This window comes from Engystomops pustulosus, chromosome 4 (assembly GCF_040894005.1).
Source record: "Engystomops pustulosus chromosome 4, aEngPut4.maternal, whole genome shotgun sequence".
Lineage (NCBI taxonomy): Eukaryota > Metazoa > Chordata > Amphibia > Anura > Leptodactylidae > Engystomops > Engystomops pustulosus.
This window is the reverse complement of record NC_092414.1, coordinates 196,028,201-196,604,916: the sequence shown is the minus strand read 5'-3', so window position 1 is coordinate 196,604,916 and position 576,716 is coordinate 196,028,201. Positions and strand designations below refer to the sequence as shown.

Below are 576,716 nucleotides of genomic sequence, written 5' to 3'. Positions count from 1 at the left end.
TATTTATATAGCACCATCATTTCCATAGTGCTTTACAAATCATAGGGAACATAATAAAAAAAATTGACAATACAAGAAAAACGTAGTCATATGGAAACAATAGGAGTGAGGGCCCTGCTCACAGGAGCTTACAGTCTATGAGGATGAGGGGGTGACACAAGAGCTTACAGTCTATGAGGATGAGGGGGTGACACAAGAGCTTACAGTCTATGAGGAAGATGGGTGACACAAGAGCTTACAGTCTATGAGGATGAGGGGGTGACACAAGAGCTTACAGGCTATGAGGATGAGGGGGTGACACAAGAGCTTACAGTCTATGAGGATGAGGGGTTGACACAAGAGCTTACAGGCTATGAGGATGAGTGGGTGACACAAGAGCTTACAGTCTATGAGGATGAGGGGGTGACACAAGAGCTTACAGTCTATGAGGATGAGGGGGTGACACAAGAGCTTACAGTCTATGAGGATGAGGGGGTGACACAGGAGCTTACAGTCTATGAGGATGAGGGGGTGACACAGGAGCTTACAGTCTATGAATATGAGGGGGTGACACAAGAGCTTACAGTCTATGAGGATGAGGGGGTGACACAAGAGCTTACAGTCTATGTGGATGAGGGGGTGACACAAGAGCTTACAGTCTATGAGGATGAGTGAGTGACACAAGAGCTTACAGTCTATGAGGATGAGAGGGGTGACACAAGAGCTTACAGTCTTTGAGGATGAGAGGGTGACACAAGAGCTTACAGTCTTTGAGGATGAGGGGGTGACACAAGAGCTTACAGTCTGTGAGGATGAGGGGGTGACACAAGCGCTTACAATCTATGAGGATGGGGGTGACACAAGATCTTACAGTCTATGAGGATGAGGGGGTGACACAAGATCTTACAGTCTATGAGGGTGAGGGGATGACAGAACTGTTATAGTCGTACAGTAAGTTTGGAATTTCCTTTCCAGTCTGACACAGCAATTTCCCCTCACCCATGTAGTGACTACTGTTGTAATATGACTTCTTATTGTAACACAACGGAGTGAAGAAATTTCCTGTATAAACCTCTAGGACTCTGTACCCGCTTGAGTGACTACAATCAGCTATTATTAAAGGGATCTGGTGACGCATTTTCTTGTTTGAATGTTTATTGCATCTAAATATCATAAAAACTGCAAATGATTTACTCCACCAATTCCACCAGAATCTTCTTTTCTCAGCATCTGCACACATTGGGGCACATTTACAAAGATGGTTGCACCACTTTTCTGTTGCAATTTGCAGGTTCTATTCACTATTCTTCACGTGACACATATTTCGTCACTGAAGGGGACTTTCCGGGGCTCAGTCGCACCGTGCAACACATTTATCATGCACAGAATTGTATCACACATTGGGGCACATTTACTTACCCGGTCCTGTCGCGATCCAGCGGCACGTTCTCCGGCGAGGATTTGGGTCTGCCGGGATTCACTAAGGTCTGTCCGCCCGATGTCCAGCAGGTGTCGCTGCTGTGCCGAGGTCCGCCGGAGTTCACCTTCTTCTCCTCGGTGCATGTAAGTGCTGATCTTGCGACACAAATTATTTTTTAATTTCGGTTTCTCCGAATTCGTCAGGTTGTTTGACGGCCACGCCCCCCCCCCATTTCTGTCGTGAGAGCGTGCTGATGCACCAAAATCTGATCGCGTGCGCCAAATTCCTGGGGAAATTCAGGGCAAATCGGAAATCGTCAGGAAACCCGACAATAGTGCGCAATTCGGACCCTTAGTAAATGAGCCCCATAGTATGTTAAAGGTGCACCAAAAAGGTTGGTGCCCTCTGTTGGAGCAGTTCAGGGAGCGCCAGATTCATGAAGAACGGGCGCCAGAAATCCTGAAACTGGCCCCTCTGCACTATACGCAGGCAAACTGCACTTAGTAAATGTGCCCCAATATATTTGGGTCTATCGCCCACATTTATCAAAATCAGTGCAAATCATGTGCAGTTTGCCTGTGTATAGTGCAGGGGGCACCAGATTCAGGATTTCTGGCGCACGTTCTTCATGAATCTGGTGCCCCCTGCACTGCCCAACAGAGGACACCACTTTTTTTTAGTGCACCTTTAACATGGGACGTGCGACACACTACTGTTGGACTCTGCATGATGTATGTGTGTCACGGTCCGACTGAGCACCGGAGCGCCCCCTTCAGTGCAGGGATTTGTGTTGTGCCAGGTATAGTGCAGCCGCAACACAAATGTGTCATGGTCACTTCTTAAATACCTGTACAAGCAGTTTGCACTGAAAAGAACCTGCAAAGTCCAACAGAAAACTGGCAGAGGGGCTTTAATAAATCTGGGCCTATGAGAAGATAATCCAATAGCTGTAGCAACAGGTAAACTCGGACAGATGGATCAGATTTCCACAGATTACTACACTGGGCAGTGGCCTTTCACGTGCCATTAGGTTGACACATTAGTTCATTTTGGATCATTTCCATGTTGAAATCCACACAAAAAGCCAGTGGAGGTCAGTCTGTGATGTCACAAGTGTGTAAGGCAGTGGTGGCGAACCTATGGCACGGGTGCCAGAGTTACTGTCTGAATTGCTGTGTTGGCACATTGCGATAAATAAGGGGGTTTGGGTTGCAGTTTGGGCACTCGGTCCCTTAAATATTCTCCATCACTGCTGTAGGGGGTCAATCAAAGCTTTGTGCTTGCAGTGGACAACCCCTTTTAAGCTCACCTTTGCCCTCTGTAATAAGGTTGTCATAGTAGCTTTTTTGAAAGAAGCAAACTGGTGACAGGTTCCAATACCCTATGCTATGCTGAGTTTCAAAATCCCTTTGTCAGCATTCAGAGTCATTTCATTACTTTGTATAAGTTTAATTCACATTACCTGGCTCCCTGCCAGCAGCGTATGCTGAGTCCCCGGTGGAGAGGCTGCTGAAGGCTGTGTGTGCACCTGTGTCTCCTCATGTATTCTTCCTCTACTCCACACCATCCCCCTCCCTCCCCCTGCCTTCTCAATGCACATGCCAGGAAGTGGGGAGAGGGGTAGGAAGCTGGATGAGTGTGGAGGAGAGGAGACTGAGACACAGGCACACACAGGCTCCAACTGCACCTCCCCAGAGACTCACTGCACCCTGCTGGTATGGAGCCAGGTAATGTAAATAAACTTATATAATCTATTGAAATGATTCACAATACTGACAAAGGCATTTTTAAAATCAGCATTTGAAACCTATCACCAGCTTACAATGACATTCCTGGTGACAGGTTCACCGTCATCCGTTTTTGTAGATTCGAGCCTGTGTCTTTTCATGTTCCCATAGACTTCTATGGAAAGACCCAAGCCATAAACATGGGCAGGAATAGGATCTGCTCTGATTTTTCCAAAAAAACTTCACATGGATCAGTGAAAAACACATTCATCTACACAGAGACATTGATATTAATGTTATACTAAATCTCACTTGCGAGGTTACAGCAGTGACCACAACCCATTGCTATGTCTTTGTGACAGTATATACTGCACAGTAATATTCTTATCAGTTTGTGTTTAGACCAATGAGGTTATTATATTGCTACTTTCTGCTTGTAGTAGTATTTTATCTTCCACTTTATTCTTATTCTTTCTTATCTGTCTTTGTGTTTGTACTTTGGCAGACTGTCAGTAATAAGTTGCTCTTTTGTGGTCATACGTGATTGTTTGCTTCTCTAATAATGTTTCTAGGATCAGGTGATTTCCTGAGCAATGTTTCCTCTGATAAGCTGTTTCCCGCAAACGAACACAATCCAGGCAGCCGAATCACCTGACCCTCTTACAGTAAAAATCTTACATCTCATATAACAAAAGCAGACACTCAATTTAAAAAAACAATGGGGCACGTTTACAAAGGGTCCCAATCGCGTTTTTCCGCCAGTTTTCCCGAATTTTTCTGATTTGCGCCGAATTGCCCTGGGATTCGGATTGTGGCGCACAGCACCGGCTTTCACGCGACAGAAATCGGGGACGTGGCTGTCGGAAGACCCAACGGATTTGGAAAAACCGCGGATTTTGGAAAATAATTTGTGTCGCAAGAATAGCACTCAAATACACCGGCACGAAGATGGTGAACTCCGGCGGACCTCGACGCAGCAGCGACGTCTGGTGGATATTGTATAAAAAAACAGAGAGGCATGTGTCAAGTAGCAAAAAGCCAAAATTTATTTTATTAACAAAATAGACATATCACAAACATCAATAGGGCAAAAGATAAAAACATTAAAAAAGGATGCAAAGCAATGCACCCATGAATGAAAAGCCAACTAGAGCCTGACACCTGATACTGTCAGGTCATCCAGACCTGAGCCACCCACAGACCAATCCCACACCACTGACTTAAAAGTGCAGGTATATGACGGCTGGGTGCGTGTATATATAAACTGAAGTGGTGTGTCTACAATCAGCAATCTGGGCATGAGGAAATATGAAGATCTGTGCACAACTTGTGCAAAATGTCCTTCTATGCCAGAAAGTGATAATAATGCCCTTATGACATATACTACCCACACGGACCCATGCCTATAAATTACCGGAAGGATCTGGGATGGGGATGAGGGCTCAGGAGAGGCCGCCCCACGCGTTCCGCCGCCAACCGCAGCTTCCTCAGGGGTGCCCCATGGATGTAGTACCCAAGTATAAATACCTGTGATGCATGATGTTAATGTGCGGCCGGTGCCCCCTTGTGTATACACTCACTGGCCACTTTATTGGGATACACCTGTCCAACTGCTCGTTAACACTTAATTTCTAATCAGCCAATCACATGGCGGCAACTCAGTGCATTTAGGCATGTAGACATGGTCAAGACAATCTCCTGCAGTTCAAACCGAGCATCAGTATGGGGAAGAAAGGTGATTTGATGCCTTTGAACGTGGCATGGTTGTTGGTGCCAGAAGGGCTGGTCTGAGTATTTCAGAAACTGCTGATCTACTGGGATTTTCACGCACAACCATCTCTACGGTTTACAGAGAATGGTCAGAAAAAGAAAAAACATCCAGTGAGCGGCAGTTCTGTGGGCGGAAATGCCTTGTTGATGCCAGAGGTCAGAGGAGAATGGGCAGACTGTTTCGAGCTGATAGAAAGGCAACAGTGACTCAAATCGCCACCCGTTACAACTAAGGTAGGCAGAAGAGCATCTCTGAACGCACAGTACGTCGAACTTTGAGGCAGATGGGCTACAGCAGCAGAAGACCACACCGGGTGCCACTCCTTTCAGCTAAGAACAGGAAACTGAGGCTACAATTTGCACAAGCTCATCGAAATTGGACAGTAGAAGATTGGAAAAACGTTGCCTGGTCTGATGAGTCTCGATTTCTGCTGCGACATTCGGATGGTAGGGTCAGAATTTGGCGTCAACAACATGAAAGCATGGATCCATCCTGCCTTGTATCAGCGGTTCAGGCTGGTGGTGGTGGTGTCATGGTGTCTTTGGGCCCCTTGGTACAACGCCACAGCCTACCTGAGTATTGTTGCTGCCCATGTCCATCCCTTTATGAGCACAATGTACCCTGTAACATCTGATGGCTACTTTCAGCAGGATAATGCGCCATGTCATAAAGCTGGAATCATCTCAGACTGGTTTCTTGAACATGACAATGAGGTCACTGTACTCAAATGGCCTCCACAGTCACCAGATCTCAATCCAATAGAGCATCTTTGGGATGTGGTGGAACGGGAGATTCGCATCATGGATGTGCAGCCGACAAATCTGCGGCAACTGTGTGATGCCATCATGTCAATATGGACCAAAATCTCTGAGGAGCTTCCAGCACCTTGTTGTATCTATGCCACGAAGAATTGAGGCAGTTCTGAAGGCAAAAGGGGGTCCAACCCGTTACTAGCATGGTGTACCTAATAAAGTGGCCGGTGAGTATAGTTAGTGCCTGGTATTGCATCTTCCCCAGATTAAAAGGATCCGGTTGTGATCTGTACTAGGTGTGTGATCTGTCTCCTCCGTATATCCATTTCTCCCAACCATCCCAGATTCAGCAGGACTGTTACAGATTTAAGGGTGTCCTGGGCGCCGGAATGAAAATCTCGCATTTCAACTCCATCCGAAATCCCTGGACACAGATAGAGTTGAATACAATGGTGAAGCAAGAGGCGTCAGCTCCCCGCTCCACCATTGTGCCTCTGCTGTGTACGGCTCACACTGGCAGACGTGATGTGGTGATGTCATTGCAACTACTGTCCCAAGAGCCGCCCGTGGAAGGGAACACAGCTGTAGTGGGGAGACCGGGAAAGGTGAGTATTAGATTTTTTTTTTTTTACAGTAAGAAGTATGTGGGTACTACTAAGTGTGTGAATAGGGATATAAAGAGATCAATCTCCTACTGTCTATTAGATTGTATGTAAATGCATGGGATCAAGAATTTCACGTCTAACTATTACTTACAGATTGTAAGAGAGACATAATGAAAATATGGGGTAACAAGGGGCTGTCCCTGGTAGAAGACCCCTCTTACTATGGCGCCATAGTAGTTGTATGGTCAGTGTGTATTGCAGTGCTAAATAATGCAACACTTTGGGGCAGATTTACTTACCCGGTCCATTCGCGATCCAGCGGCGCGTTCTCTGCAGAGGATTCGGGTCCGGCCGGGATTCACTAAGGCAGTTCCTCCGACATCCACCAGGTGTCACACTGCTGCGCTGAAGAGCATCGGAACGCACTGGAGTTCACCGAGCCATCCTGGATGAAGGTAAGGGAGTGTCCCGCGACCCTTTTTTTTAAAAAAATGCAGCGGTTTCTTCGAATCCGTCGGGTTTTTGTTCGGCCACGCCCCCCGATTTCCGTCGCGTGCATGTCGCCGCCGATGCGCCACAATCCGATAGCATGCGCCAAAAAAACAGGGCAATACAGGGAAAATCGGCGCAAATCGGAAATATTCGGGTAACACGTCGGGAAAACGCGAATCGGGCCCTTAGTAAATGACCCCCTTTATGAGGAAGAACATACCACAAACGCTATTTCCTAAACCAAACATATTCCAATTATGTATATACAGTGCCTACAAGTAGTATTCAACCCCCTGCAGATTTAGCAGGTTTGATAAGAAGCAAATAAGTTAGAGCCTTCAAACTTCAAACAAGAGCAGGATTTATTAACAGATGCATAAATCTTACAAACCAAAAAGTTATGTTGCTCAGTTAAATTTTAAACATAAAAGTGTGGGTCAATTATTATTCAAACCCTCAAACCACCAGAATTCTGTTTGGTTCCCCTAAAGTATTAAGAAGTAGTTCAGGCACAAAGAACAATGAGCTTCACATGTTTGGATTAATTATCTGTTTTTCCAGCCTTTTCTGACTAGTTAAGACCCTCCCCAAACTTGTGACCAGCCTCATACATGGTCACCATGGGAAAGACAAAGGAGCATTCCAAGGCCATTAGAGACAAGATCGTGGAGGGTCACAAGGCTGGCAAGGGGTACAAAACCCTTTCCAAGGAGTTGGGCCTACCTGTCTCCACTGTTGGGAGCATCATCCGGAAGTGGAAGGCTTATGGAACCACTGTTAGCCTTCCACGGCCTGGACAGCCTTTGAAAGTTTCCTCCCGTGCTGAGGCCAGGCTTGTCCGAAGAGTCAAGGCTAACCCAAGGACAACAAGGAAGGAGCTCCGGGAAGATCTCATGGCAGTGGGGACATTGGTTTCAGTCAATACCAACGTACTCCACCGCAATGGTCTCCGTTCCAGACGAGCACGTAAGGTACCTTTACTTTCACAGCATCATGTCAAGGCTCGTTTACAGTTTGCTCAAGATCACTTGGAGGACTCTGAGACAGACTGGTTCAAGGTTCTCTGGTCTGATGAGACCAAGATCGAGATCTTTGGTGCCAACCACACACGTGACGTTTGGAGACTGGATGGCAATGCATACGACCCCAAGAATACCATCCCTACAGTCAAGCATGGTGGTGGCAGCATCATGCTGTGGGGCTGCTTCTCAGCCAAGGGGCCTGGCCATCTGGTCCGCATCCATGGGAAGATGGATAGCATGGCCTACTTGGAGATTTTGGCCAAGAACCTCCGCTCCTCCATCAAGGATCTTAAGATGCGTCGTCATTTCATCTTCCAACAAGACAACGACCCAAAGCACACAGCCAAGAAAACCAAGGCCTGGTTCAAGAGGGAAAAATCAAGGTGTTGCAGTGGCCTAGTCAGTCTCCTGACCTCAAGGAGCTCAAGATTAAAGTCCACATGAGACACCCAAAGAACCTAGATAACTTGGAGAAGATCTGCATGGAGGAGTGGGCCAAGATAACTCTAGAGACCTGTGCAGGCCTGATCCGGTCTTATAAAAGACGATTATTAGCTGTAATTGCAAACAAGGGTTATTCCACAAAATATTAAACCTAGGGGTTGAATAATAATTGACCCACACTTTTATGTTTAAAATTTATTAAAATATATCTAAGCAACATAACTTTTTGGTTTGTAAGATTTATGCATCTGTTAATAAATCCTGCTCTTGTTTGAAGGCTCTAACTTATTTGCTTCTTATCAAACCTGCTAAATCTGCAGGGGGTTGAATACTACTTGTAGGCACTGTATATGATGTTATTATTACATTACATGGTTTTTATTACTCATGAGTCACTGGAAGGAGAAACATTCAACCCATTTACTCTAAAGATAGGAATGTGGAAAAGTCTGCGACTATGGATAGATCTAAATTGATTGGTCCAGTACACATCAGCGCCAGTAGAGTCCATTAACGGGATCCATACCAAAGACAGTCATAGACAAGGGATAGTACAATGCCCGGGATACAGGTGGTCCCAATGCTATGCTCAGACTACCAGACACTGTCCAGGTGTCACCATGTGTTGCTGCTCTCCAGAAGGGGTGGTACGGCGTGGTGCACCCCAACATGAAGTAGCCCCATAGAGTCAGGGTCTACAGTAAATGGTCGGCTTCTTTACTGAAGAAATTAAGGTGCAAAACAATACAAGTAACTCCTTGGGCTGATTTTCCAGTCTTCTCCTTGGCAGAAGAAGGTTTCTACGTTGTGAAAAGGGTTGGGCCAGCTGTAACTCTCTTTCTTCTACCCTGGCCTAAAGGTCTATGGCAGAGTATCCCAGGCTCAGCTTTTTCTTCTGGTCACTCAAGCAATATGGTAGAGTCTTCTTCTCCTGAACTGTTTCCTAACTACAGGACACAAGGGACTGGGACCTTTATATACCTTCTATGTACATTGAGTTCCCATAATATGATGTATAATCTATATATTATCTTTCGGAATCTAACAGAAAGTTTCTAAACAGGTAAACAAGTTTCTAGAGAGCACCCAACATCAGGCTTGGTTTTTAATTTAAAATTTTTCCCCTCTAAAACATTTTCTACTATAACCCTATAGCTGTTGAAACGTACAGTGGTGGGCAAAAGTATTGGCACCCCTACAATTCTGTCAGATAATACTAATTTTTTTTTCCAAAAAAATGATTGCAGGCACAAATTCTGTAGTATTTTTATCTTCATTTAATTTGTCGTCAATGTAAAACCACAAAACTATTGTCAAAAAGCCAATTTGGATATACACTCACCGGCCACTTTATTAGGTACACCTGTCCAACTGCTCGTTAACACTTAATTTCTAATCAGCCATCACATGGGAGACTTGTAAAGTGGCAGCGATGAGTCCAGACCTGAAGCACTTTGGAGAAGGCGCCTTCACATCTCAGGGACCTGGAGCAGTTTTCCAAAGAAGAATGGCCTAAAATTCCAGCAGAGCTTTTAAGAAACTCATTGATGGTCACCGGAAGTGCAAGTTCTCAGTTATTTTGTCTAAAGGTTGTGCCACCAAGTATTAGGCTGAGGGTGACAATAGTTTTCTCTGGCCCAGTTTTTGGAATTCAATTCTCAATGATCAATGACTTGACTTTTTTTTCATCCTCTTATGTGTTGATGAATATATTAATACCAAAGAACTTGTGATTGCAATCATCTTCTGGAAGAAAACGAGCATTGCAGAATTGCAGGGGTGCCAATACTTTCGGCCACCACTGTACAAGCTTCTCTTTAGTTAAAGATCTAAAGTAAGAAATGTCTCTCAACATTAATTAACCTTTTATATAGTTTTATACATGTATAGTACAAATAAACAGAATTAATATCACATCATGCAGTACGGCAGAATGGAAGGTAACTCTATATGCATACTACCCGAATGCTGGAAAGCTGAAAGAGGGACAAAAGGTGCACGTGTATCTTGCACCAGAATTTTTTTTTGCCCTCTGCCCCTTACACCACCCCCACACGGTGTAACTTCTTAACGACCAGGCCCTTTTCAGCCTGTGAGCTCGCTCTATCCTCCCGCTCCCGAGGCGCACCGTACTATTACAGGTTTCCCTCATATTGTGTCCCCAAGTAGCTGTCCTTCAGATTACCAACAGGACCCCATAATAGAAACAGTCAGAGACAAGGGCTAGACAGCAGGATACTGACAGGACCCCATAACAGGAACAGTCAGAGACAAAGACTAGACAGCAGGATACTGACAGGACCCCATAAAAGGAACAGTCAGAGACAAGGGCTAGGGAGCAGGATACTGACAGGACCCCATAACAGGAACAGTCAGAGACAAGGGCTAGGGAGCAGGATACTGACAGGACCCCATAACAAAGACAGTCAGAGACAAGGGCTAGGGAGCAGGATACTGACAGGACCCCCATAACAAAGACAGTCAGAGACAAGGACTTGGCAGCAGGATACTGACAGGACCCCCATAACAGGAACAGTCAGAGACAAGGGCTAAGCAGCAGGATACTGACAGGACCCCATAACAAAGACAGTCAGAGACAAGGACTTGGCAGCAGGATACTGACAGGACCCCCATAACAGGAACAGTCAGAGACAAGGGCTAAGCAGCAGGATACTGACAGGACCCCATAACAGGAACAGTCAGAGACAAGGGCTAGGCAGCAGGATACTGACAGGACCCCATAACAGAAACAGTCAGAGACAAGGACTATGGAGCAGGATACTGACAGGACCCCATAACAGGAACAGTCAGAGACAAGGACTAGGCAGCAGGATACTGACAGGACCCCATAACAGGAACAGTCAGAGACAAGGACTAGACAGCAGGATACTGACAGGACCCCATAACAGGAACAGTCAGAGACAAGGGCTAGGCAGCAGGATACTGACAGGACCCCATAACAGGAACAGTCAGGAGCAAGCACTATCGATCAGGATGTTACAGAAATTAAAGTGCCACTGCAGTGCACTATAATTTCCCTGATGCAATGCAAAAGCAGAATTGCTTTTTATCCTTAGAAAACTAACTTGTGAATGCTGGGCACTGGGGGGCGCTGTTGTAGCTGTAATAATAGAGTGCAGCCATAAAATAAGATATGACAAAGTCCTGTATACAGTCATGGCCAAAAGTTTTGAGAATGATACAAATGTTAATTTTTACAAAGTCTTCTGCTCCAGAATGTTATAAAGAGTGATCAGCTTAACAACAAAGTCAATATTTGCCTAGAAAATGAACTTTTTCCCCCAAAACCCATTTCAACTTCATTGCAGATCGGCCTTAAAAGTAGCAGCTAACATGGTGTCAGTGATTGCTCCAGTAACACAGGTGTGGGTGCTGATGAGGACAGGGCTGGAGATCAATCTGTCATGATTAAGTAAGAATCACACCACTGGACACTTTAAAAGGAGGCTGGTGCTTGGCATAATTGTTGGCATCATTGTCTTCTGTTAACCATGGTTATCTCTAAAGAAACACGTGCAGTCATCATTGCTCTGCACAAAACTGGCCTAACAGGGAAGAGTATCGTAGCTAGAAAGATTGCACCTCAGTCACCAATCTATCGCATCATCAAGGAATTCAAAGAGAGAGGTTCCATTGTTGCCAAAAAGGCTCCAGGGGCCCAAGAAGGACCAGCAAGCGCCAGGACCGTCTCTTAATAGTGTTTCAGTTGGGGATGGGGCTCCCAGCAGTGCAGAGCTTGCTCAGGAATGGCAGCAGGCAGGTGTGAGGCATCTGTACGCACTGTGACACTGCAGAGACTCTTGGAGCAAGGCCTGGTGTCCAGGAGGGCAGCAAAGAAGCCACTTCTCTCCAGAAAAACCTCAGGGACAAACTGATATTCTGCAGAAGGTACAGGGAGTGGACTGCTGAGGACTGGGGGAAAGTCATTTTCTCTGATGAATCCCCTTTCCTATTGTTTGGAACATCTGGAAAACATCTGGTTGGGAGAAGACAAGGTGAGCGATACCACCAGTCTTGTCTCATGCCACCTGTAAAGCCTCCTGCAGCCATTCATGTGTGGGGCGGCTTCTCAGCCAAGGGAATCGGCTCTCGCAGTCTTGCCTATAAACACATCCATGAATAAAGATTGGGACCAGAATGTCCTCCAAGAGCAACTTCTCCCAACCGTCCAGGAGCAGTTTGGTGATCAACAATGCCTTCTCCAGCATGATGGAGCACCTTGCCATAAACCAAAGGTGATAACTAAATGGCTCAGGGAACAAAACATAGAGATTTTGGGTCCATGGCCTGGGAACTCCCCAGATCTTATCCCATTGAGAACTTGTGGTCAATCATCAAGAGACGGGTGGTCAAACAAAAACCCACAAATTGTGACACAATGCAGCAGTGATTGTGCAGGAATGGACGGCTATCAGTCAGGATTTGGCCCAGAAGGTGATTGAGAGCTGCCAGGGAGAATTGCAGAGGTCCTGAAGAAGAAGGGACAACACTGCAGATACTGACTCGCTGCAGTAACTCCTTCTAACCATCAATAAAAGCTTCTGTTCCCCATAATATGATTGCACTTGTATTTCTGTATGTGATAAAAACATCTGACAAACCAGAGGGCAACAGATCATGTGACAATATAATATTTATGTCATTCTCAAAACTTATGGCCATGACTGTATAATGTATATAATGAATAGGTTAAAGATGTTACATCTTATAGGTCACACTGTGAAAGCTGATATCGTATTGTACACATTTTTTTCTGTGGAGACACTGGGGGTCATTTACTAAGGGCCCGATTTGCGTTTTCCCGATGTGTTACCCGAATATTTCCGATTTGCGCCGATTGTCCCTGTATTGCCCAGTGTTTTGGCGCATGCGATCGGATTTTGGCGCATCGGCTCCGGCCCCAATCCTGGGGCAATACAGGGAAAATCGGCGCAAATTGGAAATATTCGGGTAACACGTCGGGAAAACGCGAATCGGGCCCTTAGTAAATGACCCCCATTCTGTAGTGTTTTATAGTGATGTAGATGAAGCGTTTTTTTTTCCTACACTTTGTCACTTGTCAATTTTCTCCTGTTGCTTTGCAAATGTGCAAGAAATCTGGAAGAAAGCTTTGACTTAATGTGGATTTCAGGCAGATTTTTACAGGCGAAAAAATGTCAAAAACACTTTACACATAAACCGAATACAATGGGGCAGATTTATCAAGCTGTCTGAATGTCAGAATATTTCTAGTTGCCCATGGCAACCAATCACAGCTCAGCTTTCACTTTATCAGTGCTCATGAATATTTTAAAGGTGAGCTGTGATTGGTTGCCATGGGCAACTAGAAATATTCTGACTTTCAGACAGCTTGATAAATCTTCCCCATTATGCACATAAAAACTTTCTGTGTGGATTTACATAATACAAATTTTGTTTTTTATTAAACCCAAAGCAGCTTTGATGTATAAATAATGTGCAGATCAGATTTAAGCAATGTGGATACTGGTGGTTTTGTGGCTTCTGGGGAACTAGGAGCACTTTGGCTGCTGGGGGGCACTGTGACTGCTTGAGGGACACTATGTGGGGACTATGACTGCTTGAGGGACACTATGTGGGGACTATGACTTCTTGAGGGACACTATGTGGGGACTATGACTGCTTGAGGAACACTATGTGGGCACTGTGACTGCTTGAGGGACACTATGTGGGGACTATGACTTCTTGAGGGACACTATGTGGGCACTGTGACTTCTTGAGGGACACTATGTGGGCACTGTGACTGCTTGAGGGACACTATGTGGGGACTATGACTGCTTGAGGGACACTATGGGGGCACTGTGACTTCTTGAGGGACACTATGTGGGGACTATGACTGCTTGAGGGACATTATGGGGGCACTGTGACTTCTTGAGGGACACTATGGGGGCACTGTGACTGCTTGAGGGACACTATGTGGGGACTATGACTGCTTGAGGGACACTATGTGGGCACTGTGACTGCTTGAGGGACACTATGTGGGCACTGTGACTGCTTGAGGGACACTATGTGGGGACTATGACTGCTTGAGGGACACTATGTGGGGACTATGACTGCTTGAGGGACACTATGGGGGCACTGTGACTTCTTGAGGGACACTATGTGGGCACTGTGACTGCTTGAGGGACACTATGTGGGGACTATGACTGCTTGAGGGACACTATGGGGGCACTGTGACTTCTTGAGGGACATTATGGGGGCACTGTGACTTCTTGAGGGACACTATGGGGGCACTGTGACTGCTTGAGGGACACTATGTGGGGACTATGACTGCTTGAGGGACACTATGGGGGCACTGTGACTTCTTGAGGGACACTATGGGGGCACTGTGACTGCTTGAGGGACACTATGGGGGCACTGTGACTTCTTGAGGGACACTATGTGGGCACTGCGACTTCTTGAGGGACACTATGTGGGGACTATGACTTCTTGAGGGACACTATGTGGGGACTATGACTGCTTGAGGGACACTATGTGGGCACTGTGACTGCTTGAGGGACACTATGTGGGGACTATGACTGCTTGAGGGACACTATGGGGGCACTGTGACCGCTTGAGGGACACTATGGGGGCACTGTGACTTCTTGAGGGACACTATGGGGGCACTGTGACCGCTTGAGGGACACTTTGGGGGCACTGTGGCTGCATGAGGGACACATTGGGGGCACTGTGGCTGCATGAGGGACTCTATGGGGGCACTGTGACTGCTGTCAGGACACTTTGGCTGCTGGGGGTGCACTGTGGGGCACTCTGATTATTTGTCGTTGTGGGGTACATACATGTCTCAGGTTATTTTTATTTAACACTCAGCTTAGTGGTTTCAGCTGATTGTAATGGTAACATTGTATAAATGTAACTACTAAATGGCTCCAGTAGATACTGGCAGTCCTAGGTTTACATACAAGATAGGGTTCATAGGTTTGTTCTTAAGTTGAAATGTGAAACCGTTTTTTTTTTTTTATCGTAGATCCAGACAAAAACATTTTTTTGCTCCAGTGACAATCAGAGTTTCAAAAGCTAGCAACACATTGGGGCGCATTTACTTACCCGGTCCTGTCGCGATCCAGCGGCGCGTTCTCCGGCGCTTCCGGCGATTCACTAAGGTCGTGCGCCCGATGTCCACTAGGTGTCGCTGCTGCGCCGAGGTCCGCCGGAGTTCACCATCCTATTCCTGGTACATGTAAGTTGTACCACGTTTTTTTTTTTAAATACCGCGGTCTTACCGAATCCGTCGGGTTTTCCGACGGCCACGCCCCCAATTTCCGTCGCATGCAAGCCGGTGCCGATGCGACACAATCCGATCGTGTGCGCCAAAAACCCGGGGCAATTCGCCGCAAACCGGTAATTTTCGGGAAACCCAACGAAAATGAGCGATATGGGCCCTTAGTAAATGGGCCCCATTGTAATTTGGAAAAATGAACTCTGATGACCTCTGCAAAAAAGTATGAATATATTAAAAATGATAGCGGCACAAACAAAAATTTTTGCTGCACAAACTTAGCACTAATATTTGACACCAGTTTTGTTTGATTCGCTTAATCTGGGGGGGCTGGTTGAACTTTTGAACTTTAATTTTTTGTTCATATATTCAAAACAAAAGCAGCACAAAGAAAAATTTGAGCAGCACAAACGTAGCAGAATTGTTCGGTCCCAGTTTTGTTTGATTCGGTTAATGTGGGGGGGCTAGTTGACCTCTGATGACCTCTGGAAACTTTCATTAAAATCTTAAAAACAATAGCGGCACAAACGAAAACTTCAGCTGCACAAACCAGCACAAATGCAGCACAAATGTTTGACACCAATTTTGTTTGATTTGAACAAGGTGGGGGGGGGGCAACTTCACTCAGGTGTCAGCTACCGGTGTGGATGTTGCAATGGTTTCATCCTATACAATGTACTATGTTTAGATACAGCCAATCTGGTATTGTCTTTGGCAGAATTTGCAGTTTTTAAACCATAGCCATAAATCTACAACTAGATTTGGACTGGCCTAACCTCGGAATAGGTTTATTAGAGGTCCCAGTAGATGAGGACCGGCTCCTTCTTCTAACCACTAAAGCCACAATACCCTCAGCATTTCCACCCATATTGATCCACTACTTGTCCACCTGTGGTGACCCGGGATTGTATTTGGGGTGCTGGGCCTTTAAGGTGTCACGCGGTGGTAGTCTATATCCGAGGGAATACATGGGCCCCAATCCCAGGTGGCACTCACACTCCTTGTGTGTCCCGATTACCCGCCCCCACGTAGGTACCTGTAGCAATGAAGACTTCAGACGCCCAGTATCGGGGGTAACCGTTGCTCTTTATTGGCAGGACACGAGAAATCCAGATCACAGTCGTTTTGGGATGGTGTAGCTGATGGTGAGTGGTCTTCTGAAGCAGATGAGCGGAGTCTTTTCACAGAGGCTTGGACTAGCAATAACTATGCTTGCTTGAGCTGAGTAGAATACCTGCTCCCAGGGTACGTACTTAAATACGAACAAACTTTGGCGCTGCTGGCGGGATGACCCTCAAACTTCCAAGACAGCTTGCTATGGGCTCTGTATATATATTATGTATTGTCCCACAGACGGTTAAAGAGGATGCACGTAGTAATCCCTGCTAACTTGGGTAAACAGGTGATGAACAGGCTTGCAAAGGATATGGCCTATGGCTCTTTCTCCTCACAGACTTACTTGACCACACACGAGTGTGTCTACACCCTGCACACACCGAAGTGTGTCTCCCCAAAACTACAGGGTTACAGACCCTCTATCCAGAGGGCTGCTCCTGGGACTCCTCCTTCCAGAGCAATCAAAGCCTTGACTGGCCCTGGAGGTCAGGTGATTCAGGAGATCCACTCCCACAGCTTGACCATGTGCAGATGATGTAATATTACAGTAATATTGCGTAATATAGAAGGGAGGGCACTAACATTGCAAGTGATATAATACAATTATACAAACCACATGGAAATCTAAAATGGAGAATGAACTACTCCCACACTAGGCTTGGGCCTATACCTTCACATGTGCTTACAGAAGATGCATGAAAGACTAGGCAAGGGAATACATATATGAGAAAACAGGGGTTTAAGCTATGCAGGTGACCAAACATATAGTGACAGACTGCCAGATGTATACTGGGCATGTCCAGGTCACTGCACACCCGTCCTTCCCCCTGCATGGTGCTGCTTATCCCCTCCCTTCGTCTCCAAACAACAGGTGTGTTTTAGTGTCTAGGCATCAATGCCGCACAGTGATGCAAGCAGAATGGGGTCACACTGACTGATGGTGACCCCCTGCAAATGCACAAACAAGGGTATATCATAGGGCAGGGAGGTGTCAAACATGAACAATGTTTTTGGTATTTTTGCAATAATGATCATTCCTGGAAGGTTTTAGGAAAATAAATAATAGGAGCAGCACGGTGGCTTAGTGGTTAGCATTACAGCCTTGCAGTGCTGGAGACCTGGGTTCAATTTTATGTTTTCTCCATGTTTGCGTGGGTTTCCTCCAGAGCCTCCGGTTTCCTCCCACACTCCAAAACATACTGGTAGGCTAATTAGATTGTGAGCCCCACTGGGGACAGGGACCGATTTGGAAGCTTTGTGCAGCGCTGCGTCATCTGTGTGCGCTATATAAATAAAGAATTATTATTATGATATTTTTCTGCAGGAATGCTTTTTTAAAGACTGTACTAAATACATATTTATGAATAGGGGAACAAAAAAACAGAATTCGCTTTATTAAATTTTAAAAAAATTGTTAAGTAAAGGGTTGTCCCCGGCGAAATTTTTTATTTCCATGCAATATCATACAACAATAAATAATACTTATTATTATTATTATAATACTTGTCAGAATATTACTATTACATACCGCCCTGGTGTTCTTCTGATTCCTTCTTAAAGGGGTTGTCCACACCTGACCATGGGTAGTGTGTGGTATTAAAAATCAGCTCAATCCATATATATGCAGGGGAGCAGCAATACCGGCACAGACCATGGTCAGGTGTGGACAACCCCTTTAAGAAGGAATCAGGAGAACACCAAGGGGCATCATGGCCGTTAATATTACAGAATGTCCTTTATAACTGTAGCACGTAGAGATCATGAATAATCAGATCACTAGAAATTTCCTTTCACCAACACAAAGGTATTTTCCAGGAAAAAAAAGAACATCACCTATTCTCTACCAAGTATGTAACCTATACATCACAGCACAGGCGCACAGCGCTTATACCTATAGTCATATAGTTGGTCACGTTGGTATTATTTTGGGTGCAGCGCTCTCCATGTGGTGTTTCCCTCATGAGTTATCAGTCAAGGGAAAGGCTTGACTTAGTCTGATTGACCCTGTAAGGAAACCAGAGGGAGACAATGGGATCAGCGCTGTAGGACTTCTTTATTCTACTATAGTACTATGAAGCTCGGGCATCACTCACTAATTTGCTGTTTTAGGAGCTTCTTGGTGTCTCTTTCATATTCCTCCAGCTTCGATCCATCATGGTCGGTCGATCTCTGTATATACTGTACAATGGAAAAAAGGGGATCATTGGTTTAGGATATACAGAGACATTGGGGCTCATTTACTTACCCGGTCCAGTCGCGATCTAGCGGTGCGTTCTGCGACGATGATTTGGGTTCTGCCGGGATTCACTAAGGTTAGTGCGCCCAATGTCCACCAGGTGTCACCCGAGGTCGGCCGGGTGACACAAATTCTTTTTTAAATACCGCGTTTTTTCAGAATCCGTGGGGTTTTCCAACGTCCATGGCCCCCGATTTCCGTCGCGTGTAAGCCGGTGCCGATGCAACACAATCCGATCGCGTGCGCCAAAAACCCGGGGTAATTCAGGGAAAAAATGGCGCTAATCGGTAATATTCGGGAAACCTCGCGATTCAGCCCCTTAGTAAATGAGCCCCATTGGGGCAGAGCTAAATGTCATAAAGTAAGACTGGACAGCCTGATGCTGGAAGATAAATCTGATATAAGATAAGACATTCTAACGTCGCCGCTGGTTTAGTTCACTGCAAAAAAATGAGCCATTATAGTGGTGTATTTCCCAAATTTTTGAGCCAGCCCTGTTATGAGACCACACCCTTTATTATTGTACTAGAAGTACTAAAATTGTCCTTGTGGAGAAGGGCATTTTAGTGCAAATGATGACAGATTTCAGTTGTAAACTGATTAATAAATCTGCCCCAAACTGCCCAGGAACACAGTGGCAATAACATGAGGGTTGTAGGAACACAGGGGCAATAACATGAGGGTTGTAGGAACACAGGGGCAATAACATGAGGATTGTTATTCAGCATTTTCTATTTGGTGAACAGTTCCTCTACAGTAGAAGTGTAATGTCCTGCAGGACTGGTTATCACTAAATTTAGCTCTAGTTAGTTTCTTGGATGAATGGAGAGGGTTTGGCCAGCTCTCCCATGCTAACTTTTGACTTGCCTTTCATGCCTAGAATACCCTTAGTTTGACACCTGTCCAATAGCTACCCCATGCTACCTCTTACTGCTCAGTAGTATTGACACCTACAGTACATCATGCCTACTACAGAAGGGTTAAGATGTGATGTTTATGTTCTGTTGAAACATCAGTTATCTTTCCTGCAGAATCCCAGGCTGGTGACTGGTTGAAGGCTCAATATCTCGTTTTGGAATTAGCTCTACAAAAGTCTATAAATAGGAGCTCATTCCAGGTGATATAAACACATGCAGTATATACAATTCAAATACATACACACATTGGGGGTTATTTATCATTAGGCGGCTCCTCTGGACAGTTTTATGTCTATTTTTGGAGCTCCGCTGCCCATCAGGTTTATTAAAGTGGCTCTGACCCTTTAATAAATTTTCTTATGGTCTACTTTCTACCTTATATATATATCATATACATGGATATACAGTATATACACACCATACTCACATAAAGCACATACACACAGACTGTGTACTGTGGAAGATGCACACTGTTATGTACATATTATGCTGTAAATAATGTACAATGTGCAGCAAAATATGTATATAATGGCTCACAACCTTGAATGCTTTAGTGGGGCAGATCTGGTGGCCAGGCCTCCTGACACTGTGCACCGGATAGCTGCTGCTATGGCTGCTACCGCTGTAGTTACGCCCCTGTCTGACTGCTGCTGCTAACATCACTAGCCTCCTCTTCACCATCTGCCGTGGGATCTGTTTACCTACATACACCGGGAATGTCACAGACGCTCGACACTGGTCATGATGGGCTTAAAAAAGGCCTATTCACCTGTGCCAAGCCACCATGACACATTCTGGCACTAGGCCACACTACAAGCCAGCCACTGTGGTCCTTGTAATCCAACTGCCTGTAGAAGCCTTGCATTCAACCACTTACCTTGTAAATTCCAAAGATGATGAGGATGATGAGAGTGGTGACAATGAAAAGGATCCAAGATGGAGCTGGAAAAAAAGACACATCCTATTAACCCACACCTGACCATTCACTGACTTTTGATGTCCGACGGTGCGGGGCTTAAGTGCGCAGCAACACTGGTGCTTCTCCACAGATCGCAAGACGGGGTCTCAGGTTATCAGAGACAGCCAGAGACCCTCAGGAGAAGGTAAAAGCTCTTTATATAGTAGTTAAACTTAAGACCACCATAAAACTTTTTCTCAAAAAATACTTTATAGTTTAATAACATCAACAATGGTAGATATGGCATGAGTACTTCACCCCTCTTCGGTTGTAGTATGCCGTAGTCCTGTTAGAAAGTCCACACTTAATTTTCATGGCTTCCACTGAGACGCTGAACGCCAAGTGAGTCCTGTGACGTTTCGGAGGGGAATTCCTCCTTCCTCAGACATGCGCAGTAGCGCCTAGGTTGTAAAGTATCCAGTCTTGTGATCCAATATACTTCCCGTTGTAACAACCTCTTTTTCATATCATTACTCTGTGACACTTCCTCTAAGACTAACCATCTTATATCACACACTCGGACAGATTTACTTACCCGGCCCATTCGCGATCCAGCCGCGCGTTCTCTGCGCTGGATTCGGGTCCGGCCGGGATTTATGATGGTAGTTCCTCCGCCATCCACCAGGTGGCGCTGCTGCGCTGGTTTTCCCGAATCCGTCGGGTTTTCGTTTGGCCACGCCCCCCCCCATTTCCGTCGCGCGCATGCCGGCGCCGATGCGCCACAATCCGATTGCGTGCGCCAAAATCCCGGTGCAATTCAGGTACAATCGGTGCAAATCGGAAAGATTCGGGTAACACGTCGGGAAAACGCAAATCGGGCCCTTAGTAAATGACCCCCTCTATGTTTAAATTCACGAAAGTGTCTTGCTACGCCTGTTTCATGTCTGGCTCCTGGCTCTTTCAATATTATTCTTGGCCTCCTCATCACTAAACGATAAAAATTGTCTAACAGCGGATTTATGTTCAGTCTTTATAGGTCTGGATGTCTGACCAACATATGCCAGCCCACATGGGCACTTCAGCATATAAATGACGGAGGAAGTATTACATGTAAAAAAAACCCTTTTATCTGAATTTTTAACCCTTTACTGGGGTGGCAGAATGAGTCACCTTTAATAATGCCGGTACAATTCTGGCAGAAAAGGCACGGAAAAGTACCGTTCCTCTTAGCGGCCAGAAAGGTTTGGCGAGATATTTTTTTCTCTGTTAAATCAGATCTGATCAATTCATTAGCTATTGATTTTCCCTTTCTGTAAATGAATTTTGGAGGGTCTTTAAACAGTATACCATATTTGGGGTCATGGGACAGGATTTTCCAATTTTTCATAATAGATCGTTTAATTAATTGTGCATGTTTATCATATTTAGAGATGAAGGCATATTTTTTGTCCTTTTTTAGTGATCTAACCTCCTCACGGGGAATAGTGGCCACTTCTAGTAGTGACTACTAGGAGTGTGAGAGACTCCGAAATATAGACCAGTGTACACACTTAAGGAAGTGAAAGGATCTACGTATGTTTTAAAGCGTATGATTTGACTACTAGGAGTGTGAGAGACTCCGAAATATAGACCAGTGTACACACTTAAGGAAGTGAAAGGAGCTACGTATGTTTAAAGGGGTTATCCAGGTTTAAAAAATTTCTTATGGCCGGGCTGGTTAGGGCTATTTAAACACAATAAACATGTACTTACCTCGTCCGGTGCTGCTGATGTCCCGCGCCGCGGCCCGTCTTCTCTGTGCGCCGGTTTCATTACACCGGCGCACAGGGAGCTTCCGGCCGGCCGGAAGCTCCCATGCGACACCATCTCCCAGCGCCTACAACGCTGAGAGATAGGGACGGATGGGAGGAGCCGGCCACATCGCGGACCGGAAGCTCCCCGTGCGCGGCTTCCGTGCCCCTGTAAACAAACAGGGGCACGGATCGAAGGGACCGCGGCGCGGGACATCAGCGGCGCCGGACGAGGTAAGTACATGTCTATTATGTTTAACTAGCCTTCCCCAGCCCGGACATAAGTAATTTTTAAAACCCGGATGACCCCTTTAAAAGCTCTTTATTACTGCTTTGTCTTGTCCTTTCTACACCCGAGAAATAACCTCCATATAGTATATACAAATCAAATACATAGACACATATGAGGTTATTTATCATTAGGTCGGCTCCTTGGGACTGTTCTATGTCTATATTTGGAGCTCTGCTGCCCATCAGATTAATTAAAGTGGCTTTGACCCTTTAATAAATGTTCTTATAGTCTACTTTCTTACTTTTTTTCAAAAAGTCTCAAAAAAGTCTCAACATGCATAAAAAGTCCCAGCACTTACACCAGCAGGGAACTGGAATAATGATGAGACTTTTTTATGGACAGAGTACAGCATTACTTTTATAAACCCCTATCGTCTAATGCTCTGGGGGATTCCACTGAGAGCTGTCGAAGAAGCCACATCACTAGGACTAATGCAACATTTAAAGATGACATATTCTACAAGAAGCCAATTTGGTATTTTAGCCTCTGGTTGACCGTTGGGGTGTCACTAGTGAAATTCTGTGTACGGTGGAAGGATCTGGGTCTACTGGCAGCTGTGCCTACTCCACCATCTCCGGGGAAGAACACTTACCTACACTTGCATCTAATTTCCACCGCGTGGAAGATGTTCAGAGTTCTGGCAATATAAGTGAGTGCCTGTTGGTGTGATGCATCTACACCACACTATACCATGGGCTACCTCATTTACCACCAGCCGGGGACTACTAACAAAGGGAACCCCAGGGACATTACCACCTACTGCAGTGTGTACCCCCCATGCGACCATTTCCCCCTGTGACTCAGGAGACTGGTTGTCCGTCTGTAACCCGCTACAGTTGCCATTCGTCCAATAAAGGAACCATGAGGTGTTTGAGATCTCTGTTTTCTGTTTCTTTCCCTGGCCGCTACCATCGTGGGCCTCTCTCATACCATCTGCCAGGGTTATGTCACCTGCATTGGGAGTATCCGAGGGGGGAAATCTTCATTGTCATGCTCCCTCTTTTTGTTTTACCTGGACGGCCCTGATCTGGGACAGGAGGTATATTTGCTATACAGGGCAGAAATGCAATGGGCCCTGGGCTTTATGGATATGATAGCCCCTACAAGTCTGGAATCACTTCCTACGTCTGGTACTAGAATCGGCTTCTTAAGGAATGGAGGATGTGTTTATACTGCTGCTTTGAATCTGCAGTTTCAGGACCTTTGGAGGACCTTAAAATGTCCTGAAATGGCTTTTGTGTAGATACTGTATGTATTGTGAGCAAGAACAGATGTAGGAGGATTTGATAGGTAAAGGTCCTTCTCAGTATAAAACTTGGTCAGTGGTTTGAGTAGCCATGGGCCCCCTAGAAGGCTTGGGCCCCGGGCTACCGCCCAAAACTATATTATAGTTATTTAAGCACAAACAAACATTTTGTACTTCAGGTGACACTACTCAGAATTACTTAATGTCTCATCATCATTCAAGTTGACAAATATCTTACCTGAATATTGTGTGACAATCTCAGTTGTAGTGATACTTGGTGGAGTTGTTACAGTAAAACATACATTATCATTGGAAGAATTACAGGTCTGCAGTAAAACCTGCCCCCCTGGGCAACTGCAAGGAGAAAGAGAAAGATCCATAAATCCTAGGGGAGTGGTTAGAAATATTAACATATACAGGGCTTTTTCAGGAATGGATGATCTATCATCCAGGGCCCAAACTATACTACATAAGAGGCCAGTAGAAGACCCAGTCCATTGTACAGTTCTGGTACTGGAGTCAGCCAAGAACTGATGACTGTAGGAGGTCCTCAGGTTACACCCCCCAGCAATATGATAAAGATATATCGTTAAAATAAAATTTAGTACATTTAGGCTCTTGCTACAGCCAGTTGTCTTACAGCCAGACATGGGGCTTAATTGTAACATTATTTTGGTGATAATTAGCAAATTTTGAAAAAAAAATTAAAAATCAGACATTTTACAAATAAAACCAGGTACATACCTTGATCTGCATGGCAGACACTGACTGCATGGGGCATTCGGGGGGCAGTAGGTCCCCTCCTTGCACTGGCATAGGGTGTTTTTTGTTGTGTTACATGGTGATATCTCCACCTGATCTGTGAAGAAAACAATTAACGGGATCTTAATTTTTTTATGGTTATTATCAGTGGGTAGTATCTAAAATAAAACATCTGTGCTGCAGACTGAATTGTCCTGGGGCCCAGAGAGGAAAGGTGAAGAATGTTACCCGCTCCTCATCACGTGTGACGGTATAGCTAAGCGTGTTGTATAAAAGTGTGGCTTGGCTTAGTAAGTTTAATGCAGTATATGGGTGAGTACATGAATGGGTGGAATATCTATCTATATGGCACCAATTGGGAGTGGGTACTGGCACCTTATTTAATGGAAAGACTGAGGCAACTATTGGTCTAACTATTCGCTATCATTGGATACTCCGGGGATTTCCGCTTTGTGACGCATTTTTGGCACACGTGATCGGATTTTGGCGCATCGGTTCCGGCTTTCATGCAACAGAAATCGGGGGGCGGGCCATTGGACGATCCGACAGATTCGGAGTAAGCGCGGGATTTAACATTTAAATTGTGCCGCAAGCCCAAGGACTTACATACATCGGGAAAAAGAAGGTGAACTCCGGCGGACCTGAGCGGGGAGTGACAGATGCAGGATATCCAGCGCACGCTCGTAGTGAATCCGAGCACAATCCATGTCGCGATGTGGACAGGTAAGTAAATGTGCCCCAATGTGTTATAGGCTAAAACAAGTCTTCCCAAGGCATCTCTATCGGAAAGGGATCTTAGACAACAGACCTACTCCACTGAACAATGATAATCTATCCAAGAATGGGCTACTACACAGAGAACTCCTACTAATAGAAGGAACTTACCTGCCCGACATCGGGTACACGTGAGACAGCGACTCAGGCCTGTCAGGTACTCACTATACGTAACCCCAGGATTGCACATCTGACATATCCCCATTGTATAAGGTACCACACAGCCTTTCTTCACAAAGTATCCTACAATGGAGAGAGCAAAGTCTGAGATCATAACAGCAGAAGATCTGTCTGATCAGTTTGAGTAATACACATATTTATGACGTGTTGGTTGGTCAGACCTATCACATTATTGTAGTGATATTCAATAAACTACCATGAAATGCACAGGGCAGGTCTATCTGTTACCTAGTGGGTCCCTGCTGTAGAATCCTGGTGACGCACCCGGACCCCCTGAAGACATGATGTCCATGTAATAGGAGGTCTTCTCACATCATAAATTGCAATGAACAGAAGATTGGAAAGATGTCTTCCAGATCTATCTGGCCTCCCGGCCATAGTTAGTCCCCTATGTAATGCACAGCACATTGATGCATGGTATATAGTCCAGCCCTAAGTTCAGATTACTTCAACATTATTCCTAAATATTCACAAACTATACATCACACTGTAAAGGAACATAGACCATCAACAATATTCTAGAACTCACCTGCTGGACATTTGAGACAAAAGATATTCCCGTTTTTATAATATGAGACATTACCTATCACAGATTGTGTGGTATATAAATGACCTCCTATACTCTTCACCTAGAAAACAGAGGTATAAAGCGTAGAATTAAACTGTGAAATGCAGAGGGACTCATATAAAAGAGGAGATATGACATGAAGGTCTCACCATATATAGTAGAATTGAATATTGGAGGGTCAGTGCAGAAGATGCCCATTGCCATGTCCAGAGAGATCTCCACAAGAGACGCATAATAATTGTTGTCGCCGAGTGTTTGACTCCTCACTAGCAACTGCTTTCAGTTTATACTTTATGGTTTTCATAGTTACATAGAACGCAAACAGCAACAAGCACAGCAGGTTAGACCAGAATCAGAATGGGGTGTCTGGGGTCCACTGGTGACATTGATTCTGAGGGTCCACCCTACTGCTATATAGAAATATTACCTATATCGCTGGGAATTTCTAGTCACTGGCAGTGGTAGCTGTGAAATAAAATATAAAGTGATCCCTCCTTCTCCTTCCCGGTCTTCCAGTACATGGCTCCTGGTTTACAAGCAGTGGCCGGGGTTGTGATAATATGTCAGGGCTTTAATGTTGGGGATTCTTCAATTATTCTTCATGGTTTTCTGGGTGTCAGGATCACAGACCTGGGTTAAGGAAGGGAACCTGCTGTATCACACTGGACTGTTACCACCACTTGTCATATAAGGCAGACAAGACACCCTATAATAATAATAATAATTCTTTATTTATATAGTGCACACAGATTACGCAAAGCTGCACAAAGCATGACAAATCAGTCCCTTTATTAGACTATGCCCAAATACACTATAACACTCATTAAGTAACACAAGAAGGCTCTTATTACAGTAAAGTTTTAATATAAAAAAAGAATAGTGCGAGCCGAAAGGAGGTAACATAAAATAAACAGACATATACTGTACATACAATGCAACAATAACAGATGGTAACACAAAAGTGATAAAAACTGAACTTAGTACATTACATGAAGATATAGGACTGGTGCCTGGTAAAGAAATATTTTATAAAACCATCTGCTATTGATCCCGAAAGAATGACAATTTGCTTCAGTTACACTTTCTCCTCAGAGATCCTACATAAGGCCGTCCTTGCTCAGTGACAATGCTCACTATGGAAATAACACTACACGGGCTGAGTGTGGTCAGTGACTACAGTACTCATCAGACACGGGCAGAAGTGGGGTCTAGTACATCACAAGGTGACATGTCTTCTCTATTGGGTCCACAATTGAATGACAACATCTCCCTGTTGTGACTTATCTCTGTAGAATTTTATACCAGATGTCTTCACACCTCCACACTGTGCCTGTCACTGGTGCTCTCCTGTGCCCCTCTCTGCGCTCCTGCGCCCCGTACCTCTAACTCACCTGTCCATGCTCCTGTTTCCGGTCCGGCGCGTGCATCCCCGCCTCCTAGGATGCGCGCACGCCGGCTCCCGAAGATTTAAAGGGCACCTTTGATTGGTGCTGGCTATTCCTGGGATTCTTTCTGCACACCCCTCCGGATCTTTGTGCCTCACAGCCTTAGAAAAAGCTCGTTGGATACATTGTGCTATTATTCTAAATTCCCGTTGTGACCCTGGTGCTGTTGTTGACTCTGATCCTGTGCTGCCAGCCCTGACCTACTGCTCCATCCCCGACTCTGATCCTGCGCTGCCCGTCCTAACCTCCTCCCTGTTCCCGACTATGTTTCTGCTCAATGTCTCTGTACCTCGCCTTGGCCACCACAACAGACAAAGTGGCACTCGTGGACAGACCTGGTGGTACCAAGTCGCAGCAAGTCCAACCTTTTTGGCGGACTCTGGTGAAAACCGGGTACCACTTAGACTCCGGTCCCAGGTGTGGGCTTGTGTCATCGTCCGTGGTGGTCTAGTGGGTCCAATACCACAGGTGCCTGACAGTGCCCCTAAAAATACCATAGTCACTTTAAAGTATAATGTCACTTCAGGAACAGATATGCCCCACATTGTGCTCCTAAATAATACTTATACCTCAAAACCCAACTGACCATACTGTGTATAATTATAATACTGTACCCCTAATTAATCATGTAATATGCTGCTATCCTGATAAATTGAATATTACTTGCCTCCCCTTTTAATTATTTACCTATACAAAGTGTAACAGAAAGGTTGGGACGGTGGAATATCTTGCAAAATATTCTTTGGATCAAAAACTCAAAATATAACTTTCAAATATTTTTAAAAAATCTTTCCAATGATACCAAACTCATCCTCCTACCTCCCACCCCCAGGAGTTGTTCCTGGTGCTGTAGTGGGTGCGTGCACTGTTGATGTGACAGTGATAACAGCTTCTGAACTGAAGAGGGTAAGCTATGTGCTCTTTATTATTTTTACAACCCTCCGCAGACATCCCCTATATTAATTCACGATATGTGAGTTAACCATTTAATGGACACTCTGGGCAGATTTATCAAGCTGTCTAGAAGTAAGAATGTTCTTAGAAGAGCAATAATATAAAATATCATTCTTTATTCAAAATACTATATTAATAAAAAAAAAGCGGCATTACATGGGTAAAATAATTAATTGGAGTAGGGTTTATATAAAATACCGTATATACTCGAGTATAAGCCTAGTTTTTCAGCACAAAAAAATGTGCTGAAAACCCAAACTTGGCGTATACTCGAGGAAAAAAAATATATCAAAACTCACCTTTCCTACTTCCCCCGCTGCTGGCTATATACTGGGGCTGGCTATATACTGGGGGATATGGGCAGGCAGACTATATACTGGGGGGGCAGGTGCTGGATATATACTATGGGGCAGTGTCCGGCAGACTATATAATGGGGAGGCTGTGACCAATGCATTTCCCACCCTCAGCTTATACTCGAGTCAATAGGTTTTCCCAGGTTTTTGTGGTAAAATTAGGGGCCTCCGCTTATACTTGGGTCGGCTTATACTCGAGTATATATGCTAATTCATATCCTAATTATATATTACGTACCGTACATAAAGCCAAGTTTTTCAGCACATAAAAACCCCCACTTGACTTATACTTGTGTACATAAAAAAAAAGTACCCTCTTATCCTGACAGCTCCTCTTCAGGTTTCCAGCAGCATGGGCATATGCACGTCTATGCGCTCTGCCCACAGACACACTAAGACGTGGCCACCTGCTGACGTCATAGTTTGTGCACGGGCAGATCACAAAGAAGTGCATCTGCCCATGCCGCTAGAAAACCAAACTTGCTGGGACTTGCTGTGGGGAGAAGAGAAAGCTGGAGGTAAGCACCGTAGGGTAAGTACTTATTTTTTGAAGGGGGTTTTCCTGGACATATCATTAATGAGGGAGACTGCTGTGGACATATCATAAAAGAGGAGGCTCTGCTGGATATTTTATTAATGTGGTGGGTCTGCTGGACATTTCACTATTAAGGGAGTTCTGCTGGACATGTCATTGATGATAGGAGGTTACTGGACATTTTATTAAAGAGTAGCGGCTGCATTTCCCATCGAGGTGTATGTGTTATATATGAAATATGTGGGTGCACAGCGGGTCAGTTGTGTTGTTAAGGGTAAATGTTAATTAGGAACAGTTTGAGACATTGGGGCAGATTTACTTACCCGGTCGAGTCGCGATCCAGTGGCGTGTTCTCCGACGCTTATTCGGGTTCTGCCGGGATTAGCTAAGGTCGTGCGCACGATGTCCACTAGGTGTCACTGCTGCGCTGAAGTCCGCTGGAGTTCACCTCCTGTATGTGAGTGCTATTTTTGCGACACAATTTTTTTAAAAATTCTGCGTTTTTTCCGACGGCCACGGCCCCCGATTTCTGTCACGTGAAAGCTGGCGCCGATGCGCCTCAATCTGATTGCGTGCACCAAAACCCCGAGGCAATTTGGCGCATATCAGAAAAATTCAGGAAACATGGCGGAAAAACACGATTTGGACCCTTAGTAAATGACCCCCATTGTTATCCAGGTGACAACAATGTAGTATTGGTCACACAATATGGTTAGATAGGACTAGCCCAACACCAGCAAATGAGAAAATATCCACAGCACAAGATCTGATGTCAAAAGAAGGCTCACTATATTTTCAATAAAAATACAAAACTTTTATTGAAAACAATTAAAAAACACACTAAAAGTTACGGCTCATTCATATAGACATTTTTGAGGTCTGTATGCTACCCTTTTTTTTTTGTAGATGGCATACTGACCCATTGGGGCAGATTTACTTACCCGGTCCGTTTGCGATCCAGCGGCGCGTTCTCTGCGGTGGATTCGGGTCCGGCCAGGATTCATCAAGGCAGTTCCACCGACGTCCACCAGATGTCGCTGCTGCACAGAAGTTTCCTGAAATGCACTGAAGTTCACGATCCTTTCCTGGATGAAGGTGAGTGCAAGCTCCGCGACACAATTTCCTATTTTAAATGCAGCGGTTTTTCCGAATCCGACGGGTTTTCGTTCGGCCATGCCCCCCGATTTTCGTTGCGTGCATGCCAGCGCCGATGCGCCACAATCCGATCGCGTGCGCCAAAATCCCGGGGCAATTCAGGTACAATCGGCGCAAATCGGAAATATTCGGGTAACACGTCGGGAAAACGCGAATCGGGCCCTTAGTAAATGACCCCCGTTGATTCTTACCAGTCTGTTCACACATCCACTTTCTCTCAGCTGTGCTGACAATGAGAAAAAAATTGCAGTTTGCGCTATTTTTTCTCACATGCGGAGCACGGAGCTCTATAGAAGTCAACGGATTCCAAAAAAAAGAAAAAAACATCCGTATGGAAGCCTCGTTTTTCTCAACTGTTGCAGAGCAAAAAGCTCATTAGAAACCCATCCGTTTTTGTGTAGGTTTGAAAAAAAACCTTAAATTCCGTTAGTGTAAAAACTGATGTGGATAGACTAGGGCCACGGTCACACGTTCCACTAGGCGTCCTTCTTAATGTGACGCTAGTGCACAGGGGGAGGGCCTCGGCCCGATCGCACATGCGTTTCCCTGCGTTCGGGGCGAGGACCGCCCCCCCCCCCCTATGCACTAGCGTCTCGTTAAGAATGGACGCCTAGTGGAACATGTAACCACGGCCTAAGGACTCCCTGCTGCCTAAATCTGGATATGCATTTTCATTGGTCCAAACCTGACACTCTTTCCCCATATGAGATTACTAACAGGTATGTTGTATCAGCCCTGAAGAAGCCACGAGGCAGTGGCCATATGTGTGGGGCGGTAGCCTTTCCTGCACTGGTAATATTTATTCATACTCTTTCTGATATACTGATTGTCTCATTAGCCCCAAATCGCATAGAGAAGGGGCTGGGGACTGTAGGGATTTCTGGTGATGGTGCAGAAGGCGGCTTAAAAGGCGATTGGCCCCTTCTTTAGGCGGTCCCAAAAAGGAGCTGGATTGGGCGGGCTTATTGGGGCCCGCCCTGTGGTTTAAAAGCATTGGGGGCACGTGGCGGGGGCCTCTTTCCTTCTGCCCTCAGGCCGGCGCCACACAGGGCACTTTGTCTGCGCACGCAAACGCAGACAAAGTCGCGCCCACCGGGGCGGGCCTCGGCCCGATCGCATCGGCGTTTCTATGGAAACGCCTGCGATAAATTGACGCAAAACACCGGCGGCTCGTTCCCGATCGCAGGCGTTTCCATAGCGCAAGCGCAGACAAAGCGCCCTGTGTGGCGCCGGCCTCAGGACCGAGCGGTGTGAAGTCGCCCACCCACCCTTGCCCTCAGGTTAATTTTTGTTTACAGGTGGTTTTCCGGTTTCTGGCTGTTCTCTGTCTTCCTTTCAGATGTCACAGCATTGGCGGATTTTCACATGCCCGAAGGCGAGATGAAGGTGCTCACATGACGTCTGATGCCATTCGGGTGAAAGGTTTTTGCTCAAGAAGAAGCGAAGGGCCCGGATGGGCATGAATTTTGTTCCAACTATTTTGCATTTTTTCTATTGGTTATTTAATTAATTAATTGTTTATCTAAAAATAAATGCTGTGCCCCCCCCCCCCCCACATACCCACAACAAGAAACACGGTGTGGTGTCCATTGATGGCTGGTTTAATTTTGGAGGATTTAAAATTTCCGGGTCAAGAGCCTGAATATTTTGGGCTAAGTTTACAAGTCCCTACAGTCCTGTTTACTCATAGCGTGTTTGTATGTATCTGTATGTATGTTACTGCAATCCTACCAGTGTATGTGGTCCAGCCTAAATTTAGGCAGCAATGATTCGCACATGCTGTCAGTGTGTTTTTTTAATCGTTTTATTACATACCAATATCCGACTGTGGTATATTTAGGGGCATTGTGTGGAGATGTGTTGCCATATGCTAAAAATAACCGGTGGAAAATTTTGCAGTGATTAGTCACGACTGGGAGAAGCCGTCATGCACTTTTGGACATAAATGATAAGGCATGTCACCTGTGACGTACTAGGTATTAACTGTCTATCTAGTTGGAAAGACAACTTTAAAGGAAACCTACTAAGTGAAAGGGCAGGTGTAAGATGCAAACACCGAGCACCAGCTCAGGGTGAGCCGGTGCCGGAGCTTATTTTCCTTATTGTCATAAACCGCTGTATTGCGGTTTATACACTTTTTAATCTTTATAGCCGAAGCTGCTTTAAAATATAGAAGCAGCTCGATAATATTATACACGTATAAGAAGAGCGTGGGACACAACTAGAAGTTCTAAGTTCTATACACCAGCTATTACCACTTTACTGTAATATACACATGATCCTCTCTGATAATAAATACAAACAGACGTTAATTAAATGTTTTCATACATTCTGAGTAAGGGACCATTTAGTGGTTGCCTAGAGCCAAAAATATTTATTTCAGACATTCTTCAGTTAAATATAAGAAGACCCTAAATCCACAACCCCAACTCCCATATCATAAACGGCTGATTCTGCAGCAGGTACACCCCTCAGCTTAGGATCTATTCACATTGAAGTGTATGTCTGTGTTGTTTTTCCACGGTGTTCTTGACAGGCGCTTCCATAATTACTGTATATTATGGGATAGGTGAAAAGTTTGATGGGTGAGCTCCCGGCCCCCTGCAATATCCCCCACCAGGGCGTGAGCTTTTGGGGTTAGGAGTAGCTGGAGTCCCCTGGCACCTGAGTGGCTGGCCTGAGCTCCACTGGGTCATGGTCGTCTGGTATAGGTGGAACAGGCCTCATCCACTCCGGGCAGGTGTCCAACAGGGGTTTGCCAGGAAAGGAGGTAGATGCTGCTGATGGATGGAAGCAGTTCTCCCCGGGCACTCCCGAAGTATAGATGTGAGGATCCCCGGGTAGACGGTAGAGGGGAGGCCTTCAGTGTTATGCGGCTTCCGGGGATCACACTGACACAATGGATTTTAACATTAACTCACGATTCCTTTATTCCAGAATGTGGCAAAGCCAACAGGCCAGGTGACTGGTTGGATTGTGTTCGGCATAGGGTGCTCACAGCCTGGTTTAGGTATCTTCAGACTGGAGAGATGAGGAGCCGCTGTAACAGTGCTCTATGCCAGGCTCTGGTATGGGTCAGAGTCCTGCAGGTCATCTGTCTAAACCGCAGGTCTCAGACACATCTGCTTATTACTAGATCTCCACTGGAACTTTCCAGCCACAAGGGGTTTTATCATAGTATCATGATAAAACGGTTGATACGGTTGAAAAAAGACACATGTCCATCAAGTTCAACCAAGGAAGGGAAGGGAATGGATGAGGAAGAGACTTAGGGGAAACAATTCTATATAACATAACTGTGTATGTTATTTAGGTGTAAAAAGGCATCTAGACCCTTCTAAATGGAGCTCTCTGCTGTCCCTGCTGTGACCAGCGCCTGAGGCAGGCTATTCCACAGATTGACCGTTCTTGTAACCTTGTTTTCTCATAGACTGTAAGCTCTTGTGTCACCCTCTCATCCTCATAGACTGTAAGCTCTTGTGTCACCCCCTCATCCTCATAGACTGTAAGCTCTTGTGTCACCCCCTCATCCTCATAGACTGTAAGCTCTTGTGTCACCCCCTCATCCTCATAGACTGTAAGCTCTTGTGTCACCCCCTCATCCTCATAGACTGTAAGCTCTTGTGTCACCCCCTCATCCTCATAGACTGTCTTATAGATTTATATCTGGGGCTCAAACCCCTAATCATTGTAAGGTGACTTTCAAATTAAATGAGTCTGTGTCCAGCGCTGGAATTGACTAACTTGAAGGAAAGACAAGACCTGTCCTTGCAGGAAGTTAGCAACAAGACCACTACTTTATTGTGGGACGGACATTTATAGAAAACCATAAGGCACTTTACATAAGGCGTGTAATTAGGAAAGCAGCAACTATAATTGGGTGTTCTCACCCAGGAAATGTAACACTATTGGATGTAAGCACACAAAGGAGTCTAATACTATTGGCTACATGCAAATACTGAAACTTCACATAAACCAAATGTCCAGATGTCCACCTGGATACCTTCCACTAGGTGGTGCTAGCGAGCACTAGGTCTTTGTGTGCTTGCTGAGGAATGAAACCCACCCAAACTTCAGTTATCAGTACACAAAGTTATGTGAAATAATGCTGAATCTTTAAAATGTCCGACAGTACGTAAGATGGCGTCTGAGTCCAGTGTGATATCTTTAACATTTCCCCCCTTTTGAGCTTTGCATGGCCTGTAACTGTTGTCCAAAGTGACCTCCTCAAACTCCAGGTACCCACAGGTAGGCTAAGCCCTTACCTGCTGGACTTGTTAACTCTTCACCAGATCCCCTGGAGGCCAGTCACTCGGGGGTTACAGGCCTGCATACTCAAATTACATAATTGTGTTTCCATAGTTTATGGGTTTATTAACAAGCTGGTTCTTCAACAAGACGGTATCCTCCACACCGGTTCTTACCGCCTGGACAGCCATCTGGGACATGGTGGACTTGATGAGGAGGACCACACAACACGTAATAAGTGACAAGAGCAAAATCACAATCCCCAATATCACCCCCATTTAAAGGAAACCCCTCCAATCCCCCAACCACAAAGTGAAGGACAAAGTGTCCACCCCAGAGTTTCTCTCGAGTTCCCTGGACAGTCCTTCAATCTTTTCACGAGCATGGGTAATGGATCCATAGGGGGCGATGTCATCCTGGATGTACATGCGACAAGCCACTCCCACCATCTTACAGACTCCTCCCTTCTCAGCAAGGGTCATGTCCAAAGCCGTGCGGTTCTGGGAAGCATCTCGGATACAATCACAAATCTCTGTTGATTACAATAAAACCAGTTAACCCAACCAACATCTTTACTCATAGCTCTCTGGGGAATAATGGACTCTAGAGCTGCCCATATCTGATTGTGGGCCTTGTACTCATCTGGGACCCCCCCTGGTGCTCCCACTGTATCCATATAAACGTTGTCATCTAGGTGCTTCTCTCAGACCTCCAGAATCCTTTGGGATTCTCTACCTTTTCTTTATGTGTCTGATCAACCTTATCCCTGGGGATCACGAGGAAGGAATGCACAAATCTTATCGCAGTACACTCACCTTCCCAGCCTCTAGGCCTGACCTGACTCTCCTATCCCCACAAATCCAGTACACATCAGACACTGCTAATACAGGGTTATCTGTGCTGTGAGTGTTATAGAAGGTCATTGTCTTGTTGCACCAACCATAGGTAAAGTCTCCTACCCTGGGGGCATCCTGGTCAGCCCTACAGATACAGTGATAGTCATGGTTGGGGTGTCCCTGAGTATACAGTCAGTCAGAAGAAACCAGCTAGCAGGAAGAATAAGTAAGCGTGGAAGCGTGCTGACTTCCCTCTAGCTGCACAGACGTGGCACTGGTCAGCAGGACTTGGAAAGGACCGTCGTTGCGAGGCTCCAGACTGTCTCTCTGGTGTCTCTTTACCACCACGTAGTCTCCAGGCTTCAGGTTATGCATCCTGAGGTCTCTGTCTGGATCTGAAAAAGTAATCAGAAACACTTTTGCGGACCTTTTCCAAGGCCTGGCTCAACTGGCATGTTCCACTTGGTTTCCTAGTAGGGGTCTAGTCTGGGTGCACAGCCAAAAAATACTTCAAAGGGGAACAATCCCATCTTTCTGTTGGGTGTGGTCCTAACTGAATGGTGGGCAGCAGGAAAGCACTCGCACCATGGTTTCCCTGCTTCCATGGCCTCATGGATCTCTAACTTAAGAGTGCAGCTTAATTTTCCGATCCCACCACTAACTTGGGAAGGGTAAGGGTTGTGCAGGGCCTGTTCTACACCCAGGAGGGACAAGGTTTCAGTCTTTACCTGTCCAGTGAAGTGGGTTCTGCGACCGGACTTTTTGGTCTCTGGAAGTCCAAACCTGCAGAAAAATCTCACTCACCAACTTCTTGACTGCAGCTCTGGCAGTAGCCTTGGTCATGGGAGAAGCTTCTGGCCACCCTGGAAAGAGATCAATGCACACAAGCACGTATTCCTACGTACCACTTTTTGGTAGCTGGATAAAATCCATCTGCAGTCTCTGGAAGGGATACAGCAGCTTGGGTGTCACCTTCTGTGGGGTCTTTACCACCTTACCCGGGTTGTGGCGGGCACAGACTATACAGGCTTTCACTAGTCTAGTGACAGGGGTAGTAATGCCCGGGGCAAACCACTTATGGTTTATGAGCACTAGCATGGCCATTTTGGATGTGTATGTGTCCGTAGGCTACTCGACTTACTGTCGGGTGCAGGGCTCTGGGCAGGCACACCCCTCTCTCCCAGCATCCAGGTCCTATTAGCTTGCATCTGGGCTCCAGCTTTCCTCCACACTCCCTTCACTTCTGATGACTCTCGGGCCACCAGGGACTGGAACACCTGTGGATCAAACTTTTAGCTCAGAACTCACCGCTGAGACTTCAGGACAGTCTCCGGGCTCCATCTGTGCAGCTGCCTTCACCATCCCGTCAGCCACATACTTGCCCTTGGCTTGTGGAGTTACCAAATTATGTGTGCTTTTACTTTTATTATCCTCACCTCTTGTGGAAGTAGGAGAGCATCCATGAGCTCTTTACCCAGCGTGCCATGCTTAACGGGGGTCCCTGCAGAGGTGAGGAAATCTCTAGCCTTCCATATGGGTTCATAGTCGTGTTTAGACCCCAGAACTATACCTTGAGTATAGATGTTTGCCCTTTTACCTTCGACCAGCTGTAGCACTTCCCTGAGTGCCGTCACTTCACCTCCTGCGCTGACCTGTGTGGAGGGAGTGGTTCTGCTTGTACTACCTCATGTGCGCCACTGACCACTGTATATCCAGTGTAGAACCGTCTGTCTTCTCCTGCAGACCTGGAGCCATCTATGAGAAAAAACTCAACATCTGCATTAATCACCCTTCTCTCCCCCCTCTCTGAATCCTGGAAGACTGGCGACAGATTGAAGGATTCAGAGCTGTGCACCTTATCAGTGTGTCCTGGGGAATCAGGAGTGCACACTGGAGCCTTTGCTCAGATGCTTGGGCTGTACTTGGGTGAGGACACTGTGCAAGGTATGTGGGGTTTGCACTGTAACTGAGTGATCTAGGGTCTGGGATCAACTCACTGGCCTCACTGCTGCAGCTACTGACACATGAGGGGCTCCCCTCACGACTGAGTCTAACCGGGCCTTATAATGGGCCACTAGGGAGGCCACCACGTTCCTGGACTCGACACCTGTGGCCTAGATACTCAGTGCAAAATAAAACAAAAGTTTGATCCAGTGGGATGTGCCTAGGGCCGGTGCAGACAGGATTTGCCACCTTAAGGCTATAGAATGCATCAATTGCCTCCTGACTAAGGGCAATTGGAGAAGAGGCAATTCAATTATCAAGGGGCAACCTCAGGCTGGAGGCAGCAGACCTTATCCCAGGCTGCAGGAGCTGACCAGTCCTAGAAACATGTGAAGAGGCTTAGGGCCTCAGGGCAGGGGCACATTCTGGACTGCCAGCTTTCTTTCCTCTGTCAGGTGTCTGCCTGTGGCTGAGAAGCAGTGGCCTAGGAAGACCACCTTCTCCTGGCAGTACTGGAGCTTGTCTCAGGAAACTTTGCAACCCTTCTGGAACAGAAAACACATAAGGTCAATAAATGCATCCTGGGAAACAAAAACAGTAGGTCCTCCGCATACTGACAAGGAGAACATCCAGTAAGGGGCTAGTCTGCCAGTCTACTCCCTGTAGGGCCGTGTAGTATGGAGTACTGGCTGGGGGAGTTTTACCCCCCTTGTGGGAGTCTACATCAGATATACTGGAATACTACACTGGTAAAGGCAAATAGGTACTGGCAATCCTCATGTAGGGGCACAGAGAGGAAAACATTTGCCAACAGGGAAGAGTTCTACAATGAAATGCACTAACTCTATTTGGGGGGGCTTTCAGAAGAGGGGGACTGTTCTTGCTGACATCCTTGTCCATTACCACCCCCCTTGTCCCGCCCTGTTGGGGCCGTCTACGTTTCCTAGACTGTGTCTCTTTGTATTCTTATCACAAGCAAATTCCTTTAAGTCTTTTAGATTGTCAGCTCTGTTTCCCCCACTCAACACAGATGCTTTCTGTGTGCTTCAAGGCCACTTCTCACAGACATAGATAAGACAATGCAAAGCCCAGCTGCACAGAGATCTCCCCCTGATTAACTCTTTCAACTCCAGAAAGCAGGTACCAGAGACATTGCAACACTTTTTCTACTAATTTTTCTGCAATTGTCAGAATCAAATAAGTTTAAAAATAAAATAAACAAAATAAACAAACAGCGTTGCACACTCAAGACCCTTAGCAAATGTTTGAAATTGGTGAAATTATTCACCTGCCGGCATTTTATTTATATTTCAAACATCCGCCAGGACACCTCAAGGGTGACTCAGCTGCTATCCTACAACCAGCCTACAGTGTAGAGTTATAGGCAATTAACTTTCAGGGACTTGAAAACAATATACTGTCTTAAGATGGCCGCCACTGAAAAATGGTAGGGCGTGTCATCTTCTCTAACCCCCAGATACGGGGGTGGAGTCTAAGAGGGTGCTCTTCTGCATTCCAAAAGATTTTTTTTTTTTTTTTTAATGAGCACTCTCTAGGATTCCTGTCCCTCTGCCATTGGTCCGTCCGTAGTCACTGGTCTAAGTCTCCAGTAATCAACCCCATCCACTTTCCTTTGTCATTAACTCTCTACTTACATCAAAACAACCTTCTGCCTGGGTGTGCCACTTTTGTCTTTGAGCCAGCCACCATTTACATCAAGTGCTGTCTCCTACCTCTGCACACTCAGGGAATCATCTAACATACCCAAAAACTTCAATACCTCATAACTTCCTTTAACCCACTCTTTACCTTTCCTGTGTTACACTATGTCAGTTGCCTTTTTAGGTCTGCAGTGTCCAGCTACAGTCTTACTTTGCTCACTACCCATTTTGTGGAATCTGTGGAATACCTGATTTTGTTCAAGGGCTATAGATATCCTCCGTACATACAGCTCCAGACTACCCCGCTAACTATCAGTAAGTACAAATTAGAGACCTTCACACAATATTTCAGAAATCAAGGAGAACCCTCAACTGTAAAATTCCTGTCAGTGTCCTTCCTGCCTCTACTGTATTTTCCGCATCACGGGGCCGCATCAATCCCGAAGGAACGATACGTAAATTTGGCCAGAATTTGTCTCTGCAAACTTCCAGATTCTATCCGCGCTTACATAAACGAAAATCTCCACCATCACAAACTTTCTGAACTATCTCAACAATCCACAAGAGGGCACTACAGACCTTTTTCTACAACATACATTGTCACGTCCAGTCTCTGTCGGTCACCGTACAACTGATCCTTTGCCGAAATCATCGAGCACATACTATTATATATGGACATGTAAGGCAAAGTACATAATATCACACAAGGAGATGACCTTACCCAGTCCCTTTCAGCCAGTGAAACAGAACTACAGTCAAGGCAGACAAAAATAGACTTGACTTACCCCGACGAGCGCTCATTGTCAGTTCTGGTCACTGGCCGCCTGGACTCTTGCGGAGGTCACCTCGATGGTTAGATGTCCATAAAAAGTATGGCCCACCCAGGGACGCCAATTCTTATAGATTTATATCTGGGGCTCAAACCCCTAATCATTGTAAGGTGACTTTCAAATTAAATGAGTCTGTGTCCAGCGCTGGAATTGACTAACTTGAAGGAAAGACAAGACCTGTCCTTGCAGGAAGTTAGCAACAAGACCACTACTTTATTGTGGGACGGACATTTATAGAAAACCATAAGGCACTTTACATAAGGCGTGTAATTAGGAAAGCAGCAACTATAATTGGGTGTTCTCACCCAGGAAATGTAACACTATTGGATGTAAGCACACAAAGGAGTCTAATACTATTGGCTACATGCAAATACTGAAACTTCACATAAACCAAATGTCCAGATGTCCACCTGGATACCTTCCACTAGGTGGTGCTAGCGAGCACTAGGTCTTTGTGTGCTTGCTGAGGAATGAAACCCACCCAAACTTCAGTTATCAGTACACAAAGTTATGTGAAATAATGCTGAATCTTTAAAATGTCCGACAGTACGTAAGATGGCGTCTGAGTCCAGTGTGATATCTTTAACAACTGTAAGCTCTTGTGTCACCCCCTCATCCTCATAGACTGTAAGCTCTTGTGTCAACCCCTCATCCTCATAGACTGTAAGCTCTTGTGTCAACCCCTCATCCTCATAGACTGTAAGCTCTTGTGTCACCCCCTCATCCTCATAGACTGTAAGCTCTTGTGTCACCCCCTCATCCTCATAGACTGTAAGCTCTTGTGTCACCCCCTCATCCTCATAGACTGTAAGCTCTTGTGTCACCCCCTCATCCTCATAGACTGTAAGCTCTTGTGTCACCCCCTCACCCTCATAGACTGTAAGCTCTTGTGTCATCCATCATCCTCATAGACTGTAAGCTCTTGTTTCCCCCCTTCTCCTCATAGACTGTAAACTCTTGTGTCACCTCCTCATCCTCATAGACTGTAAGCTCTTGTGTCACCCCTCATCCTCGTAGACTGTAAGCTCTTGTGTCACCCCCTCATCCTCATAGACTGTAAGCTCTTGTGTCACCCCCTCATCCTCATAGACTGTAAGCTCTTGTGTCACTCCCTCATCCTCATAGACTGTAAGCTCTTGTGTCACCCCCTCATCCTCATAGACTGTAAGCTCTTGTGTCACCCCTTATCCTCATAGACTGTAAGCTCTTGTGTCTCCCCCTCATCCTCATAGACTGTAAGCTCTTGTGATCAGGGCCCTCACTCCTATTGTTCCATATGACTGTTTGTACTCTGTAATGTGATATTATATTTGTATATGTCCCGTATGATTTGTAAAGTGCTACAGAATTTGATGGCACTATATATATATAACGATTATTATTATTATTTCTCTAGACGCAGACATTGCCCCTTGACTTTTGATTTGATTTAATCCAGAAAAACTTACCACCATATTTTTTGTATGGACCATTCATATATTTATATAAATTAATCATGTCCCTTCGTAGTTGTCTCTTTTCCAGGCTAAATAAATCCAGTTGTTTTAATCTTTTTATGGACCGGTGCCCAGAACTGGACAGCATATTCCAGGTGAGGCTGAACCAATGCCTTGTTCAAGTGTAACATTACATCCCTATCACGAGAGTCCAGACCACTTTTGATACATGACAAGATCCTACTGGCTTTAGTGGCAGCTGATTGACATTGCATGCAGTTATTCAATCTATGATCTACTAGTACCCCCAGGTCTTTCTCAACAAGGGACTCTCCCAGATTTACTCCCCCAAGGACATATGTTACCTTTGTATTATTAGCCCCCAGGTGCATAACCTTACATTTATCCACATTAAACCTCATTTGCCAAGTGGACGACCAAACACTCAGTTTGTCTAAGTCCCCCTGCAACCTATGAACATCCTCCATAGACTGTGAACTTCCGTTAGGAGGTTGTATGTTCCTTATCCAACCAAAAACCGTGTTACAATATGGATTAACAATTAATAAACATGCCATCCTATAGGTCAGTGTGTATGCAGCTGACATACCAGGTATAGACAGCAGATGGCGCACAGAGGTGATCAGGCTCTAGGACACATGCAATCTAATAGTAGTAATACTTCATCATGAAACTGCAATGGACAGGCCAGTGTTATTATTTTTATTATTTATTTATAGACCTTAATTAATTCCATTTAATGAATGGTGCTGTACAATGAGTAATGGGTTCACATACATTACATTATGACAAAAAGAAGTGCAAGTACAAAATACAAAACTACAGAGATCAGGAGAGGAGGAGGACCCTGAACGTGAGGGCTCACAATCTATATGGGAGGGGAGATGGAGACACAAGGTGAGGCAGCAATGTAGTTAATGTGCGTTGTAAGTGAGGTGGGTTTTCAGGTTGCGTTTGAAGATTTGGAAATTGGGGGTCAGTCTATCCCCCAACAACCCCACAGTACAGCCCCACATTGGGACCATCACCAAACCCATACAGCCCTCTGATTATCCTGAGGTACCCCCCCCCTGTGTGTGTATGTGCTGTGTGTGTATGTGTGTAACTGCTATGTGTGTGTGTATGTGCTGTGTGAGTGTGTGTATGTGCTGTGTGTATGTCCTGTGTGTGTGTATGTGCTGTGTGTGTGTGTGTATGTGCTGTGTGTATGTATGCGCTGTGTGAGTGTGTGTATGCCCTGTGTGAGTGTGTGTATGCACTGTGTGTGTATGTGCTGTGTGTGTATGCGCTGTGAGTGTCTGGTGTGTGCGGGTGCACTGTGAGTGTATAAGGTGTGTGTGCCCGCACTGTGATTGTATATGGTGTGTGTGCCCTTTGTATGTATGAATGTGCTGTGAGAGTGTATGGTGTGTGCGGGTGCGCTGTGAGTGTATGAATATGATGTGTATATACTGTACGTATGTGTATATGTTTTATGTGTATGTATATGCAGCATGTCTTTTATATACTGTATGTACATGTGTACATAAATGTGTAGGTATAAGTGTATACATGCATGTATGTGTGTACAAGTATAGAAATGTGTGTATATGAAAGTGTATAAATGTGTGTAAATGTATAAACATGTGTACAAATATGTATGTATGTTTTTTTAAGGCTACATTCACATGGCGATTGGGGGACGTATATATACGTCCCCCATTGGCCAGCAATGGGCGCACGGCGGTGTACAGAGTGGTACGGTGCAGGACACGTGCGGCACTGTACCGTTCCGTACCCGGGGAAAAGATAGGACAAGTCTAATGTCCTTTTTTACCCCCTAAATGCGTCATACATCGCTAAGGAGAGGGACGGGGACGAGCAGCGCTCACCCCCTCCTCCTGTCCCATGCGCTGACGTGTGTCTGCCCTGCTTCGGTACGGCACGGCGTGCACACGATCGTGTGAATTTGCCTTTAGGGGAAGGGGGGGCCCCATGCAGAAGTTTGTCATGGGGCCCAGCCACTCCTAGTTACGCCACTGGCATTGACTATGACTTATAAAAAAATGTATTATTTTCATATTACAGGTAATTAAAAAAATTATTTTATTTTATTGATAAAAAATTTTAATTGTTTTTCATAAATCTTATTCACTTAATTTACTTTTTAAAATATGAAATCGGTTGAAATCAATGTGGATTTTCTGCACTTCGCTGCTGCGGAAAATCCTGCGTAAAGTTACTTTAAAAACAATGTAGAATGAAAGTTTCCATGTACATTATGGAATATTTCTCCACTGAAAATGGCATCAGCTTAGGTTTTTGAAATATCTATATATTAAGAGGATGTCAGTTTGCACTTTTCTCTTAATCGTGGTCAGCCTAGCATGTGCCTAGGCTGACACTGTTAATACCCTGCAATACATGAGTATTGCAGGATATTATCATGAACAAGCAATCAAATGATTGCTTGTTCATTTCCCATGGTGGAAATAATGAAAAAAGTTCAAAAAAAAATGTTGTTCAATAAAAAATAAATTAATAAATCAATAAAAATGCCCATAAGCTCCAAAGACATATAATGCTCAAAAAAGTCTAAATCATAACACAAACCCCACATATATAGTATCATCGCATCCGTAACAACCCGTACAATAAAAGTAAATGATTATTGAACCCACACGATGAGCACCGTAAAAAAAAAACTTAAAAATCCTGCCAAAAATTATGATTTTTACCTATCTATTCACACAAAAAAATACAATAAAAAGTGATAAAAAAAACATATGTACTCCAGAATGATACTGTTGCAAAGTACAACATGTCCCGCAAAAAAAAAAAAACAAGCCATCAACCAGCTCTGTAGCCAAAAAAGTAAAATTGTTATGCCACTATGCCACTTTTTTGTATTTAAAAAAAAATACAAATAGTTGTATTTGGCAAATTTAGTAAAACATAAGAAAAAATATTCATGTCTGGTATCCCCGTAATCTCATTGACCCATAGAATAAAGATATCATGATTATTAGGCTAAACGGTGAACATACCGTCCAGTACAGTAAAAAATCCAGTACAGAATTGATGCTTTTCTACTCCTGACCTCAAAAAATAGTTAATAAATTTTCAACAATAGGTTATACCAATACCAAAATGGTAACACTGGAAAAAGCATCTCATCCCGCAAAAATAATGCCGTCACATGGCCCCAATAACGAAAAAGCGAAAAATTTTTAGCCTACAAAAGGGGCCTCCTGCGTCGCGCCGTGCACCCATTAAACAAGTAACGGCCACATAAGAGGGGTCTCTGTACTCGGGAGAAATTGCATAACAAATTGTATCTTTTGCAAATGTGTAAATTTTAGGGCTAAATGAACATATAACCAACAAAATCAGTCCATTCTAAATTTTACCTCCAATTACTATGAAGAACTCAAGGGGTTAACAATCTTCCTAAAAGCTGTTTCTGATAGTTTGAGGGGTGCAGATTTGAAAATGGGTTGGTTATATAGGGGGGGTTTTAATGCTAAATATGTAAAATTTCATTCAAAACAGTATTTATCCCCAAAATAGTAGATTCTGAAAATACAGAAAATCGCTATTCGATTTGTAAGTCGCGTGACATCAAAATAAATTATCCAGACATTTCAAAAATTATCAAAATGTAAAGTAAACATATAGGAAATGTTATTCAGCAACTTATTTAGGTGGTAAATCTATCGGCCTGAAAACATGATGATTTAGAATTTTGAAAATGGCAAAAAAAATTTTAAAAATTCATCATTTTTTCATTTTTTTGTAAATAAACGCAAAACTTATCAGTTAACATTTACCGCTTAAATGAAGAACAACATGTGGGGAAAAAAACAATCTCAGAATCGCTTTGATAAGTAACAGTGTTCGAAAGTTATAACCATATAAAGCGACACAGGTCAGAATCCAAAAAATGGGGACGAGCCTTAAACTACAAAATGGCTGCGTCTTTAAGGGGTTAAAGTTACAGTGCTTTACTAAGTAGCTTAATCATAGTGCCATCCACAGTGGCCAATAATCACATTGCCTCACACAGTAGCAAAATCAAGAGTCCCTACAGTCGCCTAGACACATTGCCCCAGCAGTGGCCAAGTCACAGTCCTCCACAGTCGCTGCTGCTCTTAGCAGGAGGAAAAGGTCCTTTTATTGTGAGGTTACCACAAAAAGAAAGGATACAACGTGTCAATTCTGTTTCCTAATGGGTTCCCGACAGACGTCTCCATAATGGTTTTATTAGCATGTATCCAGAGGATAGGTAAAAATTGTGGAAGACGAGTGTCATCGGGTCCCACCATGGGGGGGGGGGGGGGGGCACACGGCCAAAAAAGTGAGAAACACGTGTACATAGTTGGAGGGGGGGGGCATCTTTAAATACTAGATAGAATACACAAATATATATTATAAATAGGGGAACAAAAACTCAATTCACATATCATAAAAATAATGTTGTTCAGTAATGAGTAATAAGGAAACAAAGAAAACTATATTTCTTAATATTAAAAATATAGACGTATACCATGATCCGGCCTGCACGCTTTGAACCTGGGTTCTTACTCATGGTCTACAACATTGGAGGTTTGAAATGCGTAGGTATGATCATGCAATTAATAAGAGGAAATAGAGCAAGTTTTTTTTATGGAAATGTATGCCGAATTAACTTGTTCGGTCTCAAGCAAAACAATCAAAAACAAAAGAAATTTTCTACTGTATAATTGTGACCAGGGTCATATATGACCTACTCATATACATTAAAGGAAAAGTACCACCACGGCTCTACCTTTTAAGGTTGATCCGTTGGCAGATTCCTCTTATGTAGAGTTGTATAACCCTTTTTAGGGCTAATTCTTTGGTGGCCCATAACTTTTGTAAATTTTAATTCACACAATATTAAAATTTTCTAAAGAGGCTGCTGGGGCATGGAGTAGCCAGAGCTGAGGCGCGGCTACTCCATGCCCCAATAGACTTTTTTGTTCCGCCTACCCACACATCTTCAGTACGCAGATCCTGGTAGCTGCGCCCACTTGTCTGAGAAGCTGGGTTCTTCGCATGCGCAGTAGCTCCGGCTTCAGAGCTGAGACTGTGCAGAAGCCAGAAGATGTCAGGGTAGGCGGAACGCAAGAGGCTACTGGGGCGTGGAGTAGCTGCGATTCACTTCTCAGCCTGCCCCAAGCAGTGACCCATGTGAGTGCCCCATCTACTGTGATTGTTAGCACAGGTCCCATCGCCATCCATGGGCCAGGCCTGGTCCAGGGCAGTACCCCAGCTGCCTCTCCGGCCACAAGTGTGCCCGGATCCCAGGGATCCTCTGTGAAAGGAAATGATCCTGCGGATGAGCCCTATCCAGGGGCTCCGACGTAAGACCCTCATCGTGCTGCGGCCAACCAGTGGGGTGATGACCCGGCTCGAGGAAGATCTGGAGTTGGAGGGAGCCGCGGCCCTGCTTCAGGCTCTTATTTACTTGTTCTTGGGTCCATCGATGGTCCCAGGCTCTGTTGAGCCACCGGCTGGAGCAGCTGACAGCTAGAGAACAGCACCCCTCCCCCTGAATGTCAGGAGGATGCTGAGGAGCCTGCAGTTTCTGAAGCTGCCACCGGGTGCCCCCAGCCAGCTGTTGTTATTTCTTCTTCACAGGATCCCGATCTAGTCTTGGATCCTGCCATTGATCTTGCTGACTCTGATACAGAGTAACCCCTGATGGACTGTAGCCCTTAACAGGTACTGTACTTTGCTATTCTAAATATGTTTTGCTGCTTACTCCCAGTTGAGCTGAGCCAGAGACTATTTGGGACTCTTCCCCCCTTATTTATTTACTCCAGTCAAGAGACTTTCCTTGAACTGTGTACTTTGTTATGTGCTATGTTAGCACCAATCTCTGCTGACGCAGAGTGACCACCTTTACCAAGGACTCTGTCCCTCATCCCAGAGGAGACCTGACTACACTTTTTTCTTATGCCAGAGACTTGTCTGCACTTCTTCCCACATCAAGGGCTGCGCCCAGAATCTGGACTTTTCCGTAGAGCCTTCTGAGAGACTTTTGCCACCTACTTCAAAGGAAAAAGTTGCTATTTCAATGTTTTGCAATGAATGCACTATGAGTAGTCATTATATAACGTTATCACGTTTAAGCCAATTACCCATTGGGCCCTATAAAGCCAATGTGCGTTACTATGGTTGCACAACTGTCAATGCCATGTTGTCAGTAGTTTGCATTTAACTTTTCATAGACTTTGCAGGATCGTAGGTATGGACCGTCTTATATGTAAATCCTGACCGCAGGCTTACGCCTAGAATCTGAGCTCAGGCATTGTGTGGCTTCTATAAACTGCGGACCTGGGGTGTTCATCCAGAAGCACCTAGATGTCATACACACAGGGTAAGACCGTCAGACGGCAAGTAAAGTGTACTGTATGTATTGCATGTACCTAAATGTGTTATTATTTGTTGCCAAGGAAGAAGAGTTTTCGAACAAATAGTCAGGCCTTGGTGCAAGGAGTGGATTACAGGACATGACACCATACATTTCCCTTACAAACAGTTGGTTTAAGGGCATTAGCTACCAACTGTCACATATGTTTGTATCTTTGTGTATCCAATCCAACACCCACCCAGGTCTCCAGGACCATGGGTGGTTTGTTCCCTCAGTGCACATAGCCAGCACTTCCTCAAAAGTGCAACCTATACCATCTACACCCCTACCGGTTGTTATACACCTGGACCCCTTGGAGGCCATCTGCTGCTAGCCAGCGTTGGTTTTCCTTCTCCCATCTGGTCCATAGCTGAGCCATGGGCAGCTCTTTCAATTGCCCCAGGGGTATGCAACACCCCTGCCAATGTATAGGCAGAGGAGTAGTTGCGTATAATCCCCTTGTCTGTGTGTCCCCAGCAGGTGAGCCTGTACAACTCACTTCAGGGTCATATAGTTAGATAGAGGTAATTAAGCAGTGGTAGATACTGCCTGGATAGGCTAGGGTTAACCTGATTTACTAATGTTTATTATCCAATGATGTTCCACCTTGTAACTGGAGTGTGATTGGAGAGTCAGCCACCACCTGACCAGGGGATAACAAAACCTTTGGTCAGGGAGGGGCAAGGCCTCTTAGTGCTGAGCTCTCACCTCATGAGCAGCTCTTGACCACTAGCTCCTGACACAGGAGTAGCTCTTTGAGTCCAGCTCTCTGCCAGAGCAGACATCTTCTACAACACTGAGTGACCAGAGAGATAGTGTGTCACACACCTCTAGTGCCTCACATAGAATACCCAGGACAGAGCTGCAGCTTCCATATCTGGACACTGCTACCTCCCAGCCTGCACCTACTACCAAGAACCTATAAATACCAATGGACCAAAAAAATGTGTACACATATGTCAACTTGCACAATGCAGTACGAAAGGACACAAAGGGGTCATTTACTAAGGGCCCGATTCGCGTTTTCCCGACGTGTTACCAGAATATTTCCGATTTGTGCCGATCTCCCCTGAATTGCCCCAAGATTTTGGCGCACGCGATCGGATTGTGGCGCATCGGCGCTGGCATGCACGCGACGGAAATGGGGGGCGTGGCCGAACGAAAACCCGACGGATTCGGAAAAACCGCCGCATTTAAAAAAAGAAAAGTGTCGCGGAGCTTGCACTTACCTTCACTAGGAATAGGCCAGTGAACTTGAGTGCGTTCTGATGCTCTTCAGCGCAGCAGCTGAACTGCCTCAATGTGCATGTAAAAGCACCTCAAGGTGCTGGGCAGCGTCCTCTCTCTTGTGCCCCTATACGCCGGACCTACCAGGTATACCCTATTATTCCTATTTTGTGCACACTTTATACATGCACATATGTGTTTGTTATTATGATCGCTTTTGATATATTTGCACTTTCTGGCTGTGCACTAAGAACTTTAATGTCTTTATTGTACTGTAAGCCTTTGTGTGCCAGCTGCCCAGCACCCATATCTTACTACCCTACTGTCACGTTCTATTTTTAAACTGACTTCAATAAACTTTTGACTCTTTTAATATTATTTTTGCTCAATTCTTCCTTTATTGGTATTGCACCTACTACCAGGCTGGTGAATCTATCCCTAAAGACACTCTCCATGACTTCTCTAACAATCCGGCATTTGTACAAGATCGTTTGGCCCGTTGCCTGCAGTCGGTTGAATAAAGAACCATGAGTTATTTTTGAACAACATTGCCTCCCCCTGCTCCCTGCTACGGCTGTATCACCATCAAGGGCGCCCCCATCTATCATCCAGGGACTCATACTACAGACACTAAGGGGTTTCCCCAGGGAGAACCAGTACATCAGCCTCACCCTCCATATTTCTTGCACACACCACCCGCTGGAGACCTGCCAGGCTGTAGGACAGCCCTCCGGTCCCCATACCAAGCACAGTGACACTAGCGCGCCTAGGCCGCAATCGCCAGCCATTCCGGTATTCTGGCACCGGCTGCCTCCAGGCCCCAAGAAAAGGCTAGGCCCCGATGGGGGATGTTGCACCTCCATGTGGTCAGGCAGGTGCCCAATAGCGCATATCTGGCCACCGCTGCCAAAATGTAAGGTGGTCGTATCCGAGAAAGCCATCTCGTTTCTAAGGGACAACCTTACTACATTTAGGAGAAATTATCTTCACACAGGAACATTTTTTTTTAATAACATCCAATTGAAGAAATGTTTATATATGGAAGATGAATTTAATTAAATGTGAATGCACGGATGGGAATACCCCTTTAACCATACAAAATGAAGTACAGGCAGTCCCCGGGTTACGTATAATATAGGTTCCATAGGCTTGTTCTTAAGTTGAATTTGTATGTAAGTCGAAACTGTATATTTTATAATTGTAGTTCCAGACCATTGGAGTTTCACATTTTTTTGCTGTAATGGGACCAAGGATTATCAATAAAGCTTCATTACAGACACATTACAGCTGATAATAGCAATCTGGGACTGTAGTAAAGCATCCAGAGAGCTTCACCAGAGGTCACAGTGGGCAGAGGGGTCCGTCTGTAGCTATGAGTCGTCTGTAAGTCGGGTGTCCTTAAGTAGTGGACAACCTGTAATGGCATATATTCTCGACACTGTAAATAGATATCTGTGAAAAGGATATACTGTGGACCATGTCAAAACAATGCACCGTTGAGCTTCATTGACTGCTGAATAAAAGAGTCAATTGCAGAGTCTCCAAGTGTTAAACTGACTCTTACTCCTCTTGCTTATGTGTGAAACCTCTTTGAGAAGGAAACAGGAGGCATCATAACCAATATGTTATGGTAATATATAATGTTACACAGACACATTGGGAACTAGAAAGGCGGTGCTATACCAAGGATATAACTGAAACATCTACCCAGGAAAATACAGGGTTAATTATCTATAGTAGGTCACATAACAGACTATTCGGGTTGTGTAAGTTGTGTACAGGTGAGGCGTCCCTCATTGAAGATTTTTCTTAATCTGCAGGGTCCTATAAAGAAAACCAGAAGAAAGACAATGTTATTGAGGACAGAGACATATAGTAAATGTCCTACAAAACATTGTGGGACCCCCCATTAACCCTTTCCCTGCCAGGCATTACTGGAAATTTGGTTGCGTTATTGGCCAGAGCAATTTTGACAATTTTTGACGTATACAAATAAAACAGAAATTACAGCATAAAGAATTTTACTCTACCCCAGCAAACCATTTTTTAAATTGCATTAAATATGCCATATTACATATGCCCATTTTTGGGGAGATTTATCAGAAGTTTCTGAAGGTAAAACTGTTCTAATTGTGCTAAATGTGCTAAATAATTAGCTTTTCATCTACTAAACGTAATAGAAAAAACCCTATATATCCATGAACCAAGCTAATGAGATAATAAAAATCACTTTTAAATTTGCCCCATTGTATTATCCGCACAATAACAGAACCTTCCGCAGTTCATAAGAATTTGAGTCAGAACGTCATAACATAGGTGTAAATAATGGAGGATGGTGGGAAATAAAAACTTCTCATTGTAAGTGAGAGTATCTCCGGTTCCCTGGCGCAATTTTAGATTCATATGACCTATGAGATTGTAGGTGCCACACATCCGTCATAGCGTTCTGAAGAGAGAATATATCGCATATGTCTTTTAACATAGAGGTTTCCACCCTGTGAGGAGGTATGAGATATGTCCTTGGCAGGGAAAGGGTTAAGGGCGATGGGTGATTCGGCTTGTATGACATTAGCATAAACAATGCAAATACAAATTGAGTGTCACTCTTGTCTGTGGGTGATGTCTGGTATTGCACATATTCCCTTAATCTATAGAAGGAAATGGAGCGTCAGGTTATGTCCATGTTCCTGATCCGACTGCTGGAACCCCCTTTTCCCTGCATTTATTAGGAACAATACTGTTGGACGCCCCTTTTTATTTTACTATAGTGCCAAGTCACCACTTACCAGACTGATTTGGCTGCAAATATGGCTTCATGCTCTCTCTTTCATCTTCCTTCAGCTTTGATTCATTGTGGGCGGCTAATCTCTGTATATATGAGAGTAAAGAAGGGTCCATTGTCAGCAGTTTTAGGATCATACACATACACATTGGGGAAAACTTATCAAAAGTGGCAGAAAATTTACAGTGACTTGACAGTGTCATGCTGCGCCAGATTTATCACAGTGTCTAATGTCTTCAGGGGCACACTGGGGAAAAAAAGTGGTCCTGGAAACATTTTTAAAAGTAACCCTATATTTTAGGTGAGGTCAGCCCAGGTGGGCGTGGTTAACACAGGTGGGTGGGGTCAATAAGCATTTGGTTGTAGATTAGCATAAAAACAGTAGGTGAAGTACCCCTTAGTTATGGTTAACACTGGATGACAACACAATACAACATAAAATAGCATAGCAGTTCAATAAAAAGACTTTATTGTTGCAAAAAAAAAAAAAACATTAAAAGTCGCAACATAGACCAGGATGGGAATGGGCATAAATTTTGGGCAAACAAAAATTTGTGCCAAATTGCAAATCGTGAATTCAGTCGTATTGTGAAAACTAGTCTATGCAAATAATGACTTTGGGACAAGCAGGGTCTATTTTAGACTTTGCACTGTCCTATGTTCATTTGACGCAATGGAAAGTCACCAAACAGCATTTGTACCACAACTGCGCCAAAACAACGCCTAACATAGACAGAAAACCCAACGATAATTTATAGAAATCTAAAACATACCTAAATAAAATCCCCAAGCAAATGATCAACATACAATGCATCATCAATTTTATTAATGAAGTGCCCCACTTCCAAATATGTATTATTATAACAAGCTTGCTGTGATTACATTATAATATACAATCTGCCAATTACTTATAGAATGTTCAGCACTCATCAGAATTCAGTAAGTAAATCTGAGATTGATATAGTTTTTATTGATATACTCAACAAATTCAGTTAAACCATCTTCCTGTCCTTCCCATATCAGGAGGAGATCGTCGATGTAACGGCCATACCACCTGAAGATTCTTCCCAATACAACATATAGATGTTTATCAGGGAGGGAGAACATCTCTCTCCCCATGGCTTCCCCACATTTCTGAATAAAAAATCTCTTATCAAATAGAAAGTAATTGTTTATCAGCAAAAAACTGACAGACTTTCATTTCATTTGGATAGCTACTGTACTTTTCTAAATGGTATCCTAAAGATTTTAATATTATATTTATATTATAAATTGTTATATAATCAGAACCTCTCATCCAATCTTAGAAAAGCAATACAAGGACTTAAAACAACAATGATTTACTTATCCGCCAAGCGGACAAAGGTGGGGCTATTGTCCTTATGAATGCAGGATTATATAAAAAGCTTAATTTAGGTATATAGGGGGACATTACTGTATATAGGGAATTATTACATGATCCTACCAAAAGTATTCAGACTGCCTTAGAGAAACTTTTGAAGGAGGGGGGTCGAATATGGGTTCCATCTCCGACAGGACAGCAGAATATCTTCTACTTAAAAATCCTGTGGTTCCTATTTTTCACTCCCTCACAAAAATCCATAAAGATCCCTCCTCCCCTTAGACCTATTGTGGCGGGCATAGGGTCGGTCAATGAAAAACTTAGTATGTGGGCGGATCAATTATTACAGCCATTAGTACTTTCTCTTCCTGGTTTTTTAAAAGACACAAAACATGTCATTTCCCTTTTAGATGGTTAACCTTGGAACAATTCCACTTCATATTGGCTTTCGTGTTGATGTAATTGGCCTTTATCCTGCATTAGAACATCTCATAATATTAAAATCTTTAGGATACCATTTAGAAAAGTACAGCAACTATCCAAATGAAATCAAAGAATTTTTAATAGAGTCAGTTTTTTGCTGAAAAACAATTACTTTCTATTCAGAAATGTGGGGAAGCCATGGGGAGAGAGATGTTCTCCCTCCCTGGCAAACATCTATATGTCGTATTGGGAAGAATTTTTTCTCTTCTCTGTGGCCAATCCGTGTCTCTCCCATATCAGGTGGTATGGTCGTTACATCGACGATCTCCTCCTGATATGGGAAGGACCGGAGTATATCAATAAAAACTATATCGATCTCAGATTTACTTCCAACTATGATAAAGATGTTATTCATTTTTTAGACATCAGCCTTAGAGGCAATAATGTAGTACAGGTGTCCCCTATTATAAAGCCACAAATTCGATTTTGGAAGCCACGTCTTGTCATCCGCAGAATGTTAATAAAAAATATTTCCATTGGTGAATTAATAAGAACTAAGCGGAATTGCTCGGACAGACACACTTTTTATCTGGAAAGCCAAAAAGTTTGCAGTAAGCTCTCAAAGAGAAGGTACTCTAACTGGATGCTAGATAGAGCCCGACATGTAGTTAATAACATTAATCGAGAAGATCTTGTACACAAGGATAGGTACCAAAGAAACATCTGTGTTTCCGTTGAAGACTCGCATTAGAAGACATTTACTTGATGCCAGAAATGTAGATACGGTGAATGTGTCAATGGCATCTCGTCATTTTCAGGTAGTGCACCACGGGGATTGTAGTTCTTTTGTGTTTACTGGCATCGAAAGGGTGTGGAAACCTGTCCGGGGTGGAGATCATAGGTGGAAGTTGCTTAATCGCGAGACCTATTGGATCTTCACCCTGGACACCATGTTTCCTAAGGGCATGAATAAAAGGTTAGATATGATATCTCATTATTAATACCCATGCTCTCCGGTAAAATATCATGTTCATTCTTTATTCTATTTATTGTTTCTTATGCATTTACCGTCTGTGTTTAATTTCACTGTAATTGGTTTGTCTTGACTATGTGACATAGCCCAACCAGTATATAGTGTCAGAGGTATATGTCAAAGGTAGTCATGAATAAGGATATCTAATATCCGAAACGCGTAGACTCTTGCTGTCTGTATCCCGGGGCCATACCTTGCATTTTAACGTGATGGAATAAAGCCTTGAAATTTTAAGTCGTTTTCCGGTTGCATCCTTGGAAGCTGGATCCTTTCTTTCTTTTTTCTCAATAATAAACTTTACCAGGGTAAGTACAAGACCCTAATTTGGTCACCCATATGGTACTTATTACATTTCTCTGTAGTCTGCAGGAGCACCAGATGAAGTGGTCCACTAGTATCAGAACTCGTGACTTCCAGTGGGTCAGGGGGAAGTGCTGTCATTACTGGATACTTAATGGATGTTCTTGGCACGTCCCTCCAACCACTGATATGGGTTATAATGGAAAGGGTTAAAAACATTAATGACTGCATAGCTCTACCCCATCCACTGGAAAACAGGACTCTGGATGTCCTGAGTTCTGCTGACGGTGGGTCACATGAGGGCTATAAGATTAAAGGAAATCTACCATATGATTTCATGCATTATGAAGCAAACATACCTTGAGACTGCTGTAGCTACACTGATGCAGAAACATATCTTGTTTAATCCCTGAACTGAGTGGTTTTGCTTAAAAAACAATTATAACATTATAATAATGAGGTTCTGTCTTTCCTCTGGCTTCCCCTGTGCACTCCTCGCCCTAAATCTGCACTGTATCAGCCTTGTCTGACCCAGCATAAGATGAGAATACGTCATCACTGTGTTGTCCCTGACAGGCAGGAGTAATCAATTGCTGCACCACCCCCCAGCTGCTGTGTCCATCCCCCAGTGATTTAGCTCAGGTTGATTAGTCTTGTCTGGACAGTTCAGGAAGCACTGTGTAATATGTTTATGTAGGCAGCCTGCATGCAAATCAGCTTTCCCACGGTCCTGAATAGTTTTTTTTAGCAAAACCAGAGTTCAGGGACTAAACAAGATATGTTTCTGCATCAGTGTAGCTACAGCATTCTCAAGGAATATTTGGTTCACAATGCATGAAAACAAATGGTAGATTTCCTTTAAAAATAAAAATGGAATGAAGAGGGAGGTGTCATTTGGAGCACAGAATGAAGGCTGTAAAAATGGAGCCTACAAGAAAATGCCGCAAACGTGGTTTTTTTTTGTCAATTTCACCGCACTTGGAATTGTTTGCAACTTTCCATGACATTGCATGGAATATTAAATAGCTCCACTAAAACGTACAATTTGCCCCACGGATACCAAACCCTCACACATCTCTGTAAATGTAATGATAAAAACGTTATCGCTTCTGGAATGAGTGAAGTAAACAACTGAAAAGTCAATACAAAAAAGGGCAGACATCCCCCCACCCCTCAAACTGTGCACATTAACCCCCTCTAACTCCCTTGAAAAGAGGCAGGACTGGCAGTGCTCAATTCATCAATTAAAATCCTCGCAATAAATAACAAAGCAGTGTACCTTTACATTTGCGTCCTAAGAAGTGGCTCCAGTAAGGCCCCCCCGCAAAGCAGTGCACAGCCCAGTCCAGCAGAGCTCAACTCACCAATTATTATTAGGCCCTATGTAGTGGATCTGCGCTTGTAGGAAAGCAATAAATTTACTTACCTTGCTGGCACAAGCCCCCACGACGCCATGGGCCTTCGTTATTCCTCTTCAGGCCGCATCAGCTCCAGTGAAGAAGATTTTCCCGCGCAGGAGCAGCACATGTACCATCTGTTCAGGCTGCGCAATGACGTAATTGCGCAGCCTCTGCAGAGCAGCGTACGAAGACAGGAGCAGCAGCTGCAATCTCACTTACTGCAGACTGCCCCAGACAGTCCCGACCAGCCCCAGACAGCCCCGACCGGCCCCAGACAGCCCCGACCGGCCCCAGACAACCCCGTCCGTCCCCGGACAACCCCAAACTGTCCGGCCCACTAGGAACCATCCCGGTGGGTTCAATGGCCAGTCCGCCCCTGGATGTTTTCCATTCCACCACTTACCTTGTAAATCATTATGAAAGCAAATGTAATGATGATGATGATGATGATGATGATGATGATGATGATGATGAGTAGAATGGCAATGGGAAGGATCCAAGATAAAACTGAAATAAAAAAACACATCTATTTAAAGGAAATCTACCATCAAAGTCACACATGATTATCATTTTCATATAGTATGTGGGCTGGGCTACTTATATACTGGGGGCAGTGTCCTGGGTTAACTGTATACTGAAGTGTGCTGGGATACCTGTATACTGGGGGGTGGCAGAGTGCTGGATACCTATATACTGGGGGGTGGCAGTGTCCTTGATACCTAAAAACTCGGGGTGGCAGTGTGCTGGATACTTATACAATAGGGGTGGCAGTGAGCTGGGCTACTTATATACTGGGGGGCAGTGTACTTAACACCTATAGGAGACAGGAATGTTCTAAGGGGAGACAGGAATGTCTGGATACCAATGTACTAGAGGGGTTGGCAGTGTGCTGACTGTGTGCTGGGCTATATATATATTTGGGGAGGTGGCAGTGTGCTAGGCTACCTATTTACTGGGGGTGGCAGTGAGCTGGATACCTGTATACTGGGGGGAAGTGTGCTGGATACTTATATACTGGGGGTGGCAGTGTGCTGGCTACCTATATATTGGGGGAGGTGGCAGTGAGCTGCTCTACATATATACCAGGGGGAGTGTGCTTGTTACCTATATAATGGGGGGTGCTGGATAAATTCATACTTGGGGCAGTGTGCTGTATACCTTTATACTGGGGAAATTTTGTTGTATACCTATATACTGGGGGGTTGCAGTGTGCTGGATACCTATATACTGGAGAGTGGCAGAGTGCTGGATACCTATATACTGGGTGGGGTGGCAGTGTGCTGGATACCTATATACTTGGGGGTGGCAGTGTAATGGATATGTATATACTGGATGGTTTGCAGTGTGCTGGTTACAAATATATTGGGGGTGATGCAGTGTTCTGGGCTACCATTATACTGGTGGGGTGGCAGTAAGCTTGATATCTATATACTGGAGGGGGTGGCAGTTTGCTGGATAACCTTCCTCTGGAGGCGTGGCAGTGTGCTGGCTACCTATATGCTAGGGGGGTGTTGGGTACCTATATACTGCGGCACAGTGTGCTGGCTACCTATATAGAAATCTGCTTGAATATTAGAACACTTTAAACAATCAATTTTATCATAAACCTTAAAATAAGAGCCACTCTTCAGCCACTATAGTCACAAATTTAATTTATGTGTATGGGATTGTTGGATCGGGATACAATTGTCTCCATGATCTCATTCACTTTTATACCTCCCTACACTACTGAAATAGGGTGCTGCTATACATGAGCAGCCGTGCTAGATCCTATTTTGGGTAATAGCACTACGCCAAGTATCAGTCCTGGATTAAATACTGCTAAACATTAGTGATCAGTCCTCCTAGTCCGTAGGTTTTTCCTCTGCCTCTACATAATTCGGACATATAACTATCCAGGCTAGCCCTGGAAGAAGCCGCTATTGGCGAAACTCGAGTTGGGCAACTACCGCCGAATGTGCATGAGAATTCTTTTATTTAAAGATTTTTTACTTAAGGCCTTTTTAATTCCTATCATTGTGAGTATAAAAATTAAAGATTACTGTCTTCAATCAAAGCTGTGCTACACTATTGCTTTGTATTTCGTTCTATATACACGTTTCTGGATCGAGGTGGAACGAAAAAGAGCGGTCGCTCGGTTTCTGAGCCGGAAGGAAAAGAGACCAACACAGCTGCTCGCTGCGTCCCGTGAGCGGACTAACAATCGCATCACAAGGAAGGATCTGCTTGAGAACGTGAGGGCTTTTATTAACCTCATTCCCACCTTACCAAAGGTACTGTTTTCACTGGCTATACCTTGACATTTACCTAGATAGTTATATGTCCGAATGATGTAGAGGCAGAGGAAAAACCTACGGATTTTTCTTTACTAGCAAGGAATATTGGACTGCCTTTCCTTTCTTTTCCTCTTTGCGCCATCATTCGCTGGACAATCACACTGAACCCCGGTTCCAATCACTGTTTAGACTTTAGTTCTCCTAGTCCACCTATACACCCTACTACGCCTGATGCATTTCTAAATTCCCATTATATGGGTATTGTGTCATCAGAGGCATATGGATATATGAGGATGTGTACAATACAGATATTTCTTTGGTGCAACCGCCGGCATTATCCCGGGACTGTTTTATCCCGGCACAATTTTATATACTGGGCCCCCTTTTTGACGTGATGAAGTCATGACAAGACCACGCATTTAGGGTTATAGTGTGGCTCCCGGCTGCATTGCAGTCCTAGGGTCAGCTGCAGTGATAGTACTCGAGCGACCAATTCTGGCCGCATTGAGTACTATTACAGCCACCGGCAGGGGCCTCTATCCGTACCCGTAGGAGGTCCCTGCACCCTGACAGAAAAAATGTGCGCCAAAGGGGGCACAGTCAGCACACTGCCAACCCCTCTAGTACATTGGTATCCAGAACATTCCTGTCTCCCCCGAGTATATAGGTGTTAAGTACACTGCCCCCCAGTATATAAGTAGACCAGTTTGGAGTATGCGAGTATGTGGAGTATGTTAAAGGTGAGCCAAAAAAAAGTTGGTGGACACCTCCATGAGCAGTTTGGGGTGTCCCAGATTATTGAAGACCGTGCGCCAGTAGCCAATAACCTGCAGCACCGTGCACATGCAGTTTCCCTTACTATTGATAAATCTGGCCCAATATTTGCTCTTTAGGAGACACTTTTCATAACCACTTGATGTCTTTTCATCATCATGTCACTGGCATAGTAGCTTACCAGGATCACTCTCAGTTGCAGTGATACTTGGTGGAGGAGTTGTTACGGTAAAACATACATTATCAGAGGTAGCGTTACAGGATTGCTGCAAAACCTGCCCTTCAGGACAACTGTAAGGAAAACATGAAAGTAATGTGAACAGTCACCCATAAATTCTAGCTAACATAGATCACGGAAGTGCTTAGAGATATTTACATGGTTTAAACATCATTTTTAACTCCTTACTTTACAATTGTACTCAGTTTTATTGCTATTTTAGCTCCTGTCCCTCAGTGATGGTCAGTGTAATAATTCAGGGTGTTAGTGGGGACACTCTAAGCAGACACTTCATTATCCCTCTGTGCTATGAGATGCTGTGTGCTGAGAATGTGCTTGGATTATCAGGCTACAGGGTTTATATACACTTTCATTTACCTTCTGAACATTGTACTAGTATGTGACACTTGGAAAGAGAGATGAGACAGATCAGTGATGATGAGATCCATGAGATACAATATAACACATGACTTTCTCCCCTCTGTTATCACAGCCATTACATACACACTACTCTACTATAAACCTCCCTACCTCTCCCCTGGATAAAGAGCTTATCTGTCTGTAGCTTGTAGCTTTACACTCCTCACTCTGTGTACATGCTGGCAGTCAGTGTCTGTGTCTCTGTGTGAGAGCTCGTCCTGGAATGTAGGGGGAGGGGCCAATGTGCAAGGAGCGGAGATAGAGAGAGGCTCCACAGCCTCAGGCAAGATGGCAGCCAACCCTAAACTCAGAAGATACAGGGTCGGAAATCAGGGGTAACTGAAATTGCGTACACCAGGACTAATAGAGACAGGTTGGACTTATATCTGTGAAATGCTGTATTTTTGTTAATAACATTGAATTAGAGAATGTGTTATTTTGTTATCCTGAGTACATATAAGAAACTTGTCTTTGTGGGAATAGCCCTTTAAGGAATCAATAATCTACAGTATTCTTTCTAGCCATACTTATACAGCATAGGGGCTAGAAGCAGAAGACTGTATCCATTGTATGTCATCATATTCCAGGGAAATCCTTTAATTCAGGAAATGTTTTCAGACCTCTCAAACTTATGGCTAGACACGGACTCATTGTTTTAACAACATTTTAGAGATAATTAGCACATTTTTGAAACAATTAAGTACTACACATTACAAATGAAAAAGAAAATCACAAATTTCACAGATTCGTAATGTTAACCTTAAATAGAACTAGGCACATACCTTGATCTGCATGGCAAACATTGCCTGCATGGGGCATTCGGGGGGCAGTAGGTCCCCTCCTTACACTGGCATAAGGTGTTCTTTGTCCTGTTACATGGTGATATCTCCTCCTGATCTGTGAAGAAGTTTTTATCAGCGGCTAGTGCCTAAAATGAGGTGGATAGAGCAACTGTGCTGCGGACTGAGCTTCCCTGGGTCCCAGAGAGGATCAGGAGCCCAGCTCATCTCCCTATGATAAAAATCACAGGGTCTCATATTATATGAGGTCTTATTTTAGGGGATGTGTTAATTTTTTATGAATAATACAAAAGAAAAATCTATATTTAATCCACTAAATTGATGTCATCATTTCCTGGAACATCATTATAACTCTCCGAACCCTGAACTCCATTTTGAATTTCTAGTGACTCTGCTTTTAGAATAACTGGCCCCAATTTCTCACATCTAGCAAAAAACCTTCCTTACATGAGCCCCTCTTGTCCATGTAGCTGCTTGAAGCATAGGGCATCTCTCAGCCTCATCCTCATTCTCCATGCTACCTTCAGCTAGAGGGGGCAACTTTTTGAACATTGATTTTCTGAAACACAGTTCTGGTGTAACTTTAAAGAGCAGTATCTCCCCTTTAATATCTCATGAAAAATGGTGCCACAGACATGGGGATATCCACAATTAAACTTACAGTCGGGAGTGGGAGCTATATGTTAAAATTAATATTAAATATCTTTACCTGTACTGTTCCGATTGAACAGCACAGGTAATGGTATTTGATATTGTTTTTTTTATTATATTAATTGTATTTATGTAGCGTGTGAGTGAGAATATACATTCTATATTATTTGTCCTGTGTGGCATCTGCAAACACAATCCCTGTGTAATATGAAAGGAGAGATTCTCCTCTTTAAAAAGGCACCACAATTGTGTCTGTAGGTGACACGGTTCAGAAGATATACCTGTTTGTAACAAGGGCTTACTTTTTGGGATAGGTCTTATTTTCGGAGAAACATGGAATGTGACGATATAGCTAAGTGGGTGTGATGAAAATATGGAAAGTACAGCAAGGGGGAGGAGCCACTGTGTTCATTAGTGCCGGTACATATAACTCCCTCCCCCCAGACCTACTTTGCATAACTAATCAACTATTTGGAAGGCATACTTAAGAGGGTCTTTGGCTCAGTGGGGGGTAGCCTGCAACACCAATAGGCTTTTCTTATAATTACCTCCACTTTTTAGACCAAACATAGGGCCACATTTATCACTTTTGTGCGCCTAAGTGTAGTAGTTGCGCCTAAATTCGGGCGCACTGTTTTGCCAGAATTATCACAAGCTACAACCATCTGTGATGAGTATATTTTCTGCCTCTTATTAATCACTTTACATTAACACAGTTTTGGCGCAGTTTAGGCGCAGTTTAGGTGCAATGTTAGATTCGGGCACTTACATGTCATCCTGCTACAAGCTCCTCTCTGCTTCTCCCACAGCCCAGAATGAAGATAACACTCACAGCAGCACCCAGGTGTGTGACACCCAGCACCCAGTGACCTCCTCAGCAGGGGCTTCTCCTGGAGGGGATCCCCCAGTGCTGATCTCCTGCTGCACCCCTGTAATTCTGCACAATATCCCCTTCAGACACACTGGTGATACTGTGCAGAATTACATGGGGGACACTTGTTTGTAGTATCTGCAAGCTTCTGCAAACTTGTGCAAACTTCTCTCCTCTCTTGCTGTGAGCTCAGCGTTTTGCAGATTGTTTTGTAAATAGAAGGTGATGAACTGTAAATAGAGTCTGCAGCTCCTGTATCTATTATATGTACCAGTGTCTGGCTGAGCTCTGCTGCTAGAAATGAGCTCTTCTGCAAAGGGGCTCAGTGCTTTCTTCTCAGATAACGTCACCTTCGGGCTGGAGTGTTTTTGCGCCCGTTTTTGCGCCTAAATGCAAAAGTCGCACGTGATGAATATCATTAGGCGCAGCAAAACATCTGGAATTGAACGATAGATGAGTGAAAGGTGGTTATTTTAGCTGCGCGGCTAATTTGACGTTTAATCGCAAAAATGGCGCAAAAACGGTGCGCCTAAACGAAAAGGCGCAAAAACAACAGAAAAAACAAGTGATAAATGTGGCCCAAAGGATCATAAAACCCCAGAACAGGTCAGTTATAGAGTTATCATCCATCCCAGTTAAAGGCCAAATACATATTTGGGATCCGGTCAGCAAAGCGAACATATACCTGGGTCTCAATTTGCTGTAGCGGCCTTGGAAACTGAGATATACAGAACTCAGGTCTAGTTTGGTCTCAGAATCCACAGATCTAGACTGATCCCAAGAATTCCCATTGAGAAACTAGAACTTATCCAATGTCCTGGATCTGACCAAGGTAGGAGGTTTCCTAGAGCCCTCCTATGGGTGTCAAGGGGTGCATCTACTTCTATATAATAACAAATAACATCTTCTGCCCATGATCTTTTACCTGGGGGAACTATTTATCATCATTAAAGGGGTTTGCCCATGGAAGAAATTTTTTAATTTTTTAACCCCTTTAATTAACATATTTACTCAGTTTTATTGCTGTTTCAGCTCCTATCACTGATGATCAGTATAAGAATCCAGCGTGTGGGCGGAGACATATTATGTGTGCTGACAATGTGCTTAGATTATCATGGTACAGGTTTAAATACACTTTTATTTAGCTTCTGAGTATTATATTAGTATCTGACACATAGAAAGAGAGATGAGACTGATCAGAGATGCTGAGACCCATGAGATGGATAGAAAACATGGTGACACACACTAATTCTGCTATATCTTAGCTATAACACATTTCAGCAAAGAAAAAAGGGAGGGGGAAAATGTAGGAGAAGGGAAGTTGTGAGTGTGATAAAATTTCACTTTTATTAATTTATTTAAAATCTGGAGTATATTCTCACACTTTAGAATCAAGTGTTAATTAAGCAACTAGTATGGCATTATTATGCTTTGCCATACTATGTCCTTGCCACATAAGTAAGAATCTTGTACTTAGGGATATAAGTTCAGGTGGGAGTCCCCTTGTATTTTATTTAAACCCTCCTGTAAGTATAACTGATGCCCACCACTAATTCCTTGTGGGGATCAGGGACTGTGTGGGTTAATGATGATATGTTATTGAGATCGCAGGGAGCAGGTGTGTGTCTGTCTTTTGACAGGACAGGGCACTGTGCTGCTGTCAGCTATTGTTATGCAGGGAGATCGCTTCTCTCTCTATGTCTGCAGCCACAACTCAGGGACAGAAAACTCATAAGGGACAGTGTTAATTGCGGTACACATCCATAGATGATCGCAGAGTGGATCATACTGGCAGGAATAGTGACTGTGATCTCAGTAGCCTGCTGTATGCTCCAAGAGACTTAGTCACTCACATCACCGCAGTAAGAGGAGATCTCGGCTTACAGATTTTTATCACAGCGATCTCCCTGCATAACAATAGCTGACAGCAGCACAGTGCCTTGTCCTGTCAAAAGACAGACACACACCTGCTCCCTGCATCTCAACAACAGATCATCATTAACCCACACAGTCCCTGATCCCCACAAGGAATTAGTGGTGGGCATCAGTTATACTTACAGGAGGGTTTAAATAAAATACAAGGGGACTCCCACCTGAACTTATATCCCTAAGTACAAGATTCTTACTTATGTGGCAAGGACATAGTATGGCAAAGCATAATAATGCCATACTAGTTGCTTAATTAACACTTGATTCTACAGTGTGAGAATATACTCCAGATTTTAAATAAATTAATAAAAGTGAAATTTTATCACACTCACAACTTCCCTTCTCCTACATTTTCCCCCTCCCTTTTTTCTTTGCTGAAATATGTTACAATAGGTGGTGCACACTGTGAGTGTTTTTCCAAATCTGAACACGTTTTGCGTTTTCATTTAGCTATAACACACACACAGTCAGCTCTGCTATACATCCCTCCCCTGCTATAAAGATCTTATCTTATCCGCAGCTTGTAGAGTTAGTCTCCTCACACAGGAAGTGCCTGTGTCTGTGTAATGCAGAGGAGGAGGGGCAAAAGGCAGTTAGCACCGCAGTGTGCAGACAAGAGAAGCAATTCATCAGAAGAATCTGACCATAGTCCAAAGATTTACACTTGTATCCAGTTACAGCCAAAATTGTAAACACCAGGACTGATAAAGAAAGGTTGAGGGCATAACTTGAGAGGGTGCAGAAGGTGCAGTCGCAACCAGGCCCAAGAGGCTTAGGGGGTCCACAAGGTCTCACTTTCCCATATGAGAAATCCAGTACTATAAATAATACATTATAGTCGAGGGCCTGGCACAGACTTTGCAAAGAGCCCAATAGCTTTAAGTTACACCCATGGCTAACACAGGTCACCCTAACAAATCTCTGATCAGTAGGTATCATGGAGATCCGATCTATGCCATCAAACAATGATAACCTATCTAAGAACAGGTCAACAACAGGAGAGTCTTGGAGAACTCCTACTAATAGAAGGAACTTACCTGCCCGGCATCGGGTACACGTGAGACAGCGACTCAGGCCTGTCAGGTACTCACTATACGTAACCCCAGGATTGCACATCTGACATATCCCCCTTGTATAAGGTACCACACAGCCTTTCTTCACAAAGTATCCTACAATGGAGAGAGCAAAGTCTGAGACCATAACAGCAGAAAATCAGTCTGATCAATTAGAGAAATACACATATTTATGACGTGTTGGTTGGTCAGACCTGTCACATTATTGTAGTGATATTCAATAAACTCTCATGAAATGCACAGGGCAGGTCTATCTGTTACCTAGTGCAGTGATGGCAAACCTTTTAGACACAGAGTGCCCAAACTACAACCAAAAACCACATATTTTTCGCAAAGTGCCAATGCAACTATTTAAGCAGTAACTTATTACGCCCTGCTCTTTCACAGGATTAAATTGTATAGGCACCTGAGGACACCAACATAGTAGAAAGAAAAAGAAGAAGTTTGGATTATCATTGCAGCTTCCTTCTAGGGTCCTGGGCTGCCTGGGACTGCAAGAGGCCTGGAGTCCTGTCTGGCGAACTCTGCCCTGGGGTGATGGCAAGAGTGCCCGTAGAGAGGGCTCTGAGTGCCACCTCTGGCACCCGTGCCATAGGTTCGCCACCACTGACCTAGTGGGTCCCTGCTGTAGATCCTGGTGATGCACCCGAACCCCTCAAGACATGATGTCCAAGTAATAGGAGGTCTTCTCAGATCATAAGTTGCAATGAACAGAAGATTGAAAAGATCTCTTTAAGATCTATACATTAACCAAGGAACATAGACAACATTCTAGAACTCACCTGCGGGACATTTGAGACAAAAGATATTTCCATTTTTATAGTAGGAGTCATTACCTATCACAGATTGTGTGGTATATAACTGACCTCCTATACTCTTCACCTAGAAAACAGTATAAAGAGTAGAAAGACCAATACATTAAAGGGGCCGTCCCGTTACAGCAAATAAATATAATTTGTATAATGAACAGTTATCCAATTTTCCATGATAATTTAACAGATTTCGATCTAGCACTTGTCTGTAGAATGACAGCAAGCAGAGATCTAGTAAACCATGTGGAAATGATACACAAAGTATACTTATCTGTTGAAACTGGGCTACCGCATTAAATTGGTCCAGTTCTCCGAAAATCAAGCATTTTGGAGCTAAAAATTAACCATTTTTTGGATATCTAGAGGACATCTCTATGTAGATATTAAAATCCTGTAAAAGAAGACAGACTGCATGAAAGGCTCACCAGATATAGTAGGACTGAATATTGGAGGGTGAGTGCGGACCCCGAGTGAAATCTCCAGAGACTGCTCCATTGTGACCGCATGGTACAGGTTCTCATATACAACTATTATACTACTGCATACTGATCTGTCACTTGTAGGACAAGGAAATAACAAAGTATGCAAATAGTTTCATATGCTTTTCAAGAAATCATCCGGACAGGGGCTTCCCCCTCCTGACACGGAACCTTCTAGCTGCACCTTACATAAACAATATTGATGGGGGTAGCTAGTGTTTGACCCCTTAACGCCGAAGCCACTTTTCACCTTCCTGACACGGCCCGTTTTTTCAAATCTGCCCTGTGTCACTACAAGTGGTTATAACTTTGAAACGCTTTACCATATCCAAGTGATTTTAAAATCGTTTTCTCGTGACACTTTGTACTTCATGTTAGTTGAAAAATTTTGGTGCTATGTTTTGCTTTAATTTATGAGAAAATCAGATATTTGGTGAAAATTTGGAAAAATTTTCGATTTTCGAACTTCAAAATGTTCTACTTTTTCCACACATAGTCATAACAGCAAAAATACTTAATAACTAACATTCACTAAATGTCTTTTTTATGTGGACATGGTTTTTAATGCATACTCTTATATTTATAGGATGTTATGGGGCTTTGAACGTTAGGTGCGATTTTTCACATTTTCATAAAAAAAGCTAAATCCTGCTATTGAGGAACCTGCTCAGGTTTCAAGTCACTTTGAGAGGCCTAAATAAAAGTAAAACCCCATAAATTACCCCATTATAGAAACTACACTCCTCAACGTACGTGAAACAACTTTTATGAAGTTTGTTAACCCTTTAATTGTTTTACAGGGGTTAAAACAAAATTGGATACAATTTTGAAAGTTAAATTTTTTTGGCTAAATGAATGTGTTTTTCAAAAAATGTACAAATTTTCAGTGGATAAAATACCAAAACGCTCCACAAAATTTGATACCCAATCTCTTCCGTGTATAACAATACCCCATATGTGGTGGTAACCTGCTGTATGGGCACACGCCAGGGCATCAAAGGGAAGCTGCGCCATTCAGAGCAGATTATGCATTGTCACTTTTTATTGGCTATACAATCTTTATGGACTATTTGGACACATAGGGGCAGATTTACTTACCTGGCCCATTCGCGATCCAAGGCGCTCTCTAAGGTGGATTCGGGTCTTCCGACGATTCACTAAGGCAGTTCCTCCGACGTCCACCAGGTGACACTTTTTTTTTTAAATGCGGCGGTTTCTCCGAATCTGTCGGGTTTTCGACTCAGGCCTGTCAGGTACTCACTATACGTAACCCCAGGATTGCACATCTGACATATCCCCCTCGTATAAGGTACCACACAGCCTTTCTTCACAAAGTATCCTACAATGGAGAGAGCAATGTCTGAGACCATAACAGCAGAAGATCAGTCTGATCAATTAGAGTAATACACATATTTATGACGCGTAGTTTGGTCATACCTGTCACATTATTGTAGTGATATTCAATAAACTACCATGAAATGCACAGGGCAGGTCTATCTGTTACCTAGTGCAGTGATGGCAAACCTTTTAGACGCCGAGTGCCCAAACTACAACCAAAAACCACATATTTTTCGCAAAGTGCCAATGCAACTATTTAAGCAGTAACTTATTACTCCCTGCTCTTTCACAGGATTAAATTGTATAGGCACCTGAGGACACCAACACAGTAGAAAGAAAAAGAAGAAGTTTGGATTATCATTGCAGCTTCCTTCTAGGGTCCTGGGCTGCCTGGGACTGCAAGAGGCCTTGAGTCCTGTCTGGCGAACTCTGCCCTGGGGTGATGGCAAAAGTGCCCATAGAGAGGGCTCTGAGTGCCACCTCTGGCACCCGTGCCATAGGTTCGCCACCACTTGACCTAGTGGGTCCCTGCTGTAAATCCTGGTGATGCACCCGAACCCCTCAAGACATGATGTCCAAGTAATAGGAGGTCCACTCAGATCATAAGTTGCAATGAACAGAAGATTGAAAAGATGTCTTCCAGATCTATACATTAACCAAGGAACATAGACAACATTCTAGAACTCACCTGCGGGACATTTGAGACAAAATATATTTCCATTTTTATAGTAGGAGTCATTACCTATCACAGATTGTGTGGTATATAACTGACCTCCTATACTCTTCACCTAGAAAACAGAGGTATAAAGCGTAGAAAGATCAATACATTAAAGGGGCCGTCCCGTTACAGCAAATAAATATAATTTGTATAATGAACAGTTATCCAATTTTCCATTATAATTTAACAGATTTCGATCTAGCACTTGTCTGTAGAATGACAGCAAGCAGAGATCTAGTAATCCATGTGGAAATGATACACAAAGTATACTTATTTTTTTTTAAACTCTTTTTATTGAAAGTGTACAACAATCACAATAAAAGAATTTACCACAGTATATGATATTGCGTTTTTACATATCATGCGTACACAGATAAATAAAACAAAGAGGAACAACAAAACCGAACCAAAAAAAAACAAACTCTGCAGTGCTGCTGCTAGACCACATCCATAATTTCCATTATAAATGGGGTATCAGTTTAGAAGACAAATTCTCCAAGAGTTAATTTGTTACTCCATCCCTCCAGTTCTTATATTCACGTTGTTAATTAGCCTGTAATGCCCTTAACTGTGACGTGAATGTGTTTACAGAATAAAGTGTAGCCGAGGAGTCCCCATACCTTATTGAACTTATCTGAACAACCTCTTCCCTTATATATCAGGTCATGAAAAGGGAGGACCGAATTCACTAATTTCCTCCACATTGATGGCATGGTGGTTGTGTTGCCATCCATTTCAAAGCTATGACCTTCCTAGCCAGAAATAATACCTCTCTAAGGAATATATGCTTGTGATGTTCATCAACCACCCCCAATAAACAGAGCTCTGGTGTAGATTGGACAGGTGTATTAAGTACATTAGTTAGCAGTAATATTACCTCCTGTCAATATGCCTGAATGGTCGGACATGTCCATACCATATGCTAAAACTCAGCATATACTGCAGAGCATCGCAGACATCCAGGACTCTGCTTCCTTCCCATTCTATATAGTCTGGCTGGGGTCAAATAGCATTAATGAAGGAAGAAAACTTGTATTAACTTATTGTTAGCTGCTGGAGACACTAACATGGCTGACTCCAGGGCTTCCGCATATGTCTCATCTGTCAAACTAGGTATGAGGGTTTTCCATTTTTCCAATGCTGGAGAGGGATTGGCCGAGACCTTGTCGGTGATAAGATGGGAGTACAATATGGACACTAGTCCCCTTGGACCTTGTGATCTATGTACCCCAATAAGAGGATAGCTTGATATGAGTAGGGGAGAATCTGGAAATTGTACCCCTAGGGCATGCCTAAATATCTAAAAAATTGTGCCTGTGGGATATCTTTAGAGTTTTTCAGTTGCTCAAATGAGGGTAGGATAGAATTATCATAGAGGTCATGCAATTCTCTAATGCCAAAATTAGCCCATATTCACAGGTCTGGAAGTTTAAGTATTTCAGGCAGGCTCGGGTTATTCCACAATGGAGTCTCCGCAATTACTGCTGTAAATTTTGACAAAGACTTAGCCTGCAGCCAAATTGACCTAGCCAATTTGTGTATTGGTAGCAGTAGGCTCGAAATAAGGTGGGGTGTCTCTAAAACAGGCCAAAGACAGTCTATCTTCAAAAAATGGGCCAAGTGATATTCTGAGTTTGGCAGCGAATCAGGAAGAAGCCAGTGTCTAACATGTCTGAGTTGTCCTGCCAAATAGTAGACATGAAGGTCTGGGACCTGCCATACTTTTTGGGTGTTGGGGGGATGTCAATTTTAATTTGGCTCTAGAGTTACCCCACACAAATGAAGTCATTAAACTATTCATCTGAGAAAAAACCTTTGAGGGACTACTACCTCCATGTGTTGCAAGGCATATAGACATTTGATTAATACAATAAGCTTTATGAGATTAATCCTGCCCGCGACAGATAATGGCAGGGATCCCCAGGTTCTAAATTTGGCTTTAAAGTGCTCCAACAATGGGAGTATATTCAGGTCCAGAGGGGCAGAGGGAATAGTTGATATATAAATCCCTAAATATTTAAATGTATCTGTTACCTTCAGTTCAAGTACCGAACTGGCCCTTCCTTCTGGTGGCTCCGGGGAGAGAAAGGTTATTGAGGACTTAGTCCAATTTATTCTAAGCCCAGAATGTTTGCCAAAAGAATCAATCTGCGCCATGGCAACTTCTAAGGTTGATAATGGATCTGACATAAATAACATCATGTCTTCTGCATACAATGCAGTTCTGTCTTCCCTGGAGCCAGTCTGCACCCCTTATACTGTGGATCTCTTCTAATTAATATAGCCAGCGGCTCCACTGCCAATGAAAGTATACTTATTTGTTGAAACTGGACTACCGCATTAAATTGGCCCAGTTCTCCTAAAATTAAGCATTGTGGAGCTAAAAATTGAACATTGTTTGGATATCTAGAGGACATCTCTATATAGATATTAAAATCCTGTAAAAGAAGACAAACTGCATGAAAGGCTCACCAGATATAGTAGGACTGAATATCGGAGGGTGAGTGCGGACCCCGAGTGAAATCTCCAGAGACTGCTCCATTGTGACCGCATGGTACAGGTTCTCATATACAACTATTTGACTCCTGGATACTGATCTGTCACTTGTTGGACAAGGAAATAACAAAGTATGCAAATAGTTTCTGTGGGAAGGGAAATGTACATATTATGATATCTATTTTCACAGCCACCTTCCTGACACGGCCCATTTTTTCAAATCTGCCCTGTGTCACTACAAGTGGTTATAACTTGTTTTCTCGTGACACTTTGTACTTCATGTTAGTTGAAAAATTTTGGTGCTATGTTTAGCATTTATTTATGAGAAAATCAGATATTTGGTGAAAATTTGGAAAAATTTTAGTTTTTCGAACTTTAAAATGTTCTACTTTTTCCACACATTGTCATAACCGCTCAATAACTTAATGTGAAGAAACTGTTTCCAGATGGACATCAAAAGTCGGTTTGTAGATAAAATGTTGCAAATTTTATTTTGTTTCCATTAAAAAATGACAAAAATTACAAATGACACAGCACATGTAGAGAAAATAGCATCCAAGCTTACGCGTTTCCGTAGTTATACTTTATTCATAGCTCCTGCACATCTCACTGCAGTTTTGCCCCTGCCCCCTGCCCCTTCAATCCCATGAATCACTGGGCAGTTTTTTAACTCTTTCTGTAACAACATATGTTTATATACTGCGAAAGCTTTCATTATTATTGCATTTTTAGCAAAAATGAATTAAATCTTGTTTTTTATTTAACCCTAGGGGAACTCTAGTTTTTAATGAGAAAATCCAAAAAGTTTCCCGGTTTAGGAGAATTCGTCTGAGATCTCCACCGCGTTTAGGTCTTTTTACTCTTTCAATGCCTCTATATCTGAGAACACTACAATCCTCAGCATGGCAATCTCTTACATGTCTCGATACTGCAGAGATATTAACTTAATAACTAACATTCACCAAATGTCTTCTTTATGTGGACTTGGTTTTTATGCACACTCTTATTTTTGTGGGATGTTATGCGGCTTTGAACGTTAGGTTTGATTTTTCACATTTTCATTAAAAAACACAAAATCCTGCTTCAAGTCATAAATTACCCCATTATAGAAACTACACCCCTCAACGTACGTAAAACAAATTTTATGAAGTTTGTTAACCCTTTAATTATTTTACCGGGGTTAAAACAAAATCGGATGCAATTTTGAAATTAACATTTTTTGGCTAAATTAATGTATTTTTCAAAAACTCAGTGGCTAAAATACCAAAATGCTCCACAAAGTTTGATACCCAATCCCTCCCGCGTATAACAATACCCCATATGTGGTGGTAACCTGCTGTATGGGCACACGCCAGGGCATCAAAGAGAAGCTGCGCCATTCAGAGCAGATTATGCATTGTCACTTTATAATGGCTATACAATCTTTATTTTTTTGGCAATTTGGGGCTTATTTTTTGGGACATGAGATGCACTTTACAAATATTAATTTTAGTGGGTCATGAGCTTATTGATGAGATTTTATTAACTCTTGAATGTATGGAGGAAAAGAGAATTGTCAATTTTGCTTTACTTTCTTTTTGTATATTTTGGGGGTCGTACACCTTACACTAAAAATACTATATTATCTTTATTTTATAGGTCACTATGATTACGGTGATACCTCATTTATATAGTTTTTAATTTATTTTTACAATTTTACTGGAAAAAAACTAATATAGACGAAATCTCATTTGTTTTTGCATCGCCATCTTTTCGGAGACGTAACTTTAATATTTTTTGGTTGACAGAGATAGTTTAGGGCTTATTTTTTACGTGTTGAGTTGTTCTTTTCAGTGGTACCATTTTGGCACACATAACTTTTTTTGATCACTTTTTAAAACATTTTTGTGTAGAGATTTTATGAAAAATGTACAGTTTTTCGGGTTATGTTTTTAGGGCGTTCATGGCGGGACACGGCTCCCGGAGGAGGATCGTGCAGCCCCGGGACAGTAAGCGCCGCAGGGGGGGGTCTGATTCACTTTAAATGCCCCTTGCACAGGCGTGTCAGGGGTTAACACCTGTGATCGGAGAAATCTCCAATTGCTGGTGTTAGAGGCGGGTGTCGGCTATAATATAGCTGCCTCTCCTCTAGGTGTAGAGGATGCCCCCTGTCTATGGTGATGGTAGAATCGCCTCTCCTCTAGGCGTAGAGGATGCCCCCTGTCTATGGTGATGGTAGAACCACCTCTCCTCTAGGCGTAGAGGATGCCCCCTAGTCCTGGTCACAGGCCGAGGTATAAAAAGATCTTTGGAGAGATCCTTGTACTGTCCGTTCAGGTATTTGTACATTGTAATGAGGTCTCCCCTCAGTCGTCTTTTTTCTAAACTGAATAATCCCAAATTTTGTAATCTGTCAGTGTATTCTAGTCCCCCCATTCCCCTAATAATCCTGGTTGCTCTCCTCTGCACCCGTTCCAGCTCTACTATATTCTTTTTATACACTGGTGCCCAAAACTGTACACAATATTCCATGTGTGGTCTGACCAGGGATTTGTATAAGGGCAGAACTATGTCTTTATCATGAGAATCTATTCCTCTCTTGATACATCCCATTATTTTATTTGCTAATTGGTACTTGCCAGCCGCTGACCTGTAAATAGTCGGCCTCTTCCTATAACCCCTGCCGGATCTTTGAGAAAGCTTGGTTCCTGATGCTCGTGTTCTAAATTGCCGTTGTGACCCCCCTTCCGTTCCTGACTATGCTCCTTTGCTGCCTGCCCTGACCTGCCACTTCATCCCTGACTCTGATCCTGTGCTGCCTGCCCTGACCTGCCACTTCATCCCTGACTCTGATCCTGTGCTGCCTGCCCTGAACTTCCGCTTCGTCCCTGACTCTGATCCTGTGCTGCCTGCCCTGACCTCCTGCCTGTCCCCAAATACGATTCAGCTCAACGTCACTGTACCTCGCCTTGGCTGCCACTGCGGACAAAGTCGCGCCTGTGGAACAACCTGGTGGCACCTCGCCACAGCAAGTCCAATTTGCTTCGCGACGGGCTCTGGTGACTCCAGTCCCAGGTGTCAGCTAACGTCACAGTCCGTGGTGGTCCTGTGGGTCCACTACCCCTGGTATCATAGTATCATAGTATATAAGGCTGGAAAAAGACGCAAGTCCATCAAGTCCAACCTTCAAGAATTAAATAAATGTTTTATCCCCATAACCCGTGATATTTTTTCTCTCCAGAAAGTCATCCAGGCCTCTCCTGAACATGTACATAGAGTCCGCCATAACAACCTCCTGCGGCAGAGAGTTCCATAGTCTCACTGCTCTTACAGTAAAGAACCTTTGTCTATGGTGATGGTAGAACCACCTCTCCTCTAGGTGTAGAGGATGCCCCCTGTCTATGGAGATGGTAGAACCGCCTCTCCTCTAGGTGTAGAGGATGCCCCCTGTCTATGGTGATGGTAGTACCACCTCTCCTCTAGGTGTAGAGGATGTCCCCTGTCTATGGTGATGGTAGAACCTCCTCTCCTCTAGGTGTAGAGGATGCCCCCTGTCTATGGAGATGGTAGAACCGCCTCTCCTCTAGGTGTAGAGGATGCCCCCTGTCTATGGTGATGGTAGAACCTCCTCTCCTCTAGGTGTAGAGGATGCCCCCTGTCTATGGTGATGGTAGAACTGCCTCTCCTCTAGGTGTAGAGGATGCCCCTGTCTATGGTGATGGTAGAACCCCCACTCCACTAGATGTAGAGGATGCCCCCTGTCTATGGTGATGGTAAAAACACCTCTCCTCTAGGTGTAGAGGATACCCCCTGTCTATGGTGATGGTATAACCGCCTCTCCTCTAGGTGTAGAGGATGCCCCCTGTCTATGGTGATGGTAGAACCTCCTCTCCTCTAGGTGTAGAGGATGCCCCCTGTCTATGGTGAAGGTAGAGCTGCCTCTCCTCTAGGTGTAGAGGATGCCCCCTGTCAATGGAGATGGTAGAATCACCTCTCCTCTAGGTGTAGAGGATGCCCCCTGTCAATGGAGATGGTAGAATCACCTCTCCTCTAGGTGTAGAGGATGTCCCCTGTCTATGGTGATGGTAGAACTTCCTCTCCTCTAGGTGTAGATGATGTCCCTGTCTATGGTGATGGTAGAACTGCCTCTCCTCTAGGTGTAGAGGATGCCCCCTGTCTATGGTGATGGTAGAACCACCTCTCCTCTAGGTGTAGAGGATGTTCCCTGTCTATGGTGATGGTAGAATCACCTCTCCTCTAGCTGTAGAGGATGCCCCCCTGTCTATGGTGATGGTAGAACCTCCTCTCCTCTAGGTGTAGAGGATGCCCCCTGTCTATGGTGATGGTAGAACTGCCTCTCCTCTAGGTGTAGAGGATGCCCCTGTCTATGGTGATGGTAGAACCCCCACTCCTCTAGATGTAGAGGATGCCCCCTGTCTATGGTGATGGTAAAAACACCTCTCCTCTAGGTGTAGAGGATACCCCCTGTCTATGGTGATGGTAGAACTGCCTCTCCTCTAGGTGTAGAGGATGCCCCCTGTCTATGGAGATGGTAGAACCACCTCTCCTCTAGGTGTAGAGGATGCCCCCTGTCTATGGTGATGGTAGAACCTCCTCTCCTCTAGGTGTAGAGGATACCCCCTGTCTATGGTGATGGTAGAACCACCTCTCCTCTAGGTGTAGAGGACGCCCCCTGTCTATGGTGATGGTAGAACCACCTCTCCTCTAGGTGTAGAGGACGCCCCCTGTCTATGGTGATGGTAGAACCTCCTCTCCTCTAGGTGTAGAGGATGCCCCCTGTCTATGGTGAAGGTAGAGCTGCCTCTCCTCTAGGTGTAGAGGATGCCCCCCTGTCTATGGTGATGGTAAAATCACCTCTCCTCTAGGTGTAGATGATGTCCCTGTCTATGGTGATGGTAGAACTGCCTCTCCTCTAGGTGTAGAGGATGCCCCCTGTCTATGGTGATGGTAGAACCACCTCTCCTCTAGGTGTAGAGGATGTCCCCTGTCTATGGTGATGGTAGAACCACCTCTCCTCTAGGTGTAGAGGATGCCCACTGTCTATGGTGATGGTAGAACCTCCTCTCCTCTAGGTGTAGAGGATGCCCTCTGTCTATGGTGATGGTAGAACCGCCTCTCCTCTAGGTGTAGAGGATGCCCCCTGTCTATGGTGATGGTAGAACCACCTCTCCCCTAGGTGTAGAGGATGCCTCCTGTCTATGGTGATGGTAGAACCACCTCTCCTCTAGGTGTAGAGGATGCCCCTGTCTATGGTGATGGTAGAACCACCTCTCCTCTAGGTGTAGAGGATGTCCCCTGTCTATGGTGATGGTAGAACCACCTCTCCTCTAGGTGTAGAGGATGCCCCCTGTCTATGGTGATGGTAGAACCTCCTCTCCTCTAGGTGTAGAGGATGTCCCCTGTCTATGGTGAAGGTAGAACCACCTCTCCTCTAGGTGTAGAGGATGCCCCCTGTCTATGGTGATGGTAGAACCTCCTCTCCTCTAGGTGTAGACGATGTCCCCTGTCTATGGAGATGGTAGAACCACCTCTCCTCTAGGTGTAGACGATGTCCTCTGTCTATGGTGATGGTAGAACCACCTCTCCTCTAGGTGTAGAGGATGCCCCCTGTCTATGGTGATGGTAGAACCTCCTCTCCTCTAGATGTAGAGGATGCCTCCTGTCTATGGTGATGGTAGAACCTCCTCTCCTCTAGGTGTAGAGGATGCCCGCTGTCTATGGTGGTGGTAGAACCTCCTCTCCTTTAGGTGTAGAGGATGCCCCCTGTCTATGGTGATGGTAAAATCGCCTCTCCTCTAGGTGTAGAGGATGCCCCCTGTCTATGGTGATGGTAGAACCTCCTCTCCTCTAGGTGTAGACGATGTCCCCTGTCTATGGAGATGGTAGAACCACCTCTCCTCTAGGTGTAGACGATGTCCCCTGTCTATGGTGATGGTAGAACCGCCTCTCCTCTAGGTGTAGAGGATGCCCCCTGTCTATGGTGATGGTAGAACCTCCTCTCCTCTAGATGTAGAGGATGCCTCCTGTCTATGGTGATGGTAGAACCTCCTCTCCTCTAGGTGTAGAGGATGCCCGCTGTCTATGGTGATGGTAGAACCTCCTCTCCTTTAGGTGTAGAGGATGCCCCCTGTCTATGGTGATGGTAGAACCTCCTCTCCTCTAGGTGTAGAGGATGTCCCCTGTCTATGGTGATGGTAGAACCACCTCTCCTCTAGGTGTAGAGGATGCCCCCTGTCTATGGTGATGGTAGAACCTCCTCTCCTCTAGGTGTAGACGATGTCCCCTGTCTATGGTGATGGTAGAACCTCCTCTCCTCTAGGTGTAGAGGATGCCCGCTGTCTATGGTGATGGTAGAACCTCCTCTCCTCTAGGTGTAGAGGATGCCTCCTGTCTATGGTGATGGTAGAACCTCCTCTCCTCTAGGTGTAGAGGATGCCCCCTGTCTATGGTGATGGTAGAACCTCCTCTCCTCTAGGTGTAGAGGATGCCCCCTGTCTATGGTGATGGCAGAACCGCCTCTCCTCTAGGTGTAGAGGATGCCCCCTGTCTATGGTGATGGCAGAACCGCCTCTCCTCTAGGTGTAGAGGATGCCCCCTGTCTATGGTGATGGTAGAACCCCCTCTCCTCTAGGCGTAGAGGATGCCCCCTTGTCCTGGTCACAGGCCGAGGTATAAAAAGATCTTTGGAGAGATCCTTGTACTGTCCGTTCAGGTATTTGTACATTGTAATGAGGTCTCCCCTCAGTCGTCTTTTTTCTAAACTGAATAATCCCAAATTTTGTAATCTGTCATTGTATTCTAGTCCCCCCATTCCCCTAATAATCCTGGTTGCTCTCCTCTGCACCCGTTCCAGCTCTACTATATCCTTTTTATACACTGGTGCCCAAAACTGTACACAATATTCCATGTGTGGTCTGACCAGGGATTTGTATAAGGGCAAAACTATGTCTTTATCATGAGAATCTATTCCTCTCTTGATACATCCCATTATTTTATTTGCTTTAGCAGCAGCCGCCTGGCTCTGGTCACTAAAATTAAGTTTACCATCCACCAATACCCCCAAGTCCTTTTCAGCACCAGTTTTACTAAGTAATTGACCGTTTAGAACATAATTATACTTTTTGTTTCCATGGCCCAAGTGCATAAGTGCATGGTGTTTGACGCACAGAACTACAACAACTAAGAAGGAAAAAATATGTCACTTGGAATGTAAGAAGGAAAAAAAGTAAAAAAAAATAATCTATCAAAAGAAGTACGTATGTATATGCTTGAACTTTTGCAGACATAAATCTATAGCTGTATAGGGCTTGTTTTCTGCATAACAAACTGCACTTCCTGGTGAAGGTATTTTAACCCCTTATCACCGACACTAGTTTTCAGCTCAATGACCAGACTCGATTTTTCAAATCTGACATGTCTCACGATAATTGGCTATAACTTCGGAACGCTTTGACATATCCGGGTGATTTTGAGAATGTTTTCTCGTGACACATTGTACTTCATATTAGTTATAAAATTTAAGTGATAAGTTTTGCGTTTTGTTCTGAAAAAAAGTGAAAATTTGGCAAAAGTTTGTAAAAATTCTTCATTTTCCAAGTTTGAAATGTTTTGGTTTCCAGACAGGAAGTAAAACTACCCAAAAAGTTTGATAATTAACATTTACAGAATATCTGCTTTATGTTGGGATGATATTTTATGCTTCTGGTCATTTTTCTAGGATGTTATGAGGTGCAGAACTTTAGGTGCGATTTTTCTTATTTTCATGAAAATTGCCATAACTCACATTTTGAGGGACAACTCAGCTTTCAAGTGACTTTGAGAGGCCTAAATAATAGTAAAACCCCATAAATTACCCCACTATAGAAAGTTCACCCCTCAACATATGTAAAACAACTTCTAACACCCATTAACCCTTTAAGTTTCACATGGGTTAAAAAATATGGACCTGCGATTTAGAAACTAGAATTTTTTTGGAAATACATTCATTTAGGCCAAAACTGACATTTTCAGAATAAATTAAGTGATGAAACGCACTGCAACGCTTGATGCCCAATTCCTCCCGAGTGTACTGATACCCCATATGTGGTGGTAAACTTCTGTACGGGCGCACGGCCGAGTATAGAATGAATGGAGGCGCCATTCACAGCAGATTTGTATTGTCACATTGTACGACCTATAAATTTTTATTTTTTTTGGTAATGCGATCATATGAGGGCTTATTTTTTATGGGATGAGATACAATGTATAAATAATTTATTTTGGGAGTCTAAAGCTTATTCATGAGATTTTATTAACTATTTCAAGGGGGACACAAACAAAATCATCAATTTTTATTTTGGATTGTTAGCATTTTTTCCCCCCGCTCACCGTAACGTAAAAATAATATTTTATCTTTATTCTCTGGTTCACTACGATTGCGGTGATACCTCATTTATATAGTTTTTCTTATTTTTGCTCAATTTTCCTGAGCAAAACCAATATTGGAGAATATCGCATTGTTTTTACTATTGACAACTTTTCAGGGCCATAACTTCAGTATTTTTCTGTTGTCAGATCTGGTTGAGGGCTTATTTTTTGCGAAAACAGTTGTTCTTTGCAGTCGTATCATATTAGGTACCGTAACTTTTTTTGATCACTTTTTAGAACATTTTTTGTGATGGTGTTTGATGAAAAATTGTATATTATGGGAAGTTTTTCGAGTTTTTTTTTTACGTAGTTCACCGAGCGGGTTCAATATTGATTTAGATTTATTGTACAGATTAATACGGACGCGGTGATACCAAATATGTACGTGTTTTTGTGTTTTATTTACTGTATTTGCATTTTATGTGTTACTGGGGAGATTATGGGAGTTTTATTTTATTTATTTATTTAATTATATTATAAAAAGATTTAATTTTTTTTTTTTTTACTTTTTTACATTTTCTACTTCTTGGCTTGAATAAGCGATCATCCGATCGCTTATTCAAGCCTTTACACTGCAATACACTTGTATTGCAGTGTATAGCGAAAGTAACTGAGCATGCTGGGCATGCTCAGTTACTTACAGCCGGGTCCTGCCAGGAAGGCAGGACCCGGTGAGAAGGAGAGCCGACAGCCCCGGGTCACTCGTCGGAACCCGGGGCAGCGGCAGGAGGGATCGGATCCCCCGGTAAGCACACCGGGGGGGTCCGATCCACGGGGGGACACACTTGCACGCCGCGGTCATGCTTGACCGCGGCGTGCAAGGGGTTAGACACCCGGGATCGGAGTTTTTCCGATCCCGGGTGTTAGTGCCGGGTCTGGGCTGTGATATCATAGCCCGACACCGGCACCAGCGAGACCCGGTGTCCCGAAAACTTCTTCTGATGCGCCGCCGTAGAAAGGCGTCGCATCAGAAGAAGTACCCTTAATGACCGCCGTAAAAACCCGATAGGGCGGTCATTAAGGGGTTAAATTCCATGCCGTGTACTTAGTATCTTTAAAAAAAAAATTAAAAGTGGTAAAGTTGAGAAAAAAAAATGCATTGTGCACACGGCTCTTGTGGGCTTTCTTTTTTTGGCTTTCACTGTGCGCCCTCAAATGACATGTTGACTTTATCCTTTGGGTAGGTATGATCATGGGGATACCACATTTGGCTTATTTAATTTGATTTAATTTCTTGCGACTTTTTGAAAGTTTTGAGCTACCCATACCATTCTATTCTGTAGGTCTGCTTGGTTTTAGAAATATATTAACTGTTGCTACCGGTGTTTCGCAGGATAGTAAATATCTCTTCCTAGCTATAACAAAATAGAATGGGTTATCAATATACACTCACCGGCCACTTTATTAGGTACACCATGCTAGTAATGGGTTGGACCCCCTTTTGCCTTCAGAACTGCCTCAATTCTTGTGGCATAGATACAACAAGGTGCTGGAAGCTCCTCAGAGATTTTGGTCCATATTGACATGATGGCATCACACAGTTGCCGCAGATTTGTCGGCTGCACATCCATGATGCGAATCTGACCCTACCATCCGAATGTCGCAGCAGAAATCGAGACTCATCAGACCAGGCAACGTTTTTCCAATCTTCTACTGTCCAATTTCGATGAGCTTGTGCAAATTGTAGCCTCAGTTTCCTGTTCTTAGCTGAAAGGAGTGGCACCCGGTGTGGTCTTCTGCTGCTGTAGCCCATCTGCCTCAAAGTTCGACGTACTGTGCGTTCAGAGATGCTCTTCTGCCTACCTTGGTTGTAACGGGTGGCGATTTGAGTCACTGTTGCCTTTCTATCAGCTCGACCCAGTCTGCCCCTCTGGCATCAACAAGGCATTTCCGCCCACAGAACTGCCGCTCACTGGATGTTTTTTCTTTTTCGGACCATTCTCTGTAAACCCTAGAGATGGTTGTGCGTGAAAATCCCAGTAGATCAGCAGTTTCTGAAATACTCAGACCAGCCCTTCTGGCACCAACAACCATGCCACGTCCAAAGGCCTCAAATCACCTTTCTTCCCCATACTGATGCTCGGTTTGAACTGCAGGAGATTGTCTTGACCATGTCTACATGCCGCCATTTGATTGGCTGATTAGAAATTAAGTGTTAACGAGCAGTTGGACAGGTGTACCTAATAAAGTGGCCAGTGAGTGTATTTAATGTGTATCTATTTTTTTTGTCTCTGATTATCTGCCTCTCTTCGAACGTCTCTGACTGTCATTTTCTGTCCGACTGTCTCTTTGACCGTCTCTGAGGGTGCGTTCACACGTTGCAGTTAAAACTGCATCGCAATCAGCTTTGAGGTGGTTTTAGGTGCAGTTTTGTCAATGGAACAGGAGAAAGACGTGAACTGAACGGGTGAATTTGATTTTGAAGGAGAAACCTGCTCCACAAATGTCATTCACCCGTTCAGTTCAGATCTTTCACCTGTTCAATTGACAAAACTGCTCCTAAAACCACCTCAAAGCTGATTGTGATGCAGTTTTAACTGCAACGTGTGACCGCACCCTGACTGTCGTTTACTGTCTCTCATCTCTGACTGTCATTGTTCATTTTTTTTACTTTTGCTGGCTGTCATTGTCTATCTGACTGTCTGTCTTTGATGGTCTCTGACTGTCTCACTTTCACTGTCTTGGACTCAGTCCTGGTGTACACAATTTTAGTTGCCCCTAGACCTGACCCTGTATCTTCTGACTTTACGGTTGGCAGCTATCTTGGCTGAGGCTTCATGAGCTTCTCTCTCCCTCAGCTCCCTGCAGCGGCCCCTCCCCCCTGCAGTCCAGGATGTAGCTCACACTGATACACAGACACCGAATTCCTGCCGGCAGCAGCGTGAGAAGTGTTAGGCTGCAAGCTATAGGCAAAATAAGATCTTTACCCAGGGCAGAGGGAGGAGGTATATAGTAGAGCTGACAGTATGTAATGGATGTGATAGCAGAGCTGAGCATTTTATGTATAATATGCATCTCATGGATCTCATCATGTCTCATCTCTTTTTCTATGTGCCAGATACTAGTACAATGTCCAGAAGCTAAACGGAAGTGTATATAAACCCTGTACCCTTATAATCTAACCACATTGTCAGCTCACAGCACTAGATGGATCATGAAGTGTCTGGTTAGAGAGTAAGATAGTCCCCGCTCACACTCTGGAATTTTACACTGACCATCACTTAGTCATAGGAGCTAAAACAGCTATAAAACTGAGCACAATTGAAAAGTAAGGGGTTAAAATGATCTTTATAGTGTATACATCACTAGGGGATTGAGATTTGCAAAATTTTTTATCATGGGCAAACCCCTTTTTTAAGCATATTTTGGAAAGCACAGGGAAAAAACGTCAGAGGTAACAACTGAGCAAAATTTGGTGACTGTAAACGCAATGGTGCAGATTCCTTTAGTGGACGTACATATACACGAATATATATATATGACACCATGGTGCCCATTCCAGAACGCATACAATTCAGGGGAAGCACTACATGTTGCATTTTCCAATGCAGGCCGAGCGCACCGTCTGTTTTGTGTAGTTTACACGCCAAATACATGGGGCTCATTACAAACACAAGTATTCAGGGGGCATAAATACTGCAAATCCCTTTAAGGCGCACTTCTTAAACCTGCACCAATCTCGAAAACAGGATCTCCCTGACCTCCTGCTCGCTGCCTGTGAGAGGTGGATATTCTAAGAATTTGTCATAAATACTGAGGATGGAAATACCCCTTTAAGTGGTATAATCGGTCTTTCTGATGTTGACTTTGGTCAAAATTATTAAAAAAAAAATGAAAATCACAATTTATGTCTTCGGACACATGTATAGACCTTTCTAGAAGAAATAATTGAATTTAGCTGCGCCTATGATCCTAGCACAGGCACTCATTCTTTCCCATGAAGCCTTGCACAGCGGGCTCTGTGTACTGAGCTCCTCCTACCTCTTCGTATTTCAGCTCAGTCTATAGAGACTCCAGCACCTGCCTATGCCATTATGTGACCATAAAGATGAGCCAAGACACCAGATATCAAAAATCTTTAATTAAACGGAGTACATAAATGTGTACGTGTGGTCATAGCACATAAGAGACAGCGTTTGTATAGGATCTGGATCTTGCATGACTTTTGCCCATGAATGGCACCCAATGCTGTGACTGTCCCCATTCACTTAAAGGGGTTTTCCCACAAAGGAAAGTTAGGCCCTATCCAAGGTATAGGGCCTAACTTGCTGATCAGTGAGAGTCTCAGTGCTGAGACCTATGCAGATCACGAAAAAGTGGGGTCCTTCAGACCCCTCATCGCTCCGTCAGAATAATGGAGCTGACGGCGGATAGGGCTTAACTTTCCTTTTTGGGAAAACCTCTTTAAAGGTGAATGGTGTTTCCAGAAAAGAAACATTAGGGCAGATCCTTTATCTCCTACAGTTGCTTTAAGACATTTTCATTGTATTAACTAAGGTCATATTTTGCAAAGATCCTGGAAATGAACTGTAAATGAAACCCTGTAATCTGACATCACTTCCCGTTGCTGGCGGTACTAGTGATGGAAAGTCCGGCTCTTCTTAGTGAGCTGGCTCATTAGGCTCTGCTCACTAAGAAGAGCCGGCTCTTTTGGCTCCTGAACGGCTCCTTATTAAATATATAATAGGGAGCCTCAGGCCAGTCAGTTCCCCTACAGTCCCAGTCCCGCTATCTGATTAGGGGCGGCGTACTGAGGGGAGCCAACTCCCGTCTTTCACACAGACTTCCTGCATGCTGACAATACATAATGCTGGTAATACTGACTTCTCTCCTTTATCCAATCAGAAGCAGAGACAGCAGGGAGTATTCAGTATTTACAGAATTATGTATAATGTAGTGGGAATGCCGAGCAGGAAGTCACGTCAGTCGCAATAGCCAATAGCAGCAAAGCAGGAAGTGACATGAGAGAGGAGGCGGGGTTTGATAAACTGTAACATGCAGGAGAATTTATAGTACTTAGGCTATATTCACACTGCCGTTGCCCACCCGTACCGTACCGGGCAACGGCAGTGTACGGGGACAGGAGGAGGAGGTGAGCGCAGCTCACCCCCGCCCCTCTCCATAGGAAGTAATGGCGCACGGCGCCGTATTACGGTAAAAGATAGGACAGGTCCTATCTTTCTCCGGGTACGGAGTGGTACGGTGCCGCACCGTACCGCTCCCGTAGGGCGCCGTGCACCCATTGGCGTCTATGGAGGACGTATATCGGCCGTATATACGTCCTCCATACGGCAGTGTGAATGTAGCCTTACAGTGTATAAACAAGCTTGGAATCTAGCCAGAGGAGGAAGTATAGACCCTGATATGTTACATCACATAAGTAGATGCTTTTTACGCATTATATATTTTGTATTGGAAGGAGTTTTCTTCAGTGAATTATAAATTAAGAGCCGTCCCGTCTGACGAAAAGACTTGCAGAACAATTCATGAGTGAACGCCAGATCATTGGAAAAGCGCCGGATGTTTTTGTGGAGAGGCACCTGGAAGGCAAACAGGACAAGGAGGAGAGTTTTTTTTGTAAATTTTAACTCTATTAAATACAACAAATACCAAAACTGACTTTCTTCTCTATATAAATAATCCATAGAATGTATACAATACCAACATCTTCCCGGTCACAGTGATGTATGCACAGGTATCAGCACTTGCAGCACTCATACACATTATACAATACTCATGCTCAAATACACCAAAAATATCCATCACTGTCTGGAAGCCCATATTGATATGATGGGGGAGAGGTGTTTATAGATGAGAGATATGGGGTAGGCTTATAGGGTTTTCAAGGATTCTGGCAGCGAGCAACGTAACAATGATACCTCCACTCCTGCATGATGCCTCCCATCACCATGTTTGCAGACAGAGTCTATAGTGGTGACGTGGCGTTTACAAAGAAAGGTCAGCGGTGACATCAGGTGCTTGAATAGAACAAAGGGAGAAGGTGCTATAGTAGTCATAGTACTATAAGACACACTCCTTTTAAAGGTCAAGGTCTTATAGTCCAAAGTTCAGGAGGATCCAGCACTACCAAACCCTGCAGACCACAGTCCTCAAAACTGGGTGAAGTCCTGATAAAGCAAGTCACCAGATCTCTGAGAAAGCAGAGCCTCCACACTGCACTCTGCTGATGCCCAGTCAAATGTTTCTGCAGGACCTAGAGTAATGTCAGAAGCATGTGACTGATCATATGCTTCCTGCATCACTGCAAGGTCCTTAAAGGGAACCTGTCACCAGGAGCCCTGTTTTTGGCCCACAAATAATAGTGTGTACATTGCAAGAGTTTTTGTAGTAAAAATAGAATTTACTGAAAAAAAAAAGGTAACTTAGATCAAACTTTACCTGTACTGTATGCAGAGACTAGTCCTTTGTCCCCTGGGTATGGTAAAGAGGAGCAGTTCCCACCCACAGGAAAAGGACATGGGGGAGCCAAAAGAGGGCTCCTGCTGACAGGTTCCCTTTAAACTCTCTCATGCTGCCAGAGGATCTGCGACTGAATACGAAGAACAGATTTGTGTGTGTTATAGAAGTGCTGAGTGTATTTGTGTGAGTGCACCAAGTGTGTGTTTGTGTATACAATGACTGAGCGTGTGTGTATGTATGTATAGCAGTAATGAGTATATGTGTGTATAGCACTACTGTGTGTGTTCATATGTATGTGTGTGTGTATATATAGCAGTGTTTAGTGTATTTATGTGTGTATACAAGTTCTGAGCGTGTGTGTGTGTATTTGTGTATAGCACTAATGAGTGTTTTCATGTGTCTGTATACAGCAATGCTGAGTGTGTCAATGTAAGTGAATGTATAAAGCAGACAAGAGTGTGTGAATGAATGGATATATCATAGCCGAGAGTATTGATGTAGCCGAGCTGAATGTATGGAAGGAGGAGAGCTGTGCTTGTGTGTGACCAACAGGGATTTTTTTAAATTGGTGTAAAATATAGGTTTCCTTTTTTTCAATGACTAAATATGGGGTGTGTCTTATAGTCCAACAAAAACACAATAAGCATTACACCTTTATGGATGACGATACACATATAAAAAAAAACATCCTTAATATAAAGCTTAAAGGTGTTTTCCAAAGGTTGAAAAACATGGCTGCTTTCTTACTACAGCGGGTCTTCTCTCCTGACCCTGGATAGTGAGTATTACAACTAAGCTCCATTCCTCTCTATACAGCTGAGCTGCAATTCCAGCACACACCATGGTCAGGTGTGGCTCTGTTTTTGGAAGAAAGCAGTCATGTTTTACAAACTCTGGACAAACCCTTGAAGCCTAGTTTCTCACCTCGATTAGTCTTTGGCACTGTAGGACGTCCTGGAGAACCCATGATGGAAGCGCTAGGGACATCTGGGAGGGAAGACATCAACCCGCTCATGTCCAGAGCTACACGATGAAGAAGTTTGTAGGAAAAGCATTAGCTGACTCTACAGAGTACATCTAGACAATAGTAATATCATGTATCCAGTGATGCAGGGACCCAATCATTGGACTTCTATTTATTTACAAAACTGTGTAGCACTACAGCCTTGCAGCGCTGGGGTCCTGGGATCAAGTCCCACCCAGGTCAATATCTGCTAACAGTTTGTATGTTCTCTCCGTGTTTGTGTGGGTTTCCTCAGGTTTCCTCCCACACTCAAAAACATACTGGTAGGTTGATTAGCTTGTGAGCCCCGTAGGGACAGGGACCGATTTGGCAAGTTCTATGCAGAGCTGTGTAATCTGTGTGCGCTATATAAATAAAGAATTATTATTTATTATTATTAAGGTATAGCAGATGGTAAATCTGCGGCTTTTAACCAGCAATATCCTGTGCTCCAACTCCAGTGCACAGACAAAGATAGATAAAATAATTAGTGATGGGAATAATATAATTGCAATATGCTGTAACTCCCAGTAGTGGGGATTGTAGGTTCCAACTACTAATGATATTTACAAGTGGTTTTCCAGTTTTTATATATCCATTCATAACCTGTCCAAATCAAGTCCTCAATATCAGGTCACGAGGGTTCGACAAATAGGAATATCAATAAAAAGATCTACGCTCCAAATTTGACAAAGAACATGGATAAAGAAGAGCCCTTTTCCATATGTAGTGGCCAGGCTGCATTACTGCGCCTCAGCTACCATTCATTTGATCACAAAGTTATCTGTAATTACCCCGTGTGGCCACTACACAGTTAGCGGAGCTAGTCTTCTGGCTCTGTTGTCTTAGCTGGCATTGGAAACAGTGGTCAGACTCCAATTGGTCTTATACTGATGATCTGTCATATCAGAAATCTTATAAATTTGCTCACCTTTGTTATCGTGAACACGCTGAGGAGAGGTGATTAATGGACCAGTGGGAACCTCTGGAAAATCTGCTTCATCTGACTGAAGAATCTCATTCAACTCCTTCTCCAAATCATCAGTGTCCACATCTGGAAGAACGCGAGAGATACAATCACATCACATGATGGAGACTGCAGTGTCCTGCTATAGATTTCATCAACTTGATTCATGCAGTGCCGCGATTCTGCATCAAAACTACAGGTACATGTTTTCCCCTTTAGGGGTTCTGCCACAAAGGACACTGGGACCCCTATTCTGAAGATCTGCACATATAAGGTGTGCTCCATGCACTTCTATGGGACTTTAAGGGTGGTTTACAGGACAGATGTCCCCAAATACCCATTGGAGTGTATTTTATCGGGAATTGTGGTGCTCCCACTAATCACAACATCATGTTCAGTGTAATTCATGTATTTTGTCACCGCCTACAAGAACAACCTGTACAAAGAACCAGCACGGTATAAAGACCGTGACAAGAGATGCATCCTACGTACCAAGATCGCTGATTCCTACTCCTGACAGCGTCTGGTTGATGTCGTCCTGTAGGTCGCAGAACTACAGGAAGAAAATTTAAATTACAGGAATTAATGAGAATTAAGAAATTACCAAAAGCAAGAAAAGTAAAAACCATTTGAGCAATGATCCCCCGATACCATATAGATTTCGATGTACCCATTCCTCTAGAACAGTCCTTCTTGCTATATCAGAGCCAAGCGCCCCCTAATGGAGATCCCGAAGACTATGGCTATAGCCCACAAGGGCAGAGCAATGTCTCCCTAGTGCAGTGGTGGCGAACCTATGGTACTGGTGCCAGAGATGGCACTCAGAGACCTCTCTGTGGGCACACGGGCTGTCTCCCAGGCACAGAGTTTGCCAGACATGGCATCTTCCTGCAGTCTCAGGTAGTCCAAGTGGTGCCCTGCCATTGTAAAGTGACCCATCCTGTGCTGCTTGGTCCTGTCCGAAGAGTGAAAAGGTGTCGGATTGGAGCTCAAAGATTCTGGTAGCAATAAGTTTGTTACTGCCTAAATTGCTGTGTTGGCACTTTGAGAAAAGCTAGTGGTTTTGGGGTCTCACTTTGGGCACTCGATCTCTAAAAGGTTCACCATCACTGCCCTAGTGTATGACATTCACACCACAGCTTTAGGCTCTAGCTTCTAGCACAATATATGGGAACTCCGGTCACAGCCCCTTATAGCTACGGACAGGTCATTAACAGCACAGTTGTGGACCACCCCTTTAAGAACACGTAGCTGGACACACGAGTCCTTATTACCTCTTGTATCTGTTCCACTAAACTTTCTGTCTTCTCCAGACTGACGTCCTTCAGTGTTGAGCGCAGAGCAGAGACTCCGATCTCGTATGCAGACACCACCTAATAGGGATAGATAAGTACAGTGTTACTAAGTGCGGCATAGACACGTGTGCAGCGCCCCCCACTGGTTGGGTAATATAGTAATGGTGTCACCTTGCGATCAGTCTCGGCCATTGATATTCTCTCCAGGATGCCCTGTATTGTGTCCAGCTTTCCCTGTAGCGCCGATATCCGCTTTTCTACCAGTTTTCTACGCCGAAGGCATCTCAGTGCCTGCGGGAATGGCGAAAGAAAGATAATAAGAAAGATTGTTCCTTTCTATTCCATGGGTAGATGCACTGATAATATTTATATCCAAGGAGGAGACGGCTATTCAGCTTTACTGAGAAACAGGGGTACATGCTGCCCTTAGAAGTTTATGTGAAGATGCTAAAGTTTTATCAAGATTTCTACTTGACATCAGCGCTTGATTCCCAGCTATACTGTTCAGTACTGCTGTATAAAGGCCTCTATGCTGCCGCTTCTACACTTCATCTCATCATCTACATATCATCGCATCACTTCCAACATTGTTTCACGTGAACTTATTTCAGGTGGTTATAGAAAAGCTTCAGGATGGGATTGATGATACCATTTGTGCATATATAAACCTGACTGATGCACAACTGAGCCAGAACTGATGAGTTTTATCACTTATAAATGTGTGATGTCTTCACAAGTTATAATGTACTGGGTGATGGGCAATATAGGCAAATAGAAATCTACTGCATCTCACCTGATTCTTATTCCCAGCCTTATTGAAGCTTCTTGCCTCTTCTGTCAACCTGCAGGAAATTTAAGTGTATATATATTTATATCAAGGGTTTTTAAGATCTGACACTTAATTAATTCAAAGCAGAGTATATAAACCTGTGATGACCCCATGATATGGGAAGAACCAGCACCCTGCTCTAGCTTATGCAGGGTCTCAGATACAGGTCTGTCTGCAGGTCTCTGTACCGATTTGTAGTATCCAGATCTGCAAGACCCATGTACTCAAAACTTGTTCCTGTTCAATTTCAGGAGAACAAGAGCCAGGCTTTCCCCCATCCCCAAACATGAGGACCCATTTAAAAAGGATCTGAATACTGTGCCTTGCATTGATTACTCAGATGGTGCTCCCTCTAGTGGCCAAGAGTGATAAGTGTTATATCTATAACAAACTGTCCATATACACTCAACGGCCACTTTATTAGGTACACCTGTCCAACTGCTCGTTAACACTTAATTTCTAATCAGCCAATCACATGGCGGCAACTCAGTGCATTTAGGAAGAAAGGTGATTTGGTGCCTTTGAACGTGGCATGGTTGTTGGTGCCAGAAGGGCTGGTCTGAGTATTTCAGAAACTGCTGATCTACTGGGATTTTCACGCACAACCATCTCTAGGGTTTACAGAGAATGGTCCGAAAAAGAAAAAACATACAGTGAGCGGCAGTTCTGTGGGCGGAAATGCCTTGTTGATGCCAGAGGTCAAAGGAGAATGGGCAGACTGGTTCGAGCTGATAGAAAGGTAACAGTGACTCAAATCGCCACCCGTTACAACCAAGGTAGGCAGAAGAGCATCTCTGAACGCACAGTACGTCCAACTTTGAGGCAGATGGGCTACAGCAGCAGAAGACCACACCGGGTGCCACTCCTTTCAGCTAAGAACAGGAAACTGAGGCTACAATTTGCACAAGCTCATCGAAATTGGACAGTAGAAGATTGGAAAAACGTTGCCTGGTCTGATGAGTCTCGATTTCTGCTGCGACATTCGGATGGTCGGGTCAGAATTTGGGGTCAACAACATGAAAGCATGGATCCATCCTGCCTTGTATCAACGGTTCAGGCTGGTGGTGGTGGTGTCATGGTGTGGGGAATATTTTCTTGGCGCTCTTTGGGCCCCTTGGTACCAATTGAGCATCGTTGCAACGCCACAGCCTACCTGAGTATTGTTGCTGACCATGTCCATCCCTTTATGAGCACAATGTACCCTGTAACATCTGATGGCTACTTTCAGCAGGATAATGTGCCATGTCATAAAGCTTGAATCATCTCAGACTGGTTTCTTGAACATGACAATGAGGTCACTGGACTCAAATGGCCTCCACAGTCACCAGATCCCAATCCAATAGAGCATCTTTGGGATGTGGTGGAACGGGAGATTCGCATCATGGATGTGCAGCCGACAAATCTGCGGCAACTGTGTGATGCCATCATGTCAATATGGACCAAAATCTCTGAGGAGCTTCCAGCACCTTGTTGTATCTATGCCACGAAGAATTGAGGCAGTTCTGAAGGCAAAAGGGGGTCCAACCCGTTACTAGCATGGTGTACCTAATAAAGTGGCCGGTGAGTGTAGGTGACAGGTCTTAGACATTCTGCATATGCATTCTGGGAACCCATCTATTTCAGACCCAGTGTCAGACTCTCACGATTACCATGACTCACTTAGATGATTCCTCACAGCCACTCTTCAGTCTCTCAGATAGCAGCTTTTCACTTTTCTGTAATTCATAGATGCCGATGTCGGTGTCTCCTATAGGCGTCACATGACTATTTCCTTCCTGGACAAACTTGACGAGCTGCGATATAAGACAATGATCTGCACAGGGTTAGGGGCTTAGTAATGGAGGGAAAGATGTTCAATGAGCAAATATTAATTGAAAAGATGGAAGCTCTGCACCTATATAGATGGGATTCTGTAACAAGAGAAGGCTTTATGGGGTTGGATTCATCGACCACCCTCTAGGCCAGTGATGGCAAACCTTTTAGAGACCGAGTGCCCAAACTACAACAAAGACCCAATTATTTATCGCAAAGTGCCAACACAGAAATGTAATTTGTGATTTATACTCCATTCTCTGTCACAGTTTTCATTGATACCAGCCCCTGAGGACACCAATAAAGCAGAAAATAGTCCCAGGTAGAGCTGTCACTTTAAAATACCTCTGTGCATAGCAAGTCCTGGGCTGCCTGGGACTGCAGGAAGTTACCTGGAGTCATCTCTGGTGATGGCCTGAGTGCCAACAGAAAGGGCTCTGAGTGCCACCTCTGGCACCAGTGCCATAGGTTAGCCATCACTGCTCTAGGCACTACCTTGACCACAGTAAAGCTGACAATTTATTAAACAGCCTTTGCGCCTGGCTCCCAAAAATACATCGATGCATCATTCTGCTAAGAGGGTCCTAAATGAGGGACAAGCCTATGATAGCCGTGACAGCAGCTACCTCCTAGAGGACCAGTCACTTGTTATGTGTATGCACAGCTTTAGCGCTTTGCTCATTATAAGTGTAAAATTAGGCTCTGCACATAATTACATCAATATTTAGTACAGGAGTTCAGCTTTATGAGATAATGTGGATTCACCAGGATACTTCAAAAAATTACTTCTCAGTTGATCTAGAAACTTTTCAAAATTGATCACAGATTTTAGAATAGTTGATCGATTACAGACCGGAGAAGTCTTACACTGGGCGCCTCTGCCAATTGTGTTACTCCAGTGACAGCTGCTTCTGCTTAAATGATGCCAATGATGTTACATTGTTTCCTCACGTTACCTGTGTGCAGCTCAGTCTAATTCAATTGAATGGGACAGAGCCGCATTAATAAATCACAGCCACCACACAATGGGGCAGATTTACTTACCCGGTCCATTTGCGATCCAGCGGCGCGTTCTCTGCGGTGGATTCGGGTCCGGCCAGGATTCACTAGGGTAGTTCCTCAGAGGCCCGCCGGAATGCAATGAAGTACACCGGCCTATTCCTAGTGAAGGTAAACGCGAGTCCCGCAACACTTTTTTTTTTTTTTTTTTTTAATGCGGCGGTTTTTCCGAATCCGTCGGGTTTTTGTTAGGCCATGCCCCCGATTTCCGTCGCGTGCATGCTAGCGCCGATGCGCCACAATCCGATCGCGTGCACCAAAATCCCGGGCTAATTCAGGGAAAATCGGCACAAATCGGAAATATTCGGGTAACATGTCGGGAAAACGCGAATCGGCCCTTAGTAAATGACCCCCCAGTGTACAAAACTGTGGTTGTTAGGCAGTAGAGATTTTGACGCCCTTAGTACCTAGCAAGGGCTATGATTGGTCAGGTGGTGCATATTCATAGCCAGTGGCGTACCGACCGCGGTCGCAGCGGTCGCCATTGAAGCCGGGCCCATCGGACGAGGGGGCCCGGGAGACCGTCTCAATGGCAACCGCGGTCGGTACGCCACTGGCAGTCGGGCAGGGGCCTCCGTCCGTCCAGACAGGAAGCTCCTGCCCGTCACTGAATAGTGCTCGATGCGGCCGTAAGCGGCCGCTCGAGCACTATAACTGGAGTGATGTGGCCGGAAGACAACCCCGGCGCACATCGCTCCATGAACTGGGATGCGCGGCTGCGTGATGACGTCATCACGCGGCCGTGCACCCCTTCCTGCCCGCCCGCGGCAAGAAGATAGAAGACACGGGACCCGCTGCTAGAGGCGAGTATAGGGTTTTTTTTTAAATGGGGCTTATTGTATAATTAATTGTGGGGGGAAAAAAAGTGAATTAGTCTCACCGGTAATTCTGTTTCCATGAGTCCTCCATGACGGCACCTGGCACCTGGAGGTTGCACCTTGACCTTTGGTAGGGACAGGATGTTGCGAAGGCTATAAGGCCCCTCCTCTGCTGCTGTTCCCCAGTGTCTTCCAAATGACCACCGGAGGTTCCAGTAGAGTACTAGAAGATATTAGCCAGACATCATTAATAACACAGGGCATGGTATATATAGCCATCATGGAGGACTCATGGAAACAGAATTACCGGTGAGACTAATTCACTTTTTCCATGTCGTCCCCCATGACGGCACCTGGAGACTTACCAGATAAATAGACTAGGGAGGGACCACAGCCTGGAGAACTTTCCGTCCAAAGCTCAAGTCATGGCTAGAGGGTAGATCCAGGCGGTAGTGTTTTGGGAATGTCGCTGTACTTGACCACGTAGCTGCCTTGCAGATCTGGGAGATGGATGCTCCCCGTTTCTCTGCCCAGGAGGTAGACATAGCTCTAGTAGAATGGGCTGTTATACTTTCTGAAAGACTCGCATCTTGCAGCTGGTAGGATTTAGAGATAGTCTGTTTTATCCACCTGGCAATGGTGGAAATAGATGATTTTTCTCCCTTATTTTTTCCTCCAAACTGAATAAACAAGTTTCTGCACTTTCTGAAGGATTTGGTTCTGTCTAGATAAATTATGACAGCTCTCCTGACATCAAGCGTATGCCAGAGTGCTTCCTTCTCGTTCCTTGGGTTGTTACAAAAGGATGGTAGGACGATTTCCTGACTTCTATGGAAGTCTGAGACTACCTTTGGGAGAAAGGACGTATCTAATTTTAGTACTATTTTGTCTTCCGAGATGATCAGGAAGGGTTCTTTGGAGGATAGTGCCTGAAGTTCTCCAATTCTCCTGGCAGATGTTATGGCCACAAGGAAGGAAGTTTTGAGAGATAGGTCCTTCAGGCTGCATTCCGAGAGTGGTTCGAACGGAGGCTTCATAAGGGAGTTTAGGACTAATGATAAGTTCCACTTAGGGATATCTGATCTGATTGTAGGTCTTAGTCTTAGAACTGCTTTCATGAACTTCTTCACCCACCTGTGTTCTGCCAGGGGGAAGTCGAAACAGGCACTTAGGGCCGATATTTGGACCTTAAGGGTATTAGGTCTTAACCCCTTAGAGAACCCATCCTGTAAAAAATCGAGAATTCTAGCGATATTCGGTTTGTCTGGAGTCGGGGGGAAGTCCCCGCACCAAGATATATACTTTCTCCAGATTTTGTAGTATATTTTGTTGGTGATTGGTTTTCTACTTGCTGTTAGGGTCTGTATAACTTGATAAGAAATACCCTTGGCTAGGAGCAGTTCCCTTTCAGGAGCCAGGCCGCTAGGTTCAGAAACTTCGGGTCTGGGTGAAGAAGAGGGCCCTGGTGTAGCAGATCCCTTCTGCAGGGAAGGAAGATGGGACCTGAGATTGCTAGTTTTAAGAGGAGTGGAAACCATGGTTTCTTTGGCCAGAATGGTGCTACTAGGATCGCTGTCGTCTGACTCGACTGAATTTTTTGTAGGGTTCTGGAGATTAGGGGGAATGGAGGGAAAGCATATGCTAGATTTGTTTTCCATGACTGACTTAAGGCATCTAGTCCTAGAGGATTGTCCTTGGGTGAGATGGAAAAGAATACCTCTATTTGAGTGTTCTTTTTTGAGGCGAACAGGTCTATTGACGGGAAGCCCCATTTTTGGGTTAGAGAAAGGAAGACTTCCCTGTTTAGGGACCATTCGTGTGGGTCCATCTTTTCTCTGCTTAAGAAGTCCGCCGACTGATTCTCTGCCCCTTTTAGGAACACCGCTGTTAGGGATTCTAGGTGATTCTCCGCCCAGGAAAAGATCTTCTTGGTGACCTCCATCAGGTCCGAGGATCTTGTGCCCCCTTGACGGCGTAGATAGGCCACTGTAGTCACGTTGTCTGACAGGATTCTGATATTTTTTACCTGGGTTCTGGGAAGCCTTTTTAGTGTTTCCCACACTGCCGATAATTCCCTTAGATTTGAAGATTGTCTTCTCATCCAAGGGGACCATGACCCCTGAAGGTAACGGTCTGGTAGTACGGCTCCCCATCCAGAGGAGCTGGCGTCCGTTTGGATGGTCAGGACTGGAATCGGGTTCCATAGTATTCCCTTTTCTAGATGTTGCTGGTGTTTCCACCAGTTTAGAGAATTTTTGACTTCCAGGGGAATGACCTTCTTGAAGTCTAAATGTTCCACGTTCTTGTCCCAGATTTTTAATGTCCACGCCTGTAGTGTTCTTGTATGGAATTGGCTCCATGATACGCAGTTTAGGCAGGCTGTTAAGCGACCCAGCAGTCTCATGGTCGAACGGACACTGCATGATTTTTTCTTTTGGAATTTCTCTATGGAAGAGATGAGGGATTCTCTCTTGTCTTGTGGAAGAAAAGAGGCTTGGCGCCTGGAATCTAATATCACCCCTAAGAATTTTGTCTCCCTCTGAGGGACTAGATGAGACTTTTGGAGATTTATAATCCAGCCCAGATTTTCCAGGGTTCGGATTGTCCGATCTCTGTGGTTGAGAAGAGTCGGAGTCGAGTCTGCCACTATGAGGAGGTCGTCCAGATATGGGATAATGGAGATTCCTTCTTTCCTCAAGAATGCCGTCACTTCCGCCATGACCTTTGTGAAAGTTCTTGGGGCTGATGAAATTCCGAATGGCAAGGCTCTGAATTGAAAGTGGCAGACCTTCCCTTGTGGTGATTCTACCGCGAATCTTAGGAATTTCTGATGATTTTTGTGTATGGGGACGTGATAGTAGGCGTCCTTTAGGTTGATAGTGCACATTTGTGCGTCTGGAGGGATTAGTGGGGTGGCTGTCCTCACCGATTCCATTTTGAAATATTTGTATTTTATGTTCTTGTTTAGCCACCTGAGGTTTATAATAAGTCGAAGGGTCCCATTTGGCTTTTTCACAAGAAATAAGGGGGAGTAGAAGCCCTTCTTTTCTTCTTCTTTGGGAACTGTAACAATTACCTTCATTGTCAACAGTTCTTGAAGATTTTTCCATAACTGTGTTGTCGTTCTCCGAGATGTTGGGTTGGAGACAAGAAATTTTTGTTGTGGAGGGGAGCTGAATTCTAACTGGTAACCTGATTTGATGATACTCAGGATCCACTTGTTTGATGTGATCGTCTTCCATCTGTGGAGGAAGAAAAGAAGACGCCCCCCTACCTGGTAGTCACTGTTTTTTAGATTGATGTGGAAGGTTGGAGAATAGGTATCCTCGGCCTCTTCCACCTTTGTTGAAGGACCAGCGGCCCTGTTTTCCTCTGCCTCTAGAGTCCTTAGGATCCTTGGGATTCCGAAAGGAAAAGTTTTTCTGAGGTTTCTTAATTTCGGGAAACCCTTTGTTTTTATCAGAGGCTTTTTCCAGAAGAGTATCTAGTTCGGCACCGAACATGAAATCTCCTGTGAACGGGATGTTGCAGAGCTTCGTTTTGGACTTTACGTCCCCGCCCCACTGTCGAAGCCAAATAGCCCTGCGGACTGAGTTAGATAGCGCCCCTTCTTTTGCTGACAGTCTGATGTTTTCTGCTGAAGCATCGGCGAGAAATCCTGTCGCTGAACGCAGCAACGGTATCGTTTGCAGAAGGAGATTCCTATCCGTATCTGTTTGTAGGTGTTCTACCAATTCCCCTAGCCAGAAAAACAGAGTCCTTGCTATCGAAGTAGCGGCTATATTGGACTTGAGGCTGAGCATGGAAGATTCCCAGACTCTGCGGAGTAGGCTATCTGCCTTCCTGTCCATAGGGTCTCTTAATTGGGAAGAGTCCTCGAATGGCAGGTCCGTTTTCTTCACGACCTTAGACACCTGGATGTCTACCTTGGGGGGGCTGTCCCAGGTTTCTGTCTCTTTGGGGTCAAAGAGTAACCTGTTTCTGAACTCTTTAGTGATGTTCGCTCGCCCCTCGGGGTTCCTCCATTCTTCCTGGATGATGTCCTTTAGGGTTTGATTTATGGGAAAAACCCTTTTCCTTTTGGAATTTAACCCTCCAAAAAGTTCGTCTTGAATGGACTTAGGCTCAACCACCTCTTCCACATTAAGCGTATTGCGTACAGCTTTAAGGAGGTTATCCAATTCATCATTAGAGAAGAGGTATTTTGAGGTTCCTTTGTCCTCAGATACCGAGGAAACATCTTCAAGCGAGTCCTTCCAAGAATAGGTGGGAGCCGCAGAGTGCCTATCGTAGTCGGATTCAGTATCTAGAGATCTGAGTTTTTTAGGAGCTGGCTCTAGATATGATTCCGGATCCTGGTCCAGCTCCGGTTCAGGATCTGGCTCAGGACCTGGTCCCGGAACTGGATGATTTAGGTTAGCGAACATCATGAGGGAGGATTGGAATTCCTCCCGCATGGCCGCTTTAAGCTCGTTTAACATAGACGCTTTTTCTTCTTGTAAGGCCCTGGCTAGGCATTCAGAGCATAGTGATTTTGGATATTGGTCTGACAATCTTATGTTACAAGAAAGGCATCTTTTACATTTAGTAAGACATTTTCCTTTTTTGGGGTCCCTGTCTTTCTTCTCCTTGTCCTTAGGTCCTGAAGGGGTATCCTAGGACAAGGAGATAGAGCACATTAAAATCCACAGAATGATGCACAACGAGATTTTTTTTTTTTTTTTTTTTACTCACAGTACCCGGGACCATGGGGGAAGAAACGGAGTCGTCCGCCATAGTAAGGACTATTCCACATCTTCAGCGGTGAACTCGTTGGTGGTATAGAGGCTGACGCTGAGCAGGAAGCATTTTTAAACTTCCCGCCGCCCCCTAAGCCAATCAGATGGCTTCCTTAGCGGTCACGTGGCCCGAACCCGGAAGTCTCGCGCACCGCGCGCGAGACCGGCCCGCGACACCGCTGAGGGGAGATAGCTGTGGGAGGTAGCCCCCGGAAGCCGGGAGGCACCTCGTCCGTGGTCCGGAGACCTATGCCCCCCTCGGCTTTAGCTCTGGGCCGCAGGAGGAGGGGGGCCAGGACCGCGTCCTGTAGGACACCAGGCCAGGAAGGAAGGTAGGACCCCCGCTCGCGACCAGTCCTGGGGGGTTCTAGCTCTATCCCTCCCCCCCCCCCTAGGGGGAGAGACGAGGTCTCGCAACCCTGACCCTTGGTAGGGACAGGAATACACTGGGGAACAGCAGCAGAGGAGGGGCCTTATAGCCTTCGCAACATCCTGTCCCTACCAAAGGTCAAGGTGCAACCTCCAGGTGCCAGGTGCCGTCATGGGGGACGACATGGAAATATGTAATAATTCATAGTGTGGGGGGGAGAGATTGTAATAATTAATTGTGTGTGGGGGGTGGGCAGAATATGTAATAATTCATTGTGTTGGGGGGGGGGGAATATGCAATAATTAATTGTGTGGGGGGTAGAATATGTAATAATTCATTGGGGGGGCAGAATATGTAATAATTCATTGTGGGGGGGGCAGAATATGTAATAATTCATTATGGGGGAGAGTATATTTAATAATTTATTGTGGGGGGAGAGAATATGTAATAATTGTGGGGGAGGGCAGAATATGTGATAATTGTGGGGGAGGGCAGAATATGTAATAATTGTGGGGGAGGGCAGAATATGCAATAATTCATTGTGGGGGGACAGAATATGTAATAATTCATTGTGGGGGGACAGAATATGTAATAATTCATTGTGGGGGGGGTAGAATATGTAATAATTCATTGTGGGGGGGGTAGAATATGTAATAATTCATTGTGGGGGGTAGAATATGTAATAATTCATTATGGGGGGAGAGTATATTTAATAATTCATTGTGGGGGCAGAATATGCAATAATTCATTGTGGGGAGAGAGAATATGTAATAATTCATTATGGGGGGGCAGAATATGTAATAATTGAAGGGGGGGGGAGAATATTTAATAATTCATTATGGGGGGAGAGTATATTTAATAACTCATTGTGGGGTGGGCAGAATATGTAATAATCACTGAAATAACGGTTAGCAGAAAGGGTTTTGAGGGGGTTTTTTTTAGGTATAGTTGGGGAGGGGGGCCCCATTAGGAATTTTGTCCCGGGGCCCAGTGGACTCTAGTTAGCCATGGCTAGTTGCCGCCAATCCAGCAATATGTCCGGGTCAGGCTTCCAAACCTAAACCAGACCCCAACCATCAGGTGCGCTCGTCGCCAGTAGTCAGTAAAGAGATGGCACTACTCGTATGAGCGATGTGGGATCTTCAAAAAAAAAATAAAACAAATCTCTGGCAACCCCAGTATTAACATAAGTATATAAACATCTCCTTTCTGTGCCCACTTACCCTTTCGTCATCTCTCTGTAGAAGACAGACCTTCTTGTCTCTCATTAGCTGCAACAGAACCAGCTGCAATGCAGACTGACCCGGGATCAGGTCTTTGCAGAGTCCGTGGACATCATCCTCACTCAACAAGGGGACAGCACTCAGAGCGGAGGTGCGATACTTCTGTAACACTGCAGCTGCCTGTGCCTGGGGAGAACACACATCAGATTATCACAGGGAACACCATTACTACTCTGCACAGAGTACTCACATATAATGGAAATACCATGGTGTAAATAAGGGATGTCCATAGATAACAACTCCCACTGTGACCTGATCGGATGATGGGAATTATTAATAACATGAAATTGACCAAATACACTAAAATGTTAATCAAGTTTTACCAATAGAATTAATGGGGTTAATTGATAATGTTTGTGTAGTGAAAAGAGATAAAGAAAATTGTGAGGAATATATACTGAAAGTATATTGGAACATTATAAAGCTTTTCATTACAAAAATAATATCAACTGGACAACCCCTTTTATTCTGCTCCTATACAGACAACTGGAAACCACAATTCCTGCTGTCACACAACCATCTCTTATCAACGGAAGGGACAGATGCTACGACATGTAAATGCAGACTACACAGGGGTTGTTCGTAGTCTGTTACCAGGAGGACACATAGATCTGCCTGGAGCTGTGAACATAAAACAAGTCTGCATATAGTCTTAATGAAAACTATATTGTGACACCTATGCACACCTGTGTTTCTCAATGGTCACAGAAAACCCCTCATTGTGTGATGATGCAGACTTATGTTTGGCTGTGTTTACATGGAATTTTTTAAATAGAGATTTTGGTGTGTAAACCATTCATATCAAACACCATAAATCTGTGAAATACGGCCAATCTGCAAGAATAGTGTGTGAACATAGATGAATTATCTTCCATTGGACTCCATAATAACATTCCTCTCTGCATTGGTGATAATAAATGGACCGTCCTGTCCCCCCACTAACCTTTATTATTTCAGGAACCACAAATGGCTCGTCCAGGTTAAGCTGTCCTCCTAGAACGGAGCTGAGTGCAGAGCGTAGAGGTTTGATGACCAGTTGTCTCATGCCCCAAGAGACCCAGCCACTGGTGATACCCGCCACATAATCAGATTCTCTCTGTAGGGAGCCTCGTCTGCCAAAAGTAAACAGAAACTGCTTAATTAAGAAAAACTAGAAATTCTAAGTCTTTATAGTAAGTAGTAAGGACTCTAGAAATATCAGCTCATGCATGTGAACATTGTTTTGGGACATGTTCTTGCTGTTGTTGAAGTGGCTGGCACAGGTCACATGACCCTCCATCTGTGGCCATTTTATGGTCAGGAATGTCTGGCTGATAATGTAAAAGACAGGAGACTTCACTTTACATATCAAGAAAGTGGAGCAGAACTATCAATAGATGTATATCGGTAAATTACCTAATATCCTGCCCCCCACACTTACACACATGAGGTAAAGTGACAAACCCCTTTAATGTGCAAATGTGGGGATAGATTTGGGGTTGTTAGATTCAACCTCATAAGAATAGTCCATAGTCCCCCATAATTTGCATAGAGTTGGGAGCCAGGTCTTGTATGTATGGAAAAGCTGATAGAAAGTTGCAAAAAATTTCAGTGTACAACAAAGAAACCTAATTTTTTGTAAGACAAGACAAGCCCTTTAAGAAAAAAGGCACGTATTATCTCCAGGCCTGCATTTCACGTAAATGTTGATATTTCTGTGTTAGTTATCCTGCTCCAGTGAATGAGACCGGTTATAATGTCTCCATGTAACAGCAGCAGCGTCACCCAGTCCTCACCTCAGCATCTCCTGGACGACTATTCCCAGGCCCAGGGGAGCGCTGCCCTTGCGGGTAAAGTCTGTTTGCACTTGGCGCAATGTGATGCTGAGAAGCCCCTGAGCCTTGGCATGTTTTACTATCAGGGGGATCCAGAAGCCCATCTTACTATCCCAGTCTGCGCTGTCCACATCACGAGACTGCTTGAAGGCGGAGAACAAGAAGGACATCCGCTCATCATCGTCCCACTCCGAGGGGAAAGACGGGGCCATGGTGACTCTACATTAATGGGCAGATCTGAAATACAGAGGAAAGATCATTTCATATGTCAGTTATGTGTCCGGTTATATTACATCATGTTAGTGACATACAAAGGATTATATAAAGACATAGATAAGATGGGCAGAATCCACAACAATTATATAATTCTCAGTAATGTTTACATGCCGGGAGCTGCGCTGCTCACTCATTATACTACCTGTAATGGGGCTTTTAGTGTCTCATACAGCTGCAGTACCTAAATTGACCACTACAACAGTACAGTGAGCAATCCTGGCACACAATACACAAAGTGGTCAGTCTGAGAAAAAAGGCCAAATTTTATGGATGGACCATAGTACATAGGCTTCATAGTGAGTCCCAAACACTGTAATCAGTCAGTCACCTATGTCATGATGATGTTCACAGTCCCGTCCTCCACACTGCGGTTGGTCCGTAAATCTGTCCTGCGCAAATCCTGTGACTGCCTAAGCGTAAATGATCTTGTCTTTTCTTATAACCCTGTAATATTCCTCTGTTATTCCTCCTGGAAAGTAATGGCTCATCTGGGTGTCACCATTATCTAGCCAATGGGGCATGTTTCTATACAGTCTTACAGTACTTACAGCAAAGATTGGACAGATTGTATAGAGACCCAGCGCCAGCGGGTAACACCCATTTGTCAATGTACTTATACATTACCCGGAGGAATAACAGAGGAACAACATAACATAGCTATCTCATGGGAAATACTAAAAAGGCAGGTCTAGAGAGTAGAGGGGTTTAACCTGAACCCCAACTAGAAGGGGAAGAGGTTTACCAGACAGGACCCCTCCTGCTGATATACGACCCCCACTACCTGAGCTACAACAAAGAAACGAAAGTAAAAGTGAAGAAGGAAGTAACATCAGCTTATCACATATTACACACAGTATGGAGAGTAAGCAACACACTGTACCGGCCGCTCAGCTCTGTACACAACACATGCTAGAAGGCAACACAGACCTTAACCCCCGCGTAGCCAGCTGTCAAGAAGAGAATTGACCCTCTACGGCCACCAGAATCCTGCAGATCCAAAGAGACGATAGTGACGTAGAGCGTCCCGAGCGTCTCTTGCTCGCCACCTGCCGGCAGTGTCTGAGCGCTGCAACTCAAACCTGAATCAGAGCTCCCGCCCACCGGGTGACGTCATGGCGGGAGTTGGCGGGAGAAATCGGAGTTGCAGCTGGGTCCAAGCGTGCGGTGACATCCCGGTAATACCGTGTACCGGCTGTCATACTCTGTACCGGTATTAATCTTCACATTTTTCCTATGTTTTTTATGACTCTCTACCGTAGATCAAAGCTCTCGTTTATTTTTTTACCATTGTTATGATGTTATAAGCGCCTTTGTGTAATGAGTCGTATATTTCAATGTACAGGCGGTCCCCTACTTAAGAACACCCGACTTACATACGACCCCTAGTTATAAACGGACCTCTGGATGTTGGTAATTACTGTACTTTAGCCCCAGGCTACAATGATCAGATGTAACAGTTATCACAGGTGTCTGTACTGAAGCTTTAGTGTTAATCCTGATTCTTATAATAACCCAACATTTTTAAAATCCAATTGTCACAGAGACCAAAAAAAAATTGTCTGGGATTACAATAATAAAATATACAGTTCCTACTTACATACAAATTCAACTTAAGTACAAACCTGTATATTTATAATTGGGCACATGTAACGCATTGGTTAACTTTTCTTGCTGGGGAATGGGGGAAAAAAATTCTAATTTTATTATTTATTTTGCATGAAAAAGTTTTCTATATACTTTCGAAATGTACATTACTGTGTCCTGCATGTCAGGATGCATAGACCCCATATGTACAGGGCTTTGTTCCATATTTGCAACTTTAGCAAAGTTATTTTTTTAACTTTTTTTTGGTTTCATTGTCAGCGGAAATGTATGAAGTTTGATCTTTGCGGGATCAGTCAATTCTTTGCGCCCTTGTCATCAATTTTTAGTCAAGATTTTTTAGGGAGCAAAAAATAAAGGAATTTTTATTTGTATTCCGTAATTTAATTAAATCCTCCATCAAAATCCATCATGATAAACCAGGGGCACTTACAGTCCAGACACCGTCACAATGGTAATCTTATTATATTTGTTATGCATGGCCTCATTACTTTAAACAAACTTTTTAAAAATTATGCCCTGGGGCATTACCAGTGCTCCTCTGTGCAGCAAATTCACAAAGTCTTGTACTGTCACCCACTCTAACCCTGCCTGTTTAAATCTCATAGTGGGAGGGGAGACATGCTCCTGCACAGTGTAGCAGCTTATGAAGCTAAAGAACGGAGGGGCTATGATAAAGCACCAATCATTAGCATAATTTTAAAGGGAACCTACCACCACGAATCTACCTATAAAGGTAGATCGGGTGGTAGGTGGATGTATGGGACGTGAGGATAGCCCTTTTTAGAGCTAATCCTCACGTCCCCGCTAGCATACCATAAACTTTATTGCCCTAATATGTTAATTTAATTAAGCGGCTACCGGGGCGTGGAGTAGCCGGACACGAGGCTACACGGCGCGGCTACTCCACGCCCCAGTAGCTGCTTTCCCCCGCCTACCATGCGATCTTCGGCGCGCAGCTCCTGGCAGCTGCGCGCCCTCGTCCGAGAAGCCGGAGTTCTGCGCATGCGCAGTAACTCCGGCCAAGATGCGCGATCTCGGGAACGAGGCCGGAGTTACTGCGCATGCGCAGAACTCCGGCTTCTCGGACGAGGGCGCGCAGCTGCCAGGAGCTGCGCGCTGAAGATCACAGGGTAGGCGGGGGAAAGCAGCTACTGGGGCGTGGAGTAGCCGCGCCGTGTAGCCTCGTGTCCGGCTACTCCACGCCCCGGTAGCTGCTTAATTAAATTAACATATTAGGGAATAAAGTTTATGGTATGCTAGCGGGGACGTGAGGATTAGCTCTAAAAAGGGCTATCCTCACGTCCCATACATCCACCTACCACCCGATCTACCTTTATAGGTAGATTCGTGGTGGTAGGTGCCCTTTAAAGCAGGAAGGACCTATGAGTAAGTATCCCTGGTTTATCATGATGGCTTTTAATGGTAGATTTACTTGAAATTGGGGTTTTCAAAAATTGTTTTGGGGGTTTCTTGATTCTGTGGGGGGGAAAGGTGTTGTTTGCAACTTTTGAGAATTGCACATGCCCAGAAATTCCAGGGATGGGACCAGCTTCACCTAATAAGTGGCCTCCCTGGAGATGTGAAAGGATATGATTACCTGTGGTCTCAGGAGGCCTCTCATTGCCCGGAGAGGGTGTTGTGACCCCTGAAACTGTCTGTAAACTGGAAGAAACCACGCAATGTGTGACTTGATACAGGATTAGAACACTTTTTTTTTTCCCTCTTGGCTCCCTATGGGTTTTCCAGAATCCAGATGTTACATGCCTTCCATTATACACGGCGTATAGTAAATTCCCCCCCTTGTAATTGTAACTTAGATTAGATAACTGGGCTGTACGTCTAATACTTGTTACCCGTATCCCCAGGTGACAGACTGCGCAGTACATCATGGAAGACGAGCTGGGACTGTCGGACCAAGACTCGGATGCCGGGAGTGAGGAGGTCCTGACCCCTGCGGAGCTCATCAGCAAACTGGAAGAGGTGAGAACACGGGGATATGGAGCACACAGATAATCGGTGTCCATAGATCTATAGGTTCATATCACAGCCATGCTAAGACAATCCTACTACTAGGAGGGTAGGAATAGCTGACAAGGACTGGGTCGGGGATCTCTATAGGATACATTCCTAGCTTTGTCTTTCAAACTGATTAGAAACTGGTCTGATTGGAGTGCACTGGGTTACAGATATTAGCTATACTCAGGATATCCCATCAATATTACATTGGCCTGGGTGTTGGATGTTTGATCTCCACTAATATCTTAAGACTGTATAATCAATAATGAAAAAAACAGAGGTGCAATCGTCCTCGGTAGCTGTCAGTATTTGCATGTGCTGCTTTATATATCAGGATATTGATGCACACATCACCTTTTCCAAGTGTAAAATCTATGAAGGAGGTGCATGCAAATTTATAGCTGTATCGTCTGTGAATGCTTTGATCTATATGAACATGTGCCCTTCTGCAAGCCGGAATTATGTGAATGGTGCAGGTCAAATCTTCTGTATGTGAATATTCCCTTAGAACGTGTCAAGCAATGGTTATTCTTTTCTGTCTGGCTGCAGGCCTGGCTCAATGAGAAGTTTGCCCCAGAACTCCTGGAGAGTAAATCTGAGATTGTGGAGTGTGTGATGGAGCAGCTGAATCACATGGTAAGGTTATTGCTGTCCCTATTACGGATCCCCTTGCACATCGCTGCTGTCACACTGATAGTCGTCTGTTTTCCCTACCAGGAGCAAAATCTGCAGCGAGCTCGACAAGGTGACCTGAAGATAAGTTTCCATCACATGGAGATAGAGAGGATCAGGTTCATGCTCAGCAGCTACTTGCGCAGTCGCTTGCTTAAGGTATCTGCTTCTTTTATACACTGTGTGTGGCTTCTGGATGTGTTAGAAGAACAGTCTATGTATAGCGCCGACATATTCTGCAGCGCTTTATCCTTTACTGGGTACCTGCAAGAATGTAGTGTTACAGTAACAAATAAATTAAAGGGGTTATCCGGGTGTTACAAAATACTGAGGGCCGGGCTGGGGTGGGCTAGTTAAACATAATAAACATGTACTTGCCTCAATCGGCGCTGCTGATGTCCCGCGGCGCAGTCCGTCTCCTCTGTGCGCCGGTCTGTTTACAGGGGCACACAGGGAGCTTCCGGCCGGCCAGAAGCTCCCATCCGACACCATCTCCCAGCGCTTACAACGCTGAGAGATAGGGACGTATGGGAGGAGCCGGCTACATAGCGGACCGGAAGTTCCCTGTGCGCGGCTTCTGTGCCCCTGTAAACAAACAGGACATCGCCGGCGGAGGAGGTAAGTACATGTTTATTATGTTTATCTAGCCCACCCCAGCCAGGCCCTAAGTAATTTTTAAAAGCCGGATAACCCCTTTAACAATTCATACATGTACTACAAGTGGGTCACCGATGGTTGTGGTTTTCTCAGCCCTGTGTGTAGCCACAAATTTTGGGATAGATCCTGTTCCTTAAGACTTTTACAGCACATCAACAGGATACATTAAAGGGGCATTCTCAAGTTATCAGCATGGAAGTAGTTCCTGCAGTTCACAACGCTTGGTGTATTTCTGCATCCCTGTACCTGTAAGGCCCAGTTCACACGAACGTATGCCCACCTGGCTACAGCATACGTCGGTGTGCAGTAGTGTAGAAGTGCGCCGCTCCCCCTACCCATCTCCAAAGAAAATAGTAGCCGCACAGCCGAAGATGGAGCATGCGCTATCTTTTTACGGCTTGGAACTGTTAGCAAGCTAGCGGCCGTCCATATGTCCACCAGACGGTCGTGTGCATGAGGCCTAACTCTTACATAACTGGTCGTCCCAGTTTTCTGATTAATCATGTCTAATATTTCTTGGATGGGGATAATATGTAAGGACCAGAATACCCCTTTAAGGGGGGGGGAGTAATTCCATTTACAATCTGCATTTGTGGCTTGAATGCTGACTTCTGGATATCGGGGGTCTTAGACATATGTGACATTTATGAACACTCCACATCTTCATACATTGTTATACATCCCTTCTCTTGTATCAGATTGAAAAGTTCTTTCCTCATGTCCTGGAGAAGGAAAAGTCAAGAGGGGAAGGTGATCCGCCACATCTGTCTCCAGAGGAGTTTGCCTTCGCCAAGGAGTGAGTATTTCTGTTCACACGTTTTTGTAGTTCTGTTTATTACACTGACCTAAAAGAGTAAATTTAAAGCTTCAGAACCCAAAACTATAATTATAGTATGTAATTTTAACTATAATAAGTCTGTATTTTTTGGTAGTTGATTTATGTTAATGGATCTGGTAGGAACTGATCCCTGCATCGTCGTTGCAGGTATATGACAAACACAGAGACGTTACTGAAGAACGTGGCCCTCCGGCACATGCCCCCGAACCTGCAGACGGTGGACCTGCTGAAATGTGGTGAGTACTGTTGCCTCGTGCTTGTATTTTCCATTGCTGCTAATCTATATGTAATATTGACCATATTTTTATTGCAGTCCCCAAGCCGAACCTGGACTCATTTGTGTTCCTGAAGGTGAAACAGGCGCAGGAGAGTATCCTGGTGGAGCCGGAGACAGATGACCAGAGGTAAGGGAAAAGGATCGGCGGATACAGGGCTATGGTACTTGTGCCTAACGATAAATAACATCCAACTTCTCTAAAACTTTATCTCCCGACAGTGAATACACTATAGACATGGAGGTGGGCTCTCAGCACCTTATACGTTATCGGACAATAGCCCCTCTAGTGGCCTCAGGAGCTGTGAATCTCATCTGATTGATGGTCTCGTCAAGTGGCGTGATGCCATGGAAGACTTTAATTATTTGTTCATGGTGCCATGGAAGTCTTCATTTATCTGTTCATGTTGTATGGTGCAATATGAAGTGTGACCAGCAGGGGGCATGTGCGGCATACTGGATGATGGCGTCTCATTATACTATGTATATTTATAGACGTTGTACCTCTCTTAAAGGTGCGTGTCACATAAAGCTGGCTACTTTATGGGAAGGTCGTAAACGGTGACAACGGACACGGTAATACCCGGTATCCCAGCATGCCCTGCCATACATTTATTGCTTGCCAAGTAATCTTCTGGTAAAGGTAATAGACAGTAACCATGACAATCTGCGTTATATACAGCTCATATGATGGTCAGATTACTAAATCTGTGTACAAAAAAAATAAAAACAAGAAAATAAAATCTATTTTTCATTTTGTACATGTATTGGTCTCTATGGTTCGACTTCCTTTTGCAGCCAAGAATTGATTTGCTGTCCTAATCAGTGATCTGCCGGGATCACCATTCACAGCCTGATTTATGAGGAGCTTTGCTAAGAGTTAGGAGGGGGGGCGGGGGATATTGGGACAATGCAGGCAGCTGATTTGTTAAGGGGATAGAGGCCTCATAAACGTAATGAATCCTTTGCTTTATCCCATTGATCCGCCAGCGCTGTTTAGTAGCCCTGCTCTCCGCTGCTAACATCATGACCCTTTAACAGGGCAGAATAGGAAAATAATCAGTTCTCCCCGACCATAAACCCCCTGAATACTGCGCTCAGATGAAATGCTTTGTTCACTAGTGAAGAAGCCATTGCTCCTCTGGATAAGATTTCCCTGGAAACTTGTCAATGGTCTTATGAGTACACGCAGAGCACGCACAGTGGCCCATGGTTATCTGTACTATGTGCAGGGTGCACCAGATGCATCAAAACTGGCGCACGTTCTTAATTAATCTGGCGCCCCATGCAGGAAGGTTTTTTTTGTGCACTTTGTTCATGCTGAAGAATTTTGGCGCACATTAGTAATAATGTGGCGCAAACTACAGCTAAGCAGTAGGTAGGTGCACGTTTTTTTTTGTCCTGTCAGACACAACTGGCACAGACATGTTATAAATATGTGTGCAAAGAGTTTGCATGTTATTTTTAATGCAAACACTTAAATAAATGTGGGCCAGTGAGGAATGTTTGAGTTTTTTTGTTTTTTTGTGTTTAAAAAAACCAAACAAACTGCAGTCTTGGGACTAAGAAACGTGGCTTGGTTTGACTGACTGGCCTAACATTGTGTTGATTGCTATTTTTATATTGGTAATATTTGCTATACGCTTAGAATGGCGCCACCTGGTGTTAAATGTAAGTAATATGCATGTCCACCTGCAAAGTGTAGTGTTGGTGGACACACATGCTCCACACACTCCAATCATAGCCCGGTCCGGAAACTACAGAGAAGCCAATAGGCACAGCTTTTTGCCCTGCTTGTCAGGAAAGGAGCACACCCCGTAGAGAAAACTATATTGTCATGACGATGACTTATTCCACTGAGTCCATTCCTAACCCAATGGTAGGAAGACGTTACTATAAGATTTTCCGAACGCTGGAAATTAAAGGTTCTATAACTTTTTTTTTTTTTTTTTCCCTTCAAGGCCTGTCTGTGAATTAACTTTTTATTCTTTTTTTAAGCTGTTTTGGCTTATGGGCACATACAGATTTGTTTTCTCTTCCTGGCTTCAGTGAATTTTCTTTCACCCATTCTTTTTAATAGGCTTTTCCACAATAGGCTTTTGTCAGGTGAAAAAAATGTGATAGAACAAAATCTACAACACAATAAAGTACCATTGATTGTGAAAGCATTCCTTGGACATAGTGGGGCACATTTACTTACCTGTTCCCATGCGTTGTCCGACAATAATGCCCTGTGCCGCGATTTACTAAGATCGTGCGCCCGATATCCTGTGTGTGTCGCTTCCCTGCTCAGGTCCGCCGGAGTTCACCACCTTCTTCCTGATGCATGTAAGTGCATTGTATGCGACACAATTTGAATCTTAAATCCCACACTCAGTCGGATCGTCCTACGGCACGCCCCCTGATTTCTGTTGCATGAAAACCGGCACCACTGCGCCAAAATCCAATCTCGTGCGACACAATCCCCTGCTAAATCCCTGTCACAGCGGCGCAAATCCCGAAAATGTCAAGAAGTCCAATGGAAATGCGATCCTAGGACCCATAGTAAATAAGCCCCATTATGTATTCTCCAGTTATCGCTACCTGTGAACCTAGCATCTTACATTTTGCTAGTAGTTTGTCTCCTCTCCATCCCCCCCTGGGTCCCTTACATCACTGAGGGTCCCGGCTACCCGATGGGATGTGTGCTACTTGTTCCTATGCATCTCAAATAAGATTAAAAAAAATCTGTGGTTTGTAAATTTTGTTAAAATGCCTACTCTCCATGGTTACAGACTACAAGCAGGTCAATGTGTAGTCTGGACCTCAGTAATTCTGCCCATCTTGCTTTTAGATTGGATCAATAATGGCGGCTAAAGGGGGACTCGTGATAATCACTTTCTTCTTTGTACTACTGTCCTACTTTTTTTTTTTTGTTTGCCCTATGGCATCACTACATGTTTTTTTTTTTCGACACCCTCTTCAAATAGACTATTTCACAGACTGGCTCGTTCTGCCCAAGGCCAGAAAAGCTTCCACTCAGCACATTTCTCAGTAATAATCGTCCTTCAGTATTGTCTTTATAAGTGGGTCAGCGTGCCATGCAAATCTGAGGTCTGGTTTGGTTACACTGGTTATATGATACCAGGTCCCCTGGGGGCTGTAAAGAGGAGGGCTGCAGGATTTCATATGGTAGGTCGCTCTGCAATAACCAGAAATCGGAATGTATGGGTGGACAAGGTGGGGGTGCCTGGAGCTGAATGTCAATGGCTACTCGCACTTTGTGAGTTATGTGATGGTAACAGAGTCTGGCTAGTAACATGTCCCTCCGCAGGCAGCGGGAGGGGGGATTGAAGGAATGTCATACTTGAATGTCACCGAGTTCACAGGCTTGTAATATGTATAGAAGCCTTGCATCATCTGGACCCTGTAACCTCCATACCTTCTATAACCCCAGGCCTGGAATGAACCTGTTTCATCAGATAGATCTCTCCACACTCTGCAGACGTTCTCACATATTACTAAAGTTACTAAAATAGAAGTATTAAGGGAACCAGCTCTATACATTCAAGCCCTGACTGTTCCTAAGCAATCATTGCCATTAGTTTCAGCATCCAATGTGCTACTTAGGCAAAGGACTGTTCAGACATTATAGAGTCTAATTAGCATATTGGGTGCTCAAACTATAGGAAATATTTACTCCATAATGATGGTTTAATAGAAATAACGACTGCAACGTAGTCGATAAATTGAACCTATTAAAGGTGAAATGTGATCCCCTTAAAAAAAAAAAAAATCATGCTACTTCTGTAAAAAGGCTTTTTCTAGGCGAAATTCTTAGGATTTCATCAATGAGCATTTTGACCCCTTCATCGTGCATGGAATCCTTGAAGTCAGACCCTTACACTGGGTTTGCCAAATCAGTCCCAAATGGGGCTCACAATTTAATTAACCTACCAGTATGTTTTTCAGTGTGGGAGGAAACTGGAGGACCCAGAGTAAAACCATGCAAACAGGGAGAGAACATGTTGCCCTGCGTGGGATGGATACGATCATGAGAATAGAGGCCCATTTCACATTATTTGATGTAGTAGCAACTCAATACTATAGAATCGTATGAAATTGCTGAGCATAACGTTAGGGTATCTCCAGCAATCTCATTCACTGTCTGTGTCAATATATCATCCCATTCAGGAGGTGACTACAGCAGCCATTTTTAAGCAGCTGGGAAACTATTATTCTGTCACAGCGTCATCTGGTTATTTATGGAAATTCTCTGCCCCCTTTCTTTATTTGGAGACCCCTTGCATTCTACGGCAGCCTGGGAGTACAAAGCTACAAACTTTTACCATCTGGATAAAAGAGGTTTCACTACATGATTGACTCGCATCTTACTAATTGGACCATACAGAACTTTCTTTCACAAGAAATTGTGGCATTCTTCATCTGATGCCGAATATACCGGATCAAAGATGGATTTTTATGCAATACGTACAGATGAATAATACACAACAGTATGGACATGTGGTGCAGGGTCTGTGGCAAAGTTGGCTAAATTTTAGATCTGTATTGTCCAAAATTCTTAGGCCGGCGGCACAAGTGGCGTTTTGAACCAGTTTTTGGGCCGTTTTTAAGTAGTCCGTTAGAAAACGCATGCGTTTTTGACCGTTTTTACCAATTTTGTTAATTAAAATGGGTCAAAAACTGATGCGTTTTCAAAAAACGCATGCGTTTTTTAACAGACTGCTTAAAAACTGACCCAAAATGCCACGTGTACTGCCGGCCTAATGGATATGGGGGGCTCCTAACTAAGGCATATAGCCCACTAGCATGTCAGGTCTCTTAATGTTTGGGCCAGACATTCTGGCAAGCATACGGTGCAAGTGGGATGGAAGTAAATCGCCTCACATTCGCTCATTGGCAATAGGCCTAACAATAGGGAAGTTTAGGATTTCAATTTCCTGATCCTTTTTGATCTCAGGGTGTCTGGTAGCAATTTTCTTTCCATTCAGGACACATACAGCTGAGCCCAGCATGCATGTGTAAAGGGGCATTGGGGAAGACAGACAAGTATTTTACATGTACGCCCATTGTATTCCGGGTTTAGGAAGAAATGTAAACAATGTTTGCCGGACATAGCCATGGGTCAGCCACTACGACTTCTGCCTGCATTGCCTCCCACTGACTCTCTGTTTACCGCAGCATACCGAAATAATTGTTTCGTTCTCAGTAATCTACAATGCAAACGAAATTAGGACAGCTTGGTCTCCGTTCATTTGCAAATAAAAAGCAGCATAAACGGCTCCATGTTACTAGAAGATCCATGGCGATACTGGCTGTACTGAAATCTGTATTTTAATTATAGAAAATGTAGCATATGAGATCCTGGTCTTCTTTATCCCACTCCTACACCCTGTATCTTGGTTTAGGAAGCCCTGGTGGATTATCTCAATGACCTCTTTAAATGTAGGACACAATATTGCAGGGTCATTTTCTGCGCATCCTCGTTTGCTGGCGATACAGCTGGTGTAGAAGGGGTCCCTGCAGGGGCGGACTGGGAATTTAAAGTGGCCCTGGAAAAAACTGTTAAAGCGGCCCCATTCTGTGGGCGGGGTCAAAACAAGCAGGCGTGGCCATGTGATGTGGGTGGAGTTACTAAACTGCAGACAAACTGTTTATAGAAGGTCTAAATCAACATGTACAGCACAGAGAAAGAAACTCATACTGCCTCCTTGTACAGGAATAAACCTTTTTTTTAAGAGAACACAACTTAATACTGTAATACCTTCTCTGATAACCAAGAAAGTAACTACTATAATACTGCCCCCTATGTACAAGAATATAACTACTATAATACTGCCCCCTATGTACAAGAATATAACTACTATAATACTGCCCCCTATGTACAAGACTATAACTACTATAATACTGCCCCCTATGTACAAGAATATAACTACTATAATCCTGCCCCCTATGTACAAGAATATAACTACTATAATACTGCCCCCTATGTACAGGAAAATAACTACTATAATCCTGCCCCCTATGTACAAGAATATAACTACTATAATACTGCCTCCTATGTACAAGAATATAACTACTATAATACTGCCCCCTATGTACAAGAATATAATACTATAATACTGCCCCCTATGTACAGGAAAATAACTACTATAATACTACCTCCAATGTACAAGAATACAACTATTATAAACTACTATACAACACAGCTACATACAGCCGCCTCGCCCCCAGTAACACAGCTACATACAGCCGCCTCGCCCCCAGTAACACAGCTACATACAGCCGCCTCGCCCCCAGTAACACTGCTACATACAGCCGCCTCGCCCCCAGTAACACAGCTACATACAGCAGCCTCACACCCAGTAACACCACTACATACAGCAGCCTCACCTGCAGTAACACTGCTACATACAGCCGCCTCGCCCCCAGTAATACTGCTACATACAGCCGCCTCGCCCCCAGTAACACAGCTACATACAGCAGCCTCACCCCCAGTAACACAGCTACATACAGCAGCCTCACCCGCAGTAACACCGCTACATACAGCCGCCTCGCCCCCAGTAACACTGCTACATACAGCCGCCTCGCCCCCAGTAACACTGCTACATACAGCCGCCTCGCCCCCAGTAACACAGCTACATACAGCCACCTCACAACCAGTAACACTGCCACATACAGTCCCATGTAACATACACCTCAGCCACACCAGCCACGCAGCCCCATGTAACAGACACCTCAGCCACACCAGCCACGCAGCCCCATGTAACATACACCTCAGCCACACCAGCCACGCAGCCCCATGTAACAGACACCTCAGCCACACCAGCCACGCAGCCCCATGTAACATACAGCTCAGCCACACCAGCCACACAGTCCCATGTAACATACACCTCAGCCACAGCAGCCCCATGTAACAAACACCTCAGCCCACACCAGCAATGCAGACCCATGTAACAGACACCTGAGCCCCTCCAGCCATGCAGACCCATGTAACATACACCTCAGCCGCACCAGCAGTCCCATGTAGCATACAAACCAGCCATGCAGCCCCATGTAGCATACAAACCAGCCATGCAGCCCCATGTAGCATACAAACCAGCCATGCAGCCCCATGTAGCATACAAAGCAGCCATGCAGTCCCATGTAGCATACAAACCAGCCATGCAGCCCCATGTAACATACAAACCAGCCATGCAGCCCCATGTAACATACAAACCAGCCATACAAATTATACACTTACCCTGTAAATTCTCTTCTCATTAGATAAGCTTGTCTTCATACTGTACTTAGAGGAGGCTGCTTCTTGCAATCCATTGAAGGAAGGGGGGGGGGAGGGGCGATCGCGGGGGGGTGGCGTTCGCGGGGGGGGGGGCGTTCGCGGGGGGGGGGGGCGTTCGCGGGGGGGGGGGGGGGTGCCTGTGTGGTCTCTGAGCTGACTGCTCACAGCAGTGCTCGGGACCTTCAAACCTAGCTGGGAGAGATGCCGGCCTGCGCAGGGGACGTCATGACGCGGGTCACGTGACACATGAGGCATCAGAGAACAGGAACACAGCAGGGGGGAAGTCCCTGCAGCTCTGCGCCCGGCCTCCCATTCCTATGGCCTTCAGCGCGCTCTGTCACTTCATGTTTGTTTGTTTTTTTCACCGGCCCCACCAGTGTCAGACAGGCCCGGACCGGTCCCAAACGAGTCGGCCCACCGGGATTTCTCCCGGTGGGTCTTATGGCCAGTCCGCCTCTGGGTCCCTGTGTAAGTTTCCGCCATTCATGGTCATGGGGTATAGGACAATTTGAGTAGCTCAAGGCATTAGTCATTCCTGGTGATCATGTGTGTTGTGTATCTCCGTCTCATGTTTTGGTCTTCAAGATTCTTGGTATAGTGTCCATCTTGTTGTCCTCATTCCCAAATAACAACCTTCTGGCTTTTCTCCTGTCCGTGTCTCTTCCATGGACGTTCTCATAATTGCATCGTCTTCAAGTAAAATCTTCTCCTAGAATCCAGCCTTAGATATTTGGTCGGTAGGAATCACCATGTCACCCCTGCCCCTCATTTCCCATCCCCGCCGTTACTCATTGTCCTCTGTCTGAAGGTGACAATGGCCGCCTTGTGTTGACGCAGCTGTCCTGGGAAGCCTGAGGAGCACAGGATTTAACACATGCTAAATGCACGCAATGGTCAAATGGAGCCAGGTCTACTAACATGGTGTCAAGTCTACTGAAGAAACCTACAGGAAGGTCTCCTCCTGTTCCCAGTATTCCATTATGTGTTTTACAGATTTGTAAAGCTAGACAGTCTTGATCATTAGAGTCGGGGTCTATTGTGCCCCATTAAGGAGATGGGTCATTGTCTGCTTTGTTGCCTTGCACATGAATGTCCGCCGCTGCTGAACAGCTTTATCCCATGTAGCCGGTGATCCCTGCTAATTACTATTGTGCCGGGCTCTTAGCTAAATGGATTCAAGCTGAATAAGCCCTGGAAAAGTGTGCGGATACCAGGATGCTATAGCTGCCATTAGCCCAGGATGAAGATGGCTGATGGTCATGGCGAGATCTACAAATATTGCGAGGCTACAAATTCTACCATCAGGAAGCTGATAATAGAGACATTAATCCATTCAGTCTTTATGGAGCCTTACAATTTCCATAAGAGACAAAAGGAGATGCTATATTTTTAACCCTTGATAGTTTACCCCTCCCATATGACGGAGGCCTCCTGCTTTAATGTTGATGTCAGGGCAAGGTCACCCCTTTCTTTTTCTTGGGACAAAGGCTGTGGCCAGACATGGGAACCATGAATATGGAGGACTTGGGAGAACTTGTGAAATTCAGCCGACCGCTATGAAAGGCAAATTGGAGCCTTAAAATCGACTGCATAGCTATATTGAGGCCAAAATTGGTATTAAATGGCGTCCACCTATCTTTTTTCACAGATATGTATGTATCTGTACACAGCCATAGCAAGAGAAGGGAACACATCTGTCCCTTCACTCTTGTCCCTTCATTTTGGAGAGGAAGACAGCTGCCTGCCTGGATCTGACTCTTGTGACAGGGTCACCATGGAAAACAATGGGCGATATTTTTACTAGCGCTGACCCTTCCATTACATTCCCGGGTTATTTGCAGACACTTCCATTACGTAAACATTGTAACTTATTTGCTGCAATTAGCGTCTATAAATGTGGTGTGAATGAGCCCCACTGTGACTATAGGTTATACTTCTAGGATCAGCATTATGTCCTTGTTGCTAGGAAGGCCTAAAAAGAATATTTCTATGCAGCCCATAGCAACCAATCACAGTGTAGCTTGTATTATTTACTGGGCACTGGAAAAATGACAACTGTGCTGTGATTGGCTGCTATGGGAAACAAGGGTAACTTTATTCCATTTTATGGTTGTTCTTGAAGCCATTGCCCACCTCAAAATCCAAATCAAGAAAAATTGCTGTAACAATCCAAAGAAATGAAGATATAAAAAAATAAATCAGTCTACAGAGGAGGGGGAATCACACAGGCTGTGGATCTATATAAGGACGGAAGAGGAGCACCTTCAGTGACCGACTGCTTCACCCCAAATGTGAAAGGGAGCGTTATCGTAAGTCTTTCCTCCCAGCTGCCATCAGGCTGTTCAACATACAAGGCCCAAACAGAAGTAACCTGCACCCCCCACCTAACCAGTCCCTGCAGGTCCCATCCACAGACTAAACATCAAACTGCCGATCATTGCTTGTCTCTTTTTTGTCTTTTTATCCCCCTTTTCTTTTTGTTCATTTATCCCTAATATTATTGTTGTCATAGTTTCTACTTCACTCTCTGTACCCTCTCTGCTGCTGTAACGCTGTGAATTTCCCCACTGTGGGACTAATAAAGGATTATCTTATAACGGCAGTCTGCAGAGGGAGGGGGAATCACACAGGCTGTGTATCTATATAAAGAGGGAAGAGAGCACACAGAAGGCAGTCTGCAGAGGGAGGGGAATCACACAGGCTGTGTATCTATATAAAGAGGGAAGAGAGCACACAGAAGGCAGTCTGCAGAGGGAGGGGGAATCACACAGGCTGTGTATCTATATAAAGAGGGAAGAGAGCACACACAAGGCAGTCTGCAGAGGGAGGGGGAATCACATGGGCTGTGTATCTATATAAAGAGGGAAGAGAGCACACACAAGGCAGTCTGCAGAGGGAGGGGGGATCACACAGGCTGTATATCTATGTAAAGGGGGAAAAGAGCACACACAGGGCAGTCTGCAGAGGGAGGGGGGATCACACAGGTTGTGCATCTATATAAAGAGGGAAGAGAGCACATACAAGAGGTTCTACAGAGGGAGGGGATTACACAGGCCGTGTAGCTATGTAAAGAGGGAAGAGAGCACATACAAGATGTTCTACAGAGGGAGGGGGAATCACACAGGCTGTGTATCTGTATAAAGAGAAGAGAGGGTGAACACACATATCTATGTAAAGAGAAGAGAGTGTACACAAGGCAGTCTGCAGGGGAATCACACAGGCTGTGTATCTATGTAAAGGGAAGAGAGAACACACAAGGCAGTCTGCAGAAGGAGGGGGGGAAACACACAGGTTGTGTATCTATATAAAGAGAGAAGACAGCAACCAAAAGGAGTGAGGTCTATAGGGGACTATAGTATATACAGGGACCAGCCTATGGAGGACTATAGTATGTACAGGGTCCAGCCTATGGGGGGACTCTAGTATGTACAGGAGCCAGGTCTATGGGGGACTCTAGTATGTACAGGGTCCAGCCTATGGGGGGACTCTAGTATGTACAGGATCCAGGTCTATAGGGGACTCTAGTATTTACAGGGTCCAGCCTATGGGGGGACTCTAGTATGTACAGGAGCCAGGTCTATGGGGGGGACTCTAGTATGTACAGGGTCCAGCCTATAGGGAGTCTCTAGTATGTACAGGGACCAGCCTATAGGGGTCTCTAGTATGTACAGGGACCAGCCTATAGGTGGTCTCTAGTATGTACAGGGACCAGCCTATGGGGGGACTCTAGTATGTATAAGAGCCAGGTCTATGAGGGGACTCTAGTATGTACAGGGTCCAGCCTATGGAGGACTATAGTATGTACAGGGTCCAGCCTATGGGGGGACTCTAGTATGTACAGGAGCCAGGTCTATAGGGGACTCTAGTATTTACAGGGTCCAGCCTATAGGGAGTCTCTAGTATGTACAGGGACCAGCCTATAGGGGGTCTCTAGTATGTACAGGGACCAGCCTATAGGGGGTCTCTAGTATGTACAGGGACCAGCCTATGGGGGGACTCTAGTATGTATAGGAGCCAGGTCTATGGGGGACTCTAATATGTACAGGAACCAGCATATGGGGGGACTCTAGTATATACAGGAGCCAGGTCTATGGGGGACTAGTATGTACAGGGTCCAGCCTATGGGGGTACTGTAGTATGTACAGGAGCTAGGTCTATGGGGGACTCTAGTATGTACAGGAGCCAGGTCTATGGGGGACTCTAGTATGTACAGGAGCCAGGTCTATGGGAGACTCTAGTATATACAGGAGCCAGGTCTATGGGGGACTCTAGTATGTACAGGAGCCAGGTCTATGGGGGTCTCTAGTATGTACAGGAGCCAGGTCTATGGGGGGACTCTAGTATGTACAGGAGCCAGGTCTATGGGGGGACTATAGTATGTACAGGGACCAGCCTATGGGGGTCTCTAGTATCTACAGGAGCCAGGTCTATGGGGGACTCTAGTAAGTACAGGAGCCAGGTCTATGGGGGACTCTACTATGTACAGGAGCCAGGTCTATGGGGGGTCTCTAGTATGTACAGGAGCCAGGTCTATGGGGGGACTCTAGTATGTACAGGAGCCAGGTCTATGGGGGACTCTAGTATGTACAGGAGCCAGGTCTATGGGGGACTCCAGTATGTACAGGAGCCAGGTCTATGGGGGACTCTAGTATGTACAGGAGCCAGGTCTATGGGGGGACTCTAGTATGTACAGGAGCCAGGTCTATGGGGGACTCTAGTATGTACAGGGACCAGCCTATGGGGGACTCTAGTATGTACAGGAGCCAGGTCTATGGGGGGACTCTAGTATGTACAGGAGCCAGGTCTATGGGGGACTCTAGTATGTACAGGAGCCAGGTCTATGGGGGGACTCTAGTATGTACAGGAGCCAGGTCTATGGGGGGACTAGTATGTGCAGGGACCAGCCTATGGGGGGTCTCTAGTATGTACAGGAGCCAGGTCTATGGGGGGACTCTAGTATGTACAGGAGCCAGGTCTATGGGGGGACTCTAGTATATACAGGAGCCAGGTCTATGGGGGACTAGTATGTAGAGGGACCAGCCTATGGGGGGTCTCTAGTATGTACAGGAGCCAGGTCTATGGGGGGACTCTAGTACGTAAAGGAGCCAGGTCTATGGGGGACTCTAGTATGTACAGGAGCCAGGTCTATGGGGGGACTCTAGTATGTACAGGAGCCAGGTCTATGGGGGACTCTAGTATAGACAGGAGCCAGGTCTATGGGGGACTCTAGTATATACAGGAGCCAGGTCTATGGGGCACTAGTATGTACAGGGTCCAGCCTATGGGGGGACTCTAGTATGTACAGGAGCTAGGTCTATGGGGGACTAGTATGTGCAGGGACCAGCCTATGGGGACTATAGTATGTACAGGGACCAGCCTATGGGGGGTCTCTAGTATGTACAGGAGCCAGGTCTATGGGGGACTCTAGTATGTACAGGAACCAGGTCTATGGGGGACTCTAGTATGTGCAGGGTCGAGCCTATGGGGGGTCTCTACTATGTACAGGAGCCAGGTCTATGGGGGGACTCTAGTATATACAGGAGCCAGGTCTATGGGGACTAGTATGTACAGGAGCCAGGTCTATGGGGGGACTCTAGTATATACAGGAGCCAGGTCTATGGGGGACTAGTATGTAGAGGGACCAGCCTATGGGGGGACTCTACTATGTACAGGAGCCAGGTCTATGGGGGACTCTACTATGTACAGGAGCCAGGTCTATGGGGGGACTCTAGTATGTACAGGAGCCAGGTCTATGGGGGGACTCTAGTATGTACAGGAGCCAGGTCTATGGGGTACTCTAGTATATACAGGAGCCAGGTCTATGGGGGACTCTAGTATATACAGGAGCCAGGTCTATGGGGGACTCTAGTATGTACAGGAGCCAGGTCTATGGGGGACTCTAGTATGTACAGGAGCCAGGTCTATGGGGTACTCTAGTATATACAGGAGCCAGGTCTATGGGGGACTCTAGTATGTACAGGAGCCAGGTCTATGGGGGACTCTAGTATGTACAGGACCAGTTCTAGGGGGCACTTAGCAAAGTACAGGGACCAGACTAGTATTTATAGGGAAATTGTTTATGGGCTGACTTTAGAATTTACAGGGACTGTCTATGGGGGGAACCTACAGTAGCACTTTTAGCACCACTCTAGTTTTAATGGGGTTACTGTATATGGGTGAACTCTATGCACTGTTTATGGGGACATTCCTGTATTTACATGGATAGTTTGGGGTCATCGTATTATTACAGGGGCGCTGTATATGGGGACACTCTTGTAGAATTAGGGGCACTGTATATGGGGGCACTCTTGTAGAATTAGGGGCACTGTATATGAGGGCACTCTTGTAGAATTAGGGGCACTGTATATGGGGGCACTCTTGTAGAATTAGGGGCACTGTATATGGGGGCACTCTTGTAGAATTAGGGGCACTGTATATGGGGGCACTCTTGTAGAATTAGGGGCACTGTATATGGGGGCACTCTTGTAGAATTAGGGGCACTGTATATGAGGGCACTCTTGTAGAATTAGGGGCACTGTATATGAGGGCACTCTTGTAGAATTAGGGGCACTGTATATGGGGGCACTGTTGTAGAATTAGGGGCACTGTATATGAGGGCACTCTTGTAGAATTAGGGGCACTGTATATGGGGGCACTCTTGTAGAATTAGGGGCACTGTATATGGGGGCACTCTTGTAGAATTAGGGGCACTGTATATGAGGGCACTCTTGTAGAATTAGGGGCACTGTATATGAGGGCACTCTTGTAGAATTAGGGGCACTGTATATGGGGGCACTGTTGTAGAATTAGGGGCACTGTATATGAGGGCACTCTTGTAGAATTAGGGGCACTGTATATGGGGGCACTCTTGTAGAATTAGGGGCACTGTATATGGGGGCACTGTTGTAGAATTAGGGGCACTGTATATGAGGGCACTCTTGAAGAATTAGGGACACTGTATATGGGGGCACTCTTGTAGAATTAGGGTTACTGTACATGGGGCACTCTTGTAGAATTAGGGGCACTGTATATGGGGCACTCTTGTAGCATTAGGGGCACTGTATATGGGAGCACTCTTGTAGAATTAGGGGCACTGTATATGGGGGCACTCTTGTAGAGTTAGGGGCACTGTATATGGGGGCTAGTACTGACATATTTCCATGTAGTGTGCTATAGTCAGGCGTCCTGTGCCCGTGCTCCCGGCAGAGCTGGCACCGGGCGGACACGTGCTGATCACTCTGATGACGCAGGGAGCACCGTGCACTCTCCGTGCAGCCGGCAGCTGCATCACTGTCGGAAAACCCCACCCCCCAGTCGCTTGTAATTGGTTGCTGCAGTAACGAGTCGGCTGTGATTGGTTACCCGGCACCGGGTCACATGATAGCACGGATTGGCTTTAGCCGGCGCTCCGGGCTCCGGCTGCTTAGTTGGCGCAGGGCGCCGGTGGGAGAAAGAGGGGAAGTGCCGCTTGGATCTTCGAAAAACCTTCAAATTGTGTTTTTCTCGAAGGTGACCAGCTCTGTGCACCCCCTGTACCATCCAGCTCTCCCCCGGTGTACCCCCGACCACCGTCACCGCTCCTCACCACCATCCGATACCTGTAGCTCCTGCAAAGCGATCACAAAGACATTCCTTCTTCTCTAGCACTAGGTAAGTACTGCCTGACCTGTAGGTGCTCTCTCCCTGTAGGTCTTGTCCATATGTAGCAATGTGTTACATTCTCGAGTGTCTTTCTTAGAGGATGCTTTGTGTTTGCTGATTTATTACTGTTATTCTGGGACTTGTTCACACCAAGGAATTACTATGAGCAGAGTGGATGCGTTTTATTTTAGGCACAAATTCTTAATCCATTACCCATCACTATACTGTAAGTTTGTAGAAGGATCAGTCTGTGTTGGTATTCACTAGTAAATTTTGAGGGTTTTTTTTTTTTTTTTTGTGCTTATTTGCTTTTTAGGAAATTGTTTCATGGTGTATAAATCTTATTTGCTTGAATGGAAGTTGGTCTGAACTTGCATTTGTCTCTTGGACTGTAGATTTTTGCATGATTATCTATGCTAAATCCTTGAGGTGTGAACTTTGCTTTAAATGTTTGTCTTGTGCTTCTCCATAGCTGTCCCATTGGTCTGTGTAATACAATAAGGGCAGCGGGCAGCATGTTATAGAGCAGGAGGAGTGGAGCAGATTGTACATGGTGTTATAGAGCCGGAGGGTTTATATATTCCATAGTCTTCTTTTTATGTGTTTTATGAGGACCTCTAGTTATAGGGCAATTATAGGTCCTACTTGTTTGGGTATGGAGATTCACTAGAGACCTCATCCTATAACTGTGACTGCCTCTAGGCCTGATACCCCTCAATACACATTAGAGCAGTGATGGCAAACCTTTTAGAGGCCGAGTGCCCAAACTACAACATAGACCCGCTTATTTATCGCAAAGTGCAAACACAGAAATGTAATTTGTAATTTATACTCCCTTCTCTGTCACAGTTTTCATTGATACCAGCCCCTGAGGACACCAATAAAGCAGAAAATAGTCCCAGGTAGCACTGTCACTTTAAAATAGCTCAGTGCACAGCAAGTCCTGGGCAGTCTGGGACTGCAGGAAGATACCTGGAGTCATCTCTGGTGATGGCCTGGGTGCCCACAGAAAGGGCTCTGAGTGCCACCTCTGGCACCAGTGCCATAGGTTAGCCATCACTGCATTAGAGGGTCTGTTGCTGTATCTGATGTACATGACTGTTGACATTATAAAGACTTTTTTACATATCCTTAACCAGTCTGTCCCTCTTTTGTCCTAGGGTTTCTCACTTGTACCTTCACAATGCCTGGCGACTTCTCAATGTGCGTGTGTCTCAGCCCCCCTCCTCCACACCACTTTCGTCTCCCTTCAACCAAGTCTCTCCGTCCGTGTCTCGCTCCGACCCGTCGCCCTCCAGACCCACGTAAAAAGGGCGTCATCTTTGCCGATGCTCTAGGACTGGCCCTGACCACCGTACGCCACATCTCTCGTCCACTTTTCGATGAAGACCCCCTGGTGCTCGCCTTGGCTTCTTTGAGAGCCATGAGGCCACTTTCCAGCCCGACGTACACATTAGACTTCCAGGCTCCTACTGTGGACTATTCTAGTTTCCGGACCCGGCTCTCCCAGCAGCAGGTTTGTCTGGAGCAATGCGCTGTGCAAGGAGCGGCAGTGGCCGGCACCGTCCGTGTACGGAATATCGGCTACGAGAAACGGGTAACACTACGGGTCAGCTACGATAACTGGAAAAGTCACTATGACCTCCCATGCTCTTATCTACGAGATCCATGCGGTGGAGGGGAGACGGACACTTTCTCTTTCAGGCTTCCTCTACCCCTAGACACGCAACGGGCCGAGTTCTGCATTTGCTTTTGGTGCCAGGGCACAGAACACTGGGATAATAACGGAGGGAAAAACTATACGTTGACCAAGGAGATCGAGCTCCACAACTACTCACAAGGCACCTACTGGTGAGGCGGGACTATAGGATTCCTAAAACTGTAAAAGTGCTGGTCCGCTGGAACAAGAATCTGATATACGGCCTCCCTTTTGTAGATCAAGAGGTTGTCTGGGAGTTTGTATTTATCTCCAGATATGGTTGTAGGATAGATGTCAGGCTACTATCAGCAGAGCGTAAGGAGGTGGTAGCCAGACGGAATAGTACTATTTATATGCTCCTTATCTTGGATGAGGGCTATGTTCACATCCAGGAATCTCTCTCGCTCCAGTCAACGGGCTAAAATACAAGGGGTCAAAATATTTAAGATCCCGCACCCCCCACTCGTGGTGTATATAGATTATGTCCAACTACAATCACTGGGGTGAAATGGGGTTAGTTACCACCTATTGTGATTCTCATCTGTGGAAGATCGCTGAAAGTTGGCGAGTTGATCTTCTAATGTTTTGTATTATCATGTACTTGATAGACTACAGTAAATCTGCCTCCGGGCAAAGACTATTTTAATGCTGGTTCTACTGCAGATTCAATAAACATTGACAAGTTTTTCAAAGTTTGTGGTTTTATCTGTCCTTTCTTGGTCTACATCTGTCTGGGGTCTGGCAAAATAACTGCGGAACCTGTTTTACGGGCAGATTCGCCTATTGATGTGAATGAATCCATTAAAACGCAGGGGCTGATCCTCATGCTGGTGAGAATTGGGAATGTCTCTTAACCTTCTCACAACATTTTCTCCCAAAACTTGTTGCATCTGGCTACTTATAAACTAGACCGACCCAGAGATCAGACTTTCCATCCCCAAATATCAGCTTCAGAGGTAAATGACTTAGAAGATCTTATCCGCACAAACTGGAGAAAGTTTGCAAAAAACTTACAATATGCTCTTATAGGATTGAAACAAAAAATTAAGTGGGGGTCAGTCTTGGGTTATACAGAAAAAGTTTTGGACAAAAACTCCTTGATTTTTGGTAGTTGTCCGTAATCTGATCCTAGTAAGGAAACAGACCAGTTAAATCAGGTAATGCCTCCAGGGGACTCTCCCCTCCCCCCATGAGTTGGCGTTTTAAGAGTCTCTGTAAGTGATGGAATTTCACTAGTTTCTATTAGCGGCTCCTGAGGAGGCTGTGTAGCCCCAGTTTAAGATAACATTCTCTGCCCTTAAGTATAAATGCAGATGATCTGTCCGAAATTGTGTACAGTCAAACCAAATTAGTAATGTATAAAGTTCCATACTAAAATCCACCCAAATATAGAATTTATTTATTTATTTTTATTTATTTTTTTTCCCTGCAATCTCCCTTTTGAATAAAAAGAATCCTATGTAGTATCTGCATGTATTATGAGTTTATATGTATTGGGTGCAGACTCCACACCAATGTATGATAAAAGCCGTATATATGGGTAGCATACGGCCCTATTCATTTCAATGTGCAATACAGCCATCCATTTACATGGCCGCAAAGCCCACCATACCATAAGTGAGCCTTATAAAGATATAGAGCATCGGGAACCTGGGTTCAAGTCCGATGGTGAACATCTGCAGAGTTTGTATGTTCTCTCCGTGTTTTGTGTGGGTTACCTCTGGTTTCCTCCCGCAATCCAAAACAAACTGGTAGGTGATTAGGTTGTGAGCCCCATTGGGGACTGGGACCAATTTGGCAAGTTCTGTGCAGCGCTATATAAAGGAATTATTATTAGAGCATGTCCTATTTGCTCTAATAATTTGTATTTCTGTTCCATAGAAATCTATGGGAACGTATAAATAACAGGATGTATACGTGCTGCATGTGGTTGTGCACCTTATGCTTATATATATGCAGTATCCAGAATCAGAGGGAGGTGCTTTCTGTCAGCCATCAATCATTAGCCAGCTTGTTGACATGGGTGCACATACGGATAAAAATCGTCACACATTTATTTATACAGCACGGAAGTACAGGACTGGAGAAATTGCACCTTCATACACATTTCTTCCCTCTGTCTGCAAACCTGAGCTTGTGGGTCCTTTTTTTTTTTTTTTTTTTTTTGGTTTTCTCCTTTCTTGTCAGTAAAAACTGTCCGTATGTCATCAAACGGGAGGATGGCTTAAATATTGTCATTGGCTTCCTGCCTCTCTAAACCAGGTCATGTGGTCATTTTTAGGACAAATGCGTTGTAGCGAACCAAAAAAGTCTGCAAAAAAAATTGACCCATTGGCTCAGATTTATCAAAATTGTGCAGTTTGCACCAGATTATTGAAGAGCGCCGCATGGTCTTCATGAATCTGGCGCCCCCTGCATTTCTCGGGAAGTGTGTACCATTTTAATTTTTAGGTGAACCTTTAACATAGAGCATGAGACACAATTCTGATTTGCAGTAATATGTTGCAAACTCCGACTAAGCAGTAACACAACACTTAGATGCACTTTTTCTTGTCGGACACCGTGCAGCTGCAACGCAAAACCAGCGCAGCTCCAAACATGTTCTTTTCAGTGCAAAGTCAGACAGAAAACCGGTGCAACCAGAACAATAGATCTGGTCCTGATAGGAAAGGATTATGGCCGGGCAAATGCCACTGGTTAAAATACGGTGCAAGAAAATGTAGTGCAAAAAAAGGGGCCTTTAATGGGGATAATAGGGTTACCCTTTGTAATAGAATTGCGTTTGGGGAGGAGCTGCTTCTGAATACAGATATATTTAGACCTAAACACTTGCATTTGGGGACGAGCAACAAACATATTGCATTTGTTACCAGCGCTTTTTCCACACGTGTGTGTGTTTAGCTCTAAACGTCTCAGTTTGGCGCTGGAATTGTGCCTAACGACAACTTGTGGACGGGACCAGAAAGATAATTTATTTTTTTTTCTCAGCAGAAATGGGACTTAATGTAACATGGATCATAAAACCTGTGTTTGGGATTAAAAACATGGCTGAACATGGGGACAGTCTATATAATTTATCTTTTTTTTTTTTGTTAACATGGATCAGGTTGAAACGCATGGCAGGAAATGTAGGTGGGGATAGTCCATATAATTATGGTGATCAGTTTAAGAGAAGTGACATTGTATTGTCCTGAAACCATCACTCAGCTGTCATGTTCACAATATCTACAAGGTAAAAGTGATCAAAAACTTAACACAAACTTGAAAGGATGTATCCCTGAGGCAGTGGTGGGGACTGGACTCGGTCAGTCTAAAGTGGCTCTGGCTAAGCTGTATGCTTGTGGGATATCCGGGACTCTACAGTCACTGCCTTCCCATGTTATAATACTACTCTGTATACTACAATGTCCAGGAAATCTGAATAGCATGCAAGGTGTATTAAAGTGATCTTGGTGCAACTCTATGATAAAGCACTGCCGGATACATCAGTAGTCTACGGCCTCCTTACACACTAAGGGGAGGGGCAAAGGGGGGCTGCGTGCAAAAATACGTCCGGCCCTTCCAGGGATATTGGCCAGGTATCTTTGTTGAAGCCTTTGTCCCTAAAATCCATCTTTTATAATATGCTAATAAGCCTGTAAAGGCTACTGAGGAGTCTCCCTTGCCTCTGGGGGGCTAAGGCTACTACTACCTGGCCTATGGAGCTCTGCGGAGCCTTTGCCTGTCCACAATATATAGAATGAGTCCGACTGTGGCTCCTGTCGCACTACCGACAGCAGTAGCACCCAGCTTCCCTGGAACCAGTAGGGGAACAGGGGCTACTGCACAGGCACAGAGCTCTCCTGAAGCCAATGGCACGGGCCTGCACATACAGGGGAGCTCTGTCCTTGACAAAGGATTCACCTAAAAATTCCTTCACCATTACCACTATTCCCAGTCTGAATAAATCCATGGATCAACATACCATTCCAAAAATGTTGCTCCCATAGTGAGATATTTTGGCATAGCTCATTGCCGTAACCTCATAGCCTTTGTTAGACTGGGCCCCCAGAGTACCAGAGGATCGTCCGTTGAATGCAGGTTAATAGGGTTTATTTTCTATGGGTTTATGAAAATTTGGCCCCCGGAATAAATTTTATTTGGTGGGCCCAAGGAACCACAGTCTGACACTACTCATAACTCACCATGGATATCTAGACTCCTAAGAGAGAACTTGAACACAGTCAAAGGCATAACTTTCATATCCTAGGCCTCTAGCTGCAGAGAATATAGGATTGACTGTGGCCGTGTCCTGACTACCACCTTGCTTTGCAAATTCCTCTTTGGGTACAGTAGTGGAAGAAATCCATTGCACAAATCGGGATAAGACTGTGGGACGACTTGTTATTTGTGGTCACACATAAGTGTTAGGGGGGAGATTTAAAGGAAACCTACCACTGCCTGCATGATGAAATCATGCGAGCAGACCACCCGGTAGGCTACTTCATGCTGATGCCGGCACATAGTTTTGTTAGGCTCGGCGAACTTTAGTTTAGCTAAAAAAACTATTTTCTTACATATTTAAATGAGGCCTTCGGTGCTACCCCTACGTCATCTTCGGGCTGGTGGTGGCTTCCGATGTTTAATTATTCCTCCTTCAGGTGCCGAGAGCCGTGACGTCACCAAGCTCTCGGCACCTATCGCCGGCCAGCTGTGCAAGACTTAGTGTCTGCGCATGCGCGATAGGTGCCGAGAGCTTGGTGACGTCACGGCTCTCGGCACCTGAAGGAGGAATAATTAAACATCGGAAGCCATCACCAGCCCGAAGATGACATAGGGTAGCACCGGAGGGCTCATTTAAATATGTAAGAAAATAGTTTTTTTAGCTAAACTAAAGTTCGCAGAGCCTAACAAAACTATGTGCCGGCATCAGCATTAAGTAGCCTACCAGGTGATTTGCTCGCATGATTTCATCATGCGAGCAGTGGTAGGTTTCCTTTAACAAATTCTGGCGATCCATATGATAAAGCCCCCTCCCCCACTGCCGTGGTGGATGCATCATAAGGCTAAGGCTGGATTCATGTCATTTTTTTTGCATCACAACTATGAATTAACACATGTGGAGTTATATACTTAACAAAAAAGTGTGAAACAACTGAAAATATGACTTATATTCTAGAACCTTTTGCTCTTGGCTTCTCTTGATGAGCTGCAAGAGGTAGTCACCTGAATTGAAAAGCTCCTTGAATGAGAAGGTGTGTCCAAATTTTTGGTCTATACTGTACATCTGGTCAGACCTGGTGGGTTTTTGAGTAACATTGTGACCCCTCTTACTGTCTACCGCCAGAATGTCATCAACATGCAAGGTGGCTCACACACGGATGACGATAGAAATACAGACAATCAATAGAAATCACAGATATCACACCTCCCTATTTGGAAATGCCCTAAGAAAACACAGGTTTGGCTACGATGATGGTCGTCAGACCTGCATATCTTTCGACTCTCACAATAATTCATCATAGGCCAATCCTCAATCCTTATGAAACAAAGAAAGGCTCACACCGCGCACTCCACAAAAACCTTATATTCACATATATCATATTTTTACCCCCAAAAAATTTAATTACATTTTTTTTAAATAGCTTTAAAAGAGCTGTGAGGCCATCACTCATAAATATATATATGGAATAGATGATTTCATGAATTCACTACCAATAAAAGACACAAGAACTCTTTCATTACCCCTGTAGACAGAAATAATGCCAGTCATTAAAGGGTTAATCTTTCAGAATTCTGGGTGTGCTCCCCGGATGTGCTGATGTCATAATTCCCACTTATGACATATAGAACCCTGAAACTTGACCGATCAGAAGTAAAATCAAAAAGCCCCACCCATAAGAACCAGCCAATCAGGAGCCATATCACGCCTCCCCGCCTGTCTTGGGTATAAATACTGGTGGCCATCAGTAGGGGCAGGCAGTTGGTGGTGAGATTTTGAGGAGTGAAGTTCCATGGATTTATTGGCACCTGGATTTATGGAAAACTGGACCTATTGACACCGCAACATCGAGACCTTTGGACCTCGAGACACAGCATGAAGTCAGATCAGTGACCTCTGACCCGCCTGGGATAGGAAGACCTGACAGTGACTATACACATATGTGTATGAGTGTAAAAATGTACGGATGTGTATATGTGATGTGTACATGCCCTATAGAGGAGATTTATCAGAAGTCTGAGGTATCTGAGGTAAAACTGTTCTAGTTGCCTATGGAAACCAATTTGCCACGTGCAAAAGGTACAGTTCTGCTCTTAGACACTTGTGCTAAATGTATGTATATGCTGTATGTGTATATAGTGTATATGTGTGTATATGGTGTAAGGTGTGTATATACTATGTGTTATATGCACCCCACGACATATGAATCCCTGGATGCATGCATACGTGTATATATAAATGTATATACTTGTGTGTATTAGTGTAAAACTATATGTGTATGTATAAAAGTAAATACATAGTGTAAAATATATAATAGTGTCAAAATGTGTGTGATTGTATAATCATGTGTGAGTGTACAGATATGTATATTTTTTTAAGGCCCTGAGCTATAGATCTGGACGAATGGACCGTTTGAGTTCAGCACCTGTGGACCTATGGACCCCAGGACCTATGGACCCCAGGACCTGTGAACCCCTGGACCTCAGGACGTATGAACCCCAGGACCTATGGACCCCAGGACCTATTGACCCCAAGACCTGTGAACCCCTGGACCTCAGGAGCTATGGATAACTGGAGCTATGGACCTCTGGACCTTTAGACCTATGGAAATCTGAACCTAAAATCCCCAAAACATCAGGACCTATGAACCCCTAGTATCCCTGGACCTAGGGCCCCTGGACTTTGGGACCCCTGATTGTATAGTCCCATGGACCTCTAGACCGATGGACATTTGGACCCCTGGACGAATAGATCCACTTGACCACAGGATCTATGGACTCCTGGACCTATTGACCACTAGACCTCAGGACATGTGGATCCCTGGACGTATGGACCACTGGACAAACGGATGCCTTGACCTCATGACCTTTGGACCTATGGATCCCTGGACCTATGGAACTGTGGAATGGGACCAATGGACACCTGGATTTATGGACACCTTGAATTATGGACCTATGGACTCCTGGACCTCGAGAACTATGAACATCAGGACCTATGGCACCCTCAATTTCAGTAACTCCTTCACTGCAGGACCTGTGGACCCCTGGATATATGGATCCCTGAACTCTGTATCCCTGGACCTTGGGATTTATAAACCCATGGATGTAAGGAGCTTGGGACCCCCTTAACACATGTATAAGTTCATAAATGTGTGGGCAAGAGGGTTTAAATGTGCGTATGTGTGTAGGAGTGTATACATGTGTGTGTACAAGTGTAGAACTGTATGTATGTTTATAAGTAAATGAATGTGTAAGTGTATAAATCTCTGTGATTGTATACACATGTGTGAGTGTCCAGGGCCTTTCCTAGTTATTCCCCTGCCTGGATTGATAAATCCCTGGATTTATGGACCCGGACCTATACTTTGTGGACTTATGGATCCCTGAATGTATGGATCCCTGAGTTTATGGACAACCAGACATATGGATCTCTGGGCATATAGACCCCTGGACAAATGGAGCTCAGAAATCCTTGAACTTGGGACCTCTGGACCTTTGGAAGTATGTACCTCTGGTCCCCTTGACCTCTGGGCCTATAGATCCCTGGACATGACCTCAGGATCTATGGACCCTGTGACCCCTGGACCTATGGATTCCTGGACATAGGAACCCCTGGAACAATTGACCACTGGACCTATTGACCAGTGGACCTCATAACCAGAAGACCCCTGGACTTAAGGACCTTGGATGAATGTATACTTTGACCTCAGGAAATATGGACTCTTTTACCCATTGACCACTGGACCTCAGGACCTATGGGCCACTAGATGTAAGGGAACCCCATGGACAACTTGAACCTATGGACCTCGAGACCTATGGACCCTTGGATGTATGGAACCCTGGACCTCAGGATGCATGGAACTATGGATCCCTGGACATATATAAACCACTCTATGTATGAACCCTGGACCTCAGAACCTTTGGCCCTCTGGACAAATGGACCCATGGACATATGGACCCATGGATGTATGAACCACTAGGAATATGTAAGAGAACCCATGGACCACCTGCACCTATAGACCTTGAGACCTATAGACTCCTGGATGTATGGACCTCTGGACATATGGAGCCTTGAACCTATGGACCCCATGACATATGAACTCCTGGATGTATGTATAAATGAGTCCATAAATGTGTGTGAATGAGTGTACAAATGTGTGTATGTGTGTAAGAGTGCATAAATGTGAGTGTATGAGAACTATATGTATGTATATAAGTAAATAAATGTGTGACTGTATAAACATGTATGTATGTATATGTATATTTCTTTAAGGGGAAGGAGACCCCATTAATAAACCTTGTCAAAGGGCCCAGCCTCTCCTAGTTACGCCCCTGCCTGGACCTATAGACCTCTAAATGTATGAACTTTGGACTTGAAACCCAAGGACCCATGGACTCCTGGACCTTGGAACCTATAGATCCCTGGACCTATGGAACCCTGGACCTCGGAACCTATGAACCTCAGGACTTATTGCACCCTGGACCTATGGACCCCTGGATGAATAGAACACTTGACTTCGGGATCTATGGAGTTCTGGACCTATTGACCCTATTGACCTATTGTACGGTAGGGACCCCCTTAATGTATATATAAGTGTAGACTGTATGCATGTGTATATATGTAAATAAATGTGTGTAATTGCATGTGTCCAGATATGTATATTATCTTTATCTTAAGTGGAAAGGGCGCCCCATTAAGAAGTCTTGCTACAGGGCCCAGCCTCTCCTAGTTAGACCCCTGCCTGAATCGGTAGACCCCTGTATGTATGGACTTGGGACCTATGGCCCCTGGACCTACAGATCTCTTGACCTTGGGACCCATGGAAATCGGGACCTATGGAGCCCTGGATTTATGAATCCCTGTATGTATGGACCCCTCAATCTACAGACCACTTGACCTCAGCATCGCTGGATCCTTGGACGTATGGACCCCTGGTTCTCTGGACGTATGGACCTCTTGTTCCCTTGACCTCTGGAGCTATGGATCCATGGATGTGACCTCTGGACCCATGGTCTCCTAGACCTTGGGACCAATGGATCCTAGGACGTATGGAGCCATAGACCCCTGGGTCCATGGACAAATGAATCCCTTGATCTCAGGGCCTATGGACTCCTGGACCTTGGGACCAATGGATCCCTAGATGTAGGCACCCCTGGATGTATGGACCCATAGACCCCTGTACAAATGGATCCTTGACCTCAGGACGTATGGACTCCTGGGCCTATTGACCATTGGACCCTAGGACATGTGGATGCAAAGATCCCTGGACGAATGAATCCCTTGACCTAAGGACCTATTGATCACTGGACCTCAGGACCTATGCACCCCTGGATATATGAGCCCCTTAACCTTTAGACCAATGGACCCCTAGACCTATGGACGCTTGGACGCTTTTTTTTTTTTTTAAGGGGAAGGGGGACTTCATTAAGAAGTCTTGCTACAGAACTCGGCCTCTTCTAGTTACACTTGGAACCTATGCTCCACCTGGACCTATGGATCTCTTATTCTCAGAACCCATGGACCCATGGATCTATGGAGCCCTGGATGTATGGACGCCTGGACGTATGGTCCCCTTGACTTATGGACCCCCGGACGTATGGACCCCTGGACATATGGACCCATTGATAACTGGATCTCAGGACCTCTGGACCTGAACTTAAGAACCAATTAACCTCATGATCACTGGACCCCTGGAACTATGGAACTCTGGTCCCCTGGATGTATAGACCCCCAGTCCCCTTGACCTCTGAACCTTTGGATGTGACCTCAGGACCAATGAACCCTTAGACCTTGGGACCAATGAATCCCAGGACGTATAGGCCCATAGATCCCTGGTCCCATGGACAAATTAATCCCTTGACCTCAGGACCTATGGACTCCTGGACCTATTTGCTACTACACCTCAATACCCGTGGACCACTGGAGGTAAGGACCTTTTACCTTAGTGTATAAATATGTGTGTTTGTATAAACATATGTGAGTGTACATGTGGTCAACTGGACCTATGGACCTTGAGATCCATGGACCTAAGGAACTATAGACCCCTGGACCTATGGACCCAAGGACATAAGAACCCAACAACATATGAACCCCTGGACGCATGCATAACTGTATAAATGTATATACTGTATGAGTGCATCTGTATGTGTGTGTATATGTATATTTCTGAGCCCAGCCTCTCCTAATTATGCCCCTGTCTGGACCTAATGACCCCTGGATGTATGAAGCCTGGATCTCAGAAACCTATGGTCCCCCTGGACCAATAAATCCCTTGACCTCAGGACCGTTGGATCCCTGAATCTATGGATCTCTTGACCTTGAGACCTATGGACCTCGGGACTTATGGAGCCCTGTATGTACAGACACCTGTTTGTATGGACCCATTTACTTATGGACCCCCTTGACCTTGGGATCGCTAGACCCCTGGATGCATGGACCTCTGGTCCCCTTGACCACTGGACCTGTGGATCCCTGAACATGACCTCGGGACCTATGGACACCTGGACCAAAGGAACCATGGATCCCTGGACGTATGGACCCTGGACCTATGGACCCCTGGACAAATGGATCAATTAACCTGAGGACGCCACGACACATCAATCTCTGGATGCATGTATAAGAGTATAAATGTATATATGAGTGCATAAATGTGTACAGTAGTGTATAATTGTGTGTATGTGTGTGATTGTATAAACATGTGTGAGTTTACAGATATGTATATTTTTTATGAGGGGAAGGGGGCTCAGGGACCTCAGGATTCCTGGAGGTGATTTTCGGGACCTATGTACCCATGGAGGTTGGGACACCAGGACATATGGACCCCTGGACCTGAGGACCTATGGACCCAGGGATATATGAACCCCTGGACATATGGAGCCTGGACCTCAGGACCTATGGACCTTTGACTGTGTGGAAGCCTGGATGTATGGACTTCGGGACCTTTGGATATTAGGATCTATGGTGGGACCCCTTGACCTCGGGATCACTGGACGTAAGGACCTCTGGTCAACTTGACCTCATGACCAATGGACCTCTGGAAGTATGGACCTTGGAACCTATGGACCCAGGTCTTGATTGACTTGCTTCTTTTTCCAGCCTTATATACTAGGATACTATGATGCTATGAGGTCTTACAGAAACCTGGATATATGGACCTCAGGATCTATGGACCCCTTGACCTCAGGACCGATGGAGCACTGGACATGTTAGCCCCTTGACATATGGACTTATGGACCCCTGGACGTATAGACCTATTGACCCAAATGGAGCCATTTAATTCCCAATTGTTTGTGTTTTGTGTACTATGAATGGACCTATGGAACCATGGATCCCTGGACTTCAGGACCTATTGATTCCCGTACCTCGGGACATATGGACCCCTTGACCTCAGAAAATATGGATCTCTGAATGCATGGACTCCTAGACATATGAACCCATGGACCCTCAGATCCTATGGATCCCCCGACGTCGGGATGTATAGGTCTCGGGACCTGGGAACATTTGGACCACTGGATGTTTGTACCCCTGGTCATCTAGACCTATGGACCCCTTGGATGTCTGGAGCCTGAATCCGGACATATGGACCTTGGGACCTATGGACACCTGGACACCTGTGTAACAGATAATAATTGGCAGTAACCCTCTAAGCCCAGAGGAAGGGCGATCCTTCAGCCATGGCTTCCCTAGAGGTTTCCTCCACAGGGGTTTTTTCCTCTCCTGAGTGCTGAAGGGTGACTCTCTGTGAGTCGAGGGTCTGCCATGGGAATGGGATTATAAATAAATATTTGGCTATTTCATTCATAATTATGTGTGTTTTGTGTATTATTTGTGCCTTCTTTGGTTTAATTAATTTTTCTTGAGAATCACGGTCCTTGGAGGGTCACAGTACACATCACATATCACTCCAGCCTAGTCCAATAACTGCCCCTATGGATACATATTTGTTATGCATGGTCTCCTTCCTTATAAAATCAATTGTTAATATTATACTAGTAAACCAGATTAGGTTCTGGGAGCGTTACCAGAGCTCCTCTGTGCTGTAGCTTCACAGACTGTCATGATGGATTTTGATTTCCTTTCAGTAATCACATTTTTAAAAACATAAATTCATGAAAAAAAAAAGGAAAATAAGTGACTCGTTGGGAAATCCTTACCCATAACTAGACGTGTCAGCAGTATATGGAGAATAAATAGTGGAAGGTAAGTCGTTCTACACTACTACATCCATCATGTGACCTGAACTAGAGTCACATCACAAGAAGGTCACCTGACTGCAAACAAGGTAACATCCAAAACCAAAGGAGAGAAAAACATGAGAGAATACAGGCGGTCCCCTACTTAAAGACACCCGGCTTCCAGACAGACCCCTCTGCCCCCTGTGACCTCTGGTGAAGCTCTCTGGATGCTTTGCTATAGTCTCAGACTGCAATGATCAGCTGTAAGGTGTCTGTAATGAAGCTTTATCGATAATCCTTGGTCCCATTACAGCAAAAAATGTTTAAACTCCAATTGTCACTGGGGCCAATTTTTTTTTTGTCTGGATCTACAATTATAAAATATATAGTTTCGACTTACATACAAATACAACTTAAGAACAAACCTCCAGACCCTATCTTGTACGTAACCTGGGGACTGCCTATAATGTGCATACAGGTAACAATACATGGCATCATCTTATGTAGTATCTAATGTCAAATCCAAAATGCTTGTTGTATCTAAGCAAAATAAATAAAAATCTGTCCACCAAAACGTGAGACTCTTAGTCTTCAATGGGAAGGCACTAGATTCAAAATGAGCTAAAAATAGGGAGAACCTGGGATTACAGTCCTGCAAACACCCAAAAAAATCATCAGTGAGACGTAAGTTATCTGCAAATACAGGTATGAAAAAGGGGAACATGAAAGAGGGGCCTAAATGTAATTAATGGGACAACCCCTAGAGACTGCGTTCACAAATCAGAATATAAAGTGCGATGGGGAGGAGCTACTCCTGAGCGCAGATGGGTTTAGACCTTAAAGCGGTATTCTCATCTAAGCATTGGCATTCAGTTTCATTAATCTGCTATATATATACAATTCTTCAATAAGAAGTTATTAAAAAGAATTTAAAAAGAAAAGATCATTTCTCATAAATGTAGTCATATGGTCCCTTAGAAACAAGACTGTGTCCTTGGATACAACCACCTCTGCTAGAGGGATTGCACAAAGAAACAAAATGTGTTTTTATATGTAATGTCCAGGACTTACTGCAGGTCCCACAGCCGTCCTGTGGTAATGATTGCTGAATCTAGGTGGTCAGACAGGGCTCAATAGTGCATGTCTGGCCACCGCTGCCAAAATGTGAGGTGGTCGTATCCAAGGAAGCTATCTCATTTCTAAGGGACAACATGGCTACATTAATGAGAAATTATCTTCACACAGGAACATTTTTTAAATAGTATCCAATTGAAGAAATGTTTACATGTGGCAAATGAATGAAATTAAATGTGAATGCCCAGATGGGAATAACCCTTTAACACTTGCGTTTGCCAGTAGCTCCTCCCTGGCCGCACTTGAATTATATTTCGAACCGGATGTTACCTGAAAGGTTTTTTTATGTTAACACGGATCATAAAACTTGTGTTCTGGTTGAAACACGTGGCAGGAAGAGTAGTCTGGTGCAGTCTATATAATTGACTGCATTGGTGACCGGTGTAAGAGAAGGTACATTGTATTGTCCTGTACTGTGCGTCACTCAGCTGTCATGTTACGGACGTCTAGCAGATAAAAGTGAAACTAACATAACCTTCAAAGGAGGTATCCCTGAGGCAATGGGGAGAGGAGGAGGAGACTCGGTGATCGCTGCGGTGGTGGGGACTGGACTCGGTCAGTTGGGCAGCAGAATACAACTGTGGTCACTATATGGAAAACAGACTGCACTGGACGGATTTCACGGACCGTCCACAGTGCGGAGGACAGGACTCACAGTTGTGTATGATACAAGAAGGCCACATCCTACTGCTCCATCCACATTCCATGTGATCCCAGCACTGCACCTCCATAGCTATCCACTGTCCCAGATTCAGCGGAGTCCCAGGAGTAGTAGTACTGTGCTGTGTGCATATAGGAGATTTAGTACTGTGCTGTGCTCATATATACAAGACAGGAGTAATAGTACTGTGCTGTGCTCATATATACAGGAGAGGAGTAGTAGTACTATGCTGTGCTCATATATACAGGATAGGAGTAGTAGTACTGTGCTGTGCTCATATATACAGGAGAGGAGTAGTAGTAATGTGCTGTGCTCATATATACAGGATAGGAGTAGTAGTACTGTGATGTGCTCATATATACAGGATAGGAGTAGTAGTACTGTGCTGTGCTCATATATACAGGAGAGGAGTAGTAGTACTGTGCTGTGCTCATATATACAGGATAGGAGTAGTAGTACTGTGCTGTGCCCATATACACAGGATAGGAGTAGTAGTACTGTGCTGTGCCCACATATACAGTATAGGAGTAGTAGTACTGTGATGTGCCCATATCTAAAGGATAGGAGTAGTAGTACTGTGCTGTGCCCATATATACAGGATAGGAGTAGTAGTACTGTGCTGTGCCCATATACACAGGATAGGAGTAGTAGTACTGTGCTGTACCCATATATACAGGATAGGAGTAGTAGCACTGTGCCCATATATACAGGATATGAGTAGTATTACTGTGCTGTGTCCATATATATAGGATAGGAGTAGTAGTACTGTGCTGTGCCCATATATACAGGATACAAGGAGTAGTACTGTGCAGTTCCCATATATACAGGATATGAGTAGTATTACTGTGCTGTGTCCATATATATAGGATAGGAGTAGTAGTACTGTGCTGTGCCCATATATACAGGATAGGAGTAGTAGTACTGTGCAGTTCCCATATATACAGGATAGGAGTAGTATTACTGTGCTGTGTCCATATAGACAGGATAGGAGTAGTAGTACTGTGCTGTGCCCATATATACAGGATAGGAGTAGTAGTACTGTGCTATACCCATATATACAGGATAGGAGTAGTAGTACTGTGCTGTGCCCATATATACAGGATAGGAGTAGTAGTACTGTGCTATACCCATATATACAGGATAGGAGTAGTAGTACTGTGCTGTGCTCATATATACAGGATAGGAGTAGTAGTACTGTGCTGTGCTCATATATACAGGATAGGAGTACTAGTACTGTGCTGTGCCCATATATACAGAATAGGAGTAGTAGTACTGTGCTGTGCTCATATATACAGGATAGGAGTAGTAGTACTGTGCTGTGCCCATATATGCAGGATAGGAGAAGTAGTACTGTGCTATGTCCTCCATATATACAGGATAGGAGAAGTAGTACTGTGTTATGTCCATATATATAGGATAGGAGTAGTAGTAGTACCGTGCCCATATATACAGGATAGGAGTAGTACTGGTAGCACGGTACTGTGCTGTGCCCATATATACAGTATAGGAGTAGTAGTATTGTGCTGTACCCATATATACAATATAGGAGTAGTAGTACTGTGCTGTACCCATATATACAGGATAGGAGTAGTAGCACTGTGCTGTGCCCATATATACAGGATAGGAGTAGTATTACTGTGCTGTGTCCATATATACAGGATAGGAGTAGTAGTAGTACTGTGCCCATATATACAGGATAGGAGTAGTAGTAGTACTGTGCCCATATATACAGGATAGGAGTAGTAGTATTGTGCTGTGCCCATATACACAGGATAGGAGTAGTAGTACTGTGCTGTGCCCATATTTACAGTATAGGAGTAGTAGTACTGTGCAGTGTCCATATATACAGGATAGGAGTAGTAGTACTGTGCTGTACCCATATATACAGGATAGGAGTAGTAGCACTGTGCCCATATATACAGGATAGGAGTACTAGTACTGTGCTGTGTCCATATATATAGGATAGGAGTAGTAGTACTGTGCTGTGCCCATATATACAGGATAGGAGTACTAGTACTGTGCTGTGTCCATATATACAGGATAGGAGTAGTAGTAGTACAGTGCCCATATATACAGGATAGGAGTAGTAGTAGTACAGTGCCCATATATACAGGATAGGAGTAGTAGTAGTACAGTGCCCATATATACAGGATAGGAGTAGTACTGGTAGCACGGTGTTGTGCACACATGTACAGGTTGGCAGTAGTTGTGCTGTGTGCATATTAGTGTCCTGCCATGTGTAAGGTGTAAATAGGACACTGGGGTCTGTAATCCCATAATGAAAAAAACCCATTTATCTCATTATAGAGTTTCCTGGTTATGTAACCGCTGTTACCGCATGTGGCACTGACAGATCCCACTTTAATTAACTTCATTAACTACTTATTACGGCATGATCTTTCATTCGATTTCTTTCGCACTTCTTCTTACCTTTAACAACATTGTCTCAGCTATTCTGGGTCACAGAGAACTTACAGATGGATCAGAAGGAACCAGAGGAATGGAAATGGGAGAGGTTCTGCTGTGTAAAATATAGGACATGATATGGAAAGATTCCCATAGGATGTTGTGCGTGTGTAGTCCCTTTATTTGTAGGTCCATGGATTTTCATGGAATAGAATGAGATGTAACAAGTGGGGTTGAGGTGGATTGTGGGAATGAAAGGGAAACTGTTGTGCCATAAGCAGGGGGCAGCGTAGGTGAGAATCCCCCTCATGTGCCACTTACCAGTAACCCTTTAGTGCACGACCCAAAAAACCCATTAAAGGAATTTGAGAAACTGAGGGTGCGTTCAGTTTTTCGGATGCTGTTTTTGATGTTCCAAACCAGGAACAGAGTAAAAGTAGGAGGAGGAGCAGCACCTTTCAATTATTTGCCTCAACCAATTATGATCCACACCTGATTTTGGCTTCAAAAACTGCATCTGTCGACGCACCCTCAACCATCTTGTATGTGCACCTTCAAAAAAAGCTAGTTCCCTGAAAAAACAGAAACATCAAGCCGCAAAAATAAGTAACAGTAGGGAGTGACGCCTCTGGCTTCTCAGACGAGGGATGAAGATCTCAGGGTAGGAGGAATAAAGAGGCTACTGGGGCGTGGAGTAGCCGCGACGTGTAGCCACGCCCCAGTAACAAAATTTACATATTAGAATAATAAAGTTTTCGAAATGATAGCGGGGACTTGAGTATTAGCTCTAAAAAGGGCTATCATCACGTCCCATACGTCCACCTACCACCCGATCTACCTTTATAGGGAGAATCATGGTGGTAGGTTTAATTTAACAGATCATTTAAATCTCTAGAAAGAGGCCACAATCTCTTTACATCCCAGCACTGCCCATGATCACCTCAAACTTACGCAGCAGCGCGGTTAGAGATGGATCCATGCGCTCTGCCCGTGCAAACACTATGATGTCATCAGGCGCCGCCGCCACCACCTCATAGTGTGTACGTGGGCAGAGCGCATGGACCGGTCACTACACAGGGACCTGAGAGAGAAGAGGAACTGCACAGAGCACCGGAGGTAAGTACTGAGTTTATTTTATTGTTTAAGCCGAATGGGGCTTTTTTTGGCACGAAAATTTTGCTTAAAGATTTGTCTTATACTTGAGCACATACTATGACAAAAGAAATATAAAATAATGTGAAATCTCTGAGAAATCTGAATTCAGCTCCCAAAACCGAATTTTTTGTAGTAGTAAAAGACAACCAGTAGTGTTCATGTCCAGCAGATACTCGGTGCTCAGTCACCTCTATGGTAATAGTCTCCTGGGTCTGATGTAATACCACAATCTGTCCACCAGATGGCGCCAATGCACACGTCACTGCCACCAGCTCTCTCTCTCTCTATCGTCCACAGAGCGTGCGCGGCCCCGGCACGTCGTGACGTCAGCGTGGAGTCTGTGAGCAGAAGGAGCGCGCAGGAGTCGGCGGCGGCGGAGACGAGTAGGTAAGAAGCGAACACCCGGTTCCGGGCGTGCGGTTATCACACACTGTGCGGGTAGTGGTGGGGTGTAGGAGGCGGTGGGGGGCGCGCAGCCCTGTCTGCCGGCGGATATCAGTGTGTGACGTATGAGCTCGCTGGCGGTTATATATATACACATATGTGATGGTGTTGTCTGATGCCCCTTATGGCGCGCGGGAGGGAGTGACGTCACCCGCGGGGCGTGACGTCAGAGGTGGTGATTGTCAGCGCTGCGCCATGTGTGCCCGGAGATCAGACCACCGCTGCCGGCAGCCAATCAGAGCGCGGGTCTCCTCCTCCTCATCATCAGCAGCCGGTGCCCTGGGATGTGCCTATGACAACTCTTCCTGGCACAGCGAGCAGTGGCTGAATAGTGGGGTCGCTTATCACTGAGACCCCCAATCATGGGGTGATTAACTCTTTAATGGCTCTCTGCTATGTGCACAATGGGGGCTTAATCTAACACTCTGGATGGGCCGACGCTATAACCCCAGGTGCTTAGCGCGGTGCTATCAAGTTATATTGTAATCCCTCTATACACAGGATCCGGAATAACAATCTGATGGACTGCAGGGAGCCCCCCCCATGGTCACACGTTCTCAGTGATGGGGGAAGCATCAGGTTGAACGTGCCTACTGCAGATCCATCAGTAGTCGCAGCAGAAGTTGATTAGCACAGCGCTCAGGTATCACCACACTCCCATTCACAGTCAGATAACTGAGGGCTGTGCTCGGCAATTTCTGACACTACCCTAGTACTGAATGCAGGGGCAGTAGGTTGCCTTGACCCTCTGATCCATTAACTAGTGAGGAGAGGAACCCGGCTCCCAACATAGTCCCCACCAAGCATTAAGATTGTTATTCACTACCTATAACAATCAATCTTGGTACATCCCCTTTAATGGAAATATCCCTTTAAACACCCGTGAGTGGAGAGTAGTCTACTCCTAGGTGTTTGGACGAGTCATGGGACTGTAACCCTTTACAAGGCGCATTGGTGGGGAATAACAGGTGAACCCATCATGACATCCTCCGTCTGTTTTAGGAATAATTGATGTCTCCGGGATCAGGCAGTGAAGATATAACGAGCATTGTGCTGCTTATGTTTATCATATGGAAAACCCCTTTAAGGCTCGGCAGCTCATCAGCTGAGGCAGTCATCCCACAATACGCAGATCCGTCTGTTCCCCGCGGCTGGCACCTCCAGCGTTCAACACGTGGTTAATTTCTCTGCAGCGCCACCACAGGAGAAGTGAAGCATTACTACAGCATGCCCAGTCTTAAAGGGAACCTGTCACCAGGTTTTACCCCACTAAACTACCAGGCCCCTCAGGTCGGGGATGAAATGTCCTTTTTAGAATTGTCTCTTTTATGTGAAGTGTCTTATTTATGTGCATAAAAAAAATCTCCCAACAAGTCATGTGAAAATGAGCAGAGAAGAGTCAGATGATCCCTGAGATGAGTCACTTTTAGAAGGGTTCAAGGAAAGGGTCACTTTCAGGTTCTATATCACCTTGACTCATGGTACTAGTGTCATATTAAAGATGAGTGTGGGTCTGTAAGTTACAGAACTGGAAACACAGACAGTTCAGAAACCTCCGATAACGCTAACAAACACTGCAGCGCTGTACGCTACAAACGCCGGACCACACTGTAAGCGGTCTGGTGTATTCATAAGGGGACAGTCAGAGGTGCTGCCCCTTCCCCGGACCACCCGGTCGCTCCATAGTCATGCGCCAGTCACCGCCCCCTCACGGCTATGCATCATCACTTACAGCGCGGTCCGGTGTTTTCAATTGTACAGCGCTGCAGTGTTTGTTAGCGTTATCGGAGATTTCCGATAACTCCAGCAGTGTAACACTGCGGCATATGCTGTCGTTTTTACAGGTGACAGGTCCTCTTTAAAGAAATCCACAGTTCACAATTCCAACCTTGTCTTTACCTGTGGTTCTGTAGATCACAGAACCGCAGGCCCAATGTGATCTGTAAGATGAGATTCTTAATCTTGAATATGACACCAACAGCATATAGAACTGCTATTATAGAATAGTCTCTAAATTTGACTCGTCTCATGTAAAATATGACTCTTCTCTGATTATTGTTACATGACTTTGGAGGAGATGTGTGATAGGTTTATGGGTGAGATATAAAAGAGGGAATTCTAGAAAGGACATTTCATCCCCTACCTGAGTACAGAACCCGGCAATCTCCATCCGCTCCATAGAGATGAACGGGGAAGCCCAGCCATGCGCCGCCAGCTGCTCCGCAAATCTTGGGAGCAACAAGGAGTCCGACTGGGGTACATCCGAACCCCTTGTCCTGGTGATCTGTGGTCCCATCACTGAGACCCCTCCTGATCAGTAAGTTAGGCCCTATCCTGTGAATACGGCCTAACTTGTTACGTGGGAAACCCCCTTTAATGGGGTAAAACCTGTTGACGGGAAGCAGCTATTTCAGTTCCATCTGTAACCCCTCTGATGCTGCGGACAATGAACGCATCTAGTAATGTACATAAGCAAGGTCTCTGTATACACTGCTTCAGGTTTCGTGCCCCAAGTCTTAACGATTTACCCTACAGGCCACGGTGGCGGCATCACACGGTGCGCAGTGTATACAGACTCCTGGGTGTATACATTACTCTATATACACCCTATAGTGATATATACACACGTCATGTGCTGGGGGCTGGCAGGGCGTTGTTATGGTTATGGCGTCTTGTATTATTTGTGCCATGACCTACGTCTTGTTTAGCCACAAGCACATGTGTGGATGGCACAGGAGCCAGCAGCGTGACCCTCGCCCGGATACACTCTTACTCATACTTTCCTCCTCACAGACGCACTCGCTTTTCCACTCCACCCTCCCCTCGGCTTTCCTGCTTTTCCTCTTTTTCTCCTCCTGACCCTGAGTCTTGGCTGCCATCCTTTAGCCGGCTGTCTATGTCTGTCTCTTGCAGGCTGGCACTTGTATCGGACAAGAAGAGGAGGAGGACGAGGGGCACGGTCACAGCCGGCGTATGCCCAGCGAGGGGAGGAGTGTGACGCCCCCTTCAAATCTCCCGGACTACCAAGCAATGCCTGTACCAGGACGGGCTCAGTTAAGACTTGACTGGAGAACAGGCACTGAAAGTGGGCACCCCGGGTACCAGGACTGAGCTGGGGCATGGTCGATGGAGGATCGCTGTTACCCTTCCTACACAAACTCATCACCCGACTGGGGCAACTCGTCTACACATATGAAAGCTGCTAGTGGGCACTGCCAGGGAAGGACGCGGGCACGCTGCCACTATTGAAAAGGGTGTTATTGTACCACGTGTCTATCACTGCCGCCAGGACGTTGTAAGGTGTCACTTCTCCATCTGTTATGGCTTCTCTCCCTGGTGCTCGGCCGCTCCGGATGAAGTAACAGGAGCTCAGGTGTCTGGGATTTATCTGCTCCCCATCACTTATCACCCGCTCTCTGCCACACACCATGAGCTCCCTGCTCCCCTTTGACAGCCTAATATGTAACCTCCTGGGCCTCTCCGTCACTCTGTGGTTCACCCTCCTGCTCGTCTTCATCATCGTCCCTGCAATCTTTGGGGTGTCGTTTGGCATCCGTAGGTTGTATATGAAAACGTTGCTCCGGATTTTCACGGTGAGTTTTAAAATAAATTAAATAAATATTATTACTCCAGAGCTGCACTCACTATTCTGCTGGTGCAGTCACTGTGTACATACATGACATTACTTATCCTGTACTGATCCTGAGTTACATCCTGTATTATACCCCAGAGCTGCACTCACTATTCTGCTGCTGCTGCAGTCACTGTGTACATACATGACATTACTTATCCTGTACTGATCCTGAGTTACATCCTGTATTATACACCAGAGCTGCACTCACTATTCTGCTGCTGGTGCAGTCACTGTGTACATACATGACATTACTTATCCTGTACTGATCCTGAGTTACATCCTGTATTATACACCAGAGCTGCACTCACTATTCTGCTGCTGGTGCAGTCACTATGTACATACATGACATTACTTATCATGTACTGATCCTGAGTTACATCCTGTATTATACTCCAGAGCTGCACTCACTATTCTGCTGCTGGTGCAGTCACTGTGTACATACATGACATTACTTATCCTGTACTGATCCTGAGTTACATCCTGTATTATACTCCAGAGCTGCACTCACTATTCTGCTGCTGGTGCAGTCACTGTGTACATACATGACATTACTTATCCTGTACTGATCCTGAGTTACATCCTGTATTATACTCCAGAGCTGCACTCACTATTCTGCTGCTGGTGCAGTCACTGTGTACATACATGACATTACTTATCATGTACTGATCCTGAGTTACATCCTGTATTATACTCCAGAGCTGCACTCACTATTCTGCTGCTGGTGCAGGTCACTGTAATGCGCCTGGTACAGGCAGTCCCCGGGTTACATACAAGATAGGGTCTGGAGGTTTGTTCTTAAGTTGAATTTGTATGTACGTGGAAACTGTATATTTTATAATGGAAGTTCTAGACAATTTTTTTTCTTTTGCCCCAGTGACAATTGGAGTTTCAAAATTTTTGGTGTAATTGGACCAAGAATTATCAATAAAGCTTCATTACAGACATCTTACAGCTGATCAGTGCAGTCTGGGACTATAGTAAAGCATCCAGAGAGGTCACAGTGGGCAGAGGGGTCCGTCTGTAACTATGGGTTGTCTGTAAGTCGGGTGTCCTTAAGTAGGGGACCGCCTGTATAAAGACCACATTTCACAGAATACAAATGACCGGAGCCAGACTTTAGCTCCACCATAATTGTGTATGCGATTCTTCATACTCTGCTTTAGTACAGCCCCAGCACAACTAACCCATCAAGCTCTACAGATGTGTGATGGTCTATCTGCATAAGTGTAGACAATGAGCGCCCCCTGCTGACATGTCTAATTTTTCTTGCAGTGGGCAACTCTGCGGATTGAGCGAGGAGTGAAGGAGAACAGTCACACGCTGTATAAACCTCTCACCAATGGTATGTGCCGCCCATGCATCGCTGGCATAGCTGCCACTCCATGTGCCCTCTTTCCATAACCTCTATTTCCAGCGACACAAGATCTTCCTGTCGTAGTTGCTCCTTATTTTATCCATCTGACAGTCTCTGCTCCACGTGTCGTGTCTACTCTGGCTTCTTTCCTTCGCTCTGTAATCTCCAGGCCTCTCTCAGGGCACCTTCCTGGGTACTGCCAGCTGATCCCAAACCATGTCCGATAAATATAGCTTCATAGATCCTAAGACATAAGCCATATATCCTCCAGATACGGCGTCTCTCAGTGACCAGACTTATAGATCTATAGGGAAGTTATGGGGTCAGTGCCCTTGTGTGTTGGTCTGGAGTAGTTTGTGAAGAAGGTAAGAATATTTCTGGTGTTGTATGGCATACATAGGGTTAAGGTTTGTGTTCCTGGTGGTCTAGGGATGGATTGAAGTCTATACTCCTGGTGGTCAGTAACGGTGAATCGGTCAATGATTTCATCCCAATAGATGTAGTCCACCTTCAGTCACTGCCCATATCATTGGTGGTCTAGGGTAGTGGGGGGTGTAAAGATTTCTGATAAACACCCCACCAATCATGAGTGTTTACTATCTGCTTTCCTTGTGAATATGGTAAGATCTGTATGCCTTGTGATATAGGGCAAAGATGGGGGTTCATATTTGCATCCCGGGTGGTCTTTTGCTGTGTATTGTAACATGTATCTCAGGTGGCCTAGAGGGGTATTGCCTGAATTTCTCAGGGTTTTTGGCTGTGACCAGGGTAATATCTGTATCCTGGTGGCCTAGAGCAAAGAAGGGGTTAATGTCTGCATCCCATGTGAATATGGTACGATCTGTATCCCTGGTGGTGTAGGGCAAGGCAGTGGATAACATTCGCATCCCTGGTGGCCAAGAGCAAGAAACAGATTATAATAGCTGCATCTCATGTGAATATGGTAACTGTATAACAGGTGGTCTTGTGCAGATTAGGGGTTAATGTCTGCATCCCTGGGATATTTCAAGGTTTGTATCCCTGGTGGTCTAAGATAGATAGGATGGTTAATACCTGCAACACTTGCAGATAATGAATGAAGGGTTAAAGTCTGTAACCCTGGTGGTCTAGGGCAGTAGTAAGTGTTGCAGAGGCTCTAGAAGTCTGTAGAAGGGGGGGGGGGTGTGCTAATATATTATGTGATGTGTTGGTCCCGATCCCTATGATCCCTATGTTGCGCCTCCTGTTATTAGAACCTCCTGATACATCCCCCTCCATCAGGTTAACTTGCGTCTCGTTTCCATCACGTACAGGAATCATCGCTAAGGAGAGCACGTCCCTGCAGGAGGGTCTGTGGGAGCTGCGCGGCAGCGGCCAGTCCCTGGACAAGCGGGAGTTCGAGCTGTCGGACATCTTCTACTTCTCTCGGCAGGGCATGGCGAGCATCATGGACGATGAGGTGACCAAACGCTTCTCTGCGGAGGAGCTGGAGACGTGGAACCTACTGACCAGAACCAACTACAACTTCCAGCACATCAGTCTGCGGCTGACCGTGCTGTGGGGGCTGGGGATGCTGGTGCGCTACACCTTCCTGCTGCCACTCAGGTGACTGTGCCATGGGGGGCGCTGTGATGACATGTGTGCACACAAAATACTCATTGTATCCTGTGTCTCCTTGTAGGATTGCTCTGGCCTTCACAGGGGTCAACCTGTTAGTATTTGGCACTACGCTTGTAGGATACCTACCCAACGGCAAGTAAGTGTAACACCGCACTATTACCTTACACGTCCGTCCAGCTCTGCTGCGCGCAAAAAAAATAATGCAATAGCCCTTAGATCAGCAGGGACCCGATTACTTACACCCATGCTGGCCAGCTACCTGAAGCGGTTGCGGGGCTCATTGTTGTGGCTTTTGAAGCTTCTCCTTTCCCACTCTTATTAAAATATAAGAAATCTGTTAAGAAAATCCAGACAAATTCTTGACATGCTGCAGATGTTATAATCTCCATACAGCAGTAATAATCCCGAACATAACTTCCTAGGATCATCCGTCCATTCCCAATAATCTCCCACTCCAACACACACACACACGAGCCTGCGCTGATCCTGCCCACACAGAGCGGACATTAGAGAGTCCATGTAACACCTCCAGCTGTGCTCCTTGTACAGAGCGGTCAAGGGCGTCCTGATAACAGGACATATTGATAAATAAGAGCATTGCTCCGCTCTTTTATCCGTACAGCGATTTAACCCCTCGGAGGACAGAATAGATTACACCGGACGCTACCTAAGCTTTTCCATTTGTTGTGCCGCGCAGTATTTCATCAGAATATTGTGTTGTGTTTTTTTTAATTTTGACTTTTTAGGTTCAAGGAGTTCCTGAGTAAACACGTGCACCTCATGTGCTATCGGATCTGTGTGCGTGCCCTGACTGCGATTATAACCTATCATGGCAGGTAAGTGGCCCTCCGCTTTGTTCTGTCCTGAGTTGGTGGTCTGCAGTACTAGGAAGTATTATGCTCTGCTCTTATCTTTACAGTGAGAACCGGCCCAGGAAAGGAGGCATCTGTGTGGCCAATCACACCTCTCCTATAGATGTTATAGTCCTGGCCAGCGACGGATACTACGCCATGGTAAGTTTGGTTTGGATATGTTTATGTTTTTTAGTTGCGCCTCCGTCTTGCCCACCGTGGTCTAATAGTGTCATTTCCGTTCTTTAGGTTGGACAAGTCCATGGTGGCTTATTGGGGATAATACAGAGGGCCATGGTGAAGGCCTGTCCACATGTCTGGTTTGAGCGCTCGGAAGTCAAAGATCGCCATCTCGTGGCTAAAAGGTGCGGTGATCAGAGTGGGCCTGTAATTTACACTTTTTATATAATATGAGGACTGCTCGTATCTGCCTTGTGGCTTATGTGTGAATAAATGATACCACAATTCTCTGCAAGACCCTTACCATAAAGTAGATCTGATATTAGGTGGCTAGTAACATGTTAAACCCTAATCTATTTTTACCTAATCCTAAAATAATTCCTAAACTAAACTCCACTTTATCTAGCTAAGATGCTAGTTATCGTCAGAGGCTACTGGGGCGTGGCGTAGCCTCTCCGGGCAATTATTTTAGAGAATTATTTTAGGATTAGGTAAAAATAGATTAGGGTTTTACAAGTTACTAGCCACCTTTAATAGATAGTAGATGGTAGGTTTCCTTTAAGTGGAAAAAGGCTAGACCGAGCCCAAAGGCCAGGTGGTCACTTGAAGAGCTAAAAATATGTGATACTTACATTCTCTAAAAATCTCGGTGGTTAGAAATGGCTGTAAATTCTGCTGTGATCATAGTGGTAGTCACTATGAGGTTACTGCTTCCTGCATGACACATTGTGAAGCAATGGTATTCACCACCTCTACATATATAACGTGACTGGCACTTACCCACGAAAGGAAATCTACCAAGATAATCAAGTATAATACACCAGGGGCATTTGTACTCCTAGATCCAGGCACTGTGGCACTAGTAATCTTCTTATATTTGTTATTCATGACCTCCTTCCTTTAAACATCAACTTTTAAAATTATGAGAATGAGCTAGGCGGGCTCTGGGGGCGTTACCAGAACCCCTCTGTGCTGTAACTTCACAGGCTGTTACACTGTCTCACCCTCCCTCTGCCTAATGTAATTTCACACAGTGGGAAGTGGAAGTGCTCCTGTACAGTCTAACAGCCTGTGAATCTGCAGCATGGAGGGGGTCTGGTAACATCTCCAGGAGCCTTTATGGCGCATTAGTACAATTTCATAATTTAGGAGTAGTGTCCCTATAAACATTGTTTTTGTGTCATATTAAAGATACAGATCTCTTCTTTCAGATCATGAGGCTTATGACTTATTAGAGTGAAATGGGTAACCCATTCTCACTAATGGATGGCGTGTCAGAAGTGTGTGTCCTGCTACTCCATTCACTTGTATATGAGTGATGGAAATAGCCGAGCACAGCACTCACATCCGACCACTCCCTTAGAAAGTGAGACTGGGGTCCCTATTCTCTATATTACAGGGGTCCAATGCTCCCAGCCCCTCGGACCCTCACCAATCGGCTTGTTATTCCCTTTGCTTTGTACAGGGTATAACTTACATACTTGGGACAAACCCCTTTAATACAAAATAATACATGTCTGTGCTGTAGACTAAACTAGTACCAGCAATATAGAAGTGGGTACCAATTGAGGGCGGTGCGTTCCATTATGTCCCGTATACACTATACCAAAAATCCGGGGAAAACACGAAGTATAGGCTACAACACAAGCAGTGGGCGCTATAGGAGAGGCCCGGAATATTACATCATCTGAACTGATGTGGAATCATGGATCATTGTATGTTCAGAGAGGCTGAGGGATCCAAGGCAGAGAGGAAGAAGCAACAAATCCCCATCATGTACTAATGTATTGGATGGATTTCACCTTGTGCCATTACTGTCCTGTTTGACCCAAGCACTGTGCACAGTGGAAAGTGCGGAAACTGCACATTGAACACTGAAATATTTTCGAAAGTTTTCAGTGTAATGATCACACTGGTTTATACATACAATATCTTATCAGCTCTCCGCTCCTCACTGTCCTGTACGATGTAACAATCCTATATCTCTTCCCAGGCTGACGGATCACGTACAGGACAAGAGTAAGCTGCCCATCCTCATATTCCCTGAAGGTAAGACCTACATGTCCCCCTCCTGACCAGCGTGTAACGTCTCTTAGATAAACTCTGTTACATCTGAAGGTCATGTTGCTGTACAATACACAGAACAATAGGTTTGTTGTAAATCGATAGGGATGCGTTTTTGTTATCGGAAGCCTCCAACTCAGGGGGAAAGAGAAGATGAGCCATGTTATATGAAATGCCTTGTACTATTGTTCCCTCTACCAGAGGAGTTTGGAAGCCGAGAGTGTAGGTTCATGGGGGCAGTCAGGAGGAATAGCTGCAGGGCGAGCGCTATTGGTGTTGGGGCATTTTAGGTTTTCAGCAGAGGTTCCCTTACAGGAGGACATAACTCACCCCAGTGAACGGAGGGACAAAGATGATTGTATATAAATAGTCAGGATGGGATCCAGTAACAGCAGCTTGAACGCACATGGTGCCGCAGACTTGTCACCCAGTACTTGCTTGGATTGTGGCCATGCAATAGGCACAGCCTGATTGATTATTACTCAGCAGTGGTATCTGACGTCAGGATTACAGGGATGTATAGGGGTGTATAGATAAATTAGTAGGGCTACATGTATACCGGGCGCATGTGCATTGTACCAGGGATGCCATGGTGTGTAAACTTTAATGGGCTGAGAAGTATACCATAGATTAGTCCTACAGACTCTTCCCCTAAAGGGGTTGTACCTGGTGTGATTCTGATCTCCTATCCACAGAATCTGATTGGTGGGGGTCCTAGCAATCACAAGAAGGTACCCCTGTGTATCATGATAATGGGACCCCCTTCTCACTGATGGAGTTGCAGGTTGTGAATGCGTATACTACAATCGTAGTTGGTATAGCTATTGTTTTTAGCTGATGAGCTGCAGTTACCCCACCTGGCCCCCATACAGGGAGGGGTCAGTGGTTCCCCCACATTGCAAACTGATCTTGATGGCCTTTGGTTATCAATACAATAAAAAAGCCCCTTTGAGTGATGTTATTACAGAACCCCAGAGGGATACGTGGGCAACCAGATTGTGCATAAGGAGATATTGGTCCCCAAACCGGCAGACATATTCACTTTTTAAACAGGTTTTCGGAAACTTCAAAATTGGTTTAGTTTGTCTGCACAGTAAAGGGATCGTCCCATCGAGATAACAATTGTATTCGCTCTTGTTAGAGTAAGGTAATGCTGTGTATAGACCGATACATGATTGATGTATGATCACTTTTGCAGGGGGAGGGTTGCCTAGTACTTCAGTACCTCCACTTCTTACATAAGAGGAACATATAAGTGCTCCAGGTACTTGTGTGAATGTCATACATGACCATCCCCTTTCTTCCAGGTACCTGCATCAATAACACATCCGTCATGATGTTCAAGAAGGGAAGCTTTGAAATAGGAGCCACCGTCTACCCAGTGGCCATAAAGGTAAGTTCACGGTTCTTGGGTAAAGATGGACGAGTGCACTGAGAGTGTAACTGACTGACGTCCCTTGTACCTGAACAGTATGATCCTCGCTTTGGCGATGCCTTCTGGAACAGCAGCAAGTACGGGATGATCACCTACCTCCTGCGAATGATGACAAGCTGGGCCATAGTGTGCAGTGTCTGGTATCTACCTCCTATGACACGTCAGGTAATCACTAATGGATGCCTTTTTATGTTGCTAAAAACCTAAAGGTCTCTGAATGCTGCTTTGATTGAAGGTCTGAGCTGTGCGGAGGGTGATTTACCTCAACCACGATTTAGTGCACTGCCCTGCACTGACATTGGACACGGTGTTAAATGGGTTGTACCAACTATTTATCGTATCCCCTATTTAGAGTATAGGGGATAACAAGCTGATCAGTGACTGCTGGGACCTCCGCTGATCACAAGAATGTGACCCCCAGCAATTTGGACAACAAGGATTGTGTTCTCATTTATGGGTCCATTTAATAGAATTGGAGTGTTGGAAATTGCTGAGTACAACACTCAAGTATTTCTGGGACACATAAAAAATGCCAGAGATACTGAAGCGCTGTGCTCAGCAATTTCTGATACGATTGAGCCTGGGTCCTGACACTCCACCTAAGTATCCCGTTCTCATGATCAGTGCAGAATCCGGTGATCAAATCCTCTCTCAGCCTGTTCTCCCCTCTCCTGTGAGGGAGAACAGATAACTTACATTGTTGTTACAAGGGATATTCCCACGAAGACAAGATTCTTATATGTACTCAGGGTAACAAATAACACATTCTCTAATTCACTGTTATTAACAAAAATACAGCATTTCACAGATAGTCCAACCGTAAATCTTCTATGGTTGGATTCTACTCATGAATAGCTTCTCCTGTCTGCGCACTGCAGTGCTCTCTGCCTCCTCCCCTGCATTACACGACTAGCTTATACACAGGCACTTCTTGCTGGCAATCGGCAGTGTGCAACGACTTACTCTACAAGCTACAGACATAGCTGAGCTTACTGTGCAGACCTGTGCATAGCAGAGCTGACTGTGTGTGTGTTACAGGTGAGTTAGCAAAGCTGAGAGTGTCATTGTGTGTTATATCCATCTCATGGGTCTCTCGTTTCTGATCTGTCGGACCCCCAGTGATCTGACATATTTGAGGCCTCTACCATCTGCTGTCATGTAGCAGGTGTCGGAGCGGTGCTAATTCTCTGTGGACTCTGAGGTTACTATCGTGACCACTTTCCTATAATTTGGAGAATTCCCTTTGGGTCTGCTGTAGATCTGCAGTCTTCTATATGTCTACAGGGACAGGGCAGGCAATCCCGGGCGACCACCTTCCGTAATACCGCAGCTGGCCACTAGTCTGTAGTGACTGTTCTCTTCCCTTATATACTGCCAGGGTTAAACAATCCAGTGTAAGTGATAATCGGGGGCTGCTGAGCTCTCATGACCTTTGGGACTGGGTTACATCAGATCTTTGTCCAGACATAACTATCCCCAGACAAGGGGCTGTTTACCCTGTGATGGATCGATACGAGGGGGCAGCTGGACAAACGCCACTTTTTCCGTTAACCGTTTCCATACACGATTAGACTGAAGACCAGATGTCTGGTTTGGAGCTCATTGCAAAACTTCATTGCAGGCGGCGCGGCTTTCATCACTCGGCCCAGTCTGGTGATTGTACTTTATGTGCTGGATGTTACATCAGCAGGTCACTGGGGGCCATGGAAATGTGCTGACGCTGCAGAATAGTGTCACAGCCCTGCAGGACCGGCATTGTCTGCCTGTGCCCGGGACCAGGTTGTTTTGTGTCTGGCAGATGTCTGGTGTGATGCCATGGCTGCTGCGCAGTGTCCCAGGGGAGCACGGCCCTTATGGGTCCAAGGGCCGCATTGTCACACCTCTCAACTTCCAGGGGCCACACTAGTAACCAGAGCCTTAGGTGCTCCAGCAAGAACAGACATATAATACAGGAGAGACACCCCCCGGAGCAGATGTATAATACGGGAGACACCCCATCAGCAGACGAATAATACAGCTCCCCCCCAAGAGCAGACATGTAATACAGAAGACCCCCCTCCCAAGAGCAGACATGTAATACAGAAGACCCCCCTCCCAAGAGCAGACGTATAATACAGGAGGCCCCCCCCCCCCCACACACACACAAGTAGACGTATAATACAGGAGACACCCCCACGCGAAGACGTATAATACAGGAGACACCCCCAAGAGAAGACGTATAATACAGGAGGCACCCCCCCCCCTCACAAGCAGATGTATAATACAGGAAACACCCCCATGAGAAGACGTATAATATAGGAGACCCGACAGAGAAGACGTATAATATAGGAGAGCCCCCAGAGAAGACGTATAATACAGGAGCCCCCCCCCCCCCCCCCAGAGCAGACGCATAATAAAGAAGACACCCCCAAAAGAAGACATATGACACAGGAGACCCCTCCCCCGCCACAAGCAGACATAATGCAGGAGATCCCCCGGAGAAGATGTATAATACAGGATACCCCACCACGAGCAGTTGTGTAATACAGGAGACTCTTCCCAGAGCTGACGTATCATACAGGAGACACCCCCAAGAGAAGACATACAATACAGGAGACCCCCCCCCCCCAAGAGAAGGCATATAATACAGGAGACACCCCCCCCCAGAGAAGATGTTTAATACAGGAGACACAACCCCCCCCCCCCCCCCCCCCCCAGAGAAGACGTATAATACAGGAGACACCCCCAAGAGAAGACGTATAATACAGGAGACACCCCCAAGAGAAGACGTATAATACAGGAGACACCCCCAAGAGAAGACGTATAATACAGGAGACACCCCCAAGAGAAGACGTATAATACAGGAGACACCCCCAAGAGAAGACGTATAATACAGGAGACACCCCCAAGAGAAGACGTATAATACAGGAGACACCCCCAAGAGAAGACGTATAATACAGGAGACACCCCCAAGAGAAGACGTATAATACAGGAGACACCCCCAAGAGAAGACGTATAATACAGGAGACACCCCCAAGAGAAGACGTATAATACAGGAGACACCCCCAAGAGAAGACGTATAATACAGGAGACACCCCCAAGAGAAGACGTATAATACAGGAGACACCCCCAAGAGAAGACGTATAATACAGGAGACACCCCCAAGAGAAGACGTATAATACAGGAGACACCCCCAAGAGAAGACGTATAATACAGGAGACACCCCCAAGAGAAGACGTATAATACAGGAGACACCCCCAAGAGAAGACGTATAATACAGGAGACACCCCCAAGAGAAGACGTATAATACAGGAGACACCCCCAAGAGAAGACGTATAATACAGGAGACACCCCCAAGAGAAGACGTATAATACAGGAGACACCCCCAAGAGAAGACGTATAATACAGGAGACACCCCCAAGAGAAGACGTATAATACAGGAGACACCCCCAAGAGAAGACGTATAATACAGGAGACACCCCCAAGAGAAGACGTATAATACAGGAGACACCCCCAAGAGAAGACGTATAATACAGGAGACACCCCCAAGAGAAGACGTATAATACAGGAGACACCCCCAAGAGAAGACGTATAATACAGGAGACACCCCCAAGAGAAGACGTATAATACAGGAGACACCCCCAAGAGAAGACGTATAATACAGGAGACACCCCCAAGAGAAGACGTATAATACAGGAGACACCCCCAAGAGAAGACGTATAATACAGGAGACACCCCCAAGAGAAGACGTATAATACAGGAGACACCCCCAAGAGAAGACGTATAATACAGGAGACACCCCCAAGAGAAGACGTATAATACAGGAGACACCCCCAAGAGAAGACGTATAATACAGGAGACACCCCCAAGAGAAGACGTATAATACAGGAGACACCCCCAAGAGAAGACGTATAATACAGGAGACACCCCCAAGAGAAGACGTATAATACAGGAGACACCCCCAAGAGAAGACGTATAATACAGGAGACACCCCCAAGAGAAGACGTATAATACAGGAGACACCCCCAAGAGAAGACGTATAATACAGGAGACACCCCCAAGAGAAGACGTATAATACAGGAGACACCCCCAAGAGAAGACGTATAATACAGGAGACACCCCCAAGAGAAGACGTATAATACAGGAGACACCCCCAAGAGAAGACGTATAATACAGGAGACACCCCCAAGAGAAGACGTATAATACAGGAGACACCCCCAAGAGAAGACGTATAATACAGGAGACACCCCCAAGAGAAGACGTATAATACAGGAGACACCCCCAAGAGAAGACGTATAATACAGGAGACACCCCCAAGAGAAGACGTATAATACAGGAGACACCCCCAAGAGAAGACGTATAATACAGGAGACACCCCCAAGAGAAGACGTATAATACAGGAGACACCCCCAAGAGAAGACGTATAATACAGGAGACACCCCCAAGAGAAGACGTATAATACAGGAGACACCCCCAAGAGAAGACGTATAATACAGGAGACACCCCCAAGAGAAGACGTATAATACAGGAGACACCCCCAAGAGAAGACGTATAATACAGGAGACACCCCCAAGAGAAGACGTATAATACAGGAGACACCCCCAAGAGAAGACGTATAATACAGGAGACACCCCCAAGAGAAGACGTATAATACAGGAGACACCCCCAAGAGAAGACGTATAATACAGGAGACACCCCCAAGAGAAGACGTATAATACAGGAGACACCCCCAAGAGAAGACGTATAATACAGGAGACACCCCCAAGAGAAGACGTATAATACAGGAGACACCCCCAAGAGAAGACGTATAATACAGGAGACACCCCCAAGAGAAGACGTATAATACAGGAGACACCCCCAAGAGAAGACGTATAATACAGGAGACACCCCCAAGAGAAGACGTATAATACAGGAGACACCCCCAAGAGAAGACGTATAATACAGGAGACACCCCCAAGAGAAGACGTATAATACAGGAGACACCCCCAAGAGAAGACGTATAATACAGGAGACACCCCCAAGAGAAGACGTATAATACAGGAGACACCCCCAAGAGAAGACGTATAATACAGGAGACACCCCCAAGAGAAGACGTATAATACAGGAGACACCCCCAAGAGAAGACGTATAATACAGGAGACACCCCCAAGAGAAGACGTATAATACAGGAGACACCCCCAAGAGAAGACGTATAATACAGGAGACACCCCCAAGAGAAGACGTATAATACAGGAGACACCCCCAAGAGAAGACGTATAATACAGGAGACACCCCCAAGAGAAGACGTATAATACAGGAGACACCCCCAAGAGAAGACGTATAATACAGGAGACACCCCCAAGAGAAGACGTATAATACAGGAGACACCCCCAAGAGAAGACGTATAATACAGGAGACACCCCCAAGAGAAGACGTATAATACAGGAGACACCCCCAAGAGAAGACGTATAATACAGGAGACACCCCCAAGAGAAGACGTATAATACAGGAGACACCCCCAAGAGAAGACGTATAATACAGGAGACACCCCCAAGAGAAGACGTATAATACAGGAGACACCCCCAAGAGAAGACGTATAATACAGGAGACACCCCCAAGAGAAGACGTATAATACAGGAGACACCCCCAAGAGAAGACGTATAATACAGGAGACACCCCCAAGAGAAGACGTATAATACAGGAGACACCCCCAAGAGAAGACGTATAATACAGGAGACACCCCCAAGAGAAGACGTATAATACAGGAGACACCCCCAAGAGAAGACGTATAATACAGGAGACACCCCCAAGAGAAGACGTATAATACAGGAGACACCCCCAAGAGAAGACGTATAATACAGGAGACACCCCCAAGAGAAGACGTATAATACAGGAGACACCCCCAAGAGAAGACGTATAATACAGGAGACACCCCCAAGAGAAGACGTATAATACAGGAGACACCCCCAAGAGAAGACGTATAATACAGGAGACACCCCCAAGAGAAGACGTATAATACAGGAGACACCCCCAAGAGAAGACGTATAATACAGGAGACACCCCCAAGAGAAGACGTATAATACAGGAGACACCCCCAAGAGAAGACGTATAATACAGGAGACACCCCCAAGAGAAGACGTATAATACAGGAGACACCCCCAAGAGAAGACGTATAATACAGGAGACACCCCCAAGAGAAGACGTATAATACAGGAGACACCCCCAAGAGAAGACGTATAATACAGGAGACACCCCCAAGAGAAGACGTATAATACAGGAGACACCCCCAAGAGAAGACGTATAATACAGGAGACACCCCCAAGAGAAGACGTATAATACAGGAGACACCCCCAAGAGAAGACGTATAATACAGGAGACACCCCCAAGAGAAGACGTATAATACAGGAGACACCCCCAAGAGAAGACGTATAATACAGGAGACACCCCCAAGAGAAGACGTATAATACAGGAGACACCCCCAAGAGAAGACGTATAATACAGGAGACACCCCCAAGAGAAGACGTATAATACAGGAGACACCCCCAAGAGAAGACGTATAATACAGGAGACACCCCCAAGAGAAGACGTATAATACAGGAGACACCCCCAAGAGAAGACGTATAATACAGGAGACACCCCCAAGAGAAGACGTATAATACAGGAGACACCCCCAAGAGAAGACGTATAATACAGGAGACACCCCCAAGAGAAGACGTATAATACAGGAGACACCCCCAAGAGAAGACGTATAATACAGGAGACACCCCCAAGAGAAGACGTATAATACAGGAGACACCCCCAAGAGAAGACGTATAATACAGGAGACACCCCCAAGAGAAGACGTATAATACAGGAGACACCCCCAAGAGAAGACGTATAATACAGGAGACACCCCCAAGAGAAGACGTATAATACAGGAGACACCCCCAAGAGAAGACGTATAATACAGGAGACACCCCCAAGAGAAGACGTATAATACAGGAGACACCCCCAAGAGAAGACGTATAATACAGGAGACACCCCCAAGAGAAGACGTATAATACAGGAGACACCCCCAAGAGAAGACGTATAATACAGGAGACACCCCCAAGAGAAGACGTATAATACAGGAGACACCCCCAAGAGAAGACGTATAATACAGGAGACACCCCCAAGAGAAGACGTATAATACAGGAGACACCCCCAAGAGAAGACGTATAATACAGGAGACACCCCCAAGAGAAGACGTATAATACAGGAGACACCCCCAAGAGAAGACGTATAATACAGGAGACACCCCCAAGAGAAGACGTATAATACAGGAGACACCCCCAAGAGAAGACGTATAATACAGGAGACACCCCCAAGAGAAGACGTATAATACAGGAGACACCCCCAAGAGAAGACGTATAATACAGGAGACACCCCCAAGAGAAGACGTATAATACAGGAGACACCCCCAAGAGAAGACGTATAATACAGGAGACACCCCCAAGAGAAGACGTATAATACAGGAGACACCCCCAAGAGAAGACGTATAATACAGGAGACACCCCCAAGAGAAGACGTATAATACAGGAGACACCCCCAAGAGAAGACGTATAATACAGGAGACACCCCCAAGAGAAGACGTATAATACAGGAGACACCCCCAAGAGAAGACGTATAATACAGGAGACACCCCCAAGAGAAGACGTATAATACAGGAGACACCCCCAAGAGAAGACGTATAATACAGGAGACACCCCCAAGAGAAGACGTATAATACAGGAGACACCCCCAAGAGAAGACGTATAATACAGGAGACACCCCCAAGAGAAGACGTATAATACAGGAGACACCCCCAAGAGAAGACGTATAATACAGGAGACACCCCCAAGAGAAGACGTATAATACAGGAGACACCCCCAAGAGAAGACGTATAATACAGGAGACACCCCCAAGAGAAGACGTATAATACAGGAGACACCCCCAAGAGAAGACGTATAATACAGGAGACACCCCCAAGAGAAGACGTATAATACAGGAGACACCCCCAAGAGAAGACGTATAATACAGGAGACACCCCCAAGAGAAGACGTATAATACAGGAGACACCCCCAAGAGAAGACGTATAATACAGGAGACACCCCCAAGAGAAGACGTATAATACAGGAGACACCCCCAAGAGAAGACGTATAATACAGGAGACACCCCCAAGAGAAGACGTATAATACAGGAGACACCCCCAAGAGAAGACGTATAATACAGGAGACACCCCCAAGAGAAGACGTATAATACAGGAGACACCCCCAAGAGAAGACGTATAATACAGGAGACACCCCCAAGAGAAGACGTATAATACAGGAGACACCCCCAAGAGAAGACGTATAATACAGGAGACACCCCCAAGAGAAGACGTATAATACAGGAGACACCCCCAAGAGAAGACGTATAATACAGGAGACACCCCCAAGAGAAGACGTATAATACAGGAGACACCCCCAAGAGAAGACGTATAATACAGGAGACACCCCCAAGAGAAGACGTATAATACAGGAGACACCCCCAAGAGAAGACGTATAATACAGGAGACACCCCCAAGAGAAGACGTATAATACAGGAGACACCCCCAAGAGAAGACGTATAATACAGGAGACACCCCCAAGAGAAGACGTATAATACAGGAGACACCCCCAAGAGAAGACGTATAATACAGGAGACACCCCCAAGAGAAGACGTATAATACAGGAGACACCCCCAAGAGAAGACGTATAATACAGGAGACACCCCCAAGAGAAGACGTATAATACAGGAGACACCCCCAAGAGAAGACGTATAATACAGGAGACACCCCCAAGAGAAGACGTATAATACAGGAGACACCCCCAAGAGAAGACGTATAATACAGGAGACACCCCCAAGAGAAGACGTATAATACAGGAGACACCCCCAAGAGAAGACGTATAATACAGGAGACACCCCCAAGAGAAGACGTATAATACAGGAGACACCCCCAAGAGAAGACGTATAATACAGGAGACACCCCCAAGAGAAGACGTATAATACAGGAGACACCCCCAAGAGAAGACGTATAATACAGGAGACACCCCCAAGAGAAGACGTATAATACAGGAGACACCCCCAAGAGAAGACGTATAATACAGGAGACACCCCCAAGAGAAGACGTATAATACAGGAGACACCCCCAAGAGAAGACGTATAATACAGGAGACACCCCCAAGAGAAGACGTATAATACAGGAGACACCCCCAAGAGAAGACGTATAATACAGGAGACACCCCCAAGAGAAGACGTATAATACAGGAGACACCCCCAAGAGAAGACGTATAATACAGGAGACACCCCCAAGAGAAGACGTATAATACAGGAGACACCCCCAAGAGAAGACGTATAATACAGGAGACACCCCCAAGAGAAGACGTATAATACAGGAGACACCCCCAAGAGAAGACGTATAATACAGGAGACACCCCCAAGAGAAGACGTATAATACAGGAGACACCCCCAAGAGAAGACGTATAATACAGGAGACACCCCCAAGAGAAGACGTATAATACAGGAGACACCCCCAAGAGAAGACGTATAATACAGGAGACACCCCCAAGAGAAGACGTATAATACAGGAGACACCCCCAAGAGAAGACGTATAATACAGGAGACACCCCCAAGAGAAGACGTATAATACAGGAGACACCCCCAAGAGAAGACGTATAATACAGGAGACACCCCCAAGAGAAGACGTATAATACAGGAGACACCCCCAAGAGAAGACGTATAATACAGGAGACACCCCCAAGAGAAGACGTATAATACAGGAGACACCCCCAAGAGAAGACGTATAATACAGGAGACACCCCCAAGAGAAGACGTATAATACAGGAGACACCCCCAAGAGAAGACGTATAATACAGGAGACACCCCCAAGAGAAGACGTATAATACAGGAGACACCCCCAAGAGAAGACGTATAATACAGGAGACACCCCCAAGAGAAGACGTGTAATACAGGAGACACCCCCAAGAGAAGACGTGTAATACAGGAGACACCCCCAAGAGAAGACGTGTAATACAGGAGACACCCCCAAGAGAAGACGTGTAATACAGGAGACACCCCCAAGAGAAGACGTGTAATACAGGAGACACCCCCAAGAGAAGACGTGTAATACAGGAGACACCCCCAAGAGAAGACGTGTAATACAGGAGACACCCCCAAGAGAAGACGTGTAATACAGGAGACACCCCCAAGAGAAGACGTGTAATACAGGAGACACCCCCAAGAGAAGACGTGTAATACAGGAGACACCCCCAAGAGAAGACGTGTAATACAGGAGACACCCCCAAGAGAAGACGTGTAATACAGGAGACACCCCCAAGAGAAGACGTGTAATACAGGAGACACCCCCAAGAGAAGACGTGTAATACAGGAGACACCCCCAAGAGAAGACGTGTAATACAGGAGACACCCCCAAGAGAAGACGTGTAATACAGGAGACACCCCCAAGAGAAGACGTGTAATACAGGAGACACCCCCAAGAGAAGACGTGTAATACAGGAGACACCCCCAAGAGAAGACGTGTAATACAGGAGACACCCCCAAGAGAAGACGTGTAATACAGGAGACACCCCCAAGAGAAGACGTGTAATACAGGAGACACCCCCAAGAGAAGACGTGTAATACAGGAGACACCCCCAAGAGAAGACGTGTAATACAGGAGACACCCCCAAGAGAAGACGTGTAATACAGGAGACACCCCCAAGAGAAGACGTGTAATACAGGAGACACCCCCAAGAGAAGACGTGTAATACAGGAGACACCCCCAAGAGAAGACGTGTAATACAGGAGACACCCCCAAGAGAAGACGTGTAATACAGGAGACACCCCCAAGAGAAGACGTGTAATACAGGAGACACCCCCAAGAGAAGACGTGTAATACAGGAGACACCCCCAAGAGAAGACGTGTAATACAGGAGACACCCCCAAGAGAAGACGTGTAATACAGGAGACACCCCCAAGAGAAGACGTGTAATACAGGAGACACCCCCAAGAGAAGACGTGTAATACAGGAGACACCCCCAAGAGAAGACGTATAATACAGGAGACACCCCCCCCCCCCCAAGAGAAGACGTATAATACAGGAGACACCCCCCCCCCCAAGAGAAGACGTATAATACAGGAGACACCCCCCCCCCAAGAGAAGACGTATAATACAGGAGACACCCCCCCCCCCCAAGAGAAGACGTATAATACAGGAGACACCCCCCCCCCCAAGAGAAGACGTATAATACAGGAGACACCCCCAAGAGAAGACGTATAATACAGGAGACACCCCCAAGAGAAGACGTATAATACAGGAGACACCCCCCCCCCCCAAGAGAAGACGTATAATACAGGAGACACCCCCCCCCCCAAGAGAAGACGTATAATACAGGAGACACCCCCAAGAGAAGAAGTATAATACAGGAGACACCCCCAAGAGAAGACGTATAATACAGGAGACACCCCCAAGAGAAGACGTATAATACAGGAGACACCCCCAAGAGAAGACGTATAATACAGGAGACACCCCCCCCCCCAAGAGAAGACGTATAATACAGGAAACACCCCCATGAGAAGACGTATAATACAGGAGACCCGACAGAGAAGACGTATAATATAGGAGAGCCCCCAGAGAAGACGTATAATACAGGAGCCCCCCCCCCCCCAGAGCAGACGCATAATAAAGAAGACACCCCCAAAAGAAGACATATGACACAGGAGACCCCTCCCCCGCCACAAGCAGACATAATGCAGGAGACCCCCCGGAGAAGATGTATAATACAGGATACCCCACCACGAGCAGTTGTGTAATACAGGAGACTCCTCCCAGAGCTGACGTATAATACAGGAGACACCCCCAAGAGAAGACATATAATACAGGAGACCCCCCCCCCCCCCAAGAGAAGGCATATAATACAGGAGACACCCCCCCCCCAGAGAAGATGTTTAATACAGGAGACACAACCCCCCCCCCCCCAGAGAAGACGTATAATACAGGAGACACCCCCAAGAGAAGACGTATAATACAGGAGACACCCCCAAGAGAAGACGTATAATACAGGAGACACCCCCAAGAGAAGACGTATAATACAGGAGACACCCCCAAGAGAAGACGTATAATACAGGAGACACCCCCAAGAGAAGACGTATAATACAGGAGACACCCCCAAGAGAAGACGTATAATACAGGAGACACCCCCACGAGAAGACGTATAATACAGGAGGCACCCCCCCTCCCTCACAAGCAGATGTATAATACAGGAGACACCCCCAAGAGAAGACGTATAATACAGGAGACACCCCCAAGAGAAGACGTATAATACAGGAGACACCCCCAAGAGAAGACGTATAATACAGGAGACACCCCCAAGAGAAGACGTATAATACAGGAGACACCCCCCCCCCCCAAGAGAAGACGTATAATATAGGAGACACCCCCCCCCCCCCCAAGAGAAGACGTATAATACAGGAGACACCCCCAAGAGAAGACGTATAATACAGGAGACACCCCCAAGAGAAGACGTATAATACAGGAGACACCCCCAAGAGAAGACGTATAATACAGGAGACACCCCCAAGAGAAGACGTATAATACAGGAGACACCCCCAAGAGAAGACGTATAATACAGGAGACACCCCCAAGAGAAGACGTATAATACAGGAGACACCCCCAAGAGAAGACGTATAATACAGGAGACACCCCCAAGAGAAGACGTATAATACAGGAGACACCCCCAAGAGAAGACGTATAATACAGGAGACACCCCCCCCCCCAAGAGAAGACGTATAATATAGAAGACACCCCCACGAGAAGACGTATAATACAGGAGGCACCCCCCCTCCCTCACAAGCAGATGTATAATACAGGAGACACCCCCAAGAGAAGACGTATAATACAGGAGACACCCCCAAGAGAAGACGTATAATACAGGAGACACCCCCCCCCCCCCCAAGAGAAGACGTATAATATAGGAGACACCCCCCCCCCCCCATGAGAAGACGTATAATATAGGAGACACCCCCACGAGAAGACGTATAATATAGGAGACCCCCCAGAGAAGACGTATAATACAGGAGCCCCCCCCCCTCCAGAGCAGACGCATAATACAGAAGACACCAACAAAAGAAGACATATGACACAGGAGACCCCTCCCCCGCCACAAGCAGACATAATGCAGGAGACCCCCCGGAGAAGATGTATAATATAGGATACCCCCCCCCCCCCCTCACGAGCAGATGTATAATACAGGAGACTCCTCCCAGAGCTGATGTATAATACAGGAGACACCCCCAAGAGAAGACATATAATACAGGAGACACCCCCCCCCCCCCCCAGAGAAGACGTATAATACAGGAGGCACCCCCCCCCCCCTCACAAGCAGATGTATAATACAGGAAACACCCCCATGAGAAGACGTATAATATAGGAGACCCGACAGAGAAGACGTATAATATAGGAGAGCCCCCAGAGAAGACGTATGATACAGGAGCCCCCCCCCCCCCCCCCCCAGAGCAGACGCATAATAAAGAAGACACCCCCAAAAGAAGACATATGACACAGGAGACCCCTCCCCCGCCACAAGCAGACATAATGCAGGAGACCCCCCGGAGAAGATGTATAATACAGGATACCCCACCACGAGCAGTTGTGTAATACAGGAGACTCCTCCCAGAGCTGACGTATAATACAGGAGACACCCCCAAGAGAAGACATATAATACAGGAGACCCCCCCCCCCCCCCCAAGAGAAGGCATATAATACAGGAGACACCCCCCCCCCCCAGAGAAGATGTTTAATACAGGAGACACAACCCCCCCCCCCCCCAGAGAAGACGTATAATACAGGAGACACCCCCAAGAGAAGACGTATAATACAGGAGACACCCCCAAGAGAAGACGTATAATACAGGAGACACCCCCAAGAGAAGACGTATAATACAGGAGACACCCCCAAGAGAAGACGTATAATACAGGAGACACCCCCAAGAGAAGACGTATAATACAGGAGACACCCCCAAGAGAAGACGTATAATACAGGAGACACCCCCAAGAGAAGACGTATAATACAGGAGACACCCCCAAGAGAAGACGTATAATACAGGAGACACCCCCAAGAGAAGACGTATAATACAGGAGACACCCCCCCCCCCCCAAGAGAAGACGTATAATATAGGAGACACCCCCAAGAGAAGACATATAATACAGGAGACCCCACCCCACACACACACAAGTAGACGTATAATACAGGAGACACCCCCACGCGAAGACGTATAATACAGGAGACACCCCCAAGAGAAGACGTATAATACAGGAGACACCCCCAAGAGAAGACGTATAATACAGGAGACACCCCCAAGAGAAGACGTATAATACAGGAGACACCCCCAAGAGAAGACGTATAATACAGGAGACACCCCCAAGAGAAGACGTATAATACAGGAGACACCCCCAAGAGAAGACGTATAATACAGGAGACACCCCCAAGAGAAGACGTATAATACAGGAGACACCCCCAAGAGAAGACGTATAATACAGGAGACACCCCCAAGAGAAGACGTATAATACAGGAGACACCCCCAAGAGAAGACGTATAATACAGGAGACACCCCCAAGAGAAGACGTATAATACAGGAGACACCCCCAAGAGAAGACGTATAATACAGGAGACACCCCCAAGAGAAGACGTATAATACAGGAGACACCCCCAAGAGAAGACGTATAATACAGGAGACACCCCCAAGAGAAGACGTATAATACAGGAGACACCCCCAAGAGAAGACGTATAATACAGGAGACACCCCCAAGAGAAGACGTATAATACAGGAGACACCCCCAAGAGAAGACGTATAATACAGGAGACACCCCCAAGAGAAGACGTATAATACAGGAGACACCCCCAAGAGAAGACGTATAATACAGGAGACACCCCCCCCCCCCTCACAAGCAGATGTATAATACAGGAAACACCCCCATGAGAAGACGTATAATATAGGAGACCCGACAGAGAAGACGTATAATATAGGAGAGCCCCCAGAGAAGACGTATAATACAGGAGCCCACCCCCCACCCCCCCCCCAGAGCAGACGCATAATAAAGAAGACACCCCCAAAAGAAGACATATGACACAGGAGACCCCTCCCCCGCCACAAGCAGACATAATGCATGAGACCCCCCGGAGAAGATGTATAATACAGGATACCCCACCACGAGCAGTTGTGTAATACAGGAGACTCTTCCCAGAGCTGACGTATAATACAGGAGACACCCCCAAGAGAAGACATATAATACAGGAGACCCCCCCCCCCCCCAAGAGAAGGCATATAATACAGGAGACACCCCCCCCCCCCAGAGAAGATGTTTAATACAGGAGACACAACCCCCCCCCCCCCCCAGAGAAGACGTATAATACAGGAGACACCCCCAAGAGAAGACGTATAATACAGGAGACACCCCCAAGAGAAGACGTATAATACAGGAGCCCCCCCCTAAGAGAAGACTTATAATACAGGAGACACCCCCAAGAGAAGACGTATAATACAGGAGACACCCCCAAGAGAAGACGTATAATACAGGAGACACCCCGAAGAGAAGACGTATAATACAGGAGACACCCCAAAGAGAAGACGTATAATACAGGAGACACCCCCAAGAGAAGACGTATAATACAGGAGACACCCCCAAGAGAAGACGTATAATACAGGAGACACCCCCAAGAGAAGACGTATAATACAGGAGACACCCCCAAGAGAAGACGTATAATACAGGAGACACCCCCAAGAGAAGACGTATAATACAGGAGACACCCCCAAGAGAAGACGTATAATACAGGAGACACCCCCAAGAGAAGACGTATAATACAGGAGACACCCCCAAGAGAAGACGTATAATACAGGAGACACCCCCAAGAGAAGACGTATAATACAGGAGACACCCCCAAGAGAAGACGTATAATACAGGAGACACCCCCAAGAGAAGACGTATAATACAGGAGACACCCCCAAGAGAAGACGTATAATACAGGAGACACCCCCAAGAGAAGACGTATAATACAGGAGACACCCCCAAGAGAAGACGTATAATACAGGAGACACCCCCCCCCCCAAGAGAAGACGTATAATATAGAAGACACCCCCACGAGAAGACGTATAATACAGGAGGCACCCCCCCTCCCTCACAAGCAGATGTATAATACAGGAGACACCCCCAAGAGAAGACGTATAATACAGGAGACACCCCCAAGAGAAGACGTATAATACAGGAGACACCCCCCCCCCCCAAGAGAAGACGTATAATATAGGAGACACCCCACCCCCCCCAAGAGAAGACGTATAATACAGGAGACACCCCCAAGAGAAGACGTATAATACAGGAGACACCCCCAAGAGAAGACGTATAATACAGGAGACACCCCCAAGAGAAGACGTATAATACAGGAGACACCCCCAAGAGAAGACGTATAATACAGGAGACACCCCCAAGAGAAGACGTATAATACAGGAGACACCCCCAAGAGAAGACGTATAATACAGGAGACACCCCCAAGAGAAGACGTATAATACAGGAGACACCCCCCCCCCCAAGAGAAGACGTATAATATAGAAGACACCCCCACGAGAAGACGTATAATACAGGAGGCACCCCCCCTCCCTCACAAGCAGATGTATAATACAGGAGACACCCCCAAGAGAAGACGTATAATACAGGAGACACCCCCAAGAGAAGACGTATAATACAGGAGACACCCCCCCCCCCCCCCAAGAGAAGACGTATAATATAGGAGACACCCCCCCCCCCATGAGAAGACGTATAATATAGGAGACACCCCCACGAGAAGACGTATAATATAGGAGACCCCCCAGAGAAGACGTATAATACAGGAGCCCCCCCCTCCAGAGCAGACGCATAATACAGAAGACACCACCAAAAGAAGACATATGACACAGGAGACCCCTCCCCCGCCACAAGCAGACATAATGCAGGAGACCCCCCGGAGAAGATGTATAATACAGGATACCCCCCCCCCCTCACGAGCAGATGTATAATACAGGAGACTCCTCCCAGAGCTGATGTATAATACAGGAGACACCCCCAAGAGAAGACATATAATACAGGAGACACCCCCCCCCCCCCCCCCAGAGAAGACGTATAATACAGGAGGCACCCCCCCCCCCCTCACAAGCAGATGTATAATACAGGAAACACCCCCATGAGAAGACGTATAATATAGGAGACCCGACAGAGAAGACGTATAATATAGGAGAGCCCCCAGAGAAGACGTATGATACAGGAGCCCCCCCCCCCCCCCCCCCAGAGCAGACGCATAATAAAGAAGACACCCCCAAAAGAAGACATATGACACAGGAGACCCCTCCCCCGCCACAAGCAGACATAATGCAGGAGACCCCCCGGAGAAGATGTATAATACAGGATACCCCACCACGAGCAGTTGTGTAATACAGGAGACTCCTCCCAGAGCTGACGTATAATACAGGAGACACCCCCAAGAGAAGACATATAATACAGGAGACCCCCCCCCCCCCCAAGAGAAGGCATATAATACAGGAGACACCCCCCCCCCCCCCCCAGAGAAGATGTTTAATACAGGAGACAAAACCCCCCCCCCCCCCAGAGAAGACGTATAATACAGGAGACACCCCCAAGAGAAGACGTATAATACAGGAGACACCCCCAAGAGAAGACGTATAATACAGGAGACACCCCCAAGAGAAGACGTATAATACAGGAGACACCCCCAAGAGAAGACGTATAATACAGGAGACACCCCCAAGAGAAGACGTATAATACAGGAGACACCCCCAAGAGAAGACGTATAATACAGGAGACACCCCCAAGAGAAGACGTATAATACAGGAGACACCCCCAAGAGAAGACGTATAATACAGGAGACACCCCCAAGAGAAGACGTATAATACAGGAGACACCCCCCCCCCCCCAAGAGAAGACGTATAATATAGGAGACACCCCCAAGAGAAGACATATAATACAGGAGACCCCACCCCACACACACACAAGTAGACGTATAATACAGGAGACACCCCCACGCGAAGACGTATAATACAGGAGACACCCCCAAGAGAAGACGTATAATACAGGAGACACCCCCAAGAGAAGACGTATAATACAGGAGACACCCCCAAGAGAAGACGTATAATACAGGAGACACCCCCAAGAGAAGACGTATAATACAGGAGACACCCCCAAGAGAAGACGTATAATACAGGAGACACCCCCAAGAGAAGACGTATAATACAGGAGACACCCCCAAGAGAAGACGTATAATACAGGAGACACCCCCAAGAGAAGACGTATAATACAGGAGACACCCCCAAGAGAAGACGTATAATACAGGAGACACCCCCAAGAGAAGACGTATAATACAGGAGACACCCCCAAGAGAAGACGTATAATACAGGAGACACCCCCAAGAGAAGACGTATAATACAGGAGACACCCCCAAGAGAAGACGTATAATACAGGAGACACCCCCAAGAGAAGACGTATAATACAGGAGACACCCCCAAGAGAAGACGTATAATACAGGAGACACCCCCAAGAGAAGACGTATAATACAGGAGACACCCCCCCCCCCCTCACAAGCAGATGTATAATACAGGAAACACCCCCATGAGAAGACGTATAATATAGGAGACCCGACAGAGAAGACGTATAATATAGGAGAGCCCCCAGAGAAGACGTATAATACAGGAGCCCCCCCCCCCCCCCCCCCCCCCAGAGCAGACGCATAATAAAGAAGACACCCCCAAAAGAAGACATATGACACAGGAGACCCCTCCCCCGCCACAAGCAGACATAATGCATGAGACCCCCCGGAGAAGATGTATAATACAGGATACCCCACCACGAGCAGTTGTGTAATACAGGAGACTCTTCCCAGAGCTGACGTATAATACAGGAGACACCCCCAAGAGAAGACATATAATACAGGAGACCCCCCCCCCCCAAGAGAAGGCATATAATACAGGAGACACCCCCCCCCCCCCCCCAGAGAAGATGTTTAATACAGGAGACACAACCCCCCCCCCCCCAGAGAAGACGTATAATACAGGAGACACCCCCAAGAGAAGACGTATAATACAGGAGCCCCCCCCTAAGAGAAGACTTATAATACAGGAGACACCCCCAAGAGAAGACGTATAATACAGGAGACACCCCCAAGAGAAGACGTATAATACAGGAGACACCCCGAAGAGAAGACGTATAATACAGGAGACACCCCCAAGAGAAGACGTATAATACAGGAGACACCCCCAAGAGAAGACGTATAATACAGGAGACACCCCCAAGAGAAGACGTATAATACAGGAGACACCCCCAAGAGAAGACGTATAATACAGGAGACACCCCCAAGAGAAGACGTATAATACAGGAGACACCCCCAAGAGAAGACGTATAATACAGGAGACACCCCCAAGAGAAGACGTATAATACAGGAGACACCCCCAAGAGAAGACGTATAATACAGGAGACACCCCCAAGAGAAGACGTATAATACAGGAGACACCCCCAAGAGAAGACGTATAATACAGGAGACACCCCCAAGAGAAGACGTATAATACAGGAGACACCCCCAAGAGAAGACGTATAATACAGGAGACACCCCCAAGAGAAGACGTATAATACAGGAGACACCCCCAAGAGAAGACGTATAATACAGGAGACACCCCCAAGAGAAGACGTATAATACAGGAGACACCCCCAAGAGAAGACGTATAATACAGGAGACACCCCCAAGAGAAGACGTATAATACAGGAGACACCCCCAAGAGAAGACGTATAATACAGGAGACACCCCCAAGAGAAGACGTATAATACAGGAGACACCCCCCCCCCCCCCAAGAGAAGACGTATAATACAGGAGACACCCCCCCCCCCCCAAGAGAAGACGTATAATACAGGAGACACCCCCCCCCCCCAAGAGAAGACGTATAATATAGGAGACACCCCCACGAGAAGACGTATAATACAGGAGGCACCCCCCCTCCCTCACAAGCAGATGTATAATACAGGAGACACCCCCAAGAGAAGACGTATAATACAGGAGACACCCCCAAGAGAAGACGTATAATACAGGAGACACCCCCCCCCCCCCTCCAAGAGAAGACGTATAATACAGGAGACCCCCCCCCCCCCCAAGAGAAGACGTATAATATAGGAGACACCCCCACGAGTAGACGTATAATATAGGAGACCCCCCAGAGAAGACGTATAATACAGGAGCCCCCCCCTCCAGAGCAGACGCATAATACAGAAGACACCACCAAAAGAAGACATATGACACAGGAGACCCCTCCCCCGCCACAAGCAGACATAATGCAGGAGACCCCCCGGAGAAGATGTATAATACAGGATACCCCCCCCCCCCCCTCACGAGCAGATGTATAATACAGGAGACTCCTCCCAGAGCTGATGTATAATACAAGAGACACCCCCAAGAGAAGACATATAATACAGGAGACCCCCCCCCCCCCCCCCCAGAGAAGACGTATAATACAGGAGACACCCCCCCCCCCTCTCCCAGAGTTGACGTATAATACAGGAGACACCCCCAAGAGAAGACGTATAATACAGGAGACACCCCCAAGAGAAGACATATAATACAGGAGGCACCTACCCCCAATACCCCCACCCACCCAGAGTAGACGTATAAAACAGGAGATTATAGACATATAATATGGGCCGTGGGTTGTGCACTGATCTAGTCCATTGTTATGTAGCATAGCTCCACCTGGTGTTCGGAGCTCAGTATGTGACTGTGCTGGTTATAACTGAGGGCTGGGGGGAACAGCCTATCCCCATACAGCCTGGTTTTACCTGGTCACTGCAGAGCGGCCAATAGGAATAGCTTCTTGTCCTGCTAGTCAGGAGAGGAGCAGAGCCTTTGCAGTACAGGGCAGTATTGCTGGGAAGCCGCCTCCTGTTGAAGAGGTAGGAAATTATTATATTGTCTCCAGAAGCAACCCAGATGGACACAAACAATGGGAAAAAATTGTATAACCTCCTACATCCTATACAGTGGGGGCCGTGTGTCGTCATTATTTGGACTTGTTCTGGAGATGAGTTTCTTGGCATTTTTTTTTTTCTGGAGTTCCCCTCAATGTCTCGGAGATGAGATTTTTAGAAACTTCTTCCCCAATCTTACATTTGTCTCTGACTTTGCAGGAAAATGAAGACGCTGTCCACTTTGCAAACCGTGTGAAGTCTGCGATCGCTCGGCAGGGCGGCCTGGTGGACCTACTCTGGTGAGCCGGGAATATTATTACACGTTGTAGGTCGGGGATCTTGTGTATCGGGTCACTAATCTCATCCATTGTATCTCCTGCAGGGATGGAGGCCTAAAACGTGAAAAAGTCAAAGACACTTTCAAAGAAGAACAGCAAAAGTTGTACAGTCGAATCATCTCTGGAAACCAGGAGAACAGAAGTCGCTCGTAAGTGTCGGCATCGGGGAGCGGGCTCCGACCCTGCTGCTCCACACTACAGGAGGAAGACGCTGAGCCGCAGGAATCCAAGCCATGACGTGAGGGCCGAGGGAACACACAACATGGAGTCAGTCTGGATTCACATGTCCGAGATGAACTGTATTAGTAGGAGGCTAGGGGGGCATTGGCGGGTGACGTTCGCACCCATGGGATCACATGAGTGTTAGTAGGTGGTGGAATCTGAACCACCCATTCCTGAGCCGTAATGACTCTGTTCTGCCACGTGAAGGCTTTTTGAATGTTTCAGATCCTCAGATCTTGTCTCACAGAACCAAAACGGCGTTAGGTTTTCTGTGAGACGTTCCACTGTTACAGGCTGCCCGGTACGTGAAAACTGGCGGCGCCAACAACGGACAAAGGTGATTGATTGAAACTTGCCCGAAAGCCGAGATTACAGGACCCAATCACCTGCAGGAAGGAACGTGAAGCCAGCAAGGCTAGGACCTCTCCGAACCGTATCCAGCTTCTCCTGAGATATCACCTGACACATCCAAGTCATCTCCGCTATTCCATGGAAGACGGGAACGCTCCAACAATCCTTTAAGCCAAAAATAAGGGGTTAATGATGCCAGCGTGTTTGAAACCCCCCCTCTCTCCGAATTCATAATGCGTGAGACATGTGCCTCCCCTTTTATCTGTTACACCCCATCCTGCATGGGCCCCCGGGCCACGGTCCTTGTTTTGTTTTTATAAGGTCAATTAAATAAAATATCTTGGCAAAAAAAAAATAACAACCTGTCCTTACAGCGCCGAATCCGTATCCATCTCTGTGGTGCATTGACTTTCTAAAATCTAATTTATAAAGTCAATTTGTGTCTTTAAACCACCTACAGGTCTATATGGACTTCTGATTTAGGGTCCCAAATTGACCTATATTTGAGCTGTAAGTGGCTGCAATAAAAGTACATTTATACTCGTCTGGATGTGAGTCCGATGAGGCACATTGGATTCTCATCAGCAGATCCTATGCCGACGCATCCTCCTTTCACGTTGCGAGACGTGAAGCCAGAGGGTAGGTAAGTATAAATGTGTGTTTTGTTGTTTTGGGCTATATGGGACACAAAACCATCGATCCATAAAGTATAGTGTCCCAAATTGCGCTGCTGGTTCCCTATGCTATTGCTAATGCTGCATTCTATATGGTCCTTCCTTGTGTTTGGTTGCCAGGGATACACTGCATTACAACTACCATATCTTTAGGAAAACTTTAGTGGGGGGAAAGGCCCAAACAATATTACCCGACCCTCCAAGCCAGAGGACCCTGCAATGGGCACAGATTGATAGATAGAGATGGATTAGCTGCAGTTTATTTCCCAGAATCCATCTACCAGCTCTGTTATAGGTGGTTGCAGAAAGCTCATCTCCTCCTCACATCCCATAAAGGCAATGCATTGTGATGGATCCTTCATAACCAAAAATGGAATTGTGCCTACAATGAAGTAAGAAGGGGAAGTCTCATCCGTCAGGCCCACCTTGATTTTTTTTTTTTTTTTGGGGGGGGGGGGGGGGCTATGTCTGACAATGTGGTATTGCAGGTGATGTGCTGCTTTATGGATAGGTGTGACGCCATTGTGTACTACTATTGTTACTACTGTTATTATCACTACTACTACAGTAGTACTGCTGCCATCACTACTACTAGTATTACTACTACAATTATTGTTACTATTGTAACTACTACTTCTATAATTACTGCTGCCATCACTACTACTATTATTATTACTAGAATTATTGTTACTATTCTAACTACTAATGCTATCATTACTACTGCAATCACTGCTGCTACTACAACTATTACTGCTGCCATCACTACTACTATTACTACAATTATTGTTACTCTTGTAACTACTACTGCTATTACTTCTATTATTACTGCTGCTATCATTACTACTACAATCACTGCTGCTGCTACTGTGACTATAACTACTATTATTACTAATACTATTACTGCAGCCATTACTATTAAAATTGCTGCTGCTCCTAATACTACACTACTTCTACTGTTATTGCTGTCACTACTAATATCATTATTACTGCTATTACTACTACTATTACTGCTGCAATTGCCACTATTACTACAATTATCACTGCTGCTACTACGACTGTAATTACTATTATTACTAATACTATTACTGCAGCCATTACTATTAAAATTGCTGTTGCTCCTATTACTACACTACTTCTACTGTTATTGCTGTCACTACTAATATCATTATTACTGCTATTACTACTACTATTACTGCTGCAATTGCCACTATTACTACAATTATCACTGCTGCTACTACGACTGTAATTACTATTATTACTAATACTATTACTGCAGCCATCATTATTAATATTATTGCTGCAGCTCCTATTACTACACTACTTCTACTGTTATTGCCACCACTACTAATATTATGATTATTACTGCTGCCATCACTGCTACTATTACTACTACAATTGTTACTACTACTATCACTGCTGCTACCATGACTATAACTACTATTATTACTAATACTATTACTGCAGCTGTCATTATTAATTATTTCTGCCACTATTATTATTAGTATTGCCATCACTGCTATTACTACTATTGTAACTACTACTGCTATTACTACTACTATTATTACTACTGCTACTGCGATTATAACTACTATTATTGTTGCTATTTTAACTATTATTATTGCTACTATAATTATTACTACTACTATTACTGTTTTGCTGGGTCTATGCCTCTGGTTAAAGGACCCATCTTGCGGCGTCACACCTGTCCACGCCGTGCCTCCATGTCACTATCCTTTTCCTATAGATTATGTCTGGTCAGTATTTGTTGCTCCCCGCAGCGTTCCATACCCCAGGATTTGCATGTATCCACAGCAGGAAATGTATGTACAGCCCCCAAATATCCCTGCCCTCCGGATATGTCTGCGCTCACAAGTACACACACGATTTACCTGTCAAATCTATTCCAACTTGGTTTTACTGTGGCCGTGTATGGTATGTTTAAAATATACTTAGACAATATAGGACGGATAAATATGAGCTCTGAGAGATCGGACTGATATGGGATGGGTAGAAATATGTGCAGGCAGGTCTGGATGTATGTAAAACTGGAGTAACATGTAGTGCCATATAGTGTCACTTACAGTGCAGAAAAACTCTATGGAAAAGCCAAAATCAGACTGGTAACGCACGGTACATGTACAAGACAGTATATTTTATATGGAAGAACAGAAGACGACATTTTCCAAACCAGAGGGCATCTGCAAAATAACGAGCGCCATGTTTTATTATTCGGCACAATCAGAAGTGTCTGACATCCAAAATGTTCTAGTCACCCATGGCATCCAATCAGAGCTCAGCTTTCACTTTCCCACAGCTGTTTATAAAATGAAAGCTGAGGTCTGATTGGTTTCCATGGGCAACCGGAATAGTTTTACCTGAAAATCTCCCCCAATATGTCTATACTGTCTCATGCGTCACAGCCTTCCACGGGAGGAATTCACTGGGAAATCTCCCCAATGTATACAGAAGGCTTTGCGACTGCGGAGTGGGCCTTCAGGGGTTAACTCCTTCCTGCTCCTTGAAGGACAGGAAATTCAGGCTTTATCTTAGAAATGAGTCTCCCTGCCCCTAGTAACATCATCAAGAACCATGAAATACTAGGCGGAAAGAGCAGGAAGTTCTGGCTGTACTATCGTACAGTAAATTACGGTACGTATAACGCGCTGGACCTCTGTATGAGGGGGGGTTGAAGATGTTGCAACTTCGGAAGAAAGTATGAGGGAATCTCCAAATTTAGATCTGACCACAAAGTGCTCTCACCTACAGCTGATCCACTCTGGGATCACTAGGAAAGTTACTTAAAGGTCTACATTAAAGTTTATCTGTTTATTCTTCGCATGGCAACGTCATCTATGGCTGATCGCAACGCGACTATATGCTCCAGCACTCATCTGTCACTTGTAGGACTTGGACAATGTGTATATATAGGTCCTGAGGGTCTTACACCCCAAACATGTACAAGAGTCACATTCACCCCTGACACAGATCCCCCATAGGCCAGGGATATACGTATTCTTATGCGCTGACACTAGTAATCAGATTTCTGACAAAATATTACCTCAGTCTGGGTGGGTCTGACACATTGGACAACAATGCAGGTGGCCCGGGAATCAACATAAAGATCACAGCAGAAAGAAGCTCAGCACATTAAGGACTACCATATTGGCTCCATACACGCATTGATATGACACCTCTATGTCCCACCATATTGGCTCCGTACACTCATTGGCTTGACATGTCTGTCACACCATATTGACTCCCTACACACAGTTCCGCCAATTGCTTGATATCTCTATGTGCCACCATATTGGTTCCATACACACATTGACATGACGCCTCTATGTCCCACTATATTAGCTCCGTACACAATTCTGTCATTGGCTCGATGTCTCCAAGTTCCACCATATTGGCTTCCTACACACAATTCTGCGCAATGTCTCTATGTCCCACCATATTGGCTCCATACACATTGACATGACACCTCTATGCCCCACTATATTAACTCAATACACACAGTTCTGCCATATTGGCTTCCTACACATCGTTCTGCCATTGGCTTGATGTCTCTATGTCCCACCATATTGGCTCCATACACATTGACATGACGCCTCTATGTCCCACCATATTGGCTCCATACACACAGTTCTGCCATTGGTTCGATATCTCAAAGTTCCACCATATTGGCGCCATACATACTGTCCTGCCATCTGCATGACTCCTCCGTGTCCCATCATATTGACAACTCACCAATTTCTCTATGGTTCCCCAAGTTGATATCAATTATGTAATGAAAAAAGTAAATTCATGCTCCTGTGGTTTATTCCGTTATCAGACACTTGGATGTTCTAATGATGCACAACCAAGATCACCGCAAGCAAAATGAGTATTCCTGGTGTCTCATGGAGACCGAACTAACTTCCATGTGAGAATCCAAGGTTCTTGAAGTTCTTTCAAATTCAATTTGATTTTCAAAAGAGCTTTTAGAAATTGTAGCCATCCTGGATGTACCTCTTCATCTTGGACTACTAGAGGGGACACTGGTATGTTCTCTGTCTGCGTAGAATTGTCCTTCATTGTTTTTGGGTCATTTGTTTGTTCTTGACTCTCAGATCTGGTTGTAGGTGTCCAAGTTTTCAGTTCTCTTGTTAGAACTCTAGTTTTCCTCTTACTTCCTTGTCTTGTACGCTTGCGTCTGGTTGAAGGGGTCTTTCTTTTGGTGGCTTCAGGATGTTGCATAGTTTTGGGGGTTTCTGTGTTATCGGCGGTACTTGTACTTGGTGATTCTGCTCTACTTGAGAAGGTTCCTGATTTTCTGGAGTATTCTTCTGAAGTCCTGTTTACCATCTCTTCTTGGTCCGTCTCATTTGTGTTTGGATCTAGGTGGGTCTCCTTTAGAAGTGTTGGATTATCCTGTGTGAATGTCACATTTTTCTTCAGACGTTTCACAGCGTCTCTACGTGTTTCAGCTATCTCATCTCGGTCGCGTTTAGCTTGACTTCTTGTATAAGGTCTTTGTGTTTGAGGCTCAGAGTTTGAGGTGGGAGCAACGGTCATCATTTGATGGATACTTAAGGTATATTTGGTTGTGGGCAAGGACATGCGGCTAAGGTTTGACGCATGATCACTATCTTTGACAACCATCTTTACCACAAGATGAAGACCATGAGTGTCTTCAACCTAGACCACAAGAATCCGAGGTCTTGTTTGAGTCCAGTGATGACATCACATGATGGGTTTACCTTCTTTGTGATGTCACTGGTCTCTCAGGAAACTCTGAGATGTTGTTTACGGACATTGATAGGCTACAAGCTTCTGAGGAACTGTAAGAGCGGCTGTAAGGTGTTGCAATAGCTAAAAGGAAGTGTGTAGTGCGAGATGCGGTGGCTGATGGGTGCAGTTACAGAAGTCAGGATGGGTTGTAGGCCCAGCACTCAAGGTCTATTTATACACCGCCTGTAGTATATAGACAGCTGGAATGTGTGTGTGTCAAACCTGCATAGTAGGCCTTTACTCTTCGTGTAACCTGACACTGAGGTAACAAGAAGAAGACCCGGGGGAGTGAAGAAGACACATAATAGACCGTGACCGAATGAGACATGTGTGGAGAGAGGGAGGGCCAGGTATGTGAGCCGAGAGGCTGGGACACCTGCACAGGGCCAAGGAGGGGCCTGCACACCTGAGCCAGGAAAGAGGGAGATCAGGACATTGACAAGAAGCCGCTCATCTACACATCCTGGGATTTCTAAACATCTGACTAATTCTGGATTAACGGGATGCCCTGCCCGGGACAGTGACAAGTTAATACCCTAAGCAGCCAGTGATCTGCCTCCTGGGGGCCACTTTGCATACGATTTACCTGTCTGCTGCGTGTATAAAGTTCTCCTCCATCTCTGCTCCTCTATCCTCACACCTGCTCATCCCTTTTAAGTCATTTTCCATAAATTCCCTGTCCTTTATTTCTTTGATTTCATCTTCTCCAACTTCTTCCGTTCTTCGTTACAATTATCTTTCATTGAAGAACTTTTATTTTACTCCAATTCTTAATTGTCTTCAACTTGAATTTTTGTTGTCCTCGTGTTTCGCAGTCTTGGTTTTGCATTATTTGTGAGCTCCGGTCATGGACAATGTGGGAGTCCTGCTCATCACGGCCAATGTTGGCTCCGTGTGTGATGAGGTGAGTTTCAAACATATATTTATGTCTTATTGTTGTGTGTTTTTGTTTCACTTTTTTAATCATTCAGATTTATTGTCATTTCAACCTACAAATGGGTTCTCCGTCCATAATTTAGATTTACAACATGAAGAGAAGGAAGGAGAACATCAAGAACTGATTGGTAGCCATCAGCTCACCACCTATTCTTCTTCTAGCTGTGCACAAACTCACTCCCTGTCCCAAGTCTGTTTTTTAGGCTATTTTAAAGGTTTATCTTCACCCTTTATGATCATGTAGGTCCAAAGTTCTGAGCAGATAAACTTCTTCATGATCTTCAAAGAAACTTTGGAGCTTTGTTTCACATAAACTTTTCATAATAGATTTAGATTTTGGTCTCCTAAACCCCCATCATGTCCTTATACAACTGGTGTCCAAAACCTGGCCATATGATTCCAATTCATCCCTCTATTTCTCAATTCCAAATTTTTAGCCAGGAATATCGGCTCCAGACACAGGACTGTACACCTTGCTATACCAAGGCCAAGAGCCCCAGGAAGTCCTTACTTAGTTAAGGAGATTATATTATAATGGCAATTACAGCCTTGAAGACAGTGAGGTACCATCATTTGGCAGCTCGGTGGCTTAGTGGTTAGCATTACAGCCTTGCAGCGCTGGAGACCCAGGGTCCACATCTGCAAAAAGTTTGTATGTTCTCTCCGTGTTTGTGTGGGTTTCCTCCGGGTCCTCTGGTTTCCTCCCACACTCCAAAAACATACTGGTAGGTTGATTAGATTGTGAGCCCCATGTAGACAGGGACCGATTTGGCAGCACTGTGGCAACTCTGTACAGCACTGCGTAATCTGTGTGCGCTATATAAAGAATTATTATTATCATTACTAAAAATTTAGATCCATATATTTATCTGGATGAGGCCTAAAGTTTGAATTCTCTCCAGGACCAATGGAAATCTGTTGTAGTTGTAATTCCCTTACAGCAGGTTTTTAATGGGTTTCCCTCCTTTTAAAATCCTTTTTTTTATTCTTTCTTTAGTAAAAAAAAACCACGGTAGTAAATCAAATTTTCATCCGCTTTTACCTAATTCACCTATAAGGTCTGGGATGAAATGTCCTTTCTAGAATTCCCCCTTTGATGTGAAATTTCACGCTTTTACCTATAAAAAAATGTCCTCGAAAGTCATGAGAAAATGAGCAGAGAAGAGTCATGTGAAAATAAGAGTCAAGTTTAGAGGCTGCATTAGGAGTGTCACTTCAGACACCCCTATCTTCGGTTCTGTAGGAGCTAGAAACCATGGTTCTGGTGTCATATTAAAGAGAAGTGTCTCATCTTTCAGATTGAATCAGGATTGTAATTTTGTGAGCTTCAGAACCAGAGATACAAGCAATGTAATAGGTGGTAATTGGATCACATTTCTATGTCTTTAACTGATTATATCTACAGAACCACGATCCTGATGTAATCTGAGAGATGAAATTCATATCTTCAATTTGACACCAAAATCATGGTTGTAGGTACTATAGAGCCAAAGATAGAGGCGTCTGAAGTGATGCTTCCCTTCCACCTAATGTGAATCATCTCAGAATATGACTCTTTTCTGCTCATTTGCATATGACTTTGTATGAGAATTTTTTTTAAAAGGTGAACTGATGATATTTCACATAAAAGAAGGAATTCTCTGAGGAGTATTTTATACCATATATGAGGGTGCTAGTAGTTAAATGGGGTAACATCTGGTAACCGAGTCCCTTTAAATTGTACAGAACCATTGAGAAACATCACATAAATGAGTAGTCCATTGTGTGGAAATAAGGTTAATTTGGGGCCCTAAATACTGAATAGGTTCCCTTTAAAGTCATGTAGTGATTTTGTAGCGAATATAGAAGGATAAAGACTTGGATTTAAGAAAGATGATGCTACAAGTTACTTCCAATTGCTTTGCCAACAGAATTGGATTTTTAAAATATATTTTTCTCACCCCCTCTCTATTTTGCCTAACAATGACATGCAAATGTTATGTAAATATATTTGTACTACTGTCATGGCTGAAAAAGCCTGTACTACTGTCAGCCCTTCCCTATGAGCCAGAGCAGAAAGCTGCGGAGTATCCATGGACCAGCTCAGACAGGAATTGGTTTAGGTGACCCAACAGGGGATACAGAGGGTATATATAGTGCCTCTGTCCTGTGGTGGACAGTTTGGGGGCATGGCGATGGGCAGACTGCTCCAAATTTGTACCTCCAAAAACAATGGAGAGAGTGGTGTGGGAGAAGGCATCCAGTTGGTGGGAAGGAGAAAGGTGATCACAAAGCGGATGGAACTACACGGTCCCCAAGTTATTTGTTTTAACAAAAGCTTCTTGAGTAAATTTTTAAGAGTATTTCAAGGTGATCCATGATGAGTCCACACAAACCATTCACCTACATTACCAGGGCTGGATTATAGGGGGGGGGGGCACCCAGGGCGCGCGCCCCGGGGCCACCACCAACCTTAATCCGGCCCTGTACATTACTGTTTGGAAAGGATAGTGAGATACTAGTATCAGCCCGGGTTCTAAGGATACTTTATCTATTGGCACCAATTTTTCTTTCCTTTGACAGCCTGATGAAATGGAGATAAATTGGCTTCAAGAATTCTATAAGGTAAGAGGACATCAAGCATCCAGTTCCATAGACTCCGTTGGCATCTATCATCACCATTGTCTCACCCTCTCATCCCATCAGACGGTGCAGGACCACCAGGCAGCATTCATCGCTCTTCACCTGCAGGAATTTGGGGGCAAAAATTACCAGGAGAACATGGGATCTGCTGACGGCTTCATCAGGTGAGTATGTGACTTTTTCTGGCTTGGGGGCAGCCATATCCCTAGGTACCTGAGTGGCTGTCGGGTGCGGCCTAGTGCTCGTCTCCGGTCAGAGTGAGAGTCCTGATTACTCCGACCACACACAATGATTGACAGTGAGAGTCCTAATTACTCCGCCCACACACAGTGATTGACAGTGAGAGTTCTGATTACTCCGCCCATACACAGTGATTGACAGTGAGAGCCCTGATTCACAGTCAGATTCACTGTCAATCACTGTGCTTGGGCAAGGTAATCAAGACTCTCAATGTCAATCACTTTTTGTGGGTGGAGTAATCGGGGCTCTCACTGCCAATCACTGTGTATGGGTGGGGTCTGGAAGGCTCTAGGCTTGAGTGTAGCCTCACCTTTACAATCTGTAATCTCTCACTTTTTCACTTTTGATAGGATCAAAAGTGCTTTGATGCAGAATGTAGCCATTATTATTCAGAATATGTTGCAATGATTTTGTTGCCTGTTTTCTTTTACTTAATTTGCAGTTCATTTGGTTGTATTTGCAGGAGACTGATTGAGAGTGAAGAGATGTCCCAGTATAACTGTGCCCAGACCTTCATAGACAAAGACTTCACACAACCAGAGAAATTCACAGTAAGTTCTCCATGTTTTCACTGCATTGTCAGACGTTGATACTTGTCCAGGATAAAGTACACAAATCTGATTACTATTGCAGACAGGGGCTTCTGTGGAATGAGATTTTGATTGGAACTTTTTACTTATATTTTATTGTAAATATAGACTCGTCCTTGGTACAATTACAGAATTAGGCTCAATCTGAAAAATCTGATTACTATTGCAGATAGGGACTGGTGTGGTTAGACTTCTCACAAGAACCTTGTCCCATCACAGCACTGTAAACCTAGGCACATGTCCTGGATCCAATTATTGCAATAGGGATACTGCTGAAAAATCGAAAAAATCTGATTACTATAACTGGATTATCTCGGCTTGACTGTTGCAAAGAAACGTGCCCCCTAGGTCTATTGTAAATAGAGGCAGTTGTCTAAATAGGGTAACCACCAAAAATCTAATTAGTACAGCAAATCTGGACTGGCTTGGTGACACTGCTTCTAAGATGTTTTCCCAGTTAGTATATTGCAAACCCTGGCTTAATACCTTAAAAATCTGATTACTATTGCAGATGTTCATTGATTGGTCATGACGGCTGTCGAGACACTTGCTTCGGTACATTCATCTATACAGGTTCACTTCCAAAATATTTGATAAGCTTTACCTATGACTAATGTAGCATGACTGCTGCCAAAAAGTTTGTCCATTGAGGGTGCTGTCACATGCTGCGCTAGCACGCTGCATGCAATGGGAACTTGACTCCGGCCCAACGCATTTGCGTTTGCAGTGATTGGTAAGCAATCACATGCTAATGAGATAGGGCTAAGGCATGACCCCCTGCGCTTGGAAACGCAGCGCATAACCGCCCCGCAGTCTAGTTTAGTCCATTTTGAACTAAACCCTGAAAGGCTGTTGCTAATTGGCCCAAAGAGGTCAGAATAACTCCCAGGATCAACAGAAAATACATACTTACAGAAAGTTTTATTCCCATAACCTGGAATAGTTTTGCTCTCCATAAAGGCATCCAGGCCCCTCTTGAACATGTACATAGAGTCCGCTATAACAACCTCCTGCGGCAGAGAGTTCCACAGTCTCACTGCTCTTACAGTAAAGAACCTTTGTCAATGGAGATGGTAGATCCTCCTCTCCTCTAGGTGTAGAGGATGTCCCCTGTCTATGGTGATGGTAGAACCGCCTCTCCTCTAGGTGTAGAGGACGCCCCCTGTCTATGGTGATGGTAGAACCTCCTCTCCTCTAGGTGTAGAGGATGCCCCCTGTCTATGGTGATGGTAGAACCACCTCTCCTCTAGGTGTAGAGGATGCCCCTGTCTATGGTGATGGTAGAACCTCCTCTCCTCTAGGTGTAGAGGATGCCCCTGTCTATGGTGATGGTAGAGCCGCCTCTCCTCTAGTTGTAGAGGATGCCTCCTGTCTATGGTGATGGTAGAATCGCCTCTCCTCTAGGTGTAGAGGATGCCCCCTGTCTATGGTGATGGTAGAACCTCCTCTCCTCTAGGTGTAGAGAATGTCCCCTGTCTATGGTGATGGTAGAATCTCCTCTTCCCTAGGTGTAGAGGATGCCCCCTGTCTATGGTGATGGTAGAACCTCCTCTCCTCTAGGTGTAGAGGATGCCTCCTGTCTATGGTGATGGTAGAACCTCCTCTCCTCTAGGTGTAGAGGATGCCCCCTGTCTATGGTGATGGTAGAACCTCCTCTCCTCTAGGTGTAGAGGATGCCCCCTGTCTATGGTGATGGTAGAATCTCCTCTCCTCTAGGTGTAGAGTTTGCCCCCTGTCTATGGTGATGGTAGAACCTCCTCTCCTCTAGGTGTAGAGGATACCCCCTGTCTATGGTGATGGTAGAACCTCCTCTCCTCTAGGTGTAGAGGATGTCTCCTGTCTATGGTGATGGTAGAACCACCTCTCCTCTAGGTGTAGAGGATGCCCCCCTGTCTATGGTGATGGTAGAACCTCCTCTCCTCTAGGTGTAGAGGATGCCCCCTGTCTATGGTGATGGTAGAACCTCCTCTTCTTTAGGTGTAGAGGATGCCCCCTATCTATGGTGATGGTAGAACCACCTCTCCTCTAGGTGTAGAGGATGCCCCCTGTCTATGGTGATGGTAGAACCTCCTCACCTCTAGGTGTAGAGGATGCCTCCTGTCTATGGTCATGGTAGAACCTCCTCTTCTTTAGGTGTAGAGGATGCCCCCTATCTATGGTGATGGTAGAACCACCTCTCCTCTAGGTGTAGAGGATGCCCCCTGTCTATGGTGATGGTAGAACCTCCTCCCCTCTAGGTGTAGAGGATGCCCCCTGTCTATGGTCATGGTAGAACCGCCTCTCCTCTAGGTGTAAAGGATGCCTCCTGTCTATGGTCATGGTAGAACCTCCTCTCCTCTAGGTGTAGAGGATGCCCCATGTCTATGGTGATGGTAGAACCTCCTCTCCTCTAGGTGTAGAGGATGCCCCCTGTCTATGGTGATGGTAGAACCGCCTCTCCTCTAGGTGTAGAGGATGTCCCCTGTCTATGTGGATGGTAGATCTGCCTCAACTCTGGGTGTAGAGAATTCCCCCTGGTTATGGCAATGGTAGAACCTCCTCTCTTCTAGGTGTAGAGGATGCCCCCTGTCTATGGTGATGATAGAACTGCCTCTCCTCGAGGTGTAAAGGATACCCCCTGTCTATGGTGATGATAGAACTGCCTCTCCTCTAGGTGTAGAGGATACCCCCTGTCTATGGTGATGGTAGAACCTACTCTCCTCTAGGTGTAGGGGATGCTACCTGTCTATGGTGATGGTAGAACCGCCTCTCCTTTAGGTGTAGAGGATGCCCCCTGTCTATGGTGATGGTAGAACCGCCTCTCATTTAGGTGTAGAGGATGCCCCCTGTCTATGGTGATGGTAGAACCTCCTCTCCTCTAGGTGTAGAGGATGCCCCCTGTCTATGGTGATGGTAGAACCTCCTCTCCTCTAGGTGTAGTGTATGCTCCCTGTCTATGGTGATGGTAGAACCACCTCTCCTCTAGGTGTAGAGGATGCCCCTGTCTATGGTGATGATAGAACTGCCTCTCCTCTAGGTGTAGAGGATGCCCCCTGTCTATGGTGATGGTAGAACCGCCTCTCATTTAGGTGTAGAGGATGCCCCCTGTCTATGGCAATGGTAAAACCTCCTCTCCTATAGGGGTAGAGGATGCCCCCCTGTCTATGGTGATGATAGAACCACCTCTCCTCTAGGTGTAGTGTATGCTCCCTGTCTATGGTGATGGTAGAACCACCTCTCCTCTAGGTGTAGAGGATGCCCCCTGTCTATGGTGATGGTAGAACCTCCTCTCCTCTAGGTGTAGAGGATGTCCCCTGTCTATGGCAATGGTAGATCTGCCTCACCTCTTGGTGTAGAGGATGCCCCCTGTCTATGGTGATGATAGAACCACCTCTCCTCTAGGTGTAGTGTATGCTCCCTGTCTATGGTGATGGTAGAACCACCTCTCCTCTAGGTGTAGAGGATGCCCCTGTCTATGGTGATGATAGAACTGCCTCTCCTCTAGGTGTAGAGGATGTCCCCTGTCTATGGTGATGGTAGAACCACATCTCCTCTAGGTGTAGAGGATGCCCCCCTGTCTATGGTGATGGTAGAACCGCCTCTCCTTTAGGTGTAGAGGATGCCCCCTGTCTATGGTGATGGTAGAACCGCCTCTCATTTAGGTGTAGAGGATGCCCCCTGTCTATGGTGATGGAAGAACCTCCTCTCCTTTAGGTGTAGAGGATGCCCCCTGTCCATGGTGATGGTAGAACCGCCTCTCCTCTAGGTGTAGAGGATGCCCCCTGTCTATGGTGATGGTAGAACCTCCTCTCTTCTAGGTGTAGAGGATGCCCCCTGTCTATGGTGATGGTAGAACCGCCTCTCCTCTAGGTGTAGAGGATGTCCCCTGTCTATGTGGATGGTAGATCTGCCTCACCTCTTGGTGTAGAGAATTCCCCCTGTCTATGGCAATGGTAGAATCCCCTCTTCTCTAGGTGTAGAGGATGCTCTCTGTCTATGGCGATGGTAAAACCTCCTCTCCTTTAGGTGTAGAGGATACCCCTGTCTATGGGGATGGTAAAACCTCCTCTCCTCTAAGCGTAGAGGATGCCCTCTGTCTATGGCAATGGTAAAACCGCCTCTCCTATACGGGTAGAGGATGCCCCCTATGTATGGTGACGGTAAAACCGCCTCTCCTATAGGGGTAGAGGATGCTCCCTGTCTATGGTGATGGTAGAACCTCCTCTCCTCTAGGTGTAGAGGATGCCCCCTGTCTATGGTGATGGTAGAACCGCCTCTCCTCTAGGTGTAGAGGATGTCCCCTGTCTATGTGGATGGTAGATCTGCCTCACCTCTTGGTGTAGAGAATTCCCCCTGTCTATGGCAATGGTAGAATCCCCTCTTCTCTAGGTGTAGAGGATGCTCTCTGTCTATGGCGATGGTAAAACCTCCTCTCCTTTAGGTGTAGAGGATACCCCTGTCTATGGGGATGGTAAAACCTCCTCTCCTCTAGGTGTAGAGGATGCCCCCTGTCTATGGTGATGGTAGAACCGCCTCTCCTCTATGTGTAGAGGATGCCCCCTGTCTATGATGATGGCAGCACCGCCTCTCCTCTAGGTGTAAAGGATGCCCCCTGTCTATGGTGATGGTAGAACCACCTCTCCTCTAGGTGTAGAGGATGCCCCTGTCTATGGTGATGGTAGAACCTCCTCTCCTCTAGGTGTAGAGGATGCCCCCTGTCTATGGTGATGGTAGAATCTCCTCGTCTCTAGGTGTAGAGGATGCCCCCTGTCTATGGTGATAGTAAAACCGCCTCTCCTCTAGGTGTAGGGGATGCCCCCGGTCTATGGTGATGGTAGAACCGCCTCTCCTCTAGGTGTACAGGATACCCCCTGTCTATGGTGATGGTAGAACCACCTCTCCTCTAGGTGTAGAGGATGTCCTCTGTCTATGGTGATGGTAGAACCACCTCTCCTCTAGGTGTAGAGAATTCCCCCTGTCTATGGCAATGGTAGAATCCCCTCTTCTCTAGGTGTAGAGGATGCCCCCTGTCTATGGTGATGGTAAAACCTCCTCTCCTCTAGGTGTAGAGGATAACCCCCTGTCTATGGTGATGGTAAAACCTCCTCTCCTCTAAGTGTAGAGGATGCCCCTGTCTATGGTGATGGTAGAACCGCCTCTCCTCTTGGTGTAGAGGATGCCCCCTGTCTATAGTGATGGTAGAACCACCTCTCCTCTAGGTGTAGAGGATGCCCCCTGTCTATGGTGATGGTAGAACTGCCTCTCCTCTAGGTGTAGAAGAAAGTTTGTGATACAACCAGATACTAGTTACAAATGAGATCCCCCCCACCTCAAACACACCAATGACCCCCCACCATTATTTTTTTCAAAAGGGCCATTACAGGAGCCAAAAAAGAAAAAATGTAGACGAGGCAATAGGGGAGGAAAAAGAAAAAGACCCACCAGTTGCCCCAGTACTACAACAGAAAAACAAAAAACTGAGATAAAGATTTTCAATCTTTCCAAATACGTCCTCAACGAAGCTGAAATTAGCCTTCTAAACAAAGGACTTTCCTATTGCCCGACGTCAAAATTCGACGAATTTCAACTGTTCCGTGACCTCCATACCTTCACCAGGAAACTTACCCTTGCAAGACATTTTAGTCTCCCTAAAACCAACATGAAGATTAACGAGACCCCCTCTTCGGATAGCCTTAGTATAAATATACCCCCTAGTCCCATCTTCCCCAAAGATCCGCTTCCCACAGATTCCCCAAACATTCCCGACAATCCTGACACCATTTCAGTGATCCCCAGTGGGCTTAAACCTAAGTCCACTTTTTATCCTCTACATCATAGAGGCAACAACATCCAAACGTTTGTCTCTATGGTTGAAAAAGAACTACGTACCATTAACTCTAAAACCCAGCCCTCCCATAATCTGACACACAAAGAGAGATCAGCAATCAGCTCCTTATTGAAGAACGACGATATCATAATCCGCAGTGCCGACAAAGGGGGCGGCATAGTGATCCAAGATAGGGAAGCCTACATCAAGGAGGCTGAGAACATCCTATCGGACACTAACTACTATGAAGTCCTACCCGAAGACCCCACTCATTCTCACGCACAAGAATTAAAAATACTTCTAAACGAGGCCGTGGCAAATAATACCATCACTAAATCAGAGAAAGATTACATCTGGATCGACTCACCATGTACCCCCATCTTCTATCATTTACCTAAAATCCATAAAAACCTACAAAACCCACCCGGACGACCGATCATCTCCTCACTCACCTGCAATCTGTCTCACTATATAGATGTGCTCCTTCAACAATATGTCCAAAGTCTACCATCCTATCTACGCGACTCCACCAGCGTACTGATCAGCCTTCAAAATACCATCTGGGAACCCTCTTACTGGTGGGTGACCCTGGATGTATCATCCTTATATTCAAATATTCCCCATCAAGAGGGTCTCTTCAGAATTAATCAACACCTTGAAAAAAACAGTACCATGCCCAGAAAACAAAGAACCTTCATCCTGGAAGCAATTCACTTCATCCTAACACATAATGTTTTTAGTTTTCAAAATAAAATATTTAAGCAAACCAGAGGCACAGCGATGGGCACGAGATTTGCCCCTAGCTTTGCAAACTTGTATATGGGGGAGGTTTTTTTTTTTTTTTATTGAAAAAATTCTAATAAACATGTACAATACCATTCCTCAAAAATACATATGTACAAACAAATAAATACCATATAAGTTATACAATATTGCACATAGTACTAAAGTGCGATCTAAACTTATGAAACCCATACCGCCCCCCCTACCCTCCCACCCCCTCCCACCCTACCAGGAGGATGATGGGGAGACTCGAGACTGACCATCTAGACCAGAACTAAGCAAGAGAGGAGAAAAAAAAAAAAAAAAAAAAATATGAAAAGTAAATAAAAAGAGTAAAGCATAAAAATAAGATAAAAAAATAATAATAATAGTAATAATGACAAAAAGACCTGTCTTATATACCCACACACCAGATCTTCTTCCATTTATTTATAAATCCACCTCTTTCTGCGGTAAGTTTCTCGTAGCTTTTACATTTTTGTACCTCTGCCATAAATTCTCCGCAAGACGGGGTTACTGCACTACCCCACTTCCTGGCGATAATCAATCTAGCCAGGAACAGAAGTTTGTGGACTATCAGCCTTTTCCTAGACTCATCTCTCCCCAAGTCTATGAGACCTAGGAGCAGAACCCGGGCTGAAAAGTCTCAAATTATAAGTACCATTTATAAAGTCCAGTATCTCGCTCCAATAGTCCCTCAACTTCTGACAACCGAAAGCTACATGAAGAAAGTCCGCATTCTCCAGGGGGCACCTCCGACATCTAGAATCGGCCCTAAGTTTCATTTTGAATAAACCCCTGGGCGTATAATATAACTGGTGAATAAAATTAAATTGAACTATCTTATGGTTCCAAGACTGAGAGGACAATCCGATACCTTTACAACACAATTTCCAATGCTCTTCCGATATCTCCCCAACTTGCATGTGCCATTTATTTCTCGAGGGATGAACCACCCCTTTCGCAAACCCGTGCATAACATATTTATACATCTGTGAAGTCACCTTCTTCCTAAGACTAGTGCTAATCAAAAATTCTATTCCTACGTCAGTGCATAAGGTAAATCTATCTTTACACCTCACCGCATTAAATGCGTGCTGCAACTGCATAAATCGAAAAAAACTCGAATCCATCCCTGTGAAACGATTCCCAAACATCATATAATCACATAATTGAGACCCATCCAAAATCTGTGAAAAAAATCGAACCCCCTTCTTAAACCAGTGCTCACTATCTGGAATAGATTTAAATTCATCAAAGTGAAAATTCTCCCATATTGGGGTAAACCACAAAATGCCCTTTATACCCTTTAACTTTTTATATGTTCCCCAACATCTATCCAATAACTTCGCCATATGAATATTCTTATAATTGTTAAATCTAAGTTCCCCACTTTCTAACAGAGAGAAAATGGAATCCCTACTTCCCACACTAAGCTCTATTAACCTACCATAGGCACTGCAGTTCTTTCTTATAACTAAAAAGGCAAGTTGGGAGGCCAAAAAATAACCAAAGAAATAGGGAACCCCCAGCCCCCCATCCTCCAGAGAACAATAGAGAGAGGGCAACCCGATCCGGGCCCGCCTTTTCCCCCAAATCAAATCTCTGACCAAACCTTCAAGAATTCTGAACAGTTTCCCGGAGAGCCAGATTGGGGACACCGCTAGAGGGTAAAGGAGCTGTGGGAGGAGGATCATTTTGACAATAGCTACCCTATCAGCTCTAGAAAAGGGCATTTTTATCCACCCCAAAATATTCCTTCTTAGCTTATTAATGAGCGGGGTTATGTTTAATTCCACAAACCTCCCAAAATCCCCGGAAACCCATATACCTAAGTATTTAAAGGGAGCACCCCTTTCTAACCGGGAAATAGGGAGGTCTTCCTCTCTTCCCACTCCATCCAACGGTAGGAGGACTGATTTGCCCCAATTGATCTTTAATCCTGAAAAGAATCCGAACCCATCCACCAATTTAATGGCCTCCTTTATAGAGTCATCTGAACTCTGGATCGTCAACAAAATATCATCCGCATAGAGCGAAATCTTGTCCCTCTCTCCCCCACACCCCCAGCCCTTAATGTGGTTGGACTCCCGAATCAAAATAGCCAACGGCTCAATAAATAGGGCAAAGAGGAGGGGGGAGAGGGGGCATCCCTGCCTAGTCCCTCTATACAGTTGGAAAGGTTCAGAAAGCAAACCATTAACACACATCCTCGCTATGGGGGAGTGATACATGATCTTAAAGGGAACCCGTCACCACTATTTTCACAAATACAGGTAGTGGCAGGTTCCCATAGAGCTCTAATAACTATCTGACACCCTGCTTTTAGCTAAAAATTGTTCCCCTCAGATCCCCATAAAATCAGAGTTATAATCTTGCCTGGTATCTATGCAGCTTTGGAGCTAGTCCACGGGGCGTGGCCTAATGTCATGTGACCAGGGTGACATCATCAAAGGTCCTTGAGCTACTTAATATGAAAACTATACCCCATGTACATATCTCACCACATAAAACCATCACAGCAGCCTCCATGGACTTCTACTCCTCTCCTTGCAGCCTGCTGTGATTTCATGTGATAAAATATGCTGTGATTTCATGACATATATGCTTAGTGTACAGCTCCTAATGCTACAAAAGCTATAGGACCTGCGATGATGTCACCCTGGTCACATGACATTATAGCAGCATACAGAGATAGGGATGGGGAGGAGCTGCTGGATTCAGCCCGAGGAGGCCACGCCCACCTGGACTACATGTAGCCATGCTTAGTTACCAGATAAAACTATAAAGTTGAATATATGGGAATCTCAGGGGCATAATTTTTAGCTACAAGCAGGGTGTCAAATAGTTATTAGAGCTCTATAGGAACCTGTCACTAGCTGTATTTGTGAAAATAGTGGTGACGGGTTCCCTTTAACCCACCTAGCGAAGTCCCCACCTAACCCAAATCTATCCATCACCTTCCATAAGTAAGGCCACTCCACCCTGTCAAACGCTTTAACAGCGTCTAATGACAGGATGGAGCGGTCCCCCCTACTTCCCAACTGCATATCTGAGAACAGCCTATGGAGATTATGTCCCGTACTCCTTGACGGGATAAACCTGTTTTGATCCGGGTGGACAATGACGGAGATTACCTTTTTTAATCTGGAGGAAAGAATTTTTGCTAAGATTTTTATGTCGGAATTCAATAGAGAAATTGGTCTATAAGAGCCCATCTCAGCTCCATCTTTATCCTTCTTAAGGATCAATACTATGGCAGCCTCCGTCATTGATCCCCGTATCGCCCCCTCTGCATATGCTGCTGTAAACACCGATTCTAATATTGGAGACAGAACATTTTGATACTTTCTATAGAAGGCGGAGGGTAAACCATCTAGACCGGGTGCTGAGTCTGATGTTGAAGTCCTAATGGCCTCCAAAATCTCTTCTACCCCTATAGGGTCATTCAAAGGGAGCCTCTCTTCTTCTGACAAACTAGGGATAGGGATCGATTCCAGAAAGCCATTTAACTGACCATCCATATACCTTACTTCAGATGCGTAGAGCGCCTCATAAAAGAGCCTAAAGCTCTCCAGTATTGCTCTTTGATCTTGGACCAGTTTCCCAGTGTGGTCCAAAATAGCATGAACCCCTTGGTTACTCTCTTTTTTTTTGAGAAAGTTAGCCAAAAGTTTACCCGGTTTACCCCCCTCCGCATAATTTCTATATCCCCTAAAGAAAGCTCTATGTTGGGATTTCTCTGTCATGAAGGTGGTATAAGCCAGTTGGGACTCCAGAAACTTATCTCTATCTGCTTCCGTAGAGGTAGCAGCCCAGGTTTTCTGGTTAAGGTCTAATTCTTTTTTAAGTTTAAGCTCCATCTGTCTGAATTCCTTTTTCTTCCAGTTAATCTCTGAAAAAAAGATACCACGCAGATAAGCTTTCAGTGAATCCCACACCCTCCATGGTTCCCCACTCCCCGAGTTACGAGACCAGAATTCTTGAATCAGTCTATTGATCTTCTCCTCATTATTCAGGATTGCAAGCCAGTGAGGGTTAAGTCTAAAAAAGCTTCCTCTTTCCAAACATGTTCCCTTCTGTAACCTCAATAAGAGGGATATCCCACCATGGTCAGAGACCGCTATAGACTCATACTTCATTCTCGCAATAAAACCAAGGAAGGCATCATTAGCCAAGCATAAGTCAATCCTGGAGAGAGATGAATGAGTCCGACTAAAACAAGAGAACGCGGGTTTATCCAAGTATTTAGTGCGCCAGACATCCTTAAGTGACCAACTCTCGCAGAAAGTTCTTAAGCCTGAGGACCCCCTATCCCTATGCCCGGCAGAACTACTCAGGCTACGTCTGTCAAGATCTCCATCGAGAACTGCGTTAAAATCCCCTAGGACCAGAACCGGATTGTCCTCTCTATCTCTAGTAAACTGGGTTAACTCATTTAGAACTTCCATTGAAAAGGGGGGCGGAATATATATAAAGGCCAGGACACACAGGATTTTATATAATGAACAAAATAAGAAGATGAACCTCCCCTTTTTATCTGTCTTAACCGCTAAAATTTTAATATCCACCCTATTATGAATGAGAACGGATACTCCCCTGGAGAATGCGGACCCGCAAGAATGAAAAACAAAAGATGCCCACCTTCTATCTAACCAGGCCGTAGTGTCGGGAGTAAGGTGTGTCTCTATTAAACAAACGATACCAGGCAAATGACGGGCCACTATATCATTTACAATACATCGGTTACGGCGATCATTCAGGCCCCTGACATTCCACACATAAACCTGAGTAGACATAGATTAAAGAGAAGAAAAAAAAAAAAAAGAAAAAAAAAAAGAAAAAGGAAATTTTTTCCCCCAGCTGGCTCGATATGTCTCTCTGTCCCCCCATCCCTCCCATCCCACCCACTCTCGCCTCCCCCCTCCCCCCCTGCCTTCTGACCTGCCACTAAGAGCAGGACTCAAAAAACCTCCTAACTTCCATTCCAACCCCCCCCTCCTCTCCGCCCAAACCGCCCAAACCGCCCAAAGTGATACATGATACAGCTTTATTACAAAATATCCGCCAAGGTAAACCATCATTCTTAGAAGCCCTTTGATTCCAGCCAATTAGAGGCTTCAACAGAGCTATCGAAAAAGACAGTATGATCATTATACACCACCCTCAGCTTGGCTGGATACAATAATGAAAACTTCATCCCTGCCTCCTTCATGCGCATTTTAACATCTTTAAACTTCACTCTCTTCTGCTGTGTTGCTAGTGAAAAATCAGGAAAAATTGAGACCCTGACCCCATTATAAGTCAAGTCTTGTTTAGAACGTGAAAACCTTATAATCCTATCCCGGTCCTGAGAGCACAAAATTTTAGCTAGGATGACCCTGGGGGGGGGGGGGGCACCTGGTATCGGAGGTTTGCCAGGGACCCGGTGGGCCCTCTCAATCATAAATAGAGAGGAGAGCTCATCGGGGCCCATTATTTCTTTGAGCCACACTTGAACCCATTCCGTTAGGGAATTTTCCCCAACCTCCTCGGGGAGACCAATTATACGGATATTGGAACACCTAGAGCGGTCCTCTAAGTCCGTCAATTTCTCCCTCAGGAGAGTCTGTATTTTCCCCAAACCCCCAACTTCCTTCTTCAGACTTTTGGTTTCCCCCTCCAGGGTCCTAACTTGACTCGCTACATTAGAGACCTTGTCCCGAATCTTAACCACTTCCTCCTTCACTAGACCTATTTCGGTTGATAGGGCCGAGACCTGTTTGTCCAACCCCTCCACCGTTATCCCTGTCTTCTGTACAGTTGTCAAGATTTCCACCCAGATTGGGTTAGTAGCATCTTCTGTAGTCTCTATTACACCCTCCGGGGTAGGTTTAGTAGGGCCTTCACCCTGGAGGGGGGGAGAGGGGGTGTTACCACTTTTTGCATTTTGACGAGTTTTTGTAATTGGAGAGTTCCATATTTTTTCCAATTTTCCAGACGAGTCTAATTTCCCACCACTCCGGTCCTTCCCCTCCTTCGGGGACCCTCCACTCCCTCCCCCAGATTTTCTCCCTGTAGATTTTGGGGGCATTTTTTTTTTTCTCCTTTTCTTTTTTTTTTTTCCCTTTTTCCCCCTTTCTCCCTTTCTACTTTCCCTTTTCCCCTTCCTTCCCCTTCTCCTTTCCCCCCTCCTCCCTTTCTGTCCCCTTTCTTGCTCTCTGTTCCCGGCCCTCAAAGTTAAACCAAGTTATATATACACACTTATCAACACAGTTAATTTACGGCACTTCAGTTCAAATACAGAAAAGCAAAGAGAACAATTTTATAAACTGCCGTGGGGGGGGGGGGGTGATACCCAAAAACGCCACCTGGGGGGCCTATAGGAGCCCTGCAGATGGAGTAGCCGGGGATGAGATAGGTGGGATAGACGGGGAAGGCAGCCAGCGAGATGTTTATCAGAGTCCACTCCAGCAAAGAGTGAAATAGTCCAGAGAGGGGACAAAGTCAAATGGCGCCCAGGGCTAAGCCCCTTTTTTTTTTTTTTTTTTTTTTCACCTTCCTCCCTTCTCCTTCTTCGCCGCAGAAAGGACACAGTTAGTTAGTGAGTGTAATTAGTAGGGAGAAGGCACTGACCAAGGTTTTTCGGGCGGAAAGCGTTAATTAGCAGCACAGTCAGAATAGTAGAGTTTTAGTAGACAACAAACGAAAAGGAGTAGCAGTTATCTATCGTTAGAGAGGGCGCAAGCCAGCGACCAGGGTTTTTCGGGCAAATAGCATTAATTAGCAGCACAGTCAGATTAGTAGAGTTTTAGTAGACAACAAGCAAAAGGAGGTAGCAGTTATCTATCGTTAGAGAGGGCGCAAACCAGCATAGGGAACCTCCACACAATAGGCCCCGAAGGGACCACAACTCCTGCGACACGAAGGTATCTCACCACCAGCTGTTCAGGCGACCCTTGAATCTCCATTGGCTCTCCGGGTCCATACCGTGATTCCAGGCACGAGACGTCGTGTAGACCACCGAGATAGCAGCGACGGGCCCTCCAACCAAGCAGCCGCCTCTGGTCTGCCCAACAGGTCGATGTTTCGGACCACTCCAGCTCTCACCTGGTGGATCCGACTTTGAATAAGGCCCTCGGCTCCTGCTCCACCTGGAACGCCCAGCTCTCACCTGGAGTATCCGACATGGAATGGGGCCCTCGGCTCCTGCCCCACCTGGAGCGCTCAATCTCCGCTCCCTATCAGCCGGCTTCAGCTCCAGCTCTCACCTGGAGCTGAGTCTGTTTTCTCTCTGAGCGCCGGACCAGAGAAGCCGTCTCGGTGCAGCGCCACCCCGAACGGCCAGGACCCACTCGGAGCCGGCACCAGGCTAGAGCAGTAGCTTGGCGGGGGAAGCGGTGGAAGCGGCCTCCGCTACCTTGGCGGCATCAACGGGGCGGCTCGCGGTCAGAGCCGAGGAGAGGGGGCGGATCCGGACGTGCGTGCACGCGTCACGTCATGCCGATCCGGAAGTGACAAAAAGCCCAGTAAAGTATATGGGGGAGTTTGAATCAGAATTCATAGAGAACAACCCTAGATGGTCCGCCAACATTATTTACTACCGGAGATATATAGATGACCTCCTTCTGATTTGGAAGGGAACTGAAGAGGAGATCCAGTCCTTCGTAACCACCATCAATTGTAACAACTGGGGTTTGTCCTTCACCCAATCCGTTTCAAAAACGGAAGTAGAATTCCTAGATCTACATCTACAAGCAAAAGACAATAAAATAAGCACAGAGACTTTCTTTAAGAAAGTCGACAGCAACAGTTTTCTGCATTATAACAGTTCCCATCACCACAAATGGAAAAAGAACATTCCTTTTAGCCAATTTAGACGCATAAGGAAAAACTGCTCTGAAACTAATAGCTTTCTAGCACAGAGCAAAATACTTTTTAATAGGTTCATAGACAAAAAATTCCCCCAAAAAATTGTCAAATCAGCCTATGAACGGGCCGAACAATTATCCCAAAAAGATTGCCTTGCCCCTAGAGTCAAGCAAGTTTCCAAACAAACACAAAATAAAAACTGCAGATTGAATTTCATTACCACTTACAATGACAATCACTCCCACTTAAGAAATATCTTTGAAAAACACTGGTCGATCTTACTGGATGACCCTTATCTAAAACCCCAATTACCCCCCAGACCCAGTATTACCTACAGAAGGTCTCAGACCCTAAAAAATCTACTTGCTCCAAGTAAACTTCGGACCATTAGGAGTACAACTACCAATCAACTACTACCCAAGACCACCGGCAGCTACAAATGTGGTCAACCCAACTGTAAATGCTGCCTTAGCATAAACCATAGAACAAAAGAATTTAAAAGTAACATCACAGAGGAAACCTTTAGGATCAAATCTTTCCTGAATTGTACATCCTCTTTTGTAATCTATCTGTTGGAATGCTCTTGTGGTCTCCAATATATTGGACGCACTATCCAACAACTGAACTCGAGGATCAATAAACATCGGAGTAATGTCACTAATGGGTTCCTTAAGCATAGCGTCTCCAGGCACGGGCATTTGTACCACCAAGATGAATTTTCCTCCTTTTCAGTCACCCCCATAGAACAGGTCCCCCCGGGAACAACAGATACACCAAACTCTGTTAGAGAGAGATGTACTGGATTTACAAGCTCAACTGCCTAATACCTAACGGACTCAACGAATCCCTAGAGAGTACTAATTTTTAACAGAACCCCTATGTAACCGAGTCACATTCCACTACCCCCTATGCATCTACTGACCATCGATGCATATACATTCTAGCGATTCTTAAACAGAACCCCCATGTAATCGAGTTTCACTCCACAAACTCCCCATGCATCTACTTACCACCGATGCACACACACACTTTTTAGAGTTTTCGAAACCTGAATTAGTGTCATTTCAATTCCTCGAATTATTTATTTATTTTTTCCACATTATCCATATGGTTGAACCTTCCATCCTTTTTCTACATTTTTATCATCATATTTCCACAACCCTGGCATTTGCCCATATATTTAACACATCACAGCGGCACACTGCCTCATTCAATTTATCTTCTATATGTGCCAACCGGCCCCCTACTACTATTTCCCTTATTCTCCAAGCCCGGATTTGCGCTCCGATCAGCTGGACACCCGTTACGATCTTCTTCCATCATCACTACGAGGCACCGCTCAGTACATGCGCAATGCCCCACAAATTTGTGTCGCACTCTGCATGGCTGACATCTTGTCGGTTTCTTGCGCTACTGCGCATGCGCCCGAGACTTTATGGCGCGCGCCTCTCCCCACTACGAGCAGTTAAATACCCTCACACCACGCCACGTCTCTCAATGCTGTGGGTGATACCGACAACAGCACTAGCACTGGTAAGCATATACAAATATCCTCCATCAGTAGCAGCATTACCAACTTTATATTTATAGTTATACTTATTACATTCATTATTCATTACTACAATATTTTCCTTATTATTTTCCTCAATGTTTTATATTGTGAATTCACCGTCTAACCATTCAATTAACTTATCATGTATCAACTGATTATTTATTTATTTATTTAGAGATATTAAGCATTTCTCCACTTAGATATATTAAATTGTATTAATTATATCATTGTATTAATTATATCATTTTATCAACTTTTTAATAATGAATTATCTATATTTTTAACGTATCCCCTTGGGTACAATGAACTATTACCAATATCATCATTGTAATCCTGTTGTCAAACAAATACCAACGACAATTTTATTCCTTTTTTTCCCCCGCTCCTATTGTCACTGTTTATCTTTTATAGTCTTTGTACACTTGATAAAGGGGTACTGTAACCCCGAAACGCGTTGTGTTTCAAGATCCTAAATAAACCAAATTGTATAATACACTCTGAGTGCGCCATCTGGTTGTATCACAAACTTTCTCCTACTATTCAAAAACTCCTGAGTGGTACGGCCATACCACATAGGAGATCTTCCACCGGGAGGCAGCACCAGATCATCTGCAATTTAAACCTCTGACATCTCATAGCGTTGTGCCTATCCTAGCACAACCCTATACGGTGAGCACAATCTTTCACCCTTACTCCTATCCTCTCAAGAAAGGTGTAACACTATTAGCGCTCTCCCCTTGTCCTTTCATGCCATACTCTTTCACTCTAGGTGTAGAGGATGCCCCCTGTCTATGGTGATGGTAGAACCACCTCTCCTCTTGGTGTAGAGGATGCCCCCTGTCTATGGAGATGGTAGAACCGCCTCTCCTCTAGGTGTAGAGGATATCCCCTGTCTATGGTGATGGTAGAACCGCCTCTCCTCTAGGTGTAGAGGATGCCCCCTGTCTATGGTGATGGTAGAACCGCCTCTCCTCTAGGTGTAGAGGATGCCCCCTGTCTATGGTGATGGTAGAACCTCCTCTCCTCTAGGTGTAGAAGTTGCCTTCTGTCTATGGTGATGGTAGAACCGCCTCTCCTCTAGGTGTAGAGGATGCCCCTGTCTATGGCGATGGTAAAACCTCCTCTCCTCTAAGTGTAGAGGATGCCCCCTGTCTATGGTGATGGTAGAAGCTCCTCTGCTCTAGGTGTAGAAGATGCCCCTGTCTATGGTGATGGTAGAACCTCCTCTCCTCTAGGTGTAGAGGATGTCCCCTGTCTATGGTGATGGTAGAACCTCCTCTCCTCTAGGTGTAGAAGATGCCCCTGTCTATGGTGATGGTAGAACCTCCTCTCCTCTAGGTGTAGAGGATGCCCCCTGTCTATGGTGATGGTAGAACCTCCTCTCCTCTAGGTGTGAAGGATGCCCCCTGTCTATGGTGATGGTAGAACCTCCTCTCCTCTAGGTGTAGAGGATGTCCCCTGTCTATGGTGATGGTAGAACCACCTCTCCTCTAGGTGTAGAGGATGCTCACTACTACTATACTATACTATACTACTACTACAATGGTGATGGTAGGACCACCTCTCCTCTAGGTGTAGAGGATGCTCACTACTACTATACTATACTATACTACTACTACTATGGTGATGGTAGAACCGCCTCTCCTCTAGGTGTAGAGGATGTCCCCTGTCTATGGTGATGGTAGAACCTCCTCTCCTCTAGGTGTAGAGGATGCCCCTGTCTATGGTGATGGTAGAACCACCTCTCCTCTTGGTGTAGAGGATGCCCCTGTCTATGGTGATGGTAGAACCGCCTCTCCTCTAGGTGTAGAGGATGTCCCCTGTCTATGTGGATGGTAGATCTGCCTCACCTCTTGGTGTAGAGAATTCCCCCTGTCTATGGTGATGGTAGAACCGCCTCTCCTCTAGGTGTAGAGGATGTCCCCTGTCTATGGTGATGGTAGAACCTCCTCTCCTCTAGGTGTAGAGGATGCCCACTGTCTATGGTGATGGTATAACCTGCTCTCTTCTAGGTGTAGAGGATGCCCCCTGTCTATGGTGATGATAGAACTGCCTCTCCTCTAGGTGTAGGGGATGCCCCCTGTCTATGGTGATGGTAGAATCGCCTCTCTTCTAGGTGTAGAGGATGCCCCCTGTCTATGGTGATGGTAGAAAAGCCTCTCCTCTAGGTGTAGAGGATGTCCCCTGTCTATGGTGATGGTAGAACCTCCTCTCCTCTAGGTATAGAGGATGTCCCCTGTCTATGGTGATGGTAGAACAGCCTCTACTCTAGGTGTAGAGGATGTCCCCTGTCTATGGCGATGGTAGAACCTCCTCTCCTCTAGGCGTAGAGTGTGCCCCCGTCTATGGTGATGGTAGAACCTCCTCTCCTCTAGATGTAGAAGTTGCCTTCTCTCTATGGTGATGGTAGAACCGCCTCTCCTCTAGATGTAAAAGATGGCCCTGTCTATGGTGATGGTAAAACCGCCTCTCCAATAGGGGTAGAGGATGCTCCCTGTCTATGGTGATGGTAGAACCACCTCTCCTCTAGGTGTAGAGGATACCCCCTGTCTATGGTGATGGTAGAACCTCCTCTCCTCTAGGTGTAGAGGATGTCCCCTGTCTATGGTGATGGTAGAACCACCTCTCCTCTAGGTGTAGAGGATGTCCCCTGTCTATGGTGATGGTAGAACCACCTCTCCTCTAGGTGTAGATGATGCCCCCTGTCTATGGTGATGTAGAACCACCTCTCCTCTAGGTGTAGAGGATGTCCCCTGTCTATGGTGATGGTAGAACCACCTCTCCTCTAGGTGTAGAGGATGCCCCCTGTCTATGGTGATGGTAGAACCTCCTCTCCTCTAGGTGTAGAGGATGTCCCCTGTCTATGGTGATGGTAAAACCACCTCTCCTCTAGGCGTAGAGGATACCCCCTGTCTATGGTGATGGTAGAACCTCCTCTCCTCTAGGTGTAGAGGATGCCCCTGTCTATGGTGATGGTAGAGCCGCCTCTCCTCTAGGTGTAGAAGTTGCATTCTGTCTATGGTGATGGTAGAACCTCCTCTCCTCTAGGTGTAGAAGTTGCCTTCTGTCTATGGTGATGGTAGAACCGCCTCTCCTCTAGGTGTAGAGGATGCCCCTGTCTATGGCGATGGTAAAACCTCCTCTCCTCTAAGTGTAGAGGATGCCCTCTGTCTATGGCAATGGTAAAACCGCCTCTCCTATAGGGGTAGAGGATGCCCCCCTGTCTATGGTGATGGTAGAACCACCTCTCCTCTAGGTGTAGAGGATGTCCCCTGTCTATGGTGATGGTAGAACCACCTCTCCTCTAGGTGTAGAGGATGCTCACTACTACTATACTATACTACTACTACAATGGTGATGGTAGAACCACCTCTCCTCTAGGTGTAGAGGATGCTCACTACTACTATACTATACTACTACTACTATGGTGATGGTAGAACCTCCTCTCCTCTAGGTGTAGAGGATGTCCCCTGTCTATGGTGATGGTAGAACCTCCTCTCCTCTAGGTGTAGAGGATGCCCCTGTCTATGGTGATGGTAGAACCACCTCTCCTCTTGGTGTAGAGGATGCACCTGTCTATGGTGATGGTAGAACCGCCTCTCCTCTAGGTGTAGAGGATGTCCCCTGTCTATGTGGATGGTATAGCCACCTCTCCTCTAGGTGTAGAGGATGTCCCCTGTCTATGGAGATGGTAGAACCTCCTCTCCTCTAGGTGTAGGGGATGCCCCTGTCTATGGTGATGGTAGAACCTCCTCTCCTCTAGGTGTAGAGGATGCCCGCTGTCTATGGTGATGGTATAACCTGCTCTCTTCTAGGTGTAGAGGATGCCCCCTGTCTATGGTGATGATAGAACTGCCTCTCCTCTAGGTGTAGGGGATGCCCCCTGTCTATGGTGATGGTAGAATCGCCTCTCTTCTAGGTGTAGAGAATGCCCCCTGTCTATGGTGATGGTAGAAAAGCCTCTCCTCTAGGTGTAGAGGATGTCCCCTGTCTATGGTGATGGTAGAACCTCCTCTCCTCTAGGTATAGAGGATGTCCCCTGTCTATGGTGATGGTAGAACAGCCTCTACTCTAGGTGTAGAGGATGTCCCCTGTCTATGGTGATGGTAGAACCTCCTCTCCTCTAGGCGTAGAGTGTGCCCCCGTCTATGGTGATGGTAGAACCTCCTCTCCTCTAGGCGTAGAGTGTGCCCCCGTCTATGGTGATGGTAGAACCTCCTCTCCTCTTGATGTAGAAGTTGCCTTCTCTCTATGGTGATGGTAGAACCGCCTCTCCTCTAGATGTAGAGGATGGCCCTGTCTATGGTGATGGTAAAACCGCCTCTCCTATAGGGGTAGAGGATGCTCCCTGTCTATGGTGATGGTAGAACCTCCTCTCCTCTAGGTGTAGAGGATGCTCCCTGTCTATGGTGATTGTAGAACCTCCTCTCCTCTAGGTGTAGAGGATGCCCCCCTGTCTATGGTGATGGTTGAACCATCTCTCCGCTAAGTGTAGAGGATACCCCCTGTCTATGGTGATGGTAGAACCTCCTCTCCTCTAGGTGTAGAGGATGTCCCCTGTCTATGGTGATGGTAGAACCACCTCTCCTCTAGGTGTAGAGGATGTCCCCTGTCTATGGTGATGGTAGAACCACCTCTCCTCTAGGTGTAGATGATGCCCCCTGTCTATGGTGATGTAGAACCACCTCTCCTCTAGGTGTAGAGGATGTCCCCTGTCTATGGTGATGGTAGAACCACCTCTCCTCTAGGTGTAGAGGATGCCCCCTGTCTATGGTGATGGTAGAACCTCCTCTCCTCTAGGTGTAGAGGATGTCCCCTGTCTATGGTGATGGTAGAACCACCTCTCCTCTAGGCGTAGAGGATGCCCCCTGTCTATGGTGATGGTAGAACCTCCTCTCCTCTAGGTGTAGAGGATGCCCCTGTCTATGGTGATGGTAGAACCGCCTCTCCTCTAGGTGTAGAGGATGCCCTCTGTCTATAGTGATGGTAGAACCGCCTCTCCTCTAGGTGTAGAGGATGTCCCCTGTCTATGGTGATGGTAGAACCTCCTCTCCTCTAGGTGTAGAGGATGCCCCCTGTCTATGGTGATGGTAGAACCGCCTTTCCTCTAGGTGTAGAGGATGCCCCCTGTCTATGGTGATGGTAGAACCGCCTCTCCTCTAGGTGTAGAGGATGCCCCCCTGTCTATGGTGATGGTAGAACCGCCTCTCCTCTAGGTGTAGAGGATGCCCCCCTGTCTATGGTGATGGTAGAACCCCCTCTCCTCTAGGTGAAGAGGATGGTCCCAGTCTATGGTGATGGTAGAACCTCCTCTCCTCTAGGTGTAGAGGATGCCCTTGTCTATGGTGATGGTAGAACCACCTCTCCTCTAGGTGTAGAGGATACCCGTCTATGGTGATGGTAGAACCACCTCTCCTCTAGGTGTAGAGGATGCCCCATATCTATGGTGATGGTAGAACCTCCTCTCCTCTAGGTGTAGATGATGCCCCCTGTCTATGGTGATGGTAGAACCTCCTCTCCTCTAGGTGTAGAGGATACCCGTCTATGGTGATGGTAGAACCTCCTCTCCTCTAGGTGTAGAGGATGCCCCCTGTCTATGGTGATGGTAGAACCTCCTCTCCTCTAGGTGTAGAGGATACCCGTCTATGGTGATGGTAGAACCACCTCTCCTCTAGGTGTAGAGCATGCCCCCTGTCTATGGTGATGGTAGAACCTCCTCTCCTCTAGGTGTAGAGGATGCCCCCTGTCTATGGTGATGGTAGAACCTCCTCTCCTCTAGGTGTATAGGATGCCCCTGTGTATGGTGATGGTAGAATCACCTCTCCTCTAGGTGTAGAGGATGCCCCTGTGTATGGTGATGGTAGAACCTCCTCTCCTCTAGGTGTAGAGGATGCCCCCTGTCTATGGTGATGGTAGAACCTCCTCTCCTCTAGGTGTATAGGATGCCCCTGTGTATGGTGATGGTAGAATCACCTCTCCTCTAGGTGTAGAGGATGCCCCTGTCTATGGTGATGGTAGAACCACCTCTCCTCTAGGTGGAGAGGATGTCCCCTGTGTATGGTGATGGTAGAACCGCCTCTCCTCTAGGTGTAGAGGATGCCCCCTGTCTATGGTGATGGTAGAACCACCTCTCCTCTAGGTGTAGAGGATGTCCCATGTCTATGGTGATGGTAGAACCGCCTCTCCTCTAGGTGTAGAGGATGCCCCTGTCTATGGTGATGGTAGAACTGCCTCTCCTCTAGGTGTAGAGGATGCCCCCTGTCTATGGTGATGGTAGAACCTCCTCTCCTCTAGGTGTAGAGGATGCCTCCCTCTCTATGGTGATGGTAGACCTACCTCTCCTCTAGGTGTAGAGGATGTCCCCTGTCTATGGTGATGGTAGAACCTCCTCTCCTCTAGGTGGAGAGCATGTCCCCTGTGTATGGTGATGGTAGAACCGCCTCTCCTCTAGGTGTAGAGGATACCCCCTGTCTATGGTGATGGTAGAACCACCTCTCCTCTAGGTGTAGAGGATGCCCCCTGTCTATGGTGATGGTAGATCTACTTCTCCTCTAGGTGTAGAGGATGCCCCCTGTCTATGGTGATGGTAGAACCGCCTCTCCTCTAGGTGTAGAGGATGCCCCCTGTCTATGGTGATGGTAGAGCTACTTCTCCTCTAGGTGTAGAGGATGCCCCCTGTCTATGGTGATGGTAGAACCTTCTCTCCTCTAGGTGTAGAGGATGCCCCCTGTCTATGGTGATGGTAGAACCTCCTCTCCTCTAGGTGTAGAGGATGCCCCCTGTCTATGGTGATGGTAGAACCTCCTCTCCTCTAGGTGTATAGGATGCCCCTGTCTATGGTGATGGTAGAACCCCCTCTCCTCTAGGTGTAGAGGATACCCGTCTATGGTGATGGTAGAACCGCCTCTCCTCTAGGTGTAGAGGATGTCCCCTGTCTATGGTGATGGTAGAACCGCCTCTCCCCTAGGTGTAGAGGATGCCCCCTGTCTATGGTGATGGTAGAACCGCCTCTCATTTAGGTGTAGAGGATGCCCCCTGTCTATGGTGATGGTAGAACCGCCTCTCCTCTAGGTGTAGAGGATGTCCCCTGTCTATGTGGAATGGAGCAGAACGGACATGCAGGGCCGTCTATTCCACTCATCCCGGGGAGTGACAAAGGGTATCTCGGACCCCCTGTTCTCGGATCAATGGGGGTCTCATCACTGAGACCCCCTCCAATCAGCAAGTTTAATGTGGATAGGGCATAACTTGTTTCATGCGTAAAAAGCATTAATGACGACCCTATGTTTTCTATCACTAAACCAATTACTTACTCAAATAGACAGATTTTCCCCAAGTCCCAGTAATCTCATTTTACGTACTACCTCATATAAGCCAATCAGATAAGTCTGAGAGGACCGATTGCTCATAAACCACATGCTGACGCTGGGTTATAAGGTTGTGCACAGTGAGATACTCTAGGATAACATCTCTAACAAACCCCTCAAATATTTTCCCCACAACCAAGGTTAGACTCACAGGTCTGTGGTTTCCAGGATCACTTTTTGATCCTTTTTTGTATATTGGTACCACATTTGTTATGCACCAGTCCTGTGGAACATAACCAGTCATCAGTGAATCTTAAATATTAAAAATAATGGTCTGTCTATCACCTTAAAGCAAATCTACCATCAAGCATGATAAACCAGGGACTCTGACTCATAGATCCAGGCATCTTGACTGTGGTAATCCTTTTATATTAGTTATCCATGGCCTCCTGCCTTCTAAAATCAAGTTATAATTAAAATAATGACCTGGAAAGTCTTTACCAGAGCCCCTCCTTTCTGTGGCTTCACAGGCTATTACACTGTGCAGAAGCATTTCCCCCCTCCCATTGTGTGCGGAAACTTCCTCTACTGCAGTGAAATTACATCAGAGGGAGGGGGAAGTGCTAGGGGAACAGAGGGGTTGGCAGTGTAACAGCCTGTGAATCTACAACATGGAAGGCGTCTGGTAGCACCCAGGCTCATTTGCATAATTTTAAAGGGTGATTTTAAAAGGAAGGAGGCCACGGATAACAAATATAAGAAGATTATCAAAGTCACGGTGCCAGTTCATGATGGTAGATTTCCTTTAAAGCCCCATTTCCTTGTACTATACTTGTATTATATCTCCTTACAGACTGAAGGTTGTATTGGATGATGCCGTAATATAGTCCACAATATTGGTGTTACAGAACAGATTCCAAACTTTACACATATAATTTTTTTTAAACCGCTTTATTGGGGGTTCAAAAATATGGTAAAGAATCAAAGTGCAATAAGTGGTACATATATCATTTTTTTTAATGGGCCCATATATTTAATAAACAGAAGAGTATAACTCCAATATTAGAAGAACACCCTTCTAAAAAAAACATTTCCTACAAGCTGAACTCAAATCCGGTTCTCCCAAAGCTCCTATAGTCCTACTGCAGAATAAACTAAAATGTTCCCTATTTACCATCATTGGCAAAATTCCACAAATCTCCACCAGAGGGCAGCATTGTCCTTTTCTCCAGATCATTACATCAAACAATTGCGGAGATGATTATTGCAGCAGTGTTTTTGGGCTGTGGTCACATGACACTGTTTTCTTTTGCCCCTTACCACATTTTGCAAAATTTGTGGTAAACTGCAGAGTGTTAAAGAAGCCGTAAGCAGTTGTTGTGGGTTATAATGTTAGTTGCACATTAGGTTTTATTGAGCAAATTAAAAAAAAAAGTAAAGGAAAAATAAAAAATCTAGATGTGGTATCGCCATAATCGTACTGTCCCATAGAATAAAGATAACGTGATCATTGGGTTATACGGTGAACACCAAAAAAAAAGACTTCATTCTTTTTCTACTCCCCCTACACAAAAAGTTAAGATTTTCATCAAATAATGCATAGCCATCCCAAAATATTAGGGCTGAAAATGCATCTCATCCCGCAAAAAGTAAGTTCTAACATGGCATATTAATAGAAAAACTGCTATTTTATAGCTAACAAGGGCGCCATTGAAGAATGGAAAGACCACTGTAGGTCAAGACTGGCTCATGCGCGACCCTCCTTCCCACCTGCGCCTCACCGTGCACCCCCTACAACAAGTGATTGTAAAACTGTAAGAGAAAGTGTATAACAAATTGTAAAAGTGGGTTTCTCCTCTTTTGTGAATGTGTAAATTTTAGGACTAAATGCACTTACAAAATTAGACCATTCTAAATTCCACCCCCCATACTGTCTAAATTAGTATGAAGATCTCAAAGGGTTAAAAAGTTTCCAAAAAACTGTTAATACTAGTTTGAGGGTTGCAATTTAAAAAAAAGGTGGTATTTCATCGGGGGGGTTGTAATATTATTTAAATTTTAAAAAAAATTCCCAAATCTGGAAAATCACTGCTGGATTTGTAACCCATCTAACGTCATATTAAAATAATAAAAAGATATATTAAATTTAAAAATGATGAAAATGTAAAGTAGACATATGGGAGATGTTAGTTAAGACTTGGGTCTAAAAAAGATCATTTAGAATTTTGAAAATGGTTAATTTTTCCAAAATTTCACACTTTTTTTTTTTTTTATAAATAAATGAATAGCACACACCAACCAAAATTTACCAGTGATATAAAGTACAACGTGTCCCAAAAAATCACTTTGGTAAGTTAAAATGTTCAAAAGTTCTAGCCACATAAAGCATAACAAAAAAATTGTCTGAGCCTTATGTGACTGTGGCTGTGTCCAAAATGGTGAGGCACATGCACCATCAGCATCTAGATGGTAGGGCATATCTCCCAACCATTCCAGATCCAGCGGGACAGTCTGGTATTCCTGTTCTATCGCACTGTCCGGCTGATTACAATGATAATGCACAGAGCCAGCAGCTCCCTGCACTATCCCTGTGTCTCCTCGCCTACTATGTGTAGCAGAGCCAGCAGCTCCCTGCACTATCCCTGTGCCTCCTCGCCTACCACTGTGCTACACATAGTGCCTGCTCGCCTGCCACTGTGTGTAGCAGAGCCAGCAGCTCCCTGCACTATCCCTGTGCCTACTCGCCTGCCACTGTGTGTAGCAGAGCCAGCAGCTCCCTGCACTATCCCTGTACCTCCTCGCCTACCACTGTGTGTAGAAGAGCCACCAGCTCCCTGCACTATCCCTGTGCCTACTCGCCTGCCACTGTGTGTAGCAGAGCCAGCAGCTCCCTGCACTATCCCTGTGCCTACTCGCCTGCCACTGTGTGTAGCAGAGCCAGCAGCTCCCTGCACTATCCCTGTGCCTCCTCGCCTACCACTGTGTGTAGAAGAGCCACCAGCTCCCTGCACTATCCCTGTGCCTACTCGCCTGCCACTGTGTGTAGCAGAGCCAGCAGCTCCCTGCACTATCCCTGTGCCTCCTCGCCTGCCACTGTGTGTAGCAGAGCCAGCAGCTCTCTGCACTATCCCTGTGCCTCCTCGCCTACCACTGTGTGTAGAAGAGACACCAGCTCCCTGCACTATCCCTGTGCCTCCTCGCCTACCACTATGTGTAGCAGAGCCAGCAGCTCCCTGCACTATCCCTGTGCCTCCTCGCCTACCACTGTGTGTAGCAGAGCCAGCAGCTCCCTGCACTATCCCTGTGCCTCCTCGCCTACCACTGTGTGTAGAAGAGCCACAAGCTCCCTGCACTATCCCTGTGCCTCCTCGCCTACCACTGTGAGTAGCAGAGCCAGCAGCTCCCTGCACTATCCCTGTGCCTACTCGCCTGCCACTGTGTGTAGCAGAGCCAGCAGCTCCCTGCACTATCCCTGTGCCTCCTCGCCTACCACTGTGTGTAGAAGAGCCACCAGATCCCTGCACTATCCCTGTGCCTACTCGCCTGCCACTGTGTGTAGCAGAGCCAGCAGCTCCCTGCACTATCCCTGTGCCTCCTCGCCTACCACTATGTGTAGCAGAGCCAGCAGCTCCCTGCACTATCCCTGTGCCTCCTCACCTACCACTGTGTGTAGCAGAGCCAGCAGCTCCCTGCACTATCCCTGTGCCTCCTCGCCTACCACTGTGTGTAGAAGAGCCACCAGCTCCCTGCACTATCCCTGTGCCTCCTCGCCTACCACTGTGTGTAGAAGAGCCACCAGCTCCCTGCACTATCCCTGTGCCTACTCACCTGCCACTGTGTGTAGCAGAGCCAGCAGCTCCCTGCACTATCCCTGTGCCTCCTTGCCTACCACTGTGTGTAGCAGAGCCAGCAGCTCCCTGCACTATCCCTGTGCCTCCTCGCCTGCCACTGTGTGTAGCAGAGCCAGCAGCTCCCTGCACTATCCCTGTGCCTCCTCGCCTGCCACTGTGTGTAGCAGAGCCAGCAGCTCCCTGCACTATCCCTGTGCCTCCTCGCCTACCACTGTGTGTAGAAGAGCCACCAGCTCCCTGCACTATCCCTGTGCCTAATCGCCTGCCACTGTGTGTAGCAGAGCCAGCAGCTCCCTGCACTATCCCTGTGCCTCCTCGCCTACCACTATGTGTAGCAGAGCCAGCAGCTCCCTGCACTATCCCTGTGCCTCCTCGCCTACCACTGTGTGTAGCAGAGCCAGCAGCTCCCTGCACTATCCCTGTGCCTTCTCGCCTACCACTGTGAGTAGCAGAGCCAGCAGCTCCCTGCACTATCCCTGTGCCTCCTCGCCTACCACTATGTGTAGCAGAGCCAGCAGCTCCCTGCACTATCCCTGTGCCTCCTCGCCTACCACTGTGTGTAGAAGAGCCACCAGATCCCTGCACTATCCCTGTGCCTACTCGCCTGCCACTGTGTGTAGCAGAGCCAGCAGCTCCCTGCACTATCCCTGTGCCTCCTCGCCTACCACTATGTGTAGCAGAGCCAGCAGCTCCCTGCACTATCCCTCTGCCTCCTCGCCTACCACTGTGTGTAGCAGAGCCAGCAACTCCCTGCACTATCCCTGTGCCTCCTCGCCTACCACTGTGTGTAGCAGAGCCAGCAGCTCCCTGCACTATCCCTGTGCCTCCTCGCCTACCACTGTGTGTAGCAGAGCCAGCAGCTCCCTGCACTATCCCTGTGCCTCCTCGCCTACCACTATGTGTAGAAGAGCCACCAGCTCCCTGCACTATCCCTGTGCCTCCTCGCCTACCACTGTGTGTAGAAGAGCCACCAGCTCCCTGCACTATCCCTGTGCCTACTCGCCTGCCACTGTGTGTAGCAGAGCCAGCAGCTCCCTGCACTATCCCTGTGCCTCCTCGCCTACCACTGTGTGTAGAAGAGCCACCAGCTCTCTGCACTATCCCTGTGCCTCTTCGCCTACCACTGTGTGTAGAAGAGACACCAGCTCCCTGCACTATCCCTGTGCCTCCTCGCCTACCACTGTGTGTAGCAGAGCCAGCAGCTCCCTGCACTATCCCTGTGCCTCCTCGCCTACCACTGTGAGTAGCAGAGCCAGAAGCTCCCTGCACTATCCCTGTGCCTACTCGCCTGCCACTGTGTGTAGCAGAGCCAGCAGCTCCCTGCACTATCCCTGTGCCTCCTCGTCTACCACTGTGTGTAGCAGAGCCAGCAGCTCCCTGCACTATCCCTGTGCCTCCTCGCCTACCACTGTGTGTAGCAGAGCCAGCAGCTCCCTGCACTATCCCTGTGCCTCCTCGCCTACCACTGTGTGTAGCAGAGCCAGCAGCTCCCTGCACTATCCCTGTGCATCCTCGCCTACCACTGTGTGTAGAAGAGCCACCAGCTCCCTGCACTATCCCTGTGCCTCCTCGCCTACCACTGTGTGTAGAAGAGCCACCAGCTCCCTGCACTATCCCTGTGCCTACTCGCCTGCCACTGTGTGTAGCAGAGCCAGCAGCTCCCTGCACTATCCCTGTGCCTCCTCGCTTACCACTGTGTGTAGAAGAGCCACCAGCTCTCTGCACTATCCCTGTGCCTCCTCGCCTACCACTGTGTGTAGAAGAGACACCAGCTCCCTGCACTATCCCTGTGCCTCCTCGCCTACCACTGTGTGTAGCAGAGCCAGCAGCTCCCTGCACTATCCCTGTGCCTCCTTGCCTACCACTGTGTGTAGCAGAGCCAACAGCTCCCTGCACTATCCCTGTGCCTCCTCGCCTACCACTGTGTGTAGCAGAGCCAGCAGCTCCCTGCACTATCCCTGTGCCTCCTCGCCTACAACTGTGTGTAGAAGAGCCAGCAGCTCCCTGCACCATCCCTGTGCCTCCTCGTCTACCACTGTGTGTAGCAGAGTAGCAGCTCCCTGCACTATCCCTGTGCCTCCTTTACAGCTATTTTTAGCAGAGTCGGAAGGCGTGATGTGATGATATAATCTGTGTGCCGGCTTCAAAGTAGAGGAGAGAAGAGAAAAGCTACTGTGTGGGAATGGGGAAAGGTGAGTATATGTGTTTATTATTTTACTGTTGGGTCACAATATGAGGGGGAGCTGCTGATTACATGTGAGATAATGAGAAGACATGAATATATCTTTTTATACAGTCTATGGAAACTTCTGGACACAACTATAGGTAGAAACAAACCTATTGAGAGTGTAACAAAAAGTTGGGGACAGTGGAATATCTCACAAAATACACATCAGATCAAAAAGCTAAAAATATATGTGTCAAATATTTTAAAAAAACCTATCCAATGATACCAAACTTGGCCCCTACCCCCACCCCCTTTAAAGTATTAAAAGGAAACACCCATTTTTTATTGCAGATTTGAATTCCCCATGAAAAATTGCATTGAGTCAATCTACAATTCAAGTCATTTTAATTGACAGATGGCGCTGTAATCCCCGAAAACAAGATGGGTAGAAAATGGTTAAAAAATCGGGATATCTTAAGGAATGCACAATGGTTTGAAAAAGCAAAGCAGGAGGTCAGGGCAGGCAGCAAAGGAGCGTAGTTAGGGATCGAACAGGGGTCACAACAGGAATTCTCAACACTAGCACTAGGCCTAAGGAACACAGCTTTTTCTCAGGCACAAGGCACAAAGATCCGGCAGGGGACACAGGAAGAGGCCTGGGAATTTAACTGGGAAGTGGGTCAGCCAGCACCAATCATTGGTGCGCTGGCCCTTTAAATCTTAGACAGCCGGCGCGTGCCCTTGGAGGCGGGATTGTGCACGCTGGAGCAAGGAGACCGTCGCTGGAGCGGGGCAAGGTAGGTGAAGTTGCCGAGCTCCAGGGGCACAGGGAGGTACACGGGTGCGCCTTAGAACCGAAACATGGGTCGCAGGGGCACCCGTGACAGTCGTAAGTAGTTTTCAGTTCCCTTCAGGGGCAGGCGTAATGTGAGTCCCTGCCTCTCACACATCGGGGGCTGGTGTAGTGTGGATCCCCGCCTCTCACACATCGGGGGCTGGTGTAATGTGAGTCCCTGCCTCTCACACATCGGGGGCTGGTGTAATGTGACTCCCCGTCTCTCACACATCGGGGGCTGGTGTAGTGTGGATCCCCGCCTCTCACACATCGGGGGCTGGTGTAATGTGAGTCCCTGCCTCTCAGACATCGGGGGCTGGTGTAATGTGGATCCCCGCCTCTCACACATCGGGGGCTGGTGTAATGTGGGTCTCCGCCTCTCACACATCGGGGGCTGGTGTAATGTGGGTCTCCGCCTCTCACACATCGGGGGCTGGTGTAATGTGAGTCTCCGCCTCTCACACATCGGGGGCTGGTGTAATGTGAGTCGCTACCTCTCACACATCGGGGGCTGGTGTAATGTGAGTCCCCGCCTCTCACACATCGGGGGCGGGTGTAATGTGAGTGTCCGCCTCTCACACATCGGGGGCTGGTGTAATGTGAGTCCCCGCCTCTCACACATCGGGGGCTGGTATAATGTGAGTCTCCGCCTCTCACACATCGGGAGCTGGTGTAATGTGAGACCATGCCTCTCACACATCGGGGGCTGGTGTAATGTGAGTCCCCTCCTCTCACACATCAGGGGCTGGTGTTATGTGGCTCTCCGCCTCTCACACATCGGGGGCTGGTGTATTGTGGGTCTCCGCCTCTAAAACATCGGGGGCTGGTGTAATGTGGGTCTCTGCCTCTCATACATCGGGGGCTGGTGTAATGTGAGTTCCCACCTCTCACACATCGGGGGCTGGTGTAATGTGAGTCCTCCCTCTCACACATTGGGGGCTGGTGTAATGTGAGTCTCCACCTCTCATACATCAGGGGCTGGTGTAATCTGAGTCTACACCTCTCACACATCAGGGGCTGGTGTAATGTGAGTCTCCACCTCTCATACATCGGGGGCGGGTGTAATGTGAGTCCTCCCTCTCACACATCGGAGGCTGGTGTAATGTGAGTCCCCACCTCTCACACATCGGGGGCTGGTGTAGTGTGGATCCCCGCCTCTCACACATCAGGGGCTGGTGTAATGTAAGTCCCCACCTCTCACACATGGGGGGCTGGTGTAATGTGAGTCCCTGCCTCTCATACATTGGGGGCTGGTGTAATGTAAGTCCCCACCTCTCACACATGGGGGGCAGGTGTAATGTGAGTCCGGGCCTCTCACACATTGGGGGCTGGTGTAATGTAAGTCCCCACCTCTCACACATGGGGGGCGGGTGTAATGTGAGTCCCTGCCTCTCACACATTGGGGGCTGGTGTAATGTGAGGTCCCACCTCTCACACATCAGGGGCTGGTGTAATGTGAGTCCCCGCCTCTCACACATGGGGGGCTGGTGTAATGTGAGTCCGGGCTCTCACACATCAGGGGCTGGTGTAATGTGAGTCCCCGCCTCTCACACATGGGGGGCTGGTGTAATGTGAGGTCCCACCTCTCACACATGGGGGGCTGGTGTAATGTGAGTCCGGGCTCTCACACATCAGGGGCTGGTGTAATGTGAGTCCCCGCCTCTCACACATGGGGGGCTGGTGTAATGTGAGTCCCTGCCTCTCACACATCGGGGGCTGGTGTAATGTGGATCCCCGCCTCTCACACATCGGGGGCTGGTGTAATGTGGGTCTCCGCCTCTCACACATCGGGGGCTGGTGTAATGTGACTCCCCGTCTCTCACACATCGGGGGCTGGTGTAATGTGACTCCCCGTCTCTCACACATCGGGGGCTGGTGTAATGTGACTCCCCGCCTCTCACACATCGGGGGCTGGTATAATGTGAGTCCCTGCCTCTCACACCTCGGGGGCTGGTATAATGTGAGTCCGGGCCTCTCGCACCTCGGGGGCGGGTGTAATGTGAGTCCCTGCCAGGGTTAATCTCAGGTTTGTATGAATTTGTGTTGCTATAGAAGTTGGGTTGTAGAGACAAGGGCCAAGGTTGTCTTGGAAGTCTTCAGGAGAAGTTGTCACGGTGGAGTGAATAATTCTGCTCTTGTTTAATGTGATATGTAAAACCATGAATTACATATGTAAGAGAGTGGTGAATTTGGTTTGGGTATTCCTCATCTAAATATATAGAATTACTCAATGATTAGGGCAGGGGTGGGAGGGGCCTGATTTCTCTAAATTTCTTACTACCGTAAGTATGTTTATACCAAATGGCTTCCTATTACAAAGCACAGGGTTGTGTAGTGATCTCTTCTGAAGTGTTTGAATGCCATGGAAGAGAAAAGTGAGAGAAGTCTACTTACCTGACTGTGTATGAATCTCCTTTTAGTAAAATATTACAGAATAGCCACGATTTCAGTGTTACTGCCATCTCAGCACAACCAGCTATGTGAAGGAGCTGCACAGACTCTACAACAGAAAAATGTTAAATGAAGACTATTTAGAAAGTGCCTCAGTTTTTCATTTTGGAAACTGTAAATCTTAAGAAAATTCATGCAAAGGAGACAAAAAGTGTTTTTTTTTCTTTCCTAGCTCCTCTAAGTATAAGTCTAATCGCTCCATCTGGCTTTTGGGTGTGAAAGTTGTGACATTCTGCGCTGGAATGTGACAGTAATGAGGATATACAGCTCTACCTGAGAGATATCAAACACTTGTGCTCATAGTCTTGTTATCGGCTTGGGGTTTTATCATTACTAGCCCGATAAGGGAATCTGGCCTTAGGGCCACTTATCTACAGGGTAATGAGAATATTGCACATAGCACAGATTACGGGGTTGAGCTGTGAGGTGAGATCTGGTACAAATGTCACCTGGAAGAGCGTCATTGTGTCACGGGGATAAGGAGGTGTAACGTCAAGCTTCTTGGCCCCAATGTAGACTCTGTAGCTGTTCACACTTACCATGCGCCATATATTATGCTGGTATTAATATATTTGATGTGGAGGCCTTTGGACACTTCAGCACCCTGCTCTGGGTGGGATTTCTGTAGGGTGTAACTAGCAGAGCTTGGGCCCCATAGCAGATTTTTGCATGGGGTCCCACTACTCTTAAAAAAATAGATACATATTTCTACAGACAGATTTCTACATACAATCACACGGCATAGGTGGGCGGCTTTCTGCTCAGCACAGCAGGCGGGGCCCCATTACAGCCTCATCCCTGTGCGGTTAGCAGGGAGAGAGGGTCCCGGGAGAACGGTAGTAATGAATTTTGTTTCTGCCGTCTAACCCGGGCCCCTCTGTAGCACGGGCCCTGTAGCAGCCGCTACGGTTGTTGTTACACCCCTGGATTTCCAGATCAAACCAAAAACATATACTGAAGGCAAAAAGGGCAACAATGAGGACTTTACAGTCCCCTCCATGACTGTCCGACTCCCAAGGCTGGCAAACCTCTACCCTAGTTCCAACCAAGTCTCCCAACTCCGCACTTACTTACCTACAGTTTCTGGCACTGTACGATGTCTCCCTTCTCCTTCTACCGCCGTCAGTCTGATAAGAAGGTTAGGTTTTAATACAAAATCCTTAGAAGGTTCCTCTGAGCAAAGCTGCAATACCAATTGCAGCCCCTGGATGGGTGTGGCTCTGTTTGTGGACGAAAACGACTCATTAAAACCCCTTGTCATTGGGGTGTAATATGTAGATGCTTTTTCTGCGATTTCAGGAACATACTTCAGCGCGCGCTGACATTGGGAGATGGGATGAATGAGAATTAGATAAATGAATTGACCCATTTGATTATAAATGCAAATCAATAGTTTGTTTTACTGTACGAGGTTCCATGTAATGGATCAGGATTAAACAAAAAATCATTAGAATGTGTGGGGTGGGCTTTGTTCTGGGGACGGGGGTCATCACCGATATTAATGACATCATTGTTTAAGTTATAAGAAAAATCAATGTGTTGCTTCGGAAAGACACAGACCCTCTCATAAATTAGCAGAAGAGCGCTGGGTCGGGGGATCCCAGCTCCATTGCCTCGGAGAGACTACAATGCCCCCGTACAGATGTGTGAGGCGGTGCTCAGCGTATACTTTGAAGATAGTTCATGAGTATCAGATTGGTGGGGCCAACATCCTGCAACTACATCAATTGGCTGTTCCTGACAGCCCCCTACACATTAGGGGAGGCAATGCAGCTCTTTTTGAAGACCACAGCTTAATGTTCCTGGGGTAGGTCATCAATATGATGATCATGAAAATTTACTTTAATAGCGCACACTGTGGAAGCTGTATGAATGAATGGGGTTATGCAACCCTAGGAGGGAGCAGAGATGTGAAAATATATAACAGATAGAAATCTTGCTCAGGCTTCTATTACCCCTGTTGCTTGGTTACTTTCGGTTCTGCGGCACAGCACCCGGCCAAGTTCTGGGGGTGGGGGCATGGAATATCACTTCCTCTGACCACGGGTTGTCGCCTTGCCTGACCAGGGGACGACGCTTCGCTTGACCAGGGGACGACGGTTAGCTTGACCAGGGGACGGAGCTTCGTCCGACCAGGGGACGGCGCTTCGCCCAACCAGGGGACGATGCTTCGCCCGACCAGGGGACGACGCTTCTCCCGGCCAGGGGACGACGCTTCGCCCGACCAGGGGACGACGCTTCGCCCGACCAGGGGACGACGCTTCGCCTGACCAGGGGACGACGCTTCTCCTGACCAGGGGACGACGCTTCGCCTGACCAGGTGACGACGCTTCTCCTGACCAGGGGATGACGCTTCGCCTGATCTGGGGACGACGCTTAGCTTGACCAGGGGACATCAGGCAGAGCATCCCCCCCTGGTCAGACAAAGCATCGTCCCCTGGTCAGGCAGGACGTCTGGCTGTGTGTAGATCCAAAAACCAAATACCAGTGTATATGGGAAGCGGGAGATGATCCAGGTAAATATGAGTTCCTTGAGTAACGCAGTGAATAACAGCCATGATATCTGAGAGGTTAGCATGAGATGGCTTCCTCTTCCCCTCATTCTCGAGGTGAAGTTGTCTTGGCAGCTGAGCCTAGTGATGTCCTCCAGGTCTGCCCTCTCAGTGCCACATCTAAAGATGAAAAGTCCTCTAAAGGACTGACAAAACCTGATACCTACATCGATGTGAGAGGGACAGAGCACCACTTCACTAAGCAAGGATTCATCTTAGTCTTAAAGTTCATCCAGTTTAAGAAACCCGGTGCCCAGACACTCAATCCCTCTCTATGATTTTATACTTTAATTCTCAAGGGGGTTACGGCTGCCGGTGACAGAAAATCGTCATTATCTTCAGTACTGAGCTCAGACTCCTATACACTCATTGCATTGCCTGCGGGAGGTCGGAGTAAGAGGCACCTGAAGCTCCTTGACCTAAATACTACATATGTGACATAATCCAGACCTACAGCACCATGGGTCATTAATGGGTGTCTTATGGTCACACAGGTATTGGGGTCCGGGAACAAGTATCTTAGCTCGCTCTTATAAGAACCCAGGAACCTGTGTGTAGAGAAGATTTTTTTGGGGCTCTGTCCTGCTGTCCTCAGTGGTGGTCGGGGTGTTGACGCCAATAGAGTTGAATACATTGATAATGCAGGGCCTACTGAAAAAATTATCTTTCATCTCCACAAAGTTGGGCGATGTGAGAAATAGATTCCAATAATATAACCGTTCTCTATATTGAGGCTGAGCTTCAACAATATCATCTGCAGATAGAGAATCATTAATTCCACGGTGGGTGCTGTACAGTCAGTAAGGGGTTCACATACATTACATGACAAGACAAGAACAAAGAAGTACAATAACTACAGTGTTCATGAAACAAGTGGAAGGAGGACCCTGCCCCTGAGGGCTCACAGTCTGTATCTGGGTGAAGGGGGTGGATGGAGACATGAGGTGAGGGAGCAGAGCAGTCATAGCCTATTGTAGGTGATCCTGAACAGATGGGTTTTCAGGTTACGATTGCTTCCTTCTTCCCTACAACATACTTGAAGACTTCTTCATGTGAGGATATACTGTAAAAATGAAAAACCTCACTTTTTTATAATGTTTTAATGTGTATTGCAGGTTCAAAAAGTTTTGCTTTTCGATGTTCTCTTGATTTTGAGCTTGGACTTGCTTAATTTGCATAAACATGACAATGCAAAGCTCTCTATGTGAACCTTGGTTTTCTTTCAATAATTTAAGCAAACTAAATATTAGCTTTTTTAACCTACATAACATTATCTAAGCAAGTGTTTAGTGGTTTCTAGAAATTACATTTTTATTGGCTCATCTGCAGCTCTATTTATCCAGTCTGCCCTGTCCTTCCTTTCTACCTTGCTCCTGCCTGAGTTGTCCTTCCATTATACCTTGCTCCTCCATGCCGTTTCCTTCCTTGCTACCTACTTCTTCCTGCCCTGTCCTCCCTTTTTACCAGCTCCTGCCTGTTCTTCCTTTCTACCTCGCTCCTGCCTGTCCTGTCATTTTTTTCTACCTTTTCCTGCCTGTCCTGTCCTTCCTTTCTTCCTTTCTACCTTGCTCCTGCCTGTCCTTCCTTTCTACCTTTCTCCTGCCTGTCCTTCCTTTCTACCTTTCTCCTGCCTGTCCTTCCTTTCTACCTTTCTCCTGCCTGTCCTTCCTTTCTACCTTTCTCCTGCCTGTCCTTCCTTTCTACCTTGCTCCTGCCTGCCCTGTCCTTCCTTCCTTTCTACCTTACTCCTGTCTGTCCTTCCTTTCTCCCTTGCTCCTGCCTGTCCTGTCCTTCCTTCCTTTCTACCTTGCTCCTGCCTGTCCTGTCCTTCCTTCCTTTCTCCCTTGCTCCTGCCTGTCCTTCCTTTCTTTGTTGCTCCTGCCTGTCCTGTCCTTCCTTCCTTTCTACCTTGCTCCTGTCTGTCCTTCCTTTCTACCTTGCTCCTGTCCTTCCTTCCTTTCTACCTTGCTCCTGCTTGTCCTGTCCTTCTTTCCTTTCTACCTTGCTCCTGTCTGTCCTTCCTTTCTACCTTGCTCCTGCCTGCCCTGTCCCTTCTTTCTACCTTGCTCTTGCCTGACCTGCCTTCCTTTTTACCATCTCCTGCCTACTGTACGTTTCTTTATACCCACCTTCTGCCTACCATGTTGTTTCCTGCTTTCTTCATGTTCATTTATATATTTTGTCTTGACACAACTCATATTTGCCTTCCATCTACATGACACTTCAAGCGCACATCTCCCACAAGCAAACCTCTCTCAGCTTGCCTGGTCTCGAGGTCCTTCAGGGATTCCACTTGTCCTATAGCTCTTCTTCTTAGGACCATTGCTATTTGTAGTCCTCTCCCCCTTTATAGGTGGTTCTTAGGACACTGGGTAGCGCCCATTTTGTTCACCATTTTCCATGTATTCTAGTAAATGAGATTCAGGTACTTTGCATGTCCAACATCAAGCCTAGCTTCATCCTCCTCTTTCTCTGCAGATGTCTTCTTCTCCAATGTCTCTATAATGGGTCATACTTTTCTAATGCATTTATTTGATTGGCCATTTATGCCTAATGTGTCTTTCATGGATCATTGATGATTTAGACCAATCAGTAACCATGGTGCTTTGGAAAAAACTTCATCGTCGTCTGCTCATGTGTTGCTTCATTTTTGAAGCTTTATCTCACTATAATGAATTAGATTAACCATCAATACAAGGCACAGATGCTACAAAACTACCCCATGATCCCTTCAAACAGATTATTGGTGGGGATGGTAGATGTCAGATATTGATTGTCTATCCAAACATGATTTGTGGAGGCTCAAAGCTTAGAGAAGTTCTGATATTCCAGAAATCCTAGAACTTTGACCTCATGTCTTGTCCACATGGATTGGTGACATACAGGTCCTACTGTCTTGACCATAACATCGAGAAGCATCTCTGAGGTCTCCAAGATTAGCAATTGGGGATGAAATTTCCACAGAAACCAAATCACGTAATCCCAGCCATATTTGTGTACTTCTAGGAAAACCCAACAAGAAACATGAACCTACCTCATGGTGCTTCTGTAGGACATGGCAGATAATGACCTGTCATAGAAACTTGGTGACCCCCCTTAAGTTAGTGAAGTTCTGGTATGTGCGAGCAGCAAGGCAGGGGTCACATTTATCTCCCCTCCTGTCTTCCATAGTTAATAAATTTAGCTCTAGATTAAAAGTATTGATCGTGTCAGCGATGTGATAAATACTGCGAGGGAGGGGAATAAAAAGAGGTGTGAGGAGAATGAGGCGTGTGTGTAAATACTGGGCAAGATAGGGACAGGAATAGCCATATTTAGGGTAAAGGGGTAAAAATGTATATGCTGAGCTAATCATTATATAATCCGCTCTTTGACCTTCTCATGTATGTAGGGTCAGTACATTGTGTCACATATGTGCAGGAGAACACATGGACTATGGATGATTGCCATATTCTATATGGACTGTAAGGTTCCCGTTCCCGTCATCAACATATAGGGTTGTCTTCTACTACACTGCTGGGGTCTTGTTGTAATAGTAGACCAGAGCCTTAGCCAAATGTAGGTCCACTATGGTCACACGATCTGATGCCTTTCATGAGGTGGCACAAATCCATGTATCAGAGAGCTGTACATGGCCAATCCTACCCAATAATGGACAATTTATCTCACAGAGCATTGTCTAGACTGGATTCAAGTGTATTTGGCTCTCAGAGCGTTGTCTAGACCGGATTAAATTGTATTTAGCTCACAGAGCATTGTCTAGACTGGATTCAAATGTATTTAGCTCTCAGAGCATTGTCTAGACTGGATTAAATTGTATTTAGCTCACAGAGCATTAGCTAGACTGGATTGAATTGTATTTAGCTCACAGAGCATTGTCTAGACTGGATTCAATTGTATGTAGCTTACAGAGCATTGTCTAGACCTCAGAGATGCTTGTATTTAGCTCACAGAGGATTGTCTAGACCTCAGAGATGCTTGTATTTAGCTCACAGAGCATATTGTAGAGAGGATACAATTGTATTTAGCTCACAGAGTATTGTGTACACTAGATACAGATGTACAGGTACAGCTCACAGAGCACTTTCTAGACTAATTACTATTGTATCTAGCTCACAGATTCAGCCCTGATATTAATACTGTTCCTTTTTCTTTCAAGACTTCCCTAACTTTTTCTAGTGAGCTCTATCTTCTATATTAGACTGCTCCTATCCTCTTCACAGCTGTCTCTTTTCGATCAGTCCACTGTCATCCTCTTCCCAGTGGGCCGTCTTTTGTATTCTAGACTGCTCTCATTCTTCCTAGTCAGCTGTCTCTCGTCTTCTAGACTGATCTTCTCTCTTTGCACTCAGCTGTCTCTCGTCTTCTAGACTGATCCTCTCTCTTTGCACTCAGCTGTCTCTCGTCTTCTAGACTGATCCTTTCTCTTTGCAGTCAGCTGTCTCTCGTCTTCTAGACTGATCCTCTCTCTTTGCAGTCAGCTGTCTCCCGTCTTCTAGACTGATCCTCTCTCTTTGCACTCAGCTGTCTCTCGTCTTCTAGACTGATCCTCTCTCTTTGCAGTCAGCTGTCTCTCGTCTTCTAGACTGATCCTCTCTCTTTGCAGTCAGCTGTCTCTCGTCTTCTAGACTGATCCTTTCTCTTTGCAGTCAGCTGTCTCTAGTATTCTAGACTGATCCTTTCTCTTTGCAGTCAGCTGTCTCTAGTATTCTAGACTGATCCTTTCTCTTTGCACTCAGCTGTCTCTAGTATTATAGACTGATCCTTTCTTTTTGCAGTCAGCTGTCTCTTTTCTTCTAGACTGGCAGTCAGCTGTCTCTAATATTCTAGACTGATCCTTTCTCTTCACAGTCGGCTGTCTCTCTTGCATATGAGAGCGCTCTCATTCTCTCTCGTAGGCTGTCCCCTGTATTCTAGACTGCTCTCATTGTGTCCATAGTCCACTGTCTCTCCATCACCAGTCTGCTCCCTTTCTCTCCCCAGGCAGCGCTGTCTCTTTCTTCTCACTCCCGGTTATAAACGCTCTTTTGATAGGCAATTATTTGGTACTCTATATTTTTGCGACTCTCTCGTGCGAGACTCTGATTTATGAACATGTCTGTGAATCCCTGCACCCCCTCCTGGAGCACCGCTCTGTTTAACCCATCTCTTGCCATAAAGGAACGTGCTCCATGTACACCTTGCCCGTTCACGCCATGAACTACCACAGGCCCGGTGCCACGTTACGTGGTGTCCCGGGTGCTCCATTAGTCCTGACATTTACTTGCGTGTGCCAGGCTGCCCATTGTAAGTGGCGTGGTATCATTTCTAACCCCTATGTCTACACTAGCCTGGCACAGTATAATAACTTCTCCATGAGATCACTATGTGTATGGCGGGCACCGTGCTCACCAGATCTATACCGGGCAATGGCAGCCTGGCATAGCATGCAATAACTTACAGTAAGTCCTATAGGATCCAGGAATAGGGAAGATTGGATAAGATGGCATCACTTCTACTCACCTTCCTTAAATTCACATTCTGAGGGCTTCTTATGGTCCATCTCCCCCACCTCCACCCCTGCGGCTCCCCCTCCCCTCCGCGTCTCTGTGGTATCCCTCTCTGACATAGCTCCAGACAGCTGTTAAACGACTTAATCTCTTAAAAATAGTTTTAATTTTCTGCCTCCTATTGATCGCCAGCTCCCAATTAATCAGCCGAGTGGAGCCGCGAGGGTGGGAGGGTCCGGGGTGCCCCCTAGGGCCGGATGGGGGTTGGTGATTTCACCTATGTACTGGTCTATATCCAAGACTGCTAGGTCCCCCTCCAGCTTCCTTAACCCCCTATATCCCCTATACCCCAATATTACCATATTAACCATTTGTCTCCTGTTCGGCAGGCGCTGGCTTCTATCTACTTCATACACAACTCCCTGTGCAACGTGCAGATGTATAATTTTCAAGGTAAGAAAGAAGGTTTTATGGACAAAGATCCTCATATTCACATTATGCTGGGTCTCGTACATATCTAATATCAGCGCCTGTATTATTATATACATTCACTGTGTAATATGGCCATATATATATATAGACCCCAAATGAATGCAGACTAGACCTAGATATAAACCTTAGCTCATACCGTCTTAATCCATACAGAACCCCCCCCCCCCCCATTCGCAGATCATAGACCTGACACACAACAAAACCCATGTTCACAGACACTAACCCAATCTCTGTTTCCAGATCCTCACCATACCCCATACAGACCCCACACTCTAACACTAGTTACATATTCCAGACCAGGCTCCCTATATTTGCAGAGTCCAGATCCTGGACCTCAGGTTGGTGTATACAGGTCTGATGTGGGTTCTATATACAAGGGAAGTCCAAATACCCCATCAAAGACTGCAGGCCATACGATCTGATGCTCCTCTCTTTACGGTGTGGGAATGGATTTTCTTGTCCCAGATCGGATGACTCCATGGTCCTCGCTCTATCAACCCCTAGAAACAAACCTGAGTTGTCTACTGACCTCTGAGTCCCATTATTGTTCCCTCCAGAAGATCCTCAGATTCTATGGTGGGATGGTCTAACCCTGTCTCCCCGTATAACTGTGGTTCCTCCATTCCTAGGTGCCACACCTACAATGTTCTGGTGCCACTAAAAGATAAATATGTAGGACTTTCCAAAGTCCAGTGGATCTTTCTTGACTATCCCCGGAGAGTTGGTCATAGACCTACATAATTATCAACTTCAGACTTGGTGGCCCAGCTCTAGAACATGGTCTCCCACTATATGCCATCATGGGGATCAGTAGATATTGGTGTTAGTCCTCATTGTTAGACCTCTGATGGGTCCTTCATGGCACCAATTAATAACATGACAGATATGTGTCGATTACTTTAGACTAAACAACTAAAAGTTCTCTCAGAATACAAAGTTTGTCCCATGGAAATCTCATTTGTCAACCTCTGCCTCTTTTTATCCCTCAGAAAAGAACTTTATCTCCATCTCGGGCCATACCATGTGGATGGGGTCCCTGGAGGACTGTCCCACTGTTCACAAGGAGAGATTCCCACAAGACTTTTGGCTGGAGGTACATCATCAATATATTTGGTACAACTTTTTTGGAAACATGGCTATTATAAGCAGTGGCACTCCTGCCCACAGAATGGTTCTGTTAGTGTAACTCAATTTATGACAATAAAGCTGAATTGTAATACCAGACGCAGCCTGGGGACAGGGGTGGCTCTGTTTTTGCAAAAAAAAAAAAAAGTAATGTTTTTTCTGATTTCTGACCCACTAGGCTTACAGTTTGATGCCAGATGTAACATATGTTAATAGTTGAGCTGTTTTTATGGGGTGACAGGATTTCCCATGATGCTGAGTCGGCCCTGGAGGGTTGCCCAATGTGACTTTGCTCTTTTTGATATAAACCCTAATAACGGGATTGCCCAGTTGCTTAAGACAAGGTGACTCATAGTGACGTAGTCTTCACTTTCTTTCGAGTTCTTCGAAACTAAGTTTTGCAAGTTTGCACTAGTTTCATTGACCCCACCCCCTCCACAAGCTCCACCCCTGATTTTCACCCAGAAGTTTAGATTCACTATGTCACTATGCTTAGGGTACATTTATTCCATTGGCTATAAAGAGTAAAGGATCCTGCCAGCAAGTACTCCCTATAGCGCCTCTACAGGAAAAATGGGGGATTACATGTTGTTTATTGAAATCAACAGAGTCCTCCAATACTGAGGTGTAACAGGGGGTGCAATAGAGGTGTCTCTTACCTATATAAGGGGAAAATACTTGAAATAATACATTATAATTTGGGGGGCTGATACAGATATTGAATGGGGTTAAGCAGCTTTAAGTTACGACACAAAGCTATAATCTGCTACAGATAATAGAGGAGGGTCCATAGTGGCTTAAGCATTTTCTAAAATTGACAACCCCCTTACAATAACCTCCTGTATCCTCCACAGTTTGCATGGACTCGCAAGGGATTCATGAAGACGAGGTGGCGAGTAAATGACCGGTCAGTACAATGCAGTCTCCTAATATCAACTTTGTGCTAATGGCTGTGACACGCGCTGGCGTAACACGTGCGGGGTATAGCAGCCAGGTCCTCAGCGCTGGAAGCCTCAGCGCAGTCTGATTGTTCTGTAGTTTGACAATCACAATGATAAATTTGTTTGCGTTTGACTCATATCTCCAATAATGAGCAACCCTTGATCCCAATACTTCCCCGAGCCTGATCTACTGCAGACCTGTGGCTCAACATCTCAGCCTCAGCTTCCTTCTTTCTGTATTTAGTATAACCCTATGAGTTGCATATCTGCAGTATATACATTTATCTGACTGTATGTATATATATATATATATATATATATATATTATATACAGGATCATCCAACTTCTTTAATAGCATATTGTCGGCTAGGGTGAAATTAAACTCTCTGCTGCCTGTGGCGAGCTATAAAATGGCGCCCCCTCTGCCCCATCTAGTATAAATTTAGTAAGTGGGTTCTCCATGCAGGGTCTTACACCCGTATTGGCATTGGGTGTGAAGAGACACTGTTTTTATGTGTCAGGTCCTGCTTTTTAGTAAGTGACTGCACCTCTAACATTGCCCCCCCATCTTGCTGCAGCTGGTGCCGCCTGAGGCGAGAGGCTCAACTTGCCTCATGGCTGGTGGACCCCTGATCATCTGAGAAGTTGCATGAAAATGCATTTCTTATAAAGTACCATCTTGTAAAGCCCCCCAGTAATCAGATATAGGATGTGGGGGAACCCAGCCGACAAGTGTTGAATCTCCCTGCAGCGCCACCACTGGTATAATAAAGAACTTCCGAGCTTTCATTGAGATTAGTCTGTTGTTTGTCTAACGCAGGGCTCTCCTGGCTCATAGTTAAGGATCCTGAACAGCAGACCCCCTCAAAGAACAGAGAATTCCCTGTTATGGTGTATAAAATAAGTTCCCAATTTTTAGTACCAAAGAGGGACTTCTTATATGATTCTACCAGACCTCATTATTGTCCATAACAAAGGGAGTCCCATTTCCCAGTCTCCCGTTGATGTGTCGCATACACATAATGGGGAAAGTTCTGATCACTAGAACATGGGCTCCTTGTTTCGGTGATGGCCGCACCTTCGTACTACCACACCGTAGTTTCTCTATGGGAATGATGTAGACATCTGAGTAGAGCCTTCAGCGATATTTGTTGACTCCATAGACTTGTGGCTTATTCTTTTCTTAATTTTGTTAACACTAATGAATCTTCTTTTATCGAAGGATATTTGACCTTGTGAACCTTCACCTCTTCCATGATGCCTCCAATTTGGTGTCAAGTGACTGCTCCCCATCCGTGTACAGTGCCAATCGTAGAAGAGGTCTATACCACGTTCTAACAAGGTACCAGTCAGTGCCCAGGGTAGCACCTATCCATCCAAACTTAGCCCTCCTTGTACAGTCATAGGCTACAGGTCACCACCTTTATCCTGATGTGTGGAAGAGCTTGTATGATCGTGCTACCTAGCTCTGATTTCTCATAGTCTTTCCTTCTCTCTGGTCCTGCAGGTTAACAGATGACTGCAATGCACCATTTTTCCTTTTTGGAGATTTTAACTTCCGCCTGGACTTAAAAAGCCTCATCCAGGTCTGAGAACCATTGATGTACAATCATATGGGAGTATTATACATAACATGAGGGGTGATACATGCAATCCTCTACCCCTAGGCTCAAGGCTGGTCCTCGAGTGACACCGGAGACACGGATGGGCAAACTGCAGTGTATGAACAGGATGGAGAGGTACTGAAGGTCCTTATGTCACTAAAGACAGGTTGCAGAAGCTTATTACACCTGCAGTGCAAATCTGCCTTTCTGCCTTTTCTGAGCATTTGCATTACAATATAATTGTGTGTTATAACTTACTCTTCCGTCCTGACAAAATCCTGGGGTAGTCACAGGGGCTGGACTTTGGATGCATTTAAAAAAACAACATGTGACTTGTCTGTGTTACTCACTCCTCAGAGCTTGCCCCCCACCTCTGTGCTCCTGTACAGCTCCTCCCTCCTGCTCCTTCTCAGAGGTCACAGCCTGATTAGCTGACATTAGTGGGAGTGGGACAAGCTGTACAGGAGCACAAGTATGGAGGCAGCCTGCAGCTCAGACAAGTCACATGTTGTTTTCAAACAAAGCCAGCCCCTGTGACTACCTCAGGATTTTGTCAGGATGCCAGAGTAAGTTATAACACACAATTATACTGTAATGCAAATGCTTATAGAAGGCGCTGCAAGTGTCATGGGCTTTTACAATCTGTTTTTAGTGAAAATGAGGTCCCTGGTTCCCTTTAAGTATTCCTTCCAGGGCCAGACAGGCCGTTGGCTCCGTGTGATACCAAAAAATGACTACACAGCTGTGTATGGACATGAGCCTGGCCAATGATGTATATTGTACTTGATTATCTCAATGTTGTACATGATGACTTCATCTTAATTGACTATCACATCTTTTCTCAGGTCCAGCTCATCATGAAATGTAAAAGGTTTGAACATCAAAACGCAAAATTATTTCAGGAGGACAATGTTCACATGGTGAGAAGTGATCCATAGTGTGATCAAGTTCATTATCTTGTGATATCTCACATCACTACACTCTGAAGAGTCACTTACTATAGAAGCTTGGGATGGCTATCATGTTATCATTGTGATAATCCCATCAAATATGATCATCTACTCAGCCATATAGTGTTGTCTTCTGCTGGATCCTTGGCTCTACTATTTTGTAAGAACTTGGACTTTCCTCTGGATCTTCTATAACCTCCTCAGACCAACCTGCTCTTCTCTTTTTGAGAATTCAGAACATTTCCATATCTGTATGATCAGGAACCTACCTTTAGATCTGACCCCTAACATACAAAATTCCATCTGTTCTGACCCAAGATATTTAAATACTGTTAGTCTTACCTGGTTTCTATTGTTTGTAGCTGCTCAGGTTTGACCATGAACCAATCCCTTTCTTAAGTGAACTGACCGAGGTCCAGATCTCCTTTCCACCCACGTAAGAAGAGTGTCTTCAAAATGTCCAGCTTTGAAGTTGAGCAGTTTTCTATATGTGTTTTTGCTGCTATAATTCCCAGGTACCCTTTCAGTGAAGATGTGACCAAACCAACAGAGTATATGACCACGCGATGCCCAGCATGGTGTGACCGCGTCTTCATGTCACACACAGCCAGGGCCTTATTACAGAAGGTATTTCCTGATCGCCACTGATCCTGTATCTGTGTCCTCCTATCATCTTGTCCTCTTATTCTTCTCATCTTCCATAGGGTAAATATGAAGAAGCCTGTGTACATTATGGACGCATTGGTGGAGACGTCTGTATGGGGGATCACAAGGTAAGAAGGACCAAATGTTTCTACATTCTACAAATTCATATTTCATCGGTCACTCACTGATGAGTCTTTCTTGTTTTGTCTAGCCTGTGTTCCTCTACTTTGAGATGGAGACCAAACTTGATCAACCAGAAAATTGACAGGTAAAGGGGTTGCTTCGCACATACACTCATTTACCTGCTTATTTATTGGACTAATCCATTGAGCAATGACTGAAATCACTCCCAACTCCTCTTTGTTGTCTTGATGAGAAGGGAAGACGTGTGAGAAGAAGGGTCTGAGTGGGGCTGGAGTTATGGAAACTGAGGTCTGAACTATGGGTTGTAGGACTGGATTATGAGGTCTGTTAACATGTACGACTTATGGGCTGTGGTGTACAGACTGGTTTTGGGATATGGTCTGAGGTACCTACCAATTTTGCAGTTTGGTCTGTATTATGGGCTATAGGCCGGGGACCACATAGTGTGGCCTGGAAACATTTACCAGATACCTCCGGTGGTGGTTTATATCTCCATGAACAGAAGAAGTGAGGCCTTGTTGAAATCTAAGAACCTGCAATTGGGGGGTACACTTTACATTGTAAACCAGTTCTGCCAAAATCGGTTGGAGACATACATCCAATGATACATACATCCAATGATACATCAAGTGTATGTGACCAGAGCTCATCAGAGAAATGTCCAATAGTTGTCCAACCATTTAATCTTTGGTGGACCCTTAAATTAGAAAAACTGAATAGGGATAATTTAAACTACGGTAATCCAGGAGTCCAATGACTTGGTTATCGGATCAGACTGGTCCCACTGGTTCATTCAGATGTCTGTATTTGGACGCAGTAAATCTTGATGACCTCTGTCTTTCCCTCAGCAGGTCGGCCTGGGATCCCTGTTCATCCTACCAGCAGAAGACTTCCAGGAGGGATTGGTTTACAAGATAATATAGGCTTATCATTTATTTAATACTATTTTATTTAAAATACAACGTGTGTCATCCTCTCTTCTTCTTGTGTGATTTATTCCTGATGATGGACAGTAGGGTGCACATAGATGGCACGGGGGTACAATACTGACGACCTCCTTCCTGGCAGTCCAGAATCTGGTGTAGCCCCTCCACTTGCAGCCAACATGGAAACCTTAACATATGGTGATTGACAGCTCCAGATCATGGTAACGGACACCTTGATGTGTCACACCCCAACCATGGCATCTATGACTACAGTGAGCGTGTTTTTAGATAGGATAAATAAAACATTAAAATCCATGATGTCAAGATGGCTGCTATCCCTTATGTCCATAGGAGCGGTAACTCCGGAGCACCAGCAGCTGTAATTCTCTGATATAGAGAATGGGAACATTGGTAGGCAGAGTTATTTATTGGGTTTATTTCTGGTTTTACTATTGAGGTATCTTCAGTTAAATTGACATGATTCTTGGCACGTGCGAGATTCTGCATTGTTATAAACACTTAAAGGGGCACTCCTGGGAAATTTTTATTCTTTCATTATGTCCCTTGACCACCTATATAGTTCAGCCTGTAATACCTTATTCAGGGTAAGATCATCATTGGTGCTCCTGGAGCAAGTGCCCAAGGCCTCACATTTGCTCTGGTTCAGGGGGCCCAGAAATCAGAAGATATACATTTAGGGTACAGTGGGACACTAGTGCAGCAACCTTTGTACTGTGTATAATTGCTTTTCCTAAAAGGTAAAGAAGTGTCAGTGGGGGGTAGTATGTCTTTCCTTCTTGCCTCTCAACACTGAGCAGCAATATTAGACATCACTAGCAGAGCTAGCCAGACAGGAGCAGCTGAACTGGTGATGTCTAGTGCAGACAGCCATGAGGTCCCAGATTATGTTACATGCTCACCAGATCCTGCTCACTGTGACCCAGCTCTTCCACAGCAGGCTGCTGGCCCGCCCCTTGCAGTGACACTTTGGGGCACATTTACTTACCCGTAGTTCCCGAAATATGGAGTGTCCCACGATCATGCACTCCGGCGCGATTCACTAAGATCGTGTGGCCGATACCCTGCATGTGTCGCTTCCCCGCTCAGGTCTGACAGAGTTCACCTTCTTGTTCCCGCTGCATGTAAGTGCATTGTCTTGTGACACAATTTTAAAGTTACATCCTGCGCTCAGTCCGAATACGTTGAATCGTCCGACGGTCCGCCCCCCCCCCCCATTTCTGTCACATGAAAGTCTGCGCGATTGCGCCAAGATCCGATCGCGTGCAACACAATCCCCTTCTAAATAGCTGTCCCAGCGGCGCAAATTCCGAAAATTTCTAAAAGCCGACGAAAGTAGTTCTGCTGGACCCTTAGTAAATAAGCCCCTTTGTCTGGTAGTCTGGACAGATAGGGAGGGGCACCTACAGAATGTTATTTTAAGCCCCTCCTGCCCCTATTGTAGAGCGATATGTGGCTGTATAACTTTAACCTAATGTATAGAGAAAAAACTTGATACCTCAATGATGTGTGTTGTAATGTTTTGGTTAAAAGTCCTTCTTCAGACAGGGATTGCTAGAAGTAACCAGACTGCTTGAGTTATGTTTCTATATGGCGGTGTGTGACTGCACCCCTAGTATCCAGTCCTCAGTGGAGAATAAAGGGAACCTGTCAGTGCGATTTGGGACAATAAACCACACACACAGGTTCTTACGGATTGGAGGTATAATTTCCCAACTCAACCTATATTATTTCTGTCCGTGCCTGAAATAAAATAAAAAAAATTAAACACCTATACTTACCATGGTCTGCAGCTCTCAGCTCCTGTTAAGTCTTTTAGTGAAGTTGGTTTAGTACACCACGGCTTCACTGCACAGGGGTACTACTTCGGCTTCATTGCATTGTCCAGTCAGCCTAATCTGACTCATCTCTAGGTAAGTGGTTCCATACAAAGATATTACAATGCGATTTGGGACACTAAACCACTGGTCCATGAGGATCTGTAGTCGCTGATAGGTTCCCTTTAAGTGTGTTTTGTATCCCCAGTGTGGGCATTAGCTCAATGTGGATGAGAAGATACTGCCCAGTGCTTGTATTATGTTCTCAGCCTTTAGATTGCTAATTGGTATTGTTCTCCATATACAAACTGATTTATACTATTGTTCCTCTATTGTTACAATGGGGCAGATTTACTTTCCCGGTCCGTTCGCCATCCAGCGGCGCGTTCTCTGCGGTGGATTCGGGTCCGGCCGGGATTCACTAAGGTAGTTCCTCCGACGTCTACCAGGTGGCGCTGCTGCACTGAAGAGCATCAGAACGCACTCAAATACAGCGGCCTATCCTGGATGAAGGTGAGTGCAAGGTTTTCGTTCGGCCACGCCCCCCAATTTCCGTCGCGTGCATGCCAGCGCCGATGCGCCAAAATCCCGGGGCAATACAGGGAAAATCGGCGCAAATCGGAAATATTCGGGTAACACGTCGGGAAAACGCGAATCGGGCCCTTAGTAAATGACCCCCAATATCTTTGTAATACACTTGATTCAAGCATTGTCTCAATGTAATATGCTTGGTTCTGGTATCTTTTTAAAAGTCTTCATTCTATATAGTGATTCTTGTTTTTCGTACTGTAAATATATAGCATTGTTGGTTCTGGTAGCAAAGCTACTTTGTATTAAGCTTTGCTGTTATTGTATCAATGTAGAAAGTTTGGTTCTAGTACTGTAAAAATTCAGTAGGAGATATTATTCCTGATATTTAGCTGTGTATTACGGTAGGCTTTGCTGCTATTGTATGAATGTAAAAAGATTGGTGCTAGTACTGTATCTATGCAGCAGGCTTCCCTCTGGTAGTGTATCTATGTAGTAATCTGTGCTATATCTACAATGTAGGTTTGTTTCTGGTAATATAGAGATATATTTAGCCTGGTTCTGGTACTGTAGCTATGTAATAAGCTTGGTTACATTATAATATTCATGTTTTAAGCAGTAGGTTTTATGTTTAATATTGTATACCTTAATAGGTAGAAGTGATCCTTTGGCTTTAATTGGTGAAAACCCCCGAGTTGTGTGGACCCTGAAAAATGAAATGCTCTATAGTCTGGACACTTTTAATCTGACCCTGACTTTATTCAGTTATTTAGCTCACTGAATCTACAAATGCAGAAAGGTATGTTACACATTATAATGTTAGTTGGTGACTACAGTACTCATTAGACACCGGCAGAAGTGGCATTTAGTAACGGCTCCATTGATTCCAGAACTTTATACTGATGTCTCCTGGCTGTGATGTATTCCAGTTTTCCCTCAGATGCACCACATCTCCACACTCTGCTCCTAAAAATATGTCATTTACAGTATAGTATCTCCTGAATAACAACACTGCGCTCCCAAATATTATATAAACCCTCTCAACACAACATACCCCCTAAATAAATATTATAGCATGCCCCAAATTATCTGTGAACCCTGTACTTATTGTACAGCACCATGGAATTAATGGTACACTATAAATAATAATAATCATTATGGAGAAACATGTTATAGATGCAGCTCCATGGACTATACTTCTGTTGCAGCCTGGGATCCTGGAAGTGTTAGACTAATAGGGTTTATGTCGCCTGTAGAGGAAGTAGAGAAGATTACATGACACATTTATTTTGTTGTGATGTGTGATATCTCATTATTACCCTGATTCTCAGTCATTGATGATATATGGACTGTTCTGGTGCTGTGTCACGTCTCTGTATTTCTAGTGGTTATATGTACCACGTGTCACCAGTTAGTGGCCTAAAGTGCAGGTTGGAGACGTGAGACATCTTGGTCAAAAAGTCTTCCCTGTAAGGATTTTTTGAATGGCCCCATGACCCTCTGGCGTCTTGTATTAGGCATATAACATACTTAGTATAGATAGAATGAGGCATTGATCTCGCTGCGTCTGGCCCTGCGCCACTGTGCAGATGACCGCTGCTCCTCCGTGTCTAGTATAACCGGACGCTCTATGAATCCTGATGCGGAGACACGAGAAGATGCTATTAACCCTTAGGTAGTAAACTATGAAACACAAGGACAGCCCATTAATGTGCATGGACACAGTGTAATACCTGATTTCCCCTGTGGAGGCACTGCAGGGAAGATTAATACTCCCTGACATGTCCCCCCACAGCTGGTTGCTGGGGATCGGTTTATAATTTAGAGGACAAAAGTAGACGATTTAGTAAAAGTTTCAGTCTGAACAGTTGGAACAGAGAATCCGCCTCTCTCTCATCCTCCAGGCACATGCACGCTCAGTCCGGTCTGGTGGTGCATGCATGCTGACTAGAGGAGTAGTGGTCATGCAGGGTGCGGGATGAAATCCTTGTAGGACTCCCACTACTTACCTTCAGTAATCTCTCTATCTCTCACTTGTTGATACTTAATGACTAGCGCATCGATATCCTTGTGTCAAAATGACACGTACTGCACACCTTCCTTTATCAATGTCAGCCTCATTTAGATAAACGACCTCTCTCCTCTTACCCTCTCCCTCCACTCCCTGCTACACCTCAAGAGGTCTGCCCACCCCCCCCCCCCTCATATTCTTTAAAGTAACAGTACAGAATTTAGAAAAATTACTTATTTTCTTTAAAAAACAGTGTTACACTTGTTCACAGGTTTTGTGCAACCAGATATGCTAGTGGCATGTTATAGAGCAGGAGGGACTGCCAGCTCATAGGACACTATGATCTGCTCAGTGCCTCCTGCTCTATAACATGCTACCTGCACATAGGACACACTGGGGCACATTTACTTACCGCCCCCTGCGCGATCCCTTGTGTGCGTTGTCCAATGATCATGGACTCCAGTGCGATTCACTAAGATCGTGCGCCCGATTTCCTGCATGTGTCACTTCCCCGCTCAGGTACAACAGAGTTCACCTTCTTCTTCCCGGTGCATGTGAGTGCATTGCTTGCGACACAAATTCAAATGTTAAATCCCACGCTCAGTCCGAATCCGTTGGATCGTCCGACGGACCCCCCCCCCCCCCCCGATTTGTGACGCATGAAAGCCAGCACGGATCACTGTAAAGTTAATCATCGGAATATCCTACATTTGTGCGGTCCGCAGCCCCTTAGTAAATGAGCCCCTATGTATAATTTGCTCAGCTCCTCCTGCTCTATAACATGCTGCCTGTAGATAGGACACTATGTACAATCTGCTCAGCTCCTCCTGCTCTATAACATGCTGCCTGTAGATAGGACACTATGTACAATCTGCTCTGCTCCTCCTGCTTTATACCATGCTGCCTGTAGATAGGACACTATGTACAATCTGCTCAGCTCCTCCTGCTCTATAACATGCTGCCTGTAGATAGGACACTATGTACAATCTGCTCAGCTCCTCCTGCTCTATAACATGCTGCCTGTAGATAGGACACTATGTACAATCTGCTCAGCTCCTCCTGCGCTATAACATGCTGCCTGTAGATAGGACACTATGTACAATCTGCTCAGCTCCTCCTGCTCTATTACACACCATAAACATACATACAGTATTTGCACACCACATATACATACATACCTAGATACAGCATGTAGACACATACATACACTACCATATGGTCTCATGCAGCATATACACATCACATATACACACATAGAGCAAATACACAGTACCATATACAGCGTATATACACACCGCTTATATATACAGCATTTACACACAGACATACACTATCATATGGTCTCATGCAGCATATACACAGACATACAGCAAATACACAATACCATATACATACAGTATATGTACACTTACATACAGCATATACACACCCAATACCCTGGATGTCAGGGACCCTGACACTGTGGGTCCCATAGAAGCTGCTACCCCTGTAGTTACGCGGCCCCTGGACAATATGTACAATCTCTGCTCCTCCTGCTCTATAATATGCTGCCTGCTCCTGCTCTATAAGAGAATCCTGGCATATTACCCTGGCTTTTTAATGTTCCAGGTCTCCGTTTAACTCCAAACACTAAAACGCTGGAACTCTTGCATGTTTAATGATGATTTTTGGATACACATTATTACAGGAATTGTATATGCCCCACACATCATCATGAGGGGTCACTGAGGGGGGGCTCAGCCTCCATTATTATTATTGAAGTCCCACAGGAGTAGAAAAACATGGCCGCTCTCTTTTAGGACAGTGCCAATCCTGTTCTTTCAGTAGAATAGGATTTATCGATAGTGATACCTACAACCGTAGGTATGGAAGAAAGGAGCCACGTTTTCCCAATCCTGTACAAGTAACAAAGATTCCCCGGAATCCACGGCCTCGGCTCTATGGACACGGGAGATATATACTTTCTATACACTGATAATACAGAGATCACACAGTCTGTGTCACTGATGGTCCACAATGCAGCAGGTCCCAGAGATATTGGGGCTCCATCTACCCCCGTGTAATAAATTATATTGTCCGTCTTTACACACTGGAGAGCGAGGGCTGAATCTCCAGAATATTCCGGAACATGCGCATCACAATATATGGGAATTTACGGCTATTGCTGATGTATTCTGAGTAGTTAAGTCTTTTCCAGTCCCTGGATGGGTTTAGTCTCTTGTCTCACAGGTTGTGAGGGGCCAGGCTGAGCACAGAGAACGCGGCCCGGTGTTTCCGCAGCAGCAGGCGGATCTTCTCATCGTCTGAGTCAGGATCTAAGGGTTTGGTATATTCGTCATCCTCGTTCTCAGAGGGTGTTAAGTCGCCAGGAGCTCGAGAACTAAGAGAAGGAGGCCCGGAGGGGTCAATGGAGCTCTTCTTACGCCACTTAGTGCGACGATTCTGAAACCAGACCTGGAGGACAGTAATAATACATTATTATCATTCACACATCTATTATCTATCTATCTATCTATCTATCTACTATCTTCTATCTATCTATCTATCTATCTCCAATCTATCTATCTATCTATCTATCTATCTATCTATCTCATATCTATCTATCTATCTATCTATCTATCTATCTATCTATCTATCTATCTATCTCATATCTATCTATCTATCTATCTATCATCTATCTATCTATCTATCTATCTATCTATCTATCTACTATCTTCTATCTATCTATCTATCTATCTATCTATCTATCTATCCACCTATCTCCTATCTATCTATCTATCTATCTATCTATCTATCTTCTATCTATCTCATATCTATTTATCTGTCATCTATCTATCTCTATGTATCTGTCTTTCTATATATCTATCTCATATCTATCTATCTATCTATCTATCTATCCACCTATCTCCTATCTATCTATCTATCTATCTATCTTCTATCTATCTCATATCTATTTATCTGTCATCTATCTATCTCTATGTATCTGTCTTTCTATATATCTATCTCATATCTATCTATCTCATATCTATCTATCTCATATCTATCTATCTCATATCTATCTATCTATCTATCTATCTATCTATCTCATATCTATCTATCTATCTAGAAAGAGAAAGTCCAAGCGGCACAAACCAGAGGAAGTGGTGGGTGCAGGCGTCCTGGGACTCGGCCTAAGGTCCCTCAACGATATATACAAGAAACCGGGCAGCACTCCAAATAGTGAAAAAAGGTGTAGATTCTTTATTCCATGTTCAGCAACTTAACAGCGACGTTTCGGCCGAAAAAGGCTCCTTGGAGCCGAAACGTCGCTGTTAAGTTGCTGAACATGGAATAAAGAATCTACACCTTTTTTCACTATTTGGAGTGCTGCCCGGTTTCTTGTATATATCTATCTATCTATCTATCTATCTATCGATAATCTATCTATATCTCATATCTATCTATTTTTCTATCACATATATCTATATCATCTATCTATCTATCTGTCTATCTATCTGTCTGTCTATATATCTATCGCATCTATCTATCTCATATCTATCTATCTATCTATCTATCTATCTATCTATCTATCTATCTATCTATCTATCTGTCTGTATCTCATATCTATCTATATCTAATACATATCTATGTATCTATTTATCTATCACATATATCTATCTCACATCTATCTATCTATCTATCTATCTATCTATCTATCTATCATCTGTCTGTCAATCAATCAATCAATCAATCAATCAAATATCTATCTCCTGGAGTGCTGCCTCTTCTTTGGATGTATTACTGGGACCCTAGCCACGGGATCTAGGGCTGTGCACTCACGCATTTATATTTGTCAGTGCTATTATGGACTTTCCTTTTTTTCTAGTTATCTATCTATCTTTCTATCTATCAATCAATCAATCAATCAATCAATCAATCACATATCTATACCTACTGTATCTATCCTCTATCTATCATATGTCTATCCATAATAATTATATCAATTGTCTATCTGTTGGATAAATATCTATACATCTAATTTATTGTTTACTATTTTTAATTAGCAAAGCTCAAATGTAACTATGGTATATGTATCTCATATCAGCCTATCTATCTATTATCTATCAAGCTCATCTTTATATCTATTGTGTATATCTTCTACCAATCTCTTATTTACCTTTCCATCTATTATCTATCCAGCATCTATTCGTCATTCTACCTATCTCATATCTAACTACATAATATTATACAATTCTTCTATAGTTCTATCACTCTATGTATAGATCTAATATCTACAAATGCCTCTATTTGTCCAAATTATTTGGTTATATTTTTATCGGACGATCCGGTCACTACTAGAAAGCCAGATTTCAGAACCTCAGCTGTGCATCATCTTTAGGGGGATATCAAATTGGGTTTTCTTGTGAATCACAAAGATTTCTGTAGCATTTTTAAACGGCTAGCACAACATGATGAAGAAGCTCAGAAGAACTCACCTTGACTTGGGATTCACTCATGCCAAGGTTAAAAGCTAGTCTTGCCCTTTCTGGTCCTGCAAGGTACTTTGTTTGCTCAAAGGTCTTCTCCAAGGCAAAGATCTGGTGGCCTGTGAAGGTAGGACGGGTGTGCTTCTTCCTGGTGGACACGTCCATGCTCCCTGCGGGACCTCAAGAAAAGTAGTAAAGAACATAAATCTATATTTGTCAGTAAATTCTAGTAAACACATGCTGTTTAAGGAACACGTAAGACTACTGAGATAACCAGAAGAACCTATCTTGGTGGCAACCCCTTATATCTTGATCAATTATGGAGACGTCTATGCTCAAAAAGGGTCAAAATCCCACATATAAGGTAACTATGTTCATATCAGAGTTACATATAAGATGACCTTAGCTTTGTCCACTCCCTGGAGCCTCCCTTTATGTGAAACAAGGTTTTATCCAAACAAATTTACTGCAAACAACATATGGTTCGGCTTCCCCTATCTAGAGTCAACATTCATGTGGAAACTTACATTAATCTTGACATATTCTGTGGTGTCTAAAGACCCAATATAATAAGTACACTATAAAATAATATAAAATTTGTATAGATTGAGGTGCCCATCAGCTGAATTTTCTCTTGACTGACACCTGGCCTCCGGGATCACCCCATAGGGTCTTCAACAGGACCCACCAAGAACAATGGGACCTCCCAATATTCATTTATATAAGTCAGTACAAATAACATTTATATTTTTGGTTCTAGTTTGGCTCTCTATTTAATGGAACATGCTAAAAAATCCTCAGCTACCTCAACTTCTTTGACAAAGCTCCTCTCATACCTTTTGTAATGGTGGTGTTTGGCATTAATACTAGTCTAAGCTAGCTTGGGTTACAAGTTGAGCCCCATGTGTTGTCCCCATAATATTTTGCTCTTACCATTGTTGAGTGTCCTGTTGCTGGTTCTCCATTCCTGCCCAATATCTGTCCATCCGCCTTGGCTCTGATTGCTGTAGGGGCTTCCACTTTTGGTCATAATGCTTCCTTGTTCAGCGAAGCAGCCACTGCTGGCTGATGCCCTTCCATATCCCGGCATGGTTGGGTAGGCTGGCAACATCCCACCATGTGGAGCTGGTAGTGGTCTGCCGAGAATGTCTGAGATGCCGTGCGGGGTCCCAGCAGGTAGGTGACATCCTAGTACGGTGCTGCTCAACTTGTGAAAAGTTGTGTGGGCAGAAAACTGGCAACCAGCGGGGGCTTTGATTTCAGAATAAGGAGGCAACATGAAGGCTCCAGGATGATGGGTCTCCATGATCCCAAATTGGATTTTAGTTCAGCCGATTTTCTTATAGCGCACCAGCGAAACTGCTGGGGGAATTTTCACCATGGGTGAAACCCATGAAATTCTCTTAAATTCTGGTGGTTGTCCGTTGAGTGGAAGTCAGAGAACTAAATGTCTAGTTTCCAGATGTCTCATCTATTGCCTCATATCCTGCTTTCTTATCTCTGTTGAGGTTACTACTCTCTTGTTAAGTCTTCTTCTTGCCTCTTGGTTGCACTCTTCTTCTTCTTCCTCTCCCTTCTACACTCTCCTTCTCTGTAAACCCCCTGATTCTCTGTCTCTCCTTGTTCTCTCTCCCTGCTCGGCTTTGTGTTCCTCACTATCTTTCACTCCGTCACTGTCTCTTTCAAACTCTCATTTCTCACTTTCTCGCTCCTTTCGTTTTGCTCTCTCTTTTTCTTCCCCCCCTTCAGTCTTATTCTGTCCCCTTATTGCCTTCCACTTCATCTCATTTCTTCTGCAATCATCATTTCTTCTGTTCACTTTCTGTTCTTTCGATTTTGCCACCTAGATTCCCCCAAGCTCGCCCTTCTTCTCAGCTAAAAATCTCAGTCTCGTATCTGATTACAGAACTTCCTATGAAATCCGGTTCACCCCTCTGCAGCTTCACTCCTCTGGAAGCCCCCCAGTTCTTCTCTAGTCTTTCCCCAGTCTATATCTCACTCCCTGCTCTCCAATCCCAACAACTTTCCGTCGTCTAATCGCCCTACTCACTAATTGCTAAGGATACTATTCAGGTGAGCTGTATTTCCCATTTGCTCACCTCCCCCCCTTTAGTTATTGGCGGAGGTGATGGGTGATGGCCAATGATTGGCCGCTCCCCACAGCCTTCGCACCCTGCCGGACGTCCCTAGATAAATTGAACTTTAAGATAGGGAATTAATGAGTTTGATTTTTCCACTGAGATGTTTGTCCACAATCTGACACAGCCTATCCCCTCTCCCACACAATGGGATTTATGCTTAGTAAATAGATCACACAACACAATCCCGGAACTCGGAAGTGGTCAATCCAACCTCACTATGTGTAATATTTTTGTTTATTTGCATAATTTTACTGAGGAGTAATTAGGGCATAGAATATAGTAGACCAAGTGTAATTGTCACTGCTTATAGGTCGTCGTAAGATTGAGCTTCCATTAGGAAAAAATTGCATTATCTCCTGGACTAGAACCCATATCTCACTCAATTAAGATACGACCATTGCTGATAAGATGTAATATGTAGCATAAAAGACAAAGAAATGTATCAGCGGTGAAAGCAAAAAGAAATGAGGGCACTAATGAAAGCTTTGGAGCTCCTAATGGTGGCCATTGGTTATACGTTGACCACCAAGCTACATTTTGGATGAGCGGCCTATCATCTAATGTGAATGGGGCTGTAACAACTTTGCCAGAACTTCAGATGTTTGAGAACCAAGGTGTTGGTTAAACCCTGAACATTGGTCTTCCACTTTTACGGAAATATCTGTAGGACCCCCAACAATGAATATAATGAAGGATCAGATGTGGCTCCAGCTCTTCATTGTTTGCGAAGATACAGCACCATACATATAGCTGTGGCTATTCTGGGTACTGCAGCTCAACTGATGATTATAAACAGTTGCTGAGTCACAGTGCTGACTCATGTTTTATTATTACTTCCATGTGCAACATCCCCCACCGGGGCCTAGCCTTTTCTCTGGGCCTGGAGTCAGCCGGGGCCCGCAGTACCTGAGTGGCAGGCGGTTGCGGCCTAAGCACACTTGTGTCACGGTGCTTGGTATGGGGAACCGGAGGGCTGTCCTACAGCCTGGCAGGTCTCCAGCAGGGTGGTGTTGGCAAGAAATGATGAGGGAGCGGCTGCTATAGCGGATCTCCCTGGGGCAACCCTTTGGTGTCTAGAGTATGAGTCTCTGTGTGGTGGACAGGGTGCCCGTGATGGTGACAGCCGGAGTAGCAGGGACCAGACGGAGGCAGAGGTTGAACAGAAACACTTACAGTTCTTTATTGGAACCAACAGTAACATCAGCAAAGTGCCTTTAACAAGATGGTGGAGTACTGGAGAGGTACTTGGAGGAAGCCTCAGGAGGTAGAGCGCCAGCCTGGATGCAATGGCAGGCTGGGAGGTAGCTGTGTCCTAATAGGAAGCTTCAGCTTGATCCTGGATATCTTCAGGTATCACCCATGAAGGTAGGATGATACCCCTTTTCTCACTACCTAGCTATTAGCTCCACTTCAGGCAGGGGCTAGGCTCTTCCTGCTCTGGTCTGGTGTGCTAGCTGTACAGACTCCGAAGAGTCTGTACTGGAGAGACTCCAGTCTGCTTCTGAGCTACTGCTCAGCTAACTGCTCTCTAGAACATTCCTGGCCAGGGGTTTTATTATCTCCCCTTGGTCAGGTGGTGGCTGCTCCTCCAATTACCTCTCAGCTCACAGAGACAGGATGTAACACAGATCATTGGATAATAGACTTTTACATCATACTCAGATTAACTTCTGCCTTGCCAGGCAGGATTAACCACTGCAATGTCCCCTGTGTGATGTGGTGACATGCTGTGGGGCTTATTCGCAAGCACTCCTTCGCCATTGCATCGGCGAGGGTGTTGCACATGACTTTGCTTAATTGTTTCTAAGTGTAGTAATGACCAAGATTAGACTTTCAGCAAGTCGAAGGTTAATATGGATCTGTTTTGATTCATTTCAGGCTTTTTACTATAAGATCAGATTTGAAGGGATGGTCTGGAGTGATCCGTATGGTGACTACCATGTCTTGTAGATTAGTAGGGTTTATCCAGGAATTATTTTTATACCAAACATCCTAAAGGGCTTTTACTATGAACCTCCCTCTGCTGTTGGAAAGATTGGCTTTGGATGGAACCAGTCCAATATAGTGCCTTCTTACCTCCCCAGCAGAAGGAGGTTTCTGAGTTATACTGCCTTGTACTGCAGAGGCTCTGCTCCTCTCCTGACAAGCAGGGCAGAGGGTTATTCCTATTGGTTGCCTTGCCATGACAAGGCAAGTGACTGGGAGGAGTGACTGAGCATGTGTGTCCAGTAGGTGAATGTGGTGGACATAGCGACTTACAAGTGGTGTCATATTATGATTTTTTTTTTTCTAACCTCAGGAAAATGTCAAACATTGGTAACTCTTATCTTAGATATGTATGGTTTATCCATAGATTTAGCCAAAAATGTCAGATAGGTGCAGTTCTAAGAGTGCGGATCCACATCTATCTCCAGACCAGAGTTCTTCGTGCTGCCTGATGCCATTGAGAAGGTTATTGCTGAGTGTAATGATATAGCTATGAGGTCACTATATGAACTACAGGTGGCTGCTTTATGAATATGACCTTCCTGTCCTGCAGATACGGTACGACCAGGGCTATGGATTGCCCACAGTCAAAACAAAGCAAGACAAAGCCATATATGGGACATGTGATATTTCCTTCTGTCTCTCCACTTCTATTGATCTGGTTAGACCTCATGAACTCCGCTGTGCGATGTGTAGGAGGCTGTATGGAGCTCAGAGATGGGTTGAAGGGGTTGTCTGAGGGTAAAAAAAAAAACCTTGGGTGGCTCGGGATGGGACGGGTTGAATGAAATAAACATGTACTTGCCTTTGCAGTCCATCCCTGTCTCCAGCGCTGCAATTTCTCTGGTCCATGCCCCATTTAAACAAACAGGGGCAAAGAAGCTGCGCTGCATTCGGCCACGGCCACCTGCGTTGTATAATGTGGTACGGGTGGGCGCGGGCAGCCCCCTCGGCCGGAAGCTGGATGCAGCGAGGCTTCCATGCCCCTGTTTGTTTACATGAGTTACGGACCAGAGAGATGGCAGCGTGGGACACCAGGAGGGACCGCAGAGGCAAGTACATGTTTATTGCATTTAACCCGCCCCATCCTGACCACCCAAGGGCTTTTTATACCCTCTAGAATACGGTTCTTCACGAGCCCGGTGGTTATATCATTATTTTTTTTCTGAACATGGTGACATCTCAGAGTTACACGTCTTCTTCCAGTAGTCACATCACCAGGAATCTTCTGATAGGATTCCTTTAACCCCTTCTATGCCAATGACACTATCATTTTGATTTCATGTCTTAGAGAGGGGGGCAACTTTGAATTGGTCTGCCTAACAAAATGCCTTGGCCGCCAATCTAATGGGACATTCCTTGTGTAGTTTGTTGTGGTGCACACTGGGAAAATCTAGGGGTTTTGGATGAGCCACGGAAACATATTGGGGCACAATAACTTACCCGTCCGGAGGAGTTTACAGAACCTTCATTGTCCGACGATAATGCCCTGTGCCGCCATTCACTAAGATTGTGCGCCCGATATCCTGCATGTGTTCACCTTCTTCTTCCTGGCGCATGTAAGTGCTTGATTTAGCGACACAATTTGAAAGTTAAATCCCGCGCTCAGTCCGAATCAGTCGGACCGTCCGACAGCACGCCCCCCGTTTTCTGTCGCATGAAAGCAACAGCCGCGCCACAATCCGATCGCGTGTGACACAATCCCCTGTTAAATATCTGTCACTGCGGAGCAAAGCCCGAAAACGACGGAAAGTCCGAAGTAAGTGCGTCCGCGGACCCTTAGTAAACAAGCCCCATTGTCTGCACCATTCCTGCAGTCTGACCACCAGGTACCTGACAAGACGGGTACATTGATTCCTGCCGTGTCTTATTCTGTCCCCCCATCAGCATGGTGCCACAGAAGCTTTGGACTCCACTACACTGGACCATTCTACTCCATTCTCATCCATGGAAAACCCAACTTGGTTTCATGCCGCACTGTAGAGTCTTGCGTCCATACAGAGGGGGAGGTCCTTCCGTATGCCTTCTACAGGCAGATATAATATCACAGAGAATCATAACATCCTGTGCACCTATTAGGAGTATTTATCTTTTTTTTAAAAAAATTTGGTAGCAAAAAAGCAACATTTTTGTAAAAATTGGAAAATAATTGGAAAACTTTTAAATATTACCTTTATCAAATGTTGCCTTGTTCGGTTAATAGTAAATTTATCAGACTTACTTTCTATATCAATCATCCGTTACTTCCAAGATCTCTCTCTTGAATTCGTTAAAGGGGTTTTCTGCCCCGCAGATACTGGAGGCTCCATCCATTGTAAAGTGGCCAAACTAGGAAACTGCAGCTTACTTCCTATATACCGGACTATAAGGCGCACAAAAAATCTCAGAAATCAAAGGTGCGCCTTATAGTCCAGTGCGCCTCTATATGAACCGTACTTACAGACAACAGCTGCCTTGTACTGTGCACAGGTCTGCCACCTGCTGGTCATTCATCCTTATAATCAGGTGTGCCTTATAGTCCAGTGCGCCTTTTATATGAACCTAGACATTTTAGCAGGCATTTATTGATGGTGCGCCTTATACTCCGGTGCTTCTTATAGTCCGAAAAATACTGTACTTGAATAGCATAGTTGCAATATCTTATCCCTGCCACTATACAGAGGTTGGAGCCTTCTGTTCCCTTCAGATTCAAAGTCCAGGTATCAGATTCCCACCGATGACACACTATTGACCTAAGGATAGATCATCAGTATGAGGAATACATGGGATATTGCTTTTACCTCTTACTGTAGGGGATGTTTTGCTCATAAATAACCTGGCATTACTACACACAGTATTTTTATGATTGTGCAGCTTTCCAGGGCACCCACACAGATGAAGCCCCCTGTAATGATGTAGTGCAGCAGTGCATTTGTATAGCATGCGGGATACATCTGTATACTCCTCCATTAATTCTACATCTGTACAACCACTAGGTACATAACCACCACCACTATAATATAACTCAATAACTATAAATATAACTCAATGGCGCCACTGTGTGGCAATCCTTTGCATCACATATGAAATGACTCTGGATAAGATTATATTGCATAGTATTTATTCCCATATGAGCAGTTATTGTACAATCAGCTTCTTATGCATATCAGAAATTGCATCTAAAAAGAGCGCTGGAGAGGTTGTGAAGGTGAGTGCTTTGTCTCTCTCCGGAGCAGGGCTGGAGGGTCTGGACTTGGGATAACTGTAGTGGGGAGGGGGTTTTCGCTTAAATCCTTAATATATAGAATTCTCCCCTCCCCCCCTAAAGCTGGAACCACATTCCTGAGTCAGGGGGGCAGTTTCATCCCCGCATCCCCCCCTCTCTACCCCTAATGCTTTTGTATAAAGACACTGAGGGTCTCTTCGCACTTTCAGCCCCTGGTAATGAACATGCTGCGCTGTAGGGGAGATGCTGGGGGGTCTAATGACCATGCTGCAAGGTATAATGAGAGTGAGTATCTCTATACACTCCTAGCCCCGGTAATAAACATGCTGCTCTGCAATGTGATGGCTATAGCTATACACTTCCGTTCCCCCCCCCCATTTCTGCACTGTACAATAATGCAGGCTACCTTTTATGCGCTACCAGTAGCTGGAGAATAAGCATGCTGCACTGTATAATGGCGCCGAGTGCCCCTAAAAATGCCATAGCCACCTGAAAAAAGAAGAACATGCCGCGCTGTATAATGGTACTGAGTATCTACATACACTTTTGTGGTCCTCTATGGGTGAGGACCCGCCCCTGCGGAGCGATACTTGAGTATCTCTTAACGTGTAGCCCTTTCCTAGAAATTTTTTTTTTTTCTTTTCAAGCGCAAATTTAACTGCAACATGCAGGACCCTTGCCCGGTCTGCCAGGTCAACGTTGTGCTGTGCCCTGTGGCCTGGAAGACTATCCTTCCCCAGGTTGAGGGATACTCCTATTGCTGTTTGTCGACCGACAGGCATCTATCATATAAAGTTGGGGGATTAGGGGATGGGGGGGGGGGGTTGTTGGGGGGGCTCCCTTAATGCTGCTGTAGAGTGTATAGACATACTCAGTACTGATATACATCTGAGACGCAAAGCATTTTGCAGCAGGGATTGGTGTGGGAGGAAAAGGGTTAAGTGTCGCCCTCTTTTTCCAGTCTGATTCCGTAAATGCCGCCCCCCCCTCACTGTTCGGGGGTTTTATGGGATAAAAGGATAAAGGGGGAGGGGTATGTGATTTTGAAAGTTGGGAAGAAGGGAAGGGGGGCAACTCTGTCCTCTTCCCCAATGTCTTCTCATGCATATTACTTTGTAACATGCAGGGTGCAAATCTTCATGCCGTGAGCATACAGGGGGGGGGGGGGGGGGTGAGCGTCTGCTTCGGACTTTGGAGGGGGAGGGACCCCTCAGTGATTTATTCTTCCGGGAAGGGGAGATGTCTGCTAATAGATGAGCGAGGAGAAATTCGGTTCTGATTCTGTGGGGTGCAGTAAATGGCAGTCGGGTCGGCTTCAATAGCTTGTACTTGAGGTGTAATTCTAGAGGGGGGGGAGGGAAAAAAGACAGAAAAATAAAAAAAAAAATATATCATTCTTTTATTACTTCTATGAATAATGATGTTGTCATATAATACCTGGAAAAGCTGGGTGTCAAGCAATATGGCTGCCGCTGGGACGCTCATCCAGTTTTCTTAAGCCCCTGTTTAGTAAAAATATGAGGTTATACCCTCCCTGCTGCATGACTACTGCGTAACCGCCCCTTTAATGGCCACCATATTGGTCGTCACACAGCTTTTCCAGACAAAAGATGAAGAACTTGACAGAAAAGAACAGATTCTTAGAAAAAGGGTTGTCTGAGTATTAGGGCATAGGGACAGTAACACAGAGACCATGGATACTTTAAAGCGTTTTTGGATATTTGGTGGATTTATATATTTATATCAACCAATCTCAGCCCAGTGTTCATTTTTCAAGAGCAAAATACAAAATGAAAGCAGTGCTGTGGTAGGATGCTGTGGCAAATCTGGGGTCCCATGTTTTATGTGGTGCCTTTAAGCTTGTGTTCCCTGCACCACACATAAGCCTTTACGTGGAGGGATATTTATACTGAGCTTGCCAGGAAAATGTATAAGGGGAAATTTATGACGTTGTCATAGCTCCCCATAGCGACCAATCACAACTCAGCTTTCATTTTTAAAAAACTGGATAGGAGATGAAAGCTGCTCTATAATTGGCCACTAACGACAAAAGATGGAGGGCTCTGTTTTCTAAGATGCCTTTTACTTTGGCACATGCCCATCCCTTTCCATATACATTAAACTTATGAAACAGCTGTTTATAAAATTAAAGCTGAGCTCTGATTGCTTTTCATGGGCAACTAGAACAATTTTACCTCAGAAACTTATGTGAATCTTCCCCATTGTCTTTGTAGCACACAGTGGCCAATCACAGCTCAGCTTTGATTTTTTTTGTAGCAGCATATAACATGAAAGCTATGCTGTTATTGGTGGCCTAAATTGGTTTTAATAAATTTTGCCTCCTCACCCCATAATTCATTATACTTTATAAAAGGCTCTCTATATAGGCTATAAATTAGGCTCTAGTCTAGAGAGTCACAAGGGAACTAGACAAGACCCTTGCAAGAAAATGCAAGATAGATGAGCAGACCCCATGTTCGCGTTCAGGTTCGGTCGGGCAAAACATGGAAATATTGATGGCTGGACAGCCAATGGCTATTCGGCCGCCATATCCGGCTGAACGTGAACGTCGGGTCCGCTCATCTCTAGTGACAACCTCTGTAGTCATATTGTTTGTCACCTAGATTTTGCAAGCACAGATCTAACTACAAAAATAGCTGAACAGAATATGACAGATAAAGATAATTGAAGGATTAATATTTCTGGGTTTTCATGGAGCACTGTGTAGGAGAGATTAGTAAGACGCCATCCCCCGGGGGATATATTTAGCTATGAATGGGCTAGAATTAGAGCGGGTATTGTCTGTGTGTAACAGCAGCCGTGACATGGAGGGGACGCGGCATTGTGTTCCCTATATAGTAATTAATCCCGTTCTGCCTCTCTTGTCCTTATTCTGTCCAGTCTCTTGTCCCAGACGTGTCCCTCGCTGCCCTCTCTCTCTCTCTCCTACAATTCCAGAGCTTCATAGTGTGAATTAACCCTGCAAGGCCTGTACATATCCCATACAACTGTATGTCAATGCATCATCCTAGGCTCTTCTGGCCCCCAATGGGTATATTGCCCCTCTTAGATATGTTTGACATATATGTTGGGTGCTTTCCTGGCATATGTAGGATACTTGCTAATTTATTCTGGGTAACCCCTGTGGTGTCAGGGGAGAGGGCCTAATCAACCCACTCCTCCAACTAACTGTAAAAAAAATAATCCAATGTATTTCTGCACTAAGCTCCTAGCAGAGTGAGTAAGGTAGGGTTTCACCGCCATCTACTGGCCAGTGTTAGTACTGTGTACTATTATAATATTTTAATATTCCCATTTACTGTTTATTATGTATGTGCCAGATCCTTCTAGAAGGGATAACCTGGAGTTAATAAAAGAGATGGTGTGGATGCACTACTCTCGTTGATTCTGTTAGATTCTTGTATTGGAATAAAGAGATGTGAATTGAAATCTACTGTGTCCTCCTATGTCCCTGGGATAGTCACATAATTTAGGAGGACTGCCCAGAGGAGAGGACCACCATGACCACCGACCATGGCCCATGCACCAAGGCCACTCAACTACTGGACCATAACCCCCTGATACACATTAGGCCCTTTGTGTTAGGGTTGCCGGCATCAGCACCCGGCATACCCGGGCAAGTCCTGGGGCCCTGCAATGCCAGGGGGCCCACAGCACTCATACTTCTCACTGCAGCTCACCTGGCTCTCAAAGGTGGCAGTAACGTGGCAGAATACAGCCTGGGAGACGAGCAGTTAAGTGATTGTTGCAGGATGTTGCTGGGTGCTAGGTGTGGAGGAGCCAGGTGTCAGCCAGGAATCACTGCACACAGACCTGCTCTGCAACCTGCCCACATACAAGGTGAAGGTAAGAGCCTTGCAACATAACTTCAGCTCCTGCAGTCCTGCAGCATAGAGGGGGTAGTTTCCCCCATGCTCTGCCCCTCTTTTCCAGAGTCAGGCCTCCCCCTGTTTTGCAGGACATGCTGAGAGTTGTAGTCCTGCAGGAACCAGTCACCCCCCCATATCCTCCAGGGCATGCTGGTTGTTGTAATCCAGCCAGGAGCCAGACCTCCTCCATGACATGCTGGGAGTTGTAGTCCAGCATGAACCAGGCCTCCATCCCTCATCCTGGACATGCTGAGAGTTGTAGTCCTGCAGGAACCAGTCACCCCCCCATATCCTCCAGGGCATGCTGGTTGTTGTAATCCAGCATGAGCCAGACCTCCTCAATGACATGCTGGGAGTTGTAGTCCAGCATGAACCAGGCCTCCATCCCTCATTCTGGACATGCCGAGAGTTGTGGTCCTGCAAGAACCATGCATCCCCTGTCCTCCAGGATATACTGGGAGTTGTAGTCTTGCATGAACCAGGCTTCCTGATCTCCTCTTCCTGCCAGGCTCCCCTGCTCTCCCCTCTCCTTCAGAGCATGCTGGGTGTTGTAGTCCTAACTTGTTCAAGTATGCTGGGTGTTGGCACCGGCCCTGGTGTGAGGACTGTATATACTGACGCTAGTTCTTCTTGATGTAATAGTACGTCATGGAGCACCAAGGGGTTGCCTCCTTAGTGTTCTAACATGGGGACTGTATATAATTATTCCATATAATAAAACTATGAGGGGCTGTTGTTTGTGTTTTTAATGAGTTCACTGTAAAGGGGCCCAATGAGGCTCTGTTGCCAGGGGCCTAATGAAACGTGGAGCCCGCCCAGGCACAATCCATAAGGAGAGTTGACCTCTTGCCTTAGGGCGCTGTCACACGTTGCGTTTGCAGACGCAGACGCAGACCAAACCGCGCCCACCGGGCGGTCCGCGGTCCAATCGCATCGGCGTTTCTCTATGTTTCTATTGAAAACGCCGATGCGATTGGACCGCGGACCGCCCGGTGGGCGCGGTTTGGTCTGCGTCTGCGTTTGCAAACGCAACGTGTGACAGCGCCCTTAGGAAGCAAAATTGGGAGGGGGGAAGGCCGCATCAGGGGCATGGTCACCTGCTACAAAGCAGGAACTGACACTTACAAATATTATCTCTTCACACCCGATGTCAGCATGGAGAGCCTGCTTCCGAAAAAATGGCAGTAAGTTCGGGTGCGATAACAAACAACAGCACCAATCAGATTTAAATCCAATACATCTCATTGCCAACAATTTTGTTGTTCTTATTTGTTTTGTTGTTTTTATGACATAAATAGAGCAGAACTTGGGTCTGAACAACACAAATGTGAATAAAGCCTAACTGTTTTAGTTAGGTGTACAGTACCTCGCCATATAGTGTGACTTGTACTAGATGTGTACAGTAGAAGTGGCATTTGCCAGTTGTCACCGTCTATGTCCTCAGGTGCACAACTATGTAGGACTGTAAGAAGATCATAGGTCTATATTTATCTGCTGGTCCCTGTCAGTGTCACATAGCACAGCACCCATCTGATGTGTTACGGGGGGAGGGGTAGGCAAGTTGAGAACTTCTGATTGGATAGGTCAGAGAGCAAAGGGTGCACATAGATTATCAGAGGATAAATCACAACTCGAGGGGACAAAGTGACAGAGCCGAGGTTGCGTAGCATGAGGCCCTGGTAGAACAGAGCACAAATATCTGGGTATATTTAGACCAGACGCCAACGTGAAGGCAGGAAGAGGAACATGAGTGAGGGAACATTCATATCTCTCCACCAAATCTCCCGCAGCTAAGGTCATCTGCATACAGGATGGATTATAAGGTCACTGTACACCCCCGCATCAATATCCATGGAGAAGCCCCCAACAAAATCTGCAGCCAAATTTATTTTTGTGGTGGATTTTAGTAGCAATTTCCCCTCTCTCTTCTTAATCAAAGTGGAATTGGGTTTTGGTGCTAAATTCAGCCCCAGATTCTGAGCCTCCCTTTATCAATGGGAGTTTCTGCGAAGGATCCCATTCGGAAAAATTCTGCAACTGCGCAAGGCAGATTCTAGGACTTTTTTTTTCACTACCCCTTTATGGGTTTTCGTTGTGTAAATCTGCATCGTAATTCCACATTTTCCACCCCGTGTGCATGGAGCCTTTAGGTGATATGATTTCTAGGAGGAGGCAAAAACATTTTGACGGAACGTATCGATACTAGCATTTTTCATGCCGGTCTTAATACCCTAATAGAATGCGGAATAACACTTTTTATTTATTTCATTTATTTTATTTATTTACTTTTTAGTAATTTCACAAAATTTTCTCTATTTCTACACACATCATCAGAATTCTTCTGGTTGCCCTTGGAAACAGACTACACTACATTCCCTATGCTGTCAGACATGTGACCCAGCAGTGTAGCTCCAAGTGTAAAGTTAACCATATATATTAGATGACCGTCGGCTTAACCTGAAGTCTATCCAATGTATATGAGACTCTCCCCAATGACCGATGTTAGAGGAAAGAAGGCTTGTGCATGATGTTGCATTCCCACATACCTGATCCTTTGTTCTCATTTGAGATTAGCCCCCACCAGAAGAGTCAAGTAGCAATTTACCATCCCCTTTCTTGCTCATCCCAATACATGTACACTTGGCCAAACCTTGACGTAGGGTCAGGGGGCTAAGATGAATTGTCGTCAGAATTACTCTTGCCTTCCCACAACATGACAGTGGTCATGGCTAGAGAACAAACCATCATTTAACACTAGAATATAGATAGTGCTGAATGTTATAAATTGTGGCGCATCATTTGAGTTTTCCAGATTCCAGGGATGATTGTTTTGGGATAGTTCTAGAACAACTGTTGAGCGTGAGCTGAGCTGGCACTGGATACAGGATATGGGATATGCTATCCCACTGACTTTGGGTATACGTATTAAACTCCCAACCTATGTATTTCATAAATCTGTAATGAGGTGATAATTTCACTGAAAAATCTGTTCTCAGAGATACATCTTACAGAGGTGCCCTTGAGCTGCGGGGCCCTGGGCCGCTGCCAAATTTGTCCTATTATTAAAGCAGACCTGTCCCAGCTCATTGGTCTTTCTGGATATTGATACTGCTCAAATATCCCTTCTCCTTCCCCTATAGTGTGCATCCGTCTCGCGTGCCCACTACTGAAAATTTCAATGACTGTTCCTATAGTTCAGGTTTTCTCTTCTGCTCAATTCTATACCAAAATGAATGCGACACCAGACAGTAGCGCCAAGCTGGTATTCCAGGAATTCCTACTAATTGTCCGGCATAGCTGAGCCAGCCGTATACTGCCAGCTGCCAGCTCTATAATTAGATGGTCCTTTGTGTTAGGCGTCACCATGCCCTGTACATAAGAGGCCATTACAGCAGACAACTAAATCTCTTAACTGGGAGATTTAGGGTCAATTCATTAGAATTTGTTTTTCCGCAGGGATTTTGATGCAGGAAATCAACAGCCCAATACAGTAGCATCAAAGTGAATGTGATTCCGAAAAAGTCATGCAGATAATGCGTTTTATTTTTCCTGTGAGGAAATTGTTGTGTGAATGTATGCATTTGATGCCATTTGAAATGACATCAAATTGGGTGAAAAAAAAAAAACCCCATGCGGAAAAAAAACGTGTGTAAATCCACAACACAAATCTGCACAAATTTACATGCAGATTTTCTTCAACTTGTGCAATCAGCTTTAAAGAAGTTGTCACAAGTATTTTAGTTATACACTATACAGAAGCATATAGCTATTCAGTGAGGGCCCGACTGCTAGGACCACCGCCAACCATGAGAACGCCCCCACTGATGGGTGCATCGACAGTTCTGATGCTCCATTCACAGTCTATGGGAGTACCAGAGACAGTCATGCAATGTGCTCCACCATTTCTGTCAGTCCCATACAATTGAATGGAGAGGCAGGACAAGCATCCATGTTCTCTGGAGAGATAGCGGTCCTGTTCTCCTGATCGGTGGGGCTCCCAGCAGATGGATTATTCCTGATCCATGAATTGAATACTTAGGACAACCCCTTTAAAAAAAATAATAATAAATAGCAAATTGGTGGGGACACCACCCAAAACTCAGCTACTCAATGCACAGAGAATGGAATAAGGAAGACCCAGGCAGAAGGCCTATGGTCCATAACAAAGAACAACTATTCTGCTGTAAAGGGGCAGTACACAGCTTTGATTGGATAAAGGGCAATTTTGGACTCTAAACCTCTGGTCCATAAGGAGCTGTGGGCGGGTTTAGTGTCCCAAATCGCCCTGACGGGTCCTCTTTATGGTATATCTAAACCATCTTTCCTTCATCCTATAATACTTTCTATCCTGATCTAAGCTTTGCAAATGCAAATTTTTGGCAGAGGCTACTGGGCATGAGGTGGTCTTTGCTCATGCATAAGTAGCCCCTCCAGTCCCGGCGGCTGCCACATTATGCACTCTGCCGAAAAATTTAAATATAAGTTAGATAAAGTTTACATCAGGTTAGGAAGTATTACATGATTAGGGAAAGACAGTTTCAAGCTTAGGGTTTTAGTAGGAACCTTGCGTCGGATCTAAGGTAGATAAGTAGATTCCTTTCACTAATGGCAGGGGGCATAACTAGGCGAGGCAGGGCCCATTGCAAACTTCTTAATGGGGCCCACCTTACCCTTAAAACTACAGATGTTTATACAATCGCACACATTTTATATACATATAAACACACTCATACACACATTTATGCACTCGTGTATACACTTAAACATATGCTATATACACATTTAATAAACACATAGGTGGGTATTTACCAGGGCTTCTGCACCACACCGGTGGCATAGAAGCCCTCAAATAATCCCAAATGCTAGCACTTGCAATTATTTCCCCCTTTCCGCTACCTCCACGTCAGGGGGGCGTGATGGACGGGCGTGGGGCCTAACACTGACACTTCAGGCCTCATAGCAGCTGCTATGCCTGCTACCCCTGTAGTTACTCCCCTGGTCTGCAGTAATCTATATACTGGTTATTCTGTATGATTTATAATCCCTTGGTTATATATGACTGCTGGGACACTACCATATGAGTGGTGGATTGTGCTAGCCCTCATCAGAGCCAAGTCAGAGGTTTCTCTGAGAGTGATGAGGCAAGAAGAGACTTTACATGGATCTAATACAAGTAAGTATGAGAGGTTAGAAGACGGCACAGAGAAGATGCAACAGAATGAATGAGAGGATGGAGTAAGGGGAAGGGGCTGCCAGGGGTGCAGGATGTAGGAAAGTCCAGTTGGATCAGTAGAGGAGACAGTATCAGAAGGAAAGAGAAGACCTTGTTAGGAAACACTTCCTACATCTTAGTGAATGTGTGGAAGATCTATTATCCCTTATAGGTTATATGATGTCGGGGGGGGGGGGGGTCAGTAAATGTGTATTTTAGAAGATGACAGAGGAAAATATGTAGAACACTGTGATAAGATGACATCCATGCTTTTGGTGCCTCTATTAATGTGGGTTTTGACATTATTGAGACCTATGTCGGGGGTTGACCTGGTAAATATGTTAAATAATCAAAGAAGAACTGGTGGTCCTGGTTAGTGTAGATGCACCATTGGTTAAGAGTTACCTGGGTTTGTCTCTTATTGATATTTATTACCTGGGTGTTTCCCATTATTTTGGGTGTCCCAGTTTTGTGGTCTCACTGCTGCACCCGTTTGGTGCCGGCTCTTTTCACAATCTGTGCCCCTTTCCTCCCGTCTGCGACCTCTGATCTCATAGAGTCAAATTCGTCCTCTGCCTGCCAGGGGCAGCCCAGGGGGGGAGGTGGGGGACACAAGGCCAAGGGGGTGGACATAGAGGATGGGCATTAAATGACACACGGGAACGACACAGGTAAACAAGGGGCCGGTGACACAGAAGGAAAAAAACAACAATGAGATGGGATAGAGAAAAATATAACAAATGAAAAATTCTTAGAAACATAGAAATTTCGAAGACAGATAAAACAGAAACTAGAGACAGAGTAGAGCATGTGTGATTCTGTACCAGGGCGCTTAATATCACCAAGACAAGACCGGAGTAACATCCTCTATTATCCTCCAGCAGTCAATTTACAATTCTGCTGGTTGTCATCGGAAACTGTCAACAAGGTTGTCGACAGAGCCCCAATAGTGGAGTGGTTATAGTGTACAGATCCAGGTTAGGTTGGGTTTACCATATGGTTTGGCTCTACGTTTTAAGGGTGGATTCTTAATATGTCCAATAGTGTCATCAAGGGGGACCTCTCTGAATGTATGCTCGGCAGAGGTCGGGATTGGATGCAATACTTTGCATCCGTCCATCAATGACATTGTAAAAATTCACTCAGCAGGAGGGAGCAGGATGGAAAGATGTAGCTTTGTGTTTTCCATAGTATATAATGTGTATATATATATATATATATATATATATATATGTATATATATATATATATATATATACACAAAGCGTATACTTTGGGAGCTTTCCTAATAATCTACTCCAAAAAATGAGATGTGAATGTAGCCTTAGACAGAAGACTGAGCTAAGTGATAACACTGAGCCAGAAAGGAATGCTGGAGGATTTCAGCTCTGAAGTTTGCATACAGTTCTGTAGCTTAATACAGGTTGTTACTCAGGGTTTGCATCAGCTATCACCTATTCAAAGTTTATGATCTCTGGGGAATAGGACTACTGGGTTCCTCCGGTCCAATGGGCAAATGCAATGGCAGCGTACATCTGTGATCAGGTTACTAAGCAAATAATGGGGAGTTTTAATAAGGTAAATAAAGCAAAAAAAGGGGGAGGGTTTACCAAGTGGGTGGGACTTACCATAAAAAGGGAGTGGTTTATCGGTTAAAGGGGATGCAACAACGTGGACGTTCTGCTTCAAAGCACACCAGCAAATAGGTAAAAATAAACTTACACCAGGAAGACTAAAGCTGCCTGGTATCATGAAGCTGGAGTATTGTAAGGCTGTCTAGTCTAATTTTGAGATGCCCAAATCTTTCGTATTAGTAAGCCTGCCCCATGTCTGTTCATCTGTATGAAAAACGTACCTCTCGATGCAGTACCGCGTACTTCAGGTAATTCGGAGTCTCACTTTCAAGCTCTTCTGGCTCTTGCAATGTCCCTTCAATAATCAAGTCTTCATTGTCCCCCAAATCTGTGGACCCTGGTGGTCCCACCCTGCGCAGGACCTTCCGAACTGTCTGTAGGCGGTATATTAGGAGATATATAAAGTGTTATCATAGTTTAACAAATGGCAATCAGTGGACTACTGGTACAATGTAGGAGAAGTAATACTATGCTCAAGACTATGGTTATATATATATATATATGGTGAGGGGCTTGTGGAGTCCTGGTGGATGCACTATATAACATGCATCCCATCAGGAGCAGTAGATGAAGCACACGCGGCCTCTCTTGACCCCAGTAACCCTTTAATATATGTTATATGCATATAAATAAGGTGACAAGTGACATAAAATTGCTCTAAAAACACCATTTCAAGGAGTTGCAAGTTGCAACAGCGCCACACCTGACCATGATTTTTGCAACTCATTTGTATAGAGATGAATAGCGATCAGTTGCAATACCACGCCCTACCCATGGTCAGGTGAGGCGCTGTTTTTGGAAGAAAGCAGATGTATTTTTCAACCACCAGGCAATCCCTTTAACTGGTGATTCGAAAGTTGGACCGATGGTGTTTACTGTTTTTACAGAAGTGGCTGCCATGCTCGGTGCAAAATCTGTAATATTAACGTAAATATATTGTGCAAAGTATCGATTAAGCAAATCAGACTACACACTGTCTTGGTTGTAGAAGAGCTGTGTGTACAAAACAGAAAGTTGCTGAACTTTGGATACTATGGAGCAATAGTCTGATTACATAAGTGCCTATGAGTATAATATATGTTACAAGTCTGTGAGTTGGATGTTAAAGGAAACCCACCATTTGATTTGATGCATTATGAAGCAAACATACCTTGAGACTGCTGTAGCTACACTGATGCAGGATCATATCTTGGTTAATCCCTGTGCTGAGTGGTTTTGCTAATAAAACAGATATAACATTATGATAATGAAGCTCTGTCACTTCTATGGCTCCTTTGGCGCTTGCTTTCCCGCTTCTCATAGCAGGAGAGTTTCTCTCTGCAGGAGATGATGATGCAATTAGTTATCTTCCTGCCAGACAGAATAATCAATTGCTGCACCATCCCCCAGCTGCTGTGTATGAGTGATCCAGCTCAGGTTGATGAGTGTTTGACTAGTCATGCTTAGTCATGCTTTACTTAGCAGCCATTTGTAATTCCAAGCTCACGCGTGTAACGTGTTACATGCTGACCCAGCTTTCCCAAGGTCCTGAATGTTATAATTGTTTTTTCTGCAAAACCACTCAGCTCAGGGATTAACCAAGATATGATCCTGCATCAGTGTAGCTACAGCATTCTCAAGGTATGTTTGCTTCATAATGCATCAAATCACATGGTAGGTTTCCTTTAAACACCAGCATATGTTTTTATGGCATGACCTAAGGGGTCTGAGTGTTACTCAGGTATCCCCCGTCAGGTGGAGTGGGGGCTTGGTTATCTGACAACAGATATGGAACTTATCATCTTGGCTAGTTAACCCCTAAGATGTCTTGGCTACTGATGACACCCTTTCCATGTCATAAAAACAATCAAAGAATTCTTCAGACATCACAGTATCCTCTAGTATACCCACCTTCTTCGTTACTATGTTCCCTTGCTCGTCTGTAAATTCTTCCTCTGTCACCTGCTCCCCAGGAATGTCAGGGACTTCATTCCCCTGCAATAGATGAAGGCCGTACATGACTATGAGGTAGGTGCAGCCGCAGGGAGACTTGTGTAGTCTGATGCTTTTTGGTATTATCGCACTATTTATAACTTTTTTATTGCATTTACAGACATTCACGATTACAGAGCCGTATGGCCGGGGCCTATTATGTCAGACTCATGTTTAATGGAGCTTGGCTAGATTGATCCGTAAATAGCTCACGAGATCACAAGTGCTATTTACAGGTCAATGGGTAGTTAAAAATGGCTGCAAGTAGCTGCTTTATTCAGACAGCGTCCTCATATACAGGCTACCCCCATTCACAAATATTCAGTAACTCCAAGCATGGAGAACAGTCCTATTACTAATATATATACTGGAGACTACATCCTATACACTGACATACAGAGCAGGGATCAGTCCTATAGTATAATGATATATATATATATACTGGAGACTACGTCCTATACACTGATATACAGAGCAGGGATCAGTCCTATTGTATAATGATATATATATACTGGAGACTACGTCCTATACACTGATATACAGAGCAGGGATCAGTCCTATGTATAATGATATATATATATATATACTGGAGACTACGTCCTATACACTGATATACAGAGCAGGGATCAGTCCTATGTATAATGATATATATATACTGGAGACTACGTCCTATACACTGATATACAGAGCAGGGATCAGTCCTATGTATAATGATATATATATATACTGGAGACTACGTCCTATACACTGATATACAGAGCAGGGATCAGTCCTATTGTATAATGATATATATATATATACTGGAGACTACATCCTATACACTGATATACAGAGCAGGGATCAGTCCTATGTATAATGATATATATATATATACTGGAGACTACATCCTATACACTGATATACAGAGCAGGGATCAGTCCTGTGTATAATGATATATATATATACTGGAGACTACGTCCTATACACTGATATACAGAGCAGAGATCAGTCCTATGTATAATGATATATATATACTGGAGACTACGTCCTATACACTGATATACAGAGCAGGGATCAGTCCTATTGTATAATGATATATATATACGGGAGAATACGTCCTATACACTGATATACAGAGCAGAGATCAGTCCTATGTATAATGATATATATATATATACTGGAGACTACATCCTATACACTGATATACAGAGCAGGGATCAGTCCTATAGTATAATGATATATATATATACTGGAGACTACGTCCTATACACTGATATACAGAGCAGGGATCAGTCCTATGTATAATGATATATATATATATATACTGGAGACTACGTCCTATACACTGATATACAGAGCAGGGATCAGTCCTATGTATAATGATATATATATATATATATACTGGAGACTACGTCCTATACACTGATATACAGAGCAGGGATCAGTCCTATAGTATAATGATATATATATATACTGGAGACTACGTCCTATACACTGATATACAGAGCAGGGATCAGTCCTATGTATAATGATATATATATATATATACTGGAGACTACGTCCTATACACTGATATACAGAGCAGGGATCAGTCCTATGTATAATGATATATATATATATACTGGAGACTACGTCCTATACACTGATATACAGAGCAGGGATCAGTCCTATTGTATAATGATATATATATATATACTGGAGACTACGTCCTATACACTGATATACAGAGCAGGGATCAGTCCTATTGTATAATGATATATATATATACTGGAGACTACGTCCTATACACTGATATACAGAGCAGGGATCAGTCCTATAGTATAATGATATATATATATATACTGGAGACTACGTCCTATACACTGATATACAGAGCAGAGATCAGTCCTATGTATAATGATATATATATATATACTGGAGACTACATCCTATACACTGATATACAGAGCAGGGATCAGTCCTATGTATAATGATATATATATATACTGGAGACTACGTCCTATACACTGATATACAGAGCAGGGATCAGTCCTATAGTATAATGATATATATATATACTGGAGACTACGTCCTATACACTGATATACAGAGCAGGGATCAGTCCTATGTATAATGATATATATATATATACTGGAGACTACGTCCTATACACTGATATACAGAGCAGAGATCAGTCCTATGTATAATGATATATATATATATATATACTGGAGACTACGTCCTATACACTGATATACAGAGCAGTGATCAGTCCTATGTATAATGATATATATATATACTGGAGACTACGTCCTATACACTGATATACAGAGCAGGGATCAGTCCTATGTATAATGATATATATATATATATACTGGAGACTACATCCTATACACTGATATACAGAGCAGGGATCAGTCCTATGTATAATGATATATATATATATATACTGGAGACTACGTCCTATACACTGATATACAGAGCAGGGATCAGTCCTATGTATAATGATATATATATATATATATATACTGGAGACTACGTCCTATACACTGATATACAGAGCAGGGATCAGTCCTATGTATAATGATATATATATATATATACTGGAGACTACGTCCTATACACTGATATACAGAGCAGGGATCAGTCCTATTGTATAATGATATATATATACTGGAGACTACATCCTATACACTGATATACAGAGCAGGGATCAGTCCTATGTATAATGATATATATATATATATATACTGGAGACTACGTCCTATACACTGATATACAGAGCAGGGATCAGTCCTATTGTATAATGATATATATATACTGGAGACTACATCCTATACACTGATATACAGAGCAGGGATCAGTCCTATAGTATAATGATATATATATATACTGGAGACTACATCCTATACACTGATATACAGAGCAGGGATCAGTCCTATAGTATAATGATATATATATATACTGGAGACTACGTCCTATACACTGATATACAGAGCAGAGATCAGTCCTATTGTATAATGATATATATATATACTGGAGACTACGTCCTATACACTGATATACAGAGCAGGGATCAGTCCTATGTATAATGATATATATATATATACTGGAGACTACGTCCTATACACTGATATACAGAGCAGAGATCAGTCCTATTGTATAATGATATATATATATACTGGAGACTACGTCCTATACACTGATATACAGAGCAGGGATCAGTCCTATGTATAATGATATATATATATATACTGGAGACTACATCCTATACACTGATATACAGAGCAGGGATCAGTCCTATGTATAATGATATATATATATATATACTGGAGACTACATCCTATACACTGATATACAGAGCAGGGATCAGTCCTATGTATAATGATATATATATATACTGGAGACTACATCCTATACACTGATATACAGAGCAGAGATCAGTCCTATAGTATAATGATATATATATATACTGGAGACTACGTCCTATACACTGATATACAGAGCAGGGATCAGTCCTATGTATAATGATATATATATATACTGGAGACTACGTCCTATACACTGATATACAGAGCAGGCATCAGTCCTATGTATAATGATATATATATATATACTGGAGACTACATCCTATACACTGATATACAGAGCAGGGATCAGTCCTATGTATAATGATATATATATATATATACTGGAGACTACATCCTATACACTGATATACAGAGCAGGGATCAGTCCTATGTATAATGATATATATATATATACTGGAGACTACGTCCTATACACTGATATACAGAGCAGGGATCAGTCCTATGTATAATGATATATATATATACTGGAGACTACGTCCTATACACTGATATACAGAGCAGGGATCAGTCCTATGTATAATGATATATATATATATACTGGAGACTACGTCCTATACACTGATATACAGAGCAGGGATCAGTCCTATGTATAATGATATATATATATACTGGAGACTACGTCCTATACACTGATATACAGAGCAGGGATCAGTCCTATGTATAATGATATATATATATACTGGAGACTACATCCTATACACTGATATACAGAGCAGGGATCAGTCCTATTGTATAATGATATATATATATATATACTGGAGACTACATCCTATACACTGATATACAGAGCAGAGATCAGTCCTATAGTATAATGATATATATATATATACTGGAGACTACGTCCTATACACTGATATACAGAGCAGGGATCAGTCCTATGTATAATGATATATATATATATACTGGAGACTACGTCCTATACACTGATATACAGAGCAGGGATCAGTCCTATGTATAATGATATATATATATACTGGAGACTACGTCCTATACACTGATATACAGAGCAGGGATCAGTCCTATGTATAATGATATATATATATATACTGGAGACTACGTCCTATACACTGATATACAGAGCAGGGATCAGTCCTATGTATAATGATATATATATATATATATATACTGGAGACTACGTCCTATACACTGATATACAGAGCAGAGATCAGTCCTATGTATAATGATATATATATATATATATACTGGAGACTACGTCCTATACACTGATATACAGAGCAGGGATCAGTCCTATGTATAATGATATATATATATATACTGGAGACTACGTCCTATACACTGATATACAGAGCAGAGATCAGTCCTATTGTATAATGATATATATATATATACTGGAGACTACGTCCTATACACTGATATACAGAGCAGGGATCAGTCCTATGTATAATGATATATATATATATACTGGAGACTACATCCTATACACTGATATACAGAGCAGGGATCAGTCCTATGTATAATGATATATATATATATATACTGGAGACTACATCCTATACACTGATATACAGAGCAGGGATCAGTCCTATGTATAATGATATATATATATATACTGGAGACTACATCCTATACACTGATATACAGAGCAGGGATCAGTCCTATGTATAATGATATATATATATATTCTGGAGACTACGTCCTATACACTGATATACAGAGCAGGGATCAGTCCTATGTATAATGATATATATATATACTGGAGACTACGTCCTATACACTGATATACAGAGCAGGGATCAGTCCTATGTATAATGATATATATATATATATACTGGAGACTACGTCCTATACACTGATATACAGAGCAGGGATCAGTCCTATGTATAATGATATATATATATACTGGAGACTACGTCCTATACACTGATATACAGAGCAGGGATCAGTCCTATAGTATAATGATATATATATATATATATATATACTGGAGACTACGTCCTATACACTGATATACAGAGCAGAGATCAGTCCTATGTATAATGATATATATATATATATATACTGGAGACTACATCCTATACACTGATATACAGAGCAGGGATCAGTCCTATGTATAATGATATATATATATACTGGAGACTACGTCCTATACACTGATATACAGAGCAGGGATCAGTCCTATGTATAATGATATATATATATATACTGGAGACTACGTCCTATACACTGATATACAGAGCAGGGATCAGTCCTATAGTATAATGATATATATATATACTGGAGACTACGTCCTATACACTGATATACAGAGCAGGGATCAGTCCTATAGTATAATGATATATATATATATACTGGAGACTACGTCCTATACACTGATATACAGAGCAGGGATCAGTCCTATGTATAATGATATATATATATATACTGGAGACTACGTCCTATACACTGATATACAGAGCAGGGATCAGTCCTATGTATAATGATATATATATATATACTGGAGACTACGTCCTATACACTGATATACAGAGCAGGGATCAGTCCTATAGTATAATGATATATATATATATACTGGAGACTACGTCCTATACACTGATATACAGAGCAGGGATCAGTCCTATGTATAATGATATATATATATACTGGAGACTACGTCCTATACACTGATATACAGAGCAGAGATCAGTCCTATGTATAATGATATATATATATATATATATACTGGAGACTACGTCCTATACACTGATATACAGAGCAGGGATCAGTCCTATGTATAATGATATATATATATATACTGGAGACTACGTCCTATACACTGATATACAGAGCAGGGATCAGTCCTATAGTATAATGATATATATATATATACTGGAGACTACATCCTATACACTGATATACAGAGCAGGGATCAGTCCTATGTATAATGATATATATATATATATACTGGAGACTACATCCTATACACTGATATACAGAGCAGGGATCAGTCCTATGTATAATGATATATATACTGGAGACTACGTCCTATACACTGATATACAGAGCAGAGATCAGTCCTATAGTATAATGATATATATATACTGGAGACTACATCCTATACACTGATATACAGAGCAGAGATCAGTCCTATGTATAATGATATATATATATATACTGGAGACTACATCCTATACACTGATATACAGAGCAGAGATCAGTCCTATGTATAATGATATATATATATATACTGGAGACTACATCCTATACACTGATATACAGAGCAGAGATCAGTCCTATGTAAAATGATATATATATATACTGGAGACTACATCCTATACACTGATATACAGAGCAGGGATCAGTCCTATTGTATAATGATATATATATATATATACTGGAGACTACGTCCTATACACTGATATACAGAGCAGGGATCAGTCCTATGTATAATGATATATATTCTGGAGACTACGTCCTATACACTGATATACAGAGCACGGATCAGTCCTATGTATAATGATATATATATATACTGGAGACTACGTCCTATACACTGATATACAGAGCAGGGATCAGTCCTATGTATAATGATATATATATATACTGGAGACTGCGTCCTATACACTGATATACAGAGCAGGGATCAGTCCTGTGTATAATGATATATATATATATATATATACTGGAGACTACGTCCTATACACTGATATACAGAGCAGGGATCAGTCCTATGTATAATGATATATATATATATATACTGGAGACTACAGGATCAGTCCTGTGTATAATGATATATATATATATACTGGAGACTGCGTCCTATACACTGATATACAGAGCAGGGATCAGTCCTATGTATAATGATATATATATACTGGAGACTACGTCCTATACACTGATATACAGAGCAGGGATCAGTCCTGTGTATAATGATATATATATATATACTGGAGACTACGTCCTATACACTGATATACAGAGCAGGGATCAGTCCTATGTATAATGATATATATATATATACTGGAGACTACGTCCTATACACTGATATACAGAGCAGGGATCAGTCCTATGTATAATGATATATATATATACTGGAGACTACGTCCTATACACTGATATACAGAGCAGGGATCAGTCCTATGTATAATGATATATATATATACTGGAGACTACGTCCTATACACTGATATACAGAGCAGGGATCAGTCCTATTGTATAATGATATATATATATATACTGGAGATTACGTCCTATACACTGATATACAGAGCAGAGATCAGTCCTATGTATAATGATATATATATATACTGGAGACTACATCCTATACACTGATATACAGAGCAGGGATCAGTCCTATGTATAATGATATATATATATACTGGAGACTACGTCCTATACACTGATATACAGAGCAGGGATCAGTCCTGTGTATAATGATATATATATATATACTGGAGACTACGTCCTATACACTGATATACAGAGCAGGGATCAGTCCTATGTATAATGATATATATATATACTGGAGACTACGTCCTATACACTGATATACAGAGCAGGGATCAGTCCTGTGTATAATGATATATATATATATACTGGAGACTACGTCCTATACACTGATATACTGAGCAGGGATCAGTCCTGTGTATAATGATATATATATATATACTGGAGACTACGTCCTATACACTGATATACAGAGCAGGGATCAGTCCTATGTATAATGATATATATATATATATACTGGAGACTACGTCCTATACACTGATATACAGAGCAGATATCAGTCCTATAGTATAATGATATATATATATACTGGAGACTACGTCCTATACACTGATATACAGAGCAGAGATCAGTCCTATGTATAATGATATATATATATACTGGAGACTGCGTCCTATACACTGATATACAGAGCAGGGATCAGTCCTATGTATAATGATATATATATATATATATATATATATATACTGGAGACTACGTCCTATACACTGATATACTGAGCAGGGATCAGTCCTGTGTATAATGATATATATATATACTGGAGACTACGTCCTATACACTGATATACAGAGCAGAGATCAGTCCTATTGTATAATGATATATATATATATACTGGAGACTACGTCCTATACACTGATATACAGAGCAGGGATCAGTCCTATGTATAATGATATATATATATATACTGGAGACTACGTCCTATACACTGATATACAGAGCAGATATCAGTCCTATAGTATAATGATATATATATATACTGGAGACTACGTCCTATACACTGATATACAGAGCAGAGATCAGTCCTATGTATAATGATATATATATATATATATATATATATATACTGGAGACTACGTCCTATACACTGATATACAGAGCAGGGATCAGTCCTATGTATAATGATATATATATATACTGGAGACTGCGTCCTATACACTGATATACAGAGCAGGGATCAGTCCTATGTATAATGATATATATATATATATATATATATACTGGAGACTACGTCCTATACACTGATATACAGAGCAGATATCAGTCCTATAGTATAATGATATATATATATACTGGAGACTACATCCTATACACTGATATACAGTCATATGTATAATGATGTATGTATATACAATTACATCACGCCCTTTTACCTTGACAATGACCCTCCTTCGTACCACCTTGGTGGTCAGCGTCTCCTCGTCGTCGTCCACGCCTCCTTCCCCCAGCTCCCGGTCTAGCTCAGTATGTAGACGGCGCAGTACATACTTTGCAGCTCCACGTACAATGTGCACCACATTTTGACAGCTCACCACAAAAAATCCAATCAGGACTATGCAGACCCCCAATTGGGTCAGGAAACCCCACATTTTGCTTTTAACTACCTATAACCAAGCAGCGGACTAAAAATCTTCTTAATATATAAAACTAGCGTAACTAGGGCTATGTTGGTCTCACCCCAGGCTTAAATAGGACATAGACATACTGCTTCATGTCCTAAATTACCCTATAATTTACATTGAGTCCTACAGAGTAATGGGGCGACAATAGACAGGTCCTGGGTGTATAAATAGCCCGATTCTCTTCTGGATGTCAGAAAGACGTCCGGCTGTAATAAATCCCACCGATCAGATCTTCCTCCAGACAGAATCCGAATGACAGCCCTGAAATCTGCAAATGTTTCCCCCTGTTCAGGTCTAGGGGCTGGGGGGAAGCCCCATAAGCAATCTCCAGGGTAGATGTCAGTCTGTGTGTATGTGAACGTCTCAGCTGTTTCATGGGGAGGGTCTGAAATTGGACCCGGTGGGAAGTAAGGCGGAGAGACATTTAATAACCCTCAAAATGGAAAGAGAGGGACGTATAACCTCCGAGCTCGACTGAAAGTCATCACCAGTGACATTTCCACCGGTATCCCGGTACAGTGCAAAATATTGGATTTCCATAAGATACATCTTTTGTTTTTAATCCATTACCCTGTCCTTAGGGCACTTACCCCTACCCGCCGGCTGGAGCTGTACACAGTGCTCTGTTGCGTTACTCGTATCCTTGCGCTGCCCTTAAATGTTGGGTGAAGTTCTTCATACGGCAAGGGAGCACCATTGTCCTGGTGAGGAGACCGGCGAGGAGAAGACGGTGAAGGGGCCTCCGTGCTCCAGTCTAGTACCCTGCAGAATGGGAAGACAAAAGATATCTATCACCGTGGTCTGTGCTGGTCTATAGTTAGGGATGGCGTCACCTACTAGTACTAGTAGGCCTTATCTATGAAATGCACCTAGACTTGTAAGAAACCCATGTTCTTGAGTTATCATTGGCGTAGGTATAAAGGGTATGGACAAGCACTCTCCAAGAACCTCAGAGGAGCCACACTGGTCTATGGTCAATGCCTGGCTAAACTTGGCCAAAGTAGACACTCCCAGGTTGATGGTCGTAAGCAAGGACTAATGACTGACATGTCTGGCCAATGTTTAGATTTCCATCACTCAGAAGGTTCTTCTGTCGTGAAGGTGAACTTACCTCTCTACTTTACCACCTGTCACTCTGCACGTTGTAGGGGTCTCAGTTATCCGGGCTTGGACCCGTTCTGGTCCTGTAAATGAGACACATGATTGTTTAGGTATCATTGTCCATCCCCTCTCTTTCTCTTTGGTTTTCTCCCACCACAATCTTTATCCTCTGACCTCCAGCTTCCGTATCCTCCTCATCCAGATCAGGGGAGCCCGAAGATGGACGTGGCGGGGCATCCCACTCATCCTCAGCTTTGCTGCAATCCAGGGATGAGTCTTCAGGAGCCACCAGGGATGGGGACAGGCCAGAGGCCCAGAGAGGAAGGTCAGGCAAATCAAGCACCCCGTCTGGCTCGGCTGTGGCCATAGGTACTCCGTCCAAAATGGAAGCTTCACTCCAGTACGGCTCCAGTCGCAGTGGGGAGGGTAGGGAGTAGTTGAGAGAGGCCGGGGAAAGCAGCTCATCCTGCGACATGGGGTTACCTATGGGAGGGTAGGATGGGGAAGGGGATGTCACACTCACTCACTCAAAGTACAAGAAGATACAAGTATATCCCATTTGCCTCCCACACCTAGGAGGGTAATGTTAGAGCATTCGTCCCTAGAATAGAAATAATTACCCATTGATATAAGTTAGAATAGTTGTCTTCTATCAATTTAGCCATTTTTGAGACTTGGACAATGTATAGGACCACCACTGCAGTCACTGTAGCCTTCTTTCCTAATCTACATAAGGTGTCATTTGTGGAAAAAAATTCATTCATTGGGGTACACTATTTTATATTGTTAAAGCTTACACTCCGATAAACTTATTTTTTCACAGATCACTAGCCATTGTGATGGAAAACAACTATGAATATTGATTTAATTTCCTATGTCCGGCCGGGTCTATGCTATCCTCCCCAGTTTAGCCCGTCCCCACAGTAGCTGTGAGATCGTAGTTTGTTTACAAGAAACTTTAAGGATTCTATCTGCTGGGGGGAGGGGGCAGTCATGTGATGCTCTCTGTGTGTAGCAGGAGAGCTTTGTGTCTGTGAAGCTGTGTGAATGCAGAATAACAGTGATGTAGACATGCTACTGTGTTCTTTTTGAATTCCTCCATCCTAGTCTGTGATTCTGCAGAACTCCGTCTGTCTCTGTCATAAACTCCTGTGCAGCCTTCTCCCCCCAGACACTACCTTCACAGCAAAAAAACGTTGTTATCCTTTAGTGCTAAAGAGACTACACTTCATGTATTTATTTCACTGCTGGTTTCTACTATTTTTCTATGCTCCTTGCTCTTTCATGCTTTTTCTATGAATAATGCCTACTAACAATGGACACAGAAGCATAGTGACACAGTTCTCCTTAAATCCAACTTTACATTTAATAAGGAGAACTTAGTAAGATTTTATTTATTTCGAAAATCTTTGAATGCTCCATTCATAGTAATTGTCTAATAATTGTCTAGTAAATGTAGTAGATACATTTTTTAGTTTTGAGGGTCCTACATGAATAAGTTGATCACAAGAGGTCTTGGAACTGTGACCTCCAGCAGTCAACTCCAAGGGCACATTTACTTACCCGTCCCGTCGCGATCCCCACCGTGTGTTGTCCTTCGAGGATTCGGGTCTGCCGCGATTCACTAAGATCGCGCGCCCGATTTCCTTCATGTGTCGCTTCCTCCGCTGAGGTCCGCCGGAGTTCACCTTCTTCTTCCCGGTGCATGTAAGTGCTGATCTTGCGACACAATTTGCTTTTTTAAATTCTGCGGTTTGTCCGAATCAGTCGGGTTGTCCGCCGTCCACGCCCCAGCATTTGTGTCGCAAGCAAGCCGACGCCGATGCGACACAATCCGATTGCGTTCCCCCAAAACCGGGGCAATTCAGCGCAAAACGGGAAAAATCACGAAACCCGCCGAAAATGCGTCATTCGGACCCTTAGTAAATGTGCCCCAAAGCGTTATTTTTTTCTGCAGTGCCTCTGCAGGAGAAATTTGGTATTACTTGGTTCATTTTGAAATCAATGTTAATGCAGGTTCGTTGATTATCCTTATATAAATATGCATTATTACATAAAGGATTGGGTGGGGTGGGGCAAGAGGTTTCCTGATGTATAACTAGGGCTGTCATGTTGTAATACCTATTTCTAGCATCTGTCCCATAGGCTGCCGCTGTGCTAGATTTTACTTGTATGGTATATATATTTGTCTGGTATAGTAATGTATACCTACAAATAGACACAGTTTTGGCCTGCACTAGGTAAAGCAGTGCCTACGGATACTTACCTGAATTGTTTACCTGGTTTCAGGTTGCAATGACAATTTTAGCTTTATATTGCCATATAGCTCTATTTATGTCCAGACTACATAGTTTTATGTACAATATGTTATTACACCCCTGGTTTTACTGAAGATTGATGTAGCCTTTTCCTATTCATGTAGGCGAGCGGTAATGTATTAGGAAAGGTATGGACAGTTATTGGCCACGACAGAGGGCCACGCTGGGGATAGCTGCTTACAGTGAGATATATTAGGGTCAGTTCCCTATATAGAGTGTATGATACGGGATGTGCGGGCTGTGAAGCTCCTTGTCACTGCACGGTTACTCAGCTGTTTGAGCCATCAACTCTGACAGCCACCCAGCCACGTGTCACACCCTCTCTGCTGTTTTTAGAAACATGAGACCCCCCCCCATAACGGGGAGTGTGAATCCCACCAGTCTCTGCCTTTTCTGATGCACATTATGTAGACAGTAACATAACATTTAATACTGAACATAAGCAGACGTTATATAACCAGAAAGGGGGGTAAATCCAGCTGGCACAAAATCAGGGCACCATCATGCCAAAGCTTTGCAAAACACAGTACTACCAGCTTATACCCCCACACACTGACATGGCTGCAGACAGCGATATACAGAACAGAAGCCATGGCTCTACTGACCCCCCTCCACCAAAAGGGTGCTTGATCTGACATTTATGTGTGGTATATATGTGATGTCATATACCATGTTTTCCATCATCTACACTTTTTTTTGTAAATTTTATTTTTCAGAGATCCGTAGTGCCGATGATAAAAGTAAACTTTGTAATACACTTCATCTAGGAAGACAGCTTCTCTATCCCATTTTTTGCTGCTTTCTTCTCCTCCATTGAGCCATACAGTGGATAGTAGAGAGAGAGGAGGCTAAAGATGTACTCCTTATATACCTAATAAACTGAAGGTCAAGCACTCCTTTAGATGCTGAAGTGTATTTTTATTGGAAGAAAATTAGTCAATTCTACAGTTGCGTAACGTTTCGGCCGGCTTGGCCTTTGCCATACGCAAATGCCGTGTATAGGTGATAACAGATGACTAGATACACAGCAGATGGTGCCGTGTGGCTGCGCCAACCGACAGTAAGGCTGAACCACACTGACAATAAAAATACGTTTACGCATCTAAAAGGTTGCGCTCAAATAGCACCCGGCAGTTCCATGTACGGACACACACCTGAAGAACTAGCTTATATACCTAGAAAATATTCCACTTTATAATTCAATTATCTCTGTAAGGAGTTCAGGAGATGAGACAATCCAGTGTGTACAAGACTATCTATAAGACAGCCTGTAAGGAGATAAGTCAATGGAAACCTTATCAGCTTCTCCTTATCAATCCATTGTGAAAGCTGATTTATTCACACTGCTAGAGGCAGGGGAAAAACAGGACGCAAGAATTGATAAAATATATTATAACCTTTACTATTATCACCTGCACAGTGGTTATGCATTAGTAACTGGTACACCCCATTTATCAAGTAAACTGGGATCCCACATATTAAGCCTGCACATTACCACACCATTCACAATTTATAGCACTGATTAAAATAGTCTAATGTACATCAAATAGAGTGTGGGGGCATTCTCAACTACAGCTATGTGGGTGCAAAAAGGGGATAAAGTACCCTGTTCCCATTAGGGGTGGGGCCTCCTGTGAGAACCTTTCACCTATCCAGTGGAAATTGAGTGTTTTAAATATACTAGACAAAAATCCAAAAACCACAGAACCTTGGGTGACAACTAGTGTAGACAACACTACAACTTCTAAATGGAATCATAACTTGGAATTCTTAATTTACGTAGACCAGTGGGTTTCGTTGCTGGCTCTTAGTGATGGGTCGTTCGTGAACGAGCCGGCACAAAGAACCGGCTCATTCAAGTGAACGATGTGAGCTGGCTCACCTCAGTGAGCCGATGGCTCACTAAACCCCGCCCCTATATGGCTCACCACGCCCGCGGCTCCCTATTTTATATTTAATAGGGAGCCGTTCAGGAGCCAGAAGAGCCGGCTCTTCTTAGTGAGCGGAGCCTAATGTGCCAGCTCACTAAGAAGAGCTGGAATTCCCATCACTACTGGCTCTCCAAAAAATAGATAGAACAAAGCCAATCGAAGGGTTGGACTCGAGAACTAGTAAACTAAATAAACAAATACTGGGGGTGTATGACTATTTTTGCACCACCTATAACTGTACCCTGGTTAACCACACCATAATTTTTTTGCATAACCAATCATAGCCAATAGGGGTGCCCATAAAAAAAACCCCAAAAAAACATAAAAAAATCGCTTGCTATGACTCCTTGAGGGAAACAACAGGAAATGGAACTCCGGCAGGATCAGGGATTGGGTTGCCATTGCCACTAATGTTGACATTTTTCTGAGATGGAAAAAAAATCTAGAAATAAGTTTGCACTTTCAGTTATATACTTAAAGTATCTAAAAGACATAATAGAATAAAATATATAGTAGTAGTATAGTATTAGAAACACATGATTGCTGTCTACCCAAAACAGCACCACAATAGTCACTGGGTTATGTAAGGTATTGCAGCTCGGCACCGTTTAAGTTATTAAGACTGAGATGCAATACCACACACAACCTGTGCACAGACGTGGCGCTGTTTATGGAAGAAAGCAGCCATGTTTTTCTAGACCTGGACAACCCATTTAAATATGTACATGGAGCATGCTTAGTATACGGATATACAGAATGTGAACTAGAGTGTGTGACGGGTTAAAGGCCACAGAAATACATACATCCCTCAGGTTTAGGGTGGGATTGAGGATGGAGGGGCACCTGGTCCTGACTGAAAGAGGAAGAACAGAAGCATGAGGAGGTCAGAGGTGAACGAAGAGGCTCAGAAAAGAAGTGAGAGAAAGGAGAGAGAAAGGGTGAGACGTACACACACATTGACTCAAGCCCCACAGTATTTCTCCACGGTTAGGGATGGGTGAGGCGATGGGAAAGACATGGATCATACCACTTATGGGTTATACAAGGAAGCATGTACAGGCGAAGCCAAGCTCCATATAGCTCCTATAGTCAGTACAGTCCTCAGGTTGGGTTCCATCACTAAAATGTGACCTGTGAACCTGGCCTTACTGTGACTCGGAGACTTATGGGTAATGCCCCTTCTGAATACAGGTGTTAGTGTGGATGGCATGCATTCAGTGCGGATGGCCAGTTTGTGGGATGAAGAAGTTTACTTAAAGTGACTGTCCGGTCCAAAGCTTTAACCTGATTTACAAGTCAGTATCTACACGGGAAGATATCATGCTATATACTTTCATCACACCTTACAGTATGGCTGCTTTTTAGCTCTGTTTTTGGGGGATAGAACTGTGACCACATTGCAGAAATGGATTCTATGGTGGTCTATGACACACCCCCTGTCCTCTTATTGGTTCAGCCTGCAGCACTTTCCGTCTCCTTGCAGCTCGTAACATATGTAATGTCCCTGCCAATGCAATCCTTACGAAATAATGCTCTCCTTTAGATTGGTACCTGTCCATAGAGCCTGATCACCTCTGTGTGCCATCTACTGCCTATAATTGGTAATGCAGCTGTATAATATCTACCTGGGAAGGGAGGGTCTAATTGTAACCAATCATAAGTTGTGCTTCATGTCTGTTAATCTGATTTGCCCTGAGGTTCCTATTTGGTTGGATGTCTGAAGCTCCGTCCAGCGTGGAGATTTTGTATATAGAGTTCTCTGAATCTTTTTCCAGAGACTAGTTCTTTTCTGAGTTTCCTTCGGTCTGAGTGCTAAGCAGACACAAGGCCGGCACACAACAGCCTGCTGGCTCCTACATGAGGATAGTCTGCCTCTATCAGTCCTGCTGCAGCTCTGACTACATACACAGCCTGCCCAAGATTGCTGCCAAAGCAGCTTCTATCTTCTCCAGACCCAAGTTCCTGAATCTGGACTGTGAGCTTATTCTACCAGACTGCATCCAACCATCTACCTCAGACACTGGCAGAGAGGACCACTACCTCAGCCTCCTATAATTGCTGCATTGACATCTTGAAATAAAGAGACTGTAAGTTTGATGTTTTACATCTTGTCTCCACGTGTGCTCCCTTGCTGCCGCTAACATCATGGGCCTCCCCTTTACCATCTACCCGGGGATTCCTAACACACACACAGGTACCAGGGGAATCCAGCTGCCCCTGCATTAAAAGGTCAGACCCTAGTGGGAGGTCAGACCCTGGTGAGAGCACATTGCTAGTGAATCACAAACAGGATTGACATAAACAAGACAATAATTATAATTGGTTAACAATCAAACCCTCCCCTTCCAGGCAGATGGGAATCAGCTGCATTAGCATTTACAGTCAGTAGATGGCAGCAAACATACAAGGGACTTTATCTGAAAGCACCTAGTTGAGTACGATGGAATTGGCCAGATCCCATGGACTGATCAGGGACCAGATAAGTTGCTAAAATTCATAATATACGCACGGCCATTACACATGACTGAGAATAAGAAGATTATTCAGGTCATTTTCACCCATATACTGTACTGGGGGAGTCTAGATGGGGACATTTTATAAAATTCTGTGAAATTTTCTCTATCATGGGTTGTAGATATCAATTTATATCAACTTGCATGACAACTATTGTCATATGCGTTAAGAAACCTGCTGATTTATTAATGTCTATGAAGGGCACCTACATTGGTGCTGTGCGTAACTTTGGGTTCGTCTTATGAAGACCTCAGTTAGGCCCTTGCCGTTACTTGTGGCCCTATTCCTATTCCCGCCAGTTGTTGGCAGGTCGATGGCAGCAGATATGCACAAACTCCCTCGACTTGGTACAGATCTTTAAAGAAGAAATTTTTTTAGGGGTTCGAAAGAGGACACATAATCATACACAGAGAGTAAACAAAAGAAGGAAAAAGGGAGCCAGGTGCCACAGGGAAGGGCACCCGAGAGATGCATGTGGTCCCCAGGCTGCTGGTTGCCCACCGTTGCTCTAGTCAATAACAGAAGTCATCCAGTCTCATTACTTTAACATCAAAGGAAATCTACCACCGGGATGAAGGATTGTAAACCAAGCACGCTGACATGATGGTGTGTGCCCCCCCTGGCAGGATCCGCTCTTCTTATAGCTTCTTATGTAATTGTTTTTTTTAGAAAAAAAAGCTTTACAAACTATGCAAATAAATCTGAGGGACTCCAGGCTCCATCAACAGCCATGGAGCCCTGAGCCCCTCAGACTCATTTGCATAATTTTTAAAGCCATTTTTTTTTTAAACAAACAAGGGTTAAAGAAGCTAAATGAAGAGCAGATCCTGCCAGAGGGGGCACACACCAGGATGTCAGTGTGCTTGGTTTACAATCCTTCATCCTGGTGGTAGATTTCCTTTAAGGTTCATAGAGGAAGGTCCCGCGTAGAGCATGTCTGGGGTCTCGTGATGTGTCCCGTACCTGGTGACGATCCCCATGGGACTGTTCCATTCCTCTGAGAGGGAGAAATAGATCCGTCACTGTTTGTATACCGCCGGTCACCCTTCAGGCTTCGGCTCTGTCGACCAGATCCCTCCAACATGGTGACAATCTCGTTACGATCTATATTTCGCAGAGCTGTGTAGAGGTCTTCCACTGCAAGATGTAATCATATCATGGACAGATATTACAAGTGACACTTCTCTGACCATGGAGACCTCCTTCGATCACAGGAATGGGGGTCCGAGTTACTACCAATCTACAACTTATGGGATCATAATACGATGACATGTATAATTGGCAGCCTTGCACGTCTCAGAGTATACATACGCTTTGCGTTGGATCCTTGCCGTGACGCCCAGAGGTGAAGTAAGGCGGCGCTCTGCTCCAGCAGGGAGTTTGGGTTCTCCACCCTGATCCTATTGATGTCATCCATCTCAAACTGCAGCTCCCGTGCCAGCTCTGTGAACGGGACACATCCACAATCATCACACAACCCCTTCCACTGTATAATGTCATGTAAAGACCCCGATGGTGACAGCAGCGCACAGATCCGGTTCCTGACATACATGATAATAGCGTCAGCACCTTCTATGATGCGGATAATGTGCCGGGAGCTTAGATACTAAGGGGATATGTGAGAGGGCTGTGGGATAGCGCAATGTCTGCCGCACTTATGTGTCCCCTGAATACTCTGCACGTGCCACAGACCGTCTGTATTGCGGATATTACTTTACTCTGACTGTGTTATTTATATTTTAAGGCTATGATCTGAGGATTACGTTTCTCCACAATAGTCCGTGTTGATTTATTAGTGCTGATTAGTAACTAGTAGCATATCCTAGTGACATGTCATCAGCTAATAGATGGACAAATAGCTGGTTAAGCCAGTTATGAAATCCTTCCAAACACATTCCGTATCCATTCCGTACCCTTGACCACCATGGATGCTATCTTTTCAGGACCAAAGGTCATCAGGGATGTTATCTGTTCAGTACCCTAGACCACCAGGGATGTTTTCTATTCAGTACCCTAGGCTTTTAGGGATGTTATCTATTCACTACCCTAGACCACCAGGGATGTTATCTATCCAGTACTCTAGACCACCAGGGATGCTATCTATTTAGTAACCGAGGCCACCAGATATGGTGTCCCCTCAGTACCCTAGACCAGAGGGATGTTTTCTATTCAGTATCCTAGACCACCAGGGATGTTATCTGTTCAGTATCCTAGACCACCAGGGATGTCTTCTATTCAGTATCCTAGACCACCAGGGATGTTATCTATAAAGTGCCCTAGACCACCAGGGATGTTGACCACTCAATACCCTAGACCACTGGGATGTTATCTATTCATTATCCTAGAACACCAGGGATGTTATTGATTCAATACCCTAGACCACTGAGGAAATTAACTATTCAGTATTCTAGAATCACAGGGATGTTATCGATTCAGCACACTAGACCACCCTGGATGGTATCAGTTCAGTACTCTAGACCACCAGGAATGTTATCTATTCAATACCCTAGACCACCAGGGATGTTATCTATACAGTACCTTAGTCTACCACCAAGGATGTTATCTATTCAATACCCTACACCACCTATCTATTCAGCAGCATATATCCTACTAGAGATGTTGTTTACTTACTGCTCTATGGATGTTATTATTAATAACCTATGGTAGATGAGCTCTTAAAATACGGATATTATTATAAAAAAAAATAAAAAATAGTAAAGTAAAAATATTGAAACTGTATTGACAAATTATATACAAACTCCTTGATGTATGGAGTCTAATGAGCCACTTGTCTAGTGCACTATATGACTCTCCCTGTAGTACAGATATATAATTACAAGGTGGAGTATAGAAGACATTGTAGAATCTTACTACACAAACAATCTGTCTAATAACTATGACGGGGGCAACGGGGGGCACCACGATGAACTGGTTTTTGTGTCTTTATAAGAAATCTGCTATCATAGACAACCCCTTTAAGGCGCTATAGCGGTAAGGTTACCATGGTAATAATTTGAGGGATCATTTACTAGTAGTGACCTCACGCGGCCTATAGGTGGTGCTCTCTGACTGCGTCAGATATAGAAAATGATGGCGCTGCCACCTGGCAGCATACACTGATTTGTATGGGCTATGGGGGAAGAAAAATAAGACAAATTGAAAACATATTTATCAAAATGCTGAACTGTGGGCACGACGCTAATGTACAGGAAAACACAGAAAGTGATATGGAAATGGCTCATTCTAGTCCAAAACAAGGACACTGTGCCAATGTGATTAATTGTTCCAGTGCAGAGCAGATGCTGCCTCCACAGCAATATATCACAGGGCACATGAAGGGCACAAGTCTGCCAGTGATGGAGTGTAAGCTCACCGGCCCAGCTTAGACCCAGATGCTCTGATATCACGGCCATCTTCATGTCAAAGCGGTCAGTGCCACTGAGAGAGCCTGGGGAGACAGAGAAAGCAGGGGTGACATCCGAAGAGTAAAAAGGTCATGACAGAGGCAAATGTTACGTTTAACCCAAATTGTGCAGAACAATTCACAGAGGAGGTAATAAAATGGGAGCACCTGAGTACAGGAGAGTTTAAGTAAGGGTATAAGACAGCAGAAAGGGAGTCACAGGACATGAGAGGACAGAATTATAAGTGTGGAGGATAGTAGTAAGAGGAGTAATAAGTGAGTGATGGAGACAACTATGGGGAGACAGTCTGAGGGGACAGTGAGAGGACGGCATGAGGGACAGCGAGAGGACGGCATGAGGGACAGCGAGAGGACAGTCTGAGGGGACAGTGAGAGGACAGTCCGAGGGGACAGTGAGAGGACGGCATGAGGGACAGCGAGAGGACAGTCCGAGGGGACAGTGAGAGGACGGCATGAGGGACAGTGAGAGGACAGTCTGAGGGGACAGTGAGAGGACGGCAGGAGGGACAGTGAGAGGACGGCATGAGGGACAGCGAGAGGACAGTCCGAGGGGACAGTGAGAGGACAGTCCGAGGGGACAGTGAGAGGACAGTCCGAGGGGACAGTGAGAGGACAGTCCGAGGGGACAGTGAGAGGAGGGTCCGAGGGGACAGTGAGAGGAGGGTCCGAGGGGACAGTGAGAGGACGGCAGGAGGGACAGCGAGAGGACAGTCCGAGGGGACAGTGAGAGGACAGTCCGAGGGGACAGTGAGAGGACAGTCTGAGGGGACAGTGAGAGGACAGTCTGAGGGGACAGTGAGAGGACAGTCTGAGGGGACAGTGAGAGGACAGTCTGAGGGGACAGTGAGAGGACAGTCTGAGGGGACAGTGAGAGGACAGTCTGAGGGGACAGCGAGAGGACGGCAAGAGGGACATTGAGAGGACGGCAAGAGGGACAGTGAGAGGACGGCAAGAGGGACAGTGAGAGGACAGTCCGAGGGGACAGCGAGAGGGCGGCATGAGGGACAGTGAGAAGACAGTCTGAGGGGGCAGTGAGAGGACAGTCTGAGGGGACAGTGAGAGGACAGTCTGAGGGGACAGTGAGAGGACAGTCTGAGGGGACAGGGAGAGGACAGTCTGAGGGGACAGCGAGAGGAAAGTCTGAGGGGACAGCGAGAGGACAGTCTGAGGGGACAGCGAGAGGACAGTCTGAGGGGACAGCGAGAGGACAGTCTGAGGGGACAGTGAAAGGACAGTCTGAGGGGACAGTGAGAGGACAGTCTGAGGGGACAGTGAGAGGACGGCATGAGGGACAGCGAGAGGACAGTCCGAGGGGACAGTGAGAGGACGGCATGAGGGACAGCGAGAGGACAGTCTGAGGGGACAGTGAGAGGACAGTCTGAGGGGACAGTGAGAGGACAGTCTGAGGGGACAGCGAGAGGACGGCAAGAGGGACAGCGAGAGGACGGCAAGAGGGACAGTGAGAGGACGGCAAGAGGGACAGTGAGAGGACGGCAAGAGGGACAGTGAGAGGACGGCAAGAGGGACAGCGAGAGGACGGCAAGAGGGACAGTGAGAGGACGGCATGAGGGACAGCGAGAGGACAGTCCGAGGGGACAGCGAGAGGACAGTCCGAGGGGACAGCGAGAGGACGGCAAGAGGGACAGTGAGAGGACGGCAAGAGGGACAGCGAGAGGACGGCAAGAGGGACAGCGAGAGGACGGCATGAGGGACAGCGAGAGGACAGTCCGAGGGGACAGCGAGAGGACAGTCCGAGGGGACAGCGAGAGGACAGTCTGAGGGGACAGTGAGAGGACAGTCTGAGGGGACAGTGAGAGGACGGCAGGAGGGACAGCGAGAGGACAGTCCGAGGGGACAGTGAGAGGACAGTCCGAGGGGACAGTGAGAGGACAGTCCGAGGGGACAGTGAGAGGACGGTCCGAGGGGACAGTGAGAGGAGGGTCCGAGGGGACAGTGAGAGGAGGGTCCGAGGGGACAGTGAGAGGACGGCAGGAGGGACAGTGAGAGGACGGCAGGAGGGACAGCGAGAGGACAGTCCGAGGGGACAGTGAGAGGACGGCAGGAGGGACAGTGAGAGGACGGCATGAGGGACAGCGAGAGGACAGTCCGAGGGGACAGTGAGAGGACGGCATGAGGGGACAGTGAGAGGACGGCATGAGGGGACAGTGAGAGGACAGTCTGAGGGGACAGTGAGAGGACAGTCTGAGGGGACAGTGAGAGGACGGCATGAGGGACAGCGAGAGGACGGCATGAGGGGACAGTGAGAGGACAGTCCGAGGGGACAGTGAGAGGACAGTCTGAGGGGACAGTGAGAGGACAGTCTGAGGGGACAGTGAGAGGACGGCAAGAGGGACAGTGAGAGGACGGCAAGAGGGACAGTGAGAGGACGGCAAGAGGGACAGTGAGAGGACGGCAAGAGGGACAGTGAGAGGACAGTCCGAGGGGACAGTGAGAGGACAGTCTGAGGGGACAGTGAGAGGACGGCATGAAGGACAGCGAGAGGACAGTCCGAGGGGACAGGGAGAGGACGGCATGAGGGACAGTGAGAAGACAGTCTGAGGGGACAGCGAGAGGAAAGTCTGAGGGGACAGCGAGAGGAAAGTCTGAGGGGACAGCGAGAGGAAAGTCTGAGGGGACAGCGAGAGGACGGTCCGAGGGGACAGCGAGAGGACGGTCCGAGGGGACAGCGAGAGGACGGCATGAGGGGACAGCGAGAGGACAGTCTGAGGGGACAGCGAGAGGACAGTCTGAGGGGACAGTGAGAGGACAGTCTGAGGGGACAGTGAGAGGACAGTCTGAGGGGACAGTGAGAGGACAGTCTGAGGGGACAGTGAGAGGACGGCATGAGGGACAGCGAGAGGACAGTCTGAGGGGACAGTGAGAGGACAGTCTGAGGGGACAGTGAGAGGACAGTCTGAGGGGACAGTGAGAGGACAGTCTGAGGGGACAGTGAGAGGACAGTCTGAGGGGACAGTGAGAGGACAGTCTGAGGGGACAGTGAGAGGACAGTCTGAGGGGACAGTGAGAGGACAGTCTGAGGGGACAGTGAGAGGACAGTCTGAGGGGACAGTGAGAGGACAGTCTGAGGGGACAGTGAGAGGACAGTCTGAGGGGACAGTGAGAGGACGGCAAGAGGGACAGTGAGAGGACGGCAAGAGGGACAGTGAGAGGACGGCAAGAGGGACAGTGAGAGGACGGCAAGAGGGACAGTGAGAGGACGGCAAGAGGGACAGTGAGAGGACGGCAAGAGGGACAGTGAGAGGACAGTCTGAGGGGACAGTGAGAGAACAGTCTGAGGGGACAGTGAGAGGAAAGTCTGAGGGGACAGCGAGAGGAAAGTCTGAGGGGACAACGAGAGGAAAGTCTGAGGGGACAGCGAGAGGACGGTCCGAGGGGACAGCGAGAGGACGGCATGAGGGGACAGCGAGAGGACAGTCTGAGGGGACAGCGAGAGGACAGTCTGAGGGGACAGTGAGAGGACAGTCTGAGGGGACAGTGAGAGGACAGTCTGAGGGGACAGTGAGAGGACAGTCTGAGGGGACAGTGAGAGGACAGTCTGAGGGGACAGCGAGAGGATGGCATGAGGGACAGTGAGAAGACAGTCTGAGGGGACAGTGAGAGGACGGCATGAGGGACAGCGAGAGGACAGTCTGAGGGGACAGCGAGAGGACAGTCTGAGGGGACAGCGAGAGGACAGTCTGAGGGGACAGCGAGAGGACAGTCTGAGGGGACAGCGAGAGGACGGCATGAGGGACAGTGAGAGGACAGTCTGAGGGGACAGTGAGAGGACAGTCTGAGGGGACAGTGAGAGGACGGCAAGAGGGACAGCAAGAGGACGGCAAGAGGGACAGCGAGAGGACAGTCTGAGGGGACAGCGAGAGGACAGTCTGAGGGGACAGCGAGAGGACAGTCTGAGGGGACAGCGAGAGGACAGTCTGAGGGGACAGCGAGAGGACAGTCTGAGGGGACAGCGAGAGGACAGTCTGAGGGGACAGTGAGAGGACAGTCTGAGGGGACAGTGAGAGGACAGTCTGAGGGGACAGCGAGAGGACGGCAAGAGGGACAGCGAGAGGACGGCAAGAGGGACAGCGAGAGGACAGTCTGAGGGGACAGTGAGAGGACGGCATGAAGGACAGCGAGAGGACAGTCCGAGGGGACAGCGAGAGGATGGAATGAGGGACAGTGAGAAGACAGTCTGAGGGGACAGTGAGAGGACGGCATGAGGGACAGCGAGAGGACAGTCTGAGGGGACAGCGAGAGGACAGTCTGAGGGGACAGTGAGAGGACAGTCTGAGGGGACAGCGAGAGGACGGCAAGAGGGACAGCGAGAGGACAGTCTGAGGGGACAGTGAGAGGACGGCATGAAGGACAGCGAGAGGACAGTCCGAGGGGACAGCGAGAGGATGGAATGAGGGACAGTGAGAAGACCGTCTGAGGGGACAGTGAGAGGACGGCATGAGGGACAGCAAGAGGACAGTCTGAGGGGACAGCGAGAGGACAGTCTGAGGGGACAGCGAGAGGACAGTCTGAGGGGACAGCGAGAGGACAGTCTGAGGGGACAGCGAGAGGACAGTCTGAGGGGACAGTGAGAGGACGGCATGAGGGACAGCGAGAGGACAGTCCGAGGGGACAGCGAGAGGATGGAATGAGGGACAGTGAGAAGACAGTCTGAGGGGACAGTGAGAGGACGGCATGAGGGACAGCGAGAGGACAGTCTGAGGGGACAGCGAGAGGACAGTCTGAGGGGACAGCGAGAGGACAGTCTGAGGGGACAGTGAGAGGACAGTCTGAGGGGACAGTGAGAGGACGGCATGAGGGACAGCGAGAGGACAGTCTGAGGGGACAGTGAGAGGACAGTCTGAGGGGACAGTGAGAGGACGGCAAGAGGGACAGCAAGAGGACGGCAAGAGGGACAGCGAGAGGACAGTCTGAGGGGACAGCGAGAGGACAGTCTGAGGGGACAGCGAGAGGACAGTCTGAGGGGACAGCGAGAGGACAGTCTGAGGGGACAGTGAGAGGACAGTCTGAGGGGACAGTGAGAGGACAGTCTGAGGGGACAGTGAGAGGACGGCATGAGGGACAGCGAGAGGACAGTCTGAGGGGACAGTGAGAGGACAGTCTGAGGGGACAGCGAGAGGACGGCAAGAGGGACAGCAAGAGGACGGCAAGAGGGACAGCGAGAGGACAGTCTGAGGGGACAGCGAGAGGACAGTCTGAGGGGACAGCGAGAGGACAGTCTGAGGGGACAGCGAGAGGACAGTCTGAGGGGACAGCGAGAGGACAGTCTGAGGGGACAGCGAGAGGACAGTCTGAGGGGACAGCGAGAGGACAGTCTGAGGGGACAGTGAGAGGACAGTCTGAGGGGACAGTGAGAGGACAGTCTGAGGGGACAGTGAGAGGACAGTCTGAGGGGACAGCGAGAGGACGGCAAGAGGGACAGCGAGAGGACGGCAAGAGGGACAGCGAGAGGACGGCAAGAGGGACAGCGAGAGGACAGTCTGAGGGGACAGTGAGAGGACGGCATGAAGGACAGCGAGAGGACAGTCCGAGGGGACAGCGAGAGGATGGAATGAGGGACAGTGAGAAGACAGTCTGAGGGGACAGTGAGAGGACGGCATGAGGGACAGCGAGAGGACAGTCTGAGGGGACAGTGAGAGGACAGTCTGAGGGGACAGTGAGAGGACAGTCTGAGGGGACAGCGAGAGGACGGCAAGAGGGACAGCGAGAGGACAGTCTGAGGGGACAGTGAGAGGACGGCATGCAGGACAGCGAGAGGACAGTCCGAGGGGACAGCGAGAGGATGGAATGAGGGACAGTGAGAAGACAGTCTGAGGGGACAGTGAGAGGACGGCATGAGGGACAGCGAGAGGACAGTCTGAGGGGACAGTGAGAGGACAGTCTGAGGGGACAGCGAGAGGACAGTCTGAGGGGACAGTGAGAGGACAGTCTGAGGGGACAGCGAGAGGACGGCAAGAGGGACAGCGAGAGGACGGCAAGAGGGACAGCGAGAGGACGGCAAGAGGGACAGTGAGAGGACAGCAAGAGGGACAGTGAGAGGACAGTCTGAGGGGACAGCGAGAGGACGGCAAGAGGGACAGCGAGATGACAGTCTGAGGGGACAGTGAGAGGACGGCATGAAGGACAGCGAGAGGACAGTCCGAGGGGACAGCGAGAGGATGGAATGAGGGACAGTGAGAAGACAGTCTGAGGGGACAGTGAGAGGACGGCATGAGGGACAGCGAGAGGACAGTCTGAGGGGACAGTGAGAGGACAGTCTGAGGGGACAGTGAGAGGACGGCAAGAGGGACAGTGAGAGGACAGCAAGAGGGACAGTGAGAGGACAGTCTGAGGGGACAGTGAGAGGACAGTCTGAAGGGACAGTGAGAGGACGGCATGAAGGACAGCGAGAGGACAGTCCTAGGGGACAGTGAGAGGACAGTCCGAGGGGACAGTGAGAGGACAGTCCGAGGGGACAGTGAGAGGACAGTGAGAGGGGACAGTGAGAGGAAAGTCTGAGGGGACAGTGAGGACGACATGAGGGACAGTGAGGACGACATGAGGGACAGTGAGAAGACAGTCCGAGGGGACAGTGAGAGGACAGTCCGAGGGGACAGTGAGAGGATGGCATGAGGCACAGTGAGAGGATGGCATGAGGGACAGTAAAAGGACTGAGAAGATGGTATGAGGGGACTATAAGATGACAATATGGCAGTACTGAGAAGACAGTGGAAGGGGACTGTGAGAGGATAGTATGAGGGACTTTGAAAGGACAGTATAAGGGACTGTGAGAGGATGGTAAGTGGGAACTGTGAGAGGACGGTAAAAGACGGTAAAAGAACAGTTATGTTGGACAAGAGGCAAGTATAATAAGACTGAGAAAACGTTGTGAGGGGACTATGAGATGACAATATGACAGGACTGAGAAGATGGTGTGATAGGACTGCAGGATGGAGGATGCTATGACGGGACTGTGAGAGGATGGTCTAATAAACTTGGAGAGGACGGTCTGGGAGACTGTGAGACGACAGTATGAAGGGACGGTGAGATGACAGAATTAGAGGAAGGTGAGAGGATGGCATGAGGGACTGTGAGGACAGTCTGAAGGGATTGTGAGGTTCCAGGGGAGTTTTACATAATAATGATCTTTTTAATTGAAGGACAGAGGACAATCTGAGGGACTGTGAGAGGATGGTATGAGGGGATGGTGGGAGGATGTTATGAGGGGACTGTGAGAGGATGGTATGAGGGGATGGTGGGAGGATGTTATGAGGGGACTGTGAGAGGATGGTATGAGGGGATGGTGAGAGGATGGTATGAGGGGATGGTGGGAGGATGTTATGAGGGGACTGTGAGAGGATGGTATGAGGGGATGGTGAGAGGATGGTATGAGGGGACTGTGAGAGGATGGTATGAGGGGATGGTGAGAGGATGGTATGAGGGGACTGTGAGAGGATGGTATGAGGGGATGGTGAGAGGATGGTATGAGGGGATGGTGAGAGGATGGTATGAGGGGATGGTGGGAGGATGTTATGAGGGGATGGTGAGAGGATGGTATGAGGGGATGGTGGGAGGATGTTATGAGGGGATGGTGAGAGGATGGTATGAGGGGATGGTGGAAGGATGTTATGAGGGGATGGTGAGAGGATGGTATGAGGGGATGGTGGGAGGATGTTATGAGGGGATTTTACAGAACATTATGAGGGGAGTGTGATGAAGGCACTTTAAGGGTTCAGCGGGGATTGTTAAAAGGCATCAAAAGGAGTCCTACATAATAATAATCGGTCTAGAAATAAATTTAATGAAACATTGAACATTACAGAATGGGGGCACAGTGTTGGGGTAGGGCATACAACGCAGAGGTGTTCTAAGAAATATATCCAAACAGATGTGAACCATACTGGCCCAGCCTGTCCAGGATACTTGTTCCTCACTTGTTCCTTAGCCATCTCCCTAACTCTCAGAATATACAATAATAATAATAAAGATTTTTATCTTTCTTCTTTCATCTTCTCTAGTCCTAAACTGTATTATTGTGTGGGCCTATAGATTTCCACATGTAACACGTTACTTATCTGTACAGGTCAGTAATACTACCACACTTGACCTGGAGACAGGTGGGGCGGTGTTTTGGAGGAAATCTGCTAAGTTTTGTAAGCCCAAACCATCCATTCACTTTTTTGTACTCCCCCAGTATAGATTTTGTAGTATATTGTTCCTTTATATTGTTCCTTATCTCATATAACTCACGGCCTGCCACAATATAGTCCTACAAGTCCTTTCACCTACATACTAAATATGCCCGCCCTGCCCAGTGTGCCCATCAGTCTCACCCCTTGTGCTTTCATTCAGAAGGCTGTATCGCTCTCTCAGAGCAAGTGGGGTCAGCGTCCTCCTCCTGTCCAGGCTGCCTGGGCCCTGCGATAACACAACTCAGTTTTACACAGCTACACAATGGCACACGGACAAATATACAATGCAACACGAAAACACAAGATACCGTAAGTGTGAAATAGAAACTCACAACACAAAATTTAAAACAAAGACGCAAAAAAGTGAATCCAGTGCTGAATTACCCAAACAAAGGCAATTTACACTGTGCAAAAATACTACAAATCGTATATAAAGGAAAACTGCAACACATTACTGTCTGTTACTATTGGTTTACAATAGGGTTTTTCTTTTTATACAAAAAAAATTAAGAGATGGAGACGCTGTTATATATCATTTTATGATTGAATTCAGTATCTTCTAGAAGAAAAAGCTGCTTAACTGGGTATCATATAGAAATAATGCCGGGCAGATTTATCAAACTGTTTATAATGTGCACAAAAAAAAACTGTCTGCACCACAATTATAAAGGATGTTAGATTTTTAGCTTTTGTGCACTCTTACGACTCATATGACAAAGGAGGTGTGGCCTATGAAAAGGGGCGTGGTTCCACGGCAAAAAGTCAATGGGGCTCATTTACTAAGGGTCGCGCACTGCCCTTTTTTCAGGACTAAAACGGGTTGCACGAAATGGATGTGCGGGGATTATGGCACATGCAACCCCTTTTGTGGTGCAGCTGCGCTGGCTTCCATGCCAAACAAATTAGGGGGCGCGCCGTCGAGCAGTCCAACAGATTTGAACTGAGTGCTGTATTTAACTTTTAAATTGTGTCCCAAGCCCTAATATGCACGACTAAAAAGATGATGAACTCTGTCGGACCTGAGTGGGGAAGTGACAGATGCAGGATTTCGGGCGCACAATCTTAAAGAATTGTCGCACGCTGCATTATAGACGGACAATGCAGCGGGGTATGTAAATGTGCCCCATTGTGGAGCTCTGAACGCCTCCTCCTCTGTGATTAACTACATGCATCTGACATCAGGAGATCTGGTTAGTGATGTCTCTGGATGCAGGAGCATCAGTTACAGTGAAGGGAGCATTCTGAGGAGGAGAGAGCTTGACTTCAGTGTTAAAATCTCCTCCTCCTTGACTTTATCCAACCAATTTACATCTCACTTCAAAGTTGATTTTCTGGATGATGCCACCACAGTGGATCATGAAAGAAACATGATCTGGAAGGTTTTCAGCTGCTTAACAACATACTGCTAGATATTTATTAGGTCAATTTCTGATGACAGGTTCCCTTTAAATAGTCTTTTGTAAAAAAAAAAAAAAAAAATACTATAATATATTATACAATTATAACTTAAATATAACTTAGCCCAGTGTCTCCCCCATTAGTTTGTGTTGCCTTTAGATGTACAACCTAACAAATTCCTTTGAACAGATGTTTGGTTGGAGATTTGCGGAGTGCATTATGTAAGCAAGCGGAGACAATCATTACACTATGTAAATCAGTTGGGGATTTTTAGGATAATTTCCATAATTTACTCTTGGATTTGCAAATGGATCAGCGCCACTGAAGTTTAGTGGAAATCATTTGAAGCTTTTTTTTATTGTGGAATGGGAGTAAATAATGAACAAAAATGCACAATGTCCTCTGTTTTCTGATGGAATTGCTAAGGATTCTGTCCAGATTTAGGTGCAGACTCCACACATACACTCACTTCACATGTGATAATAGCCTAACAAATCCTCTGTAGAATAGTGAGTGCAGCTCTGGAGCATATCACAGCCTAGGATTCAGGATCAGTGTAATGTACTGACAATATTACAAAGATGGTCACACAGATTAATGCCAGAGATCATCGTTCAACCTTGGCTGAGGCTGACTCTGCTCTCATGTACCCGTCGTACCTGCGTGTACTGTGGCATCGTGACATTCAAGTGGCAGAGGACTTGCTGGGACGGCTCATATTTCATAGATTTGCGCAGGAAGGAGAGAGATCCGCATGGTTCCCGGCTGCTGTCCCGCACCTGAGCGAGAACATATATCACATTTCATTTGCCATACAACATTTCCCATATAGGGCCGGATAAGAGACGCTGTATAGGGGCACAGACTTCCTCTGTAGTCTCTTACCTTGATGGGCAGTGCCAGTCTGTTCTCTTTAAACGCCTGGAAAGTAAAACTTCTCTGCTGTGTCGCCTTCTTGAGAGGAACAAGATTACCTGACAGCTCGACAAAGAGTGGCGTCCCATCCATGACCTGTTCATAGAAGGAAATACCGCAGGTCAACGCCCCTTCTTTCATATCGTACTTTCCTATTTTTATGGAAAAGCTGAAGATTTCCTCTCATCTTACTTTTAGGCATATGTAGTTTGGTCCTAAGCACTATACATATTGGGAACCCGCCTGTTAAACTAACTCATGCACACGTCCGATTGATGGCAGCCGTGAGCTAGCCGAAAAAGCGGCAGCTAGCTCATGGCTGCCATAGACATGCACTGCATTAGGGCACGGTGCGGTGAGAGAACCTTTGTCTTACCGCACCGTGTCTGAGCCGGGCAGCCGCGCCATAAGGGATAGAGCAGGTCCTATGCCTGCCATGGATAGCTGCGCTCACTCCCTCTTCCCCATGCCTGTAAAGTCCCACAGTCGGCTTGTGAAGTTGACTCGGCTTCCATGCATATTCAAGTTCTTCTAGCTTCTAATGCGTGCCTTCAGCTTCCTGATTGACAAGGGGCCCGATTTCCTTCCCCTAGTCAACAAGGCTCTACTACATCAACCCTTCCTAAGGAGGAGAAAGATGTTGGCTGTGTGGGACTCGCTGAAGAGAATTCCTGAGGGAAAAGTAAATCAGGGGGTTGAGAGAGACTCTGGCTGCATGTGACTGGCTGAAGAGAAATCAGTTCCTTCGTTCAACCCTCCCTTAGGAATTCTCTTCAGCTAGTCACACAGTCAGCATCTCTCATTCCTGAGGTAGTGGTGGGGGTATAACGAGATGGAGGTGAGGCTGAGGGGGAGGACATGAATATGCCAGACTCATAGCCCATAGAAAAGACGAAGATCTGGGTGACTCACATGGGGACATTTGCGTAGACTGTGGGACTTTACAGGCATTGGGAGGAACAATATAGTTGCACCGCTGTAAAATAGAAGTTTTCAATCATATGTTTAGTTAGCGTGGGTTAGTTTAACTGGTTCCAATTTAAGTCTACAGATACTTTCAGTTTAAATCTGGGGTTTTTATTAATTTTTTTTTTCATAAAATTTGTATTCTTTTTAGAGTCAGATTATGGGATATCTATTTATTTGGGGATCTGAAGTAAGGAGACAGTATACATTTTTTTTCTAAGTCTTGGGTCTACATCTATTTTCCTTTTTTTAGATCTGAGTATGTGGTCTGTATTCTTATTGGAATTATATATGGGGACTTTATACATAACAAGGCTATGGATGTGACACCCAGCACCCCTATTGATTAGCTGGAAATGGGTCTATCCTTAGATCATTAATAGCTTCAGGGCTAGAAAACCCTTTAAACTTACCAGTATTTGGGTTGTGACCAATATACACTCACTGGCCACTTTATTAGGTACACCTGTCCAACTGCTCGTTAACACTTAATTTCTAATCAGCCAATCACATGGCGGCAACTCAGTGCATTTAGGCATGTAGACATGGTCAAGACAATCTCCTGCAGTTCAAACCGAGCATCAGTATGGGGAAGAAAGGTGATTTGAGGCCTTTGAACGTGGCATGGTTGTTGGTGCCAGAAGGGCTGGTCTGAGTATTTCAGAAACTGCTGATCTAGTGGGATTTTCATGCACAACCATCTCTAGGGTTTACAGAGAATGGTCCGAAAAAGAAAAAACATCCAGTGAGCGGCAGTTCTGTGGGCGGAAATGCCTTGTTGATGGTCAGAGGAGAATGGGCAGACTGGTTCGAGCTGATAGAAAGGCAACAGTGACTCAAATCGCCACCCGTTACAACCAAGGTAGGCAGAAGAGCATCTCTGAACGCACAGTACGTCGAACTTTGAGGCAGATGGGCTACAGCAGCAGAAGACCACACCGGGTGCCACTCCTTTCAGCTAAGAACAGGAAACTGAGGCTACAATTTGCACAAGCTCATCGAAATTGGACAGTAGAAGATTGGAAAAACGTTGCCTGGTCTGATGAGTCTCGATTTCTGCTGCGACATTCGGATGGTAGGGTCAGAATCTGGCATCAACAACATGAAAGCATGGATCCATCCTGCCTTGTATCAACGGTTCAGGCTGGTGGTGATGGCGTCATGGTGTGGGGAATATTTTCTTGGCACTCTTTGGGCCCCTTGGTACCAATTGAGCATCGTTGCAACGCCACAGCCTACCTGAGTATTGTTGCTGACCATGTCCATCCCTTTATGAGCACAATGTACCCTGTAACATCTGATGGCTACTTTCAGCAGGATAATGCGCCATGTCATAAAGCTGGAATCATCTCAGACTGGTTTCTTGAACATGACAATGAGTTCACTGTACTCAAATGGCCTCCACAGTCACCAGATCTCAATCCAATAGAGCATCTTTGGGATGTGGTGGAACGGGAGATTCGCATCATGGATGTGCAGCCGACAAATCTGCGGCAACTGTGTGATGCCATCATGTCAATATGGACCAAAATCTCTGAGGAGCTTCCAGCACCTTGTTGTATGCCACGAAGAATTGAGGCAGTTCTGAAGGCAAAAGGGGGTCCAACCCGTTACTAGCATGGTGTACCTAATAAAGTGGCCGGTGAGTGTAAATGGGCAGGGCATATGAAAATACTAGATTTTGTAAATTTTTTGATTAGCTCTAGAAACCTTGGGTCTCCTATGTACCTCGATGTCCCGGCTACGTGCCACCTCTGTGAAGTTCTCATGCTGCTCCAGCGTCTTCTCCAGCTTGTCACCGGTCATACAATAGCATCGTAGACGTCCTTCCCGACCATCTGCCATTTTGGCAAACACTACAAATCTTGCAGTATAGGGAACGGCACTGAGCTCCTTGTATAACTGGGTGGAGAATGACACTGCCTCGGCCGTGCGGGGGCAGTCCGAGAGCCAAAACCTGCCGAGATGATGAAAGAAGCTGCATATAATGATGGATCCTGGAAGAATTACCTTACAGCGACAAATTTGGTTTACCCTTTACCTGGCAGAGACATTGGTTGTAAAATTGGCACATTCGTTGGCATACACTAGTTTAGTAGTCCCGGTGATGTCTTCCCACTGGGCCGGAGCTGTTCCACCTGATGAGTAAGAGAAGAACAAATTCAAAAAGTAAAAAAAAACCTGAAGACTATATTCAAGAATTTTTTATTATGACCAGTCACCCACCTGTTACACTGCATAGGAGTCTCAAGCTGGTGGTATCGCCCTCCCCGCTGTCTCGAGGGTTATCCTTCCAGGAAGGTGGCAGGGGTATACGAAGACCAATCGGCCGGTGAAATTTCCTGCGTCTTGGTTCTACAGTGACAATGGGGCCGAATGTTGCCTGATTGCCAAGCAACCGAGAAACCAAGTCATCTGGCACAGGCTGAGCCTATGAGGACACAAAAGGTCAAAGTTATAGGTCTCTGCACGATTGGGCAGATTTACTTACCCGGTCCATTCGCGATCTCCGACGCGAGGGTTCTCCGACGCTGATTCGGGTCTTCCGGCGATCCATGAAGGTAGTGCGCCCGATGTCCACCAGGTGTCGCTGCTGCGCTGAAGTCCGTCGGAGTTCGCCGGAGCTCACCATCCTATCCTGGGTGCAGGTAAGTGCGTGTCGAGCGACACATTTTTTTAAGGAAAATACTGGGTTTTTTCCGAATCTGTCGGGTTTTCCGACGGCCACGCCCCCGATTTCCGTCGCGTGCATGCCGGCGCCGATGCGCCACAATCCGATCGTGTGCACCAAAAACCCGGGGCAATTTGGCGCAAATCGGTAATTTTCGGGAAACCCAATGAAAAAACGTGATTCGGGCCCTTAGTAAATGACCCCCGATGTGTAGTCTTATGTCCCACCACATTACTTACTTGCAAGGACAGCTTCACTTTCTTGGTTACAGCGGTGGGGGGGAAGGTGGCTTGTACTTGGGGTACTAGCCGGCTCTTTAGGACTCCTCCTTCTGGTCCAATGAGTTCACAATCTTGACATACCCGGGACATCACCACAAAGTATAGTGGAAAGTCGGTGGTGACGATACGACAAAGGCGCTTCTTATGTAACTCCTCTTCACTCTCCAACTCTAGGAGCAGATACCGTGAAATTAGTACAAACAACTTACATCGAGCTAAGTCTCTAAGAAGCTTATTTACCCTGAAAATGACATTGTTACTGATGAAAAACTCTGACGTATGCCCAGGGCCAGCGCCAGCACTGGGATACTCGTGCAAGCGACGGGGCCCAGGTTTGCTGGGGGCCCACATAAGGCTTTACATAAAGAATCCATGGGGTGAGGGGTTGTATCCAATCCATAGGGGTGCAAGGGACTTTATATAAAATAACCATGGCAGGGACAGTTTGCAATCGGGCCCACTGAGGCTCTGCTGACGAGGGGCCTACTGAAACCTGGAACTGACCCTGCGTATTCCCATGCATATGCAGTGTGTATAGTGGCACACACAAGGTCCATAGGCTCCTATGTTAATGAGGTTTTCTAGTTTTCTTTTATTCATTACCTATAATTAGGATATGTGATCAATATTAGATTGGTCGAGGTCTGATACCCTTCCACCATTCTAGCAATGTGTACGGCGCTGTGCTTGGTGATGAGTGAAGGGGCTGTAGCATTTGTCTGGGTACCGTAGTCTCTTCAAACCACTTTTCTGGTTGTTGCACCCGGCCAAATTGTTATTGATCACCTGACAGCTTACATAATCATTCATTCTGAATTCCCCCCACACTAATAACTAATACTCAGTTATACTGCCACATACTGCTGAGGCTGTGCCACTCTCCTGACAAGCAGGGAAAAAAGCAATTCCCATTGGCTGCTCTTCACTGACCAATGGATCATTATGCAGAGACGTGGCTGAGGGGGAGCGACTGAGCATGTGTGTCCACCAGCCCTCAGCTGAGTAGGTGGACATTGATCAGTGTATACACTGTGAACACTAGGTGGCACCATACTGTGTAAGTAAATATTATAGCTATTCATTGGATTGTTTTTCTATTAACAACATGTGCAATAAACAAGTGCATAGCAATATTGATAAATAATAATAATCTTTATTTCTATAGCGCCATCTTATTCCTTAGCGCTATACAAATCATAGGGGACATATAACAAATATAATACTATATTACAAAGTACAAACACATGGAACCATAGAAGTGAGATAAAAATCCCTTCTGTACCTTCATCCATACCACTCAGTGCCTCCTCCAAGTACTCTTTCCCGTATCGGTTCTGATGCTCCTTCCACACAGACCCGTTATCGCTACGCAATATAACCAGTTCTCTATCACCGCGTCCCACTGACGAAAAGTGAGGGATCTCCACCACCACCGGGCTACGGGGACATACATACGTCAAGATTAGCGAAAAAGACTAAGTATAAAAGGTGGGGAGCAAACTATGGAACCCACCTTAGAAACTGTGCCCCGGTGGGACCCAGAGCAATGATCCTGCTGGTCAGTCCCTCTTCCTCGCCCAGTGGGGGTGGGCAGTTCAGCTTCTGTGGCTTCACAAGGCGACATGTTATTCTTGTGGGCGCTGCACAGGTCCTGGGGGGGATGATGACCCTAAGGCCATTGTGACGGCTTCCCCGCATGGATCCACCTCGGGCGTCTACCATAAAACTCACTAAAAACCTGCAAAAAAAAAAGCACTTTACCAATGATAACGTCCATCAAAGTGGCCACGGAGGAGAGGATGGCAGCATCACCATGGACACCGCATGCCACACGTATGACGATTGCTTCGTGTTTGATGCTTGCTCATGAATACGTCTTGCATAATCCAGCCTGTAGTCGTCCAACAATTATTTATAAAGCAGATTTATGACAGCTACCCGTAGCGGCTCGTGAAAACACCATCTGCGGCACAATACTTGTTGCGAGTGCGTGGCTTCGTTTCTGTAACATTCACCTACCACAAACCTGTCGTATTCTGCTCCCATCTATAATTATACATCCCGGTGCAGACACGTTTGTCCTATTTTCAAGTTTTTTTGTCATATTTTCAGCACTGGGCAAACTGAGAGCGTCCTTATGCCAATGTAAAATCTAATGCCCACCCTTTGATGGGTCCTATAGTGTGTGACGTCACTCACCCTGTATGGACAGGACTGGCCACGGGACTGATGTTATCCGATGTCTCAGTGGCTGGACTGCTGGGGATCAGGGACTCATCATCCAATTCTCGGGTCTACGGCCGGAGAGATGCAGAGTTAGCACAGGGAATACAGAAGCAATAGATTGGACAACTCAAGGATAAGCCAAGATCTTGTCTTCTCCCATCAATTCTCTCCTCCATCATAGAAGAAAGAATTGTATTTATTCACCCCCTGCATGCATATGCCTGGTCAATTTGTGTACAATCTGATGGATTTAGTGGGTTTTTTTGCACAATTGGGTAGATAAAAACTGTGGAAGAGTATGGATCTGTAGAGGAAAGTGACCTGTAAGTATCCCTAAACATCTGAAGTGTTGGGACGTGTGGTGTAATTATTATACAGCAGGGGAAAGTGACCTGTAAGAATCTCTGTCGCCATCTGAAGTTTAATAAAAATAATAATAATTCCTCTATTTATATAGCGCTACATAGAGCTTGTCATATCAGTCCCTGTCCCCAATGGTGCTCACAATCTAATCAACCTACCAGTATGTTTTGGAGTGTGGGAGGAAACCAGAGTACCCGGAGGAAACCCACGGAAACACGGAGAGAGCATACAAACTCTTTGCAGATGTTGACCCTGGGACATGAACCCAGGTCCCCAGCGCTGCAAGGCTGTAATGCTAATCACTAAACCACTGTGCTGAAGTTTGAGGAGATGCAACATTGTTACTATTCTGAGGGGAAAGTGACCTGTAAATATATACCATCTGTAGTATTGGGTGATGTGATGTTGCTACTATAAAGCAGGGGAAACTGACCTTTAGGAATCCCTACGTAATCATCTGAAGTGTTGGGGTGTGTCACTTGCAAATATCACTAAATATCTGCAGTCTTGGGAGCTGTGGTATTGTTACTATACTGCAGGGGAAAGTGACCTGTCAATATCCCTATGCGACCTTCTGAAGTGTTTTGTAGTTTTGCTGCTTTACTACAGGGGAAAGTAACCTGTAAGAATCACTATGTATCCAGCTGAAGTGTTGGGAGGTTTGGGTTGTTACCTGTAAGTTTCCCTAAACATCTGCAGTGTTGGGTGATGTAACATTGTTACTATTCTGCAGGAGGAAGTGACCTGTAAGTATCCCTATGTAACCATCTGCAGTGTTGGGAGTTGTGGGATTGTTCCTTTTCTGCAGGGGAAAGTGACCAGTAACTATCCGCCATCTGCAGTGTTGGGAGTTGTGGGATTGTTCCTTTTCTGCAGGGGAAAGTGACCAGTAACTATCCGCCATCTGCAGTGTTGGGAGTTGTGGGATTGTTCCTTTTCTGCAGGGGAAAGTGACCAGTGACTATCCGCCATCTGCAGTGTTGGGTGATGTGACATTATTACTCCAGTATAGTATTATCCTATCTTATTACTACACTGCTTATATGTTCACATGATTTACCGGTTCATCGTCGTCCTTCTTCAGTATGACCGTTTCTGGAGTGACGCAGGGAATTCTGGGTATTGCTGGTGATCCCACTCTGTATTGGGAAAGCAAACGAAATGATTCTGGGACGGGAATACAAAGGTATCGGCGGCGTCCATTGGAGGTATACACCAGGAATATTTCACTATTTATACTAAATATTGTCCATTTATACTTACACCTGGTCCAGTTTTGGCATGAACTCCATGTCTGTGTCTTCATCGGGCTCCCTCGGACCTGAGGGGGGAGGTCTAAAATCTGGGGGCTCCTCTCCTAAGGACATTAAAGGAGAGATACCAACAACCGGCAATATATATATATATACACAAGTGTCACATAGAGGATATAGAAGTCCACCACAGGGGGGATGTCTGTAACAGCGACATAGGGACGTGACGTACACAGATAACACGTGCGTGCAGGTAGACCATCACACACAACGTGCATACAAGCACACGGACATACATATGTGATATGTGCACAGAGAGGATGCATTATGCTAATGAGAGGCGTGGCCATGTAAATGACTTGTAGAAAGTGGGGTGATGTTTCCCTTTATATCACACAGATATATGACCTTAAACTTGAAGAAAAACATAGAAAAAAATCTGCACATACATGTATGTACATGTTTTCTCTATAGATTCATATTATAGATTTAGAAGGTAGGAAGGATGTGTAGGGTCTCAATCACACAGGGGAAAACATGGGGTATGACATCAGGCTGGGACATGAGGTCAGAGGACATTTTTGGTTTGAAACTGGTGCTTTGCACTGAAACACTTTAGCGCCCCCTTCAGGTGGATAGATCTGAGCTGCATTTACCAGCATAGCCCAGTTAGGAATGATACTATGTTTGGAAAATGCATGATGGATTTCATGACATCATTAATATTTTAGAAATAGTATAGGTTTTTAATTTAGTTGATAAGATTCTGTGCTCCAGGCATCTCAAACCTTCTTCCTGGGCTGTCACTAATATCACATGGATGTCTGTGCCTCACCAGTGGTAAATGTACGTACATGTAGACTACCCACATTCTGACCATTCTTATGCCCTTGCCTCTTAGGCTGCAATGTAACTAATGTGCTAATTTCCTGTTTTTGTAACTTCCTGTTGCAATCTGCTATTTCCTGTTTCTGCAGTTTCCTGTTGCAATCTGATATTTCCTGTTTTTGCAGCTTCATGTTCCTGCTGCAATCTGCTATTTCCTGTTTCTGCAGTTTCCTGCTGCAATCTGCTATTTCCTGTTTCTGCAACGTCCTGCTGCAATCTGCTATTTCCTGTTTCTGCAACGTCCTGCTGCAATCTGCTATTTCCTGTTCATGTAACTTCCTGTCTTTTTTTACAATCTGCTATTTCCTGTTTTCGCAACTTCCTGTTCCAATATGCCATTTCCTTTTTCTGCAACTTGCTGTCGCTGTTGTAATCTGCCATTTCCTGTTTCTGTAACTTTCTGTATCTATGACTCCTAAATGCAATGTGTCTATGAAAAGTTCCTTGTAGGACCTCCTGACCCGGAGATACTTAAGGGGCTTTATCCAGAACTCAGGATCATCTTCCCGACTCATAGACCACACTGCACTGATATTAGCCACATACATATAATGTGATACTAATACTGGCTCCTAAATGTATGTAATGAGCTACTAATATAACTAGAAATTCCAAATTCTGTATTGTGAAGAGGTATGGCCAGGCCTATATACCCAATCTCCAGCTCTATGGCAATATTCCCACATTTCATACCCTCCTGAGGTTTTATCCATGATATTGTATTGAATAAAGCACAATAAAAAGCAAATCCAGCATGTAAATACTGTAACAATACAGACTATGACTAAAAGCACTTGGGTTGTAAATTAACACTCATTATCTATCAATGGGAACCTTATAAAACATGTTAATTACCTCTGTTTATACAATGATGTTCAAATCCAACATCTAATTAACTCACATTATTATATAGTCGAGCTCAAGTTCTTAAAGCCCAAGTGTAATAGTAAATGTGATCGCATCTTCATGTACACTAAATTGCTGATACTCTGTTAACATATTATTAATGAACTGTATAAGTAATTAAGAGTTAAGGATTTAATAAGGAAATCCCTGTGTATTTAGGGAATCCCCACTTTACTTACAACATTTTTTGATGATTACTAATTACCATATTCTTTTTTAGTGGCCCGAGACAATATTTTTTTTCTGCTTTTGGCCACCACTAGGGGGAGCTTTGAAATTGACTTAAATATATAAACAGTATGCAGTTCACTACTCAGCTCCTGCAAGTGAAGTTATAACAGCAGTCTCACCTCCCCCTAAAACAGCAGTCTGGCTGTATATTCTGGACAGTAGTCTGGCTTTTTAGTTTGGATATTCCCCTAAAACAGCAGTCTGGAGTGACCCCTATAACAGCTGCCAGGACCTCCCCCTAAAACAGTAGCCAGGCTGTGTAGTCTGGACCTCTGCCTATAACAGTAGTCTGGCTGTGTAGTCTGGACCTCTGCCTATAACAGTAGTCTGGCTGTGTAGTCTGGACCTCTGCCTATAACAGTAGTCTGGCTGTGTAGTCTGGACCTCTGCCTATAACAATAGTCTGACAATGGGGGTCATTTACTAAGGGCCCGAATCGCGTTTTCCCGACGTGTTACCCGAATATTTCCGATTTGCGCCGATTGTACCTGAATTGCCCCGGGATTGTGTCGCATGCGATCGGATTGTGGCGCATCGGCGCCGGCATGCGCGCGACGGAAATCGGGGGGCGTGGCCGAACGAAAACCCGACGTATTCGGAAAACCGCCGCATTTAAAAACCGAAAAAGTGTCGCTTGGGGACCGCTTACCTTCACCTGGTCCGAGGTGGTGCATTCCGGCGCTTGGAGATGATTTTCAGCGCAGCAGCGCCACCTGGTGGACGGCGGAGGAACTGCCTTCATGAATCCCGGCCGGACCCGAATCCAGAGCAGAGAACGCGCCGCTGGATCGCGAATGGGCCGGGTAAGTAAATTTGCCCCAATGTATTCTGGGTATCTCCTTAAAAAAGAAGTCTGGATGTGTATTCTGGACCATCCCTTAAAACAGTAGTCTGGTTGTGTAGTCTGGACCTCTGCCTATAACAGTAGTCTGGACCTCCCACTTATAACAGTAGTCTGGACCTCCCACCTATAACAGTAGTCTGGACCTCCCACCTATGACAGTAGTCTGGACCTCCCACCTATGACAGTAGTCTGGACCTCCCACCTATGACAGTAGTCTGGACCTCCCACCTATGACAGTAGTCAGGACCTCCCACCTATAACAGTAGTCTGGAGCTCCCACCTATAACAGTAGTCGGGACCTCCCACCTATGACAGTAGTCTGGTTGTGTAGTCTGGAGCTCCCACCTATAACAGTAGTCTGGACCTCCCACCTATGACAGTAGTCTGGACCTCCCACCTATGACAGTAGCCTGGACCTCCCACCTATGACAGTAGCCTGGACCTCCCACCTATGACAGTAGCCTGGACCTCCCACCTATGACAGTAGCCTGGACCTCCCACCTATGACAGTAGCCTGGACCTCTACCTATAACAGTAGTCAGATTTTCCACCTATAACAGTACTGTAGTGTCGACATCTACTTATTACAATAGTCTTGACCTCTACCTATAACAGTAGTCTGGACCTCCCACCTATAACAGTAGTCTGGACCTCCCACCTATAACAGTAGTCTGGACCTCCCACCTATAACAGTAGTCTGGACCTCCCACCTATGACAGTAGTCTGGACCTCCGGCCTATAACAGTAGTCTGGACCTCCCACCTATGACAGTAGTCAGGACCTCCCACCTATAACAGTAGTCTGGATCTCCCACCTATAACAGTAGTCTGGACCTCCCACCTATAACTGTAGTCTGGACCTCCCACCTATGAAAGTAGTCTGGACCTCCCACCTATGACAGTAGTCTGGACCTCCAACCTATAACAGTAGTCTGGACCTCACACCTATGACAGTACCCTGGACCTCACACCTATGACAGTACCCTGGACCTCACACCTATGACAGTACCCTGGACCTCCCACCTATAACAGTACCCTGGACCTCCCACCTATGACAGTAGTCTGGATCTCCCACCTATAACAGTAGTCTGGACCTCCGGCCTATAACAGTAGTCTGGACTTTCCACCTATAACAGTAGTCTGGACCTCTGCCTATAACAGTAGTCTGGACCTCCCACCTATGACAGTAGTCTGGACCTCCCACCTATAACAGTAGTCTGGACCTCTGCCTATAACAGTAGTCTGGACCTCCCGCCTATAACAGTAGTCTGGACCTCCCGCCTATAACAGTAGTCTGGACCTCCCACCTAGGACAGTAGTCTGGACCTCCCACCTATAACAGTAGTCTGGACCTCCCACCTATAACAGTAGTCTGGACCTCCCACCTATAACCGTAGTCTGGACCTCCCACCTATAACCGTAGTCTGGACCTCCCACCTATAACCGTAGTCTTGACCTCCCACCTATGACAGTAGTCTGGACCTCCCACCTATGACAGTAGTCTGGACCTCCCACCTATGACAGTAGTCTGGACCTCCCACCTATGACAGTAGTCTGGACCTCTGCCTATAACAGTAGTCTGGCCCTCCCACCTATAACAGAAGTCTGGCTGTGTAGTCTGGACCTCCCCTATAACACTAGTCTGGTTGTGTAGTCTTGACCTACCCTATAACAGTCGTCTGAGGCTCTGCCTATAACACTAGTCTGGTGGTGTGGTCTGGAGCTCCCTATAACAGTCGTCTGAGCCTCTGTCTATAACATTCGTCCGGTGGTGTGGTCTGGAGCTCCCCTGTAACAGTCGTCTGGTGGTGTGGTCTGGAGCTCCCCTGTAACAGTCGTCTGGTGGTGTAGTCTGGAGCCCCCTGTAACAGTGGTCTGGTGGTGTAGTCTGGAGCCCCCTGTAACAGCCGTCCGGTGGTGTGGTCTGGACCTCTGCCTATACCAGTCATCTGGTGGTGTAGTCTGGAGCCCCCTATAACAGTGGTCTGGTGGTGTGGTCTGGAGCCCCCTATAACAGTCGTCTGGTGGTGTGGTCTGGAGCCCCCTATCACAGTCGTCAGTGTGGTTGTTCAGAGCCCCCTATAACAGTCGTCAGTCTGGTTGTTCGGAGCCGTATAAGAAGACACGGATGTTTCTAAGGACAAAGCTGAGCTGCGGCACCAGTCAGGGCCAAGTGTGTATTGACATCTCTGTGTCGGGGACTGCAGCAATCATCCATCGCTCGATTGACCTTTTGTGATTTGTGAATAGATTATCATCCCATCTCTGCATATGTACTGTACACTGCTAGCACAATATATACTGCCTACCTAAATCTATAAAGTGTTTGTCATAGTTAAAAGTCTATGTACAAGCGAATGTCCTGCCAATAAACTACACAGAATGTGGAACAATCTAATACAATAACACAATAGCTTTATAGGAACACTCCATATACAATGTATCAGGCCTAGTGGTCGGAGGACTACACTGTCCCGGCACTAAGCCGCACAAAGTATATTATTGTTTTCCTGGAGTGTTCCTTTAAGCTTCCTGTAGGTTAATTGATTGGGCCGGGGCCAAGCAGATGCTGAGGCGTTACAGGATAATAGATATCAGTGACAAGGCTGATGGGATGGAAGAAGCTGAATGGATCAGGCTGCTATGAGTCTTGTGGTTGCTATAAAGTACCATAGTTCCTACCATGTAGAGGCAAGTGGGGAGTTCCTAGAAAGTAAGAACAGCCACAGTTTTATCCAGGACCCGGTCCAGGGTAAGGGCGATAGTAGAGACATAGTAGACATAGACAGTGACACGGGAAGGCGGGGGTTGGGGTAAGGACAGAGGGTGGGGGGGATCTTAAGGCTCTTGGGTAACAGAATGGCTCCTCTCACCTTCATCCTCGGACACATCCAGCATCTCGTCCACAGTTTCTGGGAAGCTCATCCTGTGCCTTTCGTGGGCTAGCTGTGGGAGAGACAAAGTCACCAACTGACCCTGACACCCCGCCTAATAATACTCGTGCCTGACAACCACCCCCCTTATATCTAACCATGACCCCCCTTACACCTCAGTCGCTGGATATCGCACCCTAAGGGGGTGATTTGATATTGACAGCGCTCAGCAGATATCTCCAGGCTTTGAGATCAATGATCCGCCGTAGACATCTTCCCAGCAGTGACTTCATGCCGTTTTCCATCAGCCTCAGCCCGCTACTTACAAATGCAGCATCTGAACAACCCCCTACGGCTCATCCATCTGGGAGCTGTGATGTTTTATAAAGCCAGAAGCGGTTCTGTGTGCTTACAAAATACTTAAAGGGGACCTGTCGCATTGAAAGTGGTGACAAATCTGTAACCATCTGCTTGTAGAGCGGGGAGAGCGGAGCAGATTGATATTTAGCTTTGATGGAAAAATACAGGGCGTCTAGTGGGTGGTCCTAAGCAGGGACTGACAGTTATCTATACCTTCCTACAGCGAAGGATGTCAATCATTGAGCAGAACAACCCACTGGACTCCTAAACTCACAGGGGCTTATTTACTTAGAGGCTGGCATCGCACTTTCGATGGTCTGTTCGCCGTTTTTGAGTTTTGCGCAGCTTTGAAAGGTATTTAACAGGGGTCTGCGCTGTGATTGTATCGCACGTACTCGGATTTTGGTGCAGTTGGCTTTCATGCTACAGAAATCGGAGGACGTGCCGTCGGACGATCCGAGTGATTCGGACTGAGCGCGGGATTTAACTTTCAAATTTTGTCGCAAGAAAATGCACCAGGAAGAAGAAGGTGAACTCTGGCGACCTGAGCGGGGAAGTGACACATGCAGGATATCGGGCGCACGATCTTAGTGAATCGCGGTACAATGCATTATCATCGGACAATGCACGTTCGGGGACCTTGCTGGACTGGGCAAGTAAATGTGCCCCACATTGTGGGGAGTACCATAATTTTGGGAAAGTTTCATTATTTTTATTATGCACTGTACCAGCGTCACACAGTAGTATTCTGGACAGTATTTTGCATCAGTATTTGGAAGGTAAAACCAGGAGTGGATTATACAGAGAAAAAAAATATTTTGTTCTGTGTTTATAATACATTTTATCCTACTGTACCTTCAAAATGAAGCAACTGTGTGATAGGTTTTGATTATAGTTGTATTGTTTTGTCTATACTGCTTCTAAACGAAACTAAGCATCTCCATAGTAACAGACAACAAGCAAACTGTGTAGTCTGATCCTATAGGCATTCCCATTTTTCAGGGCTCTTATTCTTGGTTACCATTTCAATGTAAAGGTGGGGGAAGAGTCAAACTGCTCGATCTGACTACACACGGATAGCTTGCAGTCTGTTACCACAGAGATGCATAGATTTGTAGAGAGCTGTAGGCATAGAACTATAGAAAACGGTGTTATTAAGGCACATATTGAAAAATTACGTAATTTTGGGTTTGCGATGGGGGACAGATCCTTAAGCATAATGGTAAATCTCTTTCATGGAATTTTGGTTATCAGAATTATTTCAGGTCCACCTCTTAGACTGATAACTAAATATACGATACCCAGAGTTATTGTGTATGGAGATAACCTCTTTTCCCAGCTGATTCACATATTCTGGAACATGATTATCTCTCTCACAAACAAATCGAGCATGTTCAAATCCAACATGCCCAATCCCTTTCTTCCACCAATATCTGCCATTGAGGAAAGATGGGATGACCCATCGGCCAGTATTGTAAAGGGCGTCTCTTCCCTACCTCCCCTTATATTACTCACCTGGATGTGTGGTCCATCTGTCACCAGACTGAGAACATCTGTCACAGAGATGTATCCTAGTCGCTTTGCAATGGCCAACGGCGTGATCCCGTTCTGCAGAGGCGATAGGGCACGGGAGGATGCAACGGGGCAATGGGGAAAAGAATGAGGCATGAGAGGCCGAGAAGAGGCAGATGATGGGTGATGAGGCAAGACAGGTGACAGGAACAGGAAAAGAAATAAAAAAAAGCAAAAAAAAAAAACAGGACGGGGTGATAAAATATAACGAGAGTCAAAAACTGACAGGGCACAAGAGGTCAGGACAACAGAGCAAGAAGACGTTTCCTAAGACATTGGACAAGACATTGTGACAGAAGAAGTCAAGAAGCAACTGGGGGCTCTTACCAGGCTAGCCTGATTGGGGCAGGCTCCATTCTTCAGTAGGAGGGTGACAATGTCAGTGTGGCCCTGCTGGGCAGCCTGGTGGAGAGGGGTGAACCCCAACTAAGAACAAAGAACGCATATTACCCTCATCATCCAAGGTAGACCTTCACTGGTCATCAAGCTATCGATTTATGTGACCTTAAAACTTTGGACAACCACTTTAATAACAATTATAATCTGCTTTACACAGATGGGCACTTGGCTTTTTCTTTCTAAGCCCCACAGTTGCTGTGATATCAGTCCCAGTATCTGACCATTATTATCCTCTCTACTGCCTGAGAGGAGGAGCTGGAACAGAGGATAAGGGGGAGTGTTTGATAATCTCAGAGTTTCAGTATTGGAGAAGATTAGCATAACACAAGCCTCCGCCTTCTCTGCTCCGGCGCCTCCTCTCTGACAGCGGAGAGGATTACAATGGTAAGATACTGGGACTGATATCTCAACAACCGTGGGGGCTAGAACTAAAATTCAAAGTGATCCATAATTTGTGAAGCACCCTCTTTATGATGGTATGTTCATCACTGCCTCGTGTGTGAGCAGGTGAACGGTCATCTTTCTAAGGATATGTTTTATCTCCCGTTTAAGGGTGTCTTATAATGCAAAAAGCTCACCTTGGTGGTTGCGTTCACGTTGGCCTGATGCTGCAGGAGAAACTTTACTATCTTGATGTTCCCGTAGTGACAGGCGACATGAAGTGGAGTGAACCCCATCTAAGAGAAAGGTCTAGTGAGTGAATGTAACTCCCAACTAGGTGCTGGTCATTGTACATATAAGGGTACAAGGTGGGACCGATCCATTCTACAGGAAGTGATGGTCTGTGTGGAGAATCCATACAACACCCCAAAGTCACCCCCGAGTTTAGTATAATTTACCCGTGTCTCGGCGCTCTCTGCGGCATCATGGGACACCAGGATTTCTGCTACATTGAGGTGACCTTCCTGACAGGCCAAATGGAGGGGAGTTAGGGAGCTCTGCGAACAGCAAGATATTGCAGCATGAAATAAAGTGATTGTCAGCAGAAAACTAAACCTACTAAACCAGCAAAAATCTCAGTTTTTCTGGTTTATGTTAAAAAAAAATTCTCTTTTTTCATGGCTGTAGAATAACCTCGGCCTGGCCGTCCTCACCTTGTTCCCTAGGTGCACATTTCCCTGCTTGCTTAGTAGCAATGTCACCATATCCACGTGTCCCTCCTGTGCAGCGAGGTGGAGGGGGGTGACACCCTGCAGGGACTGCGCATTACAAGTGGCACCAAACTGCAGCAGAGCTCGGGCTGTGTCCACAGATCGCTGTTTTACCGCCATATGCAGCGGAGTGTATCCATTCTGTAACACAAGACAGACTCAGTCAGGTTTAGGTTTTGGACAGAATCAGTCTCCTTCCCCCTCTGGAAATAAGACCATGAAAGGTGATTCAATTTCATAACTTTTCACTTCATTATATTTAATGTCAACATATATAGTATATAAGCAGGAGTACCTATATGTTCAGGATAAGAGTAGAAGTAATGTGCAGTGCTCATATATACAGGAAAGTAGTAGCATAACTAAGTAGTACCAATATGTGCAGGATGGGAGTAGTAGTAATGTAAAGTGCTTGTATATACAGTATAGGAGTAGAAGTATTAAGTAGTATGAAAATATGCAGGATAGGAGTAGTAGTACTGTGTTGTGTCCATACATACAGGATAGGAGTAGTAGTACTGTGCTGTGTCCAGATATAAGGTATATAAGTAGTAATGCTAAGTAGTGCCAATATATGCAGGATAGGAATAGTGTGTGTTCATATATACAGGATAAGAGTAGTAGTACTGTGCAGTGCCCTTATATACCAGAGAGGAGTAGTAGTACGGTGCTGTGCCCATATATACAGGATAAGAGTAGTAGTACTGTGCAGTGCCCATATATACAGGATAAGAGTAGTAGTACTGTGCAGTGCCCTTATATACCAGAGAGGAGTAGTAGTACTGTGTTGTGTTCATATATACAGGTTAGGAGTAGTAGTACTGTGCTGTGCTCATATATACAGGATAGGAGTAGTAGTACTGTGCTGTGTCCATATATACAGGATAGGAGTAGTAGTACTGTGCTGTGCCCATATATACAGGATAAGAGTAGTAGTACTGTGCAGTGCCCTTATATACCAGAGAGGAGTAGTAGTACTGTGTTGTGTTCATATATACAGGTTAGGAGGAGTAGTACTGTGCTGTGCCCATACATACTGGATATGAGTAGTAGAACTGTGCTGTGCCAATATTTATAGGATAAGAGTAAGAGTACTGTGCTGTGCCTTATATACAGGTATGTAGTACTGTGTGTGCCAAGGTATACAGGATAGAGGTAATAGTACTGTACTGCGCCCATACAAACAGGGTATGTGGAGTACGGCTGTGCTGTGCCCATATATACAGAATATAAGTAGTAAGGCTAAGTAGTGCCAACATCTGCAGGATAGGAGTAGTAGTACTGTTCATAAAAAAGAGTAGTAGTATTAAGTTGTACAAAAATAGGAATTGTGGTACTAGGAATTCATAATACATGCAGAATAATAGTTGTAGTACTTTGCTGTGCCCTTATATCCAGGATACAAGTAGTAGTACTGTGCTGTATTCAGATATATAGGATGTGTCCATACATACAGGATATGAGTACAGTTCTGTGCCCGTATAAACAAGGTAGAAGTTTTAGTACTGTGCTGTGCCCACAGGTGTGGTAGTACTGGATGTGCAAAAAAATATAGGATAGGATAGCACTGTACTGCATCCATAGAAAAAGGTTATGTGTAGTATATGTGTCCATATATACAGGAGAGGAGTAGTAGTACCGTGCTGTGCCCATATATCCAGGAGAGGAGTTGTAGTGCTGTACCCATATATACAAGATGGGAGTAGTAGTACTGTGCTGTACCCATATATACAGAATAGGAGGAGTAGTGCTGTACCCATATATACAGAATAGGAGGAGTAGTACTGTGCTGTACCCATATATACAGTATAGGAGTAGTAGTACGGAGCCCATATATACAGGATCGGAGTACGATGCTGTGTCCCAATATAAAGGAAAGGAGTAGTACTGTGCTGTGCCCATATATGCAGGATAGGGGTTGTAGTACTGTTCTGTGCTCATATATACAGGATAGGAGTAGTAGTACTGTGCTGTGCCCATATATACAGGATAGGAGTAGTAGTACTGTTCTGTGCTCATATATACAGGATAGGAGTAGTAGTACTGTGCTGGGTCCATATATGCAGGATAGGGGTAGTAATACTGTGCTGTTCCCATATATGCAGGATAGGGGTAGTAGTAATGTGCTGTGTTCATATATACAGTATAGGAGTAGTAGTAGTATTGTGCTGTGCCCATATATGCAGGATAGGGGTAGTAGTACTCTGCTGTGCTCATATATACAGTATAGGTGTAGTAGTAGTGCTGTGCCCATATATGCAGGATAGGGGTAGTAGTACTGTGCTGTGCCCATATATACAGGGTATGAGTAGTAGTACTGTGCTGTGCTCATATGTACAAGATAGGAGTAGTAGTACTGTGCTGTGCACATATATGCAGAATTGGGGTAGTAGTGCTGTGCTGTACCTATATATACAGGATAGGAGTAGTAGTATTGTGCTGTACCCATAAAACCTGGTTAAGAGTAGTAGTATTAGGTATTATCAATATATAGTAGTCCTGTCTAGCAGTGCCACTAGATGGCACCATACGATGTAAGTCAAAGTCGGATGTAGATGGAAATCTATACAATGATGCCCCTTGGAGCAGGAGCAGCTGCTTCATTCTGTGTGACCTTAGTGTCCGCACACCATTAGGTTGGGCCTTGTGCTTAATATCCTGATAGATAATGTGGATATAACATAACTGCCCATGAGGAATAAGTTACTGTGGCATCTTGAGCAGCTATCAGTTATCTGACATCCATTATATCACTAAGGTTCTCCATGACATGTGAATGGTCATCCCGACTCACCAGTTCATTGCTCCTACATATAAACAGTATATACAGTATATACATATATACAGTATACGTGGTGTGTGTACTCACCCGAGCAGTGCAGTGTGGAGACGCACCCTTATTGAGTAGAAGGCGGACAATGTTGAGGTGATTGTGATACACGGCTACATGAAGAGGGGTCAAACCAGTCTGTGATATAAAGTGAAAGACAAGGAGTAAAATAATGACCAATGGGTATCAAACAATAAGGGACTATAGAATATATATATATATATCATTCTATGTATTTCAGTATAGAGTAATCTCTAGAGCTCCCTCTACTGGTGACCACATGCAGCCAGTATTTCGTCTTTTATATCTAACTCTATGTAGCAGATTTGGGGCTTTGTACTGGAAAACTTCAAAATCCAAATCAGGTCTATGAAAAATGTATTAGTGATATGTCACATGAACAAAATACCAGTATAACAATATTGGAGGTACTGAATAATAAGTCACACGTAACATGTACCGGAGCCCTAACCTAGAGCTAAGGGTCATTATATGTATGTATATGGCCCTGCGACACTATGACAATATTTGGAGGGTCACCTTGCCGGCGCTGTTGGAGTGCGCTCCCCTCTCCAGCAGAAGTTCTGCAATCTGGATCTTCCCGTATTTTGCAGCCACATGAAGAGGCGTGAAACCTTTCTGAGGTGAGAGAAGAAAAAGGTAAGCAAAGAGCAATGCTTCAAAATGACAATGAGGTCAATAAAGACAATTTATGCAAAGGGGAAAAAAGCGACTCAGCAGAGATATATTCAGCGGGGAAAAGTGACAGCACAGGGAGGAGGGGGTTTATATAATCTGGAGAAGGTGCAGCTATTGTTACTACACTATTGTACTCTATAGCTGAGGCACTATATAAGGGTGCACTCTCTAGTTGGGGATGCACTAGATGCACTCTATTTGGGGCACTATATTACGATGTACTCTCTTGTTGGGGCACTCTCTAGTTGGGGCACTATATAAGGATGCACTCTCTAGTTGGGGCACTATATAAGGATGCAATGTCTAGTTGGGGCACTATATTAGGATGCACTGTCTAGTTGGCGCACTATATAAGGATGCACTCTCTAGTTGGGGCACTATATAAGGATGCACTCTCTAGTTGGGGCACTATATAAGGATGCAATGTCTAGTTGGGGCACTATATTAGGATGCACTGTCTAGTTGGGGCACTATATAAGGATGCACTCTATGGTTGGGGCACTATATAAGGATGCACTCTTTAGTTGGGGCACTATATAAGGATGCACTCTATGGTTGGAGCACTATATAAGGATGCACTCTATGGTTGGAGCACTATATAAGGATGCACTCTATGGTTGGAGCACTATATAAGGATGCACTCTATGGTTGGGGCACTATATAAGGATGCACTCTATGGTTGGGGCACTATATAAGGATGCACTCTATGGTTGGAGCACTATATAAGGATGCACTCTATGGTTGGAGCACTATATAAGGATGCACTCTATGGTTGGAGCACTATATAAGGATGCACTCTATGGTTGGGGCACTATATAAGGATGCACTCTATGGTTGGAGCACTATATAAGGATGCACTCTATGGTTGGGGCACTATATAAGGATGCACTCTATGGTTGGGGCACTATATAAGGATGCACTCTATGGTTGGGGCACTATATAAGGATGCACTCTATGGTTGGGGCACTATATAAGGATGCACTCTATGGTTGGAGCACTATATAAGGATGCACTCTATGGTTGGGGCACTATATAAGGATGCACTCTATGGTTGGAGCACTATATAAGGATGCACTCTATGGTTGGAGCACTATATAAGGATGCACTCTATAGTTGGAGCACTATATAAGGATGCACTCTATGGTTGGGGCACTATATAAGGATGCAATGTCTAGTTGGGGCACTATATTAGGATGCACTGTCAAGTTGGGGCACTATATAAGGATGCAATGTCTAGTTGGGGCACTATATTAGGATGCACTGTCTAGTTGGGGCACTATATAAGGATGCACTCTATGGTTGGGGCACTATATAAGGATGCACTCTATGGTTGTGGGCACTATATAAGGATGCAATGTCTAGTTGGGGCACCGTATTAGAATGCACTGTCTAGTTGGGGCACTATATAAGGATGCACTCTATGGTTGGAGCACTATATAAGGATGCACTCTATGGTTGGGGCACTATATAAGGATGCACTCTCTAGTTGGGGCACTATATAAGGATGCAATGTCTAGTTGGGGCATTATATAAGGATGCACTGTCTAGTTGGGGCACTATATAAGGATGCACTCTATGGTTGGGGCACTATATAAGGATGCACTCTATGGTTGGGGCACTATATAAGGATGCACTCTATGGTTGGGGCACTATATAAGGATGCACTCTATGGTTGGGGCACTATATAAGGATGCACTCTATGGTTGGGGCACTATATAAGGATGCACTCTATGGTTGGGGCACTATATAAGGATGCACTCTATGGTTGGGGCACTATATAAGGATGCACTCTATGGTTGGGGCACTATTTAAGGATGCAATGTCTAGTTGGGGCACTATATAAGGATGCACTCTCTAGTTGGGGCACTATATAAGGATGCACTCTCTAGTTGGGGCACGATATAAGGATGCAATGTCTAGTTGGGGTACTATATTAGGATGCACTGTCTAGTTGGGGCACTATTTTAGCATGCACTCTATGGTTGGGGCACTATATAAGGATGCAATGTCTAGTTGGGTCACTATATTAGGATGCACTGTCTAGTTGGGGCACTATTTTAGCATGCACTCTATGGTTGGGGCACTATATAAGGATGCACTCTATGGTTGGGGCCCTATATAAGGATGCACTCTATGGTTGGAGCACTATATAAGGATGCACTCTATGGTTGGGGGTGCACTCTATGGTTGGGGCACTATATAAGGATGTACTCTCTAGTTGGGGCACTGTAGATATGCATAGTGGTGCAATTGGATCATCTCAGTTTCCCACTTTCTGTAACTAAGCACTCTCAAATTACAATATATCTAGGAGACAGCACAGAGTATTTCAGGTTTTACCTTGGTCATGGATGTATGCGCAGCTTGGTTGTCCAGCAGCAGCTCAGCGGATTGGGTGTGCCCCCCTCGTGCCGTCAAGTGTAATGGTGTATGGCCTGCAGTAGTGGGGGAATCCGGATGAGCTCCGTGGGATAACAGCAAACGTACCATATCCAAATGCCCGGAGCGGGCTGCACAGTGAAGAGGGGTCTGATCATCCTATGGGATAGCAATGGCAGAAAAGTTTAGTGCAAAACATGTTGGGCTATTTGTACACAAGCAATTTCTAGTGAACACAGAAGAAAACTGTAATTCTAGTGTCACCTATAGGTGGCGCTATAGAGACGGCTTTGTTTCTTCTGGAGGAGAGCTCATTTGCATTCATTTCCATACATCTGCTGGATCTCCCCAATGACAACCAATTGCTAATATTAAGTATTTATTTTTAATGATAACAATATAATATTGAATTGTTCTTCCATAATATGGTACAAATTCACAGATTAGCCCCTGGACTCCTCACCTTAGCTCTAGCATTCACTTTCGCTTTGTTCTGCAGTAAAAATTCTGCCACATCCGTGTGTGCCGCCCGTGCTGCCATGTGTAGCGGCGTCTCCACTTTCTATGATACAGAAGAAAAACTCACATTTTTAACATAACATTCACCAATGTAATTGGGCAACATGTCCCTAAGGTTGGCCATGTGCCCCTTAGTAGAAGAGGGAGTAGTAGTATCAATGAGTTCTCACCACACTGAAGACATTGGGTGAGGCGCCCCTTTGGAGCAGTGTCCTCACAATGGATAGATGTCCCATAAAGGCAGCAACATGAAGTGGTGTGAGACCGGACTGGAAAGGAAACCATAAAATTGTCACGGTTTTAGGGAGTCTGCTAGATGCTCGCTGGTTACTAAGCTGTCAATAGAAGACTTAAAATTCACATGCAAACTTATATCTCAGCCAGCAGACTTGGACGTGCAATAAAAAAGAAATTTTCTCTTGTATGTTCCTAAGGGCCGTCCAAATCCAAGTAAGTGCTCCAGCTCATGTGAACCCAGAAAATTTTTGTCTTGTATGCATTTTAGGGGCGTTCCTAAGCCTAGAAAGTGCTCCAGCTCACATGAACCCAGTAAATTTTATCTTGTTTGCTCCTCAGGGGTAGTCCTAAGCCTAGTAAGTGCTCCAGCTCAAGTGAACCCAGTAAATTTTATCTTGTATGCTCTTTAGGGGCAGTACTAAGACCAGTAAGAGCTCCAGCTCATGTGAACCCAGGAAAATGTATCTTCTATGCTCCTCAGGGGCGGTCCTAAGCCCAGTAAGTGCTCCAGCTCAAGTGAACCCAATACATTTTATCTTGTATGCTCCTTAGGGGTGGTCCTAAGCCCAGTAAGTGCTCCAGCTCAAGTTAACCCAGTAAATTTTAACTTCTATGCTCCTCCGGGGCGTTCCAAAGCCCAGTAAGTGCTCCAGCTCAAGTGAGCCCAGAAAATGTTATCTAGTACGCTTTTTAGGGGCAGTCCTAAGCCCAGTTAGTGCCCCAGCTCACGTGAACCCAGTAAATTTTAACTTCTATGCTCCTCAGGGGTAGTCCTGAGCCCAGTCAGTGCCCCAGCTCAAGTTAACCAAGTAAATTTTATCTTGTATGCTCCTCAGGGGCAGTCCTAAGCCTATTAAGTGCTCCAGCTCAAGTGAACCCAGTAAATTTTATCTTGTATGCTCTTTAGGGGCAATCCTAAGCCTAGTAAGTGCTCCAGCTCAAGTGAACCCAGTCAATTTTATCTTGAATGCTCCGCAAGTGCAGTCCTAAGCCCAGTAAGTGCTCCAGTTTTCTAAGTAGACCCAACCAATCCTACCAAGGAATGGAATGGTGCAACCAAGTTGGAGTCATTGGGCACGGTTTACAAGAATCAGAGCACTTGTCCCTCTCACCTCTGTGACAGCATCAATGGAGGCGCCAGACTTCAACAAAAGTTCCATGACTCTAATATGACTTTTCTTGCAGGCAATGTGAAGAGGGGTGAACCCATTCTGTGTGGGGAAAAAGAAAGGATCAGAGGATGCTGGTCCGCCCTGCCTAATTACTCATTATGCCACGCCCTACGTACCAAGGCCCGGGCATTTGGCTTTCCTCCCTTATCTAGGAGAAGTTTTGCCACACGATGATGACCACAATGGGCTGCCACATGCAGTGGAGTGAGGTGGTCCAACGTGATGTCATCGATCTGGGCCTGATACTGGAGCAGAAGCCGTATGCAGTCCAAATGATCTCCTTGGGAGGCCATGTGAATGGGGGACAGCCCGTTCTGTTGGAGGGAAAACATTACCAGTAATTTAGGATTTACAACCCATTTCTTACCGATATTCAGTTTATGGGCTATGCGTGGCACGAATATGATGATGTCATTTCTGTATTGTGGTTTATTACCTACCTTTGTCTTGGCTTGTATGGGGGCTCCATGATCCAGAAGAATTTCTGAGATCCGGACATGGCCATTTCTCACAGCACAGTGTAAAGGGGTCAATTCATCCTAATGGTAGAAAAATACTGTTTTTAATACTGCCATAATACATCATATATATGAATAGAATGACAAAATCAAATATAGTGAAAAAAATAACGTGAAAGGGAAGAGGGAAAGTGTCCTTATAAAAGGATCAAAAATGGTGTCCATGTAACAGTGTCAGGAATAGGGTCCCTATAACAGTAATATATGTTTTCCCTATAGCGGTGTCCTGTTTAGTGTCCCTGAAAAGTGTCAGACTTGATGGCACGAAACTGTGTCATTTATGTTGTCCCTATAGGAATGTCATATATACTGTACCTTCCCTGTCACAGCTCAGCGTGCCTATAGCAGTGTTATTCATTGTGTCCCTATAGCAGTGTTATTTATTGTGTCCCTATAGCAGTGTTATTCATTGTGTCCCTATAGCAGTGTTATTTATGGTGTTCGTATAGCTGTGTTATTCATGGTGTCCCTATAGTGATGTCCCATATAGTTTATTTGCAATACTGTCAGACATAAGGGCCCAGTGGAGCGCACTTTCGTCGGACATCCCGAAGATTTCCGTTTTGCTGGGACAGGGATTTAAAAGGGGTTTTTGGCGCATGCGATTGGATTTTGTGGTTTTCATGTCACACAAATCGGTGAGCGGGCCGTCGGACGATCCGACGGATTCGGACAAACCGTGGGATTTAACTTCAAAATTGTGTCGCAAGCCAAGCACCGGGAAAAAGAAGGTGAACTCCAGCGGACCTGAGCGGGAAGCGACACATGCAGGAAATCGGGCGCACGATCTTCATGAATGGCGGCAGGGTTCATCCTCGTTGGACAGTCCAGATCCCTGAATTGCCCCGGGTTTTTGGCGCACGCGATTGGATTGTGGCGCATCGGCATGCACGCGACGGAAATCGGGGGCCGTGGCCGTCAGAAAACCCGAAGGATTCGGAAAAACTGCCGTATTAAAAAAAAAAAATGTGTCGCTTGACATGTGTGCACTTACACTGCACCCAGGCTAGCTTGGTGAACTCCAATGAACTCCGACGGACTTCAGCGCAACAGCGACACCTGATGGACATCGGGCGCACGACCTTAGAGAATCGCCGGAAGACACGAATCAGCGTCGGAGAACCCGCCGCTGGATCGCGAATGGACCGGGTAAGTAAATCTGCCACTATAAGGCACATTTACTTAAAACAGTGTAAACTGCAGTTTGCCTGTGTGGTTGACAGAGGGCGCCAGATTCAGGATTTTGGCATGCATTCTTCATGAATCTGGCGCCCCTGCACTGCTCCAACACTTATTTGGTGCACTATTAACATGTGGCGTGTTCTGTCGGACTTTGCATGATAAATGTGACGCACGTTCCGACTGAGGATCGGAGCGCCCCCTTCAGTGCAGAAATTTGTGTTGCATGAAGAATAGTGCAGCCGTGACACAAATGTGCCCGGACACTTCTTAAATACATGTGCAAGCAGTTTGCACCTAAAAGAACTTACCTTGGTTAGTGCATCTATCTGGGCACCTCTGTCCAACAGCAGCCGCACCATGATAACGTTCCCACGCCGAGAGGCGATGTGCAGGGCGCTGATACCGTTCTGAGGGAGAGAACAACACAGAATTATGTCAGATCAAGATCAATGACCACCTCCTCTGATAAGAAGAGTTCGGCAGGGGAAGTAAAAGTTCTTACCTGAGGTGTGAAATTAACATTTGCACCCCTGTTCAGAAGGAGCTGTGCCACATTCAGGTTCTCATAGTGAGCCGCAATGTGCAGGGGTGTAAACCCTGTCTGTAAGACAAGAACTTGGATAAGACATGGATACAACACACATGCACTCGGTGAGAGGTCCTGTTCATTTACCTGGAAACTGCAGCGAAACAATTTACTTGTGCCAATCCCACCATAAGGTGATGGAAGTCCCACAGTTAGACCCCCACTGATCATAAGGTAGTCCTAACCCTAGTGATCAACGGGCTGATACATCAAAAGACCTCACCAAATGACAGTCCCAGCTTACAAACCCGGAGTCCAGGAGACCACATGAAGTGTTACGTTGAGTCCACACTTAGGTTAGTGGAGCTGTAATGCTGTAGGAAGTGTTGAGAATTGTTAAGATCATACCAGCTGACCATGAAGCTCCCTCTGTGACCACAGTCTACAAATGTTTAAGTAGCTTCTTATCGCAAAACCCCATGTTATTTGGCAATGCTCCTCCACCATCACTGTCCAATGGGGCATCTGTGGGATTTGGTCATATGGAGGTTTCAGATACATCAGATGTAACTCTGTGTAATTAAGTCAACAAGGTCTTCATCACCTTGAACATTTACTCCATAAAGTAGAAGAAGTACAAGAAAAAATAGGGCTCCACCTGGTATTAGAAACCATGGCCTTACATCTGAAGGAGTCCAAGGTGGGGCCATCTTCATCTACCATGGGAACTGTCAATTTTGGAACGCCCACAGTAAAATTGGGAGTAGCCTTCAAGACGACCATCATTTTCCTTCAAAATGAACTCCGAGCCCAAACCACTCAAATGACTCTTAGTCATTCAGACTAGACAGATCACACATGGTGATATTATTAACATGGCCTTAGAAGTTTTGTACTAATGTAGGGTCAACAATTATAAGAAATGAAGGACCTCATCTCATTTTAGTCCCAGCTTTACGAACTGTATTTCTACTTCACCATGACAATGACTGCTCAAGTAGTAGACCATAAGGAGCTTTACCTAGAGTCAACGCTTAGACTGTTGCAGTTGTAATTATGCAGGAAATGTTTTCTGGGCACACAAGCCCCATTAAGGATTGTTTAGATGAACCTTACTATTGTCGGTGACCATGTAGATCCCTCCATGGCCACAGTCTACCAATATTCTGGTGACTATTTATCAGAAACCCTATGGTATTTGGCAAAGTCATTGGTCATATGGTAGTTTCGGACACGGAGTAACTATGTGAAGATATCATGTTGCCAAGGTTAAATTTTGTCAAGGGTGACACGGGATCAACTTTTATCTTGTAAGTCTACAGGGATCCATCAAGTATAGGGAATGGATCCCATGTAGCCATAGGCCACTGAGTTTGGTAAAAGGGGTCACCTAAAGGATTCATACTAAAAAAAAAAAAGGTTGGCAAAAGTACAGAGAGGATGAAAGAGAAAGAACCCAGCCATGTCAGGTAGTGTCGTACAATCTGACCTTAGACAAGACATCTGCATTCGGGTCGTTCTGTAGAAGAACAGCAGCCGTCCGGGTGTCATCATTTCGGGCTGCGATGTGCAAAGCGGGCAGTCGAACTTTTCCTTTCATCCCATAGCTGATGAGGTGAGCGACCACATTCTCATGCCCTTGCTGCAGAGCTACGGCCAACGGGGTGAAGCCATCCTGTGTGTGAGAAGAAGTAAAAAACCACCTAGCAAGGTCCAGGGACTTGAACATTATAGTTGACACCAAAGAGGAGACTTACATCAAAAGACCTGAGACTCCCGAGACAATGGGACAGAAACTGTTGTAGTAGGACTGCGCGGCTCAGCTAAAAAGGCTGCTCACCAGGACGCTCTTTAATAGGTCACTGACCCATCTTTATGAAGACTGCCTGAAACCTCGCTATATCCCGCGCTCTGTCTCCATAAATATAGGTCAGCAATCCTTTACACAGAACCCAGCTGTGAGCTGAAGACGCGCTTTTTTTCAACAAAAAGACAAAGGAGGCCACTGGCGAGAAATGGGATCATATCCAGAGGCCTAGAAGCAATAAAACCATGATATGTCGGAATGTCTCCGTCGGATGCACCTCCTGCTTTTATGATAGTTCATGACATGCCATTATATGCAGCTGTTAAAGGGACAAAACCACCTTTACAATGAGCCTTTGTTCATGTGACCAGAAGCTATATACAGACCACCAATGTATCTCAAGGAGGTCAGTGTGTGCCCCCCTACATTGGGTGATCCTACTAGCCCACAATAGACATTTCTTCAGATTAAACATAGGTCTTATAGGAGCCTGCCATATCTCCAGGACTCTATTCAAGAGTGTTTATTTGGCGTTCCTACTATAGTACTACCATTATTGTATTCCGAACCTTTTCCTCCTGACCCATCACCTATATATATATATAACATTGTACATATTGTGCCTGCCTTGACCTTGGATTGTCCACTGACCTCACCTCAGCATGTTTCCTTGTTGCCTCATCTGGACCAGTGTCACCGGATGGAGACAACTCCATTATTATTTTCTGAACTTGTGTCTCTTACCCCAACCCATCACCTGTATATCAGCTTGTAAAAAAAACTCAGTCTGCCTTGACCTTGGATGGTCCACTGACCTCACCTCAGCATGTTTCCTTGTTGCCTCATCTGGACCAGTGTCACTGGATGCAGACAACTCCATTATTATTTTCTGAACTTGTTTCTCTTACCCCGACCCATCACCTGAATATCAGCTTGTAAAAATAACTCTGTCTGCCTTGACCTTGGATTGTCCACTGGCCACATCCCAGCCTATCCCATGTGTCTCTTTCAACTCAACTGGAGAACACTCTAGGAAGTAATTACTTGGTGGTTTCACTTAACAAGGGTTAAAGGGTGAATACCATGGGACAGCTCAGACAATGCCCTAAGTAGTAGCCCTAAGTATCTATGTACAGCTATCACCTCTCGGCTTCCAAGGCCTCTGAAACATTTGCATCAACTGAAGTCATGTCTTCAGAAAAATAAGGCCTTCATCTCAAGGAACAATGATCAGCGTCCATGTACTGACCTCTGTAGCAAGGTTTTGGTTGGCTCCATTCTCCAGGAGGAACTTCACCACGGGGAGATGGTTCTCCTGAGCTGCCATATACAGGGGCGTGAAGCCTTTCTGTGATTGACATAAAGCAGATGCAATGGTCATCTACCTGCTACATTACAGGACATGACATTATGATGCCATGCAGACGTGTTACCTGTGACTGGCTGTTGACATTAGCCCCGTGATTGACAAGCTCCCGCACCACATCTTCTTGCCCGGCCAATGCAGCGATGTGTAAGGCCGTGTTACCCTTCTACAAGAGCCAATGGTAATGGAGGAGAGAGATATTAGAGAGTTGTAGGACACACACGGAACATATGGCACAGATCATTAGAAGATCATTGTAAATAATTGGATAGCCCATAAAGAAGACGCACTGACTAGACCGCCATGCCGTTTGTGGTTGTGGTCCATGGACCTCTTAAATCAGCAAGGCCATGCAGCTGCCTCACCTGGCAGGACAGGGGAAGGGGTGCGCACCTACATGTAGACCTCAGATAATAAACAGATTATCAGTAGCCCTCACCTTAGTAGTGGTCTCCAGGACAATTTCCTTGTGTAGCAGCTCGCTCACCATTTTCAGGTGCCCCTCCTTGCTGGACAGATGCAGAGCATTCAGCCCATTCTGCGGGAAAGATTGGGTTAATTTTGAAAAGAAAATGTGGATTTGGCAATGGTTAGGAAGTAAATCAAATGATGGGCCCCCTCGGTGATCACACATAGTTTTTCTACAGCGATACTAGTGGTGGAATGTGGTATTACACCAGTTATGCTAAAAAAGATGCACTCCAGAAGAGACTGATATTACGGTAGTTAATATAACATATAACAGTGATGGCGAACCTTTTAGAGATCGAGTGCCCAAAATAAGACCCAAAACACACCAGCTTTTCCCAAAGTGCCAACACAGCAATTTAGGCAGTAACAAACTTATTGCTACCAGAATCTTTGAGCTCCAATTCCACCCTGTCCACACCTTCTCGCTCTTCGGGCAGGACGAAGCAGCACAGGATGGGTCACTTTAAAATATCAGGGCACTACTTGGACTACCTGAGACTGCAGGAAAGTGCCATGTCTGGCAAACTCTGTGCCTGGGAAACAGCCCGAGTGCCCACAGAGAGGTCTCCGAGTGCCATCTCAGGCACCAGTGCCATAGGTTCGCCACCACTGACATATAATGTGATATAGTGCTCTCAGGAGTGATAGGAAAAATCTGTGCTATCTGTCGATCAATGTTAGTAGCTCTAACAGGGCCACTATCAGGCATATTGGAGCTCCATATGGGCAAGAGGTATGGTCCCCAGGGAAAGACCAGATTCTAGCCCTCGCCCTTTAACCAAACTAAATCAGATGAACCAAATTGTTTTGGTCTCTGTTGTGGTCTCTGTGCTCTACAATGCAACAGTATTACAGTATTTTTCGGACTATAAGGCACACCGGAGTATAAGGTGCACCATCAATAAATGCCTGTTAAAACGTCTAGGTTCATATATAAGGCTCACCAGATTATAAGGATGAATGACCAGCAGGTGGCAGACCTGTGCACAGTTCAAGGCAGCTGTTGTCTGTAAGTATGGTTCATATATAAGGCGCACTGGACTATAAGGCGCACCTTTGATTTCTGAGAGAATCAAAGGATTTTTTGTGCGCCTTATAGTACAAAAAATATGGTATATGCGTTGGGTTCTCAATAGTATAATCAGTCCTTGGCCCCCATAAATGTTATCAGTCCTGAGCCCCCAACAGTGTCATCAGTCCTGGACCCTCAGCAGTGTCATCAGTCCTGGGCCCCCAGCAGTGTTATCAGTCCTGGGCCCCCGGCAATGTTATCAGTCCTGGACCCTCAGCAGTGTTATCAGTCCTGGGCCCCCAGCAGTGTTATCAGTCCTGGACCCTCAGAAGTGTTATCAGTCCTGGACCCTCAGAAGTGTTATCAGTCCTGGACCCTCAGCATTATCATCAGTCCTGGGCCCCCGGCAGTGTCATCAGTCCTGGACCCTCAGCAGTGTCATCAGTCCTGGACCCTCAGCAGTATCATCAGTCCTGGACCCTCAGCAGTATCATCAGTCCTGGGCCCCCGGCAGTGTCATCAGTCCTGGACCCTCAGCAGTATCATCAGTCCTGGGCCCCCGGCAGTGTCATCAGTCCTGGACCCTCAGCAGTGTCATCAGTCCTGGACCCTCAGCAGTATCATCAGTCCTGGGCCCCCGGCAGTGTTATCAGTCCTGGACCCTCAGCAGTATCATCAGTCCTGGGCCCCCGGCAGTGTCATCAGTCCTGGACCCTCAGCAGTGTCATCAGTCCTGGACCCTCAGCAGTATCATCAGTCCTGGGCCCCCGGCAGTGTTATCAGTCCTGGACCCTCAGCAGTATCATCAGTCCTGGGCCCCCGGCAGTGTCATCAGTCCTGGACCCTCAGCAGTGTCATCAGTCCTGGGCCCCCAGCAGTGTCATCAGTCCTGGGCCCCCAGCAGTGTTATCAGTCCTGGGCCCCCAGCAGTGTTATCAGTCCTGGGCCCCCAGCAGTTTTATCAGTCCTGGGCCCCCAGCAATGTCATCAGTCCTGGGCCCCCAGCAATGTCATCAGTCCTGGGCCCCCAGCAGTGTCATCAGTCCTGGGCCCCCAGCAGTGTCATCAGTCCTGGGCCCCCAGCAGTGTTATCAGTCCTGGACCCTCAGCAGTGTTATCAGTCCTGGACCCTCAGCAGTGTTATCAGTCCTGGGCCTCCAGCAGTGTTATCAGTCCTGGACCCTCAGAAGTGTTATCAGTCCTGGACCCTCAGAAGTGTTATCAGTCCTGGACCCTCAGCATTATCATCAGTCCTGGGCCCCCGGCAGTGTCATCAGTCCTGGACCCTCAGCAGTGTCATCAGTCCTGGACCCTCAGCAGTATCATCAGTCCTGGACCCTCAGCAGTATCATCAGTCCTGGGCCCCCGGCAGTGTCATCAGTCCTGGACCCTCAGCAGTATCATCAGTCCTGGGCCCCCGGCAGTGTCATCAGTCCTGGACCCTCAGCAGTGTCATCAGTCCTGGACCCTCAGCAGTATCATCAGTCCTGGGCCCCCGGCAGTGTTATCAGTCCTGGACCCTCAGCAGTATCATCAGTCCTGGGCCCCCCCCAGTGTTATCAGTCCTGGACCCTCAGCAGTATCATCAGTCCTGGGCCCCCGGCAGTGTCATCAGTCCTGGACCCTCAGCAGTGTCATCAGTCCTGGACCCTCAGCAGTATCATCAGTCCTGGGCCCCCGGCAGTGTTATCAGTCCTGGACCCTCAGCAGTATCATCAGTCCTGGACCCTCAGCAGTGTCATCAGTCCTGGGCCCCCAGCAGTGTCATCAGTCCTGGGCCCCCAGCAGTGTCATCAGTCCTGGGCCCCCAGCAGTGTTATCAGTCCTGGGCCCCCAGCAGTTTTATCAGTCCTGGGCCCCCAGCAATGTCATCAGTCCTGGGCCCCCAGCAATGTCATCAGTCCTGGGCCCCCAGCAGTGTCATCAGTCCTGGGCCCCCAGCAGTGTCATCAGTCCTGGGCCCCCAGCAGTGTTATCAGTCCTGGGCCCCCAGCAGTGTTGTTATCCCTTGGATATGATACTCTTGGCTGAGGGTGCATGTCTATTGGGAGGCAGAAGGGATGTCCGTGTGGAATGTATTAGAGGCAAATCCACCCCGTATTCCCATAAATTCGCAGATTGTGAAGCAGATACAGAGAAAACCCAAATATCATAAGAGAAGTGGAGCAGCAGGTAATTGCTCTTGGAGAGGTCAGGGGTCACCAATGATATAGCAGGTACATGAGAGGAAAGATTTAATTGTACCCCACTCAACGCCTCTTCAAAATTAGACAATTTTTGGGTTAAATGAAGTGGAATTAGCATTTAGATGGGAAATATGATTATGTTCATTAACCGGCTGAGGAGCAGATGACTGCAGCAACGGGTGCCATACAGTTCTGTGTAGGAGTACCAATGGGTGGGGGCATTCCCTCCGAGGCTAGCCATGACTTGCTATACCTCCTGACCTCTTCTTTGCATTGAGTGTTGCGTGTTTTCTTAATAGGAAGAAAGGAGTAACCCACTTTTAGATACCTCTCACAGCAACTTATCTCCCTTGATCGGGGCATGTATGGATCCAGCTGCCCAATCCTTCTTACCTCCAGGGAATCCAGATGCCCCCATATATATCAGGTGGCTTGCAGGTTTGTCTGATATTCACTTAACTTTTGTGTCCAATCAAATACAAAGGTAACAAAGGATCCCCCATTCCCAATTTGAGGTCACATCTCCCCTCGTCCCCCTCCCTGCACAACGACCTCTGCACAGGACACTGAGCATGCCCACAACACTCTCCAAGAGAGGTCAACAATTCCAACCTAAGATGAGGCTGCTGTAAAGCGTATCTCTAAATCCTATTAAATCATTACAGACAAGATGGTCATTCCCATAATTGTGTACAGAAAATTAAAAAAATCAGATCTAGAAATTAAAAACTGATTTTAAAAAAAAAGTTCTAGGTATCGGCATCTGGTTTTAATTTATGAAAAAATAAATGTATACAAATTCTAATCTTTACATTATTTTATTCCCTGTGGAATAACGATTCCGGTGCATTTCTTCTTGTAACTCTGTGTTTTTGTGTGTAGATATTGCTGTTACATACTTGTAATAGCGCCCCCTACTGTTCATTTGATTCCCCCTCACAATGTCCACCTTCTATGTCCACTAATGTATATGCCAGGACAGTGGCGTAACTAGAAGCTGATGGGCCCCAGAGCAAAGTCTGTGCCAGGACCTCGACTATAACCCCTTAGCGCTCCGCGCCGTAGCTGTACTGCGCAGCTTCCGACGATTAGCGCTCAGCGCAGTACAGCTACTGCGCGAGCGCATACTATTTTAGAATTGTCACCACGTCGCGAGACGTGGTGACATCGGGATGAGATTTGGGTGACAGAGGCAGGAGGAGTTCCTGTCTCTGTCACCCGACCAATCAAATCGGTCCCGCCCGCCGATCGCCGTGATTGGCCAGTCAAACCTGACTGGCCAATTACGGCGATTTTAGGCTAAAAAACTTGGTTTTAGCCCTTTCCTCTTCCTCCAGCGGCACCATTTTGGTTTGGTATCGCTGGAGAGAGGAGAGAGCGTTACTGTGTACACCAAAATACACTTTTACACTATAAATAGTGTTCTGATCCTTATCTGATCCCTATTGTTCCCTACAAATTCCCATCCCTATCTGTTTTTTCCTGTGTCCTGTGTGTTCCCTGTGTGATCGCCTTGTGTGATCCCACGTGTCTTCCGTTTTTCCCTGTCTGTCCCTTCTGAACCCAAACGCACTTTTCAGTGCGCTGTGTTAGCGTTGTTCTGCACTGGACGCACTTTTCAGTGCGCCGTGTGAATAGCGCTGCACAGAATCTTTTAGCAGTCTTAGCGGTAGTTAGTTTGTCTTAGGGCAAGCTAGGTGCATTTGTAGCGCCCTTTTGCGCGGTGCACATAGGTTTTTTTAGCGCCGTAGGTGTACCCGTAGCTACTTTTTGTGTGTGCCATCTGTGCGGCTTGTCCGTGTAGTTTGGTGTGCATTATCTTTTCTTTTGTGTGCTATCTGTGCGGCTTGTCCGTGTAGTTTAGTGCGCATTATTTTTTTTGTGTGCTATCTGTGCGGCTTGTCCGTGTAGGTTAGTGCGCATTATTTTTTGTGTGTGCCATCTGTGCGGCTTGTCCGTGTAGTTTGGTGTGCATTACCTTTTTTTTTGTGTGTGCTATCTGTGCGGCTTGTCCGTGTAGTTTAGTGCACATTATTTTTTTTTGTGTGCTATCTGTGCGGCTTGTCCGTGTAGTTTAGTGCACATTATTTTTTTTTGTGTGCTATCTGTGCGGCTTGTCCGTGTAGTTTAGTGCGCATTATTTTTTGTGTGTGCCATCTGTGCGGCTTGTCCGTGTAGTTTGGTGTGCATTACCTTTTTTTTGTGTGTGCTATCTGTGCGGCTTGTCCGTGTAGTTTAGTGCACATTATTTTTTTTTGTGTGCTATCTGTGCGGCTTGTCCGTGTAGTTTAGTGCACATTATTTTTTTTGTGTGCTATCTGTGCGGCTTGTCCGTGTAGTTTAGTGCACATTATTTTTTTTGTGTGCTATCTGTGCGGCTTGTCCGTGTAGTTTAGTGCGCATTATTTTTTCTGTGCTATCTGTGCGGCTTGTCCGTGTAGTTTAGTGCACATTATTTTTTGTGTGCCATCTGTGCGGCTTGTCCGTGTGGTTTGGTGTGCATTATCTTTTTTTTTGTGTGCCATCTGTGCGGCTTGTCCGTGTAGTTTAGTGCGCATTATTTTTTTTGTGTGCTATCTGTGCGGCTTGTCCGTGTAGCTTAGTGCGCATTATTTTTTGTGTGTGCCATCTGTGCGGCTTGTCCGTGTAGTTTGGTGGGCATTATCTTTTTTTTTTTGTGTGCTATCTGTGCGGCTTGTCCGTGTAGTTTAGTGCACATTATTTTTTGTGTGTGCCATCTGTGCGGCTTGTCCGTGTAGTTTGGTGTGCATTATATTTTTTTTTTTGTGTGCCTGCTAGACGGTTTATCCGTGTAGTTTGGTGCACATTATCTAATTTTTCTAGTTCTATATTTTTTTTGTGTGCAATGTCTCAGAAGACGTACACCGTGTTGGAGGCATATAACATGCTTGCCTCTGACACCGAGTCAGCTAGTGGGGATGATGGTCCCTTTTACTTATCATCATCCTCCTGCTCATCTTCCAGTGACCTGGAAGGACCCCCAAGAAGGCGCCGTAGGGTTCCAGGGACTTCTGCAGGAGAAGTGCCTGGGACTTCTGCAGGAGAAGTGCCTGGGACTTCTGCAGGAGAAGTGCCTGGGACTTCTGCAGGAGAAGTTTCTGGGACTTCTGCAGGAGAAGCGTCTGGGGCTTCCACTGACCCCACATGGGTAGCCCCAGATAATTATACCCCTCAGGTCCCTGACTTTTTGGGCCATCCTGGAATTAACTTTGACACGACAGGGCTCAGAGCTGTGGACTTTTTTAAATTTTTTTTTGATGAGGAGCTGCTGAATATTATTATATTTCAGACAAATCTCTACGCTGCACAACATATTGCCCAAAACCCCACATCCTTTTATGCACAACCCTACAGGTGGACCCCTGTCACTGCAGCAGAGATGCACAAGTATTGGGGCATAATACTCCTCATGGGGATAGTAAAGAAGCCTTCAATCAGGGACTACTGGAGCACAGACATACTGTACCACACCCCCATGTTCCGCATGGCAATGAGCAGGATGCGCTTTGAAGCCATCCATAAGTTTTTGCACTACACTGACAACACACAGTGCCCACCCAGAGGTGACCCCAGTTATGATCGGTTATTTAAGGTCAGGCCCATATTAGATCATTTTAGTGCCAAGTTTGCCCAGGCATATACCCCCGCCAAACATGTGAGCATAGACGAGTCCCTGGTACAATTCAAAGGGAGACTTCACTTCCGCCAGTACCTGCCCAATAAGAGGGCAAGGTATGGTGTGAAGATGTATAAGCTGTGCGAAAGTTCATCAGGGTACACATACAAGTTCAGGGTATATGAAGGGAAGGACTCCACTATAGTGCCCCCAGAATGCCCCCCCTTCCTGGGTGTTACAGGGAAGATAGTGTGGGATTTAGTGCACCCACTGCTGGACCAGGGCTACCACCTCTACCTGGACAATTTCTACACCAGCACCACCCTGTTCAAGTGCCTCACTTCCAGAAATACTGCGGCATGCGGCACTGTACGCAGAAATCAGAGAGGTCTCCCTAAGTCGCTGCTTGGGCAAAAACTTAAAAGGCACGAAAGCAGGGCACTATGCAGCGACTCTGTATTGTGTGTTAAGTACAGGACAAGAGAGAAGTCCTTGTATTAACCACAATACATGAGCACACCACCACCCCTGTACCAGTACGAGGTGCCAGTACAGAAACCCCCAAGCCAGACTGTATTTTAGATTATAACAAATACATGGGAGGGGTGGACTTGTCTGACCAGGTGCTTCAGCCGTACAATGCCATGCGGAAGTCGAGGGTGTGGTACAAGAAGCTGGGAGTGCACATGATGCAGATGGCATTGTATAATGCTTATGTGCTGCATCGATATGCCGGCCAGAGGGGAACTTTCCTGGAATTTCAAGAGGTGGTAATAAAGTACTTTCTTTTTGGAGACCAGGAAGGGGGGAGTGCTAGCACATCTGGAAGTGAGGCCACATCACGTATTGTACCAGGGCAGCACTTTTCAGGAGTAGTTCCCCAAACAGCCAGCAAGGGAAGGTCACAAAAAAGGTGCAGGGTGTGCTCCAAAAATGGCATTAGGAAGGACACCATTCATCACTGTGAGACATGCCCAGAAAAACCAGGGTTATGTATGAAAGATTGCTTCCGAATTTATCATACATCCCTGGATTTTTAGAGTACCCTGTTGTTACCTTGACGCACAGCTTATACATCATGCCGCATGCCGCACCTTCCCTTCTAAGCCCTGCCATTTGCCCAGCCTGTAGATTACTGCCCCGTATGCTTTACCCGGGAAAACATGCATCATGATTTTTAGGGTGTTTGTCTCCCATGGCAGCAGCTGGGCAAAAAATGACATAATGGATATTTTTTACTATGCACTATCCATTATGCACTTTTTCAGGGGTCCACCTGTGGGGTTAAAATGCCAACTATACCCCTAGATTAATTCATGGAGGGGGTCAGTTCTTAGGGGTTTCTACTGTACTGGCCCCTATTGGCATCTACAAATCTTTCATGATGCCAAAAAGAAAAAAAAAATGTACAATGTCTGTGCTCCAACATGTTATTCCCTTTTGAGCCCTGCCTTGTCTCCATCCTACAGATTATTGCCTCCTATGGGGTATTGCCCTAACCGGGGTAACCCGCAGAATGATCTTTGATGTGTTTTTCCCCAGTGGCATGAGTTGGGCAAAATACTTTTGTCACTTCAATGGCATATTTGATAAATTGCAATACAATTGTTTCTCTGCACTACTCACTTTGTATTACATTTGAGCCAGCACCTTAGGGGTTAAAATGCTCATACAAGCCTACATACATTCTTTGAGGGGTGCCCTTTCCAAAATGGGTTCACTACTTGGGGGTTTCTATTGTACTGGTACCTCGGGGGTACCCCCCATTACCAATCTAGTGAAAACGAAGCTTGAAAACCTAAATTGTGCTTCTTTCTTCCTGACCCCTGCCGTGTGCCCAGCCTGTAAATTATTGGCACATGTGTGGTATTGCTGTACTCGGGACAACCCGCAGAATGATTTTTGGGGTGTTTGTCTAAAGTGGCATGGATTGGGCACAGTACATGAGGCACTAAAATGACATTTTTGAGATAAAAACACAATTTTTACTCTGCACCATTTACTTTGCACTCAATTTTGGCCAGCGTGTTGGGGGTTAAAATGCTCATACAAGCCTACATACATTCTTTGAGGGGTGCCCTTTCCAAAATAGGTTCACTACTTGGGGGTTTCTATTGTACTGGTACCTCGGGGGTACCCCCCATTACCAATCTAGTGAAAACGAAGCTTGAAAACCTAAATTGTGCTTCTTTATTCCTGACCCCTGCCGTGTGCCCAGTCTGTAAATTATTGGCACATGTGTGGTATTGCTGTACTCGGGACAACCCACAGAATGATTTTTGGGGTGTTTGTCTAAAGGGGCATGGGTTGGGCACAATATATGACGCACTAAAATGACATTTTTGAGATAAAAACGCAATTTTTACTCTGCACCATTTACTTTGCATTTAATTTTGACCAGCGTGTCGGGGGTTAAAATGCTCACCACAACCACCGATAAATTCTTTGAGGGGTCTAGTTTCCGTAATGGTATCATTTATTGGGGGTTTCTATTGCACTGGCACCTCACGGGCCCTGCCAACATGACATGGCACTCCAAATCCAAACATGTGAAAACGGAGCTGTAAAATCAAAATTTCACTCCTTCCGTTCTCATCCCTTCTGTGTGCCCAGTCTGTAAATTATTGGCACATGTGTGGTATTGCCGTACTCAGGACAACCCGCAGAATGATTTTTGGGGTGTTTGTCTAAAGTGGCATGGGTTGGGCACAGTATATGAGGCACTAAAATGACATTTTTGAGATAAAAACGCAATTTTTACTCTGCACCATTTACTTTGCATTTAATTTTGACCAGCGTGTCGGAGGTTAAAATGCTCACCACAACCACCGATAAATTCTTTGAGGGGTCTAGTTTCCATAATGGTATCATTTATTGGGGGTTTCTATTGCACTGGCACCTCACGGGCCCTGCCAACATGACATGGCACTCCAAATCCAAACATGTGAAAACGGAGCTGTAAAATCAAAATTTCACTCCTTCCGTTCTCATCCCTTCTTTGTGCCCAGTCTGTAAATTACTGGCACATGTGTGGTATTGCCGTACTCGGGACAACCCGCAGAATGATTTTTGGGGTGTTTGTCTAAAGTGGCATGGGTTGGGCACAGTATATGAGGCACTAAAATGACATTTTTGAGATAAAAACGCAATTTTTACTCTGCACCATTTACTTTGCATTTAATTTTGACCAGCGTGTCGGGGGTTAAAATGCTCACCACAACCACCGATAAATTCTTTGAGGGGTCTAGTTTCCGTAATGGTATCATTTATTGGGGGTTTCTATTGCACTGGCACCTCACGGGCCCTGCCAACATGACATGGCACTCCAAATCCAAACATGTGAAAACGGAGCTGTAAAATCAAAATTTCACTCCTTCCGTTCTCATCCCTTCTGTGTGCCCAGTCTGTAAATTATTGGCACATGTGTGGTATTGCTGTACTTGGGACAACCCGCAGAATGATTTTTGGGGTGTTTGTCTAAAGTGGCATGGGTTGGGCACAGTATATGTGGCACTAAAATGACATTTTTGAGATAAAAACACAATTTTTACTCTGCACCATTTACTTTGCATTCAATTTTGACCAGCGTGTCGGGGGTTAAAATGCTCACCACAACCACCGATAAATTCTTTGAGGGGTCTAGTTTCTGAAATGGTGACATTTTGGGGGGTTTTCTATTGTACTTTTACTTCAGGGGCTCTTCAATTACACTGTGGCACCACAAAATATTTGCAGCCAAATTGGCCTTCCAAATTCCCAGTATCGCTAACTCTGTTCTGGACATCGCTGTGCGGGGAAACAGCAGCTGACATCCACATGTCTGGTATTGCCGTACTCGGAAGAAGCAGGGCAAGAAATTAGGAATATATATTTACCTCAAATTCCTTCTGAATGTATCCGTTTTAGGGCTAAATTGGAAAGATTGAAATCAAAAATTGAAATTTCAAAATTTCCACTCCATTTTCATATGCTTCCGGAAAAATAATTAAAGGGTTAACAGACTTCTTAAATGCTGATTTGAATAGGTTGAGATGTTAGGTTCATAAAATGGTGTTACTTGTGGGGGTATATAGTACATAAGTCTTTATAGGGCACTTCCAAACTGAATTGATCACCAAAAAGTTAGCATTTTTCAAATTTCAAGAAAATCTGAGAAGTTGCTACTAAAACTTCAAACCTTCTCACATCCATAAAAATAATGGAAACTTAAAACAAATTATGGATATAAAAAGAAGACCAATGGCAAAAGGTTTCTATCAAAAAAAATTTGTGGTATCACTTTTTGTCTAAAAATTATAACATTTGAAACTTTGAAAATAGTCATTTTTTTCAAATTTTTCCTAAATTTTTGAATTTTTACCCCCCAAAAAAGGAACGGATCACCGAAATGACACTACTAACATAAACTACAATGTCTCACGAGAAAACAATCTCAAAATCACAGAGATATCTTAAAGCGTTGAAAAGTTATTACCACAGGAAGAGACACTGGTCAAATTTCCAAAAAAAGTTGCGAGCCTTAACCTGCAAACAGGCTGCGTCCTTAAGGGGATAATGTATGATTTATAGTAATAGTCTTCTCATATGGGAAAGTGACACCATAAGGGCCCCCGAAGCCTCTTGGGCCCAGGTGCAATCGCAACCTCTGCACCGCCTAAAGTTACGCCCCTGTGCCAGGAGATGCCTCCTCATACCAGCACAGGACACATTAGGACGACATCCTTAAAGGGAATGAAAAGTAACAACAGGGGACGCTCTTAACCATGTCCAAAAATAATCTGTACTTCATCTATATACAAAAAAAATACAAGAATAATGAGACCTTCTGAAGTAGGATCGCTTTTTGTAGTTAGGGGCTTTGTGGGAAGAGGTCTTAAAGGATTTTATGGATAATACACTCCCCTAACCCACTCGTTCATCATGTCTTATAGGGGATTGAACCATTTTTATCATATCCTGGAAAAATCTCCAGAAAATATAGTTTATAAATTGATGCAAATGATGATGGATGACATCATTGTAGCACATCTTGGCTCCGGCAGCTGTTAATTTATGCACGCCTCCACTCTGTTTAGTGAAGCCTGGTCCCGCCCATCGATTGTAAGATCATTGGCTGTTTGCGCGATCGACGGGCGGGATCAGGTTGCAATGAACAAAGGGGGGGGTATGCGTTAATTAACAGCAGGCGATCCAGTGACGTAGACTGGAGCCTCTCCGGCTCATTTGCATAATTTTATAAACTCGTTTTCGGTAGATTTGTTCCGTTCCAGGATAAAATTAAAAAGGGTTCCATCCCTTGGAAGACATAACAAGCATAGTGAGTTAGGGCAGTCTACTATCAGTAAGCCCGATGGTAGATGTCCTTCAAGTGGAGGACATCCCAAGAAGGGAAAAGAACAAAACCAAAAATTGTAGACCTGTACGAGACAAGAAACGGTGAAAAAACAAAAACAAAATAAATATAACTTACAAAAATCAACCAGTTAGAAACAAGGCGTGAACGATACGCATCGTAAATTGGTGGTGATTTGAGTCTCAGAAGATGGAAGATGGCTGGACGGTAAGACATGACATCCCATGCTGTCTTTGAAGGAAGGTCAGAAGGCACGGTGAGGTCGGGCAGAATACACGGCCTGTGGGACAGGTCTGACCACATATCTCCCCCTCAGGATCACAGGACATATGAGGCTGGACCTTTCCCACACGCCCGATATTCTCCAGAAGACCCAAAGGTGCCGGCTGAACCGTAGTGGTGGTGGTGGGTGGAATAGACTTTGTGGCACTGTGTACTATTTGTCATTGGCGGTGGTGGCCTCAGAGAAGATCACAGTCCACCAGAAGACCTCAACGCGACACTTAAAGGGTCTCCTCCTACATAAACAAAGTTCTCATGAGTCCATATGTTTTGTGCATTTCAGTAAGGTCACACTCTACCTGGTTACAGGTGTTTATGTCCACCCCATTCCTCAGATGTTCCAGCGCTCTATCCAGGTTTCCAGCCCTGGCCGCTCGCAGGAAGCTGGTCGCTGCATCAGCCTGAAAGAGATAGAGAGATCACATCAGCATCATGATTTATTTATTTCCCCTTCACTTAGAAAGCACCAACACAATCCACAGCGCGGTACACTGATCAGTCCCTGGCAATGTCTCCATCTCAGGGACAGACAGCAAGTCCTCCTGATTGTAAATTGCTCCTCTAGCGCCACCTAGTGTAAAAGAAAACTGTCCCTTTTCATGAATTTGCATGTTAATGTCCTCTTTGGTTTCTTTACCCTTTTCCTATACAGGCGGTCCCCTACTTAAGAACACCTGACTTACAGACGACCACTAGTTACAAACGGAACTCTGGATATTGGTAATTTACTGTACTTTAGTCCTAGGCTACAATAATCAGCTGTAACAGTTATCACAGGTGTCTGTAATGAAGCTTTAGTGTTATTCCTGGTTCTTATGACAACCCAACATTTTTAAAATCCAATTGTCACAGAGGCCCAAAAAATTTTGACTGGGGTTACAATAATAAAAGATTACGGTTCCGACTTACATACAAACTCAACTTAAGAACAAACCTACAGAACCTATCTTGTACGTAACCCGGGGACTGCCTGTATAAGGTAGAGACCTTCCTCCCAACCACAAGCTCCTCAGGACTTCAGATCAAGGTTGATCAGGTTTCCTTGGCCCTCATTCCTGGGATGAAGCCCAAGTAACATAGCGGAGACTTGTAACATTTTTCACTGGTCATTTGGACATTACTTCAACACTTAGTCACTGACTAATGACTTGTATGGACAAAAATGATTCCCTACCATTTAGGTAAATGCAACAAAATACATCCAGAGAACATAAAACAGGTACTGCAACGCACTAAGTATACAAAGGGTTTAACAAAAGATTCTATAAAAACAGGGACATTGGCAGTGGACTGCCCCTGGGGTGGTGGCAGCATTGTAACCGTTACCTTTTGCTGTCACTAGGAAGACTCAGTGCATACATATGATTGAATATTGCGTATATGCAACAGTGTACAATTAGCTCCCCCTAGTGGTGCTTCCATGCACTTGAAATCTTTAAGTCAGAAAAACTGCTTTTTTCGTTACATAGTATAATCAATGTGTAGGGACTTAAAAAAATGTGTTAACCCTTTCATCGCTGCCGGCATAGCAGACGTCATATCGGGGAGTGATGATTTGTCGCCATGACCCAAGGCTGTATGTTTTCTGCTCATTTGTGACAATGTGGAGCATTGTCATAAATGAGCAGTAAAATCCCCATATACCGCCATACTGTAGCATGCAGTATATGAGAGGAACAATAAGAAAACCTAGAGTCTAAACAAAAGCAAAAAATTTTTTTCTAAAGTTAAAAACCCAACAATTAAAATCCTCCCCCCTCACCCTAGAACTGCTATAAAACATAACATCAACATGTTAGGTATCGCCGCTTCCCAAAATGACCAATCTATCAAAATATTACCACAGTTAATCGCGGCGTTTAACCCCATAACGGAAAATAGCACCGGAATGTCCGAAACGCCATTTTTCTACATAAAAAGTGATTAAAAGCTCAAAGTAGCGTCAAAGAAATCGTCATCTCATCTCGCAAAAAAATGACACCACACACGGCTCCGTACACCAAAGTATGAAAAGCGGCAGAAGATGGCGAAATGAAGATTTGTTTTTTGTACAGAAAAAATTTTTGTACAGAAGATTTTAATTAATTACAATTACCATATTGAAATCAGATCTTTTTTCCATATGTGCGTTGGAAGAGGGGTAGTCTTATACGCGAGTATATGCCAAACTCTATATTTTAACTGGAAAAGTTGGGGGGCAGGGAAATTCCAAATGCACCAGAAGCAGTGGAAAGGGTAATTTTTTTTCAATAATTTTTTTATATGTTTTTATATGATGTTAAAACACTGGGGCACATTTACTTACCCACGATGCGTTGTCCGATGAGGATTCGGGTCCGGCGCGATTTACTAAGATCGTGCGTCAAATTTCCTGCATGTGTCGCTGCTGCGCCGAGGTCCGCCGAAGTTCACCTGCTTCTTCCTGGTGCATCTGAGTGCGTGATCTTGCGACACATTGGGGCAGATTTATTTACCCGGTCAATTCGCGATCCAGCGGCGCCTTCTCTGCGGAGGATTCGGGTTCTGCCGGGATTCACTAAGGTAGTTCCTCCGACGTCCACCAGTTGTCGCTGCTGCGCTGAAGTTCATCGGAATGCACTGGAGTTCACCGTCCTACGCTGGGTGCAGGTAAGTGCATGTCACTTTTTTTTTTTTTTTTTAAATGCAGAGGTTTTTCCGAATCCTTCAGGTTTTCGTACGTCCGCGCCCCCCGATTTCCGTCGCGTGCAAGCCGGCGCCGATGCGCCACAATCCTTTCGCGTGCGCCAAAAACCGGGGCAATTCGGCGCAAAACGGAAAAATTCGGGAAAACCTGACAGAATCGCGGTCCGTGGACCCTTAGTAAGTGTGCCCCACTATTTCTAAAGAAATGGCCCAATGCATTGATATCTGTTACTGTCAGACATTAGAAGAGCAGGTATCCCTGCCAGGTACAGGGCACCAGTGACATTGCAGCCTCCTTACTCCTGTCTTCTCCTGGTGCTCCAGACATGACATCAGATCTGTAACCGCATTCAACTATTGTCCATACAAATTATTAGTCAGTGACTAAGCCTTCTGTTAGATCTAACATAACATACAGAATCTATATAATACGGTCTCCGCATTGGAGCGGTAGATGGCTACAAATTTAGTCCCAGAGCAGAACATTTTTTGTCTCTGGGTTCATACTAAGGCGTCATGTGTCCGGGCCTACCGTACATTCATACCTTGCACCCACAGGGGCATCTTAGAAAGTCTCAGATATGAATGAGTAGTGTATTCTGTATCGGTTCTGTCTTTTTAATTGATGGGTTCCAGGTCCTGAGAACCCCCGCACCAGTTACTAAAGCTTCCGCTTGAACTCTATGGTCCACTATTGAGTTAGAGTTTGGAGGATCCTCTGGTATTCTGTTGGGTGATTATGACACTGGCTGGAGTCACCAAGCCAACTCACTACCACCACACGAACTTGGAAACAAAGGTCTAGAGCTGGAGTCCGCATATCACAAACCCAGAAGGAAGTCCTGCCTTGGTAAGCCATATATAGTAAATTATGTGTAGACAAAGGGTATTCTGAACAGAGACCATAAATGGTGATGAAAGCTGGCCAGATACACTAAACCCATATTGGTTGGCCATCCTATCCCCAGTTATTATCTCACAACTATTCTCAGCTTCTGACACTTCAGCACATTGGCCCAAAATGTTCTTCTGTCTCTTTGACCAGAGCTTTGACACTTTCCATCATCCCCATCTCTGCCTGCGTACTACAAGACTCTACTCTTGGATCTCAACGGTAACACATCCCTTGGCCAACTTTTGTCTCTTCACAGTTTCATGAATACTTCACAGTCTTTATCTCTCATCTTCACTGGCTTGAGGCAATCTCATAATCCACTACTTTACCTTGACCGAATTGCTTCCTCCACAATCTAGTGTCCAATCTGACCTAACAGGTGACATTGGGATATCTCCCTTTCCTGAAGGCTCTTTGAATGAGTCCTTGTATTCCAACCTCATAGTCAAGATCTTATCAGGACGCGCTGTATTTCTCTCTATCATGTACCTAACCTTGTCTTACACAATATACTGGCATTGCAGAAGCCTCTCTGACTTTCCAGGAAATCAGTCCAGTCTCTCAGGAGTTCTGCTGTCCCTGATCCATAAGCTTTGAGCTGCTATAACGATGGTGACAAACCATATAAAACGGGGAAGATTGCCGTATATACTCGAGTATAAGCTGTACAGAGTATAAGCCGAGGCCCCTAATTTTAACACAAAAAACTGGGAAAACCTATTGACTTGAGTATAAGCCAAGAGTGAGAAATGCATTGGTCACAGCCTCCAGTCAGTATAAAGCTGACCAGCCTATGTTCCCCAGTATATTGCCTGTCATCTCCTGCCTTCCCCCCATAGTATATAGCCTGCCAGGCCCCTGCACCCAGTAAATAGCCTGCCAGGCCCTGACCCCAGTATGTAACCTGCCAGCCCCTACAGTATATAGCCAGCCCCCTGTAGTATATAGCCAGCCAGCCCCCTGTAGTATATAGCCTACCAGCCCCTGCAGTATATAGCCTGCCAGCCCCTGAAGTATATAGCCTGCCAGGCCCCTGTAGTATATAGCCAGTCAGCCCCTTGTAGTATATAGCCTGCCAGCCCACTGTAGTATATAGCATGCCAGCTCCTGCAGTCTATGGCCAGCCCCTGCCCCCCCTCTAGTAAATAGCCTGCCCAGCACCCCGGACATATATCTGGCCAGGCCCTGCCCTGAGTATGCCAAGTCTGTAATTGCAAAATTTAACACAGTACTCACCTTTCCAACGGCCCTGCAGGTCCTCTTCTTGCTTCCGATGCTCCGGTGCCTCTTCGGGTCCTTTGGGTCCTCTTCCCATCGTTTGGCTCCACTTCGGGTCTTCGCACTCGGCCAGCACACACAATGACGTCAGTCGCTTGCCGATGTCATTGTTTGTGAGCTGCCAGCATCGCGAGGGGACCCAAAGAGGGCTCGAAGGACCCTGCAGGGGCGTCGGGAGGGTTACTACAGTGTTCATTTTTTAAATAGAATCGAGTATGAGCCGAGTTTTTTTTTTCCTGATTACCCCACCCACACAATTTTTGTGCTGAAAAAATATATACGGTAAGTAGTTGTGACCATGTAGATGGGATGCAGACAGTTTTGGACTGGCTCATCAGAGGATCCTGTGGTGGGACCAGGCTCTAACCCAATAATGAGCCTCAGATATCCAGCTGGGGAGAATCCAATTTGGAGGCTATAAAGGCTTGTCTCCTAGGGTGGAATAAAGAGTGGGACCCCAGAATAATTTTATATCATAGAGCTCAGCTCTGGGCTGAACCCTGTTTTCATGACGGAAATACCGCAGTAAATTCTGAATGCTTGGTGCTAGGTTACCATTTAGATTATGATTCCCCTTTCGGCAATCATGAAGAAAAATAAAATGTAAAATAAATATATGGACAACAACACCTTTTGGCCCATAATAAGGTTCATGCATAGGGCCCACATTTTACCAGAGATAATATTAGGTCTTGCTGTAGTGTTTTCCTTCAAAAGTGATGGACTCTGTACAGGGGTTCCTTAGTCCCCTCACATCTGCTCTTCAGGTACAGTCTGGACTTCATAAACATGATTCTTAGGAAAGACAGTCAGAGTCCATTTTTTCCCTCACACAGTGACTGACAGTGAGAGTCCTGATTACTCCGCCCACACACAGTGATTGGCAGTGAGAGTCCTGATTACTCCGCCCACACACAGTAATTGACAGTGAGAGTCCTGATTACTCCGCCCACACACAGTAATTGACAGTGAGAGTCCTGATTACTCCGCCCACACACAGTAATTGACAGTCAAAGGTTTTATAATAGAACTGTGGGGTTATCAACAAATTCTTTTTCCAGGACCATGTGTACTATATGTGCATTATGTGACTGTTATTACATGTGTACTATATGTGCATTATGTGACGGTGTTATTACAAGTGTACTATATGTGCATTATGTGACGGTGTTATTACATGTGTACTATATGTGCATTATGTGACGGTGTTATTACAAGTGTACTATATGTGCATTATGTGACAGTATTATTACATGTGTACTATATGTGCAGTATGTGACTATTATTACATGTGTACTATATGTGCAGTATGTGACTATTATTACATGTGTACTATATGTGCATTATGTGACAGTATTATTACTTGTGTACTATATGTGTATTATGTGACAGTGTTATTACATGTGTACTATATGTGTATTATGTGACAGTATTATTACATGTGTACTATATGTGCATTATGTGACGGCGTTATTACAAGTGTACTATATGTGCATAATGTGACAGTGTTATTACATGTGTACTATATGTGCATTATGTGACGGCGTTATTACATGTGTACTATATGTGTATTATGTGACGTGTTATTACATGTGTACTATATGTGCATTATGTGACGGTGTTATTACACGTGTACTATATGTGCATTATGTGACGGCGTTATTACATGTGTACTATATGTGTATTATGTGACGGCGTTATTACATGTGTACTATATGTGCATTATGTGACGGCGTTATTACATGTGTACTATATGTGTATTATGTGACGTGTTATTACATGTGTACTATATGTGTATTATGTGACGGTGTTATTACATGTGTACTATATGTGCATTATGTGACAGTGTTATTACATGTGTACTATATGTACATTATGTGACGGTGTTATTACATGTGTACTATATGTGCGTTATGTGACGGTGTTATTACATGTGTACTATATGTGCGTTATGTGACAGTGTTATTACATGTGTACTATATGTGCGTTATGTGACGGTGTTATTACATGTGTACTATATGTGCATTATGTGACGTGTTATTACATGTGTACTATATGTGCATTATGTGACAGTGTTATTACATGTGTACTATATGTACATTATGTGACGGTGTTATTACATGTGTACTATATGTGCATTATTTGACAGTGTTATTACATGTGTACTATATGTGCATTATTTGACAGTGTTATTACATGTGTACTATATGTGCGTTATGTGACAGTGTTATTACATGTGTACTATATGTGCATTATGTGACGGCGTTATTACATGTGTACTATATGTGTATTATGTGACGTGTTATTACATGTGTACTATATGTGCATTATGTGACGGCGTTATTACATGTGTACTATATGTGTATTATGTGACGTGTTATTACATGTGTACTATATGTGCATTATGTGACAGTGTTATTACATGTGTACTATATGTACATTATGTGACGGTGTTATTACATGTGTACTATATGTACATTATGTGACGGTGTTATTACATGTGTACTATATGTGCGTTATGTGACGGTGTTATTACATGTGTACTATATGTGCGTTATGTGACGGTGTTATTACATGTGTACTATATGTGCATTATGTGACGGTGTTATTACATGTGTACTATATGCGCATTATGTGACGGTGTTATTACATGTGTACTATATGTGCGTTATGTGACGGTGTTGTTACATGTGTACTATATGTGCGTTATGTGACGGTGTTATTACATGTGTACTATATGTGTATTATGTGATGGTGTTATTACATGTGTACTATATGTGCATTATGTGACGGTGTTATTACATGTGTACTATATGTGCATTATGTGACGGTGTTATTACATGTGTACTATATGTGCATTTTGTGACAGTATTATTACATGTGTACTATATGTGTAATATGTGACGGTGTTATTACATGTGTACTATATGTGCATTATGTGACAGTGTTATTACATGTGTACTATATGTGCGTTATGTGACGGTGTTATTACATGTGTACTATATGTGCATTATGTGACAGTATTATTACATGTGTACTATATGTGCATTATGTGACGGTGTTATTACATGTGTACTATATGTGCATTATGTGACAGTATTATTACATGTGTACTATATGTGCGTTATGTGATGGTGTTATTACATGTGTACTATATGTGTATTATGTGACGGTGTTATTACATGTGTACTATATGTGTATTATGTGACGGTGTTATTACATGTGTACTATATGTGCATTATGTGACGGTGTTATTACATGTGTACTATATGTGTATTATGTGACAGTGTTATTACATGTGTACTATATGTGCGTTATGTGACAGTGTTATTACATGTGTACTATATGTGCATTATGTGACGGCGTTATTACATGTGTACTATATGTGTATTATGTGACAGTGTTATTACATGTGTACTATATGTGCATTATGTGACAGTATTATTACATGTGTACTATATGTGTATTATGTGACGGTGTTATTACATGTGTACTATATGTGTATTATGTGACGGTGTTATTACATGTGTACTATATGTGCATTATGTGACGGTGTTATTACATGTGTACTATATGTGTATTATGTGACAGTGTTATTACATGTGTACTATATGTGCGTTATGTGACAGTGTTATTACATGTGTACTATATGTGCATTATGTGACGGCGTTATTACATGTGTACTATATGTGTATTATGTGACAGTGTTATTACATGTGTACTATATGTGTATTATGTGACAGTATTATTACATGTGTACTATATGTGTATTATGTGACAGTGTTATTACATGTGTACTATATGTACATTATGTGACAGTGTTATTACATGTGTACTATATGTGTATTATGTGACAGTGTTATTACATGTGTACTATATGTACATTATGTGACAGTATTATTACCGTACATGTGTAGTATATGTGCATTATGTGACAGTGTTATTACATATGTACTATATGTGCATTATGTGACAGTGTTATTCCATGGATACTGAATGGACTGTGCAGTGAATATCTGTGTAACTAATAATATTAATTCCTTTATTTATATAGTGCACACAGATTACACAGCGCTGCACAGAGCTCAGATCAGTCCCTGTCCCAATGGGGCTCACAATCTAAAAAAATCTACCTGTTTTTTTTTGCAGTGTGGGAGGAAACCGGAGGACCCGGAGGAAACCCACACAAACATGGAGAGAACATACAACTTTTTCCAGATGTTGACCTTGGGACTTGAACCCAGGACCCCAGCGCTGCAAGGCTGTAATGTCACCCACTAAGCCACCGTGCTGTGTAGACACTAGTTGCGGGGCTGACACAGGGGGTTAATGCGGCGTGTGCCAGCTTACGGACGGACCCTGAGTGTGTCGTTCAGAGTCACCGGGTCTGTATGAAGAAGTGACAGCATGATGTGACGGTATTGTCGGTGTATTGTTGATTAGATTTGGGCCATCCAGGGTCACTGGGCGGGGAGTGGGGCACAGGGCAGTGACAACCTGAGATGAGAGGGGGGTGGTGGGGGCTGCCTGTCTACAATAAAGTGCCTGCCCCTCACTCCTTGCACAGGACACAGGGCAGCAGGTGCCTAAGAGCGTGGCCAAAAATAAACTCCCAGGGGGGGTCCCAAAGTAAAAAGAGAATAGTGCAGCATTTACCCCCCCTGCTAACCCACTCTCACCGTATCCCACCCCCCTCACTCCCTCTTTTTACTCACAGGCCGTGCCCGCTGCTTGCCCGCCCGCTCTGCCATCCTGCTGCATACAGACAGTACCCCCCTCCCTCCCGCCTGGGCGTCCCTCCCCCTCCTCACACCGCTCTCTCTCCCCCCTCCCCGTCCTCCTTTCTTTCCTCCAGGCACCGTGCCCAGGGCTGCACAACCGGGAGCAGATATGGCAATATTAACCGGGAACCCATTAACCCCTTGATTGACTATAACAATTTGCCTATCAATAAAACCATCAGTGGAATAGGGGAATACACATGGGCTTCCGGGGGGGCTTTTCCCACGAGACGGGGAGGGGAGATGATTGTGCAGAACCAAGTGTGAATATGTGTTCAGGTTGTAGGATGTGGTATAGCCTCATCCTTATACCCTGCCCTGGGTCTGTAGCGTCCATGGAGGCGATAACAACGGAGCCGCCTCTTGTTTACAACACAGGCACTTAAAGGGGTTTGGGCGAGACAAGAAAAACATTGCTGCTTTCTTCGATAAACAGCGCCACACCTGTCTACAGGTGGTGCCTAGCACTGCGGTCTAGCTCCATTCACTTCGACAAAGCTGAGCTGCAATTCCAGACGCAACCCATGGTCAAGTGTGGCGCTCTTTGTTAAAGAAAGCAGGCGTATCAATCATAGCGATCCTAGACCATCCCTTTAAGGATAGGTGGACATGTTTGCAGGACCATACATTTAGTGTACACGTTGGGCCCCATTTATCGAAATATCTGAGAGCAAAATTGTCATAATTGCCTATGGCAACCAATCAGAGCTCAGCTTAAGTTTTCCCACAGCAGTTTATAAAAAGAAAGGTGAACTCTGATTGGTTCCCATGAGCAATTTTGCCTCAAACACTTCTGATAAATAGTCTCCAAGTTTTATCTTCCCAATATCTTTACAATAGAGTCAAATTAAAGGGGTATTCCAATACCTAGTATCATAGGATAGTACCAGACTACCCCTTTAATATTATTGCCTTTGCCCTAGTATCTAATTCTGTAGTCCTGTCCCTTTCACTTCTATGAACTGCAATACCAAACACAACCCCTAGACAGGTGTGGCGCTGTTTGAGAAAGAAGGCAACCTTGTAATCCTAGACCACCCCTTTAAGGACATGCATCTATATACAAGATAGTGCTAAATATATTTTGGGTCCTATAGATATTAAGATAAAATTAAAGGGATATTCCATTATTTTCTAACTGATCACTTATCCTTATGATAGGAGATCAATCTCAGATTGCTGGAAGTGTGTTTGAGGAGACCACAGCATTCAGGCATGTGATACAGCCTCTTCTATCACAGCACAGCACCGTACGTCATATAGTGGCTGTGCTTGGTACTGCAGATCAGTTCGATTCGCTTGAACAGGACATGAGATGGAAAAAGATGAATAAACGTGACAAGAGAGGAGACGCTGCTCCACAAATGGCTCTTTTGAGGAGTAAAGGACGGGGTGTGGCGGGAGGCAGCGGTGGTAATATGGCGGCATATGTTCATTATCAGCTTGGCGGGGTTGTTGTTTGCGCCAGATAAAGTGTATACATATGAGATTAGACATATTGTACTCCATCTCCCCAGATGATAGCATGGAGAAGAAAACAAGAACAGCATCGTATGTAGGACACTGGAGGAAAAATGAGTCCTGCTTCATTCATAGCATATATATAATGGAATATTCCAGCAATCACAGAGTTAACTCAGGTGGGCGCTGGAACATTTTGGGTACAAGGTACATCCCAGCCTCTTGTGTAGAGATGAGCAGACCAGAAATTCGTTTCCGAGGTTTCGGGTGTGTCCCATGTGACCCGGACACATTGCCGGATCGGTGGCCGTGGAGCGAGTCCGCCAAATTGATGCCCCTACCTACTAGTCATGGTTGTGATTGGACAGAAGTGTCCACCTTTCCCCCCGGCCAATCACAGCCGTGGAAGGTAAGTAGGGGTGTCAATCTGGCAATATGTCTGGGTCACGCGGGACACACCCGAACTACATCTCTATTCCCATCACTCATGATACTTACCCTAAAAATGATGCTGTACACTTCCCTTGATATCTCTGTTTTAAAGAGAATACATGCACACCCCCAGATATATCACTTTGCAGAATTCCTCTGTTATTCCCCCTGGAAGTTATGAATAGAGGGAAGCAGAGGGTACAGCACTGTATACAGGATGATTGGATTTCCACTCTCTATTCAGATATCTAATGTAATGAATCAGCACAGAATTAGACTGGAGCTCCGTTCTATGACTTGTGGACAAACTGTGGTACTGCAACTCAGCTCCCATTCAATTAAAGGGGGAAGTGGTGGATAGGGGATAACAAAATGATCATTTAGGGGATCATGAGGAGGCGACCCCTGAGTGATGTGAAGAAGGATGAAGCAGCAGGTCAAGCATGTGTGGGAGTGTCACAAATTGCTGAGCACCCATAGAGTAGAATGGAGCGGCAGGACAAATGCTCATCCTGCCACTCCACCCATTAGGACTGGCAATATCAATAAAACCAACCCAATGATATAAACCCACCCGTCCCCTGCGCCAAAAACTAAACATGAAGCTGTCTGATGGGAGAAAAGTGGAGGTCGGCCACAGCTTTATTAATTAACAATATTTACAAATAAACTGACCTGTGGGAAGACCCAGACCCTTCCGGAATTATTCACCTCGCATGCCTGGCCCGCCTACGCGGGGGCATGTCCTTGTTGGTCCGACAGGTGATTACGACATAAGCCGAGACGGTCCAGCTTCCTCACAGGCCAAGCTGTGACTACCGACAAACTTTTTTGAAAACATTAAAACACAAAACAAACTACAAACAAATGGTAAAGAAATATACATAACAAAAACTTCACCTAGCAAATACCTAACCAAAAACCCGAAAACAGTTTACAAGGGTGGGCGGGTGGTAAACTCTTGAGCGCGGAGCAAGTCCAAAAGAGGCTGGACTAGCTCCGCGCTCAGGGCTAAATAGCCCAGGGCTAGCGCCATCAAGTGGCCAGGAAGCACTTCCTGGCCACCTGATTAGCTGCCCAGGAAAAAACCCCGGGCAGGGGACGGGACCCGGGAGGGGTTTAATTACACTAAACAAAAAAGGGGGCGAGGGAAGGCGGAACACTGCCAGTCCTGCCGCCCCCAAGCTTAAACAGCCTGCGGGCTAGGAATGAGAATGGGACCCCCATACTTCATACCTATGAAGTAAAAGTCTCACCCATCACCTTGCCCCAGGATAAAGCATAACTTCCTAAGTTGGTACAACTTCAAATATCCGAGCTGCAGTTACCCAGCCTGGCCACTACAGAGAGAACAGCACTGTTCTTCAAGAGGCAGGTGGAATTGTTGAATTGGCGAGAGTCCAGTGTGTTGGTATTTACATTCATGAGCACCAGAGCACCAAAATCACAAAATATATTAGTTTTATACTATATTTTGTGGTTGTTTCCTCTCTCCAGGGAGCAGGTTGGGAGGAAGAGAGAAGGGTTCTAGAATTGTATTGAATATTTTGTATTCTCTTTGATGGTGTATTGCACTTTTGTATCCTGTGTGTGTTTATAAACAAATACTCAAAACATAATAAATAACATAAATTAAATAAACCCAAATATTTTAGTTTTAATTTAGTGTCTTATCAGAAATTCTATCCTTAACCCCTAAGCCCCTGAATCCACCCATTAGCAAAACTAACAATAAAATAATTCAGCCATATAGAAATCTCAGGTTGCTGTAAGTCTCATCACGCAGTTATGTCTCAGGCAGAGAGGAAATTATTACAGCTTTGGTCAGGTTATAGTCCCCTCCCACCCCCACCCCCACCCCAGGAGGGAGGGGGAAGTTCTAAGGGAGCAGGTGGGAGGGAGAGACAGTGTAACAGCCTTTGAAGCTACATCACAGTGGGGCTTTGGTAACACCCCCACCAAACCTCTTCTGGCTCATTTGCATAATTTTAAAAGTAGATTTTAGAAGAAGGAGACCATAGATAACAAATATAAGAAGAATACCGCAGTCACGGTGCCTGGATCTATGAGTAAGTTTATCATGATGGATTTTGATGGTAGATTTCCTTTAACCCTTCCAACGTTTCGTACCATAAGAGTACAGTGCAGTGACATTAAGAATGTATTGAAAGAGCTCATAGGCTGAGCCCTCTCCACACACTACAGGTGTCTGCTGTATTATGCATCAGACACTCGCTGCTAGAACACGCAAATGATTGAAATGTCCAAATTTGTCCTGAAAATAACAGGTCCTCATACGCCTCATCCAGAAACATAGGTTTTGGAATGTGGGGGGGGGGGGGGGGGGAGTGAAAAAAAGCGTAAAAACGGAAAAAGGCTTCAGCGTTAAGGGGTTGCAAACCTTGCATTTACCTCTATGCAGATCATGATTGTCGCTACGGATAGACCCCCAAGAAAATAGAAATATGGTTGAGCATCGGGATGTGGTGTCTAATAAGAAGACAATCAGACTAATAATCCAAGCAAATGAGACAGCGATATAATATAACATGCAAGAGACAACAAGGGAACAGATTGACAGCCAATATAAAAGCTCATGTAAGCAACACAACGTAATAAAGTATTGAGTAACACAAGAGCACTCTAATGACAATCACAGGAACAGCTGGGGATGGATAATATCCAGGAGGTTGAGTGGTGGCGGTGGATTTTATTGTAATATAATAGCGGTAATTTGTGAGCCGTGCTATAATAAGCGCTATCAGAAACCACAGAAAACAGGGGAAAATAAACCTAGAAGAAGAGCCGCATTAATAGACGGCCTGGAGCGTCACAATATGGACTGCTATACAGGGATAGGACCTAGGCTATTTGCATAATTTTTTCCCATGGAGCTTTGCCTGAAAAATTACATATATTATAAAATTTACACAACATGGTGAGGTTTATCCTCTATAGAGTGGTCGGCTCCAGGTATCAGTAGGCCCCTGGATGACACTAGGCCCCTTTGCAGTGAACTCACGTGACAACATTAAAAATAAAGAACTTAAACAGTCTCCTGTTCCCTAAAATATTCCCTAGTTTATCATCCCAAACAGCCCCCACATGGTTATTTTATATACAGACCCCTCATGGGTATTTTATATACAGCCCCCTCATGGTTATTTTATATACAGACCCCTCATGGGTATTTTATATACAGCCCCCACATGGGTATTTTATATACAGCCCCCACATGGTTATCGTATATACAGCCCCCTCATGGTTATATTATATACAGCACCACATGGTTATTTTATATACAGCCTCCTCATAGGTATTTTATATACAGCCTCTCATGGGTATTTTATATACAGCCCCCTCATGGGTATTTTATATACAGCCCTCTCATGGGTATTTTATATACAGCCCCCTCATGGTTATTTTATATACAGCCCCTCATGGTTATATTATATACAGCCCCCTCATAGGTATTTTATATACAGCCCCCTCATGGTTATTTTATATACAGCCCCCTCATGGTTATTTTATATACAGCCCCCTCATGGGTATTTTATATACAGCCCCCACATGGGTATTTTATATACAGCCCTCTCATGGGTATTTTATATACAGCGCCCTCATAGGTATTTTATATACAGCCCCCTCATGGTTATTTTATATACAGCCCCTCATGGGTATTTTATATACAGCCCCCTCATGGGTATTTTATATACAGCCCCTCATGGGTATTTTATATACAGCCCCCTCATGGTTATTTTATATACAGCCCCTCATGGTTATATTATATACAGCCCCCTCATAGGTATTTTATATACAGCCCCCTCATGGTTATTTTATATACAGCCCCCTCATGGTTATATTATATACAGCCCCCTCATGGGTATTTTATATACAGCCCCCACATGGGTATTTTATATACAGCCCTCTCATGGGTATTTTATATACAGCGCCCTCATAGGTATTTTATATACAGCCCCCTCATGGTTATTTTATATACAGCCCCTCATGGGTATTTTATATACAGCCCCCTCATGGGTATTTTATATACAGCCCCTCATGGGTATTTTATATACAGCCTCCTCATGGGTATTTTATATACAGCCTCCTCATGGGTATTTTATATACAGCCCCCTCATGGGTATTTTATATACAGCCCCCTCATGGGTATTTTATATACAGCCCCCTCATGGTTATATTATATACAGCTCCCTCTGGGTTATTTTATATACAGCCCCATCATGGGTATTTTATATACAGCGCCCTCATGGGTATTTTATATACAGCCCCCTCATGGGTATTTTATATACAGCACCCTCATGGTTATTTTATATACAGCCCCCTCATGGTTATATTATATACAGCCCCCTCATGGTTATTTTATATACAGCCCCCTCATGGTTATATTATATACAGCCCCCTCATGGTTATATTATATACAGCCCCCTCATGGATATATTATATACAGCTCCCTCATGGGTATTTTATATACAGCCACCTCATGGGTATTTTATATACAGCCACCTCATGGGTATTTTATATACAGCCACCTCATGGGTATTTTATTTATAACCCTCTCTTGGTTATTTTATATACAGCCCCCTCATGGGTATATTATATACAGCCCCCTCATAGGTATTTTATATACAGCCCCCTCATAGGTATTTTATATACAGCCCCCTCATGGTTATATTATATACAGCCCCCTCATGGGTATTTTATATACAGCCCCCACATGGGTATTTTATATACAGCCCCATCATGGGTATTTTATATACAGCCCCCTCATGGGTATTTTATATACAGCCCCCTCATGGTTATTTTATATACAGCCTCCTCATGGTTATATTATATACAGCCCCCTCATGGTTATTTTATATACAGCCCCCACATGGGTATTTTATATACAGCACCCTCATGGGTATTTTATATACAGCCCCCTCATGGGTATTTTATATACAGCCCCCTCATGGTTATTTTATATACAGCCTCCTCATGGTTATATTACATACAGCCCCTCATGGTTATTTTATATACAGCCCCCTCATGGTTATATTATATACAGCCTCCTCATGGTTATATTATATACAGCCCCCTCATGGTTATATTATATACAGCCCCCTCATGGTTATATTATATACAGCCTCCTCATGGTTATATTATATACAGCCCCCACATGGTTATGTTATATACAGCCCCCGCATGGTTATATTATATACAGCCCCCTCATGGTTATATTATATACAGTCCCCTCATGGTTATTTTATATACAGCCCCCTCATGGTTATATTATATACAGCCTCCTCATGGATATATTATATACAGCCCCCTCATGGTTATTTTATATACAGCCCCCTCATGGTTATTTTATATACAGCCCCCTCATAGTTATTTTATATACAGCCCCCTCATGGTTATATTATATACAGCCTCCTCATGGATATATTATATACAGCCCCCTCATGGTTATTTTATATACAGCCCCCTCATGGTTATTTTATATACAGCCCCCTCATGGTTATTTTATATACAGCCCCCTCATGGGTATTTTATATACAGCCCTCTCATGGGTATTTTATATACAGCCCCCTCATGGATATTTTATATACAACCCCTCATGGTTATTTTATATATAGCACCCCTCAACCCCAAGGATTCCTTATGTACAGCCTTATGTACATGTCCTATCTTTTTCCCCTGTATGGAAGGGTATGGTACTGCAAGTGTGCAACTCCATGCGGCTATTGCCGTCTATAGGGGACGCCCCCCTACGGTTGTGTGAATGCGACCTTATAGTCCACTGCTGCCTGTATTGTACTTATCCTAGTAAAGGGTCTTTGGCGCATCGGGTCACGTGACCCACAAAGGAGACGGACTTCCTGCTTTTTTGTAATGTGTGGTAATTTACCAACATGCATCTACTAAAAAGTTCTGCACCATTCTCATGATATGTCTTTTACCTCATTAGCTGCCATTCCTCTCCACAAAATGGCTCCCGATGGAGGTTGATGTGATCCCAACTGTCCCCGACCAACAGACAATTACAGATCACATGACCCTCCATCTGCGGCCATTTTATGGTCAGGAATCTCTGGCTGATGAGGTAAAAGACATGAGGTAAAATGATGAGGTAAAAGACATGAGGAAAATGATGAGGTAAAAGACAGGAGGTAAAATGATGAGGTAAAATGATGAGGTAAAAGACATGAGGTAAAATGATGAGGTAAAAGACATGAGGTAAAATGATGAGGTAAAAGACATGAGGAAAATGATGAGGTAAAAGACATGAGGAAAATGATGAGGTAAAGGACATGAGGTAAAATGATGGGGTAAAAGACAGGAGGCTTCACATTACATATCAAGAAAGCAGAGTAGAACTATTAATAGATGTATATTGGTAAATCCTAAAATCCTGTCCCTCCACTTACACACACATTACACAAAAAAAATGAGGTAAAATGACCGACCCCTTGAAAGTGATTGTCTATACATCTATTTTAACGGACTTTCCTCAAAGTATTGCATCCTGTTTTGATAAAACTGGTATCGTTTATAAAAAATATGATGCATAATCTGTGTATCAGTGGGTGATTGAGGGGGCTACCGGGCTTCCCAGGGGCAGAGCTTCAATGTCTTGCTTTTTCGGGTTTGAATCTCTGTATAAATGCTAAAGAGTTAGGCCTCATTCATACTGCCGCATGGGGGACGTATATACGGCCGACGTATGTACGGCCAATATGTCCCCCATTGACGGCAATGTGCGCACAGCGCACTACGGGAGTGGCGCGGTACAGCATCCTATTTTTTCACGGCATACGGCGCCGTGCGCCATGTATCCCTACGGAGAGGGGCGGGGGTGAGCAGCGCTCTCCCCCTCTTCCTCTCCCCGCGCGCTGCCGTGTGCCCGCCGTCAAACAGTAGTGTGAATCCAGCCTTAAAGAGACTTTCCATCATACAGTAAAGGGTCGCCTAAGACAAGAGCGTCCTGTTACTGCCATCAACTAAAATTGTGGGGGAAACCTGTAAACTTCTGATTCCCCTGCAGTGCCCCCACAGGGGATATTAAGTATTGCAACATTAAAAATAAATTGAATGAGTGACTCATTGTAGATTTACAGATGCGGATGTCCTTGTATACCAAAGCAATTGTGCTGCGGACAAGTTCTCTGCTCCCGGACAGTGAAGAGGTTACAGTCTGATCTTAGAAAATGATGACACACGACTGAAGCACTTGAGCTATTAGGAAGTAGGGGCCAGAAGAAATCCTCTGGGTGCTGCATCCGGCCGGCCACCTGCTGGATATTTCTCATATAGGAGAACACACTGCTATCCAGCTATTACCGGACACACTGGGTGGGGGGCGCTCTTACATCCGTAATAAATGCATTACAATGCGCCTTATAAAATGCAGGTATTTTGCTAAAGTCGATAACATTTTTATAAATGTATAATATAGTGGGGCACCTTTCGCTTTTATATGCCCCATAATTAGTCACGGAAGAAATGTGTAATAAATTTTCAGCATTCTGCTGCATAAACCTGGATAAAATACAAGGGATCACAAGACTGATCAGAAAAACTAATCAAAGATAAGATCCATTGTGTTCAATTGACCGAAGTATCAAAGTACATCGTACAAATCACTTCAGGATATAGAAATGGATTGAAACCGATGCCAAAGAGAAACATTTGGCTTCTGTTGTCACCCATCGAAATTAATGGGACCTGTCCGGGCATCTGTTCCTAGATAGAGAGATAAATATGTAGATATGAGATAGATAGATAGATAGAAGGATATGAGATAGATTAATAGCTAGATACGGTAGATAGATATGAGATAGATAGATAGGAGATAGATAGATAGATAGATAGATAGATATGAGATAGATAGAGAGATAGATCTGGGAGTGCACCATTCCTTCCTATTACATGTATGTAACACATATTACTGTACAATGTGGTCTCTGTATTTGAGGGGGGGGACATATGGTACAATAGAATATATAGAATTATCCCTAGGTGACGCATGTCCTTTCTTCAGAAGAGACTAAATGAACATAAGCCATGAGCGCTTTCTCTATGAAAGCCAATGGGGGAAAATGTGAGTGTGCAGCTTGTGTCTCCACACTCCATAAGCGTGCATATATAATGATCTCCTCTCAGGGCGTCCCCAGAGACTGGGCCTGATAGTATCAGCATTACATCATGATATCTGGAGGGGAGAACTAGAACAAATCAATAACCAATCATCATTACACTTATAGGGTTAGAGTCATTGTACAGATACAGGCTATATGTCTGATACTACCCGACCTGGGGGTCTACCCGTCTGCCCGACCATTGAGACCCCCAGTGATCACAAGGCAAGGGCTCCCCAATTCTACTGGCAGTGTCCCATGTGAATAGAGCAGTGGTCACACATGTGCTCCAACGCTCTACTGATATCAGGCCCACCTTCTAGTGACCTATGGGGATCCCATAAGACACCCCCCCCCCCACCCCCCCAGTAATAAGACCCTTATCATTCATCTATCTATGTCAAGATAATACCAAATACCATTGCAATATTATCCATATAATACTGTCATATGGTGACGACAAAATGCAATACACTGTGCACATAGCAATGCCATGTAGTGCCCAAATATAACATGGAGCCACTCCTTGAATTAAACATAACTAGGCCGCCGTGTCTACATAATAGTGCTATAGGGGCCCATGCACACATACTGTAGTAGTCCAAATAATACTGTTATACAGAACCTAAATAAAATTGGTCCTTAATAAAAAAATAACTAGGCTATAGTGTCCACATAATACTGCCATAATGTGCTCATGCACTGTAATACAGTGTAAACATACTATAGTGGTTCCATAGAGTACCCCAAATAATACTGATATACATTACTTAAAAAAGACTCCTGCTCAATTAAAAATAGCAAGAATATTGTCTAACTACTGCAATACTGCCATAGCGTGCCCAAACAGAGCTTACAGTGCCCCAAATAATACTGTTATACAGTACTTAAAGGGCATCTACCACCAGGATAAAGGGTTGAAAACCAAGCACTGACATACTGTTGTTTGCCCCCACTGGTAGGATCTGCTGCTCTTTTAGCTTCTTATGCCCTGGTTTATACAAAAGAAGACTTTTAAAATTATGTAAATTAGTCTGCGGGGCTCCAGGTTGCAAAGGTTTTAATGGAGCCTAGAGCCCCTCGGGCTCATTGGCATCATTTTTAAAGTAATTTTTTTCTTAAAAACAAGGGCAATGGAAGCTAAAAGAAGAGAAGATTCTGCCAGAGGGGGCACACACCACCATGTAAGTATACTTGTTTTACAATCCTTCATCCTGGTGGTAGATTTCCTTTAACTAATATCAGTTCTTAATTTAAAAAATAGTCCATAGCGTCTGAATAATACTGTCAGGAGGTGCTCATGTACTGCAATACAATACAGTAAGCACATACCGTAGTACTGCCATACAGTGTACCTAATAATACTGTTATACAGTACCTAAATAATACCACTCCTACATGCTGGAACTTAGTGAATGCCAATTTGTACAAATACAGTGCCCCGAATAATACTGCTATATAGTACCTAAAAATTATTTCTATCCTAAATAGTTATCACTATCTCTAACGTGAGCTCTACCATCTGGAAGAGACTAAGGTGCAATGCTTTTTTTCTCCTGTGGTGGCGCTATAGGGAGACCACGTCGTTCTGCAGAAACCCTGATCGCCGGTGATCTCCATCTCTATGATATTTTATCATGAATTGATTATTTAGGTTATTCTGAAGTTCTGTTCTGAAATTCCAGATTCCAAATTGTATATTTTCTTTAGGATTCTATAGCTGGTTCACGTGACGTCTTGTAGTAGGTGCTATGGAGTTTCTCCAATGCTCTAGAGGCCGGAGTATCCCGGAGTCAGCAGATGTGCCGCTCCGGCTTTTTATGGCAAGGAATAATCTGACTTCCATTAGCGCAGGAAATGATGCCGGCACTTTCCATACTCCAGAAACTCCACGTACAGATGTTAATGTATCTGCAGAGATCTGGGCCTTTCTGTATTGTATTAATAGAAGGTTTGACATCAATATATGGATAATATACCAGCAGTTTATTTAGGATGGTGCCCTGAGTGGTACACCTTCCCAAAAACAAAGCTTAAAAGGGAACCTGGCATCAGGTTTACCCCATTAAACTTGCCCCCAGGTGCGGGATGAAATGTACTATCTAGACTTCTCTCTTTTATGGGAAATCTCACTTGTTTGCCTGTAAAAAATAAATCTCCTCCAAAGTCATGTGACAATGAGCAGAGAAGAGTCACTTTGTGACTGAAATGAGTCACTTTTAGAGGCTGCTGCGGGGGTGACATTTGGGACGTCCCTATGTTCTCTACCAGCTAGAAACATATATATAATAATAGAATATAAGTAATATATTTTATAGTGAGTAAAAACTGCCATACAGTGCTCTAATAATACCTGCATATGTGCACAAAGTCATTAAATAATATACACACTACAGCGGTATAGCCAGGGAATGGTGATATAATGGTGGATAATTAAAAAAAATAATGTAAACATTGACCTTTCTACATTGTTAGCTCCTCCTGCTCTATAACATGCTGCCTGCAGATAGGACAATATGTACAATCTGCTCAGCTCCTCCTGCTCTATAACATGCTGCCTGCAGATAGGACACTATGTACAATCTGCTCAGCTCCTCCTGCTCTATAACATGCTGCCTGCAGATAGGACACTATGTATAATCTGCTCAGCTCCTCCTGCTCTATAACATGTTGCATGCAGATAGGACAATATGTACAATCTGCTCAGCTCCTCCTGCTATATAACATACTGCCTGCAGATAGGACACTATGCACAATCTGCTCAGCTCCTTCTGCTCTATAGCATGCTGCCTGCAGATAGGACACTATGTGCAATCTATTCAGCTCCTCCTGCTATATAACATGCTGCCTGCAGATAGGACACTATGTACAATCTGCTCAGCTCCTCCTGCTCTATAACACGCTGCCTGCAGATAGGACACTATGTACAATCTGCTCAGCACCTCCTGCTCTATAGTATACTCCCTGCAGATAGGACACCATGTGAAATCTGCTCAGCTCCTCCTGCTATATAACATGCTGCCTGCAGATATGACAATATGTACAATCTGCTCAGCTCCTCCTGCTCTATAACATGCTGCCTGCAGATAGGACACTATGTACAATCTGCTCAGCTCCTCCTGCTCTATAACATGTTGCATGCAGATAGGACAATATGTACAATCTGCTCAGCTCCTCCTGCTATATAACATACTGCCTGCAGATAGGTCACTATGCACAATCTGCTCAGCTCCTTCTGCTCTATAGCATGCTGCCTGCAAATAGGACACTATGTGCAATCTATTCAGCTCCTCCTGCTATATAACATGCTGCCTGCAGATAGGACACTATGTACAATCTGCTCAGCTCCTCCTGCTCTATAACACGCTGCCTGCAGATAGGACACTATGTACAATCTGCTCAGTACCTCCTGCTCTATAGTATACTCCCTGCAGATAGGACACTATGTACAATCTGCTCAGCTCCTTCTGCTCTATAGCATGCTGCCTGCAAATAGGACACTATGTGCAATCTATTCAGCTCCTCCTGCTATATAACATGCTGCCTGCAGATAGGACACTATGTACAATCTGCTCAGCTCCTCCTGCTCTATAACACGCTGCCTGCAGATAGGACACTATGTACAATCTGCTCAGTACCTCCTGCTCTATAGTATACTCCCTGCAGATAGGACACTATGTACAATCTGCTCAGCTCCTCCTGCTCTATAACATACTCCCTGCAGATAGGACATTATGTACAATCTGCTAAAATCCTCCTGCTCTGTACATTGTGTCCTATCTGCAAGCAGCAAGTTATAATCTACTTTGCTCCTCTTGCTCTATAACATGCTGCCTGCAGTTCAGACTGGATTTTCACGCTGATGGCTTCCCTTAACCACAGACACAAAGGTTAGGAGGAGATTCGCTCTTTATAAAAAAAACAATTTGCCGCTGTTATCCATTGCACAGAACTTCACAGAATTCCCTCCTGACATTCATCACTTTCTGTTTTGTACTTCTGCTTTTACTTTGTAGTTTTAATGCGCCTGAAGAAAAGATTTTGACTGACTGGTTATTTCTAGAGCCCGGGGGATCCTTTGATCTGTTACTTAAGAGAAATACAGAGCGGGGACTGATGAGGAATACTACATACATATTGAAGTAATTACAGAGGGAAGACAGTCACCCCTCCGTATATAAATAATACAGCAGGCATGTCCTTATCCTGGTAATGACAGCGCGCCCATGGGACGGAGGGACGCACTACGCCCAGACATTTTAAAGAGAAGACAGATTCTTTCAGGGCGGAAGTTTCTTGTTATCCTCGATAATGGAGCGAATTATACAGCGGATGGAGGAACCAAATTCACCCTTAAAGTGAGCGTCCACCTTGTGATCATGTTGTTTTCAGTTCTACAAAGCTCCAAATTCCCTATACAGAAATGTAATGTTAGTAAGAAGATAAAAATTCTGTCTGTTTGGAGTCACCACTAGGGGGAGCTTTGAAAAACCCCTTCTGCTTACATCTACAGGAGACCTGAAAATAAGTGTTGGATATCAATATGTTTCCACGTCTCAGCCCCATTTTTTAAATTCTGAAATGTGTTGCTGTATTTGGTTATAACTTTTGAACACTTTAACTTACCAAATTGGTGAATTAATAAATATTGGCTGATAAGTTTTGCATTTACCGTATATACTGGTGGATAAGCCGAGTTTTTCAGCACAAAAAAATGTGCTGAAAAACCCCATCTCGGCTTATACACAAGTGTACAAAAAAATAAACTTACCATACGCTCGGCCGGCGCACACTATGTGTGTACACAGTGTGCGCCGGACAGCAGAGCCCATGGCAGTGTCTCTGCCGGCCAATACAGCAGAGAGAAGACAGAAGAGGAGCAGCAGGGACAGGAGCATTGGGGAGCCGCGCCGAGCATTGGGGACCGCCAGAAGGTGAGTATGTAAGTTTATTTTTTTATGTGCTGGGTAAACAGGGGGCTGGCTAAATACTATACTGGGCTGGCTATATACTAAAGGGGGTGGCTATATACTACACTGAGCTGGCTATATGCTAAAGGGGGCTGGCTATATACTACACTGGGCTGGCTATATACTAAAGGGGCTGGCTACATACTACACTGGGCTGGCTATATACTAAAGGGGGCTGTCTATATACTAATAGGGGCTGGCTGGCTATATACAACACTGGGCTGACTATATACTGCACTGGGCTGGCTATATACTAAAGGGGGCTGGTTGGCTATACACTACAGGGGGCTGGATATATACTAAAGGGGGCTAGCTGGCTATATACTAAAGGGGACTGGCTGGCTATTTACTGAAGGGGGTTGGCTAGCTATATTCTACAGGGGGCTGGCTATATACTACACTGGGCAGGCTATATACTAAAGGGGGCTGGTTGGCTATACACTACACTGAGCTGGCTATATACTAAAGGGGGCTGGCTATATACTACACTGAGCTGGCTATACACTAAAGGGGGCTGGCTATATACTACACTGGGCTGGCTATATACTACAGTGGGCTGGCTATATACTAAAGGGGGGTGGCTGGCTATATACAACACTGGGCTGGCTATATACTACACTGGGCTGGCTATATACTAAAGGGGGCTGGCTATATACTAAAGGGGGCTAGCTGGCTATATACAACACTGGGCTGACTATATACTACACTGGGCTGGCTATATACTAAAGGGGCTGGTTGGCTATACACTACAGGGGGCTGGCTATATACTAAAGGGGGCTAGCTGGCTATATACTAAAGGGGACTGGCTGGCTATTTACAGAAGGGGGCTGGCTGGCTATATACTACAGGGGGCTGGCTATATACTACACTGGACAGGCTATATACTAAAGGTGGCTGGTTGGCTATACACTACACTGAGCTGGCTATATACTAAAGGGGGCTGGCTATATACTACACTGAGCTGGCTATACACTAAAGGGGGCTGGCTATATACTACACTGGGCTGGCTATATACTACAGTGGGCTGGCTATATACTAAAGGGGGCTGGCTGGCTATATACAACACTGTGCTGGCTATATACTACACTGGGCTGGCTATATACTAAAGGGGGCTGGTTGGCTATACACTACAGGGGGCTGGCTATATACTAAAGGGCTCTAGCTGGCTATATACTAAAGGGGACTGGCTGGCTATTTACAGAAGGGGGCTGGCTGGCTATATACTACAGGGGGCTGGCTATATACTACACTGGGCAGGCTATATACTAAAGGGGACTGGTTGGCTATACACTACACTGAGCTGGCTATATATTAAAGGGGGCTGGCTATATACTACACTGGGCTGGCTATATACTACAGTGGGCTGGCTATATACTAAAGGGGGCTGGCTATATACTACACTGAGCTGGCTATACACTAAAGGGGGCTGGCTGTATACTACACTGGGCTGGCTATATACTACAGTGGGCTGGCTATATACTAAAGGGGGCTGGCTGGCTATATACAACACTGGGCTGGCTATATACTACACTGGGCTGGCTATATACTAAAGGGGGCTAGCTGGCTATATACTAAAGGGGGCTGGATGTATACTAAACGGGACTGGCTGGCTATATACTAAAGGGCGCTGGATACATACTACAAGGGGCTGGCTATATACTACAGGGGGCTGGCTAGCTATATACTACAGAGGGCTATCTGGCTATAAACTACCGGGGGCTAGCTATATACTACAGAGGGCTGTCTGGCTATAAACTACTGGGGGCTGGCTGTATACTACAGAGGACTGTCTGGCTATAAACTACTGGGGGCTAGCTGACTATATACTACAGGGGGCTGGCTAGTTATATACTACTGGGGGCTGGCTGGCTATATACTATTTGGGGCTGGCTGTATACTACAGAGGGCTGCCTGGCTATAAACTACAGGGGGCTGTCTGGCTATATACTACTGGGGGCTGGCTGGCTATATAATACTGGGGCAGGCTGGCTGTATACTACTGGGGGTTGGCTGGCTGTATACTACAGGGGGCTGGATGGCTATATACTACAGGGGGCTGGGCAGGCTTTATACTACTGGGGGTAGGCTCGCTGTATACTACAGGGGGTCGGTAGGCTATATACCACAGGGGGCTGTCTGGCTATATACTACTGGGGGCTGGCTATATACTACTGGGGGTTGGCTGGCTGTATACTACAGGGGGCCGGCAGGCTATATACTACAGGGGGCTGGCTATATACTACAGGGGGTGGGCAGGCTGTATACTACTTGGGGTAGGCTGGCTGTATACTACAGGGGGCCGGTAGGCTATACACCACAGGGGGCTGTCTGGCTATATACTACTGGGGGCTGGCTATATACTACTGGGGGTTGGCTGTATACTACAGGGGGCCGGCAGGCTATATACTACAGGGGGCTGGCTATATACTACAGGGGGCTGGGCAGGCTGTATACTACTGGGGGTAGGCTGGCTGTATACTACAGGGGGCTTAGCAGGAAGGAGCACTTCCCTCCTCCCATTGTTTCTGATTACAGCAGAAACAGAGATAAGAAAAGTGCTGAGGAGGCAGGCGGGAGGGGAAGACAATGCAACAGCCTGTGAAGCTTCAGCATGGAATGGCTCTAGCATAGTTTAATTAGCATAATTTATAATGTTGCTTTTGGAAGTAAGGAGGCATTGGATACCAAATATAAGAAGGTTACCCCAGTCACGGTGCCTGTATCTATGAGTAATTGTCCTTGGTATGGATGGATTCTAATGGTAGATTTCCTTGTGACTTTGCTTGTGATGTATGAGTTTTCTGGAATGCGCTACCCTCGGAAACCAAATACATTCCCACTATCCACCGTTTTAAGCATGTTCACCACATTCCATAATCTAACTCTTACCTTCCTTCTCTATTTTTGTACACTATGTTGTCAGAGGTCACAGATACCGGCTGACTCACTGGGGGGCATTTAAAATTTCTTTCTTTACGCCAAATTTCTGGCTTAGAAGCTCTGAAATAATCGCAATTTCTTGCGCTTATTCTTGCGACTATACCACCTGCCCTTTCTAAAATGCTGCGCACATTCACCGCCCAATGATACATTTATTAACCAGGTGCTCATTTTGGGTGCCTAGGTCAGTGCAACTTTAGTAGAATATTAGGAAATGATTTAGTAGAAAAAAACACATCTCAGTACCAGAGCTCCACACGTCATAGTGCAATGTCACTGACTACGACCACACCCGCGCTCTGCTCACATGTGATAAGACCACTCCTGGCGTGGGACCATGATGCTTTGCAGCAAAAGAAAAAAAAATGACCAAAAAAACCGCTGAGCCAAAGGGGAGCCAATGGCAAGAAGTATCAATGTGGAACAAAAATAAACTGCGTCTGGTGTGACTGCAGACTAAGGAAGGGTAACAGATGTATCACAATGCACGTAGCCCGCGCTGTGCAGTCACCTGTGTGACCTCTGATTGGGCAGCGCTGCCATCCTCCAGGTAACATATTGCTTCCAATATATCCATGGCAAGCGGGTGCCTGGCGGGTGCCAAAGAATAAAGCATCCGGCCATTCAGTGTGCGTAAGCTGAACGCTGCTGCTTCTTATGGTGATTGTGACTCTGCAATCAACGTGTCCTTAGCTAATCCCCTTTAAAGAAATAACCACTCCTCAGGATGCCAGGACTCCTTTAAGTTTACATTTACTGTACATTTACTATAGAATGGCCATACACATTACAGAAAAGTTCTATGATCATTGACACCGAATATGCATGTGGATTAGGAATTGGAAGGACTAGCTCTCGGTCTTTGTATGACCCGGAGTAGACATTAGTGGCTAAATGTTTTTTTCGTTCCTGATCTCCTACACAAGAAATGTGTTTAGGTTAAAGCTGTTGATAAACATGGCTGTCTTCTTCCAAAAACTGCCCCTCTCCTGGCCATGGGTAGTGCGTGGTGTTGCAACCAGGCTCCATTCATCTCTATACAACTGCAATACCGGCACAAACCACGGGCAGAAGAGAAGCTGATTTTGGAAGAAGGCAGACATGTTTTTCAACCTCCGGACAACCCCTTTAAATAAAATGTCTACAAAACAAAAAGTAGCCTCTGGACAACTCCAGGAATGTGTATGTGATTTAGGCTAGGGCTACACTAGGCAGGGCCCCATAGCAGACTTCTGAATGGGCCCCCCTACACCCTCAGAAAATATATACACACATTTATACACTGATATAGAGATGTATACACTTAAACAGTTTGTCAGGTCTGATGCCGGGGCCCCCTGACATTGTGGGCCCCATAGCAGCTCCTTTGGCTGCTACCACTTTAGTTGCCCCTGGCTACAAAGAGACACATCACTTAACCTAAAATATGTTGCATCCAATTCCCATTGCGATCTATGGTGGTGAAGGTGGGTGCATCTTAAGACCTGTAACCGGAAACTCAGTAGCGAGCGGTCATGCATTGACTCGGATCACAAATATCACCCTATAGGCAGGTCTTAAGATGTGATGTTGCACTGCATCTAGTTACATGAAGATGTTGTGGCATCCCATAATAATTCTTTATTTATATAGCGCCTACAAATTACGCAGCGCTGCACAAAGCTGGCTAAATTGGACCCTGTCCCCAATGGGGCTCACAATCTAAACAACCTACCAGTATGTTTTGGAGGAAACCGGAGGACCCAGAGGAAACCCACGCAAACACAGAGAGAACATACAAACTCTTTGCAGATGTTGACCTTGGATGGGACTTGAACCCACGACCCCAGTGCTGCAAGGCAGAAGTGCTACCCACTGAGCCACCATACTGCCCTAATTGTAAGTTGGCAACGTTGCGACCTAAAACTCAGCAAGTGGCATATAACAAAATGGTAATTGCCGCGGTAGGGTTTTGGGACGCAACGTCGCCAACTTACAATCATGGGATGCCATAACATATTCATGTAACCAGATGCAGTGCAACATCCCATCTTAAGGCAGCCTATAGGTTTGTGATCTACGTCCATGCATGACCCCTACATGACAGCAATAAAATGTCTAGAATTTTTTTGCAAAAAGTTGAGACTTTTTGTGTCTTTTTGCCTTATAAAGGGTCACATGATCCTCCCAAATTCATCAGAAACATTGCACCATTCCCTCCCTTAAGGTATATGAGAAAGTTGGAGGGATACACCATATTAATAGGATTCTCCACACATAGCTGTATTTTACTCAGTGTCAGGTAGAGAGACTGAGTATTTTTTGTAACTTCATAGTCATAATTTATACCGGCTGTAAAAGCTTCCTGGGATGCCGGGAACAGCTGCCGATGGGGTTTTATAGTCGGAGTATTTGTCATTGGATACAGAATATTTCATTCATGCGGAAAGGTGGCCTCAAGTTCAAAAGGCGTCCACAACCGTCCCACATGTAGACCCCGATTTACCCCAATTACTAGATCCACTCACCTTAATGATCATGACGCCTCCACCTCACAAGGTCCTCCACACGCAGGACGGGGAGGACTCTACTCCGGACCTTCCCAGGAGAGATGTTCTTTGCTATCTGTGACTTCAATTTCACTATCTATGAGTCCAGACGTTGTCAGCTCCCTACCCTTCTGGCCTCCTCCCTAATTTTGCCTCGCTGTTCCTTACCCGAAATACACCAATCAGCAACCTTGATGTGAAATGACTTGCTGCGTGACACCCAAAACACACAGACGGTCATAAAAGTGTGGCCCACCAGGACTATAATACAAGAAAAGTCCCAGAATGAACAGAACCTCACGCTGAATTATTGTATAATCAGATGTTCTGGATTATGGTAATTAAAGAATATGGAATAAAACCAAAAAATAATAATCTGTCATCAAAATCCATCATGAAAAACCAGGGACACTTACTCATAGATCCAGGTAATCTTCTCATATGTGTTATCAATGGCCTCCTTCCTTCTAAGATCAACTTGCAAATATTATTATTATTATCATTATGCAAATGAGCCATAAGGGCTATGGGGGATGTTACCAGAGCATCTCTGTGCTGCAGCTTCAATGGCTTTTACACTGTCTCACCATCCCACTCTACTGGCTAAGCACTTCCCCTTTCTCTCTAACTACTGTAAGCTGACACAGTGGGATAGGGAAGTACTGCACAGTGTAATATCCTGTGAAGCCTCATTAGCATAATTTTATTTAATGATTTAATTATTATTTAATGATTGATTTTAGAAGGAAGGGGGATAACAAATATAAGATGTGCCCTTGGATTTTTCTTGATTTCCTTGATTTTGATGGTAGATTTCCTTTACATTTGAGGGGTAAATTGTGGGAATTTTGTAGTGTGTAGTGGAGTGAAAGGGATTAATCTGCAAACCAGATTATCAGGTTTAGAAAAACCCTTACAGGACCTGTCCTTACACATAGCTCATTGATTTTAATAGAAACTGTGTAATACTCCACTTCTCCTCCGGGGGCAGTGCAGGGAAATTGTACGCTTGCTGCTGAACTCCATTATAAACCATAACTGATATAGTCACTTATATGGGGTTGTGCTGTCATCACATCAGCTGTTATTACTACACAAGTTGTTGGAGCGCCCCCATGTCCAATATCTGAAGTATTACACCCAATAAAATCACTTGACCATCTCTGTAATGCTGTAACATGTATTTGTATGGGAATAATAAGGCATATGGACAGAGGTTCTCTAAACCATACAACCTCTTCAATGTCCTCTGTAATTACTAGCCCGGGGCCAGAGAACAGATTGTAAATATACTAATTAGTACAAGCCGTGTCTGCCCGTCTCTCTGTGAGCCCTACAAGCTAGTTTATGAATAGAGGGGATGGTTGTCACACTTTCTATCACGCCTAATGGAGAATAGGACAAGGCAATCCTGGGATTATACTTATAGGGGGTCTTCACTTCACACAATATTACCCTACACTGCCCCTACAGGTGGCATTTAGCATTACAAAGTACACAATGAAAGTAATGGTCCGTCTGGGTAATATATAACAGGACAGGTCCTCCAGAGAGACAGAAACTCTTTGTAACTGCATTTCATCCTGGCCAAGAAAGATGGGAGTATAAAAGCAAAAGCCTATATTGTTAAAGGTAAACCTTAATACAAAAAGGAAAGCTTTAAAAATTCCAAATATATCGCAATCATCAACTGTGCCCAGACCTTCACATCTCCAAACTAGTCCCAATTCCTGCAAATTCTGCTTATGATTTCCCTTCCTTTTCGGTTGACTCTTAATGATCCCCCCAGCATGACCTGATCTGACCTCTGGTCTGGACCTTAACTGTGCCAGAACTCTGCCTGCTCTGACCTCTGCCTTGTGCCTTCACTCTCCTAGAACTTCACCTGCTTTGACCTTTGCTTATTCCTGACCATTCTTTGCCTGTCCCCTGGAGCGTTGCACTGGTTCTCTTGACCTGTCGGGGTCATCTGCCATCTATACCTTGACTTCTCTGCGAGGTAACACAGCAAAGTTCGAATCCCCATATTGGGGTAAGAGACTGGAGACCTGATCAGAGATAAGAAGAGTAACCCAAATAGGTTAGGTGGCACAGAGGGCCCACAAACCACGTCAACACTGTGACTTCTGAGTATTATGTTTTTAATTCCTTTTCGGATTTCTCCCTGATTGTTGCTGTTCCCACACGGCTTTCCGTGCATCGGCTACTACCAGGACTGCACTAACCAGGGAGGTGAGCTGAACCATATCTTTTTTCTGTACAGGATATTATAGATTGTAAGTGGTACAGTTACTACTATACTATAATATACTACACTGTTTACTACAATATAAGGGGGGGGGACTAAAACTAGGGGAAGCAAGGGGGCGCTAGAACTGGGGGTAGGAGGGGGGGTGCAAGAATTGGGGGCAGCAAGGTGGCGCTAGAACTGGGGGGGCAGGAGGGGGGGACTAGAACTGGGGGCAGGAGGGGGGGACAAGAACTGGGGGCAGTAGGAGGTGTAAATAGAACTAGGGGCAGCATAGGGTTTAACTAGAACTGGGGGCAGCAAGAGGGAAACTAGAACTGGGGCAGCAAGGGGTAGCTAGAACTGGGGGCAGGAAGTGGGGAAACTAGAACTCGGGGAGGATGGGGGGGCTAGAACTGGGGGCAGCAAGGGGTAACTAGAACTGGGGGCAGCAAGGGGTAACTAGAACTGGGGTCAGGAAGGGGGGAACTAGAACTGGGGGCAGGATGGGGGGGCTAGAACTGGGGGCAGCAAGGGGTAACTAGAACTGGGGGCATGAAGGGGGGAACTAGAACTGGGGTCAGGATGGGGGGGCTAGAACTGGGGGCAGCAAAGAGGGTAACTAGTACTGGAGGCAGTAGGGGGTATAAGAAATGGGGGTAGTATGGGGGGGACTAGAACTGGGGGCAGGAGGGGGTACCTAGAACTAAGTGCTGGATCGGGGGCTAGAACTGGGGGCAAAAAGAGGGTAATTAGAACTGGAGGCAGCGGGGGGGGGGCTATAACTGGGGGAAACAAGGGGGTAATTACAATTGGAGGCAGCACTGGGGGGGATAATATGTAAAGGGACCAATACTGAGCCACACTGAGTGCACCAGCTGGCATGTGCCCACCCCAGTGCACCCAGTGTCTTATTTGCTGACAAACAAAAACAACAATTTCTGTAAGATTTTTCAGAAATCATAATGGTATGTTTGGAAAGGATTTTTAAATACCCTACATAAGGCTGTATATTAATATGTGGACATTGTTGGGGTAGTCACTTACAATAGGTGCGGACCACCACTGAGGCCAGTAATTGGTTGCCGTGTTCACATGTGATTGCAGACCCCCTAGCGCCACATCAGCTATGTTAATGTTACTTTTCATGTACCTTTTGGTCTCCCAGCCCCATCTCCTCCTTACATCATCCATCCTCTGAGGTTTTGCTGTAGGTTTTGGGAATCATTGATGGCATATGACCCTGTATACCAGCACTTCTTCTTCTGTGGATCCCCCCCCCCCCAATAGTATTTCATAAGCCGGACTGTCATAGTACATTACTCCATGACACGTTACGCTCCAGAAACCCTATATTACCACTCGTTAACACCCTGAACTATTCCAGATCTCCCAGCGTGACCTCCTGCAGCAGAATCTGATAAACACCATCAAATGCCCAAATCCCCCTCCTCCATGCCACTGGGGGGTAGTGCATACAGATCACACAGAATTACGTATCATACTATAGTTATACTACATATAACTATATATTACCACTGTCACTGGGTTTATGGTATAGAGTAACAACTGCTTAAATGTCTCCTTACACCTCCAATCCCTGAATCCGAGGCCTATTCAATGCGGGGACCTAGGATGTTCATAAGTCATTACATGCCACAAAGAAGTCACATTGTAAGCTCTTATCACGACAGTCTGCTTGTTACTTGTCACAGTATGGTGGTGCTATCATGGCGGTCAAAGTGCTGTGTCCCTGTCCCCATGGGGCTCACAATCTAATCAACCTACCAGTATGTTTTGGAGTGTGGGAGGAAACCGGAGGACCCGGAGGAAACCCATGCAAAGACAGAGAGAACATACAAACAGTTAGCAGATGTTGACCCTGGGACTTGAACTCAAGTCCCCAGCGCTGCAAGGCTGTAATGCTAAGCACTAACTATGGTCCAGATTTACAATTAGCGAGGCAAACTGCAAACCCAGAGCTCAGTCATGAATGTGGCGCACACACCAAAAGTGTAGTTATTGTGTGCACCATATTTTTTTTCTGGTGCACTCAGTACAAGGGGCGTGCACCACGTTTCCCGTTGGACTTGCCGACATAAATGTGGCGGCCGCTGCGAATATGTACGGGAACACCTCTTTTTGTGCACAGGATTGTGCGGCGGTGTGCTCAATGCAGCCGCGAGACAATATCGGCACAGACGCTTTATAAATACATGTGCAACGAGTTTTCAGCCAGTAGCGCAGACTGCATAAAAAATGTGGCCACCCTATATTTTAAGTGACAGGATAATGCTGTCATTTATAGGTCTTTTTAAAGGGGTATTCCCACGAAAACAAGTTTCTTATATGTACTCAGGATAATAAAATACCACATTCTCTATTTAACTGTTATTTACAAAAATGTAGCATTTCACAGATATAATTCCAACCTGTCTCTATCAGTCCTGCTGTACACAACCATCAGTTGCCCCTAGACACGACCCTGTAACGTCTCACTTAGGGTTGGGCCGTCATCTTGGATTTCTGTGTGAGATTGAGGAGCTGAGATTTCTGTCTCTCTCTCTGCTGTGTGCCTGTAGCCCCGCCCCCTGCACGGAGCTCAGAGACACATACACTGATTACATCCTGCCAGCACATAGTGAGCAGAGAGGCTGCAAACTACAAACTACAAGGAGATAAGTAAACCGGGGGAAGCAGGCACATATCTGTGAGATGTAGCAGAGCTGTGTGTGTAATAGGCATCTAATGGATCTCATGATCTTTGAGATGTAGCAGAGCTCACAGTGTAATGGTCTATCAGCCTCTGTGTAATAGGCATCTCATCATCTCTGATCTGTCTCATCTCTCTCTCTATGGGGCATATTTATCAGGACCTCTGCGCCACGACAGCTTATTGCTAGCACTTGCGATTTGTGCCCCAATCTACCACCTTCACAGCAGTAGGGTGTACAGGGGGGGCACGGCCAGCCTAGCAGGGGGCTGTAACTGGCCCTGCACTCGCTGCGACCAGTCGCTGGCGACTTTTCACATGTGCCGGCGTATGATAAAAGTCCCCCTATGTGTCAGTGTGTTAGTACAATGTCAGAAGCCAGATGAAAGTATAAATAGACCTTGTACCCTGATAATCTAACCACATAGTCACCCCACAGAACTAGATGGATAATAATGTATCTGCTTAGAGAGGCCCCGCCCACACCCTGGGATTTTGCACTGAGCAGCCTAGGGAGTGATATTAGCTGAAACAGGAATAGCAGCAATAAAACAACAATCCACGGGATAGATCAGTGGGGGTCTTAGCGCTTGGCAATCTCTGTCAGCTCCATAGAGATTAATAGAGCAGAACGGTCATGCACGGTCGTCAGCACTGAGACCCCCACTGATCTGCAAGTTAGGCCCTATCCCGTGGATAGTGCCTAACTTTCATTTGTGGGAAAAGCCCTTTAAGTACTAGAGCAACATGGGAACTGGGAGCTTTAGCCGGGTAAGTAAGAATTCTTGTGTTCCTTTTATCGCAGTATACTGTATATTGGTATTATTTAGTCATAACAGTATCAAAGTATTTTATAGTTCCTGTGTGGAGTTATTACTCACTCACAGAACTTTAACACTATTTAGCCACATTTTAGTGCTTTTATTTGCTTTTTGTATAGTGGTATTATTTAGGGACTATATGGTGGCATTATGCACTCCCAGTATGGCGGTTTTATTCAGTCACAATATGTTGGTAATATTTTGTCAGTGTTCAGCGCTGTCTGCAGGTTAAATCTTATAGCGAACAGACGGAACAATGACAATATATATGTATATACATGATTTATCCTCATATCAGACGTGATGGTCCCTGATACCTCACCTACCATCACTACTCTTATCCCGTACTATCATATCATGAAGTGAGAGGTCATTATCCGTGAAATATGCCATCCGGTCATGGATTTACTAGCAGCCACTGGAGAGAACGTGAAAGTTAATTGATTTTCCACCAGGAAATGTACCATTCATTAGAGGCAGACCTTGGTGCCTGAGACCGAGACCCTGCCTGCTCCTTGTATATCACTCCACTTATACAGTAATTCCTGAGAACTACATGGGAATTTACAGCTACACAATGTATAATATGTATAATATATGTTGTTTTGCTTTCCTCCCAATCTGGAGAATTCCACTTATACTGTGCACTGAGATTGTGCTTCTCCTATAGGAGGTGGGGACACGCTCACATACCATACAAGCTATTTACATTAAAGGGGTTGTCTTTTTTGTTTTTATTAAAAAGTAACTGACAAAAAAATAGTGTTCGCACAGCTGGAGAGAGGCTTTGATAAGAATCCCAGAGATACCTGTATCATGCTGCTGGCTTCTTCCTAGCCTGAGATATATCTGATATATTTCACATTAGATTCAGATTCAGCTATTCCTGATGTGGGTGGGCACTTCCAGGTTGTGACTTAGGGCAATGAAGCCAAAACAGGACAGCATGTTTGTAATTGGCCAATCGGAAGCATGTGATGAGTCACGTGCTTGTGACATCACTGAAGGTCCTTTGCATCACACTAACTACTTTCAAATGATGCAGGACAACTCGTTTGTAATTGGCCGACCTAAAGCATGTGATGAGTCACAAGCAGGTCCTACAGCCCCTCTCATCAAGCCTCCTGCCGTCTCTAGCTGTACTATAAAATGGCAAATGGAGATTAGCCTGGGGGGCAATGTAAAACCTCTGCTAGATGCTAAACAGCTGCAGATAGTTAGTTATAGTAAATTAGAGAATTGCTTATTTTTGCTTTGTGCAGAGTTTGGCAAAAGTTTGTATACTTTACAGTTGTACTTGAAGCGTTTTTACAAATTTAGGGTTTACAGCAGAGGATACTATGAGGGGTCATCAATATATTAGCCACAAAGGCTACATGTCTAATTTCAAGCACAGCCCTTTCATTTTAAAAAAAGCCAACATTTTTGCCCACTTCATGTACAAACAAATTGCAACAAAAAGTGATCACAAATTATTTGTACCCTTGAAATGGTATTAAAAAAAAAACTCTTCCTGCAAAAAACAAACCCTCTTCGGTTCACTTTTTTGGTATTTTTTCAGCTGGGATATTGTACAAATTACAGAAAAAAATACCCCAAAATCTGAAAAATTAAAGTATACACTAACATGCCCAGATCCATGATTCTGCTCCTAAGGTGATTACTGTAACAGTGTTACTTCACTGCTGTAGCTGAAATGACAAAAATTACCCACATGCCAATCACCATCTACTGAGCTGGGGACTATCCTGAGCATCAAAAGCTCGAATATGTGGTCTTGTAAGCTCCACACTCCCTAGGTGACTAAATTACCCAGTGACAACCTAAAGGTGATCTCCAGAAACCTGCCAACCGGATACCTGCCGCCACCTGGCCAAATACCACCTTGAGGCCAAATACGACACTGAGAGGCCAGTCTAGCCCTCATAGCACATATAGAGATAACTTGGGCTGATCAGTGATGGTTGCATACATGTAGTTTTCTTCAAGTGCCACGTTTGCTAAATTGCAGGACGTCATTAGTAGGAGGACATCAATAAGACAGATGATCCGACAATGGGATCCTTCGTCAATGGGATCCTTAACAAAGTACAGTGCAGACCCCAGAACTAACAGATATGAGTTTAGTATTAGAAGCATCTAGAATAAAGTTGTAGTCAGACCCTTTATGTAACATTATGGTCGCCAATCCCATCCTAACCATTCATCTTAAAGGACATCTACCACCAGGTAGAGGTGGTGGTAGAGTGTCCCAACTAGGCTGCTCGTTCAGTCTAGGGGATAGGGGAACCGTTTTAAACACGTTTAAGGCATCTTTAATAAATGGAATAATAACTTTGTAAAACAGCCGGAGGAGCTCAGGTAGAGGGCACCCATACGCCTCTCGGCTTCTTCGATTTTTAATTTATGCACGCCTCCACTGCAAGCCTCCTCCTGCTCCCGGCCAAGGAGTTACAATCCGGCCGATGACCAGTAAACTGGTGGTAGGTGTCCTTTAGCACTTCTCACCTCTCCATAGGACGCCGAGCGGCCGCTTGGCTCGATCACAGTGCGGTGAGACACTGTGTGCTTCCCGTGAGCCATAGACCTCTATGGCGGAAATGACTGGGGGCCATGACCGGGTGCCATAGACCTCTATGGTGGTATTGACTGGGTGCCATAGACCTCTATGGTGGTATTGACTGGGTGCCATAGACCTCTATGGTGGTAATGACTGGGTGCCATAGACCTCTATGGCTGCCTTGATCGGGTGCCATAGACCTCTATGGTGGTAATGACTGGGTGCCATGGACCTCTATGGGGGCCATGACTGGGTGCCATAGACCTCTATGAGGGCCATGATCGGGTGCCATAGACCTCTATGGCGGTAATGACTGGGTGCCATAGACCTCTATGGGGCTGTGATACGGCTGCACAATTTGTGGCCGCGGCACCGGCCTCCTTATGGTCGTATGCATGGGGCCTAACTATGTAATATGGCATCTGAATGCCACTTATTTACCATTAAGTGCCAACACAACATTTTAAGCAGTAACTTATGGCTACCAGTTCTTCCTCATCTTTCAATCGTATCAGTCCCCTGAGGCCCCCAATACAGTTGAAAGAAGGGCAAATGCAGACTCTCATTGTAGCTTCTCTCCAGGGTCTCACTGTAGAGAAGAATGGTGGGTCCAGCAGTAGGACCTCCAAAGACATTGCACTTCTGTCAACACATTCTCACTTTTCCCGCAGTTTCAAAAAGCCAATGAAATGTCACCTTAAAACATCTTTTAATTTTCTTAGGACTGCAGGTGGATTTGGTCCTATTTGGTGAAATCTGACCTGGAGCTATGGTCTGAGTGCCCACAGAAATGGCTCCGAGTGCCACCTCTGGCACCCGTGCCATAGGTTCGCCACCACTGTCCTAGTCCATAGGGCTCATTTACCAAGGGTTGCAGATCGCACTTTTGTTGGACTGTTCGTCATTATCAGGGATTACATGGCTGTGACAGGTATTTAACAGGTGTCTGAGCTGGGATTGTGTCGCACGTGATCGGATTGTGGTGCAGCGGCGCCGGCTTCCATGCGGCACAAATCAGGGGGTGGGCTGTCGGACGATCCGACTGATACGGACTGAGCGTGGGATTTAACTTTCAAATTGTGTTGCATCCAATGCACTTACATGCACCGGGAGGAAGAAGGTGAACTCCGGTGGACCTGAGCAGGGAAGCGACGCATGCAGGATATCAGGCGCGCGATATTAGTGAATCGCGGCTCAGTGCATTATACACAGACAATGCACTTTTGGTGAACTCCAGCGGACGGGTAAGTGAATGTACCCCTATGTCCTTTGAGGCTTTGGAAAGTATGTAATAATCCTGAAGTACCACAAGATGGCTTCAGTCCTGAAGGAAGATGGTGCAAACACTAAGTGACTACGCGGGTGCTGGGTTCCCCTCTCCATATTACTGTCATTATGTTATCAGCGGCGGCTCTATGCCATGCAATGATGGCGCTTCTGTTGTCATAACTTTCCCTCTGATTGCAGCATTATCACAGCGAGGGCTGGGGGTAGCACCGAGATTATTACACATCACAAGTGCAGACATGGAAAGTGCTGCCGCCATGAGATCTGCAACTACTACAACGGGGGAAGTGTAAAGATTTATTATAAATTCCTACAGTAGATGGTTTATCGCTTTAATACGGCTCAGATTTTTCTACAGATTTATAGTTTTTAAACATTTTAATACCATAAAATTTGTGCATTCGATACCCGGGATGGTGCAAAATACAGCCTCTAGCCAGTGAGGTCCAGCTAAAAGTAAGTGTAGCATTAAATTAAAAGAAATCTACCATCAAAATCCATCATGATAAACCAGGGACAATACTCCTAGATCCAGGCACCGTGACTGTGGTAATCTTCTTATATGTGTTATCCATGGCCTCCTGCCTTCTATGATTAACTTTTATAATTATGATAATGAGCCTGAAGGGTTCCTAGGGAGTTACCCAAGCCCGTCCATGCTATAGCTTCACAGGCTGTTACACTGTTCAGGAACACTGCCCCCTCCCACTGTGTGAGGTTACAAGCAGGGAGCGGGAAGTACTGGGGAGCAAGGGGCAGGGCAGACAGTGTGACAGCCCGTAAAGCTGCAGCACGGAAGGGCTATGATACAGAGCCCTTGTGGCTCAATGGCATAAAGTTGATTTTAAAAGGAAGAAGGCCATGGATAATAAATATAAGAAGATTACCACAGTCGCGGTGCCTGAATCTATTAGCAAGTGTACTTGGTTTGTCATGATGGATTTTGATGGTAAATTATGTGTGTTGTGCATAATAGAGTTGTGGACTGGACAGAATCAGTCTCCTTCCCCCTCTGGCAGCTGACAATATAATACCTTCGTACTCCACTGCAGAAGCAATCCTATACTACCATGTACTGCAGAGACTGCTTCTTCCCTGAAAAGCAGGGAGGAAAAATATCCCTACTGGCCGCTCTGGTGTGATTAGAAGATGACTATGCAGAGACTCTACATAGTCCTAGGAAGATATGTATAGTTACACTAAACTTTACTACTACCTGAACGCAATAAATGGAGGACACACTTACAAAATAAATAAGCAGTTGTTCCTCAACTGTGATATGTTTGTCGGTGGGATACATACATCTCCTCAAACAAAAAAAAACATAAATAAATAAAATATAATTTAGCAAAGACTACACAGAGATTGTTTGTAGTCTGTTACCACGGAGACACACATTGTTTTTTATTACTAGAACAAATCCGACCCATTTTACAGAATCTAAATCTGACTGCATTTATTTTAGAACAGATATTTTGATTGAATTTTCCCTGTGGAACAGTCTTTATCAGCTGCTTCTGCACCGACGTGTGTATTCCCAGGGCGAGTGACCAGAGTTTACAAGCCGGCTCATAAATACAGCAGATGACTTGGCCTGTGCTCGCTCACTCTGTAAATCTTACACCAACCATGATAGTCCACGCTGTAAGTTGTGCTCTTGTCATCAGGCATCAAAATGTCAGTTTAGCCCCTGGATCCGAGCTCCGAGCATCTCCCTTAGCCCTATGTACAAACTTATTTAAAGGGGTTCCCTGGGGTACCTCATTCAGACCCTAAATGGGGGACGGGGGCAGATTAGGACTGGGCTGTATGAATATTATAGCCCCTACAAGTCTGGAATCACTTCCTACATGTGGTACTAGAATCAGCTTCTTGGGGAATGAAGGATGGGTCCTTCTGACTGCTTTCATTCTGTGGTTTCAGGATCTTTGGAGGACCTTCAAAGGTCCTGAAATGGCTCTTGTGTACATGTGTATTAGGAGCATTACAGATGTACAAGATTTTATGGATGTAGGTCTTTTTAAGGTAGAATTTGGTGGATGGTTTGGGTGGCCATGGGCCCCCTAGAAGGTTTGGGCCCCAAACCGCCTATATTATAATCCACTACTGATAGCGGGTCACTGCTGGATATATACGTCCGATTGCCAATTTACAGAGCCTATTTATACCAAAAATGTGCCCACATATTTGAATGTCTCATAGCACTGTTATGCTCCGCCTCTTCTTCACAAAGCCCCACCCCTTTCCCTTGAAGCCACTTCTTTTGCCCCTGAGTGCCGAATGTCGTCAGTTTTCAGTATCTGTGCCCACCCACTGTCACCTGTGCCCGTCAATTGTCACTGCCAGCTTTCTTCTTTGCCTGTCTGTTGTCGATTGTGCCTGTCAGCTCCCAGCTGTATTTTTCACTTGTTCATTGAGATCTGTGCCTGTCAGCTGTCATTTCCAGCTTATCAGTTGTCAGCTTTCTTCATGCCCATCAGTCACCTGTGCCAGTCTGCTGCACCCCTCAATGCAAGGGTTGCCTGACAAGTCACAAATTTGATGGATTTTAGTCTAAATTCCGCACCAAAAATTTGCAGCCTTGTTCAACTTAATAGAAAATTTCTACTCACAAAGTAACCTTGTAGCATTTCTACCGACTTCTGTAGATTCTGTATAAGATTTTGCGGCACATCATCGGCAAAGTGGAAAAATTCGGGAAATGTGTCCGACGGACCCTTCGTAAATGTGCCCCAATGTGAAAAAATTAGCAAGGGGGGAAGATTAAACAACTCAGAGGCCCTAGAGCAGCTGTAAATATTAATCCGACTGCATTGTCAGGCCACGTTGGCATCGAATTGTATTACTATCACTGCGGCTCTGCCCGACTTCTGTCGAGTGTCAATGATGTTCTTGCTGTAGGACTCTTCCCCTTCTTGCTGTAGGACCCCCATCCTTAATATTTTATGATAGATTGAAATACATATGAAAAGAAGCACATGAAGTTTTTAGCTGCAGGCACAGCACAGGACAGCCCCAGGGGACTTTGTGAAATCTAAGGCAAATCGGTGATTGCTATTGCCAGAGGTGGACAATCAGAAGAAAACAGACCCCCCCTACATTGTGATGCTGTGATTGCTTAGTTTTCAAGGGTTAAGCAGCCACAATCTGAGACTTCACCGATCCCTATTGCTGTGGGTTGGAGGTTGCCAATCATAGCACATTAAATAAACTTTAAGGCACCCCAGTCCCCACACTAGGATTTCCCTTACCCTTGATGGAGATTAGCGCAGATGTGTAACCACCTCTCCATTCTGCCGAGGCACAAGTAGGGTCTTCTGTTCCCGAAATAATGAGATATGTGTTGGGGTTAGAGGTGGGACCCACATACCCTTGGATACAGGATAAGATAGGCATTTCCCTTCAAGGTCTATGTCCGAGTGCTGTACAGTGCAGCCAGTAACCCAAAACGTCCTCTCAAAATCTCAAACTCAAAATTTTTTATCTGTTCTCATTGGTCACGTACAGAACTGATCTGTGTCTGCCAAAACCCAGCAGCTCTGCCGTACAAGGACACCAGTCTCTACTCAATACCCATCACTCATTATGTCGAAATAGAGAGGACAGATGCTGGAATCAGCCAATACTGGCTTCTCTCCAGAATCTCCGAGCACCCATCCCTGGCCTGTTCAATAGTAGGAAGACAGGCCTTAAAGGACATCTACCACCAGGATGAAGGATTGTAAACCAAGCACACTGACATACTGCTGTGTGCCACCTCTGGCAGGATCTGCTTCCTATTAGCTTCTTATTCCCAGTTTTTTTTTTTAAACTGGCTTTTAAAATTATGCAAATCAGCCTAAGGGCTCCAGGTTCCATAGGAGTTAATGGAGTCTGGAGCCCCTCAGGCTCATTAGCATAATTGGATACAGCCCTTTTTTCTTAAAAACAAGTGTATAAAAAGCTAAAAGAAGAGCAGATCCTGCCAGAAGGGGCTCACACCAGTCTGTCAGTATGTTTGGTTTACAATCCTTGATCTGGTGATAGATGTCCTTTATGCGACAATATATGACATAGGTCTAAAGTCCAGGACCACAGGTCGTACCTTTATAGTATAGATAGAACTGCCTTGGTTATAAGGCAGTGGTGGCGAACCTATGGCACGGGTGCCAGAGGTGGCACTCGGAGCCCTTTTTGCTGGCACTCAGGCCATTGTCCAAGGACAGAGTTCGCCAAACACTGAACTTAAGAGATGCTGCTCTCAGCACTATTTTAAAGTGACACTTTATTGGCTGTTTGGAACTGTGTGGAAAGTCAGAAGGTGTTGACAGAACTGCATTATCTTTGTGGGTCATCTTGCTGGACCCACCATTTCTTCCTGTACAGAGAGACCCTGGAAAGAAGCTACAATGATAGTTTGAATTTGCCTTCCTTCTGTCAACTATATTGGTGGCCTCAGGCAGCCGATACAATTGAAAGGTGTGGAAAAACAGGTAGCAATAAGTTACTGTATAAAATTCCATGCTGGCACTTCACGGTAAATAAGTAGATTTTGTATGTAGTTTTGGCACTGTCTCTGTAAAAGGTTCGCCATCACTGTTATAAGGGCTCCAGAGGGTTAATATTGTAGATAATTCACCAGTACAAAGGAAGTTACAGTCACATCTGTTCTGTTACCACTATTGTATTTTTTGATACTTTTTGTATATTATTTACTGTTCATGGTCAATACCCAGGATTGGACTGAATTTTTTTCCCCTAATTTTTCAGGTTTTTATCTAGTTAATACTCTCTTTGGCATTTCGTTCTGACGTATAGTCTGGATATTTGAAGGCAGCATCAGAGATTTGTGTCCCATCCTCTGATAGATCCGTCTGGTATCCGTAGATAATGATTTTCTGTTACGTGCAGCTTTATTCGGTCTTTCTTACTTTCAAGTCTTACATTTATCATGGGGACAATCCTTCCTTCAGGATGTCCATCTCGTGACGATCAAAGGTTTGGATCGTGGCCATGTTCCCGTCATTTAATTACATTATATGGTTGTTTTTTTGTAAAAAGCTTAAAGGGCTAGGTCACTTTTTTACATAAGTGCCCTATGTGCTTTTACACCCTTTAATAATCCCTGAATGTTCATCAAGTGATTCAGCAGTCCTGCTACTTACTTTTGTGCTGTGTAAACTCTCTGTGATTCTTTGTTTACATGTCTCAGCTCGGGTGAATAGGAGGAGCTGTAGCAGGAGAGGTATAACTAATCCTGCTTCCTCCTCTCTTCCTGGCCAAAGTGCAGTGGGGCCAATAGGTGATCTCTGATAATCGCAACGAATGATAAGTACCGTTTTATCATGTAAATGGTCTTATACAAATCTCTTATATAAAAATATGCCCTGATTTTTATTTGTCAAGAAACTGCGGTGTACGCCCGACGGGTTACGGAGGGTGCACCTGGACTGGTGGAGGATGTTGAAGGTGGAAGGGGTTAATGCCAGTTTTGAACTTTAAGGGGAGGAGGTTTGCTGCAGAGCACTCCTCCTCCCCTTTTTTCTGTTTGTTTACTGTTTTTGTATATTCCGTGTTTTCTTTAGTTCTGAAGTCACAGCTGGTGGAAAATGGATATCTGAGATTGGTGCTTTGCTCGTCTGGCCAACTTGCCATCTGGGAGTCCAGATGGGTATATTGCAGTCCCGAGCCGTTTTACCTTTGGATGGAGAGTTTTTCACCTAAAAGTGCCAAACGCTTTCATAATTATGTTTTGGAAATTGTTAAATAACGTTTGTTAATAAATGTTGTGACCGTTTTTTTCACCACCCAACATGAGCCTCGGGTTTAATAAAATGATGTTGGGAAAGTGCCGGGTTAAGCCATATCTTTACGTGGGTTAAGTTAAGCATTCCACAGCCACAGCCTTTTTCCATTTTTTACTCATCTAAACTCTAAAATCCATCACTTTTTAGTTTTTCCATTTACAGAGCCATATAAGGACTTGTTTTATGTAGGACACATTAAAGGAAATCTACCATCAAAATCCATCATGATAAACCAGGGACACTTACTCATAAATCCAGGTACCAGGACTGTGGTAATCTTCTTATATTTGTTATCCATGGCCTCCTTCCTTCTAAAATCAACTTATAAAATGAAAATGAGCCAGAAAGGCTATTGGGGGTGCTACAAGAGCCCCTCAGTGATCCAGATTCACAAGTTATTACAATGAGCAGAACATGTCTCACCCAACCCCTCCGTCTGCTTTTGTAATCTATCAATAGGAAATGCACAGAGAGGAGATCTGTTCTGCTCATTGTAACAGCATGTGAAGCAGCAGCAAGGAGTGGTTCTGGAAACACCCACAGAGCCCTTCAGACTAATTAGAATAATAATAAAAGTTGATTTTAGAAGGAAAGAGGCCATGGATAACAAATATAAGAATATTACCACAATCCCGGTGCCTGGATCTATGAATAATGTCCCTGGTTTGCAATAGTGGATTTTGATGATAGATTTCCTTTAAACTTCACAGTGTCAACTTTTAATATTCTGTGCAATGTATTGGGAAACTGAAAAAATTCCAAATGCTGGAGACTTTACAAAAAACACAGTTGGACCATTTTCTTACAGGCTTAGTTTTTCTGTTTTCACTGTGTGGTTCAGGATAACACCTCCCCTTTATTCTTTGGGCCATTGTGATCTCACAGATACCAAATTTATATAAGTTTTATTCTTTGTTTTTATGTTATAAAAACATAAATTAAAATTACAAGTCAAAAATGCATTTTTAAAATTTAGATTTCATTGTAAAAAACTTCTTAAGGTGTTATTTTTTTTTTTTTTTTGCTGGACCAACATTGCCCCATTTTGGGAACTGTAAAACCAATTTTTATTCAATTGAGTGGAGAACTGGGGAAATAGTGGCGATTTGGACATTGGGAAGTTTTCTATGGAATAATTATTTTAAAATCTTAAAAATTTAGCAGGCTTCTAAAGGGGGGAACCCTTTACCACTTAAAAAATATACATATTTGTATACTCATACATAAAGAATGAAGGATGTGCACCATCGTATACATCAGTGGCGTAACTACCGTCGTAGCAGCTGTAGCGACTTTCTCGGGGCCTGTAAAGGTAAGGAACACCCTCTATGTCCATACTACGCTCCGAGGTCCTAGGCAACCGCCTCCCATGTGCCCGCACAGGGGACAGCACAGCGAAAGCACTGCAACCCGCCTGTTGTCTGACGCTGTTCCAATAAAGAACCATGAGTTACTTTTGCACAGCGTTGCCTCCGTCTGATCCCTGGGTACGGCTGTTACCACCACGGGCTTCCCCATCCACTACCCAGGGACATATATTACAGACATTAAAGGTGTTTCCCCAGGAAGACCAAGTATAACAGCCTCTTCCTCATATCATTTCTTGCACACACCACCCTGCTGGAGACCTGCCAGGCTGTAGGACAGCCCTCCGGTCCCCATACCAAGCACCATGACACTGGCGTGCCTAGGCCGCAACCGCCAGCCACTCCGGTATTCCGGGCCCTGGCTGTCTCCAGGCCCCAAGAAAAGGCTAGGCCCCGGTGGGGGATGTTGCATTTATAATATGCTGTATGTGTGTTTTTGTATATGATGTGTATGTGTGTATTTGCTGTATGTATGTATATGCTATGTATATGTATATGTGTGTATATGCTGTATGTATGCACAATATGTGTGTATGTGGTGTGTTTATACTGCATGTATGTGTGTATATGGTGAGTGTATACTGTATACAATGTGTATGTACTATACAGTATGTGTGCAAATGTGTATACTGTATGTGAGTCTGTATATAATCTATGTATTAGTGTATAAGTGTATATGTGGGTACGGAAATGTGTACGTATAAGTGTATACATTTATGTATGTGGGTTCGAGTATAGAAAAGTGAGTGTATAACTTTAGGTGTGTGTATAACCCCTTAAGGACACAGTGGGGCAGATTTACTTACCCGGTCCATTCGCGATCCAGCGGCGCGTTCTCTGCGCTGGATTCGGGTCCGGCCGGGATTTATTAAGGTAGTTCCTTCGCCGTCCACCAGGTGGCGCTGCTGCGCTGAAAAGCATCGGAAAGCGCTTGAGTTCACCGGCTTGGGCTGAGTGAAGGTAAGTGCAAGCTCCGCGACAGATTTTTTGTTTTAAATGCGGCGGTTTTTCCGAATCCGTCAGGTTTCCGTCCGGCCACCCCCCCGATTTCCGTCGCGTGCATACCAGCGCTGATGCGCCACAATCCGATCGCATGCGGCAAAATCCCAGGGCAATCGGAGAATCGGCGCAAATCGGAAATATTAGGGTAACACGTCGGGAAAACGCGAATCGGGCCCTTAGTAAATGACCCCCAGTATTTTTTTGTTCATTTTTCACTCTCCACCTTCAAAAATCTACATTACTATTTCCTCCTACGGACTGAAAAAAAATTATGCATTTGTGTCTCTTTCTTGTGGGCACGATTTTTACGACTTTCGCTGTGCGCTCCAAATGATACGTCTACTTCATTCTTTGGTTCCGGGAGTAATCGTTTTTATATCCTCCAGTTTCCTCCCACTGTAATCTGTGTGCGCTATATACATATAGGAATTATTATTATTATTATATTTTGATAGATCGGGCATTTTGGGACGCGGCGATACTTAACATGTTTGTGATTTTACTGTTCATTTAGTTTTATACCAGTTCTAAAGAGAGGGGGATAATTAGAATTTTTCTTTTTTTTTTCCATTTAAAAAAAAAAAAATGTTTTACTATTTCTCAGACCCCTGAGAGTTTTTTTAACCCTAGCTGTTCTGTTTGTTGCTACCATATACTGCAATACTACTGTATTGAGAGCTTTGATATCAACAAAGATGGCGGCACCATATGCAATAAATAAAGCAATACCCGGTATTAGCATGGGGTGTTTGCTGCAATATGCGGCAAACTCAACCTCTTTATGATGAGGGCTAACCCCGTAGCTCTGCGCCATACATGTACAGTGCAGAGCATGAAGGAGATATAAGTGTTAAATGTGTGTAGTTGAATAAACATGTCTGTACAAATATGTATATTTTTTTAAGGGGAAGGGGGGGCCCCAAGCAGACATCCTATATATTGCCCAGCCTCTGCTAGGCACGCTACTGATATACATGTTATACTGCAGATTGTATATAACATACATGTGACATATATATGCTGTATCTATAATGTGTATATACTGTATGTTTGTATATGGCACTGTATGTGTGTATATGCTCTGTATACATGAGTGTATAAATATGTGATGGTTATGTGCATACACACAGGGCATATACACAGTGCCATATAGAAACATACAATATATATATACATATATATATATACACACACACATACAGTATATATACATCACGAATACAGCATATATATATGTCTCATACATGTTATATAGAATGTGCAGTATAACATGTATATTATGGTGCACATCCTCCCTTCTTTAGTGTGTCAGCTCGATGATGGGGCCCCCTGACTCTGCGAGCCCCATAGCAGCTGCTTGCTACCACTGTAGTTACGCCCCTGGGAGGGCTGCAAGGCAATAATGTTGCTGCTGTTGGATAGAACCTTAATAGAGGCATCTGGCTATAGGGCAGTACATATATATGTGGAGCTGCTGTTGTTCAGTGATTTAATATGGGACCGCTGGACAGGATATTAATTAATATAGGAGGCTGCTGAACTTTTGTAGAGCTGATAAGTTATAGTCACATTGAGCTGAAATCATATAGTGACAGTTTCTATAGTCAATATTTTTCCGCAGTCAGGTTAATATTTACAATATCAACCTCTATAGTTATTATAATATCAGTCTCTATAGTTATATAGTATTATGCTGCATTAATGTAGCATCATATGTAGCGTCAGTCTCTACAGTCATGTAATATATTACAGTGTCAGTAGCTGCAGTAATATATTATGTTTCCGTAGTCATATACAGTGACGCCCCACAGTCATCGAATATTATGCTGCAGTCATATACAGTGTCAGTCTCTATAGTTATATAGTATTATGCTGCAGTCATATACAGTGTCAGTCTCTATAGTTATATAGTATTATGCTGCAGTCATATACAGTGTCAGTCTCTATAGTTATATATAGTATTATACTGCAGTCATATACAGTGTCAGTCTCTATAGTTATATAGTATTATACTGCAGTCATATACAGTGTCAGTCTATATAGTTATATATAGTATTATGCTGCAGTCATATACAGTGTCAGTCTCTATAGTTATATAGTATTATGCTGCAGTCATATACAGTGTCAGTCTCTATAGTTATATATAGTATTATACTGCAGTCATATACAGTGTCAGTCTATATAGTTATATAGTATTATGCTGCAGTCATATACAGTGTCAGTCTATATAGTTATATATAGTATTATGCTGCAGTCATATACAGTGTCAGTCTCTATAGTTATATAGTATTATGCTGCAGTCATATACAGTGTCAGTCTCTATAGTTATATAGTATTATACTGCAGTCATATACAGTGTCAGTCTCTATAGTTATATAGTATTATACTGCAGTCATATACAGTGTCAGTCTCTATAGTTATATAGTATTATGCTGCAGTCATATACAGTGTCAGTCTCTATAGTTATATATAGTACTATACTGCAGTCATATACAGTGTCAGTCTCTATAGTTATATAGTATTATGCTGCAGTCATATACAGTGTCAGTCTCTATAGTTATATAGTATTATACTGCAGTCATATACAGTGTCAGTCTCTATAGTTATATAGTATTATACTGCAGTCATATACAGTGTCAGTCTATAGTTATATAGTATTATACTGCAGTCATATACAGTGTCAGTCTCTATAGTTATATAGTATTATACTGCAGTCATATACAGTGTCAGTCTCTATAGTTATACAGTATTATACTGCAGTTATATACAGTGTCAGTCTCTATAGTTATATAGTATTATACTGCAGTCATATACAGTGTCAGTCTCTATAGTTATATATAGTATTATGCTGCAGTCATATACAGTGTCAGTCTCTATAGTTATATAGTATTATACTGCAGTCATATACAGTGTCAGTCTCTATAGTTATACAGTATTATACTGCAGTTATATACAGTGTCAGTCTCTATAGTTATATAGTATTATACTGCAGTCATATACAGTGTCAGTCTCTATAGTTATATATAGTATTATGCTGCAGTCATATACAGTGTCAGTCTCTATAGTTATATAGTATTATGCTGCAGTCATATACAGTGTCAGTCTCTATAGTTATATAGTATTATGCTGCAGTCATATACAGTGTCAGTCTCTATAGTTATATAGTATTATACTGCAGTCATATACAGCGTCAGTCTCTATAGTTATATATAGTATTATACTGCAGTCATATACAGTGTCAGTCTCTATAGTTATATAGTATTATGCTGCAGTCATATACAGTGTCAGTCTCTATAGTTATATAGTATTATACTGCAGTCATATACAGTGTCAGTCTCTATAGTTATATAGTATTATGCTGCAGTCATATACAGTGTCAGTCTCTATAGTTATATAGTATTATGCTGCAGTCATATACAGTGTCAGTCTCTATAGTTATATAGTATTATACTGCAGTCATATACAGTGTCAGTCTCTATAGTTATATATAGTATTATACTGCAGTCATATACAGTGTCAGTCTCTATAGTTATATAGTATTATGCTGCAGTCATATACAGCGTCAGTCTCTATAGTTATATAGTATTATGCTGCAGTCATATACAGTGTCAGTCTCTATAGTTATATAGTATTATACTGCAGTCATATACAGTGTCAGTCTCTATAGTTATATAGTATTATACTGCAGTCATATACAGTGTCAGTCTCTATAGTTATATAGTATTATGCTGCAGTCATATACAGTGTCAGTCTCTATAGTTATATAGTATTATACTGCAGTCATATACAGTGTCAGTCTCTATAGTTATATAGTATTATACTGCAGTCATATACAGTGTCAGTCTCTATAGTTATATAGTATTATACTGCAGTCATATACAGCGTCAGTCTCTATAGTTATATATAGTATTATACTGCAGTCATATACAGTGTCAGTCTCTATAGTTATATAGTATTATGCTGCAGTCATATACAGTGTCAGTCTCTATAGTTATATAGTATTATACTGCAGTCATATACAGTGTCAGTCTCTATAGTTATATAGTATTATGCTGCAGCCATATAGTGTCAGTCTCTATAGTTATATAGTATTATGCTGCAGTCATATACAGTGTCAGTCTCTATAGTTATATAGTATTATACTGCAGTCATATACAGTGTCAGTCTCTATAGTTATATAGTATTATGCTGCAGCCATATAGTGTCAGTCTCTATAGTTATATAGTATTATGCTGCAGTCATATACAGTGTCAGTCTCTATAGTTATATAGTATTATACTGCAGTCATATACTGTGTCAGTCTCTATAGTTATATAGTATTATACTGCAGTTATATACAGTGTCAGTCTCTATAGTTATATATAGTATTATACTGCAGTCATATACAGTGTCAGTCTCTATAGTTATATAGTATTATACTGCTGTCATATACAGTGTCAGTCTCTATAGTTATATATAGTATTATACTGCAGTCATATACAGTGTCAGTCTCTATAGTTATATAGTATTATACTGCAGTCATATACAGTGTCAGTCTCTATAGTTATATATAGTATTATGCTGCAGTCATATACAGTGTCAGTCTCTATAGTTATATATAGTATTATACTGCAGTCATATGCAGTGTCAGTCTCTATAGTTATATAGTATTATACTGCAGTCATATGCAGTGTCAGTCTCTATAGTTATATAGTATTATACTGCAGTCATATACAGTGTCAGTCTCTATAGTTATACAGTATTATACTGCAGTCATATACAGTGTCAGTCTCTATAGTTATATATAGTATTATGCTTCAGTCATATACAGTGTCAGTCTCTATAGTTATATAGTATTATGCTGCAGTCATATACAGTGTCAGTCTCTATAGTTATATATAGTATTATGCTGCAGTCCTATACAGTGTCAGTCTCTATAGTTATATAGTATTATGCTGCAGTCATATACTGTGTCAGTCTCTATAGTTATATAGTATTATACTGCAGTTATATACAGTGTCAGTCTCTATAGTTATATATAGTATTATACTGCAGTCATATACAGTGTCAGTCTCTATAGTTATATAGTATTATACTGCTGTCATATACAGTGTCAGTCTCTATAGTTATATATAGTATTATGCTGCAGTCCTATACAGTGTCAGTCTCTATAGTTATATAGTATTATACTGCAGTCATATACTGTGTCAGTCTCTATAGTTATATAGTATTATACTGCAGTTATATACAGTGTCAGTCTCTATAGTTATATATAGTATTATACTGCAGTCATATACAGTGTCAGTCTCTATAGTTATATAGTATTATACTGCTGTCATATACAGTGTCAGTCTCTATAGTTATATATAGTATTATACTGCAGTCATATACAGTGTCAGTCTCTATAGTTATATAGTATTATACTGCAGTCATATACAGTGTCAGTCTCTATAGTTATATATAGTATTATGCTGCAGTCATATACAGTGTCAGTCTCTATAGTTATATATAGTATTATACTGCAGTCATATGCAGTGTCAGTCTCTATAGTTATATAGTATTATACTGCAGTCATATGCAGTGTCAGTCTCTATAGTTATATAGTATTATACTGCAGTCATATACAGTGTCAGTCTCTATAGTTATACAGTATTATACTGCAGTCATATACAGTGTCAGTCTCTATAGTTATATATAGTATTATGCTTCAGTCATATACAGTGTCAGTCTCTATAGTTATATAGTATTATGCTGCAGTCATATACAGTGTCAGTCTCTATAGTTATATATAGTATTATGCTGCAGTCCTATACAGTGTCAGTCTCTATAGTTATATAGTATTATGCTGCAGTCATATACAGTGTCAGTCTCTATAGTTATATAGTATTACACTGCAGTCATATACAGCGTCAGTCTCTATAGTTATATAGTATTATGCTGCAGTCATATACAGTGTCAGTCTCTATAGTTATATATAGTATTATGCTGCAGTCATATACAGTGTCAGTCTCTATAGTTACACAGTATTATACTGCAGCCATATACAGTGTCAGTCTCTATAGTTATATATAGTATTATACTGCAGTCATATACAGTGTCAGTCTCTATAGTTATATAGTATTATACTGCAGTCATATACAGTGTCAGTCTCTATAGTTATATAGTATTATACTGCAGTCATATACAGTGTCAGTCTCTATAGTTATATAGTATTATGCTGCAGTCATATACAGTGTCAGTCTCTATAGTTATATAGTATTATACTGCAGTCATATACAGTGTCAGTCTCTATAGTTATATATAGTATTACACTGCAGTCATATACAGTGTCAGTCTCTATAGTTATATAGTATTACACTGCAGTCATATACAGCGTCAGTCTCTATAGTTATATAGTATTATGCTGCAGTCATATACAGTGTCAGTCTCTATAGTTATATATAGTATTATACTGCAGTCATATACAGTGTCAGTCTCTATAGTTATATAGTATTATGCTGCAGTTATATACAGTGTCAGTCTCTATAATTATATAGTATTATACTGCAGTTATATACAGTGTCAGTCTCTATAGTTATATAGTATTATACTGCAGTTATATACAGTGTCAGTCTCTATAGTTATATAGTATTATACTGCAGTTATATACAGCGTCAGTCTCTATAGTTATGTATAGTATTATGCTGCAGTCATATACAGTGTCAGTCTCTATAATTATATAGTATTATACTGCAGTTATATACAGTGTCAGTCTCTATAGTTATATAGTATTATACTGCAGTCATATACAGCGTCAGTCTCTATAGTTATATAGTATTATGCTGCAGTCATATACAGTGTCAGTCTCTATAGTTATATAGTATTATGCTGCAGTCATATACAGTGTCAGTCTCTATAGTTATGTATAGTATTATGCTGCAGTCATATACAGTGTCAGTCTCTATAATTATATAGTATTATACTGCAGTTATATACAGTGTCAGTCTCTATAGTTATATAGTATTATACTGCAGTTATATACAGTGTCAGTCTCTATAGTTATATAGTATTATGCTGCAGTCATATACAGTGTCAGTCTCTATAGTTATATATAGTATTATGCTGCAGTCATATACAGTGTCAGTCTTTACAGTTATATAGTATTATACTGCAGTCATATACAGTGTCAGTCTCTATAGTTATATAGTATTATACTTCAGTCATATACAGTGTCAGTCTCTATAGTTATATTTAGTATTATACTGCAGTCATATACAGTGTCAGTCTCTATAGTTATATATAGTATTATACTGCAGTTATATACAGTGTCAGTCTCTATAGTTATATATAGTATTATGCTGCAGTCATATTCAGTGTCAGTCTCTATAGTTATATAGTATTATACTGCAGTCATATACAGTGTCAGTCTCTATAGTTATATATAGTATTATACTGCAGTCATATACAGTGTCAGTCTCTATAGTTATATATAGTATTATGCTGCAGTCATATACAGTGTCAGTCTCTATAGTTATATATAGTATTATACTGCAGTCATATACAGCGTCAGTCTCTATAGTTATATAGTATTATACTGCAGTCATATACAGTGTCAGTCTCTATAGTTATATAGTATTACACTGCAGTCATATACAGCGTCAGTCTCTATAGTTATATAGTATTATGCTGCAGTCATATACAGTGTCAGTCTCTATAGTTATATATAGTATTATACTGCAGTCATATACAGTGTCAGTCTCTATAGTTATATAGTATTATGCTGCAGTTATATACAGTGTCAGTCTCTATAATTATATAGTATTATACTGCAGTTATATACAGTGTCAGTCTCTATAGTTATATAGTATTATACTGCAGTTATATACAGTGTCAGTCTCTATAGTTATATAGTATTATACTGCAGTTATATACAGCGTCAGTCTCTATAGTTATGTATAGTATTATGCTGCAGTCATATACAGTGTCAGTCTCTATAATTATATAGTATTATACTGCAGTTATATACAGTGTCAGTCTCTATAGTTATATAGTATTATACTGCAGTCATATACAGCGTCAGTCTCTATAGTTATATAGTATTATGCTGCAGTCATATACAGTGTCAGTCTCTATAGTTATATAGTATTATGCTGCAGTCATATACAGTGTCAGTCTCTATAGTTATGTATAGTATTATGCTGCAGTCATATACAGTGTCAGTCTCTATAGTTATATAGTATTATACTGCAGTCATATACAGTGTCAGTCTCTATAGTTATATAGTATTATGCTGCAGTCATATACAGTGTCAGTCTCTATAGTTATATATAGTATTATACTGCAGTCATATACAGCGTCAGTCTCTATAGTTATATATAGTATTATACTGCAGTCATATACAGTGTCAGTCTCTATAGTTATATAGTATTATACTGCAGTCATATACAGTGTCAGTCTCTATAGTTATATAGTATTATGCTGCAGTCATATACAGTGTCAGTCTCTATAGTTATATATAGTATTATACTGCAGTCATATACAGTGTCAGTCTCTATAGTTATATATAGTATTATACTGCAGTTATATACAGTGTCAGTCTCTATAGTTATATAGTATTATGCTGCAGTCATATACAGTGTCAGTCTCTATAGTTATATAGTATTATACTGCAGTCATATACAGTGTCAGTCTCTATAATTATATAGTATTATACTGCAGTCATATACAGTGTCAGTCTCTATAGTTATATAGTATTATGCTGCAGTTATACACAGTGTCAGTCTCTATAGTTATATATAGTATTATACTGCAGTCATATACAGTGTCAGTCTCTATAGTTATATAGTATTATGCTGCAGTCATATACAGTGTCAGTCTCTATAGTTATATATAGTATTATACTGCAGTCATATACAGTGTCAGTCTCTATAGTTATATATAGTATTATACTGCAGTCATATACAGTGTCAGTCTCTATAGTTATATAGTATTATACTGCAGTCATATACAGTGTCAGTCTCTATAGTTATATAGTATTATACTGCAGTCATATACAGTGTCAGTCTCTATAGTTATATAGTATTATGCTGCAGTCATATACAGTGTCAGTCTCTATAGTTATATAGTATTATGCTGCAGTCATATACAGTGTCAGTCTCTATAGTTATATAGTATTATGCTGCAGTTATACACAGTGTCAGTCTCTATAGTTATATATAGTATTATACTGCAGTCATATACAGTGTCAGTCTCTATAGTTATATAGTATTATGCTGCAGTCATATACAGTGTCAGTCTCTATAGTTATATAGTATTATGCTGCAGTCATATACAGTGTCAGTCTCTATAGTTATATAGTATTATACTGCAGTCATATACAGTGTCAGTCTCTATAGTTATATAGTATTATGCTGCAGTCATATACAGTGTCAGTCTCTATAGTTATATAGTATTATGCTGCAGTCATATACAGTGTCAGTCTCTATAGTTATATATAGTATTATACTGCAGTTATATACAGTGTCAGTCTCTATAGTTATATATAGTATTATGCTGCAGTCATATTCAGTGTCAGTCTCTATAGTTATATAGTATTATACTGCAGTCATATACAGTGTCAGTCTCTATAGTTATATATAGTATTATACTGCAGTCATATACAGTGTCAGTCTCTATAGTTATATATAGTATGCTGCAGTCATATACAGTGTCAGTCTCTATAGTTATATATAGTATTATACTGCAGTCATATACAGCGTCAGTCTCTATAGTTATATAGTATTATACTGCAGTCATATACAGTGTCAGTCTCTATAGTTATATTTAGTATTATGCTGCAGTCATATACAGTGTCAGTCTCTATAGTTATATAGTATTATACTGCAGTCATATACAGTGTCAGTCTCTATAGTTATATATAGTATTATGCTGCAGTCATATACAGTGTCAGTCTCTATAGTTATATATAGTATTATACTGCAGTCATATACAGCGTCAGTCTCTATAGTTATATATAGTATTATGCTGCAGTCATATACAGTGTCAGTCTCTATAGTTATATATAGTATTATACTGCAGTCATATACAGCGTCAGTCTCTATAGTTATATATAGTATTATACTGCAGTCATATACAGTGTCAGTCTCTATAGTTATATAGTATTATACTGCAGTCATATACAGTGTCAGTCTCTATAGTTATATAGTATTATGCTGCAGTCATATACAGTGTCAGTCTCTATAGTTATATATAGTATTATACTGCAGTCATATACAGTGTCAGTCTCTATAGTTATATATAGTATTATACTGCAGTTATATACAGTGTCAGTCTCTATAGTTATATAGTATTATGCTGCAGTCATATACAGTGTCAGTCTCTATAGTTATATAGTATTATACTGCAGTCATATACAGTGTCAGTCTCTATAATTATATAGTATTATACTGCAGTCATATACAGTGTCAGTCTCTATAGTTATATAGTATTATGCTGCAGTTATACACAGTGTCAGTCTCTATAGTTATATATAGTATTATACTGCAGTCATATACAGTGTCAGTCTCTATAGTTATATAGTATTATGCTGCAGTCATATACAGTGTCAGTCTCTATAGTTATATATAGTATTATACTGCAGTCATATACAGTGTCAGTCTCTATAGTTATATAGTATTATACTGCAGTCATATACAGTGTCAGTCTCTATAGTTATATAGTATTATGCTGCAGTCATATACAGTGTCAGTCTCTATAGTTATATAGTATTATGCTGCAGTCATATACAGTGTCAGTCTCTATAGTTATATAGTATTATGCTGCAGTTATACACAGTGTCAGTCTCTATAGTTATATATAGTATTATACTGCAGTCATATACAGTGTCAGTCTCTATAGTTATATAGTATTATGCTGCAGTCATATACAGTGTCAGTCTCTATAGTTATATAGTATTATGCTGCAGTCATATACAGTGTCAGTCTCTATAGTTATATAGTATTATACTGCAGTCATATACAGTGTCAGTCTCTATAGTTATATAGTATTATGCTGCAGTCATATACAGTGTCAGTCTCTATAGTTATATAGTATTATGCTGCAGTCATATACAGTGTCAGTCTCTATAGTTATATAGTATTATACTGCAGTCATATACAGTGTCAGTCTCTATAGTTATATATAGTATTATACTGCAGTCATATACAGTGTCAGTCTCTATAGTTATATAGTATTATGCTGCAGTCATATACAGTGTCAGTCTCTATAGTTATATAGTATTATGCTGCAGTCATATACAGTGTCAGTCTCTATAGTTATATAGTATTATGCTGCAGTCATATACAGTGTCAGTCTCTATAGTTATATAGTATTATGCTGCAGTTATACACAGTGTCAGTCTCTATAGTTATATATAGTATTATACTGCAGTCATATACAGTGTCAGTCTCTATAGTTATATAGTATTATGCTGCAGTCATATACAGTGTCAGTCTCTTTAGTTATATAGTATTATACTGCAGTCATATACAGTGTCAGTCTCTATAGTTATATATAGTATTATGCTGCAGTCATATTCAGTGTCAGTCTCTATAGTTATATATAGTATTATACTGCAGCCATATACAGTGTCAGTCTCTATAGTTATATATAGTATTATACTGCAGTCATATACAGTGTCAGTCTCTATAGTTATATAGTATTATACTGCAGTCATATACAGTGTCAGTCTCTATAGTTATATAGTATTATGCTGCAGTTATACACAGTGTCAGTCTCTATAGTTATATATAGTATTATACTGCAGTCATATACAGTGTCAGTCTCTATAGTTATATAGTTTTATGCTGCAGTCATATACAGTGTCAGTCTCTTTAGTTATATATAGTATTATACTGCAGTCATATACAGTGTCAGTCTCTATAGTTATATAGTATTATGCTGCAGTCATATACAGTGTCAGTCTCTATAGTTATATAGTATTATGCTGCAGTCATATACAGTGTCAGTCTCTATAGTTATATAGTATTATGCTGCAGTCATATACAGTGTCAGTCTATAGTTATATAGTATTATGCTGCAGTCATATACAGGGTCAGTCTCTATAGTTATATAGTATTATGCTGCATTCATATACAGTGTCAGTCTCTATAGTTATATAGTATTATACTTCAGTCATATACAGTGTCAGTCTCTATAGTTATATATAGTATTATACTGCAGTCATATACAGTGTCAGTCTCTATAGTTATATATAGTATTATGCTGCAGTCATATTCAGTGTCAGTCTCTATAGTTATATAGTATTATGCTGCAGTCATATACAGTGTCAGTCTCTATAGTTATATAGTATTATGCTGCAGTCATATACAGTGTCAGTCTCTATAGTTATATAGTATTATGCTGCGGTCATATACAGTGTCAGTCTCTATAGTTATATAGTATTATGCTGCAGTCATATACAGGGTCAGTCTCTATAGTTATATAGTATTATACTGCAGTCATATACAGTGTCAGTCTCTATAGTTATATAGTATTATACTGCGGTCATATACAGTGTCAGTCTCTATAGTTATATAGTATTATACTGCAGTCATATACAGTGTCAGTCTCTATAGTTATATAGTATTATGCTGCAGTCATATACAGTGTCAGTCTCTATAGTTATATATAGTATTATGCTGCAGTCATATACAGTGTCAGTCTCTATAGTTATATATAGTATTATACTGCAGTCATATACAGCGTCAGTCTCTATAGTTATAAATAGTATTATACTGCAGTCATATACAGCGTCAGTCTCTATAGTTATATAGTATTATACTGCAGTCATATACAGTGTCAGTCTCTATAGTTATATAGTATTACACTGCAGTCATATCCAGTGTCAGTCTCTATAGTTATATAGTATTATGCTGCAGTCATGTACAGTGTCAGTCTCTATAGTTATATATAGTATTATACTGCAGTCATATACAGTGTCAGTCTCTATAGTTATATAGTATTATACTGCAGTCATATACAGTGTCAGTCTCTATAGTTATATATAGTATTATACTGCAGTCATATACAGTGTCAGTCTCTATAGTTATATAGTATTATACTGCAGTTATATACAGTGTCAGTCTCTATAGTTATATAGTATTATGCTGCAGTCATATACAGTGTCAGTCTCTATAGTTATATAGTATTATGCTGCAGTTATACACAGTGTCAGTCTCTATAGTTATATATAGTATTATACTGCAGTCATATACAGTGTCAGTCTCTATAGTTATATATAGTATTATACTGCAGTCATATACAGTGTCAGTCTCTATAGTTATATAGTATTATGCTGCAGTCATATACAGTGTCAGTCTCTATAGTTATATAGTATTATGCTGCAGTCATATACAGTGTCAGTCTCTATAGTTATATAGTATTATGCTGCGGTCATATACAGTGTCAGTCTCTATAGTTATATAGTATTATGCTGCAGTCATATACAGGGTCAGTCTCTATAGTTATATAGTATTATACTGCAGTCATATACAGTGTCAGTCTCTATAGTTATATAGTATTATACTGCGGTCATATACAGTGTCAGTCTCTATAGTTATATAGTATTATACTGCAGTCATATACAGTGTCAGTCTCTATAGTTATATAGTATTATGCTGCAGTCATATACAGTGTCAGTCTCTATAGTTATATATAGTATTATGCTGCAGTCATATACAGTGTCAGTCTCTATAGTTATATATAGTATTATACTGCAGTCATATACAGCGTCAGTCTCTATAGTTATATATAGTATTATACTGCAGTCATATACAGCGTCAGTCTCTATAGTTATATAGTATTATACTGCAGTCATATACAGTGTCAGTCTCTATAGTTATATAGTATTACACTGCAGTCATATCCAGTGTCAGTCTCTATAGTTATATAGTATTATGCTGCAGTCATGTACAGTGTCAGTCTCTATAGTTATATATAGTATTATACTGCAGTCATATACAGTGTCAGTCTCTATAGTTATATAGTATTATACTGCAGTCATATACAGTGTCAGTCTCTATAGTTATATATAGTATTATACTGCAGTCATATACAGTGTCAGTCTCTATAGTTATATAGTATTATACTGCAGTTATATACAGTGTCAGTCTCTATAGTTATATAGTATTATGCTGCAGTCATATACAGTGTCAGTCTCTATAGTTATATAGTATTATGCTGCAGTCATATACAGTGTCAGTCTCTATAGTTATATAGTATTATGCTGCAGTCATATACAGTGTCAGTCTCTATAGTTATATAGTATTATGCTGCAGTCATATACAGTGTCAGTCTCTATAATTATATAGTATTATACTGCAGTCATATACAGTGTCAGTCTCTATAGTTATATATAGTATTATGCTGCAGTCATATACAGTGTCAGTCTCTATAGTTATATAGTATTATGCTGCAGTCATATACAGTGTCAGTCTCTATAGTTATATAGTATTATGCTGCAGTCATATACAGTGTCAGTCTCTATAGTTATATAGTATTATGCTGCAGTCATATACAGTGTCAGTCTCTATAGTTATATAGTATTATGCTGCAGTCATATACAGTGTCAGTCTCTATAATTATATAGTATTATACTGCAGTCATATACAGTGTCAGTCTATAGTTATATATAGTATTATGCTGCAGTCATATACAGTGTCAGTCTCTATAGTTATATATAGTATTATACTGCAGTTATATACAGTGTCAGTCTCTATAGTTATATAGTATTATACTGCAGTCATATACAGTGTCAGTCTCTATAGTTATATAGTATTATACTGCAGTCATATACAGTCTCAGTCTCTATAGTTATATAGTATTATGCTGCAGTCATATACAGTGTCAGTCTCTATAGTTATATATAGTATTATGCTGCAGTCATATACAGTGTCAGTCTCTATAGTTATATAGTGTTATACTGCAGTCATATACAGTGTCAGTCTCTATAGTTATATAGTATTATACTGCAGTCATATACAGTGTCAGTCTCTATAGTTATATAGTATTATGCTGCAGTCATATACAGTGTCAGTCTCTATAGTTATATATAGTATTATGCTGCAGTCATACACAGTGTCAGTCTCTATAGTTATATATAGTATTATACTGCAGTTATATACAGTGTCAGTCTCTATAGTTATATAGTATTATGTATCAGTCATATACAGTGTCAGTCTCTATAGTTATATAGTATTATACTGCAGTCATATACAGTGTCAGTCTCTATAGTTATATAGTATTATACTGCAGTCATATACAGTGTCAGTCTCTATAGTTATATAGTATTATACTGCAGTCATATACAGTGTCAGTCTATAGTTATATAGTATTATGCTGCAGTCATATACAGTGTCAGTCTCTATAGTTATATATAGTATTATACTGCAGTCATATACAGTGTCAGTCTATAGTTATATAGTATTATGCTGCAGTCATATACAGTGTCAGTCTCTATAGTTATATAGTATTATACTGCAGTCATATACAGTGTCAGTCTTTAGTTATATAGTATTATACTGCAGTCATATACAGTGTCAGTCTCTATAGTTATATATAGTATTATGCTGCAGTCATACACAGTGTCAGTCTCTATAGTTATATATAGTATTATGCTGCAGTCATATACAGTGTCAGTCTCTATAGTTATATATAGTATTATACTGCAGTCATATACAGTGTCAGTCTCTATAGTTATATAGTATTATGCTGCAGTCATATACAGTGTCAGGCTCTATAGTTATATAGTATTATGCTGCAGTCATATACAGTGTCAGGCTCTATAGTTATATAGTATTATGCTGCAGTCATATACAGTGTCAGTCTCTATAGTTATATATAGTATTATGCTGCAGTCATATACAGTGTCAGTCTCTATAGTTATATATAGTATTATGCTGCAGTCATATACAGTGTCAGTCTCTATAGTTATATATAGTATTATACTGCAGTCATATACAGTGTCAGTCTCTATAGTTATATAGTATTATACTGCAGTCATATACAGTGTCAGTCTCTATAGTTATATAGTATTATGCTGCAGTCATATACAGTGTCAGTCTCTATAGTTATATAGTATTATGCTGCAGTCATATACAGTGTCAGTCTCTATAGTTATATAGTATTATGCTGCAGTCATATACAGTGTCAGTCTCTATAGTTATATAGTATTATACTGCAGTCATATACAGTGTCAGTCTCTATAGTTATATATAGTATTATACTGCAGTCATATACAGTGTCAGTCTCTATAGTTATATAGTATTATACTGCAGTCATATACAATGTCAGTCTCTATAGTTATATATAGTATTATGCTGCAGTCATATACAGTGTCAGTCTCTATAGTTATATAGTATTATACTGCAGTCATATACAGTGTCAGTCTCTATAGTTATATACTATTATGCTGCAGTCATATACAGTGTCAGTCTCTATAGTTATATAGTATTATACTGCAGTCATATACAGTGTCAGGCTCTATAGTTATATAGTATTATGGTGCAGTCATATTCAGTGTCAGTCTCTATAGTTATATATAGTACTATACTGCAGTCATATACAGTGTCAGTCTCTATAGTTATATAGTATTATACTGCAGTCATATACAGTGTCAGTCTCTATAGTTATATAGTATTATACTGCAGTCATATACAGTGTCAGTCTCTATAGTTATATATAGTATTATACTGCAGTCATATACAGTGTCAGTCTCTATAGTTATATATAGTACTATAATGCAGTCATATACAGTGTCAGTCTCTATAGTTATATAGTATTATGCTGCAGTCATATACAGTGTCAGTCTCTATAGTTATATAGTATTATACTGCAGTCATATACAGTGTCAGTCTCTATAGTTATATATAGTATTATGCTGCAGTCATATACAGTGTCAGTCTATAGTTATATAGTATTATGCTGCAGTCATATACAGTGTCAGTCTCTATAGTTATATAGTATTATGCTGCAGTCATATACAGTGTCAGTCTCTATTGTTATATAGTATTATGCTGCAGTCATATACAGCGTCAGTCTCTATAGTTATATAGTATTATACTGCAGTCATATACAGTGTCAGTCTCTATAGTTATATAGTATTATGCTGCAGTCATATACAGTGTCAGTCCCTATAGTTATATAGTATTATGCTGCAGTCATATACATTGTCAGTCTCTATAGTTATATAGTATTATGCTGCAGTCATATACAGTGTCAGTCTCTATAGTTATATATAGTATTATACTGCAGTCATATACAGTGTCAGTCTCTATAGTTATATAGTATTATGCTGCAGTCATATACAGTGTCAGTCTCTATAGTTATATAGTATTATACTGCAGTCATATACAGTGTCAGTCTCTATAGTTATATAGTATTATGCTGCAGCCATATACAGTGTCAGTCTCTATAGTTATATAGTATTATACTGCAGTCATATACAGTGTCAGTCTCTATTGTTATATAGTATTATGTAGGAGTCATATACAGTGTCAGTCTCTATAGTTATATAGTATTATGCTGCAGCCATATACAGTGTCAGTCTCTATAGTTATATAGTATTATACTGCAGTCATATACAGTGTCAGTCTCTATAGTTATATAGTATTATGCTGCAGTCATATACAGGGTCAGTCTCTATAGTTATATAGTATTATGCTGCAGTCATATACAGTGTCAGTCTCTATAGTTATATATAGTATTATACTGCAGTCATATACAGTATCAGTCTCTATAGTTATATATAGTATTATACTGCAGTCATATACAGTGTCAGTCTCTATAGTTATATATAGTATTATACTGCAGTCATATACAGTGTCAGTCTCTATAGTTATATAGTATTATGCTGCAGTCATATACAGTGTCAGTCTCTATAGTTATATATAGTATTATGCTGCAGTCATATACAGTGTCAGTCTCTATAGTTATATAGTATTATACTGCAGTCATATACATTGTCAGTCTCTTTAGTTATATAGTATTATGCTGCAGTCATATACAGTGTCAGTCTCTATAGTTATATAGTATTATACTGCAGTCATATACAGTGTCAGTCTCTATAGTTATATATAGTATTATACTGCAGTCATATACAGTGTCAGTCTCTATAGTTATATAGTATTATACTGCAGTCATATACATTGTCAGTCTCTTTAGTTATATAGTATTATGCTGCAGTCATATACAGCGTCAGTCTCTATAGTTATATATAGTATTATACTGCAGTCATATACAGTGTCAGTCTCTATAGTTATATAGTATTATACTGCAGTCATATACAGTGTCAGTCTCTATAGTTATATAGTATTATGCTGCAGTCATATACAGTGTCAGTCTCTATAGTTATATAGTATTATGCTGCAGTCATATACAGTGTCAGTCTCTATAGTTATATAGTATTATGCTGCAGTCATATACATTGTCAGTCTCTATAGTTATATAGTATTATGCTGCAGTCATATACAGTGTCAGTCTCTATAGTTATATAGTATTATGCTGCAGCCATATACAGTGTCAGTCTCTATAGTTATACAGTATTATACTGCAGTCATATACAGTGTCAGTCTCTATAGTTATATAGTATTATGCTGCAGTCATATACAGTGTCAGTCTCTATAGTTATATAGTATTATGCTGCAGTCATATACAGTGTCAGTCTCTATAGTTATATATAGTATTATGCTGCAGTCATATACAGTGTCAGTCTCTATAGTTATATAGTATTATACTGCAGTCATATACAGTGTTAGTCTCTATAGTTATATATAGTATTATACTGCAGTCATATACAGTGTCAGTGTCTATAGTTATATAGTATTATACTGCAGTCATATACAGTGTCAGTCTCTATAGTTATATAGTATTATGCTGCAGTCATATACAGTGTCAGTCTCTATAGTTATATATAGTATTATGCTGCAGTTATATACAGTGTCAGTCTCTATAGTTATATAGTATTATACTGCAGTCATATACAGTGTCAGTCTCTATAGTTATATAGTATTATGCTGCAGTCATACACAGTGTCAGTCTCTATAGTTATATATAGTATTATGCTGCAGTTATATACAGTGTCAGTCTCTATAGTTATATATAGTATTATGCTGCAGTCATATACAGTGTCAGTCTCTATAGTTATATAGTATTATACTGCAGTCATATACAGTGTCAGTCTCTATAGTTATATAGTATTATGCTGCAGTCATATACAGTGTCAGTCTCTATAGTTATATAGTATTATACTGCAGTCATATACAGTGTCAGTCTCTATAGTTATATAGTATTATACTGCAGTCATATACAGTGTCAGTCTCTATAGTTATATATAGTATTATGCTGCAGTCATATACAGTGTCAGTCTCTATAGTTATATATGGTATTATACTGCAGTCATATACAGTGTCAGTCTCTATAGTTATATAGTATTATGGTGCAGTCATATACAGTGTCAGTCTCTATAGTTATATAGTATTATGCTGCAGTCATATTCAGTGTCAGTCTCTATATGACTGCAGCATAATACTATATAACTATAGAGACTGACACTGAATATGACTGCAGCATAATACTATATAACTATAGAGACTGACACTGTATATGACTGCAGCATAATACTATATAACTATAGAGACTGACACTGTATATGACTGCAGTATAATACTATATAACTATAGAGACGGACACTGTATATGACTGCAGCATAATACTATATATAACTATAGAGACTGACACTGTATATGACTGCAGCATAATACTATATAACTATAGAGACTGACACTGTATATGACTGCAGCATAATACTATATAACTATAGAGGCTGACACTGTATATGACTGCAGCATAATACTATATAACTATAGAGACTGACACTGTATATGACTGCAGCATAATACTATATAACTATAGAGACTGACACTGTATGTGACTGCAGTATAATACTATATAACTATAGAGGCTGACACTGTATATGACTGCAGCATAATACTATATAACTATAGAGACTGACACTGTATATGACTGCAGCATAATACTATATAACTATAGAGACTGACACTGTATGTGACTGCAGTATAATACTATATAACTATAGAGACTGACACTGTATATGACCGCAGTATAATACTATATAACTATAGAGACTGACACTGTATATGACTGCAGCATAATACTATATAACTATAGAGACTGACACTGTATATGACTGCAGTATAATACTATATAACTATAGAGACTGACGCCGTATATGACTGCAGTATAATACTATATAACTATAGAGACTGACACTGTATATGACTGCAGCATAATACTATATAACTATACAGTGTCAGTCTCTATAGTTATATAGTATTATGCTGCAGTCATATACAGTGTCAGTCTCTATAGTTATTTATAGTATTATGCTGCAGTCATATACAGTGTCAGTCTCTATAGTTATATAGTATTATACTGCAGTCATATACAGTGTCAGTCTCTATAATTATATAGTATTATACTGCAGTCATATACAGTGTCAGTCTCTATAGTTATATATAGTATTATGCTGCAGTCATATACAGTGTCAGTCTCTATAGTTATATAGTATTATGCTGCAGTCATATACAGTGTCAGTCTCTATAGTTATATAGTATTATGCTGCAGTCATATACAGTGTCAGTCTCTATAGTTATATAGTATTATGCTGCAGTCATATACAGTGTCAGTCTCTATAGTTATATAGTATTATGCTGCAGTCATATACAGTGTCAGTCTCTATAATTATATAGTATTATACTGCAGTCATATACAGTGTCAGTCTATAGTTATATATAGTATTATGCTGCAGTCATATACAGTGTCAGTCTCTATAGTTATATATAGTATTATACTGCAGTTATATACAGTGTCAGTCTCTATAGTTATATAGTATTATACTGCAGTCATATACAGTGTCAGTCTCTATAGTTATATAGTATTATACTGCAGTCATATACAGTCTCAGTCTCTATAGTTATATAGTATTATGCTGCAGTCATATACAGTGTCAGTCTCTATAGTTATATATAGTATTATGCTGCAGTCATATACAGTGTCAGTCTCTATAGTTATATAGTGTTATACTGCAGTCATATACAGTGTCAGTCTCTATAGTTATATAGTATTATACTGCAGTCATATACAGTGTCAGTCTCTATAGTTATATAGTATTATGCTGCAGTCATATACAGTGTCAGTCTCTATAGTTATATATAGTATTATGCTGCAGTCATACACAGTGTCAGTCTCTATAGTTATATATAGTATTATACTGCAGTTATATACAGTGTCAGTCTCTATAGTTATATAGTATTATGTATCAGTCATATACAGTGTCAGTCTCTATAGTTATATAGTATTATACTGCAGTCATATACAGTGTCAGTCTCTATAGTTATATAGTATTATGCTGCAGTCATATACAGTGTCAGTCTATAGTTATATAGTATTATACTGCAGTCATATACAGTGTCAGTCTCTATAGTTATACAGTATTATACTGCAGTTATATACAGTGTCAGTCTCTATAGTTATATAGTATTATACTGCAGTCATATACAGTGTCAGTCTCTATAGTTATATATAGTATTATACTGCAGTCATATACAGTGTCAGTCTCTATAGTTATATATAGTATTATACTGCAGTCATATACAGTGTCAGTCTCTATAGTTATATAGTATTATGCTGCAGTCATATACAGTGTCAGTCTCTATAGTTATATAGTATTATACTGCAGTCATATACAGTGTCAGTCTCTATAGTTATATAGTATTATGCTGCAGCCATATACAGTGTCAGTCTCTATAGTTATATAGTATTATACTGCAGTCATATACAGTGTCAGTCTCTATTGTTATATAGTATTATGCTGCAGTCATATACAGCGTCAGTCTCTATAGTTATATAGTATTATACTGCAGTCATATACAGTGTCAGTCTCTATAGTTATATAGTATTATGCTGCAGTCATATACAGTGTCAGTCTCTATAGTTATATAGTATTATACTGCAGTCATATACAGTGTCAGTCTCTATAATTATATAGTATTATACTGCAGTCATATACAGTGTCAGTCTCTATAGTTATACAGTATTATACTGCAGTCATATACAGTGTCAGTCTCTATAGTTATATAGTATTATGCTGCAGTCATATACAGTGTCAGTCTCTATAGTTATATAGTATTATGCTGCAGTCATATACAGTGTCAGTCTCTATAGTTATATATAGTATTATGCTGCAGTCATATACAGTGTCAGTCTCTATAGTTATATAGTATTATACTGCAGTCATATACAGTGTTAGTCTCTATAGTTATATATAGTATTATACTGCAGTCATATTCAGTGTCAGTCTCTATAGTTATATATAGTATTATACTGCAGTCATATACAGTGTCAGTGTCTATAGTTATATAGTATTATACTGCAGTCATATACAGTGTCAGTCTCTATAGTTATATAGTATTATGCTGCAGTCATATACAGTGTCAGTCTCTATAGTTATATATAGTATTATGCTGCAGTTATATACAGTGTCAGTCTCTATAGTTATATAGTATTATACTGCAGTCATATACAGTGTCAGTCTCTATAGTTATATAGTATTATGCTGCAGTCATACACAGTGTCAGTCTCTATAGTTATATATAGTATTATGCTGCAGTTATATACAGTGTCAGTCTCTATAGTTATATATAGTATTATGCTGCAGTCATATACAGTGTCAGTCTCTATAGTTATATAGTATTATACTGCAGTCATATACAGTGTCAGTCTCTATAGTTATATAGTATTATGCTGCAGTCATATACAGTGTCAGTCTCTATAGTTATATAGTATTATACTGCAGTCATATACAGTGTCAGTCTCTATAGTTATATAGTATTATACTGCAGTCATATACAGCGTCAGTCTCTATAGTTATATATAGTATTATACTGCAGTCATATACAGTGTCAGTCTCTATAGTTATATAGTATTATGCTGCAGTCATATACAGTGTCAGTCTCTATAGTTATATAGTATTATGCTGCAGCCATATAGTGTCAGTCTCTATAGTTATATAGTATTATGCTGCAGTCATATACAGTGTCAGTCTCTATAGTTATATAGTATTATGCTGCAGCCATATAGTGTCAGTCTCTATAGTTATATAGTATTATGCTGCAGTCATATACAGTGTCAGTCTCTATAGTTATATAGTATTATACTGCAGTCATATAGTGTCAGTCTCTATAGTTATATAGTATTATACTGCAGTCATATACAGTGTCAGTCTCTATAGTTATATAGTATTACACTGCAGTCATATCCAGTGTCAGTCTCTATAGTTATATAGTATTATACTGCAGTCATATACAGTGTCAGTCTCTATAGTTATATAGTATTATACTGCAGTCATATACAGTGTCAGTCTCTATAGTTATATAGTATTATGCTGCAGTCATATACAGTGTCAGTCTCTATAGTTATATATAGTATTATACTGCAGTCATATACAGTGTCAGTCTCTATAGTTATATAGTATTATACTGCAGTTATATACAGTGTCAGTCTCTATAGTTATATAGTATTATGCTGCAGTCATATACAGTGTCAGTCTCTATAGTTATATAGTATTATGCTGCAGTTATACACAGTGTCAGTCTCTATAGTTATATATAGTATTATACTGCAGTCATATACAGTGTCAGTCTCTATAGTTATATAGTATTATGCTGCAGTCATATACAGCGTCAGTCTCTATAGTTATATATAGTATTATACTGCAGTCATATACAGTGTCAGTCTCTATAGTTATATAGTATTATGCTGCAGTCATATACAGTGTCAGTCTCTATAGTTGTATAGTATTATGCTGCAGTCATATACAGTGTCAGTCTCTATAGTTATATAGAATTATACTGCAGTCATATACAGTGTCAGTCTCTATAGTTATATAGTATTATGCTGCAGTCATATACAGTGTCAGTCTCTATAGTTATATAGTATTATGCTGCAGCCATATACAGTGTCAGTCTCTATAGTTATATAGTATTATACTGCAGTCATATACAGTGTCAGTCTCTATAGTTATATATAGTATTATACTGCAGTCATATACAGTGTCAGTCTCTATAGTTATATAGTATTATGCTGCAGTCATATACAGTGTCAGTCTCTATAGTTATATAGTATTATACTGCAGTCATATACAGTGTCAGTCTCTATAGTTATATATAGTATTATACTGCAGTCATATACAGTGTCAGTCTCTATAGTTATATAGTATTATGCTGCAGTCATATACAGTGTCAGTCTCTATAGTTATATAGTATTATGCTGCAGTCATATACAGTGTCAGTCTCTATAGTTATATAGTATTATACTGCAGTCATATACAGTGTCAGTCTCTATAGTTATATATAGTATTATACTGCAGTCATATACAGTGTCAGTCTCTATAGTTATATAGTATTATGCTGCAGTCATATACAGCGTCAGTCTCTATAGTTATATAGTATTATACTGCAGTCATATACAGTGTCAGTCTCTATAGTTATATAGTATTATACTGCAGTCATATACAGTGTCAGTCTCTATAGTTATATAGTATTATACTGCAGTCATATACAGTGTCAGTCTCTATAGTTATATAGTATTATGCTGCAGTCATATACAGTGTCAGTCTCTATAGTTATATAGTATTATACTGCAGTCATATACAGTGTCAGTCTCTATAGTTATATAGTATTATACTGCAGTCATATACAGTGTCAGTCTCTATAGTTATATAGTATTATACTGCAGTCATATACAGCGTCAGTCTCTATAGTTATATATAGTATTATACTGCAGTCATATACAGTGTCAGTCTCTATAGTTATATAGTATTATGCTGCAGTCATCTACAGTGTCAGTCTCTATAGTTATATAGTATTATGCTGCAGCCATATAGTGTCAGTCTCTATAGTTATATAGTATTATGCTGCAGTCATATACAGTGTCAGTCTCTATAGTTATATATAGTATTATACTGCAGTCATATACAGTGTCAGTCTCTATAGTTATATAGTATTATGCTGCAGCCATATAGTGTCAGTCTCTATAGTTATATAGTATTATGCTGCAGTCATATACAGTGTCAGTCTCTATAGTTATATAGTATTATACTGCAGTCATATAGTGTCAGTCTCTATAGTTATATAGTATTATACTGCAGTCATATACAGTGTCAGTCTCTATAGTTATATAGTATTACACTGCAGTCATATACAGTGTCAGTCTCTATAGTTATATAGTATTATGCTGCAGTTATACACAGTGTCAGTCTCTATAGTTATATATAGTATTATACTGCAGTCATATACAGTGTCAGTCTCTATAGTTATATAGTATTATGCTGCAGTCATATACAGCGTCAGTCTCTATAGTTATATATAGTATTATACTGCAGTCATATACAGTGTCAGTCTCTATAGTTATATAGTATTATACTGCAGTCATATACAGTGTCAGTCTCTATAGTTATATAGTATTATACTGCAGTTATATACAGTGTCAGTCTCTATAGTTATATAGTATTATGCTGCAGTCATATACAGTGTCAGTCTCTATAGTTATATAGTATTATGCTGCAGTTATACACAGTGTCAGTCTCTATAGTTATATATAGTATTATACTGCAGTCATATACAGTGTCAGTCTCTATAGTTATATAGTATTATGCTGCAGTCATATACAGTGTCAGTCTCTATAGTTATATAGTATTATGCTGCAGTCATATACAGTGTCAGTCTCTATAGTTATATAGAATTATACTGCAGTCATATACAGTGTCAGTCTCTATAGTTATATAGTATTATGCTGCAGTTATACACAGTGTCAGTCTCTATAGTTATATAGAATTATACTGCAGTCATATACAGTGTCAGTCTCTATAGTTATATAGTATTATGCTGCAGTTATACACAGTGTCAGTCTCTATAGTTATATATAGTATTATACTGCAGTCATATACAGTGTCAGTCTCTATAGTTATATAGTATTATGCTGCAGTCATATACAGTGTCAGTCTCTATAGTTATATATAGTATTATGCTGCAGTCATATACAGTGTCAGTCTCTATAGTTATATAGTATTATGCTGCAGTCATATACAGTGTCAGTCTCTATAGTTATATAGAATTATACTGCAGTCATATACAGTGTCAGTCTCTATAGTTATATAGTATTATGCTGCAGTCATATACAGTGTCAGTCTCTATAGTTATATAGTATTATACTGCAGTCATATACAGTGTCAGTCTCTATAGTTATATAGTATTATGCTGCAGTTATACACAGTGTCAGTCTCTATAGTTATATATAGTATTATACTGTAGTCATATACAGTGTCAGTCTCTATAGTTATATAGTATTATGCTGCAGTCATATACAGTGTCAGTCTCTATAGTTATATAGTATTATGCTGCAGTCATATACAGTGTCAGTCTCTATAGTTATATAGTATTATGCTGCAGTCATATACAGGGTCAGTCTCTATAGTTATATAGTATTATGCTGCAGTTATATACAGTGTCAGTCTCTATAGTTATATATAGAACTATACTGCAGTCATATACAGTGTCAGTCTCTATAGTTATATAGTATTATTTTGCAGTCATATACAGTGTCAGTCTCTATAGTTATATATAGTATTATACTGCAGTTATACACAGTGTCAGTCTCTATAGTTATATAGTATTATGCTGCAGTGATATACAGTGTCAGTCTCTATAGTTATATAGTATTATGCTGCAGTCATATACAGTGTCAGTCTCTATAATTATATAGTATTATACTGCAGTCATATACAGTGTCAGTCTCTATAGTTATATATAGTATTAAACTGCAGTCATATACAGTGTCAGTCTCTATAGTTATATAGTATTATGCTGCAGTCATATACAGTGTCAGTCTCTATAGTTATATATAGTATTATACTGCAGTTATATACAGTGTCAGTCTCTATAGTTATATAGTATTATACTGCAGTCATATACAGTGTCAGTCTCTATAGTTATATAGTATTATACTGCAGTCATATACAGTCTCAGTCTCTATAGTTATATAGTATTATGCTGCAGTCATATACAGTGTCAGTCTCTATAGTTATATATAGTATTATGCTGCAGTCATATACAGTGTCAGTCTCTATAGTTATATAGTGTTATACTGCAGTCATATACAGTGTCAGTCTCTATAGTTATATAGTATTATACTGCAGTCACATACAGTGTCAGTCTCTAGAGTTATATAGTATTATACTGCAGTCATATACAGTGTCAGTCTCTATAGTTATATAGTATTATGCTGCAGTCATATACAGTGTCAGTCTCTATAGTTATATATAGTATTATGCTGCAGTCATATACAGTGTCAGTCTCTATAGTTATATAGTATTATACTGCAGTCATACACAGTGTCAGTCTCTATAGTTATATATAGTATTATACTGCAGTCATATACAGTGTCAGTCTCTATAGTTATATAGTATTATGTATCAGTCATATACAGTGTCAGTCTCTATAGTTATATAGTATTATGTATCAGTCATATACAGTGTCAGTCTCTATAGTTATATAGTATTATACTGCAGTCATATACAGTGTCAGTCTATAGTTATATAGTATTATGCTGCAGTCATATACAGTGTCAGTCTCTATAGTTATATATAGTATTATACTGCAGTCATATACAGTGTCAGTCTCTATAGTTATATATAGTATTATACTGCAGTCATATACAGTGTCAGTCTCTATAGTTATATAGTATTATACTGCAGTCATATACAGTGTCAGTCTCTATAGTTATATAGTATTATGCTGCAGTCATATACAGTGTCAGTCTCTATAGTTATATATAGTATTATACTGCAGTCATATACAGTGTCAGTCTCTATAGTTATATATAGTATTATACTGTAGTCATATACAGTGTCAGTCTCTATAGTTATATAGTATTATGCTGCAGTCATATACAGTGTCAGGCTCTATAGTTATATAGTATTATGCTGCAGTCATATACAGTGTCAGTCTCTATAGTTATATATAGTATTATGCTGCAGTCATATACAGTGTCAGTCTCTATAGTTATATATAGTATTATGCTGCAGTCATATACAGTGTCAGTCTCTATAGTTATATATAGTATTATACTGCAGTCATATACAGTGTCAGTCTCTATAGTTATATATAGTATTATGCTGCAGTCATATACAGTGTCAGTCTCTATAGTTATATAGTATTATACTGCAGTCATATACAGTGTCAGTCTCTATAGTTATATATAGTATTATACTGCAGTCATATACAGTGTCAGTCTCTATAGTTATATAGTATTATACTGCAGTCATATACAATGTCAGTCTCTATAGTTATATATAGTATTATGCTGCAGTCATATACAGTGTCAGTCTCTATAGTTATATAGTATTATACTGCAGTCATATACAGTGTCAGTCTCTATAGTTATACAGTATTATACTGCAGTCATATACAGTGTCAGTCTCTATAGTTATATACTATTATGCTGCAGTCATATACAATGTCAGTCTCTATAGTTATATAGTATTATGCTGCAGTCATATACAGTGTCAGTCTCTATAGTTATATATAGTATTATACTGCAGTCATATACAGTGTCAGTCTCTATAGTTATATAGTATTATACTGCAGTCATATACAGTGTCAGTCTCTATAGTTATATATAGTATTATACTGCAGTCATATACAGTGTCAGGCTCTATAGTTATATAGTATTATGGTGCAGTCATATACAGTGTCAGTCTCTATAGTTATATAGTATTATACTGCAGTCATATACAGTGTCAGTCTCTATAGTTATATAGTATTATACTGCAGTCATATACAGTGTCAGTCTCTATAGTTATATAGTATTATGCTGCAGTCATAGAGTGTCAGTCTCTATAGTTATATAGTATTATACTGCAGTCATATACGGCGTCAGTCTCTATAGTTATATAGTATTATGCTGCAGTCATATACAGTGTCAGTCTCTATAGTTATATAGTATTATACTGCAGTCATATACAGTGTCAGTCTCTATAGTTATATATAGTATTATGCTGCAGTCATATACAGTGTCAGTCTCTATAGTTATATAGTGTTATACTGCAGTCATATACAGTGTCAGTCTCTATAGTTATATAGTATTATACTGCAGTCACATACAGTGTCAGTCTCTATAGTTATATAGTATTATACTGCAGTCATATACAGTGTCAGTCTCTATAGTTATATAGTATTATGCTGCAGTCATATACAGTGTCAGTCTCTATAGTTATATATAGTATTATGCTGCAGTCATACACAGTGTCAGTCTCTATAGTTATATATAGTATTATACTACAGTTATATACAGTGTCAGTCTCTATAGTTATATAGTATTATGTATCAGTCATATACAGTGTCAGTCTCTATAGTTATATAGTATTATGTATCAGTCATATACAGTGTCAGTCTCTATAGTTATATAGTATTATACTGCAGTCATATACAGTGTCAGTCTATAGTTATATAGTATTATACTGCAGTCATATACAGTGTCAGTCTCTATAGTTATACAGTATTATACTGCAGTTATATACAGTGTCAGTCTCTATAGTTATATAGTATTATACTGCAGTCATATACAGTGTCAGTCTCTATAGTTATATATAGTATTATACTGCAGTCATATACAGTGTCAGTCTCTATAGTTATATATAGTACTATACTGCAGTCATATACAGTGTCAGTCTCTATAGTTATATAGTATTATGCTGCAGTCATATACAGTGTCAGTCTCTATAGTTATATAGTATTATACTGCAGTCATATACAGTGTCAGTCTCTATAGTTATATAGTATTATACTGCAGTCATATACAGTGTCAGTCTCTATAGTTATATAGTATTATGCTGCAGTCATATACAGTGTCAGTCTCTATAGTTATATAGTATTATACTGCAGTCATATACAGTGTCAGTCTCTATAGTTATATAGTATTATACTGCAGTCATATACAGTGTCAGTCTATAGTTATATAGTATTATACTGCAGTCATATACAGTGTCAGTCTCTATAGTTATATAGTATTATACTGCAGTCATATACAGTCTCAGTCTCTATAGTTATATAGTATTATGCTGCAGTCATATACAGTGTCAGTCTCTATAGTTATATATAGTATTATGCTGCAGTTATATACAGTGTCAGTCTCTATAGTTATATAGTATTATACTGCAGTCATATACAGTGTCAGTCTCTATAGTTAGATGTAGTATTATACTGCAGTCATATACAGTGTCAGTCTCTATAGTTATATAGTATTATACTGCAGTCATATACAGTGTCAGTCTCTATAGTTATATAGTATTATGCTGCAGTCATATACAGTGTCAGTCTCTATAGTTATATATAGTATTATGCTGCAGTCATATACAGTGTCAGTCTCTATAGTTATATAGTATTATGGTGCAGTCATATACAGTGTCAGTCTCTATAGTTATATATAGTATTATGGTGCAGTCATATACAGTGTCAGTCTCTATAGTTATATATGGTATTATACTGCAGTCATATACAGTGTCAGTCTCTATAATTATATAGTATTATACTGCAGTCATATACAGTGTCAGTCTCTATAGTTATATAGTATTATACTGCAGTCATATACAGTGTCAGTCTCTATAGTTATATAGTATTATACTGCAGTCATATACAGTGTCAGTCTCTATAGTTATATAGTATTATACTGCAGTCATATACAGTGTCAGTCTCTATAGTTATATAGTATTATACTGCAGTCATATACAGTGTCAGTCTCTATAGTTATATATAGTATTATACTGCAGTCATATACAGTGTCAGTCTCTATAGTTATATAGTATTATGCTGCAGTCATATACAGTGTCAGTCTCTATAGTTATATAGTATTATGCTGCAGTCATATACAGTTTCAGTCTCTATAGTTATATAGTATTATGCTGCAGTCATATACAGTGTCAGTCTCTATAGTTATATATAGTATTATGCTGCAGTCATATACAGTGTCAGTCTCTATAGTTATATAGTATTATACTGCAGTCATATACAGTGTCAGTCTCTATAGTTATATAGTATTATGCTGCGGTCATATACAGTGTCAGTCTCTATAGTTATACAGTATTATACTGCAGTCATATACAGTGTCAGTCTCTATAGTTATATATAGTATTATACTGCAGTCATATACAGTGTCAGTCTCTATAGTTATATAGTATTATGCTGCAGTTATATACAGTGTCAGTCTCTATAGTTATATATAGTATTATACTGCAGTCATATACAGTGTCAGTCTCTATAGTTATATAGTATTATGCTGCAGTCATATACAGTGTCAGTCTCTATAGTTATATAGTATTATACTGCAGCCATATACAGTGTCAGTCTCTATAGTTATATATAGTATTATACTGCAGTCATATACAGTGTCAGTCTCTATAGTTATATAGTATTATACTGCAGTCATATACAGTGTCAGTCTCTATAGTTATATATAGTATTATGCTGCAGTCATATACAGTGTCAGTCTCTATAGTTATATAGTATTATGCTGCAGTCATATACAGTGTCAGTCTCTATAGTTATATAGTATTATGCTGCAGTCATATACAGTGTCAGTCTCTATAGTTATATAGTATTATGCTGCAGTCATATACAGTGTCAGTCTCTATAGTTATATATAGTATTATACTGCAGTCATATACAGTGTCAGTCTCTATAGTTATATAGTATTATGGTGCAGTCATATACAGTATCAGTGGCTGCAGTGATATACTATGTGGTTAGTGTGTGCGTTGCTGCGCTCCTAGCCCATGCGGCGGTCCCATAGCCGCTGCCTGCAGTCGTCCCCCCATGTTACTGCAGTGGTTTACTCTTACGCTCGGGAGCTGCAGTATTGAACTTCTTCTTCTATTACAGTCATGTACGGCTGGGGCACTGCAGTGTTGCACCATCCTCATTACAATTCCATACAGAAGTGATACAAGGATGTTCGGATCGCCCCGCTACCAGCGCTATTCTTTATCATTGTCCCATCATTGTTACAATGTGTCACTATCTTCCTGAAGGATCACTACATGTTGTAGCTCTATTTGTTTCATTCTGTCACTACATGAATGTTTCACCCCACGTCTCCGCTGTCACATACGGCTGATGGACTGTAATACTTTCTTATAAGCTACTTAAAGGGAACCGGTCACAGCCATTTGGGGCACTAAACCCTCCACAGTTCCTTCTCCACACATTGTGCATGTACAATTGTACAAAACACCACACATTGTGCATTTTTTTTACTCCCCACCTTCAAAAATCTATAATTTTTTTAAATTTTCCCATGATCTGTGTGAGGGCTTGTTTTCTGCACTTGGCAGGGATGGTATTGAATATTCCATGCCGTGTACTGGGAAGCAGGAAAAAAATCCAAATGCAGAGAAATTGGTGAAAAAAACACATTTGCGCCGTATTCTTGTAGGCTTGGATTATACGGATTTCACTTTAAGCCCCAAATGACATGTCTACTTTATACTTTGGGTCGGTACGATCAAGTGGATACCAAATTTGTACAGGTTTTATAATGTTTTCATACATTTACAAAAATTAAAACCTCCTGTATAAAAAGAAAAATTCTTCATTTCACCATCTTCAGGCGCTAATAACTTTTTCATACTTCAGTTTACGGAGCTGTGGGTGGTGTCATTTTTTGCGGATGAGATGATGTTTTCAATGCTGCCATTTTTAGGACTATACGGCCTTTTGATCACTTTTTATGACTTTTTTTTATATGTAGCAAAATGGTGAAAAAGGCATTTTTGACTTTGTGCGCTATTTTCTGTTGCAGGGTTAATCACCAGGAAGAACCGTTGTTATATTTTGATAGATCGGGCATTTCGGGACCCAGCAATACCTAATGTGTTTATGATTTTTACTGTTTATTTATCAGTTTTAGGGAAAAGGCGGAGATTACAATTTTTATTTTATTTTAAATTTATCTTTATTTTCTTTTATTATTTTTCAGACCCCGTAGGGCACTTTAAACCTCGGTTGTCTGATGGATCCTACCATATGCTGTCATACTGCAGGGATTTTACTGATCGTGCATTACAATATGCCACTGGAACATTGACGAATGGTCAGTCGCTATACAGCCTCAGGTCTTACAAAGACCTGAGGTTGTTGTAGCAACAGGTCGAAGCCAAGATGGCGGCGCCCATGCACTGCTGGCTTTTTACTGCCGCTGTCAGCTTCGACTGTGGCGATCGCAGTGTTCACACGAGTGATTGGTGCCAGCACTGATCACTGGTGTTACTGGTGGGTATTTTCTGCAATATGCAGCAAGCACTCTCACCGTGTATGGAGAAGGCTCAGCCTGGGAGCCCTCTCAGGACAATCGTAGCTGACGTGTGACATATCTATACGTAACCATTATTTGAGATCATTTTTTTTTTAGTATATTTTTCTAATGTACTTCATTAACAAATTCTTCTTAGTTTGTAAAAAAATCAAGCTACTCCCTCCCATAGAGAAGCATGTGTCTATGGAGGCTGCATGAGTTCACATCTAATCCCCCTGTGTTTGGTTAAACAGCTCTGAGATGGGAGGATTAACCCCTTCACTTTCAGCTAGGTCTTTGAAAATACTGCTCATAGCATACTACAGCCATGGAGGGAGAAAGAAGGGTTAACAAACAGTAGAGGAGAAAGAGACCCCACTTCAATCTGGTAGACAGATTTGCTATGGCAACGTAACATTGTAATTAAGCGGCACTTTGTTTCTTTACAAACTAAGCAGAATTTCTTAATGAAGTTTATTCGAAAAAAAATGTCACAGTACTGCCCCACACACAATATCAAAAAACATCTGAAATTACTATTTACTCTCTAAATATGACTTGCCGCCCACTCTGACTCCATCCGAGAGCTGTGAGCTGTGATCCAAAAACATGTCAGGTATACCCCATCCCAAAATGCAGATCTATAAAAAAAAAGTATTATTTCAAGGGAACCTGGCAACAGAAAAAATGTCCTAATATTTTGCCACCCATAAAAAAGAATCACCCAATAAAAAGTGATGTAAAGGTAGTATGGATTCCAAAATATCACCATATAAAACTCTGAAGTATAAAAAGTTACGGCCAAATCAAAGAATTTTTTTTTAAAACATTAAGTTTTTTGAAAGGTATTAAAACAAAAGCCACCGTATATAACTTTTGCATCATCCTACTGACCTAAGGAATAAAGGGGACGGGGCACTTTGACCTCACAGTGGAAGCTGTAAAAAGAAAAACCCATAAGCAAATGAGGCAAACTGTGTTTCCTCGTCAATTTCACCATTTTTGCTGTTTTTTCTGCTTTCCTGTACATGGATTATTAAATGCAGCCCCTAGGACGTCCTACAAAAAACAAGCCCTCGTACATGTCTGTAAACAGAAACATACAAACAAACCTTCTGTCATTTGGAGAGTGATAAGTTAAAAAACGCAAACCCAAAAACAGAAAATTTTTATTTTTTTATTATTATTTCACTTTTTTTTTGTTTAATAAATAATCCTAAAGTTTTTCTGCAATGATCATTGATCCTCACAATAGTCTGACACCTCCTGGTTCTGTGGAGATCTCTTTTAAGAAGTCATTTTATTATTAACACAGGCAGGAAAGCACAGACTAGAGAAGATACACCATTGACAATAAGTGCTGGTGAAAGTTGAGCTCCTCCCTCTCCCTATGCAATGACCTTTGGCCAGGTCACAGAGCACGCCCACCACCCTTTCCAAAAAAATAATCCTATTCAAATCATAGGTCACCGCGAATGCTGTAAATGCGACTCGGGAAAGATGGCAGCCATAATTTTTAAATTAAAAAAATCATAATTGTGGATTGGAATCTGTTTTAATTCATAGAAAAATGTAGGTGCTTCATGACTACTATGGCATATAATGAGAGACCCCTTATTGTGGACACAGTATGGGGGTCTATCCATAGAAGCCGGTAATGTAATTCATGTCATTCCCTTCTACAAACATTTCCTTGGGGATTCACTAATACAGCCGAGAAAGCAAAACTGTGACGCGACCTGGTTCCAAAAGTCATCATGTATCAGCATTTCTCTGCTCTAAAAACCAGTTGTGTGAACACATTAGTTATATCACATTAATGGAGTGATGGCTGATATTTTATTGGCGCAGTGTACACAAAAGTCATAAGAGCAAAATTCAAATTTGGTGCGTTTCTGTGACACGTCGTGGGATGATGACATCATCATCGTGCTTCCTGTGTCTGTAGCAGGAGACACAGTTAGAGCAGGAGGAGAAGGCGGATGACAAGCACGCAGTTAGTGGCTTAGGGTTAGAGGGCTAAGGTTAGTGGTTAGTGTTAGGGTTATTGGGATTAGTAGCTATGGATTAGTAGTTTAGGATTAGAGGTCTAGGTTTAGTGGCTAGGATTAGCAGTTTAGGGTTATAGGGCTAGCATTAGAAGCTTAGGGTTAGTGGCATAGGGTAAGTAAGCTAGCGTTGGTGACTTAGGGTTAGTGGCATAGGGTTAATAGCATAGCGTTAGCGTTTAAGAGTAAGTGGCATAGGGTTAGTGGCTTTGGGTTAGAAGCTTAGGGTTAGAGGGCTAGTATCAGTGGCTTAGAGCTAGTGGCATAGGGTTAGTGGCTTAGGGTTAGTGGCTTAGGGTTAGAGGGCAAGCATCATTTAGCATCAGCTTAGCATTGGAAGGTTAGGGTTAGTAGCATAGGGTTAGCAGCTTAGGGTACACAGAGCTTAGCATAGTGTGTACATACAGGATCTATAAAGTGACTAGCCTGACAGCTTTCATCACAGGCAGGAACATGTAATAACTAGTAGACACCAGCAGTGAAACAGTTACATAAACCAGTGTGATGATTAAGGGTTGAAGTGGTTGCCCCATTTCTGAAGTCATCCCCAATCCATAGGATAGAGATAACTTCTTAACAGTGAAGGTCCTACAGCTGGGACCCCCAGCAATTAAGAGCATTCACGTTGCTGCAGCTGCATCCCCCTCCTTTTTTCTGCTAATTTTTTTTATAATTTATTTTAGCGAGTTTTTCAGACAGAGCTTTAAATTTTTCAATATTTTTCAGTTTTCCTATGTAGAAGTCATTGTCACTCAGGGACATGTAACATTTCTCAGTCTTATTAATAGTGCGAGCAGCAGGTGGGCCACAATGAATCAGAAGAGGAAGCGACGTGACGAGCGGGAGTTCGCTTCTAATTAGACAGAGATCTTTATGACATTGTTTTCTCAGGGATCAATTTGATTGGTTAAGTGACCGATGGTCAATTTCATCGATGAATTATGTCAGCAGCTTTTACTTGTCAGCCCTGTAAAATACCTTTTATTATAATGAGTTTTGCATGAGGGTGATTTTCTGCTGTTCACTCAGGTGACTTTCATATCATATATTTGACATATATTCATTTGCAATTTATTGTTCAAAGAAATTCCATTAATAACCTGGCCCAGGAGGAGGGTGGAGATCTCCAACAAAATCAGCCCAATCCCTCTAAAAGCCCATAGAGCTTGGATTATTCTAGTAACATGCCACTACTGACTTGGAGGTGGGGGCCCTGGGGCACATGCCCTAGGTGCCCTGCATATGTTTGCTGCAGACAACCGTGTAGAACTGGTATTTCTACATTATAGGGACTCTTTATAGCAGTAATATAATTAGGAATAGAGTGGTATGGTATATGATATACATTGACTTTTGATTTTCAGGCTTCATATCTAACAATCCCCTACAGCATTAAAGCTAACCTGTCACCAGGAATGCCATTTTTTAGTTTCCAAATGCCCTTTGCTAGGCTGCTTTTATAAACGTATTCTGAAGCATTTCGGTACTTTATTTCACATAACCTTGCTCCTTTCCAGCAGAGTGTGGTGAGTCCCGGTGTGGGGGAGGCACTGCAGTCTGTGTCTCAGTCTCCTTATGCATTTTTCCTTGCACACTATCTTCTTCCCTCCTCTGCCTGCACAATACACATGACAGGAAGGGGGAGGGGCTGCATGAGTGTGAAGGGGTGGAGACTGAGACACAGACACACAGGATGTGGCAGCTGCCCCCTCCCAGGGGACTCAGCACATGCTGCTGGCAGGATGCCAGGTAATGTGATCTTTTTTTTATAAAGTACGGAAATTATTTGGAATACTGACAAAAGTATTGTTAAAAAGAGCATAAGATAAGCTATTGGAACCTGTCACCACATTCCTGGTGACAAGTTTGCTTTAAAGGAAATCAAAATCCTTCACGATAAACCAGGGACACTGACCCAGGCACCATGACTGTGGTAATCCTCCTATATTTGCCTCCTTCCTTCTAAAGTCAACTTTTACAATTATGCTAATGAGCCAGAAGTGTTCTAATGGGGCATAACCAGAGGCCCTCTCTGCTGTCGCTTCACGGGCTGTTACACTGTCTCAAACTCACCCCTGCTTCATCAGCACACCCCGCCTGTGAAGCTGCAATACAGAGGGGCTCTGGTAACACCCCCAGAGCCCTTTGTGCTCATTACCATGAGCATGAAAAGTCGGTTTTAGAAGAAGATTACCAATGTCACAGTCCCTGGATTTATATAGTGATGGATTTTAATGGTAGATTTTCTTTAAATGTGAGGTCACCATCATTTTGTAGACCATGATCTTATGCATCTTATCTCATAAGTTTCCTTGCAACTGTTTAGCATATTATGCTAAGTTATGCAGATTTTTATTCTTTAACTGCTTTTGCTGTATTTTTACTGTTTTGCTCCAGTGGAGGAAGAATCTTTTATTTCTTGTATACTGAAACCCGCTCTCACATTGCCTGATATCTCAGCTTTGATATCTCCATGAAAGGTCACTGGTTCAAATTGAAGGAGAAATGATGAAGAAGATTTTCCAAGAAAAGAGATACTGCTCTTTGATAGCGGTCTTATTGATTATGTAGATCATCGATAGTGGTCTCTCGGGCAAAACAATTACCAAATTGCATCATGAGAGCCGGAGGAATAGGAATAGAAGTCCATCCATCCCAAAGCCAAGAGGTGGAGTCCACAAGTTGGCACCTCACAAGGTCCATCAGTTCATTGTGTGAGAGACACGGCAGTGGAGGTGATCTGTAGGCTTCGTAATTGTGAGTTCCTGCCCAAAATAGTTGAAGAAGCCTCTACCTAAATAGCGTCTTAAGAAGCATCAGCTTGAGCAGGGCAGCCATCAGGAAATTCGGGGCCCCATACAGCAAAAGTGTCTGGGCCCCAACACACCCCAAAACCGAACAAGCCTCCTGCCCCCCGCAGTGACCTTTCACAAACAGGGTTTGAGGCCTGTTGCTACGACAAGGCACACTCTTCTGGTAGATTGCCAATAGGAGTCATACTATTGAACGTCACGTGCAATTTTTCACATTTTCATAAAAAAAGCTAAATCCTGCTATTGAGGGACCTGCTCAGGTTTCAAGTCACTTTGAGAGGCCTAAATAAAGTAAAACCCCATAAATTACTCCATTATAGAAACTACACCCCTCAACGTACGTAAAACAACTTTTATGAAGTTTGTTAACCCTTTAATTGGTTTACAGGGGTTAAAACAAAATCGGATGCAATTTCGAAATTACATTTTATTTGGCTAAATGAATGTGTTTTTCATAAAATGTACAAATTCTCAGTGGATAAAATTCCAAAACGCTCCTCAAAATTTGATCCCCCATCTCTCCCGCGTATAACAATACCCCATATGTGGTGGTAACCTGCTGTATGGGCACACGCCAGGGCATTGAGGGGGAGCTGCGCCATTCAGAGCAGATTATGCATTGTCACTTTATAATGGCTATACAATCTTTATTTTTTTGGCAATTTGGACATTTAAGGGCTTATTTTTTGCGACATGAGATGCACTTTACAAATACTTCATTTAAGTGGGTCTATAGCTTTTCGATGAGATTTTATTAACTCTTTAATGTATGGAGGAAAAGAAAATTGTCAATTTGGGGTTTCTTTTTTTTGTATATTTTGGGGGTCGTACACCATACACTAAAAATACTATAATATTTTCATTCTATAGATCACTACGATTACGGTGATACCTCATTTATATAGTTTTTCATTTATTTTTACAATTTTACTGGAGAAAAACTAATACAGAGGAAATCTTATTTGTTTCTGCATCGCCATCTTTTCGGGAACTTAACCTTAATATTTTTTGGTTGACAGAGCTAGTTTAGGGCTTATTTTTTACGTGTTGAGTTGTTCTTTCAATTGGTACCATTTTGGGGCACATAACTTTTTTTGATCACTTTTTAGAACATTTTTGTAAAGGGATTTTATGAAAATTTATATTTTTGGCGAGTTTTTCGGGTTTTGTTTTTACGGCGTTCACCCTACGGGTCCAATAATGTTTCTGACTTATTGTACAGATTGTTACGGACGCGGTGATACCAAATATGTGGGGGGTTTTGGTGATTTTCAGGTATTTTTACTTTATTAGATGTGTATAGGGAATGTTTGTGTTTAGGGGACTTTAACTCTATTTAATTAATTATTTTTATTAAAAATTGTGTTTATTCAGTGTTTTTAACTTTTTTTTCTTTACTTTTACAGGTTAGCTTGAACAAGTGATCCACTGATCACTTGTTCAAGCTATTCTTCACCTAATACAGTGTAATACAGATGTATTACACTGTATTATGTGAAACACTGAGCATGCTGCGCATGCTCAGTGTGTCACAGCCGGTTCCTGCCAGGAGGCACGGACCCGGCACCCGGAAGAAGATCGCGCAGCCCCGGGCACCGGCAGTCCCGGGGCTGCGATCAGAGCAGCGGGACCCCCCCGGTAAGCGCCGCGGGGGGGTCCGAATCCTGTTAAATGCCCCTAGCACGCCGCGGTCAGCGCGACCGCGGCGTGTTAGGGGTTAACACCCGCGATCGGAGAAATCTCCGATCGCGGGTGTTAGAGGAGGGTGTCGGCTATAATATATAGCCGACACCCGCAGCTTCTGGCCCCGGCTCCATTCAGGAGCCGGGGCCAGAAGTTTGACGTACTATTACCGCATATTACCCCACCGGCCGGGCCCCCCCCCCTAGTGTTTTAGAGTCCGGGCCCCATAGGGCAGTACCAGTTGTACTGCCCTATCGGCGGCCCTGAGCTTGAGTTTACAGAAGAAGATCTTTAACAGGTGATTTGGAGCGATGAAACAATGGATTCTGATGGGCAGGGCCAGATTAAGGGTCCCAGCGTTATGGAGCACCTCATTTAGGATGGGGCCCCCCCAGCTCGGCAGCCAACGTGGGGCCCCCTCCCACAACAATATATGTAAAAAGATATCACATAGTTACACAGTTCCAAAGCTCTAGAGATATTAGAAACAATGGTATCTTTAGTTTTAGATAAATTCCTACTTACTAAACCATTTCCAATTTTGTTCCATGACAAACTAAAAAATACTCCCGCCATATTATTACCGAATAATGATACCACAATACTGTTACCAAATAAAAGTACCATAAGACCAAAATTCCAAACAATAGCGCTACTATTTGCAAAGGATACCTCGAAACTGACCCACAGGATTACCACAACATGACCGGTATTACCAATAATTTACAAACTATAAACTCCATTTACTGAGGATCTTTACCGCCATAATGTTATTATACAAACACCACCGAGCAAAGTGCAATATCACTAGTGACACCTCTGTACAAGCCCAAATAATAACATTACATCAGGATTATCACCACTACATAATGACTGGATAATACTGCAATACTATATGATAACCTACACACAGACAAGTATGTACCAGCATATAGTGACTATATAGTAGTAGATACCAGTCCTGCACAGCGGCCACAGTGTCATCCAATGACTTACAGGTGACGTCCCTGATGTTGTCTCCTCCCTTCTGTCTGATATTCCAGGAGACTTCTTCCATCCATGACTCTCTGCGGGTTTATAAAACAGATATGGTTGGCATCGTCCCATATTCTCCTCACACCTGACCCTCACATACAAAACTGACCACACTGTACCCCCACATATATCATATATACCCCCCACACCACAACTGACCACACTGTGCCCCCACATATATCATATATGCCCCTCACACCACAACTGACCACACTGTGCCCCCACATATATCATATATACCCCTCACACCACAACTGACCACACTGTGCCCCCACATATATCATATATACCCCTCACACCACAACTGACCACACTGTGCCCCCCACATATATCATATATATCCCTCACACCACAACTGACCACACTGTTCCCCACATATATCATATATACCCCTCACACCACTACTGACCGCACTGTACCCCCACATATATCATATATACCCCTCACACCACTACTGACCGCACTGTACCCCCACATATATCATATATACCCCTCACACCACAACTGACCACACTGTGCCCCCTACATATATCATATATACCCCTCTCACCACAACTGATCACACTGTGCCCCCGCATATATCATATATACCCCTCACACCACAACTGATCACACTGTGCCCCCGCATATATCATATATACCCATCACACCACAACTGACCACACTGTGCACCCACATATATCATATATACCCCTCACACCACAACTGACCACACTGTATCCCCACATATATCATATATATCCCTCACACCACAACTGATCACACTGTGCCCCCACATATATCATATATACCCCTCACATCACAACTGATCACACTGTGCCCCACACATATATCATATATACCCCTCACATCACACCTGACCACACTGTGCCCCCTACATATATCATATATACCCCTCTCACCACAACTGACCGCAGTGTGCCCCCTACATATATCATATATACCCCTCTCACCACAACTGACCACACTGTGCCCCCACATATATCATATATACCCCTCACACCACAACTGACCACACTGTGCCCCCGCATATATCATATATACCCATCACACCACAACTGACCACACTGTTCCCCATATATATCATATATACCCCTCACACCACAACTGACCACACTGTACCTGCCCCACACTGTGAAACTAAAAATACCACAGTTACTCACAGTATAATGTCACCTGGATAACAGAAATATGCCCCCCCAAAATATACCCCATAATAAAACCTCTGTGTCGCCTGCATATATTACTATACTACAGACCCTGAGTAATACTGTACCCCTAATTATATGTGTCACCCACCAATTACCCAATATATGGTTCCCCCATGACTTCATTTATATATTGCCCCGTTTAATGAATTAATTTACCTATTTATGGCCCTTTCTAATATACTGGGGTGCCACATGAATTTTAGAGGCTGGCCTCTAATATACTGTCCCCCCATTTAGTTATATGATATACTGCTCCCACCCCCACCCGACCCTATGAACTATTTTACATGCTAGGCCTCACCCCCAATAAACTTCATACACTGGCTTCCTCTGTAAATTATTTTATATTCTGTACACTTCACTCTTTGGTTCAGTAAGATCACAAGGAAACTAAATTTATACCGGTTTTATTGAGTTTTAATACATTTTAAAAAAATTAAAACCTCATCACGAAAAAAAAAAGAGGTTTTGTCTTCTTCTGACGCTAATAACTTTTTCATAGCCTATATACTCGAGTATATGCCGCGTTTTTCAGCACAAAAAAATGTACTAAAAACTTCAAACTTGGCTTATACTGAAGTGAAGAGAAAAAAGAAAGTCAAAACTCACCTTTCCTGCGCCCCCGCAGGTCTTCTCTTCTTCCATCGGCAGCGGCAGATCTGTACACGCTGCCGACGGAACAAGAGAAGACCTGCGGGGGCGCAGGAAAGGTGAGTTTTGACTTTCTTTTGCTACCAGGGGCAGGAGCTGGCTATATTGAGGGGCAGGAGCTGGCTATATACGGGGGCAGGAGCTGGCTATATACGGGGGCAGGAGCTGGCTATATACGGGGGCAGGAGCTGGCTATATACGGGGGCAGGAGCTGGCTATATACGGGGGCAGGAGCTGGCTATATACAGGGGCAGGAGCTGACTATATACAGGGGCAGCAGATGGCTATATACAGGGGCATCAGCTGGCTATATACAGGGGCAGGAGCTGGCTATATTCAGGGGCAGGAGCTGGCTATATTCAGGGGCAGGAGCTGGCTATATTCTGGGGCAGGAGCTGGCTATATTCGGGGGCAGGAGCTGGCTATATTCAGGGGCAGGAGCTGGCTATATTCAGGGGCAGGAGCTGGCTATATTCAGGGGCAGGAGCTGGCTATATACAGGGGCAGCAGATGGCTATATACAGGGGCAGCAGCTGGCTATATACAGGGGCAGGAGCTGGCTATATTCAGGGGCAGGAGCTGGCTATATTCAGGGGCAGGAGCTGGCTATATTCTGGGGCAGGAGCTGGCTATATTCGGGGGCAGGAGCTGGCTATATTCAGGGGCAGGAGCTGGCTATATTCAGGGGCAGGAGCTGGCTATATTCAGGGGCAGGAGCTGGCTATATTCGGGGGCAGGAGCTGGCTATATTCGGGGGCAGGAGCTGGCTATATACGGGAGCAGGAGCTGGCTATATACTGGGGCAGGAGCTGGCTATATACAGGGGCAGGAGCTGGCTATATACAGGGGCAGCAGCTGGCTATATACAGGGGCAGGAGCTGGCTATATACGTGGGCATGAGCTGGCTATATACATGGGCATGAGCTGGCTATATACAAGGGCAGGAGCTGGCTATATACAAGGGCAGGAGCTGGCTATATACGTGGGAAGGATATATCGGGGCAGGAGCTGGCTATATACGGGGGCAGGGGTAGGCTGTATCATGGGCAGGTGCTGGGTATATTTGGGGGCAGGCTGAGGAGTTATTTTTTGGCGGGATGAGCCGATGTTTTCATTGCTACCATTTTGAGGACTGTGAGACCTTTTGATCAGTTTTTATCACATTTTTTATGTTATGTAAAATGGTGTAAAAGTTTCGGACATTTGGGCGTTATTTTCCATTATGTGGTTCAACACCAGCAATAACCATTTTTACATTTTGATAGATCAGATATTTTGAGATGCGGCGATACCTAATGTGTTTGTGATTTTTACTGTTTAATAAATTAGTATCAGTTCTAGGGAAAGGGGGGGTGATTTATTTTTTTTTACAATTTTTTTTAAAGTACTTTAACCCTAGATGGTCTGATTGTTCCTACCATATTCTGCAATACTATGGTATTGCAGTATATGGAATTTTTACACAGTTTTCATTACAATGAGCCACTGGCACATTGTAACGAAACTGCAGATGCCATGCAGTCTTGACAAAGACCCAAGGCTGTCATGGCAACCGATCGCTGACCCCCCCCCCCCCCCCCATGACGTCCCAGGGAGTGAGTAACGATCAGAACAAAGATGGCGGCGCCAATGTGCCACCGTCCTTTAAATGTTGGCGGCAGCATCAGAAGGGTTAATACCCGCGGTCGGCGCTAGCACCAATCACGGGTATTAGTGGTGGGCGTTTGCTGCAATATGCTGCAAACCCCACCTCTGTATTAAGAGGGCTCAACTCGTGAGCCCTCTTCATACAGGTCCTGCACCTCTGCTCCGTACATGTAAGCCTCAGAGCGTTGGGGAGTTAATATTGTACCCCCCAAACACACACAATTTACTATGCAGCCCCCCCCCCCATAATTAACTATTTAATATGCTGCCCCCCATAGTTAACTATTTAATATGCTGCCCCCCTATGATTAACTATTAAATATGCTGCCCCCTATGATTAACTATTTAATATGCTGTCCCCCATAATTAACTATTTAATATGCTGTCCCCCATAATTAACTATTTAATATGCTGTCCCCCATAATTAACTATTTAATATGCTGCCCCCCATAGTTAACTATTTAATATGCTGCCCCCCTATGATTAACTATTAAATATGCTGCCCCCTATGATTAACTATTTAATATGCTGTCCCCCATAATTAACTAATTAATATGCTGCCCCCCATAGTTAACTATTTAATATGCTGCCCCCTATGATTAACTATTTAATATGCTGTCCCCCATAATTAACTATTTAATATGCTGCCCCCCATAGTTAACTATTTAATATGCTGCCCCCCTATGATTAACTATTTAATATGCTGTCCCCCATAATTAACTAATTAATATGCTGCCCCCCATAGTTAACTATTTAATATGCTGCCCCCCTATGATTAACTATTTAATATGCTGTCCCCCATAATTAACTAATTAATTTGCTGCTCCCCCACAGTTAACTTTTTGATATGATGCCCTCCCCAATTAATTATTTTAAATATCCTGACCCCCACCATCTTTGAATGCTGTTTGATTTAAAAAAAAAAAACAACCTTATACTCACCTAGGGTCCCCGCCTTCTTTCTTCTTGCCGCGGGAGGACAGGAAGGTGTGCGCGGCGCGTGATGACGTCATCACGCGGCCGCGCATCCAAGTTCCTGGAGCGATGTGCGCCGGGGTTGTCTTCCGGCCACATCGCTCCAGTAATAGTGCTCGAGCGGCCGGAAACGGCCGCATCGAGCACTATACAGGGACGGGCAGGAGCTTCCGGTCCGGACTGACGGAGGCCCCTGCCCGACTGCCAACAGGAGCATGAACATCGGCGCTATTGGAGCGCCAGGCCGGGGGCCCCCAACCAATAAAGCCGGATCCGGGGGCCCGGCGCTAGCGCTCCAATAGCGCCAATGAAGATCCGGCTCTGCTGATGGGTGCAAATGGGTCTGGAAGAATGGAGGGAAAAGGGGACGAATGGATCGAGAAATTGAAGGAACTGACAAGTTGGATATAGGAAGCCTGATGGTACGTGCTTGTTTAGGTATTAGAAACTCGACCAGGATTGATGATGGTGTCAAGTTCTGCCCCTGTTTACACAACCTCAGGTTCTCTAATGACTAATAAAATTCACATAGTGGGCTCAGAAGAAATCAAACCAGGATAAAGTATGGTATAATATCTCAATCTCTGCAAACTGATGCCATGAAAGGCTAGGCAGGTGTGAGAATGATTTATTTGCTTCACAAAGGATTATACAGGACTTTCAGTGAGGCAGGACCTGGGCTTGGTTAGTTAAAGATAAGAAGTAATGTCCATAGTTCATTGGTTAGTAAATTATCACAGAAACTAAATTACTAATTGGTTAGTAAATTTCCCTGGAATTGGTAGTATTGTAAATTAGCCCAGGGAGCCTCAAATTCTTCACTGCACAGGAGTGTGTTATCACACTGTAATCAATCTTCACCAACATCCAAATGCATTTTCATTAAACATATAGCAATACTTCACAATGGCCTCAACGCTGAGCCATATGTGAACATCCTACGAGAGGAGATTTTTTGTAAACTTGACTACTATGGACATAAAATGGACAATACAGAGTTCCAGAAGGACAAAAAACATGAATCATAGATTAAGATTAGTGAAGAAATGGTTTAATGGCAATAAAGTTGCTGGATTGGCCCCTACAGTCCCCAGACCTCAACCTAATCGAGAGTAGAACTGTATCTGTACCCATATCAGTCCACCAGAATACACCGACATAGAAGAGACCTGGGGTCAGATTTCAGTACAGATATACTTGAATATGAAAGAGACATCCCCTAGTTAATAGGTGCTTAGTTGATGAGTTGAAGGGAACCTGTCACCACAAATTTTCCCAAACACAGCTAGTGGCAGGTTCCTATAGAGCCCTAGTAACTACCTGACACCCTTCTTTTAGCTAAAAATAGTTTCCTTCCGATCCCCATATAATCAGACGGATAAACTTGCCTGGTATGTAGGGATCTATAGAGCCAGTTGGGGGCGTGACCAGGATGAGATCATCACAGGTCCTTTAGCCTCCTAACATTAGTAAACTGTGCCCCATGCACATATCTGACAACATAAAAAATCACAGCATGTCGGCATGGACTTCTACTCCTCTCCATGCATAATGCTGTGATTTTATGTGATATCATATGCTGTGAGTTTTATGAGATGCCTGGTGTACAGTTTGCTAATGTTAGGAGGCTAAAGGACCTGTGATGATGTCACCCTGGTCACATGACATTACTGCCTTATGCAGAGAAAGCATGGTATTCAGCTTGAGGAGCCCCCATGCCCACCTTGACTCGCTGTAGATATCCTTTGATACCAGGTAACATTATAAAGTTGAAAATATGGTAATCACAGGGGAACAATTTGGGTGTCAGTTACTTACTAGGGTTCTATGGGAACCTGCTACAAGCTGTATTTGTGAGAAATGTGGTGACAGGTTCCCTTTAAGAACATGTGTTACTTAGAGGAGAGTTAAAGCCAAACACATCAGAGGTAGGGGTCGCCACAGGTGACCAAAAAAATCAGGAACCAGCTCACAGATATAGCATTTCTAATATGAGCTGCCTCCGTCTAGAGGCCTCCAGCTGCCGTGAACATATTTCAGGCTTTTCATTATTCTGTATTATTATCTTAGTGGTAATACTGACAAGGATCAATGTGTTCACCTGAGAAAAATACACAGATTTATAGACAAAGCCGAAATATAATGTCCCACACACCAAGTGTCTACATCAGGAGAGTCTGGGATTAGACTCTTCAGTCTCTGTGGAGTAATATCCTGCCCAGATATTGCCATATATTACTTGTATTATGCCAAGCAATGCTGACACAGCGCTGTGCTCTGCCCACATCAACCCAGCAGCATCTATAGGGGCTGGACAGATAGCTAGAACATCCCTACATGACATACCCTCCAGCATGAGTAATGACCCCTATATTGTAGCTTATATCGCTGTTAATAAACTTTAATACCCGTGCTGTGTATTTGTCTAAGGGGAGAGAATGTATAAAGTGTCCTATCTGCAGGCAGCATGATATAGAGCAGGAGGAGCTGAGGAGATTGTACATAGTGTCCTATCTGCAGGTAAGTATGTTATAGAGCAGGAGGAGCTGAGCAGATTGTACATAGTGTCCTATCTTCAGGCAGGATGTTATAGAGCAGGAGGAGCTGAGCAGATTGTATATAGTGTCCTATCTGCAGGCAGCATGTTATAGAGCAGGAGGAGCGGAGCACATTGTACATAGTGTCCTATTTGCAGGAAGCATGTTATATAGCAGGAGCAGCTGAGCAGATTTTATATAGTGTCCTATCTGCAGCAGCCTGTTATAGAGCAGGAGGAGCTGAGCAGATTGTACATAGTGTCCTATCTGCAGGCAGCATGTTATAGAGCAGGAGCAGCTGAGCAGATTGTATACTATAATGCAGCACGGTGGCTCGGTGGTTAGCATTACAGCCTTGCAGCAGTGGGGTCCTGGGTTCAAGTCCCATCAAGGTCAATATCTGCAAAGAGTTTATATGTTCTTTCTATGTTCGCGGTGGTTTCCTCCCACACTCCAAAACATACTGGTAGGTTGATTAGATTGTGAGCCCCATTGGGGACAGGGAATAATTTGGGAAACTCTGTGCAGCGCTGCGTAATCTGTGTGCGCCATATAAATAAAGGAATTATTATTATATAGTGTTCTATCTGCAGGCAGCATGTTGTACAGCAGGAGGACCTGAGCAGATTGTACATTGTGTGATTATCTGCTAGAATGTTATACAGTAGGAGGAGCTGAGCACATTGTATAAAAACCAATGTGTCATGCTTTGTGCAGCGCTGCGTAATCTGTGTGCGCTACATAAATAAAGAATTATTATTACTATTATTAAGTAGGAGAAGCTGAAGGGAAGGAATTCGGCGTTTGGCCTGATGTGCGTTGGTGACAGGTTCCCTTTAAATAATTGTTTAGCCTTAAAACTAAAAACTTCGTATTATCGAAAAATCCTTACATTGTATCCGAACATTTAGGACCCCGGTACCACAGATATGAATATGTTAATTGTAATATATTCCTCTTAATTAAAGTCCATTCCTCAAAATCCTCAGAGCAGAAGTGCGTTTAGTGCAGAACATTAATTCATTGTGACGGTAACATTATGGTCAATCTGCAGAAAACAGATGCATCGATTCACAAGTCATATAGAAGTCAATGCACTTCTACGGGTGGTGGGGAGTCATAAATAACACAAAATATGGTAATGTATAGAGTCCTAGCTGCCCCTGCTCGGGGGTGGTATTGGTTCTGATTGAGTAGATCCAGTGGGTGGATACAATCCAGTAGGTATTGCTCCATGGGAAAAGAAAATTATGCAAATTTACCCTCTATTAACACCTATTGGTGGCTTTCCTGTATCAATGTCCGAGTGAGCTTGGAAACATAACTGCTAGGGTAACTCCTTATGTGTACAAAAGGCAGAGTTCCAGATAGTCTTAGGCCCCATTCACACTTGCGTCTTTCACGTCTGTTCTGCGTGTGCTTTTGACGTGCAGAACTTGCATTACACTCTGACCCAATGGGGGTCATTTACTAAAGGCCATATTTGCATTTTCCCGACGTGTTACCCGAATATTTCTGATTTTGCGCCGATTTTCCCTGTATTGCCCCGGGATTTTGGTGCACTGATCGGATTGTGCCACATCGGCGCTGGCATGCACGCGATGGAAATCGGGGGGGCGTGGCCGAATGAAAACCAGACGGATTCGGAAAAACCGCCGCATTTAAAAAAAAGAAAAGTGTTGCGAGACTCGCGCTTACCTTCGCCAGGTATAGGCTCATGCATTCCGGCGGACCTCGGGGAACTTCAGCGCAGCAGCGACATCTGGTGGACAGCGGAGGAACTGCCTTAGTGAATCGCCGGAAGACTCGAATCCACCGCAGAGAACGCGCCGCTGGATCGCGAATGGACCGGGTAAGTAAATCTGCCCCATTGTATTCAATGGGTTTTTTCACCATACAATTCTATGGAGATGCATCAAAAACGCATTGCACTCTGAGACACTTGCAATTCCAACTGATCAATTGCCATAGAAAAGATAGAGCTCAGTCCTGAGTCCATTTCACACGCGTTATCTGCGCATTTAAAAACGCATTGAAAATGCAGCATGAAAAACTGAGACACTGAACAGACTCTGACTGAAAACTGATTGCACTCTGATGCAAAATGTCAGTTTTTCACTGACCAAACCCTGATCGCACCCTGATCAGATTCTGAAGTGATCTGCAAGGCAAGTGTGAAAGGGGCCTTATTCTCCATGTTTGGGATAAAAGTTTGTGTACATCTGACATCCATTTCTCCGCCACCATCTATTAGAAGGCAGCTCCTGAGAAGTCAATGTCCGACCCTTTTAACAGGCCGTCTAACCTGCTTCTCATCCATTATATCTTTGGAATGGAGTTAATCTCAATACTTATCCGATATCGGCTATACTAGTATTTGCATTAGTTCCATAATGCACAGGTAAGGGGCCATGCTTACGATGTAGCATTAGGGCTCTGAATACATTTCCATGTTAATAGATACCAGCAGAATGGGTCACATTTACTTAGAAATTTGGAAAATGCAGTAAAACTGCATCGTCCATCTATAATGCTGGGTGAGACACAATGGGGGTCATTTACTAAGGGCCCAAATCGCGTTTTGCCGACGGGTTATCTGAAAATTTCCGATTTGCGCCAATTTTCCCTGAATTGCCATGGGTTTTTGGCGCACGTGATCAGATTGTGTGACGCATCGGCGCCGATATGTACGCGATGGGGGGGCTTGGCCATACGTAAACCCGGCGGATTCGGAAAAACCACCACATTTTTTTTTAAAAAGTGTCGCGGGACACACGCTTACCTTCACCCAGGATGGCTCGATGAACTTCAGCGCCGCATCGACACCTGGTGGACGTCGGAGGAACTGCCTTAGTGAATCCCGGCCGGACCCGAATCCTCCGCAGAGAACGCGCCGCTGGATCGCGAATGGATCGGGTAAGTAAATCTGCCCCATTCACTAAGATCATGCGCCAGAATTTATGAATCTGTCGCTTCCCGCACTGATCAGACAGAGTTCACCATCTTTTTTTGTGGTGCATCTTTAACATAGGGTGTGCGACACAATTTGAAAGTTAAATACGGCGCTCGGTCCAAATCAGTCCGACCGACCGATGGCACGCCCCCTAATTTGTGTCGCATGGACGCCAGCGCAGCTGCGCCACATAAGGGTTGCGTGCGTCTCATTGGCGCCGCAGACACTTCTTACAAACCTGTGTAAGCCGATTTAGCCATGAAGAATGTGCACAGTCTGGCAAAAGTGCAGCGCAAAGCCCTTAGTAAATGTGCCCCATTGTGTTCATACAAAACTGGCTTTAGTGAAGTGGAATAAAATCACATACAGAAAATCTGAATACATTTAGTTTTGGTTTTGTTTGGTTTTTGGTTTTGTTTTAGTTTGTTTGTTTGTTCTTTGTAGGATATTATTGTATCAATAAATCCTGTGAATATTCCATGCCGGGATCATATCAGACGACACAAGAATTATCCGGGGGAGGAATTTCATGTGACGATGTGAGAACATAATTATGCTACTGCATTATAGATTGTTGGGGTTATCCGCCACCTCTCACAGTAAACAACATGAAGGAGTGCCCCTACAAGGCCAGGGCAATGCCATCATGCCCATCAGTCACACGGTCTGACACACCATAACTCTGATAATGATCTTTACCAAATTGCCATATGTTATTCCCCGCCTCAAAACAAACAGACTGATGCTCATATTGTGCTGCTCACACTTTTTTGTTCAGAGTGAGGTATGTGGAAACTAACCTTGTCCTGTATTTGCTCTAAAGATGAGTCAAATTTAGGCTAAGGACGCATTGTCTTCTCTCATTAGGTAATTTAGCGTTAAATCCAGTGTGGTTCCTACCAGTATATCCGCTGAAAAATGCTTTTTGTATAATCAGGATCTACATTCAGTGACTAGCATGTGAGCTTTCATCACATGGAGCGTGTAATAAGTAGTAGAAACCAGCAGTAAAATAGTAACAAACTACTATGTGCTATGTACTATGTGACCACTAAGGGTTAACGGCTTCTCTAGGGAGCAGTAAGTGGGGGAAGGGTTGCTGCAGAAGACACAGCTTAAGGTACAGAGAGAGACAGAGTAAGTTCTGCAGAGTTGGATGGAGGTACTGAACGGAAACAGGGGAGATCTTTTACCTCACTATTCTATGTAGTAGACTATTGCTTTCACAGAGCAGCACACACACTACACACAGAGAGCATCACATAACTTCCCCCACCTCCCTCCAGAGTGAGCAGGTAGCAGCAGCCCCTCTCTGTGCAACCATCCTGTAAACCACTCTATGGACTCTTTGTAGCCAGGAAGTCTAAGAAGAGCAAAGAAACTACTGGGCATAAGTAATCAAGACAATAGGAAAAGCTTTTCTACATGACATGAGCTAATATCGTAAAAGTGCTTTAAAATTAATGGGGCGGAGCTACAATACCAAGTATGTCCACCGCACATTGAAATGACGCCATGCTTGGCATCTCACCCATGCTGACGTATAAGGAAACACTATTAGTAAGTGTCAGGTCCTGCTATGTAGCTGGTGATTGCACCTCTGATGCTGAGCCCTACTGTGTTGCAGGTGGTGCTGTCTTGATGGGTGTGCCCCTGGCTGGGTGTAAGTCTACTAACTTTCCACCTGGCTGATATTCTACCAGTTTATAGGTTTTTTTACTGTTAGGACACTATTTTAACTATTTTTTTAGAGGCCCAACTACAGCCTAAGCTGCCCCCTATTTTGTCTAGTATCAACTGCAGAGCTGACAACCTTAAACCTTGGTGACCTACCTCTACCAATTTGATAATGATGACCCAAACCCCCCTTTAATCCAGATCCAGTCCAGATGGACTGTTGGTCCCCAGAAGCTTCACATTACACATCGGCGGTGACATATAATCACATTATGGCGGTTTTATTAGTATCCTATATGACACTATTGTTACATTTGTTTGCCATGTACATTTTTTCCCAAGATCTATAATAATTCTTTATTTATATTGTGCACACAGATTACGTAGCGCTGCACAGAGTTTGCCAAATCAGTCCCTGTCACCAATGGGGCTCACAATCTAATCACCCTACCAGTATGTTTTTGAGTGTGGGGGGAAACCAGAGGACCCGGAGGAAACCCACGCAAACATGGAGAGAACATACAAATTGTTTGTAGATGTTGACCCTGCGACTTGAACCCAGGTCCCGAGCGCTGCAAGGCTGTAATGGTAACCACTGTGCCACCTTATACTCATAGATCTTGGGATTGCGGCTTCTCGTACATTTAGAATTTCGTGACTGCGTTGCGGTGCGTATAATCTCGCGGGATGTCGGGTGCTGGGATATAAAATATAGATGTTTACTACAGCTCGCTGTCATTTGGGCTCCTGTAGCTCCATCTTGTGTGTGCATCACACACGGCATGATGAATGGACGTCTCGGAAGGAGCAGAAAGCGCGCACTAATCCATTAGTAACGCTCGCTAACTGCCCCGGACTGTCCTATACAAAGAGGCGTCTCGCTGCTACATTAGAAGATGAAGCGTGATACTTCTACATGCAGACCTGGGACCTGACCTGCTATCTGCGTTACACTCTCTAGGGGGCGCTACAGTCAATTAGCAGTCGCTGACCCTTAGAGTAAATGGTAATACCGCACGGTGCTTCCCACAATTAACGTCAATTATAACGCCGCCCTCCTTCCCCCAATAATATGTGGTCACTCCATTGATCTCCATGATCCTCCTGGGCTTCCGTCCTCCCCGTATTACTATGTAGCTGCAATTCCAGGACTGTGATTAATGTATCCCGAGTCCCAGGGAATGATTTATCCACCAGTCTTACCGGAATCTATTGTCAGACCTCACCTCCGAGAGCTTCCCTGAGGAGTTGTCTAAATATCTTATCTGCTTCTCACAGAGATGATAATAAGCGCCCGGGCACAGCGGGGTATTTATAAATGCCAGCGCAGAAATGTACATAATTCTGCACGGCTTCAGAGCCGAAATCTTCTGGGTTATGCTTTTTAGGGAGTATAGCCTTCTACAACTGAAAACACATGCACACTTGGTTGAGTTGAGTATATCTGTGTATAGAGGAGCAGGGGGTGTAACTTAAAGGGAACCTGTCAGCAGGAATGTGATTTTTAGCTGGTGACAGGTTCCTATAGCCTATGCTATTTGATTTTTCAAAATGATTCTGTCAGCATTCTGAATCATTTCAGTACTTTACTGTATAATAGTTTATTTCACATTACCTGGCTCCCTACCAGCAGCGTGTGGTAAGTCCTGGGGGGCAGCTGTAGTTTGTGTGTCCTCATGTATTTTCCCTTTACTCCATACCATCCCCCTCCTGGATCAGTGTGGAGGAGAGGAGACTGACACAGGCACACACAGGCTGCAGATGCTCTCCACAGGGGCTTACTACATGCTGCTGGCAGGGAGCCAGGGAATGTGAAATAAAGTTTTATAAAGTACTGAAATTATTCAGAATGCTGATATAGGCATATTTATAGGCTATTGGAACTTGTCACCAGCTAAAAATGACATTCCTGGTGACAGGTTTGCTTTAAGGCTCATGGGCTCATGAGCAAATGTTAAGTTTGAGGCCCCCACACAATTTATACTTGTGCCCATTAGTACAATTTAGCAGCTCACATGACCGTAATGCAAGATTTACACCCAGGTTTGTTGATAGGGGCTTAGAGGCAAGCCTAAAAAAAAATATTTTGGAAACTATGAATAATACATATTTGACAACAAAGCAGCTTAGATACAGCGTCTCAGCTCTATGTAAGGTAGATGTCTATACAATTGCAGCTTAGATACAGCAGCTCAGCTCTATGTAAATGGGTGTCTATATAATGATAGCTTAGATACAGCAGCTCAGCTCTATGTAAGGTAGATGTCTATATAATGGTAGTTTAGATACAGCATCTCAGCTCTATGTAAGGTAGATGTCTATATAATGGTAGCTTAGATACAGCATCTCAGCTCTATGTAAGGTAGATGTCTATATAATGGCAGCTTAGATACAGCAGCTCAGCTTCATGTAAGGTGGATGTCCATATAATGGCAGCTTAGACACAGAAGCTCAGCTGTATCTAAGGTGGGTGTCTATACAAGTGCACCTTAGCTACAGAAGCTCAGCTCTATGTAAGGTGATTGTCTATATAAAGGCAGCTTAGATACAGCAGCTCAGCTCTATCTAAGGTGGGTGTCTATGTAAGGGTAGCTCAGATACAGCAGCTTAGCTCTATGTAAGGCAGCTTATATAATAGCAGCTTAGATACAGTGGCTCAGCTCTCTATGTAAGCTGGAAGTCTATAAACGGCAGCTTAGATACAGCAGCTTAGTTCTATGTAAGGTAAATGCCATGTAATGGCAGATTTCATACAGCGGCTCTGCTCTTCAATATTAATATGCAGTAGATAGCAGCTGTATACAGTGAGGAACGATTCCCCTCCAGATATATCCAGTGATGTATTTTCAGAATTTAGTGGGAATAGAATACTGTAACCCTTGCAGCTGAATATTTCCCTGTATCCTGACTCACTCGCCTATACACAGATTTACTGCTTATTCTGGTATTAAAATGTTAAAAATCTCCTAAGGAGAGGAGAAGGGGCGCACATGGTAAATTGCTGTCATAAATTTATGCGTTCAGAGTAAGGTTGAAGGATTTACAATGTTTAAATTTCATTCAAAGTAGATTTATGTTTTACAGGGATTTGTGAGTCCACATCTCTAGTCACATCACTATAGGAGAGTCAGCTTTGAAAGTTATATGTTTACTTCAAGTCTCCTGCACTTTAAAGGGACCCCCATCAGGATTGTTCACCTTGTTCCCAGCATGTGTCAATGTCCTTTCCTATGTTACTGTTTAGTATGCTAAAAAGTAAAAGAAGTTGTCCACTAATTCAAATAAAAAGTTATACAATTTCCCAATATATTCCACGTATCAATTTTTCATGGTTTTCTAGATCTCTGCTTGCTGTAAATCAACAGGAAGTTTCCCCTATCATGTGATGTCACACAGGTGCACAGCTCGTGATAACACAGCTCTGAGGACTCTGATATTAACAAGCTGTGCAGAAAGCGGAATGAGGACACCATAGGAACCTTAATTACTATTGATCGTTATATATCTCAGTATTAGATGTACATTAACCTGCATTTACAGGTACAGGACAACACTTATTTTAAAAAAAAATCACCTGTTTAAAACAAAAACCACAAACACTGTGATGCAAGTTTGTTGATTAAAGAGATCTGATTGTTAATAACTTTCAAGTGCCTTTGAGTTTTAATTGTGAAAAAAGTGACAAACCTAATTAAAAATGTAAAATAAAAAACTCATACAAGCAATAACCACAAGGGGGAGCTCAAGCAGTGACTGCATACAGTTATAATCTGCAGTGCTGTTTGCTCCTCAGCTCCTCCTCATAACTCAGTTGCAGAAAAGAGGGGAATCATACACCTTTATGAAGAGAAAAAATTAAATAGTAACTGTCTGAGCAAAATATATCAGACTTTAGGGAAAAAAATTTTGTTGTGTTTTTACATTTCTTAGCCCACATCCCTTTATTTGGCCCAACCAAATGTTTCTCTTTGTCAGTCTCCAAAAAAAGTGCCTTCCCCTATGTAAAATTAGTAATGCTGTCTCCTGCACTTAAAATAATGCCCCCGAAGAGTCAGATAGAGGGTTAAGTATGGAACATGCCACCAGGACAACGATCCTGTATCTATCAGTCAAACAACATTGTTTATCAGTGACCATTGCGAATAGCCTCTTAACAGACCGCACTTTAGGTGGTAACGATTAGCTAAGGTAGGTGTGGCTTAACAAGTCAAACAGTGGGGAAGGCTCCTGCTGTAGCCAGTTGTCTTAGAGTCAAACAGTGGAGGAGGTTCTTGCTGTAGCCAGTTGTCTTATAGTAAAAAATTGGGGGTGGTTCTTGCTATAGCCAATTGTCTTATAGTCAAACAATGAATGGATTCTTGCTGTAGCCAGTTGCCTTACAGCCAAACAGTGGGGGACATTTCTTGCTGTAGCCAGTTGTCTTACAATCAAACAGTGGGGGAGGTTCTTGCTGTAGCCATTTGTCTTGCAGCCAAACAGTGGGGGAGGTTCTTGCTGTAACCAGTTGTCTTATAATCAAACAGTGGAGGAGGTTCTTGCTGTAGCCAGTTGTCTTGCAGCCAAACAGTGGGGGAGGTTCTTGCTGTAACCAGTTGTCTTATAATCAAACAGTGGGGGAGGGTCTTGCTGTAGCCATTTGTCTTACAGTCAAACAATGGATGGGTTCTTGCTGTAGCCAGTTGTCTTACAGTCAAAAAGGGGGGAGGTTCTTGCTGTAGCCAGTTGTCTTATAGCCAAACAGTGGGGGACATTTCTTGCTGTAGCCAGTTGTCTTACAATCAAACAGTGGGGGAGGTTCTTGCTGGAGCCAGTTGTCTTACAGTCAAACAGTGGGGGAGGTTCTTGTTATGGCCAGTTGTCTTACAGTCCAACAGTGGGAGAGGGTCTTGCTGTAGCCAGTTGTCTTGCAGCCAAACAGTGGTGGAGGTTCTTGCTGTAGCCAGTTGCCTTACAGCCAAACAGTGGGGGACACTTCTTGCTGTAGCCAGTTGTCTTACAATCAAACAGTGGGGGAGGTTCTTGCTGTAGCCAGTTGTCTTACAGTCAAACAGTGGGGGAGGTTCTTGCTGTGGCCAGTTGTCTTACAGTACAACAGTGTGAGAGGTTCTTGCTGTAGCCAGTTATCTTAAAAACCATGGGGGAGGTTCTTGCTGTAGCCAGTTGCCTTACAGCCAAACAGTGGGGGACATTTCTTGCCGTAGCCAGTTGTCTTACAATCAAACAGTGGGGGAGGTTCTTGCTGTAGCCAGTTGTCTTACAGTCAAACAGTGGGGGAGGTTCTTGCTGTGGCCAGTTGTCTTACAGTCCAACAGTGTGAGAGGTTCTTGTTGTAGCCAGTTATCTTAAAAACCATGGGGGATGTTCTTGCTGTAGCTAGTTGTCTTACTGCCAAACAGTGAGGGAGGCTCTTGCTGTAGCTAGTTGTCTTACAAACAGTGGAGGAGGTTCTTGCTGTAGCCAGTTGTCTTGCAGTCAGAAACAAGACAATCCGGAGGAAGAGGAACCAGGCTGATCTCCTATCCTACTACATATTTGTATATCATATTTTAATTTAAGACAAAATAGGATAAAATATGGAGGATTGTAAGGATTTATGAGGCCATCTGACCTCTGTTCTTCCAATGGATAACAGAGAAGATCAAAGCCCTATAACCTTTCCAGCAGAGAGGGGTCCATCTTACGTATCTCACGCATCAGACACTGGATTGTCTACATCTTATAGTCACATGTGGGTAGTGAAGTCCCTGTGCTATATGAACGGCAGTCATAAGCAAATAGATGAACATGAAGGCTCATTGGACACCCGGTCTATAGGAGGGAGAGAAGACTTGACCATTGGGAAGATACATAAACATCTAATACTGCCCCAACCGACCCTCATTTACCATAAACCTCCCCAGAATGTATTTGCTAGGACGCCTTTGATTAAGATGATCTGTAATCCAAAGCAATAGCAACCAATATTCTCAATGACCGGCATATGCATTGATGTCAACCTACGGGTGATGTATATGCAAAGGATGGATTTGTATAATGACAACTGAAAATGTCAATGGGCAGCATAGACATTGACGTCAAACTATAGGTGATGTATATGCACTTTAAAGGTAAAGGAAGCATTTGTATAATGACACAGCTCCATCTAGTGTGATGATGTGAGTCAGCCATTAGCAGGCTACATCAGTCCTCGGTGGGCTTCCAAGTCCTTATGGTCTGATACCATTGTAACCTCTGCTTCACATGGTCTCATACTGGTTACAGGCTGGGAATAGGGACATTTCTAGAGGTTCTGCTAAATCTGCATTATCTGGGAGGAGGAATTCCTCCTAAAAAAATTCACATTAGATGTATAATAGAATTCACAATGGTCCAAAATGTACAGAAAATTCTCCAAAAGAACAAGGAACTTACTAAGCAAATAAAAATGTCCATCAAGAATTATTAGGGTCACTACGCTCCATAGGGAAGCACTAATTGGATCCAGCAAAGCAGTCAATGAATCTATGGCGACACATAGCTCGGAGCAAGGGTTATAAAATATCACCTTTGAGGTAAAAAGTATGGGGTACCCTAAGGATGGGAATTACTAATTTACACCTTAGGGGGGTGATGTACTCATATAGGAGGAATGCCCATGCAATAGTCCATAGGAAAATAAATATGTAAATGATCTCCCTTCCATACTTATTTTCTGGATTTCACAGACGTCCCACCATACGTGATCCTAAAATCTATCCGCAGTATAACTGTATGAATTATAAATCTGTTGCAGCATGCTTTGGTAACAGCGTCCGATCAATTGGTTTACAGCACTTACATTGACGTCTTACATTGCTACAAGAACAAGTCAATCCCCCAATGAGTGTTTTCAAGAGAAACAAGTGTCCTAATAGTCTTAAAGGGAGTCTGCTAGGTCCAAAATGTCTCCTAAACTAGTAACAGGCTTTCATAGGAGAAAAAATATACCTTTGTGGCCAGAAAATGCTGAAACAATGCAGAGATAATCATCTTTTTATGGATATGTAAACAAGTCAGCAAGTGCAACGAGGGCGGGGCATATTTGTCTGATTTGTCTACTAGTGTTCCTGATCTTCTCTGCTATTGTCACCCCTTTTAGCCATGATTGACAATTTTTAGTCTCTGCCTGCATCAAACACAGTGGACAAATTTGGAAAATCAGGCCTGCCCCTGTTGCACTTGCAGGATGATTTGCACAGCCATATAAAGTTGATCATCTCTGCATGGCTTAATGGTTTGAGGCCACAAATGGCCCCTACGTTGCACTACTCTTGGCTTAGGAGACATTTTGGACCTGAGAGACTTCTCTTTATAACCAAATTGAGTCAAGAAAGCCAAGAAAGGTACAAGACCATGAAGTATAAACAGTAGAAACCAAAAAAATCAATAGGCAATCATATTCTGAGGTAAAAATTTTGCCCAACTCCAGAATAAGCCTCACGGTTGACAAAATATTGTAACGTGAACATCCCCTATGTAACTATAAGGACCCTTGCTATTAGGGGCCAACAAAAAGATCAAACAACACATTTGTAGGAGCCCCTAAGGTCTGAGATGACTAAGTACCTAGAAGGCCAGGGCAGATGTTGTGTACCACAGGCCATGGCGTCGTAAGGTCATGAATATATAAAGCAGCTTTTATGTTTTATAGGCAAGAAAGATACAAGACCATGAAGTATAAACAGAAGAAGCCAAAAAATCAATAGGACAATCATATTATGAGGTAAAAATTTTGTCCAACTCAAGAATAAGCCTCACGATTGACAAACTATTGTAACGTGCAGGTCCCCCGTGTAATTATAGCAACCCTTGGTATTAGAGGCCCCCAAAAAGATGAAACAACACATTTCTAGGTGCCCCTAAGGTCTGAGATGACTAAGTACCTAGAAGACCATATCAGATGTTGTGTACCACAGGCGATGGCGTCATGTAGTCATGAATATATAAAGCAGCTTTCGTGTTCTGTAGACACATACGTGACATCAATTTCCACACAGCTTCCCAATGATAAACAAGCAACTAAATCGGAGTTATTTCAGGTGAATTAACTGCAGACATCCAGGTCAGCATGGATGGCCGCCAGGATATTAGGAGGAGCACAACAATCCTATATTACTACATCACGTAACCATTAATAGGACATCGCTAATGGCATCCAACAAATGCTACACACACCTTCTCTGGGCAAAGGGGTGCACACAATTTAACCAAAATTTTTACAATTTTTTAAACATGGCAGTCATGCAAGGAGCATCTACTACAGAGATGACAAGTGACAAGGAAAGATCCTGAAGATTCGGATGGGACAGGTATGATTAATGATGGATACAACGAAACAACAGGAAGCAATTACTCCCAGCGGAGTTGAGATAGTCATCATCTTCCTCGCTGCATACTCAGCAGCCTTGTTACTCCTAACTATAGTTTGTTACCTTTTTCTTCCGATCACGGGATCGACTCCTTCTCTTGCGGTCGGATTCCTCCTTCTCTTTCTGCTCCGCCAATGCCTGAGCCTCAACATCCTTGATCTTCTTGAGTTGTTTGGCGGCTTGCGCCATCCTGGCGGAAGACTCAAGGAACCACAACAAGTAATGGGGACCACAAATACCCCCTCCCCCCTAAATAGGGGTTGGTTATTGCAGTTTACACCTCGTCGATATTCCGTCACGTGATGACCAATATGGTGGGATTGGATAGGATAAGAGTGCCAGCTCCTTCGACTATCATAGAGGGTGTTCTGTTACCGCTGTTCCATATCTGTTAAAATAAAACGAGCTATGTTACGTCAACCTACAAAATACGTTTCAACCTTTCGTGATAATTTATGGAAAGATCTAAAGTTAGCTTTTTGCAACGTCCCCCCTTGAAGATTTTGGCCTTTTGCGTACACATCACACACACTGCGTCCTGCAGACGTCTCTCCCCCGTTGGGACACAAACAGCTTTCTCCCCATCACACAAGCGGCTTGTGTTCGCTGCAGTGCTAAGCCCGTCTCCTTCCATTACCATCCCTCAGACATCCGCTAGCTTTTACCCCGTCTTCTTGGAATATATTTACCCTGTTGTTCCCTTCTTTTCCACCTGCTCATGCCACATGCATCCTTCTATCCTTCTGCCGCTTTCCTCCAGTCTCCTCCTGTACACCGTACATCTCCAATCTTCCTCCACCAACCCTCCGAATCCCTCCAGGAAATCAGCTGTCGACGTGTTATACCCCCAGCTTTCTGCCTATATCAGCCATCATCCTGGCTGGGCTATCCTGCTCTCTCACCTTCCAGTTCCTCAACCCCCCCATCGCCAATGCCTGCAGGGCAGATATTCCAGCACATACCTCTCTCCTCTGCTGGATGCAGTAGCTATCACATCCCTCTGTCCTCTCTTGTCTCCCTCCGTCTATCCCACAAGGTGCAATACCCAAGCACATACCTCTTCTGCTTCCTCGCCTCTATCTGTCTTTGCTGTGCATCCTGCAGCCTGCGTGCTGTCCCCTCACACTGCAGTGTTGCTGATGCAGGCGAAACACATTGCTTCCTCCTGCATGCTGGTCACCTTCCTGCACTCTCTCCCTCCCGTCTCTCCCCCTCTTCCCCTCTGAGCAGGCGAATGCTACATGCACAGCCTGCATCTATCCTTCCCTCCGAGAGCCTGCATGTTTTTGTGCGTGTGCTGCAGAGCGTGCAGGGGGGGTCTTACCAAGACGATATCATACAATGCATCTATCCAGGTCCTCGCCTCTAGACAGCATAGTCACACATTGGAAGACAAATGTCCAAGTTTAGTCCAGGAATAAAAATCCTTGAAAGACGTAGTCTGGATCATTTCAGATTATGTTGGTGGGTTTTGATGAGATCTGGCCAACGTGTGCATGTAAATAGGTGATCAGAAGTGATAACTCTTGTCCATAGACAAATTTCAGTGGGATATGCTAGCAGTACATTGGTTATGCCCATTCCCTTGCCAAACCATAGAATTAGCGGATCTAAACAAATATCCCAATACTATATTCTTACATATATAGTATGTAAGATGGAACATATATGCCAATTATGGTATCACATAGTGCGGATATGCTGCAGAGATCCATGTATGGATGGTTTTATCAGATAACCCTCTCCGAGCCTCGGTCCCTCACTGTCTACTCCCATGGGACACCCATATATATTTATAAGTCCTGGATCTGCAATATGTTCTGCAGAGAAGCAACAAATAATCAGAGCAGAGAGTTAGAGAGAAGATATAGAGAGGATACAGAGATAACACAAACCAGGAATAATGCCAGAGATGATACAGAGATAAAGGGAACAGAGTTTATCAGGAGAGAGGCTGGAGTGTAGGCCAGTCAATTCCAAATCAATGGCTATACTGCCTGGAAAATGAAGAGAGAGAACAGAGGAGAAAGAAGAGTAAAGAGAGGAGACAGAGATGAGAAAGAAGAGTAGAGATAACAGAAGAGGAGGGAACAGAGATGGGAAAGAAGAGTAGGGAGGACAGAGGAGGAGAGGACAGAGATGAGAAAGAAGAGTAAGGAGGACAGAGATGAGTAAGAAGTTTAAGGAGAACAGAGAAAGAGGAGACAGAGATGAGAAAGAAGAATAAGGAGGACAGAGGAGGAGGGCACAGAGATGAGAAAGAAGTGTAAGGAGAACAGAGAAAGAGGAGACAGAGATGAGAAAGAAGAGAAAGGAGGACAGCGATGAGTAAGAAGCGTATGACGAACAGAGAAAGGAGACAGAGATGAGTAAGAAGAGTAAGGAGGGCAGAGGATGAAGAGACAGAGATAAGAAGGAAAAGTAAAGGAGGACAGAGGAGGAGAGGAGCGAGATGAGAAAGAAGAGTAAGGAGGACAGAGATGGAAAAGAAGTGTAAGGAGAACAGTGAAAGAGGAGACAGAGATGAGAAAGAAGAGTAGGGGGACAGAGATGAGAAAGAAGAGTAACGAGGACAGAGATGAGAAAAAAAAGGAGAACAGAAAAATAGGAGACAGAGATGAGAAAAAAGAGTAAGGAGGACAGCGATGAGTAAGAAGCGTATGGCGAACAGACAAAGGAGACAGAGATGAGTAAGAAGAGTAAGGAGGGCAGAGGATGAAGGGACAGAAAGAAGAAAGAAGAGTAAAGGAGGGCGGAGGAGGAGAAGACAGAGATGAGAAAGAAGAGTAAGGAGGACAGAGGATGAGGGGACAGAAATAAGAAATAAGAGCAAAGGAGGACAGAGGAGGAGGGGACAGAGATGAGAGAAAAAAAAGGAGAACAGAGAAATAGGAGACAGAGATGAGAAAGAAGAGTAAGGAGGATAGAGGAGAGGAGGCAGAGATGAGATAACAGTAAGGAGAGAGGGAGAGGAAAGGCCAAAGAAAGAAGATAGAGGAGTACAGACAAAAATTAAAAGAGAGGACAGAGAATACAGGAGGCAGAGAGAGGAAATAAACTATAAGAATAATACAGAGGAGAGAGAATCTAGACGCAGAACAGGAGAAGAGAATGCTGCAGACAGTAGTAAAGAGGGAGGAGGAAAGGGAGGAGGAGAATAGTACTGATAGTATAGAGAGGAGACAGGGGATAGTACACAGTGCAGAGAGAGAAGAGAATTAGGGCAGGAGAAAGATAAGGAGGGAGGATGGAGAGGAGCAATAGGAATACTACAGAGAAGACAGAGGGGAGAGAATACAGACACAGAGCTGTATACAGAGTAATGCAGGGAGAGACTCCAGAGAAAGTCAAAAATACAGAGAGCAGAGAGGTTACAGAGAGAAGGTATAGTACAGACAAAATATAGAGAGAGAGGAAATTGTATTCTATCTACTCTCTGTAAAATTCCTTCTCTCTGTATTTTGTCTATTCTCTGTACTATTCTCTCTCTATATATTCTATCTACTCTACTGAGAAAGGGAATAGTACAGAGAATATAGTATGCTGAACCTCACACCTATGCTAACATAAGGTCTGAAGAGACATAGGCCCACATTTATCCAAAACAGTGCAGTGTGTACTATGTGCAGTTTGCCTGTGTAGTGTGCAGGGGGCGCCAGACTCAGGATTACTGGCTTATGTTCTTCATGAATCTAGCACCACCCTTGCACTGCTCTGTCAGTGTGCGCCAACTTTTTTTTGGTGCACACAGGAGTGGGCCGGCGCCGAGCGTTACTGTCCCCATGCCGGCGCACTGCCGGCCTCTTTCATATGTGAAAAAACTGCACAGCCACCTGCCGCGATACATCAAGAGGCAGAAGAGAAAATTCAGCGGCAGGGCAATCATATGCACAAGCACTGGCATATGATAGAAATACCCCCTTATCTTTACGTGTCAGTTCCTGCATTGTAGCGGGAGACTGTGCTCCTGATGCTGCCCCCCATGTTTCTACAGGTGGAGTTGCTTAACCGGTTAAGGACCGGGCCCTTTCCCGTTTTTTCATTTCCATTTTTCACTCCCCACCTTCAAAAATCTCTAACTTTTTATTTTTACACGTAAAAAGCTATGTGACGGCTCGTTTTTTGCGTAACAAATTGCACTTCATAGTGATCACATTGAATATTCCATGCCATGTACTGGGAAACAGGAAAAAAATTCCAAATGCAGTGAAAATGGTGAAAAAACGCATTTGTGTCGTATTCTTGTGGGCTTGGATCTTACAAATTTCACTTCACGCCACAAATGACGCATCTAATTTATTCTTTGGGTCAGTACGATTACAGGGATACCAAATTTGTATAGGTTTTATAATGTTTTCATACATTTACAAAAATTAAAACCTCATGAACAAAATTTTTTTTTTTATTTTGCCGTCTTCTTGTGCTTATAACTTTTCCATACTTCGTTGTATGGAGTTGAGGATGGTGTCATCTTTTGCGACTTTTGATGATGTTTTCAATGATATTATTTTTAGGACTGTACGACCTTTTGATCACTTTTTATAGAATTTTTAATTTTTTTTTAAATGGCAAAAAAGTGCCAGTTTTGACTTTGGACGCGATTTTCCGTTATGGGGTTAAACGCAGTGAAAAACCGTTATTATATTTTGATAGATCAGGCATTTTTGGATGCGGCGATACCTAATGTGTTTATGATTTTTACTGTTTATTTATATTTATATCAGTTCTAGGGAAAGGGGGGTGATTAGAATTTTTAGGTTTTTTTATTATAATTTTTTTTTTTTTAACTTCTTTTTTATTTTTATTTTTACTATTTTTCAGACTCCCTAGGGTACTTTAACCCTAGGTTGTCTGTACGATCCTATCATATACTGCCATACTACAGTACAGTATATGGGGATTTTACTCCTCATACATTCATTACCCACATTGTAATGAATGGGTTAACCCGAAGTAGCTTCGGGTCTTCGTGAGACCCGAAGCTACCATGGCAACGGATCGCCGATCCCCGATGACATCACGGGGAGCGGCGATCCTCGGAAAGATGGCGGCGCTGCCATCTGTTTCTGCCATCAGCAAGAAAACTCCCGCGATCGGTGCCGGCAATATGCAGCAGAGACTTACCGGCTATGGAGAGGGTTCGGCCCTCGAGCCCTCTCCATGCATCGGAACGCGACCGCCGCCGTGAATACACGGTGGGCGGTCGCGAACCGGTTAAGTTAAGAGGCTCATGGCTGGTGGTGCACCTAATGGTACCAGGGAAATGAAAGAAACCTATCTTTTTTTTGGACCACAACCTACAGAAGGTAGTTTGGTTGACTTTGGTTTAAGCAAAAGAGACTTTTTCCATTCCTTATCCGTGACTGTAAGTAAATAAGGAAGTTGCTTAATGTAGATAACCCCTGTCCTTATGGGTGTCACTACGTGGCATCACCTGGTCAAGACCATTGTGCCTACTGCACTGGGGTTAAGTAATCCATGAAGCGAACAACCACCTGAACAACCACCATGTAAGGCTACATTCACACACATGTATGGGGGACGTATATACGGCCGACGTATATACGGACGATATACGTCCCCCATACACTTCTACGTCCCCCATACACGTGCGGCACCATACTGCTCCGTAGCCCGGGAAAAGATAGGACATGTCCTATTTTTTCCCGTGATACGGCGCCGTGCACTGTATCTTCCTATGGAGAGGGGCGGGGGTGAGCAGCGTTCATCCCCTGCTCCTCTCCGCTGCACCAATGTATGCCCGGTGTGCTACTATACGCCGGGCATACATTGTGTGAATGTAGCCTAACCCTGTACTTTCCCTGTAATGGATTTAAGTCCAGTCCTGGTGGATTTTGCATTGGATCCAACAGCTTCCAAAGACACCAATGATAAAGATAGAGATAGCCAACCTAATGAGGATCAGTCAATTCCATGCTACTACAAACCACATACACATAACATATACTACAATGTGTAAAGCTCACCTCCCCCCATCTCCCTGCAGCTTCTCCATACTGCAACACATTCATCACTTTTCTGCTCCACAAACCTCCGGGATATGAGAATAGAGTAACTACTACCAACATCCATCATTCATTTTCTCTGGAGGACCCACCATATTCTTCCATTACACTAACAATATATTGGTTTGAATAGCTACAATGTAATGCATCATTTCTCCTGCGGAGGCACTGTTGCCCAGTATCCCCAACAAACAGTTGTACCATAAAGGAGAGCATAAAATGAGAAACCTATTTTTTGGGGAAACTTTTAATGGGCCTATAACTTTTATGAGAGGCAACCCTTGTATACATTTCTGGGCTTATGGAGTTAGTGATTGGAGAGACAAGCAGTCCGGATTAGAATGTTGTCATGAACACGATTTTAATGAACAAGAGACATCAAACAATAAACCTCCTGCTGTGAGACGCGCTACTCTTCCTGGCCTGGTGTTAATTTACTCATTAGTTAGTGGGCCATATTTCACACACCGGTAAACATACTACAATTACTGCATTCCTATGTTTTCTCAACGTAGCCAAATCTTCCAATCCAAACACAAAAAGTGGTTGTCTGGTTTAGCGAGTAAACCCCAGAGCCCTCCACTTATTTATAACCACCATCAGAACCACTACAAATTAGAGGAACTAGAAGTTTACATACACAATATAAAAATACACATGTACTGGTTTTTACTATATGACATGAAATCAGAATAAACCTTTTTCCATGGAGACCTGCTTAATCATTCTCTATGATTGTTGAGTGAAGAGTAGAGGAGTCCTGGGGCTACACACAGCCAAATCTCTTGAAGGGAATAAGTCATTGGTTCCAACCATAAAAAATTGCTAGACATTTCTAGGTATAGGCCCTGGCGAGGAAGATAAATGTGGACTTGCACAAGTCTGGTTTATCCTTGGGTGCAATTACCAGATACCTGAAGGTGCCTCGTGTGTCTGTACAAACAACTGTTTGCAAGTACAAACAAGATGGGAATATCCAGCCATCATACCGCTCATGAAGGAGACTGGTTCTGTGTCCCAAAGATGAATGTGCTTTGGTCCAAAATGTACATAACATCTCAGGAACCAATGCAAAAGACCTTGTGTAGATGCTGCCGAAGCTGGTAAGAGGGTGTCATTATCCACAGAGAAATGAGTCCTGTATCCACATGGGCTGAAAGACCACTCTACCAGGAAGAAGCCATTATTCCCAAAGAAACTAAAAGATTAATCTGCTTTTTTTTACACTACATTTGAACTGTTTGACCATATTGACCTTTGTTACATTTAGAGGAAAATGGAAATCCCCAACCCAACTATGACACACATAGTGGGGCAGCATCATGAGGAAACACGATTATCTGGCAATACTGAAGAACGTCTCAAGACATCAGCCAGGATGGCTCTTCCAATTTGACAATGACCCGAAATTACGGGCAAACTGGTTACAAAGTGGCTGAAGGATAACAAAAGTCAATGTTTTGGAGCGGCCATCACAAAACGATGATCTCACGCCTATCAGAAATTTATGTTCAAAAATGAAAAGGTCGGAGCGAGCAAGAGGCTGCACCAGTTCTGCCCGGAAAAATCGGCCCAAATTCCTACCAAACATTGTGACTTGTGGAAGCAGATCCAAAACGTGGGACAAGTCATACAATGTAAACATTGGACAAATGTAAATAATTTTGGTAATCCTAATTTACGGAAAGGTTTATTCTGGTTTCATGTTTCTGAGGTTGAAATGAATGAAGATTTCTGGGTTGATTTGGGTCTGGAGTCTGAATTACTCTTATGGAGTATCGGGGTCTAATCTGGAGTTTTGATCGGGATAAGTTTAGAGGTCTATCCTTTGGTCTGAGATTTTATCAGCCTGGTCTGGGGTCTGATTTAACTTCAGCAGTTTGGCTTGAGGTCTGATTTATTTTAGAGATTTGATCTAGTATCTGAATTTATTTAGCGGCCGAGTCTTGGGTCTAAATGAGTTGAGAGGTTTTGTCATCTTTATATCCTTTGGAATCTGTTGATTTCAATAAACATCAACGTCTCTACAGAGTTTGTGAAGGGTCGAAGTATCTGAGTAGGCCTCACTAGGGAGGCTCCTCAACTCTAGGTCAGAGCAGAGAGCACTGTGTGGAGGACCTGTAATACCCTGCATTACGTAGACAACCCACTGAGTAATTCTTCCTTTTCCCTTGGGAGGCGCTGCAGAGAAATTAAGCATTTACTCCATGATTTCCACCGAAGCAACAACCAATTGCTTCCCCTCTGACTGCTGTAAGTATCCAACCAAATTCCTGATACGGTTCCTACTCAGAGGAGAGGGGAGAGGTTGTGGAGCAGCACAGTGCAGAGAGCAGAAAGCTCTTCAGGCTTGCCGAGCCCTTGCAGAGCTACAGAGCTGGATTATCACTTCACTTTTCTCGCAGTCCTGTCACTACCAACAACATGGAAGGTCTGATTACACAGTTCTCCAGGGTTGCTCCCTAGCGCTGTCTGCAGCTTTGTATAATCAAACCTGCTGACAGATTCCCTTTAAAGGACATTTACCGCCGGGATGAAGGATTGTAAACCAAGCACACCGACATACTGATGTGTGCCCCCTCTGGCAGGATCTGCTCTTCTTTAAGCTGCCTATGTACTTGTTTTTAAGAAAAAAAAAAGGCTTACGAATATGCAGGCTAATTTGCATGATTTTAAAATCCTTTTTTTTTTTTTTTTAAAGAAACAGGACTAAGAAGCTAAAAGAAGAGCAAATCCTGCCGGAGGGCGCACACACCAGTATGTCAGTGTGCTTGGTTTACAATCCTTCATCCTGGCGGTAGATGTCCTTTTATGACCTTGACTTTACTTCATCATGACATGTGCCCTTGCTTTTTGTGGGATGATTTGCACCCTCTCTTGGTGTAATTTCTTGGTCGATATACATTGGTGGTTGCCTGACGTACAGTATATAGAAGATATTCCACTTTATATTTTTTCTTGTTGTGCTGTAGATCAACATAAATCCGCAAGTGTTCTTTAACGTAAAATGTTTACAATATTATAATTTCTATATGTAAGTACATTAACCTGTATTCCAATAGGAAACTGAAACTGCTGCCTTTCAAGGTAGCAAAAGGAGGCATTTACTTACCCGGTCCTGTCGCGATCCAGCGGCACGTTCTCCGACGAGGATTCGGGTCTTCCGTCGATTCACTAAGGTCGTGCGCCCGATGTCCACCATGGTACATGTGAGTGATTGATTTTGCGACACAATTAGTTTTTTAAATTCTGCGTTTTTTCCGAATCCGTCGAGTTTTCCGACGGCCACGCCCCCTGATTTCTGTCGTGTGAAAGCCGGCGTGATTGAGCCAAAATCCAATAGCGTGCGCCAAACTCCCGGCGGAATTCGGCACAGAACGGAAAAATTCGGGCAACCCCACGAAAGTGCGGCCACAGAGCCCTTAGTAAATGAGCCCCATAGTTTTCCATTTCCAACCTTGGAAAACGTATTTGCATATTTACCAGAACCCCCCGGTGGAGCATCATTGGTCTCCACTCACCTATAAGGGGGGCTTAAAGGGCATCTACCATCCAGATAAAGGACTGTATGCAAATGAACCTGAGAGGCTTCAGGCTCCATAGGTGTTAATGGAGCCTTGAGCCTCTCAGGCTCATTTGCATACAGTCCTTTATCCGGTTGGTAGAAGCCCTTTAATTGGCAGGAGAACTCTTATTTCCAGACAATAGGAAATTGAATAAACTAAATTATTAGAGCATACCTGAACACTCCACAATAACAATCACCTACCTGGGAACGCCCACCTGATAGTAGAGGAAGCTTAATTAGCATAATTGGTGACAAAACAAGTAAATTCTCAGGAACGCTAATGGCTAGAGAAAAAATTCCAACTGTGCCAGAATCAGTGGATCAGAGACTATAGAAGGATACAAAGATTATGAAGTTGTGGAGGGGGTGAAAGGTTCACTTTAAGTGGGTCTTGTCCAACCAGAATACTAGTCTTTGCTTAAATGCTGCCCCATAAGAACAATAATAATTCTTTATTTATACAGCGCACACAGATTACACAAAGCTTGCCAAATCGGTCCTTGTCCCCATGGGGCTCACAATCTAATCAACCTACCAGTATGTTTTGGAGTGTGGGAGGAAACTGGAGGACCCAGAGGAAACCCACACAAACTCTTTTCAGATGTTGACCTTGGGATTTGAACCCAGGTCCCTAGCACTGCAAGGCTGTAATGCTAACCACCGAGCCACCGTGCCGCCCTACCCCATTTCATACAAGGAAAAGGTTGATTTTCTGGTTGAGTTGTTACTGAAAATTTGGGAGATTTGGGAAGGACGGCACACACCATATATGCTGGGATGTCTGGTGTGCACTTACCTGTTTTTTTTTTATTTAATATGGAGACTGCTCATCATTTTTATTGTTTTCCATTCTCGCTCTCCTTATACCTAGAGATGCCTTAATAATTCAGGAGTCCCAAGGTGCTGAATGGACAGATCCTCTGCAGACGCCGAGTCTCAGGACAAACATTACACAGGAGTAATATGGGAGGGGGCAGATTTAACCTCTTCTCCAGGAGGACACAAAGTTTAAGGATCTCAATAGATCCAGCTGCAATTGGAATTTTTCCCGGAGCAGAATTCATTCATTTTTAGCAGCGTCAAAACGGAACATGACTTACAGCGCCTAAATTTTCAGACATATCTGGAGCTTTTAGTGTACCAGGACTCTCTCTCCGGGGAAGAAGCTTAAACCACAGCTACATTTCTACAGACTCGTGTGAAATAATGAAGATTTGATTAAACTTGAAGGTTATTTTTTCTTCTTTTGGAAGGGCACCAAGAAAAGCTACAATGGGAGGAATTTATCAGCTTTAGTAAATGCTATACAGGCAGTCCCCTACTTAAGAACACTCGACTTACAGACGACCCCTAGTTACAAACGCACCTCTGGATATTGGTAATTTATTGTACTTTAGTCCTAGGCTACAATAATCAGATGTAACAGTTATCACAGGTGCCTGTAATGAGGATTTAGTGTTCATATTGATTCTTATGACAACCCAACATTTTTAAAATCCAATTGTCACAGAGACCAAAAAAGTTCTGTCTGGGATTACAATGATAAAATATACAGTTCCGACTTACATACAAACTCAACTTAAGAACAAACCTACAGACCCTGTCTTGTATGTAACCCGGGGACTGCGTGTAAGGGAAGTTATGGAAGAATGATATGGTAGTATGAGGTACATTATAGGAGTATTCTTTAGATAATGAATGGCGGTATTATGTAGGAATCGTATAGCAGTGTTATGTGGGCACTGTGTGGTACAATATATTTTGGTGGTATTCCCTAGACATTGGGGGAGAGTTATCATCAAGTTTCTGAGGTAAAACTGTTCTATTTGCCCCTGGAAACCAATCAGAGCGCAGTTTTCATTTTATAAACAGATGTGAGAAAATGAAAGCTGAGCTCTGATTGGTTGCCATGGGCAATGAAAACAGTTCTGCTCAAAGAGATTTATGATAAATCTCCCCCAAAATTGTTTGGCTGTATAAATAATAATAATAATTTATTTATATAGCGCACACAGATTACACAGCGATGTACAGAGTTTGCCAGATCGGTCCCTGTCCCCGATGGGGCTCGCAATCTAATTGACCTACCAGTATGTTTTAAAGTGTGGGAGGAAACTGGAGGAGCTGGAGAACCCACGCAAACACAGAGAGAACTTACTTCAGCAATGAATGGCGGTATTGTAAGTCACCCGCTACACAGAAGATGGAGTAGGAAATAGGCATTTCTGTCCCACTCAATAGGAGGTGCAGTAAGCCTGCCTGGCCACTACGCACTGGATGGAGCTGTCTTCTTCAAGATCATTCATTGTGCAGAGGATCCTGCTAGTTGCTCTACATGCAATTGATCGATATCCAAGTTAGATCGGAGGGTTCAATGGGCTGTCGCAGTCACCCATGGGTCCTTGTAGATGACCATGCCCAAAGTGGCAGAATCACAAATGGCACATGGTATGTGGTTGTCCTGTATTGGGCCTAGGAGCCTTAAAGGGGCTGTGCCTTTAATATCTTTTATAGAGGGCCAACAGCCAAGACTGCTACAAGGAACCCTAAATCCAAAGGACCAGCATCATACTAGCGGGACTTCTGGGTTTTGAGCATCTTGTAATTCCTTTAGAAAATGTGGTTAACAACACAATCCCTTTCTCTCCGTGTTTGTGTGGGTTTCCTCCGGTTTCCTCCCACACTCCAAAACATACTAGTAGGTTGATTAGATTGTCAGCACCATTGGGGTTAGGAACCGATTTGGCAAGTTCTGTGCAGCGCTGTGTAATCTGTGTGCGCTATATAAATAAAGGAATTATTATAACAATCGCCTGCCATTTTGCTGGCACAATTCATCGTCCTGGATTGAAGCAGCTTTTATTTTCTGTTTTGTTCCATTTTGTGATAAAAATTTTCTAACCTCCAGCTAAAATGATGACGCGTCTGGAGTGTAACCACAAGTGTATTTTTCCTTCTCCGTGCCAGGAACGGCAGCAGCGATCCTCGGTCACCAGGGACACTTGTCTCAGTTTAGATCCCGTGAAATCACAGGCACTTGTGAGAGCTGAGCCAGCACAAAACGCCAGGAGCCGAACACCAACCACAGACTGAGCACTAAAGACACCGACATTCTGGGCGGACATCACCAGACCCAACATGGCTTCCTAAACCCTTAGTGAGGCTGTAGACCCAATATGAATGATAAAAGTAAATTCACATCCCGATCTCGGGTCTCAGATCTGGGTTTTACATCTGGAATACAATTACCATATATACTCAAGTATAAGCCTAGTTTTTCAGCACAAAAAAATGTGCTAAAAACCCAAACTCGGCTTATACTAGAGTAAAAAATATAGGTTTTACCAGGTTTTTGTGGTAAAATTAGGGGCCTCGGCTTATACTTGGGTCGGCTTATACTCGAGTATATACGGTAGTTAAACCCAAATACAAACGAACCTTGAAAGAAGCAGAGAACACAATAGCTATTTCTTTTCTTGAGCTCCTGCTGCAGCCAGTTGTCTTACAGACAGACTGATCTTAAACATTCTAAGAATTTTAGAGACAAGTAGCGGAATAATTTTAGTGGTTTTGAGACAAATCTGAATCAAAAGGGATGAGAATTTCTAAAATTATTGTTTGTTTAAGAAGCAATAAGGCCCAATGTAAGCGTCCCTATATATCAGTGGTGGCGAACCTATGGTACGGGTGCCAGAGGTGGCACTCGGAGCCCTTTCTGTGGGCACCCAGCACAGAATTTACCAGATAGGACTCAAGCCTTTCTCCTTCAGTCCAAGACAATCCAGGGCGCGCTATTTTAAAGTGACACCTACTTGGCTGCCAGGACTACATGAGGAGCGAGATTACAGAGATGGATTATTTTTGGAGCTCCTGCTTTGGGTCCCCTGATTCTTCCTGTTCAGGGGAGCCTGGAGGGAAGCTTCAATCCAAATGTCAACTGCTTTCTATTGTATTGGTGTCCTCAGGACGCCAATACGATTGCAACTTGTGATACAGCATAGATCAATAGGTTACTGCCCAAATTGTCATGTTGGCACTTTGCAACATAAAAGTGGGTTTTGATTGTAGTTTGGCACTCTGTATCTAAAAGGTTCGCCATCACTGCCATATGTTATTGATGAGGTGCTACCAAAGCTGAATCAGCTGAAGGAGGGGAAGGTACAGGCAGCACCTGAGGACACAGCTTTACTACATCATCCTGCCCTACATATAGGAAGACTAATGGAACAAACCAGTGGTTTATAGCCTGATAAATTATCTGCATCTATAAATAACACAGATGGCCATAAACATTATAGTGCTGACTGTACATCAAGAGGGGCCATGTGATGCTCCACGATCAGCACTATGTGGTCCCGACATCCAAAGACCCAACCAGACACTGTACACCCCCTCCTCATAGTCTTCCCAGATGTGACAAAACTATTCCCAATTGTGGAATGATTTACAATGATTTTACTTTTTTATTTGTAATGCTTAGCAACGCCACTTATAGTCTTAAAGGGGTTTTCCCACAAAGGGGGATAGGGCCTAACTTGCTGATCAGTGGCAGTCCACAGAGCTCAATAGAGATTAATGGAGCAGAACGGTCATGCACGGCTGTCTGCTCCATTAGGCTGAGGAGCGACTCGGTCCCCTTGTTTTCGAGATCTTTGGGGGTCTCAGCACAGATAAGCAAGATAGGCCCTATACCGTGGATAGGGCTTAAGGCCCCTTCCACACTTACGTTGCAGATCACGATCAGGGTTTGGTCAGTGTTCAGAGTTCAATCAGTTTTCAGTCAGAGTTTGTTCAGTGTCTCAGTTTTTCACATGCGTTTTCAATGCAATTTCAATGCGTTTTTCACGCGCAGATAATGCGCGTGAAATGGACTCAGGACTGAGGTCTAGCTTTTCTATGGCAATTGATGCGTGAAAAACGCATTGCACTTGCATTGGACTTGTATGTGTCTCAGAGTGCAATGCGTTTTTGATGCGTCTCCATAGACTTGCATGGTGCGTTTTTCAAGCGCGTGACTTGCAAAAGTAGAGCATGTCGAGAATTTAACGCGTGTAAAAAAAAAAAAACATGCGTGCGTAAAAAAAAATGCAAGTCTGAAAAGACCCATTGATTACAATGGGTCAGAGTGCAATGCAAGTTGTGCGCGTCAAAAGTACGCGCAGAAAACGCGCGTGAAAATCGCAAGTGTGAAAGGGGCCTAACTTGTCTTCGTGGGAAAACCCCTTTAATGCTGAAACATCCAACAATTTTACCCCAAATCATGCGTCGCCCTGCAGCTTTCTTTTTAGAGGGGTCGGCCTTTTTACCTCATGTATTTTGTAATGTGTGTGGAAGTGTTAGGGGCCGGATATGAGGTAATTTACCGATATACATCTGTTAATAGTTCTGCTCCGCTTTCTTGATATGTAAAGTGAAGCCGCAAGTCTTTTACCTCATCATTTTACCTCATGTCTTTTACCCCATCATTTTACCTCATTTCTTTTACCTCATCATTTTGCCTCATGTCTTTTACCTCATCATTTTACCTCATCATTTTGCCTCATGTCTTTTACCTCATCATTTTGCCTCATGTCTTTTACCTCATCATTTTACCTCATGTCCTTTACCTCATCATTTTACCTCATATCTTTTACCTCATCAGCCGGACATTCCTGACCATAAAATGGCCGCAGATGGAGGGTCATGTGATCTGTAACTGTCCAGGACCACTCTACGGTCCAGGACCTTATGATCGTATGGAAGGTAGAGCAGATTGCAGATTAGTCAAGGACAGTAAGGGTCACATAACCCTCAGTCTGCTGCCATTTTGTAGACAGTAAAGGCAGTTAATGAGGTGAAATTCATACCTGAAAATTACAAAAAACATGAGGTAAAGGGGCCAACCCATTTAATGACAGTACAGCAGTACTATGTAGTTATAGTAAAGAGATGTTAGCCTTTGTAGAGCGGTATTATTCAGTCACTGTGTGACAGCATTATCCAGTCACTGTATGGTGGTATTACTTTTAAATGAAAATATAGGAAAAATTAACCAGTTATAGTCTGGTATTAGCAGCTGTAGGATGTGGTGTTATCCAGTCAATGTTTGATGGAAATATCTAGTATTGTGGACTTATTCAGCCATCATATGGTGGCATTACATATCCACAATATAGTGGTAATTATTATTACTAGATTGTGGTATTAGTCACTATATGGTACATTTTCCATTTTTTTGTGTTGTTTATGGTATAGTGTTGGTTTTATTCACAGTGTGGTATTATTAAGTCATAGTATGGACTGTATACATAATGTACTGCTACATAATGATGGTATTATTCAGTCACTGTATGGCTGCACTATTTTGCTACATTATTTTGGTATTACTTTTATTATAGCTTTTTAAAGTGTATACTATCTGAAGTGAAGTCCCCAATAAAACTAAAATGACGCCCTGTGGTCCAGGGAAGCAATTCATTGGCTGAAGTGCATCCCATGACCCCTCCCTGGAACTTTCAAAATGGCTATCTGTCCATGAGCAATCACCCTGCCAGGACCTTATGATTATGTTAATGGAGCATAGTGTGAATTTAGATAGTGCCTTTGAAATCCGTAAAGGACATCTACCACCAGGATCAAACACTCAATTCTTTTGTTCTTGGGAGGATGAGTGGTCACCAGAGGTGTTAAGCTGTGGCCTTGTCTCCTTGAGCTGAGCATGCATGTGTATGAAGCAAGCAGAAGTGCTACCAGAACACACTAGCTAGATTAGGCCGACGCCACACATGTGGTTTTGAACCCATTTTTGGGCCTTTTTTAAGCAGTCCGTTAATAAACGCATGCATTTTTTTGAAAACGCATCCGTTTTTGACCGGTTATACCAATTATCTTAATTAAAACAGGTAAAAAACAGATGCGTTTTCCATAAACGCATGGATTTTTAAAAAGGCGGCCCAAAAACAGGTTCAAAACACCACGTGTGCCACCGGCCTTATTCTTATGGAGGCTTCTGCTGCAGCCAGTTGCCTTACCTTCAGTCCAATCTCAAAGATTTCTGAAAGATTGCAGAATAATTTACTATTTATTATACAGTTTTAGGCCAGGACAAGATCAGAGGAGGGGAGAGTTTTCTGTGTGATGGGTGCGTTAACTCACAAAGAGAATATGGATCTTTTACATAGTATTGATGAGTTACTACCATAGCTGAATCAGCAGTAATGAACTATATTGAATATGTATGGCCACTTCAATTTGGGACCTACAAGGTTAATGGCCTCTATTTAAAGCTACATGCACTTGTTTAGTCCACGTATCAGCATGTTACCAGTAATCTACGTTTTAACCCTAATAATCCAGGCAGTAGAGCTGACGTTAGATGCATTAGCACAGACTCGGTCTCCGCAGCTTACAACAACATCCTATCCTGCTCTGTAAAGTGCTGCATATTAACTTGTATACAACAACAGCAAAGCAGCGCGATCCATAACTTGCTCTTTGATTTCTTGCCAGCTTTTTATTCAGGTTCTGGCTCAGCCATTTCTTGGGATATTTATAGCAGCTGATCAGTCACAGAGGGGGGGGGGGGGGAGGCGCGCACACGCTCCTGCAGCACCTCTCCCCGTGTAGTAGCGGAGCTTTACATCTACTACCGCCATTTATTCCTCACATCCGCTTTGCCTTTATTCAGCGGGGGAATAAGAATCAATATTCCTCGGTTTGTACAATGTAAATATTTATGCCTCCGAGATACGGATGTAGTGCAGACCGCCGCATTATTTTATCCATAGGTCTGTCCTTGGTAGACGCTACTTATTCTCATTGAGGAGACTGGCATCCATGCAGTGCATTATGGGAAATATAATGCAAATTAGCTTGCCTCATGGAAGAGAAAAATGTTATCCTAGGGCAGTGGTGGTGAACCTATGGCACGGGTGCCAGAGGCGGCACTCAGAGCCCTATCTGTGGGCACCCGGGCCATTGCCTGAGCACATCAAACAGTTCCAAGCAACTTAAAAGATGCTGCTTTCAGTCATATTTTGATACTTATTTCGCTATTGAGACTATAGGAAAAGGAAGAATCAATAGACAGCGCCGAATTATCTTTGGAGGACCTCCTGCTGGCCCGACAATTCTCTGTGTACAGAAGGACACTGGAAAGAAGCTAAAATGATGCAAATTTTCCATCTTTCTGCTCTGTTGCTGTCCATAGGAGGCCAATATGATTGTTGAAGAATAGGGAGCAATAAGTTACTGCTTTAATGTTTGGTTGGCACCTTGCGATAAATAAGGGGATTTAGGGTTACTTTTTGGGCACTCGGCTGCTAAAAGGTTCGCCATCACTGTCCTAGGGTGTCTTTGCCACCGTCAGGAGTGAATGTATATTATTAGGAGCTTAGTTACATGAAACACAAAAGTAGTGGCCACACCTAGCTCCCGAAAGTTTTGTCCTAAGTTTTTCATGCCATTGATTTATAGACTATGTGCAGTCAATTAGGAGATTGTTCTATCCAGACAGTCTCCAGCTATGGTGCCCCTGAAAGGGAACCTGTCATCAGAAATTAATAAACCACTACTAGTATGCTGTCCAGATCATGTTTTTTTCCCCCCATGACTCCGTGTGGTGGCATCACCCAGAAAACCAACTTTGAAGTCAGATGTAAATTGGAGTCAAGTTCTTTCTTCCTCAGAAATCCCCTTCACTGTAACTGATGGCCCTTGCATCCAGAGATATCACTTACCAGATGTCCTGAAGTTTGATGGATGACGTCAATCACAGTAGAGGAGGCGTTCAGAGCTCCCACAAATCCTGACAACATTTTTAAACTCTCCCCCTCCTTGACTTTAAAGTGAGATGTAAATTGGTGGTATAAAGTTGATTTTCTAGTTGATGCCACTAAACTGGACCATGAAAGAGACAAAAACTAAAAGAAGTTAACGCTGCTTGACGACATACTGGTAGTGGTTTATTAGGCCAATTGCTGCTGACAGGTTCCCTTGGAGCAGTTTCTACCATACTGTTGAATGTGTTGAATGCAGGGAATGAATATCAATTACTAAGTGGTATACCCTTAGTAACAAGTACTCTATAGCCTCAGGTATCACAATTCCTACTAAAAGGTGGGACCATCATGCTTGTGTGTTGCATTACATTGGCATCTTTTAGGTTAATAAACCTGGGCTGCAGTACCAGACCCAAATTGTGTGGTGCAGTTTCTCAAAAAATTCCAACATTTTTCAAACTTTATACAAAACTGTTACTTTTTTTTTGTCTAACTTCAGTAATGAACCTAATCCCTTCCCCCACCCCAAAAAATAAAAAAGAGGCAGAACCCTTTGTATAAAAGTGCAACAATTTTCCATTGGCCCATTAAGAGGATAAGCTATACAGCAGGAGAAAAAAAAAAAAACTAAAAATGGTGGCAGGCTTAGGATTCATTCTTGTATTACAGAAAGGAACAGAGGGGGCGGGGACTCCTGTTGCAGCCGGTTCTCTTACAGCCATACATAGGCTTATGAGGGCAACAATACAGACAGAACAGAGGGGGAGGCTCCTGCTGCAGCCGGTTGTCTTACAGCCAGACATAGGCTTATGAGGGCGACAATAGACAGAACAGAGGTGGAGGCTCCTGCTGCAGCCGGTTGTCTTACAGCCAGACATAGGCTTATGAGGGCGACAATAGACAGAACAGAGGTGGAGGCTCCTGCTGCAGCCGGTTGTCTTACAGCCAGACATAGGCTTATGAGGGCGACAATACAGACAGAACAGAGGTGGAGGCTCCTGCTGCAGCCGGTTGTCTTACAGCCAGACATAGGCTTATGAGGGCGACAATACAGACAGAACAGAGGTGGAGGCTCCTGCTGCAGCCGGTTGTCTTACAGCCAGACATAGGCTTATGAGCACGACAATACAGACAGAACAGAGGGGGAGGCTCCTGCTGCAGCCGGTCGTCTTACAGCCAGACATAGGCTCCAGCTGACAAGATCATACACCAACAAATCCATGGCATGGTGTGAAATCTATAGGTCATCTTCTGCCCCTTATAATAAAGAACAGTAGTTGCATTATAAGCCAGTAGACACAGTGGGATGACTACTGTATATAACATTTACAGGTTAACTTTTATTAGGATAACGTGACTTGATCAACCAATAAAAACTCTGCACACAGCGTTTCCAAAATGTCTCAACATAATTTATTTTTTTTTTACGTTAAAATGTACAGTTTTTTTTTCTGAAAGCACTTACTAGAAAGGAGGGAAGAGAGAGGGGAAACCGGGAACTTGGGGGGGGTGAAAGTCTTATTACATACAAACCAGACGGGGTCCTTCAAAACCCCACAACGTCAAGAAAAAGGCCGGAGGAAAGGAAAATTAAAAAAAAAAATAAAAATAATAATAATCAGAATAATACAATTACAATATGAGGCGGGAGGAGAAGAAACCCATTTAAGAAACAGCCATTATTAAAACCCTAGAAATGTAGAGGAGGAGAGACGTCTGTATACGGATCAGATGGACTAGAACTGCCTTCCTTAGGAGTCACAGTGTCGAGAAGCTGGGGAACGGAGAGAGGGGCTCTCGCTGACCCTTGTACATGGTAATACACATGGCTGGGTGATAAAAGCATCAGGGGGACCACCTAGTAGAAGGCCATCCTCCACATGGCGTGTAGTGGCATCTTTACTTTATAAAATACTGCTCCTGATAAGGGACCTCATCCTATAGCTGGGCACAAGCACCACCCTAAATGCTAGGTATCAGCTGGACTCGTGATCAACATGACCAAGCATAGGAAGATTGATGGCCTCCAAATACCTATGGTGACGCTCATCTACTAAGGGCCAAAAAGTTGAGAATCTAAGATGCCAAATCCTTGTTTTCCCGGTAGACCCCCCCCATCCATAGTCCTTTCGTAGATCCTTAAGGAATAGGTTGACTTCCTACGCAACATCTCGGCTATTGATAAGAAACATGGACAATGGGACAATACAGTGACCAGTCTCCTTGAAGAAACCCAACCCTGCTGCACGTCTACACACCGGCTTTCTCCACCAATAGTCGCAAACGGAAAGGAGACATTTGACATCTTTCTGTTGCAAAAACCATATGCCATGACCTCCAGACCATGGGCCCAGTGTCAAGACCGTCTACGACCCTTCAGAACGAGGGACACAGAGTTCGATCACTTTCAAAAATGTTGGACTCCCACTGATCAAGAAGTCACGGCGTACCCCATGCATGATGTGAATCAATTTACTCCATTAGATTAGTAGTCACCGTCAATCAAGGAACCTACTGACATTTTTGTAGCTTCGGAGGGGGAAGACCATTTAAGCTCCATAGATATAAGTAGTGCCCAATACATCCTGTACATGGTCTAACCAGAACGGAGTACATCTGCCTGGCTGCTATCCTATGCCCGATGGTCAACCATACACAGTGGTGACTCTGGATAAGGTCTTGTCCTGTTGTCTGGAAAAAACGACTGGGTAACAACTTCGGGCAAACCACAGATCGACAATATTACTGCAATGCAGCGGTTGTACATAACTCAATTTCATGGGGCAAAACCTTACGGATGCCACCGTTTCTAAGCCTCGTTTGACTTAGATGTATTTGTAAAGAGGAGGACATAATTTATGTATTCCTACATAACCCCCGGCACATCTATATCCTAGAAGACATGCCAGGAATAAAAATGACTGGAGGGAAGGGGGAAGGATTGGGACTGGCGGTGGCAATAAGGAAGGTCACGGAGGGAATGTAAAGCATCTGTACAGAGGCACTGGTCTTGTGAGGAAGTGGGTTCGGATATACGGTCAGCCGCTGTCACATGACACATCCGCCTCGGCGGGCACCCCAGGTGGCAGGCACAACGTTATTGCTATGACAAGGCATGAATCAGCACCAATGTCAACAGCATCACCATACTATATAGTAATAAATCATTGCTCCCTTTATCCTATACGGGAAGGGTGACAAGAGGACGGGAAGGAAGGGGGAGGGGGGGCTTAAAACTTGAACCTGCCACGTGAAAAGAATCCGGCTCAAGAGGAAAGTGACGATATATAATCACACTATATACATAGGGTCTCTCGTCTAAGCAATGAAACCAAGGAAAGGGAAAAAAAATTACCCAAAGAATATAAAAATATTAAAAAATAGTTTCTGCCATTTTTCACACTAGGTTTATTCCCGATGTAGTGATAGACTCCCACCACTATACACAAGGGGGGGGTGCGTGCATGTACAGACTTACACAGTAATCACAGAGATCGTCCTTTGCCCGTTGAACAATATTTATGGATCAAGGAACCGTCAAGATTTACAGCAAGAGTCCAACCGGAACCCAAAATACGGTGTCGATTCAACCTTTATAGCCGTCCGAGCTCCATTTTTCTGATGCAGAGCTCTGCACAGAACAAAACTGCGGAAAAAAAACCTGCCTGCAGTCACCACTAGAGGGAGCTCATGAGCTTTACTACAAGTTTAATTCATTAGTGCACAGTGAGCTCCACCTAGTGGTGACTGAGAGCATAAATATTTCTTCTATAGAGCCCCAAATTGTTCTGCACAGCCAAACTGAGCTCCGACCGCTAAAACATTGAAAAATGAACACTAAATTTGGGCTTTTAACAACTGTTTGACCAAAGCTGGACGTTCACTGTCAGAGACAATGGGAGGGGTGGATGAATGTGGCGATCATGACAAAGCCCAACTCCTTAAGCTTCACAATCTGTCTGATAATATAGACAAAAATGTTTTTTTTTCCTATGCATGTCGTAATAAGTGCTTATCATTAGGATGAAAGGAAGGTAATTGAGCCCAAGTCGTATACAACAGAGGGGGCATCAAGCTACCGGAGGGTGGCCTGTCCCATATAGTCATCTATGCATTGACATGTTAGGACTCCTTATGCTATATACCATAGACTGTATACGGGTCAGGGACCTCCTCCGTCTTTGTCAACAAGGCATCTCTAGAATGGTGCTTAATGCCCCCTCAGAGCGCTATAAAAAAATTCTCCCTTCAAACCTCCATCCTAGAGACCGGAAAATGATGAGCAAAAAACCAAACCAAAAAAATTAGCGGACGCACGGTTCATGTGTACAGTTGCCGCGGCTCAGTGAAAGCCTGCGGCGGAATAAGGCTACAGGGTTACAATTTTTATAATTTTTTTTTTTGTCTTTGCACTTTTTTTTCGTCTTTTAAATTTTTAAAAACGAGATTTGTCAAACGTCCTATTTTTACGTGCGATTTTCCGCTAAAAACCGTTTTCAACTGCAGTTTTTTTGAGTTTTTTTTTTCATTTGCATTATCTTTAAAAAAAAAAAAAAATGAAACGGGATTCAAATTAAAAATAAAAAAAATTCAATCCACCGACGCTTTCATATAAACTGGAGGGTGAGAGAGAGAGAGAATAAACTTTCTACAGAAGAGAATGGAAGAAAAGAACAGGAAAAAACCCTCAAAATGAACAATAGAGGGAAAAATAAAATAACAATTAAAAAAAACATAATATTAAATCTACAGCAAAGGGATATAAGGAACAGGGGATAAAAGTCCTGTCAGTATAAAAGGCCGTATTTATAGTCTGCATGAGGGGCAGGCGGGCAACTTTTCGGGTGCTTTCCGGTGCCCCCCTCATCTCCTCATATAGGGGGAGTTGAGAGTTTGTTTAGGGACAGCAGGGGAATTCATATAGGAGTGGTGAGGAGGAGGTGTGTACATCATATTTCCATGGGGGTTCGGCTGCATAGGTTGTTGGGTATAGGCCTGGGCACCCATCATGCCCATGCCAACCTGCATGGGGTATTGTGTCGGCTGGTTCATATAGGCCGCATTGCTATGATAAGAACTGTTGACCATAGGTTGGGACATGCGGTACCCGCCCATGGCATTCAATGGGTTCATGGTGTTGACATTGTATGGTGAGGTGGGCATAAGGTTGACTCCCATGTTCATGCTCCGCTGGACGGTGAGTGCTCGGGTGGCAGGCTGCATGCCCGGCGTGCTGCGCCCATACAACTGCTGCTGGTGAGGGGATGGCGCAGCAGGAAGCGGTGCAGATTTGGAGCGGATGGAGATGTGCCCCTTGACGGGCATCTGACTCTGGATACGCTGGCTGTGGGAGATGCCAAGGTTGCCCGCTGACATATTACACGGGAGTAGGTTCATAGCAGGCGGTGGGGTCATGGTGGCTTGTGCTTGGGGTGCCCCTGCCAATGGGTGTGAAGAAGTGAGCTGGGACAGGCCAGAGTTGGAGAGGGACACGCTGTTTGCATAGGAGGTGACGGCCTGAGCGTGGCTGTAAGGCATAGTATGAGGGTCCATGATAGTGTTGGTGAGCTGCTGCAACTTTGCCAGGCTAAACGTAGCCGAGGGCTGGGAATAGCCACCAGCCCCAAAATCCCCTGGGTAGATGCTGAGATTGCTGCCATTGCTCTGGTCCGGTATCTCCATGATCATGGGCGAGGGGCCAAAGCTGTTGTTCATGCTGCATTGTGACATTGGGGGCTGTTGCTGTGGTGGGGGCTGAGGCTGCTGCGGGGGCAATGGTGGCGGCGGAGGGGGAGGTGGTGGCGGCTGGTTGTTACTGCTGCTGCTGCTAGGAGGACGTTCCGAGGCACAACTCTGTGGAGATTTGATGCTACAAGCCTGCGTCGTCTGCAGCATGCTTGCCATTCCAGCCATTTGCTGGCTGACGGCGCAACCGTTCTGCGCCAAGCTGGCGGATGAGGGCAGCCCCCCAGCTCCGCTGCCATTTCCACCGCTGGCATACGAACAGCTGCTCTGGGAAGAAATGCTGCCGCCCCCCATGCTGGAGTCATAACTGCTGGGATTTTCATAGTTTTCGGTTGTGCTCTCGATACTGCCCAAGTCACTAAAGCCGCTGTCCACCACTTGTTGCGAATGGTCCGACACAGAGGGCACATCCATCATTGGACTGGTCGTTTCCAGATTCTGCATAGATGGAGCAGAGAGGGAGCCAGCGTCCGGGCTGATCTGAGGGTACCCGCCTGTCCCATTACTCTCCAGGGCCGGAGGGACACTCGGGCTGCTCGCTGACCGCACAGACTGGCTAGGGTGAGAGTGAACGGAGGATATCGGGCTGTCATGCGCCGAGGGATGGCACTCGTCTGACAGACCCAACTGCGGATCTTCCTCTGCCTGTGTAAAACTCTGCAAAGTCTGGCACGCGGTCAAAGTCTCGTCCTCACAATCCCCATAAGTCCCGTCATCACGCTCGCTGCCTTCCTCCTGTGTCAATGATTGCACTGCTTGTACAGTCTCTAGATCCAGCTCTGTGTGAGGGATCTCTTCTTCACCGTCCTCTTCCTCCTCCTCCTCCTCTTCTTCTTCTTCTTCTTTGGGTTCCTCTTCTACCTTTTCAGGGCTGTCCTCCTCCTCTTCTAGACATGAAGGCTGCTCGTTGCTTTCTGTTGGTTCCTGCTCCCCTTCTGGCTTCTCCTCCTCTTCGCTGCTTCCCAGACTAGGTTCTTGTGGTTCAGGTTCCTCGGGTATTGGGTCCTGGGTTACCTTTTCCCTTTCGTCTGCTTCTTTTACTCCATCGTCCTCATCATCGGCATCATGGTCTTCATGTTGGTTGGATGCTGGCACTACTATGGGCTCCTTTTCCTCGGACACCCGCTCTTCCTCTTCCTCCTCCTCTGGCTCTGCTTCCTCAGGAATAGTTTGGGGCTCACTCCCGGTCTCCCTTTGGGGTTCAGGAGACACTGGATGGTTTTCAGCTTCCCGGGAGGAGATATCACTACTGCTGGTACTGCTGCTGCTGCTTTCAGATGGCGATGCTGGCTGCACGGTAGAAATGACTGGCTCCTCTTCTTCAACAGTTTTCTTATCTTCCACTGGTGCCTCTTCTTCCTCCTCCTCCTCCTCTTCGGGTTCCTTGACCTCAGGGACCTTCTCTTCTACAGGAGGAGGAGGTGGTTCTTCCCTAATTCTGGGCTTACGCCCTGGTCTAGAGGGAGCAGGGAGTGGAGGTGCTGGTTCTGGAGGTGGATCTCGCTTCAGCTTGAATCCTGGTTTACGTCCTGGTCTCTTTTTCCAGTGGAGCGGCTTCCTGCTCTTTCCCTTCGGCCATCCCTTCTTCTTTACAGGAGGTGGAGGATTAGGATCGGGCAAAGCTACCGCTTCTTCTGTGGCTCTCAGGTTTACAGCAGGAGGTTGTGCAGACAACACTGAAATGACAGAAGATTAAAGAATTGTCATACAATGATTTACACATTTCCACTATTGCCAGGTCTTAAAAAATATGGAGTAAACTTTACCTTGCAGCTGCTGACTGATGGATCTCCTTTTGCCTAATGGTCGGTTTCGTCTAAGTAGGTGGTGCGGGGTGAGGTAGGGGAAGTAGTCTGGTGGTAATGAGGCACCACGGCCATTGCTTTCTTCCTCCGGCTCCAGTCTTGGCATAGGGCGCTCAGAGTCAGAGTCGTCGAATGGTTCGTCCAAAACCTGGGTGGTCTCAGAAATGGTTTCTGTCACGACGCTGCTGTTGTGGTGGTGCTTACGTCTCTTCACACGCCGTCTTCGATGAGGTCCGGGCTTCTGGAAGGAAAAGGGTGGCAAAGAGTCAAAAGAAATCCAATACAACACCTGAAAGAGCTCAACTATAGAACCCATATAAAACTACATCATATGTTGCCATTGTGTCCACTCACCTTCCGTTTTAGCGTTGGCTTGGTTAGAATAGGTGGAGAGTCGGACCGTAGGCTGTGATTTTCTTCATCCTCATCCTCTTCTTCCTCACTGCTTTCACTGAACCGTCTCAGCTGAGGACGCTGTGTCTCGTAGCGCTGGGAAAGCCTCTGCTGATGTTCTAGGAAGTCTCTCCGCAGCACAGAATCTGCCAGTCTTTTCAGCCTTCCCCGACGAGAGCCGGAGCGCCCGCGTTGCCCGGTACGTCTAGGAGGTGCGGGGACTTCTCTTGCCAGGAGCCGCAAGAGGTCGGCACTTCGGTTGGAAGTGGAGCACAATCTTCCCCTCCTGCCACGTCGTCCTCGCCGACCTCTGACTCCTGGCCGACGGTTCGCGGGCAAGCTGCATATTAAATCCTGGAACTGGCGCGGATGCGGGAAGCAAGGTTCTGGAGAGGACGGACTGAGGGGACAACTTGGTGGGCTCTGCTCTTTCTCCAGCAAATGACACGAGTCCCTCTCCTTGAAATCCAGGGTCATGCTCCTCAATATTGGCTGCTGTAGAGAAAAATAACAGGTTTATAACCTGAACCAAAATGCTAAAAGCATATAAATCTGTGAAGCTATGTCTAAAACATCTATATATAAGATTATAAATCTGTGCATAATCCTTCAATATGAGCACAAAGAAATCACAATGCAAAAATAATCTTATTTTTTAGGAGTCTACAAGAGCATTGGGGAAGGGGGTATCCCACCTAATTTGAGGTTCAAGAACTTCTGGTAGATATATTAAGTTTGCCTATAAAGCGCTTGGCTGCAACACCAGACACAGGGCATGCACAAGAGTGGTAATATACACTTACATTGATCTCATTAGCCGGCTGCCTTTCGTTCTCCTCTTCCTCCTCCTCGGAGTCCACCTCACCGTCAGACACGACCGAGTTGCTGACGATGACGGGGGTCCAGCGCAGAGCTTCCGGATCTACCTCCACCTGCCGAGGCCGGGCTTGTAGTTTGCTCATGTGTGACTGGATTTGTTGCTCTCGTCGCACCAGCACAACGCTATCCAAGGGAAAAAGGGGTAAAATATTAATATGCAGCTACAATAATTATTAATAAACTAGTAACGAGGAAGGATGGAAACCATTACCGTTCCCCCCGCACTTCCAGCATGTGTAGCTGCTGCAGGGTGGCCGCGATGTCCTGCGGACAGATGCCGGTCAGTTTGGTGAGTTTATTAATACTCAGCTGTCGCTCCGGGTTGTGGTGCAAGCACTCCAGCACCACACTCTTCCAGTAAGCCATGTACGACAGGCGGCCCAAATCAGACAGGGGTTTCTCTGGAGACCCGGCCTGGCCTTCCCGTTTAGAAAGAAGGTAACCTGAAAAGGGGCAACGAGATGGACAGGAGATCAATTCGTGATCGTTGTTGTTGACGGCCAATTGTATAAGCGTTAGTTAGCGTCAGGTCTATATTTGGAGCAGACACTTTCCCCTCCCAGTCTCCTCTGCTTACTGAAGTCTATGAGGAAGCGGCCGTATCCTTTTCTCTGGTACTGGGGAAGGATCATGATGCAGGACACGTTGTACTTTTGCTGGCAGTGCTTCTCCTGAGGGGGAAAGAGGGACAAAGGATGATATAGCAGAGCATTAGTATAAAGGTCCTACAGAGAGAGGGAGAGATAACACGACACATATGCTGGTCATACACATTACAGAGACCGCTGTGGTTCCAGAGCCCCCAACCAAATAAACTGTGAAAGGCAGAGATCCCACTTCTACTACTGCAAAGTTTTTTTTGGGTCCGAAAACCCCGATCCTTACAAGAAAATCCCCTTATAACCCACAATAGATGGGGGCACCACCGTAATACACAGCAGCTAACAGAAAACTCAATTCCTGTCCACAGCCTAATCCTGCCCCCATGTGGTAAGAGACGAGATCTGCAACTTCAGATTCACAGTGAGGAACCAATTGCAAGTGTCATCATGTCATCATGCTTGTGGCCTCAGGAAACCCTTTACTTGCCTGTTAAGGGGGTCTGTGAATCCTGTACGCAACTTTAGAAACTGTACCATGCATGGCCACTGTCTATTTACATAAATTGGGCTAGGGAAGCTGAGTGATATGACGTCTACATTGTGATCCACAGGACTGTGCAGTAACAAACTGATCGGTGAGGGTCTGACCTATCATGAGGACAAGACCCCCAAGCAATCTGGAGGATGATGGTCCCATTTTCACTTATGGGCGGCAGGTTGAGCACGTGTCCTGCTTGGGTGCATCCAAAATTGCATAGCATATCTCCAGCCCTCCCATCGACAGTGTACGCAAGTGACGAAGATAGGCGAGCGCTGTGTGGGGCAATTTCGGACGCACCTATTGTATTGCATGGATGCGTGCTTCTCCTGCCACTCCATCCAATAGTGAGAACAGAACCCCAGTACTTATGACCTATGGGGGTCACAGCAATCAAACCCTCAACCATCTCAATCTTAGATAGGGGAAAACAGCCAAACTTTGCACAACTTGGATGTACGCAAAACTGAACATAAAGCTCCCGAACAATATTCCATAAAACAATACTCTGGACGAGGACATCACCACCAAGATTAATGAGGGAAGTGTTAAGGTGCGGTCTAGAGCACGAGATGTAATAGGTCACAGTGACACGTTGTCACGAGCCGCTGGTTGGTATAGCATCCGCAATAAGCTACAATCTGGTACAACCTACATATAACGAATCAGCTGAGTCAGAGCAACAACACTCTGGGGAGTAGGGAAGCTCGGCAGCCGAGGTCTTCAACTCACCTTGGAGAAATATCCGACCAGATGACAGCCTTTAGCATCGTTCTGTGTTAGCACGTAGAAGAGGAAGGGCTCCACATCGTAATAGAGGGTCTTGTGGTCTAGGAAGAGCTTGGCCAGAAGGCAGAGGTTTTGGCAGTAGATCGTGCTCACTTTTCCATCCACCTGCAGACACAAAAGAGTTAACCGCATGGTAAAACCTATTCTACATTGTTATCAGAACAATGCAGAAAGCAATAACCTTGCTAATCCCACCAATGCACCCAGACAGTATGGTCAATGCTTCAGGAGAGGAAACCTAAATTACCCACTGTGCTCCTGGCTAACGTTCCCAGATATAGGTATCTGTGTATTAGACGTATAGGTGTTAGGCCTCAGCCGAGGAGGAGGAGTGAGAGCTCCTCACCCACCCCGAATGCATATAAAGCCAAGTGGTCACCAGGGTGTGGTCACCATAGACCTCTATGCGGGCTGGTGATACAGCTGCACAGTTTACAACCGTATCACCATCCCCCATAAGGTACAACAGAGATGATAAAGCATCTGAAATCCACAGCGCTACTTACCTCAAAGACAGAAAGGTTGTCCTTGCGGTAGATTTCATTGGCAGGCGGATGGAACCAGCCACATTTCTTCTTGTGCTGCTGTAGCATGGTTTGACTTTTCATGTAACGGAGGCAAAATTCACATAGGTACAACTTGGGAAGCCTGAAAAGAATATGGATGGATGTATTAACACACTGCGTGCTAAAATCTGGTCACTAGATACATACACAGGTGACTAATAATCACAATTCATCATATTTCAAGCTGCAGAATGTAAATTGGCATCAACCCAATGAGTCGGGGAGCACCAGTATGTAGTGCAGGAAATAACCATGCAGTATCCTTTGTAGAAATGCGAGGAAAAACTGAGCCACAATCCATCCTAAATAAGCGTCAGTAACCTTCAGTTTTTCTTCTAACAGGAAGGCTAGTGTGGCAAGAAAGAAATTCCCTTCCCGGAGTCAGAGCACTCACCTTGTGTACTCCTGTGGATACGGAGAAGAATACCACGTCTGAATTTCATATTTTCCAAACTCGATGACCGAGGGGCAGCGAACCTGGGGGTCCGGGGGGCTGTTCACACCAACTTTCTACAAAACAGACCGGAGAACAGCTGTGTCAGACACCATAAGGAATGTTCAAAGTGTCTCTAAAATCCCAGGAACTAAAAAAGTGCTGCAATTCACCCCCATGTGCCCAGGTGAGATTAGTTATAGATTAACTCTACAACTGCTTTATGGATGTGTACGGAGGTTAGGAATGGCTTGAGCTGTGATCTGCACGACCGCCATGGCACTTACCTGCTCGCCTTCTCTGCACAGGCTATCCTCCAGCTGTATGCCCAGGGTCAATGTGGTCCCAGGACTCCAATAAAGCTGCTTACACATCGCTCTATAGTATGCGGACGTGGGGTCGAGGGCACCCGAGGTGCTAAGGCTCCCCTCCCCTTTTTTAAGTGCTGTGATCCTCGCACTTGTTTGTCTCTCTCCTTCCCCTGGGCGCTCTCCTCCCTGCTCCCTCCCCTTGCAGGCTGTGCCTTGGTGACAGCCGTACTCAATTCTCCCATGGGTATAATTGCAGCTGGGATCAGTTAACCAACTGGATACCGGGAAAGTGACCAAGTGGCCAGGGTAGAGCTAGATCCGACTATAACATGCAGGAAGGAAGCAAAACAAATATTGCAACTCATCTGCCAGCAGGCCTGTATATATAACTTCCTTAGCGACTCATGAGGGTGCTGCTGGCTTGTCATCGCCATCGTAGGCTTGAGAGAGGGGTCACTTTGGCATGTAAACTAAGCTCCATAACTTCCGTGGAGAGTCTGCAGAACATACAGGTACTTAGAAGTACCAGCTGCCCTATGTGTTACAGCTCCCATCCATATCTGACCACCGCAACATTATTAAAAGGATTAGCACAAGGTTAAAAAACCAGCGCAGCTGCTTTCATCCAAAATCAGCTCCTCTCCTGACCATTGGGAGTGCAATTACCTACATTCACTTAAATACAGTTTAGCTGCAATACCAACACTAACCATCCACCATTTTTTTTTAAGAAAGCAGCCATGTTTTTCAACTTGTGGACATCCCCTTAAAGTTTGTCTCATTTGTTAGGCAGGGAAACAGGTTGCTTTCTATTAGCATCGGCCCTAAAATATATATTGGGTTGGTCCGTTACTACTGGGAAGGCGTGAGCCAATTTAATATATCAACCTTAGGGAAAATGTGTTCATTAGCAGCCAACATGGGGAAGTGTTCATGGTAAGCAGACAACATAATGCGTCATCCTACAAATAGTAGGACATCATAGGGGGCATCCATTACCTGCAGTGCCTGCTGCTGGATATCTTCAAAGAGCTCAATTTCTTTCTCTGAAACCATCGCTAGGCGATCGTCCACATCCCCTTTGATGTCCCATCCGTCATGATTGTCTGTTAATAGGGAAAACATGTTATAGGACTGCAACCAAGACAACATGCATGGTCTACATTGTCACTAGCAGATTCATCCCGCCGCTTACCCCATTCGCCAGACTTCCGTGGCCCTCTCTTACGTGAGCGCTGCAAGGAATAGTCCAAGGCCTCTGCTCGTGACTTGCGCCCGTCAGGAGAAGGGGTGAAGAACTTTGTCAGGCCGTCGATAAGACCTTTTGTCTTCTTGTTGAAAGGTACTGAAGTGCCGTGACCGTGCGAGAACTCAGAGTTCCTACCGTCCTCATCTGACGACGAAGAAGTACACGACGAAAACTTGCGCTTTCTTCCTCTGCCATGGCACCCACGTCCTTTTCCGAAAGGGGCTTTAGTCCTATGTGGGGGGGGGGGGGGGGGAAAGGAGCAGATTATTAATATTTATAGCAGTATAAAATGTATTATAAAAGATCTTTTGCCCCTTTTGGCCCTGGATTATGGTGGGGGTGACACTTACGTTGCGCCTTGCTTCTTTAAACGATTCTTGGGGCGCCCAATGGGATTAGTGTAACGTCTGCGGATCTGTGCGGCCTTCTCGTGGAGTAACTTTCTACCTTTCCTCCTAGGTCGACAGATCTGACATATCCACATGCCTGGGGTAGAACAAGAGATGTAAGGGTGACACAGGAATTGATGAACACCCAACCTAAAGTTTACTAGCATCTAGTTATCCGTCAGATGCACCCAGTGTAGCTTCAGGAGTCCATACCTTTCGGCATCCTTGTAAGAGGCGGCTCACAGCACTCCATGTGAAACCCTCGGTCACACGAGTCACAGAATAGCATATTGTCCTTATAAAGAGATTAAGAAATTAATAAAATACATTTTTTTTTTTTACCTTTGCTCTTTTTAAATATTTAACAATGTGGGAATCCTTACAGCATTTTTGCCCTGATCCCGGCACGAACTGCAGGTCTTGCATTCAATGCACTGCCAGCGAAGGGCTTTAACACGTATTGTAAGCTCCGGAGAGAACTTGAGACAGGACGGGTGACCTACAAATAAGGGTGGAATATAAGAAATATCAGTACCAGCTCAGAAATGGTAATAAATCTACTGGAGTGCATAAAATGTCTCCTCTGACCCAGGATTCAGTGTGAAAATTCAAAATCATGAAACCAAGGGGTACCAAGTAATGCCAATGAGGTTATATTCAGAAGGGAAGGGAAGGCACTAGAAGAATCAGAATGGGGGGTGGATGAATGAGTTGAATGCTTTTGCGAAAAGACCCCATAAAAATACAAAAATTAAAAATAATAAGGTCATTCCACACAAGTTCTTGAATGAACAACTTCTTGGTCCACAGTGTAGAAAACTTCTACATCCTTAAAAGGAAACCGACCGCTTGATCCCGGCCGAAAAGACCTCCTCACACCACCCAGGACATATTTTGGTTAGGTACAAAAAAAACGATAGTACAAAAAAAACGGGAAAAAAAAAAAAAAAAAAAAACGGAATAAAAAAAGGATTCTATAATCTTTAGAAATGAGGCTTCTGCACTTCACTTACGTCACCCTGGCGATTCCAAGCATCTCCGATATTTAATTATGCACGCAAGTGAAGTGCAGAAGCCTCATTTATACAGATTATAGAACCTTTTTTTTTGCCTAAACTATAGGTTTTTGTACCTAACAAAAATATGTCCTGGTTTCAGTGGTACATAGCCTAGAGGGTGGTGTGAGGAGGTCTTTTCGGCCGGGATCAAGTGGTAGGTATCCTTTAAAGGGCATCTACCACCAGGATGAAATATTGTATGCAAATGAGCCTGAGGGGCTCCAGGCTCCATTAACACCTATGGAGCCTGGAGCCCCTCGGGCACATTTGCATACAATCTTTCATCCTGGTGGTAGATGCCCTTTTAGGGGTTTTATACCCAGGACTACCCTTCTAAGCCTAAAAAAACATACACATTGCAAAATATTGTAGTAAAATTGGGCTCTACAGACACCACATGGGGTTAAAAAGTGACTTCTTGTGTTCCCAGGAGAATGAGGCCCTTTTCCAGCACATTACTAATGATGCCTCTTGTCCTAGACCAGTGCGCCACCTAGTGGCTGAAACAGACTACTGCACAGTTTGAGAACCCAAATACTATTCAGCAAGGGTTAGACTGCAGAAATAAAGGAGGTCCTTGACTAGCGGTAATAGGGGACATAGGGGAATGCAGCTGCCATATTGAAAATAGGACCATAAGACCTTCTCTCAAACGCAGAGAGTGAGGTGCAAGACTTACCGCTGTTGCCGCAGTCCGCGCATGATATAAGTTCCTCTGGTTTCTTTTCTCGGTTATGCTCCTTTGTTCCCAGACAAAAACTGCATATTGGGATGGGCTCAGCGACTGGCTGTAGGAGACAGAAGGGTAACAAGACTGTCAGTCACTAAGGAGGTAATACACTAGCATTCAAAAGTGCGCCACCTTATGGACACAAGTGCAGGAACATTACATTATAGAAGAAGTCTGGATTAGAAATATCTAAAGGTTCTGTGTATCCAGCTCCTGTGCCGCACCTCTGCATCTCCCTGGTAACAGACTACAAACTTTTTCTTAACAAAAGGAGCTAAATATTAGATTTCTAACACTTACACAATTCCCCTGTAGGTGAACATTTAGGGGACATTTTCACCTGATGGCTTATAATTAGAAATGTTATAGGTGGGAGTCCAATTGATCCTGAGCATGAAGCGGAGGCTCTGCGGGATCCAGAGGTTATAGACCCACACAGCAATTAAAGTGTGATGGCCTCGTATACATGCACCACACCCAGCACCGTGATCCGGTGTCCGGGGATAGAACTTTTCAGCACATGATGTGAATGGGTCCGGGTCATGGTGCACATCTGGGAAATGGACACATCGCTGACCCATTACTCGAGGAGCTGATAGATGGGGGGACATTACTACCCTAACTAGGGAACACTCCGCCGATAGTTTAAGTTCTAGAACAGCCCTTTAGATTCAACCCTAGACTATTAGCAGCCCTCAGAGGTAGTCATTCAGACAAAGTGCACAATCCAAACTACAGGCCCTTACGCGATTGTCAAAAAGGACCCTGGAGTGGAGGGGGCACCCAATGTATGCAGTACAGGGCGGCTACTACAAGTTACGGTCACAAAGACATCAGCTCTCCAGGCAGGCGATGCTAAAAGGAAGGAAACCCCTCTAGTGCCACCTAGGGGCAGCGATGCTGTAAGTCTGTAGATTGTTTACTCACATTATGGGTAGGAGGAATGACATGGTAACTATACATAACTATAGGCTCTCCTGCAGAAGGAAGACAACAACCTACATGTGAGGAGGACCTGCGAAGCGAGGGACAGGACCCCCATAAATTGTATTGATGAAGACTGGACAAGACTCCGGATACTTCTGGCAAATAGGTGAAAGGATTTGGAGACTTGTGTGATGACAGGTCTATTCTTAGAGTGAGAATCATTATATAATAGTTCTATGTAGTTAGCAGCCACCCATGGGTGGAGCCCGGTGTGAGGGAGACATTACTGCATATTTGTTATGTAACACAGCGGGCATCATGCCGGATCACATATATTGCCTGCCGTATGAGCAGTGCCATGTGTGTAGGGGGGCATACACCCCACAATAGCCGCCTGATCACATAGCGGACCACACGCTGCAGTCCCATTGGATTAATGGATAGGAACAGGTGACATAAAAAAATCCTCACAATCCTGGATGAAACAGAAGAGGCGGGAGATGAGGCAGTCATTAGCGGCCATGTCTGGCGCTGGGGTACAATGCTTCTTTAAGGTCTGGCCAGGCTCCCAGCTGTCCCCCGCTGCCTGGTTAAGTGTCACCGCTCACAGCAGATGTCCTCCATCTGCAGGGAGAAGAGGCGAGAACCCGAGCCAGGACTACGGGAATACAAGACGCTTGTTTATCAGCGGACGCTGCGAGTGTCTATATACTCCCTATGGAGGGGACACTACTGTGTGAACAACACCATGTCCTGCAGGAATGGGACAGACTGCTGTGATCCCCTATGACCCCACAGTCACCGTCTCCTCATGTACAAGCCCCCATTATCAGGCTGGGACCCATATGGAGCTAATGGGTACAGAGCAGTGGGGGATATTTCTGATTCATCAGTCTCTGCTCTATGATGAGAAGTGCTGCGGCCTCTTCACTGATCACCAAGGAGAGCGCCACACACTGTACAGTGACTGCACTTAGTATTGCAGCTCAGCACCATCCACTTGGGTAAAACAGGCCATTTAACAAATAGGAAGGCCATTGGCTTCACCCCCAGCAATCAGATTACTTTTCCGCAGGTCGGTCCTATCCTACAGGATGCGGGGATAGCAATGTGACCCATGAAGGCGACATCAAGGGCCATAGAGGTGGGTTCACTGATACACCCATAGGAATGACTGGGTGTCTTATGCCTCCGATTAAAAACCCCAAAATATTGTAACACCCCTTTAGTGTTTGTCCGCGATTAGCAAGACCTGGCGACCTCCTTCCTCTACATAGGCCGTGTCTGTATCGCTGCTCAGCTTACTGTCTTATAAATGGGTCTCACTGCAATACCACATACAAGCTGTGGACAGATGGGGCGCTGTCTTATGATAAATAACATACGTATCCTTTTACAAGATGTCTGGATTAGGAATTATTTCATTAGCACAAGTCAGATGTCACGTTCATCTGCAGAGTAGGAGGACGAGTTCCCCTTTAAGGGACAGACGAGCGCCCGCCGTCTGGAGGTCGTCCTGCCAGCCGGGAGAGGACACGTACTGTCTCTGTCCATGGCGCAGGGAATAGAGTGCAACGTCACACGGTGGAAACAGGAAGCGTTTGGCATCTCTGTCTATGACACCCACACAACAAGCAAAGGATATAAATAGCCAGATCCTCTGTCCTGCTGACACCACCTGACTGCAAACCCAAAACTTACCTTCCATAGTGCAGGGCCAGCACATCACACATCACACTACCATATACAACAGATGATAGGGTGAATGCACATCCTAACCAAATACTGCAGTGTGAACAGAGCACTAAGAAACATATGCAGAAGCCATAATACCAGCAGGGGGCAGATGAGCCAGTGACCTATGGAAGATGTAGTGTTCACACGTCCATGGAGCCGGGGAACTGAAAGTCAGAGCTGAAGTCTGGATATGAATAATTCATGAACAAGAAGTTTTGCAAAGAGATTTCACACGATGTTAAGGGGCTTGATATCCTAAACGTCAGTGTTCACATATACACCTATACCAATACAGCCGGTCCCCTATTTAAGAACACCCGACTTGGAGGACCCCTAGTTACAAACGGCCCTCTGGATGTTGGTAATTTACTGTACTTTATCCTTAGGCTACAATAAACAACTATAATAGTTATCACAGGCGTCTAATGAAGCTTTAGTGTTAATTTTGGCCCCCTGAAAAACCAGGGACACTTCTAGATCCAGGAACCATGACTGTGGTATTCTTATATGTTATTATGCTAATGGACCAGCAGGGCTCTGGGAGGTGTTATCAGAGCCCCTCTGTGCAGTCACTTCTAAAGCTGTTACACTGTCTCCTCCTCCCTCTGCCTTCTGTAATCTCACACAGTGGGAGATGGCGACTGTGTAGCAGAAGTATATACGGGCTCTACCCGTAGTACCATACTTATAAGAGGAAGGATACAAATATAAGATTACCACCGTCAGGGTGCCTGGATCTATGAATAAGTGCCCCTTAGTTTATCATCCTTCATTATAATGGTAGATAAAAGAAGCCACTTCTCTTACACGTGGTTGTCTACATATTAGATGCAATGCAGCCCACTTTAGGAGCTCCCCAAATCTTCAACATCAGGTCATTCTCCACCTCAATCTAAACAAATGCTGCAAAATTCCAGCAACACCCGTACTTTCCCTTCCTCGGATAAGTTACCCCAGCCAATGTAAATAAGAGTTGGACCAGCTTCTTCCATTACTCTATGGTCCGGTTCTGACGCTCATGTGCCCATAGGTGTCATTATAGCCACCCAAACCAGTCTAAAGCCTAAGCCCCTTCCACAGAGAGGTGCAATGACCTAGTCATCGAGACGCCCCCACTGTAAAGTTGCTCAGATTCTTACACAACTTCAGGATTCCAAAAAGATCGGACTGATCACTAAATGTAGTTCTATATCCATCTATATACCCCCCCCCCCCCATGGAGAGGCTCTGCTATGCACCTCATACGTTCTGGCTGATCTGCACATACGACCTCTTATCTGGCCCCAAGGATCCGTTTTGTTAAAGTAAAATCTTTGAGCCTTCCCCTATAAAAATACTGGTGGGAAATACTTAGCAAACTGTTTGCCAAGAGAAAAAAAATGAAAGAAGAAGCCTTGCCAAGAAATGTGAGTGATATTCGATGCCCCACCCTACATCCCCATATGCCTCTCATTATCACATCTCTGGACGGGACGTGGAGGAAGCAATGCATGTAGAGGGAGGAAGGAGACCCGACCTCAGCGCCCGGGCCCCCACTGTTTAGATTTCTGGAAACACTGTTTACCTTGCCTTCAGCTCCAAAATTTCATGAGATCAGTGCACACACACATCTGCCGGAGGTGGAGGGGCTGCCAAACACATCACATGGACCGGTCAGACTCAAGACCAAAGTCAAGTCAGCCTCCACCTACCTATCTGGGTCTACATTGTACGTACGACACGCTGAATTGTACCTTGGGTATTTCGTACCTGTATTTTGGGGCAGAAAACCTGGTGTATAATACGAGGCCACGTCCGATACGACTCCCGGCATCCCAGGGATCCACCATTTTCCATTGTTTATCGTGCACAGCTCCACACCGTTCATAGTGGCTGGTTGAGGTATCAGCGTCTATGATCAATATCTCAGTCTGACACCCATCAGCCCCATTGATCGGCTGTTTTGAAGTGTTTGAGTTTCGGCAGGGAGCGCCATTTATGTGGTCCTTTGGTCATGTGACTTGTTTGTGGAGCAAAGATGTAATACCAAACACAGCCACTATACACTGCGCGTCACCGTGTTCGGCAAGTATTGAAAAAACTGCCAGATCTCTGAAAATTTGAGATTGAATAAGGGACTTCCTTGACTACTCAAAAGGGGATAGAACCAGATAACCCTTTTAAAAATTGTGCAACGTATTTCTTGTGACCCCGTCCCCCTACATATTTAGCATCATCTTGTGAAGAAGACATATAGATGCTCCCAGAGCTTTACTGTCATCTACACTGTACAATGTCACCTTTACCCATAACATGACATTGTTGGGTGAACCAAAGGGTATTTGGGACACTGACCAACCAGTGCGTCCTTATAGACTGATCAGTGAGTGACCCAAACCTGTCTATGGCTACAAGGCAAGTACACTTCACCGGTCCATAATAATAAGATGGTCAGGGTCTTATTAGGCAGCCACAATACACCCTCTGAACATTATCTACTATCCAAAACATGGGGTTCACTTCCCCCAGATTACGTTGCTGGTGTCAGACGCAATTAACCCCATTCAAGTATTGATGGAAGAACATCCTGTGAGCTATAAAGTGGTAAACTAGTCAATACCAGGAGGTACCAAGCGAAGCTGCCAGCTGTACGACAACAGTCACAGCACAAACACAGGGACGCCATCTGCTAATGTTTCCCAGTAGAAAGCGTGTTGGTCCACATTCGTACGAAACATATTTATAGTAGGGAATCGCGGCTGGAAGACGCTCACAGGTGTGCGGAGCAACAAGACGCCGCAAAGCCTACCGTAGAGAAGGAAAGGGCCTGTCAGACAGAAGTTACTTGCTCCTCTGCACCTTAGAACACGGACGAGTTCGGTCCAACACATTGCAGGACTTTCCACACCAAAACCAGAATCACTGAACTGAATGGACATGACGAGTTCAGCAAAGTTTGAGAAATACTGTAATTGCACAGGGCCATTAGGTTATCCCCAAACACACTCGTGGGCAAAGGGCTTTCGAAGGAGAGCACCTAAACCTATTGTCTGGGGTTGCCATCCATAGGGCTTAGTGGTTAGCACTACAGCCTTGCAGCGCTGGAGACCTGGGTTCAAGTCCCTGGGTCAACATCTGCAAAGAAATGTTCACTCCGTGTTTACATGCGTTTCCTCCGGGTCCTCTGCTTTCCTCCCACACTCCAAAACACATTGGTAGGATGATTAGATTGTGAGCCTCATTGGGGACAGGGATTGATCTAGCAAACTCTGTGCAGCGCTGTGTAATCTGTGTGCGCTATATAAATATAGAATTATTATTAATCAAAAAGAATGGCCCTTCTGCTTCGCCATTGGCTTGGCTGGAGTTTCTTACATAGGGGAAATGTGCTGCCTTGTAATTCACACAACCAAAGACAACGTAAAACCCCTTCCACTGTCAGGGAGGGAGACACGACGACTACTCATGGGGTGAAAAACTTACTATCCCTGGAGAAGTAAACCAAAAGTGCTTATACTGTATAATCAAATATAGAGTATATTCCCAGAACTCTACATTGTGCCTTTCCCTACAAAGTGTAACTAAATTGATACCTCTGACAACAAAATGGTTACATCCGGCTGTCAAAGGTAACAAAAACATTTTTGCTCTAGAATTGCAATTTCGGCTATTTACAGACATGTCAGGAGGGTTGACAGATCCTGTTTACCAACATAACTGAATGGCTTCCTATGTATCTGACATGATGGATTGTGATACCCACACAAACACAGCAGCGTCAAGTGATGGGCAGGTACCACAAATGTCTATGCATGGCATAAGTCATGCCTTCCTTCACTACCTGCTGGGAAGCCAGGGGCACAAGGTTTCTCTAGGTTCCCAGAGGTCAATGATAACCTGGAGGCAATAATTGTTTGTCCACGCATCTAGAAAAATAATGGTATGGAGGGGTCACTGCAGGAGTCAGTCTGAACCTGCCAGGTACTGACTCATGATGGTGTACAGTGCCCACCAAATAGTTTGCCATGGCGTACTGAGCTCTTTGCACAGCACGACTCTGCTCAAGCAGAGAGCAAGAGCAGCATGCGACACAAACAGCATAAGCACGCTATAGGAGGTTGTAATTTGTGATTGACATCTGTAGGGCCTTGCCACTAAGAACCCATTTCTTGCTAAACCAGATGGAGAAAAAAAAGAATTAATTTGTTGACTATAGGATCAGACTGCTCAAGGTTTGTTTGTAGTCTGTTACCAAGGAGACCCACACATTTGCATAGGCTCTAAGCACAAGAAAAAGAAAGTCGACAGACTCCCCTTTTGCTGATGCGTTTTACCAGGCCACTAGTCCCTCTCAGCACTGATGCACCAGAGCTGAGAGGGGTCACTCACCTTGTCTTTTTCATGAGGCAGTAAACACACCGGTGGCAGCGAGGCCAGAGACTCCCATCCTTGCTTGATCTCTGTCAGCTTAGAAGTCAGTCTGTAGAGGGTGCCATCTTTGATTACTCTCCCATGGGCTTGTGCCCGCTTGACAGCAATCCGTAACTGCTGGTGGAGAGCTGTACTTGTACTGCCCCCATAGATTGCCGCCACATCTCTCTGACCGCGCAGATAACGTTCAATGGTCTTAAGAGAAGAGCCCCCTGGCTCTGAGAGCGCTTCTAGCGCCTTCCTTAAGAGCCGCTGCCAGTCCAAAACCTCTGGCCGACCTGGGTGCCTGCCAGTCTTAGGTAGTGCCAGGCGGCCTGGGTTATCAGGGTCTTTGTAAGAGTTTTGCCCCTTGTTGGTGACTTTAAGTACTGTTCCATCTTTAACACTGAGTTCCAGCTGCTCCAAGACAGTGTGACGATCCAAGCCGTGGGAAGTGGACACGGCATTGCAGACACGCTCCTCAGAGGGGCGCTGCTTCTGTTTCTTTACCTTCCTGATGGCCTCCAGGATCCATTGCGTATACAAAGGATTAGCCAGCTTCACCATGATGACTGTATATCCATAGAGGTTTAGCCTTGGTCCTGGAGGGAGGAAATGAGGCTGGCGCTGCCCGGAGGCTGGCTCACCATAGCACACACCAAGCTCCTTCTCAAACCAACCTCACCAAAGTCCACGAGTCTTGGTAACGGAGAGAGACAATAACCTTGAAGACGTTTAGTGCACGACACAAGTTACTGCCAGCAATGATCGGGGGAGACGTTGAGAATTTCAAACCTGTGGAAAGAAAATACAAGACTATGAGACCAGATGTCTCAAGGTGTCAGAACTCAACATTTCATAGACCTGCTCTACGTCACATCTGATGAGGATATAAACCCTATACAAATGAAGGGTGGCCACCTATACCAATCTTCAAGCCCCGTTCAATGCTCCCCTCTATAGGAATGTGAGGCAGCATGCAGAAGCCAGCGCTAGTTTTCCCTCTTAAGTCCCAAAACACATTAGATTTCGGCAGGTTTCGACAACCATCTAATGAGGATGAGACTTTGCGACTACCTCGCGATATAAGAGAAAATAACGATTGGACAGGTTAGAATTTCTTTAATTCTTGATAGAGGTGTCTGGTGGCCTCCTTCTACACATACCATTTCATGCACACTTACAGCTATAGGACGAACGTTCAATGGGCAGATATCATGTATGGGGGTCCGTGAAAACCAAAAGATGTGCTCACCCTTCTGTAAACTAATTCACACCTGCAAAATACCCCATGACATCTGCCATTGGGATAAGACTACATCGGGGTAGATCAAAAATTTGTCTTAATTTTATGGGCACGGTGGGGTCCAGCCTTCTAACCGGTTATCCTCTTTAACCTACACACATAAGGAATAGCAGTATTTATGTTAATATAAGCCGATTACTTTCCCTTTATTCTCCCCTTTTAATGTATTGGATCCGATGAACATCCCACCATGGTGTCCTCAGACCCATCCTCTTTACGTGAGGGTTACAGTACTTGTGTCTGAGCATGACACTTCACCAGTGATCCATACGTTACCCAACTTCTGATATGTACATATATAAACAGTCGATCAGACCAGTAGCTGTATAGGCCAGACACAACAGTGATAGTGCCTCCCCCAGATTCTACTCTTCTGTACGGGTGCCAGGCTAAAGCCAATGATATAGGTCAGTGATGGCAAACCTTTAAGACACCAAGTGTCCGAACTACAACCAAAACCTGCGTATTTTTCGCCAATGCGACAATTTAAGCAGTAACTTATTACTCCCTGCGCTGTCACAGGTTTAAATTGTATAGGCACCTGAGGACATCAATACACAAGAAACAAGGAGAAGAAGTTTGGATTATCATTGTAGCTTCCTTCTAGGGTCCTGGGCTGCCTGGGACTGCAAGAGGCCTGGAGTCCTGTCTGGCGAACTCTGCCCTGGGGTGATGGCAATGGTGCCCATATAGAGGGCTCTGAGTGCCACCTCTGGCACCCGTGCCATAGGTTCACCACCACTAATAAAGGTGGTGCGACATCACAAACATTACACCCTATGAGCGTCAATTGATGAGGACTTTCAAGAAGTTACAACTGGCGGGGTGCCCAATCCACTAATCCCTAAAACTAAAGCGTAGAAATGAATACAACCCCCCTTCTACTATAACCAGATTATTTCTCACGCATTATACTTTCTATGGATCAATGGATGGGGGTGGTCTCGTCATAAGGACCCCTATAGATTAAAACTTCTAAAACATCAACAAATCTATAGAACATCTACAGGAAGTCCCAATCCAATCCTTGCAACTCTCATCACATGACACATCATACCCAACATCGTAATTACCCTCTGCTTCAGCTCACATTGCGATGCGACCCTCCGTTTGATGAATACCCCCAAGTATTGGCTCCAAAAATACCTATTTTTCTATATACTCCTAACCAGGCCCCATTTTTTTTTTTTACGGAACTGCTCTACGGTAGGACAGCTGTTCGGTTTCCATGCAGCGTTATGGATCGTACGTCATAAAATACAACACAAGCTCAATGTAAACAGGACGTGAGCGTTACCCAGCGTCATGGTAGAGACGCCTCTTGGTGGGGGCATCTGAGGTCATACGGTGACCCCACAAAATATCATAACACAGGTACACATGGTAGACACAGCTCAGATTTACAGGCTGACTACTCCGGGAAACCCAGAACAATCTCAAAAATACATAAACATTCTTCACTTCACATGAAAATCTCCATGGGAGCGGAGAGTAACGTATAGCTGGAGGCTAGGGCATGCTGGGACTTGTAGTGCAGAGGGAGTAGGGGTAAACATTGGCATAGGGGGGCCTCAGGAGGTGTATGGGGGGTCCTGCTGACAAACACAGGCAGAGGGTCGCCCCTGTATAACGTGTAGTAATGGTAGATCCCCCGCACCACACTGCTTTATACATCGCCGTCCCCCTGAGCCCCTGTCCGGCCACCAATTCTACGCGAGTCCCCGGCTTGCTCCGGCGGCGTAGGCCTTAGGCCAGGGCCTGCCAAGAGGTCGGAAGGCGGCGCTGGGTGGAGCCGGGCGGTTACACGGAGATCCCCTGTGATTCAGGGATAAGCAACGGACAGGGAGGAAGAGGAAAAATACAAGATAGAGCTGTTCTCTTACCGGGAGTCCCAGGAGGCAGCAGCGACGGAGCGCGGAGACACCCCGGGCTGATGCGGCGGCCATCTTGAAAACTGAAACCCGGGGAGGTGAGGCGAAGCTGGGAAGAGCGCGGCGGGGGGAGGCGGAGGAGATTGGAAAAGCGCGGGGGGCGGAGGTAGACGTGCAGGGAAGAGCGCGGGGGGCGTGCTGCGAACACGGCCGCACAGCGCGGAGGGATACAGGCGCGGGTGCGTGGAAGAGCTGGGACGAGGGGCGGGGGATGTTGTGTAGCTGTTACGTTGTGGGCGTCGCCTCCGACATGGAAACCGCTCTGCGCTATACAGTGGGAGGGGCTTAGCGCAGAGTAGGTCAGGGAGGGAACCAGTGAGAGAACAGCAGGTGAAGCCGGCTCGGGATTGGCCGCATGACGTCATTTCGCAGGCGGGGCCGTGTGGTTGTTGTTGGAGGGATTCAGTGAGTCAGAGCGAGAGAGGGGAGGGGCGGACGTGAGGGGAATAGCGCGGACGGGGGAGGAAAAAAAAAGGCGCTTGTGGTAGCGGGCGGCACCACGTGACCGAGGATGGGCAGCGCTTCCCGGCCGCCATCTTCCTTGTGGGCATAACAAAGGACGTCCATTTTGTTAACCCTTTCCTCGCCCAGGGCTTTATGCAGCGTTACCCTACATAACCCCTCCCATCGTTGCATATGCATTATAATTATTATTATTTGCATGCAAACGAGATTCATTTGCATATCTGTGTGTGTGTGTGTGGAGTTAGCAGGGAGCCATGATTTAGGTCTCCCTGAGCTCTGCACATCCTTCATCCATCCTGAGCCACGTAATCATCTCCTATCATCAATATAGTACATGTACTACAACTCCCAGCATACACTTACTGCTATATACTGACTGGCCAGGCCTCCCAGCACCTTTCATAGTGTTATAGGTTGTTGGTTATATATGAATAGTATATGTGTATAATAACTGGTCAGAATTAATTAATATTTTACACCTCATAAGTGTTTCCACAGCAACAAAACATTTGCAACAAGCCTCTTCCATATTAGCAATGCTGGTTATAGCGGCTTACAATCCGTGACACCGTTACGCTTTGTCATGCTCCTCCTACGTCATGCTTAGCCAATCACAATGCAGCACAAGTGAAATTTCGGTCACAGATCTTCTATCCAACTTTTTCTTGAGGGGTTTTACTTCCCCATGAATAATAATCATCTTTTTACTCAAACATTGAGCCGAGTGATGGTCTAGGAGTGAAGAGACCCTCTCCATGTAATATTCCAGTTTGTTTTGGGGGAAGAGACGCGCAGACAAGAAGCTGACCCATCCACAGGCTGAGAAAAGCGTCCAGAGCTATTAAATACATCATTGTTGATTATCATATATCATTTTATGCTTTTATGTAGCATTAACACCAGAGGCGTACCTTGAGGGGGTGCAGAGTGTGCGGTTGCAGCTGGGCCCAAGAGGTTTAGGGGCCCCATAAGGTGTCACTTTCCCATATGAGAAGACTATTACTATAAACCATACATTATAGTCGGGGTCTTAAAACGCAATCAAAATGCACCGTGTGAATGCGGCCTGAGCCACCGCCACACTCTAATCACCCTGTTCAGCCATAAATACTGATCCTCCTCATGGAGGAGCTTGAAATTTTTTTTTTTTATCAACGTACCTGGAATTATTTTTAGTAACAAAATGAGAAAGTAAAACAAAAAACCAAACATTTTTATGTTTATGTTGTGTTGTTGCTGTTATCTATACCATTGGGAAGGAACATTTGCCAGTGACTACTCGTTGTCACTGCAGACACAGAGGCTGATGAGATGTGACAGTGACTTCAGTGATACTGATGGGTGCAGCCCATTGCCAGCTGTATACGGAGAGAGGAGGCAGCTGTGCATCCATCTGTGGCGCCTGCTAAAAATCCTCCCGGGTCATCTCAGTGGTGCCACCTGCTGCCTCTTTATAGCGGGTTGTATGGGTGAATGCAGCCCCTGCCCCCAATATAGTGTATTGAAGGTGCAATTTAACCCTTTAAAATAGCCAAGTTATAAATAAAAATTAAAAAGTTGGCATACATACTGGCAACACAGTGACACCAGTGATATAAGCCCTAAAATATCATGGCCAGTAACTACAAAGACATCTATCATCCCATTAACATCTAACAACAGGGGGTGCTTATTAGTTATCATGGCTGGGGGTGGGTGCTAACAAAGTGTAAATTACCCTATTAGGGCTCATTCAGATGGCCTAAGGCCGCATTCACACAGTGCGATTTTATTGCGTTTTGAGACACAATCCAAAGGGAATCCTTTTCAGAGAAGTGTCGGCTTAGCGGAGAGCAGGGACCAGGTCATCAGGCTCAGATCTCTATCCATATATGGTCACTGCATCTCCTAGGGTTCCCCAGAGCAGACATCGGGCAGGGAATCCTTTTCAGAGAAGTGTCGGCCGGAGAGCAGGGACCACGTCATCAGGTCAGATCAGCATCTGTCCATATATGGTCTCCAGGGCTTCCCCAGACACAAGCTCTTTATTTAATTAAATAAAGTTTTGCCCAGGCTGAGATTCAAACCTGGGACCCTCTGCACCATAGACAGGAGCTTAACTAACTGAGCTATAAGCCCAGTGATACAGAGCTGAGGATTTCTGGTAACTAAGACATGTTATCTGCCACTGTTACACTGTGACACAGACTTACTGCACTGATAGAGAGGGATCTTCTCAGAGATTATTATTATAATTATTGAGACTATTATTATTATTATAAATTTTATTATTTTTATTATTATGGAGACGATTATTAATAATAGTAAAAATAATAATAATAATCATCTCAATAATAATAATAATAATATTAGTCGCAATAATTACAATCATCTCTGAGAAGATCCCTCCCTATATACCAAGGCATTAAATCTGTGTCAGTGTAACAGTAGCAGTCACAGGGCTTAGCTACCAAAATTCTAGAACTAGATAGTCAAAGAGATTATGGCTCAGTGGGTTGGGGCGCTATGTCATTATTGTTTATGGACACTGCAGGTTCTAAGTTCAAATCCCAGTCAGGATGATTTTTTTTATTGAGATCATTTTTATTATTATAATATGGTTAAAATTTGGGGCGTGGCCAGGGAGTGATTAGGGGTGTGGTATAGGGGGATCGCCGGGGCACGCTACGCGTGCCGCCATTTTGTCCCTCTTTCCCTTTCACAAATGTTGGGAGGTGTGCATCGGACAACGCGCAAGATTTAACATTTAGAATTGTGTCACAAGACAATGCACTTACAAGCACCGGGAAGAAGAAGGTGAACTCCGGTGGACCTCGGCGCAGAAGCGACACATGCAGGATATCGGGCGCACGACCTTTATGAATTGCGGCAGCTCCGAATCCTCGACGGAAAACGCACCGCGGGATTGCAACAGGACCAGTTATGTAAATCTGCCCCAGTCTTGCTCGAACACAAAGAAAAATAAACCTCAGGGTTTTTTTTTTAATTTATAAAACTATTTTATTGCTTAAAAATTGTTGTTGCACAATTATCACATTACCCTATGGCCGGCGCATGCGTTTTTTAACGGACTGCTTAAAAACGGCCCAAAAACGGGTTCAAAACGCCATGTGTGCCGCCGGCTGATAACTGAGGGAACATATCTATAAAACATTAGTAAAATTGGTATACCCTCCCCCCATTCCCTGTGAAGTAAAAACATTATCAATAGAGAATATGTAACCTAAAATGGTTCCACTACAAACTGCGACGAACAGAGAATTTTTCTACTTAACCCTACAAAATGGATTCATATTTATTTCACCCTTCCTTAAAAAGGCTCTCAAAAATGTTGCTCTTATATAATAAAATAAAACTGAAAAAAAAATAACATTTCTGTAGGGGAGTTTGCTGCACATAATCCAGCTGATTGTGCGCAATACCACACGCAGCCTGTGAAGATGAGTGGTGCTGTGTCCTGTCCGATAGCCCACTCACAACAACTATACTGTCAAAAGTCCCCCAAATGAGGAGAAGCGACAGATCGTGACCATCGTGTGGGGATTCGCCACATATTGTAAGACCCTTTACAGCGGATAAGTCCCACTCTAAGCATTCAACATAGGTGACAAGTGTCATCCTAGGGCCACATTTGTCAGTAACAATATATCCTTAGCAGATGTGCTCTGTTTTAGTATCTGCCGCTCCTGAACTGACAGCTGCGAGAATCCGAAATTCCTGTGGGTGTCTCCTATAGTCCGATTCCATCCGGGTTGTACCTGTTCTAGTTATTACATAGGTGGAAATTAACACAGATCCATAAGGGTCAACACTTCTCCATCAATAGTGTATTTTTCGAGGCCATGTTGCCTCCCCTGACATGTCTGTGCTTATATATACAACTGGACTCAAACCATGGGACTGGTGTGTACTCACAGCACCCAGTGCTCTCAGTAAGGGGAACTCACTCATAAATCCAGGCACTGTGACTGTGTTAATCTTCCTTCTAAAATATACTTTTAAAAATATGGTAATTAGTCAGAAATGGGGTTGTTACTAGAGCTCCTCCATGCTGCAGCTTCACAGGCTATTATTCTGTCTTACCCTCCCCCTCTGTTCCTTCAGCCCTTCCCCCTCCTTCTGCCTGACGTAAGCTCACACAGTGGAAGAAGGAAAAGTTGTTCTGCACAGTGTGTGAAGCTGCAGCACAGAGGGGCTCTGGTAACACCTCCATAGCCCTTCAAGCCCTTAAGCATAATTTAAATTTATTTTAGAGGGAAGGAGGCCATGGATAACAGATATAAGAAGATTACCACAGTCATGGTGCCTGGATCTATGAGTAATGCCCCTGATTTACATGATAGTGCGGCCCTGTAGCCACAATACGCTTTTCTCATATAGGGCAGCATATTAAACTACAAGAGCTACGTTAGAAATTGGTTTGTCTTTGGCGAGTGATTGAAATTTAGTTGTTTTCAAGGAGAAACTTTTGTCCTGGGGACAAATATAGAAAAGCAGGGGATGTACCTGGAAAATTTAGAAGAACAGGAAAGTACAGCGTGAGGTTCTATGATCTATTTAGGAAGTTTGGCCTGGACTGTGGTCTGATTTATCTTGAATCTGATTTATTTGCTCTGGGGTCTGATTTATCTACAGAATCTGGGGTCAGAGAATGTGATGTTCTGATTTAGGTAGGGGATGTGGTCTGGAGTTTTATTTAGTCAGAATTTAGTAAGGAATTTTAGTATGGATATGTTTTTGTGCATCTGGTTTGAGGTCTAAATGTACTTTGAGATATGGTCTGGGATTGGTACTTAGATAGGGATCTAGTCTGGGTTTATTTAGGGGTTTTCACTGAGTTTGGAATCCATTTTGAAGTCTACTCTAGTGTCTCTTTTTTAAAGACACTTTTTTACTGGTTTGGAAGGGTCCTAGAAGTACAGGTCCTTGTTATCACATATTTATCACCTCTCCTGTTGATTGGAGATAAACATATTTTGGGAGGGAACCCTTTAAGAAGTGTTTGGCTATTGATTATTGATTGATTGTCATAAGAATCAGTCAAAGACCAGAAATATACTCTATGATGATCCGATTTGAGCAAAATACACACAGTCAGGGCTTCATCTGCCACCAAGTGGGATCACAAACCTGCCTCAGGCGGCCTGAGGGGGGCGGCAGATTTCCTGAAGAACAGACTCGCTCTATATAGAGGACTACATTTTAAGTCTTTTACTGAAAAATACAGTAAAAAGTAGATACATTAATAAATTAGGGGGTAAATATATATCAGGGGTGAGAATACCAATTAGGAATGTGGCAGTATATTATTTGAGTCCGAATTCACATGATGCATTTGTATATTCTTTATAAATATATTGCAATTTTATCACCAAACGCATGTTTGTGTGTTTACATTGTTTATAGGTTATTAATAATGTTAAAGGGCAAAACGCATGTTACTTATATAAATAGCTTATAGATATGAGTTTGGTGATGCATTTCGCCTGATGCATTTGCACTGGGTTTCAAAACACAATCTAAAAGCATACTGTAAACCCAGCCTTAGGAGGGCTCTGTGTAAACTAATTAGTCAGTTCAGGGGGAGGCTGGTGTATATAATAAACTGGGGTTGCCGTATGTACTATCATTTTTAAAAGGGGGCTATATATATATATATATATATATATATATATATATATATATATATATAGGATGTTTTAAATGTGAGCCACAGTGTGGTCAGTTGTGTTGTGAGGGGTATAAATTACTTAGGAGCACAGTGTTTTCACCCTAGTGACATTATACTGTGGTATTTTTAGGGGCGCAGTGTGGAGATGTGCTGCCGTGAGCGGAAGACATCCGGTGGAGTATTCAGCAGTGAAAAGTAACGGAAGTCTTAATGAAGTTCTATTCCTGATTAATCAGATTGTCACCTGTACAAGGTACAATTGGTGTCTATGTCAGTGACTGACTACTACTCTCAGCATGTATAGTGTCTGTCACCATAACCTCTCATGGTGGAATCAGTAAGCAAGTGGGGACAGTGGGGAGATGTTGGGGCACATTTACTTACCCGTCCACTTGAGTTCACAGAAAGTGCATTGTCCGTGTATAATGCACTGTGCAGCGATTCATTAAAATCGTGCGGCCGATATCCTGCATGTGTCACTTCCCCGCTCAGGTCCGCCGGAGTTCACCTTCTTCTTCCTGGTGCATGTAAGTACTTGGGCTTGCGACACAATTTAAAAGTTAAATCCCGCGCTTATTCCGAATCAGTCGGATTGCCTGGCAGCCCGGCCCCCTAATCTGTGCCGCATGGAAGCCGGCACAGCCACGCCACAAAAAGGTTCACGTTCGCCACAATCGCAGCGCAGACACTTGTTAAATACCTGTGCAAGGGGTGCAATCCCTGAAAAAGGTACAAAATCCGATGAAAGTGCAACGCGCAGACCCTTAATAAATGAGCCCCATTATTTTTTTCTGTAAATCCAGTGGGCTCAATATAGAAGTGGATCATGTTATAGAGAACTGGGGGTAGGTGTCAAATTTTTGCCTCAGGCGGCAAAAATGCTAGAATCAGACCTGCACACAGTGTAAAACATTAATATCTATAGAGACTTGAAGCCGCAGGACAGTTTGATTCAGGTCAAGGACTTGTAATTCTGCGCATTACCTTAGAGGAACTTGCAACCCTGGCAACGATAGAAGCTGTGCAAGCCGAGCGCGAAGACATCTCCTCTAATATCTTCCACACAGTCGTGTAATATACATCGCAGCAGATGCTGATACTAATAGAAGCTATTCATAGCAAAGTGGACTTCTGGGATTTTATTACTTTAAGGACAATAGAACAGAAGCTGAGCCAAAACCCAGGACACAGTAACCGTACAATATTCTCCTGTGGGAATTCCACTGTGTATTACAGCAGCATTAAAGTACAATTAACATAACACCAATCCATATGAAAAGTTTTCTTCTTAAATCCACTCAAAGATTTACCGTATGATGTTATGGAAGGTGTGCAGATTTACTAAGGGTCACACACACTTTTGTTGGACTGTGCACGTTGTTCATGGCAAAAACCGCTTGCACAGGTATGTAAGAAGTGTCTGTGCTGCTATTGTGTCACACGCAAACCCTTTTGTGGTGCAGCTGCGCTGACTTACTTGCGACACAAACAGGGCCGGATTAAGGTTGGTGGGAGCCCCTGGGCCCAAAATCTGGTGGGGGGGCCCCCCATCGAATGTAGTCTAGACAGGGTAGAGCAATCGCTATGTACAGCCTCCCCAGTAATAACGATATACAGCTCCCAGTATTCACTATATACAGCCCCAAGTAATCACTATATACAGCCCCCCAGCAGTCACTGTATACAGCCCCAAGTAATCACTATATACAACCCCCCAGCAATAACTGTATACAGCCCCCAGTAATCACTATATACAGCCCCCCAGCAATGACTGTATACTGCCCCCAGCAATCAATATTTATAGCCCCCAGTAATCACTATATATAGCCCCCCGCAATAAATATATACAGCACCCAGTAATCACTGTATAGAGGCCACACCCCAGTAATCACTTTATACAGCCCCCAGCAATAAATATATACAGCCCCCTCAGCAATAACTATATATAGCCCCCAGTAATCACTATATACAGCCCCCAGTAATATATATATATAGCCCCCTGTAATCACTGTAAAGAGACCCCACCCCAGCAATAAATATATACAGCCCCCAGCAATATATATATATATATATATATTTATATATATAGCCCCCAGCAATAAATATATACAGCCCACAGCAATAACAATATATAGCCCCAAGCAATAACAATATATAGCCCCCAGCAACCAGTATATACAGCCCCCAGTATTCACTGTATACACCCCCCCAGTATTCACTATATGCCCCGCCAGCATTAACTATACATATTCCCCCCCCCAACATTACCTTTATACAGTCCCACAGCATTAACCATATACAGTCCCACAGCATTAACTATAAACAGTTCTCCTATAACAACTATATACACCCCCTATAATAACTATATACAGACACCCATAATAACTATATACATCCCCTATAATAACTATATACAGTCACATAATAACTATATACACCCCCTATAATAACTATATACATCCCCCTATAATAACTATTTACAGACAACCATAATAACTTTATACACCTCCTATAATAACTATCTATATACAGTCCCCCAATAACAACTATAAACAACCCCCTATAACTATATACACCTCCTATAAAAACTAACTATATACAGTCCCCCTATTATAACTATATACCCCCATAATAACTATATACACCCCCCATAATAACTAGCTATGTACAGTCCCCCTATTATAACTATATACACATCCTATAATAACTAACTATATACAATTACCCTAAAAAACCTATATACAGTCCAAGGTAAAATAATAAATTTATACTTCACTCCTTCCTCCGTTCCCCCGATGCTCGCCGACTTCATTATCTTCCCTCCCGGTGTCCCTCCGAGGTGTACCAAGATGGCAGCACCCTGCCGACAGGAAGCACAGTGACGTCACTCTCTGCCCCGGCGCATGTGTGACGTCACTCTCTGCCCCGGCGCAATGTGTGACGTCACACATTGCGCCAGCTCCAGCAGCAGGACGCCGCCATCTTGATTTACCCCGGATCGTCTAATGGCAGAGCAGGGAACGTATTGTTCCCTGGCTCTGCCATTGACTGAAGTTGGGGCATTCCCCATGTCTGCCGACTGCCCGCTACGGCAAATACACAGCCTGGTCCCAAATACACAGTGGGCAAATCGCCCACTTTTGGTGGGGGCTCCTCTAAGGGCAAAGTGGTGAGGGCCCCATGGCTCGCGCCCTGGGAGCCCCCTATAATCCGGCCCTGGACACAAATTAGGGGGCGTGCCGTTGGTCAGTCCGACTGTTTCGCACTGAGTGCCATATTTAATTATCCAAAAATGTGCAGTCTCCCGGTGCATGTAAGTGCCTGGTCTTGCGACTCAATTTGAATATTAAATCCCGCGCTTAGTCTGAATCAGTCAGGTTGTCCGATGGCCACGCCCACGATTTCTGTCGCATGAAAGCTGGCACTTATATGCCAAAATCTAATCATGTGCGCAAAAAAAAACCCTTCTAAATGCGGCGCACATTGGAAATCGTCGGATATTTCGCCGATAGTGCGGTCGGCGGACCCTTAGTAAATGAGCCCCATAGCGTGTGACACACCTCTGTCAGAATCTGTTTATTATATTATTATTATAATTATTATTACTCTCCATAGTAAATGTATTGCACGGTCCGAAAACGCCCCCTCTCAGTGCAGAATTTTGCGTTGCGTTGGGGATTGTACCGCAACACTTCTTAGATACATGTACAAGCTGTTTAAACTGGCGCAGGGGCTTTAGTAAATCTGGGTCAAAATACAGTCATAGTAAACATTTATCTACTGTAGCAATATAAGTACTTTAACTATTTGGGACATGTACTACAGAGTAGCACCAAAAAGTAAGCAACACGTTACAAAGTTGCAGGATGTTACATTTTGCTGAATGGCACAAAGAGAAAGTTCATAATTCAAAACATATTTATATAGCAAAACAATGCAAAGCACCATAAGGTTACCAATGGAAGGAGATATTGGAGTCTGCTCCCAGGGTATCTGTTAGTGGGGCGCAGACTTGTACCTGCTGCATAAAGTCTATTTTACTCCAGTTAGGTTGTTCAGGATGGGATATAGAAGTGCTGCCCTAGATGTGTCAGGTCTAATAGTGGTAAGGGTATGTTTAATGTTTATGCTGTTTAAATATAAAAAAAAATGTAACTCATTGTTGGTTTTTCAATAAAAATGTATTTGATAAAAAAAAAGGCACCATAAGGTTGTTTTTGTGAACATCAAAGAATATGGGTAGTTCAGTAGAACAGGAGAAGTAAGAGGGGGGCAAACAGATTTGTTATTCTTACAATGCATTACTTTGAGGCAGCAGGACAGTAAGGGAGGCTTCGGTGTGATGTGGGGCTGCAGTGTGATGTGAGGCTGCAGTGCAAGGGTGAACCTAAACTGCTGCCTGAGGCAGGCTATAGAAGTGAGGCTGCTGAAGTGAGGTTTAAATGTGATGTGGGGCTGCAGTGTGGTGTGAGGCTACGGTTTGGTGTGAGTCTGCAGGGTGATGTGAGATTTCTGTGTGATGTGAGACTTCAGTGTGATGTGGGGCTGCAGTGTGGTATGAGGCTGCAGGGTGATGTTGGGCTGCAGTGTGGTGTTGGGCTGCAGTGTGGTGTGTGGCTGCAGGTTGATATGGGGCTGCAGAGTGATGTGGGGCTGCAGGGTGATGTGGGGCCGTAGTGTGGTGTGTGGCTGCAGGGTGATGTGGGGCTGCAGTGTGGTGTGTGGCTGCAGGGTGGTGTTGGGCTGCAGTGTGGTGTTGGGCTGCAGTGTGGTGTGTGGCTGCAGGGTGATGTGGGGCTTCAGGGTGATGTTGGGCTGCAGTGTGGTGTGAGGCTGCAGTGTGGTGTTGGGCTGCAGTGTGGTGTGTGGCTGCAGGTTGATATGGGGCTGCAGAGTGATGTGGGGCTGCAGGGTGATGTGGGGCCGTAGTGTGGTTTGTGGCTGCAGAGTGATGTGGGGCTGCAGTGTGGTGTGTGGCTGCAGGTTGATCTTGGGCTGCAGTGTGGTGTTGGGCTGCACTCTGATGTGAGGCTGCAGGGTGATATGGGGCTGCAGAGTGATGTGGGGCTGCAGGGTGATGTGGGGCTGTAGTGTGGTGTGAGGCTGCAGGGTGATGTGGGGCTGCAGTGTGGTGTGGGGCTGTAGTGTGGTGTGAGGCTGCAGAGTGATGTGTGGCTGCAGGGTGATGTGGGGCTGCAGTGTGGTGTGAGGCTGCAGGGTGATGTGGGGCTGCAGTGTGGTGTGGGGCTTCAGGGTGATGTGGGGCTGCAGGGTGATGTGGGGCTGCAGTGTGGTGTGTGGCTGCAGGGTGATGTGGAGCTGCATTGTGGTGTGAGGCTGCAGGGTGATGTGGGGCTGCAGAGTGATGTGTGGCTGCAGGGTGATATGGGGCTGCAGAGTGATGTGGGTCTGCAGGGTGATGTGGGGCTGCAGTGTGGTGTGAGGCCGCAGGGTGATGTGAGGCTGCAGTGTGGTGTGTGGCTGCAGGGTGATGTTGGGCTGCAGTGTGGTGTGTGGCTGCAGGGTGATGTGGGGCTTCAGGGTGATGTGGGGCTGCAGGGTGATGTGGGGCTGCAGGGTGATGTGGGGCTTCAGGGTGATGTTGGGCTGCAGTGTGGTGTTGGGCTGCAGTGTGGTGTGGGGCTGCAGGGTGATATGGGGCTGCAGAGTGATGTGGGGCTGCAGGGTGATGTGGGGCTGCAGTGTGGTGTGTGGCTTCAGGGTGATGTGGGGCTGCAGTGTGGTGTGTGGCTGCAGGGTGATGTGGGGCTGCAGGTTGATTTGGGGCTTCAGGGTGATGTTGGGCTGCAGTGTGGTGTGTGGCTGCAGGGTGATGTGGGGCTTCAGGGTGATGTTGGGCTGCAGTGTGGTGTTGGGCTGCAGTGTGGTGTTGGGCTGCAGTGTGGTGTGTGGCTGCAGGGTGATGTGGGGCTTCAGGGTGATGTGGGGCTTCAGGGTGATGTTGGGCTGCAGTGTGGTGTGGGGCTGCAGGGTGATATGGGGCTGCAGAGTGATGTGGGGCTGCAGGGTGATGTGGGGCTGCAGTGTGGTGTGTGGCTTCAGGGTGATGTTGGGCTGCAGTGTGATGTGGGGCTGCAGTGTGGTGTGTGGCTTCAGGGTGATGTTGGGCTGCAGTGTGGTGTTGGGCTGCAGAGTGATGTGGGGCTGCAGAGTGATGTGGGGCTGTAGTGTGGTGTGTGGCTGCAGGGTGATGTTGGGCTGCAGTGTGTTGTTGGGCTGCAGTGTGGTGTGGGGCTGCAGGGTGATATGGGGCTGCAGAGTGATGTGGGGCTGCAGGGTGATGTGGGGCTACAGTGTGGTGTGTGGCTGCAGGGTGATGTGGGCCTGTAGTGTGGTGTGTGGCTGCAGGGTGATGTGGGGCTGCAGTGTGGTGTGAGGCTGCAGGGTGATGTGGGGCTGCAGAGTGATGTGTGGCTGCAGGGTGGTGTTGGGCTGCAGGGTGATGTGGGGCTGCAGGGTGATATGGGGCTGCAGAGTGATGTGGGGCTGCAGGGTGATGTGGGGCTGCAGTGTGGTGTGTGGCTTCAGGGTGATGTTGGGCTGCAGTGTGGTGTTGGGCTGCAGTGTGGTGTGTGGCTGCAGGGTGATGTGGGGCTTCAGGGTGATGTTGGGCTGCAGTGTGGTGTCGGGCTGCAGTGTGGTGTGTGGCTGCAGTGTGGTGTGTGGCTGCAGGGTGATGTGGGGCTTCAGGGTGATGTTGGGCTGCAGTGTGGTGTTGGGCTGCAGTGTGGTGTGGGGCTGCAGGGTGATATGGGGCTGCAGAGTGATGTGGGGCTGCAGGGTGATGTGGGGCTGTAGTGTGGTGTGTGGCTGCAGGGTGATGTGGGGCTGTAGTGTGGTGTGTGGCTGCAGGGTGATGTGGGGCTGCAGTGGGGTGTGAGGCTGCAGGGTGATGGGCTGCATAGTGATGTGTGGCTGCAGTGTGGTGTGAGGCTGCAGGGTGATGTGGGGCTGCAGGGTGATGTGGGGCTGCAGTGTGGTGTGAGGCTGCAGGGTGATGTTGGGCTGCAGTGTGGTGTGAGGCTGCAGGGTGATGTGTGGCTGCAGGGTGATGTGGGGCTGCAGGGTGATGTTGGGCTGCAGTGTGATGTGGGGCTGCAGAGTGATGTGGGGCTGCAGTGTGGTGTGAGGCTGCAGGGTGATGTGGGGCTGCAGGGTGATGTTGGGCTGCAGTGTGATGTGGGGCTGCAGAGTGATGTGGGGCTGCAGTGTGGTGTGAGGCTGCAGGGTGATGTTGGGCTGCAGTGTGGTGTGAGGCTGCAGGGTGATGTGTGGCTGCAGGGTGATGTGGGGCTGCAGGGTGATGTTGGGCTGCAGTGTGATGTGGGGCTGCAGAGTGATGTGGGGCTGCAGTGTGGTGTGAGGCTGCAGGGTGATGTTGGGCTGCAGTGTGGTGTTGGGCCGCACTCTGATGTGAGGCTGCAGGGTTATGTAAAAACTAACATAATAAACGAACATGAAGCGGGTAAGGATTGCACTGATCTCACTCCTTAATATTTGCACGGATCTGTTGTAGTGACTGTGGGGAAAATATATTTCATGTGCAGCTTGTCAATTTTCTGCTGTGGACTTCCTCCAGATTGTCATGGCCGGTCCCTATAGGGGGAGTGAATAGGGATGTTTGTTGGCAATAAAAGTGCTTGACACAGAATTTTATGGCCGGGCTGTATACAAGCAGCAGATGTCCATCACATCACTCATGGCTGCTCATATACTTCCTTTGTTTCAGGTCTAAACATATAAACATGTAATTGTCGGCCTGGACAGAAATGGTCTCTACTCTAGGTTGTTGGTATGTTAGTAGGGCATCAGGCAAGATGGTAGCAGAAAGGTTTTTAGTCTGTGTCACATGAATGGATCTGGATGTTGCAGACAGAGTATTGGTGGCTGCTGTGATAACTATGAAAGAGGAAGGACCACTGTGACTACTGGCGAGGTGGAAGGACTGCTGTGACTACTGGGGAGGTGGAAGGACTGCTGTGACTACTGGCGAGGTGGAAGGACTGCTGTGACTACTGGGGAGGTGGAAGGACTGCTGTGATAACTATGGAAGAGGAAGGACCACTGTGACTACTGGCGAGGTGGAAGGACTGCTGTGACTGCTGTACATCCGGAGTATTGGTGGCTGCTGTGATAACTATGAAAGAGGAAGGACCACTGTGACTACTGGCGAGGTGGAAGGACTGCTGTGACTACTGGGGAGGTGGAAGGACTGCTGTGACTACTGGGGAGGTGGAAGGACTGCTGTGACTACTGGGGAGGTGGAAGGACTGCTGTGACTACTGGGGTGTTGGAAGGACCGCTGTGACTACTGGCGAGGTGGAAGGACTGCTGTGACTACTGGGGTGTTAGAAGGACCGCTGTGACTACTGGCGAGGTGGAAGGACTGCTATGACTTCCGGGGAGGTGGAAGGACTGCTGTGACTGATGGGAGGTGGAAGGACTGCTATGACTTCCGGGGAGGCGGAAAGACTGCTGTGACTGATGGGAGGTGGAAGGACTGCTGTGACTACTGGGGAGGTGGAAGGACTGCTGTGACTACCGGAGAGGTGGAAGGACTGATGTGACTAACGGAGAGGTGGAAGGACTGCTGTGACTACTGGGGAGGTGGAAGGACTGCTGTGACTAATGGGAGGTGGAAGGACTGCTGTGACTACCAGGGAGGTGGAAGGACTGCTGTGACTACGGGGAGGTGGAAAGACTGCTGTGACTAATGGGAAGATGGAAGGACTGCTGTGACTAATGGGGAGGTGGAAGGACTGATGTGACTAATGGGGAGGTGGAAGGACTGATGTGACTACCGGGGAGGTGGAAGGACTGATGTGACTTATGGGAGGTGGAAGGACTGCTGTGACTACGGGGAGGTAGAAGGACTGCTGTGACTACGGGGAGGTAGAAGGACTGATGTGACTTATGGGAGGTGGAAGGACTGCTGTGACTACTGGGGTGGTGGAAGGACTGCTGTGACTATGGGGAGGTAGAAGGACTGCTGTGACTACGGGGAGGTAGATGGACTGCTGTGACTACTGGGGTGGTGGAAGGACTGCTGTGACTACGGGGAGGTAGATGGACTGCTGTGACTACTGGGGTGGTGGAAGGACTGCTGTGACTATGGGGAGGTAGAAGGACTGCTGTGACTACTGGGATGGTGGAAGGACTGCTGTGACTAACAGGGTAGGTGGAAGGACTGCTGTGACTACTGGGATGGTGGAAGGACTGCTGTGACTAACAGGGTAGGTGGAAGGACTGCTGTGACTACCCGGGAGGTGAAAGCACTGATGTGACTACTGGGAGGGCAGAAAGACTGCTCTGATAACTGGGTAGGTGGAAGGACAGTTGTGACTACTGGGGAGGTGAAAGGACTGCTATGAGTACCTGGGAGGTGGAAGGACTTCTGTAAGTACCTGGGAGGTGGAAGGAGTGCTTTAAGTACCTGGGAGTTGGAAGGACTGCTGTAAGAACCTGGGAGGTGGAAGGACTGCTGTAAGTACCTGGGAGGTGGAAGGACTGCTGTGACTCTTGGGGAGGTGGCAGACTGTGGTAACCACTGCTGAGATATAAGAACTGCTGTAACTACTAAGGAGGCAGAAGGAGTAAAATACACCATTTTCAGATAAGTTACCTATATTAGAAGGGTTTATCTGGGTGGTAAATTTCCTCTTAGCAGTCACCAATATGGACGTCAGACTTCCAGCTAATTGCACCTGGGACCTGTTGTGATTACCTGTGATCCCCACAATGAGAAGACTTGTTATCCAGTGAATGCTTGTCCACAGGCCGTCTTCCAGATCAGCGGCAACTCTGACTAATACAGGGAAAGAAAAGACGCCATTGTCTTTTGGGCTTCAGACTGTGATAATTATATGCAAGAACAATTCCCTATATCAGTGTAGACTAGCGGGACTGCCATAAGCCATGGGAGAATGGACAAAGCATACAAAGGAATTGTCCACTTATTTTTAGAAAGGTCCTTTGACAATAAATTGATCATGAAGTTTCCTGGTGTTAGTTTTCAGTTTCCCTGTAGTGCCTCCACTGGAGAAAAGCAGAATTACACAATTCCTAATAGAATAAATAGGAACTATATGTTATTTATGGATATGCAGAGTCCTCCAGAGAGATACAACCTCTTCCCAGCTGCTTTCCCTTATCAGTAGTTATACGTTTTAGACAATTGTTGTCCAGGCACTGGGTTTGCCTATGGCTATTCCTTTGGACCATGATACACATCCTTTTAAATATAAGGGATCAGGCATGTTGAAATTTTACAACCTAATCCTGAAAAAGATAACATTGTATACGGCTATATCCAGCAGTCCAATAGACAGAATATGGAATGTCAGGGCGTATTCCCACGTGGCGTTTTTGTCACGTTTTTAAACGCATGTAAAACTTGGGGGGGTTGTTTGGCTGAAATGCATACGTTCCATTGGAAACACATATGCGTTTTGGCCAAACCCCCTCCCACTTGCGTTTTGGATGCCTTTAAAGACAGGACAAAATCGCCACATGGGAATACGCCCTCAGGGTGCACACTTCACCTGCTGCTTCATTCATCTCTTCCCCCATCACAATAAAACTGGACTTTGTGATACATTAGCAACGTATCAGCAATCAGACCCCAAATGAACGTCCAGATGACCGAATCACTTTTTTTCCCGCAAAATTTGATTAAAAACGGATCAAATGATCGTACAGTCCCCAAAATTGTATCAGGGAGAACGCCATCCCGCAGAAAATGACACCGTATACCAAAGTATGAAAAAAGTTACTGTCATCAGAATATGGCGATACGATTAACAGTATTAAAACATAACAAAAACTATAGAAATGTCGTGTTCCAAAGATCGTACTGACCCAAATAATAAGGGGGTAGATTAGCAGACCCCCAACCATGATCAGCAAGTTGAACTGATACAAATAAATTTGGGGTCATAATATGGATTTATAATCTTTAAACAGCTGCCCCCCTGGATTTGCCGTGCCATAAGCTTGCGGTCAGGTCAGTCATTGCTTGTATAAGAAGGGGCTGACGCTGTAATGCAGACATTTTGGACAGAGGGTCACAATGCTATAGAGAGCCTCAGTCTCCTCCCCTGTGCACATAATGCTGCTGCTGCTTCTGCTGCGGGAGGAGGGAGTCAGCTGAGCCGCTGGAGGGGAGGAAGCATCATATGATACAGAGGAAGGAGCTGCACTCAATGAGCTGACATTGTACCTCATGTACCGGAGACCTGCGTAAGGTAAGACATTACATATCGCCCCTTGGAAACCTTCCTAACCTGATGCATCATTATCCCTGCACCTTCCTTATATTAGGTTTACAGACAGCAGTGGGGGTAGGGTGTTCCTATGCTAATACGTCCTATCATACGCACAATACTCCTCGTAGACCTAGGTCCTAGATCCTATAGGCAGACCCTAAGTGCCTGTGAACACTGAGATCCCCTATATCTATACATACATGTACCCTAGTAGTGTATACGGGGCAGACATTAGGGGCGACTGCTTGACCTTATGGCCCTTCGTTACCATCTGCTCATTAAGTAGTAACACAAAGGCCTCAGTAATTGTATGGATGTAGCGGAGCCTGAAGGAGTTTGCCAAAAATCCCTGATACAAAAAAAGGGAGAGCTATATTAGGAGTACATATACAGGGGGGTCATTTTAATGGGTGCACCTAGGCCCTGGCCTCCTAGAAGTTGTCTATTGCCCATAGGAGGCCGGTTTGTATTATAATCCATATACTGTAGCTGGGTACAAATTTAGCTGTGGTGGTAAATATATACAGGCAGTCCCCTACTTAAGAACACTCGACTAACATACGACCCCTAGTTACAAAGGGACCTCTGGATATTGGTAATTACTGTACTTTAGTCCTAGGCTACAATAATCAGCTGTAGGAGTTATAAAAGGTGTCTGTAATGAAGATTTATTGTTATTCCTGGTTCTTATGACAACCCAACATTTATAAAATCCAATTGTCACAGAGACCAAAAAAATTCTGGCTGGGGTTACAATGATAAAATATACAGTTCCGACTTACATACAAATTCAACTTAAGAACAAACCTACAGACCCTATCTTGTATGTAACCCGGGGACTGCCTCTATATAAAATGATATTTATTTTAGAATGTAGGGCGTATTCAGACATAGTAGAGAAGGAATAGACATGGTTCTTCGAGGAAGTGTTATGCAACCACCATGACGCCCATTTTTCTGGTACTACAATGAGGAATTGTCTTAGTCTAAGTTAAGTGCAGGATCGTCCGCCACTTGTGTCTCCAGAAGTATTTGACACACTCTATAGAAGTTAGAATCCTCGTCTGATGTAAGACCGGTGTATTATAACATTATAATCGTCCATACTTCCTGACGTGTCATAATAATAGTAATTCCTTTATTTATATAGCGCACACAGATTACACAGAGCTTGTCATATCAGCCCCTGTCCCCAATGGGGCTCACAATCTAATCAGCCTACCAGTATGTTTTGGAGTGTGGGAGGAAACCGGAGGACCCGGTGGAAACCCACCCAAACACGGAAGATGTGTGTCATGTATACACAGAACGTTTTATTACAAGTCATGTGACTGTAACAACCCCGAATATAAGTAGATCTGCAGTCAGTGTACATAGACGACTCTCTCCAGGATGTTTACATATGAGAAGGAATTGCGCACCCACATAAAATACATTACAAAATTCATAGCGTAGTGTGTGGGTAGATTGATCTATAACTCCCTTCAAAGGGGGCTGTCAGGGATAGATGTTCTTGTCTATTGGTCCCAGGTGGCTTAAAATAATAAAGAACTTTTACTTTTGTCCTTAACTCCGGTCCATCATGGTGCCTCCAGTCCACTACAATTTCGGTTGACATACACATCCACAGCGTGCGCCCGCTAAAGCCTAATGCAGGCCGCAGCCAGGGGCTGTAGTGGGTGGACTCAATGTCACCACTGCCGGAGGTAAGTATTAGTACTATGGTTATTTTGTCACCACCTTGGTTCAGTAGAAAAGAAATTCCCATCCTGGAACCCAGAATCTGATTTAGAAAAAAAATTTGGTAAGCTGGCAAAGATTCCTCATACAATAATAATCTTTATGTATACAGCGCCATCAAATTCTGCAGAGCTGTACAGATTCTGGGGAACATATACAAATATAATAAGACATTACAGAGTAATAACAGTCATATGGAAAAATGCAAGTAAAGGTCTTGCTCACAAGAGCTTACAGTCTATGAGGATGAGGGGGTGACACAAGAGCTTACAGTCTATGGGGATGAGGGGGTGACACAAGAGCTTACAGTCTATGAGGATGAGGGGGTGACACAAGAGCTTACAGTCTATGGGGATGAGGGGGTGACACAAGAGCTTACAGTCTATGAGGATGAGGGGGTGACACAAGAGCTTACAGTCTATGGGGATGAGGGGGTGACACAAGAGCTTACAGTCTATGAGGATGAGGGGGTGACACAAGAGCTTACAGTCTATGAGGATGAGGGGGTGACACAAGAGCTTACAGTCTATGAGGATGAGGGGGTGACACAAGAGCTTACAGTCTATGAGGATGAGGGGGTGACACAAGAGCTTACAGTCTATGAGGATGAGGGGAGACACAAGAGCTTACAGTCTATGAGGATGAGGGGGTGACACAAGAGCTTACAGTCTATGAGGATGAGGAGGTGACACAAGAGCTTACAGTCTATGAGGATGAGGGGGTGACACAAGAGCTTACAGTCTATGAGGATGAGGGGGTGACACAAGAGCTTACAGTCTATGAGGATGAGGGGAGACACAAGAGCTTACAGTCTATGAGGATGAGGGGGTGACACAAGAGCTTACAGTCTATGAGGATGAGGAGGTGACACAAGAGCTTACAGTCTATGAGGATGAGGGGGTGACACAAGAGCTTACAGTCTATGAGGATGAGGGGGTGACACAAGAGCTTACAGTCTATGAGGATGAGGGGAGACACAAGAGCTTACAGTCTATGAGGATGAGGGGGTGACACAAGAGCTTACAGTCTATGAGGATGAGGAGGTGACACAAGAGCTTACAGTCTATGAGGATGAGGAGGTGACACAAGAGCTTACAGTCTATGAGGATGAGGAGGTGACACAAGAGCTTACAGTCTATGAGGATGAGGAGGTGACACAAGAGCTTGCAATCTATGAGGATGAGGGGGTGACACAAGAGCTTACAGTCTATGAGGATGAGGGAGTGGCACAAGAGCTTACAGTCTATGAGGATGAGGGAGTGGCACAAGAGCTTACAGTCTATGAGGATGAGGGGGTGACACAAGAGCTTACAGTCTATGAGGATGAGGGACTGACACAAGAGCTTACAGTCTATGAGGATGAGGGGGGGGCACTAGAACTTACAGTCTATGAGGATGAGAGGTGACACAAGAGCTTACAGTCTATGAGGATGAGGAGGTGATACAAGAGCTTACAGTCTATGAGGATGAGGGGGTGACACAAGAGCTTACAGTCTATGAGGATGAGGAGGTGACACAAGAGCTTACAGTTTATGAGGATGAGGAGGTGACACAAGAGCTTACAGTCTATGAGGATGAGGAGGTGACACAAGAGCTTACAGTCTATGAGGATGAGGGGGTGACACAAGAGCTTACAGTCTATGAGGATGAGGGGGTGATACAAGAGCTTACAGTGTATGAGGATGAGGAGGTGACACAAGAGCTTACAGTCTATGAGGATGAGGGGGTGACACAAGAGCTTACAGTCTATGAGGATGAGGGGAGACACAAGAGCTTACAGTCTATGAGGATGAAGGGGTGACACAAGAGCTTACAGTCTATGAGGATGAGGGGAGACACAAGAGCTTACAGTCTATGAGGATGAGGGAGGACACAAGAGCTTACAGTCTATGAGAATGAGGGAGTGGCACAAGAGCTTACAGTCTATGAGGATGAGGGGGAGACACAAGAGCTTACAGTCTATGAGGATGAGGAGGTGACACAAGAGCTTACAGTCTATAAGGATGAGGGGTGACACAAGAGCTTACAGTCTATGAGGATGAAGGGGTGACACAAGAGCTTACAGTCTATGAGGATGATGGGGGGACACAAGAGCTTACAGTCTATGAGGATGAGGGGGTGACACAAGAGCTTACAGTCTATGAGGATGAGGGGGTGACACAAGAGCTTACAGTCTATGAGGAGGAGGGGGTGACTCAAGAGCTTACAGTCTATGAGGATGAGGGGGTGACACAAGAGCTTACAGTCTATGAGGATGAGGGGTGACACAAGAGCCTACAGTCTATGAGGATGAGGGGTAACTCAAGAGCTTACAGTCTATGAGGATGAGGGGGTGACACAAGAGCTTACAGTCTATGAGGATGAGGGGTGACTCAAGAACTTACAGTCTATGAGGATGAGGGGAGACACAAGAGCTTACAGTCTATGAGGGTGAGGGGGTGACACAAGAGCTTACAGTCTATGAGGATGAGGGGGTGACACAAGAGCTTGCAGTCTATGAGGATGTGGAGGTGACACAAGAGCTTACAGTCTATGAGGATGAGGAGGTGACACAAGAGCTTACAGTCTATGAGGATGAGGGGGTGACACAAGATCTTACAGTCTATGAGGATGAGGGGGTAACACAAGAACTTACAGTCTATGAGGTGACACAAGAGCTTACAGTCTATGAGGATGAGGGGTGACTCAAGAACTTACAGTCTATGAGGATGAGGGGAGACACAAGAGCTTACAGTCTATGAGGGTGAGGGGGTGACACAAGAACTTACAGTCTATGAGGATGAGGGGGTGACACAAGAGCTCACAGTCTATGAGGATGAGGAGGTGACACATGAGCTTGCAGTCTATGAGGATGAGGAGGTGACACAAGAGCTTACAGTCTATGAGGATGAGGGGAGACACAAGAGCTTACAGTCTATGAGGATGAGAGGTGACACAAGAGCTTACAGTCTATGAGGATGAGGAGGTGATACAAGAGCTTACAGTCTATGAGGATGAGGGGGTGACACAAGAGCTTACAGTCTATGAGGATGAGGGGTAACACAAGAACTTACAGTCTATGAGGATGAGGGGGTTACATAAGAGCTTACAGTCTATGAGGATGAGGGGGTGACACAAGAGCTTACAGTCTATGAGGATGAGGGGGTGACACAAGAGCTTACAGTCTATGAGGATGAGGGGGTGACACTAGAACTTACAGTCTATGAGGATGAGGGGGTGACACTAGAACTTACAGTCTATGAGGATGAGGGGGGGACACAAGAGCTTACAGTCTATGAGGATGAGGGGGTGACACAAGAGCTTACAGTCTATGAGGATGAGGGGGTGACACAAGAGCTTAAAGTCTATGAGGATGAGGGGGTGACACAAGAGCTTACAGTCTATGAGGATGAGGGGTGACACAAGAGCTTACAGTCTATGACAGTGATGGCTAACCTATGGCACTGGTGCCAGAGGTGGCACTCAGAGCCCTTTCTGTGGGCACTCAGGCCATCACCTGAGATGACTCCAGGTATCTTCCTGCAGTCCCAGACAGCCCAGGACTTGCTGTGAACAGAGCTATTTTAAAGTGACAGCTAAAGTTTGCCATCACTGGTCTATGAGGATGAGGGTTTGACACAAGAGCTTACAGTCTATGAGGATGAGGGGGTGACACAAGAGCTTACAGTCTATGAGGATGAGGGGGGACACAAGAGCTTACAATCTATAAAGATGAGGGGGTGACACAAGAGCTTACAGTCTATGAGGATGAGGGGGTGACACTAGAACTTACAGTCTATGAGGATGAGGGGGTGACACAAGAGCTTACAGTCTATGAGGATGAGGAGGTGACACAAGAGCTTACAGTCTATGAGGATGAGGAGGTGACACAAGAGCTTACAGTCTATGAGGATGAGGGGGTGACACAAGAGCTTACAGTCTATGAGGATGAGGGGGTGACACAAGAACTTACAGTCTATGAGGATGAGGGGGGGGGCACTAGAACTTACAGTCTATGAGGATGAGGGGGTGACACAAGAGCTTACAGTCTTTGAGGATGAGGGGGTGACACAAGAGCTTACAGTCTATGAGGATGAGGGATTGACACAAGAGCTTACAGTGTATGAGGATGAGGGGGAGACACAAGAGCTTACAGTCTATGAGGATGAGGGATTGACACAAGAGCTTACAGTGTATGAGGATGAGGGGGTAATACAAGAGCTTACAGTCTATGAGGGTGAGGGGGACACAAGAACTTACAGTCTATGAGGGTGAGAGGGTGACAAAAGAGATATAAGAGCTTGTATAGTCCCAGCCATTTTTATAAGGGAATGGAACAAAAATAATTGAATAAATAAAAAATACTGCTGCTTGAACCAACCATCAGCCACCATCATATGTATACAAAGTTCAAACTCATTGGAAGGACAACAGACAGGGAGAGGACCCAGATTTGGTTAATAAAGAGTAAAAGTTGCATGCAGTTAGCGGATGTGATAGGCCTGCCTAAATAAATGGGGTTTAAGAGCATGTTTAAGATATTGGGGGCTGGGTATTAGTCTGATAGACCGGGGTAGGGCATTCCAGAGAATTGGTGCAGCTCTGGAGAAGTCCTGGAAACGTGGGGAGTTTGAATTAAGGAAGAGAATAATCTTAGATCACTGGAAATCTCCTGTTTTATATACCATCAAATTTAATTTGACTGTAAATCGTTTACGTACATTGCTGAATTTCTGCATTGAAATCTGGAGCATGAATTGACTAGCTTTGGGCTTAAGGTCTCCAGAAAAAGTTAATTTGCATGATGGATTTTTAATCTTTTTGGTTCTGGTTTCTTCTACTCCTGTCTCCAGTTCTGTGGGCACTGGCTTCTCAGCTACTAGCTGTACATTGTGCCTTGATAGTCTGGGACACTCTCACCGTGTCTTGGCTGGTCCAACCATGGAAGTGGGAAGGGGTCTCAGACTACCAAAGGACTGTAGACATTGACTGGTCTGAGAAGCTGGTGGCTATTTTCTTGAAATGAAGAAAGGACTGAAAATCAAAAGAACCATAACTGGAGTATTGTCCTAAAATATGTTGTATTTACATTCCAGGGACCCAAAAATATCACCAATATTGTAATTTTCCATCACAGCCATGATTCACAGCTTGTTCCTCATTAATCCTTCGGGGGACATCTTTTTGGAGAAACACTGGAAGAGCGTTGTGTCCCGTTCGGTCTGTGACTACTTTTTCGAGGCTCAAGAAAGGGCATCCGAGGCGGAAAATGTGCCCCCGATAATCCCTACACCTCATCACTACTTACTCAGTGTTTACCGACACGCCATCTTTTTTGTGGCCGTCATCCAAACGGAGGTGCCACCACTTTTTGTCATTGAGTTCCTTCATCGTGTAGTGGACACATTTCAGGTAGGATTTTCTTTGAAAATTTTCTTTTAAAACAGAACCACAAAAATCAACATCTGGTAGTAAAAGGTGTTGTTCTTTTTACACCGTATTTGAGGGGAAGTTGTTGATTACTGTACTGTAAGCCACATAAGTAAATTTACAATTGTATAAATCCACCAATTTTGGAGAGTTAGGCTGACTAATGTGTATGAAGCCTACTGTAATTTTACATGTGTTGGAATATAAGGATCAGCAAGTAAGATTTTCAGCCATAATAAGAGGCGTCCATCAGCGACCCTGTTGGTTTTGGCCAAACCTATTGTACATGCGTATGAGGAAGATGGCTGTAGGCCATGGTAAGATCAATTATGGCAATTAAACTATGGGATGTAATGGGTGTAATAACTTAAAGAAAACTAATACCAAGATGAGAGAAGTTCCCTAAACCCATTCACAGTTTAATCCTTCCACTTAAATGGCCACTTGGTTGATGGGAGTGGATTCCAGGAACCTACCTCTTGGAGGACACAGAAGATCAATAAAATGATCCAAAAATATATGTGACCTTTTCCTAGGATTACTTTGGGTCCTGCTCAGAAGCCGTCATTAAAGAGAATGTTGTGGTGGTCTATGAGGTTCTTGAGGAGATGCTGGATAATGGATTTCCACTTGCCACCGAATCCAACATCCTGAAGGAGCTGATCAAACCTCCAACCATCCTACGAAGTGTAGTGAACACCATAACAGGTAAAACTCCTTCCAGTTACAATCTAGCCCACAAGTGGCCAAAAGTGAACGATAATTTTAGCCGGAAGACTCAAAGCCAGATTCTAGACTGAAGTTGAAAGTATATGGGTTCAACCTACCTTTGTTTTCAGGCAGCTCAAATGTGGGCGACCAGCTCCCTACAGGACAACTATCGGTAGTTCCATGGAGGAGAACCGGGGTGAAATATACCAACAACGAGGCCTACTTTGATGTTATTGAAGAGATAGATGCCATCATTGACAAATCTGGTAAGAGCATTGGTATTACAGATTACTACTCATTGCAATATAGTTATTAAAATATTATATATATAACTTAATAAGACCAAACTCTAAAACTTATTAAAACATTACAATAATGTAATCTACACAGTTGTCACTAATGTCAAAGTGTTTGAAGACCCTATAGACCACTTTTATTCTGGTTATCTGTGGTGGTCGGAGATGAGTCATCACCAATGTCATCATCTCATAGTTACCAATGACATATGGGATGAGCATGGGATTAATCTTCACCAATACATCCACTTGGTTCTTTGTTGGGTCCACAGCCGGTGTAGGTTCAGATCTCTTCAGTGATCCATTTTGATTGTGAATTTCTTTTTATTTCAGGGTGTACAGTGGCGGCTGAGATTCAGGGGGTGATAGACGCCTGTGTTAAGCTTAGTGGGATGCCTGATCTAACATTGTCCTTCATGGTAAGCTGGGTTGGAAGTGACAAAAAAATAGAGCTGTCCTATCATAATGCTGACACTATGGTTATTTATTTTTGATTTTCCTGGGATTTTTTGACCTAAAAAGTCTCAAAGTATTCACATAGAGGTTTTTGAGACTTTTCCCTACTGAAATGTCTCACAGGGCTATATACACACCTCTTCATTAATCTGGTGTAAACACAGAACTTCTGCTAGTGCAACACCGTGCAAAGCCAGATTCAGGAGTTGAGACTTTTGCAAAAAGTCTTATAAAAAGTCTCATAGTTACTCCAGTCCCATGCTGGTCTATGTGCTGGGACTTTTTATGCATTTTGAGACTTTTTGAAAAAAAAATCCCAGATAGTAAATAGACTATAAGAACATTTATTAAAGGGTCAGAGCCACTTTAATGAATCTGATGAGCACGGGAGCTCCAAAAAAAGACCTAGAACTGTCCTAATTAGCCACCTAATGATAAATAACCCCCATGTATCCATGGAATACTTATTGGGGGACATTTATCTTTAGTTTCATCTGTTTTTCTCTCTTTTTGCTGTTTTTTTTTTTTTTATTTTTTGGGACTTTTTAGGTGCATTTTTGTGACTATGCCAGGGTCTTAATAAGTTAGCTGTTGGGTGTGTGTTGTAGTTTTCCTAAATGTATCTTTCCAAGACAGATGTTTTCTGTTCTGTGACTTTTTGTAAGGCAAATTAAGGCTAAACTAAGTACTACTGACTTCATGCTTAGTTCCAAAGATGCACCTAAAAAGTAGCGAAAAAGGTCCAAAAACACACAAATCAGAAACAAAGAGAAACAAAAACAGACATGTATCACAACAGCAAATGTAAAAACGATACATAGCACTGCTATGGCATGCTACGTCCAACTTAAAAAGTTGCAGAGGAAAACAAATGCTACATGTTCCCCATTGTGTAGCATAAATACCATTGAATCTATATAAGTCAATGTACAACCCTTTAACATGCCTTGGAGCATCACTAGTATGTAAGACAAAGCAGGAAAGGGGACCATTGGGTAGAAAGCTTTTTGGTAGGTGGAGCTAGATTTTTAATCGGTAAGTGCTGTTCTCCTTTAAAACATCATTGAAATAGATGCAGGTTTTATTCTTACCACTCCACCGTGACTGGATGTAGAAGGCAATCCAGGACCATTCCGCTGTCCAGAGTCCAAATTCTAGTCCCAAGATGCCACGCCACCTTAGTGTGCAAAATCTTCATATATAGAATTGGGCAGCCACATGGTGCAGATCACAACATAAACGAATAAAGGTTGTATTTATTATATACTGACATAAAGAGTCATAAAAGCGTGCGTCAATAAAATATTACAGGTCTATAAAAACGCCTCACGTGACCGTGGGTTTCGCCTATTTTGGCTTCTTTTTTTGGGGGCATGGTGTTGGCATCACACATAATTCGTTAACGCAGTTGGCCCAGGTTCAAAAGGTATCAAAAACCTACAAATAAGGGGATAACAAGGCGGTTAGTGTTCCAACTGCTGAGACCCCCACAATCATGATCTGATCCCTCGGATTCTCATCAGTAGGACCCAAACGATCACCTGGTTATCCGTTATCCTGTGAAAAGGGGACGACTTCTAAACTTGAAACAACCCCCTTTTAAATACAGTCACTAGCCCCTCCCTCATTACAAAGAGGCAGTCAATCAAAGATATACTTCATGACTATTCACTAAAGTTTTCAGGAACTTTGGCACATATGACACATTTTGAAATTCCCTCCTTGTTAAAGAACCAATGAGCACAGATCTACATGAGGAGTTAAGAAGTAATACACACCCCATATCGGCACCCCAAACTTAGCTCTACCTACATCTAGGGCAGCGTGACCCAATCACACTGTGATGCCTGAATAAGATTTATCCTGTAGGCTTTTCATTTTTGCCTATGAAGAAATCATTTTGGTACAGTGTTTCTTTTTACAATCAGACAGGTACAGTGATGGGGGAGAAATTTGCCCCTAATTTCTCTAACTTTTACATCATAAAAGTAATTGAAGAAATGAGGATGTACCCTGAAGTAACCCTAATGGAAAATATATTTCCACATATAAATGGTAAATCGATGAATGTATCATCCCATAATCTGGATTTTTAAGGATTTATGAAGGAATTTGGCACAATTGAAGTTTTATTAATCGCCTTTTAATTAGATGGGAATATTTAGGAAATGCAATAGTGGGAGTACACAGGGGCGGATTAGGCCTGCCATGGGTCCTGGGCTGTATGAATGTTATAGTCCCTACAAGTCTGGAAATTACTTCCAACAAATGGTACTAGAATAAGGCTTTTTGGGGAATGGAGGACGTGTCCCTTCTGCCTGCTTTCAGTCTGCCGTTTCTGGACCTTTGGAGCAACCTCAAAGGTCCTGAAAAGGCTCTTGTGTACATGTGTATTGAGAGCAGGAACAAATGTACGAGGATTTCATGGGTGAAGGTCCGTCTGAGTATAAAATTTGGTGGGTGGTTTGTTTAGCAATAGGCCCCCTAGATGGCTTGATAGGCATATGGTAGGCATCTTTGAGATTGTTTCACCCTTGCTAATATCTTGAGTCCTGGATTAGAAGCCCTTAGATGAAGCTTGTATCTGTTGGACCATCTATGGTGAATTAAAATGATATCTGCTCTCTAATTTTATGTTGTTCCAGAATCCTCGTCTCCTGGATGACGTGAGCTTCCATCCTTGTGTGCGTTTTAAGCGCTGGGAATCTGAAAGGATCTTATCTTTTATTCCTCCTGATGGGAACTTCCGTCTGCTGTCCTACCATGTCAGCGCCCAGAAGTAAGAAGGGAGGCTCCAATGTTGTGCTTGTAGGGGGTAACTTAATGGAAAATGATATTGTCCTTTAAAGAGATTGTTTAGATAACCATGGACATTGTTTACAAAGCCTTGTATTCCAACCTGGCCTCATTTACTTAAAGGGAACCTACCACCACGAATCTACCTATAAAGGTAGATCGGGTGGTAGGTGGATGTATGGGACGTGAGGATAGCACTTTTTAGAGCTAATCCTCACGTCCCCGCTAGCGTAGCATAAACTTTATTGCCCTAATATGTAAATTTTATTAAGCGGCTACTGGGGCGTGGAGTAGCCGGACACGAGGCTACACGGCGCGGCTACTCCACGCCCCAGTAGCCGCTTTCCCCCGCCTACCCTGTGATCTTCGGCGCGCAGCTCCTGGCAGCTGCGCGCCCTCGTCCGAGAAGCCGGAGTTCTGCGCATGCGCAGTAACTCCGGCCTCGTTCCCGAGATCGCGCATCCTCGGGCCTGCGCTCTGGTATAGGTATGCAGAGCGCCGGCCCGAGGATGCGGGGGAAAGCGGCTACTGGGACGTGGAGTAGCCGCGCCGTGTATCCTCGTGTCCGGCTACTCCACGCCCCAGTAGCCGCTTAATAAAATTTACATATTAGGGCAATAAAGTTTATGCTACGCTAGCCGGGACGTGAGGATTAGCTCTAAAAAGGGCTATCCTCACGTCCCATACATCCACCTACCACCCGATCTACCTTTATAGGTAGATTCGTGGTGGTAGGTGCCCTTTAAGTGGAGATGCAAATCAACTTATGGACACCTGTGGCGCTATTTCTTGAAGAAAGCAGCTATGTTTTCCAGTCCTTTGAGTAGTGGTTATTTGGTGGTGGTTATTTGAAGACTTACAACTTCTTAAGTGGTCATATAATATGCAGTCCACTCATCTTTTGGTATCTCTGCAAAGATAGAACTTCTTATCTTTCCACCATCTACTAACCGACCCAACCCTGGCCTCTCCATCTCGGTCTGTGGGATCACTATAGCACCGAGGCATCAGGCCGCTGTCTTGGGGTTGTGCTGGACTTTGACCTCTCCTTTGCACTGTATATTCATTTTTTTGCTAGGTCTTGCCATATGCATCTCAGAAACATCTCCAGAATCTTCCCATATCTTACAATTGAAACCTCTAAAATGCCAATTGTTGCTCTGATTCACTCTCGTCTAAACTACTGTAACTCCCTACTAATCGGTCTTCCACTCAGTAAACTCTCTCCTCTACAATCTATTCTTAATGCAACATCTTTCAGACCAAACGCTACTAGGATGCCCCTAGTTTGTGCCAGTCATTGCACTGGTTGCCCATCTCCTTCCGAATACAGTTTCAAATAATAACCCTCATCCACAAAGCTCTGCACAGTGATGCACCTTCCTACCGCTCTTATCTCACCTCAGTCTATCGCCCAACCCGTGCTATTCAATCTACCAGTGATCTTAGGTTAATATCTACCTTAATTTGAACCTTTGATGGACATCTTCAGGACTTCTCCTAAGCTGCACCAATTCTCTGGAATAACCTTCCCTGGATTATCAGACTAATACCCACCCTTCAAAGTTTCAAACATGCTCTTAAAACCCATCTCTTTAGGCAGCCTATCACACTTGCTAATTGCATTAAATTTCAACTCTCTTTTTATTAACTCGTCCTGTGTCCTCCTCCAGTCTGTCATCCAGCAAACACCAGATATAAACCATTATACAATCTCTTTTACCTCGTGTCACCCCCTCTTCCTCATAGACTGTAAGCTCTTGTGTTCCCCTCATCCTCATAGACTGTAAACTCTTGTGTCAGACCCTCACCCTCATAGACTGTAAGCTCCTGTGTCACCCCCTGATCCTCATAGAATGTAAGCTCTTGTGTCACCCCCTCCTCATAGACTGTAAGCTCTTGTGTTACCCCCTCATCCTCATAGACCGTAAGCTCTTGTGTCATCCCCTCCTCATAGACTGTAAGCTCTTGTGTCACCCCCACATCCTCATAGACTGTAAGCTCTTGTGTCCCCCCTCATCCACATAGACTGTAAGCTCTTGTGTCAGACCCTCACCCTCATAGACTGTAAGCTCCTGTGTCACCCCCTCATCCTCATAGAATGTAAGCTCTTGTGTCACCCCCTCCTCATAGACTGTAAGCTCTTGTGTTACCCCCTCATCCTCATAGACCGTAAGCTCTTGTGTCATCCCCTCCTCCTCATAGACTGTAAGCTCTTGTGTCACCCCCTCATCCTCATAGACTGTAAGCTCTTGTGTCCCCCCTCATCCACATAGACTGTAAGCTCTTGTGTCACCCCCTCATCCTCATAGACTGTAAGCTCTTGTGTCACCCCCTCATCCTCATAGACTGTAAGCTCTTGTGTCACCCCTCATCTTCGTAGACTGTAAGCTCTTGTGTCACCCCCTCATCCTCATAGAATGTAAGCTCTTGTGTCACCTTTCATCCTCATAGACTGTAAGCTCTTGTATCACCCCCTCATCCTCATAGACTGTAAGCTCTTGTGTCACCCCTCATTCTCATAGACTGTAAGCTCTTGTGTCACCCCCTCATCCTCATAGACTGTTTGCTCTTGTGTCCCCCCTCATCCTCATAGACTGTAAGCTCTTGTGTCACCCCCTCTTCCTCATAGACTGTAAGCTCTTGTGTCACCACCACATCCTCATAGACTGTAAGTTCTTGTGTCACCCCCTAATCATCATAGACTGTAAGCTCTTGTGTCACCCCCTCATCCTCATAGACTGTAAGCTCTTGTGTCACTCCCTCATTCTCATAGACTGTAAGCTCTTGTGTCACCCCCTCATCCTCATAGACTATAAGCTCTTGTGTCACCCCCTCATCCCCATAGACTGTAGACTCTTGTGTCACCCCCTCATCCTCATAGACTGTAAGCTCTTGTGTCCCCCCTCATCCTCATAGACTGTAAGCTCTTGTGTCACCACCTCATCCTCATAGACTGTAAGCTCTTGTGTCACCCCCTCCTCATAGACTGTAAGCTCTTGTGTCACCCCTTCATCCTCATAGACTGTAAGCTCTTGTGTCCCCCCTTATCCTCATAGACTGTAAGCTCTTGTGTCACCTCCTCATAGACTGTAAGCTCTTGTGTCACCCCTTCATCCTCATAGACTGTAAGCTCTTGTGTCACCCCCTCATCCCCATAGACTGTAAGCTCTTGTGTCACCCTCTCATTCTCATAGACTGTAAGCTCTTGTGATTAGGGCCCTCAGTCCTATTGTTCCATGTGACTTTTTGTACTCAGTAGTGTAATATTGTATTTGTATATGTCCCCTATGATTTGTAAAGCAGAATATGATGGCACTATATACATAAAGATTACTATTATCTTACCTTGCAGTCTGGTGGCCATTCCAGTCTATGTAAAGCATGGGATCAGTTTTCGGGAAGGAAGCAGCTCTGGACGTTTTGAGGTGACCTTGGGACCCAAGCAGAGTATGGGCAAGTCTGTGGAGGGTGTGACCCTAACGGGACAAATGCCAAAAGGTGTCCTGAACATGACATTGACCCCATCCCAAGGCACACATGTATTTGATCCTGTGACCAAGGTGCGTTCAGCAGGCAATACATATAAAGGTGCAATCTTCAGTATTGTATTATTACCTCATTATTACATCTCTCCTCCTAGTTATTGTCATGGGAAGTGGGGAAGATCAATCCTCAGAAGTTACCAAGTCTGAAGGGAACCATGATCCTCCAAGCTGGTTGCTCGAAACCTGATGAGAATCCAACGCTAAACCTAAACTTCAAGATCCAACAGCTGGCGATCTCAGGTACAATGTTCATAAAATATTCAGACTTTTACAAAAGTTATGACAAAAAACCATAAAAGACAGAGGGACGTCTTCTTCCTCTGCCCTGGGCTGACCTACATACTAATTCTTGAGGATGACCTTCTCCTTAAGTGGTTGTCTCCTATGGGGGTTGTGTTCACCAGGCAATGACAACATTTCTAACTTCTCTTTTTTTGGGTGTCCCCCCCTGTAGGATTGAAGGTGAACAGGTTGGATATGTATGGTGAGAAGTACAAGCCCTTCAAAGGAATCAAATACATGACCAAGGCTGGCAAGTTCCAAGTCAGGACCTAAAAGATGACTTGACTCTTGAGGATGCGGACCTTCTGTCGTCACCCATGAAGATACTCCAGTTGCTAGTGCAGCAATATACTCTTGTAAATAAGGGGATGTGACTTGCTGTGTTTGTACGTAGGTGACACGTAGTGACTGCGTCCATATAGATCATTGGGGCTGAACTGTGAATATGATATAAGATGGGTGCACCCATTGATCTGTGGTAGAACACCAGTTACTCATTGGTCTATATGTAGGAAAAGGGGGAGCTACATATAGAGGAGAAATTGACTAAGTGATTTATTTATGGTTTTCCTTCCTAGCCTTCCTCAGGGGAGGAGCCATCTCAGGTTAATACCGCCCCTGAGGAGCAGTTTGTCATTCTTCATGCAGATTCCATGCATCTTGGCATTACCTGAAGACATATCTAGAGCCGATACCTACTCTATAGTGTGTATAGTGGACTGTGTGTCGTGGTCCATTGTTTTACTGTGTGTGTGAATACTTTACACAGTTTGACTACTGAAGTAAACTGCACTCCTTGAAGTCTTTATTAGAGAGTACTGGACTCTTGCACTAGTGTTACCCAGCATGCAATGAATGTATGTGCAATATATAGGAGAGCAGCTATTCATTTTGCAGGGGGACTGATACTCTACAAGGAGCTGATGGTGAATTATTGTACTACTTACCCCTGTTTGATGCCTGTATGGTGGGATTGGCGATGGAGGACTCTTCCTATGTGTGTAGGATTTTATACAGTGGATACCTAATAAATTGTTCAATACATTACCAATATTCTTTGTAGGATGGATTTCTGTCTTTATGTTAATGTTTATACCAAGTTTTTTATACCAAGGTTTATTTTTAAAACCTAGCAAGGTAGGGAATGAAATGTCCTTTACACAATTCCTTCCTTTACATAAAATCTCACTTGTTTACCTATTAAAAATCTCCCCCAATGTCGGGCAAATATGAGTATTCTCATCACATTTTCATTTGAGATGAGTCAAGTTTAGAGGTTGCAGAGCTAGTGTCACTTCAGAAGCCCCTATCTTCTTTTCTATAGCACCCAGTAATACCTATTGTTGTCATGTTAAAGATAATGGGGGTCATTTACTAAGGGCCCGATTCACGTTTTTGCGACGGGTTAACGGTATTTTTCTGTTTTGCGCCGCTTTTACCTGTATTGCCCCGGGATTTCGGCGCACGCAATCGGATTGTGGCACATCGGCGCCGGCATGCACGCGCCGGAAATGGGGGGGCGTGGCCGTACGAAAACCCGACGGATTCGGTGAAGCCGCCGCATTTTAAAAAAAAAAAGTGTCGCTGGACACGCACTTACCTTCACCTGGCAATGGATCATGTACTCCTGCGGACCTCGGCGGACTTCAGCGCAGCAGCGACACCTGGTGGACGTCGGAGGAACTGCCTTAGTGAATCTCCGGAAGACCCGAATCCGCCGCAGAGAACGTGCCGCTGGATCGCGAATGGACCGGGTAAGTAAATCTGCCCCAATGAGGGAAATTTGTCAGTTGTGTCTGACTGAACTGTTCTAGTTGCCCATGTCAACCAATTAGAGCTCAGCTTTTATTTTCCCACAGCTTTTTATAACATTAAAGCTGTGTTCTGATTGGTTTCCATGGATAGCTAGAACAATTTTACCTCAGAAACTTCTGATAAATCTCAATGATCTCATCTTTCAGATCACATCAGGCTTATGGCTTTGTGAGCTACAGAACTAGAGATACAAGCAGACAAAGACATAAAGCAAGCTGCGGATAAAGATCCAGTTACCTGCTATTTTTTAACTGCCTTTATATCCAGTTCTGTAGCTCATGGAGCCGCAAGCCTAATTTGATCTGAAAGATGAGATCCTTATCTTTAAAGAGGACCTGTCACCCAAATATTGGGCACTAGGAGCTGCTTACTAAAGTAACCAGGTCCTAGTGCTTAAACGCCTATCCAACAATGTGGCGGAGTACAATGTAAACGCCGGACCGCTCGCAAAGTGGTCCGAGGTCTTCCCCGGACCGCTCCGGTTCGCTCCATAGGCCGGCGGTGACTGCCCCTAACCACGCCCCAACCCAGCCCCTTCATGAATACATCGGACCGCTTGGCGAGCACTCCAGCGTTTACATTGTACTATGCTGTAGTGTTAGCTAGCGTTACCGGCTATTATTCTAACACTGCGTCGTTTGTTTAAGCACTAAAGTAAGCAGCTCCTAGTGCCCAATTTATGGGTGACAGGTCCAGTTTAATATGACATGAAAGAAGTTTCTAGATACTACAGAACATAAGCTAGGGGCCTCTGAAGTGACACTAACCCTGCAAGCACTAGACTTGGCTCATCTCATGTGAAAATGATATGAGAAGAGTCATATGTGACTTTGGGGAAGATTTTTTTTATAGGTAAACGTGTGAGATTTTCCATAAAAGAGGGTATTTAGAAAGGACATTATGGGGCAGATTTCACGAATGTGTCGCTTCCCCGCTCAGGTCTGACAGAGATCACCATCTTTTTAGTTGCGCATGTTAGGGCTAGGGCTTGCGACACAATTTGAAAATTAAATCCTGCGCTCAGTCGGATCGTCGCCAAAAAAGGGTTTGCGTGCACCCGCTACCTGTGCAAGCCTTTTTCCATTGAAAAAAGTGTGTCGCAAAGCGGAGCACAGCCTCAGTAAATGTGTCCCTATATATTCTACCTGAGGGGGCTAGAAGTTTTGGCCACTGAATACAAAAAACATCTAAAATGAAAAAAAGGAGAAAAGAAATTTAGAATTGGCCACTGTTTGGTTGGTCTCCATGGTAACAGACAACAAACAAACCCCTTTGTAGTCTGAAACTGCACTCGCATCTACTTTCCTATTTTCTCTTCTTGCTTAACTACCATCTGTATTAAGCAGGGATTAGGGAACGAATGGATAGTAAGATGACTGTAGGATCAGACTGCACAGGGTTTCTTTGTTGTCTGTTACCATGAAAACACACAACAAAAGGGCATTTTTTAAGATTATTTTCTACTTTTCAAAATTTTATGTGAAAGGTCATTTATTTATGTCTAAATGGGTATAACCTGGAAGTAGAAAGATGGCGCACATGTTATGGGGCGTGATAATAAAAATACACAAGTTCACGGCAAACAAAACTTTATTGCTATTATTGTCACACGGTCATGTCAACAAGAAATTCAACATCAACACACTTAAGGGTGTATTCACATGTGTTGATTTTGTCATTTTCAATTTTTTTAAAGAAATTGAGGGGGGGGGGGGGGGGACAAAGCTACAATACTGGCGGGTGTGAATACGTGGTAAACAGCCTGAACTGATGACTTCTATTGTGGCTATTGAGGCTGGATCTCATTCAAGCAGCTATTGAATAGCAACTTAATCTTCTCACACAGGGACTTAGATCCAGCTGTTGTGCCCGAGCGTGCGGTAATATAATACACCCCGCTCACAACTCGCCCATTGTTCCCGCATACTTAATAGATGGCCGTCATCTGATCTGACTTGGGAGACCGTCTTTATGTGTATGGATGACATCAGAGGGATGTGATCCTTCTGTAATACATGGTTGTGGTCAGTCCTCCAGTGTGGGGCCTGTCCTTTGTAGCGATTGATCTGTTTATAGGGGGTGGTCCCAAAGCAGGGGCTCTCCGACCCCATTATATAATATAGAGAGAGGTTATGAAGATGGTACAACCCTTCTTAAGGAGGTTGATGAACATGGCTGCTTTTTTGCAAAAAATTGCTCCACACCTGACCATGGGTAGTGTTTGATATTTCAACTTAGCTCCATTCATTTCTATACAACTGAGCTGCAATACCAGCACAAACCATGGTCAGGTGTGGCGCTGTTTTGGAGAAAAAAAATCAGCCATATTGTTCAACCTCTGGACAATCCCTTAAAGTTTTATTTAATCAATAATAATACACATATAAATAATAAATATTCTTACAAAATCACATCTAGTTATTCAAAAAGTCACATGTTCATCTAATGATCATGTAACCAAACAATATATATGCCCAAGTATACAAATAGTGGTTTCTCTACATTCAATGGTATAATATCTATAGGGTGAGTCAAAAGGCCCAGGACACCCTTTTATTTCAGGAACAATAGGAAAAATGACATATATGATACCCCACCAAGTTATGGGTGAGGCGGTCTATTTTAAAGGCTGGAACATGTCCGCCATATTGGATCAAAGACAAGTATTTCCAATGGGAAGATGGTCACGTGACAAATATAAGACCAGAATTGCCTCCAAAATCGCTCGCCGCAATCAGATTTGTAAAATGGATATCCATAGATTCTCTTGGATCCGGCGCCTTCAGCTCTGTGTTCAGTACCATGGACAGCATGTCAAATAGCTGTGCGTCACAGGGAACGTTGCAGGTCATTGTTGCAAATTTCGGTGTTGAAACTTTTGAACCACAAGAGATATTACAGATCTGATTGCAACAATTTTGGTCTTGTTTGATATGAAACATGACTGTCTACCCATTGGGAAAACTTGCCCGTCAGCTATTATGGCAGCTTTCAAGATGGCGGCATGTTCTGTGCATTGCCTAACATATAGGTCTACTTACTCTTGGGGTTGGGGTATTCAGAAGAGTCATTTTCCCATTTGTTTCTGAAATAAAAGAGGGTCCTGGTACTTTTGAATTACCCTGTATATCATTACACAAGGTCATATACATGTAGATGGAGATATTGACCTTGACCCTGTTACCCAACCATACTCTCCTCTTCCACTAATTCCACTGTTGAGTTCGACTTCACTCTCAAATAAGACTCGTACTAAGAAGAGCCAATCCAGCAACAGCTTACTGATGGTTTCCAAGTGATTGTAAACTAGGATTGGGTGATAGTAACATATTTCCCAGCACATCCATAATGTAGATCCATACGGATCCATTAGATTTGTTCGTACAATACGTAGTGTCACCTTTAAGATTCCAGTTGAATCCACCCTCGGAGCAGCGACCGAGTGATACCCAGCCAAGTCTCAAGTCTTGGCTGTTGTCTGATTAATATAAAACTTCCTAAAAAAATCCCTTATACTTATTGCACAGCCTAAATCTGGCCTGGGTACAGTCTTTGGTCGCTGATGTTCCCAGCAATGTCTTTAGTGATGTGAATGGTAGTGTCCATCTGGTCTCAGTTCAACCGAATGCCTGTTTTTTGTTGTATCCAGTCTAAATAGCGGGTCACTCGGGTGTAAACTCCAGGCCTGTCCTTCACCCCACAGTCTTTACCCCAACTGATGACGCCAATAAGGTGCATGCGGCCATCAACGGGGCACACGAGCGGCCCCCCAGAATCACCCTGCAAGGAAGGGAAAAAAATGTTAGGATGTGATTACAATTACTTGCTCTTCTAGGATATGTACAGTGTCAGAAAAACCAAAGACAGTGCCACACATGTCTAAAGGCTGTGCATGGTATTGCAGTTGAGCCTTTATAATGCTAAACAACCTTGTTAAGGGGAGCATCTGTTTGAAAACATGTGGTCACAATTGAAATCAGCTGAAAGATGGAGATAAGGCTAACAAAACCCTTAGGGGCAGATTTACTTACCCGGTCCATTCACGATCCAGCGGCGTCTTCCGGCGATTCACTAAGGTAGTGCGCCCGATGTCCACCAGGTGTCGCTGCTGTGCTGAAGTTCGTCGGAATGCACTGAAGTTCACCGTCTTACGCAGGGTGCAGGTAAGCGCGTGTCAAGTGACACTTTTTTTTTTTTTAAATGCGGCGGTTTTTCTGAATCCATCGGGCTTTCTTACGGCCACGTCGCCCGTTTTCCATTGCGTGCCTGCCGGCGCCAATGCGCCACAATCCAATCGCGTGCGCCAAAATCCTGGGGCAATTCAGGGAAAATCGGCGCAAATCGAAAATTTTCGGTTAACCCGTCGGAAAAACGCAATTCGGGCCCTTAGTAAATGACCCCCTTAGTGATTAAGTCAAGGTCATATGTTGCCCAATAGAAGCGACTACTGGTGAATGAGAGTATTACATGGCTCTCTTTAAAATGGAATTTAAGTCCCTTTTAATGCTATAAAACCCTGTTTAAGGGGGTTTCTCTTAGAAAACCTAAGGATATCCCTGAAATTGGCTGAAAGTGCAGATCTGGCTCACAAATCCCTGGCGATCAGTTATGATCGTTGGTCAAGTCGTGGTCATAGGTTTCCCAACAGCAGCCACTACTGGTGAATGAGAGTATTACATGTCGCTCATCAAAATGTAAAAAAAAACAGACAGCAACTTTCAGAACTCCTCCCTGATGTCCTTTTAAGCCAGACACCAAGCACAACAGATTTATTAATGGGATAAGCTTAAAATTTTACAGCTTTTTAAAAAAAAAAAATCTATAAAGCAGTCACCCTGCAAGCATCCTCCTGGTTCACGGGGTCGCCTGCGCACAGCATGTTCACGGTCACTGTTTCGCCATCTAGTTTTTCTGGGGTGCATAGATTGTCAGGGTACAGCCTGACGCGACCTTCTTTAAGTTGTTCGGACAGAAAATGAGAATCTGAAAGAAGAATTAAAATAAAGGATGAATTTACAAGAAATAGAAACTATGGAGGACTGACCTCCGGCAGTTTACATGGTATATGCTCATACTTTCTTCTCCGATTCCTGTATTTATCAGTATGGAGGGGCATTTGTCCTATTATCACAGTATAGATTAGGCAAAGTTCCATCGGAAAGGGCTTATTGCTTATATGGAGCACCTTTACATCTATTATACACCAAAATCATCTGGGTACAGGAGGGGGCGCTGTTGCATTGATGTATATATAGAATATTCTACACCTACTGTGGTAAGAAAAGGTAAGTAAATAAGACTGGGTTGCAATTAACAACTTATATTTTAGATCACTGTACATACATTCCCTTTAAGGGACCATCCAAAGTGTAACATACATTCACTTTCGTTAAAGGGTTTGTCTAAGGCTAAATATTGATAACCTATAAAAGACCAGTGGGGTCTGATTCTTGACACCAACATTGATCAAATGCAGCGGCTGCCGTAATTGATTGGAGTGAATATAGCGCCACACACTGTGTACTGGCCATCCCATAGTACTACAGCTCAATGGATATTCATGTGCCGTAATCCCACCAATTTGAAATTGATGGAATATTCTTAGGATTATCCATCAATGTCAAGTCTCATCACAAGTCTCTATAAATCCTTACTTTTTGTATGTTTCCCAAATCCTGAGATTTCACATTCTGTCCAGTCTGGTAGGGTTTGGCCCCGGAATGGCATACATGCTGGCCGAGCACTGTCCGTCTCCATAGCACACGACCCAGAAGAAGACTTGATCTTTAGAAGAGCTATAAAACAAGAATGATAAAGAGATTTATAAGTATACAATGTATAAGAAATTACTTACGGAAGTGAGTCTTGAAAAATGATCGGCATAGAAGGAGGAACTTCCATTGTGGAGGTAGGTGCTGTCTGTGTTTATGGTGTAAGCCAAGTGAGATATATTATCTTGTTGTCATATGTGTATGGACTACCTTTGTCTGGTTAGCCAAGTGGACATCCTTTAGAAAACTGTCCTACAGCCATACAGTATGTGGGACAGTAGTCTCTGTTGGACATTGTCTTCTCCAACATACTAGAGGTAGATCATAGATGTGGAAGTGATCTGAGCTATTGGTCATTCTTTAATCTAGTCCTTGGATGGACATTTCTGACCCTTCAACTACTTGTGAGTCTTGGTTTCCATATGCATGGACAATTTTAAAGGTCTAGTCCAGGAGTCTCAAACTAATTTGTATCCAGGACCACATCAGCCTTTCATTGTAGTATGTCAGTCTCTGACATACTAGAGGTGGATCATAGAGGTGGATGTTCTTGGATGGACATTTTCCACCCTTAAACGCCCCGTAAGTCCTTGGCTTCCATATGCATGGACCAGTTTTGAAGGTCTAGTCCAGGAGTGTCCAACTAAATCGTACATCAGCCTTACAGTTGCATTGAAGGACCAATGTTGACCTTTTGTTAGTATGGGTAGGGAGACAGATCTGGAAGGTGAGGTGGCCCATGACCATCAAGTTTGACATATGAGGAGGAGTATCTACATGGAGTTCAATCATTCCATTCCTTGGTAATTAGATTGATTGTACTGCAATATCAGAGATGACCAACGGATAAGTAAGGCGCTGTTTTAAGAAGAAAGCCCAATCTTGTGCTACGTTCATCCATGAAAGGAAGAAGATTCTCACCAATATCATTGTCGTAGTTAAAACTGTTAAACTGGGGGTGTATGTACATCGTCTCCACCTCGAAGCTTTGTTCATCCTCTCCAGGCACGACCCGCAACGTCCTTCCCAGCTTTACCCTCAATTGTCTTGCGGATTTCCTATAATGAAAGGCTGTCAGTGGCAAGACCTGCCATAGTCAACATCATCAATGGTCAGGAAAGCAAAATACTCACTCTTCATGGAAGCAATGAGAGGCGGTCACCACCCAGCAGGGGCTGATGAGTGTCCCACCACAACGAAAAAACTCTTTGCCCCCTCTGGCTTTTTGGAAGATGGCGGCTGTCCACGGGTGGGAGGTGATATCTGCAAATCTACCATTGGTGATTTTGAAGCGTGGCATCAGCTTGGGTCGTCTTATCCCACAAGTGGCTGTCAGAAGGGAACGCAAATTATTTAGACTCCATCTTCCTTCTGGCTGATCTAACTCTACAATCAATGAGCATCACTTACAGCATCGGGGGACATCGCAGAATCCCCAAGATATTTCTGTGCCGTTCATCACGTGACACCATGGGCGGACGTCGTTGTCAGGATTCCTGCAAGGTAAAGACCATAAAATGACTCCAGGTCTCCAAAAAGGACCCTTCACCTCTGACATATGACCTACCACATACTTTGCACTTACCTGCAGTGATTATGGCTCCCCAACCCGAATCTGCGGGCACTGCCTTGCCAGGCACTAAACTGCTTCTTCTTCAGCAAAGGCGAGTCCCAACGTAAGCAGCTGGCACCAGATAAGGTGGTACTTCCAGATCCCTGGTAGGTGGTCCCTCGCTCAGAGTAACAGTCTGTAGTGTCTGGTTAGAAAAGAATATTATTATTTATTCTTGTGTTTTATGGGATTTGCATAGAAACCTACAAACACTATATTGTAGGTGACGAAAAGCAAAATACAGAGTACCACTAATGACCACTAGGGGGAGTCACAATAAAAGAAGTCTGTACAAAAGAATCTTCAAGTGATAAAGGAACACTCATTGGCAAAGCACAAACATATTCATTGCTTTTAGAGATGACAGAATAAGCCAATATCAAATTTGCAGAAGCTTCTCAAAATTTTTCTAAAGGTCCCGTTTGGCTCTGAATTTACTCAGTCTGAGCCGATGTTGCTTTAGCTGTCCTGGGGATTTGTATATAACTCCCTCTAGTCCACTAAAACACAGATTTTTCATAAAAAGCTGCTACCTTGTTTCATAAATTTTTAACATTTTCCCTGGACACTTTCATCAAATAATTAATACTGTTTGTGTAAAAAATGACACAATTTTTCAAAAAAAAGTTTCTTTCTTTTATTTCATATGGTTTTCTAGATCTCCGCTTGCTGTCATTCTATATGAAGCTTCAATGTTTACTTCCTGTGGATATCTGTCCCTGGTCATGTGATGTCACGCAGGTGCACAAGTCGTTATATCCCTGGTCATGTGATGTCAGACAGGGTCACGCTTTGTTATTTCCCTGGTCTTTTGATGTCACACAGGTGCACGTCTTGTTGTATACCTCGCCACATGATGTCAGACAGGAGCACAGCTTGTTATATCCCTGGTCATGCGATGTCACACAGGTGCATGGCTCATTATATCCCTGGTCATGTGATGTCACACAGGTGCACGCCATGTTATTACCCTGGTCATGTGATGTCACAGAGGGGCTCATTATATCTCTGGTCATGGCACAGGTGCACGGCTTGATATATCCCTGGTCATGTGATGTCTCACACAGGTGCACGGCATATTATATCCCTGGTCATGTGATGTCACACAGGTGCACGGCTCGTTATATCTCTGGTCATGTGATGTCACACAGGTGCACGGCTCGTTATATCCCTGGTCATGTGATGTCACACAAGTGCACGGCTCGTTATACCCCTGGTCATTTGATATCACACAGGTGCACGGCTCGTTATGTAACTGGTCATGTGATGTCACACAGGTGCACAGCTTGTTATATCCCTGGTCATGTGATGTCACACAGGTGCACGGCTCCTTATATCCCTGGTCATGTGATGTCACACAGGTTTACGGCTCGTTATATCCCTGGACATGTGATGTCACACTGGTGCACGGCTCGTTATATCCCTGGTCATGTGATGTTACACAAGTGCAGGGCTCGTTATATTCCTGGTCATGTGATGCCACATCAAATGACCAGGGACCGGTTTTTATCTACGGGAAGTAAACAATGAAGCTTCCTATAGACTGACAGCAAGCAGAGATCTCAAATACAGAAAGCATTTTGGAAAGTTATATAACTTTTCAGTATACAAACAATATTTGCTGATAGTGGACAACCCCTTTAATCTCTGGGATGATTTACAGTATGAAATAGCCACCAAATCAGAAAAGATTTATCCAAAGCTTGCCAGAAAAGATTCTGATTCTGTATCAGAAGATTTGTATCGAATCTGTGAACCAATGAATAGATGGGCTCATCCCTAATTGCCTTTCAGTCCCTTTTATCCAATCAATATCAACGTTCATATCTATATTAAAAAAATCCTCTCTATATGTCCCCGGAGCTCGGTAATACTGTCTGGCTGTGAGACAACTGGCTGTAGCAGGAGCCCCTCCCCTCTATTAAGCCCCGCCCCTCAGCTATTCCTCAATCGTTTTAGAACTCGGCAATGAGACCAAGGTGCCACATAAAGACACCAGTGTTATACGTGGCATACGTGGCACTGATCTGACACTGCGACCCAGGGGCTTCAAATTATGCAACTTTGTAATAAAACTACATCCAGCAATTATATGTAAATCCTAATTCCATCCCCACATATAATTGCTATCCATAATGGCTGGAAACCCCATTGTAATAGTATAAAGCTTCCTGGCACTCACTGGCAGGGCAGGCTGGCACGCTGCAGTAATCCCAGATGTACTTCCCATTCATGAAAATATAACACCAGGGTTTCTTATCGCCATCCGGATTCCTGCAAAATAATAAATCTCTTTTATCTAGGTGTAGCAGCCGCTTCCAGTTCAAGAGTTCATAGAAGTTTATGATTAGAAAAAAAATTGTTAGAATCTAAAATAATAAAGATTTCCTGTCCTGTGTAAGGAACATAAGCATCTCAAGAGCCCAAAAGTGCGGATACGCTCTGCATCTCAGGACTCTTTTAGATACAATGGGGGTCATTTACTAAGGGCCCGATTCGCGTTTTCCCAACGTGTTACCCGAATATTTCCGATTTGCGCCGGTTTTCCCTTAATTGCCCCGGGATTTTGCCGCACGTGATCGGATTGTGGCGCATCGGCGCTGGCAAGCACGCGGCGGAAATGGGGGGACGTGGCCGAACGAAAACCCGACGGATTCGGAAAAAACGCCGCATTTTTTTAAAAAAATCTGTCGCGGAGCTTGCACTTACCTTCACTCGGCCTGGCTCGTTGAACTCCAGCATGTTCCGATGCTCTTCAGCCCAGCAGCGCCACCTGGTGGACGGCGGAGGAACTACCTTAATGAATCCCGACCGGACCCGAATAGAGAACGCGCTGCTGGATCGCAAATGGACCGGGTAAGTAAATCTGCCCCAATGTAGAATTTCTTTTTCTAGAACAGCGCCACTTTTGTTCATAGGCCATGTTTGGTATTGCAGCTTATAATATTTTTATAGCAGTCGGATGCAGTATACACAAAAATGTTATGGTTGGTATGGTACCTGCAATAGTTATGGTTTCCTATCCCGAGTTGTAGTGCATCTTTGTGCTGAGCGTTGTATAGCTTCTCATCTAGTCCCTGGGAATTCCAGTTGAGACAGACTAGTCCGCTATTCGTCCGGCTGTAGTTTCCACGGAAGGACTGTCCGGAGCCCTTGTAACAGGAAGACATCATATCTGCAAGGAATTAGTGAAATAATAAATATCATTAGACACAAAGGCAATTGGTCTCAGTAAGTGGGCGATACTCAAGTTCAATAAGGAGCCCCTTAGTCTGACGGGCTAGAGGGATCTAGTGTTTGTATCTCACACCACTGTTACGACCCTCGTGAAAAATGACCCTGCTAGCCTCCAAATTGGGTTGTCTTCTGCCTTACTTTTAAGATGCAGTGTTGGCTTAGAGCCTGATCATCATTGCACTTGTGTCGGACAGTCCCACCTAAGCATCATCAAAGGATCCTTCGGTGGGACTGTCCGACACAAGTGCAATGATGAAAGAAGTATGAAAAAAGTATGAAGATACACAACACTAAGTGTTAAGGGGGCCTTTCCAATTCCCACCTTGGAAAACATATTTGCATATTTCCCAGAATCCCCTAGTGGCGGCCTTAAATCTCCATAAGGAGAACTCTTACTTCCTGACCCCAATATTAAGTAGCAAAGGGAATGGGTTTCGTTTTTGTGAGATACCTGTAGTATGTAGTAGTCAGTTTAACATGGCACCCACTCCCCTCACCTATTTCACAGTGATCTCCGGAGAATCCGCTGAGACATTTACACAGGTAATCTGTGGAGTAAAGAGCCTGTACACATCGTCCTCCATTGTAGCACTTGGTGTCTGAGCATTCTGTAGGAAATAACATGAAATGTAGGAAAAATTTAAATACACTTTTATTAGAGTATAAAAAGATCCAGCTTATAATACGCACAATCTGGGTGGCCACCAGAGACACATGGCATGGGGGACCCAAACCAACCACCAAGTTTGATAATGTTCTGTAGACATAATAAAGAGGGACCTCCAGCCCTAAAATCCTCATACGTGTGCCAGCTCTCACCACACATGTATACCAGATACCTTCCAGGACCTTAGAGGGTCCTTAAACTGCAGGACTGAAGGGACCTTATCTCTTTCTCAAAATGCCTGGTAATGGTACCTTATGTAGGCATTAAATGTCAAACCATTTTACGAAACTCATGCAAACCCATGGAAGACCAGGGACTCTGGAGGAAGACCAAGAAGACGTTGTCCATGCACATTCGAACCTACTTTCCGAATTAAAGGAATAAACGTCTTACCCATAACTGGAACACTGTGACACCGACTCCGTCCATCCTCGCAGCGACAGAATTCCACTCTCCGTCCAGCAGGCCGCAGCCAGGTGTCTCCGGTTGTGTAGATCTTTCCCGAGGGTCTTTCCATACACAGTGCTGTAGAGCAAGAAAACATTATGATATGACCAGTGAAGAACTGAATAATTAACCCAAATAGTCCATCTATGATATTCTTGCTCTACTACCCTATGTGGTAATGGAGTACTCTATTGACCTCTATAGGTGTTATACTACCATATGTCTCCTTCTTAGTGTATATCTTACTTTGCTGAAAGGCCACCATCCATCCAACACAACTGCGTATTTTACAATATCACATTTCTCATTATCTACCCACTAACTCCATCACTAAAGACAAAAATTGGCAATAATTACATTTATACATCCTTGTTCCCCTCTTCTCTCGATGATGAAGGACCTGCAAAGTAAGTGATGAAGATGTTATGTTACTGGATATGCAAAAAAAAATTATTCTCTACAAAGATTTCAAAAATATTCAGTAATAACCAAAGGGGAGGGAAACCTTTCTTTTAGGTTATTGACACATATGTCAAAACGTACCTCTTTTGTAGATGATACAACCTCACCGAGGAGGAAGATCAGTAAGATCGAGATGACCAGGTGGCCAAGTAGACATCTAACAACCTGCAAGAAGGATACAAAGTGAAAGGTTGAAAAGAATTATCCAATATTTTCCAAAAACACAATTCAAAATGGTATAAATTCAGTCATTTCTAACATTCTTGTCTTGTCTATGTCTCCATAATGGAATAGTTTCCAGATCCCACTCGAGAGTAACATGAGCCAGAACTGTTTGTAAACTTCTGCAACTACATACCTAGTGGCTTTTATCCTCCTCTCCGACGTCTACTATATCATTCCTATCTCATCTGTGGAATGACGCAGGGAGAGTCATAGTCAATGTAATTCATAGTCTTGTCTATGTGTGGTCTCCAAGTAGCTCTTACTGAAGTGATCAGATGACATAATGCAGAAGTTCCCGATAATAGTTCTACAAGTCCTACATTTCCCATAACAAAGCTGTCTCACAAATGCTAATGTCTTGCACTGGCCATTAGCATAAGTGACGACCTCTACAATTTATGGAAATCAAGGATGTGGTTTCAACACTATCTAAAAAAGACCCAAATGAAAGACCCAAAAAAGACACTATAACATCTGTTATTGTTCTATGATTACATGATTGCTCATAAAATTACTGGAGATGTCTTACAAGGTCAAAGCTGTAGAGTCTAAACAGACCCATTTCATTTTAGGAACAATTCAGATTATTAAAATGGTAAATGATAGTAGATAAAAATTTGTAGGCACCCAACCCTCTCAGTCTTCTAGTAAATTTACTATAAATACTATATTACTTAATATTAAAATTAGAAAAACATTGGCATAAATCAAATCTTAATACCCTTAGTCCTTGTGGATCTCATCCAAACTAACTGAAGAACAGAAATGTAAATGGTTTAGGGATTACAGGTTACTTATCTGCTTTTCAGTGGTAAAAACTGAAATGATAGTAGCAAAAATATTGAAAAAAATATATCTGGGTAATAATCAGTATAAACTGCTTCAGACTGGGTCACAGATAAAATTTTATCTGTGGCCCATGATCCTCTTAAAACACTAGTAAACTCTAAATTGGATTGTTTTCTTCTTGACCTCTGGGTTGAATCATAGTTCCAGCCACCACCACAGGATCCACTGATTCTCTGGTGGGCCAGTCCAACAATAACTACTACTACCATCAATTTCATACCTAGTAATCTATAAATTGGATTGTCTTCTGCTTGACCTCTGGGTTGAATCCTAGTTCCAGCCACCACCAGAGGATCCACTGATTCTCTGGTGGGCCAGTCCAACATTAACTACTACTACCAACAATGTCATACCTAGTAATCTATAAATTGGGTTGTCTTCTGATTGACCTCTGGGTTGAATCATAGTGCCAGCCATCTCCACAGGATCCTCTAATTCTCTGGTGGGCCAGTCTAACCTTAACTATTATTACCAACAATGTCAGATTCTTAAAAAAACCTAGTGAACTCTAAATTGGGTTGTCTTCTACTTGACCTCTGGTTTGAGACACCAGGTGCCTCTAGTGAACCTCTGATGGGCCAGTCCAACCATAACTACTACTACCAACACTGTAAAAGCAGATCACTTAAGGAGACTATAGACCTAATCCAAACCTGAATACCCTCAGTCCACCTTGGTGTCAATGATACTAATATGAGGGAATATTTAGGGGCTAATATTTACTGGTGAAAATCTAACATAGTCTTTGATTAAAAATTCTATGCAGTAGTGGCCACCCAAATTTTAGACTGAGAATGACCTTCACCCATGAATTCCTCATAATCTGTCTCTGCTCTTAATACACATGTACACAAGAGCTATTTCAGGACCTTTGACGGTCCTCCAAAGGTCCTGAAACTGCAGATTGACAGCAGGCAGAAGGGACACATCCTCCATTTCCCAAGAAGCTGATTCTAGTACCATATGTAGGAAAAACAAGACCATATAGGGACCAGGCAAAACAGTCTCCACATGATAGATCAACCAAGTATCTGTAACACCAACCAATCAAAGAAATATAAACACAAAAAGGGGGAGATTTATCATCAAGTTTCTGAGGTAAAATTGTTCTAGTTGCCCATGGAAACCAATCAGAGCTCAGCTTTAATTTTATAAACAGCTGTGGGAAAGTGAAAGCTGAGCTCTGATTGGTTGCCCTGGGCAACTAGAACAGTTCTGCTTATGATAAATCTGCCCCAAAGTGTCGATATAGAAAGAAAAACTTAACTTTCAGTGGATATACGTTAAAAGATAAATACATATACAAAACCTATAAAATGTAAAAGGCCTTAACAAATACACAAAGTATTGGTAAATGTGTGTGTGAAGACCAGGAGGGAATTACAGGCGCCAAACACTTGTAGCAGAGATCCAAAGAGTATGACAGAGAAGACACAATACCCTAATATGTATGATCCATAAACAACCCCAGATTTCTTCAGATCTCCACTCCAAGTGTTTGGGGCCTGTAATCTCTTCCTGGTCTTCACACAAACAATTTGGGTAAGATCCAACCAATACTTTGTGTATTTGATAAGGCTTTGTACCCTTTACATTTTAAAGGTTTTGTATATGTATTTATCTTTTAACGTATATACACTAAAAGTTAAAGGGGTATTCTCGCCTAGGCATTCTCATTCAGTTTGATAAATCTTCCATATACAAACATTTCTTCAATAAGATGTTATTAATAAAAATGTTTCTGTGTGAAGATAATTTCTCATAAATGTAGTCATATGGTCCCTTAGAAACGAGACAGCTTCCTCGGATACGGCCACCTCTGCTGGAGGGATTACACAAATAAGCAAAAAAGGTTTTTGTATATGAAGTGTCCTGGAGTTACTACATGTCCCACAGCCGTCCTGTGGTAATGATTGCTGAATCCTGGTGGTCCGGCAGGACTCTATAGCGCAAGTCTGGCCACCGCTGCCAGAGTGTGACGTGGTCGTATCCGAGGAAGCTATCTTGTTTCTAAGGGACAACATGACTACATTTATGAGAAATTATCTTCACACAGGAACATTTTTTTTAATAACATCCAATTGAAGAAATGTTTATAAATGGAAGATTAGTGAAACTGAATGTGAATGCCCAGACGAGAATACCCCTTTAAGTTTATTTTCTATACCGACACCTTGGAGCTCATTTACTAAGGGCCCCGTGGACCGCACTTTTGTCAGACATCCTGGCGATTTCCGTCTTGCGCCGCTGGAACAGGGATTTAAATGGGGTCTGGCACACGCGATCGGATTTTGGAGCAATCGCGCTGGCTTTCATGTGACACAAATCGAGTGGGCGGTCTGTTGAGCGATTCGGCGGAATCGGACAAACCACGGAATTTAATTTCAAAATTGTGTCACGAGCCAAGCACTTACATGCACCGGGAAGAAGAAGGGGAACTCCGGCGGACCTGAGCGGGGAAGTGACACATGCAGGATAACGGGTGAGCGATCTTCATGAATCGCGGCAGAGTTCATCCTTGTCGGACAGTCCAGATCGGGGATCGCACAGGGACCGGGTAAGTAAATGTGCCCGCTTGTGTTTATATACCATATGTGGGAGGTGAATTCCAGATTACAATGGATGATAATGATCATTAAACTGGTCTCCTGCGATTTGAATAAGCTACAGTCTAATGAAACTTATTAATTAGACTTATGTTAAGTTGTGTTTGGGCTGGATCCCATTACAATCCTGTGTCGGAAACCATGAATCTTTATAGGTCATCAAATGACTCATGAGCTTTTGTTAAGAAAAACAACACTCAGGGCCTAATCTAACCTCACAAATTACTAGAGGATCGACTACTTGGCTCAGATCCTCAACTACTTGGAACAAAATGAAGTGTTGTGGTTTCTCTTCTTCATTTCTTAACTTCTTCTTTTAACTCACATTCTAAATGTTGAATATAATAGTTTTCCCCTAATGGATTATTTGCAGCTAAATTCCCTGGAAATGGTTGGTCATCGGCTGACCCTGAACCTGGTATTTACTTATGAAGCATTTATCAAAATTCTTAATGATCAATCACATTTTTGTTTTTGGGGTCTTTTCTAGTTCATTGCCATTTCAATCTCCGTGTGTGGGTGGAGTAATCATGACTGTCACTGTCAATCACTGTGTGTGGGGGGAGTAATCAGGACTCTCACTGCCAATCACTGTGTGGGCGGAGTATTCAGGACTCTCACTGTCAACCAATGTGTGTGGGAGGAGTAATCAGGACTCTCACTGCCAATCACTGTGTGGGCGGAGTAATCAGGACTGTCACTGTCAATCACTGTGTGTGGGCGGAGTAATCAGGACTCTCACTGCCAATCACTGTGTGGGCGGAGTATTCAGGACTCTCACTGTCAATCACTGTGTGTGGGCAGAGTAATCAGAATTCTCACTGTCAATCACTATGTGTGGGCGGGGTAATCAGGACAATCACTGTGAGTGAGTGGAGAAATTAGGACTCTCTTCTAGGAGTCCAGAAAGTATTAATTAATTCTGCATTAGATTTAGAAAACCATTCTCAAAAATAAACCTACATATCAATAGCTTCTACCCCCTATTATATCCTGCTCTCGGGACAATAAAATAGTGATACACAATACCCATTGCAACTATGAAGAATATATGTAATGCTTAAGTATGAAAGGTCCTTCATAGAAATGTTTTAACAATGGCACAATCCAGATAGCCTGTATGTACAGATGAATAGAGGAAGACGAAGTAGCCCCGACGTCGTCCTGGTGCCTACTAGGTCTCAAAAAGCCCCTCTACCACATATCTAGACACCAGTATTACAAATAGTATATTGTAGGAAGGGGAAATACTACAAATTTAGCACTTGGGAAGTAAATTTCAACTATTATGGAGTGAGAAGGTCTTAAACATATAACCCCTTTAACTCAAGACGTTGCGGATACATCATCCTTTCTTGATAACCTGCAGCCAGCAAGTCATCATATGCATACAGGCTGCAGATTATAACGAAAGCATGATTTTTTGGAAAGTTTTGTCCCCCACATGCAGCCGTTACTTTGTGCACTTACCTTCTGCATTGCTGGAGACGTCTCGCTAGAACTTCTGCAGTCTCTCGCTCTGTGATCTCCCAGTAGACACTGCCAGCAGCTGCATAGAAAAAGACAGAGGACAACATTACTGAAGCGTTAGTCACCATAGAGAAAGAAAGCAGATAGGCAGGCGGGGGACATGTGGAGGAGGAGGAGGAGGAGGAGAGGCCAGAGGACCACTACAAACACTGAGGAAGTTATAGAGACATATAGACAAGAGGATGAGTGAGCAGAGAACAAATATTCAGGGGGGGTCATCCATCACACAGTCACTATCCATATGTGACAATGGTTCAAAGTAAAACAAAAAGGGGTTAACCGGATACAAAGTGGAATTTGAAGTAGTTTACATGAGTACACAGTGAGTAGACATCAGTGTGGGACATGTTTATGGCTTTTACTATACCCTAAGACTAAGTGTTTATCCGTCAACCTTCCCTAATCTCTGACTATGGATGTACTCACACTGACTACTTGGGATTACTGGCCGATTGCCCCCCGGGTCTCACAATGGTGGGTAGTCATAGCCAGGGGTATAAACCGAAATATCCATTAGTCTGCCCTTTACTCCATTGGATGCGGTAAATTATGATGGTGAAGTACATTACTGTCCAGTGTGCATCACCCATAATAGTTCTTTGCTGTAGACTGGGGATCCAACCCCACGTAAATATATTGACTATAGTCTGAGCACAGATTTGCGTAATAGAGTTTTTTTTAAAATAATTCTTATTAGGCACATACAGTGTGAATTACACTTGACGTTTCGGCCTAGCCGGCCTTCATCATCAGACACTGAAAACTGTAAATAAGATTTGTGTGAGTAGGTGAATATCTTCATATAGAAAGATAACTACACAAGGTAGAGAAAACGCCGGCTCACCATACCGAGGAACTTTCACCGGATAAAAGATCTCCTGAATAGCCTCTGGTGCACAGAAAGGATCCAACCACAGCCGTCGGGTCATATAGTAGAACATAGAAGAGGACCGGAACTTGAGAAAAGGAAAATCTTCCCATGAGTGCCGATCCTCTTCTATGTTCTAGGTGAATATCTCTGTCATATCACCTACTCACACAAATCTTATTGACTTATGTTTTCAGTGTCTGATGAAGGCCGGATAGTCCGAAATATCAACTGTAATTCACACTGGATGTGCCAAATAAGAATTATTTAAAAAAAATTTGATTACTCATATCTGTACTCAGACTTCAGTCAATACAGGTAGTACTTGGGTTACGTACAAGATAGGTTCTTTAGGTTTGTACTTAAGTTGAATATGTATGTAAGTCGGAGCTGTTTATTTTATAATTGTAGATCCAGAAGATTTTTTTTGTTCTAGTCACAATTGGATTTTCAAAATTTTTTGCTTTAATGGGAACAAGGATTATCAATAAAGGTACATTACAGACACCTTACAGTTGATCATTTTTTTGCCTGGGCGTAAAGTAAAGCATTCAGAGAATTTCACTAGAGGTCACAGGGGGCAGAGAGGTCCATCTGTAACTAGGGTTCGCCTGTAAGTCAGGTGTCCTTAAGTAGGGGACCGTCTGTATGTTAGATGTAAAGAAGTTTGCACATAAATATTGTATTGTGTCGCGGCTTCACAATGTGTGGAGCGAAACAACACTGCACCTAAACGGGAATTTTACACCGGCCGTCACATTTATGTCGGCAAGCCAGTTTAGGCGCTTTGCACATTAGTGAGGCAAACTGCACATAGTGCCTTGCTGCCTCAATGATAATAAATGTGAGCCACCTTTTTTTCTTGGTGAACTTTCAATCCACAGTGAGTTGGATTCTAGACATAAATGTGTCTCAAACTTAGGTTATATTCACATGAACGTGTGCCCGCCGTACTGTAGCACGGTGGGCACATGTCGGCGCCTGGAAGAGGAGGAGGGGATGAGCGCTGATCACCTCCGGCCCACTTCATAGCAATATATGGCACACAGCGCCGTATTCTGGGGAAAGATAGGACATGTCCCATATTTCTCTCAGCTACGGAACGGTACGGTGCCACACGTGTGCTGCACCGTACCGCTCCCGTATGGCACCTCGCGTCCATTGCCGTCTATGGGGGATGCATATACGGCGTATATACGTCGGCCGTATATACGTCCCCCATACGGACATGTGAATGTAGCCTAAGGCTACATTCACACTGCCGTATGGGGGACGTATATACAGCCGACGTGTATACGGCTGATATACGCCCCCCATAGACGGCAATGGGCGCACGGCGCCCTACGGAAGTGGTACGGTGCCGCACACATGTGGCACCGTACTGCTCCGTACCTCGGAAAAAGATAGGACATGTCCTGCCGTGCGCCATAACTTCCTATGGAGAGGGGCGGGGGTGAGCTGCGCTCACCTCCTCCTCCTCTACCCGTGCACTGCCTTTTCCCGCTACGATACAGTACGGTGGGCAACGACAGTGTGAATGTAGCCTAAGAATAAGAACTACAACACTTCCTTTAGGAGTTGGAGAAAATGCAACCGTGACACAATTGTGTCGCAAACACATAATAAATACACAAAGACACTTTTTCATGCAAACGTAGACAAAAAACCTGGCGCAGACACAATACTATATCTGGGCCGATATCTGGTCTTCTTTACTGTTTTTCAGATGGGAGGAGGGATATGCGACATCTTCAAGGTTCTGGTTACTATGAATCATGCCATAGTCATGTTATTAAAGGCAAGATGATTATTTCAAGACATGGTTATGGAAATCATATATAGGTCATTCCCCTTCTTAAGGGAATTTTTTTTTTAGGAAAAATTGCATCAACTTTCAGAGCCTTTATTATACTGAAGTGCTAGTATTATACTGAAGCTCTCATCCTTTCTAATACATAAGACAAAAATCTAGTTTTATGAAAAGAGCTGCCCACTGCTAGAGCTTCCCTTTCTTTTATTTGTAATGGTTGTGTTTCATTTCCCTACAGCACCCCCACAGGTGACATGAGGAAGTACACATTTCATATTGGAAGGAATAGATAGAAGTCTGTGAGGCTTATTGATGAAGATGGTAATGGGAATACCCTGAGGGGTGGCATAGGGGGCAGGCCAAGGAACTTAAAGAGAATAGTAATATAATCAAAACCTGCTAAGTGAAAAATCAGGACATAATTTTATTTCAGAAATGGAGGGGGAAATTACATATTTGAACACCCCAGCAAGTAATAGATGAGGGAACATGGCGGCCATCTTGAAAGCCACCATATCTAGGGATGTTTGTGCAGCTCCATGTGCTATACATTAGTCTGTGTCTTGTTCTATGGCAGTGATGGCTAACCTATGACACGCGTGTCAGTGCTGACACACGTAGCCATTTTCACTGACACACGGCTGCCTGAGAGTTAAGTTTCATCCTACATGATCAGGTGCAGTAGCTGGGAGGCTGAGAGATTGCACTGAGCTTCCAGCACTCCCCCCTTCTCCTCCTCCCCCGGGCCGGCCCCTCCCCATGTGTGAGCTGTGCCTAGTGTCTCCAGTCAGCACAGGTATCAGCACAGGGCACAGCAGAAGAGGTGACCCGGCCATACACCCAGGAGGCTCCTCTGCAGCTCCTGATAGTTGTGGTGGGGGTAGGATGGCAACACAGTCAGAGGCCACATTGCTGCTGCCTTGTGTGATGTCCCAGCAGCTGCCACCTCTACACTGACCAGCTCCAGAGCAGGGATGAGGGAGGACAACCACTCCCATCATACAGTGAGTAAGGTCAGTGCACTGTATGATAGAAGACAGTCATCAGGGCTTGTGTGTCAGTTTTGTGACGTACAAGCCCTGAAATAATCACAACGCCTTGCAAATCGCCAGACATTGCGATTATTTTGCTCCGAACACCTTCTCCATGCAAAGAGGGCATGAAGGAAATGCGGACAGCGGCGCCTGCGCCCTCGCTATAACCTGTGAACTTTCATGACTGAAAGTTTGCAGGTTACTAAGCAATTTCACACCTGTCTGATTGTATGGCAGTACATGGTAGGATCAATCAGACAATCCACGGTTAAAGTACCCTAGAAGTTAAATAGTATACATATTTGTTATTTAAACTATAAATATCACAAAAATATATGTTTTTTTGTCAAGGTGACACACCACCTGAGTTATGCTCGGTTTTTTGGCGAATTTTGACACACCAAGCTCAAAAGGTTGCCCATCAACATTCTATGGTATTGTGTGACCCTTTACTAATGGTCCCGCGGCCGCATTTTCGTCGGGTTTCCTGACTTTTCTGGGATCGTGCCGGGGATTGTGTCGCACGCGAATGGATTTTTGCCGCATCGTCGCCGACTTTTACGCAACAGAAATGGGGGGGGGGGGCGAGCCGTCGGACGATCTGACGGATTCGGACTAAGCGCGGGATTTAACATTTACATTTGTGTCGCAAGCCAAGCACTTACATATACCAGGAAGATGAAGGTGAACTCCTGCGGACCTGAGAGGGGAAGCGACACAAGCAGGAAATGGGGCGCACGATCTTCTTGAATCGTGGCAGATGGGCATTCCGGCATACATTCTGGATCGAGGATCGCACAGGACTGGGTAAGTAAATGTGCCCCCATGTGTTTGTGTCTTGTCCTAAGTGTTTTTTTCAGCCCTATCAAATTGTTCTGACATGTAGGAATATGTTTAGACTGTGAGATCTTATAAGCAGGGGATCTATGGTGCTATAGATTGTAAGCTCTGTTGTGCAGGCATATATTATACTAGGAGACTGTGAGATCTTATGAGCAATACTTCTTATATACAGGCAGTCCCCGGGTTACGTACAAGATAGGTTCTTTAGGTTTGTTCTTAAGTTGAATTTGTATGCAATTCAGAACTGTATATTTTATAATTGTAACCCCATCCAAAACATTTTTTTGTCTCTGACAATTGAATTTGACAACTTTTGGGTTATCATAAGATCCAGGATTTACAATTGATTGCAGATACCTTTGATAACTGTTAGAGCCTATAGCATTGTAGCCTGAGACTAAAGTATAGTAAATTACCAATTCCACAAGGCCGTTTGTAACTAGGGGTCGTCTGTAAGTTGAGAGTTTTTAGGTAGGGGGCCACCTGTATATTGAATTATAATCTTGCCTCTACAGCTGTATAAAAATACATATATACAGCCACTGGTGTAACTAGAAGAGCCAGGGCCTCATAGCAATGAGGGGGCCCCATTTAGCCCTTAAAAATATAGTACCATATACACCCATGATTCATATATACATCACATATGGATACTCATTTACTCATCACAAATATACACATACAGCATATTCACATCTAATACCCCAGATGCCAGGGCCCCCTAACACTGTGGGCCCCATAGCAACTGCTATGGCTGCTACCCCTGTAGTTACGCCCTGTATACAGCAGTATTCAGATTAGATCAGGGTACAATGCAATTGCCAGCTATGGGGTCAGGAAGGAACTTTCCCCCCAAGAGATAAAAAAAATGTAAACTCTGGGGGGTTCTCAGTGCACAGGCTGTACCAACAAGGTGTGAACAGACCCTTAGATACAACAATGTTCCCTTGTCTATGGGGCGGGTGATATCATAGGCATTTGGTGGTCGGTGATATCATTGTGTGATATGACTCACGGTGAAAGTCTTTCTTAGAAGAATGTGTAATTGTCAGTGAAGGTAAATTACACCTGGAAATGGGGCTCCAACTCATAAAAGAAAGCGGCCTCATGTTACACGTGACGGACCGATGTGTCATCTATAGAGAAAGTCCTTCTTACAGGACCCGTCCACCTCATATTTCTTATTATCTAACAATTCATCTTTCTTATAACTTTATCTTATGATGTTCCTCTGTTATTCCTCCGAGTAAGATGACAACTTGATGTGAGTAATTTGGGTTGCGTCTATATATACCAGCGATTTCTCATCAATGCTTAATATATCACAAAGAAGTAAAATTGTCATGAACAAGGGTTTCCTTCCTTTTAGGGATCATGACTTCACTTCTGCAGGTGCTGGAAGTCACAGTCACCCCAGTGCAGAGGAAGAACCTGTGAGGTGTCCACATTACAGGATTATATAGGACTGTAGTATGTAGTGATGTCTTGTGGTCTGCACAGCCTTTTACTACCTACTACATTAGGATACAGCAAGGATAAGTCTGTGAAAGACCAAAGCCATCCAGAAGCTTGTTTACAGCGTGATGTCCTCCCACACCTGATAAGCGCTATCTGCCCCCCACATCCATCTCCCCACATGTACACAGCCGCGCCGCACCGATATCTGATCTCAGTACAGTATATAGTATGTGGGGTCACTGAGATGAAGTTCAGCTTCTTGGTTCAATTGGAACTCTACAGAAGTATTTTATATAAATATACATATATACACACACCAGAGACTACATCCTATACACTGATATACAGAGCAGGGATCAGTCCTATTGTATAATGATATATATATATACACTGGAGACTACGTCATATACACTGATATACAGAGCAGAGATCACTATATATCACTATTGTATAATGATATATATACTGGAGACTACGTCCTATACACTGATATACAGAGCAGTGATCAGTCCTATGTATAATGATATATATATATACTGGAGACTACATCCTATACACTGATATACAGAGCAGGGATCAGTCCTATGTATAATGATATATATATATATATATATATATATATATATACTGGAGACTACGTCCTATACACTGATATACAGAGCAGGGATCAGTCCTATAGTATAATGATATATATATATACTGGAGACTACGTCCTATACACTGATATACAGAGCAGGGATCAGTCCTATGTATAATGATATATATATATACTGGAGACTACATCCTATACACTGATATACAGAGCAGGGATCAGTCCTATGTATAATGATATATATATATATATATATACTGGAGACTACGTCCTATACACTGATATACAGAGCAGAGATCAGTCCTATGTATAATGATATATATATATATATATATACTGGAGACTACGTCCTATACACTGATATACAGAGCAGGGATCAGTCCTATTGTATAATGATATATATATATATACTGGAGACTACGTCCTATACACTGATATACAGAGCAGGGATCAGTCCTATGTATAATGATATATATATATACTGGAGACTACATCCTATACACTGATATACAGAGCAGGGATCAGTCCTATGTATAATGATATATATATATATATATATACTGGAGACTACGTCCTATACACTGATATACAGAGCAGAGATCAGTCCTATGTATAATGATATATATATATATATATATACTGGAGACTACATCCTATACACTGATATACAGAGCAGAGATCAGTCCTATGTATAATGATATATATATATACTGGAGACTACGTCCTATACACTGATATACAGAGCAGGGATCAGTCCTATGTATAATGATATATATATATATATACTGGAGACTACATCCTATACACTGATATACAGAGCAGGGATCAGTCCTATAGTATAATGATATATATATATACTGGAGACTACATCCTATACACTGATATACAGAGCAGGGATCAGTCCTATTGTATAATGATATATATATATATACTGGAGACTACGTCCTATACACTGATATACAGAGCAGGGATCAGTCCTATGTATAATGATATATATATATATATATATACTGGAGACTACGTCCTATACACTGATATACAGAGCAGGGATCAGTCCTATAGTATAATGATATATATATATACTGGAGACTACATCCTATACACTGATATACAGAGCAGGGATCAGTCCTATTGTATAATGATATATATATATATACTGGAGACTACGTCCTATACACTGATATACAGAGCAGGGATCAGTCCTATGTATAATGATATATATATATATATATATATATATATATATATATATATATATATATATACTGGAGACTACATCCTATACACTGATATACAGAGCAGGGATCAGTCCTATTGTATAATGATATATATATATATACTGGAGACTACGCCCTATACACTGATATACAGAGCAGGGATCAGTCCTATTGTATAATGATATATATATATATATACTGGAGACTACGTCCTATACACTGATATACAGAGCAGAGATCAGTCCTATGTATAATGATATATATATATAGTGGAGACTACGTCCTATACACTGATATACAGAGCAGAGATCAGTCCTATGTATAATGATATATATATATACTGGAGACTACGTCCTATACACTGATATACAGAGCAGAGATCAGTCCTATGTATAATGATATATATATATATACTGGAGACTACGTCCTATACACTGATATACAGAGCAGATATCAGTCCTATAGTATAATGATATATATATATACTGGAGACTACGTCCTATACACTGATATACAGAGCAGGGATCAGTCCTATTGTATAATGATATATATATATACTGGAGACTACGTCCTATACACTGATATACAGAGCAGAGATCAGTCCTATGTATAATGATATATATATACTGGAGACTGCGTCCTATACACTGATATACAGAACAGGGATCAGTCCTATGTATAATGATATATATATACTGGAGACTACATCCTATACACTGATATACAGAGCAGGGATCAGTCCTATGTATAATGATATATATATATACTGGAGACTACGTCCTATACACTGATATACAGTGCAGGGATCAGTCCTTTAGTATAATGATATATATATACTGGAGACTACGTCCTATACACTGATATACAGAGCAGAGATCAGTCCTATGTATAATGATATATATATATATACTGGAGACTACGTCCTATACACTGATATACAGAGCAGGGATCAGTCCTATAGTATAATGATATATATATATACTGGAGACTACATCCTATACACTGATATACAGAGCAGGGATTAGTATAATGATATATATATATATATATATACATCGGCTGGCACTTACCTCTGTTGGTCTTCAGTCTTCAGCAATGTGAAGAATTTGATGTCGCTTCATACTTTATAAAGCTGCTGGCAGGGGGCCGGAGTGTTTCGTGTAGTGGGAGAACTTGCAGTGACGTCACTTCTCTCCACCCTCGGCACGCTCTGACTTCACAGTATCAGGACCCGGCTGTGACCATTATTCCCAGGGATTATTATAGTCGTTCCCCCTGTGTGGTGCTTTCACTTTTTGCTGAATAACCGGAAACCTGGTACTAGAGTGAGGAGGAAGATAACGCAGCATGACCTGAGGAGGGCTGGAGGGGGTAACAATGAGGACTGAGGACTTGGTTCATCATTGAACAGATACATCATCAAATAGAAAGGAAAGGAAAAGAAATTATTTATTAAAGAAGAAAAACTAATAACATGTACATGGGATGGCTATCGCTTTCATTGAACAGTATTTCACATTTTCCGTTTTTAAATGCGGCGGTTTTTCTGAATACGTCGGGTTTTCGTTCGGCCACGCCCCCGATTTCCATCGCACGCATGCCAGCGCCGATGGCCACAATCCGATAGCGTGCGCCAAAAACCCGGGGCAATTCAGGGGAAATGGGCGCAAATCGGAAATATTCGGGTAACACGTCTGGAAAACGGGAATCGGGCCCTTAGTAAATGACCCCCTATGTGTTTTTTATGTGAGTTTTTATATATGTGATGTCTCTGTCAAATTGATGTACTGCGGATGTGACACTTTAAGTTCCCGTCTGGGATAATAAAGTATTATTATTATTATATTATTATTATTATTATTATTATTATTATACTTTTAAAGTCATGTTTGGATTCAGAAACCATTTTACAGGAAAATTTAGATCGCCTACCACCTTAGAAGACAAAAGCAGAATTATGGTGAAACTTCTTGAAGCAAGACTAGTAGACTTTCTTCTCTTAATTATTATTTTTGTTAATCAAATTCACTGGTAACACTGTGCTCTGTAGAAGGAGTTGTGTAAAAGTTTGGCTTCTATAAAGTCTGCAATTTGTAACATACCACACGACAGCTGTAGTGAAAAAGCTTTCAGTTTTACAGGAAAAAGAAAAGAATAGACTGTAGCCAATATAGTTACAGTGTCACCACAGTAGTCAACATAGTCATAGAGCCCCCACAGTAGCCAATCCAGACACAGTGCCCCCACAGTTGCCAATTTAGTAACAGTGCCCATCATTGTAGCCAATAGTTGTGGTACTATCATTGTATATTTGTTCTCCATACAGAAATATTTATGACAGGCTTGGACTCATGCCCATATAGTAGCCAAAAGTCACAGTGCCCTCCCTGTGGTCAATAGTCATGGTGCCCCTACAGTAACCTATAGTCACAATGCCCTCACAGTACCCAATATAGTTACAGTGCCCCCACAGTAGTCAATATAGTAAAATTGCTGCCACAGTCGCCAGTATAGTCGCAGTTTGGCTACAGTGGCCAATATGGTAACAGTGCTCCAACAGTAGCTGTGTACAGCTAAAGGGCCCCCATAGTAGCCAATATAGTAACAGGACTTCTACAGTAGCCAATATACTAATAGTACCCCCACAGTAGCCAGTATATGGGGAAAAAAGGAGAAAAGAAAACAGAGATGGTAACGCTACCTAGCGCAAGGTTATCCTCTTTAAGAGTGGTTATTTAGGAAACATAGAGGTATCAGACTAACCTTCGGGAGTTGTGCTGATCATCAGGCACAACTCTGGTTTTCGCATATGATAGGTGCGTTGCCGCAGCCCCGTATATGAATGGCGCTGACACGTTCTTTTCGTTCAAAGTAGGATCCGTTTATTTCCAGAAGACAAGTAAAAACAAGACAACGCGTTTCGCACCTTCTTTAGGTGCTTCCTCAGATCTGTATCTGATGATGTGGGGTGGCTAGTATCGGGAGGCCTGCTATCAGTTGCTGCTTTTTTTATCTAAAGTTTTTGGCAGTAGCATCAGAACACAGCCCGGTGCTGGTTCATCTGTGTAATAGCAGTCTTACACTACACACTGGATGTTCAGGTGGATTTTCAGAGGATCAGTGTCTCTAGTGAGTTGTTTTATCCTATCCTATGTGTCAGCTATGATGAAGGACAGGTCCACTGTCCGAAACGCGTAAGCTGTTAATGAGAGTGGATAATGTTTTGTATTGCGATTACATGCAACAATAGAGAAAGAAACTACCGTGTTTGGAACTTGGCTGGACCGTGGATTTTTCTTTTCAAATGCGTTGCGCCCCAGCAGAGGGGTGGTCCGTGCCTCACTTAACATGGCTATGAGAAGTGAGCTAGTCTGTCTCCATTCTCGCAGAGTTGTTTTATCCTACAGGCATGGAGATCAACTATCACCAGAAAGAGTTCTTGTCTATCATACCTTTCTACGACAGCGTCCACTACAGGTAAAATGTGGTATTACATGGCGAACATTCACTTTTAGGATTGGTTCTCCTTTAAGATTCTGGATTCCACAGCGTCATTCCATCTTCTTACAGTGTGACACACACATACCAGTCATGCTTGATGCACAGTTGTTTTCTTTACATTATACAATGGTATAGGACCCGTACTCATTTCCTGAAGAGTAGTTAATAATTATTACTTAGGGGGGGGGATGTTTTGCTTGAGGGTATATGTGTTCCACTGTAATGTTTTTGAAGGGGCCCCTCTATTATGGGTAAACCAATGGTGGACACAAAGGGGCACATTTTCTAAGGGTCCGCGGACCGCATTTTTGTCGGGTTTCCCATCTTTTTCCGTATTGCGTCACATTTAACTGGGGTTTTTGGCGCAAACGATCGGATTTTGATGCAATCGTGCCGACTTTCATGTGAGACAAATCGGGGGCCTGAACGTCGGACAACCCGACTGATTTGGACTAAGCGCAGGATTTAACATTCAAAATTGTGTCGCAAGACAAGGCACTTACATGCACCGGGAAGAAGAAGGTGAATTCCGGTGGACCTGAGCGGGGAAGTGACACATGCAGGAAATTGGACGCACAATCTTAGTGAATCGCGGCAGCTCCGTATCCTTCTCAGACAACGCACCTCAGGGATCGCAACGGAACGGGTAAGTAAATGTGCCCCAATATAACTACTTTATATTGAAGTCTACGGAGGAGGAAGCGGGAATAACTGTTGCTCTCCTCACATCACTACTGACCATTAGTTTTCTTTCATGTCTTCCATGATAATTTTGACTTAAAAGGTTGTTTTTGACCAGGTGCAAAAGGACCCTGCTTTGGCATAACCAATGGATATGGATTTAGAATAGTGTAGTAGACATCACTGTAGTGATCTGTAGTCTCACGACGGAGATGGTATGATCCTGGCAGAGTGAGGAGAAAACAGCAGGACAGGTTCGCCGTGGGACCAGCAGATGAGGCAGTCAGACAAGAGACAAGGTTCTCTACGGTGGTGGATCATCTAGTGGAACATCTATGGCACCCACCAGGTCCTACATGGGTAGATCTGAGTGTGCCTGTGACCCAATGTTCTCACTATTGGATCAACCTCTTTCTCTTCAGAGCACTGTCTCCTCCTGGTAGTTGACAAACTATATTTTGTCCCTTCTCACTTTGTCGACCAACCACATTGTGATCCTTAAAAAACCATGAGAGGAGCATCTAAGGAAAGAATCGCTGGAAGTGGCTGTGTACTTGCCATCACAGTAGGCTTCTGTATTGTAAATTGGCAGTGTCTTAGCAGGTAACATTATTTTGGACGCCCACTCTAGACTGTAACCTAATAAACAGGCCCTAATAGTCTCCAAATAAGGTTGTCTTCTTCTGGATCTTAAGAGTCCACAAATGGGATAAAGACTGGGCCTAACGGAGGAGCCTCTGGTTCACTGGTGGGCAAGTCCAACACTATGTAATGGTCAACAGAGTAGTCAATTGCATTGTCTACTTGTCATCATAGTACAGGCAGTCCCCGGCTTATGTACAAGATAGGTTCTGTAGGTTTGTTCTTAAGTTGAATTTGTATGCAAGTCGGAACTGTATATTTTATAGTTGTAATTCCAGACAAATATTTTTTTGGTCTCTGTGACAATTGGTTTTTAAACATTTTGGGTTGTCATAAGAACCAGGAGTAACAATAAATCTTCATTACAGACACCAGTGATAACTGTTATAGATGTTTATTGTAGCCTAAGGATAAAGTACAGTAAATTACCCAAAATTCTTTATTACATTGGATCTCTGCATTGTCCGCTGTCGATCGATGTGTTTCTCTACTTTAAATATAAATCAAAAGAAGGGACCACTACATTGTAAATTGGTAATCTTTATATAACAACAACTGTTACATTATATATACAGGATGACAGTGATATATATCCACCCTTATGTAACCATACCATTGTGTGTTTTGTTAGTGGCAGCAGGACTGTGAAATGTGGATCTACATTCCAATATTGTAACTTCTCCAGGTGCACTAGGGGTGTGTCCTCAACCTCACACTGCTGTACTCTTAGCTTTTATGCAGTGATCCGAACAACAGTCCTTTTAAAAGTTGCCGGAGGCTTCTGGTTGAATACTACAGCAGTCACTAAGGCTAAGGGAGGGGTTGGGCTGTAAATCTGAAAACACAGCAGTATAAGGACACCCACTTGAAGAAGTGACAATTCTGGAATTTAAATCCTTGTAAATCCATATTTTACAGTCCTGCTGCTGCTAACATTCACACACACATATCTCTAGGAACAACACCGTTTACAGCTTTGCATGGTCAAAACTGCTGACAGTTTCCCTTAAAGGAAATCTACCATTTGATTTTGTGCAGTATGAACCAAATATACTGATGTACCATACATACTGATGCAGAAACATATCTTGTTTAATCTCTAAGCTGAGTGGTTTTTCTGAAAAAAAACATTATAAAATGATGGTAATGAAGCTCTGTCACTTCTGTGCCGGGGCTCGCGCTTCTCCTCTCACATTAAGTATGCAGCTACTCGAGAGGATGATGTAATCACTGTGTTGTGCCTGACAGGCAAAAGTAATCAATCGCTGCACCATCCCCCAGCTTCTGTGTATAAGTGATCCAGCTCAGGTTGATGAGTCCTGTCTGGACAGTGCAGACAGCTCCATGTAATGTGCAGGCTGAATGCAATCCAGCTTTCCCAAGATCCTAAATGTTATAATTGTTTTTTAAGCAAAACCACTCAGCTCAGGGGTTAAACAAGATATGTTTCTGCATTAGCGTAGCTACAGCATTCTCAAGATATGTTTGCTTCATAATGCATCAAATCAAATGGTAGGATTTCTTTAAAGGGAGCGTTGATTACTACAAGAATTGAAAAATGTACCACCCCCCAAACAGCGCCACTCTTGTCACTAGGTTATGACTGGTATTGCATCTAGGTTCACTTACTCTTTCTTCCTGCAATGTGCATAGTTACTCAATAAAAGACGGGCACTATTTCTGTGTAGTTAAGTTTTGTAACAATGATGATTTACATAACAATAAGACCCTATTGTATTTGTAATAAATGCAGGTGTTTTTTGCAACTATAAATCTGGTTCTTCTCAGTTTTGCCTGGTTTGCCTCTCAGGACTGTAGGAAAGTTGGGTGATGACACTTACGCAAGCAGTTAGAGCTATCTTGCAGCATGAAGCAGCGGACTAAATATATTTTCCTTTCTGTTTCTCCGGCTATCCTGTTTTGTATCTTCCCTTCTCTTACATTATGTCATCGGTGTCTCTATTTCTGCAGCTAATGGTGACATCACCCCAGAGGTCAGACTCTCTCCCAATCTGTTTCCTCCCTGGTGTGACGCAGATCTCTGGGCCGCAGCGGATGATGCCATGGCCTGGGCATACACTGATCCACCCTGCGCATCATTAACACTTCCAGCTAATATCCAGCAGGATATTGTGGTGTCTGATAGCAGCTGCGTTACACATAATACACTATTGTCAGGGCCATGTAAGAGCAGCTTCCTTCTCCGTTACCGCTTTGTGTGTTCCTGGCTACAATAAAAGCGGATTTCCATACAAGTTATAAAACCTGAGTCACAGACCGTCATATTCTATGAGTCGGCACAATATTTCACGTGCAGGGACATAACCAGGAGAGGCTGGGCCACATAGCAAACTTCTGAATGGGGCCCCCATTCCCCTTACACATGTCATAAGGATTTTACATATATCACAGTGCTGCATCACAGAGGCCGGGCCCCCTGACACTATGGGCCCCATAGCGACTACTATGGCTGCTACCACTGTAGTTACGCCCCTGTTTACATGTTTAGTGCAGTAGTTTGAGCTTCACAGCTGCCCTTCCTACTATAAGCCTGTAAGCTGTGAGTGGAACCCCACCTAAATACAGTGGGGAGATTTATCAGAAGTGTTTGAAAGCAAATCTGTTCGAGTTGCTCATTGCAACCAATCGGAGCTCAGCTTTCACGTTATAAACAGTTATGGGAAAATGAAAGTTGAGCTCTGATTGGTTGCCGTGAGAAATTAGAACAGTTTTGCTCTCAGATACTCAGATAAATCTCCCATAATAGACTGTCGCAGGTCATATGCATATTCTGTAGAACAATGGCATTTAATTGATTTTCCCAGTTAATGTAATTTTGATGTGTTTTTAGTGAGTTATGTCCCAAAAACATATTAAATGCGTCAAAAAGGTTTTCCACGGCCAATTCTAGCCTTTTTGCTGCCGGAGGTGAAAAATGTTATGCTGCCCCCACCCCCAATGCTCTATACCCTGATCTCGTGCTATATTCAGCCCACTGAATTCACAGATAAAATACCATCTACAAACTGATCAGAACATGCTGATATTATACCCACTGGCTTACTGACACTATACAGGATGACGCTGTCTCACACACTAGTATCAGTCAGTAACAGACATTAGTTGCATCCATCAGGAAGAGAACTTCACTGTGACTTCTCCCGGCCATGGTTTATCACTGTTGCATTCCACACCTGATGTTTTCAGCTCCATGCAGAACATTTCCACACTGCACCCATAAAAATACAACAGTCACTTACAGTATAAGGCTACATTCACACTGCCGTATGTGGGACACATATACGGCCGACGTATATATAGGCAATAGGCGCACGGTGCCCAACGGGAGCGGTACTGTACACGTGCGGCACCGTCCCCCGTAGAAAGATGGGACATGTCTCTGGAATGCGGTGCCGCGCACCATATATTCCTATGGAGAGGCGCGGGGGTGAGCGGCGCTCTCCCTCTCCTCCTCTCCAAGGCACTGCCGTGTGCCCGCTGTGCTACGGTACGGCGGGCAACGCCAGTGTGAATGTAGCCTTAGGACACCTGGATAACATTGCCCCACACTCTGCTCCTAAATAATATAATATTTTTTAATAATGAAAAGAATTATAATAATTTATACACTCCCCACATATAAAATATAGGAGCCCAGAAATCATGATGGGACCCGATCCTGTAAATGGGGAAAAGTCTTAAAAGTCGGAAACCCCCCTAAAGACATTTCATATCCTAATATAAAGGACAGGAGTCCTGACTCCCTGCAGGGTCCCCAGGATGATTTCTTCTAAGTAAAGTATTTGCATAAGAAAAAAATTCCCCCGAAAAAACACCATGACACCCACCCTGGGGCCCCGGAGCACTTGGTTACCCTCTGCCTAAGCTTTCATTATTTTCCATATAAGCGTGACTGTTAACTGTTTAGTTGCCATGATAACAAAGCAATCCTAAGACACAGGGGGGCCGGGGTGGTCATGGCCGGACTCGCTCATCGTCTGCTGCTAGAAGGTGGAGTGCAGGGACATTGCTGATACATGACACGATTTCTCAAGTGGTTTTACTTTGTAGAAAAATTGCGAAAACAGAGAAAAGCTTCGGCGTAGACTAAGGTGGGTCCAGTCTGAAAAGCTGGAATCCACCTACCTACGTACATGCATACTTACCAACTTTATGCTTCTTAGAATTGGGGAACTATTAGTCAAGCCTCTGTAACACCACTGCGCTGACCCTTCAACCCATCCTCTATAGCAGTGATGGCAAACCTTTTAGTGGCCGAGTGCCCAAAAAGCAACCCAAACCCCCCTTATTTATCGTGAGGTGCCAACCAAAAATTAAAGCAGTAACTTATTGCTCACAGTAGAAAGATGGAAAATTTGCATCATTTTAGCTTCTTTCCAGTGTTCCTCTGTACACAGAGAATCATGGGGCCAGCAGGAGGTCCTCCAAAGATAATTCAGCCCCGTCTATACATTCTCCCTCTTCCTACAGTCCCAAGTAACAAAGTTAGTATCATAATATGACTGAAAGCAGCATCTTTTAAGTTGCTTGGAACTGCAGGAAGATTCTTTGAGTCCTGTCTGGCGTGCTGGGGCGATGGCCCGGGTGCCCACAGAAAGGGCTCTGAGTGCCACCTCTGGCACCCGTGCCATAGGTTCGCCACCACTGCACTATAGGGTGAGCTTTAGTAAGTTCTGTCCATTTTGGGCCAGGACATTCCTTAATTTTACAGAACTTTCTCTCCAAAACTTGAATACCAGGCGGTCCCCTACTTAAGGACACCCGACTTACAGACAACCCATAGTTACAGACAGACCCCTCTGACCTCTGGTGAAGCTTTCTGGTTGCTTTACTATAGTCCCAGACTGCAATGATCAGCTGTAAGGTGTCTGTAATGAAGCTTTATTGATAATCCTTGGTCCCATTACAGCAAAAAATGTTTAAGCTCCAATTGTCACTGAGGCCAAAAATTTTTTTGTCTGGATCTACAATTATAAAATATACAGTTTCGACTTACATACAAATTCAACTTAAGAACAAACCTCTGGACCCTATCTTGTACATAACCCGGGGACTGCCTGTAGTTTGGGACAGCTGGCAAATATGTACATGCATGCTCAGCTCCGAATAGGAAGAACGGAGCAATTTCCTGTTTGACACCTCTGACAGCAGATTATACCCCTACATCTACCCTCTAAATCCATCATGATAAACCAGGGACATTACTCATAGATCCAGGCACCGGGACTGTGGGAATCTTCTTATATTTGTTATCCATGGCCTCCTTCCTTCAAAAATCCGTTTTTACAATTATGCTAAGAGAGGCATTACCAGATCCCCTTTACAGGCCGTTGAGCAGAGCATGTCTCATCCAATCCTTTTCTCTCTCCTTCCTCCCTCCACTTGTGTAATTTTGCATTAGCTTTAGAAAGTGCAGTGGGAGGGGAGACTCAGCTCTGCTCATTGTAACAGGCTGTGAAGCTAAAGTACTGATGGACTCTGATAACACCTAACTGAGCCCCTTAGGCACATGAAAATAATTGTAAAAGTTTATTATAGATGGAAGGAGGCCATGGATAACAAATATAAGAAGATTACCACAGTCACAATACCGGGATCTATGAGTAATGTCCCTGGTTTATCATGATGGATTTTCATGGTAGATTTCATTTAAATCCAACATGATCAACACTTCTTTTCCCCAGCACCTGCAATAGGGAAGTATTGGATAACAAATTGCATAAATCAGTAGTACAAGGGAATAGAAGAAACTATTATTTATTTTATCAAAGGACTTTACTTCCTTCTCCACTTTGGCTCTTATGACCCCCTTTGACTCCTAAGCTGCTGCATTCCATCCAGCTAGCAACAAGACCAAAGATCACTGAGGTATCAGATTACATAGAAGCCTACAGGGAGGAGAGGCAGAGTCACAGCAGCTAGGTATCTCCTCATCTGTTCAATGTAATGATAATATTTATCTTAATTTATACAGCACCATCACATTCCGCAGCGCTTTACACTGCACAAATCATAGGGGGCGTATACAAACAAAATATTACATTACAGAGTACAAACAGTCATATGGAACAATAGGAGAGAGGGCCCTGATCACAAGAGCTTACAGTCTATGAGGATGAGGGGGTGACACAAGAGCTTACAGTCTATGAGGATGAGGGGGTGACACTAGAGCTTACAGTCTATGAGGATGAGGGGGTGACACAAGAGCTTACAGTCTATGAGGATGAAGGGGTGACACAAGAGCTTACAGTCTATGGGGATGAGGGGTGACACAAGAGCTTACAGTCTTTGAGGATGAGGGGGTGACACAAGAGCTTACAGTCTATGAGGATGAGGGGGTGACACAAGAGCTTACAGTGTATGAGGATGAGGGGGTGACACAAGAGCTTACAGTCTATGAGGATGAGGGGGTGACACAAGAGCTTACAGTCTATGAGGATGAGGGGATGACACAAGAGCTTACAGTCTATGAGGATGAGGGGGTGACACAAGAGCTTAAAGTCTATGAGGATGTGGAGGTGACACAAGAGCTTACAGCCTATGAGGATGAGGGGGTGACACAAGAGCTTACAGTCTATGAGGATGAGGAGGTGACACAAGAGTTTACAGTCTATGAGGATGAGGGGGTGACACAAGAGCTTACAGTCTATGAGGATGAGGGGGTGACACAAGAGCTTACAGTCTATGAAGATGAGGGGGTGACACAAGAGCTTACAGTCTATAAGGATGAGGGGGTGACACAGGAGCTTACAGTCTATGAGGATGAGGGGGTGACACAAGAGCTTACAGTCTATGAGGATGAGGGGGGACACAAGAGCTTACAGTCTATGAGGATGAGGAGGTGACACAAGAGCTTACAATCTATGAGGATGAGGAGGTGACACAAGAGCTTACAGTCTATGAGGATGAGGGGGGACACAAGAACTTACAGTCTATGAGGATGAGGAGGAGACACAAGAGCTTACAGTCTATGAGGATGAGGAGGTGACACAAGAGCTTACAGTCTATGAGGATGAGGGGGTGACACAAGAGCTTACAGTCTATAAGGATGAGGGGGTGACACAAGAGCTTACAGTCTATGAGGATTAGGGGGTGACACAAGAGCTTACAGCCTATGAGGATTAGGGGTGACACAAGAGCTTACAGTCTATGAGGAGGAGGGGGTGACACAAGAGCTTACAGTCTATGAGGATGAGGGGTGACACAAGAGCTTACAGTCTATGATGATGAGGGGGTGACACAAGAGCTTACAGTCTATGAGGATGAGGTGGTGACACAAGACCTTACAGTCTATGAGGATGAGGGGTGACACAAGAGCTTACAGTCTATGGGGATGAGGGGGGTGACACAAGAGCTTATAGTCTATGAGGATGAGAGGGTGACACGAGCTTACAGTCTATGAGGAAGAGGGGGTAACATAAGAGGTATAACAGCTTGTATACTGGTCCAGCCGTAATAAAATAATATAATAAATAAAGGTGCTGCTGCTTGAACCAGCCATGAGCCGTCTTATATACAAGGTCAATGGTGAATGTGACTGCAGAGAAGCCTGGAGCTTGGTATATATCTGGAGTTTCCTGGATAACAGACAGGAGATAGGACACAGGACGGGTAAGAAAATAAGAGATGACATTTCATGCAGTTAGAAAGTGTAATAGATCTGCCTAAAGAGATGGTTTTTAAGAGCACGTTTCATACTTTCAAGGGTGGGTATTAGTCTGAGCGTCCGGAGAAGGACATTCCAGGGAATTATTGCAGCTCAGATGTTCTGAAGACCTGACAAACTGGAGGCATCCATGTAGTGTTTGGTCTGAAAGACGAGCTCGAGTAGTAGAGAGTTACAGTAGTCTAGGCAAGAGTGAATCAGTGCAACAATTAGCATTTTAGAGGTTTCAGTTTTAAGAAATTAAGATTGCTGAGACTGAATGGTAGAATGAGGTAGAATGCTGCTGCTTCAGCATTGTATTCAACGAGAAAACTCCTGGCCATATCTCCAACCAGCTGCGACAGCAGGACAGAACCCAGACTCGGAGACTTTCTTGTTCACTACAAAGTGGTTGGGAGATATAGATATGTATGTGAGTTTATGGGAACAGGTTCACTATCAGCCAAACAACATAATTCTCTGACTTTCCAGTCCAGGTAGAGGCTGGTGCGGGGGGGGGTATTATGTATGGTATGTATTGTATGCATGGATATCTCCACCCAAATCCTTTCGCTCTTACTCATTCTTCATGGTCAATGGGCAAAGGGATTAGGACCTTGATAGACAAAGTGACTCATGTTTCTGGTTTCATTATATAGTTTACCTGCACCCCCCTTTGTGTAATATACATTGGAGCACATTTACTTACCTGTCATGCGCGATCCCCGAAAGTGCATTGTTCGGCCGGATTGCACTGTGCTGCTATTCACTAAGATTGTGCGCCCGATATCCTGCATGTGTCACTTCCCCGCTCAGGTCCGACGGAGTTCACCTTCTTCTTCCCGGTGTATGTAAGTGCATTGTCTTGCGACACAAATTGAATCTTAAATCCCGCGCTCAGTCCGAATCCGTCGGATCGTCCGACGCCCCCCCCCTCCCCTGATTACTTTCGCATGAAAGCAGCGCAGCTGCACCGCAATCCAATTGCGTGGGACACAATCCCCAGTTAAATACCTGTCACAGTGGCGCAAATCCCCAAAACTTCGAAAATCCGATGAAAGTGCGATCCTTAGTAAAAAAGCCCCATTGACTTGGGTAACTAAATATTTTTAAGGTACAACTGAAGAGGAAGCAGAGGATTTGAATGAATTGGTCCAAGTTTCTTTGTTACCTCCTGGCGGTTTTTGTCGCAAAAAAAAAATCCTGCTTTTAGGATGGAAATACAAGCTGCAATACAAAGCACAGCCATAGCCCAGAGTGACGCTGTTTTAGATAAAAATGTAGTGGGGATTATTTATTAAGGACCCACAGCCGCATTTCCGTCAGCTTTTCTGACCTTTTCGGGGATTGCGCGGGGATTGCTTGCAGGCAATCGGATTTCACGAGACACAAATCAGGGGGCGGGTCGATGGACGATCCGACTGATTCAGACAACGCGCGGGATTTAACATTTAAAATTGTGTCGCATCCACTGCACTTACATGCATCGGGAGGAAGATGGTGAACTGTGTCGGACCTGATCGGGGAAGCGACACATGCAGGATATCAGATGCAGGATCTTCATGAATCACATTCCGGCGGACAACGCACCTCGTGGATCGCGCAGGGACCGGGTAAGTAAATGTCCGCAGTATGTTTATTACCTTACAGTACATCATTACCCTCTTGACCAGGGTCATAGTTTACCCCCACACAACAGTCGCAGTGACTTAATACTCCTTGTAAGATGAGTTTCTGGAAGGATAAGCCAGTATGACATAATAATATAGTCAGGTGCTTCACGGCTGAATGCTCCGGCAGCTGGTCGTTGTTAGGTGGCACTGCCAGGCATGAGGTGGGAGAGGATGACAGGAAAGGATTCTCCAAATTCCTGAAATACACTCATCCAAGATATTATCTGCCGTCCTGTAACTTCCTGCTGCAGCGTCAGCCATGGATACAGAACAGGTTAGGTCATCTGTGCGGAGAAGATAAACCATAATGATGACCTAAGTACCATAAAATATCCCACAACGTGATCCTGTGGGAAAATCGTGCCCTATTAATCATGTATCCCAGAGCCCTGTTATCAGGGAGGCCACAGCTGGAGAGGGTATCTACTGCGTACGATGGTGGCTCTGATATGGAGGCAAGGAGGTTTTATTAGAAAGCACGACTGCCAATCGACTTGGTCGAGGGCCAAAGTGTGATGTCTATACAGCTCAGTCAAACCTTTTCCAAAATGACAGGTCGTGTAGTGGTAACCCGCAAATGTGGTCCTAGAAAGGACACACGATGCGCAATGCAGCTTCTTCCCTCCGTCAAACGTCTTGTTTTCGACCACATAATTTAAAGGGAACCTGTCAGCAGCAATTAACCTAATAAACCTCTACCAGTATGTTGTGAACCAGCTTCCTACATGCATGTCCCAGCATGGTGGCAACATCCAGAAAATCAACCTTGATGGGAGATGTAGTGGTTGAATAAAGTCAACGAAATTGAGAGATTTGCTAGGAAGTCAAGCTGTACATGATGCCCCTTTATCCAGGACCATCACTCACCAGCTCTGCAGCATGATGTTGATTAAAGAGGAACTTTGAGGTAGGGAGAGCTTGACTTCAGTGCTTGGCTCTCTGCCTCCATGACCAGTTTACACCTCAGTTCAAAGTTGATTTTCGGGATGATGCTTCTACGTTGGGCCACAAAAGAAACATAATCTGGAAGAAAGAAGTTAAGATATTTGACAACATGCTGCTAGTGGTTTATTCGGTAAATTTCTGCTGACAGGTTCCCTTTCAGGAGTTAAACCTGTCAGATAACAAGTTCTTCAATCTCCTGCTGAACTGCTATTTTAAAAAGCTGGCGGATCAGAAGAGGAGGTAACTGCTGGCCTAAATAACTATATGGCTGTGGTTATAGGGTTATAAATGGGATGGCATTTTCTCAGGTAAAGCTCTAAAGACTAGGGGTATCTCCGCCCTACATGCGTTTAACGTCCCAGGGTATGCTAATATGAGGAAGAAGAGAGAACTTATGATAGTATTCCTGAAACTTAGGATAAGGTCCTGGCAGGGCGATTGTTCATTGACAGTTAGAGATCACATGACCCTCCATCTGCGGCCATTTTATGGTCAGGAATGTCTGGCTGATGAGGTAAAAGACAGGAGGCTTCACTTTACATTATCAAGAAAGCAGAGCAGATGTATAGATGTATATTGGTAAATTACCTAATATCCACCCCCCCACACATTACAAAATACATGAGGTAAAGTGGCCAACCCCTTTAACTTGATCTAATTGAATAAGACAGGACTGCAATACCAGGTGCAGCCTATAAAAAGTAATGTCATTATTTCTGAAAAATAAAAAAGGATAACCCTTTAATGACTGTTATACTCAGGAAGTAGAGGTACCAAGTTCTAGGAAGTTTCCATCTTCTTGAGGCCGCACTTAACACGCTGGAACAATTATAGGATGCAGAGCCGTCAATGTATGTAGTCTATATGGATGAGGGGCTCGAACTGGGAAAGCTCTGAGTCCAAATGACAAGTTTGAGGTGGCAAAACTAAAATCCGCACCATACTGGAAAATCATGACACACGTCCGTCTACGCCAAAATACTAAGGATGACTAGTTTAGATATAATAGAGATAATAAAGGTCAGTAGCTGCGTCCCGGGATGAGAATTCACTCTTGTAATTATTTCCCTTCTCCGATTATTTTTAACCTGACAGGAAAGGGCATTTCCAAAACTATCAAAAACCTTCAAGATCTGAATACTAGGACCGGAAATGGAGCTCATTTTCCCCCGGCGGAGGGGTGTGGAATCTCGGAAACGAGAGAATGGCAGACTCATGAGTGAGACTAAGAGAGTCGCACCTTTACTCTGGTATTTGAGGAGGCCCTAAGACCCTTCTGTCTGGAGTTTAAAGGGAGTCCACCATATTCTAAATTCCCCCCAGCATTGTGCAGGGAACTATATAAGATTTTAACCCCCTAATGACCAGACCCCTTTTGGTTTTTGCATTTCCATTTTTCACTCTCCACCTGTCTGTAACTTTTTTAATTTTTCCATGTAAAGAGCTGCGTGGGGGCTTGTTTTCTGCTTAACAATATGCGTTTCAATACGTTTTGCCATATCCTAATGCTAATAATAACGTTTTCATACTTTGGTGTGAGGAGATTTCCAAGGTGTCATTTTTTGCAAGTTGAGATGACGTTTTCAATGCTACCATTTTGGGGACTGTAGGGATATGGGGATTTTACTGATCACTGGCACATTGTAACGAATGATAAAAAGCTATACAGCCATGGGTCTTACAAAGACCTGAGGCTGTCCTAGCAACAGATTGTCGCTCCCCAATGATGTCACAGGGAGCGACGATTGAAGCCAAGATGGCTGCGCCCACATGCTATTCGGTAATGGGTTAAAGGGTTTTTTCCACAAAGAAAAGTTAGGCCCTAACCACGGGATAAGGCCTAACTTGATGATCAGTGGGGGTCTCAGTGCTGAGGCCCTCACCAATCCCAAAAACGAAGGGTGCGTCGGGAGCTCCATTAATCTCTGTGGTGCTGACGGAGATCTAGGGCCTAATTTTTCTTTTCCATTTCCCATTAATTTGTTATTTGAAATGAAAAGTTGTTATCAATATGCAAGTTACCTTCTTCATGTACCAAAGATGGAGCACGTCTGTGGGTGCACTTGTTATTTCTAAGCTTCCCAGTATCAACCTACAATTGCCCATTTCTACAATGATTGGCATCTTAAGTAAAAAGAAGATCAAGCAGAAAGAAAAATTGGGCACCAGAAGGCATGATAGCAGTAGAATTATGTCTTAAAGTTCTTATCACTGGGAAACAGGAAAGATATATATGTTAAAGGGAACCTGTCAGCAGAAATTGACTTAATAAACCACTACAAGTAAGTTGTCAATCATCTAAACACCTTCCAGATAATGCTTTTACATAGTCCAACTTGGGGGCATCCTCCAGAAAGCCAACATTAAAATTGGATAAAAACTGGTTGTATAAAGTCAAAGAGTTGGAGAGTTTGTGACTGAATTTTCCTGGCTCTCGTGAAGTCTGATGACTGACATCAATCACAGCAAAGAGGACACTCTGAGGTGAGGAGAGCTTGACTTCAGTGCTAAACTCTCCATTGTACATCTCACTTAAAAGTTCATTTTTATATAATGCCAACACCCTCGGCCGGCAAAGAAATATGATCTGAAATGGGTTCATCTGCTGTATAAGGTACAGGTAGTGGTTTACTTGGTCAATTTCTGCTGACAGGTTCCAGCAGAAAGTGCAGAAAGTGTCCTACACAATGGCAGTTTTATTTGTGAGGTAATTTGGGAAGTAGTAGACTCCCTGATCCTTCTGGGTCCTACCATGGGGACCCCCTGTGATTGACTGAATGGGCGTCCACAAGTACGCTTGTTCTGTCCTATTTCTCTAAGGATTTTCCAGAACAGTTTGTCCAATGTAAGTCCCATAAAAATCAATGGACCACAGGTCAAGTTCATCCTGCTCTCCATTGATTTCTATGGAACATTTGGGACGACTTGCAGGACCGGGGGATCCTGAAAATTCAAGGATCTATCATGCAGTATACGGGAATTTGAAGTCCCCTATTCTCAATGTGAACCTCCCGTGATCACACATTTGTCCCCTTTTCTGGATATATATTCTATATATATGTAACCACTCACCTTGCCAGTCCATTCAGTGCTTTGACTCTTGATACTGGACTAAAATGTATGGCAATGAATTGGCATAAGTGATAATTTAAGGCGAATTCCACATAACAGGTGCAGCGCGGGAGAAGTCTTGTAGATTAAACTGAGAGGATATAATAATGGAGGAAGTTATGGTATCATAATGTTTTCTTCATTCTCATGCACTATTGATGCCAAATAGGTGTCATCCTGGGGGCTGTAGTTCGCTTGCGTCAGCCATAGTTATACCAGGTAATATACTATGGATCATGTAATTATAATAATTCCTTTATTTATATAGCGCACACAGATTACGTAGTGCTGCACAGAGCTTGCCAAATCGATCCCTGTCCACATGGGGCTCACAATCTAATCAACCTATCAGTATGTTTTGGTGTGTGGGAGGAAACCAGAGGACCCGGAGGAAACCCACGCAAACACGGAGAGAGCATACAAACTCTTTACAGATGTTGACCCTGTACTGGAAGCTACTACTAGAGAGCACATTGCTCAACCCTGGAGAACCCTTCAAGTGACCAAAAGTGAGAATTGTGTCATCTAGGCAAATCCCGCCGGACTTGCTGATTTGTATCACTGGTAGGACAGAGTGACGATAATAATTTCCATGGCATTTTTTTCCACAGTGTTGACTCACGTCCGTGATTTCCGATGAAATCAAAAGTTCATTTATTAGTTGTCATGATATTCCACTCCTGATGTCCCGTATATCTTGTTCCAGGGTTTTTGGTGACCCTTGTGCTGTATAAACGTGTGACCTCATGCAATCCTGAGTGTCGGTCTTTCGGTTTCTATATGCTTGCCACATCAAGTGTAAAGTGGATAACGTAACAGAATATTTGGGGTTTAACCATTTTTTGTCTATTATTACTTAAGTTTAACTAAACTTTCAACAAAGTGTTTCAAACGTATAATGCAGATAATAATAGAAAACTATAATAGTAAGCTAAAGTAATATACTTTATTATGGAAATCTGTTCCATTGTCCTTCTTTTTCCTCTGCCTTTCTTCTTTACTTTTTGTAAAGTTTATGTAAATCAGCTTTCTGTCCTGTGTGGAAGATTAAGGAACCTGGCTTAAAGGGGTTGTTCACCTTAAGAACATTCCAGCAAATAATTGATACTGTTTGTGTAATGAAACGTTCTACAATTTTCCAATATTCTTTCTGTATCAGTTCTTCATGGTTTTCTAGATCTCTGCTTGCTATTTTTTTTTTGCTGTCATGCAAAAGGAAACTTCATTGTTGACCTCCTGTGAAGAAACACTGGTCCATGGTCATGTGATGTCACACAGGTGCACAGCTCATTATGACACACAGCTCTGAGTTCTCTCTGAGATATAACGAGTCGTGCATTTGTGTGACATCACATGACCATGGATATAACAAGCTGTGCAACTGTGTGACATCACATGACCATGGATATAACAAGCTGTGCAACTGTGTGACATCACATGACCAGGGATATGAGCCGTGCACCAATGTGACATCACATGACCACGGATATAATGAGATGTGCAACTGTGTGACATCACATGACCAGGGATATAACGAGCCGTGCACCTGTGTGACATCACATTACCAGGGATATAACGAGCCATGCACCTGCGTGGCCAGTGTTTATCTATAATAAGTGAAGTTTCCTGTTGCATGACAGCAAGAAGAGAGCAAGCGGAGATCTAGAAAACCGTGAAGAACTGATACAGAAAGTATATTGGAAATTTGAATAACTTTTCATTACACAAACAATATTAATTATTTGCTGTAATGTGCATAAAGTGGACAACCCCTTTAAATCAAGGAGTAATTTAATCTCCCCAGAAAAATTAATCAAGGAAAACAAATTTGCATGTTATCTCTCTGAAGTGGGCGGTGCTCAGAAGACGTTCAGATACACTGCTCACTGCAGGAAAAAGAGCAGAAAAAAAGACAAAAGAGAAGCTTTTTTTCTTAAAGTGGTTTGTCCATGAAAGAAAGTTCTCAGATTTTAATCTGCTAGTTATGTTTACACAGTAAAGGCAATTTTTAATCCGTTACTTTACAATTTGACTCAGTTTTATTGCTGTTTAGTTCCTACCATTTAGTGATGGTCGGTGACACCATGATGAAGAGGGTGTCAGAAACGTGCCAGCTATATGTAATGAACGTGATGTCCATGATGCAATACAAATAAAACTTAATCAGTTTTTGAAGCAAGGGCACTGGATTTTTTTACTGATTGGAGGGGAACGGAGGACCGTGAGTGGGGGGGGGGGAGGGGGGGAGAGGAGGAGCAAGGAGGTTTGGTCAAAGCTGAATTGAAAAAGGGACAAAACTCAATGAGGTGCCATGTTACATGGAAGTCTATGGAGAGGAGAGAGGGGGAGCAGTGAGTTACAGCAGCTAGGTCTGCAAATTCTTGCAGTGCGGTTATTTCAGTGCTTCTGGTATAGAAGCAGTGATAAATCTCCCCCTCTGTGTGGTGCTCTCTGCACAATGCTCTTGTGTACACTGTGTATGGTCACCAGCAATGATCTTCAGGCTGGCATTGAATACAATGCTATGAAAAAAAAAATGGAAAATTACAAAGACGACTCAGTTTCTTTTTTTTTCAAGGACACTCCTGACACAAGAAGCATTGTGTACATCGCCACAAGAAGAAGAGGAGGAATGTACCACCTGAGGAGGCGACCATCAAGAACAAAGAGGGAACTGATCTCACTAAGAATTCACCACTGGCCATGGAAACATTAAAGGGGTTGTCCGAGAGTTATGAAAAAAAAACTAAAGATGGCCAGAGGGGACTGCTTAAAAAAATAAAGATCTACTTATCTTTCAGCGCCCTGCGGTGTCCCGGGCTGCTGTTGCTCTGGTCCCGGCACCATGTAAACAAACATGGCTGCCGGAGCAGCACTGGGCCAAGCCTACCCGTCCCTATTCACAGCACTGTGTATGCGAGCTGGATGGTTGTCGGGTCCATCCGGAAGCTGAGTCTAGCACTGCTCCGGCGGCCATGTTTGTTTACATGGCGCCCGGACCAGACCGACAGCAGCACGGAACACCGGAGGGCGCTGGAAGGTAAATACATCTTTATTTTTTTAAGAAGCCCCTCCGGCCACCTTTAGTTTTTTTTTTCCTAACTCTCGGACAACCCCTTTAATATAACTGACCACTGATGATACAGGAGAGACTATGGGGGAGATTTATCAGAAGTGTTGGAGAGATCAACTGTGCTAGTTACCCTTGGCAACCAATCAGGGTTCCTCTTTCATTTTCCCATAGCATGTTATAGAAGTAAAGCTGAGCTCTGATTGGTTTCCATGGGCAACTAGAACAGTTTTACCTCAGACTCTTCTGATAAATCTTCCGCTTATGAGTCTGGAGACAGATTTAAAGGGGTACTCCACTGAATATATAAATGAATCCTGAATTACTGTTATGCACTTTATGGGGCACATTTACTTTCCCGGTCCCCGAGGTGCGCTGTCCGACGAGGATGAAGTCCGGCGCGATTCACTAAGATCGTGCGCCCGATATTCTGCATGTGTCGCTTCCCCGCTCACGTCCGACAGAGTTCACCTTCTTCTTCCTGTTGGTGCATTGTCTTGTGACGCAATTTTAAAGTTAAATCCCGCGCTCAGTCCAAATCTGACGGCCCGCCCCCCGATTTTTGGCGCATGAAATTCGCCAAAATCCGATCGCTTGCACCAAAAACCCCCGTTAAATGCGGCGCAAATTGGAAATAGTCGGAAAACCCGACAGAAATGCGGTGTGCGGACCCTTAATAAATGTGCCCCAATATCTTCTAATGTTCCTGTTTAAACAATTTGGTCTCTGGCAGTGACTTTCTATTCCTTATAGTGAAACATGGATTCCAGGCCAGAGAGTCTGGAGAGGAGAAAGGGAAGTCACAGAATTCAAGTGCAAGCTTGACAAGAGGAGACTTTTGCAGATATTATGCTCACCTCACTAGCGTCTTGAGGTTTTTGTGTATCGAGATCACTGGCTAAAAACCGATGGAAGGCAGCAAGCAGCGTGGATATGAACGGGAGCGTCGTCCATGGAGAGCTACCCAATATAGATATGTGTATTGGATGCAAGAAGAAATCCATATGAGGCAGCGCGTCTTCCGATAATAGCCCAATTTATCTGTTTGTTATCAGATAACTATGAGTTTTGGCTTTATACCAGAACCTTCATCAGGTTACAACATCAAAAGAGCTTAAAAAACCTATTGATGTTTTAACCTTATTCTCTACAGTGCAGAAACGCGTAGTTATCTAATATCAAACAAATAAATTGTTGTACTTTCCGAAGACGCGCTGCCCCCATGTGGATTTCTTCTTGCAGCCAATACACATTTCCATTCCTTATGACCACCAAGGGTTATGTTTATGAGGTTCCACCATCCATCTACAGCATAGAGAACATTCACACAGCGACCTTGTACTGTTAGGGTGCATTCACACGGCCGCAATGGGGGCTGTGATCTGGTCACATGATTTGCCACCAGATCCTGGCCTTCATTGATTTCAATGGCTTCTGGTCGCGGGGCGGTGATCACATGGTGCATCTACGCACCGTGACCTTTTCCAGTGGCTGCAACGCAAATTATGGGAACTCCCTGCCTATGGAGGGAGGAGGGGTGAAAAGCACTCACCCCTCCCACCTTCTCCTCCTGGCCCTGTGCTCTCTCAGGATCCGGTCCGGCAGAGCACATGGCACATGGTGTGAATGAGTCCTTAGTTTTCGTGGCATAACTATAGGATTGGTTCTAGATTTAAAAGGGGTATAGCTGCCACTGTAATCCATACAGTTGAAAGCACGTTTCAATTCACTATATAAAAAGACACACGTGATGTTTTTCTCACATTTGACATAAAATCAGAATAAACATTTCCTGTTTTAGGTGAATTAGTATTATCAAAATTGCTTATATTTGCCAAATTCCCGAAAAATGAGAGAGAGACTTTTTAAGGTATTTTTATTGCTTTCTGCAAAGTCAAAACTTTCCAACCATTTCACCATTTACCCGTGCACTGTATGACTTGGGTGAAACGTTTTGGATCTCCTTCCACAAGCCTCTCACAATAGTTGGTAGGAATTTGGGTCGGTTCCTCCTGACAGGACTGGTGTAGCTGAGCCATGTTTGTAGCCTCTTGCTCTCCGGCCTTTTCAGCTTTGCCCATTAATTTTCAGAGATCAGAGCTTTGTGATGGCCGCTCCGAAACATTGGCTTTGTTATCCTAAAGCCACTTTGGGGGAAGGGGGCATTCATTAATTGTGGCGCAGGGACCGTGTTTCTGGCGCATGAATCGTGCAGTAATTTACACTGGGATGCGGGGAGCAAGGACTTAATGAATTGTTGTACAGGCAGTCCCCGGGTTACATACAAGATAGGGTCTGGAGGTTTGTTCTTAAGTTGAATTTGTAGGTAAGTCGAAACTGTATATTTTATAATGGAAGTTCTAGAAAAAATGTTTTCTTTTGCCCCAGTGACAATTGGAGTTTCAAAATTTTTGGTGTAATTGGACCAAGAATTATCAATAAAGCTTCATTACAGACATCTTACAGCTGATCATTGCAGTCTGGGACTATAGTAACATCCAGAGAGCTTCAGCAGAGGTCACAGTGGGCAGAGGGGTCCGTCTGTAACTATGGGTTGTCTGTAAGTCGGGTGTCCTTAAGTAGGGGACCGCCTGTATAATAATAAATAAAAATAATCATTCCTTTATTTATCTAGCGCACACAGATTACGCAGCACTGCACAGAGTTTACCAAATCAGTCCCTGTCCCCAATGGGGCTCACAATCTAATCATCCTACCAGTATGTTTTGGAGGAAACCCACACAAACATGGAAAGAACTTACAAACTCTTTGCAGATGTTGACTCTGGGACTTGAACCCAGGACCCCAGCGCTGCAAGGCTGTAATACTAACCACTAAGCCACTATGCTGCCCTATCAGTCATATGCCTGATAGGGTTCTGAAGTGTCACCACATTCATCAAGACGAAATAGAAGATGGTGGAACAGATTTAGGCAACTCTAAGGCTGCATGTATATGTGGAATGGTGCTGCAATCCCGGGGACTGCACACAGAGCAGAGGACGGGAGTCCCAGCATTATATAGAAATATAATGCAGGGACGTTCCCTTTCCCGGCCAATAAGTCAATAATGAATGGCCGACACTGTGCTTTCCGGATGCATTTATTAAGTGAAGTGCCCCAGTCCCTAAACAACATGATGCTGCCCCCCTGTGTCACAGCTGGGATGGGGATCTCACGCTTGAAATCTTTTTTTTTTTTTTTTTGCTCCAAACGTAATGATAGTCATTATGGACAAACAGTTCAATGTTAGTTTTGTTAGACCACAGGATAGGTCTCCAAAAATGAGGGTCCTATTTCCTGTGAATTTGGAGTGTTTTGGAGTAACGGCTTCTTCCTAGCAGAGTGGCCGTGCAACCCACATTCATACAGGACCCGTTTCACTGTGGATAGTGACTCACTCTTACCAGCTTCAGCATCTTCACAAGGTCTGTAGCTTTTGTTCTTGGGTTGATCTGCACATTTAAGACCAAAGCACATTTATCTCTGGGACACAGAATCCATCTCATTCCTGAGCCGTGTGATGGCTGGACATTCCCATCTTGTTAGTATATGAGTATAATTGCTTGTACAAATTAACAAAGCACCGTCAGGTTGGAAATTGCACCCAAGGATGAACCAGAACCAAGCATCATAGTTTATACGGTTGAAAAAAAGACACATGCCCATCAAGTTCAACTAAGGAAGGGAAGGGATTGGATACGGAAGAGATTTAGGGGAAACAATTCTATATAACATAACTATTAATATTATTTAGGTGTAAAAAACCATCTAGACCCTTCTTGAAGCTCTCTGCTGTCCCTGCTGTGACCAGCGCCTGAGGCAGGCTAGGGCCTAACTTGCTGATCCTGGGGGTCTCAGTAATGAGAACCCCTCAGATATCGAGAACGGGGGTCTGACGTACATCTGTTACGCTCAAGATGCAGAGAGCAGCTGGTCATGGAGGTGGCTAAAGCAAGGATCCTGAAAACTGTAATCATCTTGAAAGATTGGCCGCAATCCGAGCGTAGAAGTGTGAGTCCGGGAATAGCCTGACTATTTCTTGTAAGATTATAAGAAGTGATATGACTATGGATGACGCACATCGGATTTCAGTATGACACCCCGGTGAATAGGACATAGTTATTACACACGACCTCTAAAAACAAACATTTCCAGTGTGTGTAAACATCAATTCTTCTCCAAAAAATTCCATGGATTCGGTTTTAAAGGGTCATTTCCATCTTTCAGCTGCTTATGGTCTATATATCTTCGCTAAGGCGGAGCAGGAAGCAGTAGACTCCTTGCTCTGCTATTCAGATTGGAGCTATGCATTAGGACGCCATCAGATACCTACCTAACCTACCCCTGGCCTCTGGTATAGGCCACTAGTTATCCATTTCTATTGCAGTGCTCCATTGCTGCAGCTTCAATGTCACAGCGCCACCTACTGTCAGTGCAAGGGATACACAGACTGACCAAGCAGGAAAATTTTAGGAAATTTGCATATTACCCTGATTAAAGATTAGCAAAGAAAAAGGGGATGTAAAGGATTAGCCCTAAAAAGGGACTATCCTTAAATACGTTAGATGCACCTACCACCGGACCTACCTTAATACTTATATCAGTAGTGGTAGGTTTCCTTTAAGTAAATTTTAGATTCAATTATTTTTAAAAGAGTTTTCAAAGTTCTATTTATTACAAATCTCCCCATTTTTAACACTGAACCCCTCAAACTATTCAACACAGCCTCTGGTAAGCTTGTTAACCCTTCCAAGCCTCTCTCAAGAATGAAAACAACATGGAGGTTCTATTTGGAATTTTTTAATTTTGGCAATAAAATTATCGTTTAGTCCTAAAATTTCCTCGTTCATGCAGGATACATACACATGCAGCCAGACATCACTCCCCTCTCCTCATACATACACATGCAGCCAGGCGTCACTCCCCTCTCCTCATACATACACATGCAGCCAGGCGTCACTCCCCTCTCCTCATACATACACATGCAGCCAGGCGTCACTCCCCTCTCCTCATACATACATCCCCTCTCCTCATACATACACATGCAGCCAGACATCACTCCCCTCTCCTCATACATACACATGCAGGGAGACGTCAATCCCCTCTCCTCATACACACACATGCAGCCAGACATCACTCCCCTGTCCTCATACATACACATGCAGCCAGACATCACTCCCCTCTCCTCATACACACACATGCAGCCAGACATCACTCCCCTCTCCTCATACATACACATGCAGCCATACATCACTCCCCTCTCCTCATACATACACATGCAGCCAGACATCACTCCCCTCTCCTCATACATACACATGCAGCCAGACATCACTCCCCTCTCCTCATACACACACATGCAGCCAGACATCACTCCCCTCTCCTCATACACACACATGCAGCCAGACATCACTCCCCTCTCCTCATACATACACATGCAGCCAGACATCACTCCCCTCTCCTCATACATACACATGCAGCCAGACATCACTCCCCTCTCCTCATACATACACATGCAGCCAGACATCACTCCCCTGTCCTCATACATACCCATGCAGCCAGACATCACTCCCCTCTCCTCATACATACACATGCAGCCAGACATCACTCCCCTCTCCTCATACATACACATGCAGCCAGGCGTCACTCCCCTCTCCTCATACATACACATGCAGCCAGACATCACTCCCCTCTCCTCATACACACACATGCAGCCAGACATCACTCCCCTGTCCTCATACATACACATGCAGCCATACATCACTCCCCTCTCCTCATACATACACATGCAGCCAGACATCACTCCCCTCTCCTCATACATACACATGCAGCCAGACATCACTCCCCTCTCCTCATACATACACATGCAGCCAGACATCACTCCCCTCTCCTCATACATACACATGCAGCCAGACATCACTCCCCTCTCCTCATACATACACATGCAGCCAGACATCACTCCCCTCTCCTCATACACACACATGCAGGGAGA

The 576,716-nt window shown here is 44.2% G+C and overlaps 12 protein-coding genes across 26 annotated transcripts; 5 read left to right on the top strand and 7 right to left on the bottom strand.

Annotated features, from left to right (window-relative positions):
- Nucleotides 1-18,022: 18,022 nt before the first annotated feature.
- On the bottom strand, nt 18,023-26,920 carry LOC140128002 (tumor necrosis factor receptor superfamily member 10A-like). Of its 2 annotated transcripts, XM_072149315.1 has the most exons (8): nt 26,399-26,920; nt 26,211-26,310; nt 25,613-25,744; nt 24,710-24,824; nt 24,204-24,319; nt 20,617-20,681; nt 18,680-18,764; nt 18,023-18,590 (listed from the first exon to the last, which is right to left on the bottom strand). In XM_072149315.1, the coding sequence occupies exons 1-8, from the start codon at nt 26,480-26,482 to the stop codon at nt 18,544-18,546; spliced, it is 744 nt and encodes a 247-aa protein (XP_072005416.1). In that variant the 5' UTR covers nt 26,483-26,920; the 3' UTR covers nt 18,023-18,543. The 2 variants fall into 2 exon arrangements, with proteins under 2 accessions (XP_072005416.1, XP_072005417.1); XM_072149316.1 differs by lacking the exons at nt 26,211-26,310; nt 26,399-26,920 and adding an exon at nt 25,910-26,189.
- A 23,512-nt stretch (nt 26,921-50,432) lies between these two features.
- Nucleotides 50,433-66,934, bottom strand: LOC140125753 (uncharacterized). Its single transcript, XM_072144616.1, has 8 exons — nt 66,839-66,934; nt 66,384-66,483; nt 65,566-65,697; nt 61,060-61,174; nt 59,822-59,931; nt 56,994-57,097; nt 52,097-52,178; nt 50,433-51,134 (listed from the first exon to the last, which is right to left on the bottom strand). Exons 1-8 carry the CDS (start codon nt 66,932-66,934, stop codon nt 51,064-51,066), a joined length of 810 nt encoding a protein of 269 aa, XP_072000717.1. The 3' UTR covers nt 50,433-51,063.
- A 16,977-nt stretch (nt 66,935-83,911) lies between these two features.
- CHMP7 (charged multivesicular body protein 7) lies at nt 83,912-103,636 on the bottom strand. 2 transcript variants are annotated; one of them, XM_072149309.1, is made up of 12 exons: nt 103,502-103,636; nt 102,260-102,535; nt 101,428-101,596; nt 100,425-100,610; nt 92,024-92,157; nt 90,329-90,377; nt 89,707-89,826; nt 89,515-89,613; nt 88,733-88,793; nt 88,205-88,327; nt 87,195-87,293; nt 83,912-85,390 (listed from the first exon to the last, which is right to left on the bottom strand). In XM_072149309.1, exons 2-12 carry the CDS (start codon nt 102,508-102,510, stop codon nt 85,353-85,355), a joined length of 1,329 nt encoding a protein of 442 aa, XP_072005410.1. In that variant the 5' UTR covers nt 102,511-102,535; nt 103,502-103,636; the 3' UTR covers nt 83,912-85,352. The 2 variants fall into 2 exon arrangements, with proteins under 2 accessions (XP_072005410.1, XP_072005411.1); XM_072149310.1 differs by lacking the exon at nt 103,502-103,636 and adding an exon at nt 103,455-103,477.
- On the top strand, nt 103,599-109,403 carry GINS4 (GINS complex subunit 4). 3 transcript variants are annotated; one of them, XM_072149313.1, is made up of 9 exons: nt 103,628-103,784; nt 106,045-106,159; nt 106,745-106,831; nt 106,913-107,026; nt 108,223-108,320; nt 108,510-108,598; nt 108,676-108,766; nt 108,859-108,991; nt 109,024-109,403. In XM_072149313.1, the coding sequence occupies exons 2-8, from the start codon at nt 106,067-106,069 to the stop codon at nt 108,953-108,955; spliced, it is 669 nt and encodes a 222-aa protein (XP_072005414.1). In that variant the 5' UTR covers nt 103,628-103,784; nt 106,045-106,066; the 3' UTR covers nt 108,956-108,991; nt 109,024-109,403. The 3 variants fall into 3 exon arrangements, with proteins under 3 accessions (XP_072005415.1, XP_072005414.1, XP_072005412.1); XM_072149314.1 differs by having other exon boundaries at nt 103,599-103,749; nt 108,859-109,403; XM_072149311.1 differs by having other exon boundaries at nt 108,859-109,403.
- A 13,923-nt stretch (nt 109,404-123,326) lies between these two features.
- LOC140127998 (protein phosphatase 1 regulatory subunit 3C-like) lies at nt 123,327-125,950 on the top strand. Its single transcript, XM_072149308.1, has 2 exons — nt 123,327-123,568; nt 124,720-125,950. The coding sequence occupies exon 2, from the start codon at nt 124,743-124,745 to the stop codon at nt 125,412-125,414; it is 672 nt and encodes a 223-aa protein (XP_072005409.1). The 5' UTR covers nt 123,327-123,568; nt 124,720-124,742; the 3' UTR covers nt 125,415-125,950.
- Nucleotides 125,951-143,268: 17,318 nt separating this feature from the next.
- GPAT4 (glycerol-3-phosphate acyltransferase 4) lies at nt 143,269-176,780 on the top strand. Of its 2 annotated transcripts, none has more exons than XM_072149306.1 (13): nt 143,269-143,376; nt 146,347-147,026; nt 148,340-148,409; nt 149,714-150,005; nt 150,082-150,156; nt 150,767-150,856; nt 150,940-151,033; nt 151,121-151,236; nt 153,045-153,100; nt 154,423-154,508; nt 154,587-154,715; nt 175,728-175,807; nt 175,891-176,780. In XM_072149306.1, the coding sequence occupies exons 2-13, from the start codon at nt 146,862-146,864 to the stop codon at nt 175,997-175,999; spliced, it is 1,362 nt and encodes a 453-aa protein (XP_072005407.1). In that variant the 5' UTR covers nt 143,269-143,376; nt 146,347-146,861; the 3' UTR covers nt 176,000-176,780. The 2 variants fall into 2 exon arrangements, with proteins under 2 accessions (XP_072005407.1, XP_072005408.1); XM_072149307.1 differs by having other exon boundaries at nt 143,299-143,372.
- A 4,232-nt stretch (nt 176,781-181,012) lies between these two features.
- LOC140127996 (inositol polyphosphate-5-phosphatase A-like) lies at nt 181,013-233,773 on the top strand. 6 transcript variants are annotated; one of them, XM_072149301.1, is made up of 17 exons: nt 181,013-181,915; nt 182,679-182,767; nt 185,362-185,403; nt 185,485-185,585; nt 186,125-186,212; nt 227,285-227,348; nt 228,377-228,480; nt 229,367-229,419; nt 230,677-230,796; nt 230,962-231,040; nt 231,122-231,193; nt 231,904-231,978; nt 232,371-232,444; nt 232,524-232,635; nt 232,713-232,781; nt 232,865-232,921; nt 233,649-233,773. In XM_072149301.1, the coding sequence occupies exons 2-16, from the start codon at nt 182,711-182,713 to the stop codon at nt 232,916-232,918; spliced, it is 1,164 nt and encodes a 387-aa protein (XP_072005402.1). In that variant the 5' UTR covers nt 181,013-181,915; nt 182,679-182,710; the 3' UTR covers nt 232,919-232,921; nt 233,649-233,773. The 6 variants fall into 6 exon arrangements, with proteins under 6 accessions (XP_072005402.1, XP_072005400.1, XP_072005403.1 ...); XM_072149299.1 differs by lacking the exon at nt 181,013-181,915 and adding an exon at nt 181,922-182,213; XM_072149302.1 differs by lacking the exon at nt 181,013-181,915 and adding an exon at nt 181,922-182,213 and having other exon boundaries at nt 233,646-233,773.
- Nucleotides 233,774-239,779: 6,006 nt separating this feature from the next.
- Nucleotides 239,780-245,539, bottom strand: NKX6-3 (NK6 homeobox 3). The gene is made up of 3 exons (XM_072149297.1): nt 243,497-245,539; nt 242,573-242,742; nt 239,780-240,551 (listed from the first exon to the last, which is right to left on the bottom strand). Exons 1-3 carry the CDS (start codon nt 243,867-243,869, stop codon nt 240,321-240,323), a joined length of 774 nt encoding a protein of 257 aa, XP_072005398.1. The 5' UTR covers nt 243,870-245,539; the 3' UTR covers nt 239,780-240,320.
- A 4,229-nt stretch (nt 245,540-249,768) lies between these two features.
- ANK1 (ankyrin 1) lies at nt 249,769-446,819 on the bottom strand. Of its 4 annotated transcripts, XM_072149293.1 has the most exons (46): nt 446,662-446,819; nt 445,668-445,992; nt 337,023-337,124; nt 324,222-324,320; nt 323,850-323,948; nt 323,666-323,764; nt 322,099-322,284; nt 320,586-320,684; nt 320,392-320,490; nt 318,824-318,922; nt 318,500-318,697; nt 318,324-318,422; nt 317,145-317,243; nt 316,919-317,017; nt 316,417-316,614; nt 313,918-314,016; nt 313,417-313,515; nt 310,491-310,688; nt 310,236-310,334; nt 309,975-310,073; nt 309,325-309,423; nt 308,941-309,033; nt 307,066-307,138; nt 306,875-306,898; nt 301,335-301,428; nt 301,132-301,210; nt 299,682-299,776; nt 298,996-299,220; nt 298,765-298,919; nt 297,441-297,652; nt 296,757-296,961; nt 296,572-296,668; nt 296,259-296,487; nt 293,535-293,660; nt 293,309-293,428; nt 291,393-291,477; nt 283,012-283,086; nt 280,950-281,081; nt 280,602-280,775; nt 273,050-273,358; nt 272,886-272,958; nt 272,365-272,536; nt 262,522-262,605; nt 260,853-261,005; nt 259,433-259,573; nt 249,769-251,237 (listed from the first exon to the last, which is right to left on the bottom strand). In XM_072149293.1, exons 2-45 carry the CDS (start codon nt 445,791-445,793, stop codon nt 259,475-259,477), a joined length of 5,577 nt encoding a protein of 1,858 aa, XP_072005394.1. In that variant the 5' UTR covers nt 445,794-445,992; nt 446,662-446,819; the 3' UTR covers nt 249,769-251,237; nt 259,433-259,474. The 4 variants fall into 4 exon arrangements, with proteins under 4 accessions (XP_072005394.1, XP_072005395.1, XP_072005396.1 ...); XM_072149294.1 differs by lacking the exon at nt 306,875-306,898; XM_072149295.1 differs by lacking the exons at nt 272,365-272,536; nt 272,886-272,958; nt 273,050-273,358; ... (37 more) ...; nt 445,668-445,992; nt 446,662-446,819 and adding an exon at nt 271,526-272,154.
- An 18,528-nt stretch (nt 446,820-465,347) lies between these two features.
- On the bottom strand, nt 465,348-489,952 carry KAT6A (lysine acetyltransferase 6A). Its single transcript, XM_072149292.1, has 17 exons — nt 489,687-489,952; nt 486,477-487,292; nt 479,394-479,502; nt 478,040-478,155; nt 477,870-477,951; nt 477,618-477,753; nt 477,214-477,497; nt 477,018-477,124; nt 475,669-475,784; nt 475,215-475,356; nt 474,652-474,813; nt 473,357-473,450; nt 472,991-473,222; nt 472,704-472,902; nt 471,862-472,395; nt 471,469-471,748; nt 465,348-471,378 (listed from the first exon to the last, which is right to left on the bottom strand). The coding sequence occupies exons 2-17, from the start codon at nt 487,062-487,064 to the stop codon at nt 468,821-468,823; spliced, it is 5,739 nt and encodes a 1,912-aa protein (XP_072005393.1). The 5' UTR covers nt 487,065-487,292; nt 489,687-489,952; the 3' UTR covers nt 465,348-468,820.
- A 17,024-nt stretch (nt 489,953-506,976) lies between these two features.
- On the top strand, nt 506,977-523,444 carry AP3M2 (adaptor related protein complex 3 subunit mu 2). Of its 2 annotated transcripts, none has more exons than XM_072149290.1 (9): nt 506,977-507,134; nt 513,971-514,286; nt 514,841-515,012; nt 515,144-515,281; nt 515,645-515,730; nt 518,413-518,546; nt 521,919-522,126; nt 522,207-522,351; nt 522,566-523,444. In XM_072149290.1, exons 2-9 carry the CDS (start codon nt 514,014-514,016, stop codon nt 522,664-522,666), a joined length of 1,257 nt encoding a protein of 418 aa, XP_072005391.1. In that variant the 5' UTR covers nt 506,977-507,134; nt 513,971-514,013; the 3' UTR covers nt 522,667-523,444. The 2 variants fall into 2 exon arrangements, with proteins under 2 accessions (XP_072005391.1, XP_072005392.1); XM_072149291.1 differs by having other exon boundaries at nt 506,985-507,134; nt 514,012-514,286.
- Nucleotides 523,445-525,780: 2,336 nt separating this feature from the next.
- Nucleotides 525,781-550,653, bottom strand: PLAT (plasminogen activator, tissue type). The gene is made up of 15 exons (XM_072149288.1): nt 550,507-550,653; nt 541,555-541,633; nt 536,486-536,569; nt 536,300-536,342; nt 535,889-536,020; nt 535,326-535,436; nt 534,592-534,766; nt 533,774-533,865; nt 531,565-531,736; nt 531,390-531,475; nt 531,113-531,308; nt 530,901-531,037; nt 529,863-530,003; nt 529,043-529,191; nt 525,781-527,988 (listed from the first exon to the last, which is right to left on the bottom strand). Exons 2-15 carry the CDS (start codon nt 541,561-541,563, stop codon nt 527,821-527,823), a joined length of 1,695 nt encoding a protein of 564 aa, XP_072005389.1. The 5' UTR covers nt 541,564-541,633; nt 550,507-550,653; the 3' UTR covers nt 525,781-527,820.
- Nucleotides 550,654-576,716: the final 26,063 nt, after the last annotated feature.

Excerpts from the sequence above, each read along its gene's own strand:
- GINS4 (XM_072149314.1), top strand. The coding sequence starts at position 106,067 with ATGGAAGACGAGCTGGGACTGTCGGACCAAGACTCGGATGCCGGGAGT. Across the intron at positions 108,599-108,675 it reads GGTGGACCTGCTGAAATGTG|TCCCCAAGCCGAACCTGGAC; the intron begins GTGAGTACTGTT and ends TTTTTATTGCAG. Across the intron at positions 108,767-108,858 it reads CCGGAGACAGATGACCAGAG|TGAATACACTATAGACATGG; the intron begins GTAAGGGAAAAG and ends ATCTCCCGACAG.
- AP3M2 (XM_072149290.1), top strand. The coding sequence starts at position 514,014 with ATGATTCACAGCTTGTTCCTCATTAATCCTTCGGGGGACATCTTTTTG. Across the intron at positions 514,287-514,840 it reads GTGTAGTGGACACATTTCAG|GATTACTTTGGGTCCTGCTC; the intron begins GTAGGATTTTCT and ends ACCTTTTCCTAG. Across the intron at positions 515,013-515,143 it reads TGTAGTGAACACCATAACAG|GCAGCTCAAATGTGGGCGAC; the intron begins GTAAAACTCCTT and ends CTTTGTTTTCAG.
- GPAT4 (XM_072149306.1), top strand. The coding sequence starts at position 146,862 with ATGAGCTCCCTGCTCCCCTTTGACAGCCTAATATGTAACCTCCTGGGC. Across the intron at positions 151,237-153,044 it reads CGCCATCTCGTGGCTAAAAG|GCTGACGGATCACGTACAGG; the intron begins GTGCGGTGATCA and ends ATCTCTTCCCAG. Across the intron at positions 154,716-175,727 it reads TACCTCCTATGACACGTCAG|GAAAATGAAGACGCTGTCCA; the intron begins GTAATCACTAAT and ends CTGACTTTGCAG.
- CHMP7 (XM_072149309.1), bottom strand. The coding sequence starts at position 102,510 with ATGGCCCCGTCTTTCCCCTCGGAGTGGGACGATGATGAGCGGATGTCC. Across the intron at positions 89,827-90,328 it reads AGGCTGGGAATAAGAATCAG|GCACTGAGATGCCTTCGGCG; the intron begins GTGAGATGCAGT and ends CCATTCCCGCAG. Across the intron at positions 87,294-88,204 it reads GCGTGTTCACGATAACAAAG|CTCTGGACATGAGCGGGTTG; the intron begins GTGAGCAAATTT and ends TTCATCGTGTAG.
- LOC140128002 (XM_072149315.1), bottom strand. The coding sequence starts at position 26,482 with ATGCGTCTCTTGTGGAGATCTCTCTGGACATGGCAATGGGCATCTTCT. Across the intron at positions 26,311-26,398 it reads ATTCAATTCTACTATATATG|GTGAAGAGTATAGGAGGTCA; the intron begins GTGAGACCTTCA and ends TCTGTTTTCTAG. Across the intron at positions 24,825-25,612 it reads GTGTACCCGATGTCGGGCAG|ATCAGGTGGAGATATCACCA; the intron begins GTAAGTTCCTTC and ends TTTTCTTCACAG.
- LOC140127996 (XM_072149301.1), top strand. The coding sequence starts at position 182,711 with ATGGACAATGTGGGAGTCCTGCTCATCACGGCCAATGTTGGCTCCGTG. Across the intron at positions 229,420-230,676 it reads AGGTGGCGAGTAAATGACCG|GATATTTGACCTTGTGAACC; the intron begins GTCAGTACAATG and ends CTTTTATCGAAG. Across the intron at positions 231,979-232,370 it reads AGGAGGACAATGTTCACATG|CTGCTCAGGTTTGACCATGA; the intron begins GTGAGAAGTGAT and ends TATTGTTTGTAG.
- LOC140127998 (XM_072149308.1), top strand. The coding sequence starts at position 124,743 with ATGCCTGGCGACTTCTCAATGTGCGTGTGTCTCAGCCCCCCTCCTCCA.
- LOC140125753 (XM_072144616.1), bottom strand. The coding sequence starts at position 66,934 with ATGAGAACCTGTACCATGCGGTCACAATGGAGCAGTCTCTGGAGATTT. Across the intron at positions 61,175-65,565 it reads GTGTACCCGATGCCGGGCAG|ATCAGGAGGAGATATCACCA; the intron begins GTAAGTTCCTTC and ends ACTTCTTCACAG. Across the intron at positions 51,135-52,096 it reads TTTGCAGCCAAATCAGTCTG|GACCCTGCAGATTAAGAAAA; the intron begins GTAAGTGGTGAC and ends TTTTCTTTATAG.
- PLAT (XM_072149288.1), bottom strand. Across the intron at positions 531,476-531,564 it reads GGGAGCCATAATCACTGCAG|GAATCCTGACAACGACGTCC; the intron begins GTAAGTGCAAAG and ends TTTACCTTGCAG. Across the intron at positions 529,192-529,862 it reads ATTTGGGAAACATACAAAAA|ATTCTCATTTTCTGTCCGAA; the intron begins GTAAGGATTTAT and ends TTCTTCTTTCAG.
- NKX6-3 (XM_072149297.1), bottom strand. The coding sequence starts at position 243,869 with ATGGAGACCCATCATCCTGGAGCCTTCATGTTGCCTCCTTATTCTGAA. Across the intron at positions 242,743-243,496 it reads CAACAGGACACTCAACAATG|GTCCCGCAGGGAGCATGGAC; the intron begins GTAAGAGCAAAA and ends ACTTTTCTTGAG. Across the intron at positions 240,552-242,572 it reads TGAGTGAATCCCAAGTCAAG|GTCTGGTTTCAGAATCGTCG; the intron begins GTGAGTTCTTCT and ends ACTGTCCTCCAG.
- KAT6A (XM_072149292.1), bottom strand. The coding sequence starts at position 487,064 with ATGGTGAAGCTGGCTAATCCTTTGTATACGCAATGGATCCTGGAGGCC. Across the intron at positions 473,223-473,356 it reads CCGCTTCCTCATAGACTTCA|GTTACCTTCTTTCTAAACGG; the intron begins GTAAGCAGAGGA and ends GCCCCTTTTCAG. Across the intron at positions 471,749-471,861 it reads AGCCAACGCTAAAACGGAAG|AAGCCCGGACCTCATCGAAG; the intron begins GTGAGTGGACAC and ends TTTTCCTTCCAG.
- ANK1 (XM_072149293.1), bottom strand. The coding sequence starts at position 445,793 with ATGGCGCAAGCCGCCAAACAACTCAAGAAGATCAAGGATGTTGAGGCT. Across the intron at positions 310,074-310,235 it reads CAGAGAGCGCCGAGACACGG|ATGGGGTTCACTCCACTTCA; the intron begins GTAAATTATACT and ends CCTTTCTCTTAG. Across the intron at positions 297,653-298,764 it reads ACTGAGTGGTATGGATGAAG|AGTTGGAGAGTGAAGAGGAG; the intron begins GTACAGAAGGGA and ends ATCTGCTCCTAG.